Source organism: Peromyscus californicus, unplaced genomic scaffold (assembly GCF_007827085.1).
Source record: "Peromyscus californicus insignis strain IS unplaced genomic scaffold, ASM782708v3 Scaffold_10__1_contigs__length_136768540, whole genome shotgun sequence".
NCBI classification, from domain to species: domain Eukaryota; kingdom Metazoa; phylum Chordata; class Mammalia; order Rodentia; family Cricetidae; genus Peromyscus; species Peromyscus californicus.
In genome coordinates, this window is record NW_026294391.1 from 78,942,875 (window position 1) to 79,519,590 (window position 576,716).

The 576,716-nt window shown below is 37.6% G+C and overlaps 1 protein-coding gene and 1 non-coding gene across 2 annotated transcripts; both read right to left on the reverse strand.

Annotated features, from left to right (window-relative positions):
• Window positions 1–346,083: 346,083 nt before the first annotated feature.
• On the reverse strand, window positions 346,084–346,584 carry LOC128115356 (40S ribosomal protein S11-like). Its single transcript, XM_052745938.1, has one exon. The coding sequence runs from the start codon at window positions 346,582–346,584 to the stop codon at window positions 346,108–346,110; it is 477 nt and encodes a 158-aa protein (XP_052601898.1). The 3' UTR covers window positions 346,084–346,107.
• A 45,648-nt stretch (window positions 346,585–392,232) lies between these two features.
• LOC128118348 (U1 spliceosomal RNA) lies at window positions 392,233–392,394 on the reverse strand. The gene has a single exon (XR_008221166.1). It is a non-coding gene; the product is annotated as a U1 spliceosomal RNA (small nuclear RNA).
• Window positions 392,395–576,716: the final 184,322 nt, after the last annotated feature.

The window sequence follows — 576,716 nt, forward strand, 5'->3', positions numbered from 1 at the left end:
CTGTGCAGTCAATGTACAGATAAGCACACACTCATATGTTGCTTGTGTGAGAATTAGTAAATATTGTGGACAATATTCTAGCTAAAATTATTATGAAAATTTATGTGTATAACCATTTACCCAGAAATTCCACAGTGGGTTAGCCTATTTTCATTTCATTAAAAGAATATAATATACATTATCTGTGGCCAAAAGTTTTCTGATGAAGCTGCATCTAAACATCCAAAAAGCTCTTACAGACTGTGTAGCCTAACATTTCCTTGATGGATCAATAAACTCCCCAGCTTCCATCAACTCTAAAGTTGAGAACATTGTAAGATAACATCTACAATATATACATGATATTCTTCCATTTTGCAGTAGCCTACTTAACTGATACTTCCACAAATGTAATTGGTAAATGTATTGATTTATGACTTTCTGTCCTTTGGTGATTATAGAAGCTCATGTAATGTCTTCTAAGACATAAGGTGACTTAAATCTATGTTCCTAGGCCATTTACCTCACAATAAAATTATACCATATTTCCACTGAAAATATTAATTGCCACACAGTGGAAAATTATGCACGTAGGACAAAATAATTAAAAACATAGGTGATGGTCAATAAGTTTGAAAAGTAAAACTGCTAACTTATAAAGTACATTAATAGTTAAAATCATTTTAAAATAATAAAAGGTCAAAGAAAACTTCCATATAGACATATACCGTTTTGCAAAGAGGACGGTGTACGATTACATTCAGAAACAGGGTCATGCTCAACTATTGAACTCACAATCCTCCATCAGCCTTCAAAGTTTTAGTACTGCAGGTGTTCCTGGGCAAATTCTTAACATATTATCGTGGGAAGCAGGGTCAGATATGAAGAAACTATTACTGATTTTTTTCTTTATAAAGTGTACAGATAGCATGTTATATGTAAAGAAGTTAAAAATAAAATTTAAAAATCTAAAGCTCAGTTCTAATGAAATAAGCAGAAAATGGAAGTTGAGCTTATCCTTTCCCCTCACCCACCAAACACACACACAAAACACACTGAAGGGCATGTATGCCAACTGTCTTAGAAAGCATTAGGAAGAAAGATAGTAAGTTCCAGGCCAGCCTGAGCCATACAGTGACTTCCAAGGCAGCCATGCCTATATAAGATGACTTTAAAAAAAAATAAAGGGAGGGAGGAGACATTTTTTCCATTTTACTTTCCATTTATTTAATTAATAGAATTGAATAAACACGCTGTTGCAGATGATACTCCAAAGCATGGCACACTGACACTCTGAAGACAGCATGGGTCTCAGAAGTAACATTGTTCTGATCTTTCTGCTCTCCTGCTCTTCTTTCTCTTCCACAGGAAGTCATAAAATTCTTTTCTCTGGGGTGTGCCATAGAAACAAGACCCTTCCTCTTCCAAATGAAGCCTTAGAACCAGGAAAGCCCACTGTTCTCTCCCTGCTGCACTTTCCCCTCCCTTTTCTCCTCCCAGTCCCTCTGCCCACCTCCCCTCTGCCCTCCCCCAAACCTCTTCTCCTCCATTTCTAGTCAGAAAAGGGCAGGTCTCCCGTGAATATCAACAAAACACAGCATAACAACTTGTAGTAAGATTAAGCACCTCCTCTTGTATTACAGCTAGGCAAGGTGACCCAGTATGAAGTCTAGGGTCCCCAAAAGCCAGTAAAGGAGTCAGAGACAACCCCTCCTCTCCCCCCCCCCCACTGTTAGGAGTGCCATGTGGGTTAGGGACACAAGAAGACCAAGCTACACAACTGTCACATATATGCAGAGTGCCTAGGTCAGTCCCATGCAGGCTCCTTGGTTATCAGTTCAGTCTCTATGAGCTCTTATGAGCCCCACTATTACAATCAATCCATGTGAGTCTATTAAATGGGTAACAGAATTTATTAAGATATAAATTGAGGAAATACACTCATGATTACAGAATGGATTAGACAGCAGAAGATTTGACTGGGAGTGAATTCACCTCACAGACAAGAGAAGGGAGAAGGGGCATGTGACCCTTCCCCAGCTCCTTATTAGAGGTCATGTACAATGGCAGGAAGCACCGCCTCCTTTGGGCTGTAAAGCCCAAGATCATGGGCAGAGCAAATACCACTATACCCCACTCTTCTCTCTTTTATTTCTATCTCCTTTTCTTGCCTGGGGATATTACCCTCAGTTCATGCCTTTTTGCCTAATCACATTTCTGCACAGCTAGCCATTCCTCCTCGAGGCTAAGCTAAAGACAGGCAATTGCTCCAGATCCTTTGCACATGTCTCTTGCTTTAGAAATCTCCTTTCAGGCAAAACTTTGATTAATTAAATTTGTTATACTTTTCTTAAAAGAGCTTTGACCGAGACCCTTACAATGCCAAAGAAAGCCATGACCTTTCCTCCCCTATAATTTCACAAGAGTCTTCTAATTTCTTTTTCTTTTTCTGTGAGCATATTGGTTAGCAAGTTTGCAAATTTGCAATTGTATTGCCAAGCCTTTGCTTACTAGGACATCAGCTGTTTGCCAAATGTTTTGTATTTTAATTTTAATCTAATCCAACATATGGGCTTTGAATTTTATATCCTAGTTATAAAGTTATAACACATTTCAACATTCTAAATAAATTAACTGGATCTGGTTTTCGCTGTTATCTCAAAATATATTTATCATTTCTGTATTATTGAAAAAGTACTGGGTTTACTTAGCAATTTCTTTATGTTCATTTAGTCTGTTTATGCGTTCTTTATATAATCCATTCACTTCTTGCCACTTCTATAGGACCTAGCTATGTTAATCACTAAAATTTTTAAACATGCATTAGCTCATATTAGAAGTGATCACTTACCTTATATCATATCTACAAATAGCTACCACGGAAATTCAATATTTTGAAAGATTTCCTATTGTTAGCATTCAGACTCGCCCTTGGACTGCCCAGCATCCTGCCCCTTTAAGAGAAAACTCCTCCCCTACCTCTGTTCCCAGTAGATGCACACCTTTGTTCTCTCTCCCTTTCTCCTTCCCTCCCTCCCCTTTTCCCTTCCCCCTTTAATAATAAAACTTTCCACATGGATGCTGTGTCTGCATGGTGTGTAACTTTCCACTGTTCCATGCTGCTGCCTGCAATGTCTGCATGACACCTTGGCTCAAACCCACCAAGGCCTCTGGCATGCTGTTTCAAAACATTGGTGCTGCATGACTCGACTCGGGAAGCCCCCACCCCAGCCCCCCCCCCCTTTCTCCTACCCGCGAACAGTCTGAGAAATGCTGGGACCCTCCCTGTACCTTCCAACATCATCACTTTCCAACTGGAAAATCACTGAGACCCTTCACTCTATCAGTAAGCCCCTCCTTTCTGGCCATTTTCCATGAATGAGGAGTCCTCTCATCTCGACCTTGGTTTCTCGCCTTTTGGCCTCGCCCAAAAGCCCTAGTACCAAAGTGAACATATGTCTCAGGCTCAGCCCTTAGGCATCTGTTCTTACATTATGAAGTACAGAACAGCTTGCCCCCACTCATCCTACAGCCCCTGGACCTTTGGATGACCATCCACTGGCCAGTCTGAGCCCGAGCCATTATCAGGCCCCACTGAACCTCTGGGATGCAGGAGTTCAGTCAGTTGGGTCTTTCTCTACCTAACTCATGCAAAATGAGCCTACCACCAAATCTCTATGCTTAATACTCCATATCTTTACAACTTCTGCCAGCGATCCGTGTCCTGTTTGCTCTCCTATCCTAGCTCTAGCCTGCTGGATTCCTTCCTTATCACCTGCTCTCTCATGCTCCTCTACCCTCTGTCAAAGCAGTTACATCATCACCGACAGGTCCCTTTCCATGGCGTGTGCACCCTTTAAAATTGCACACCAGGCAGAGCTCGTTTTCTTTGCCTGTCTCTTGCCTTACTCCTCACCTTGTCGATAATTTCATCTCTTGTCTCTTCTTTTCCCTCTTGATCAATCCTGTTGCCAGGACCTCATTCATCTGTTCCTTCAACAGCAGAATGAGCCTGGCTCTGCTATTTTCCTGCAGCTGCCTGTCCCTCCAACTGGGCTCCAGCTAACCAGAAAAGGGTTGGGCTGAGGCTGAGGACTGGGGGCCAGGAGTGCCCCCAAGTGGGAGCCAACAGGAGGCACAGTGAGTCAGGGCTCTCCAGGCAGGTGATGGTGCACAGGCAGATGGTGGAATGCAGCCCTGAGCCCCACCCCAGGCTGCCACTGCCCATGCTTAAGCAACAGACAGGAAGTGACTTTTCACTGCCCTTAGTAAAGATGGCCGTGGAGTCCTATGGCAATGAGGCCATATGACCTGTCTGCCTTTGACCTTATTCAAGATGGCACCTGACTAAGTGATCTCCGTTTCACAACATCTATAGTTAAGAATATTTTATTTCTTTGCTCTATATTATAATAATATATAATATAATATAATATAATATAATAAAAACTTGCTGAAGGTTTTTTAATTTCAAACAAATATTTTTTTCAGTATAACATATAATTAATATCTTATCGTAATTGCTCCTTTGTATATTCAAAATATGAAAATGAACCTCTTTCAAGTTCAACTTTGATCATATTTTCTTCTGCTTTATGTGTGTAAAGCCTTTTGGTGGAGTTTTACTTTTGTTTATCTTGATCTGTAGAACCAAAGTATAAAGGCCAATGATTTTTTTTTAAATAATCTTGAACTCCAAATGTCACCTGTCCTGGAAGCAGTACTAATTAATAAACAGAACTGAGAAGTTGAATATGTTTACCTATACATAATACAAATCTATCTAATAACCTGGTTAAATGCAAAGGGTATCATCTTTTGTAACACTTTTCATTCATCCAAAAATAGATCATGCCAAATTATTCAACAAAAATGCTAACATTAATAAATTTGTTTTTAGAAAGTGTAACTAGATTTTATTTTTAGCATGCTTTATTTTATGTTTAAATTATGCTATAGCCTTTCATCATGCATATTTAGAAAAAATTATTTTCATTGCTTAGTGATTAATCTTTTTATTGCATCTTTCTAAATTAAACAATTATCCATATAGCACAATCTAAAACATTGGAAATGTTTAGAGGCAATGCTGGTTCTCACCAGCATATATAAGGGATTATTTTATGAAGCTGCTACAAGCAAAAATAAATAATGAGCCATTTAGCACTTCATACATTATCTTTGCAAGTACCTAATTTATAGCTATTCTTAATGAAATTAAGTAATTAGGCCACTTTTTTCCAAATGAAGAGGACAGCATCAAATGTTCTTTTATCTCCTTAAAACTATTTTCCAGTGTTCTAATGTATTCTATACTTAATGAGCTATATTAGCAGTTACAATGTTTCCTTTCTTCTTTCTATCCTATCAGCAAACCTACTTCCATTTCACAGGTGATTTCTGTTAACAAGGTACATTAAAATGTGCTAGCCTTTTGGGTATTCAGATGGCAGGACTCAGAACAATGCCTGTTTTATTTTTTTGTTGTTTTGTTTTGTTTTTTGTTTGTTTTGTTTTTTCAGGCCAGGGTTTCTCTGTGTAGCTTTGGAGTCTGTCCTGGATCTCGCTCTGTAGACTAGGCTGGCCTCTAACTCACAGACATCTGCCTTCCACTGCCTCCTTAGTGCTGGGATTATTGTGCCACCACTGCCTGGCCCATTGTTTTGAGTGCTGCATCCAAGAGAAACTGGAAACTAGTCTAAGCTGTAGAGATTTGTCTTATTTCTGTTATTTAGGATCACTTCCCTTGTCTTGTCTATAGTACTCTCAAAGTTAAATGACCACAGAGTGTTGTGGAATATTAGTTGAAGATACATTACATTCGTTTATGCTGTGGAATATTTGTTTAACGATGAAAAGATGTGTTGCATTCTTTTATGTTGCACTTGTTTAACTCTGTGAAACTGTGTTACTTTACCTGTCTAAGACACCTGATTGATCTAATAAAGAGCTGAATGGCCAATAGGCAGGAGAAAGTATAAGTGGGGCTGGCAGGCAGAGAGAATAAATAGGAGAAGAATGAGAAGAGAGGTAGGAGCGAAAAAAGGAGAAAGAGAGAAGGATGCCAGGGGCTAGCTACCCAGCCATGCAGCCAGCAATGGAGTAAGAAGTAAAGGAAGAAATATAGAATAGAGAAAAGTAAAAGATTAGAGGCAAAAGGTAGATGGAATAATTTAAGAAAAGCTGGCTAGAAAAAAGCCAAGGTTTGGCATTCATAAGTAAGAATGAGACTCCGTATATTAGTTAATATATAATAATTAACTAAAATCTAGTACCCAATTTTTCCAGTTACATATTTTGGCATAGTTATATATATATATAATATATATATATATATATATATATATAATATATATCACAAAATGATAAGCCTATACCCTATTTTACTTAACTTTACTACTAAGAGCTTAAGAGTCTCAGTTACAGTTGCTCCTAAAAGACAGTACAGTAGGCAGAAGAAACACAAATGCTATATGCAGTAAGTGTCATGGTACTTTTTCATTTTCTTCTTCACAGTATGCTTAGGAAGGGAGAAAAGATCAGCATTCAAATGTAAGTCTTCAAATGGTATCATAGACAACACTGACAAGACTGTCTTAAAACCCAGTTTCTCATAAAGAAGAAACAACAGAATAGCGGTCCAAATATTGAGTAAAGGACAGACATAAAGGCATCAAGTTTAATGAATGTTTCAATCCTAATGTGATTAGGTTTACTGCATTTTTAATGGGATATTTGAATAATATGGCACAAAGTAAATTCATTGAAAAGAATAGACTCACATAGTGGGCCTAAATTTTTCATAATTCCCCTTGTGCATTAATTTTCTCTTCTGATAGTAATAAAATGACATCATATAATAGGACTTTTATAAGAACTAACTGAGCTATTTAAGGTGCTTAGCATAATGCCTGATGGTGCTTGATAAATGTTGCTGAGGATCCTAGTTGTTGAGGTGCATTGAAATTCCCTGGAGAGCTTGTTAATGTGCAGAATTCCAAGCATTGTTGCTATGGGATGGTCTGTATGTCAAATTGCTCTGATTGGTCAATAAATAAAACACTGATTGGCCAGTGCCTAGTCAGGAAGTATAGGCAGGACTAACAGAGAGGAGAAAAGAAAGAACAGGAAGGCAGAAGGAGACACGGCCAGCCGCCACCATGACAAGCAGCATGTGAAGATACCAGTAGCCACGAGCCACGTGGCAAGGTATAGATTTATAAAAATGGATTAATTTAAGATGTAAGAACTAGATAGCTAGAAGCCTGAGCCATTAGGCCAAACAGTTTAAACAATATAAGTCTCTGTGTTTACTTGGTTGGGTCTGAGCAGCTGTGGGACTGGCGGGTGACAGAGATTTGTCCTGACTCTGGGCTAGGCAGGAAAACTCTAGCTACACATTGTCCTGGAATCTTGTGAATTCAAGCAAGATAAAGGCCATTTTATTAAGCATTCCGGGAGATTATAATGCAGATAACACAGGAAATTCATCCTTTGAGACACCTTCACTAATCCCTTTGAAAAATAGTTTCTGCAACAAACTTTGCCTTTATGTATATATAGTGGAGTATGTAGTGATGTGTAGATCTCAAGTTCCATACAATCAATTATTTAGCCAGGGTTCAGGAAACATAAACTTTAGGTTCAACAAATATAAAGAAGAACATTATAGACATGTTTTGCATAGAGTCATTATCTTGCTCACCACTGTGACAGTGAGTGCTTAGAATGTAAGAACTGACAATGTCTTGGAAATTATATTATCTACTTCTAAGTACATATCTGAGTTTGATAAATCCTTACAGAATTGTCTTCTCCAAGAAACCTAAGGATGTTGACAAGTATAATCCAGTTAGTACTCCCAGGAAGGTAAGAAATATTAAAACCACAAATTTCTTTAAATAATAAAGAAAAACAAAAATGAAAAAGTAACAACTACAAAGCATTTCTGTGGTATTTAAACAATGCATGGCAATTGCCCAGGGCTGATGCAATTAAAGGGTAAAGACCATGGAATGATGATTGCACCATGAAATAGATCTATATGCATCCTCTACCTCTATCAACTTACACATGTTGAAATATGTAAGTAAATGTGCAGTTGGTAAAATAATATTTGGAGATTGCCATTTGCATGTTATACCTAATGAGCCTGGTGCAGATTTACATGATAACATAAATGGTATGCTATTAAATTCTTCATAAAAATGGAGAATGAGAGCTGGGGCCAAAGCAAATGAGAATGTGCAGAATGCAATGCATTTTGGTTGTGAGCCTAGCCTTTAACAGCTGAGCCATCTCTCCAGCCTGAAATGCATTTTGGAAGTGAACTCCTGTGCAGGTGAGTGATGAGTACAGCAATTCTTGTTCAAGGAACAGAAATCATAATATCATTACTAGTTACAGCCACCACCACACAGAGAGAAAAGAACTAACTAGTGTAGAGTGTCCTTGATATTTTTCATTCAGGCTAAAATTGTTTTCATCACTGTGCTTAAGAATTCTGTTTTACACAGGTCCCAGTCACAGTATCAGAATCACATTAATTATTCAAACTATAGCTATAGAAAGAGAACTCCTTAGCTGATATAAACCTGCAAGTCAGAATGAAGAGGTGTTTAACATTCCAGAATCGCTCCAGGTTGTGTCAGTGATTTGTCTGCTGTCTCCTGACTCAGCCTCCAAGCCACAGTGAAGTATGCATGATGCTTCTCTTTCCCCTTGGTCCCTTAAATTGGCTCATCAGCCTGACTCTTATCTACTGTGTTCAAAACCATACATTCAACATTCTGACAGCTGAAAATACCCAAAGAGCAATGGTGTCAGCATTGGTCAGATTTAGGTTTGAATGTCACTGCGAGCAATTATTAGCTATGGGATTTGGGAAAATTATTTAGCCTCTCTAATTCATTTTTATCAAGGTGTAAAATTTAAAAAAAAAAAAAAACAGACACCATGAAAACAAATGGCAAGCTGTGCTCAGGGCTTGGTAAAATACTTCTGTGCGTGGTAGTTATTGTTTCCTCAATTCTCATCTCTAGCTTATTGCCTGACACCTAGAAATTCCCAGGGCTTAACAATTCACTTTGATCGTTTCCATTTTGAACTCCTCCCTGATTCTGGCCTCTTTAGCTGACAGTGACAAAAAACAGAAATAAGCTTTGGAGCACAATGGGTCATAATAAACTATTATCACCTCCAAATGTACTTCTAACTTGTAATGGCATTACCTAACTAATCCAAGATAAGCAGCTAATCTATCCGGTGAGTCCAAAATACCTTACAAAACTCTGGATAGAATTTCAGAAGCAACCACTCCTAGGGACATTGTAGCTTTGTTTAAAGTTTTGCCCCAAAGTCAACCCTACCCTATGTCATTTGATAATCTAAGCCTAGATATATTATGGATTAGTTTAATAAAAGTTCTGGAACTGCTATTCTGGCTAAAGCTCTAGCAAGGCTATGACTTAAATAGAGGGACAATTTTATATCTTCACAGTTCTGTCACCCTCCCCAAAACTGGCCACTGAAGAATCAAAGAGTTCTCACATTGTTTGGTCCTCCAAAACGGCTGCACTCTGAACAGGATGTGCACAATTCTGTTTGCATATTTTCCTGCAACTGTCTTCTTGAGATAAGACAGGCTTTGAAAGCATTTGTAAACTGTGGTCTCCACTAAACTGTGAGATCCCTGAGGGCAGGAAATAGTGTCTCCTTTGATTTTTATCCTCAGGATTTAGCATGCTCGGTAAATGTGGCATTCATTGAATTTATTTATTGGATTCCAGCTCAATGTGGAGATTGCATTTTCAGATATTCTCATCAAACACTGACAATAATTCTGAAGAGAGATCTTCCTGGCAGGCTGCTGCAGAGGCCTCTAGAAGAACAATTCCTGAGATTATATGCATCTTTGTTTTCTTTTTTCTTTTTTCTTTTTTTTTTTTTTTGGTTTTTCGAGACAGGGTTTCTCTGTGTAGCTTTACGCCTTTCCTGGAACTCACTTGGTAGCCTAGGCTGACCTCGAACTCACAGAGATCCACCTGGCTCTGCCTCCCCAGTGCTGGGATTAAAGGCATGCGCCACCACCGCCCGGCGCATCTTTGTTTTCTTGCCTCTTTCATAAAATAAAGTGAAAAATACAACTACTATGAGGGTCCTTATTTTATTTCTGTCTTTTCCTAGCATTTTTGGCAGAAGGTGATATAAATGAAGCTTTACCCAGCTATGTGTGACTTTGCAATGTTCTTGTTTCTGTGGCAGAATAGGAAAGGATCTGAGACATCAAGTCTGAATCTGAAATAAGTTGTTCTCTGAATGACTAGTTAATGAATGTGGCTGGAGGCTTCTGGGACTCGTTCCTCAGGCCCATTAGCCCACTTCCAATCTTGGATTTTCCTGTCTCCATTTCTATTTCTAATCATGTCTCCTTGGTGTAATGCTTTGCCTTGAGATGCCAGAACCTGTGCTGATGAGGTGCCCTCCAAACTCAGATTCACTGCTCAGCACCCCTGAAGATGAGTTCCTGGATATTTTGAGCTCTCTCACTGTTTCTCCAACCTCCATGGCTAACTCTAAAGACATAAGTTTTCTCATCTCTCCTACTCTTGGTGGCTGTTAGAACTTTCACCTTACTTGTACTTTTGTTTTTCTCTCAAAATGTAATAAAATTTTCCTTAAGCTTCTTTCTCAATCTGTTTTAAAATTATTTTATCAAGGAAGCTAAGTTCCCTCAAAATGGAACCTCATTTTCCCCACTAACAGTCCCCAGTGCATGACTGTATTGCTATGCTCTCTCACTATCTTCTTTCTCTTTTATTTTGAGATAACTTCTCATGTAGCCTAGGTTGGCCTGAACCTCACTGTGTAACCCAGGCTGTCTTGAGACTCATTATCTTTCTGCCTGAGTTTCTTAAATACTGGGGTTAAAGGTGTAAGCCACCATACCTGGTTTCTATAATATTCTGATTAATGGATTTATTCGTATTAGGAGAGGAAGGATTTTAACAAGTCTTTTATATTCATGCTATTGACACAAAGTTTCAGAGGTTAGTTGTCAAGTAAGTGTCTTGAATAATTAACTTTTCCAAAGTCTAACAGTTTCCTTTACATCTATGAGCATCTGAAACAGAGTGGCTGGCTATTCATGTGAAACTGGTATCATGACAGAGAACCTACGTGTTGAATTAAACCAGACAGTCTAATCCCAAGTGAAGTGTTCCTGGTCACTGCCTGAATCATATCTCATATTTTTAATCCTGTGAATATTGTAGAACCCCTTGTTTCCTTGCAACCTAATTTGATCAGCTACATCCTATGCTATCATTGATAATCTTATAAAAATGATCTTTTAATTATTCAAGAAGTGGAATAGTACTTGAAGACACTTTAGCTCATTTATCTTTGTTCATGCCACTACTATAACAAGCACAAGATGTCCAGAGTCAATTTCATTGTTTCGAACTTTGTCCCCCATGCAGTCCCTATTTCCAGTATTCATACCTACCTCTTTTACCACACAGACATAAAATATGAGTCATCTTTGACTTTCTCCCTTTTCCTGAATTTGAGACTCTTTCCTAGTCCTGTTATCATTAATGCTACTAGAATCCATGCCTTTCATATAATGAATTCTTCTTGGATATCCACTTATGGCAGATATCTTTGCAGGACTTAGGGGTACAAAAATGAACATAGCCTACTCTCTACTTAATTGTCGCCAAGGGCTTTACATACTAGCATACAAATTTGAGAAGTGGTACAAACCGGAGAGGATAGTCAGGACCTTGAGGGTTGGTGAAAAAAAAAAAAGTCATTGTATTGGAAATAACAACAGAACCAGATATGTCTATTATTATTCAATAGATACCTTAGATGTAGGTATTGGGACATCCCTGTACTCTAGAAATCAAGGCAGGAGGGTGACAAATTCAAGTCTGGCCTAGGCAACATAAGAAGAGTCAATATATCAAAAAGGGGGAAGAGTTTAAACATGTAACTGGAGATGGAGAAGGGTATGAAGATAGAGAAAAAATGTGGAGAGAATGATATGTAATAAAAAGGAAACCATAAATTCAATGTTCTCTTTAGAAGAAATAGAGTAAGAGACATTGGCAGGATACAGACTTTGAAAGGCATTGCATGTGGTACAAATAAATCCTACTCCTTTCACTGAGAAATATAGAGTTATAGAAGAATTTTAAGCAAGATAATACCTCTTTCAGAAATAATCAGATTTCTGTTTGGGAAATACAACTGTGGTGACAGATTCATAAGTAGATCAGAACATGGTATGCACCAGAGGAGGTAGATGAGAGAATTAGAGAAGCAGTGCAACATAATGGCAAGGGGCTAAATTCAGATTACAAAGAGGGAACTTCCTGGCTTGATAATACATGCAACAACTGTAATACAAACCTTAGGGAGGCAGAGGCAGAAGGATAGTGAGTTTGGGAACAGCGTAGGGTACGTAATGAGATCCTCCCTTTTAAAAACAAACAAAATATCTCAGGCACAAGAGAAAAGAACAGCAACAGCTCCACAACATGCCTTGTGGTTTGGACAGGCAGATCTCAATGAGGAGCCTCTGGCTCTAAGTGCTTGAGCACCATTATGGTGAGTGTTTATAGGGTGGGAAAATATAAGAGAGAGAGAGAGGGGTAGAATGGTCATGAGCTGGGGAGAGAGGCAGATCTGAAGAGGTGAGGGTGGTATGGAGCAGTCTGACCTGAATGGCCCACTTGGCTTGCCACCAGAGTCCAAGGAAACAAACAGATAAGTTGGTTTACATGATAGAACATGATCATAATTTCAGAGAAAACAGAAAGAAAGTAGAGAAAGCTGGTTGGTAAGTAGAAACATATGAAACTTGGACAGAAGAAACTGCTCTTCCTAAAATATGAGCGAAAATTGGGTTCAACTCTGATAACTCAAATTTGAAAGACATCAAGAGCGTTTCCAGGGGTAGAGTCCTGGCATATTTCTCAAATGAGGAAGTCATAAAATGTGATTAGGAAACATTTGAATTCCAACCTGAAGTTCCTGAGCCCATTGCCTCTTCAGAACTTACCCCTCAACTGGAGCTTCTGGTTTCATCTTCCCAGCACCTTTTAAACTGGTACATATCTCTCCTTCACATTTTTCTTCTTCAGTTTTGACAATCCATAGTTCATTACATATGGATTTTGTCTTCAACAATAATTATTGCTTTTTCTTTGGTTTTTTCTAGACAGGATTTCTTTTTATAACAGCCCTGGCTGTCCTGGAACTCACTCTGTAGACCAGGCTATCCTTGAGCTCAGAGATCTGCCTGCCTCGGCCTCCCGAGTGCTGGGATTAAAGACATCTGCCTGGCAATAATAATTGCCTTTCATATTTGGAGCTTAGTTAAAATCATTAATTTATTGACACTGCTAAAATTGTTCTGGACTCCAAATGGCACTATTGTCACCAGTTAATGAAGGAACCAAGACAATCCCTTCATATATCAATCATTTCCCATGATCTGTCTGTCTCAGTGTCTCTATCTTTGCTTTCCTGCTTCCCTCGCATCTGGCTGGTGACTCCACCCTTCTTCTTGCCAGAATCCTCTCTGCCCTGAAAATTCTGCCTCGCTATTGGCCATTCAGCTTTTTATTAAACTAATCTGAGTGACACATCTTCGCAGTGTACAAAAAGGTTACTCCATAACACTCAGGCTCCCACTCTACCAGACAATTATGAAGGTAAACAATCCTTTACCCTCTAAAGTACACTGAGTGGCCAACTTTCTTTTGATATTGTGTCTGTATTTGTGGTTTTGTATCTCACTGTGTCTGTGAAATGCCCGCCTATGTTTGTACCTGAGATTTCCAATACTTTATGATTATAAAATAGGCTTTATGGTCACTGTTTTTGCCCAGCAGAGATGCAAATGTACTAAGAGTGTTTAAGGTAGGCCAGGCTAACCTGTGGTGTTAGGTACATTTATTAGATTCATTTTGACTTACAATATTGTCTATTCCTTGTAGATGTAACCAACGGTCTTATTAAATAAGAAACACAGAGAAGATTCAGAGAAGAAAGCCAAGAGGTCAGAGCTAAGAGCCTCACCCTTCCTGATTCAGGGACCCTCTTCAGCCAAGAGAGCTCTCCGAAAAGGGGCCTACTTCCTGTGTGTATGTCTTTATATACTCTAGCTGTTCTGCCTTCTCATTGGTTGTAAACCCAAACATGTGACTGCCTCGTCACTGCCTGAATGTACCGCCCTCCAGGTCCTTAAAGGCATGCGCTGCCGCCGCCGCCGCCGTCATGCACTTGCTATGGCTCTAATAGCTCTGACCCCAGGCAACTTTATTTATTAACATACAATTAAAATCACATTTCAGTACAAGTAAAATACCACCACAATTCCTGATGAGTTTCTCAGGATGTAACCCCAAAATAAGTTATATGGGTATATTTTCTCTTCATCTACATACAAATCAGTCTGCCTGTAAGCAAAATCAAGTCAGAAGTCAAAAACATAGACAACTTAAAACAAACTGAGTCCTATCTCATTACCAAACCAATTACTGAATGTTTGGCTTCCCCTAGCAATAGCATGAACACAAGAATGCATTGATGTCCAAACTCAAGCTGTGTGATGTTACAAAAAACAGAAAGGAATCAGCAGCTGCCACTACTGAAAGTCCATGCTGCGAGGTGACATTCAGAGACATAATGGCTCAGTCTGAATTTACAAGTCCATGCATCAGTGAGGCCAAAAAGGCAAATACGAATACATGCAATGGCAACAAATAGGAACAACGAGGTACAGTCATTCAAGTATAAAGAAAGAGGCTGAGTGGGTCATAGCCGAGTCATGCTGGAGACACCCATGCTCATTAAAAAGACACACAGAAGCTACCTGTCATCCAAGAAATGAAGTGATATCTCCTCCTTAGTGCCATGAAAGGATGAGAAATTATAACCATTTCTATACTCACAGTCAGTCAGAGGATAACATTTTAGGAAATGTCAGTATTTCTTTTCTACCCTGAGGTGAGAAAAAAAGCTGCAAAAAAGTACACTGTGGTATTAAAAACTCTTCTTCTAACAGCGTGTTCATACATGTGGGTTTAGCATAATTAGATATTTAAAAAGCATACATCTAATAAATCCAACTGCCAAGCTAACATGTACTACAATCAGGACTTAGCTTTTGCCAAAGAGAAAGCTGAGAAGGCTTAATTAAATTTGTTCTCCTCATTAAAAAATAAATAAAGGTAGGAATCTAAGTTACTAATATAAATATAATGAGTAATTTTTCATCTAGAATAAAATATAATTGAAATTATAAAGTTAAACTCAGGAAATAATTTAGCAATTCCTTTTTAATATCTATAACTATAAAGACATGTGTATAGTCACAGGATTTTAGAGACTTAATGATTTGATTAATCAGTCACTTTGTTCATCTCAATCCCTTACATATACTACCACTCCATAATGCTGAATGAATGAATGAATGAATGAATGAATGAATGACTAAAGGAAATTAACTAATGCTAATATTTTCGAAGAAGAGGTACAAAATAAGTCTAAAAAGCAAGTTAAACAGAGTCCAAGGAGATTAATAGGTCAATAAATGAGCTCTCTTACTGAGCAAGCTTGAAGGCCTAATTTGGATCCCCAGCACCTATGGAATAAACCATGTACATGGACTGGAGGGATAGATGGTCAGCAGGTTAAGAGTACTTGTTGAGCTTACAGAAGGCCCGAGGCTGGTTTCAGTCCCTACCTCAGGCAGCTGACAATCTCCAGTAACTTCAATATCTGGGGATTCGACATCCTCTTCAGGACTCTGGGCACGTATATGCATACATACAAAAACAGTTAATGCTTTTTTGAAGCAAGGCATAACTATTCATGTCTATAATGTCAGAGCTGGGGTGGGGTTAAAGATGGGAGGATTTCTAGAAAAACTTGTGGCTTCTCATAAACCAATAAAGAGAAGAAGCACTCGAATTCAAAGCTGGAGAAATACTTAAATAAGAAGATGAAAAAAGAGACTTTTAAATACCAGAAATTATTTGAAAATAATCCCTTCATGATTACAATAGTTGTCCTCATTATTAATTTAAAAATATAACACCATGTTTACTTTCTGCATGGTAAAAGTATATGCACGGTTGGTGGTACTATAAATGATTGCACCTTTTATAAGAATACTTTGCATAGTAAAACAAAATTCTTAAAATTCTCCATTTCCATGTTACTGGCATAGGTGAGCAAGGTTGTTCCCAGAAACAATAGGTTATTAATGAAAATTACACTGCCAGGATTGGGCTACCTGCTTATAAGTTGTAGGACCCCAAAACACTACAGACTATTGCCACTGTACTAGATTGTCCCCTGGAAATAGATGGGAAAAGGCTATTGCTGAAGACATCATATGCTTTTGTTGCAGGACAGAGAAATCAAGCTGTAACAACTAAAATCTGTATCAGGCATTTTGTGGACTGCCAGCCCCCAATCATGACACAGAGACTTATTATTAATTATGAAATATTGGCTTTAGCTTAGGCTTGTCTCATTAGCTCTTATAACTTAAATTAACTCATATATTTTCATCTACGTTCTTTTTTACGTGGCTCAGTTACCTTAACTCTGTCCTTCCCACCCTACTTCCTCAATATCTGACTGGCAACTCTGTCTTTCTTCCTTCCAGAGGTCTCTGTTCCCAGATGTCCTGCCTAACCTCTTCCTGCCTAGCTAATGGCCATTCAGCTCTTTATTAAACCAAACATAGTGACACACAGTGTAAAGAAATATTCCACAACAAAAATCTTTCTCCCTGTTTGCTGGCTTTCACAGTGCTGGAAAGAACAATGCAAGGGGTAAAAGTTCTCAATAAATTTACCCAGCTGTGGTCTCTGTGTACTATACCACTAATCTGTCAGGCAGTATGTATCCGTTGGTGCAATCATGGAATGTCTGTTGTAGAAAAGCTACTACTGGCCGGGCGGTGGTGGCGCACGCCTTTAATCCCAGCACTCGGGAGGCAGAGCCAGGCGGATCTCTGTGAGTTCGAGGCCAGCCTGGGCTACCAAGTGAGTTCCAGGAGAGGCGCAAAGCTACACAGAGAAACCCTGTCTCGAAAAACCAAAAAAAAAAAAGAAAAGCTACTACTATTGTTTTGTAAAATGTACATGTGAACATCAAATTGCATTTTCTATGTTTATAGTCCCAGATTAGTACTATAGTCAGCTTTGATCATAGAAACTTCTTTTTGCAGTGTGCAGTAGTTAGAGCAGAGAGACATAACTGGTCTAAGTGATGAGAATAAATGACTGTTCAATGCTCAGCCTTAAATGGAACATCTGCGTCACTCCAACCAGGACTTGGATAGCATCACATAAAAGAAAGTCTAAATAATGTAAGAGCCAGAGGAAGGGGTCAAGTGTCATAGAATATTGTCTTCCAAGCATAACATGGCCTTGCACTCATGAACTCAAAGCAGGTGTTATTACTTACACAAGATTTAGTCCTTTCCGTATTTCATAATGGAAGTGGGAAGGGCTCAGAGGGATCCACTCCCTCTGAGGATTTATAGGCAGTTAGTTGTTGCTACAGAGGGAGTATGCATGCATCTCCACTGCTCCTTGAGGATGTATAAGCAGTTAATGATAGCTGGGAAGGGAGAAATACTTTCTTCAGTGGTGTAGCCACTGCTAAGTTGCCCGTGCTTTTGTAAGCAACTCTGATTAAACGTATTATTACTGACAAATGATGTGAAAGTAGAAGGGGGTCTAATTGGGAAGAGAAAGGGAATTAGTGGGTGTGGGAGCAGAACAAGAGAGTGTAATAGTGCATGTGAATACTACCAAAATTTTCCTCCTTTATGAGTTTCAAGTAAGTAATGTTTACATTTCTTTAGAAATTAGTTCCTCCCAATACTACTTGTGATCATGAAAAACTAGAAAGCATTTAGATTAGGTTAGCCAAATAAATGTTTATCTGATGAGTACTATGCAGACTATTAAAATGATAAAAGATATTTGTTATATATTCAAGCATACAAGTACATAAATATACTTGTGTTAATATATGTACATGACTAATATGTGTGCATGGCTCTGCTTCCTTTTTATTAAATGAATGATATACATGTGAATCTGAGCATTGTCATTTTTCTCAATACCTCAGTGTTTTTATATTATAAATATAATGGTCATACATTAGTTAATGTTAGCTTAATAATCAGAAGTTATATTTTTCTCATAGAAATCTGTAATAAATGATGTCTAGGTGACACTAGTAGTTATTAAAATGTTTACATTTATATGACTTCTTGTATCCCAAGTTCTGTAGGCTAGTAGGTCGAGCCCAGAAACAGGCCATATGTACACTGCCTCATTTATGATAGCTTGACTTAATGATTATTGAAATGTATGGTGGTACAAAAGTAATATGCATTCATTAGAAATTATTCTTGAAGTGTTGAATGTGGTTCTTTCCCTGGTGTAGAGGTAGATCGTAAAATCCTCCCCTTTATTGAGATGCCAGGCAATAGCAAAGAGTCACAGTCTAAGTGAATCACACACAGTCACAAAGGGAAACAGCCAATATGCTGCAGTGTACTGTGCTAAGATATGTTGTTTTGTGCACTAGGTGTATTAAATGCTTGTCACCATACTTTATTTTCACTTTGGGACAGATTTCTTGCAATGTAATCCTATAGTCAATTGGGGAACATCTGTGCTTATTCAAGAGATACAGATCCTGGAGCCCACTGTGAACTTCCAAAGTATCACCTTTGTACTAAGCTTAAAGAAAATGTCCTACAAACTCTACAAATTCAAACAGAGGAAAAAATTCTGGGCCTAAAATCAAAATTCTAGAAACTGTGGGGGTAAACATTTTAAGCAAAGGGATAGAAACTTAGGCTACAGTGATATCCTCAGCCAGTCATTCACAGCTGCAGTGGAACTTTTCTGTTAGAATGTGGATAATGAGAGAAAAACTTTACTATGCATAAATACACTCCTGTAGCTTTTAAGTTATTACATTCTTATCATTATATTTTCCCTCTCTTGTTTTCCCCTGTAACCTGTCCTTTATGATGTCACTGTGTCTTTCTTTCTGCACATCCTCTTTTCTAACTATTTGAATACAGCCTCCTATAAATTGGAATGTCATATCATCAATTGTGTTTGAATGCCAATTGTATAAACTAGGGATAGTAGAAAAAGATAGATTTTAAAAATCACCACTTTGAAACAATGACAGTAGTAATTTATTTGAAGAATCAACTTGCCTTTGTGCTAATATGAGGGTTGAGATACTGTATTTCCACAGCATTAAAGCATTCCTGTATAAACTGTGCCTTAACTCAGGGGTGAACAATAATTTTCTTTCTAATGGAGGAAGCTGGCACATTAGCATTTTAACAAATAGATCAAAGTTAATGTCACTGGAGATAGGACACTTTTAGGGTACATCTACTCTATGATAGGCCTTCCACAAATGTATAACCTAAAGTAAAATAAGAGGAAACATCAGACAAACACACATTGAGGGGCATTCTACAAAATACATGGCGTATAATTATGAATTTTATAAAAGATAAAGATTGACTGAGGTGGGCTAGAGGGATGACTCAGTGGTTAAGAGCACTTGTTGACGTGGAGAGGACCTGGGTTCAGTTCCCAGCATCCACATGACAGCTTACAACCATCGGTAACTCTAGTTCTAGGGGATCCAATATCGTTTTCTGGCTTCCGTCATCACTAGGCATGCACGCAGTGCACAAACATACATGCAGACAAAACATTCACACACATAGAATAAAAATAAATAAATTTTAAAACAGAAGACTGAATAATCATCTAAGAACAATGAAATTCCATGATAACTGAATGGAATCTGTGATCCTGAACTATTTTGAATGATATTATTGGGGCAATTGGAAAGATGCGACTATATTCTATATGCTATAAAATACACTGTGTCTTAAGACAAAGAATAAAGAATGTGTGACAAGTGTTAATTCACAAATGTGTATGAAAGATAATGGGAGTCCTTTAATTTTCTTTAAGTTTGAAATTGTTGAGAATTAAAGTAAAAAAATTGTTGAGGATCCACTGTCCCTTTTATTTTCCTCTAAGTAAATAATAGCATTAAAATTAATATACAATTTAATTAATAAATTAGCATCTATTTACTGTATCACTGATTGAACTATATAAAATTTCTTGGTATTACATTTTCATACATGTAGATATATATCCTTTTTAGTTGTAAGCCTGCATCTTTGTACCATTTATGAAAAGTACTCAATAATGAAGGGAAAAAATTACCTGAACAAAGGTGAAAGTCTACAGACTATAGAGAAATTCATTGAAATATCTTAGCCTAGGGTTTCATATATAAATAGGACTTCATCTATCTATAGTGGATTATAGGTTTCTGTCACAATCACAGTAGACACCTTTCAACATGTAGGGTCACAATGCTTGGCTTCTCTGTTCATGAACATTAAGTAAAACATAATTCTGGAACTCTAGGTAGCTCCCAGTGATAATGCCTTTAAATCAAACTTTGTTATTATTAATTTTCATATCTCTACTTTTTTATATTATTGTATCAAAAATATGACAGAGATCTGTGGATAAGATTATAAAAATATGTGGTTAAGATGAATCTGTTGTTCCTAGAAGGAAATCATCTAATCAGAACAAAGATTAAAACTGTTGAGACTGAAAGTATCTGCCTGAGATGATGTGGTAAGAAAGAGCTATTATCTCAAGGAAAAGATTTAACAGTGGTAATCCTGAGAATTCACCATTTTCTTCATAAAAATAACTATTATAGTAGTGAATATGTATACATGAATATCACATTTAATTATGCAGTAAACATCCCAATATTATTTTTGCTGATGGAATCACAATCCTAATTATACTTTCCATCAAATATAATTTCCACAGCAACTTCAGTCATCTGCATTCAGAATAATAATGATAATGATGATACAAACATAACAACTACTATTAACATTAATTGAGCAGTTACTACTACTTATAAACATGTATTTAATGCCTTTTATGTCTGTCAAATTTCAGAGTGTTTTATATATAACTCATTTATTCTTCTAATGACCCTATGAAGGAGATATGAATAGCTCCTTTTTAAAAAATATAAGGACACTAATGTCAAATTGTTTTCTCCAAACAAGTAACCTAGTAAGTGATGAGTGGGAAATTTGAGACCAAGCAGCTTTCTCTAGAGTCTATTCTTTTTAACAATGTACTAAATTTTCTCAATTAATATGTTCAGACACTGCTCTATCCACTATACAGTCTCTGCTCAACTACTTATAGGGATTAAAATGATAATGACTGTTGTTTTTAAAGTCACTTAACCAATAAGGAAATTAATGTAGCCACATGACACTTCAGAAATAAGGCAAATTTAGTATTATTAACTTAGGCATTACTGACCACAATGGAGTAAATATTCATGTCACCCCCAAATTCACATGCTGAAATTGTCACCTGCAAGATTAGGTCATAAGAACAAAGTTGTTACAAAGGGAATGGGAATACTTATAAAGAAGCTTTGGAAAAGCTTGGCCATTCCATTTTTTTTTGTTACATAACAAAATGTCTTGATACTATTCATGAAAGGGAGTGGGTCTTTATGGCCTACTTCCCCTTTAAAAGACCATACCTTGCCGGGCGGTGGTGGCGCACGCCTTTAATCCCAGCACTCGGGAGGCAGAGCCAGGCGGATCTCTGTGAGTTCGAGGCCAGCCTGGTCTCCAAAGCGAGTTCCAGGAAAGGCGCAAAGCTACACAGAGAAACCCTGTCTCGAAAAACCAAAAAAAAAAAAAAAAAGACCATACCTTATTAAAATATGTATCATGCTTTATTTTGTATTATGTGTCTGTGTATCTGTGTAATATACATGTGAGTGCCCACAGAGGCCATCAGATAATTGGAACTGAAGTTACAAGTGGTTGAGAGCCACCCAACGTGGTTACAAGAATCCAACTCAGGTCATCTGAAAAAGTAGTATAAGCTGTCAGTTTAGCCTCTCCAGCACCAAGCCTCATCTTTCAATAGAATTACATTGTGCATTAAGTTTGACACCTGAATTTTTGACAGAATACATCCAAGCTACAACATCTCTAAGAGAGAAATGTAAAAGAAAAAAGGATTTGGTAGAAAGAATATTAGATTGTAGCTCAACTCTATCCTGGTTTTGGTCCTCTTGATGGATTTCTGAAGCCAGTTTCCCAATAGAGGATGCCTACATCACACAGGAATGGACATATGTAGTACATCCACTGTGCCTTATTGAATGTGAAGATGTTGGCCAAGACACATGGCAGCTGATGCCCTTGTGTTCACCTCAGTAGGGAGCTGAGCAGCATAGCAGTAAGAGAGGTAAAAATTTCCTATGACTCTTCCCTAAAGGTGAATGATACTGTAACCAAAATGTCTTACATCCAAATGGTCATAATAAGATTCTGATCTCATTACTCAAAATTAGGATGCAGATTTTGTTTTCTTTTTAGTCTGACCTGGCCCTACATTTTTGATCCTCTTTTCTCAGCCTTCTAAGTTCTAGGATTGCAAACTCATGCCACCATACTTGAAAGGATAGCATTCATTCACAAAATCCACTGTATTTGTACCTGAAATGGACACTTAAACAAAATGGGCTTCTTTCAGAAACAAGGACCTAGGAAAGGCAAGCAACAACCAATTAGGCACTATATACCCTAATAATCATATGTAATTTGGTGCTAGGGAAACCACTGAATAGGATTTACAAACCAGATAAAGTGCATATCCTTTTATTAACATTCCAAACTTTTATCTTCCTGCTCTCTCAAAGTTGCTCCTTATCAGAAAGAGCCAAATGTATCCTATTAAAAATAATCCAACTAGCAAAATGGAGTATCTTAAAACCTCAAGCCATTTTCTTCTTGTTCTTATCAATACAAGAACTTAACTTAGGTTCATCATGGTGCTTACTAGAATACACATTTTGAACATACCCTTTCTCAAGGTATTGAAGGGGCATTTTCACATTTTTAATAGCATCCATTTTCATCTCAATCTTAAGTTCCATTATACTTACTGCCTTTCATGAAGAAACACTTCAGAAACCATTTCTAAACTGCAAAAATAATTTAGAATATTCTGTTGAAATTCACAGGAAAGTGAGGAGATACAGGGTAATGTGGCAAGATCTGGTCATTGAAAGACATATAGAGTTGAGGCTCGAAATCATAATTCAAGCCAAACTCTCAAACTTAGTCACTGTGGTCAACTCTTTTAGAATCAACCTTCATCTTAGAAATGGAAATTCTCACGTCACAGTCTGTAACATGCACTACAGATTAATTGATAAATTATGAAGTCTATATAATCTACGAAATATAAACTAGTCAGTGACATACTCCATTATAGAAGTTAAGGTACTTTACAAAACCATGAGGCACAGAGCTTGAGTGTGTGAATATAAAATTAGCTGAAAGGCTTTAAGAACAAACTGTCATATTCTTTTTGTTTATGGGAGAAAAACTTGGCTCTGGAATTTCCGGATTAATCTTCCAATATAATCAACTGGTTGTCATTTAAATTTATCACTTAAAAAATTATTTTAGGTCTTACCTGCCCTGACCCACAGGCCCCTCCCACACCACACCCAGACTCTTCATTCAGCCATATTCTGTACTCTCTTTTCAAGGTCTAGCCCTGTAAGTGGAGTCCTAACCTTTCATCGAGGAAACTTTGCTTTGCAGCAGATGGAAACCATTACAGAACATCACAACAGTCAAAATGCAGAATTTTGGAGCACAGTCCCAATGGATACATCCACAAAACAACTCCCACAGCTAAGGCTCAGGGAACATTGTAGAGGAGAAGGTAAAAAGATTGCAAGAGTCAGAGGAATAAATAGTGAGTTTCCTGTGAGACTGCTCTTCCAGTAACATCAGAAGCTACACCCATAACATCTGACCAACATGACTGCCTAAACATGAGCTGAACAAGGCCAACACCAATAGACATACTAACATGGACAGGGAAAGTTTAAGAGGCCTCAGCCCTACACAAAGAACTACAGACAATCAAGGAATGCTAAAAGCAGAAGAAACAGTCTTCACCAGGGAAGAGCACAACGATTGACTGTCCAGTGCTTAAATGGTCAGTCCTGAACACATACATGCAAGTAACATTACACAGACTGAGCAGGGTATATTTAGGAATCTGTATACATACATATATGTATGCAATAACAATTAATGAAAAAAGAGTATGCATTTGAAAAAGAGCAAAGAGAGATATATGGGAGGGAGGTTGCAGGGAGGGAAGGGGGAAATGATGTAATTATAACCTCAAAAATACTTTCTAAAAGTTACTTTATTTATTCTTATTGTACATATGTATGTAGTGTGTGTGTGTGTGTGTGTGTGTGTGTGTGTGTGTGTGTGTGTGTGTGTGTGGAGTTAGAAGACAATTTTCAGAAGTTGATTCTTTCCTTCCATCATATGGTTCCTGGGGTTGGAACTCAAGAGCACCAAGCACCATTATCTGCTGACTCATCTCACAGGCTCTAAATTTCATTTTAACAGCAACTTTGTGGCTAATACAATACAGGTATTATCATAATAACCCTTAGGAAGCCTGTCTTTCCATGGTACATATTTAACTCTGAAATTTATGCCAGCATACAAGTAAAACACAAACCTTGCAATTACATGGGGTAAAATAATACTAAAAATAGTGCCTCATGTAGAATCTATCACATTTCAAAACCAAGTTACTCTGGTAGATTAACTTTCACAAGTCAATCTGCCCTCACAAGTCAAGTTGAACATTAATTTTGTTGATTTTTTTCAGATTTGTTAGACTTCACATGATATGCTCTGGATCAGAAACAGATTTCCATTAAATTATGTGGCAGGTACATTCCCTTATAGTTACCCCAACATCACCTCTGCAGTGTGACTCTTGAGGAGCAATGCTGCATTTCCTGGCTAAATGATTGACAGAAATGGAAAGTTTGCCCTAGTGAAGGAGAGAAAAGATCCCAACCTTTTGTAAGAAAAGACATGAAAAAGAAACTTCTTTTTTAAAAAACCCACTGAGTACAATTAGAAACAAATGGGGCAGGGGGACAGGGCAGAAGAAGTTAGGGAGGGAGGGAAGTGGTGGTGTACACGATCAAGATGTATTGTAGATACACATGAAATTTTCAAAGAATAAATAAACAAAAAAAGGGAAAACTTTTTTGGCAAGAAATTGTAATGACCCTCATTTTAATCATCTAAAAATAATAGACACTTAGGGGTCTCCAGCATTTAAGACCTAAAGCTGTCTTAAATGTCTTTCAAAAACTAGGAAAATGTGTGAAGAGATAGGGCTCCTGCCTTCCTGGCACCTTGGCCTCAACCTCTGAGCTTACTTTGTTTAATTCCTAATCATTTCTTTGGAGAGAGCAATCAATTGAACATGTCGCAACAGATTTTGATAGGTGAATAGTGAAATGTTCTCAAAGGAAATAAAAGGAACTTTCTTCTGTCTTTACATTGCCTCAGTCCCAAGAAACAAATTTTTACAGGAGCACCAAGAAACTGAAGACAAACTGATCTCTCAAAAAGTTATTAATTTAAAACACAAATTTGCTCACCTACTCATCTTGTCCTAAAGGAACTGAGAGCCAAGCACAGTGGCAGCTCATATCTGTAATCCCACCACTTAGGAGGTAGAGTAGGTTCAAGGACAGCCTTGGCTGTATGAGTCTCTTTCAACAACAACAACAGTAACTCATGCTTTTCTGAAATGTATTTTTGTGTAATAAGTGTGTATGTGTGTGTTTTATTGAACAAAGGGAGTTAATTTAGGAGATTTGCACCAATATAGACCATATTCATTCCATTAATTCAACTCCTTCTGAATCACTTTGGAAGGATGGCTTAAATCCTGTGGTCCATTGGTATTATGGAATCACTGTAAAAACTACCCTGTTATTTTCATTACCTGGAAAGAAAGACTTTTCATTCTAATAACTTTTTGTCAGAGAGAGTGGAGGTTTAGCAAAATGAGACTCAATGTTGCTTGAATTAACTGCCTAAGTGGCCAGGGGTTTTGGAGTACCTTCAAGCCTTCTGTAATTATAAGACACTTTCATCCTAGTCTCTGGTGAGTGAAAACACTCAGTTATTTTATTTAACTCACTACATATCAATAAAGTACAGTAATCTAAATCAGTTACCACAGCACGACACTCTTTGTGAACAGCAGATGACATTTTAAGAAACCCAAAAGAGGAACATCCAGAGGCTTCTAAGAATGGTCCCTTACAAATACACCAGTCTTCCCTCAAGCTCCTCAAAATGTTGAAAAGATGAAATTCACCTAGCCTCTTTATATTTCTTCAAGAAAACTACACATTTCCATCTATGTATTTCCATAAAAACTGTGTATTTCCATCTCTTTGGCTATGCCTGAGACCAGGGAATCTGCATCTAATCATTCTCATTCACTTTTGTACCTTTGTTTCTTATTATCCATAGGGCCCTTTCATTTCAATTATCTTCTATGATCGAAAAATTAGGTCTCTGGTCAGACTGTTTCTCTATTTCCTATTCACTGTCAGCATTTCTACTGATACTGACTAGTTGCATGGGGATCTCTTTTGAAACCCCTATCTTACCTCTATCAGTTTCCTGGACCTACAATTTGTCTATATTTTTACAGATGAGGCTCTAACCTAAAGCCCAATGCATCTACCTCAAAACAATTTAAGCATCCTTGCTTCTTCTAGTGCTTTCTCTTTCGACTGTTCTACTAATATAAGGATAGCACAGATTTCCCAAATAGCAAGAAGCATATACTGCTATTAAATGGACATCTAGCTTTTGCCTTCCTCTCAGTGATTCTGATGCTGGACAAATATGAAAGTATTTGTATAATTCAAGATGAATTTCACAGCTGAATGTGTTCCTGTGATTGTCTTTCTGAGAATCATTTCATTATTTTCCAAAATTTGCGCATTCTCTTGTTCCATGGTCCCAGGCAACCAAAGATAACACAAGAAAATTAGCATAATAACAGATATATCCAAACATATCTATCAGTGAGGAAACGGGAAAGGTGTAAAACGAAATGCTTTTATTAATCTGCATCATGTTTCATGGTAACAAAGAAGCAATGAGATTGAATACCGAATCACTGTGCAGTAGATATGCAAATTTCATTTTAAAACCTCATACTCATTGAAGAGACCTTGTTAACAGAGTGTTGGAAATTAGCCTCCCATCAAAGTACTGCATGAGATGACTGCTAAGGATTTTACCAAAATTAAAATCAGAGCATTTCTCAGCCAAGACGGAAGCCTGCCATATGTCCTCTAATAAGCACAAGGCAAATTAAAATATTAATTCAAGTGGATGCCCATTGTGTTGAGGCCTCAAGAGACTGCTGACAGTTTTGCTTACAACTTAACAATACATTTGCTCGGGTGACTTAAAAATAATTGAGACCTTTTCTTGTTCACTGCCCAGTAGCTTTTTCAAAGTTGCTATGAATTCTCAAAGGGTTTTTGTTCCTTAGATAAAGAATCTGTTCCTCGTATTTCAGTGTGTTGAATTTTCTTGCACTGCAAGTCAGCTTTCACAAAGAACAAAAATGCTAGACACTTTAGAAAGAGACTAATGAAGAAAGGAGTTTTCTTTATTTCTAGAGGTAATTGGTGCACCATCATCTGTTGTGCTAATAACATACACCAAGCATCAATTAAAACATACATTGGGGCTTTCTTCTTTTGGACATGTGAGGGAGCTTGTTGGTCTTTGTTAATTTTAGCTTTGGGATAAAAGACTGGCAATGCCTTGGCAGGCATTAATTTCTTGCTTCACATAGCTTCCAAAGCTGATGTATTATTGTCAGGAGCTCTTTTTACGATTTGCAAAGTATTATTAAACCACTTGATCTGTTCTCATCACAAAAAAAGTGGTTCATCTAATTTACTTGTTTCTCCATGCAATATATGCAGCTCAAATTATAAATGGAAACTTATTGATTTTAGTTTTGATTTGACTTTCTGTCATGACCCGTGTTTTCCAGCTAGCATGCAAAAATATCAGTGGAATCAGTGATCTCTCCTTTATAAAATGTACTTCAAAAGAAGCAGAAGGTAGGAATTCTGTAAATTCCAGCTACTAATGGTCAACAGCAATTGCAAACCAATTCTCCCATGGAAAACTCTGCCATGATTAATTAGAAAACATATAGTTCATGTCTTCTAACAAAAAGTGTATTCATTCTTTTAAGCTTGTATCATGACACAGTCAAAGCACATATAGTACCCAGTAGACATTATTTTTTAAGCATCCTTTATGTGATGGATAATCTTCATTGCCATATTGACTGGATTATGATTCACCTAGAGCATGTCCCTGAGGATGCTGCTTAAGACAATAAACTAAGGAAGAATGACCCACCCTGAACGTTGGTGCTGGCATCCTATGAGCTGGGGTGGCAGGCTAAATAAAAGTGAAAAAGGAGAAAGCCAGATGATCACTACCATTTATACCTGCCTGGGAGACCAGTCCCCAGCAGCGCAGGACTCAAAGGGAATCCACAGAGTCAGGGCATACTATGACTTTTTTATCTGAGGGGGTTAATGGAAAAGACACACTCTCTTGATGGTTTCTTCAGTCCTTTCCTTTATTCTTCTTTCGCATTCTTTATTCCTTCTCTAATTCTTGATAGTTTCCTTCTAACTCTGTCTTTATTCTTGATGTTTTCCTTTTAATTCCTTCTAACTCTCTCATTCTTGATGTTTTCCTTCTAACTTATTTTAACTTTATCTTTATTCTTTCCCTTACAGCTTATATACTCCAACAAAATCTTTCAGGCAATATAAAAATTACAATGTTGTTACATTCTGTTTTTCAAGTGAAGGATTACAATGAATATTAGTAAAGAACAGCATGTTTTCCATATCCTTTACATGATTAAACATTTTGTGCATTACATTACAAGTGAAAATCAAATTATCCCAAGAACCCACGTACATTTTTACCCAAGCAACATGTTATAGATTAACAGAGTGTATACAACCAAGATATTCTTTTACCGGCATGCTGCATTTTGCAGCTACAAAGAAAGGACCAATCACATTATTACTTATGTGGAAAGGTAATCTTCTAAGTAATCTTAAAGAAATCACAAACCTAAACATTTATGCATTAAAAACAGTGAGCTCTACTTTAAATCTTTAGGGTGCATGCCCACTCATTAACAGTTTTTTATATCAGTAGATTGAGGGCAGAAATGAGTATAAGGAATTAATTATCACCTTTGGTCATCAACCAATCCTAGCAAGAAAGGCATGTCAGCTAATGATAATTGGGCTGCTTTGTTATTATTCCCTGACCTTAGAGAGTTCCTCGTTAAACTGTGTGCTCTTCTAAAACTTTAGATTGTCTTTGTGGGTTTTTCACCTCAAGCTAATTGCCAAAAAAATCTTAGTCTAACTTTAAGTTATTTTCAAAGTTTTGTTTCAGCTATGATGCACTCCAGAACCTATGAACACATCCCCCAACATTAAGGTTAAAAGAATTTATGCTAACTGGGCTACTGGGACTCAGTTGTTTTTCTTAATCATTAACCTAAGCCACAGTCTATATGGCTCCTCATTAGAAACTCATGTGTCTGGCTGTGTGACACTTCCTTGTTTATATTTTCAGTCATCAAAACTCTATTTAAACTAACATTATTATCAATTAGACAGTACAGCTTAGGAAGAAATCATCTTCATTAATAATCCACAGGTAAAAATGCCCAGAAGAACAGGTGTATCCATGAGATAAACACACTACATCATAAGCAGTAGGGATCTGCCCACACCCATTCACACCATGCCAGATACCAGAGAAAGATAACAGCATCAAACATGTAAAGGCACAGCAGAAGCAAAAGACATTCTGGAGTCTGTGGTCTTAGGGCCTTGCCTATCCAAGATTCACCCATCAGGGAGTTTCCTCCTGGTGGGCTGACACCTTGAAGTCAACTGCCATCTGTCGTTCCTCTGACATGGCCACCAGCAACCATTCATCTTTCTTCTTCCTGATGTGCTCAGATGTGAGCAAGCAGCCACATATCCTTACCTACCACCACAACAGAGGGCCACTACCATTGCCACAATTTCTCTGCCATGATGGACTGGATCCTCGAACTGTAAGCCAAAATTAACCCCTTCTCTTTTAAGTTGCTTCTTGTCTGCTATTTTGTCACAGTGATGAAAACATGATAGCTATCACACTTCATCATTTTTCTTTTATATAACAAATCAACTCCTATAGGAAGGATTTTCCTCTTTGAACTGTCTTTGAAAGGAAGATACACTGTAACAGGCACTGGCAATGTTGTGTCTATGTGTCACTACAGATGACTAGAGAGACTTCAACATCTTGACATATGATACCTGGGCAGTGTGATAGAGTCATGAAGTCTTGAAAATGCGTGTGTGGTTGTCAGGTATTTCCCACCAATTCCAAACTGGAAAAAAAAATGGAAGATTCCTACCTGTGCCAACTCCTTCCTTTCTCTCTTAACAGTACTATGTCTTCTAACTCTTCTCTATGGATAGCAATAGAAAACCTTAGTCTTTTTTTTTCTTTATCTTCATTTACACTTTACATATTTTCTGTCCAATCCATAACAGGCTTTAAATACTGTTAGTTCGTGAGGCTCTCAAAGATTTAATGTTCACACCACATGTTCATCTTAAGTTTGCAATCTCTAGTTGAGCTTTTTCACTCAAATTATCTCCCACTATCTTAAAAATGTCTATGTATCAAAAATAAGGTGTCTTTTCTCTTCCTAAACAAAATGCTCTTTATAATATACCTATTTGGGACTCTTTACTGACCAATTACTAAGTTACTAAACTCTATTAATTTTTTTTTTAAGTTTTGACACTAATTCCTTCCTTCCCATTTCTATTAGCGTCCTTTGTCAAACTCAATTCAGGAATGATTTATTACAACAGCTTCTTAATCTTCTCATCACTATGTAGTCTATTTTCTCTATAAGCTATGCTGTGCTCCTCTATTTTCTTTAGCCTAAGAAAAAAGAAAAAAGTATCAAAGATTTTTCCATTCAAACATTTATCATATAAAAATTAAATCTAGGTTCAGAAGGACAAACATGGTATGTACTCACTCATAAGTGGACACTAGATGTAGCGCAAGGGGTAGCCAGACTGCAGCCCACGGCTTTGGAGAGGCTAGCTGACAGGGAGGGACCCTGGGAGGGATACATGGATAGCCCAGCAAAGTAGAAGTGGATGGAATCTGCATGAGCAGGCTGGGTGGCGGAGGACAAGGAATGGGGGGGTGAGAACATAGGGAAATGGGAGGGTCGAGCTGTAGCAAGGACCGAGTGGGAGAGCAGGGAAGGAGGTACTGTGATAGATGAAGACACCATGGGAGTGGGAAGAGGTAGGGTGCCAGGGAAGCTCTCAGGAATCCACAGGGGTGACCCCACATTGGACTGCTAGCAGTGATCGAGGGGGTAACTGGACTGGTCTACTCTGGTGACCAATCTAGTGAATACCCTAACTGTCATCATAGAGTCTTTATCCAGTGACTGATGGAGGCAGATGCAAGGATCCGCTCTGGGAATCCAGTCGATGGGAGAGAAGAGGGATTCCGCCATCGAGATCATGATGGGAAGACGTGTAGAGATGACTGGCCACACTGGTGGAGACCCATGAACTGTGGACTAGTGGCTGTGGAGGCCCCATGGGACTGGACTAGGCCCTCTGGATATGGGAGACAGTTGTTTAACTTGAACTGTTTGGGGGACACCCATGGCAGGGCCGGGGGGATTGGGATCCATCCCTAGTGCATGGGGGTGGCTTGGGAGGGAGGGCTGGGGGGTGGGAGGAAAAAGGAGGTAGAATCTGTGGGTGGTATGTAGGATGAGTAGAAAATTTCTTAATTAAAAAAAAGAGAAAGAAATTAAATCTAAGAACAGGTAAGGACTAGACTTGGAAAATACTTTGAAAAGTACTTCCCTCAGTTTGGACGGCCTGGAGGAAAATAAAACTATAGGGCTCTTTATGAAATAGTCTCATGAATTTGAGTTGGGGCTATAGCTTCCTCGCTGAAGTACTTACTGTACAAACATGGGGACCTCAGTTTGATTCTCAGGGTCAGGCCTAGCTAACAACCCAGGTCTGGGATGGTAGTGGACCCACGTGGGGAGCATATTTCTTATGATTAACTAAACCGATATAGCAGCAAACTGTCTTCTAAATTCTTATGCTTAATCCCATAGCCAAATGAGGAAAACACAGCCTTAATCAGAGCAGTTTCTCTTTAAAATGAATAGTGATAACTGAAGACTCATGGCTTCCCAAGATGCAGAGAAAAAGAAATATTTATGGTCTCTGTCCCAAATTACACACTTATAACACCCCCTCTAAGGCTCAGGGGACATTGGAGAAGGGGGGCAAGTTATGAAAGAGCTCTGAAAAATAATCTGAAGGGGCACAAAGCCCTATTTTCTAAACTCAATACAGCTATTGGAATAATTAACTCACATGAACTGTGGTTTCCTACATAAGACCAGGCCTATCAATAATCAACTTCATGAATGTGTAATGTCTATAGTCAGATGGGGCCCATGTTCAGAAATGCCCTTAATTGGTTGGTTTGCTGCTTTTCTAAAATTCATAGTGTGTGTGTGTGTGTGTGTGTGTGTGTGTGTATGTATGTATGTGATATTACTAAAGAAACTCCACACTAATTTCACAGATATGAGAATATAGAATGAAGAGTGGACAGACTGACTACCTAACTCAGAAATGACAGAAAATTGTTTATTATTAGCAATCTAAAAGATGAATAATATCACTACATTTGTAACAGCCTCTTAAAAATTACATATCTGTAATTTGAATTTGAGCTACTTATAATTAACAAAAAAAAAACAACGCTAAATATTCTGTATTTTCATTCTCAAACATTTCTCTTTCAAATATTCTCCTTGTCCTCTTCTTGTCTTTTATTTCAGAGTAAGTCATGTCTGCATTCACTTTCAAGGAAATATTCTAGACATAACCTTCATGCTATCCTCTATGAATCTTTGCATCTTACTAATTAAATAACTGTGTCAAATGAGAAAAAAATCAACATTAAAGATTACTTATCAAAGTCATGCACTCTGGTGCAGAGTACAGATTCATTTCTCACTGTACTTCAACAAAGATTGTTTGATTTGATTTTATAACTATTCCCAATGAGCATACCTTGAACGTTATTATTATGACTTTATGAAGAATGGAAATTTGAGCCACAAAATTATAAATTGTGTAACTATAAACACCTATGTGGAAAATGGCAAAGCCAGCATTTAAACACTGGTCCTTGACACTAAATTCAACAATCCTTCCAATATATTTCTTTTTATTACCATCTGCTCTCCCATTCTTATATATCTAATATTTTCTGTGGCATTTGTAACTTCCTCTCAGATATAAAAACATGTTTAAATATTATTTATACAAAAGCAAAATTAACAATAACGCAATACATCCCACAGTCTGCCTTCTTTTCCCTTAAAAAAATCTCCCTTTATTTTCTTTCCTTTACTATCAAACTGTATGAAAGAAAAATCTATTGTTCTTTACCACTCAATCATTCTTAAATCTATTACAATCTAGTTTCTGTCACCACTCTCCTGAAGTTGCTCTTAATAAAGTTACCAATGATTTCTTAATCATAAAATTCTACAGATCCCACTCAGCTCTCTTAATATTCAGCCTTTCTGCAGCAGTCGACATAGGAAATCCACATTCTTTCTCTTATTGGAATTTTCTCCTCCCTTGACTACCAAGAAACTACATTCTCTTTGTTTTCCTCATGTAAGTATTTATATTCACTCTAGCTTTTTCATTTCTATATTCTTTTTTTAGCTTGCTTTTGAATGTAGACAAAAGCCAAAGTTATGACTTTCTTCATGGTCCATTTCCCTCCCATTAGGAAGTCTAAACCTCACACATGGCTCCTATCATCATCTCTCTACAAATAAATGCAAATAATATTCTGGTTTTTTTATTTCTAAATATGTATTGCACAATGCTACATCAACATGTAGCTTTTGCAGCTACACAAACTGCTTTTCTCCCACTTAAATCCCATCCCCTTTCTTGTGGTACCTAATTCTGTCTGCTCTAGTTAGCTTTTCCATTGCTGTGATAAAACTGACTAAAAGCAAGTACGGGAGGAAATGGTGTATTTGGCTTACAAGTTACAGTCCATCATGGAGGAAAGCCAATATAGGAGCCTGAAACAGTAACCACAGAGGAACGCAGCTTCCAGGCATTTGTTCACCTATCTTTCTTATACAGCCCAGCTGGTGGTAGCACTCTCAGTGGACTGGGCCCTCCCACATCAATGAGACATCAAGAAAATGCCCCACAGACATGCCCACAGGTCAGTCTGATAGAAGCAATTCCTCACTTTAAGTACTCTGTTCCCAAGTATGTCCACGTTTGTATCAAGTTGACAAAAACTGAAAAACTCCTGCAGTTTTTACATATCTATATACAAGGTTCCACTACTACTGCCTCAGTTCAGGCATTTAAACCTGATTGGTACCATCTATAAGGCAATCATACCTATACCTTGCAGGAGTACTTTTGAGTCAAATTATGTGATGTGTGTAAATGATATATGTGATGATCATTAAAACTTACAAAGCAAATGTCAACACCATTCATAGATGTCAAAGTTCGTTTTGATATTTTTATTATTTGTAATTAAAAAACCACTTAGTATAAAGCATTATAGCTGGACATTGTGGCTCATGTCCGGTCAGTACTCAAGAGGATAGAGTAGAATAGTTTCAAAGGTTTGAAGCCAGTCTGGAGTATAGAGTGAGACTGTCTCAACAAAAAGGACAAAAAATAAAAAGAAACAAATAAAAGAAGAAAACAATTGTTATTGAGGCATGAATTTAATAGGTATTTGCTTGTAACTGGGTATTGGCCTTTTGTTTTGGCTAAGATCAAATATAAAAGAAGTATCCTTGAGAATGAACTCTGTGGCTCATTTACCATTTACTTCAAGGTGTTTTTTTCTCTGTGCACTATTAACTTTTATTAAATAATTATAAATAGCATCACTTTTTAGAGGCAAAAATTCCTTCAAGAAACATCCAATCCTTGGAGTTACTGGGATTTAATATATAGCTAGTATACTGGAGAAGTTGATGAGACAAATATACAAATTTAACAAGGAATTTCAGTGTAATTCTCAGATGGAAGAAGAATCATAATGTATATTAAATATATTTAGAACTTAGTAAACAAAATCTATGTTGTGCTGAGATATAAGAGATGCAAACAAAGCCATATTTATACATAAATTTATAAGTTTCAATGATCCTGTTAGATAAGAAAAGGATACAAAAGGAAGCCCAGTGTTGGTAGTGATCAGGTGATGCTCATACTAAAAAAAGAATTCCATACGCAATATACTTAGTCTGAAAAAAGTTAAAAATTAAGTAAAACCATGTATAAAGATATAGAACTCTCATAATCTGTTGGTGGGAATGTAAATTGACACTGAGGGTGAAAAGTAGTTCACAAGAAGTAGTTCACAAACTTAGATAAGAAGTTTACTATATTCTGTTAAAGATTAGTTCATACAGACTTTATAGATTAACAATTTTCAGAAAGTCTTGTATGTTTACCATAAGAGATTTACATGAGAATAACTATAGCAGGATTATTTGAGATAGCAAAAATTAAACTTAACCAACTATTTAACAGTGCATTGAATACACAATTTGTGGCATTTTTACAAAGTAAAATATACAGGACAATTAAAAACAATTGAAAAGTGTTCTTAAAAACATCACGTGATGCCGGGCGGTGGTGGCGCACGCCTTTAATCCCAGCACTCGGGAGGCAGAGCCAGGCAGATCTCTGTGAGTTCGAGGCCAGCCTGGACTACAGAGTGAGTTCCAGGAAAGGCGCAAAGCTACACAGAGAAACCCTGTCTCGAAAAACCAAAAAAAAAAAAAAAAAAAAAAAAATCACGTGCTATTTACAACGTTGGTAAGCAGTTTAAATTATCTTTTCCTGAGAAGTATTGCATCAATGGTAAGCAACAAAAGAATAACATAAAAACATAAAAAATAAGCAAATATCCAGTGAAATCCAAGATAATCTATATTGTTGCCATGATAGTACATTAAACACTTTCTTAAAATTCTATTTTGCTAACGTGTATTGGCACACACACACACACATACACACACACACACACACACACACACACGCACATGTGTAGGTACCTACTTGTCAGAGTAAGAGGAGAATGTTGGATTTCCTGGAACTTGTGTTATAGGAGATTGCCTGGTATGGGTGCTGGGAACCTCAGTGTTGTCCTCTGCAGAAAAATAAAGCTCTCTTATCCTTTGAGCCATATCTCCAGTCCCAGGGTATAAAATATGTATACCTCTAGTATAGAAGTTAAGAGACTAAAAGCATTTTTTAAAATATCACTATACCTCTATAACAGTCAAACTTATAGTCATGTTAGGTATGTTTTCAAGTTCATACACAAATATATATATATATATATATATATATATATATATATATATATATATATGGTCTTCAAACACTTCAAAGACCTACAGAATATGATATGCCATTTAATATGTTTAATAACCTAAGGTTTTTTATGACAATGTGTCATGTCTGTTTCTGCAGCACCAATCTACTTCAGAGAGGATGATGGGCATTGAAGAAACTCCATATGGATTTCATTTTCTTTACGGCAAAAGCCATCCATTTGGGCAAAAAACTGACCTTGCCTCAATTGCTGACAGTATACTGTCCAAACTTGACTAGCAGGATGCAAAAAAAAAGCAACTGCCAAACTTTGCCAAGACAAGGTAGGACAGTCCTTCAAAATTCCCTGCTTAACAAATGTCAGATTACTAGGCCTATAGACCAAAGCTGAATCCCCCAACATTACAGAAGAACTTAGGTGACTCTCCAGGCAGCCTGCTATTTCTGTCATCTCTTGATTTTGGAAGTTACTTGCTCTATAATTCCTGCTTACTTAGGTAATATTATATCCTTCTCAGGTCTTTGATGGGGTTGAAGACTAGACAGTTACAGTTACAGTTCTACCTAACCATAGTAGAAAGTAAATTAGGTATGAAACTCTGGAATCTTCAGGACAGGATAACTATATGGTGATGTAATGTGTCCCCCAATATACTGTGTCTACCAATAAAATTTACCCAGGGATCAGAGGAAGATACCAGCCTAGTAAACATAGAAATCAGACAATAGTAGCACAGGCCTTTAATCCTATCACTTGAGAGGCAGGAATCTGTCCGGATCTATGTGAGTTCAAGGCCACACTGGGAACAGGGCCAGGTGTGGTGGTACACGCCTTAAATTCCAACACTAGCTAACCATGGAGGTCTGGAGATCTATACAGACAGACAGGAAGTGACACAGCTGTGTAGGAAGAGGAAGTGATGTAGCTGGACAGAGAGCAAATCAGATGGCAGAACAGCAAGGCATATAGGCGTGGGTAGACAGGAATTCTCGCTTTTCGAAGCTGCAGAGTTGGTGAGGTAAGGTTAGCTATGGCATTCCCTATTTCCCTGATCTCTAAAGTTTTCACCCTTATATCTGGCTCCATGGTTTTTATTTAATTACACTGTTTAGAAATTTGTCTACACAACTGATGGAGTATTTTCTCTATTTTGTCAAATACAAATGTACTGAATATTGTAACTGTAATTCTTACTTGATAACTGATAACTTTGTTGTATATAGTTTTACTATGTTAATGGTAAAACGTTCCTTTTTATTTAGAAAAAAAGGGGGAAATGCTGTGGAATAATCCTTCTGTACACTGAAAATGTGTTGCTCTCGCTGTTAATAAAAAGCTGGCAGGATTTTGGAGCAGGAAGAATGCTGGGGAGAAGGGTGAAGTCTGAGGGGTCATAAGTCAGATGTAGAAGAAGTCACATGGGAAGTTCATAGATGAGGTAAATTAGCCTCAGGGCAGCACACAAATTAATAGAAATGAGTTCAGTTAAGTTGTAAAAACTGGCTGGAGACAAGTCTAAGTTATTAACCAAGCATTTATAATTAAAAATATCACTATGAAATTTTATAATGAACACACAATATGATGAAAAATGGAAAAATATGACATCAATAGCATAAAATGGGAGGAAGAAGTCAAAGTTTAAAATGTATTTATATGATGAAAGTTGTTATCAGGTTAAAATAAACTGTTATAATTGTAAGGTCCTTTAAGTAAGCACCACAATAACCACAAAAATATCTACTAGTAAGTAATAGGCACTGAAGAGAAAGGAATAAAAGCATACTAAGAAGAAACAAAAATGAAAGATATACAAAATGACCATCAAATACCTAGCTACCACTTATTTTAAAGCAGAATAATAATTCTAATTAAAAGATTCAATATCAATAAATTGTCTAAAAGTAATTAAGTGATATGTTTGTGTTTACAAGGTAATTAGTTTAACATTAAAGACACAGGCTGAAAACTAAGAAATTTAGTAAGATTTCTAGGAATGTAGGAAACCTAGGACAGCAGTGTAACAAAACATATATCAGTCAAAATATGTCAAAAGAGACAAAGAAGATCACAATAAAATAATGATGAGATGCCAATTCATAAAGAGCATATAAATCCTGTACGTATACATACAGCCTAAAACAATTATAAACAGAATTGATGGAAAAGCTGACAATGATAAAATAGCAAGAAACTACAATGTTCTGTTTTCCATAACATCATTCATACCAAAAATAATTTTACAAAACCCCCAAAATAAAAAAAAACTTCAATCCTAGTAGGTAAAATGAGTCTAATGGACATGTAAAGAATATTTCATCCAAAATATCAGAAAAAGACATTCTTCTCAACTGCATAAGTAATATTCTACGTAATAGACTACATTTTGACTCATGCAAACAATCTCAGAAATTTCAAAAGACTGAAGTCATTTCAAGTATATTTTTTACAGCTACAATAGTGGAAAACCAAAATCAATAATAAAAAGAAAATTGGAAAATTCACAAATTCACAAATATGTGAACACTAGTAGGTCAAAAAAGAAATAAAAATATACCTTAAGATAAATGAAAAAGAAACAGTCCACCAAATAAAAATCTTTTGGAAAGGGATATTTATGGTAATAAATAGGTGTTCTTTAAGAAAAATATAAACAAATTCACTTTATACTAAGAAAAAAAAAGAACATTACCCTAGCTTAATGTAAGGGAGAAACAATAAAGAATAATAATGAATAAATGAAATAGAATCTAGAAACATAATGTAAATGGTAAACAAAACAAAGAACTTAAAAAGAAAAATCTTTTAAAGAGAGTTAGAGGGAAGAAAAAGAATATAATCTATCACCTGTAACGCTAGAACTTGGAATGATGAAACAAGAAGTTTGTCATGAGTTAAATATAGACAAAATTCTAAACAGTCTTAATAAATAAGAAACACAGAGCCAAATACAGAGGTAAATAGCCAAAGAGATCAGAGAGTCACAACTACCTTATCTTACCACCTCGCCATAGTTGCTTCCCCAGAGAGGGCTTCGTCCTGCCAGACTTGTGTTTTTATTGCCTTTCTGTTCTGCCTTCATTGGCTCTAAACCCAACCACATGACTTCCTCGAACGACCTCCAGGTCTCTATGATTGATACTGGGGTTAAAAGATCATCTCACCACACTTGGCTGTGTCCTTGACCACACAGAGACTCTGATTGCCATGTGATTGGATTAAGGACGTGGGCTACCACCCTGACTGCTGTTCCTGGCTATAACCTCTGATCTCAAGGCAAACTTTATTTATTAACATATAAATAAAATCACATTTCAGCACAAATAAAGTATCACCATAGTTCAAGGTCAATCTGAGCTGTGTAGTGAATTCCAAGGAAGTCTGGGCTGTAGAAGGAGACCCTGTCTTGAGGAGAAATACATTCTTATAAGACTAGCATAAAAATTAACATGCCAACAAACTGGGTAATCCCCCCGCCAACACACAAATGCACATATTCCTGTAATATGTAACCTAAAAGGATTTAATCTAAAAAAAAAGAAAATCTGAATGGATCAAAAATGAGTTTGGAAATTTAAGCAACAATAACTCCAACCACAAAAATGAATCTCTCAAGGGTTCCTGTTCTAGTTTGTTTCAGTTATGGTTATAAAACATCCTTACAAAAAACAACTTGGGAAGAACAGTTTATTTTAGCTTACAATTTCAGGTTATAGTCCATCATACTGGGAAGTCATGGAGACAGGAGCGTGAGGCAGTTGTTCACATCTCATCCACAGTAAAGGGCAGAGAAAAATGAAGGACTGCATGCTGGCTCACTTGATGGCTTGTTCTCAGCTAGCTTTCTCCTCTATTATACTGTTTAGGCCCTGCTGCCTAGGACAGTGTTTCTCAATATTCCTAATGCTGTGATACTTTAATACAGTTCCCATTGTGATGACCCCAACCATAAAATTATTTTGTTGTTACTTAATAATTGTAATTTTGCTACATTATGAATCATAAAACAAATATCTGATATGCAGGATACCTGATATGTGACCCCCCAAAAGGATTCATGACCCAAAGGTTAAGAACTGCTGGCCTAGTAAATGGTACCACCTATAATGGGTGGGTTTTCTATTACCAGTCAAGACAGTCTTCCACAAGCATGCCCATAACCAGTCTATTCAGACTCTCTTCACAGGTGATTCTAGATTGTGATTGTGTCAAGTTTAAAATTGAGGCCAACCATCACAAACATTGGCCCATGTACTCAAACCCATACAAGTGCCATATTTAAGGATATTCTTAAATTATTCTTCTCAGACTAGAAGGAAATGAATATTATTGTTCACAACAGTCCAAAATCAATTTACACTCCAGTTGTAGACAATGATGTCCTTATTTGTGTTTTTTTTTATTGCAAACACCATTTTTTTTGCTATTAGACACACAGGCTTGCCATAATGTGACAGTTCAAAATTAGATAAAACACTTTAAATGTTATCTGGAATATGACAAACAGTATATCCTATCTAAACATGACAAATCTTAGTTCTTTAAATAGTTCACATCAAGGATTCTCAGTACTTTCTAAGCTACCAACAGAGTCTTTAGAGACTACTAATTTTTCTGAGTTGTAGTACCAGCTATAGACACCAAGGCCAATAAAGACATTTATTATTCTAATGCTGTGTCTCTTAAATGACTTTTGGTACCACAGTCTGAAATAGAGTTCTTTAGAGGAACAAAATCAATAGAATAAACATATGCTAAAAGGGAAGCTATTATATTATCTAATACAATAGAGTCTTGATAGTCTAAAAACAGTTGTTTTTATGCTAGAGAGGCTGAGCACATGGTAGCTACTCAGTCCACCAGACTATGTATTTCCAGTCTGTGTTGAAGAGTTAAAGGATTCTTGGAGAGACACTGGTCTTCAGTCTACTTTGGAACACCAAAGAATGTGATTCTGATGTCAGCAATGAACAGCTACAGCTGTGTCAGCATCAGGGAAGATGAACTTGTCAGAATGATATGAAAGCAAGGAAGGAAACAGCAAAGGCAGTTTCCCTCAGACCTTATGTTGTGCTGGAAAGTGTTTCCCATATTCAGCTTAGGTCTTCCAAATTCAGTTAATGGAATAAAGAAAACCTTTCACAGATATGCTCAGTTGCTTGCATCTTAGGTGATTCCAAATCTAGTCAAGTTGATAATCAAGATTAACCACCACAGGTAGCCTTAACAATTAAAGCCAGAGATTCTCTGGTTTTGAAAAAGTGAGCAGCCTTGTCTTATGAACACAGACGAGTTCAAAAGCACTAGTTTAGAAGAGATTCAAGCTAGCAGCCATCCAGAAAATAGTCTTCAGTATCACATCCACAGAGAAATGGATCCAACCAATAGCCTGAGCAAACATGACAGCAATGCTTCCCCAGATAAGACATTAAAATATGTCTTTAGGAGTCTCTGCTGTAGACACCTGGTTGGCAAAAACAGAGACAATAAGCATGAGACATTACCATAGCAATGCCTGTGGCAACATGTTACTCAAGAATAAAAAAAAAATTGAATGTAGTTTGATTGTTTTGATAAGTGGATAGACAAATGTGAACAGAGACAACATGCAAATGTGAAGTTACACACATACTACAGAGTGTGTGTGTGTGTGTGTGTGTGTGTGTGTGTGTGTGTGTGTGTGTGCTCATTGCATTTTTCTTTAACTCTTGTGTGTTTGAAATTTTTGTGTTAACGTTTCTAGGTAAAAAAAATAAATAACCACCACTTATAAATAAATACATTTTAGAATGTTTTCACACAGAAATAAGGTCAGAACTGAAGAAAAAGTAGTACATGGTGTTACTCAGCTATAGGATCTGAAAATAAATATTGATCTCATAGGTGAGAGTGGTCCAGCCATTATCAGAGATCAGGAGAGAAAAGTGGTGGTGAGGCTATGGAGAAATTGAGTACTATTTACTGAGTTAATAGTTAGCAGCCTGATGTGTTGACTCATGGCTATAATGCCTCCAACACCAGAGGTTGAGACAGGAGAATCAGAAGTTCAAATACAATCTCAGCTACATTGGGAAAGTTAATCTCACTAGCAATAGTAGTAGTTGTCATCATCATCATCATCATCATCATCATCATCATCATGTGTTGTCTTTCCTTAGTCAGAAAAAGAGATAAATTTCATAAATTACCTTGATTTGTATTTATAGAACCACTAACATTTAGGTAGGAGCAAGAAGCTCTGGGGTGCTACTGCACCATGGGAGTGACTAGAGATAACAATAATATGTTGTACACTTAAAAAATCTAGAAGAGAAAAAAGAAAGCTAGAAGATTTTTTGAGGATTTTTTGTCATATGGAAATGACAATGTGCATAAAAATGTAATTGACAAAGTACAAAACATTAAACAAAGCTGTGTGGCTTCATAATGGCTAGTGTAACTGTATTCAAATTCATTGAGACATACAGTTTGGGACTGGGCAAATGTTTGTTTAAATGGACATCTTAATCTGGCTATGTGATGTTTTTACTTGTGAATTTACATTGGTTTTTAATGGAAGAAAAAAAGATAGAAATTTACAATTTAAGTTTGACCTGATTTAAGCATTACATGATGTATGCATGTGTTAACATATCACATTATTACCCATAAATATGTACATGCTTCATGATATAGATCAGTTAAAAGTAATTTTTAAAGTTTATTTAAAAACAATACCAGGTTTAGGAGATGTCATGGGCATTTCCCTGCTATTCATGAAGAAAAAAATTAATAATAAATAAATAAACAAACAAATAAGTCAGAATGGAAAACAATGGGGCCTTGTTTAGTAAATTGGCACAGGTAAAATTCTACCTCAGCAATTCTATTTCTAGACAAAAGTTCTCATGAAATTCTTCATACATGTATACCCCCTCCCACAAAGAGGAAGTTTAAGAATGCCCATTACATCTGTCCCAGACCAAATTGCTTATAGAGTCAGAAGCAAAAACTGATGTTCTCATGTTTTATTTGGGTGTAGGAGTAGGGACATGTAATCACAAGGAGAAAGAAGTGAGAAAAAAAGTGATGTGGAATATATAAAATATGCCACAAATAGTTTTCAAAAAAAGTAATGTGAAATAGAAAAGATGGGAGAAGAAATGCATTTTAAATTGAATGTATTCACAGCTTCTCAGCAACAGATTGCTCAGTAGCATGCAATGTCTTTAAAGAGGCCACATGGAATGCCTTCATCTTTAAACAAAGTGTCAGAGGAGAGAAGAGCAAAGAAATAAATATATCTGCTGACTCGTTTCTCACTTCCATCAAAACTGCTCTACAGGGAATTCCATCTTGTCCATATGTCATGCTACCTGATGCTTTCAAGTATTCAGTGTGGAAGAAAGGACTTTCATGGTCCAGTCTGATTGACACATGGCACCATAGTCTCTGCTTGCCAATTAGCATCACATGTGTGCCCCTTAGTCTGCATCAAAAAGAAGTCTTAGGCTTTATGACTACACAAACATTGTGAACGATGACCAGGGAATCATGAATGTGGGGAAGAGTTGGGTAGGAGGGACTGGCAGGCCACAAACAAAGCATGTTAACTAAGACAAACTCAGAATTACTAGCATCACAAGGAAAAGATATGTGAAATGGCTACATGTCTAGCCATATGATACTAGCTAAATAATTCAGAGAATTGTTGGATGATAAATAGCAGACAGCTAGAAAAAAGAGTGAACTGTAGCCATATATACTAAGACTGAAGAATCCTCAAATTATGATAAACTATTGAAGTAGGTACTAGTGGACTATGAGTCCATTTCTAAAAAGCACTTAAATTTTCAAAATAATATTTTTTTACAGATAAATAAGTAATAATTACAACCAAGAAAATTTTATTAATAATTGCAGTTGTTACCTCTGAGAGAAAGCTACAGCTGGAATGGAGCAGATAAGGGTTTCCAAGTTTCTGATAACAAGTCTTATGCTAGTGAGTACGTACATAATTATTAATTGTAATATTTTTAAATATTTGTAGTACACACACACATACACACACACACACACACACACACACACACACACACACACACACACACACACACAAACGCCACACCACACCACACCACATGCAAAATTAGATTTTTTTAGTCTAATGTATTAGCTCATGTCTGTAACTCCTGCAACTCCAGAGGTTGAGACAGGAAAATCACAAGTTCAAAGCCAATCTGGGCTACATAGTGAGACCTAGTTTCACATTATAATCAGCACCATCATCATCAAGTTTATGTTCCTTAGACAGAAAAGATATATTTCATAAATTACATAGACTTATAATCAGATAATCACTAACATCTGACTGAAGCTGCATTCATAGAGCCTGCATGGATCTGTACTAGGTCCCCTACATATATGTTATGGTTGTCACCTTGGTGTCCTTTGGGACTCCTTAGAGTGGGAGTAGAGGTGTTTCTGATTCCTTTGCCTACTCTTGGGACCCTTTTCCTCCTACTGGGTTGCTTCATCCAGCCTTGATATGAGGATTTTTACCTAGTCTTATTGTATCTTACTATGCTGTGTTTGGTTGATATCCCTGGGAGCCCTGATCTTTTCTGAAGAGAAACAGGAGAAGTGGATGGGGGGGGGGGAGGTGGGAGGGACTTGGAGGAGTGGAGAGAGGGGAAACTGCAGTTGGAATGTATTGTATGAGAGAAGAATAAATAAAAATGATTTAAAAAATCATTAATATCTCCAATTCATCTTTCATTTTATCAATATCTTATGATATTTTCAGAGCAAAGAAAACATCAAAATGTATTCCTAATTCTGAAGAACTATTCCCTTCTAATTTTGCTCTCTGATTTCAGTATTTTACTGTTCAGCACATCCTTTCCCATATATTTAACTTAGCTTGTAAAACATTGTCATGGCTATTGTATGCTTCTTGTTCTCAAACTTTCCATAGTGTCTTATTATTTGTGTCACTTTTTTTGCATGAGAGATCCCATCCAAATCTTTTCCTTCACTGAAAAAACAATATAGTTAATTAAGGTGCAGGTTTCTTTAGTTACAAATTCAATCTAAAGGTATATCTTGATCACAGTGATTAATCCACGAGAAACTGGAGTGCTGCTGATTAGACTAATGTATTTCCTAGGACTCTTTGGCAACACATGTTACTTATACATCAAGTCTATATCATATCAATGTGAACTGAATTGAATTATTCTGATGTTAATATGGCAAGTTTTTCCTGACTTTCTTGACCCCCTTAATGTCTGAGTCTTACTATGATTCCCTTACTGTGATGACAATTCTGCCAGAGTTTTATAAAATTCTCTGAGAATGCATTCTAGAGGCCTAAAGAAATGGCTCAGTAGTTAAAACCATGGACTTTTCTTTCAGAGGACCAGAGTTCAGTTCCCAATATCCACATCTGATAACTCCATCCAGTTCCAGTGATGATCTGATGCCCTGGCCCCACTCCACCCCCTATTAAAAATTAAATAAACCTGAAACTGTCTTTTTTAAATAAAATGTTCTGCTTCTATCAAAGTCATCATTGCCACTAAAAACTTCATTCTTATTTAGTGACACAGCTTATCTCCTCATGGTGCCGTCTTTCTCTTCACTCAACAAAATGCTTTCAAGCACTTTCTCACTTCCTGCTTGCCCTTTAACATTTCCATTTAAAGAGTGTGTAGTATATTCCAGCCACCATTCATGTTTCACATGCATATCTTGTTACATTCTCACAACAATGTGATGAAGCAAGCGTGATTATCCTCTTCATTTTCAAAATGACAAAAATGATGTTCAAGTGAGTTGTGTAACATGTCTAAGACTGCACATACAGAAATGGTTAAAGCAAAGATTAAAACAAGATATAGTTGAAAATAAAAAATAAATATTAATAAGTAAGATGATGGATTCTATTCCAAAAACCATTACTCCTGAAGTTATTCCCATTCTTCCATCTTGCTCTTGGTCTAGACCCACTTTGGCTAATAGAGAACTCAAAACATTGCTCATCCTGCTACTAAAATAATACACTCACATATGAATTGTTATTTTTATATATGTTAATATTTTATTTTATATCCTGAGTAAAATTATGAATTCTACAAAAATTGAATTTGTATATCATTTTTCTCTCTCATAGGACCTAATATACATTGTAAATATTCAAAAAAGTTCTTCTATTACTAATTTAATTTTATTGATACTTCACTGTGTTTCTCATTCATTTCTGATATCTGAAATATTTCTGTTAGTCTTACTCCTTGTTAAAAATTAGTGCTTACCACTCTGTTGTTGGGGGTCCATATGACCAAGCCCTGAGGGCATAAGAACAGAAGAGCTGATCCCACACCCTCTCATGTGCCCCCTACAGCAATACAGAGGGCCCTGCGCCTTGCCTGGGCAAAACAATAGAGCTGGCCCTGGTGATATGAGAGAAGGGGACCCGGATCAGAGGGTCCAAAAGCAGGGCAACTGGCCCTGCTCCTTGCTGCAGGCTGCATTGAGAGAGCTAGCAGAGGCAGTGCTGGATAGCTATCAAAAATAAGGGGACGTTGGCAGGCTGACCAACCCAGCTATTACCCAGGCCCAGAAAGGGCTTTGAGTTGGTCCACGCCAACATACCTCATCTATCAACTGCTGGAGTATGTGAAGGGGATGAACCTACAACTCCAAAATAGCAGGTTCTCCATGACACAGGACAACAACTGGCTATCAAAGAGGAATCCCAGTGAGAGCCCATTATCAGTAGTATAGCAGAAACCAGCAGCATCAAACTAGACCAATGACTCATGGCAATGAACACTTGTAATTAAAGATGAATGGACTAAAGGGTAAACTGTGTGACTCAAGGGGCCACAATACAGCTTCCAAGAAGAGATTTTTCTTCTCCTTCTTCCTCCTCCTCTTCTTCTTTTAAAATTTTTGTTTTTGTTTTAATTTTGTTTGGTTTCTTTGTTTTGTTGGGTTTTTGGTTTTTATTTTAAATTGGGTATTGGTTTGGAGAGGTTGCAAGGGCAGAGGACAGATGCAAGGAGATGAGGAGATAAGTGGGATTAGAATGCATGATGTGAAATCTGCAAAGAATCAATGAAAGTAAAGTAAGGTAAATAAATAAATAATTTAAAACTTTTCTTAGACTAGAAAAAAAAAGAATCTATTGTTCCTATTGTTTTACATTTTATCCCATGAATCCTTTGTTCCTACTGAATGCTCAAACATGGCTACTTTTTGGTGAATAGCTTTTGAATAATAGACTCAATGTTCTAAATTCAAACAATAACTTTAAAAGGATAAATTCCTGGATTTCTGACAAAATACTTATTTAAATCCAGAAAGAAATTTACTTGGAAAATTAAATAGAAATTTTTAAAATTTTATTTTAATTTTTTGATAATGCATTTAAAACAACCTAAGCTGTATTTCTGTTGATGGTAACCAAAAGCCCTCGATCATTCATTTTTTTCTTAGTTTCATGAAAAAGATAAATCAGGTCTCTCTAAATTTTCCAGTCAGATTTCTTGCAGGTAGCAATATTGTTCTTTCCTTTGTACTTGCTATGTTTTTCTCTCAATATAGTAATGTGTGCACACTTATTCTCCTCTATAGATTTAGCAATTTTGTTTTCCTTGTTGGTTCTTTTCTTGGCATCAAATATATTGTAGGTACTCAGGGGATTGTTGAATGAATACGTGACTGCTGATAAAAAGCAACTTAAGTTCTTTCAGTTCCTAATATAATACGCACAGCAAATGCTCATGCATGGCAAAATGTTTCTATAATTTTAGCAGGTCAGAGGGAGACAATATTTTCTTAATTTGGACAAGTCTCAGCTATTTTTCGAAAGAGGAGTGTTTGTAATCTTACCAGGTCCAGGGTCTTTTAAAAATTAAAACAAAATGTGTTTTTTTTTAATCAATAATTGGCTCATGTTCACATTGGCTTATGCATGAGATTTATGTTTTATTTGATATTTCTATAAGTGTAAGCAGTTATAAAGAAGCACATTTCTTGTTATAAATTGTAATGGATAATTTCAATTTCAGATAAACTTGTGAAATTAAAAAAAGAATAGTACATCCCAGGAATATGAAGAGTCACTGAGAACAGGCCTACTTTGCTTCCTCAATGACTTGTTGCAAGCACTTATATCTACATGAATGTTTGGCCAGTTAACTCTCCAACAACAAACCCACTCTGCTTTTGCTTCTCTTCCAATTATTCTCTGTTTTCTCTTCCAATTATTCTCAGCAGCAGGAAGTCTTGCTCTGGCCCTTTGTGTTGTAACATACTTTGTGTTTCTTATGGCTATAGTAGTTTTCTGGAGGTTGGTGATAAAGCAGAATAACTATAAAAGAAGAAAATATGAAGCAGAGTAAACTCTCCTGGTTTGCACTTGAAAATGTTATCTTTTACCTTATTTTCCCTAGCCTAGTAAACAGCCACACTCCTGAGAATAACATTTCCTTTTCATCTGTTCTTGTGTATACACACACACACACAAACACACACACAAACACACACACGCGCACACACACACACACACACACACACACACACACACACACACACACACGGAAACAGGTCTCAGTTCTGAATTTCTTACTGTAGGCTGCCAATGTTTTCCTAGGGGATTTTCTTCCTCTCAATACCAGAGTTTCTTCTCTCTTTCCTTGGGGTGATTTCAGCCTCAAATCCAATCTGAATATACCTTTAAAGAGCTGACCTTAAAGGACTGAGAGTATACAAATTCTCAATAGCTATGGTTGAGTGCATTATTTCTGCAACCTGAATCCCCTGTTATACCCTACTTTTTCTCAGAAGTTCTGTCTAGTCTGCTGGGTCTGGCTGCTTATTTCAAGAAGTAAAACTACTGCTGACTGAGGTTTCACTCTTAAAAAATGATTATTTCCCTAGTATTTGCATCATCAGCTACAGGCTTTCTTTATCTAAGATCAACTCCCAAAATGTAAGAATATATAAAGAAGATTGCTTATATTTTCTTATCCCATTAATCACTGTATTAGAAATATGGACCCTTGCCCTTCCTTTGATAACTGGTTCTGGAGTATTGTTTAAATGCTGGGGGGATTGCTAGCAGATATCCTAGTTTTGGAGGTCTTAACAGCCCTATTTGGGAAGCTGAAACTTGTCTCAATGGTCTAACAGTTCATTACTGAGGAAGAGATTCGATTCAGTTATTTCAGAACTTAAACCCAAGACTGATTTCGCCAGCAAGCTCTAACAAGTAATCATTAGGCAGCTCACTCCCCTCCTTGTGTTCATTGTCCTGCACTGAAATTCCAGTTTGAAAACATTCTTTGGTGCATATTAAAAGCCCTCCCATCCCACTAGTTCAAACTATCAGTTTGCTCTGAGGGTCTACAATGTCTCTGTCAGGCCTTTCTTGGGTACATATATGATCCTGGGTAATGAAGGACCATAATTTAGTCTAAGGCTGTTCTTGACATATTTTCCACAGCACAGCACAGCACATGTTTACTTGTGTTCTATTACCCCAGTGCTGTGATAGGATGGAGTGGGATACTGGAGTCCTGGACTATTCTGTGTAAGTTTCTTAAGAAAAAAAGCCAAAAATTATCGTGTAACATGTAAAAAATATAAGCTTGTTATTCCCCCAGTATCATAAAAATCTCATGGTTCATTTCTGAAAAAGTAGACTATGCTACACTGTCATTGACAACATATGCTTTTTAGCCGTTTGCATAGCATGAGAGTTTTGCTCTAACTGTCCCAGATTTTTTTCATTGTTCCTGCTTCCAACCAACAGTTTATATACAGTCTTCCAGGGTTAGACTTAACAAAGACTGTCCTTGAATATTATTGTATTCATCAGGCATCAATCCAGACACCATGACCTAGCTAAAAAGTGGTCCTAATGGAGCCACTAGATTTGTATATAAATACTATTCATTAATTCATTTATTTTAGAAAAGAATTACCTGAAGAATTTCCCCATAGATTGAACCCATACAAAAAAGAAAAGACTTTTAGGCTAGAGATATAGTTCAATGATCACATTTTTTTCTTGGTATAAACATAATTCTGGGTTCAAACCCTAATGCTGCTAAAGAGACAGTTAAAGATAGTCTGAGAGAAACAGAGAGAGAGACTTTGAAGTTCAGAGATAATTTTATGTGACAGCCAAGCTGAGAAAGTTACTAGAGCTTATCATTGTATCAGCTTCACGCTCCAGATTGTCAAGACAAAATTGAAAATAGGATCGATTACACAGCATTTATTGTTTGATTAAAATATCAATTCATCTGGAAAAAAATGTTTTCTTTTGCCTAAGACTAAATTATTTGAAGAATTTGTTGTGAAGTCCTTCATATAAGAAAGACTGAAAACATTCTGTGGTGCATTTTAAAAGCCCTCCATCCCACCAGTTCAAACTATCACCAAGAGACATGGTGGCCCTTCAGTTAAAGTAGGGGCTGGAACTACTTCTCAGTAGTTAAGAGCACTTGTCATTCTTGCAGAGAACCTTAGATTAGTTCCCAGCATTCACATGGTGGCTCACGACCACCTGTAACTCCAACTCCAGAAGATCTTCTGAACTCTGTAGGCATCAGGCACACATGTAGTGCACAGATATACATGAAAGCAAAACACATAAAAATAAAATAATAATTAAAAAGTTGTAGTTTGCTTCTCTCCTGTATTCTTAATTTTTTTATTATTACTTCTTTGCCTGTTTGCTCTTGTCCTCTCTGGCAAGTCCATGGTCTCCGTGGTATCAGAGCCTGCTTCTTTGGGATTCTGGTATATACTGAAGACCAACAGGGATATCAGCCTCATGGAGTGAACAATTACTGGATTCTTGGAAATTTTGTAGGTAGACAGCCATTATTAGAATAGCTAGATAATAGCCTGTAAGCCATTCTAATAAATTCCCATTCTATATATTCTGTTCCTCTAGAGAATCCTGACTAAAACAACTTCTAAGTAAAATATTCCCAAAAAAACTTCAGATACACTCTACCTACCAGGTGCTATTAATAATAAGTTATGTCTGTTTCCTGATGTTAAATGCCTAGTAAGCAGAACAAGATATTTAATTTATTTCTTTTCCTTTGTTTATTTTGTTTTTGCTGCTGATGTTTTGTTTTGAGAAAGGGTCTTTTCTGAGGACCAGGCTAAACTTGATCTCATCATCCTCCTGCCTTGGACCACCAACTACTGGAATTAAAAGGCATACACATCATGCCCGACTAATTTTCTTAAATTTTAAGAAAAAAAACAATATATTCTTTCAAGAGCCCTGTCTTAGTCACTGTTCTATTGCTGTGACAAGGAAATTAAACCATTTAATTGGAAGTTTGCTTATAGTTTCAGAAGGTTAACCCATAATCATCATGGCAGGAAGCATTGTGAGTGACTGGTAGAAGGCAGGGCACTAGAACAGGAGCTGAGAGCTCATATCTTATCTGCAAGTTGCAGGCAGAAAGAGAAGCAGAGAGACAGTGAAACAGAAGCTGATATGGGCTTCTGAAATCTCAAAGACCACTCCTCATGACACACCTCCTCCAACAAGGCCACACTTCCTTCAACAAGGTCACACCTCCTCCAATAAGGCCACACTGCCTATTCCTTTTCAAACAGTTCCACAGCTAGGAACCATCCATTTAAATATAGGAGCCCAGGAGGGCCATTCTCATTCAAACCACCACAAGCCCTAAATTGAAAATATGTTTGTAAATGATCATGATCGTTTTCAGAATGAAGAAATAGAAAGGCACTCAGAAGAAACCAGGTATCCAACAGCAGCTTACTGTGGCAAGCTTAGGTTTCTTCTACCTTTTCTCAAGTATTATATAAGGAACAGGGATTCATATTGTAGCCTAGAGCTAGGCTCAAACTCCTGTCAATACTCCTGTCTTAGCCTTTCAAGTACTAGAATTACAGGCATGAGTACTAAAAACAAAGGCATGCCTGCCTTTAACTATTTCATAAATGAAGTTTTATGCTACACCTCCATTCCCATCAAAGACATCCATTTTAAGATGTTCCTTCTTAAAACATAAAAAAAACAGAGAAAGGAAAGAAGAGGAAAGTCATTTTTCACATGTGGGATATAAGAAAGAATGAGCTAAACACCATCCAGAGCTTGGAGATGATGAGTGACAGAGATGTCGCTGTCACCCTTCCAGTCTGCAGCCACTCTCTGAAACCATGCTGCAGTCCCATCCCTCTAGGCCTGCCTGGGGAACCATTTACTGCTTTAGGCTAATGGTGCATTTTTGTAGCTCTTGTTGATCAGAAAAGAGTTTCAAAAAATGCAAGTGGGAAAATATTCTTTCTGTAGGAGCCAGTTTTCTCTGCTGCATCCTGCTTTGGCAGGTAGAGGAAATGGATGAAAGATGTAAGATTTATAAACATCTATATATAACAGTTATTATAACACTTGATTAGATGCTTTCAACTCAAGTTTCTGTACTAATCCTCAGAGCACACCTACAAAGTAAATATTATCATGTCTGTATTATAGATGAGGAAATTAAAGATTGTAAATGTTAATTAATGCCAAACTGATATGTGCCTTAGTAGATTCCAATTTATCAGACTCATCCTATTTTTTTAAGGACCACAGCCATCATTGTGTACTGAAAGATTCCTCTGTTCAGTAAGATTAATTCTTTCTGAACAGAATAAAAGAATTCATTTGGATAATCCAGATGTCATTTGACGTTTGGGCCTCCCACTTGTCCTAGATACAGGTCAAGGCAGAATGAATATCAACAGAAGCATTATAATGGTTAGAGTTACTATCCAAGAGTGAGTAGAAGAAATGGAAAACACAAATTCAGAGAATACTGTTTAAATCTTAGACGGTCTTTTAATAAAAAACAAAAAAACAAAAACCTGGAGCCAGATATCAGGGTGAAACCTGAAAAAAATCAGAGAAGTAGAACAGCCATCCACTAGTTCTTACCTCTATGAAATCCTCAGCCTAAAAAGAGAGAATCCATGTTTCCTTGCACCTTATATACCTTTCTCTGCCCTGCCATATTCCTTCCTGGGATTAAAGGCGTGTGTGCTTTCCAAGCAAAGGCATAAGATCTCAAGTGCTGGGATTAAAGGTGTATGCTACCACTGCCTAACCTCTAGGTCTAATCTAGTGGCTGGCTCTGTCCTCTGATCCTCAGGCAAGTTTATTAGGGTACACAAAATATCACAAGGGAAACATTTTAAGGAAAATAATACAAAATTATAAGAGCAATATCAAATATATTTCTTTGGAAAAATCCAGTTCAACTAAGGAACCCTTTAGATTAAACCTCTAGAACAGAAAGTTGTCCCTGTTTATCATGTACAATAAAGAGAAATTGGGAGAAAAGGGAGTTAGTTTGACAATCCTGGCAGGAAGGAAAATATTTTAAAGAGACACTTGTGTCCCTCCCTTTGGCTAGTAAACTCTGAAAAAAATCACTCCCATAAAATTAAATTTTCCCAGAAATTTTACTCTGGCAGAATAAAAAGACTGAATCCTAGTGACGGCCAGAAAAGGAACTTGTCTCCCCGAAAGAGATTTCATTCTGACCACTTCTAGGGCTATGTGGAGCAGGGACATTGATGGGTCAGTGGTGGCCAAGACCATACCTTAACCACAACTACTTAATTACACATACATTTTTGCCCTCTATCTAAACCTATAGCTTACTTTAGAAACTGGAAGATGGACTTTACTAAACCTATTCCTTTTTCTTAACAATATGCCTACAATAAATAATTCTCCATTTTCTGCTTTTTACTATTACTTAATTGATTCGTGTTTTGGGAGGATTGTTGCCCAAACCTGGCTTTTGAAGTTTGGAGATTCTGAGCTTAAATAACTACAGTAACATTATGAAGGTGTAGATAGGATTAGAGACACTGAGTTTCATGTTTCTGAAAACAGAATGGCTCTGCTTCTAACTTTTCACTTGAGTAAAGAAAGAATTAAAGTTAACAAGAAATTAAGCCTGGCAAAATAGAAGGGATGGGTACAAAGTGCTAAAAGGTCACATCTTTCCTGTTGCCAGTCACTATTCCTCAGGATTAGAAAACTTCAGTTGACTTCCATTCCATCATCACCATAGATAAAAATTATACCTCTGAACACTATGGAATTGAAATTTAATACAAGATGAAAAGAAGAGAAATTGAAGATTTACAACAATTTTAGAAATGGGGTAGAATTAGTAGACAAAAGATTAAAGCAATTATTGATACACTTGCAGGGAAATGGTAGTTACATCTGTTATGTGTCTTAGTAGATTTCCAATTTATCAAACTCATGCCATGATGAGCCTTTAAATTTGAGAAGTATAATCATAACAATTGAAATCAAATATCATCTTTAGATTTGAGAATTACGATCATAACATTTGAAATAATTGTACTAATCCATTGAGACAGCTAAAAACAACATCTCTACTGCTTTTTATTCTAGAGCTAGTAAGTGTATGAAACTCTGAGAGGACTCAGAAAAAGAAGACAAATTGCACAAGATTATAACAGTATATTTGAGGTATGACTGTGGCCTTTTGAGACACACACCCCCTTTTATTTTCATAAACAATGTAATTGAAACAGCCAAGCTAGCATTGTTCTTCAAAGTGGTCACACACTTTAACAATGATGCCATTGCATAAATATCTCTAGAATTATTCAGTGTGATTAGCTACATGACCTTGAAATTTTGTGAGTATCCTTACTGTTAGCTAGTCCTGGTCCTCTGAGAAAGATTTGATTTTAAAAAACAAGTAAAAGTCATTCAGAGGCAGATCTTATGACCAAAGTGAATGAACAAATCACTAACACATTTGGATCAAAATTGGAGTGTGACTATAAGGTAATGAAGCTGATCATCTGGTGTAGCTCAAAATGTGCTTTTACATGTGGTACCAAAAGAAAAGTATATAGGTAATGTCATATGAATTGGGTTCCCATTCTCTCTGAAGCTGTTGTTTCTTATTCTCCTAGGAAACAACTGTCTATCTGAGGCTGTTGTTTGTGTAAATGAGCAGACAATTCTTGCTATTATTTATCAAGCCCTAGATGATTCACATAAAAGGAAAAAAATCTCTTCCATATTCACAGACACTGCATTAACCAAACTTTGATTCAGGGCATAAGCTAGATCTGTGGCAACTCACTACCATGAATAAAAGGAAGGAGTGTGAAGAAGGCAAAGAACAGTGATTAAAATTACTCAGCATATTAATTTAACAGGAATTACACTAGACATTTTGCTAGGAACTGGGCTGGATGTACACTAGCTACTTTAAACATCTTTTGTCATTTAATATTATTTTGGTACTTTATTGAACATAATTCTGAAGAACTAAAATAAACCTAATCGATATGCATCACTGTTCTCATTTTTAACAGATACAGAGGTGTTATGTAGCTTGTTCAAGGTCCTATAGCAAATAAGCAACAGAACAGGAAAAGAACACAGGTCTAACTGACTACAAAGTCAGCACTCATTACAAGACAGTATGAGGCACATGTACCCTCACTATTAGGCACACGCCCCCTCAATCTCATGAGTTTGCTATCCCATCTATTTAGACCACAAATATTAATTTACCATGTATTATGTTGGTCGCACTTCTCTATACAAGAAAGAGCAATAGACATGCACTTCGTGGAATTTGCCCTCTAGTGCAGTGGTTCTCAACCTGTGGGTCACAACCCCTACTGGGGTTGCATATCAGGTATTTACATTACAATTCATTACAGAAGCAAAATTATAGTTATGAAGTGGCAACAAAATAATTTTATGGTTGGGGGTCACCACAACATGAGGAACTATATTAAAGGGCCACAACATTAGGATGGTTGAGAACCACTGCTCTAGTGTTAAGAGGGAGAAAAGAATTAGTTAAATAGGAAAGTCAAATAACATATTAAACAATATGGAAATGAGAAAAAATATATCCTGGGAAGTGTTTCAGTGTTATGTTTACTAAGAAGGTGGTATATTTAAATATAGCTCTAAAAGAAGTGAGAGTGATAGCCCTGAGGCTATATCTAAATACAAGAAATTCATCCAAAGAAAATTCTCTAGGACAGTGGCTACATTTAGAGTATTGAGAAGCAAAAGTACTCAGCACTCAGAACACATTTCAATGGTAGATACAATATATTTACTTATTCATTCAATTTAATATTAGGAAAAGGAATAATATATTCTAGGCTTTGGTTCTAGTATATGCCCAATCACAGCAATAATACCCACAGCCACAATGGTCATGGCTTCACACTCCACAGTAGCATCAGTCTTTCCACTATTTTCTGGAGTAGCTGCCCAGTGATGCTACTTCTCCTCTTTTGGATCCCATTCTACAATCCCTTTCTATTTCTAGAACTATCAGTGGCCTCAAGCTCCAGCCATAAACACTGATGAATAATGTGTGCCTTGTTACTATTGAACTTGTGGGTCATAGAATGTGCCACCCATCCTTAATAAGCCAAGCAAAGGAGTCACATTAAAAGAGGAAAAGAGCCCAGGCGGTATTGGCGCACACCTTTAATCCCAGCACTTGGGAGGCAGAGACAGGCGGAGCTCTGTGAGTTCAAGGCCAGCCTGGTCTACAGAGTGAGATCCAGGAAAGGTGCAAAGTTACACAGAAACCATGTCTTGAAAAACCTAAATAAACAAACAAACAAACAATAAATAAATAAATAGGAAAAGAGAAAGGGGAGATTCATTAAATATGGTCACATTGGGAAAAGCTAAAGGATCCAGAGTCCCATATCCACCTCCTAAATTCTGTCTTTGTATGTCTAAGTGGTGCCTATTAAAATGAGGTCTTGTCCACCATTGACTCATCATCCGGTAGGCTTCAGTTCATCCCATAAGGTGGCTGGACAAGTTGTTAGAATTGTGTGAAATCTCTTTCTAGGAGACAAGTTCACCTTCTGACTGAGACATTTTAATTCTCCCACTATGGGATTCCTGGGGAAATTTCCATTTCTTTAGTGACTATTGTTTCAATAGTCTGACAGTCAGATTGAGAAATAACAGGGGTCTCCTTAGACTATCTTCATTTGTGATAGGCCTGTTGTACTATGAAGATATGTGCTACAATCCAAAAGAACTACACAGGTTTCAAATTTGCATAAGCAAAAATCTAGAGAACATGTGGGCAATGGATATTAAAAGAAAGAGATGATGGGAGGGAAACAATAAAGTTGGACAGGGCTGAATTTCATGATATGGGCCCACTAAGCAGAGACTCTAGATGTAATGTTGCAGTTAAGGAAACTGGCAAGGATTCCATATATTTGTTAGTTGGATGAATTATGGATCTAATGAAATCCCACTGTGAGCCAAATAAAAAGGAGAAATCTCCTTTGGATTCACTGGCAAATAGGAAGGAAATCAGTGATCTAACGAGACAGGGTTATTGGGGTGGGCTTGCAATTTAAGACCTAATCACAAACTTTGGAAGGACCCATACAATATATCTTTGACAAGTGTGATAAGAAATAGACTTAAGAGGGGATCTCCAGCATCTCCGAATGTCTCAGTGATTGTTCTTCTCTCTAAGCCAAACTTTACAGAGGACCTTACAGTGACTCGATGAAAACTGAAATACATCAGAAGTAATTGGGTCCCAGCATAGCAGAGTTCAAGCGGCAGTGATCAATTGCTGAAGGCAGCATCAGAAGCATTATGTTTGCAGCAGGCAAGGCAAACAGTACACCTTTCCTATATTATCTCAGGAATGCATCAACTTTTCAGCCCTAAGTCATTATGTATTCTCTTGGAATCCATGAAGAATTGGTTAAAGGACCACTGACCTTTACCCTGTGGATATCAATATCTGTAGATAAAATTGGGTAATATCTACAAATAATCAGACATCTTCATGTACAGCTTAAATTGTAAATTTAAAAACCTAATATAGTGGAAATATAATGTAGTTGTTATACTGTGTTAAAGGATAATGTTAAGGAAATAAAAGGTATTGTATATTCAATATGAGTTTTCAAACAATGGTTGATTAAATCGATGCATGTGACATATAAGGATATGCAAGGCACACTGTCCTTATTGTCAAGAGATCTTGACAACCCATCTTATTCATAAGATATCACACTGGCTCATTATAGAGATGGTATGATACTTACTAGACCACAGAACAGTAATAACTATTCCATACTTAGTAGAAAGAGATGTGTGCATTTGATTGTGGGAAATAAATGCAATACACTAGAATGTTTCCATCATAAAAAGGTGAAAGTTTATTTTTGTTGAAATAGACATTGAACTCTGGAAAACAAAGCTGTCAATACTATAAGCAATACTTTCACCAAAACAGTAGCCATGGGCTCCAGAATGAATACGCCACCATGACCTTGTTCTAAGCAATGTTGTTTCTAACCAAGCAATTCACTTCACAGCAAAGACAACATTACAATCGGCTTATATTCATGAATTTCATCAGTCTTTTCATGTTTTCCACCACCCTGACACCATTAGTTTCACAGAACAGTAAAATGACCTTTTAAGATGTCAGTCACAGCTTCTATATGTTCAGTACCCAGTATATTATACTGTTGCTCCTATAGTCAAGATTCACATGTAAAGGAATTAAGGAATGGAAATGGGAGTGGCACCACTGACTCTTACCTCTAATATTTCTGTTTTCTTGTCTGAAGACTGCTTACCTAAAGGTCTTTGTGTCAGAGGTGAAATGCTTCACCTGGAGACATAACAATGATTCCATTGAACTGGATGGTAAAACTGTCTATCCTCCAGACATATTAGGCTCCTCAAGTCTGAGTCAGTAAACTAAGAAGGGACTTCTCTGATAGCTGGAGTTACTTTGTTTGGAAGAGGAAACAGACTATTACTCCACAATGGAGATGAGGAAGTTTACATCTGGAATATAGGTGACTCCTTAGGGCAATTCTTGGAATTACTATACCCTGTAACTAAGGTCAAATGTAAAACTAAAATAGACCAATCCAAACAGGATCATAAATGGTTCAGACCCTCAGGGAGTGGAGTTTTGGGTCACTCTACCAAGTAAAGAACCAGAGCCTAATGGGGAATTTGCTGAATACAAAGAAAATATAGAATGATAATTGAAGAAAGTAATTAGAAATATCAGACCCTATAAGTGACTAGTTATAGAAATAAGGAATATAGTCATGATAAGTGTTTCCTTCTTCTATTCTGTTTATTTATACATGCATTAAGCACATGTGATTATTTCTTCTCATGTTTCCTTATCATGTAACATAAGAATTGATTTTATTTTCATACTTAAATATGGGAATTTTACAGTGCTAGTCAAACTGTAGGGTATAAAAAGTAAATATCACTCAAGGACTTTATCTCCACATCTGGAGAACTGATTAGTCTGCTCTTTCTATTGCATACAGGATGATAGTGCCAGGTTAAATGGAACTATGACCTTATTATTGCCTTTGTTTTCGAATTAACTGTAGTTTGACAAGATTTGTATAGGAGTAAATTTGACAAGGGGTAGACTTGTTATTCATTAATTTATAAGTAAACTTGACTATAGTAAATGTGCCTAGATTAGTCAAGCATTATTTCTGTGTCTATGAAAGTGTTTATAGACATAATCAATGTCATTCAGCAGAATGAGTCAAAAAAGGTTCAGCCTCACCATTGTGGACAGGAATCATCCAATCTGCTTACTGTCCAGATAGAAAAAGATAAAAGAAGGTCAAAATTTTCTATTTGGCTTTGATCTGGGGCACCTACTCCTGCCTGCCTTCAGACTTTTGAGGACCTGGTTCTAGAGCCCTTAGACTCCCACAGTCAGACCAGCACTCTCTTGGGCTCTCAGACCGTGGTTTAGACAGTTGTCTTTCACATTTCCCCACACTTCAACCTTGAAGTGAATTACCCAGCAGTCTTCCTAGTCCTCCAGCTCACAGATGGCATATTTTGGGTCTTCTTAGTCTCCAAGACCACCATGTAAGAAAATTCCCATAGTAAGGCTCCTCTTATATTTGCATCAGTCAATTAATCAATTGACAAATAGATGACATAGATCAATAAATTACGTTGACTCCTTTTCTCAGAAGAAACATGACTAGCACTCAAAGTTTTCTTAATTATTTTAATCCCTTTTTTCTGATATAAAGGGGTAAAGAGTCACTTTAACACCTCTTAGAACTTTGCCCCCCAAAAAGCTAAAAGAAACATATAACACTATAAAAATTACTAATGATCTTCAGTTAAAAATTCTGAAGCCATCACTGTTCATGCAGCAATCCCTCACCAATAGTAAAATACATGGTCTTGGGATGTGACCATAATAGTGGCATCTGTTAATTCTGAACTGTGGCTGCTATTTGTGGAGAAAAGTTCTCAATTGGGACTAAATTGTGAGTTGTTAACAAAAGAATCATTACACCTTCTATGCAGGCAAAGGTCAGGAGTTACAAGGTGTTGACAAGCAAACCAATATGAGAAGGATACCACAGATATTCTTAAGCTACTTACAGTATATGCTGCTTGGATCAGAAACTTCCATCATAAATATTCAAAATTTGCCTTGCATAGCTGTCACCTGGAGGAGTTCCTGCATTCTTTCTTAATTCTACTTCCTCAGGAATATCTTAGCATAGTGGAAGCTGAGAGATGACATATACTGTAAAATATCTGCCCAGAAGAAGATTCTTTCTTACTATTTCTTTGAAACACTAGCATCTAACCCTTTCTTGCACAAACTAGAAACAGGCAACTATCAGCTCCATTAATCAATCCATTACACTCAGGGCCACTCTAAATGTTTATAGACTTTTTCTTCATAGGAAATGGAAATTCCCATCCTTCTCCTAAAGCTGACAACCTTTCTTAGCATTACACCCCAGAGCACAACAGAATGAATGGAATGATTTTTTTTTGGACAGGTACAAAAATTTCTATCCCAAAGAATTGTAACCAAAATTTCAATTGGAAATTTTTAGGAGAGGTCAAGGACAATGGCTCAGTGGGAAAAGTTTCCTGTTACCAAACCTGATGAAATGACTTCAATCCCCGGGATCCATAGTTTAGATGGAGAAAACTGACTCCCATACATGCGCATGGGTGTATGCACACGTGCACACACACACACACACACACACACACACACACACACACACACACACACACACACACCACACACAAATGTTTCGAATAGAAGAAATCTCAGAAGTTTGGGATTTTATTTTGCATGAATGGTAACAACCATTAATAACAATGGAACATATTTTGAAAATGAAATTGCTAAGTGTTCTCATCATAAAAAAAATGAAAGAATAAGAAGAAATGAACATATTGCTTAGCTTGTTGAGCTATTGAGCAATGTATAGGAATTTTAAGACTCATGCTTTATATGGAAAGTATACTCAATTTTAATTTTCAATGAAAATAACCATTTTATTTGAAAGAGTCTATCAACTCTTCTTGGTTCCTAATGTTAGGAAGATTCACTTGAGAAGTGTGGAGGTTTAAATAAAAATGGTCCCTGTAGACCCATAGGGAATGGACACTATCAGGACTTGTGGCCTTGTTGGAGTAGGTGTGGCATTGTTGGAGGAAGTATGTCACTGTGGAGGGCAGGCTTTGAGGTCTCAGAAGCTCAAGCCAGACCTAGTGGCTCACTGACTCTTCCTGCTGCCTGAAAATCAAGATGTAGAACTCTCAGCTCCTTCTCCAGCACCATATCTGCCTGCATGCCACTATCCTTCCTGCCATGACGATAATGGACTAAACCTCTGAACTATAAGTCAGTCCCAATTAAATGTTTCCTTTTAAGTGTTTCTGTGGTCATAGTGTCTCTTCACAGCAACAGAAACCCTAACTAAGACAAGGAACTAACACAAACTCGCCATTGTCTCCTAAATTCCCATCTAGTTGCATCCACAATGTATCAAACCTTTGGAAAGAAGAAAAAAAAAAAACTTCCTTGAGAAAAAAAAAAACTTGCAACAATCCAAAAGTAAATAAGGTAACTTTCCATTTTCGAAATAATTCTGTTAATAAATGAAGGACATATTGAATATAAATATTTTTTCAACTCCTATTATGAAATGTGAGTAGGAACTAGAGAGATGTATACACTCTTAGCTCAGTGGTTAAGAGTGTATACTACTCATCTATAATTCAACTTATAGCTTCCATGCCAAGCATTGCACACCCACCTATAACTCCAGCTTCAAGAAATCTGATGTCTTCTTTTGTGGGCACCTGGACTCACGTGAAAATTTTCACAAACAGACACATACACATATATGTAAATACAACTAAAAATCAATCTTTTAACAAACAGGAATATAAGTAATGCTAACTAATTGTTTCTAACATTAAAAATAAAAGAGAAATAAGAAAAAATGCATTTCTTTTTTGCATGAAAAAATGAATACTATTTGCTAAGCATTCTTTTGAAATACACAAACCTAAATGTGGCCAAGCCTTAAGATCCAATACTAATAATTACTAAACGAAAAGATGAAGGGAAATATTGTGCCATAAGAACTTAATCCATAAAATTCAGGCTCTAGAAAAATCCACAGAGAAAAATGATAAATAAATGATATCAATCAAAAAAAGGAAATGGAAGACAAGCCTGTATGCATAAATAGAATTAAAAGTCATATCATTCAATTATAATGTATATGTTTGTTTAGATCCTAAATAAAGTATAAAGCAACAATTATGAGGCAACTTAAAATTCCATTGTTAAGTGGATACTTAATCAGCAATATTAAAGTTATTGTGATAAATACTCTCAACGTTTCAATATGTAATGGCACTATAAGTTACATATTTTTGAACATATATGACAAGGTATCTATAAGGGAAATATTTGAAATTCTGAAATTTCCTTCAAATTTCAAGCAGGGTGACCTTAATTTGATAAATGTTGAAGCTGGGTGGTGGGTTTATGAGAGATCATTGTATTAATCTTGCTGTTCTTTGTATATATTTAAATACTATATAACAAATAGCTTAGTAAAACAAAAACATACCCCCATTTTATTGTCTGTTATCCAATCCCAGGCTCATAACTCTTTTTCATATAACAGAATCATTTTCAATTATTCAAGCCATGTCTGCATACTCATTAACATCCTAGTAATATTTAATGAGAAAACCAAGGTTCACCTTTAACCTAATCTCCAAAATACTAGAATACTATTTAAGGCCTAGGTTATATTAGTTGGTTTGTCATTCAAGTTGTAATTATAGCTGACATTGAATTTACAATCAACTAAAACCATTAAGCATTATTTGTACAAGACAGAGTGGATTCCAGTTTTCCATTCATACAACTGATTTTAATCTTAACTGATAAATTCCATCCTCACATTCAGCTTATTCTTGTGGCCTGTGTAATCAATCAAGGCTATATGAGTACCAGTAAAGAACAAAAGCTTTTACTGCTTCATGGGTCATCATTTTGTCTTTATGCATTAGAGAAAAGTGTACTTTACCCAGATCACACAACTAGAAAACCCTGTATTTGACTGAAACCTTCAATCTTTCTAACTCCAAAACCTACATTTTCATCTTTTGTCTTCTGGAGAGCCTTCTACAATAGTAACTATTCTTGTTAATGCCATCTGTACACTTTATAAGATGCCTTCTTCCGATTTTTGTTTATTTAAAAAATGTTTGGAAATGAGCAAGAACAGAGCACACGGTAATGCCAAAGAATGTCACCTAACTGATTTAATGATCACTGTGCTTCAGATATGCTTAGTGGAACAATGAGAAAACTTGTTTACCTTGACTTCCACTTGGTCCACATGTCCCTATTAGTTACATGTTAAGGATTGTAATGTTTGCCAAAAAAAAAAATACAATTTCTTATCTATCAAATTAGCAAATGAGGAAAAAACCCAATTAGACTATTTTCACAAGACTTATTACTAGAAGAAACCATCTGGTTCTTGGCAATTACCATTTCCTTTTCTTAGTGTGCATAAAACATTTATATAATAATGTACCTTAGATTCTTGCCAGAAAACATACCCAGATTGCAGGTTTATATTGTTAAGCATTTAATTTTTCTCATTTAAATCACCATATATGCTATCTCTTGCCCTATAAAATCTCAAAGGTTGTAGAAAATATCCTAAAAACCACACTTTTAGGTAGACCAAGGAAAGAGACTGGGGTTGACCTGGGGTCAGCAACAAGACCTAGAGAGTTCCATGATTAGTGTCAGACAATGTGAACCTAGGGAACAGGCCAGAGCTGAGCCAAGGTAAGGCGCCCAGGTGTGCAGGTAATATAGCATGTACTGTAAGCTATGGAAGCAGGATGGAGGTTGGAATTAACCCAGGGTAAGGTGACCAGGCATGCAGAGTCTGATAACTGTTGTGGAAGACTGCATAGCTGGGAATTGGGCTAGCTCTTATCCAGGTTAGAGTATCTGTGGTAAAGCATCCACGTGTGGGGCACCATATCAGATAGCAGTAGAGGCAGAGAACTTGCAGGGGTCTACTGATTCTTGGATAGTGACTGTTATTGTGGACAATCGCTGACTCCCATAGGAAGATGAGGGAAAGAACCTGTGGTCATGAATAGCAGTCTTATAGAGTAAAATGACATTGAAACTTTATTATAACTTATTCCTCTCCTGAATATTGCAAATGTTTCCACTGAAATAATAAAGATGATTTGAATAAAAAAAGAAAGATAAAGACCACCAATAAACTAACTCCAGATGTACAAGTCCCAGCACTGAAAAGTAAAGGAACATTAAATACAAAGACAACGTGTCTCCTCAAATATTAGTAATCCCATAGTAATGGCCCCCAATGAGGATGACTTGAAGAACTTCCAGACAAAGAATTCAAAAGAATTATTAGATATGTTCAAACAGCTCAGAGAACACATGAATGTGCTCCAAGCGAACAAAATCAAAGAGGTGAAGGAAATAAAGAAGTCAATTCAAAATGTGAAAATAGAATTTAATAGAGAGGGAGATAATTTTTGAAAAGTGAAACAAATAATTCTGGATATTAAAAACTTAATAACCCAAGTAAAATCTCTCAGCGGAAATCCTTACTGATAGAATGTAGCAGTAGAAAACCAAATGTTAGAGACTGAAGATAAGGCAGAGCAATTGAACCCTTTGGTGAAGGTCAATTATAAATTTTAAATATATATAAATGGAACATGAGAAAGCACTGGGACACCATGAAAAGATGAAATACAATTCTGGACATAGAGAAAGGATAAAAGTACAACAAAGGTATACAGAAAATATTTTCAATATCATCATAAAAGAAAACTTCCCAAACAGAGAAATAGATGCACATTCAAGTTCAAGAGAACTATGGAAAAACAAATAGACAGGACCAGAATTAAACTCTCATGGGATAATTAATACACTGAAAAACACAGAATTTTTTTTTAAAAAAGGGGGGGTATGGAAAGCTACAAGAGAGAACCATCAAGTCACTTATGAAGATAGGGCCATCAAAATAATTGCTGATTATTTAATAGAAACATTTGAAGCCAGAAGGGCATGGAAAGATGTAACTCATGTTCTGAAAGACCACAATTGCCAACACACACTATTATATCCAGAAAAACTATCCCTTAAATCTGAAGGAGAAAACAGATTAGAGGAATTTATGACCATCAAGCAAGCTCTACAGAGAATATTGTAAGGGACACTTTGGACTAAAGAGAATGATAAGTGTACACAAAAGGACACAGGGGATAAGTAAATAATACCAGGAAAGCTAATCAAAAGAGGTTTAAGAAAACACCATCACCATCAACAACAACAAAAAGTCAACAGAATGACAGCAATTAATACACAGCTCTCAACTCAACAATAGTTCTGAAAACCAGCTGTCTCGATTACTCAATAAAATACTCAGACTAGGGCCAGAGAGATGTGTCAGTGTTTAAGAGCACACACTATACTTCCAGAAGACCTAAGACTGACTCCCAATACCCATATCATATGACTTATAATTGCATGTAACTCAAGCTTCAGGTGATCTGTGTCTCTGTCCTCCACAGATCCTCCACCCATATTCATATGCACATACCCACACACATACACATAGAGAGATATATAATTAAAAATAAAATATTTTTTTAAAAAGGACACAGACTACATATTGGATTAGAAAATAAGAGCCATATCTCTATTGTCTTCAAGAAATATCTAAATCTGAACAAATACATACCACTTTAAGGTAAAGAAAGGGATGGAAAAAAGGATTCCAAACAAATGGAACTAGGAAATGAGTAGGCATAATATCTGACAAAATAGCATTTAACACGAACTCATCAGAAGAGATAAGATAGTTTACTTCATATTCAATAAATGGTCCACAAAGTACAAGTTACATTATAAATCATATACACACAAGCACAGATGCATCCAGTTTCTGAAAGCAAATACTACTAGATATAAAACTACAGATTAACTTCCACATAGTGACAGTAGATGCTTTCAGTGTACAACTCTCACTAACAGACAGATCATCCAGACCAAAAAAAGGAGATAAATAAACAATGGAGTAAAATGGCATCATAAATCAAATATATGTAACAGAAAATATATTTTTACAGAAAATTCCACCCAAACTCCAAAAAAAAAAAAAACCGAAGAACAACAAAACATATTCTTTTCAGAAGCCAATATAACTTTCTTAGAAATTGACTATACATTAGGCTACAAAGTAAGTCTCAATAAATATATGAAAATTGAAGTAACATCTGTATTCTGTCTGACCAAAATGGAATAAAGCTGGATGTCAATAACAAAGTACAGAATAGTCAATAGAAAGTACAGAAAGTATACAGACTTATTGTAACTAAACAACACACTACTGAAAGATAACTGTGTTAAGGAAGAAATCAAGGAGGAAACTTAAAAATTGCTAAGATTGAATGAAAGCGATAATATAACAAATCAAAAATTTATGCGACACAATAAAGACAATCTTTTTTGTAGAGAGACTCATTTATATATTTTATATGCATGTCTGTGAACCTGAGTGTATGTATGCACACCACATATATGCAGAAGCCCTTGAAAGACAAAAGAGAGTGTTGAATATGCTGCAACTGGATTCACAGACAGTTTTGCATGGGGTGCTGGGAACCAAACCTAGGTCTTGTGCATAAACACTAAGTAAACTACTGAGCCATCTCTCTAGCCACAATGAAGGCAGTCTTAAAAGGAAAGGTTTCATTTTCAATTTCCACCTTTTGATGTTCTTATTTTTTGAGAATTTCATATAATATATTTAGATCACATTCTTTCACACACCCCCAGATCTTCCCCTATCAACTCAATTTCATGTTTCTTCTTCTCTTAAAGGAAAAAAAAAAACCTAAAACTAAAGAAAAACAGAAAAAGCACAAAAAATTATAGAATCCAATCATAAGTCCTGCCCTGGAGAGTGGCTAATATACAAAGTGTAATTAAACTGAAGAAAAGTGATTTTCCCTCTCCCAGTAGGTACCAATTGCAAATAGCTTCTTGGTTAGGAGTATGGCTTTGTGCCCAATGTGGAAGAGGAGGCAGGAACATTGTAAGACCCAGAGGTGATAGATGACTTCATGTTTTCCAGATACAACTGGGATGATGTACCTAATACTTGCAGAAACTGTGACAGCATGTATAAAACCTACACAAGAGAAAAGTTTATAGCACTAAGTGCTTACCTTTTAAATAATTCAGAAAGAGCATAAACAATTTAATGATATAGCTGATGAATTTTGAAAAATAAGAACAAACCAAGCCCCCAAAACAGTATGAGAAGAATTAATAATCAAAATCAAGTTTGAAATTAATGAAATGGAGCAAAAATTACAAAGAATAAGTGAAATTAAGAGACAGTTCTTTTTTTTTTTTTTTTTTTTTTGGTTTTTTGAGACAGGGTTTCTCTGTGTAGCTTTGCGCCTCTCCTGGAACTCACTTGGTAGCCCAGGCTGGCCTCGAACTCACAGAGATCCGCCTGGCTCTGCCTCCCGAGTGCTGGGATTAAAGGCGTGCGCCACCACCGCCCGGCAAGAGAGAGAGACAGTTCTTAAAAATATAAACAAGATTAACAAATTCTTAGCCAAATTAACTAAAAGAAAGAGATAGAACACCCAAGTAAATAAAATTAAAGATGAACAAGACATACAAAAATACCAATAAATCCAGAATATCAAAAGGGCATACTTTAAAAAGCTATCACCCACTAAACTGGAAAAATTAAAGAGACCCAATCTGGATGGATTCATAACAGAATTCTACCAGATATTCTATGCAGGACTACAACAAATTCTACTAGGTTATTAAAAAAACAGGAATAGAAAAAAATATTTTCAAACATTGGATACTAATCTAGTATTCTTCTAAGATCAAAATGAGATAAAGACAACATAAAAGGAGATCTATAGACCAATATCCCTAATAAACATAAACACTAAAATTCTCAATGAAATGCTTGTAAACCTAAAAAAGTGCCACATCAAAAAGACCAAAAAGTTCATTCACCATGATGAAGTTGGCTTGATAATAAAGGAGCAGAAGTAGTTCTATGTATGAAAACACACAAATGAAATAAAACATATAAATGGACTTAATAACAAAAATCACATAATAATATCAACAGATGCAGAAAAATCCTTTGACAAAATTCAATATTCCTGCATCATAACAGTACTAGAGAGGATAGTATGGGAGGGAACACACCTCAGTTTGGTAAAGGCTAACTATGACTAATGCATAGCATCATCCTATGTGGAGAAAAACTAGAAGTAATCTGATTAAAGTGAAATATAATGTTTCCTTCAAGTTAATTTTGTTTATGTTGTTTTATAACAGCAATAGAAACTCCAACTAGAACAAAAATTGGTACTAGGTCATGAGGTATTGCTGTGACAAACCTGACCATGTATTTTTTGGGGGGTAGATCATGGAAGGATTTTGGCACTTTGGGCTAGAAAAGCCATTGAGGTGTTCGGAGCTTAATGAATTACTGTGGGAACTTAGAAGATACTGCTGAGAGCAGTGTGGATGATGGAGGCCTGGTTTGTGAAAATTCAGAGGGAAGTTTTGAGAGTTCCTTATTAAAGACTCTATCAAGGCCAGCTACATGATATTTTAAATTTAAAAATCCACTGAAGTGAAACCTTTTCTTTGCTGGGACAGTTCATCCGGGTTAGCTGGGACTAAAGATTTTGCAGCATGAAGAGATCACTAGATGCTACATTCACTGCTCAACTATTTGGTACTAGTTTATTAAGAAAGATGGGAAATCATTACCTTCAATTATGTAGCCTAGTAACTCCATCAGGATTCAGTGGATAATTTTAATCCAATTGTCACAGAGATTATGTGGTTAAACTAAATGTGTCACAAAACAAAACAAAAATTCATGAATCTTCGAACAAGATTTGTAGGGATAGAGGTGTTGAAAGGGGTAGAGGGGTGATAAGAGAATGGGGGTAATAAGAATATATTACATAAAGTCTCGTCAACATGAGTACCCAGATATGAGCTGAACAAGGATAACACCAATGAACATGCCAAACTGGACAGAAAAAAGTCCAAGAGGCCTCAAGATTACACAAAGAACTATAGGAAACTGAGGAAAGCTGGGAATGGGAAAAGTGGTCCTCCTCAGAGAAGAGCACACCAATTGATTGCCCAATTCTAGACACTCAGACCTGAAAACATACACACAGATAGCATTATATGGTCTAAACAGTTATATTTAGGAATATATATGTATATGCAAATACATATATACACGCAATAACAATTATTGAAAAGAGACCAAGAATTTGAAGGAGAGTGAAGATGAGTATTTTGGAGGGGTTATTATTGCTGTGATGAAGCACCATGGCTAAAGAAATTTGGGAAAGAAAGGGTTTATTTGGCGTACACTTCCATATCACTGTTCGTCATTGAAGGAAGTCAGGATAGCAATTCAAACATGGCAGGATACTAGAGACAGGAGCTGATGCAGTGGTCATGGAGGGGTGCTGCTTACTGGCTTGCTTCCAATGACTTGCTCAGCCTGCTTTCTTATAGAACCCAAGAGCACCAGCTCAGGGATGGCCCCACCCACAATGGGCTAGGCCCTCCCCCATCAATCACTAATTAGGAAAATGCCCTCTAGCCAGATTTTATGGAAGCATTTTCTCAATTGAGGTTCCCTCCATTCAGATAACTCTAGCTTGTGTCAAGTTGACAGAAAACTATCCAGCACAATTGTCCTCTGTCAACTTGACACACAAACACATCACTGTTAAGCCCTAACCTTACCTTTCTTGTTCATTCCTAAATTACACATTAACAAAGACACTATGATATAAAACATTTTACAACTAAAAAAAGCCCTACAGCCTTACCAATTTAAGCACTTCAAAAGTTGTCTCTTTAAAAATATCCAGTCTGGTTTAAAATCCAAATTCTCTGTAAAATCCCCAAATCTCCTTCTCTTTTTATTTTAACTTTAAAGTCTCTCAAATATGAGCTCTTATAAAATAAAAAAATTTAAAAAAAATTAAGTCCTTTCTTTGTAGCTGAAGTTTTCCTGTGTCCCACCTGGCCCATGGTCAGGACAAATCTCTCTCATCCCCCAATCCTGCAGCCGCTTGGACCCAAGTAAACAAACAGAGGCTTATATTAATTCAAACTGCTCAGCCATTAGCTCAGGCTAACTTTTGACTAACTCTTACACTTAAATTAACTCATAACTCTTATTTATGTTTAACCACGTGGCTTGGTACCTTTTCTCAGTTCTGCCTTCACATCTTGTTTCCTCTGTGTCTGGCTGGTGACTCCTGACACTTCCCAGAATTCTCTTCTCTGCTTATACCACCTATACTTCCTGCCTGGCTAGTGTCCAATCAGCATTTTATTTATTAACCAATCAGAGCAACATATTCACAGCATATATAGAGTGATATCCATAGTATTTCTTCCTTCAAGAGGGAAAAATCAGGGCACAGTCACAACCTAAACAAAGCAAAACCAAACTCCAAAAAGGTAAATAACTCAATGTCTAATATCTGAGATCCACTCATGATCTTCTGGGCTCCTACAAAGGGCTTGGATAACTTCTCCAACTGTGCCCTGTGTAGCACACACAGCTTGTCTTCTATGTTTCAGTCCGCTCCATTCCACCATTGATGCTGTCCCACTGACATCTCCAAAATGCTGGGGTCCTCTGCTGCAAATGGGTTGCACTTTCACTAATAGCCTCTCTTAGGCTCTCTTCATGGTTCCAAGTCTCAATTTCTATGCATGACCCTTTCTATACTGTGTCTTAAACTGCCAATGAGGCTGCACCTTCACCAAAGGCCTCTCCTGACCTCTCAGAGTGCTAAGCCTTAGCTGTTCTCCTTGACTCCTTCATGCCTTCAAAACCAGTATCACCTGGGTGACTCTTACACTACCAAGTTTAGCTGCCAGGACAAGATATAACCATGGCTACCTCTGAAACATAGTGTGTGTGCTCTCTTAGGAAAAACTTTCCAGAGGATTTTATCTCAACAATAATGGTCACTTACTCATTGATGATTTCTCAGCTCCAGGTAATGAGCATTAGTTGTCCTAGTAAAATAAAGACTTTACTTTGGTGGTTCAATTCTCTTCTTAATCACAGCCAGTTCTTCATCTCCATCTGACCAGACACCACAGATTCTTCACACAAATGGTCCAGTAGAGCCTTTGCTTCCCTATGAAGTTTCCATCATCTTTACTGCTCTCAACAGTCTTATCTTCAAAGCTTCAACATAACAGTTCACTGAACTTTCAACACCCAATGACTTCTTCAGCTCAAAGTTCCAAATTTCTTCTACAATCCTCCCCAAAACAACGTGGTTATGTCTGTCACAGCAATATTTCAATATCAGGTACCAATTTGTCTTAGTTAGGGTTATCGCTGTGATGAAATGCCAGGACCAAAAGCAATTTTGAGGAGCAGAGGTTTTATTTCACTCAGAGTTTCATATAAAAGTTCATCATCAAAAGCAATGAGGGCAAGAAATCAAGAGAATAGGAATGAGGAGGCAGGAGCTGATGCAGAGGACATATATGGGTGCTACTACTGGCTTGCTCTTCATGGCTTACTCAGCCTACTCTATTATAGAACCCAGGGATAGTACCATGCACAATGAGATAGGCCCTTCACATCAATCACTAATTAAGAAAATGTCCTACAGCCTAATTTTATGGAGGCATATTCTCAATTGAGGTTCCCTCCATTCTGATAATTCTAGCTTGTGTCAAGTTGACATAAAACTATCCAGAACAGGAAGGTTTAGAGGGAGGAAAGGGGAGGGAGAATTATTGTAATTAAATTGTTAATCTCCCAAAAAATTTAAATGTACAAAAATAATTCATTACATATGAAATAGTCAAATAATAAATTACTAATAGAACAATCAGATGGAACTCAGATAACTAACTAGTGATATGTCTAAAGTTCTAGGAAAACTTTAAAAACCAAACCTCAAAACAGTAATTCTGAGAAAAATATCAAAGTCAAGACAGAAACTGATGAAACAGAAAAGAAAAAACTCAGTTAAAAAGAATCTATGCAAAAATCTTTTCTTTAGGAAGATAAACAAGATTAACAAAACCTTACTCAAATTAACCAAAAGATAGATAAAGGACCCCAATTCAATAGAACTAGAGATGAAAGGAGAGACATTCTAACAGGTGAACTGCAAGTCAGAAAAACATAAAGACATACCTTAAAAACCTATACTTCACTAAATTGGAAGACATAAAAGAAAGGAATGAATTTCTAAGTGTATATAATAGACCAAAACTAAATTAAGATAAAATAATCTAAACAAGCCCATAGACAGCAAGGAGAATGAAACAGTTAAAAAAAATTCTTAACTATAAAATCCCAGACCAGATGAATTCACTGGAGTTCTACCAAAATTTCAAAGGCAATCCTACTCAAATTGTTCCAAAAAAGAAGAAAAGCTTCAAAACACTTTCAGCAAACTAACAGAATAAAAAATTATACACAAAAATTTCAGTAGCTTTCCTACATACCACTATATTCACCCTAAAAAGAAATCAGAGGAATAATTTCATTCAAAATAGACATTAAACATAAATACCTGGGTATAAATATAACAAAAGTTGTGACAGAGCTCTACAATGCAAAATCAAGACACTAAAGAAATTGAGGAAAACAAAACAGGATGAAAAGACATCCCTTGACCACAAGTTGGAAGATTTAATGTTGTGATCCCACCCAAAATAGCCTGTAGATCCTATTTAATTCTAATCAAAATTCCAGCAATAAAACAAATAATTACAAATTTATATAGAGGACAAGAGAAAAAGGAGAGCCAAAGCAACCATGAACAAAAAGAATACCATGTGAAGTATCAGCATAAATTATTTCAAAATTAAACTGTGGAATCATAATAAAAATAAAATTGTATCAGCATAAAATAGTTTAACAGAATAAAAACAGAGGACCAGGATACAAGTCCACACACATTCTGCTACCTGATTTTAGCCAAATATCTTAAAAATAGGCATTAGAGGAAAATATCTTCAACAAATGGTGCTAGGAAACCTGAATTTCAAGATGCAGAAGAATAAACCTAGATATTTTATTGCCAACTCTGCACAAAACTCAAATCTGAACCTATCAAGGACATCAACATAAGACCTGATACCATGACACTGCTAGAGAAAAAAATTAGAATGTCTGCTTCATAGAGGTAAGGATTTCATGAGTAGGAACGTGGAAGTACAGAACATAAGGTCAACAATACACAAATAGTATTTCATAAAATCAAAAGGTTTTGAACAAAAGAAAACTCAATAATTGAGGAAAGAAGCATCCTACATAATGGGAGAAAATCTTCACCAATTATATACCTGAGAGATTACTAGTAGCTAGAATATACAAAAAACTCAAAAGACTAAACATTAAGAAAAGAAACTAGCTAATTTAAAAATATGCTGTGAAACTGGAGGAAATTCCCCAAAGTAGAAATATGAATGACTACTAAGCACTTTAAAAAGGGTTCAACATCTTTAGCCTTTAGGGAAATGCAGCTTAAAACCACTTTTTAATATGGTCTCGCCCCAGTCAGAATGACCATCATCAGGAATTACAAATGACAACATACACTGTTATGGATACCACAAAAGGAGAACTTTTATACACTGTTGATAGGAGGGTAAACTAGTGCAACCAGTGCAGAAAACAACCTGGAGGTAACTAGAAACTACATATAAATCTACTACATGACCAAGCTCGCTCTCTCTCTCTCTCTCTCTCTCTCTCTCTCTCTCTCTCTCTCTCTCTCTCTCTCTCTCTCTCTCTCTCCCCTATGTATCCAAAGTGTCTCAGGGACACTTGCACACTCATGTTCATTGTTGCTCTAATTCTAATAGTTAGTAGATGGAATTAGCCTAGATATCTATCAGCTGGTAAATGGATAAGGACAAAATGGTACACAATAGTATCACTCATCTGTAAAGAAAAATTAAATCATGACATTTGTGGGTAAATGGATGGAACTGAAATATATATATATATATATATATATATATATATATATATATATATATCAAATGATTAACCCAGGCTCAGCAACAAAAATGCCCATGTTGTCCCTCATAATCTTTTGTTTTATATTTGGATTAGAGTTCATATGGAGGCCAGGAAACTAGAAAGCAGTCATTGTGGTGAAGTGCATGTAAAGGGAGAAAGGCAAAGTAGATTATAAGTAAAACAAAAGTAGAAAAAAAAGAATAAAGAGGTTGGAAATGTTTAATAAGGAAGGGGTAAGGGGATGGGGTAAGTTATGGGGAAGGAGAAGAATGTTAACCAAAATGTAGGAAGTATGAATAGGCCTTGTAGAAGCCTACTATCTGGTAAACAAATATATATATATATATATTAGAACACAGGTAATATGAAAGAAGGAGGGGAATGTTTATGGTTAAAGGTTTAAGTTGCATTGGGTATAGGAAAGGAAGGGATAGAGAGTAGATTAATTCAAACTAAGGATATATGAAAATGCTTCATAGAAGGCAGTTGGTTTGTAAGCTAATTATGCATTATACATTTTTAAAAAGGAATTTTAGGTTGATCATGTATGTCTTTATTCCCAACAGTCAGGAGACAGAGTCAAATGTATCTCTGTGAGGTTAAGGCCAGCCTGATAGACATAGTAAATTCCAGGCCAGCCAGGACTGTCCAGTGCAACCCTTTCTCAAGGGGAGTCTGTAGGAGGATATTGCAAGAGACATTAATGAAATCCAGAAGACTATAAGGATGTACTTCAAAAACCTATACTCCACTGAATTGGAAAATATAAAAGAAATTCTCACTGCCAGAGAGGGCCCAAAGGTCTCCATAGCAATGCAGCCTATTGGATTGATCCTTACTCTCTATCATAACTTGATGGTAAGACTATTCCTTAAAACCTCTGTCTTTGTTATGGTTTCTATTGCTGTGAAGAGACACCATGATTATGGTAACTCTTATAAAGGAAAATATTTAATTGAGGTGGCTGCCTACAGTTTCAGAGGCTTAGTCCATTATCATCATGGCAGGGAGCATGAATCTGGGAGTATGGTGGCATGCAGGCAGACATGATGCTGGAGAATTCTACAACTTGATTCAAAGGCAACAGGAAGTAAAATGTGACATTAGAAGTAGATTGAGCATAGAATCCTCAAAGCTAACCCCCACAGTGACACACTTACTCCAACAAGGCCACACATCCTAATAGTGCCACTCCCTTTGTGTGCCATTTTCTTTCAAACCACTACAACAGCACACACTTTAGTTACAGTTATAGAGAAATAAAGCCAGAACCTACAGAAAAATTTCTCACTGCTAGCTACCTTTCACAGTACCAGAAGGTCTCTTGGTGGAGAAAAGATATCAATAGTCTTACGCAGTAAGGGAACTTGCATGCTGTAAAATTAGCTAACCTGATGGATAAGGTGTAGTAACTGATGAATTAGAGGTATGTCTGTTTGGGAGCAGCCAATAGCTTTCTGATTGGGTCTGAGGAATGTCTCACAGAAGAAGATTCATGTATGCTACTAAATGCCTTGTCAAAAGCCCATCACTCAGAAGGTCATAAGTCCAGGGGTTGAGCCTCTTACTGTTATTTTGCTAAATGGTCATGTTGTCAAACTGCCTTCTCTTAATTTATGTTTATAGTCATCAATCTGTGCTACTGTCAACTTTCTTCAGAGAAACTTCTTTCTGCAATGGGTAGTGGTTAATGCAAATATTCACAACAAGTCAAAGTGCCAAGAATAAGTGACTATGAATGCTCAGCCCTAACTTCCTGCATACATCTGAAGGCTCAGGGAATATCAAGTTGTTCCTTGATTGATAGAAAGACTGTAAGAGCAGGAGGATGGGGAGTAGTTCTGTCAAATGCTATTTTCTGCATATGATATGGCTATTGCTTATGTGAATTCACATCAGCTATGTGTAAGACAAATTGCTAAATGATCATATTAATAAGAAACCCAGAGCCAAATTTGGGGATAAAAACTGAGATATCAGGGAAGCAGAAAGTCACGTTCTTACTGCTAGAAATCCTCAGCCAAAGAGAGAGCAACTCCCTGTATATTCACACCTATATCCTTTCTGTCCCTGCCATCTCACTTCCTCTCTCCACCCAGCTATATCACATCCTCTTCCTGCCCAACTCTGTCACTTCCTGTCTGTCTGTACAGACCTCTAGACCTTTATGGTTAACTAGTGTTGGAATTAAAGACATGTGCCACCACTCCTGGCTCTGTTCCCAGTGTGTCCTTGCACTCACAGAGATCTGGATGAATCTCTGCCTCCTGAATGCTAGGATTAAGGGCATGTGCTACTACTGCCTGACTTCTATGTTTAATATAGTAGCTTGGTTTTTCCTCTGATCCTCAGATAAGATTTACTGGAATACACAAATAAAATATAAGCACATTTCCCCTTTGTTGTCTAAAATAAAAAAAGAACGTTATAACTAATATAAGAAAAACTATATATAATAAGTACAGTAACGATATACAACGTATACAGGCAATAAATACATCAACAACATCTAGTCCATTTGCATTTGACACATTCACTGAAAATATTCCATTATCTATCTTATCTTTGTGAATCCAAAGAATTATAACTAATTTACCTTCTATCCTAATTTGCATTACCAAAACTATCTTTTCATGTCTTTCAAACTTATACACTTTATACCTCTTTAGTAAGTTTCTTTCCTGAAATTGTTAACAAGGAAAACTATAACTACAACAATCTAATCTTCAACTCCCTCAGAGACTCGAGAAGGAAATAATATTACCTAGTTAAACAGGAAGTGCAAACAAGTGACTTCCAAAAAAAAATGTGAGTTATGGCAGAAACAGCTAGCCACCTGGACAGTCACCCGAGGTTTCTCTGCTTGTTGGGGCATCCATTCTTTGGCCTACAAGCTTAGACTCATCTGTGAAACAGGATTTTCTAAAGAGCCTTCCTACTTTGTCTTGGCAAGGATCAGCAGTCCTTTGTTTTGTGTCCTACTTGGACAGCATACAGTCAGCAGTCGATGTGAGGGCACTTTATTGCCCAGTGGCTAACTTTTGCCACAATGAAAGTAAACTCCATATAGAGTTTCTTCAGTGCCCATCTTCTCTGAAGTAGATTGGTGCTGCCAGGAGCAGATATGTCTCATAGTCATAAAAAAGGAAAAAATCTGTTATTAAGACATTTTAAATGCCATATTCTATAGATCTCTGAAGTGTTTGAAGATGACCTGTTTATCTAAAATATATTTCTGCTTACTGTAGAAATCTGAAGTGTTTGAAGATGATCTGGATACCTAAAATATATTTCTGCTTGACCTTGAAACATAACTAATATGACTACAAGTTTGATTGTAATGACTAACTACTAACTTATATTTCTTTATACCCTAATTAGTTGGTAATAATAACTTTCGAGGATGAACAAATTGCATTACATTGTTAAATGAACTGTATGGGTACAATACCTTGAACAAGATTAGAAATACATGTACAATATATTCTAACAAAATCAATCTCAAATTTGTATCAATATACATAATTTATATACAATATACAGAAATGCAATCCAATGCAAAATATTTAAAACTAGTAGTTGCCTTCTAAAATTAGATTCAATAATCTACCTTTTTATCTATATCATATCTATATCCTCTCTTTTTTCTTTTCAGAGCAGACTCAATGATCTACCCTTTATTATATAAATTCTATATCTTTTTCCAGAGTAGATTCAATAATCTACCTCTTATCTATAGCCTCTTTTTTTTTCAAACAAGAACCTTAAATCTAATCTCCTTTGTTTAGCCTTTTTCCTAACCATTAACAATAACAACTTGTAACCAACCACCCTAAACAATGACAATTATCCAAAGCCTATAGAATGACCAAAAACCACCCACACCACCTCTTGGGAATGTGGGCATCGTGTTCTTAAAAATTACTTCCTGCTGTTTAGGGGTGAAGGCATCTTTAGGGGATCCAGAAAATAAAAATTTTGGGTTAATTGTCAAGTCCTGGGAGAGTTAGCTGTATCATTTGTTGTCCAGTCTCTGCATAATGTAAAAGTACAGGGCTTGTCTCAAACCTTATTTGAGTAGTCTGTGAGACTGGCTCATCTAAGCTAGCCATCTCAAAATTGTTCTGAGTAGTCTGTTGTCCAAAGCTGATCTGTGGATGATGTTTGCCAGCTTAATGGTATTATTAATATCCATGTGGAGTCATCATTATGGGGCCCCATCACCTTTCTGGAGACCTCAAATTTGCTGTTAGGCATGGGCATGATTCACTGCATAAGACGGATAGAGACTAAAACACGAGAACATGTACAGCCAGCTAGATGAAGCCTTTTTTCTAGAATTAATTAGTACTCTATATGACCATTAATATCATAACAAAAGTTTAAAATCTATATATTACTAATCTTATAAATTTTGATATAAAATTCATACCTTAATAAAAGTTTTAAAGAATCAAAATAGAACCAAAGAATTATGAGATTAATGGCAATACAATAGTTTCTTAATTTTGGTTTTCTTCTGTCCCATATCAGATGGCTCTTCTGACATGATGCAGAGATTTTGCACATAATTTTAACAAGCATGCTTGGGTTTAGAGAAGGAGAGAACCATTCTCAGCTCCAAAGCCAGCTTTAATTTTTTTTAATTTTATAATTAATTTAATTTTACATATCAGCCACGAATTCTCCTGTCCTCCCTCCTCCCACCCCCTCCCCCAAATTAACCCCAATTCCCATCTCCCCCAGGGAAAGGAATCCCCTGGGGATTCAGCTCAGCCTGGTAGATCCAGTCGAGGCAAGTGCAGTCCCCTCCTCCCTTCACCCAGGCTGACCAAAGTGTACCAGCATAGGCCCCAGGCTCCAAAAAGCCAGCTCATGTACTAAGGACAGGTCCTGGTCCCACTGCCTGGGGGCCTCCCAAACAGTTCAAGCTATTCGACTGTCTCACTTATCCAGAGGGACTAATCCAGTTCGATGGGGGCTCCTTAGCTATTGGTTCATAGTTCATGTGTTTCCACTAGTTTGGCTATTTGTCAATGTGTTTTTTCCAATCATGGTCTCAACATTTCTCACTCATACAATCCCTTCTCTCTCTCACAGATTGGACTCCCGAAGCTCCACCTGGGGCCTGGCCATGGATCTCTGCATCTGCTTCCATCAGTCATTGGATGAGAGTCAGAACCTGGAAACAACCTAGATGCCCTTCAACTGAAGAATGGATAAATAAAATGCAAATATACACAATGGAGTACTACTCAGCAGAGAAAAACAATGACATCATGAGGTTTGCAGGCAAATGGATAGATCTAGAAAACATCATCCTGAGTAAGGTAACCCAGACTCAGAAAGACAAACATGGTATGTACTCACTCATAGGTGGATACTAGATGTAAAACAAAAGATGACTAGACTGCTACTCACAACTCCAGGGAGGCTACCTAGTAAAGAGGACCCTAAAAGAGACACAGGGATTGTCCAACAACAGAGAAATTGATGTGATCTACATGAGCAAACTGGATGTGTGTGTGTGTGTGGGGGGGGGGGTAATGAAGAGCAAGGGTCAGGGGAAAGAGCTTAGGGGAGTGGGAGGTCCCAGCTGGATTAGGAACAGAGTGGGAGAACAAGGAAAGAGATACCATGATAAATGAAGACCCATGGGAATAGGAAGAAGCAGAGTGCTAGAGAGTTCCCCAGAAATCCACAAAGATACCTCCACAATAGACTACTGGCAATGATTGAGAGAAAGCCTGAACTGACCTACTCTGGTGATCAGATGGCCGAACACCCTAACTGATGCCAGCTTTAACTTTTAATTGAACTGGCCCTACATAAAGACCATTTGTGTTAAGTGTTTGTGAAGAAAAGCCAAAATAATTATTTAGAAAGACTTATGAAATTTTATATGTGATATACCAATAGGCCAATTTACTCTTTTTCATAGGACATTTTTTCTGGATGATTTATCTTTTTCCTTCAGATGTCTCATTGGTCCAGTGTTCTTCTGATTCCTTAGCGTTCATTCTCCTGAAAGACAAAAAAACAAAAAAAAAAAAAAAAAACAAAAAAAAAAACCTTCTCCAAGTCTAAGTTTGGGGAGGTTCCCTTTTGACAAATTGTATTTGATTAAATGAAAAGCATTTGTTAGTGGTATAAGTTAGTTTAAATTGAATGGTCATGTGTAGCTGGAGTTTTCTCCAGTCCTGACCAGCACCACAGATCCCAAAACCACTTATAAAATAATCACTCAAAAACTTATATTAATTAAACTGCTGAGCTATTAGCTCAGGCCTACCACTGACTTAGCCCTTACACTTAATTCAGTCCATTTCTGTTAATCTATGTCACCACGTGTTCTGTGGCTTTACCTGTTGCCTTTACATGTTGTTCCCTGGACAGCAGGCTGGCGTCTCTCTCAGCTTCTACCTCCCAGCCTCTCTTCTCTGTTTGTCCCACCTATCCTATACTTCCTGCCTGGCTACTGGCCAATCAGTGTTTTATTTATCAATCAATCATAGCAACACATATTCACAACATACAGGACATCCCACAGCAGTCATGCTGGTTGATGAACTATTACCTCTTCTAATTAAGAGATCTCTCTTGTTCAAATTGAACATTTATCATTTTTGATGGTATCTATAGCTTTTCTCCTCCTGTAGAAATGAAAGCTAAACCTTGTCCCCAATGTAACACATATCCTGGTATCCATTCTGAGGTCAGCACATCTTTAATGTATATAGGTTGATTTTATTCTATAGTTTTTTCTATTACCCAATGTCTCTCCAAAGCTGTTGTTCCTTCTCATTAGCATTGAGAAAATTCAAAGTTAATAGAGCATTATATAATCTATTTCAGGGGTTTTTTGCCCCCTTTCTGTTTATTTAACATATCCTTAGAGTTCAATTTGATCTTTCTATACCTGTTTGGCCTGTAGGATTATGTGGTATACCTGTAATATGCTTTATATTGTAATAAGCAAAAAACTGTTTCATTTTTAACAGAGAAATATGCTGGAGCATTGTCAGTATTAATTTGTGCATGTGTATACCCATGATGGCCATAACTTCTAGCAAATGCATGATTACAGAATCAGCCTTTTTGGAACTCAGAGCAGTTGAAATTCTAAATAGCTATCAATGGTGTAATGTACATGTCTTATTTTTCCAAATTCTGCAAAATGAAACACATCCATCTGCCAGATTTCATTCCTCTGAGTTCCCTTCGGGTTACAACCTGCTGGTAATGGAGTAACATCAGATATGAGTTATCTATAAGGGATGATACCTATTCCTGATTATATCTTGTAACTGAATAAATAATGAAGTTAATTCTGACTCATCAGGGATAAATTCTGCAGTCTCAATATGTAAGACCACTCTTTCAGCACACTGAGAGTCAGTAACTATGTTGAAAGGTTCTGAAAAATTCATGAATGCCACCAGAATGGCATATAATTCCAATTTTTGAATGTAATTATAAGGACTTTGAACCACTTTACTCAAATTGTCTGATTTGTAACATGCCTTTCCTTCTTTGTTTGTTTGCATCTGTATAAAATGTAGGGGCTCCAGATATTGGTGTTTCCCATACAATGTGAGGCAGGATCCAATCAGCTCACTTTATAAATTTAATTCTATTGCTTTTGGGATATTTGCTGATAATCTCTCCCAAAAAATTACTGCAAGCTCCTTGCCAAAGTTTATTTTCTGCCCATAAGTTATCAATTTCATCATTAGTTAGAGAGAGATACTAGAGTTTCTGCTGGGTTTATTCCTGCTAACTGATGAAGTCTCAATTTTCCTTTTAAAATCAACTCAGATTCTTCCATGTTTTCAGTTTTTCACTCTGTTTAGTTGGTAAAAATATCCATTCCAATATAATATCTTCCCTCTGCATTAAAATTCTTGTAGGAGAATGCTTAGAGAGTAAAATAAACAAAATGCAATCCAGCTTTGGATCGACACGATCCATGGGTCCTCCTTCTACTTTCTTTTCTACCAATGCCAATTCTTTCTCACCTTCACGTGATAATTCTCTTGGACTATTTAAGTCCTTGTCACATTCTAAGGTTTTGAACAAATTATTCAGTTCATCATTTTTTACCCCAATAATAGTTCATAGATGAGAAATATCTCCAAATAATCTTTGAAAGTCATTAAGAGTCTGTAATCAATTTCCCCTAATTTGCACCTTTTGGGGTTTTATATTTTGTAGACCTATTTTATATCCTAAACAATTAATAGAATCTTCACTTTGTATCTTCTCAGGTGCAATTTGTAATCCCCAACAAGACAAAATTTTCTTTACTTCTTCCAACATTCTTTCTAAAGTATCTACATTTGAATCAGCTAGTAAAATATTGTCCATGTAATGATAAATTATGGATTTAGGAAAATTTTTAGGTATCAATCCCAATGACTGTTGCAAAAAATATTGGCACAGAGTTGAGATATTTAACATTCCCTGTGGGAGAATCCTTCATTCATATCTCTTAACCAGCTGACAATTATTATAAGTAGACACCATGAAGGCAAATCTTTCTCTGTCTTTTTCTTGTAAGGGTATTAAGAAGAAACAGTTTTTTAAATTGATAACTATAAGAGGCCATCCTTTAGGTAACAGAGTAGGCAAAGTAATTGCAGATTGTAGAGAGCCCACTGGCTGAATTAACTTGTTGATTGCTCTTAGGTCTTTTACCATTCTCCATTGACCAGATTTCTTTTTAATAACAAGTACAGGAGACTTCCAAGGGCTGGTGGATTCTTCAATATGCTGAGCATTTATCTGCTCTTTTACAAGCTGTTCCAAGGTCTGCAGTTTCTCTTATGTTAAAGGCCATTGCTGAACCCACACGGGCTTGTCTGTTAACCATTTTAAAGGTAGAGCTGTTGGTGTCTTTGAAAGATCATCAGTTGTGCCCTGTTCTTCAACAATCTGGATGGCCAGTGACTATTCTTTTTAATAATACCTTCTAATATTTCTCTCAGAAACATATGTTAGTTTATGATTTGTTTCTGAGGTTGGAGAAATGTTAATCTGGATATTCCATTGTTGTTGGATCACGGCCCCATAAATTCATATTTTAGCTACATTTGGCTTTAATTTTCCTCTCTGTCTTTCTGGACCTATACATTCGACCCACCTTGTGCTCTGTTTCACTTGAGATAATGTTACAGTCCCTAATGGCTGAACATTTCCCTCCTGAAGAGGCCAATTTGGATGCCATGATTCTGGTGCAATTATTGTGACATCCATATCTGTGTCTACAAGACCCTCCAAGAGAATGCCATTTATTTGCATTTTTAATTTCGGTTATTTGGTTATTTAATTTCTCTGAGAATGGGTTTCTTCTATACTGGAAGGAAAGGACTGAACTGAATTTGCCTTGGGGGCTTGCAAGAGGCCCCTCAAGGAGTTTCCCAACAGCAAAGGCAAAGGATTACTTTGTCTGTCCTTTGTTGATCTACATTTGTTAGTCCAATGTTTGCCTTTACCATACCTTCTGAAAAATCCAGAAAGGAGTGTCATTCTCTTGACATTGTTCCTTGAAGAAACATTGTTTCTACTAATGCCCTGTTTACAGTCCCTTTTCAAATGACCTTGTTTACTGCAACTAAAACATCTGACATTATTTTTCCTCAAAGCTTTTGATATTACCTCTCTTATCCACATACCATCATGCTCATGAGACTCAATATTAATTATGTCCCTTATCCAATCCTCCAAGGGTGCTGATCTTGTCTTTAATGGCCTGATTATTTTTTGCATGTTACATTAGCATTCTCAAAACCCAAAGATTCAATTATTATCTGTCTAGCTTTTGAATTTGGTATCATTCTATTTACTGCTAAAGACAGCCTTTTTAATAAATCTGTGAAGGTTTTTTTGGGGCCCTGTATAACTGTCATAAATGGCTTAATTTCCTTCCCTGCTTCCTCAATTCTGTCCCTCACATTCATGACTGCCATGAAACATAGAATTAGGGTTTGGTTATCATATAAACATTGTCTTTGTATATCAGCATAATTTCCTTCTCCAAGAAGTTGATTCTGGGAAATTTCTACACCTCTAGTCCTACATTGTTGTTCAATAGTTTTAGCCTCCTCTTTCCACCAGGTTCTCCCCTGTAACTGTGGTTCAGACTCTAGAACTGCTGTAACCAAATTTTTCCAGTCCTGAGGGATAATTCTATTACAAGTTGACCACGAGTTTAACATCTGCTTTACAAATGGAGAATGCATACCATATGATAATCAGCTTCTTTAAATATCCTCAAATCTAACGTTTCCACTGGAGTCCAGTTAGCCTGTAAATGCACTTGAGCATTTGGCAGTTCCTGCAAGGTTACCAGGTAGACTAATGTTTGCTGTCTGGTAACCTTAGGCTGTTTCTCTGTAACCACATAATTCAATGCTGAAATAGGTTCACCCTTGAATTCTTCTGTCTGGGTCTGAATTTCTCTATGATTTGTTTTAACAGGTTTTTCTAAAGCTTTTATCTTGGCACTAAAGTTGACAAACCTTTTTAATGCTAAAATAAAACTGACCAAACAAATAATATTCATAATTGATGTTATGTACATCCCATCAACATTAATTATCTTCTCATTTAATTGTTCCATTTTCAGACTGCCTAATGTGTTATCAAACAGAGGCCAAATTCCCTCCATTGTAAAAATGTTTCTCATTTTTTAAAGTGGGAAAAAAATCTCTTTTAACTAATTCCTCTCTTTAGGATATCTTAATTGACTCACCAAATCTTTTGGCTGCATAGAACAGTAGAAGTCCAAGGGAATTTCAAAACAGCTACCTAGTGTGTTAGCAGTCCAAGATGGGAATCCAGAGAGAGTCTACCACCCACCAGGACAGAAAAAGCCAAAGAGACTCCAGCCCACATGTGGTGGAGACTCTGGCCGTGTGTAGCTCAGGCCTGAACTGGGAGCCTATAAGGCTACAAGTGGCTTTTTAGTGAATTCTTTCCATAGTCATTGGGCGCCAATTGTAAGATGAAGTGCTAAAAGGTCTTATTAATAAAAAACCCAGAGCCAGATATTGGGGTTAAAGCTGAGAGATCAGAAAAGCAGAAAGAAGCCAGCCATGTTCTCACCACTTGGAGATCCTCAGACAAAGAGATCTACTTCCTGTATACCCACATCTATATGCCTTTCTGTTCTGCCATCTCATGTCCTCTGTCCACCTAACTATATCATTTCCTCTTCCTGTCCAGCTCTGTCACTTCTTGTCTGTCTGTACAGACCTCCAGACCTTTATGGTTAGTGCTGAGATTAAAGGTATGTAACACCACACTTGGTTCTGTCCTAGTGTGGCCTTGAACTCACAGAGAACCAGATGGATCTCTGCCTCCTTACTGATAGGATTAAAGGCATGTGCTATCATTGCCTGACCTCTACGTTTACTATAGTGGCTAGCTTTTTCCTCTGATCCTCAGATAAACTTTATTGGGGAACACAGATAAAATATCATCACACTGGGTGTGTGTGTGTGTGTGTGTGTGTGTGTGTGTGTGTGTGTGGGTGTGTGTGTGTGTGTATTAGAAATATACATATATATATATGTGTGTTTAGAGTAGAAATGTACATATGACATTTTTTTCTAATTTAGTGTCTTAGATTATTTACTTATAACCATAGTTGAAATTATAATTTAGAAAATACACTATAGAGAATAAACATTATGGATCTGCTCAAATGTGTATTTTATTGTTTAAAATAGTAAAATCACACTTGTTTCTTAGTCTGCATTAATCCCTGTACTCTACAATGTTGGAGAATGTGCAATGTACCTTTAATAAGAAGCAACATGATACACACAATAAGGTACAGTCCTGGAAAACAGGAACTTTATAATCACATCAGAGATATGAATAAGCGAATATTTAAATAACAGTTGTTACAAGGCTGTATACAAGGGTGAAATGAGTGATAGGCACAATATGTTGCAAGCATTCAAGAACAGGGAGCCAATTCAGAATTGCAATAATTAGATGAAACTCACAAACCCAGGCAGACCTTGAAGATTCTGGCAGGAGAAAAATGTTAGAAAGAGCATTTCTCTAAATTCCTTAAAGGCAATATGATCACAAATATCTCCTACAACATGCCTGACTAACCAGATTGAATTCTCCACAATCTCTCCTTCATTTTGAACTCCAAAAATTGCTGCTTCCTTTATTCCCTGCAGCCAGTATCAGGAGGTGGGGAGTGAGGAACTCCAAAGATACAGAAAAGCCTCTGGGAACATTTTGTTAAGAAGGAAATACATGGCCACCCTGAGGCTTTGCATTTGTAATGACTACTAAGTACAAATTTTCTTTCCTTCCTTTGTGCATCTCTTTCAATCTACAAGGAGGCAGACTTCCAAATCTACGTTTCTAATAAAGCCCTTCTGTAGTAGGCCACACAAAACAAAAGTGCTATTCAATAGCTTAACATTTGTTTTTGTTTGCAGCTCATAGAACAGCTGCTTTCTAGCTTGATAATAAATTTCTGGGGAGGGGGGGGTCTTCTCTTTTTCACAATCCATCAGAGTTTCTGGGAAAACATTGGAGTAAATCATGCAACCAGGAGCCTGGAGTTATGTATAGTGTGACATTCATTTCCTACATTACATTTAATGAGGACAGCATGCTCAAAAGAGCCACATAATTAGTTTCCTTCATTCCTGAGACTCTTGTCAATAGAAGACAAGTCAAATTTTATGTTAGTAAAGGCCAAGGCAACTTTCAGGTTTAGTTACTGTCATATTTAAAAACAAATAAGCAATGGCTAGGAAAAGAAATAACATGATTTGTAACTTACGTTTTTTAGCTGTATGAGTCTTTTTCTGTCCCATCAGCCAGCTCATAAATAATGACACGGAGACTTAATATTAATTATGAATGCTTGGCCTTAGCTTAGGCTTGTCCCTAACTAGCTCTTATAACTTAAATGAATCCATATATTTTAATCTACACTTTACCAGGTGGCTTTTACCTCTATCCTGTTCTGTGTGTACAACTCATTCTACATTTCTCATGTACCTAGATTCAGCTCAAGTTTCCACTATCTGCCCAGATGTCCAGCCTATCTCTCCTAGCTGTTGGTCATTTAGCTTTTTATTAAACCAATCTTAACAATGCATCTTCACACATGTAGAAATATTCCACAAGAGTTTACTTTTAAATCAGTAGTTCAGATGAGTTGAGTAGTAGGACAAATCCTTAGAACAAAAGCAAATTGAGAACATGTTATAAAACTGAGAATTATGAAAATCCCCTAAAGACCCTTGTTAATCACTGAGATTATGTCTAAAACAGTCAAGATTTCTGTGAGTTTGAATAGCAATGTCTTAAAATGTGTGAATTCCCAGGTTTTGCGTATGAAATATTATCAGTATAAGTCCTTAAATCAATATGTGGTAAATAAATGCTTTTTATGTCAAATAATTTGCCTGACTGTGCAGAAATCTGACAAAAGCCAACAGCATTAAAAGATAAAATAATTATAAATCTGTCTTCTCTCTTTTTTAATTTATTAATTTGTTCATTCATTTGAAAACATATACAGTCAAATATATGATTCTCTCTGTTTAAAATAGAGGTTATGTGCCATTAAGAAACTTGAAATTTACTCAGATAGACAGAATATAAGCAACTACATTGAAGAAAAGAACAAGAAATGCTAAAAATGAAAGTGCAAGTTGAGTATGATGGCATATACTTATAATCCCAGCACTTGGAAGGCAGAAACAGAAGGTTTGGTTCAAGGTCATCCTCTAATACATAGTGAGTTTGAGGCCAGCCTAAGCTACATAAGACCCTGTCTCAAAATAAACAACCATCCAACAGTTGTTTTTTTATAACAGTTAACTGTTTAGTAATAAAAAGGAAAAGAAAATAAAAATTTAAATTCATGAGGCCCCTGTATAGTATGTCCTTATTTATTCCATGAAACAAATCATAGATATAGATTTATTTTGTTGATCATACTTGTGAGGGTCTGAAAGGACAGTTGACATGTTCAAGGTCACAGAGCTAAAAACTGATAGAGTTGCAGTATAATCAAAGTGCTTTATTCCAAAGCTTGCACTTACTGCAGTATACCACATCAGGTATGGAAATATTCTTCATGGATGCTGAAATGCTCACTAAATGAAGCAAAGTTAAGCATCCCACTGAAAGAGTGTAGGCATAGCTGCATTTTGCAGCATGGTAGTATAAAGATAGCCTATTTGTGCACAGTGCAATGGTGATACTATGTTAAGGTGCATTAGGAAAGCAACAAAAAACTCCAAGGGACTGCTCAGATACATTTTTGTCTTATATTCAACAAATGTATCAATATTGATATATGGATATATATTTGAGACCGAGGTATTTGAGAAACATCCAAATGGACTTGAATAAAAGCCAGCTGGACCTGGGTGTCTGTAGGTCACCTGAAATGCTTCGGTTGGAGGTGTTATTTTGAAAGTTTTTAGCATAATTGAAGCCTGAAGTGTGAATATGACTGTCACCAGAGAAAATACAGAATAAAGAGCAGGGGCCCAGGAACTTCTGCCTAAGGAACCCCAAGCTCTTCATTACTTTGTACAGGCCTGTAAAACTATCTGTTTTTTAAAAGCAGCAATGTTGTAGAGAAGAGATCAGAGAGGACTTTATTAAGGCTTTGATCAGACATTGGTACTGAGCTTTGAAGTATAAGTATTATTTCCCTCACTTGTGAAAGTAGGATGGACAATTCAGCCTTGCAGAAAGCAGAAGCACAGAGGCATAAAATCAAATGCTACAAAGGGTGAATACCAAGTAAATCGTTTATCACATTAATGGAACAGCTAGTGTGAGAGCTGTAATAGTGGCATGGTGGCACATCCCTGTGATATCGGTACTTACAAGGCTGGGCCAAAAGGCACCTGTTTGAGGCCAGTGAGCTTAAGGGCAGCCTGTTTAAAACAGACAAACAAACAAAAAAAGGGGGAGAGGGGCTAGGCATAAAAACATTAAGAACCAAGGGTTCAGTGGTTCAGTGGTAGAATGCTTACCTTCTATGCATGCACAGGGCCCTGTGTAGCTTTTATCTCCAGTATGTGGAATACTAGTGGGAGGACACAACAATAACTGGAGATCAGTAGTGGGAATACTAATCTGTACCCTATGGGATGTTTTTCAAGTCTGGAAACATTAAAGTCCATATTCACATTTAGAAAAAGAATTCTGATCTCCATAAGAATAGGCAATGGAAAATAATCATGCTTATGTCTCTGTGCTCACATACTTCTCAACTAATCCTTTAAGATTATCTGAAGTTATTGCTTTTGGACAAAATGAAGTATTTCAATGATGATATTTGACATTTGAAAATTTACTCAAGTCATGGAATCCTGGAATGTAGAGTTTCTAAGTTCTGACTCTGAAAAGTTGGAATTTTGACTATATTCCATAAACATCTATCTTTACTCAAAGACAATTTTTTTTCCATCCCAAAGTAAAGATTCCACAGAATAGAAGAGAAAGTCAAAAGTACAAAAAGGTGAGATGTTAATGGATCAATGAAAAATGACACCAATGATTTTTTCCATTAGAAGGTATTTAATGGTGTATTAGTTTCATTTCTGTTGCTGTGATAAAACACCATGACCAAAAGCAACTTAAAGAGGAATGTTCATTTTACTTACCATTCTAGAGAGCTGGAGTCCATAATGTCAGGGATGGCATGGCATCACAGCAGGAAGTTGGCTGGTTATTTTTCCATCTACATAGGAGACAGAGAGAGAGCATGGACAGGGACAAAACTATAAATTTTCAAACATGTCCACAATGATGAACTTCCTCCTACAAGTCTGTACCTTGTAAAGGTTCTATAACCTCCCCCAAACAGAATCAGTAACTGGGAAATAAATATTCAAATGCATGAGCTTATGGGAGACATTTGGCTTTCAAAACATCACAGCAGGTGTACAGATAATTCAACCCCAATTGATACTGAGATCAGAATAGAAATGTTCTATGTTTCCTCTTTCCAGTATTTCTTTCTAAACCTAACAAGAAATAATAGGTAGAAATAGAGATGGTTGTATTCATACTCTAGAAAAAAATCAGCTTTCAATTTTCTCAGAATTTGCTGTTATTCTAGAAAATATAAGAATGGTCACATTTTGTCATGTGGTCATGAACAGGAAAGTAACAAGACCAATCCTTATGAAAGACATAGGTAGGACCTTGTGACTGAGATAAATAGGCTGAATGATCTTTCAGAAAAAGGCCCAAGTTTAGAAATGGGTGGGTATGTATTGATGTAAGCAGATAATGAACACAGAAAAACAGATAACCTATAAAAATGTAGAGAGGAAACAGTGGCTCTAGTGTGATAGAAAAATGTGAATTGCACTACAAACCAGCTTATTGAAATCAAATATCAGATTTTAAATTCAGAGGTAATAAAGAATGACAAGAGCTACTCACTAAATTACACATAAACTGAGAATTTATACTTACTGTATTTATGTCTTTAGTTTAAAAACCGAGGTCAGAGGTAATAAATATACTCTTAATTTCTTTTTTGAGATAGGATCACACTAGGTATACTAAGCTAAATTTAACCTCATTTATGTAGCCCAGGGTGGGTTCAAACCTACAATTCTCCTGCCTGTCTCTTGAGTACTGGATGTAGCCAGAAGTTTTCCTGTGTCCCATATCTGCTCAGTCCCAAATAAACACAGAGAAGCTTACAATAATTACAAACTGTTTGGTCTATAGCTCAGGCTTATTGCTAACTAGCTCTTTGATCTTAAATTAACCCATTTCTATTAATCTGTGCATCATCACGTGTCTTGTGACTTTACCTGTGTTCCATTACATCTCGCTCCCCAGTGTCCCACAGCATCTCTCCCAACTCCATCTTTCTTCTCCCTGTATCTTTGCTTGGATTATCTGCTTGGCTATAACCTGTCTTGCCATAGGCCAAGGCATCTTCTTTATTAACCAATGGTAACGACACATATTCACAGCATATAGAAATACCATCCCACAGCAACTGGGATTACAAATATGGACTGCCACACATAACTTTTTCAACTTATTTTTCAATATATACAGGTTCTGCTTTTTAAAATACAGAAACAAAAAATTAATAAAAAGAATGGTGTTATTTCTCTCATTTAGATGCATCCTTTATTGATAGTTTGTGCATTTAATTATATATTTTTTATAAACAGAGTCATACAAGTTATTTTGTACTTAACGTTATTGTTAATGTCTTCTATAAATTATTTCATGGTCATCCTGGAGGACTGGTGAGATGATTCAATAGGAAAAAGCACTTGCCATCAAGCTTGATGACCTAAGTTCAATCCCCAGGGCATACATGATAGAAGGAGAAAACTACCATAAGTTGCCTTCTAACCTCCAGAAACATACCTTGACATGCACACACACACACACACACACACACACACACACACACACACACACACACACACACACAAATAAATAAATGTGAAAAAATTAAAATAACCTTTGAATGACCAGTAATATTTTAGCAGAGACTAACTTATTTAATAATTTCCTTACTAGTACATTTAAATTGGCTCTTTGTTCTATAAATAATTTTACTATGGATATCGTTATACACAAATCTTTTGTTTCTATTGCACTCAGTATCTTTGGAGACATTTGTAGAATTAAAGCCTTAAATCTGTTTCAAGATGACAGGTTGAATAAACAATGAAATCTCACTTTCCCAAACTGTGCAGATATCGTAAATAGTATTTCCAAGTAGGCCATTGCCTTCCCAAACAGGGCAGCTCTGAAGACCAGAGATGAAATGCCAAGACTCATGAAATGTTTGCAAATGTTGATTTCCTGTACAGTTCACAAGAAAGGATGGATTATTTTTTGAGTAAATTTAGTCAAAAAGACTAGAAACAGAGCAGCTGCTTTCCAAATAGTAGACGAAAATGAAACACAACAGTGGGGGGAGACAAAATCACCAAAAATAAAAAATCCTCAACCCCCCCACAAAGTATTATCACTGGAATATATTCAGATATTTCTCTTATCATAATTAGTGTAAAATTACTAGAGTTGTACATTAGAAAATATAGTTTGAGGTTGATTTTTTAAAGATAAAACCATATGCATTTTATAAAGATCGTATCTGAAACAACTGAGAGATAAATATGGAAAATAACTAGATTGTAAAATATTTGGGGCAAATATTAATGAAAATGAAGCTGAGAGGGTAATGCACATGGAATAGAATTTGAGATAAACCTATAAAAGACTAAGATAATGTATTTATAAACAGTGATTTCCTCAAGAAATAGAAAGCTACTTCACATTACAGTTCAGAAAAACTAGAACACTCTAAACTCATTTTATGAGCCTAGAAATTTGTTGTCCTATTAGTAAACTACCACCAGGAAAAAAAGTTCCCTTTACCTCTGAAGGCTACTACATTTGAATAAATAATACTCAAAGGATGTTGCAATTTCATTGCACTTGGAGGCAGATAGTTCTTTGTTACTGAGGACTGTCTCATATGTTATAGTATGTTTTTTTGTTGTTTATTTTTAATAGTTATCCCTGTGTAGCTGGAGTTATCTCCGGTCCAGCCTGGGCTGCCCGGGCTGGCAGCCACTCAGACTCAAATAAACATACAGATGCTTATATTATTTATAAGCTGTATGGCCGTGGCAGGCTTCTTGCTATCTGTTCTTACATCTTAAATTAACCCATTTCTATTATTCTATAAGTTGTCATGTGGCTTGTCGCTTACTGGTATCTTAAATCATGTTTCTCCTCATGGTGGTTGGCAGCATCTCTCTGCCTCAGCCTTCCACTTCTCAGCATTCTCCTCTTTCCTTGTCTCACCTACATTATCCTTCCTTCCTGGCTACTGGCCAATTATCACTTTATTTATCAATCAGTCATAGCAAAATATATTCACAGCATGCAGGACATCCCATAGCATCTCTACTCACTCCACCGAGCCTGAAGCTATGCTGCACACCATGGCCCATCTTCATACCCAGTTATAACAATCAGAAATATCTCCAAACATTGCCAGATAGTCTCCACAATGATAAATCATTCCTAATTGAAAACTATCGCCCTTAAGAAAGCTGAGAAGTGTGTTGAAAAGACTAAATTAAATCAAAGATGACCTCAACTTGTCTCTAAATTTACACTTATATGAGCTCGAGTGTCCTCATACTTTAGGCATAATTTCAGTTATTTAGAGTCAGAAAACAGAAAAAAAAATGAAACAAAGCAAACACTCTGCCTCTAGGCTCAATCTCTCTCCATTTCAGTGTAGAAATTATTTGTTCTCTGTGTTTATTTTTTCTCCATTAATCATTAGATTATTTACCATTAAAAATACAGTTTGAATTTCTTTAACTCTGATGCACTGGAGATAACTGGAATCATTAAATGTAGGCTTCCTATCAAAGATCTCAGGTTTTAATTCAATTATTATGTGACCCTTTTTGCTATTGAATACAATATTATATTCCTTTGCTTATCAGACTTGCACATTTTCTATTAAGAATATTCTTGGGCTCTTGTTCTAGTGATAAACAGAATGGTTTCTTTAAAGTGGTTTATAATTAATAATTTCTGAATTTAGGAGAATTTAATTTTCAGTTTTAGTATTCAACAAACTATGTCCCTTGAGTCAAATCTGGCCTGTTATCTGTTCTTATAAATAAATATTTATTGTGAAACATTCAAGCTCCTTCTGTGCTTGTTGTTCATGGATATTCTGGTACTATTACAACAGAAGTGAGTAGTTTCAACAGATAGATAGATATCAGATGGCCCTCAAAGTATATAGTATTCTCTGGTCTACTTTGATGAATCTAACTCATTTCACTATTTTTTAATCAAAACTTTGAGATTATCTGTATTGACAATCTTCAGATAATCCTACTTTTATATCTGTAACGACTTAGTCAACTAGCTACCACTATAACAAAACACCTGAAACTGGGTAATTTTTGAAGAACAGAATTTCATTTGGCTCCTATTTGTGGAGGCTGGAATTCTAGAAGGGTGCTGACATCTATCAGGCAGTTACTGAGAGCATAATAACATGGCAAAAGGTCTCACATGATGGTGACTTATCAACATCTGAATTTAATTACCTCTCAAAGGTCCCACATCCAAATATCATTAACAGATTAATTTGGAGATTAAGTTTCCAAAACACAGACTTTAAGGAGAGGCAGCCAAATCTTACCATCTCCTATTTTCAAAAGTCCATTCCTCTGTTTTGGGGATTTATTTAGTTGGTTGGTTCTGTGATTTGAATATTTGTGTTTTTAATAATTCATGTGTTGAAACCTAGTAACTAAAATCATATCAGAAGTGGTGACATTAGGAGGTGAGTAAATCATCAGGACAGAGTCTTCATGAGTTGAATGAAAATGTTCATAATACTGACTTTAGTTTTTAAATAGCTTTTTATCATATTAAGAACTGTTTTGTTATGTTTATTTTCCTGCAATAAGATACAGACAGTGATACAGAGGACCTCAATCCAAGTGGTGAGAAACCTTTTCTTGTTCTGGATTAGCGATTAAACACTATTTGTGTTTTGGATTTTTTTGAAGGGGGTTATTAGTGCTTATAACTTCTCAATTGATTCCCAGAAAATTTTAACTAGCATTTTACATAGAATCATTTGCATCAATATTCTGAAGAATAAATATGCTACTATTTTTGCCAATTTTTATCACAATTATGTTATCTTAATGATAAGGAATGCTTATTTCCTTCTCTCCCACATTTTGAAGTGATTTGTACCTTTCTCCCCAGGCCCCTGCAAGTGTTGAAGAAATTTTACTATAATACTGGCAGGAGCCAGGATGGTGGGAGCTGGGCCGCACTCGGGGAGGAGGGGGATCGCCTCACTCACAGCGGTTTTTCGCTGGTCTGGGGGCTAAGCTAGGGAGCTGAGACCGGACTAGCTGCTCCCTTTTTCGGGAATGGAACCGTGTAGGCGTTCCCTGGTTCTATGGAACTCTGCAGGCGGGTTTAGGTACCCGCCAGCCGGGGAGGAGGCTGAGGGCGGGAGCCACCCAGGCCTTTGGAACTTGCCCCACGTTGGGCGTCAGATATTGGTGAAATTATTAAGGCCACTCCACGTAGTTAAAAGGAGATTTATTTAATGGCGTAACTTACAAATTAAGGAATAGGTAGGTCGCGGAGTCTGGGGAAGGTGTATCACAGTCCAGCGGTGTTCTCTGGAGCTCTGTTTGGTCCACCTCTCTAGTCCAGGGTCCCGCAACAGAGAGAGCGCCTGCCAATCCAGCTCTCGGGTCCCCCAGCGCCTCCCTTGGCCCCGCCTTGTAGGCGTGACAGTTGCCGAAGTCTCAATGGGGGTTGGAACTTCCAGATCAAAGCTGGAATGGCTACCCACTACATCGTAGGGTGATAATTGTTTTATGCAAAACATTTTTGACAATTCTTTGAGTTTCCCCTGCCCTTAATTCTGACAATGTAAATGATGGTAAATTTACAGTGAACAGGCATATTTCTGGAAGTAATGTAAGTTTGTACACCATCTCAGGAAATTATTTTTCAGTATGCAATAAAAGCATTAAAGGAGTCATAATGGGCAAAGTCTGCTTTGAATTCTGACTTACAGAGAAAGTTCATCTGGGACTCATGTGTACTTAGAAAAATTTACATGTAATAATTTCATGTTTTATTTTTTACAAATTATTTTTTATGTTTTGAGATTATAGTATAATTAATTTCTCCATTTTCTTTTCTTCATTCAAACACTCATGTAACTCTCCTTATCCTCTTTCAAATTCATGACCTCTTTTTCATTAACTGTTGTTTTACATACATATTACTAATAGTATATTTAATAATATGTAATTGTTATATGTAATAACATATATGTAATATTAGGGATAGATACATATATATTCCTAAATACAAATATAGAACCTGATCAGTCTACATAATGTTACTTGTATGTATGTTTTCAGGGGTGACCATTTTGTGGTGGTATTGTGTTCCCCAAAATATTATGCACACTAATAAACTTATCTGGGGCCAGAGAACAGGACAGCCACAATATTAAATATAGAGGATAGGCAGTGGTAGCACACGCCTTTAATCCTAGCATTCCAGAGGTGGAAATCCCTCTGGATCTCTGTGAGTTTAAGGCCACATTGGAAGCAGCCAGGCATGGTGACACACACCTTTAATCCCAGGGAGTGATGGTAGAAGGCAGAAATATATATAAGGTGTGAAGACCAGAAACTAGAAGCTTTTAGCTGGTTCAGCTTCAGGCTTTCGAGCAGCAGTTCAGCTGAGAGCCATTGAGATGAGGACACAGAAGCTTCCAGTCTGAGGAAACAGGATCAACTGAGGAACTGGCAAGGTGAGGTGGCTGTGGCTTGTTCTGCTTCTCTGATCTTCCAGCATTCACCCCAATAACTGGCTTCAGGTTTGATTTTATTAATAAGACCTCTAAGATTCATGCTACACCATTTGGTATTAGACAACCAATTGTTGTGCTATACATGTGTAATATAGTCATATTTCACTTTTGGAAGAACCATCATTATATATTCCATAGTGACTACACAATTCTGCATTGTGACAAGCAATATATGAGATCTTTGATTTCTGCACAAAACATTGAACAGAATTCAATGCATTTGTGTGGTGAAAATATTTAATAGTATAGGGCTAGAGGGGAACTTCCTAACATGATGAAGAGTATTTAAGAAAGCCTCATATGTTACATGATACTTAATGCCAAATTACTGAAAACTTTCATTCTATCGTTTAACACATGGTCAGAATTTATCTATTTTTGCCATTTCTTTTCAACACTGAATGGTATTGTGTCAGAAGTAACTAGGGAAGTTCAGTGATCTGGCAGATATCTTCTTCTTCGGCAATTGGAAATCTCATTTTTGCCAAACAGCTGTGTGTGTTAACAATACCTGCAACATTCAGGAAGTCAGTTTGAAGCTCATTCTCTCAGCCTTTACTTCCTGCTCCCTCAAGTTTCAAGGTTAGAATAACATAAAATCTCAGGCCTTCTCAGAATTTCTTAGGTTATGTACAGCCTTAACCATAGGCACAGCATATTCAATTGCCAGGAATTTATTGCTGATTTTCAAAGACATTGAGAATTTCTCATCCCCAGTTTTTTATTAGTCTACTGTTTGCTTCAACCTCTATCTCTCACCAGTGGTAGAAGCACTAACACATTTGCCTGCAAGTATTCTCAGTGTCTGTCCCCTGAGAAGCAGTTTGGACACTAAGCCAATTCGGAATTAGGTGGAAATAAAGATAAGTCTTTTGAACCAGTGTTCTAGAGAACTAAAATACAGGTTAAAATAAAAATAATGACATTTCTTCTAAATGACCTCTGTTCTGCTCCCTCAAGTACAAAGAATGGAGATTGTTATTTCCAGTTACTACTGGGTTTTTTAGCTGAGGAATGGGTTAGGCTAAGTGAAATTTTCTTAAGGTTTATTGTTCTTAAGGAAACCCCACCATTTTGCTGAATACTTGTTCTCAAGGTTGTTACAAAAATTTTATTAATCTTGAAAAAAAATGAGCATTTTTTCATGGTACTTAAGGAAGATCAGAATATAATGCTACCTCACTTTTTAATGTTAATGTAGATATTACATATTTAATATTTAAACTTTTTTTTTTAAAGATTTATTTATTATGCATACAGTGTTCTGCCTGCAGGCCAGAAGAGGGCACCAGATCTCATTACAGATGGTTGTGAGCCACCATGTGGTTGCTGGGAATTGAACTCAGGACCTCTGGAAGAACAGCCAGTGCTCTTAACCGCTGAGCCATCTCTCCAGCCCCCACATATTTAATATTTAAACTATGTACATCAAACAAGTTTTTAATAATTTAATTTAGAACATATATGTTGTTCCAATCTTATGATTATCTTTTAATAAAATACCCAGAGCCAGATATCAGGGTGAAAGCTGAAAGATCAGAGAAGCAGAGCAGCCAGCCACTAGTTCTTACCTCTGCAAAATCCTCAGCCTAAAGAGAGAGTGTGTTCCTGTTTCTTCTCACCTTATATACCTTTCTCTGCCCTGCCATATAATTTCTTGGGATTAAAGACATATGTGCTTCCCAAGCAAAGGCATGAGATATCAAGTGCTGGGATTAAAGGTGTGTGCCACCACTGCCTGACCTCTATGTCCAATCTAGTGCCTGGTGTTGTTCTCTGATCCTCAAGCAAGTTTATTAGGGTACACAATATATCACCATACATATGAATGTATATAATACATGGGGAGATATCTAAGGTTTCTACTGCCATGATGAAACATCATAACCAAAGAAAGTTGGGGAAGAAAGTGTTCATTTGGCTTACACTTCCATAATGTAGTCATTGAAGGAAGTCAAGACAGGGACTCAGACAGGGCAGGAACTTGGAGGCAGGACCTGATGCAGAGGCCATGGAGGGGTACTGCTTACTGGCTTGATCCTCATGACTTTCTCATCCTGTTTTCTTATAGAATCCAGGGATAGCACCACCCACATGAGGCGAGTCCCTCTTCCATCCATCAGTAATTAAAAAAATAATTAAATAAAGTGCACTAGAGACTTGCCTACAGCCTGATCGTATGGAGACATTTTCTTAATTGAGATACTTTTTCCTCAGATGACTTTAGCTTGTGTCAAGTTGATACAGGAGAGTACATTCTTTTAAATAGGATGTAAAATATAAAGTAGATCTTATTTATACAGTGTTATTCTACTGACTGATAACTAAACATTTAGAGTAAAGATGAATGATGTATTTCCTCATAGTGCTGATCCGAAAAGTTCTTGATTGCTCTCATCATATGTGTTGGCTGGTTTTATGTCAACCAGACAGAAGCCAGAGTCATTTTGAAAGAGAGAATCACAATTGAGAAAATGCCCTCAAGAGTGTGGACTGTTAGAAAGCCTGTGGTACACTTTCTTGATTTATGATTGATTGATATAGAAAGACCCAGCCACTGTAGGTGGTACCATTCTTGGGCTGATGGTCCTAGATGCTATCAGAAAGCAGGCTGAACAAGCCATGAGGAGCAAGTAGCACTCCTGCATGATCTCTGTGCCAGTTTCTGTCTCCAGGTTCCTACCTTGAATTCCTACTCCAACTTCCCTCAGTGATGAAATGTGACCTGAGAGTTGTAAGGTGAAATATACAATTCCTTCCACAAGTTGCTTTTGTTCATGGTGTTTTATCACACAATAGAAACCCTAAGATATCATCATTCTCTAATCAATCTAGGGTGCATGTATCTAATCCCATAAACCAAAAGAAACAGATCTACCTTACCAAAACTTAACATAAGACTATCTCAGTGACAATGAAATAAAATATTATCATGAAAATTATGTTAAAAATATCAACCATACTAATAAGTGAAATAATTAGTTTCTAAGAAACTGGATTAAACAGCTATTATAAGTAAGGAAATAAAGTAGCTATTGTTTAGATGTAAATTAAAACATGCTTAGCTCCATTGAAAGATAAGCATGTGCCAAGGACATGGAAACTATTATAGTAGAAAATACACAATTATTATAGTGCTAAGATACAAAACATTGATTTTTACACAATATTTTAATATATTCCTGAATTCACTGATTTTCCTTGATGATAGATGGTAAACTTGAAGCCAACAACCTCAACTTGGTTGAGAAGAATGAAACATTCAATAGAGACAATAAGTTGGGAGAGTAGACATAATAGAAAACATACTTTTGTGTAAGCAAGGGCACAGTGAAATGATGGAACTTGTAGGGAAAAGGGGCTGGCTAGAGAAACCCACCCTGACCCTGGAGCCCAGAATTAGGGAAGGATGGCTCAGATAAAGCCAATGAGAGAAGCACAGTTTAACTCAGCTCAGAGCCATCTCTGCCCCTGTCCAACTGACTTGTGAAATCAACCAATCACAGAGCAGGACAGCAGAATCCTGGCCCTAGGGCTCAGGACCAGGGAAAGAAACACAGCCTGTGTTTGGGACCTGAGCCAGAGAAGTGAACACTTTATCCCCAAACCCAGAACCCAGGAAATATGCCCTGACTCTGAGACTAGTACCAAAATAACACTCTTGGCCCCTAGAATCAGAGTCAGTGAAAGAAATGTGCCCTGGTCTTAGAGGTAGTGTCAAAAAGCCAAGAAAGGCCAGTGAAAGAAACACAGTTTGACCCTGAAATCAGGGCCATCTCTGTCCCTTGCTCACAAAACTGGCCAATCCCTGAGCAGAAAATAAACTAACCAATCACAGTTGACTCTGTTCCCTAGACATCCTATATAAACTGCCCTGCCTGGTCAATTGTGAGCTGTTCTCTCCACCCTGGTAGAGAGGAGTCCGTTCCTGGACTCCTCCTTCCCAAATAAACCTCTTTCTCAAAAGAGTATTGGGTGAAGACCTTCATTGACAGCTGAACAGAAGAACCTTGCTGGGACGTCCCATAGTGGACTGAGCAAGGGGGAGCTGAACAGAAGAACCTTGCTGCGATGTCCCATAGTGGACTGAATGAGAAAGAGCTGGTAACGCTGAGCCAGAGATTGTGGCTCTCCAGGAGAGGAGCAGGATTGCTGTGTTTTGCGGGGAAACCATCCCCCATCATACCATCATACCAAGTATATCCTGACTTTCCTGAAGAGTCAGGATACCCTTCCTTGCTGAAGCAGTTCTAGGCCTGACTCTCCCGAGAAGTCAGAAAACCTTCCTTTCCAAGGTTGGGCTGTTTCTTTACAGTCTCAGCCATCAGAGCTATGCTAAACAGCTCCAAGTATCCGGGACACCTTCAGGGCAGAGCTCTTGTCCTAAGCAGCTCTGAGGTGTCTGGGATACCTCGCCCTCTAGGGCTGAACTGTCTCCAGTTCTGCCACCACTGCTGTGCTAAACAGCTTCAGGTGTCGGGCAGAGCTCTTGTTCTGAGTAGCTCTGAGGTGTCCGGGATACCTCCCCCTCTAGGGCTGAACTGTCTCCTCACAGTTTCAGCCATCAATTTACTTACATTTGGTGCCGAAACCCGGGACACCAAACCCACAGTTTTTGCAGTTTACTAACAGAACTAGACCACACCATGGGTAGAAAGAAAGGTTTGTTGGGATTAAACTGCCAAGATTATCTCTGAGAGTAGGCGGCAGAGAGAAGAGCAAAATGGTGGAAAGGCAAGAAGATTTTGTATTACAGCAGGCTGGGGTCTTTGAGTTGATACAGGCTGCTCAGATTGATAACTAGATTCTTTTGTCCAAGGTCATTGACCTCTAGGGTGGATCAAGGGAGGTTCTTGGTATACAGTAACCTGCCTTTAGGCTTGTTTATTGGGTGGCAATCCTGTTGGATGGGTCCTGGATTTGTGGAAATAATGGAGAACAGACCACTGAAGTCTGTAAACCAGAAGCATCTTTATTCAAAACCACTTCGGATGAAAGAGACATCTTAATAGAGGGAGACATTATGTGGTTAGGGAGAAACCTGGTGCTAGGGAAATACTTGGGAATCCACAGAGACAACCCCAGGTTAGTCTACTAACAATAGTGGAGAGGGTGCCTGAACTAGCTTACCCTGGTAATTAGGTTGGTGTATACCTTGACTGTCATCATAGAGACTTCATCCAGTAACTGATGGAAGCAGATGCAGAGATCCACAACCATGCACCAGGCTGAGAGCCAGGAGTCCAGTTGAAAAGAGGGAAAAGGGGTTATATGAGCAAGGGCGGGGTTCAAGATCATGATGGGGAAATCTACAGAGACAACTGAACAAAGCTCTTAGGAACTCAGGAACTTTAGACTGATAGCTGTGGAACCTGCATAGGACTGGAGTAGGCCCTCTACATAGGGGAGACAGTTGTGTAGCTTGGTCTGTTTGAGGGGCCCGTGGTAGTGGGATCAGGATCTATCCCTGGTGCATGAACTGGCTTTCTGGAGCCCATTGCCTATGGTGGGATGGCTTGCTCAGCCTTGATGCAGGAGGGAGGGACTTGGTCCTGCCTCAACTGAATGTACCAAGCTTTGCTGACTCTCCATGGGAGCCCTTACCCTTTTGGAGGAAGAGATGTGGGATGGATAGGGGAAGGGGGGAGGCTAGGGGGAGGCTGAGAAGGAGCAGGAGGAAGGATGAGAGGGGAATCTGTGGTTGGTATGTAAAAAAATGTCTTAAATAAAAATAAATAAATTTAAAAAAGAAACACTATGGGGCTAGGAGTGGGAGGCTTCTAACTAGTTAGGATTATAGAGAATTATTTGATTCTGTAGCCATGAGAAAAGGCTACAAACTTCTTTTTATAGCGAAAGGTTATACACAGGGCAGAGTACATATTGGGATTATGGCATTTCTGTCATCTCGGAGTCGGTGTCATGAGACTTGAGCTAGCACTCTCCAGGTACCTCTGAGATGGAGGGGAATCTAGGATTTATGGCTTCTGATTATACAGTGTTAGTTTAAAATGTTTACATCATCATAGGTTCATTTAAATTGCCTTTCCCCTGCCTGGGAGAATGCAGGGCAAAGCGTCAAAGTGGCTATCAGTCCTAATACACTTAGAAATATGCATATAGGCTACAAGCATTCATTTTTTATTATTATTCCTGGGCTCTTCAAATCCTTCTGTTTACCTGGCCAAAGTCTTTTTGTTTAGGACAATGTCACTACCATAGCCATTTTGCAGTGGCACTTTGAATTTAACATTTTGAGCAGATGGAAAATAAAGGCTGCCAGTGAATGACTTGTAGTCAGAATTTTTTCTCTGGTCCCACCCAGCCTACAGTCCCACAGCTGCTTACAAAATAATTACTCAGAGGCTTATATTAATTAGCAATTGCATGGCATGTGGCAGGCTTCTTGCTAGCTAGCTCTTATAACTTAAATTAATACATTTCTATTAATCTATGTTTTGTTATGTGTTTGTGGCTTACTGGTCTGCTGGCATGTTGTTCCTTGGGCCGCAGGCTGGCATCTCTCTGCCTCTCCTTTCTCTTCCTGTCTATCTGCTTGGATTTTCACCTGCCTCTAAGCTGCTTTACCATAGGCCAATGCAGCTTTATTTATCAACCAATCAGAGCAACACATATTCACAGCATATAGAAAGACATCCCACAGCAATGGCTGGGTAAAGAACAAATTTTTCACAAAGGTTTGTAATGGTCACAATCTTGGCAGTTTTAAAATTTAAAAAATAACATTATAAATGCAAGGTTTGTTCGCATTTACTTACAAAAATTCTATTATCTTTTATTTTGGTTTTCATTCAACTGAACAAATAATTCACCTGTGTATTAATTGTTATTTTCTTTGATTTGAAAAAAAAAAAAAAAAACCTTGACAGCTTAATAGAAGAGTAGGTTAATTTGGCTTGAGCGTACATAGGTCATTAAGTTGGGGAAGGTGTGGGAGCAGGAGTGTGAGGTAGTGCCTCAGGTTGGTTTCTCAGAAATGAAGCAAAGAATGAAAAGGAAGTGGAGCCAAGCAGTAAAACCTCAAGGCTCACCTCCAGTGACCTACTTGCTCCACTGAAGGTCTACCTCCTAAAGGTTCCCACATCCTATCAAAACAGTGCTTAACTAGCTGGGGATCAAGCGGTAAACACATGAGCCTATGAGGGACATTTCACATTCAAGCCACAGCATTCTGTCCCTGACACCCACAAGTACCTGGACATTTCATAGTGTAAACTGCATTCATTTCAACTTCAAAAGTCCCTGTAGTCTTTGCAAGTCTCAGCACTGTTCAAATGTGCAAAGTCTAAGTTATTCCCTTAAGGGAATCCCTTAAGTGTGAGCTGATGTAAAGTCAAAAGCCAAGTTGTGTACTTCCAATATAAAATGGCACAAAGTAAATATCCCTATTCCATGAGGGAGAAATGGAGGAAGAGCAAGGAATGATAAGAACAAAATAATCAAATTTCAGCAGGGCAAACACCAAATCTTGCCACTCCATGCCTAGCATCTGGGGATCATGGTTGAATTACCTGTGATCCAACAGTCTGAACAGCCCCACCCTTGCAGCTCTGTTGTCTATAACACATACAGCCTTTCTCCTATGTTAGCGCCATTTCATTCCTAAAGATTCCCTTGGCAGATATCCTACACTCATGACATCTCTAAAATCCTTGAGTCTCCACTTCACCATAGGCTTAACCCTCACAGCTACTTGCTGTGGCCTTTCAGGTCTCTTTACTAGAAATCTGACCCTGCACATATTATCTGACTTTACCAACTTTCTGAAACCTTCGCAGCTGCCTCCATGTGCCAGCAAAACCTGTGCCACATGGACAGTGTTGCCAAGTACTGCTGTCAGATCAATATTGAGTCTGGCCTCCTTTGGCCAAAACTGGAGTGGCCTCTATACTTCATGGAAAAGAGAACCCCTTCAGCAGCATTCTCAGTTCAGACCTACTCATCTCAAATAAATTTACTTATTTACGAGCTGGATACTTAAATGGATAGGATCTTGAACCTATCAGAATCCTCTAGAGAAATAGAAACAGTTAATGAATATATATATATATATATATATATATATATATATATATATATATATATATATATATATATATATATATACACACACACACACACACACATCAAGAACCCAGCAGTTTCCTAGTTTGTGAGGCTAGGTGTCTCAACAGTACCAATCTGCCAGTCTCCTGCTGAGGACCTTGGTGGTTCCTGGAAAGCTTTGGAATCCTAGAAAGGCTGGTTCTAATATCAATTAAGGACTCAGCAGTAAGAGGGAAGGCCAAGTTATCAAAAAGTGGATAATCTTCCTTTCTACACATCCTCTTTTATCTGGGCCACCATCAGAAAGTGTCTCCCACATTTGGTGCCTTCCTATTAACTAAGGCATTCAAAACAATCCTCTACAGTGCATCTACAGGACCACCTGATTTAGACAATCAATGAAAATCTCCTACTTATGTGGCTCTAAGTTGTGGAAAGTTGACATTTAAAACCAGCCATCCCACCACCTTCCTTATTGTTCTAGTACAGAGCAAAAGGTTTTTCTTTAGTGGTATTAATCTGGTTAACAATTACAGCTGTTCTTCAGCATCCACCTCATCAATGACTTTAAACTCCCTCCTTTCCCCCACCAAATCACAAATCGTTTTGTTCCCCTTTTTACTCTTTCTCTCACTGTAGGACTGAACATATGTGAGTAAAGATGAGAAGCCACAGTCTGAATGCTGTCTTGTTTTGAAATCCCCTCTACCAAACAAATGAATCCATTACTTTTGAGTTCCATTTTATTAGAGTTTTCAGGACATAAGCAAAATGCTGCCAGATTCCTTGCCAGAACGTGGCATGCATGAATGGTCTCTAGCCCAGGCCTGAGAGACCTCATTCCCCTCTGAAACTTCATGAGATTTAGGACATCTACTGTCCACATGTCTTTCTGCCTTCTGTTTTTCAGAACACTTCGCAAAATGTGCTTTTCTTGACCATAGTTCCAAACACTTTCACATCTCTCTCCCACTACTTCCAAAGACCTAAGAACCACATATTAGGTTATCATTAGAACAGATTCACTCCTCAGTACCAATTTTCTATATTAGTTACTCTTTTGTTGTTACAATATGCCTTATAAAGTCTAGTTAAGAGAGGTAGGGTTTATTTGGCATGACAGTTTAAGGTTATATCGTCTGTTGTGGCTAGTCTCATTTGTCACGTTGACTACATCTGGAATTAATTAAAAACCCAAGTCACTGGGCACACGAGAGGGATATTTAGTCAATTGGATCATTTGAGGTAAGATCCACCTTAAATCCAATTCCCTTGGACTCACAAGGCAGGGAATCTAAATAAAAGACAGGGAAAAAAGGTTTTGCTCTTTGCCTACCTGTCTCACTGTCACTGGCAAGTTCAGTCCTTCACTGGCATTAGAGCCCACTTCTTTGGGATTTTGATGTATGCTGAAGACTAGCTGAGACATCCAGCCCCATGGACTTAACAACTAGTGGGTTCTTGGACATTCTTTCGGTAAATAGCTGTTGTTGAACTAGGTGGACCACAGTCTGTAAGCCACAGTAATAAAATAAATCTCCTTCATATATACTCATACTATAAGTTCTGTTCCTCTAGAGAACCCTGAATAATGCACAGTGCATAATTACAGAGAAACATGTGACATAAGGGGAACATTTTATACCCAAACCACCACACCTTGTATGTTTTTATTCTGAGCAAAAAAAGAATTTGTACTTATTGTGAGAATATACTAGCTTGGGTAGCCATAGCATAGCACCACAGAGACTGGGTAGCTTAAACAATAAAATTTAATTTTTTGTAATATTACTAGTTGAAATTTGTGACATAGGCTTAAAACATGGTGAGATTAGGGCTTGCAGGATCCATCATCTCATTTTGTCCTCAAGTGGTAGAGATGACAGATAGATAGATAGATAGATAGATAGATAGATAGATAGATAGATAGATGATGGATGGATGGATGGATGGATGGATAGATACATAGATAGATAGATAGATAGATAGATAGATAGATAGATAGATAGACAGATAAGTAGATAGGTAAATAGATATAATAGAGAGATGGAAGGATGAAAGCACTATCTTTGTACTTTTCCTTATGAGGGAATCATTTCTATAATGGAAGTCAGACTTTCATGATGTCATCATAAACAATTCCAGACTCACTGTGTTAGGAACTTCCCTCCTAAGATTCCAGGTGGCTCCATTCCCATGGCTCTGTAAGTCAGTCTTTCTCACAAGGTTTTGGACTAAGAACATGGGTCTGGTTGAAATCCATGGCAATGGCCCTGATGATCAGTGAAGAATCACGTTTGGAGAACACTTTTCCATCTTCTTGAAGAAGAAACTATATTTGCAGCCAGTAGCTCTATTATTGTGTCCTATTGAGTCCAAGAAATATAATAGCCTTCCTTCATTCCATCCCATCTCCATTTACTTAGTCCAAACTGGCAAGATTTCTGTGTGTTAGCAAATGTTTACTTGGCCACCTGCCTAGTGCTGTCTTCTAAGCAAGTCTTCTCATTTTTTTTGAATATGGGTAGGCTGATAATTTTCCATCTCTTCAATCTCTGGTCCATTTTCTTCCAGAAATTTCTTCTTCATTTCAACTTTCACCTCTTACACTTCACTCTAGGCAAGCAGCGGGATTCAAGCTGTTACTCCAAGATTTTACTTAGAAATTTTTTCTGCTCATTTTATCATATTTTATTGCTCAAAAATTCTACTTTCTGTAAACTACTAGAGCAGAGTTCAGATGAAAAAGTGTTCTTTGCCACTTTTACAAGCATTGTCTTCCCTCTCATTTCTGAAAAGTGTTCTTGCTTTTGCCTTAGTGTTAGATTTGTGGCATGTACATGAAAAGTCTTCTAGTACATACCCAAAGGAACTTCAGTATATATACAAAGTATTTGTTGTTGCACAATTTTCAGCATACAAATTTGTACTGGTTGGGTTGAAATACCATAATAAAATAGCATAGATGTAGAGGCTTAAACAATGGAAAAATTTCTCTCACAGTTATAAAAACTGGAGGTTTAAGACTGGAGTGGCAACATGGTCTGACAGATGGTCATCTTCTGGATGTATGTGCACATGATCTTTTCTTCAGTAAGTGCTTATGGAAGGAGACAATGCAAGCATTCCAGTTTCTCTTTTAAGGAGAATAATCCCACATTAAGGGCCCACTCTCATTAGTTTAACTAAATCTAATCTAACCCAATCTAATCTAATCTAGTCTCCTCCTCAAACTTCAAACCTTGGAAGTTGGGGCTTCACAGTAGGAAGTAGGGGCTAGATATTATAATTGAGTCTGTAGCAGAAATGAAAAGTACAAAGAATGCTTCACTCTTCCTCTGGTGCTTCTGCTGGAAAAATACTGAAGACTTCTGTGTTTCTTGTGTTAGTATAATTTAATGATGCATTTAAGACAGACAATAGTTTAAGTTAAAACATTTGAATAATAAAGTCTTAAAAGATGTTACCTCCACAGAGATAGCCCTGTTATAAGCAGGTAATAGCAAATATGAGGTTTTCTACAATGGCTAAAGTAGTAGTTACTAGTGGAGGGATTCAGTGTTTCTCTGAGCAGGTTGAGTGTTTCTCTGAGCTGTATTGAGATGCATATAGTCGTGTTGTGATTTCTTCAACTTGCAATTTTAATAAGCTAGGCATTACATTTTAATCTTAATTCAGTGGCTTCAATCACTAATTGTTCCAGTAGAATGATAAGAAACTTGAAGTATTGTGTGATCTACAAATCTTTTGACATGTGTATACTTTTTCATCTTAAGAATTTCCTTTCCTTCCAAATTGTATGCTGCCAAAAGCATCTTTTAGAACAGAATAATGAATATGGAATTAATTATATCAAAACTTCATCATTACCAATAGCAAATGATGATAGCTCATTTTGTATTTAAAATTTATTTGGTTAATATTAAACATCTAGAGACTTTGTTAGCCCCGAGGTTGAAATACTTAGTTCAAAGAAACTTTGATCCCTTAATTATTCCCATCGTATTGTACATTGAAGCAAATTATATTTATCATTAGCCAAGAAAATTAATACAGTAAAAGTACTGACGTGAAACCTGATTATGATATGTTTGAAATTATTTTCCCTGGTTTATTAAATATCTATCTCTAAAACAAGTGAATTTGATTAGTGTGTATGTGGAAGACAAGGACTTCAAAAGATGGCTCAGAGGAGGGAGCTCTGACTATCCTTTTAGGATTATTTAATTTGTAAGCAGGGCACAAAGACCTAGCCAGCAATTTTATTTAAGGAAAGCAGGTATGTCCTAGGAGTCTCCTTGCATTTTAAAAGACTTTGACACTTCTAACTGATTTTTCCCTGGTCAATTCTATATTCACTTATGTAAATGTTGAAACTAACACTTCATTTGTAGAATAATAAATTCTTAGAAGGAAAAAGGAAGAAAAAGCTTAATTTTTAAAGATCAGCCTAATCCAAAGAGGCATGTTTAAGTCAAAAGTATCAAGCACACACTAAAGCACAAAGACAATTATTAGTTAAAGGGAAGCCTAGGCAGAGGAAATCTTTAATTAAAACTTCTTCCACCACTTCTGGATAGAATCTCTATAGATGACAAATAAGCCTGAAATTGAATTAGTTTACTTGGATCCCATTTCTTAGTTTTCCAACTGGGTGGTTTGGCTCTGTTATATGCAACTGATACATCTGGGAGTCAGAGTTATGCCAAGTCAGAACCAATATTTAAATCTTCCAAGTGTACCAATACTTCACTTCAGCAATCTAGATGAAATGCCAAGTGGTATTCTGCTGTGCTTTCCCACCACTATCATCCCATAATCTCATTTTACTTCAAAAGTTGTTGAAACAGTAACAAAAATGAAACAAATGTTTGCTCACTTTACAAATGCCTTACAACATTGCAAACAAAAAGCCTTTTTTGGTTTTTGTTTAAATAGAACATTTACGTAGCTATTTTTCCAAAATAGAATTTTAGTAGAACTGGACACAAGGTTGTTATACCTATTTCCTTTTTATTCAGAATCTGTAAATTATTAATCAAATATAATACAATGTAGGAAAACTGTCAAAGATTTAAAAAAACAAATAATTATTCTGTATTTCACAACTACAAATGAGTACATTTGCTTTAACTGTTTTCTCTATGTTGACTGAAATCTAACCAGTTAATAAAAATGCAATATGACCCTATATGAAAATAAACGTGGGCCAAAATGTCAGACAAAAGTTCTTAAAATTTATGTAAAAACTGTACTCTGGCTATCAATAAAATGATACGTTTTTCTAAATGTCTACTCAAATTAAAAATTACTCTAAATTTGAGAATCCAAACTGTATGTTGGTTTTAATCTTTAATGTGTAACACAGCATGTTAACAGTGAAATGTTCAACACAATTTTGTTACATAAATGCCTTAATAGATCCAAAACAACTAGTGAAGAAGATAAAATTTTACTAAAGTGGGGGCTGTATATGCCTTTATTTATCATTGATTATTTGTCACTGAATCAGATGTGTATTGATTAAGTAGCTGATTGAACCAGCCAAGAGATCACAGTTACATCAGCAATCCAAGAACAGTCATGATAGAATGGTTTCAAATACACTGTTAACTTAATCCAGACAGTATGCAGCAGGATGAATGTGAGACCTAAATGCATCACTTTCATTGTAGGTATCATCATAGTATCACACTACTATTGTGTCCTGGCACTGAACGATATGGGAAAACTATTCACTATAACTACCCTCCGGCTAAGTATCATAGATGCTTACTCACAACAGGTAAAACCACGGGCTGAAGGGAGTGATCTAAACTCTTGCTGCACACAAATGCTTCTCTTTTCTGTGTTTGGTAATTTAAAAATGACAGGACATTTTAAGAAAAGTAGGACAAGGTTTATTCATTGTGGGTATGGATGCTGCCAATAAAAAGGAACAATGATATTGTTTTATTTCTTAGAATTTATGGTTTTTGTATTCTCACCATTCAAAACATGAGTTCACTAGCAAGACATAAAATTTTGTTATATAATTCATTCTTCCAATTTTCAATTAAGTACTCATTAAAAGTATATATGCTAGACAATGAAGCTCAATAGACTTGTATCACAGGCCATCCTAAAATTTTGATGCAGTAATATTTTTGGTCTCAGGAAAAGGTCATTTAATGAGATCTCTTACCATTTTATCAATTATAGAGTCAAAGATCATAGAAGCAGAAAGGACCCTAAAAGCTCCTTGCCTTTGGACAAGTAATATATTACTATGAATATTTTACAAGGTAAGGAAAGTGGAGTACAAAAGCATTTGATACTTATTCCATATATTATCATTTTTAGTGTCCCTCTGACTAAAACCTCATTAATGAGAAAATGAGTGAGGACAAGCTGAACCAATTCATGAGAAGACACTACCACATCATGAAAAAAGCTTTTCTCTTTCCACCCCAAAAGTTAAAGTAGTCTGGTTTATACCCATATATAATAAAGTTTCAGATGGCCAGAAGGTGATTGGACAGTTTTAGTCATACATAATTACCTTAATTTGAAAGTAGCTAGAAATTCCAGATGGCTTCTGGGTTATGGATGGAGGCATGTGTCTACTTTTCCTTTCAGCTCTAGGACTCCATTTGGTACAGACCTGAGCAGGCCTTGTGCATGCTGCCTCAGTCTCTGTGAGTTCATATGTGTACCAGCTCTGTTGTTTCTAGAAGGTCTTGACTCCTTGGTGGCCTCATTCCCCTCTGGTTTGCACACTCTTTCCACCTCTGCTTCCACGAAGATTCACGATCCCTGAGGGAAGGAATTTGATGGGCACATTCTTTTTAGAGCTGAGTGTTTCAATTGTCTGTCTGAGGGTCTCTATTTTTATTCCCATCTGGTTGGGAGGAAGCTTCTCTTATGGTAGATGAGCAAGGCACAGGGATCTCTTAAGTATAGCAGAATATCATTGGGAGGCATTATATTGCTACATTCCTTTAGTAGAACAGTAGTATTTGGTTTTCCCCTAGGTCCCTTGGCCTTTACAGTCTCAGGTTATTGTCCACACATGCAGTGTTGGACATGGGTTCCATCCCATGCAGCGGGCCTTAACTCAAATCAGATATTGCTTGCTTAGTTCTACAAGCTTTGTTCCACTTTCACAGTGTATTTTGTAGGCAGGTCACTCTTGTAGATCAAAGGATTTATAGCTAGGTTGGTGTTTATCTTTCTCCTTTGGTAGCACACAAGAGCACCTTCTAATACCATGAACACTAGTCCATAGGGGTGAAGGCTTTAGGTAGGCAAGAATTAGTTTCTCCTTTTCAAAGGCTTGTGCAGGTGTTGTCTTTAGTGATAGAGGCCTTGCTGTCAGTTTGTGGAAAGTAACCAATAGTCTTGGAAATAGCCTGGGTTATTTGGGGGTTCCCATGAGACCCATTTGACCAACAACTCCAATTAACTCCAAGTAACCCCTTCCTGGTACTGGAAGCATCATTTGGTGAAGAGAAGTGTCCAGTTGAGGCTCTGTCTCCCCTGTTTATTTGCCGATTTCATTTAGATCACCTTCATATATGTGTATATATTAGCAAGCTTCTACTGTATTAAGTTTCCATATGACCCTTCAAATGACCCTTAGTTTTAGCTGTCCCTCACCATATTTCCTACTTTGTTCCCTCTTCCCTCTTCCCCCTTGCCTTATCCTCCAATTCCAATGCACCCCTCCCCCTGGTCCACACATAACAATCTATTTTATTTCCTCTTCCTAAGGAGATCCATTCATCTCCCCTCCCCCCTTATTCTCTATCTCACCTGTGTAGTTATATGGATTGTACCTTGCTTAACAATGACTTAAGAGTTAACCTCCAAATATAAGCAAATACATACCATATTTGATTTTCTGGGTCTGGGTTATCTCACTCAGGATGATTTCTCCCTAGTTCCACCCACTTACTTGTGAATTTCATGATTCCATTTTATAAGCATTCAAGTAATATTCCATTGTGTAAATGTGCCACATTTTCTTTATCTATTCATCCATTGACAGACATCTAGGTTGTTTCCAATTTCTAGAGATTATGAAAAGCGAAGCAATGGACGTGGTTAAGCAAGTGTCTCTGTAATAGGGTGAAGCATCCTTTCAGTATATATTCAAGGGTGATATAGCTGGATCTTGAGATAGATCAATTCCATCTTTCTGATGAACAGCTGCACTTATTTCCAAAGTGGCTGTAAAAGTTTGCATTTCCACCAACAATGAGTGAGTGATCCCCTTGTTCCAAGGCATTCTTGCTAGCATGAGCTGTCATTTGTTCTATTGATCTTGGCCATTAAGACATCTCAAAGCAGTTTTGATTTTTCATTTCCTTGATTGCTAAGGATGTTGAACATTTTTTGAGTGTTTCTCAGCCATTCGAGTTTGAGAATTCTCTTTTGAGAATTGTCTGTTTAGATCTGTAACTCACTTTTAATTGGGCTATTTGGTTTTTTTGGAGGTTTTTTAGTTCTTTATATGTTTTGGATATTAGACATCTATTAGATGTGTAGTTGGTAAAAGAAAATCCTTTTCCCATTCTATAGGCTACTCTTTGTCCAAATGATGGTATGCTTTGCTGTGCAGAGGCTTCTCAATTTAATGAAGTCCCATTTATTAAATTTTTATTTTAGTGCCTGTGCTATCAGTGTTCTGTTTAGAAAGTCTTCTCCTGTGCCAATGAGTTCAAGAATATCCCTCAATTTCTATCAGATTGAAGATATATGATTTTATGTTGAGTTGTTTGATCAACTTGGAGCTGAGATTGTGCAGAAAGATAAGTATGAATCAAAGATAAGTATTAAATACAATTTGACCAATGCCACTATTTTTGTCTTTTTTCCAGGGTGCTTTTCTGATTTATTTACCAAAAATCAGACATCCATAGGTGTGTGGACATATTTCTGGGTCTTTGATTCTATTCTATTGATCACCATGTCTGTTTTTGTGCCAATACCATGCAATTCTTATTACTAAGTTCTGTAGTACAATTTGACTTCAGGGATGTTGATACCTCCAGAAGTTATTTTATCATTCAGGAGTGTTTTTAGTTATCCTGTTTTTTGTTGTTGTTGTTACTGTTTTGTGTGTGTGTGTGTGTGTGTGTGTGTGTGTGTGTGTGTGTGTGTGTGTGTGTTTCCAATATGATGCTGAAAATTGGCCTTTCATGATCTATGTTGAATTACATTGAAATTTTGATGGGGATTGAATTCAATTTGTAGATTGATTCTGGCAGGATAGACATTTTTACTATATTAATCTTAATGATCCATGAACATGGGAGATCTTTCTATCTTCTGATATATTCTTTAGTTTCTTTTTGCAATGTCTTAAGCTTTTTAATCATACAAGTCTTTCACTTGCTTGGCTAGAGTTACCCCAAGATATTTTATATTTTTGAGGCTATTGTGAAAGATGTTATTTCCCTATTTTTTTCCCCTCAGTCCATTTGTCATTTGTATATAGGAAGGCTACTGATTTTTTTGTGTGTTAATTTTGTATCCTGCTACTTTGCTGCTTTGCTGAAAGTGTTTATCAGCTGAAGGAGTTTCTCCACGGAATTTTTAGGGTAATTTACATATGCTATCATATCATCTGCAAATAGACATGGCTTGACTTATTCACTTCCTATTTATATCCCCTGATTTCCTTCATTTGTCTTATTGCTCTAGCTAAGACTTCAAGAACTAAATCACATAGGTATGGAGACAGTAGACAACCTTCTCTTGCTCCCTGTCTTGCTCCTGGTTTGGGTGGTATTGTTTTGAGTTTCTCTCTATTTAAGTTGATGTTCGCTATGGGCTTGGGGTAAACTGTCTTTCTTATATGTTGAGGTATGTCCCTTATATCCTTAATCTCTCCAGGGTTTTTAATCATGAATAGGCATTGGATTTTGCCAAAGGATTTTTCTACATCTATTGAGGTGATCACATATTTTTTTGTCTTTTAGTCTATTTATATGATGGTTTACATTTATCAATTTATGTGTTTGGAACCATGCTTTGCATCTCTGTGACGAAACTTACTTGACTATAGTAAATGATCTTTTTATATGTTCTTGGGTTCAGTTAGAAAGTATTTTATTGAGAAATTTTGCATCTTTGTTCCTACGTGAAATTATTCCATAATTCTTTCTTTATTGGGTCTTTGTGGTGTTTAGGTATCCAAATAACTTTAGCCTCACAAAAGGGATTGGGCAAGGTTCCTTCTATTTCTACTTTGTAAAATTGAGGAGTATTGGGATTAACTCTTAATTGAAAGTCTGATATGATTCTGCATTAAAACTGTCTGGCCAACAGAGTCTCACTGGCAAAAGAAACCTCTCTTAAGTGTGGACCCCATGCCCAGCAGTAGATGACCAACACAACAGTACCTTTGAAGATTCTTTTTCCCAGGACATATTTTTTTAAACCTTACAGGACCTTTGCATATATATTATGGCTTCTGGTTTGTGGTTTTTATGGGATTCTTATGGTGCCAACATGTGTGTCTACGTATCTACATGTGTTTCTTGTGAATTTTATTTTTGCTCTTTTTTTTGTTTGGTTGTTTTATCATATTCTAATTTGTTTGTTTTTTATTTACTTTACTGTATTTTATTATTATTCCCTAGAAGCCTGTTTGTTTTCTAATGAGAGACAAAAACCAATATGGATCAGGGAAGGTGGGGAGGAACTGGGAGGGGATAGGGGAGGGAAAACTGTAATCAGAATATATTTTATGAAAAAAATCTATTTTCATTAAAAGAAAAAAAGTACCTTAAACAAACTATCTTTTTCTTTGTAAATATGTAGAAATCTCTCTAATGCCTGTCAATCATATGGACATAAAACACACTTTATTTCTGATGATTCTATCTCTATTATATCATACATTCCTAATACTGAACTCTTGAGTTATCTAACAGTTTTTATTTTCTCTTAACATCTTCAGAACTAGATATCATATTGAAGTCATAGAACTATTCTAAATCTTTTAATCTTTCATACTAAAAGAAGTCATTCTAGAAAAAATTAGTCTCTGCCTAATAATTTTATAAATCCAAATCTGATTAAGCTTTGAAAACAAAGTAAACATTGGTTTTAGTCAGGATTAATATACACAAGAGAATAGATTTCTACAATGGATGATGAATTCTCATTGTATATAAGAATATTAGTAACTTCTGATGCAGAATCCTGTAATGACTATTTGAAATATGTAGATATCTACATTAAATAACCAGTCACGCCAAAATCTTATTTCTTGCTTGCAACTTTTCAGCTCATTATAATCCAACATATTTTTTACTTAGTCTGTATGACATAGCCACATGCTGATACAAACCTTGTAATTCCATGAGAACTTTGATCCCCTTATACAAACTGTAAGTGGATTACTTTAACTAAAACATAAGTGTGATTAGACTTATACAAAGTTTGCATAATGACTTGTAATATAATAAAGGATCCTGTGTTGAGTCAGGGGACAGAGAGACTCTGAATTCATGATGCTGAGAAAGCATTCTCCTTCTGTGAAATATCTGTCTTTGTTATCCTAGAAAAATGAACATAGTATTATAAAATATATGTAATTATACTTATTCTTCAATATAGCACACAGTCAATGAATGAAATATGTTCATGCAATGTTAAAACTTCTTTTTATGAAGTACCCAAATATGTGTTGACTTAACAGTTGGAAAATGTTGCCAAGATTTATAATACTGTCTTGATATTGATAAAGAGATTTGAAATAAATTGTTGGATGAAAATTAAAACTAGCGCTCTTTATGACAGGATTTCCATTATCTGAAAAGAGTTTCAAAGTTGTCAGTTACAGTTTCTCTAGGTATTATGGATAGAAGATTGTCTAATGTGAAAGCTATTGGTGAAATTATTAAGGCCACTCCACGTAGTTAAAAGGAGATTTATTTAATGGCGTAACTTACAAATTAAGGGATAGGTAGGTTGCGGGGTCTGGGGAAGGTGTATCGCAGTCCAGCAGTGTTCTCTGGAGCTCTGCTTGGCCCACCTCCACCATCCAGGGTCCCTGAAAAGAGAGAGCGCTGGCCCATCCAGATCTCGGGTCTCCAGGCGCCTCCCTTGGCCCCGCCTTGTAGGCATGACAGTTGCCAAAGTCTCAATGGGGGTTGGAACTTCCAGATCAAAGCTGGAATGGCTACCCACTACAGAAAGCTAAACTTTATGTGAGTCTAAAACAATTAATAATAATAACTGAAACTTTACAATTGTTAATTGAGACTAAACCTTCCCCCATTAAATGCTTTTCCTCAATAGCCTTTAAAACAATTTTATAAAAGTTTTATAATTCAAAAATAGAATTTATTCATATTTGAGGTAAAGCCTAGAAGCTATACTTACTTTCAATATTTTGGTCATATATTGTGCCAGTATTCTGTTTTTCATCTTCCAACATTCTTTTTTAAAAGTTAAACTTTATTTTAATACTGAAATAATCTTCCACACCACTTTAGGTCAATCAGTGAAGATATAGCTTTTTTGAAACATTCACCTCTACCTATAACTAGTGATACTACTAAGTATTTAAGTATAATGGCAAGAAAAAGCACACAAAAGTAGGAAAACATATCCAAACTATATTGCTTTTTGATTTTTCTATAATAAGACAGAATAGGGGAAAGGACAGACATATATCTTTCTTGTAAAGAAAGATATGTATCTCAGTTTATTGCATATTCAGGTCAACTTGTTAGAGGTTGCATCAATAACCTCAATAGAGAATAGTCAGTTCTATTAGGTCAGTATATATTTCAAAGCAGGGATCTTAAGGTTAAGAATGGATGTCTTCACCTTTAAACCTCTTTGATCTGCTCTAGCATGTCATTTAGATCATCTTTACCTCAATTCTACTTCAGTATCCACTCCATAGCCCCACATCTTAGAATATGCTGCTGCCTCAGTTTCCCAGTATTACAATATTGATTTGAAACAGCAGACTTCTGCGTCCATGGAGTCATATTCTTCTAACTTTGTTTTTTTTTTTTTTTGTTATTTTACTCTTTGGGGCTCTTTTTTTGGGGGACGCTACCAAGCTCCCAAATAAATCACACACAGAAGCTCATTCTTAATTATGATTGCCAGGCCTTAGCTTGGCTTATTTCTAGCCAGGTTTTCTTAGCTTTAAATTATCCCATCTACCATTAGCCTCTGGACTTTTCCAATTTTTTACTTCTATAAATCTTACTCTCACTCCTTGGCTTGCTGTGTAGCTGGGTGGCTGGCCCCTGGAGTCCACCTCCTCCTCTGGCTCCTTCTTCTTCTTCTTTCTCCCAGATTTCTCTTTCTATTTATCCTCTCTGCCTGCCATCCCAGCCTATCCTTTCTCCTGCCTTGGTACTGGCTGTTCAGTTCTTTATTAGGCCATCAGGTGTTTTAGACAGGCACAGTAACACAGCTTCACAGAGTTAAACAAATGCAACATAAACAAAAGTAACACACTTAAAATAATATTCTGCTACATAACTTATTCTGTAATGCACTATAGTTATTTCTGGATATGTGTGTAGGTCCATGTCTTTCAATTTGGGAAATTTGCAAACATTATATCTTCAAATCCTCTGTGTGCCCATTCCCTAATGCATATGTGAGTTGAGGGAGTTCAATTTTTTTTCATATTTTCTGTCCATTCCTCAGATTAGATATTTCAATAGCCATTTTTTAAGGAAGTTAATTCTTACCTCTGAGTGCTCAAATCTTCTGTGGATCCCCTCCAGTGAGATTTTTATTACAGATATTTTATTTTTAGCTCCAAAATTTGTAAAGGATTCATTTTCTGTCACATTATTGGACTCTATTTCTTGTTTATGGATTGTTCTTTTTTAATTCAGGGTTCTTTTTTTTCCTCATCACTTTCTTTAGCTTCCCTAGCATACTTGCAGATATTAAAATGCTATCTATCAAATTCAATGTATGATTATTTTGATGGAAATTTTCTGTTAATTATTCTCTTCCCAGCAAACAAGCTCACTTTTCTGTTTCTTTATGATCTCTAACAATTTTTGTTGATGTTGTTAAGAAGTGTTTTGAAATTGTCATATTAATAAATCTAGAAATTGATTTTCTCCCCTTAGGATTGCTTTTTTTTCCTATTGGGTGATGCACTTGTACAACTTTAATGCAAAATGTAAAAGACTGAAAGTTTTTCTCATAATACAGGGAGAGAGACAAGGATGCCTACTTTCACCACTCTTGTTTAACATTCTATTAGTTGCAGCCAGAGTCACTAAACAAGAAACAAATGACATCAACTTTGAAAAGAAGAAATAATTTTTTTTCTACATGCAATGATATGAACCTCTCTACACACGGCATCTTAAATTATTTATTCATTTCACTCATAAAATTAATAGTAAATTCTGCAAGGGTGAGGAGTACAAGGTCAACATATAAAACTGTGTTGACACATGACAATAAAAATATGTAAATTATTTAATAAATTCTATTAAAAATAGTATCTAAAAGAATAAAAGATCTAGAAAGCAAAAGACTTATCTTGGCATATTTTATATTACTATTGTAGAAAAAATGTGTATTGTTCATATTTCTGGAGGTTCCAAAGTCAAATGTCAAGGTATCAACATACATTGTGGAGTTTCTTGCAACATTAAGGTTTTAAAGCATCACTTGGATAAAAAGAAAGTATAGAAGCAAGAGAAGGGGATGGATGGAGAGAGAGAGAAAGACAGAGAGAGAGAGAATAAAATTTACTTTTATAAGAAAATCACTTTACATCTAGTATCCACTTATGAGTGAGTACAGACCATGTTTGTCTTTCTGAGTCTGGGTTACCTCACTCAGGATGATTTTTTCTAGTTCCATCCATTTTCCTGCAAATTTCATGGTGTCAATGTTTTTCTCTGCTGAGTAGTACTCCATTGTGTATATGTAACACATTTTGTTTATCCATTCTTCAGTTGAAGGGCATCTAGGTTGTTTCCAGGTTCTGGCTATTACAAATAATGCTGTTATGAACATAGTTGAGCATGTGCCCTTGTGGTATGATTGAGCATTCCTTGGGTATATGCCCAAGAGTAGTATAGTTGGGTCTTGAGGGAGGTTGATTCCCAACTTTCTAAGAAAGCACCATATTAATTTCCAAAGTGGCTGTACAAGCTTGCATTCACACCAACAGTGGAGGAGAGTTCCCCTTGTTCTACATCCTCTCCAACATAAGCTGTCTTCAGTGTTTTTGATCTTAGCCATTCTGATGGGTATAAGATGGTATCTCAGAGTCATTTTGATTTGCATTTCCCTGATGATTAGGGATGTTGAGCAATTCCTCAAATGTCTTTCAGCCATTTGAGTTTCTTCTGTTGAGAATTCTCTGTTTAACTTTCTAGCCCATTTTTTTTTTATTGGACTGTTGGGTATTTTGATGTCTAATTTCTTGAGTTCTTTATATATTCTGGATATCAGCCCTCTGTCAGATGTGGGGTTGGTGAAGATCTCTTGTTTGGGAGGCCCCCAGGCAGTAGAGCCAGGACCTGTCCTTGATGCAGGGGCTGACTTTTTGGAGCCTGGGGCCTATGCTGAGACACTTTGCTCAGCCTTTGTGTAAGGGAGGAGGGGACTGGATCTGCCTTGGCCTGACTCCCCAGGGGAGACCTTGCCTTGGAGGAGGTGGGAGTGGGGGATGGATGGGGGTGAGGACTGGGGGTGGGGGGAGGGAGGACGGGGGGAATCTGTGGCTGATATGTGAAATTAAGTCAATTATAAAATAAAAATACTATAAAAAAGAAAGAAAATCACTTACATGGTAAGTAATTTAACTTACTAGGTTCCATTCACAACAGTGGAGCCTTTATGACCTAATCAATTCTCAAAAGCCCTTCTTCTCAATACCATAACAGTGATAATAAAAATGAGTTTTAGAAAGAATATCCAAACTATAGCATTTGTATGCTGAAAACAATGAAACACTGCTGGAAGATATTAAAGATGCAAACACTAGCTGGAAAGTCATATCATTGTTATGGAATGGAGGATTTTACTACTATCATAGAAACGCTACCCAAACTGGTCTACAAAATGAATGCAATCCATATCAAAATTTCAATAACTTTTCTAAATTACCAAAGAAGTCAATTTTCAAGTTCACATGAGCCACAAATAGCCTAATCATTACTGAAAATTGGAATAATGGGGCAATATATATATAAGCTAAAATATCTATGACTTATGAGGTTATGATCATTCAATGAGAAAAAAAACAACAGTTTTTCAATAATTGATGCTTGTATAACCACTTCCAAACCAATGAAACTGAACTCCCACCTTACCCTTTACATAAAGTTTATCTTGCCATAAATCTACATCTTAAATATAAGAGCAAAATTTGTAAAATTACCCTAAGACATAGATGTAATTTCATGACCTCACATGTATATTTCTATTACTGGACACTTAAAGCACAAGCAAAAGAAGAAAAAATGTTGATAGATTTAACTTCTTCAAAAATTCAATATCTTCTTGCTACAGAAGGCACTATCAAGAAAGTGAAAAAATATTTTATAAGAGAAAATAGTTACAAACTGTAAATTTCATAAACATCTAATATCCAAAATATATAAATAGCCTTTACATTTCAACAACAAAGAGACAAACAGTTCAATTTAAAAATGAGGCAATGGCATCAGCTGTAATACTAGGAAGAGAAGGCCTTGTACCTTGCCTGGGCAGCACAGTAGAGTCAATCCCATTGGCGGAGGTGTGGGTAAGCCAGGCCCAAAGTTATGAGCATGGGAGAGCTGTCCCCATCTTATCTGTTGTGTGGTGGCATGGATGTGGAAGAAACGCCCTGCCCCATGCCTCTCCATAACCCCCATGCCCATCAATGCCTGAGGTAGGTGGGAGAGCTGGCCCTGAGGTCGTAAGAGCAGGAGAGCTATCCCTGCCCCTCATCAGCTGCAGTATTCTGGAGAGTGGCCCCTACACCATCCCTGGACAACATTGTAGAGTTGGCCCTGAAGGTGTAGGTGTGGCAAAACCGACCCTGAGGATATGAAAGCAAGAGAACTACCTGGCCCTGGCCCTTGCTCACTGCTGCAAGGGGCAAACTAGTCAGGGCAATTCAGGAGAGCTCACCCTGGTGGTGAGAACAGGAGAGAGCTCGTGGGATGACCAACCCTGCAACTACTCAGGCCCAGAACCAGGCTTATGAGTTGGCCCACCCTAACATCCACCCCACCTGTGATTTGCTGAAGTAGGTGAAGAGACCAAAGCTACAGAATCTCCATGGCACAGGAGAAAAATAGGGTATCCAGGAGGTGTCCCAGCCAGGGCCCAACATTGATAGTGTAGCAGAAACCAAAGGCCTCAAACCAGACTCTCTGCAATGAACACTTGCAAGTAAAGATATATGGGTAAAAGGGTTTACTGCATGACTCACTATGTCACACTACAGTCTCCATGATGAGACTGATTTTTCCTTATCTTTTTTTCTGCTCTTCTTTTTTTTTCTCTTATATTTTATTTTATTTTATTTTACAGGAGAGGTTGCATGTTAAGAGGGCAGATACAAACAGAAAGGGAAATGGATGGGATGGAGATATGTGATGTGAAAGGCACAAAGAATAAATAAAAAGAAAGTTAAAAAATGACAAATTTAAAGAATGGGCAATGGACTTAAAGAGCTATTTCTCTAAAGGAGATTAATAGACACTAAATAAAAGTAGCTGAACTGAGCTTAAAAAATGGGTAGACATGACACATGGTCTTTGTCTTAGTTTGGGTTTATATTGATGTAAATAGATACCATGACCATGGAAACTCTAGAAAACCTTTAATTAGGGTTCAGGGGTTTAGTTCAATATCATCCTGGTGGGAAGCATGGAGGTGCACAGGCAGACAAGGTCCTGGAGGAGTCAAAAGTTCTAGATCTGGATCAGCAGGCAGCAGGACAAGAGGGTAAGCCACTGGGCCTGGCTTGAACTTATGAAATCTCAAAGCCCATCCCCAGGGACATTCTTCCTCCAACAAGGCCACATTTCCTAACAGTACCACTTCTGGACAAGGAAGCTGCCTTTAATTCATACATTTCCTATAAGTAACCCCTCACCCATATTTCTGCAAATAACTCCCAGTAAATTAGGTGGTTCAATAAGCTAGACTTGAGTGGCATCATTTTTATTTCTGCCATCAGTACACTACTGGGATAAATAGATGATTGTTGACACATTTCCCCAGGAAGAAAACTACACAACAGGGAGAAACAAAGAGGGATCTATTTTCTGCCCATCACAAGCTGTTATGGCCAAAACTTTATAAAAGGCAGAATAGCAGGAGAAAAGCAGAACAGATTTATCTAGTGAAATCTGATGCACATCTTGATCTTCATCCTGATGACCCAAGGTCAATGGAGAATTTATTTTTCTGATTTGAAATATCCAGTCATATGGACCTGCATGTACCCCAGAATAGCTATGAATGCATCCCTACATAAAATCATAAACAGGTTTTATTTTTGCAACTTGATTACATGGTTCTCAAGCATAAACTTTGTAGATGACAATATCAAGTAATAATGTAAAAACGTTAGGCAAGCAAGAGCAATGGCAATAGCCTGTAACATTTGGTGGGGGTTTAAGGAATTCAACTGACCAATACCTCATAAAGAGAGAACCCATACCTTGCACTGGATATTTTTGTTAGTCTATGGTGTCTGGAAGAGACATTGCCCCTCCACCTTTATAGGGTAATTCTACCTAAACCCCTTTTATGCATGTATTTGAAGAAGCTTCTATGATAGTAAACTTCCATTTTCAAAGGACTTTAGTGTTAATTATCCCTTGACATATTCCCTCCTTGACCTGCCCTCTTATCTAACACCCCATTTAATCCTTCCTATTCCATTATTCCCCTTTCCTACTTTCATACCACCTGTGTTCTATACTCCTTTCCTTTAAATGTCCCTCCATCATTTATATGAACACTTGCTGGTTTTCTGACTTCTATTAGTACTCCAATTTAAACACACACATCTAAAGACTCAAATTTAGCATGTACATATAAGAGAAACTGTGGTGGTTTGATTGAAAATGGCCCCCATCAACTCATAGGCTATTCTAAAGTTCCTTACTGCATGTTTTCTTTTGTTTCCTCCAGTTAGTATAGGGTTTTTTATATCAGTCTGTATCCTGTCATTTTCTAGCTATTATTCCATTGTTTTGTTAGGACATAATTTATCATTGATGTTTTTTTCATGGGGTGTTAGCAAAAAGTGAATTCTTGTGCTGAGGCTGGCACCTAAATCAGTCCTATTTAGGCCAAGTATCTTTCTAATCCTAGTTTGATGACATTTTCACTATTATGTTCTCATCACCGAGTCATTTTTCTCTAACTCTGATATTTATTTTAATCCTTCATTTCTACTAATACGATAAATTACATTCTTAGCTTCTCAACAGTAAAGGTAAAGTGACCTTGTACTCTTCAGATAGACATAACATTGTCGTGCTAGACTACTATTTAGACCCACAGCTTGATTTTGTTACTATTAGTTTCCTTACATTCTTTGTTTTGATTTCCTAGTTGAAAATGGACAGTAATTTCTAATTTATTCGTGGTATTCTTGTGACTGCGACCCTTTCATCCAGATCCTTGCTTCTGGGGAAGCCAATAGCTTGAATTCAGTTATCCACCCGTATCCAGAGTAAAGGGCAAATGACAATGACATCAAGAAAAATGAACTTATATGTGTTCTTCTCAAAACTGGCAAGGTACCTAGCCTGACTTCCCTGGACCAACAGAAGTTTTAGGATTAAATTGGACAAGAACAAAAGTAGAGAGTACAAAGATGCATATATATCAGGCTGTGAGATTACATATCTGGTTTTTTTGCCAATTTTGTTGGCAATTTCCTTGTACCAGAAGTCAAGGATTTGGATTGCCACACCCACTTGGAATCTAAACATACCATGAATTGATTGCCTGTAGGAACCTGAATGTTGGAAACAAGAAGCTGTAAGGGTTAAAATGGATGTCCAGTAGGAGTCAGTTTAAACATAGCTGACAGCGTACATGAGGACTTTGAGTTAGCAGAAGTGACTGACAACCAAGATCTGGGGACAGGAAAGTAAACAGTGATGTCATCTGTTATATAACCAGTTCTGCCAGAATACCACTACTATGCAGGCTCTATATAAATATGGCCTTGAGGTCAGAGGCCTTTTCCTGAGCCTCCACCTTCACCAGCCAGCCTGTGTTTGTCTTATACATGTTTGCCAATCTGTATGTTCCTGTGTCTGTGCCTGTCTATGTGCGGCCTGTGTGACCTGGAGTGTGCCTAGATACCTTTCTGCAGCTTCCTGCCTAATGACTCTCCACTTTTCTTCTTTCCTGGCATGGGGTCTCACACCAGGACAGAGAAACAACTTAAAGAGCAGATGAGTAAGATAATGGCTGAGTCTTCTTTAACTTTTCCAGTTTGAAAGAAACAGCTGTTACCTCCTTTGCCCAGTTTTTGAATTAAGGTTGTGCCAGCTTCATAAAATAAATTTGTGAGTGATTCTCTTTTGATCACCCATCCCCTATCCCCTGCCTCCAAAAAAAAGAGCTTCTTGTGACTGAGTCGTCTTGTTAGGAAAAAGATGTGTGTTAGCTCTCTCTCTCTCTCTCTCTCTCTCTCTCTCTCTCTCTCTCTCTCTCTCTCTCTCTCTCTCTGTCTCGATGTGTGTGTGTGTGTGTGTGTGTGTGTGTGTGTGTGTGTGTGTGTGTGCAAGTAATTGTAAAAAGTCACTGCTTTATGAGGTCTGTTGCATGGGGTGATTTTTGTGGCATTCCTTGGCTCTCATCGCCGAGATATTTTTTTACTGCAAAACCCTTTCAGTTGCAGCTGAAAATAGTTGCCATCTAGTTTACACAGTTCTGTAGTGAGGAGTGAGGTGGGCAGGGCAAATTTTTGCTCTTTGATCATCATAGATGGAAAGCCTTGTCAGCAAGACGACTCCCTTCAGAAGCCTCTAGGGGAGAAGCCATTTCAAGAGTCATCAAGTCATGGACAGAACTTGGTACCATGCAGCTGCAGAAAAGTGTCCTTTTTTCTTGAATAAGCTAATTAGCAACTTTAATTACAACTGTGAATTCTTTGACATTCAACATAATACATTCACAGTTATAACATCAAGGGCAAGATCCTAGGCCTAAAATCCTGCTTAACAAAAGTTGATCAGTAAAACCATCTGTGCCTACTGTTTCCTCTGTGCAAAACAATGAGCTTTTCAGCTGAATCAAAGAGAAATAGGAAATATTAAAGCTGTTATAATTATAAATTTCCTATCAAGTTATCTATTGCACTTACATTGTAAATTTTAGTATAAATTTCAGTACTACATGGTTCTGAATATTTGTAGTAACTACAATCATGATATGCTTTTTATTCCTATTGTAATTTATTTGTCCCTGCTTTTACTTTATTAAGCAATTGTGGTAGAGGAATTTTTGTTAGTTTTTCAAAGTAGCAACATCTAGCATTATCAATAAACTGCATTTTTATCAATTTTATTCATTTCTGCTCCTAATCACATTATTTGTCCCTTTGCAATAGTGAATACCATCATGATTTATTTTATAAGCTTATCATTGAGTTATGGGTTAAAAATTAATATTCTTTTGCTTATCTTAGTTTCAGAAAAGAACTGAAGTTGATCAATGGTTTTGATTTTAATAACTATCATCATAAGTATTCAATTACAGATGCATTTATGTAAAAAGATTTCTGTTACATATGGTACTAAAGATGATTGCATACAATATAGAAAACAGCCACAGTAGCAGAAAAACATAAACTTGGAAATCACCTGTGTTTGGATTGTGGCTGTGCCTAAGTCTTGCCTAAAATCTATGTGATTTTAGGCAAAATTTTTTTCTTTCTGAGCTTGAACTCCTCCAAGTGGTGGTCAGTAGTGGGATTGTCTAGGGTCATATTTTCTTTTCTTTTCTCTTTTATTCCAGATGCTTAGTATGTCTGCATTTCTTGGCCTCTTCAGTTTGAGTTATTGTAGCCAATGAACTGTGAGGGAAGTGTTTTGTTACTTTTTGACTACCATTCATAATTGCTGGCTTTCCTCTACTTGGAAAAAGAAAGGGGAAACAAAAGTGGTTCGTATTTTTCTCATAGGCAGAAACCAGTGGAATTTCAAGAAAGGAATCTAAGAGATAGTTGGTTATAAAATTAGTAGGAAAGCCATGAAAGATTGATGTTTGGCTAAACTAATTGAAGTCATTGACAATTATTCCATCCTCACCCTTACATGTACTTTGTATAACTACTGAACTTCAAAGTAAATAGACAAAAGATGTCCTGAACCCTCACATGAGGAATGTCTTGACACATCTGTTGAAATATCAAATTTTTACAGCAGTGTTAAAGTATAAATAACAAAACTTATATTTATGGTGTATAAAGTGTTTTGGTAAATATATATGTATTTATATAGTGACCTAATTTGCATTCCCACCAACATTGTGCAAGAGTTAACTTTTCTCTTCATTACTTGTCATATTTTGCCTTTTGATGAAAATTATTCTAACTTGTATGAGGTAATAATTCCTCTATAATTGAAATATCAAATTTTTTCTTTTTGTGCTTGAACCCCTACTTTCTTTGGTTTATGCCAGAGTACGTGTTTATAATGGTGATTTGGAGAAGTAACTCAAGGGAATAAAAAAGGAAGCTTCATGGGATGAAACACCATCCTAAAACTAAGATTTGCAGTTGTTTGCAAAAATCAGCATCCAGGAAGTCTTGGGGTCCTTAATCACAACATAAACAGATTAATGTGGCAATCTTCTCATGATTCCATTCACTTTAGACATTATACAATGTATGTTTATATCAGACGACTACATTTTACATCTTGACTATATAGAATTTAATTGTAATTTGCTTTTAAATTTATTTTAGTTTAGCATACAGAGTAATCGGTTTCATCATTTCATCATTCTACATTTTCTACCTTTGGTGTTTATTGGTCATGAGACTAAAAGGTGGATCATGAAAAGGAACACATGCATGCAAGTTCCCATGGAGAACAGAAGAGGGTTTCAGATCCTCTGGAGCTAGAGTTACAGAAGGTTGTGAATCACCTGACATGGGTACTGGGAACTAAACTCTGGACCTCTGGAAGAATAGCACTTGCTCTAAACTGGTGAGACATCTCTTTCTCCTGTCAAATCCCTCTACTTTCAATCAACCTTCTATAAGGCCTTCTGCCATTTAGCTTGAGACTTTGGCTTGAGACTGCTTAGTGCCCAAATTTCTGAGAAAATATTTTAGTACTTACCAGTACCCCTCTGTGGTGGTATTGTGTTCCCCAAAATATTGTGTACCCTAATAAACGTATCTGGGGTCAGAGAACAGCAAAGCTACTAGATACTTAGGATAGGCAGTGGTAGCACACACCTTTAATCCTAGCATTCCAGAGGCAGAAATCTATCCGTTCAAGGATACAGCCAAGCATGGTGACTCATGCCTTCAATCCCAGAAATCGAGCCTTTAATCCCAGGGAGTGGTGGTAGAAAGCAGAAAGGTATATAAGGCGTGAGGACCAGAAACTAGAAGCATTTAGCCTGGTTAAGCATTTGGCCTGGTTAAGCATTTGGCTGGTTAAGCTTTTAGGTTTTGAGCAGCACACTTCAGCTGAGAGCCATTCAGATATGAGGACACAGAGGCTTCCAGTCTGAGGAAACAAGATCAGCTGAGAAGTTGGCCAGGTGAGGTTAGCTGTGGCTTGTTCTGTCTCTAATCTTCCAGTGTTCACCCCAATACTTGGCCTCAGGTTTGATTTTATTAATAAGAACTTTGAAGATTCCTGCTGTACCCCTCCCACCAGAATACCACTCAGTGAATCAGAATTTAAAACTTAATGGAAAGATCAGGCTCTGAACAAGAGCCTCACTAAAGTTTCACATGGATCAGGATTCTAAAACTTTTCTTCACAGCATAGTGTATATTTGAAAGTTATTAAAAGTAGTTTTTAAATATTCTCATCACAAAATCTTGCTACTTATATAAGGTAATGTATATGTTAATTACTGAAATTTAGGCATTCCCAAGGGCTTGCATATATTGAAATTTTATGTTGTATTACATAACTATGTATGACTTGTATTTTTCAGTTAAAACCTCAACATGTCTGCAGAGGCTAAGGAAAAGGATTAAAGTTTGTTAAAGAGAATTTCTAATGAGTCTTGAACATTGTTTTGTCAATATATCTTTGATATCAGGGATTCTAAATAAAACAAGTGAATTAAGAAGTTTTTTTAATGTATTTTGCATCTCAAATCTATAGATGAATAAGAGAATTTAAAGAATCTTCAAAGCCTGGATTTGACACAATTACAGTCATGTGTCAAATCCAGGCCTCGAAGAGAGTAACCTGACCACATATGATCTGCACAGTTCAGGAGCAAACAATCTTCACCTGATGGAAAGTGTTGAATTCATTATATAAGTATAAAGTCCACATGACAGCAGGGTCTACATGATCTTTAGGATTTGGGAGTCTAAAGTCTTCATGTGACTAGAAGAAAAGAGCCTACCTCATAATAATAGCAGCCACATGATCAGAGGCCTAATGACCTTAGGGTTGAAGTATCCATGCTGCTGGACTTAGCTAGTAAAACTGGGCTCACCACATAACTGGGTGATAATAATCCATGTAATAACAAGATCTGTATGACCCAGAACCCCCAGAGCCAAAACACTCATTTGCTAGAGTTTGCAGAGTCTAATAATGAGTACAAAGTCATCTGCCACTTGAAACTATAGTCTATGTGTTCATGTTCAAATGTGTTATAGACAATCAGGTCTTTACAACTGCAAGAATCTACATGAATTACATGCCCCCATCTCTTGATTGGGTGAGTCTGATTCAAAGAAATAAGGTTAAATACAGTAGCATCTTCAGGATTTGCATGTCCAGAAGAACATCCACTTCACATAATTTAGAAATCTGATGTGGTGCACATTGTACTCCACTTCCATGCAACATTCTATAGTACATAGATGAACTTTTGTTGGCCCTACTCTCCTTAAAGAGCAAATTAATTTTTTTACTAATGAAATGAAATACATATTTTATATATGAATAAATGACAAATGCATAGCATTGAGAGTAGCAATAAAATAGGTCTTCCTTAAACATATTAATTGGTTATACAATAGCAAATGGTCAGCTCTGAAAACATACATACAGGTAACATTACACCAATTCATTAGGTTATATTTAGGAATATTCACACATGATCTATAGGTATACATATCTACATAACTGTATATTTGTACATATAGTACATATGTGTATATACTTGTATATATATGTGTATATATGTATACATATATGCACCATTTAACAATAATTAAGAAAGAGCCTATGAATTTGAAAGAGAGAATGGAGGGGTTATGGAAGTGTTTGGAGAGAGGAAAGAGAAGGAAGAAATTTTGTAACTGTATTATAATTTCAAAAAGAAAAGAAAAAAAAAGAAATAGGTTTCCCCTAAATGAACCACAACCATTGCCATATTGTAGAAAGTAGCCATTGTTCATTTCAAAGAGGCTTGCAATAATTCAGGCAATTTTGATTAGAATTGAAATTTTGAAAATTATGCATAGTTATTAGTGTGAGCCAGATATTTTAAAAGATGAAAAGTTAACGCATTTACTGTCAGAAACTCTGGGGCAGCTACCTTTGTTCTAATTTTATAGATATGGAGGTAAATCATAGAGGTATTAACTTAAGTCTCTTGACCAAGATATCCCAAAATTTTTAGGTGGCAAAGTAGGAATTCCTTCCAGGTAGTCTGGCTTTAGACTTTGCTTACCCATAGTTTTAACAAAAAGCATTCATCCTAATTCAGCCTTACTAATTCTGACAATCTGGAAAGCCAGACTCAGTCACTGAAACGTTGAGATCATCACTAAAATGTTATTTAAATCGCTTTTTAAGTGTCAGTAATTAAGGCAAATCAAAACTGAGTCTAATTAACGACCTCAGGAGATTTTATTTAATGTGAAGATATAAATTTGTCATTACTGTATTAAATATTTGTTTATAAAATGAGATTTCATATGCAAGATACTGGATGAAAGTAGCTCCTCCTTTAAGTAAATTCTGAAAAAAAAGCAACAAAAACAACTTAAGGAAGAAGAGTGTATTTTGTTTGTGTGTGCTAGGTGTTTAGCCATTTTTCTTAGTTTTTATTTTTTTTATTTTTGAGTTTATAATTTAATTACAGCATTTCTCCCTTCCATTTCATCATTCCAAACCCTCCTTTACACCCCTACTTGTTCTCTTTCAAATTCATGGACTTTTTAAAGTAATTGTTATTGCATGCATATATGTATATACATGCATATTCCTAAATCTAACCTACTCAGTCCATATAATGTTACTTGTATGTATGATTTCAGGGCTGACCATTTGGCACTGGACAACCAATTGTTGTGCTCTTCCTTGAGGAAGACCACCTCTCCTGATCCTGGCTTTACTCGATTGCCTATAGTTCCTTGTATAGGGTTGTGATCTCATGGGCTTTTCTACATCCATTTTGACATGTCCATTGTCATCCTTGTTCAGCTCACATATGGGCAGTAAGGTTGATGAGATTTTATGGGTGTAGCTTCTGACATTCCTGGGAGACACAATCTCACAGCAAACTCCCTGATCCTCTGGCTCTTTTAACATTCTCACCCCATCTTTAATGGTCTCTGTTTTCTGGAAAAAGAAATTTCCTTAATTAGGGGTGTGTTGTACAAATTCCAATTGGTCTTAATAAAAACCTGGAGCCAGATATCAGGGTGAAAGCTGAAAGATCAGAAAAGCAGAGCAAGCCACAGGCACCACCTCTTACTTCATCAACTCCTCAACTTGTAAGATCATGAATTCCTGTCTCCTCCTGCCTTATATTCCTTTCTCTGCCCAGCCATATCACTTTCTGTCTCAACATTCCTAATTCTGGGATTAAAGGTGTGTGATCCCAAGTGTTGAAATTAAAGGTGTGTCCTATCACTGCCTAGCTCTGTTTCTCTTTTAGACTGGATTAATCTCATGTAGCCCAATGTGGCCTTCAACTCACAGAAATCCAAACAGGTCTCTGTCTCTGCCTTCCAAATGCTAGGATTAAAGGTGTGTACCACCACTGCCTGACCTATGTGGTTAACTCTGTGGCTAGCTCTGACCTCTGATCTTCAGGCAAGTTTTATTTCTTAGATTACAAACCAAGTATCAAAGACTACACTTACCTGCGGGTACTAGGACAAATCCTTAGATAGCAATTAGGGATTATGCTGCTCTAGTAAAATGGTGGTTGTGGGTTCTCCTTCAAGATCCATGATTTAACTAGCACCGAGTAGCTGGCTAGGTTTCCAGTACCAGGCAAGCTTTCTTTTTTGTTCATCTCATGTTAAATCCAATTAGAAAACTGTTGGTTACTGCCAAAGTATGTGTGCCACTACTGCCCCCATAGTGTTAATCATGCGAAGCTGGCCATTGACGTCATTTTCAGGCATCAAAGCTGAGTAGGACTGATGGTTGTCTCAATCCTTTGGAAGTCTGGATAGCATCTTCTGGTATTATTAAAGCTAGTCCTCAGTGAGGGGGCATTCGGGGCAGTTCCAGCTCAGTTTCCTCTGGGTCCTATGTATGAAGTACATAGTGCCTTCAGCAATAGGACTTTCCTCCCACTTCTTGGGGGAACCAAGGACAATATAAATAGGCTGTATGTTTTGGGAGTCTCTTGAAAAGTTCTGGCCAACAACTCAAAAGAGGCTTTTTATATCTAGTATTAGGACTTTTGTTAGGTGCTCTTTGACTTTTGGAGGGAGCACTTTCAGCCCAGATGAGGAAGTTCATTAGAACTATTTATATAAATTTATATTTTTAGGTAAATAGTTAATAGTATAATTCCTTGTATCTTTTTCAGACAGTCTTAATTTTTAATTAATTTTTTCTTTGACAATTTCATACATGTAAGCAATATATTCTAGTCACACTCATCCTTCCATGCTCTTTTATCCTCCTCCTATTCCCACTAGCTCCCATCATCCTCACTTCAAATCCTCATTCCACTTTCTTATCTTTTTGTTTTTTATTGTTGCTTGTGACACACAGGATTTAAACAGGGCCACTTCAACAGGCATGGGTGAGAAGCTATCCATCTATCCATCAGAACATGAGTAACTCACCAGTGGCTACCTCATTGAAAAGCAAGTTTGACTACTTCATCATCCCTCGGACTGCCATTAAATCCCTTGGATGGAAAATCCCATGAACCACTCTGTATCTATGACTAAATATATATGGTCATATTTTTGTGCAGGCTTTATGTTGGCAGCAACAGCTGTCGTGAGTTCACAAGTACTATGGCTATATCATATCCATTAAGACATCATTTCATGACACTTTTTGCTATCATCCAGCTCCTACATTCTTTCTGCCTCCTCTTCTTCAATGTCCCTTGAGCCTTGGGTGTCTACTTTAAGGCTGAGCACTCAATAATCACTTGGTTTCAGTACCTGGACAAGTCATTAGTCTATATATTAACCACAGTTTTCTGCAAAAAGGAGCTTCTTTGACAAAGGCCAAGGACAAAACTTATCTGTGGGTATAAACATGAATGTTCAGGAGGAAGTTTGACAACATATCCATTTAGCAATAAAAATAATGGTTTTTATCTCTCAAGTCAAGGGCCTTTGGCCAGTTCCATAGTACCAGCCATGAACTTCCATTCTACTGAGCAGACCTCAGATCCAATCAGAAACTAATTGGTTAATGCCCCACCCCCAATAGTTATGTCAGTATCGTATCAGTAAACACTTCTTGTGTGGCAAGTTGTTAATACAGCATGGAAGTTCCAAAGCTGGAAAACACCATTGTTGATTTTTCTCCCCCAGCTTCTTGTGTAGATAGCAGCTTCCAGCACCATGAACACTAGCTAACACAGAGAAAGCTTTCATCTCAGCTCTAGTATAGTTTATTTGTATTCTGCAAGATGAACTAACCATCTAGTTTTAGTGGACAAACAATAGCAAAGGCCATAATTTGTAAAATTTTAAGGGCCTCTAGGACCATTCTGTCCAATAAGTCCTGGGAGGTGTCCCAAAGTGGGCACTGAAATTTTTCATTTAATAACCCATTTCTGGTATTGGTATTATCTTAGTTTGGGTTCTTATTGCTGTGAAGAGACACCATGATCATGGCAACTCTTATGAAGAAAATATTTAATTGAGGGTGGCTCACAGTTTCAGAGGTTCAGTTCATAATCTTCATTCAGGGGAGCATGGAAGCTTGCAGGCAGATGTGGTGCTGGATCTGAGAGTGCTACAGATTGCAGGCAACAGGAAGTCAGCTGACTGTTACACTGAGGGAAGCTTGAGGAAAAGAGACTTCAAAGCCCACCCCCATAGTGACAAACTTCTCCAACAAGGCCACACCTCCTAATAGTGCCACTCCTTTTGAGGGGCATTTTCTTTCAAACCACCACAGGTATTATCCACCAATGTATGGTGTCACCACAAAAAGTCTTTTAAAAACTGTATTTTTTATATTAGCTTATAGTCCATTTCCATATGACATCTTCAAAAAGTCTTAGTTTAGGTAAATAGTTACCCTATACCCCAACTTCTCCCCACCCTAACTCCATTCCTATTAAAATTTTGGTACCCCAAGTATTGCCTCTCTCTATTTTCACACTACATGCATTATACCATCAGCCTCTTTCACCACCAAAATCTTTTGGTTTTTTTGCATGTAGGGATCTTCTGCCATTCTCTATTTATGAAGATTTATGTTTTAAATGTGAAGCTATAATCTACATGTGACAGAGAAGAACATGTGGTGCTTAAATACCTGGGTCTGTATTAACTCACTTACTACTTGTCATTTGTTTTCTTAACATTAGCCATTCCGACTGGAATGAGAAGAAATCTCAAAGTACAGTTTTAATCTGCATCTCTCTGATGCAAAGGATGTTTAACACTTTTCCAGACATTTTATTGGCTATTTTTGTCTTTTCCTTTGAAAACTATCTGTTCAGTTCATTAGCCCATTTAGTAATTGGAAGATTTGGGTTGGAGTGTTTAGTTCTTTGACTTCTTTTATGTTATAGACAATACTCTACTGTCAAATGCATAGCTGGCAAAGATTTTCTGCAATTCTGTGGGATACTTTATTTTATAAGATCCTGTCTGCCATTTATTTGTCTTAATTCCTGTGTTCCTATAGTTCTGTTTAGAAATTTCTTACCCATGCCTATATGTTCAAGCATACACCCTATTTTTTCCTCTATGAGTTTCAGTTTACCAAGTCTTATGTTGAAATCCCTGGTTAGCTTGAAGATGTTTAGTACAAGGTTAGTTATAAGGATCTTGTTGTACTTCCTTCATGTTGAAATCCAGGTTTCACATCACCACCACCATCTGTTAAAAATTCTATCTTTTTCCAATGTGTACTTTTAATGTCTTTTGTAGCTGGAGTTTTCTCCAGTCCCACTTGGGCCTGTAGCTGCTCAGACCCAAGTAAATACACAGAGACTTATATTACTTATAAACTGTATGCCAGTGGCAAGCTTCTTGCTATCCAGTTCTTATATCTTAAATTAACCCATTTCTATAAATCTATACCTTTCCTACCTTGCCATGTGGCTCGTGGCTTACCAGTATCCTTACATCTTGCTTCTCATTGCGGTGGCAGTGGCTAGCAGCATCTCCTGACTCAGCCTTCCACTTCCCAGAATTCTCCTCTCTGCTTATCCTGCCTATACTATACTTCCTGCCTGGCTACTGGCCAATCAGCATTTTATTTACCAATCAATTAGAACAACACATTCACAGCATACAGAAAGATATTCCCAGCAGTCTTTGTCAAAAATAAGGTGGCTATAGGTGCATGGACTTTTATGAGGGTCCTCAATACTATTCCATTGTTCAAACTGTCTGTTTTTCTGCCAGTACCACACTGTTTTCTTTACTATCTTTCTTCATTATAACTTGAAATGAAGTATGGTGATACTTTTTAATAATCTTTTTATTCAATGTGTTTGGCTGTTTTCCATCTCTCATGTTTATGCATAAATTTTAAGGTTATTTTCTATGTCAGTGATGAATGGTCCCGGAATTTTAATTGGAATTTTGTTGAATTTATCAATTTTTGGTAGGGTGGTTATTTTCAGAGTATTAATTCCTCTAATGTATGAACCTGAGAGGTCTTTTGATCTTCGAGCTTTCTTCATTGTCTTAAAGTTTTCAACATAGAGAGATCTTTTGTAGCCTTCAATAGATTTGTCTTCAGGCCCCAGGTATTGGTATGGTGTGTGTGTGTGTGTGTGTGTGTGTGTGTGTGTGTGTGTGTGTGTGTGAGTGTGTGCACGTACGCGCACATGTATGTGTTGTTTCTGTGTTTCTTGTGAATCTGATTGCTTCCTTGATTTCTTATTCAATATGAATGTCTCTCATATATAGGAAGACTAATGATTTTTGCGTATAACTTTTCTATCATGACATTTGCTGAAAGTGTTTATCAAGTCTAAGAAATTTCTGATGCAATCGCTAGAGTGTCTTATATAGAGAATCATATCAACTGTGATTCGTAATACATTGACTTCTTTTCCTATTTGTATCCTTTTTATTTCCTTCTCTTGTCTGATTATTCTAGCTAAGACTTCTAGCACTGTATTGGGAGTGGAGAAAGTAGATATACTTGTATTATTCTTGATCTTACTGGAAATGCTTTGAGTTTTTTCACTCTATTAGCATGATAAAGGGGATATATGTCTGTTGTGTGGCTTCCATTATGTTAAAGTACACTTGTTCCATCCCTAGTTTCTCCATGACTTTGGTAATGAAAGATGTTATATTTTGTCAAAGGTTTGATTTTATTTTATTTTATGGTCTTTCTCTGGTGTCCTAAGCTCACCCATGTTCCATTCATTCACACACACACACACACACACACACACACACACACACACACACACACACACACGCACACGCACACACACACACACACACACATATGTATGTATGTATGTATGTATGTATCATTATTCTTTGCTGAATTCCTCTTTCTTATTTTTAAGTATTGATACTACTTTCCACATGATCCATTCTACTGGTGAGACTTTGCACAGAGCTTTTTATTTGGCTCATTGACTTTTTCATTTCCAGCATCATTTCAGCTTGGAGTTTCTTCTGTAATTCTATCTCTTTATTGAATTCTATTTCATATCTTAAATTGAATTTCTTATTTTATTTAGCTTTCTTTTTGTTCTCTTTGAGTATATTCATGTCTTCCTTGAGTCATTGAACACAGATATAATCATTCTTTCGAATTCTTTGTCTGTCTGGAAGTTCTTCTGAGTCAATCTCATTGGGATCATTATTACGAGATTAGTAGTTTTTGGAGAAGATATGTTGTCTTGTTTTTGTTTCTGCACTGAAACTTCTGCATCTGGAGTCAGTTGGGCTTTTTTTTTTGTTTTGTTTTGACTGTTTTTATATTAAAGTTATCTTTTTCTTACAGTGCAGACATTTACAATGTTTAGGAGAGGACTAAGTTGTGGTACAGTCTAGGTGTCCTCTTTTTCTTTTTCCTCAGGGCCACAACCTCTGTCTCTCATCTTCTGAGATCCAGCTACTGTCTAAAATAAGTTACTATCCAAGGATCAACATACTGTGGCTAGTCTCTGCATCTGCTGCTATCTCCTGTGACTCTCCATACAGGGATACTGTACCCTGAGTGAGCTCTGGCCCAGTGCCCACTTCTTCAGGCTCTTATGTTAATTGTGATTCTCTAAGCATCTGCACACCTTATCCTACATCATCTCAGGCTTCTCCCAGCATCTATAGCTTCTGCTGGGTTATGGGACCTGTGTGTGTATGGGCCTTACAGCTTTGGTCCCTTCCTTGGATCTACCTCTTCCACCATGTGTTGTGGAATTCCTCTTCCTATGTGCCTTGCCCTAGATCAGTTCAAACCTTCCCACTCTTTCTACAGCTTTTGCTCTGAATTGTGGAACTTCCAAGCCTCAGTACTTTCGTTTAGCTTTGGTACCCTATCTGTGTCTTTAAATTCTGTTGAGTTGTGGAACTATGAGTTACTATGTACCTTATCCTGGCTCAGCTCAGACCCACTCCCTGAGTGTGAAATTTATTCTGTGAGTTGCAAAACTACCAGCATTACTTTGTTAAGTTGTGAGAAAAAGTAAATCCTTCCTGGATTCGCTATTGTCACAACAATAGAAAAAGTCCTTAATGCATTTTCCAAAAGTTGATCAAGTAACAAGAAAGTATTTTAACATTTGAGCCTTTGGGGGAATATTTCTGATTTAAATTGTAACAAATGCTGGTGAAAAAAAAAATGACAAAATGCAAAAAAAAAAATATGTAATCAAAGCAGAAAGAAATTCTTAGCTTTCTAAATAAAATGATAGGAACAAAAAGTACAGTGTTTTAGAAAACAAACAAACAAAAAAGATAAATCCAAAGCAGAAAGATAGATGGAAAAGTCCAGAAAGACTTGTAGATTAAGCAACCACTTCTGAATAGCACATAAATGAAAGGGGAGATCTTAAGATAAATTTTCAAGTAGTTTTAATGGCAGGGTGAAAGGGAATGTCAATTGAAATACAATCTAAACAGAAAGGGCTAAAAATAAAAATTAGAACAGAATTCAATGAAATTGAAAAGAGAACATCAGCAGGAAAAAAATCAATGAAAGCAAAAGCTGGTTCTTAGAAAAGATAATAAATTCTTCAGCTAGACTTTTTTATTTAACCCAAGGGGAAAAAGAGAAAAAAATACAAATTACTAAGTTTAAGAAGAGCCATCACTGCTGATGCTATAAACATCAAAAGGATGATTATTTTTATCCTGAAATAAGTGATTAAATTGAAGCTTCTGACCTTAAGAAGGATAATAAAGAATATGAATAACTCTGTGCTCAGATAAATGAAACATAGATGAAATCATCCTGTTTCCTGAAAGAACCACATTACTTAAACTCACACACTGAAAAGTAGATAGCTTAAGGAAAGAGAATTACTGTGAGTTTGAGGACAGCTTGGGCTACATAATATATATGTAGCTTTGAGTGTTTAAAGGCTTATACCATTTCAACTGTGTTCTCTCTCCTTCCTGCTTGTGCTTTAAGATGTAAAGTCTCAGCTTCCAGGACTAGCTGCCATGCCTGCTGCTTCGATGCCAGGTTAGACTTTTATCTCTCTGAAACCAAAGACAAATAAACCTTTCCTTCTATAAGTTTCCATGGTCATGGTGCTTTACCACAGCAATAGAAAAGTAACTAAACAATCAGCAATGGAAATTGGAATTGGAAATGTATAATATAATACCATTTACATTAGAATCAATGATATTAAATCAATATAAAACTAACAAAACATGAGTAACATCTCTATGGGGAAAACTTCAAAACACTAATTAAAAAATAACAGAAAAACATACACCTAAATAAGTGGAGAAAAAGTCCATGTACATGCACAAAAAGATAATATTTTGACATATGAATTCCTCCTAATTTTTTCCATAGATTTCAGTAACTTGTATTTTAGATTTTGACAAACTTATTTTAAAACATATTTTAAAAGACAAAATATCCATTAAATCTAACACAGTTTTGAAGAAAAACAAAGTTGAAAGACTATTATGACTTCAGTGGTGACTACATTGAGTCTGTTTAATAGCTTTGTGTGTATAATAAACAGTGTGATATTAGCCAAATAATAGACAAATGGCTAATGGAAGTTAAAGTAAAACCCAAAATTCAAATATTGAAACAGTATAAACTGTAGCCAATTAATCATTGACAATAGAGCAAAGGCAATTATGTGAAGATACTGTTTTCAAAAAAATTGGTATTGAAACAATGGGTTACACCAATCCCCACCTTCAAATGAATCTTTCATTCTTCTCACAGAATTCAATATAGTGTTTGAAGTCATATCTGTATCAATAAGAGAAGGAAATAAAAGGTTTGCAAACAGAAAGGAAGAAGTAAAAAGTAGCCTTATTTGCAGACAATATAAATCTATACATAAAAGACTCCAAAGGTTCCACCAGGAAACAGGTACAGCTGACACACATTTTTAGCAAGTACTTAGGTAAGAAAATCAATATACCCAAATCAGTAGTCTTCCTATATTCAAAGGATAAACATACTTAGATAGAAATCAGGGAAACATTGCACTGATGATAGGAAGTCAAAGTCCTATATATACACTGAAATCTTTAAAATACCAAATAGCGAAATGAAGATGATAAAAGAAGGTAGAAAGACCTCCCATGCTCTTGGGTTAACAGAATTGATCCAGTGAAAATGACATCATAAAAGTAATAATTTGCAGATGCAATGTTATTCCAATCAAAATTCCAACACAATTCTTCATGGAAATTGAAAACCAATCTTAAAATTTATATGTAAGTCTAAAAGATCCTGATAGCCAAAACAATACTGAACAACAAAATTCTTGCTGGAGGTATCATCATACATGTTTTTATACATGCTTGGGAAATTAAAAGGCTTTTTTATATCAAGTGAAATTGTTAATGGAGAGGAGTCAGCATACAAAATGGGACAAAATCTTTGTCAGACATATGGCTGACAGAGGATTAGTAGTGTCTAAACGTAAAAAGAACTCAAAGAGCTAAACATTAAGAAAACAAACAACCCATTTTTAAAATGGGCTATGGAGCTGGGCAGTGGTTACACACACCTTTAATCCCAGGAGTCTGGAGGCAGGAGCCTTCAGAGGTCAGCCTGGTCTACAGTGTGAGTTCCAGGACAGCCAGAGAAACCCTGTCTAGAAACACAAAAAGGAGGGCACTATGAAATTAAATAGAGAGTATTAAAAAGAATAATTACAAATGGCTAAGAGATGTTTTTTAAAGTGTTCAATGTCTAAGTCCTCAAGGAAATACAAATTAAAACTACTTTGATATTTCATTTTATCCCAGTCTTTTAGAATAGCTAATGCCTAGCTGTAAACTAAAGGATAACCATGCTACAACCCACAGTCCCAGAGAGGATAAGTAACAAGGAGAGTTCATGGTTGGGTGGGGGGACACCCAGATCTCCCTGGGAATGGGAGATAGAAAAGATTTCATAAGTGGGCTGAGGGCATATGGGGATGGGAAGAAGGGCAATCAAGTGGAGAGGGCATAAGGGAAGAGTCTTGAAAGAGACTCCTGGGAAGGAGAAGGGGTGCATTTTGGGGTCAGGTAAAAACCTGGCACAGGGGGATCTCCCAGGATTCTACAAGGAAGACCCTAGCTTAGACCCCTACCAATAGCAGATACGTAGCTTGAACTGGCCATCACCTGTGACTAGATTGGTGCCTAGCCAAATTGTCATCAGAGAGGAACCATTCAGTAATTGGTGGAAACAGATGCAGACACACAGTTAAACATTAGGCGGAGTTCTGGGAATCCTGTAGAGAAGGAGGAGAAAGGATTGTAGGAGCTCACAGGCCAACCTGATTGAGACATCTTTTCAATTGAAATTTCATCTTCTAAGATGACTTTAGCTTGTGTCAAGCTAAAAAAAATAAAGAAAATAATCACAGACTGTGTGGAAACCCTGGACTTTCTGAGCAGTTTAAAAAAAATAAAATCAACTAAAACTGCTCTGCAAAACAAAATCTGTTTCAAAGAGAAATAAATATTAAGGGGAAAAGTCAAAAGGTTGAAGTGTCTTTAAAGATACATACTCGCAAGAATGCTAGAGGAGAAAAATTTGACAGAATTTAGGAACTACAATGTATATAAGAAATGGGAAATGACTCAGTATTTCCCAGGAAAAGTGAATATAAACTGGTAGCAGAAAACCCAATAACCCAGCCAACTTGACTCAGAAGATTTCCCAAAGGCTTACCTACTAATTAGTCACTGTCAGTAGAACTATGTGGGGGCCCGAGGGCTCAAAAATAAAAAAGAATATTTGAAAAAGTAGCCATATTTCAGAAGCACTCAGCCCTCTCAATTCCCAGAAACTTCTCTCATTCTGGAAGAAAGTTATCCCCCCTCTTCCCTGCTTGTGATTCATTTTCAGGGGACCTTATAGATGTAGTGATACTAGGGATGGTTGAAAGAGGCAGCAAGATTGAGAGTAACCACCTTCTAACCGCATGATGTGCCTCCATTTGGAATAAATTACATGAGTCACGTTAAATTATCAGTTTGGCAAACAAGCTAAGGAACTCACCCAACAGACTCAACAAGCAGAGAAACACAGAATGTAGCTCATAGGAGCAGACAATCAAGGAAGAAAACAGAAAACTACACAAAAAGAAATCCCAAATAGAGTAAGATGCTAACAGAAACCTCTCAGAGGTGTCAAGCGAAGGAAATAGATCAGGTTGAGCTGAAAGACAACAGGAGAAGAGGGGAGGAGGGTCTTATAAGGAGATAGTATGTGTGTATACTACATGAGATGTGTAGAAGAGCATGGAGAAAGAAGGCTAGATAAGGGAGACTGGGAAATGACATGGTTAGAATATTCCCTCCCAAAATCAGGTTGAAAGAGATTGTCACTGTTATGATATTGAGATGTTGGACTTTTAAGAGGTAGTGGGCACTGAAGGGAGAAGTGCCTTTGCTGATGAAATGGATTAAAAGGCTTTGTTATAAAGGCAAGTACTGTGTGTGTGTCTGTCTGTCTGTCTGCCTCTGTGTGTGTGTTTGTGTGTGTGTGTGTGTGTGTGTGTGTGTGTGTGTGTGTGTGTGTGTATGTGTGTGTCCCACTCTTGTTCTCTCACACTACGTCTTACCATATCATGCTCTACACCACATTATGACATAAGTAGTAAATCCCCAAAGACATTAATACCTTGATAGTGGATTTGTAGCCTCAAGAACCATGACAAATAAATTTGTTTTCTTTATAGGTTACACTATTTACTGTTGCATTACACTAATATAAAACAGACATAGAAAAGTACAGAAGACAGAATCTACTGCTGTGGGAAGGGAGTGAAAGGAATCCAAGAGACACATTGATAGTAGGAGAGAAACAGAAAACAAAATGAAAATTGAAAGTAGGAGACACTTTGTTATTATTTCTTGTACTTCAGTAAAAACATCACAGGCTGTATAACTAAGGGTTTTTTTTTTTTTCATTTTTTGAGATAGTATTTCACCACATAGCCTAGACTATCATGGTTATCACACTCTGCCTATCTCTTCCTGCCATGTAGTGTTATATTATAGATGTGCACAGATTCAGTTTGGTAAACTTCTAGTGAACAGGAACACATCAGGTTATGGTGCTAGAAGAAGGAAAGTCAAAGACACAGAGGCTAGCACCTGGCAAGGGCCTTCATGCTCTGCTGTCCTCTTATGGAAATACACAGAAAAGACGGGTGAGCAAAAGGTACCTCCCTGTCCCCACTCTATATTTTATCAAATTCATTTATGAAATAATGGCATTAAGCCATTCACTTTCACTCATGGCCTAATTACTTTCCTTTAGACCCAGCCTCTCTACAGTTTTTAGAGGGACATATTCAAATCATGAACCGTGAAAGAGACAGAAAAGGACGAGGATCATAAAGCAAAAACACATGAGCTACTGAAGTACTGCATATACACATATGTGCACACACACATATGGAGATGTAAGTGTATGTGAAGGGAGAGAAGAGAGACAGGTACAACAGCAATGAAACAGGAAATAATTTCAAATACATAAACATAATACTACTTCTCAGAAATAGATAGCAGCCATTTTAGAGTTTTTATTGTGGCGCTTTTTAAAACAAAACTTTGTTTTAAAAAAAAGAGGTGTTTCCCCACCTCTTCCCTTTTCTCCACCCCCAACAGAGCTTCCTTTCTACCTTCATGTCACCTGTAACTTATGTCCTTGCCTTCTCAGCATCTTTTGCTCACCTCTTGTGGTCTCTTATTTAGTTTCATAGTCTATACCCATTCTCTCAAACACTGATTTGTATAGACACAAACGCTGAGAGTTAGGATCCATATGAGAAAGATCATAGGATACATGTCTTTCAGAGACTGGGCCCCTTCACTGCACATGATACTTCCTAGTCCCATTTGTTTGCTGACAAATTACCTAATTTCAGTTTTCTTAACAGCTGAATAAGGTGCTATTGTGTAAATATGCCACATTTTCATGATCCATTCTTCTGTTGATGGGCTTCTAAGCTGATTCAATGTATTTGCTGTTATGAATAGTGCAACAATAAACACAGGTGTGCAAGTGTCCTTGTGGTAGGATATAAAGTTCTCTGGCTATGTGTTCAAGAGTGGTATGGTTGGGTTATATATGGCTGTTCTGTTTTTAATTTTTGAGCAACTTCCACACTAATTTCATTCTTTTTGTTTGGCTTTGCATGGTTTTTGTTGTTGCTGTTTCATGTGGTTTTGTTGAAGGTGGGAGCACAATCTCCACATGTAACAGTGGCTGCACTGGAATTTGTTGTGCAGACCAAGCTTGCCTTGCTCTAACAATAATCCTCTGGCCTTTGCCTCCTAAATATGACAGGCATATAGCATCACATCTGGCTTCATACATTCATTCCTATATACACTAAAATTCATCACTTAAAACTCACTACATACTAGGCAGGAAATTTTGAAAGTACTTATGACTTATAACTTTCTCATACATACAAAAGTTAGGAGCATATTTCTCCTCTGAAGACACCACAATTTAAAATTAGTCTCTTTCCTTCACAATTGCCTGCAAGGCAGCTGTAAAAACAGCAGGTCAAAGACACTAGATGAGTTAAGTCACTCTAAGAGATAAAAGAGCTGAGGAGCAAGATTGTAGGCTTTCAGTCCAGAACCATGGCCACTGGGCTTTTGCCATTGCTGTGTAACTTGCCCTACTGAGTTCCACAGAGAATATGAGATGTGTAGCCTCTAGAAATTGTCTTACAAGGGCATATACTAGGATGACACAGGCATTTCTTCATAATTGGAAAAGTCAGGGTTCTGACTTGGATTTTGATCTGTAGTTCTAAAAATTTTTCCTGCAGAGACATTACAAATGATCAACTTTGCCGTGGATCTCTGCATCTGGTTCCCTCAGTCATTGGATGGGGTTTCTAGCATGATAATTAGGGTGTTTGGCCATCCTATCACCAGAGTAGGTCAGTTCGGGCTGTCTCTCGACCATTGCCAGCAGTCTGTTGTGGGGGTATCTTTGTGGATTTCTGTGGGCCTCTCTAGCACTTTGCTTCTTCCTATTCTCATGTGGTCTTCATTTACCATGGTCTCCTATTCCTTGTTCTCCCTCTCTGTTGTTGATCCAGCTGGGATCTCCCGCTCCCCCAAGCTCTCTTTCCCTCGACCCTCGCCCTTCATTACCCCCACTCACGTCCATGTTGTTCATGTAGATCTCATCCATTTCTCTGTCATTGGGCGATCCCTGTGTCTTTCTTGGGGTCCTGTTTTCTAGGTAGCCTTCTGGTGTTGTGAGTAGCAGTCTAGTCATCTCGAGAGACAGTAGGGTTTGTATGAGCGAGAACTGTTGAGACCAAGGTTGGATAAAGCACAGGGACAAATAGCCAAACGAATGGAAACACATAAACTATGAACCAATAGCTGAGGAGCCCCCAACTGGATCAGGCCCTCTGGATAAGTGAGACAGTTGATTAGCTTAATCTGTTTGGGAGGCATCCAGGCAGTGGGACCGGGTCCTGTGCTCATTGCATGAGTTGGCTGTTTGAAACCTGGGGCTTATACAGGGACACTTGGCTCAGCCTGGGAGGAGGGGACTGGACCTGCCTGAACTGAATCTACCAGGTTGAACTCAATCCTCAGGGGAGTCTTTGCCCTGGAGGAGATGGGAATGGGGGGTGGGATGGGGGGAAGGCGGGGGGGGGGGGGCGGGAGGGGGGAGAACAAGGGAATCCGTGGGTGATATATTAAATTATAAAATAATAAAAAAGAAGGCAACAGAAAAAAAAAAACAAATGATCAACTTTAATTTTTCCCAAACTTGTGGCACTACTTTACTTATAGTTGGTGCCAAAACAAACATGCATGTGTTCATAGGAATATTTTAATGCATTTTAATTAAAATAGAATGACATCACTTTCCCTTTCCCTTTTCTCTTCAGCCTCTCCTATATTTCTCCACTCTCAAATTGATAGTTTTCTTCTTATATGCACAAATATATACATACATCCTGATGAGTCCATTCTTGTTTGTGTAAAATCATAGACCTTAGAAAAGAATATACTACTGCCACTTTGCTAGGTCAGTATAATTCCTTACTACATTCTAAATTTTATCCTTATAGTGTAGCTACCATGCCTCATCAAAAAACCTTCTCTCTACAGCAAACAGAGACCACTGCAGAAAACCATAACTGAACACATGCAGATATCTGTGGATCGTGGGGAAACCAGCCCCAAGTGATATATCTACATCACAGCTCCTACATCTTCTTCTCAGGATATATTGAGGAAGAGGTAGAAGAAAGGTTGTAAACATCATAATATCATAGTAACTTTTGTAAAATTGCTACCCTTATAAAGACACCAAAAGTTTATCAAAACATACATTGACTGTGTTTGGAATTTCCATAATATTGCATTTATACATTGCTATCATTTTAAGTACCCACAATTAGATTTTCAGAATGCATATAGGTTCACAGAGACTTCATAAATTAATAACTACCAGTCATCTTAAAAATGTTTTATGTGCTGGCAATTAGGCTTCTTAATGAGATCCTGCCTACTTCTCTTCCTTTCTGCTGGTTGTACACTGTGGTGCTCTGCCCACTCAACTTTGGCAAAGTGATTAGGTTTATATCCCAAAAGACCTGTCTGAACTATGTTATTTAAGTCCTTAATGGAAGACTCTTGCCAATAGTTCTTAGGGACTTACCTTCATTCTAAATATGAATATTTTAAGACTAGCTCTGTCATCATCAAGGAGTCCTCAAAGCCAAATGAGTCATCTTAAGTTCTCTCTCTCTCTCTCTCTCTCTCTCTCTCTCTCTCTCTCTCTCTCTCTCTCTCTCTCTCTGTGTGTGTGTGTGTGTGTGTGTGTGTGTGTGTGTGTGTAAGATTCAAGAACCCTTTTTGCCAGACTTTTTAGTCCAGTGCTATATGTGGTGATATTTTATTTGTGCTGAAATGTGGTGATATTTTATTTGTATGTTAATAAAGTTTGCCTGGAGATCAGAGGAAATAGCAAGTCATTAACACAAAAGTCAGGCAGTGTTAGCACACACCCTTAATCAGATCACTTGGCAGGCAGGGTCACTATGTGTTCAAGGACACACTAGGGAACAGCCAAGCATGGTGACACACAACTTTAATCCCAGTACCAAATACAGAGACCTGGAGGTCTGTACAGACAGGCAGTGACAAGGAAGTGAGGTAGCTGGGCTAAGAGCCAATGAGAGGGCAGAACAGCAAGGCAATAAAGGTACAGATAGACAAGAAGTAATGCACTTTTGGTAGCTGCAGTGCTGGAGAGGTAAGGTTGGTGGCTATCACTATTTCACTGATCTCTAAGGCTTTCACCCCTATATTTGGCTCTGTGTTTTTTATTTAATAAGACCACTTAGAAATTCGTCTACAGCTATATCTCAGCTGCTCTGGAAACTGAAGCAGGAAGCTCTTAAGTTCAAGTCCTGCTTGGGCTATAGAGAGACATTAAGGTTAGCCTGAGCAACTTGTGGCTTTACACACACACACACACACACACACACACACACACACACACACACACACACACACTCACATGCAAGTACTCATGTGTATTTTCCTATGTATAAATTTTATTTATATTTATGTCTTATATTTATAAATGTGAGAGACAAGAAGAAAAAAATCCAGGCAGTGGTGGCATATGCCTTTAATCCCAGCACTCAGGAGGCAGAGCCAGGTGGATCTCTGTGAGTTCAAGGCCAGCCTGGTCTACAGAGTGAGATTCAGGACAGGTACCGAAACTACACAGAGAAACCCTGTCTGGAAAAACCAAAGAAAAAGAAGAAGAAGGAGGAGGAGGAGGAGGAGGAGGAGGAGGAGGAGGAGGAGGAGGAGGAGGAGGGAGAAGAGGAGAAGGAGAAGGAGAAGGAGAAGAGAAGAAGAAGAAGAAGAAGAAGAAGAAGAAGAAGAAGAAGAAGAAGAAGAAGAAGAAGATTCTGTAAAATTAGATCCTTGACCAGCACCATGTGAACACGGATTCAGTTTTAGAATTTTTATTAATATAAAACCATAAGTCAAGGACTATCAAGATGGACCAGAAAGTGAATGTGCTTGCTATCAAGCCTCAGGACCTTAGTTTGATTCTCAGAACCCACAGGTTGTAGAGGAGAAAATCAACTCTTGCAAGTTGCAGTCTTACCTCTATATTCATGCCCCTACACAAATGAATAAATAAGTAGATAGGTAAATTTTTAATTTTAAAATGTTAATTATTTTTATTATTATTATTATTATTATATTCATTTTACATAACAACCACAGATCTCCCTCTCATCCCTCCTCCCGCTCCCAGACACCCCCACCCCCCCACCTTCCCCCATGTACCTGTCATCCCCTCCTCCAACAGGATAAGTTTTCCCATGGGGAGACAGCTAAGCCTGGTACATTCAGTTGAGGCAGGACCAAGCCCCTCCCCACTTTATCAGGGGTAAGTAAGGTGTCTGACCACAGATAATGGGATCCAGAAACCTGGCTCATGCTGCAGGGATAGATCCTGATCACACTGCAAGGGGCCCCTGAAACAGACTAAGGTACACAACTGTCTCCTGTATGCAGAGGGTCTTGTCTGGTCCCATGCAGATTGCACAGCTGTCAGTTGAAAGTTCATGAGTTCCTTTGAGCTTGGTTCAGTTGTCTCTATAGATTTCCCCATCATGATCTTGACCCTCCTTGCTCATATAATTCCTCTTCCCTCTCTTCCACTGGACTCCCAGAGCTCAGCCTGGTCCTTGGTTGTGGATCTCTGTATCTGCTTCCATCAGTTACTGGATGAAGGCTCTATGATGACAGGGTATTCACCAATCTGATTTTAGGGGAAGAACAGTCCAGGAACCCTCACCACTGTTGCTAGTAATCTAATCTGGGGGTCGTCCTTGTGGATTCCTGGCAATTTCCCTAGGACCCCTTACTCCATAATGTCTCCCTCTATCAAGATATCTCTTTCATTGTTCTCCCACTCCATCCCTCCCCCAGCTCAACCATCCCGATCCCTCATGCTCTCATCCTCAATACCCTACCCTCTATTGCCTCCCATCACCTGTTTACTCATAGAGATCTCCTCCTAGGGGTCTTCTTATTTATTCTGAGGCTTATTTGAATTATTTCTCATACTTTCAGTAGAGTCCACACTGGTGAACACCTCATGTTACATTGAATGCAGAACTCATATATGGCACATATTATGAACAAAAAGCTATCCAAGATACACAGAGCAGAGACTCTATTCTCAATTAGCTGGTGATTAATCTAAATCTACTAAAACAATTAATAGGATCTAATGCAAGCTAAATAAAAAAAACTGCTTCATGGCATGAGATTTCATCCAGTAATGCCAATTTGGAAGACCCCCTAAGATAAAAGGCACAATTCAAGTAATTAAGAAAAGCTTTATTACTGAAATACTGTATCTGGTATTGGAAGATAAGATTATGTCTGCATGCATCGAAAATGTTTGAAAAATGATGTATTCAATTGCTCAACCAGACATTTTGTGTTCATGATGATAGTTTGATATGTTTAAAAACTGAATTATCTGGTCTGCTTGGAATAATGATACAATCCTGACAATATTTCTTTTCAGTAACTAAAAATGACTATAAGAAATCTGAAATATCTTCCCCTCTGGAGAGTCACTGTTGTCCTACCAATATTACCACCTCTAGAATTTGAATTGTTAACTGCCAAATATATTCATGTATCACTAATATGGTCCTCCATTACTATCATTTTCATACTCTATATGAAATATTATAATATTAAAATTTAAAAAAGTTGATGTTTTTGCATGCTTATTCTTTTTATTCAGAAGATTTATACAATATTTCTGAAGCTCTGTATAGTCACTGATTCTTCCATTTCTATGATCTATGCATAGCACACATGCATAAAATTACTATAGTCATATCATGAGCCATTCATAATTGACAGTTCATGCACTTGGAGGATTCTCAAAATCGCATCAGTTTTATTTCAGGGAAATACTAAGGAAGCATATTGACAAGTAGAATAGACTGGATGACTTTTCCACTAAAAATTCTCCTTGAAAAAAAAATTAAGGTGCTTGTTGCTTCCTCTAAATTTTAAAAATGAAACTTCTATTCAAAGTGTTTCAATTTTTACCATTCCTAAAACTCTCTGGTATTTGTACTTAAGCTATATCAGAGGTTTTTAAAAAGAAGAAAAGAAACTATTCAATAACTGGATTTAGTATGAAATGCTAGTTATTTTTTCCAATAGCCTATTAGTTTTCAAAATGTTAAGTCAAAACACAAATATTTATTTATTTATTTTCTTTTTTTCTTTGGTAATTTAATTTAATTTTACATATCAGCCACGGATTCCCCTGTCCTCCCTCCTCCCGCCCCCCCCCCCCCCCCCCCGCATTCCCCCTAGCCCACCCCCCATTCCCATCTCCTTCAGGTCAAGGACTCCCCTGGGGATTCAGCTCAGCCTGGTAGATTCAGTCCAGGCAGGTCCAGTCCCCTCCTCCCTTCACCCAGGCTGATCAAAGTGTCCCTGTATAAGCCCCAGGTTCCAAACAGCCAGCTCATGCACTAAGGACAGGTCCCGGTCCCACTGCCTGGGGGCCTCCAAAACATTTCAAGCTAATCAACTGTCTCACTTATCCAGAGGGCCTGATCCAGTTGGGGGCTCCTCAGCTATTGGTTCATAGTTCATGTGTTTCCACTAGTTTGGCTATTTGTCCCTGTGCTTTTTCCATTCATGGTCTCAACAATTCTCACTCATACAATCCCTTCTCTTTCTCACCAATTGGACTCCCGGAGATCCACCTGGGGCCTGGCCGTGCATCTCTGCATCCGCTTTCATCAGTCATTGGATGAGAGTTCTACCATGACATTTAGGGTATTTGGCCATCCAATCACCAGAGTAGGTCAGTTCGGGCTATCTCTCGACCATTGCCAGTAGTCTGTTGTGGAGGTATCTTTGTGGATTTCTGGGGACCTCTCTAGTGCTTTGCTTCTTCCTATTTCTGTGGGGTCTTCATTTATCATGGTCTCTTTTTCCTTGTTCTCCCTCTCTGTTGTTGATCCAGCTGGGATCTCCTGCTCCCCTAAGCTCTCTTTCCCTCAACCCTTGCCCTTCATTACCCACCACTCATGTCCAGTTTGCTCATGTAGATCTCATCCATTTCTCTGTCATTGGGCAATCCCTGTGTCTTTCTTAGGGTCCTCTTTTCTAGGTAGCCTCCCTGAAGTTATGAGTAGCAGTCTAGTCATCCTTTGTTTTACATCTAATTTCCACCTATGAGTGAGTACATACTATGTTTGTCTTTCTGAGTCTGGATTACCTCACTCAGGATGATTTTTTTCTAGATCCATCCATTTGCCTGCAAACCTCACAATATCATTGTTTTTCTTTACTGAGTAGTACTCCATTGTGTATATGTACCACATTTTATTTATTCATTCTTCAGTTCAAGGGCATCTAGGTTGTTTCTAGGTTCTGGCTATTACAAATCATGCTGCTATGAACATAGCTGAGTATGTTCCCTTGTGGTATGATTGAGCATTCCTTGGGAATATGCCCAAAAGTGGTATAGCTGGGTCTTGGGGGAGATTGATTCCCAGTTTTCTAAGAAAGTGCCATATTGATTTCCAAAGTGGTTTTACAAGCTTGCATTCCCACCAACAGTGGAGGAGAGTTCCCCTTGCTCCACATAACCTCCAGCATAAGCTGTCTTCAGTGTTTTTGGTCTTAGCCATTCTGACAGGTGTAAGGTGGTATCTCAGAGTTGCATTTCCCTGATGATTAAGGATGTTGAGTAATTCCTCAAATGTCTTTCAGCTATTTGAGCTTCCTCTGCTGAGAATTCTGTGTTTAGCTCTATAGCCCATTTCTTAATTGGACTGTTGGGCATTTTGATGTCTAATTTCTTGAGTTCTTTATATATTCTGGATATCAGCCCTCTGTCAGATGTGGGGTTGGTGAAGATCTTTTCCCATTCTGTAGGATGTCTCTTTTTCTTGTTGACCATGTCCTTTGCTCTACACATGAGTGACCCCAAAAATTCGACCAAGGAACTCATACAGCTTATAAACACCTTCAGCAATGTAGCAGGATACAAGATTAACCCCAAAAAATCATTAGCCCTCCTATATACAATTGACAAATAGGCTGAGAAGGAAATCAGAAACATATCACCCTTTACAATAGCCACAAATGATATAAAATACCTTGGGGTAACTCTAGCTAAGCAAGTGAAGGACCTATATGACAAGAACTTTAAGTCCCTGAAAAAAGAAATTGAAGATGTCAGAAAATGGAAAGATCTCCCATGCTCATGGATAGGCAGGATTAACATAGTAAAAATGGCAATCTTACCAAAACCAATCTACAGATTCAATGCAATCCCCATCAAAATACCAACACAATTCTTCACAGACCTGGAAAGAACAATACTCAACTTCACATGGAAAAACAAAACAAAAAACCCAGGATAGACAAAAGAATCCTGTACAATAAAACAACCTCTGGTAACTTCACTATCCCTGACCTCAAGTTCTACTATAGAGCTACAGTAATAAAAACAGCTTGGTACTGGCATAAAAACCAACATGTGGACCAATGGAATCGAATTGAAGACCCTGACATTAATCCGTACACCTATGAACTTACAATTTTTGACAAAGAAGCCAAAACTGTACAATGGAAAAAGAAAGCATCTTCAACAAATGGTGCTGGCATAACTGGATGTTAACATGTAGAAGGCTGCAAATAGATCCATATTTGTCACCGTGCACAAAACTTAAGTTCAAGTGGATCAAAGACCTCAACATAAATCCAGGTACTCTGAACCTGCTAGAAGAGAAAGTAGGAAGTAGTCTTGAACGCATTGGAACAGGAGATTACTAACTAAATATAACACCAATAGCACAGACACTGAGAGAAACAATCAATCAATGGGACCTCTTAAAACTGAGAAGCTGCCGGGCGGTGGTGGCGCACGCCTTTAATCCCAGTACTCGGGAGGCAGAGCCAGGCAGATCTCTGTGAGTTTGAGGCCAGCCTGGGCTACCAAGTGAGTTCCAGGAAAAGGCACAAAGCTACACAGAGAAACCCTGTCTCAAAAAAAACAAAAAAAAAAAATTGAGAAGCTTTTGTAGAGCAAAACACAAATATTTATACATCACAAATACTTATATAAATATTTTTAGGCAATTAAGAACATGAACTTATTTTCTATCAATGCATATTTTGCTATTTTAGCAAAAAAGGACATGTGTATTAATTCTCTCATTTTATAATTTTCCATAAAATAATATAGTTTTAATATCATATGATCAAATACTATTCATCAGATAAAATGAAAATTATTCTTTCTCTTGTGTATGTTGTGTACATGTGTCTATGCATGTTTGCGTGTGTGTAGGTACATGTGTGGACATGTGTGGAAGTCAGAGATTGATGTTGAATGTCTTTCTCAATTTTTCTCCACCTTTCTCATAGAGGCATGATCCTCCAATTGAATCCAGAACTCCCCAGTCCAGTTGCCTTTTTAGCCAGCTTGTCCCAGGGCCCCATTATCTCTACATCCCAAGCACTGTGATTACAGGTGCACTTTCAGTTTTCCAACTGGCTTTGAGGTGGAGAGGTCCAAGGGAACAGCCAAGTATCTAAACTCTGCTCCACACACTTGTATGGCAAAAACTTTATCTACTGAGCCCTCTTCCAAGTGAACGTCACATTATTTTAGAGATCACTGCTAATACCTGCAAATGAACAGGCACTGTACTACCAATAACTAAATGTTTCTACATTCAGTGCAGGGAACAGACAATGGAGACACTTCAGTGCATAGAAATATACAATTTCCCGCTCATGGCCATTTTTAGTCTACCCTTAAGGTTTTCCATACAAATGAGCTTTATTTCATAAACACAGTTCCTTATGCATTATTATCTAGTATTATGTTTCCTTCCAACAATGCTTTGAATCTTAATGGGGATGTGTTGAGGAAAAAGCTATGTCACATTCCTTTTAGAAATTTCCCAAAATAATGTAGCATGTCAGTCTCACTGACTTTTTGGACTGAATTACATTCATAATACCTTTCTTCTAGTTCACTATGCTATTTCTGGTACAATGGTTCTGCCTACATGAGTAAAATTTTATTACACTCTTATCCTTCACTGTTGGCTCTACCTTGGCAGTCAAGTTTAATCGTGCCAGATGTTGTTTTTGCAAAGCTCAATCCTTCTGCACAGATAATAGCCCAGCTGACCAAGTCTTCCACTCAAAGAATCACCCTTCCTCAGAAAAAAATGCTTTCTATGTTCAGGGGATAATTTCTGACAAGCAAAGGAAGCAACATGTTTTCAGTCAGTTTGTGGATAGCTATTTTACTAAGAAGATTTGATGTTCATACTCCAAAAACAATAGTTTTATCTTTGCTAAACTAAAGTGCTCTTCATTAATAGATTTGTCTAACTTTAATTAAATAATAATAATAATCATATAAAGAATATAGTAATATGAGGGAATGAAACAGATTTTCTTTTTGACAGTTATGAAACCAATTGTTTTTCTGTATCAGCTGCATTTATGCTGATGTTTATTTTGCTCTTTTCAGGCAGAGGAAAGAAATCATTGTTTACACCCCCTATGACTCATCTGCCCTCAATGGAACATTCACTCAGGTAGAAAACCTGCTTCCACATATCCTTCTGCTCAGCCTCTGCATATAAATGCATCCCTTTCTCAAAAATGCATAGAGAAATATGTCTTTTGTTCAAAGAACAAATCTCTAGTAACTTCAACCATCAAGAAAAAAAAAGTCACAAACCTTTGTAAAAGAGAACAAGTCTCCTGAGAGGCCAGTTGTCAGAAAAAGCCCATACTATTTCATTAAAAGAAAAAAAAACCTGAAATAAGCTCATAATCTCTCCTTCCCCTGAGCTCTCCTTGCTTATTATCTATACTGCTCTCAGGGCACTTACGACTATTCCTTATTATTCCAGTTATTTATGTAAATGTGTTGCCTTCCCCACCAACCTGAAAGATCTTTGCTGACAGATCTGTGTCCAACTTATCTTAATCTTCACCAAGCCAGTTTCTTCATTTGTGTTCTATAAAGAACTTTTTCTTCCTCCTTTGAAGCCCCGTGAAGGTTGAGGAAAGGTCAAGGTAATGAGGAAAAGGCTATTTGATTTGCGCAGGTTTTCAACTAGTGCCTACCATTTACCACATACTTTCATTGTAGGTATTTTTTTCTTACATCCCCAACTGCACCAGCTAAAAGAGAAGCTTTATAAGTTCCTTGGGGGAAAGTCCTGTATATTGCACATCTTTGTACCTCTCAAAGCTTTGAAGTGGAATCCTGTACATAATAGGCACAGATATACAACTGATTGAAAATAAATCAGATTAGAAGGATAAATATAGTCCACCAAAAGATATGACAGCTGACAGCAAAAAGGCATTAGAATATAAAAAAGGCAATTTATTCATTAAGCATTTATTAAATACCTATTACATTTTAAAAAGTGTGCAATGTGCTGAAAATAATAGGATGCATAATTTCCTTCAGGAAATAAAGCCAGTAATTATAACCCAAAGCTATAAAAAGGTTGTGTCCTGTTGATATCTCCATTCCTTGATCTGGACTCAGTATATGTCATACTGGAAAACGATTTTCAAAATGAAAAGCTACTTTAAGCCAATAAACCTCTAAGAACTATAAGAGGTTAAGATTACATTAAGTGGAATACACCATTATAGACAAATGAGGCATTACTCTACAAAAGCCATTCTTAAACACTAATAATCTAAATTTAGGTGGCTTTCCTCATATTCTCTTTGATCCATACACCAAATGGTAATAGATATAGATGCCATTGTATGAAAGTTATCATGTTTTTGATGTTTTAAAATATGTCCATGTACCATCTAATCTCTTATTCAATGACAGCATACACTATTGGAGCTAAAAAAAATTCCTATTACGTAGTGTAGTGACTTGAAAGAAAATGGATGCTAAAGGGAGTGGAAATAGTAGGTGATGTAGCATTGTTAGAGGAAGTGTGTCACTGTGGGGGCAGGCTTTGGGGTCTCTTGCTCATGCTTCTCTCAGTGTGACAGTCAGTCCACTTCCATGCCTGCCTGCATGCCATTATGCTCCCTGCCATTATGATAATGGACTGAATCTCTGAACTGTAAGTGAGCCCCAATTAAATGTTTCCTTTATAAGAGTTGCCAAGGTCATGGTGTTTCTTCACAATAGAAACCCTAACTAAGACACATAGTGATGGCTTAACTATAGTAACATTATAACTCAATGCATTGCTCATATCTTTATGGTGATATTGATGAGAGGAACCTACTCCACTGACAATCACATAAAACTGTATCATATGCAAATCATATATGACACTTAATACTTTATAATGGTAGTAAACTTTTACTGACATACTTTTTCCCTTTTTTTAACTTCAGTATATGCTAGATGTAGCAAGAGTAACTTCAGTATATGCTAGATGTAGCAAGAGTAGTAGCTGATTATTCACACACAGTTCTTTACAATAATTTTAGTCAGCATTTAACATTTGGCAATTTACTTCACTATTATCTTCTTTCCTTTGGAAATGACTGGGACACTAGCTGAATACCAAATACATTTCATTTCCTTTCCTATGGATAATTTAAAGGTACAGTATCTGTGAAACGGAGAAATTTGCCACTATTTAGGGTGTTAATGAGCTGGCAGTAGTATTTAAGTACTGTCTAAAGGAAAATGCACAATAAGAAAATGGGCCTGATTTAGGTATCCTCTAGATGGTGTGAGATTATATAATAGTCCAGCTGGTCTATTTTATTATAGTTAATAGCTGACTAAAAACTAAAAGTAGATGGTATTGTGCATTGCAGGATATGCACTATACTCCACAACAGATTTACTAGAAATTGATTTATGATAGCATTCTAGAAACAACTCTCTCTGCTTAAAAGAAAACACAGGTATTATAGAAAAAGTGTAGTATCAGAGAAGAACAAATACCAATTATTAAAAGTACTTGTTATCTTCAAACTCAGAAATTACAAATGTCAATATCTTGCTATTTCTCTCTGGGTATGTCATGCACATTCATGTACTTTATATGGTACATACTTAGACTTCAAGCCCATAGTATGTACATATACACACATAAACATGTTTATGGTGTTAATTGTTAACTTGATAGAAGCTAGACTCACCTAGGAGACAAACTACAGGCACAGTTGTGAGGGCTTGTTTAGCTATTGGGCATGCCTCTGAGAAATCACATTGATCAGTTTAATTAAGGTGGAAAAACCCACATTAAAACTGAGCAGTACCATTCCCTGGGCTTGGGTCTATAAAAAAAAGGAAAAAGCTAAAACAGCATATGCACTCATGACTTCGTATTTCTTAACTGTGGATGAAATGTAAGCAGCTGTGAAGTTTTTTATTATTTTTATTTTTACTCTTTGTTCTTTGGGGACCTACCAATCAGCTCCCAAATAAATACATGATGGCTAGTTCTTATTATGAATGTCTAGCCTTAGCTTGGCTTTTTTCTAGCCAGCTTTTCTTAACTTAAATTATCCTGTCTATTGTTTGCCTCTGAGCTTTTATCTTTCTTTATTCTATATATCTTTCTTTTCTTCTTACTCTGTGACTGGTTGTGTAACTGGGTAGCGGACCCTGGTGTCCTCCTCTCCTCCTTTTCTCTCACTCCTCTCTCCTTCTTCTATTTATTCTCTCTGCCTTGAAGCCCCTATTTCTCTCTCCTGCCTAGCTATTGTCCATTCAGCTGTTTATTAGACAGGCAAAGTAATGCAGTTTCATAGTTAAACAAATGTAACATAAAATAATGCAATACATCTTTGCATCATTAAACAAATATTCCATAACATAAGCAAATGTAACTCATATTAAAATAATATTCCACAACAGAGCTGTCTTAAGCTCCTGCTGCTGTGATTGCCTTACCATCATGTGCAATAACTTTGAACTGTGAGTCAAAATAAACCCTTTCACCTTTAAATTGCGGTAACAGCAAAAGAAACTAAGACATACAGCACACATGTAAGTAAGAACACTGTGGAAATTATATATATGTACAACCAACAGATATGGTTGTCATTTTAAGTGCTTATACAGAATTGCAATGTATAAAAGACCAGAAAGTATTCAACCAATGGACCTATGGACCACTTAAGCTGTTTTCAAATTTTCATTTATATAACAATAATCAACATAAACATTCTGTCAAATGTTCTTCATTTTCATAAAGTAACTTACAAGAAGAGTAATTAAGAATATGGTATATCCATTTAGAACTCTCAATAAGTATCTTTCAAGGAAGGCTTTATACTGTCTGGAGCAGTATATGTGTCTACCTCACTAACACTGTACTAGAGTAATAAATGATTGGATGGATAGATGGGCTGGTGGATGGAGGGGCAGACTAATAGGCATATGCATGCAGGGATACACAGATACATAAACATATGTATATTTATATATATATATGCATATATATGTACATATACATACACAGCTCAATGACTCATGTTAAATGCCAATTGATCCTATTTTTACTCTAATTTCTACTTCTTGGTGCTGTGGGATGTCTTTCTGTATGCTGTGAATATGTGTTGCTCTGATTGTTTGATAAATAAAGCTGCATTGACCTATGGCAAGGCAGCTTAGAGGCAGGCAGGAAATCCAAGCAGATACATGGAGAGAAGAAAGGAGAGGAGAGAGATGCCAGCCTGCTGCCCAAGGAGCAACATACTGACAGACCAGTAAAACCATGGAACACATGGCAAAACACAGATTAATACAAATCAGTTAAGATATAAGAGCTAGATAGCAAGAGGCCTGCCATAGGCCATACAGTTTATAAATAATATTAAACCTCTGAGAGATTATTTTATAAGTGGCTGTGGGTCTGCATGGCCAGGCAGGACTGGAGAAACCTTTGGGTTACATCTTGGTACCTGTTGAATTATAATTTTATGTGATTTAGTAAATATGTATTCTGATACTTTTATTTCTTCTTAAATCTTGTCAAATTTTATTGATGAAAGCATGTTCCACATAATGAACTGCAAATAATGCTTGATTCTAAAAACACAAAATGTTTTAGGCATATGGTGATATTTGTGCTGAAATGTGATTTTATTTGTATGTTAATAAATAAAGTTGCCTGGAGATCAGAGGTCAAAGTGAGCCATAAGCAGAGTCAGGTGGTGGTAGCATACACCCTTAATCCAATAACATGGCAGGCAGAGTCTTGGTGTGGTCAAGGACACAGTCAAGCATGGTGACATGAACCTTTAATCCCAGTGCCAACCATAGAGACTTGGAAGTCTGTATAGACAGGCAGCGATGAGGAAGTCATGTGGTTGAGCTTAGAGCCAATGAGAAGGCTGAACAGGAAAGCAATAAAAGTACAGGTTAGGCAGAAAGAGGTCTCTCTCTCACTCTGGGGAAGCGATGGAGGCGATGAGGTGGTAAGATAAGGTAGTCATGGCACTCTGATCTCTTTGGCTATTTACCTCTGTATTTGGCTCTGTGTTTCTTATTTAATAAGACTGTTTAGAAATTCGTCTACATAGGCATGGTGGCACCTGCTTCTAATCCTAGTACACTGGAAGATGGGGCAGAAGTATCATGAGTTTGAGGCTAGCCTGGCTACATACTGAACATTCTTTCAAAAAGCAAAACAATAACAAATAAAATGTTTTCTGCAAATAACAGTCACAATTTTATTATGAAAATTGTAGATGTATCCAACCTTCTTATTAAATAAGAAACACAGAACCAATGCAAAGAAGAAAGCCAAGAGGTCAGAGCTAAGAGCTAAAACCTTACCCTTCCTCCTGCGGTGGTCCTACCTCTCCGAACCAGAGCTACCCCTGTGTTAAAGTCTTTATATAGAGTTCCTGTCCTGTCTTCTCATTGGTTGTAAACCCAACCACATGACCGCCTCCTCACGGCCTGTCTGTATAGGCCTCCATGTTTTCCATGATTGGTATTAAGATTAAAGGCATGTGTATCCAATAATGGCTATATCCCTGAACACACAGAGACTTACCCAGCTCTGCCTACCAAGTGCTGGAATTACAAGCGTACGCCACCACTGCCCTGCTTTCCTATGGCTTGCTAATAGTTCTGACCCCCGGGCAACTTTATTTATTAACATACAAATAACATTTTAATACAAATAAAATATCACCATAGAAAATTACTTAAATACATAGGAAATTACAATGAACATTAAAACATGAACACAATTATTGATTTTTCAAAACAGCTAAACAATACTGTCATAATTTCACGACAGTTCTTCTGCTCTTGAAAATTAAATATTACAGATCATTACCCCTCCTTTCCTACTCAAAAGTACTGATGATCATGAATTTGCTGTGTATCTTTCCCATCATGTTCTTATGTATAACAAATACTTAATCATGAAATATGTTATGATATTGTTTAGACTGATTTTTACAAAGTTAAGTTTCATCTACATCATTCTTCAACTTTGTTTTTGCACATTAAGCTTTTGAGCTCTATGCATATTGATATATAAAGCTTCAGTTCATTAATTTATATCATTCTATTCATGTTCATTACATAAAGATCTAGCTCACTCATTTAACTGTTACATAATATTCTAATTAATCAAATCTGCACTGTTCATTAATTAACTGTGGTATTTAAATTGCTTTCTATTTGGGGCTATTATAAGATATGACATAGCAACCAATCTTGTGCATGTGTGCATATCACAGTCAGGGTGTCTATTGCTATGACAAAGCATCATGACCAAAACAACTTAGGGAGGACAGGGCCAACTTCATATTTCAACTTTCACTCCACCACACTCTATAATCCAGGAAAGTCAGGACAGCAACTGAAGCAGGACAGGAACAGGGAGGCAGGAACTGAAGCAGAGGCCATGGAGGAATGCTGCTTACTGGTTTTCTGTGCCTCATGGTTTGTTCAACCTATTTTGGTTCAGAATCCAGAACAACCTGCCAAGAACTGGCACTGCCCACAGTGGACTGGGTCCCCTCACATCAACCACCAGTCAGAAAATGCCCAATAGGCTTGTCCCAGGATGCAATTTCTCAATTGAGGTTCCCTCTTCCCAGGTGACAGTAGCTGGTGTCAAATTGACAAGAACTAGCCAGCACAGTATGACTGGCAGAAATTGCATCTGCTTCAGCCTGGCACTTTTAGAATGGGGTAAGAATGAAGACAACATTTTGGGGTTATTTGTTTGTTTGTTTGTTTTTACCTCTCAATACAACTTCTTCAATTGTACTCAAGGTAGTCAGATTTTCTATTTCCATACTAAGTATATATATATATTGAGCTCTATAGGTATCTGCACTAAGGAAAATATAATTAAATGACCATAAATATAGTGTACAAATCAGTTTCTGGTGTCAAAAAAGGAAGATGGTGTACTTTCATGTTGAAACAAATATACAATTTCTTGTTAACTTTCAAATTATCTAGTCTCTTTATGGTATTTTCCATCAATACTATGTTCCCTTTTCATTTCCAACATTATGTGTTTCTTTCCTTCTTCCCTGGGATGTTTTATTAGGAATTTCAAAGAATTAGCTTTGAATTTTATGGACTGACTTTGTCTTTTTTTGTTCATCAATTCTTGCTTCTATGTTTTTATTATGTATTCCTTCAAGTTCCTTTTATGAATGTCCATAAGAATAAACTATAATTTTATCACCAGTCTCATCAGATTTCCTTCCTTTCTTCCATTAGCTGCTCTTTGTTTTCCTCAGACAACCCCATGCCATATTATTTGTATGAATCTAATCTTTCCATAGCTTACACCATGTGTTTTAAACAGGACTAGTTTTCTCAAATAGAGAGCACTCTAATTCTTTGCCTTCAAAGACAGTTCAAGAAAGGCTATATGGCTGCTGTAGAACCATTTTGTTCCCTAAGAAGTGTTAATGGGGATGTTGTGAAACGCACAGACTCTCTTAGGTAAGTAATTTTAACTGCGTTGTTGGTATGTAAATTTTAATGCGTCAGTCATATACTTACATGCTTGGAGGAGCACACAGAACTTACTAGATACCCAATAATGCCTACTTCTCTCTTTCTTTGGTTATATTCCCTAAAGGCAGCTTAATTCCTGCAGTTTTCAACCCTTATCACAAAAGCTTCTATATTCAATAGATGGCAATTAATAGAGACACTTAGAATTGGCCCAAATGCAGAGCATAAGAGACTACAAAGTTTTAAGCCCTAAATAAAACATCTACATGACACCCCTTCATCCTAAGGTTGAAAGATCATCATTGAAAAGGGGGTGGAAGACTGTAAGTACCAGAAGTTTCAGAGGACAACTGCAAATCGGTGTCTTCTGACTATGACCAAGGAGTTGCACTTAAGAACTCATAGTAAACATGGCTGCATGTACAATATCTGCACAATATCAACACAGTCAAATCCCCAGCATGAAGTGGGGAGAGGCTTCGAAGTCCGTCCCATAGCTCTGAAGCTATTGCCATTTGCAAGGGAGGAAGAGTCATTTATCTTCAGAGATGCAATCCGTAATTGATTGCCTAAGTTCCAATGAATGGCTCCATATCCATGTACATATTGGCAGCACTAAATGGACTTAATAAGTTAAAAATAAAAAAGATTCCATAGAATTAGGAGGCAGAAGTGGCAGGGGTATATGGGAAGAACTGAATGGATAGGAGTTGGTGGGGTATATTTGATCAAAAAATATTGTATATGTGTATGAATATCTCAAACAACAAATTTAAAACATATACTTAAATATCTGTGAAGTGAAAAAAATAAAAGCCTACTTCTGCAACTATAAAACTAATGTTATGGTGAAATTGTGGCATCTGTTCAGGGATACTTGTGTCTCAATTAACACTGAAAGTCTTTACGGTGGGATTTTAATAGATAATGGCTAAATTTGAGGTATTTTATATTTTCACTGGATTTGGTACAGTCTAAGATAGCTAGCTGACCAGTTGCTCATAAGGCAAATTTTAGCTGCTCTGGTGAATGAGGCATCCAATGCTTATTTAACCTGAGAGAAATTAGAATCTACAAGGTTTACAGAAAATGTGTCCAAGATGGTTGTATTTTCTAAATTGCTCATGTATTTTTAGTCCATTCAGGCAAGCACTGCCATCAAGAACTTACTGTGCAATTTAGAAACAGGAAATTGGCATGCATTTCTAAAGTAAACTGATTGGTTGTCATAAAACACATTTGTGCCAGTCTATCCAGGAATGATTTCAAGAAAAAGAAAAGGTTTTGCTTGCTCCTCTATAATCCAGAAATGCAAGACATCCAGTAGACAATATGGAAATGTTTGTGTATAAAATGCAAATATTCTGATACAATTTTGAATTAAGTATGAATATCATCTTTGAATAGGAAGAAATCAATATTATTTTAAGGTTCTACTGTATGCAAAATATAGCATACATTAAATTATTCATAAAATTATAACTATTCAAAGCTGAAATGCAAGTAGCCTACCCTCATCACAGTGAAAACTATCCAGAACCTGATATTCTTGCCAAATCACAGTAACAAAAAAAAACTTGATTAGGAATGTTTATAATAGGAAGTATGAACATTTGATGATACCCTAATCTGATTATCTACTTTAAACAAATAAAATCAATCTTCTAGGAAGTATTTAAAAGGAATTATAGCTCATTTACTTGAAGGATCACTGAGGAATCATTAGAAGCATAAGACGTCCAATATTTAACAACATATCTGGCTTTAAATTTCTAGATTTATCCCTTAATTATGAATTATTCACTTTTCTTTGAATTAGGGCTGAACATAGTAAAAAATGGTGGTACCTAATTATGAAGAATTTTTATTGTGGTAAGGACATTTAACATAAGTTCTACTATATTGTGGTAAGGACATTTAACATAAGTTTTACAATATACAGTTATAAGTGAATATTACAGTATGTACTATAGGCACAATGTTGTGTCATGGATACCAAAAATTTTCTCATTTTGCATGAATAAAATTTTGTGTTCATTTATTAGCAACCTTCCATTTTCCACTCCCAATAGCCACTGAAACAACACTATTCTACTCTCAACTTCAATCAGTTAGACTACTTTAAGCACCTCAGAGAAATGTAATCTTAAAATACTTTTCCTCTTTGGCTTAATCCATGTAGCACAGTAGTCTTCAAATTTACAGGTAAGATAACATATGGTATAGCTTCTTTGTTTGTTTTTTTTGTAAATTTGAAAACTATTACATTTCATCTATATTCCACATTTTCCTCATATATTTAGTTTTTCATGAATTTGTAGGCTTTTATTACACCTTGGAAATTGTGAATAATGCTACAAGGCACATAACTATGCAATAACTCCTCAAAAATACTCCCATGTGGCTCTGAAGCATACATTAGTGGTTTTATTTTTAATATTTCAAGGAATATTCCTATTAATTTCCATGGGTGCAGAAACTTCTCACATTACCACAAGGGCTTCAATTTCTTCACAGCCTTGTCAACAAGTAGTAACTTATGGTGGTTTGAATAAGAAATGTCCTCCAGAGTATCAAGAATTTGAACACTTAGTCTCCAGCTAGTGGTACTGTTTTGGGGTGTTTAGGCAGTGCATCATTAAGGGAAGAAGTATGTTACACACAGCAGGCTTTAAGACCTTAAGGCCTTGCCCTGCTATCTGCTCCTTGCTTGCAGTTCAAGATATGATCTCACAGCTTTCCTGCCCTAACTGCCATGTATGCAGCTGGCTGTCATGCTGTTCCCAGGACTATAGACTATTATTTCTCGGATGTAAGCCAAAATAAACTCTTCCTTTAATAAGTTTCCTAAGTCATGGTGTTTTAGCACCACAACAGAAAAGTAATTAACACACTATCTTCTTTAGTTTACTAATAACCATTCCTACAGGTATAAGTTGATAGCTCATTGTGATTTTGATTGACATTTATTTGGTTTTCATTAATGATGCCAAGCATCTATATGGTCACATCTGTGACAAAGATGCCAAAATATACAATGAATAGACTTTCTAATACATGATGTTGGACAAAATGTGGATATCTACTTAAAAAAGCAGAATTAGACTCTAAACTTATATCATATATAAAAATCAATTTCAAATGGATTAATGGCTTAAAATAAGACCCAAAATTCCAAAATTCCTAGGGAAAAAAATTAGGGTAAGCTTCATGGCATTACTGTAGGTGGAGTTGTCCTGACTGCCTCCTCCCAAATAATCACTCAGAGGCTTAATATAAATTGTAAATGCTTGGCCCATAGCTTGGGCTTATTACTAACTACCTCTTACATTTTAAGTTAACCCATATTCCTTATTTATGATCTGCCACGTGGCAGTAACTTTATTAGCATCACATGTTCATCTCCTGCTCCCTTTGCATCTGACTGGTGACTCTTCTGACTCATCTCATCTTTCCTAGTTTGGCTCTCCCACATAATTTTATCCTTTTCAGCTATCGGCCAGTCAGCTTGTTTATTAAACCAATAATAGCTACATATATTCACATAGTGTACAGAAGGATTATTCCACAGTATTTCCCTCTTTTCTTTTAAAAAAAGGAAGGCTTTAGCTTTAACATAAAGTTATATACAAAAAAAGTTATCAAGCTCAGTCAGTAGAGCATGAGACTCTTAATCTCAGGGTCATGGATTTGAGCCCCATGTTTCATATCAGATGAAGTGTTAATCTAATTAATCTTTAACAACAGAAAATAGGGAGTCACATATCAGGGTAAGAACCTGAAAGATCAGAGAGGCAAGGAGCAGCCATCAGTTGCTTCCTATCTCTATTGTTCCTCTGTCCAAAGGGGCCAAAATCCTCTCTCCACCCCACCTTACTATTTCCCGTCTCCTCTCTGTCCTCCAAACATATGTGGTTAATTTAGGTCAGCTAGTGACTAGCTTCACCCTCTGACTCCAAGCAAGCTTTATTTGTCAGAACACAATCAGAATATCACATAACACATTACTGTTAGAAATTTCATCACATTTACAGTGACAAGACATTAAATGTGAACAAAAGCAGGCAAGTAGGATAACATCAAACTATAAAGCTTCTACACAGCAAAGGAAACCAGGGGTGAATGAAAGAAAAATGTAATGAATAGGGGAACATATTACTCAATAGCAAAACAAACAACCTAACTCAAAATGAGCAAAGTACTCAAAGAGATAATTCTCCAAAAAATTGGATGCATTGATGTTTAGTTGTTGATTGATTTGTGCTTCCTTTCTTAAAGGGGAACAACAAATGTGCATGTTTTCCTCACAGGGATGTTGTAAGGATGGCTGAATCAGAGAATGATTTTAAACTTTTGGCCTCAAAGTGCCACATAAATTCAACTTAGAAGTAAACACAAATCTGCCTGTTCAGTATCGAATATCCACTAAAGGAAGACTCAAGAAGATATGTGACAAATCTCTGAGTGTCATTTGAGTCACTTGCTCCTAAGCTTACATGTTGTAATTTATTAGAGAAATGAGGTGCAATATAGCATACTGCTTTTGTAGTACCTCCCAAGCAGGGCAACCTGGGTTTGGATGTCTGCCTCAATACTTAAGGATATTATACACTTTTATGCTGTCTATCTTTTCAAGCCTCTAGGAATGATCACAAAAAATATGTTTTATTTGTAAAGTTGTTTTGAAGATTAAATTTATTAACTACATTAATATACAACACTGGGCAACAAACTAACAGGTGACCAACTGCAATATGGTCTCATTGCTGTGACAAAATATCAGACAAAAGCAATTTAAAGAAGGAAGAGTTTATTTGTACTTACAGTTTGAGGGTATAGTCCATTGTGACAGGTAAGGCATGGCAGTAAGAGCTTGAGGAAATTGGTCACATTGCATGTTTAATAAGGAAACAAAGAGAGATAGATGCTTGTGCTCAGCTCACTTTTGCTTTCCATTCAGACCCCAATTCATGGAATGGTACTATCCATATTCAGGGTGTGCCTTCCCACTTCAATTAACCTAATCTAAAAAATCCTTTTGTAGACATGCCCACAGATTCTCTTCCATCACCTTGGCAATCAAGGTTAGCTAAAAACTACAAAGGTATATTAGTCAGAAGTTTCTACATAAGCAACAACAATAACATTTACATATCTGTATATGAGGAAAATAATTCCACAGAATGGACACACACAAGTCTCAAGATCTAAATAGTGAATCAGTAACATAGCAGTCCTAGGAGAAACAAGGGCTTGGTTCCAGTCCATGCCCAAGAGTCAATGTTTTAGTCTAAGCACCAATATGCTTAAGATCCACAACAAGCAATGTATTTAAGTCTAATTTTAAAGACAGGTAAAAATCTGATTCCTCAGTATGATGGTTGTCAGGCAGGAATTCTTCCCACTCAAGAAGGCATTTTCCCTTTCTGGTTCTATTCCTACCTGCAGTTGAGCATAAAAAAGCCCCACCTATAACACAGGGAGCAATTTGCTTTGCCCACTCAACCAGATCAAATGTTAATCTCACTTAGGAACAAATACCCAGACTAATGTTTCATCATATATCTGGAGTATATCATGGCCCAGAAAAGTTAACATGTAAAGTTAACCATTACAAATAAATATTAGTAAAATGTCATGTTATCTATATCTGATGCTACCATAGTTTATTAAAACTACAGAATGCATTCAAATGTTTTATGTTTCTTTGTAATTTCAAGCAACTATTTTGAGTGTAGATTTCATCTGGGTAGTTAGTTTATATTCTTCAGTGTTTTTTTTTTAAACTAAGTGACCAGTTGTTTGACTAAATTGATTGTCCTGTCCTTTCCAAGTAGTTAGGTTTGGCAACAGTTAAATAGGGTAAAATATTTATATCCTGTAAATTTTAGATAAAGGGGCAAAGATTCCAAATACAAAAGGTCATCATGATACACCACTGTTTAAAAGCATATGAGCAATCCTCCCCACTATTAATCCCATGAGTGGATCAAAGAACATTGCAGAAAGTATCAGAAAAATAGTTTTAAAATGATGACCACTATAAAATTGTACTTTTATTTTTCAACACCTGTAGCCAAAGATTTAGAGTAAGAATAAAATGCATTGAAGAAAAAAAGGTAATTCTTGGAATGTAAAGTAGGTTAGTACTTTCAGAGATTATGACAGTGGTGAAAAATGCATGACATAAAAAACCACAATGAAATTCTCTAAGTTTTAATTGTAATTAATATTGCCCAGCATACTAAAGCTGCAGTAGAATTATTTTCTTTTAATTGAACACACTGTGATTTCTTACAAATCTTTCAAGAAGCAATCATGAGGATTTAAATTTTGTGCAGATGGTTGATTATTCTATAATGCCTAAAACATGGTATTAAAGGGACATTTTTAAGCAAAGTGTAATATTGAACAAAACCAAGAAAAATTATATACCTTTAAATCTAAAATGTTGTTCTAGACATGACAGAATATAAGCTATTGCTTTTCCCTTGCTTTCAGATCATTTGTTTGATCTATGAACATTTAGTTGAAAATAAAGGGTTAAGCAAATACCTAGAGAATGCCTGACTTCTGCTCCACAGAACTAAAAAATTGAATATGCTTGAACAGTGATTTTATTTTTAGTTGTTCTAGCCTTAAGGGAAAGAGAATTTCTGGGAAGATGCCAAAGGTGTAGATAGTATTTTTAAACAAATATAGAGGCCTAATAAAGTTTACAATCTGAACAAATAAGCAAAAATGGCTATCATTTATTGAATTTTCACTATGTGGTAGGTACTTCATCACCATTCTCCTTATTGTCATATTCACAACATTCCTTTCAACTCTCACCCCCACCTCCAACCTTTCTAACTCAGCTTCTCCCCCTTCTACCCTAACCCCTCTACAAACAAGAAATCTGAAACTGCCATATTAAGTAAGATATTAAGAGCCAAGGCCTAAGGCCATAAAGCAGACTCAATTTGAAAATAGTTTCATACAGTGACAAAGCTCATTATGTCAGGCTACTTCTAAAGATGTAAAGAACTACAATCACACACAGTCTGTATTTTCCAAAGCACTTGTAGCAATTTTTGTTTGCTCCTAATTATAAATATTATACAGGCTTTAGAAGAACATTTATAAAATATGCAGGCAAAAAATGGGAAAACAGGAATAATCATTAATTATGTCAGCCATATTATAGCTTGTGTCATGGATACTGTGCAGCACTGCCCAGTCTTCATCAGGGGTTTATCCTCTAAGACCTTGGCAAGGTTGTGGCTGTCCATTCTCAGTCCCCAGCACTATGGAAACTTTCTTAGCTAGAGACAGCAAACATGAAGTCATAGCCTCTTCCTAGAGACAATCTTCAGTGATAAATTGCTATGTAGTTGTGAAGACTTCCCTTACAGCTGGCCTTTGTGCCACACCTCTATATTTCCAGCACTTGGGAACAGAGTTGGAAGAATCTTGAATTTGAGGCCAGATTGGAACAAATTAAGAGAGAGGAAGAGTGGGAGAGGGGGAGAAGCAGAGGTTGAAAAATGGAAATGGAGGGGGTAAGGAGGGGAAAACCATTCCCCTCCCTCTATCCTCAACTCTGGAGGACTAATGAGGGTCATTCCTGTGAAAGTAAATGACTACCCATGTCAATGCTGTGGTCTAACATCTCCTTTTGCATGATCATGTATGTATTTTCCTTTGCCAAAAAGGAGTTGAACCTGATATTTGATTGCATGTTCATATAAAGTTACTACATTGTGCCCCATAAACACGTGCAATGATTATTGGAAAATTTTTTAAAAAGAAAGAATATCTCCTAATAAACATCCTTTATGTTTATATTCCCTCAATGGTGCTTTCTGTTTTTAGAGTATACACAATGTGTGGTAGCATTGGTTAATATGGGTTTGGAGTACATATCTCCAAAACACGAAATAGTTCACCACTGCATCAAAACCAGCTTGTTATGTACACTGAATGTTGCAAAAGAGTACCTTTCCACAGTCTAAACCATCTATTACAACATTACTTAGAATGGCTATATTGTATTTATTTCATTGCTTACAAGACAGTTTACCTATGTAGCTTCCAGTATTGGAGTATTCTCAAGTATTTGGTTCTAAATAGTATATACACAGTGTTCAAGTCTATGCCCCCAACCTATTTGTTAACTACTTCATAGTGTAAAATTCTTGCAGATATTATGATAGAAAAATGCAGAAACTAAACAATACTGATAATGGCACTATGTGTTCTCTCAAGACAGTTCACTAAGAATTCAGAGTTACTTCTATAGTAGTCCGTCCAAACATCCTTAATGGGAAACTCATCAGAAATAACATCAGATAAGCCCAAATTACGAGTCGATGTGCTTGAAAAGTTCCTATGTTGTTAAATCAAAACCAAAGTTTCAGGAAGTTTTCCAGACAAAAGCATACCAGAAAAATATTTCAACTGGAAAAGACCATGACTTTTTCTTTTGCCAAAAGTCAATAATATCTTCAAACTGGGTAATAATACTGTTGTGTCAATGTCAAATTAGTTATATTGGTAAGTCTGTTATAAGAAAATTCTTATTCTTAGAAAATATGCTCTCAAATATTCAAGATGACAAGTTATCAATCACACCTTCAGATCATTCTTAAAATGTTTTAGGAAACATGTATATATACAAGGAGGAGATGTTCTCAAAATGGATGAAGAATGAGCTACTACTGTGGAGGAGGGACAGGCAGAGAAGAGGAAAAGAGAATAAAATAAATACAGAAAATGTTCACATCAAGGGTTTCTGAATAAAGAATAATATAGGGATTCCCTGGATAATCTTAAAGAATATTCTATATCATGCAAGCTGAAATTTTACTAAGCTGTATAAATTTCATTTAGTCTTGTTGGCAGCTGTTAGTTGTGTATGTGTTATAATTTGCTTTGTAGTCAGATATACCAATGATTTCTGCTTCATCCTATATGGCTACAGGAATTGACCTGACAGGATTAATGAGGAAATGAAGAAAGGACAGACAGATAAAAAGAAAAACTGGGATCGGGTGGACTCAGGTCTCTGATGGAGAAGGAACAACAACCTGGAAGCTCAGAGTGTTTTATTAAATGCAGCTGGACAGGGAGGTAGGGGTACAAATGCAGCTGGACAGGGAGGTAGGGGTACACAATACAGCTGAACAAGGAGGCAGAGTTATTACATACAGATAAACAAGGAGGCAGGGGTCATTAGATACAGCTGAACAAGGAGACAGGTTTAGCTAATCTTGGTAGGAACAGTCTCTGTAGAGAAGCAGTCTTCAGTCCTTAACTATCTGCCAAAGACATTTACAGTGGACATTTTCTATACACACTATCAACATCTGCAAACAGACCAGAAGAAAGCTTTTGATCCCTGTTGGCCTCTAGGAGGGGTAGGGAGACTTTGCCAATTTACCACTGATTTGAGGCTTTGGGCCTTAATATGGCTGTGCACATGTCAACAACACACATGCAGTCAGGACTTCACTCAATCCCTACAGATTTCCTAAATGGTATCTGTCTTTGTTGTAAAGCTCAGAAGGATCTTATTTACCCTCTGATTGTATAAATATTTACTTACACAACACACTTGTGTTCTTTTTCTCAATTTTAAACATTTTAATTACATTTATTCATGTGTATTTACCCATGCACATGTGCATGGGTACGTATGTCAGATAGTGCATGTGGAGGTTAGAGGACCGCTTGTAGGAATCAGTATCTCCTTCCACCTTGTGGGTCCAGCAATTGAACTCATACTATCAGGCTTGGTGACAAGTACTTTTAACGACTGAGCCACTCCGGTTCTTCCACAATTTTTAATATATATTTGATCTTCAATTTATGTTGGTGTTATTCAGAGACTTAATTTTTATTGTAATTAGCCAGTGGTCTGAATACCACATATTGATTACTCTAAGTCATATACATTATATTTCAGTTTCTTATGTGGTCTGTTTTTAGACTCACTGCTCAATATATAACTCTGTTCTCACACCCCTTTTGTATATATTTTACCAACTACCTTTAAATATTTGCAAAGCAACACAGCATTATCTTCATTTTTCAATTATTTGGAATCTGCACAATAGTCACACACATTTATGGGGCATATGTAATATCTGAATCCAGGTACACCATGTATAGTGATGAAATCACGGTAATCAACAATACCTGTACTCCCACAGATTGGTTGCTTCTTTGAGAAGCTGCTGTTAACTTTAAAATCTTTTCAGATACCAAGGGATGTGTTTATGATTCTCAAATTCTGAGATTTCTCTTGTCAAAGTAGATTTATTTCATGAACCTATCATTCTCAATTTATTTAATTTTACCTTCTGCTTTTATTAATTCTCTTTTTTTTTTTTTTTTTTTTTTTTTTTTTGGTTTTTCGAGACAGGGTTTCTCTGTGTAGCTTTGCGCCTGTCCTGGAACTCACTTGGTAGCCCAGGCTGGCCTCAAACTCACAGAGATCCACCTGGCTCTGCCTCCCGAGTGCTGGGATTAAAGGCGTGCGCCACCACCGCCCGGCCATTAATTCTCTTATGTGCAGTTATTTAGGACTAGTTTTTTGCTCTTATATGTTGATGATATGAATAATTTATTTTTCACATTTTATTTGTGTGTGTGCATGTTTGCGTGTGTGTGTGTGTGTGTGTGTGTGTGTGTATACATTTATGCACTCACAGGTATGGTGCATGCTCATGGAGAATCCAGGAGATTCTGTCTTCCTCTGTACAGCACTGTCTTGTTGCCTTGGGATAAAGTCTCTTACTGAACTGGCAGCTCATTGCAAGGTCCAGGCTCTCTAGGCTAGATGACCAGCAAGGCTTAAGAAATCCTCCAGTCTCCACTCGCCAAATATGTGGTTACAAATACATGGAGCCATTGCTGACTTATTATGAAGATGCTGTGGATTCTAACTCAGGACCTCATATATTTACAATTACACTCTTACCCAATGAACATCTCCCCAGCTCTCTTATTTCTATGTTCTAATGAAGACATAAGTAACTACTATGAATCTTTCTAAGCATATTGTTGAAAACTTTTCACAAATTTTGAAAAGTTCAATTCCCGATCATGTACATGATGTCTCACAGCTGTCTCCAGTCCCAAGGAATCTGATACCTTCTCCTGGCATGACTGGCTTCCTTGTACACAGACTTGGTGCAGAGAAAATACATGCAAGCAAAACACCCAGATGTGTAAAATAAAATTTAAAAATTGAAAAAGACTGAGTTTCTCTAAGTATGGTTTTCATTTTGTAAAATACCTTTGCAGATTGAACATTTTTTACCTTACATAATTTAATAAAATATGTAATATATGAAAGTTCACTTTCAATGTAAATCACATCCGTGTGTGTGTGTGTGTGTGTGTGTGTGTGTGTGTGTGTGTGTATGTGAGAAATGATGATCATTATTGCTATAAACTATGACAAAGAAACTGAGGAATCTCCCTTAAGCTATTTAAGCTATTTTAATTTTTATCTTTACATATGCTCATATGATCTCATATATTCCTCTTTTCCTTTTCATTGAAAATAGATTTCTTTCTCACATAATATTCCCGGATTATGGTTTCCTCTCCCTGTACTCCTCCAACTCCCTCCCCACCTCCCCTCTCATTGCTCCCTTTCTGTCTCCCATTAGGAAACAAATAGGCTTCTAAGGGATAACAATAGTATATAATAGTATATAATATAATGTTAAAACCAAAACTAACACATTGGAACTGTACAAAGGAACAAACAGAAGGAAAAGAGCCCAAGAGAAGGCATAAGAAACAGAGACCCACTCATCCACACACTCAGGAATCCCATAAAACACTGAACTGTAAGCCATAAAATATATGCATATATGTGTGTGTGTGTGTGTGTGTGTGTGTGTGTGTGTGTGTGTGTGTGTGTGTGTGTACCTGGTACAGACCCATGCAGGCCCTGTGTACTCTGCTTCAATCTCTGTGATCTCATACGAGCTTTGATCCTGATGATTTAGAAGGACATGTTTTCCTGGTGTCCTCCATGCCCTCTGGCTCTTAAACTGTTTCCACCTCCTCCTCCACAGGGTTCCTTGAGCTATGAGGGAAGGGTTATGATGGAGACATCCCTTTCAGAACTGAGTGTTCCAAAGCCTCTCTGTGCAATGTCTCTCTGTGTGTCTCTGTATTTGTTCCCATCTGCTACAGGAGGAAGCTTCCCTGATGATGGCTGAGCAAAGCACTGATCTATGAGTATAGCAGAATGCCATTAGGAGTCATTTTATTGCTACGTTTGTTTGCATTTTAATGTTTTTGACCAGTATAATTTGGTTTTACCCTAGGTGTCTGGGCTATATAGTCTCAGCTTCTTACTCATCCAAGCAGTGTCAAGTATGAATTCCATTTTGTTGATTGGGCCTAATGTCAAATCAGATATTGGTTGAATACCCCCACAAGGTTTGTGCCACCATTGCCCTAGCATATCTCACAGGCAGTACACCATTGTAGATGAAAAGGTTTGTGGCTAGCTTGGTGTTTATATTTCTCTCTTGATAGCATGCTGTATACCTTCCTGTACCAAAAATTCTAGCACATAGGAGTGAAGGCTCGATGTAGGCACCAGCCCAACTTCTCCATGCTCAGTGAGTTATATAGGTGTTGTCTTTAGCAATGAGCCCTTGCCATCAGTTTGTCGAAGGCAAACCATAGGCTTCAAAACAGCCTGGGTTGTTTGGAAATTCCCATGGGACAGCTTTTAGCCAACAGCTCAATTAGATGTAACCCAGATCCAGTACTGGAAGTTTCATTTGGTGACAAGATATGTCTAGCTGGGGCTCTGTCATTCCCATTATTCAGTTATTTCATTTAGATTGCCTTTGTCTGTGTGTGTGTGTGTGTGTGTGTGTGTGTGTGTGTGTGTGTGTGTGTCCCAGTATTCCCTCCATGATCTCCCTCTCCACTCCCCACTTGATCTTCCTGTTTCAACCACACCTCCATCCATCTATAAGGATTTATTCTGTTGCCCCTTTCCTAAGGAGAGATGTCATCTCATAATTCAAAGACAGAGACCAAGAGATTAACAGAGGTTTTTCCTTGGGAAGAAGCATTCTCTGTCTTTAAAAGTCTTACACTGGCTGGAATTTTAAATTAAAATGCTGCAGCTTTGTTTGAAAATTTTGCAGCTTCTTTTCTGCCTTGTGTAAGCTCCAACTGGTGATATATGATTACTCTGAAGATGTTTTTTTACGGAACAGTACTTACAGAGAAAATCATAAGAAAAAGTTAGGATAGTGTCTCAGAAACGTTATTCTGCTAGCACTTTAATCATGACTAGGTAATACTAAAAAATCTTTAGTTAAAAATGATGAACAGCACTTTAGAGTATAAAGCCAACAGGAGTTCTAAGATGGAGATGGGAAAGACATGATGATGACAATAGGAGGAAGGCCAGAAAGTGAAGAGGAAAAGCTAGCTAGCATTCATTAGGTGCTGAACAGCTGCAAAGCATCCTTTCAAGTGTTTTACATATAGTGTCTACATTTTTTCCTGTGGTCTCATAAGGCTGACAGCATTATAATCTATGCTTTCTATTGATGCTGCTCAAAAGCAAAGAAGTTATATAAAAGCAAAATCCTTGGTTATGATAGAAATGCTGGCAAAAGATTCTGAGGAATCTATTCCCATTACCATCTGTAAAGACCCTACTGAAAGAGACCAGGTAGGAAAAAGATATTGACCTTTGAAACATAGCAAAGGAAATAAAAACATAGCTTCAAGAATTGTATATACATACAGAGCCTAAGAATCCATTTCATCTTCACTAGGTCTGTAATTATAGGTAATTTACTCAACTCTTCTGAGCTTGCATTTCTTAGCTATAAGGAGAAAGTAATATTTCCTCAGAATTATGAGAATTTAATACTGTAATTATACATATAATAACGTATGTTATAGTAATATATTATATAATTATAATAGTAAAAGAGTAATATGTGAATAAAAGAATATAATAGGAAGAATGTGCCATGATCTGATTATGGTGTGTTCCTCAAATTTCTTAAGAAGGTACTTCCATAAATTATTTTTAAAAAAATTGAATTTGCTTTGAAACCAAGAAAAATGTGTAAAAATATATGGTTCCACCAATATTTGGACCCAATGTCACTACCCTAAAGTGTTCTTCTAAAATAGAGTTTTGAGTTCTTTCTGTTAAAATTTTGCTATTTTTTTTTCTAAAAATGTCTGACTTCAAAACATACAGAATTATCAGTATATAAACTATATGCAGATTATCTATATTATAGATAATGTATCAGAATATACATATAGTTATACATATATTAATATATGGATACAAATTCCTTTTTTTTAGATGAGTCATTATGTAGTTATGTTGTCCATACCTGCCCCAAACTCATACTTCTCTTTCCTTAGCTTCCTGAGCCCTGGGATCACAGACATGCACCACGACATCTAATCCTAGTTCTATTTGCTAATGAAACTTTACTTATTTCTTTGTCATAGACATTTTCTTCTGAATCAGAAAATGATATTGTGTAACAATTGCTAGTCATGTGATAACATAGTTTTAATATTAGTGGTGATCAGGAGTCAAGTAAAAAGGTGATTTTTATTTCAGATAATATTCTTTTTTAAAGTTTTCAATTTTCAAATTTTGTGTGCATGAGTGTATGTGTACCATGTGTATGTAGTACCTGTAGGGGCCAGAAGAGGACATCATATCCCCTACAACTGGAGCAAAAAATAGTTGTGAGCTGCCATGTGGGAGCTAGATCTCAAACCCAAGTACTCTGAAAGTGCAGGAAGTGCTCTTTACAACTGAGCCATCACTCCAGTCTCTCAGATGCATATTCTTACTTATTTCATGTCTATTGTTTTGATTTTATATTCTACAGGTTATAATTGTCTTTACCAATTTATGTGTACATGAACAAGTTCTACTCAGAAGTTTCAAATTTAATTCTTATGCTATAATGAGGGGTATAAGAACCAGAAGGTCTTTCAAAGGATGAAATGTTAAGATCTCTCCAAACTTATGCACTTTTAAGACTCCATCTGCAATATTCTTGTTTTTCTCACCATTATAATTGGTAATCCCACTGAATGAGAGTAAAGACCATCACCCAAATCTTTGGTCAAATTAAGCAAGTTTTACTTTCTGTCAGACAGGGCTATCTCCCTAAAGCAGGGTTTGAAACCAGAGTAAACACAGGAAACAGTGGGGTTTTGCATGGCTTAAAAAATTGTGCAAGACTGGTTGGGGGGTCATGTTCCAAGGATTGGGGGATTTTTTTTTGTTACTTAGGAATTTGATGAGCATTTCAAAATTGTTTAGCAAAACATCTTATCAGCATGGAGTTCAGGATATGATCAGAGTATAGGGCATGGAACATGTCAAATTTTAGAAAATGGGTCAAGACTTAATTCAAACTATTTATTTATTTGTTTGTTTGTTTATTTATTTTATTTATTTTTATAACAAAACAGGAATCAGCTTATTTTGACCCTGTAAAAAGATTTTTTTTTTAAATCTTAAGATGGAATCAGGCTGGACCATCAATAATATGTTGATTAGAAATCATTCTTTCATATAATTTAAAAATAGTTAATTAGTAGATATTCATTGGCCTTTACACTCATGTTTTACAACCATGTTTTTAGGTAAGCTTAATTTTCTTCACTTAGTTTGTTTCTTGCTTGTTTAGTTGGTTGGATAGTGTTTGTTTTCATTTTGAGAAAGGGTCTCACTATATAGCACTGACTGACCTAGAACTCACTATATACACAAAGATGGCCTTGAATTCACAGAGACCCACCTACCTCTGCCTTCCAACCATGTGATTAAAGGCCTGTGCCACCACACCTGGACTTTCACTTTAAAATCAAGATTTTGAGAAAAGTATAGTATAGCAGGCAAAAAAGATACAATTTATAAATATCACACTCTGGTTCGATCCTACCACAAACCTCTGTTCCTTTTACCTTAGTAAGTTATGTAACTCTCCCAGCCTTCCTTTCAACATGGGTATCACATAGGGTTGATATGCAGTTTTGATACAAATATATATCAAAGTGTTTTATAAATCATAAATATTTATGATGATATTGAGTTGTATAATTGATATTTTTAGAATACTTGCTTAAATAATATATTATCTTATTTTTATTGAAGCACAACCATAAATTTATAAACAACAGTGTACAAACATAAAATCTGCTGAAACACATGAAAAGGAATAATTTTCCCCTCTTTTTATTTGTTCATTTATTTGTATGTATGTACGTGAGCCTGCATAAATATATGTGCACCATGTGTGCAGGAGCCCATGGAGGCCAGAAGTGAGGGTCAGATTCCCTAGAACTGGAGTTGTATCTGGTTGTAAGCAGCCATGTGGGTTCTGGGAACCAAATTCAGGTCCTATGCAAGAGCAGCAAGCACTTTTAACCATTGAGTCATCCCTCCAGTGCCTTAATTTTTTCTTTTAAAGGAGTTCCTGATAACTTAGCCTGAACAATTCAAAGTATAAATTAATATTTTATATAGAAAAGGGATTAGTTTATTCTTTTTTCAACTTTTATTCTACTAAAGATCTTTTTTCTTTCCCCAACACTCCACCCTTTCCTGACAATTGCTACTTTTGAGTTGTATTTAGCCAGAGAATATTTTCTTTTTCATAATACCTGTTGTATCTGAACCATTGGAAATTAATTACTTTTTATCTACATAGATATTTGAGGAAAGGCAGACAGATTTAGATGTATATGATATGGCCACACACATAGATAGACTTGCTTTGTCCATAAGTTCTGACATTTTTTTAGTTCTCAAGAACTGAGAGGGGGAAATTAGTCCTCTCAACAACCTTGACTCCATTAAGCCACATAAAGGAATCTTTTTCTTTATGTAAATACCTGTAATCCTAGCATTTGTAGACTGGGAGAGAAGAATAATGAGTTCAAGACCAGTTTAACAAACAGAGTGAAACCCTGTACAAAGAAACTAACTAGATAGTAACAGGTCTTTATTTGGATTGCCAGTTCCCAAATAATGACATGGAGACTTCTTATTAAGTAGGAAAGTTTGGCCTTCACTTAGGCTTGTTCCAACTAGCTGTTAACACTTAAATTAACCCATTTATATTAATCTACATTCTGCCACATGGTTCAATTCCTCTCCTCAGTACCATATTTCAGACATGCTCTACATCTCACTGATGAATCCCTCACATCTCAGATTCTTCACAAAGTTCCTATCTCTGCCTGGAAGTCCTTCCTATTCTCTCCTGCCTAGGTATTGGTCATTCAGCTCTTTATTAAACCAATCAGAAGGTACCTTAGGCAGGTAACATAAAACAGCAATAAATCTTCACACAGTGTGATCAAATATCCCACAACATTTCCCCCTTTTGTCTAAATAAAAAGGAAAGGTTTTAACTATAACACAGTAAAACTATACACAATAAGAACAATTATCAGGTAAAAATTACATTCATAATACCCAGTCCATTTGTAAATTGGCAACTTTGGAGAAAGTACTCTATTATCTATTCTATCCTGGTCAGTCCAAAATTCTCTACCTAAATCAATTTCTATCATAACTTGTATTAGCAACCTAATGTCTTTTTAGACCTTAAACATTTTCTTAGATAAACAACTTAAGCTTTTATGTTTTTCAACCTTATAAACTTTACAACTCTTTTGTGAGTTTCTTTTCTGAATTTGGTAACAAGGAAAACTGTAAACTGGAATTATCTAGTCTTCAACCCCATCAGAGACCTGAGAAAAATGAAATTAGCTGAGTAAACAGCAAGTGCAGAGCAAGAAACTATAGAAGTGACAGAGACAGTCGGCTGCTTGGACAGTCACCCAAAGTTCCTCGGCAACATTGGGGCATCCATCTTTAGCCTACAGGCCTAGAATATCAGACAGACTTTTCTGTGAAACAGGAATTTTGAAGTATTGGCATACCTTGTCTTGGCAAAGTTCTGCAGTTAATTTGCGTTTTGCCCTGCTTGTCCAATTTGGGCAGCATACTGTCAGCAGTCAAGCTATCCACTTTGAAGTTGTTCTAGATGCATATTTCTGAGGAAACCATAACAGAGGCATTATGAGAGGCTGGATCACCTAGGCTACTTGTCTTCATTAGTATCTAGTCCTTTTTTTCTGAAAACACACAAACTTTTTTTTTATGGTTTTTCAAGACAGGGTTTCTCTGTGTAGCTTTGCGCCTTTCCTGGAACTCACTTGGTAGCCCAGGCTGGCCTCGAACTCACAGAGATCCACCTGGCTCTGCCTCCTGAGTGCTGGGATTAAAGGCATGCACCACCACCGCAACACAAACTTTTAAAGGTAACATACATGTCTGTATTAAGTATGAAATGTGCAATGTGCACAAATCAGCTAAAGATGATTCTAATTTCTATGTTTGAGCAGGTAAAAGGTATCTGTCAACTTTATAAGTCCATTTAGACTGCATAACCAAATTGTAATATAAACCTCCATCAATGCCATATGAAAGTATGGCATGTAATAATAAGTCATGAGGACTAAGTAGCCAACAAGATTTAACATGGCTCATCTTAAAGCTGTTCCCATGTCAAGGGATCAGCTTACACATCACCTGTCCTGTAGTCTTTTTTGGCTTACTCCCCCATGTCTGCAGCCAAGATATTCAGGAGGTCTCCTCCAGTCAAATCAGTTATTTATTAATTTTGAAGGAATTCTTAGCTTTTTATTTCCTATGGAACCAAATACATAATCTCTCCCCTAATGCAACACATTTCCTGACTTCCATTCTGAAGTTAAGACATCCTTAAAATGTATAGGGTGACTTAATTTAACAGTTTTTTTTTCCATACTCCAATGTCACAGTAGTTGTTGGTTTTTGTTCATTAACATTTAAAAATTTAAAGTTAATAAAGCACTATATAGAGTCCAAATGCCCTGTGTTATATTTCCCATCTTTGAGTGGCTTATTCTTTTTATACTCCTTTATTCTCTCTTTAAAGACTTAACTTTATTATTTTCAAACCATTTATTTTTTTCTATAACTATAAATTTTCTTTTTTTTCAGCACCTAAGCACATTTTCAAGCATACTGTACCTGTTCAGAGGTTTTCTCCCATCTGTAACTGGCTTTCTGTGTGTGTGGCTCCAGAAAAAGGTTACAAAAAATGTTGCAAAGCCCTTCTGTGCTTTATAGACTCCTTCTATGGCTCTGTTTAGCATATGACACTGGTGGCTGGCTCTGACCCCCTTGGGTCCATGAGATCAAGCCTTATGGTCACAGGCACCAGATGGGAGCTGCATTTACCCAGCCCAGTTCTGAGAAGTTGCTGGGCCAAGCTGCAACAGGCATTTCTATCTAGTCTCCTATGGAGTAGCATGCCAGTTGCTCATAGGTCATAAACATTTACAAGCCTCTACATTGGATGCTAAAATGTAACAGGTCTTTCTTTGGACCACCAGTTCCAAAAAATGACACAAATACTTCTTATTAAGTATGAAAGCTTTTCCTTATCTTAGGATTGTTTCCAACTAGCTTTTAAAACATAAATTAACCAATTTATATTAACCTACATTCTGCCACGTGTCTTGGTACCTCTCCTCAGTACCATATATCTGACTTGCTCCACATCTCACTGACAAATCCCTCAGCTCTCTGATTAGTCCCAGAGTTCCTATCTCTGCCCAGAAGTCCCACCTATTCTCTCCTGCCTAGCTATTGGCCATTCAGCTCTTTGTTAAAACAATCAGAAGGTACCTCAGGCAGGTGAGATAAAACAGCGAAAATCTTCATACAGTATGATCAAATATTCCACAACACTAGATAGTTTATATTATTGGATAACTAGACATCTAGTCTATAAATCAGGCAATAAGCTAAAGAATGGAGAACAGACAAGAATGGAGAGATGGCTCAGTGGCTAAAAGCACTTGTTGCTCCTGCAGAGGATCCAGCTTCAGTTCCAAGAATCCACATGGTAGTTAAAGCCACATCTAACTCCAGGTCCAGGGGATCTGATGCCCTCTTCTGACCTCTGTAAGCACCATACGTACATATGATGCATAGCCATACATGCAGACAAAACATTCATACATATGACATAAAATAGATAAATGGAATATTTTTATATTTTAAAGTAAAAGTAGACACTATATGACATATCCATCTTAGCTCACTCATACCACTTGTCATTATAAGGTTTATTTATTTGAAGAGATTTGATCATATTATAACCTAAGGTTTAAATTCAATAAAATACTAACAGTTTTTTGCATATGGGGTCATTTTGATTCACATTAGAATTGTCAGAAAACACATGATAAAATAATATAACTCAAGTCCTTATTTGTGGTAAACATTCTTATTTCCGCACCTATACAAAAACATACATGTACAAAAGTCAGGTTTATTTGATTTGGTCAAATTAAACAATGTAATCTTATTTCATTTTGTGTAGCTTCAGGTCGTTATCACAGTCTTTCTATATCAATCTGAGTTTTTAATCATTGTATATCCTTATGGCTTAGGCAGTCCCTGTCTAATCAACTTCATGTTTAAAGGTACTATTACATTCAAGTAACAAAATCCAAGAAAGAAAACGCAGGTATCTCAGTAGCTTGTGGTGTGCCCTATAGCTTCTTCATTAATGAGGGCATCTACTTAGAGATGTACAGCAGCCTAACTCACAGGAACATTCAAAAACACAAACAATACCTTTGTTTTCTTTCCCTTATCACTTCTCATGTATGGATATCTAATAGGTTTATCCATGGAAAAAGGAAAAGCATGGGTTTAAAATCATGTGAAAATCCAAAATCCCTAAAATCCAAAATGTTTTAGGCCCTGGAAGAATACCAAAAGTTCTGTTTCATATGAGAGATCTCAGTCAAGGCACAGACACATAACACACAGTGTCCCCAAGAGGAAAAAGACCCTCTAATCATCTTTTCTCTGCAATACACCGTTTTTATACAAGCCCATATTCTCCCATACAAGCCCACCCAGAGAAGGTGACAAAATGGCACATTTGCCTGAAAAGACAGCTCATCAAATAAAGGAATTTGCTGCCAAGTCTTATGACCTATATACAATTCCTGGGACATATATTGTGGAAGGAGAGAACTCCCACAATTTGTCCTCTGACCTCATGGTACATGCACACACACACATACACAAATAATAAAACGACACATTTGCAGGTTGGACATGACAATGGCAGACTCTCATTGATCCTTTACATAAATGTGCACTCTCTGTATTTATCTTTTGCTTATTCTCTGCTCTGTAATATAAAGATATTCTTGAAAATATCAAAATGACATGCATGTATCCTATGGGTAACATTCATTTTATTAAAAGCATGTATTTATGTTTTTCTACTGCACAGAAAATCAAGTTGAAGAGAAAGTGGTTTACAGTATAAGTGAAACATCTTGCAAAAAAAATATTGAGATGGACTGATGCTTGTACATGTGACATGAAGAGAAGAAAATTATAAACCCTGAGTAATAGGTTAAAATAGTTAATGAAAAAGAGAAGAACATTGCATAATTCTAAAAGTGAAGAACTGATCATGTGTTAAATGAGCACATCTGTCAGGGTCACAGTAAATACTTAATGATATGTTAATCATGAAACAAGGAAAGATCTATCAGGATGAAATGAAAATTGAAGGGAACAAGCTGGTTGCAGAAATTTAAGAGAATACATAGCATTAAAACTTTTTAAGGGTTTGTGGTGATAAAAACATTTGATGATCATGAAGAAGCAAAGAAATCCTTGGGTTTGCCAAGTTCATTAGTAATGAAAACTCAACACCATAGCAAATCTATAATGCTGGTGAAACATCACTATTCCATCAGTATCGCCCCTAGAAAGATGCTGCTAAGCTAATGAAACAGTCCTTACAGGGATGAAGGATGCCAAAGACAGAACAGCCTTGCTGGGATGTGCCAATACAGCAGTCATTCTTAAGGGTGTTTGTAGCTAGAGTTTTCCTGCCTGGCCCACAGTCAGGGCAAATCTCTCTCACCTGCCAGTCCCACAGCCACTCAGACCCAACCAAGTAAACACAGAGACTTACATTGCTTACAAACTGTATGGCCATGGCAGGCTTCTTGCTAACTGTTCTTACAGCTTAAATTAATCCATTTCTATAAATCTATACCTTGCCATGTGGCTCATGGCTTACCGGCGTCTTCACATGCTGCTTGTCATGGTGGTGGCTGGCAATGCCTTCCTTCTGCCTTCCTGTTCTCTCAATTCTCCTCTCTGTTAGTCCCGCCTATACTTCCTGCCTGGCCACTGGCCAATCAGTGATTTATTTATTGACCAATCAGCAACACATTTGACATACAGACCATCCCACAGCAGTGAAGTGGCTGTAATTGATAAAAGCTTACATCCTTGTTTAAAAGACTGATTTTCTTACCAGCCTCTTACCACCAAAAATGGCATGGTCAACCAGAGGCATCCTTTCTAATTGAATTCACAAAGCTAGACTTGATAATGACTTTAATCTTCGGGCTGGTGAGATCTTTCAGCAAATCAGCGTTCTTGCTGCATAATACTGATGACCTGAGTTCAATCTTCAAAAACCCACAGTGAAGGAAAGAACCTACTCTTGAAAATTGTCCTCTGACCTCCAAACCCACACCATGCTATGTGCACACACACACACACACACACACACACACACACACACACACACACAGCAAAATTAAATCTAAAAGACTATTTTATTCCTAGAAAACCTTTCTCATTCTGCAGCTAAAACCTCGTGAAAAGCATTTCTGCACTAAACTTTCTCCCAAATGTGGCTGCATTTATTCATTCATTTGAGTGGGGTGTACATAGATCAATGAAGAATAAGCTTGCTACCAGCAATGAACAGTGGTATGAATATGGAACGTTTCACAAGCAGGCTAGCATGAAGAAGCCCACAGATGTAGCTGCCAGTGCTTGAAACTCAGTGACTATAACACAGCCGTTCATACCCATACTGGTGTGGCATGTGACTACATTTAGTGACAATGAATAAAGTGATGACCTTGAAGGATACTATATTTCAATTAAGAAATAATGTCTAGCCTTCTTATGTATGCAAGAAATGTATACCATCAGAGCCCATCAGTAAAGTGGAAGATGTAGATATTGAAGTTTTTGACATGAATAATGAGGCTGCAGTTGTTCTTGGATCAATGGTCGAAGTGTTGAAACAGTACTGAGGCAAGATATTCATGATGTTAGTGATGATTGAGATGACATTGTTAACACCATGAAGAAAAATGCCTAAAGATAACATAGTAAAGAATTGTCATGTGTTTATTGAAGGACAAAAATATGTATTCATAACTCCATCAGTTTGTAAAATCAAAGGGAGACATCTAACACACACATAAACAGCCGGACTTGTTAATGAGGCAGATAACCCCAGAGAAAACATTTTCAAAATTCATAGAATGAAATGCTTTCTCTGTCCTAGAAAACCTACCTTCCAGTCCCTGAATTGTTTCTGATGTTTATTCCCACCAGAAAAAAAAAGCAGTATATAGTAGCCTTTATATTTTAATATAGCATCACAGATGGAGACTAAAAAATGCTGTTGTTTGCTGTTGGTTACAGCTGATGCAGGTATTCTCTTGAATCCAATGTACTGCTTAGCAACCTTCAAGACATTAAGAAAATCAATGCTTATCAGTAGTGTATAAATTTAGAGTCAGGATGAATCTTTGTGCCAAACAACCATATATTGTGCATGTGGGTGACTGAGATAATGACACACTTTATGTTCTGATGGTTCATGGTTATAACATGCAACAAAGCATGTTATAGATTATTAAAACTATTGTATAAAATTACCTTCAAGCAATGTGTCTAAGAAACACAAGCGAATTTCATATTTAGACTCAGCTCCCATTTCCAGGATATCTCATTATGCAAATCAAATAGTCCAAATTTTTTTTTAAAAATCCAAGATATTTCTAGCCCTGACTATTTCAGATAAAAACTTAAACTACTATGTTTACTATCAATTATTATTCAGCCCTTAATATAAAGTATACCCCAATATATAGTATGCCTAGATGAAACTTGAAAAGATTATAATAAATGAAATGAAATAAGCCAAGCACAAAAAGGAAAGCACTATTGAGATATGAAATACGTAGAGCAGTAAAACTCATAAGGAAAAAATGTAGAAATAAGTAGGAAAGTTGATTTTATGGGGACTTATTGGTTAATGATATTGCTGCTTAAGAATGACAGGTCCCCAAAGTCTCACGAATTGAAGAATTTGATCCCTGATGTAAGTGTTCAGAGGTGTGACCTTAGGGGTTGATTGGATCAAGAGGTTCATTAATCTACTGATGAGCTTATAGCTAAAAGATGTCGCGTCCGCCTCGACCAGCAAGGAAGACTCAACACCAGGCTTTTCTCCAAGCAGTTTATTCAGGAACCTTGAGACAATCTTCTGACCCCGGGGAAAGCCTTCTTCTGACTTCAGGGAAAGCCAGCCCACGCCCTTTATAGTCACTGGGCAACCAACCCCATAGTGCCACATGGACAATGCCGATAGGGTCAGACATACGCAAGCAAGCCAGATTAGGTCCAGGTGCGCGGAAGCAAGCCAGATCCTAGTCTTAGCCAAATAAGGAGTTGTTTATCCCAGAGAACACCTGTCATCGGGAAGGCGGAAGCCGGATGCCGGCGCCATCTTTGAGGCGTGGCCGTGCACGGCTCTCTACAAAAAGAGATATCAAAAGATAGTACCCAGGAAAAAGGTCATTGTGGGACATGAATTTACATGCTGTTTTAGGGCCTTGGTGCCTTCCTTTGTAGTCCTCTGTTTCCTGGTTGCCATGAGGTGAGCAGCATCTTCCTCTGCATGTGCCACCATCTTCTGCCTCACCTCAGGCCTAAAGTGATGGATCCAGCCGACTGTGGTGTGTTGATATACTGTGTACCCTAATAAATTCTGCCTGAAGATCAGAGGACAGAACAGGCCACTAGATTAAACATAGAAGCCAGACAGTGGTAGCATACACCTTTAATCCTAGCACTCAGGAGGCAGAGATCTGCCTGGACCTCTGAGAGTTCAAAGCCACCCTGGACTACATGAAATGAATTCAGTCTAGGAGAAAAACAGAGGCAGAGAGTGGTGGTGCACACCTTTAGTCCCAGTACTGAGAAGCACACATGCCTTTAATCTCAGGAAGTGATGGCTGGGAGGAGAAAGGTATATAAGGTGTGAGGAGACAGGAACTAAAGGCTTTTCAGCTGAGGTACTCCTTTCGGCTACAGGCTTTTCGGCCGAAAAGCCTTTTCAGGCTGAGGAGTTGGTAAGTAAGAGGTGGTGGCTATGGCTTGTTCCTTTGTCTCTCTGATCTTTCAGCATTTACCCTAATATCTAGCTAAGGGTTTTATTTTTTTAATAAAAGACCATGTAGAATTTTGTGTTACATCTGGCATCCAACTTGAATAATAATGATAATCTTCCCTTTTATCTTATTGTTTCTATATCTCTTTTTCTTTCAGAGTAGATTCAATAATCTACCCCTTTATCCTCTATCTATGCCCTCTTTTATCTTTTAGAGTAGATTAAATAATCTACCCTTCTATGCTATCTTTTAGTTTGTTATTTTATTTTATTTATTATTTATTTTAGAGTAGATTCAATAGTCTACCTTTTTATCCTGTCATTACTATATAATACATTTCTATATCACTGTGGACTAAACTCTCTGAAACTAGGAGCTGGAAGAAATCTTTCGTTGATTTTTTCAGGTATTTGATCACAGCCAGAGAAAAGCAAAGAATAGAAATAGTCAAATGGGTCTTAGAGTCTCAGTTTAGAATGATGAAAAGCACTGGAGATGGATTGTGGTGATGGTTGCACAAGAATATCAAGGTATTTAACACCATGGACTTGTACACTTGAATTGTACAATTGTACATGTATATGGTTATTTATAGATATGTGATTGATATATATATATATATATATATATATATATATATATAATATTTTCCGAGATAACTTATAGATTGATGGTGGGGTACCTCTAAATTCCTGCAAGACGTGACATGAGCAACAGGTTAGAGAAGTGTGTATTTTGTTGGCTTCCTGTTGTAAGTCATACTTTTATAGCATCATTCCATGTGCACAAGTGCCTATAAACATATAAAGGTTCCTCCATTATAGCAGTCACAACCACCAATAAAGACAAGCAGAAACGAAAGTTGAAAACCTAGATAACCTATCAACAATTGCTCAGAATGGTTGGTTTTGTTCAAGAAAAAAATTGAAAAATGAAACCCCTACTGGTTAAGAGAAGAGACAATCTGGCTTGAGTAGAGATCTAACATTCTTTTTGGCCTGATTCAACCACATCGGCTAAGGAACCACTTTAGGAAAGCAGGCTCACCTTAAAACACCAAAGAGATAGGTAGAATACTTAGTTCTTTAATGAGAGACTACTATTCCTTCCAAGAATCCTCACTCCTAGCACAGATGCTTATAGACTGTGTGTAGTAAGTCTGCCCACTTTTCTGAAGTAAAAGCAAAAACATTTCCTTAACTACATTCTGTTTCTATTCTAAGCATGCCTTCCTTAACGCTGGGGCATTTCCCTCAATTCTTAATCTGTCTCTAAAGCTTCCTTCCCTGCTGGGTGGTTGCTTGAAGTTATGCCTGTGACCTCTACATGAGCCTCAGTGGCATGACTTTTTCTCTTTTCTCCGTCATTCTCCTCCTCTGGTTAACAGCTGCTTTTTTTACAGCCTATCTGCCTGCCTTATGATTTTTGCTTTTGAACTCTAGTAAAATTGTCCTTGTGCTTTCATTTGAATTCATTCTTAAATTTTATTATTAGTGGAATTAAGAACTATGAGGATTGCTCCTGTATCAGTCAGTCATAAAGCTAGATTCTGAGTCCTAATGCACACACACACACACACATACACACATACAATTATTTTCATAGTTTGGATTAAAACTGAGAAACTTCTGTCTCTACCCTGCCAATAATGTAGCATTCTTACAACTTATGGGAAACAAAATGTACAAAAGCCAGAAGATAGACATATTATTTTGTTATAATAGCTAGGAGACAGACTTATTCCTTGGAGGTAAAGTCTTTGTCTTGACACTAGGCTTCTTCAGATGAACCACTAACCTTCCCAGCATGGGATTTCAATGAGCAACTCTAATTTTTGGTCTAAAGAATAGGCTTTAAAACATAGATCAACTAGGTTGGCTGAGGTCATATACTTGGACAGGTATCCTGACCCCCTCTATGGTACTTTTTCCAAAAAGAGACTAATTTTGTCCCAGCTCATAGATATACACGAAAATGTAGATTTTGAAAGTAGTGTTAGCTGTTTGTTTAGTTGTACCCTGAACAAAGAAAGCCTTTGTGGCAGAACAATTTTCACACAATAAATACATTTTAGTGTTTCAGTTTCCTTGTCTGTAAATGAGTGTTGATTTACCTCTAATGGTGATAAGGACTGATAGGGGGAAAATTCTTATAAAGAATGGCCACGTTTGAAGCACATATCCTCAGAAACATAAATACAGATACAGAGCAAGATATTCTGAATTCTACAGCTTGGACTTTGTAAAGGAATTGACAAGAAAAAGTCTGATGTTGAGAATGGCTCAGTTATAATAAGTTGCTGAAGTTATCCTGACAATCAGGTACAATACAGGAGGGTAGACACATTCTAAGGAAAGGTTAAGGTTTCCTTGGCAACTATCAAATGCATTGTTAATATCCCCTAGGAAGTTTTTGGTCAATAATGACTGAAGTGCTATAAACTATTTTTAAACTATCTTTTGAGTTAATTCTATTCTCCTTTCAATATCCTTTTTCCCTTAAATTTACTTTAATTGCTTAATTAATGGTTACTTAGTGAAGGTTACTGAATATTCTGTTGAAGGAAGGTTTTGACTCTTTCTGTCAAATAGAATTAAAGATGTCAATGAACATAGAACTGTTTTGAAAAGAAGAGAAAATTCTAATGTAAAGGAGGAATCAATCCAGGAAATAATCAACCAAAGCTGCAACTACAAGTGCCTGACTAATCTGATTATTAATATCAGTTATAGAATTTTCATATTTGCAAACCTCTTAGCAATTCATTTGTGTTAGTTACCCCACAAATCAATCCAATTAAGACTTTTAATAACTCTCTTCATTCTATGGATGAAAAACTTAAGACCACCAGTTATGGTCACACATGCCTTTAATCCAAGTACTTGGGAGGTAGAGGTAAGTGGATATCTGTGATTTCAGTCAGTCTGCTGTACATAGTGAGTTTCAAGCCAGTCAGGGCTACCTAGTAGTAACCTGCCACAAAAGCAAATGGACAAAACAAAAATACTTAAGACTAGTTACAGATAACCAGAATTTTTGCCCATTTATTAGCAGGTAATCCTTAACAAGTGTGGATATAAATGAGAAGAGATGCAAGTTATTATATCATTACAATTAGTATACCATAGTCCAGATATTCCACAACTTACCATAGGGCTTGTTGCTAAAGTTCCTTCCCAAGGGGAGACATAAGCAACATGTAACCCTTCTCCAAAGATCCTAATGACAAATTGAGGCATGATACTTCCAAAGTTTGCCATGGGAGAAACAATGAAGCTTCTTTGCAGAGCATGGGTGAGGAGCTACTTACAGGGATGTGGTTGCTTCTCCACCCCCCACAAGCAGGTTCTCTGTGGAAAACCTTTATGAAACAAGTATAAGGGCTTCCCCACAGCTGTATAGATTGAGCCACCCTTTCCTTGTCTCCCTCAGACTATATATTCTCCCCCTCTCTGAGGCTGAGTGAAATTAAGTCAAAATTGTGTACAACAGGTGTATACTACAGGAAGCAACTAGATACTCAAGTGAGGGTCCTCTGACCCTTCCCACTCCTCCATGAAGGTATGTAAATACACAGGAAGTCCAGATGGGATAATCTTTCTGCAAAAAGGTGCAGCTGAATCCAAGATGGTGGTTTCTTAAGTGAGAGGACAGTCACCCATAAGGCTGTCTTGATAAATTCTCCTGAGATTGAAAATATCCCATGGGAGACTTTGCCTTGGAGGAGGTGAGAATGGGGGCTGGGTTAGGGGGAAGGCTGGGGGGTGGTAGGAGGGAGGACAGGAGAATCTGTGGTTGATATATAAAATGAATAGAAAATCTCTTAATAAAAAAGAGAAAAAAGGAAATACCGATAAACTGAAAATGTATTAAATAATCCTCAAAATAATGTATTAAATCCTATAGCTTAGTCCAGCTTATCTGAACATGCTCAGAATATCTAAATTAGCTTATATTTAGGAAAAGCTAACACAAAGCCTATCCTATAACTAAGTGGTGAATGTCTCACACACATTCACTGGTGGATGCTTCATAGATAAGATGGCATTCAAAAACAAATAGTTCCCAAATGCTGGCAGCACAGTACACTGTAGAGTTATGGGTTGTTTACCCTGTGATTGTGAAGCTAATCAGGAGCTACAGGTCACTGCTACTGCCCAGCATTACAGGAATATCATACTACATGTCACTAACCTAGGAAAAGATCAAAATTCAAAACTCAAAGTATGGTTTCTACTGAATTTGTATCATTTTCACGTAACTTTTAATTTGAAAAATCACCAGCCAAACATGTCAAACCACTTGAGATCAAACTAAGATGCCCGGCACCATCTCTATTTGGAATCTACTAAGTCCTACTTGATAGCATTCTTGGTGCCACAAGAATCTGGTAGCAGACAAGCTAAAGCAGTCAAGTCTTTACACAAGCTAAAGATGTGTGAGAGACCCTCTGATACTAAGTTAATCAATAACAACTTCATTGATACTGTTAGTTGAAGTCACTGAAAGTGTTTATGGTATTGACTCTCAACTCTACCAAAATTCAGCAGATCTTTTAAATGATAAAAATCAGTCAAGAAATATACTTCATTCAAGATGATTTACTTACCAAACATTAAAAATATGGTTACTTTTGCCAAGGACATAACAGTTAACATGAGTTGTATTATTAATTAGCTTTTACCAAATATTGCCAAGAGCACACTATTGATTGTTTAAAACTCACTCATACAGAGGTAATTATCTTAGAGAGGTAATTGAAAAAGCAACTTCAATAATGCAATTCAAGACTTACATCTGTCTCAGTGATAGCCATCAGAATACAGTTGAAAAAAAAATAGAGAGGAATGAGCTTGTAAATGGACTGTGTACTTATTCAAGAACAGGCTTGAGTTTCATACAGCTTTACTTATAAGTGGTCTTAGCTTCATCCTTTTCTTTGTCTTACAAATCAGCATGAGTACACATACATGCTTCACAAGTTTAAAGCTTTTTTTTTCTTAAACATAAAATTACTCCAACCAATTTGTATGTCTGAGAATCAGGCCTTTAGCACTGTAAACAATTTTTTTAATTACAAGATTGGATGCTTTAATTAACTCAAAATACATACTCCTCGAGAAAGTCTGTGTTCATTTTAGCACCTGGTATGTTCAGGATGCCAACAGAAACTAGACAATCAGATACTAGCAAGGAAAGAACTAAGCTAAGCTACTTACTTCCCTTGATTTCTTTTGTTGTCTTTCTTGGTTTCTAACAGAAATAGAAAATCCAGTGTTCTAAGGGGCTAAAAGCAATAAAATATTACCAATATTGATTTGAATATATTATGACTGCTCCTAAAGAAAATTAATTTTGTCTGTGATTTAACACTAAATACACAAATTTCAAGAAGAAATATCCTTCATCATCATAATCACCAAGAATAATATCTAAATGATCATACTTCTTTTTTTCAGCAAAATATAAATGATAGCTGTCTTTAATTGAGTCATTCTCCTACCACATAAAGTACCACATAAAGTAACTGCTGAGAACACAGCAGTTACTCAGTGTCAGACCTTTCATGTACTAATGCACCTACCTTTAAGTTCTTCCCATGGTTAGCCATAATTATCCCTTTGCCACTTTTTGAAGGAAGTAGAGTGGTCATGAACAAGACAGAAAAATAGAGTAAATTATAGTGTGGTAGTTCTTTGTGGTATCTGGATAGCAAAGGGGATTTGAGTAAGAAGACTGCTAGACATATGGTAGTAAATTGGCCAAACAAAAATGGAAAATAAGAAAAAGAAGTTGTAGTGGAAGAAGGTATAATGACACCATATTGAGGACAACTTTGACATTGAGAGATCAAGGCCTGGGAAAAGAGTCACATTTCTGATTTCTAAGTAAGCCATGGCACTGAAGCTTTGACTCATGTAGTCAGCTTCAGGACAAAACACCCCAAAGGGGTTTCCTGTGACCCGTTTTCATGTTTTGTCTTATGTGACACTACATTATAACATCAAAGACTGATGAAATTAATGGCCCAATTAAAAAGCAGGTAGGCTTGCATGGAAACTACAAGCAACCTTTGAGCAATGAGGCAAGAGATTCTGACCTACCAGGAGAGTATTGTTTGGGATGATAGCCCCATCTTAAATGCCTCTGTGGCCCATGGGTGAGGTGAAGCCATTACCTTGCCTGGGAACTTGAACCCCTAAGCACCATGGGTAAAGGTTTAAAGATAATAGATGAGAGACAAAAGTTAACAGACTCATGAAGAAAAGGCAGAATCCACAAGGCAATGGAAAACTGTGAAGTCAAGAGCTAAGAAGAGCACTCAGCAACAATAGGAATAGGCAGAATTGCTGTAAAAGATAAGTGGAAACAGAAGGCTCAACTTGAATCAAGAGAATTATTTACTTCTAGAGCTGCGTTTGGAGCACTCAACGCCAACAGTATCCCTAGTATGATCTTTTTGGTCATGCTTCCTTGCTTTCTGATACATCTTTACAACATTCACATTGTCTGGGGAAAAGTGAGATTGCTACTGTCCCTTGCAATATAAAGCCACCAGCAAGCATATGAGACACTGTCCATCCAGTCACTGTTCCTTATCCTTATCAATGTTGCTAGTGTTATCCTTCGGAGAAAGGGCAGGGAGTACTGAAGTTCAAGTCAAGAGCCCCAAGAACTGTGTCAGCTACACTGTTTATGGCCATAAGAAACAGAAAATCTTGCACTTTAGGATCTTAAAAAATAGGATTCTCTAAATCTCATATACCAAGATGTGCACAGAAAGGGCAGTTATTGGCATGTATATCAAAGTACTGCCTGCTTCTCTGCAGTTCCATGGTCTCTGCCTCTGCCCTTCTTGGTGAATGACCATCCTTATCAGGCCTGCAGATAGGTTGTGGCAATAGATCCCAGAGGCAAATGAAAAACATTCCCTGGAAGCCATTCCAGAATCAGATCATGCACTGGTGCTAAAGCAATCAATCTTTGCAAGAAGAGTGGGAGTGCCAGTAATATCTAAGATCAATTATGACTATTTCCCATGGAGTTTAATGCATTCAATCTTACCAGAGGGGGATGGATACAGGTATAAAATATGGGTTCCATTAATAAAGAAAAGAGAGTTAAGGAAGCACATGTTGGCTGAGCCAACACATGTATTTTAGGAGCGATGTCATGTACTTAAAGGCAAAGACAAGGGGATCTCTGGGGACCTTTCCTGACTGACATTCTGAATAAAGGACCCAGGCTTACCTCCTACTTTATTTCTACAAGTAAAGAAAATTCTCACAACCAAGTTACCTCTTTTTAGTAGTTCTCAAATTTTGGCAATGATCATTCCCCTGTCCTCACATGAGTTTATACCATTTAAACTAACAGGACACTAACTGGTGGGATTATCAAATAATGGTTGTCTACTGTATGCCAGTCATAGTGCTAGATACTGATGACAGAGTGTGAAGAGTACATACTTTTTTGTTGAAATCTAGTAGCACTTGTCTAAACCTGTCTCCAGAAGAGCCCCAATCTCCTCCATCCCTTTTAGGAAATATAAGACAGACTTAACCACCATAGTATCAGTAAAATCTAATGTCAGGTTGACGTTACTTAACTGTTAAAAGAATGAGAAATATAAAGGATATGTTACACAGAGGGGATAAAAGACCAACAGTCTTACCTTGTTACTACTACAAAGTGATGGGATTGGTTTTATTGATTTGTTTTACTGCTTAACTGTTTTTGAAAGCATTTTAATAAAGGTTTAGAAATGGTTGAGAGGTTGAGGTGATGGCTTAGTGAGTTAAGAGTGTTTATGTAGCTGGGCTGTGGCGGCACACGCCTTAATTCCAACACTCAGGAGGCAGAGCCAGGCAGATCTCTGTGAGTTCAAGGCCAGCCTGGTCTACAGAGCGAGATCCAGGACAGACACCAAAACTACACAGAGAAATTGACTCAAAAAAAAGTGCTTATGTAAAGAAAAATGAAGACCTAAGTTCAAATCCCCAGTGCACATTTCATTTAACAATCCAGGCAGAGTCATGCATGCTTTTACCCTATCATGGTAGGGTACAGACAGATAGAATCCAAGAGCTCACTGATCAGCCAGCCTTGTAAAAATGGCAAGCTTCTTGTTCTGTGAGACACCCTATCTCAAGGCAGTAAAGTTGAAAGTGATAAAGGAAGACAGCTAACATCTGCCTCTGGCCTCTGCATGTACACTCACAAGCACACATACCCACACACTTGCACCCATACAATGCGATCACAAATAATAAATTAATTAATTAATAAATGTTTAGACTAAAACAAGATGTATCATTTTAAATATTTATCTTAGTCCAGTGCAATTACTGTTCAGGAAAATTCTCACATGAATTTTAAAATCATGGCATATTTGTCATCAAAAAGGAAGCATTAGGTTTTGTATTAAAATTGTAGGATTGGAGATCTCATCTATTTCCCCTTCCCAGTGTGATCCATGCATCCCTCTTTGGGTCTTCCTTGTTAGCTAGCTTCTCTGGAGTTGTGGGTTGTTGTCTGGTTATCCTTTGCTTTACATCTAGTATCCACTTATGAGTGGGTACATACCATGTTTGTCCTTCTGAGTCTGGGTTACCTCACTCAGGATATTTTCCAGTTCCATCCATTTGCCTGCAAATTTCATGGTGTCATTGTTTTTCTCTGCTGAGTATTACTCCATTGTGTATATGTGCCACATTTTCTTAATCCATTCTTCAGTTGAGGGGCATGTAGGTTGTTTCTAGGTTCTGGCTATTATGAATAAGGCTGCTATGAACATAGTTGAGCATGTGTCCCTGTGGTAAGATTGAGCATTCCTTTGGTATATGCCCAAGAGTGGTATAGCTGGGTCTTGAGGAAAATTGATTCCCAATTGTCTGAGAAACCGCCATACTGATTTCCAAAGTGGTTGTACAAATTTGCACTCCCACCAACAGTGGAGGAGTGTTTCCCTTGCTCCATGTCCTCTCCAACTGTCTTCAGTGGTTTTGATCTTAGTCATTCTGACAGGTATAAAATGATATCTCAGAGTCGTTTTGATTTGTATCTCCCTGATGACTAAGGATGCTGAGCAATTCCTTAAATGTCTTTCAGCCATTTGAAATTCTTCCTTTGAGAATTCTCTGTTTAGCTCTATAGCCCCTTTTTAAATTAGATTGTTCATTATTTTGATGTCTAGTTTCTTGAGTTCTTTATATATTTTGGAGATCAACCCTCTGTCAGATGTGGAGTTGGTGAAAATCTTTTCCCATTCTGTAGACTGTCATTTTGTCTTATTTACTGTGTCCTTTGCTTTACAGAAGCTTCTCAGTTTCAGGATGTCCCATTTATTAATTGTTGCTCTCAGTGTCTGTGCTACTGTTATTACATTTAGGAAATGGTCTCCTGTGCCAATGCATTCAAGACTACTTCCTACTTTCTCTTCTATCATGTTCAGTGTAACTGGTTCTATAAGAGATCTCCATGAGTAAACTGGAGATAAGGGGTGGGCAATGAAGGGTAGGAAATAGGGGATGAGAATATAAGGGAATGGGATTGTTGAGCTGGAACAGGGATGGAGTGGGAAAGCAATGAAAGAGATACCATGATAGAGGGAGATATCATGGAGATAGAGAAACCTGGTGCTAGGGAAGTTGCCAGAAATCCCCAAGGATGACCCCAGCTTGGACTACTAGAAATAGTGGAGAGGGTGACTGAACTGAACTGGCTTACCCCAGTGATCAGACAGGTGAATACCCTAACTGTCATCATAGAGCTTTTCTCCAATGACTGATGGAAGCAGATGCAGAAATCTACAACCAAACACCAGGCAGAGCTCCAGTTAAAGAGAGAAGAGGGATTCTGTGAGCAAGTGCATCAGGATTATAATGGGGAAACCTGCAGAGATGACCAAACCAAACTATTGGAAACTCATGAAAGTTGGATCAATGGCTGTGGAGCCTACATGGGACTAGACTAGGCCCTCTGCATGGTGAGACAGTTGTGTAGTTTGATCTGCTTGGGGGGCCCCCTGGCGGTAGGATCAGAATCCGTCCCTGGTGCATGAGCAAGCATTTTGGAGCCCACTACCTATGATGGGACACCTTCTGCAGCCTTGAGGCAGAGGGAAGGGCTTGGACTTGACTCTGCTGGATGTGCCTCCCCATGGGAGGCCCTTGCCTTCTTCTAGGGGGGGAGTGAGAGGTAGGTTTGGAGGGGTGTGGTGGTATTTTACTTGTACTGAAATGTGATTTTAATTGTATGTTAATAAATAAAGTTGTCTGGGGGTCAGAGCTATTAGAGCCATAGCAAGTGCGTGGCGGCGGTGGCGCACGCCTTTAAGGACCTGGAGGGCGGTACATTCAGGCAGTGACGAGGCAGTCACATGTTTGGGTTTACAACCAATGAGAAGGCAGAACAGGAAGACTTTAAAGACAGACACACAGGAAGTAGGTCCTTTTCGGAGAGCTCTCTTGGCTGGAGAGGATCCCTGAATCAGGAAGTGTGAGGCTCTTAGCTCTGACCTCTTGGCTTTCTTCTCTGAATTGGCTCTGTGTTTCTTATTTAATAAGACCGTTGGTTACATCTACAGAGGGGGGTGCTGGGGGAGGGCAGGAGGAGGGAAGAGGGGGATCTTTGATTGGTGTAAAAAATGAATGAAAAAAATTCTTCATAGAAAAAAATAAATGTCATCCATCACATGAACTTATGCATGAGACAGAAAAGGTTTTTCCTTTTTCTTCTCTTCTCTTTTCTTTGAGAATAACCGTGTATATCTTTTAACTATGCCAAAGGACAGCTTTGAGGCTTTTTAACAAAAACAAGCAAAAAAATCAAAGGATGCAAATTTTAGTTCCTACAAAGGTCTGTCCATAAGGTCTTTCTAGCAGAATATTAGTACAAGAATGAAATGGCTGGTGTTGATGAGATGACAGCTCAGCTTAGCTTTCCTATTTGAGAGCATCACAATAGGCAAGAAATTATTTGCTATATGGCAATTTATATTAGAAAAAATCCAAGATATCTCTACAGTCATTTCACAAGAAACCATAAGCCCTAAAACACTCCTTTAAAATTTCAACAAAAATCTCTTTCAGGAACAAAATATGAATGAACTTATTCTAATGAAAATATTGCCCTTAATTCTAAGCAATTTTATCATAAAAATAAATTGCAAAATATGGAGATTAAGAACTGTAATTGTGTTACTAAATGTTCTACTTTGATTTTTGTTGCTGTATTAGAACATTCTCATCAGAAGCAGCCTGGAGAGCAGAGGGTTTCTTTGGCTTACATGGTACAGTCTGTGATCTGGGGAAGCCAAGGAAGGAACTCAGTCAGATGCCTGGATGCAGGAACTGAAGCAGAGACCATGGAGGAATGCTGCTCACTGGCTTCCTTCCTCTAGTCTGCTCAGCTTCTTTTCTCATGTAGCCCAGCCCCACTCACCCAGGTATGGCACTGCCCACAGTGGGCTGTGCCCTCCTGCATCAACTAGAAATCAATCAAGAATATGCCCACCAACATGTCCATAGGCCATCTAATGAAAGCAATTCCTCAATGGGAGTTCCCTCTTCCCAAGTGTGCCAAGTTGACAACTGAAGCTATAACACCAAACATAATTTTCTTTATCATCCTGAATAGTCAACTTACATACAGCTTTTTAAAAATTGCATACAGTTTTAAAAAGTTCATAGTGTACTGTACTATAATTTTAGTTTATGTAGTAGGGTATCTAGGTGATTTTTCAAAAAAATGGCAGCCAATGTTGGGCACCAGATATGTTACCAAGGATTTGGAGGCCCCTTTTGTGGGTCCTTGGTCTCACTGATAAAAGAATTTAAAAGTGGACTCTGAAGGAAGCTTGAGGGCTATTTTATTAGATTTTGAGAGAAAAATAACAACAAAGCAGGCAAGCTATCAACTGCTGGCAGGACAGAGATAGATAAGAAGAAGGGAGATGGTTAGATCTTTTGGATTAGGGCCCAAGAAGACAGCCACCATTGGAGGTCAGCAAAATAGCTGCTTGGGGAGAAACGTATCTCCACAGAAAGATTGACAAGATCCAACGTACCCAAGAAAGCATGTTTACTATTTTGGATGATATCTAAAGAAGGAATAGAAGGGGAGGAAGAAGCTTCTCCTTTTTAATTAGAACTTGGAAAAGTGAGCAGGCTAAGCAGTAACTATCTAAGTGACTACATCAGGGGTAGTTCTCCTGGGATATATAAGCACATTATCTAATTAGGAATAAGATTATTCCTCCCATTACTTTATCATGTGAATCAGTCTTTCTGAGAGGAGCTCCCCTAGCCAGATGATTGGCAGACCCCATTTGATTAACTTTTAATTTAAGGCACAATAGTGTGCAATATTTTGGGAAGTTTAGAATATTATGTTTCTACCCAATGCCAGGGATGGAACTCAAATTCTTTCTTTTGACCAGAAGGAAGTAGTTTGCCCTCAATGGAACTTGAAAGTCCTGATCCCTCTACCTTTTCATATAATACTTTAAATCTTAAGGGGAAAGGAACAGAGCTGATTCTGAGGGAGTGTTCCATCCTTGATGGCCTGTAAGCCAGCTAATGTCTGTCTAGCTACCTACTGTCAGAAAGACCTTATTTGTTTAGGAAAATTAGATTTAAGTTAAATAGTTCTCATTTAAAGCTCCAGTTAGAGAACAAAATTTATCATACACCCAAGAGTTCCTTTATTGTGTTTTGTTGTCATAGTTATCATTTTATTTTAATTGAAGCACATTAATTATACACATTTACAAGGTATCCTGTGATTTTTCAATATATGTACACCATGCATAATGATCAAATGAGGGTAATTAGCATATCCATCACCACAAGTAGTTATCATTATTTTGTGTTGGGAAGGTTCAAAACCCTCCCTTCAGACTATTTTTAAATGCACAAAAGAAAATGATTGCTAAAGATGGTCATCCCACTTCATTTGAAGAAAACTTAAGTGCTAGGGAGATTTCTCAACGATTGAGAGCTCTTGCTGCTCTTGCAGAAAGAACTGTAGTTCAAATCCTAGTATCCTTATCAGGCAACTCACAAACAACTCTTGTCTCCAGCTACAAGAGATCAGGTGTCATCCTCTGGTGCCTTCCTTGGGCACCTACATACATGTGTGCATATACTTATGCAGCTACACACACTCACACATAAATAAAAACAAAATAAATAAGTCTTTAAAAGGAAAAGATAAAATCTAACTGAACATTTGAGCATTTTGTCAAGTTGCACTTGAGAGAGAACTGGGTTATCTTACTATGAAAAAGCTTGCAAGCCCAACTTATAATTAGGAGTTGCAAGGCAATGCAAGGATTTTGGTACAAATACTTACTCCACCTTTGAACAAGCAACAAGTTAGAGTCTTTCCTTGACAGACAGTTGTCTGCTACTATAGGTAACAGATGAAACTGTAGGCTGAAATACTAGAAAACCAACAGTCAGTATGGAATGGCAGATAAGGAGCCTTCCTCCTTGTCTGGATGTCTGTTTAGCAGTCTTGAGTGACAAGGATGACTCCTTTTGATGCATTAAAAGGTTACCATCACTCTAGGGGGCATTTGGACAGACCCAGGTCACTTTCAGTTTAGCAGGATATTACACTATCTGTTAGGTGGCCATTTCTGTTTGTTTTAATCATGGACTCTTCAACTTTAGTGAAGTAAGGAAATATCGTGGGAGGTGAAAAAACATGGTGTCATCAGCTGATCTTTTTCTTTGTGGAAAGCTCTTTCTAAAACAGCTGCTTGGCTTTGTCCTTAGGTTTCTGAGGTGTTCGCTCATGTGTCACCTTCACACTGAATCTGTATGCAAATGTCATTGAAAGTTCGAATTCACCCCCTCCCCATTTTATAATTTTCTCATTTATAGCTTTACTTTCTTTGCTTAGCACTTATCACTATGTAGAAGCTAATATGCATATATGTGTCTAAGTGCATGTGTTCGGCTTTATTGTCTGTATTCTGTACTAGACTGTAAATTCCATATGAGCAGGGATTTTTGTCCTCTGCATTCATTTTTGTGGTCCTAGTTCTTTGAATACGAACTGGCACATTTTTTAAAAAATTGAAGAAAGGAAAGAAGGAATGTATAAGAGAAGGAAGTATAAAAAGAAAGGAAGCCACACCAGGGAAGGCGGGTGATTCCAGATTCTAAAATCCCTTTTCTCTTTCTAAATTTGTCTCAAAATATTTCAGTTCTTTTTCATTAAAATGGAAGTTATTTAGGGAACACTCTACATCCTTTAATTACTGAAAAGACTGCAATTAAATAGAACTGCCTGCTAGTAGATGGAGGGAACTTCAATCAGTAAGCAAGAAGGAGAAAGGTTATACTAAATCAGCAGGGATGCCAAACAGCTTGGTGGCACGGTGTTTTTAAATTATTTTATTACACACTGTTAACTGATGCAGAAGCGAGGGTGTGGAGAAGGAGTAGCATGGCCATGGTGGAAGGAAACAGAAGGGTTATTATTTATACCTTAATCATTTTGATTGTAAAAGAAAAAGTGTTTTCAAAAAAATAATTTTCTTGTTTTTAATCACTTGAACAGGTTGTACATATTACAAGTTTTATTTTAACCTCAAGACATAATACCTTTGATTAACAGATATAAAGTTACAGTTTTATCATCATTATTATGTGTGTGCAGGCATGTATGTATGTGATGAATATATGAACGTGAGCACATGCCTGTCACTACACATGTGTGCAGGTCAGAGAGCAATGTTTGGGCATCAGTTTTCTCCTTCCAAGAATCAAACTTAGATCATGGGACGTGCCCTGCAAGCACTTTTATCTACTGGGTAATGTCACCTACTTAACTTTAATACCAACTAATGATAGCGTGTGTGTGTGTGTGTGTGTGTGTGTGTGTGTGTGTGTGTGTGTGCATAAAACACACACAGTGCTGGATGAAATAATTATCAATGCACTAAAAAGTACATACACAGAAAAAAATGTTCAGTATCAACCACATGTAATAATTGAAGCAAGTGACTTGTGTCTGGAACATACATGTGGTTTGTGTATCCCTCATAGCACCGCTGTTTACAAAAAAAAAAATTTCTTATAAGTTTAGCCAAAATGGTTTTGTTGTTTGCCCTGAAAAAATACCATCTCTAGTTTATATCACTTATATGTGTATGTGCGTGTATAATAATCGATAAGAAAAAATTTTAACTGTTGTGTTCCCCACCAACCACAGAACTTTCATCTCTAATTATCTCATGGTAATCCAATGTAAATCACTAAATTAAATGTAGAAGAGAATATACTTGACTCCAAGGTAAATTTAGCAATGTAAAATCAAATCCCACATAATTAATCTGAGAGTAGAAAATGAAATCATGTATCTTGTCCAAGATCACAGAATAGATGCTGACAAGGGAAAACAGAAGGTGCCAGGAGCTAGGCCACCTCAACCTGAGTCACCTTTATCCTTACAATAGTATGTTTTGTTGTTGTTGTTTTTCCCAAACAGGAAGATGATCAGTCTTAACCTGCAAATGCTTCTCTAATGAGCAGCACTACACAAGTATAAACAGCATCGCTTCAAATGTATGTTGTCTCTCAAAAAGATGCCATACTGTCTGCTCAAAGGCACTGAAATAAAATGAAAACACAAATGTATTCCAAGTCACATAGTTGCAAAGGGATGAAATGAAAGCACTGCTGCACTAGTATATGGATTAATGTTGCCTTTTGCTGTCAATTCCAGCAAACACTACATCAAATTTGTAGCTAGGGCTGATTCATGTTAGAGCGTTCACTCTCAGATTTTTGTCTCTAAAAAGCCTATTCCACAGTTTATGAAGCTGGATACACAAGAGTTATGCATAACCTCGGAAAGCCTAAGAAGCATCACATTCACTGGTATGGATCAGGGGTTAAGCAGTTAATTATTTTACCCACAGCAAAGGAATATTTTTTTCCATTTGAAGATTTTTATTCTATATACAGTAGATTTATGGAATATGTGGTAGTCCATCAGTTGATTTTTAAAACATATATTGCAATTCACCTTTTAAAAAATGGACAGGGCATGGGTTTTTTATATTGCCTTTAATAATTCCATAATTCTGTAAGTGAACAAATACAGTTAAGAATAAATTCAAAACCCCAGGAGTACAAATCATTAAACATGCATACATAATACCCAGATATACCATCAAAACACTAGTATTAAAAAGAGGCCATGATTTCTACAGAGAAATGTAAAAATCAAAACACTGTCTTTTGTCAGAAATACAGGCTACCTGAAGCATAAGCTTAAGGGACTCTAAAGCAGCATAAATCAGTCGAGCTTACTAAAGCTGGCTGACCTACCTGTCAGGACCAAAGCAGGAGGTAAGGCTAAGGTCTACTGGGGACACATAGGATGAGGAGATCTGCAGGGCCAGCAGCATGCCACAGCGATTGAATTGTCACACTGCTGGACTGCAACTGCAAGATGGAGCTCGGAGAAATGAGGAAAGGTGTTCATTGCTAACACAGATGTGCTCTAAAAAGCAGCCAATTGTCTCTCTTCTGTCTTATCTGTCTCCATGCTCCCAAGAAATGTCCTCAGACTAAATCTCCTCTGAAAAGAATCCAAGCTTCATTCTGGAGAGAGCTTTTAGAAACATGAGATCAGCTGCAAAGCTCAAAAAGGTAAAAACTTGAGAGAGAGAGAGAGAGAGAGAGAGAGAGAGAGAGAGAGAGAGAGAGAGAGAGAGAGGCATGGTGGCACCATGTGTAATCCCAGCATTCGAGAGGTAGAAGCAAGAGGATTATGAGTTCCAGGCCAGCCTGAGCTACATGGCAAACCCTGCTTGTGAAATAAGTAAATTGAGAAGAGCTGGTGTTCAATTTGGCAGGGTTCCTGTTGTTTCTGGCAGTCAAGGAGTGCAGATAATCCTGTAGCCAAGACATTTTGCTACCTTTCCACTAGGAGGCGCTGCAGGAACACAAGGATCACGATTTAAAATGCCAGAACTAGACTTGCCAGGCAAAGGCTTGTGAGCACTTTATCTTCTGATTTCCTTCAGGGAAGCCTGCGCAGCATTGCTTCAGAGCTTCGCAAACACGTTCTGGTTAATTTCAACCAATACCTTTGGAGCACCTACTATGAGCAAGGCTCATTGCCAGATACCGTGAGAGACAAAAAGATAAGTGGCATGACCCCTGCTCTTAAGTGGCACATAAATTAGTGGTAAAGAGTAGTAGTGACAGGTGAATAAAACATCTTCTGAAGTACCTAAATGAGAGCATGAATTATAATAAAGTACACAGCAGCAAATGTGAACATAAAGTGATATTATATTGATAGGAAGGATAAATCATACCTAAATGGGAGAAGAAGCAGGAATTAGGAAAGAATTTTGCAGGAGCCACAGCACTTCGACTGACAGGAAGCAACCCAGGCTTACTGGGGGGATCTCAGAGAGCATAGGATGTACTTTGGCTGGGTAGTTTCAAATGCCCAGAACAGGAGCTGATGCTTGCAAACTATAGAAAACTTCCATATGCTGGATACCGAGAGCCAGTGGTTATGACAGGAGCCCAGTGTCCCACACAAAGCTGATCTTTCACAGTGGAAAAGAGAAAGCTAAGATGTATATGTTTAAATCTAAGTATCACTTGGAGGGTATTTATCAAAGTTTGTTTGCAGAGGCTAGCAGGGGAACACAGCTACTTCCATACACTTCACCAGACACCTCCATTGGAGAAGGTCATCCTGCTTCATCCAGAGAGGGCATGGCTTCAGGAGGCACACAAAGAACAAAGAGGGTCAAATGGAACAGCTTCCTAGGCAACTAAATCACCCTGCGTGATAAGTGGGATGATAGATATTGCAGTGAGATCACCCTCACATCTTGCAGGGCATTTCTGAATCAGATTAACGTTTGGGTATTTCAGGCTGCCATCCATAAGGTGGATGGGCCTGGTAGAAGGCTGAATAGAACAAAACATTAGCCTACCTTTCACTTAACCAGCTACCTCTGACTCTCCAAACTTTTGGCCTGTCAGGTAGAACTGAAATTTGGGGTTTCATGGGTCTCAATCAAGCCACTGTCCAAATTTTGAACTCACTATTCTACACAATCATGTAATTCAACTTTTTATAACAAATTTCTTTCTGGATATATTCACATTCTATTGTTTCTGATGATCTGAGGAGTCTGGACTACTACAATGACTTTGGCATAAGGCACACAGTTCAAATTTATGCACAGAAGTACTTATGATAATACACCCCATAAACCACTCTATACTTCTTATCATGTGCATCTCTTCCTGAGATATCAGCTAAACAAAAATATTTCTTTGATGAAGTACAATTGTGTTTTCAACTGCATTAAACATGGTTCCTAGAGGGGAATATAAGGGTCTTTTAGGTACTAGCCCTTTTCACATACAGTGAGTTTGGGGAGTCAGAGAAACTAAAATTCATGTTATTATTCAACTGTTTATTAGCTGTGTACATTTAGGCAGATTTCACCAAAATGTGATCTCTACATTTGTACAGAGACTATTAACTTCCACATTGCATAAATAATCTCTGTCAAATGTTTAACACTTTAATGACATTCTCTGTTGTCAATTGACCATGCCTCTACATTCTATAAAGATCTTTGTATGGAACCATGACTGGCCTCAAAATTGCAATCCTCCTGCCTCAGTGTTCTAAGCACTGGAGCTACAAGTGTGCATCACCACAGCCTGTCATTTATATTTTATATTGTTCCTGCCAGTTTCAAATTCTAGAAAAAGTTTCCTGATCATCCCATTGATCTTAGTTTTCTAAAAGTAGGAGAATATAACTTTAGCCATAAGTCAACCGTATTGTCCTTTTATCCATTTTTCTTCTCATTTATTTTTGCTTTATATTCAAATAACTACCCTTGTAGGCATAATGTCAGAAATTTCAGTTATCCTTCACACAGTTCCCTAAGATAAGTGGATAATAGTACACATCATCATATGGATCCTTCTTAAAATAACAAAAATGCTTCTGAAAAGATTTTGAATATATATATGTGTGTGTGTGTGTGTGTGTGTGTGTGTGTGTGTGTGTGTGTGTGTGTAAATGTGGCATGTGTATGCTGAAGCCCTCATAGGTGAGAAGAAGGTGTCAGATCCCCTGGAAAAGAAGTCACAGTTAATTATAGGTCACCTTGTGGGTGCTAGAAACTGAACCCAGATTCTCCACAAGAATAGTAAGTGCTCTTAATCACCAATCCATCTCTCCAGGCCCTGAAAATGCTTCTTTAGGAAAACCTTTGCTTTGTTCTGTGTACACAAAACAAATAGATGAAATAAGTAAATTCAGTAAGTTAGTAATTTTGCTAATCACATTCATTTTGTGGACATATGTACAGAAGACATAGAGGAGCCATAGGTAGCAATAGAGATTATGGATGTGACTCTAGAGTCACAAGCCATGAGGACCATTACCTTATTTATAGTATACAGTTTTCCATTTTTATTACATTTTATTTATTTATTGGGTGTGTATGTTTGTACACACATGCATGCCATGGCACACATATGGAAGTCCAAAGACATCTTTTCTTGCCTTCTACCATGTGGGTGCCAGGAATTGAACTCAGGTCATAAAAGTTAGCAGCAGGTGTCTTCGTGCACTGAATCATCTCATGTCTTCCATTGCCTTATTTAAAAGTTATTCTTTGGAAAGCAGTTAGTTACCTCATAGAAGTCATGCCACTGTTGCACGAACAGGTCCATCTTGCCTGACAGGTCAGTATTGTAGCAGACAGTGCTAAGTAAGAACTAGTAAGCAGAGAGGAAGATTCCTGGTCAGTTAGAGATTGATTTCTCTGTATCCTGCATCCAAAGTGGGGGATACCTTCAGCAATAGTGTCTTGCCATGTAGTCATGGTGGGTAGCCAAGAGCAATAGCAATAGACTGCATTGCTTTGGAGAACCCTGGGGCCTCCCTAACAAATAATTCATATGGAGGTATATCCCATGGCTGGCATTGCAATTTTTATTTAATATTCATGTCTTTTAGGGGGATATTATCAGCCCATGCAGGGTAATTCCATTTGAATTATTTTTTCCCAGTTGTATTTTGTAATTAGCTCACTAACTACTAGGTTTCCTATGACTTATTCATAGACCCTTAGTTTTGCATAACTTACTGGCTACCTTTTTCCTCTCCCCAACTTCTACTCATGCTTAATTCTTTAACCTTCAGTGTTCATCCCCCATTTTTTTCATTTCACATGTGTTCTAGTATCCTGCCAATTATCTTTTTAAGTTGGGTTGTGAGATAATAGGCTTCCATATGGCATTTTATATCCCCTTCCTTTGGGCTAGTCCTCCCCTTTATCCTCTTATTTCCCCCATACCTCTACTCCACTCCCTGTTTTAGCTTTTCCAACCTCAGTATTCCACCTCTCAACATCCCTTTTACCTATAATCCTGTACCTACACCCTTATCACGTCCCCTAAGGCCTCTTTTTAGTTGTCTGGCTTCCATCTGTGCTCCAAGTTAAAACACCCAAAACAAATAGTTTGAAGTTAGAGTCCATATATGAGAGAGAACACATAGTGTTTGTCTATATGCACTGGATTTACTGTGCTGGTTAGTTTTTATGTCAACCCAGCACAAGCTAGTGTAGATGTATCCAACCTTCCCATCAAACAATAAACACAGAACCAATGCAAAGAAGAAAGCCAAGAGGTCAGAGCCAAGAGCCAAAACCTTACCCTTCCTCCTGCAGTGGTCCTATCTCTCCGAACCAGAGCTACCCCTGTGTTAAAGTCTTTATATAGAGTTCCTGTCCTGCCTTCTCATTGGTTGTAAACCCAACCACATGACCGCCTCCTCACAGCCTGTCTGTATAGGCCTCCAGGTTTTCCATGATTGGTATTAAGATTAAAGGCATGTGTATCCAATAATGGCTGTATCCCTGAACACACAGAGACTTACCCAGCTCTGCCTACTAAGTGCTGGAATTACAAGCGTACGCTACCACTGCCCTGCTTTCCTATGGCTTGCTAATAGCTCTGACCCCCGGGCAACTTTATTTATTAACATACAAATAACATTTTAATACAAATAAAATATCACCATATTTCCCCTTTTCTATTTTAATAAAAAGGAAAAAAAAGAAAAAGCTTATAACTAATATAAGAAAAACTATATACAAAAGGATAATAACTATATACAATATATACAAGTAATAAATACCTAAACAATGTCTAGTCCATTTGTATTTGACAAATTCAGAGAAAATAATTTCATTATCTATCCTATTTTGGTAAGTTCAAAATGTATCCTAATTAATCTTCAACTATAACTAACTAACCTTCAACTATAACTAACTAATCTTCAACTCCCTCAGAGACCCAAGAAGGAAATAATATTAGCTAACAAAAATAAAAACAGGAAGTGCACATAAGCAACCTCCAAAAAATTTGTGAGTTGACAGAAACAGACAGCTGTCTGGACAGTCACCTGAGGTTTCTCCGAAGTGCTGGGGCATCATCTTCAGCCTATAGGCCCAGCATATCCGACAGACTCATTTGTGAAGCAGGATGTACACAAGGTCAACAGCTCAACCTCACATTGAGTGAGAGTAGTCCATGTACCAGAAACACCTGAATTCCACCAGTGTCATGTCATGATTCAGGATTTCAAATTCTGGAAATTGCTGATGGTTTTCCAACTCAGCTGTCCATTCTTCCTGGCTGTGTATATATGGCTTCATCTCAGCATCCTATTCTTCTCCATATCCCTCCATCAAATGCCAGTCTACTATTGAGAGGCGTGAGCTTAGTTACTCTTCAAGAATAACTGTTTCAGCTGCTGTTCCATTGCACATCAGAGGCCATCGGCCCACTGCCTGTTCAGCTGCCTTCGAAGAAAAGGGCACTGTACCTTTTTCGAATTGCGAAGGCCACTTCAGGGATGGTGCCATATTGTCCTGGCCTCTGAAGATGCCTTTTGATAAAGCCATAACCACACTTGTTTTGGCAAGAATCAGTAATCCTTTGTTTTATGTCCTGTTTGTCCATTTTGTCCTGTTGATTCGAGGATACTTTGTTGTCCAGTGGCTAACTTTTGCCACAATGAAAGTTAACTCCATATGCAGTTTCTTCAATGCCCATATTTTCTCTGAAGTAGATTGGTACTGCCAGGAGTCGACATGTCTCATAGTCATAACAAAAAAGAAAAATTTTCTAAGTTATTAAAACATTTTAAATGCCATATTCTGTAGATCTCTGAAGGGTTTGAAGATAACCTGTCTATCTAAAATATATCTACTCAATCTTGAAAACATACCTAATATAACTACAAGTTCTATTATAATATCTAACTACTAACTTTCATTTCTTTATATCCTAATAGTTGGTAATAACATTCAAGGATCAGAAAATTGCATTACATTGTTAGATGAACGGTACAATTAGAAAAATATATATAACATTTTCTAACAATATCAATTTCAATATATATAATTTGTATACAATATAAAACAATCCAATCCAATGTAAAGTATTTACATTTTTCTTTTCTTTCTTTCTTTTTTTTTTTTTAATAAGAACCTTAAATATAATCTCCTTTGCTTAGCCTTTTTCCTAACCCTTGACAACAACTTGTAACCAACCCCCCTAATCAATGAAAATTATCCCAGACCCAAAACCCATTAAAAGACCAAAAAAACCAACCGCCCCACACCACCTCTTTGGGAATGTGGGCGTCGTATTCTTGAAATTGCTTCCTGCTGGGTATGGGCGAAGGTATCTTTATCCTGAAAGAAAAATTTTAGGTTAATTGTCAAATTCTAGGAAAGGTAAATATATCCTTCGTTATCCAGTCTGTGTATAATGCCAAAATTCAGGGTTTATCTCAAATCCTTATTCAAGTAGTCTTTGAGACTGGATCATCTCAGCTAGCTCTTCTCAAAATTGCTCTGAGCACTTTGTAGTTCAAAGCTGATCTGTAGATGATGTTTGTCAGCTTAGTGATGTTATTATTGTCCACGTGGAATTGTTGTTGTTGTGGGGCCCCATCTTCTTCCTGGAGACTTCAGTTGATGTTAGGCCTAACCGTGATTTCCTGCAAAAAACTGATAAGAGACTCGAACACAAAGACTATATATGCGACTTTTTAGAATTAGTTAGTACTCTATATGACCATTTATATCTTAACAAAGTTTAAAATGTATATATATCTATATATATTGATCTTGTAAATTTTGATATAAAATTCATACTTTAAGAAAAGTTTAAAGAATCAGAATAGAATCAAAGAGTTGAGATTCGTAATAGAATAGTCCCTTAATTAATTTGGCTTTTCTCCTGTCCCATAGCAGAAGATGGCTCTTTTCCTCTGGCATGATACAGGGAGTTTGCATTTTCCTTTTAACAACATGCTTGAGTTTAAAGAAGGAGAGAGCCATTCTCCAACTCCAAAGTCAGCTTTAAATTTTAATTGAACTGGGACTATTAGAAGTTAAATAGTGTTAAATCTTTAAAGAAAAGCAGAAACAAACATTTAGGAAGACATAAAATTTTTTTAGATAACATACCCATACGCCATTTCACTCTGTTTCTTAGGATAGATGATTTGTTCCTTTTCTTCAGTTGTCTCATTTGTCCAGTGTTCTTCAAATTCCTTAACCTTCATTCTCCTAAAAGACAAAAACAAAAACCTTTCCCCAAGGTTTTTTGGGGATGTTCCTTTTTGACAAGTTATCTGATTAAATGAAAAGGCATGTGTTACTGGTGTAAGTTAGTTTAAATTGGATGTTTACGATAGTTGATGAACTATCACCTCCTCTAATTAAGAGGTCTCTCTTGTTCAAATCGAACCTTTATCAATTTTGATGGTACCCACAGCTTATCTTCTCCTGTAGAAATAAAAGCAAAACCTCGTCCCCAACGTAACACATACCCTGGTTTCCATTCTGAGGTCAGCACATCCTTAAAGTATATAGGTTGATTTAATTCTGTAGTTTTTTCTATTATCCAATGTCTCTCTGCAGCTGTTGTTCCTTTCTCATTGGCATTGAGAAAATTCAAAGTTAATAGAGCATTATGTAGTCTATTTCTGGGGGTTTTTGTTACTCCTTTTTGTTTATTTAGCATATCCTTTAGAGTTCTGTTTGATCTTTCTATAACTGCTTGACCTGTAGGATTATGTGGTATACCTGTAACATGATTTATATTATAATAAGCAAAAAACTGTTTCATTTTAACAGAGACATATGATGGAGCATTATCAGTTTTGATTTGTGCAGGTATACCCATAATGGCCATAACTTCTAGCAAATGAGTGATTACAGAATCAGCTTTTTCAGAACTCAAAGCAGTTGCCCATTGAAATCCTGAATAAGTATCGATAGTGTGGTGTACATATTTCAGTTTTCCAAATTCTGCAAAGTGAAACACGTCCATCTGCCAGATTTCATTCCTCTGAGTACCCTTTGGGTTACATCCTGCTGGTAATGGTGTTTGATTGTAGAAGGAACAAGTAGGACATTTCTTTACTATTTCTTTGGCTTGTTGCCAGGTTATGGAAAAATCCTTTTTTAAACCTTTACTATTTACATGATGTTTTTTATGAAATTCTGAGGCCTCCAGCACATTTCCTATCAATAATTTATCAATCTCATCATTGCCTTGTGCTAGAGGGCCTGGCAGACCAGTATGGGATCGGATGTGAGTTATATATAAAGGATGACTCCGTTTTCTGATTGTATCTTGTAATTGAATAAATAATGAAGTTAATTCTGAAGCATCGTGGATAAATTCTGCAGTCTCAATATGTAATACTACTCTTTCAGCATACTGAGAGTCAGTTACTATATTGAGAGGTTCTGAAAAATCCATTAATACCAACAGAATAGCATACAATTCTGATTTTTGAACTGAATTATAAGGACTTTGAACCACTTTACTTAAATTTTCTGATTTGTAACCTGCCTTTCCTTGTTTGTTGGCATCTGTATAAAATGTACGAACTCCAGATATGGGTTTTTTCCTCACAATTTGAGGCAAGATCCAATCAGCTCTCTTTATAAGATCAATTCTATTGCTTTTGGGATATTTGCTGTTAATTTCTCCCAAAAAATTACTACAAGCTTTTTGCCAAGCTTCATTTTCTATCCATAATTTTTCAATGTCCTCCTTAGTTAAAGGTACGACAATTTCTGCTGGGTCTATTCCTGCTAATTGACGAAGTCTCAATTTTCCTTTCCAAATCAAGTCAGAGATTTTTTCCACATAAGTTTTTAATTTTTTATTTGGTTTATTTGGTAAAAATATCCATTCCAATATAATATCTTCCCTTTGCATTAATATTCCTGTTGGGGAATGCCTAGAAGGTAAAATAACCAAAATGCAATCCAGCTTTGGATCAATACGATCTACGTGCCCTTCATGTACTTTCTTTTCTACCAAGGCCAATTCTTTCTCAGCTTCAGGTGATAATTCTCTTGGACTATTTAAGTCCTTATCACCTTCTAAGGTTTTAAACAAATTATTCAGTTCATCATTTTTTACCCCAACAATAGTTCTTAGATGAGAAATGTCTCCAAATAATCTTTGAAAGTCATTAAGAGTCTGTAGTCGATCTCTCCTAATTTGCACTTTTTGAGGTCTAATTTTTTGAAGTTCTATTTTATATCCTAAATAATTAATAGAATCTCCTCTTTGTACCTTTTCTAAAGCAATTTGTAATCCCCAGCAAGGCAAAATTTTCTTTACTTTTTCAAACATTCTTTCTAAAGTATCTGCATTTGAATCAGCTAATAAAATGTCATCCATATAATGATAAATTATAGATTTAGGAAATTTTTTACGTACCAGTTCTAATGGCTGTTTTACAAAATATTGGCACAAAGTTGGGCTATTCAACATTCCCTGTGGGAGAACCCTCCATTGAAATCTTTTAACCGGTTGAGAATTATTATAAGTAGGCACTGTGAAAGCAAATCTTTCTCTGTCTTTTTCTTGTAAGGGTATTGAAAAGAAACAGTCTTTTAAATCAATAACTATGAGAGGCCAGCCTTTTGGTAACAGAGTAGGTAAAGGAATTCCAGATTGTAAAGAGCCCATTGGCTGAATTACTTTGTTAATTGCTCTAAGGTCTGTTACCATTCTCCATTTACCAGATTTTTTTTTTATAACAAATACAGGAGAATTCCAAGGGCTGGTTGATTCTTCAATATGATGAGCATTTAACTGTTCTTCCACCAGCTCTTGTAAAGCCTGGAGTTTCTCTGTTGTTAAAGGCCATTGCTGAACCCATACAGGCTTGTCTGTTGACCATTTTAAAGGTAGAGCTGTTAATGTTTTTGGAAGATTATCAGTTGTTGTGCCCTGTTCTTGTATGACATGGATGGCTGGTGAGCACTCATTAGAATAATATCTTTTAATATTTGTCTCAGAAACATGTACTAATTTATGATTTGTTTCTGAGATTGGAGGGATATTAATCTGAGTATTCCACTGTTGTAACAAGTCTTGACCCCACAGGTTCATAGCTATGTTAGCCATATATGGTTTTAATTTTCCTTTCTGTCCTTCTGGACCTATACATTCAAGCCATCTTACACTTTGTTTCACTCTAGATAATGTCCCAATTCCTAAGAGTTGAATGTTTACCTCCTGAAGAGGCCAAGTTGGATGCCAAAATTCTGGTGCAATTATGGTAATGTCAGCACCTGTGTCTACCAGACCAGACAACAAAACACCATTTATTTTTATTGTTAGTTTTGGTCTTTGTTCATTAATAGAAGTTTGCCAAAAAATTTTCTTTATGTTTTTTCCTGTATTTCCTATTTTCTCTGTTTCATCATCTCGACTAACATGATTTATTCCAATAGACATTTGGTTATTTAGTTGCTTTGAGTAGGGGTTTCCTCTACAACTGCAGGAAAGGTTTGAACTGGATTTACTGTGGGGGCCTGCCTGAGGCCCCTCTGGGAGTTTCCCGAAGCTCGAGGCAGAGGGTTACCCTGTCTGTCCCTTGTTGATCTACATTCGTTGGTCCAGTGTTTTCCCTTACCACACCTTCTGCATACTCCAGAAGGAAGGGGCATTCTGTTGCCAGTGTTCCTTGAATAAACATTATTTCTAGGAATAACCTGTTTACAATCCCTTTTCAAATGTCCTTGCTTTCCACATCCAAAACATCTAACATTGCTCAAACCTTTTGAAATTGCTTTTCCTACCCACATATCATCATGGTCATAAGCCTCTACATTAACTGTATCTCTAATCCAATCTTCCAAAGGTGCAGATCTTGCCTTTAACGGCCTAATTATTCTTTTGCACGCTGCATTTGCATTCTCAAAGGCTAAAGATTCAATTATTATCTGACTAGCCTCTGAATTCGGGACCATTTTTTGTACTGCTGAAGTCAATCTTTGTAAGAAGTCTGTGAAAGATTCTTTGGGGCCCTGTATAACCTTTGTAAATGACTCAGTTTTTTTTCCTGGTTCTTCAACTTTGTCCCATGCATTCAAAGCTGCCGTTTTACATAGAAGTAGGGTTTGGACATCATATGAACATTGTGTTTGTACTGAAGCATATTGGCCTTCGCCAATAAGCTGATCCTGGCAGACTTGTATTCCACTATCCCTCCATTGTCTTTCTATATTTTTAGCCTCATTACTGAACCACATTTTCCACTGGAGATTTTGTCCGGGTTCAAGAACAGCCTGTGCCAATTCCCTCCAGTCCTTTGGTATAATCCTATTACAAGTTGACCAGGTGTTTAACATTTGCTTTACATATGGGGAGTGCATGCCATAAGATGCTATTGCCTCCTTAAATCTTCGTAAGTCTAACATTTCAACTGGAACCCAAGTATTTTGTTCATTCTCTTCATCAGGTAGCTGCTGTACGGCTACTGGATAAATTAAGGGTGATTGTGTGAAAACTGGCTTTCTTTCTATAACCTTACGATCCAATTTTGAAACAACTTCACTATTTATTTCTTCTGTCTGAATTTGAATTTCTCTATAATTCATTTTTACCGGTTTAACAAGTTTTTCTAAGACTGTTATCCTGGCACTTAAGTTGACGATCTTTTTAAATAGTAAAATGAGGATAAGAAAAGTAATAAACTGAATAATTCGATCAATATTAATCTTTTCATATAGTTGTTCCATTGTCAGAGTGCCTAAAATTTCAAACAAAGCCCAATTTTCTTCCAATGTACACATAAAGCCCATTTTTTTTTAATGTAGAAAAAAATTCTCTTTTAAATAGATATGTTAATTGACTTACCAAGTCTGGGTAGAACAGTAGAATCCCAGGGAATTTCACAGCCACCTGGTGTTCGAGGTGTGAATCCAGCGAGAGAGAGAGAGAGAGAGAGAGAGAGAGAGAGAGAGAGAGAGAGAGAAAGTGTAGCCGCTTGAGCCGAGTCAAGCCTTGGCTTTACAGGCAGAGGCCCTGTTCAGCGGGGCAGGTCTGAGTTGTTTGTAGCAGTTCCAGCTGCGGGTCAGTCAGGCCTGGGCCCAAGCTAGGCAGCCGGGCCGCCCAGGCTGGAAACCGGACCTGCCGCCAAGCCAAGCCAATCGGTTTTTAATGAATTCTTGTCACGTTGGGCGCCAAATGTAGATGTATCCAACCTTCCCATCAAACAATAAACACAGAACCAATGCAAAGAAGAAAGCCAAGAGGTCAGAGCCAAGAGCCAAAACCTTACCCTTCCTCCTGCAGTGGTCCTACCTCTCCGAACCAGAGCTACCCCTGTGTTAAAGTCTTTATATAGAGTTCCTGTCCTGCCTTCTCATTGGTTGTAAACCCAACCACATGACCGCCTCCTCACAGCCTGTCTGTATAGGCCTCCAGGTTTTCCATGATTGGTATTAAGATTAAAGGCATGTGTATCCAATAATGGCTGTATCCCTGAACACACAGAGACTTACCCAGCTCTGCCTACTAAGTGCTGGAATTACAAGTGTACGCTACCACTGCCCTGCTTTCCTATGGCTTGCTAATAGCTCTGACCCCCGGGCAACTTTATTTATTAACATACAAATAACATTTTAATACAAATAAAATATCACCATAAGCTAGAGTCATTTTGGAAGAGGAACCTCAATTAAGAAAATACCTTCATCGGGTTGGCCTGTAGGTTCACAAAGCAGGATAAGCAAGTCACCCAGAACAAACTGGCAAGCAGCATGCCTCTGAGCTCTCTGCTTCAGTTCCTGACTCCAGGTTCCTGCTTGATTTCCTGCCTTGGCTTCCCTCTATTATGGACTATGATCATAACATGTAAGCCAAAAAAAAAAAAAAAACTCTTTCCACCCCAAGACTCTTGATTGTTTTACCACAGCGATGGAAACCTAACTAAGACAGCTACCTCACTCAGTATAACTTTCTTTAGTTCCATTTATTAACCTGAAAATTGTTGTGGGATGTTCTGTATGTCAAATGTGTTGCTGATTAGTCAATAATTAAAACACTGATTGGCCATTGGCTAGGCAGGAAGAGTAGGCGGGACAAGGAGGAGAATAAAGCTGGGAAGTGGAAGGCTGAGTCAGAGAGACACTGCCAGCCACCACGATGAGAAACAGCATGTGAAGATGCCGGTAAGCCACGAGCCATGTGGCAAGGTATAGATTTATAAAAATGGATTAATTTAAGCTGAAAGAACAGTTAGCAAGAAGCCTGCCATGGCCATACAGTTTGAAACCAATACAAGTCTCTGTGTTTACTTGGTCGGGTCTGACGGCTGTGGGACTGGCAGGTGAGAGAGATTTGCCCTGACTGTGGGCCAGGCAGGAAAACTCTAGCTACAAATGGCGCCCAACGTGGTGGCAAGAGTTTCCACCTAAAAACTGAGAAAAACGGTTCTAATACGGAGCTAAAAACAGTTCCTAATTGTCTCTCTCAAATGAGCAGCAGCTGCCAGTTTGAGCTACTGGTGGGTTCCTAGCGTATGCCCTTGACCTGCAGTATGGCGGGAATGAGGCCTCTGCAAGTGGCACATTAAGCTGCGTGGTGAATTTAGCCTTCGCTAGTACAAAACAAAAAAAGAGGTTTCTGGGCTACATGCTGCTTGGATAAAAGCATAGACTAGACCCACGATAGCTCCCAGAGCTGGTGGTAAACCATGGCCATGTTGGGAAGCTAAGGTGGGTGGATCCAGCAGCCATAGCTGCTGCAGTTTAAGGCAATAGATTCACAATAAGACAGATTCAGATGTAATAGTTTACAATGTGTGTAAAAGATACGTAGGCTTGAAAGAGACAAAAAAGATGATATATAGAGTTATAGAAATAAATACATAGTTTTAAAAAATAAAGTCTTTAAAGAGACAGTAAAGGTAGTATAAAAAATAAGCCACGTAAAAATGGATATTACACAGAGAATCTGCATTGTCTTGTCTTTGGGACTTTTAACTGCAGAAAAACATTTCATTGTAAAAGCTGTTGAGTTACGCCAAAATGTATATTTTAAAGGTATCTTGACTTCAAAATTTGAATATAAGGATATGTTACTTTGGAAAGGAGACTCTGCTTTTGTTTCCACAGAAAGCCAGAGGCTATGGATTTGTTCCAGATTAAGACACATCAGGTTTGACCAGCCAAGACCCCCTGAAAGGTCTCCGATGACACCATGGCCCAGATGACACCATGGCCCAGATGATCCAACATCCGGAATGATTTGAAAGCAACTGGCTCAAACGATACACCCTCATGGACTTTTCCATGATCCTAAAATTTTCTTTGTATCCCCATAAGATACAGCGCCCCCCTCCAGCAGGAAGTAGTAAGAGAAGCTACGCCCAAATTCCCAAATTATATGTAATTTTACTTTGTTAAGGTAAAACCTTCCTTTTTGAAAAAAAAAAGGGGAAGTGTTGTGGGATGTTCTGTATGTCAAATGTGTTGCTGATTAGTCAATAATTAAAACACTGATTGGCCATTGGCTAGGCAGGAAGAGTAGGCGGGACAAGGAGGAGAATAAAGCTGGGAAGTGGAAGGCTGAGTCAGAGAGACACTGCCAGCCACCACGATGAGAAACAGCATGTGAAGATGCCGGTAAGCCACGAGCCATGTGGCAAGGTATAGATTTATAAAAATGGATTAATTTAAGCTGAAAGAACAGTTAGCAAGAAGCCTGCCATGGCCATACAGTTTGAAACCAATACAAGTCTCTGTGTTTACTTGGTCGGGTCTGACGGCTGTGGGACTGGCAGGTGAGAGAGATTTGCCCTGACTGTGGGCCAGGCAGGAAAACTCTAGCTACAGAAAATTTTGTTTCATTTTTCTTTACAGCTGAGGAATATTCCATTATGTATATAGGTACTACATTTTTCTTATCTATTCATAAGCTGATGGACATCTCAGTTGATTCTGTTTCCTATTATGAATGGAACAACAAAAATGGATGTACAAGTGTTCCTGTAATAGCATACAAACCCCTTGTGTACATGGAGTGCTATGACTAGGTCATGGGGCTGTTATAGTTTCTAGTTTTATGAGAATCCAGAAGAGATTGTAATATTTCATATGCTCACAAACAGTGTTTAAGAATTCCCCTTGTACCACATCTTTCTCCGTGAGAAGGAACTTCATATCTGGTACTATATAGTAGTTTAAAAGACCATGGCTGGAAGGTCATTGACCCTAGGGTGGAACCTGCTATTTTTATTTTGCTAAATTGTCATATTGTCAAACTGCCTTCTAAATAATTTTGTTTATAGCCATAGACATAGGCTTCTTTCACTCTTGGTCAGAGAAGCTTCCTTTTGCAGTTCCAGAAGTCCCACCCTTTACTGGGAAGCTATTGGCAGTAGGGAGCTGCAGGGAAGAGAAACTTAATCCTTTTTGAAAATGTGGCTACCAGTTGACTTCCCATGCTCCAGGTGATGAACCCAAACCCATGTATCAAAGCACAAAATGGCCATTGTGGGCTATTAGACCTACGAGAAGGAGGAGGAGAAGAAAAGTTGAGAAGGGACACTATAAAGAAAATATGGGGAAAATGGGAGGGGAAATGGAGATAGATATAATCATATTTCATTGTGTACATGTATGAGATTCTCAAAAAAAATAAATTAACCTTATCTTCGAGGTTGTTGTAATGAAATGTGCCTATTATATCAGGAATTGGGAAACTGAGGTTGGAGAACTGCCATGGGTTCAGGCCAGCATGGACTATATAGTGAGACGCTGCCAAAACAAAAGGAAGGAAGAAAGGAAAGAAAGGAGGAAGGGAGGGTGGGAGGGAGGGAGACAGGGAGGAAATAAGGGTTTAGTGTGTTGCCTTAGGTTTCCTACTTTTAAGTACCATTATTGAAGTATAATTGGTATATTTATTGTCCACATCTCAATGAGTTTGTGGATTAGTACATACTCATGAAGCCATCACAACCTTCAAAGATATATATGTATTCATCACTTCCCCGAATTTCTTCCCATCTTTTTTTATTAAAATTGATATTGGAGTATTACTTGTTTGTTTTTGGAGAGGGCCAGTCTTTGTGTTATAAACATTTAACATAGGCTTTAGCAAATTTTAAATATACCTTACAGTGTTATCAGCTTTAGGCATCATTGTGTACAGCAGGCTTCTAGAGCTTACTCAGGATCTATAACTGAAACTTTGTGGTCTTTGATTGTCTATTAGAGGGTAACATCTTGCTCCTTCTATCACATATACACTCTGTGCTGATACCTCAGATCCACTGGGCCTGGGGTCCCAGGGCTCCAACTCAGATCTTTTGAAATGGAATCTTATGGATTGGACCTAGAGAACTTACATTTAACAAACTAACCACATGTTTCTGGTGTATGCTCTCTAAAGTTGGATAACCACTATTGAAGATCAGAGGTGGATTGATCATGAGAATAGTGAAGCATAGAACCTTAAGTTTATCAGGTTCCTCCCAAAACCCTTTACTTAACTTTTCAGTGGTAAATATTCTTTTCCCAAAAGTTCTTCTCTAAACTATGTGTTTCGGGGCTCACAGTACAGAGACACATTCCTACTTGCAAGATGTTAAATTCAAATCAGCTAAATTATTAGATGATAATTGATCTTATTCTGATTCATGTCCTTAGGGTATTTCCATTTTAGCAACAATCATTCAAAAACTTAAGTCTTGAAATCCAAAGCAATAAATTATCCAACAGAATAAGTGCTGATACCATGCCATGAACAGAAGCAACACACTTCCAATGGAAGTGGGTTGCCAGCAGCAAATTTTTTTAGAAGGCAGACCATGGACCAGAAGATCCAGAACTTTCTCAAGGAAGTTCATTAACCTTAACTAGTTTTACTTGCTCACTCTTCTGCTAACCTGCAAAATACTAGGGAAGCAATGTAGAGACAGGCATAATGAAAGTATATTCTCAACTGATAAGTTTGCCTGCAGGCAAGTATGATCTCTTTAGGAAAGAGGAATTTAGATCTAACAGTATAAATTTACTGGATGAGAGGGTGACCCATGTTCCAAACAGATGTCTCAGCATACTATGGCACATTGACATTAATTCAAACAACTGAAACATACTACCTCACAAGTTAAACTCTTAATTAAGAGGAATTTTGTCCTTGAAAGGTGAATAGAGGGACATAAAGAAGACTGTGATACTTGTAAATTCTCACAGGAAAAGGGCTCTCCAGGCCTTGGTGTGAATGATGTAAATGTGACTTTAAATAGTGTATTTTAATGTAAACATGGGATTTTCTTTGTGTTGGAAAATGCTATCACTGAGCAAGAAAAAAATGCAGAAAGAACATTCTAGAATGAAAAAGAATGTGCTATAAAGAAAAGAAATTTATTTGAATTTGAAAGTGAATTGAATGGAAACTCACTGTTAATATTTAGATGTCATTTGAAATTAGATTTGGGCTCCTGTTCATACTGGTAGCATATCATGGTGGCCAAGGTGATCAAAGGATGCCCTGTACATTCTGACCATTCTCCCTGCACCCAATAGCTAAGTTTTGCCAAAATGGTACAAATCTAAGCATCACAGTTTTAACACATGTTATTGCTATATTTTCCCACCTCTTGGACCTGTTTATGCTCTACCAATTCTAAAGCACATTCACTTTTCTATAGTTAAAAATAACATGATTGCACAGCTAACTGAACTTAAGTTTTAAATTTTACATCTTTGAAGTCACCAATCTTTAAACTGTCCATATCCATATCATGTGTGAAGATATTTTCACTAGAAAGCCATCCTGCTACACATATCTAAAAACATTCCAAGAGGTCAAGGAACTATGGTTTGGATATGGTTTAGTCCTCCAAGTTATACCTCTGTGAGGTAGCATGCAGGTGAATACTTAGTCTAATATATATAGATTCAGGACCTTCAAATGTGATTAGGAGTAATTAATGTCTTTGGACAGCATGTAAGTGAAAAATTATGGATTCATAATTTGAGATAGAGAGTGATCAAAGGAAATGCACATATATGTTCCCTTTATCCTACTATATGATGTCATTTTACCTAAGGACTCTTGACATCAAAAAGCCTATCACCAGTTATGAGTTCTTGAACATCTAGAACTCAGAGCTAAATAAACCTTTTTTGGTTTATAAAGTTACTAGTTTCATCATTTTTTTATAATAATGAAAAACAGACTAATATAATGTTTAAGTGTTAAAATAAAATATTCTCTATCCCATTTAGGATAATCACTTTTCAAATTAAGGAGAAATACTACAATAACTTAAGAAGTAACGAAATCTACTTAACTTCACTTAACACAGGTCTGACTCTAAAGTCTCATTTCACTTCTCTGAGTTTACTCCTTGGAATTTGAGTGGTTTGGTGTTCAGCCCTTGGCACAGTGTATAACCATTATAGTAGAGATATGCTCTTAAGTCTTCCTGAAGCCCTAAGAAGCTCACCTGAGCCATTCTCTGATTATATACCCAGAGAAAAGGATCATGGGAGTGATCATTCATTTACATAGAATCTGCCTATGCCTTGCTTCACTTATCCATGTAACAGCTGGATACAGTTGCTTAAACAGTCGGTAGACAGAAAACAGATTGTTTCTCTGTGGGAAGGAAAACCCATAGGGAAGACTTTAAGAAAAGGTAAACTGTTTAATTTGTGTTAGAAAAACTACATCAAAATTTAGGTTTGATAGTTAGGGATGATCAGGAGATGAATTTTGTAGTACAGACACCCATTATTCTGCTTCATATGAGGTAACCACACCAACGCTGTAGCTCTCAGTTATAAAAAAGAAAGCAGGGGGTGAAAAATTAACTTCCCAGTTTCAAAAGAGATCTGAGAAGTACATTTTGGAAGAAGAAATGGAAAACTTTGCACGGTAAACCAATCAGTCCTCTAATGTTTAGTATAAACAAACAGTCAGTCATTTGGATCAAACCCAAAAGCATATGAAAGAAAGCAGTATCATACTTCTATTGTTACTGAGCAATTTTCCAAAGTCAACTCCTGAACATTTGGCTCAATAATCAAGACACTGACTCTCCCTTTGAATTTCATACAGGTTGTATCCCCCTTATCTGGAATGTTTGGTACCAGAATTGCTTCAGAGCTCAGTTTTTGTTTTGTTTTTAAAGTTTGGAATATTTACATACATACATACATATGTATGTATGGGCTGTTGTGAGGATAGTACACAAGTCCACACACAATTCATCTATGCTTCATGTATACAATGTAGACATACCCGGATGGTAATTTTATATAATATTCTTAACAATTTTATACATAAAATGAAATTTCATTATGTGAAATTTTCTCTTGCAATATCTTGGTGCTCAGAAAGTTATAGACATTGGAGCAGTTTAGATTTCTATTTATCAGATTAGAAGTGTTCAGCCTGTATCTGTGTGTGCTTTCCTAAATATTTTCACTCAATTTATCCTCTGTACAATTTTAATAGGTTATGCAACCATATTCTTTTCAAATGCTTTTCTCTTGGGCAGTAAATGTCCTGATTCAGTTCAAAAGACACAGTACCTAACCCTTTCCATGTCTTTCCTTATCTGTAGTATCTAGAACAGCCCTCCTATCATCATGTCCCATAACAAACTTCAAAGGAGAACCAAAGTGACAGTGGCCCATTTTGGTAAGAGACCACCTAGAACCATAGACTCAGATTTGGACAGGAGAGGATTGAGAACCACTTTCGAAATTAAATGAGCAAAAGCACTGAAGTCATCTTCTAGTGGCATCAGAGTCTATGGTAGGGATTCCTATCTTGAGTACCATGAATGCCTAAGAAATTTTCTCTTCAGAAAGGCTTGCCCATCTACCTATAACTAACTAAATAATTTCTGCTACTAAATTTCATCATGTTTATTTTCTTTATTTATATCTGTATAAATTTTACTGGTTTGATGTTCTTTCTAAAACTTCTCTTTAATTATTAATGCACACACATTTTATAAAATAATGGATCACATTGAGCCCTTTTAATTCATCCTTCATGTGTTGTTTAATTTTTTTACTCTAGATATTTTATTTTACTTTCTTGTGGTGCTGTCTTAGTTGGGGCTTCTATTGCTGTGATAAAACAGCACGACCAAAAGCAACTTGGGGAGGAAAGGGTTTATTCAGATTATAGCTTGTAGTCCATCATGAAAAAAAGTCAGGGCAGGAACTCAAGCAGACATCTGGAAGTCAGGAACTGAAGCAGAGACTGTGGAAGGGCGCTGCTTACTACCTTGCTCCCCAGGACTTCCTCAGACTTCTTTCTTATAACATCCAGGGGTGGCACTGCCCCTCAGAAAGCTGGGTCCTCCCACACCAATCATCAATTTAAAAAATGTACCACAGGCTTGCTCATGGGCCAAAGGCATTTTCTCAGTTGAAGTTCCCCTCCCCAAAGTGACTCTAGCTTCTGTCAAGTTGACATAAAACTAGCCAGCATAGGCACTAAGGATGGAACCCAGATCCACACTTACATGAAGTGGGTGCCCTACCATTGAGCCTATCTTTCATGGTTGCTAATGAAATGTATATCCACAATAAGGGATTAATTGAAGCTACATGACAGTTACTAAAGAAACACTGAAAAGAATAGCTCTGCTCTTGCTGACAGGGAGGGAAGGAGAGCAATTCCAAGAAGTACTTTGATGATCACAAGAAATCTCGACTCTTGAAAAATCAAGATCCATTACTTTAATTCACTGACACAATGGTTGGGGTCAACTATTTAACTGTTTAAAAATGCATTATCTGACATATCTGTAGATAGTCTATTACAGAATGTAAGGTAATGTAGTTCAGTCTTCATACATTGTAAAAGTTAATAAGTGAAATATAATCTTGTTTTCAAGAAACAGAGGACATAAAGGCTGTATGTTATATATGGTAAAAATTGCTGAAAGATTCTACAGTTGCATAATTCAGAATCACTTCAAGGAACAAATGTATTCAAGTTACTATGACAACCCAAATGGAAAATCAGCAATCATACTCAATACATTTTCTAATTAATACCTTCCAAATATTATATATCCCTATAAACATCATTCATATAGAATTATTCAATTTCTGTTAGATTTTGAGAAATCTGCTATCTTCTCCTTAGTTCCCCAAACATACCTCATTAATCTAATCTCTTTATGATTTTTGTTTTGTGTTGTGTTGTTTTCAAGACAGGGCTTTATTGTGTAGCCCTCAATGCCCAGGAACTTAGTCTGTAGATCAGGCTGGACTCAAACTCAGAGATCCTCCACCTCTGCCTCACATGTGTTGTGATTAAAGTCATGCACCACTACTGCCTGGATTATGAATTTTTTGTATATATTTCTTCCTTGGCATGAAGCCACAGATTCTCATAAAAAAAATCTGTGCATATCTGATGGTAGAATCTGTTTGAAACTGTTTTCTCTTGTATTTTTCTGCTTTTTTTTAAATGAAAAGTAAAAGAAAATAATCTTAAACTAAAGGTAAAAATATTACTTTTTTCAAAGAAAAATCAGGGCTAAAGAGATGCCTTATTTGGTAAGAACAGTTGCTGATCTTATAGAGGATCTGGTTCAGTTCCCAGCATCTGCATGGTGGCTTGTAACTAACCCTAACTTCAGTTCCATGGGATCCCACAACTTCTTCTGGCTTCTGTAAGCAAAAGGCAGGCAAACACTCATATACATAAAATAAAAATAAATAAATCCTAAAAATTACACTAAACATTTTTCTATTTATAGTGTGTGTGTGTGTGTGTGTGTGTGTGTGTGTGTGTGTGTGTGTGTGTGTGTGTGTGAGTGAGTGAGTGTTTAGGGCTGACCACTTGATATTAGATAGACAATCAGGGTACTCACTATTGGTGAAAATTAATTCTCCCTCTCTAAGCAGTCATTAATTGTCTATAACTCTTCATCTAGAGTTGGGACCCCATTTGGTTTCTTCCATCCACCTTGGCAGGTCAATGGTGTTGTCATTGAGCAGGTCTTGTTTAGGCAGCCAAATTGTTGTGATTTCAGGGGTATAGCTTCCCTGCAATATATAGAACCACAATCTGGCAGCAGATCTTCTGGTACTCTGGCTCTAACAATCTTTCCACCCACTTCTTTCTTGATATTCCCTGAGCCTTAGGTATAGCAGTTGTGTTGTAGATATATCAATTGTGGCTGGGCATGCCAGTCAGCTGTTCTCTGCAATCTGAGCAGTTGTGGCTTTCTGTAACACTGTCTGTCTGCTTTCCTTGTTACTTAGAATACCTGCTCTAAGCAACTTAAAGGAGGGGTGTTTTACTTCCCAGTCCATGGGATAGAATCCATCGTGACAGGTAAGGCCAGTCAAAGACTCCAGCTCCTGTCTGTGGTGTCAGGAGGCTATTGGCTCATACCTTAGCACATCAGAAAGCATAGAGAATTCCCATCTGGCTTTCTTTTTTCCCTTTTCATTCAGGCTAGTGTTATAGTCTATGGGATGGTGCCACCCATATTCAGTGCTTTGGAAGAGCCCTCATAGACACACCCAGAGATGTGCTTCATTAATGATTTGGTGTTTCCTAATCTAATTAAGATGATAAAGTAAATCATCACAGTGAATAAATAAGGATTCTTTGAAAGAAGTAGAAGCAAGAGAATACAAAAGAATAGAGAAACCCTCCAAATGATAAACTCCAGAAAATGAAAAATCTTTCAACTATACAACCACAGTTCAACATGAAAAGGCAAGGGAGATCAAAACCTGAAAGGACCTTGCATATAAGGACTTTTAATACATGAATATGAAGTATACATTCATTGTAATCCATCCTATACATTAGAGTTAAACAATAGAGGACAGTTACCTTTCACTTGAAATCAAGTCTTTTAATACACTTCATCCTTACACATTTTAGATTTATATGAAAAAGACTACTTCCATATAAAAGCTATCTATAGCAAGCACTCTTCTAGACAGTAGTCCAGTTATTTTTCTCCTAGCTGCATGTTTTCCCTTCCTGCTGAACCTTTATTGTTAAAGAGAATTCAAGCCAAAATAAGAGTTTATGAAGAAAGGAAGCCAACTGGTTTTGTAAGCTGTAAAGGTTAAAATGATTCCGTGAAACATTCCCCCTGGAAGCTTTGTAAGCAACACTTTTCTTCCAAATTTTATGACAGCTGGTACAACATGAAACCATATGCCTTTTTATATCTCCTAAATAAAAATGACTAATTTGACTTATTAGCACTGATCCTCTAGAGATGGAGCTAAGAGAGTTTCTGCAGATTTATCTGCTTCTTATTATATTTTAACAGTGTCTGCTTTTATACCAGAAACAATTATGTTAGCCATCTGTTTGCAAATATTTGTGAAGAAAATTACAAACTTTACCTTTATGTACTTTGGGTATCTTTTAAAAGTTAAATATTTGAGATGATTCACATCACAAAACTCCTCAGAAATATATGGTCATACATATGAGAAGGAGCAGATTATATCCCCGGAGTGACACTCAAGGATTAGAGCCACCATATTAGAGTTCGAAAGAACCCAAGAGTCCTCTATTACCCAATTCTCTCATTTTACAGCTAAAACTTTATGGCCTAAAGAGGTCAAACAATTTGACCATGGCTACAAACACATTTGCCCACAAGAGATTAAAATGGAAGCCAAATTTCCTGACAATGTGTTATTTGCATTAATCCCACCCTCCCTCTGAGAGTCCTTTCTGTCTAAAGAGACTCAAGTGTGGAAATCTAGCGAATGATACCCAGAAATTTAAATTAGGACTGCAAGTCCATTAAGAAGCATAAGATTCTATCTCAAACAGCACCCACTCAAGGAGAGGGAGCTCTGCACTGACTGCTTAACAGATATTCTGAGCAACAGGGAAGCTGCAAAATAGATCCTGTTATGAGAATCTGGTGTGAGTTCTATTCAACAAGAATATACCTGTGGTCAAGCAAGCTGGGCTTGTTACAGAATGTATTGAGAAGCAAAATATGTCCAGGGAATCATGACTCATCTCAGAGAGAGAATATTTGGAAGAACCTATTTAAGGATTTGGGATTGAGGGAGGATTTAAGGAAACAGAGGTTCTCTTAAGACTGGACATTATGAGAAAGTGGAGGCAACTTTATAACTGAGTTTCTTATTACAATGTGTCTATAAGGACAGTAAATGAGGCTAAAGTTATAACTGGCAAGCAGTTCAATTTAGTTGACAGAGAGGGTCATGGATGGAGGTGCTTGAGTTATAAAGTAATCTTTGTCTTTTCTCACTGCCTTATTGTCTCATTGTCTAGTGTTGTTGATGTTCTTAGATGTTCTCCAGCAGGAGAACAAGTCTTAATTATACATGACAATCCAGCATGTAGTAACATGGATAAGAACTAATGGTGTCACACCATGTCTTAGAATTTCAAGTGCTGTGATAAAACACTATGACCAAAGGCAGCATGAGGAAGAAAAGATTTATTTCACTTACACTTCCATATCACAATCTATCAGTAAGAGATGTCAGGACAGGAAATCAAGGCAGTAATCTAGAGGTAGGAACTAAAGCAGAGGCCATAGAGGACTGCTGCTTACTGACTCATTCATGGCTTACTCAGCCTGCTTGTGCCTACAACTCAGGACCACCTTCCCAAGGGTGGCACTGCCCCCAGAAGGCTGGGCTGTCTCCTACATCAACCATTAATCAAAACATGCCCTACAGACTTGTCTACAGAAAATCTAATGGAGGCATTTTCTCAGTTGAGGTTTCTTTTTCCAAAACACTCTAGATGTATCAAGTTGACAAAAAAATAACCCAGGCACACCAGTTCTTGGTCATCGAGGGTTATATTGTTAATATTTCTCAATGTGGCTTCATTGGTAGGATAGATGAACAGATCAATGATTCCTAGGTGCAAAGCTTATTTGTTTAGTTCTCAAATTGAGCAGCTAATCACTGTAGATTAAAATTAGAAATCATATATTATGGAACAAAACCACAATTCAAAGAAGGCATAACAGCATTTACTATTTGTTCAGGCCATACTAACAGTACATTGAGAAACAAGATGAACTTGACACTAAAAGAATCAGATTTGAATACTGGTACAACTTCTTGACAGCTATGTGAATTAATACTTAATACATGTGTGACACTGACATTCTCAGAGCCATCAAGGATTGAATAAAATAATGCAACTTGTCTTAAGAAATGTACAATTGGACCATTTCCAAATGTTGCCTGTCTTAGTTAGGATTTCTATTGCTGTGAAAAGACACCATGACCATGGCAATTCTTATAAAGGAAAGCATTTAATTGGGGCTGGTTTATAGTTAGAGGTTTAGTCCATTATCATCATTGTGTGAAGCATAGCAGCACACAGGCAGACACATTCTTGAAGAAGTAACTGAGAGTTCTACATCTAGATTCACAGGCAGCAGGAAGAGACAGTGAGTCACTGAGCCTGGCTTAAGCTTCTGAAGGTTTAAAGTCCACCCTTTGTGATACATTTCCTTCAACAAGGCCACACCTACTCTAATAAGCCACACCTCCTAATCATACCACTCCCTATTGGCCTGAGGGGCCATTTTCATTCAAACCACCACATTGGCAGTTTTCTCTTTTTTTAATTCTTAAGAAAATTTCCCTTTGCAAGCCTTCCTGACCACAACCCAGAAGCATTTACTATAACAAGTACTTCCCTTACCACTTATCTTCCACCTTGATAAAGTAGTTAGATTAACTTGTTAAGCCATAGTAAAACTTTACCTTTGATTCAGATGAAAGAATCTTGTATGAAATTTAAAAGACCAAGGATGGTGGACTAGGTCATGCTGAATAGTTTCTGCCTTATAAGCAAGCATGAGGACCTGAGTCCAATCTCTAGAACTCACAAAAAAAATGCCAGGTGTGGTGGCATTCATTTGAAATCCCAGCACTGGGAAAGACAGACAGGGAAATTCCTAAGGCTTGCTGGCCAGCCAGTCTAGCCAAATTGGTGAGTTCTAGGACTATGAGAGATGCTGTCTCAGAAGAGGTGGGCTGTGTTCCTGAGAAAGACTTCTGAGGTTGTCTACCAGCCTCCACATGGATTTACATACACATATATCTATGTCTATATGGGCATGTGTGCATGCATGCTGCACATACACAAACATACAAAATTACAATGACTTACAGGAGAAAGTTTACAAGGTGGAAATAATGGCAAAAACAAAGATGTGTCTGGCATTAGCAATTACATGTGGCAAAGTCAAAGGATAAAATGGTAATGCTTACTGAGCTTATTCCAAGATATTGATCTCATCTCAGGAAAGAAGTGAATTAAAAATAACACTGACAGATACAAACAGTGAAGACTCATTATTAAAATCATTATTTCTACATATCAATGACCTTCAAAGTTCTGTTTCACTAGATTCAAACTACTTCTTTAACGTAATAGAATTATGAGAGAGAGAGAGAGAGAGAGAGAGAGAGAGAGAGAGAGAGAGAGAGAGAGAGAGACTATGTGTGTGTGAGAGAGGGCGGCAGAGAGGGAGAGAGAGAGAAAGAGAGGGACAGAGAAAGGGAGGAGAGAGGGAGAGAGGGAGGAAGAGGAGGAGGAAGAAGAGAAGAATCATGAAAGTGGCTAGTAGAAACAAAGTGTGTAGTTCTAAAAGATCTGAAATTTTGAAACCATCTTTTACAGAAGTTAAGGATAAAGCTGTTTTCCAGAAATCAGGAAGGAAATGGTGTTTCCAGCAAAAATAACTTAAAACAAAGGAACAGTCACTTACCTCATGGATTGCCTTGGGTAAATTTTAAAGTATCACAAATAACAAATAACACTTCACATTTTCACCTGTACTATCTTGTTTGCCTTCCTAATAAGATTGCAGCTTCCAGCAACTAGTACACTAGGAGATTCTTCTTTGCTACGCAACTATTAGTATCCTCACATTTAAACTGTCTAGATACAGATTTGAGAGGGGCTCCCAGGCATAGGGGGAAAAGGCCATCTCTATCGGGAATTCTGTTAACACTAAAACAATTCCCTGAGATGCACACTCATACACACACATCAATATAACAAGGGAAGCAGGGGCCTGGAACACAGTTTGAGAAAAATTCTATTAAGTGAGTTACTCAATGAGGAATTTTCTGTCTCTCACACTATTTGACTTAATACCTACTTCAATGGCACATAACATAAGAGAAGAAACAAATGTCAAGAAAAATACAATGTCAAGAGCCTCATTAGCACTGTTAGCTAGAAACAAGTGCTAACAACCAAGAGCATAGGGTCAAAATATGACTGTTTCCTGAGCTACATGGATGTAATGTACCTCCTCTACCTAGCACTCTTGCCAGTCCATCCTATTGGTCATGATGGAGATAGTATAGATAAATTATTATAATAAATGTTCACTGTAAAGAAGTCTTTGGAAATCTGTAGGATCCAGCTTCTTGTGTGGCATTTTACAAGAGGCCTAACTGTCCTCTAGGTGAAATGAATGGGATACAATGCATAGTACTGGCCCAAGCGAACTGCAGTTGATGGGAGGTTAAGTCTATAACCAGAATAATTGTCATGGACAGCTGGCTAATTTGGATCCTAGTTATGATTATTCACAACCCTTTTATTAGGTACTGCATTATTAATAATTAAATGACACAAACTCAGATAAGTTATACTGAAATCAAACATATTAGGTACCAAAGATTCATCATCTCTTATTTTGTCATATTTTATAATTATTCATATTCTCCTGGTTATTTAAATATATTCGATGGCCAGAAATGAAGGCATGCACCTTTAGTCCCAGCACTCAGAACACAGAGGGAGTCAGATTTCTGTGAGTTCAAGGCCAGTGTGGTCAACATAGTGAGTCCTAGGCCAGCCATGGCTACAGAATAGGAACATGTTTAAAAATGAATAAATAAACAAATTCTACATGTACAATTGAAATATTGTATAATATAGAGTATACTATTTCTTTTCACCATTGAAGCAAAATATCCCAGAAAAGTCATCTACAGAAGGAGCATTTTATTTGGGCTCAGGGTTTCAGTCCAAGTTCAGCTGAGCCCATTGCTTTATAGTCATGCTGAGACAGGGTGCCTTAAAGATAAAGAAGGAACAAAGGAGTATGTCTTAATTAAGGCTGCCAGGAAATGGAGGAGACAGGGATAAGATACACCCTTCCAGGGCACACCCTTGGGGAACTAATCCCTTCAATTAAACCCTGTGCCCTATCAGCACACTTGGTGTGAACATCCACACAATTCAATCACCTATCAATAGTTCTTTCATTCTGAACCATGGTTTCAACTCAAGAAACTTTTAAAAGAAAGTTTATAGTATGGGGCTAGGTTTACTAGAGGAACAAAGCCATCAAAAACACTGTATACCATAAAAGGGCATGTTTTACAGCAACAACAGCAGCAGCGATGTCAAATTCTCTTCTGGAGTATGTGGGCATTCACTGTCATGGACACAACTCCAGGAACACCAACCGCCAAGGCCCATTTTTCTTGATCCCAGCACGACTTAAGCTGGCAGCTCTGCAAAAAAACAACTAAGAACCATAAAGAAAAAGCAGGCAGCTCACAAGGAGCAGAACTAATGGTCTCATAATGGCTACATTCAGGCTCACAAATTTTAAGGTATCTTCAAAGGGGGCTAAATGAATTTCAGGAGGCCAATAAATGTTGCACAGAGCCACTCCTGAAGAGTAGGTACTACACCAGCTTGAAGAGGATTGTGAAAATGAAAAGGCTTAGCTGGCATGCTACTGTTAACAAATGGAGGTCAGTGACCTTCAGGGTTATCCTTAATCTCCAAGGTGTCTAGGTGACACGTTCTCAAACATACTTGAAAAAGCAGTTACCATACATTACCTTCTGCTGCTACTGTTTCTGGGATTACCATTTCATAATTGGTTACTACAGCTAGCACAATGGAGACCCTGGCAGCAAAAGTAGCTACCACAGTTAATTAATCTTTCATTCCATTGGGCATGATAAATTTAATTCACTAGTTATATACATTTCAATTGGCTTTGAAAGTTATAAATTTATAAACTCAAGTTCCATTTGCTTTTGGGATACCATCTTACAAGGACTCCAATTTGCAGTAAGGCTCGTTGAGGAAGGGAATGGCTCAGTTACCTTTAGCCTACTGGTTATGGGTGGGTTAGGACTTCTGTTGGTCTTTTCTTTGTCAAACACACAGATTGCAAGCCCAGTGCCACTTTGAGATCTTTGGCAGCAGTTAACTGCAGCTCACACACGATTGAGCCTGTATGATAATGAATATTCAGAGACAGGTAATGCCTGGGGGGTGCTCACCAACCTAAGACAGAGCGCCTGTGTGGCCTGGGCAGGCATCTCCATGACGGGTAAGGTGACCTGCTGATGTCCCATGAAACCTAAGTCAGAAGCTCATTTTTTAGTAAAAGGGGGGACCAGTAGGGCCCTGGCCCCTGTATTGGGTAACTTGCCTTCTTGCTGACCTTGACCCTGATATCCTCCCTATTTTAATTCCCTACTGGGTTCCTCCCTCCTGAATGATTAAGGGAAGTTCCTTGTCTGTGTATCATGCATATTGGATGTTAACAACTTAGATGTAAGATTGTAAAACATTGGTAGCAACTTCTGTCCTCCAGGGTTCTCCCATTGTGCTGTAAGCCTGTATTTAAGACCTCCTCCCTCATTCAATAAAAGGCATTCAGAGGGAAAAAAGGGGGGTCATGTTTTAGACTGACTTATATGATTCCAGCAGAACAATTCAACAATGGCACATTAGAGAGGCTGAATACCTCAGTGATCACACTCTGGTCCTGAAGACCTGGAAGACTCCGGAAAAGTCACTGGTCTTCAGTACATGTTGGAAGGCCAAGAAACTAGGTTCTGATATCAGTGAAGGGTGATAGCAGCAACAACAGGATAGACACATTCATCAGCAAGAAGTGAAGGTAGCCAAGCTTTGTGTATCTGGGCCAATCCTGCCTAAAAGTTCTGCCCACCCTGGGAAAATATCTTCCTTCTTCAGTTGATCTTTCCTGATAATGCCTTCACAAATATGCCCAGAGGCCTAGCTCTTAGGTAACTCCAGATCCAGTCAAGTAGGCAATCAAGATTATCTACCAGGACTCATATCACTGAGAGGATTTATACCATGGGAATCATGGAAGGCAATTATGCATATACTATACCACCAATGCTGCATCAACCACCACCATGGGAATCATGAAACAAAATAATCAAGTGTATTTTTCCAGATAGTTGTTTTGTAAGCATGTTATTAGCACAGCACTAAACAAAAGCAAAATTGATCAAGGGAGATCGTACTAAAAGAAAGATCCTTAACCCTCAATCAGAGTGCTGGCCAATGAACACATGTATTTATGAGTTTTAAATAAAAATAAAGTGCGTGTGTGTGTGTGTGTGTGTGTGTGTGTGTGTGTGTGTGTGTGTGTGTAAAATCTTCCACTAAAATTTTTTGATTAATATACAACTATTGGTCCTGATTCAAATGAAGTCTCATATAAAAATCATAATAAGTTTTACAACCTTCTGAAAGGTAGTCTGAATACATTATTTAAAAATTAAAAAATCCATACCACTTCATCAAGAAATATCAATTTGTTTACTTTAAGAATATCAGAATTGATGTATCCATATGTACTAAAATATTCATCACATTGTTGAAATTACAGTAAGTAGCTTAAATTTATAGTAATAGAAAAAATATTAAATAAATGATAATATAATTATATAATAAAATTTGATTTAGATGCTGCAAAATCATGTTTTTAAAAGAAGTTTATACCTAGGAATAAGTCTGCCAAATATTAATAGTGACTATTATTGGACTGTAGAATTTGAACTGACTCAATATTTTTAACAAAATATGCATATATATATATAATTGAAATGTTAGAAAAACAGCACTAAAACATTGAAATAATCAATGGTGATTACATAACACAAGGTAACTATTTTAAATATTTTGTTATTTATCTTTGCAAGTTTTTGGCATGTGTACTCACACACAAATTTTGGAAGAAATTTGTACAATAAAATGTATGCTAATATTATTTTGAACTATTTTTTCATAATAAGCCATAAAATCTTAATGGATTTTTGCTTTATTTTCTTATTTAAAATACCTGTATTTTTCTCTCTTTTAAATGAATACAAAGTAGTTTATGTCCAAAAACAATCATCAGTACACAATCTATGTAAATGGTAACTGGCCCAGTGACTCATTTTAACCAAAGAAAAAAGCAGAAGTAACATTGTGAGACCCAAAGCCTAAGATGTAAAAAGGATGGAGAACCTTCCACTTTTGTGTTTTAGAAACCCTGAAACATCTGGGGAGGAAGTCCAGCTAATCTCAAGGAGAAACTAAGTGAAAAAGTCATCTGGAAAGGGAAGCCCTAGGATAACAGAGAGAAGAAATGCTTGACTTTTTCTTTTAAAGATTTTTTTTTTTGAGATTATAATATAATCATTTCCCTCTTTCCTTTCCTCCCTCTTTCAAATTCATGGCCTCTTTTTTCATTAAGTGCTGTTGCACACACACACACACACACACACCCCTAAATATGTAAATACAACCTGCTCAGTCTGTATATTGCTACTTGCATGTATGTTTTTAGGCTTGCCACTGGGTATTAGTCAATTGGTATGATGATATATATTCCCTGGGGAAGTCCTTTGTGTAGGGCTGAAGCCTCATGAGCTTTTCCCTACCCACCTTACCATATCTATTGTTGTCATCCTAGTTTAGTTCATGTTTGTAGAGTCCTGGGTTTTATATTCATAAGAAACAGAATCTCAGAGCAAACTCCCTGTTCTTCCAAGACAATTCCTGAACCTTGGGTACAGGAGTATGTTGTAGATATATCCATTGGAACTGGTTTCCACAACTCTATGTTTGACTGGATGTGATTTTCTGTAATGGTCTCTATCTGTTGCAAAGAGAAGTTTCCTTGATAAGGGTTGAAGACTGCGCCAGCACTAACTTTTCTATTACTCTGGGTAGACCCCTGTCTAGCCAGGTCCACATAGGCATGTGAATGAAGCCTATTCATGTTCCTCCACGACTGAAGTCTCAGACAATATAATTTAAGCAGAGAACCATTTAGTAGAGAGCAAGTCATCCAAAGAGAGATGACAAATAAGAAATGTTACATGTGCTTTAAAAATTATAGGGAGTAATAACTAAATAGAACATGTATTTTTCATACAATGTGGAAAACCGTATTATTTTTAAAGACTATACTATGTGTATATTTTTGCACACATACAAAAATAGGCACATATTTTCTTCTTAAAAATATAACACTTCTTGCCCAGTACATACATTATTCTATATAACGTGTACCTATTTTAACAGTTCACATTCAGTCCATGCAGAAGAAAGAAAACTTGTTGAAAATGTAAATTATTTGTTAAATATAAACCTAAAAATGACACAGGTAAATATAGATATTCCTGTTCATATAAGGAAACATAGACCTCAGAAAGTAAGTAGCTGAACCAAGGTTACTAACATCAAATTAGTAGTTGGAAGTGAAGTTAACAATTGAAACCAGGTCTCTGGCTCACAGGTCAATGCCCTTTCCTATATATTATATTGTCTGTTTAAAAATGCACCACCTTGTTTCAGACAACAGTGGAATTGAAAATACTTCTCTGCCAGAAGATAGATGTAGTCTGTACTTGACTAAAAACTACAAGAATCGTAAATCTCACAGAATAGCCTAGTCTTCAGGGATTTCTAGTCTGATAGATTTGAGCAGGCCAGAGAAGTTCAGATATGTTGCAGAAATCTATGGATAAGCATTGAAAACATTATTACTTGGAGTGGAGGCCTCATGACAGAAAATCTGCTTGCTTATCCACCTAGCACTGTTCATTTAAATTTATGAGGAAACCATTCCCATGTGAACACTGCTGGAGGTGGTATGAGGGAAACTGAACACTGAGAATGGTAGAAAAGTATGTTAAAGAAGAAAGAGGAAAATAAGAAAATTGAAATAATATATGATGATAATATATGCATATATATGCATATGTATAATGAACTAACTCCTACTTGTTCCTATCCTGTGAGCCATGAAACACCAAAGAAATGCTTCTAAGGAAGGGAAGTCCGATTCCCTGGCAGGTAACCCATGAACCGTAACATACAAAGACAGCTCTTTCATCTTATAGCCTCTTCACACTAACCTACTAAGGCACTGTAGAGCTCAAGGCACCTAGCTTTCCCTCTGCTTTTCTTCCCATAGGCAAGACTTAATGTTAATATGTTAAAAAGCAATATATTTTTACAGGACACCTCCAGAGGGGAAAAAAACATTCCAATTTTATCAGTCGTTCTATACTGAGAGAAACAGTAATTTTGTCTGTAAGTTTAGAAAGATCAAAAGAGGCCCTGGTTGGTAAGAATTCTTTCCCTTTGTTCTCAAAATGAGATTGTCACCACAAATCTCTAGACCCACAGAAAAGAGGCTAAAAGCAGCTTTGTCAACAACAGGGCATTTACAAGAGGTTTAAAAGTGGAAAGAGACCTCTGGCTTCTGAAATCTGTTAAAGGTGAATATTCCATGTTGGTATACACCTGTATACCTCACTGATGCCCAGATACTGCCCCCATCATATACACTTTCTTGCTGCAATAAACTGTCCAGTGCCAATGACACAGAAGCTATACAATTTCTGGGGGGAAAAAAGAGAAAGCCAGAATAAATGGTGTATCTTTCTCGAATAGAGAAATACAAGTGAGTTGCCCTAATTTTCTCAGTATGAGTCTATTTAAACTACTCAACACGATCAGATAAAATCACAAGACACAATCACCACGTGCTTATCTATCAGCTACAAGGGAAATTCTCAGCTCCCTCTGATGGAGTTCTGGGAATCATGGAAAGAATGAAGGACAATTTTCCCAGCTTTCTTGCTTTTCAGTACTTGCTGAATGTTAAATAGGAGCTCCAGTAGGAGGTACGCAGGTGGTACATTGTTCACTATTTATCTCTCTTATTTAAGATGGTTTCCAGAGTTCTCAACCCTTCCTAATCTTATTCATTTGTTCATAGGTCCAATTGGTGGGAAACCACACCCAGGATAAGTCCATGTTTAAGTCAGTGAGTTTGGATCACACACTTGAAGTCAGTGACATCTTCATGCTTTCCTGTGGTGACAGGGGGCAAGAGTACTTCGACAATGCTCCTGCACTTGACAAAAGCAGTCTTTGTATTTTCTTTACATGTTGTTTATTTAATTTCAAAAAAGATCCTTGAATTTCTTATTTTTCCCTTAGAAACTAGGGAAGTTTTCAAAGAGCCTTCTGAATAACATTTGAAAAATCCACAGAGAGTTTGCATGTGTCAAATCTACTCCCATACATATAAACTTGTGTGCAAAAAAAAAAGCAACTTTCCACAAACAAAAAGTAATCAAGGCTCAAAATTTGCTGCATGGAATATACTTTAGTGAGAGCACAAAATTTTAAAATTCATATTATTTTGTGAATCCTGTCAAGAGGAGCAATTATGGAAAGTTGTACTCCCATAGTCTCACCTTGTAGAGAGGCAACTGAAACTAATCAAAGACATTGTACTCTCGACACAATTTCTAGTTGACTCAGTTTCTCTTTGAGAAGAGGAAATGTTTTTTTCCCTTTAACAAAAAGCTAGGTTTTAATTAGAGAATCAGAGAATTTAGAGTTGCAAAAGCAACGGGAATCTTTGAGGATAAATAAGACTGTATAAACCCAATCTTTAAATTTGCTTTAGAACATAATTTCTGGGACTGAGAGTATCATGGTATACAGTGCTAAGTGTACTTGCCTAGCATGCAGTCATTCATGAGATTGATCATTAGCACATGCATGTGCAAGCACATGCACGCATGCGCACACATGCACATACACACACATTTTCATGCTTTGTAAAATTATATGATATGCCAAAGGATTTGAATGGCTACCCTAGAATTATAAAAAAAATTCTATTTATACATAGAACAAGTATCACAAGAAATAACATAATATGAATATCTCTTCAATATGCTTCAGTGTGACCTGGAGGGCTGCATTTATGAAACATAGCAATGATGTATGTACTAGAATTAGAAAAATGAGTCCATCAGTAAAAGCTTCCAGGTGTATGTAACTGCAAAACACTACAGCGTGAGAGAAAGGAAATGCTAAAAGGAATATGTAACAGAGAACAGTCCCTTGGTTCCTGAGAGAAGTTCTCAGTGATAAGTGAATGACACATCATTGTGTGTCACATAAGTTTGGCTGTGCACACATAACATGCTTTTTTGAAATTATAATTTAATTACATTTCTCCCCTCCCTGCAAAGCCTCTCAAATACCACTCTCTGCTCTTATTCAAATTCATGGCCTCTTTTTTTACTAATTGTTATTGCATGAATATATGTATTTGTATATACATATATATTCCTACATACAACCTGTTTGGTCCATACAATGTTACTCATATGTATGTTTTCAGGGCTGACAATTTGGCACTGGTCAACCAGTTGGTGTGCTCTTCCATGGGGAAAGTCACCTCTCCCTTTCCTAGCTTTCCTCAATTGTCTAGACTCCAATATACATGATGAAGGGTTAAAGGTACCTGAGTTTTTCTCTGTCCAATTTGGCATATTTGTTGGTATCATCCTTATTTGGACAGTCATGTTGGCGAAACTTTATGGATGCCACTTCTGATGTTATTCGGAGACACAATCTCATACCAAACTCCCTGACAGTATTGTAAAATGTAAGTTGACAAGTTATTTATTCATTTTTTTCATTTCTGGGCCAGTTCATAGAGATCCTCACCCACCCCTGGCCAATGTGCCTTTAAAAATAGAAAAGGAAAGTACAACCTGTTGCCAGACACAAACCCCTTTCACATGAAAGAACTGATTTATTTGTTGACTTAACAAATGCTTTTGCAGCTTCTAAATTGTTTAGGCACTGTTCCAGGTACTTGAAATGGAAAGATGATTAAAGCAAGGCCTCTGCCCTCTGGAGAACCTATAAGTCTAGGATAGAAAGGAGACATGTAAAACTGTAAAGTAAGATCCAAAGAGCCAAGTGTTTATCCAAAGAATTGCAGAGGAATGAGGAAAATCCCTTTTTCTGGATGACTCAAGGGAGACCCCAGACAATTAGGTTAGTTGAGTTGGGGGTTATAGGGCGTTTATCCAGAGAGAGAGAGACAGAGACAGAGACAGACAAAGAGACAGAGGGAGACAGAGAGACAGAGACACAGAGAGAGAGAAAAGAACTCTACAATGTAAGAAGGCATTTCAGTCTTCTTTTTGCTGTTTGTGATTTTAATTTTTAAAATAAAGGGGCAGTCTAGCCAGATTTGCCTTTCAAAGCTGATTTGGGGGAATAGGAGGGAAATTCACTGGTAGGAAATTTTCCTGGCATTTGTGAGGTCCTGGTTGTTTTATTTGTTTTGGTTTGCGTTTTGTTTGCTTGCTTTCTATTTTAGACAGAACCTCACTAGCCAAGGCTGATTTGGAATTCCCAATGTAGCCAAACTGATCTCAAACCAATGAGGATCCACTTGCCTCAGTTTCAACCATGCTAGAATTTGGAATTGATCAGAGAGACTGGATGCTGGAATTCCAGTGAGGAGTTTTATAATTGCAACAGTCAAAACTACTACTAATAATAACAACTGCTCCTCTGAATGGTGGCACAAGCCTGTAATTCCAGGCCTCAGGAGGAGGAAGGGCAGGAGGACTCATAGCTGCAGGCCAGGCTGGTGAGACCCTGGTCCCAAAAAAGGGAGTGAGGGGGGGTGTCAGAGCCAGACACTTGGGAGAGCTAGATCCAAACAGTGCCTACAGAACTGAAAGTCTGAAATGAATTCAAGTGCTATTTAAATGATACCATAATTCATAGGACTTGATGACTGATGGGATTCAGAAGCAGAGGAAGATAGGGAAATTAGGCAAAAATGACTCTATGTCTTCAGTTTGGGTGATTTAATGGGCAATGGTGTTAATAATAAAGAAAAGAGACTGAAAGATGAAAAGCAGGTTTCACTGGGAGAAGATAATGAACTGTGTTTTGCACCTTTCAGACTTGAGATGTCAATTGGTCATTCAATTAGAGCTGTTCAGCAGAGAGATATACGCAATCAGGTTTCGAGAAGTTCATATGAGTTATCAATTATAGATTAAAAGTCAGTGACATATAGATTGTAGCTGAAAGTACAGGATGAAATCACTCAAGAAAATTGAAACCAGAAAGATCTAGTTCCAAGCACACCAACCTCTGCGGGAGTGGAGAGAGGAGGTAGAAAGTAGAGGATAAAGAAGGCAGTAGGCAGACAGAAACAAGAAGGGAAATGTGCTTTGGAAAGAGCCTTAAGACACAAGGACATTGTTACCAATAGTACACATGCCAAAGGTAATTTGAATGAACTTGGAAAAGAGGCCACTGGGTTTGACATACAGAGTTACTAAGTGAACTGAGAGCAGTCTTGCTATAATGATAGAAGCAGAAGCCAGGAATCCATTAAGCCAGAAAACATAAAGGATAGCCTTTAAAGATCAAGAATGAGAGTATAAAAGATAAAATATTAGGGTATTGTCTCCTACAGAAATAATAGTAAGTTAGCCTCATGGAAGTTTGCAAATACCTTCATGTGAAGACGTGGCTGATTAGAAGGAACCACTGTCCTTTCACAGGACTCCTCTGTGCTAGTTTTAAGTTAGTGTTTCCTAGACTCACCTTCTATGTTCTATTTTATCACAGCTTATTGCCTTTGTGAGACTAGCTGGTGATGGGGCTCACCTTTTCTCCTGGCTCCTTTGTGGCTAGCTACCTTAAGGCTGCTGTGAGGGACCCATGTAGAGAAAACACAAAGCTGGAGAGAGGGCAACACTACCACCTGTGTAGTTCTGTGACCTTTTATACACACACACACACACACACACACACACACACACACACACACACACACAAACTCTCTCTCTCACACATGCACACTCACACATAGGAGAAGAGGGAGAAGGAGAGCTGAGACTCTGGTACCATTGTCTTGTCTTGCTTTTTGTTCCTAGATGCAACCTTATCATGTTGAAGAGACACCGGCAGCAGCCAGCCAGGACCCATCTCAACAATCTAAGTTCTAGCTCTTTAAGGTCCCTCTTAGTTTCCAATTTCCAAAAATTCCATTCTCTTATTTCCATTCCTCTAGCCTGAGTGGTAGGATTCTTTCTACATTGTTTTATGTTGTATTATATTTGATTTGTTTTTGTTGGTGGTGGTGGTGGTGGTTGTGGTGGTGGTGGTGTTTTGGTTTTGGTTTCTGTTTGTCAAGACAGGGTTTCTCTGTGTCGTCCTGACTGTCCTGGAACTCACTCTGTAGATAAAGCTGGCCTTGAACTTGGAGATCTGCCTGACTCTGCCTCCCGAGTGCTGGAATTAAAGTTGTGTACCACTACCACCCAGCTATATTTTATTTATTTTTAAAAGAACTATATTTATCTCTCCATGCTGATGTCTGAAAGTTCAAGCAGGATGTCACTGGCTCTGTAGCTCTAGCAAGGTCCTCCCTCATCATGGCAGGAGCCTCTGTGAAAAGGATGCATTATATGCACTGAAACAGGCGCCAGCACTTGAGCTCTTCGTTGTTTTGTTTCTTGGTCACTATTTCTTGAGACAGTGAACAGAGGGAAAAACTCCAGGCTTCTCTTTGGGACATGTTCAGTTATGACATCTTGGAGATTAACGGAGTACTTGCAGTGCTCCTAGCACAACTCATCCTTCATTTACTCACCATCACTGTCTCTGTGTGTGGTCATGAAGAAATCTAAGTGCTCTGACTTCTTTCCCCTGCAGTGAGACAGAACTGAACTGAACAAGCAGACTTATGCTGACATTTATACTGCTTGTAGTTGGCTATGTGACATTGGTAGGTCCCTTATTTCTCTGTTAAGTTTCAGTCTGGCAGATCTAATATCAATAGTCTCAATTTGCCTATAAAAAGGCTATATGACATTGAACAAGTCATTTCTTCCTTCTCTTAGTGTTAGTTTTCAAGCGTTTAAAACGAGCAACTCGGTTATAGTATGATAGTCACCCTAATTGTGGTAGGAGGTACAGAAACAGAGGGGGGGTACTATAAATGGCAACCAAAAGGCAAGGAACATGTGTGGCTATTACTACAGTCCAAGTTAGTGTTATATAAAACTGCAGACTTTGCTGACATTTTCTATGATTTTTTTGCGGGAGAGCCAAGACAGTGCAGTGGTTAAGGTACTTGCCACCAAGCGTGAGAACCTGAATGTGATCCCTAGGACCCACATGGTGAAGGAAAGGCTCAGCTTCCAAAAGCTATCTTTTGACCTGAACATATGTACTGGATGGACCAAAACAAGGATTCACCAAACTCACCACACACACACACACACACACACACACACACACACACACACACACACACAAAAATTTTTTTAAGCCTGCATGTACTGGTGGCTAATCAGCAATGATAAGAAAATCAATAGACTTAGCTGATTCTAGCTGTGGTAGTTTGAATGAAAATGGTCCCCATAGGCTCATAAAGAGTGGCATTATTTTAAAGGATTAGGATATGTGGTCATGTTAGAGTAGGTGTGGCCTTGTTGGAGGAAGTATGTTACTGGGGGTGGGCTTTGAGGTTCAAATGCTCAAGCCAGGCCCAGTGTCACTCTCCTTGCTACCTGCCAATCCAGGTGCAGACCTCTCAGCTACCTCTCCAGCATCATGTCTGCCTGCATTCTGCCATTCTTCCTGCCATGATGATAATGAACTAAACCTCTGAACTGTAAGCCAGCCCCAATTAAATGTTTTCCTTTATAAGAGTTGCCATGGTCATGGTGTCTCTTCACAGCAATAGAAACCCTAACTAAGATAATCACCATCATCATTAAAATCAGTGTACCTCTTTAGTAAAATATAACTCTAGGGTTGTTAGATAACAAATAGCAAGAAAAACAACCACATGCAGTACTAGCAACTTTGTTTATTGAAAGTACCTAAAAAGCTATAAACCATGTCCCCATATGGAAAGATATTTCAGCCCCTTGCCTAGGTTAAAAAGAACAGATGCCACCAACAGACACTCTCATTTTCAGGCATTTGCTATTCTTCTAGTAATAAAGAATGTGGTCAGAGCCATTCTGCTCATTAGAAGATTCATTTGGAAAGACCATGGCTTTGCTAGATTTCATCACATTGTGTATATTAAAAGCATATATTCTTATAAATACTGAGTAAATCTAATTGCTTTTCTCATAGATACAGTAAAGTGAGGGAGCATCTTAAGGACATTTTAGGAGCCTGGATTATACTGCACAGATGTCATGAAAAAATTCGGGGAAATACATTAGGATCTATACTGAATATATGAAACGGTATTCACAGACCTATGAATGATAGGTTTTTGTTACAAGATACACTTGCATATAAGACTGCAGCACACAGAACAATTTTACTCCTACAGACACTGCATTTCTTAGCATTTCTAGCCAGTGAAAATAGATGGAGAAAATTAAGAGCAGGACCATCTTTCTGGCAAAAGGAAACAATTGTTTAAACTCCCTGTGCCTGCTTTCTAAATATTACTCTGCTGTGCTAGCTTATCTCGTGGCCTTAAAATAGAATCTTGCAAGTACCATTTACATCTTAATGTCAGGTCCTTGCTATAAAACAGGTGAAAATTAAACATGCAACCCGTACATCTGAAAACTTCAAGGTAGATTTCTAAGGCCAAGAGTAAGACAATAGTTCATCTCCTCTGTTAGCATACATTTGAATATATTAACAGGTTCTCCACCCATCCCACAACTAAACAACCACACTCATGTTCACATCTCTCTATAATTGAGTCATCTGTACATAATGCAAATGATTCTAGGTTCTGAAGATGCCAATGATAGAAATTAGGCTACTTTGGCAATTGCAGTTACTTTCTCAGGTAACACAAATTATCATTTAAGTGTCTGGTTCATCAAATTTAATATGGTATATAAGGAAAGAAGTGGGAAGAGAAAGGAGGCAGAGGCAAGTATTTGAAATGATTTCAAAATTTATCTCCTTTGAATGACTAATGCAGTGTTCCAGGGTTGAAATTTGCCATTTCTTAAATGCTTTGCTCTAAAAACATATTTACAGTGTGTGCCAGATATGAAAGGTGAATACGAGGAGTGTGTGAGACAGCAACAAACCTTTATTTCACTGTGTGTGTGTGTGTGTGTGTGTGTGTGTGTGTGTGTGTGTGTGTGTATGTGTATGTGTGTGTGTGTGCGCGTGAGTGCGTGCGTGTGTGCGTGCGTGCGCGCCTGCGTGATGTGTGTGCAGATGCTTGCAGAGGCCAAAAGAGAACATCAGATCTCCTGGAACTGGAGTTCCAGGCAGTTGTGAGCTGTCTGATGTGGGTACTCAGATCCAAACTCTGATCCTCTACAAGTGCTCATAGCCACTGAGCTATCTTTCCAGCTCCCTTTTCCTTGTTTTTTTCAAATACTGTTAGTCATCCAAATGTTCCCATGGTTATTTCATACATATGAGAACCTCTCAGTGATCCTAAGTGACAGAGAGAAAAGGAGCCATAGCCCTGTACAGAACTGAGCTACAGAGAGAGCACCTGTTAGTAAATAGAGAACCTCAATAGAGTCCTGGTTCACTATAGATGTATTTCAGGTAATCAGGACCTTTAACAAAACTGGCTACTCAAAGTAGGACAAGTTATAACATGGTGGAGAGCCAACAGCAACCCACACAACAAAGGAAATTCCTTACATGAGCAGACTTCAGAATCTCTAGAGACTTTAGGAGTCTCTGAGCTTAGAGGGAAGAGGGTCACTAAGTATTAGTGGGCAGGGGCTCTATGAATTTAGAAGATTATTTTAAGTATGAGGTGGGATATAAAGCTGTAATTTAGGAAAGTAATCTTATTGTCCCACATTTCTTTGGGACTGCTACATGCTAGTAACTCAGCAGTATAGAGAGGGTAGCAGGTAGGATATAAGGCATTGCTGATCAACTCAACAGGGGCAGCCTCTGTTTTCTACAGACCTTGGCTTGCCCAAGGCCATGTAGTATATCTATTCAGTCTTATTTGATTACAAGAAAAATGAGTCCAACTCAAATTAACTTAAGAAATAATTTGTGCATTAGCCCACAAATCTATATGCATGGTTGGGTGGAGATGGAGAGAAAATAGAGATTGAGGGATGTCATCATCAGTGTCTTTTATGTCAGTCATCTTTGCTTCCCCCTGCATTGCCTGTTTTCTGAGGCAGCCTCGATTCTGGCTGTAGAAAGATTTGTGCAATATGTTTCCCTAGTCAGTTTTCTTCTATGACATAATATTGCATGCTGGGCAATTTATAAGCAACAGGAATTTATACCTTGTAGATCTAGAAACTGGGAAATCCAGAATCAAGTAGCCAGAATCTGGTGAGGACCTTCTTGATGTGTCTTAAGGTGAGGGAGATGGGGATAGGAGGGAGAGAGAGAGAGAGAGAGAGAGAGAGAGAGAGAGAGAGAGAGAGAGAGAGAGAAAATATGAGTGTGTACATGTGGTGTGTGGGTGTGTATGTAACATGAACCTTAAAAGGTCTTATTAAAAAAAACAGAGCCAGATATTGGGGTAAATGCTGAAAGATCAGAGAAACAGAACAAGCCATAGCTAACCTCACCTCACCAACTTCTCAGCCTATCCTTTTTCTTCAAACTGGAAGCCTCTGAATCCTCATCCAAATGGATCTCAGCTGAACTGCTGCTAAAAAGCCTAAAAGCTTAAAAGCCTCTGGTTTCTGGTCCTCACACCTTATATACCTTTCTGCTTCCTGCCATCACTTCCTGGGATTAAAGGTGTGTGCCACCATGCCTGGCTGTTTCCAGTGTGGCCTTGAACTCACAGAGATCTGGATGGATCTCTGCTTCCCAAGTGATAGGATTAAAGGTGTGTGTGCCACCATTTTCTGCCCTCTATGTCTATCTAGTGGCTGTTCTGTCCTCTGACCCCAGATAAGTTTACTAGGGTACACAATATATTTGGGGGGGGGACACAATATCACCGTGTGTGTGTGTGTGTGTGTGTGTGTGTGTGTGTGTGTGTGTGTGTGTGTGTGTGTGTTCAGGTCTCTCTGTTTTTAAAAGGCCATTAATCCCATCTTAGGAGCCCACTCTCACCTAACCTTAATTATCTCCCAAGGGTTCCATGTCCAAATACCATAAAATCAACATGAAAATTTGATAACTAGTTTCCACCATAGGAAGGTTAGGGATTAAACCCACAAAATTGACTGTCTTGGCCTAGGTCACTGTGCCATCCATTGCAGCTAAGGACAGATATTGTTATCCCTACCTTAAGCCCCAGAAATTAATAACAGAAAAGAACTGGGTCTATAAAGAGAAAATCACCCTGCAATTATCCAAAAAGGATTGAATAGATATGGAGTTTGTGGGGGAAAAGTACACATAGCCTCTACATGTGAGGAAAAAGATTCAAATTCATATCTGATTGACTTCAAAGTCTTTCCATTATGTAAGGCTACATCTTTCTCTGATTTTGCATATATAATACATGTTTGCTCTATATACTGATAAGTCAAAACTAATCCCAAAATCTAATTAATATATTAGAAAACCTTTACATTGTATGTAGTGATAAGGGAAATAAGTGGCATGTATACAAAACTAGAAGACTCAGTGTAAGACCCTCAAGACAAAGGTTAAACTAGTCTCTTATTAGGTGGGCTTTTTGAGGCTGGGAATGAAGGGAAGAGAGGTCTGGAAAGCCTTCTACAAAGGCTTCAAAATTAGCATACTGAAAACCAATCCCGTTAGCATAAGGAAAGGCTGGACAAACTTCCACCACTGCAGCCCCTACTTTTGTACCCCTTATTCCCCAACACCCACCTCCAAGCTTTCAACTAGTAACAGATAGAGCAGGAACCAGAAAGCCCACACTATGCAAATGACACAGAATGCCTGTGCTAGGCTAATGACCCACAAAAGTCCAATCCATTATGTACAGGTGCCATTGAGCTACTAAATATTTTCCCTGCTCCAGCCCACTTCCTTCCTTGGAAATGTATTCTTTCTTAGTAAATTATATTTCTGTACTTGATACTATCATATTTCTCTGTCCAATTCCCTCTTCCAAGACACACAAACCCAGATATGGCAGCAAGTGCATACCAAATCCTGGTAGCCAGTGATATCACTAGCATTGCTGCCTCCTCCACCACACTAATGCTTCACCTTCTAATTCTGAATCAGTCTGTCCTCAAGGCTTGCTGGTGTTAAATGTTGAATGAGATATGATGAAATAGCTGTGTTCAGAACTTATAACCAAGTAATTTGAAATTCAGTTGAGGTTAAAAGATGAGAATATGAATTATCACCTTCCAAATAACCATATTGTAAATTTGCCTAAGATGTCTCAAGTATCATGAAAAGTAATTGAAGAGAGAAAACCCAGCTATGGAGAGGAGGAACAAGAAAGTCTTTTTATGGGCTGGGAAGACAGCTCAATAGTTAAAGCACTGGCTGCTTTTCCAGAAGATCTTGGTTCAATTCCCAACTCCCACATGGCAGCTCACAACCATCTATAATTCTAATTCAAGGGTATCCAAAGCCCTCTTCTGGCCTCTGCAGACACCAAGTACACACATGGTGAACAGACATATATGCAGGCAAAGCATCCATCCACATAAAAATATAATCAATAATAATATAGTTAAAAGAAATAAAATAAAGAAGAAAGTCTTTGTAGAAAAGGTGGTGGTATTTATGATAGGTCTTGGCAATGATAATGATTAAAAATGAGATCATGAATTTGAGAGAGAGTGAGGGGAATAAAGGAGTAGTTGAGTAGGGAGGAGGGAAGGTGAAAATTATATAAATACAATACTCATGTAAGAAATTCTCAAAAGGATAAAAAACCTTTTTAAAATAGGGTGAGACTTTGATACAGCTCACAGCAGAGGTAGAGGGAATATTATGAGTCACAGAATAGAGGTTGGAAGGTTAGAAAGTATGCAAGATACTAAACAGTTTCTAATCTGAGTCATGGGAAAGCATGGATATGTACATGGATATAGTTGAAAACATGAATTTGTTTGGAGTGAACTATGAAATAGATTGCCTTCAATGTTATACTGCATAATCTACATGTTAATAATGTAGGCACAATAGAACTCTTGAGTATTTTTCAACAGTGGAGTTACATAATTCTATCTTTAAAAATACTAATCTAGAAATGCTTTCAGAAATAAATACCCTTTCTTTTACCCCAAACTTTGCTAAAATAGTTTCATGCTCAGTTTTGGAAAACACTGCCAAATCAAAGATTTCTAGAATTCCAGCTTCCAGGAGTAGGTTAGGTACCCTCTCTCATTTTCATCCATTCATCAATTCACCTTTCCTTCCTTCCTTCCTTCTTTCCTTCCTTCCTTCCTTCTTTCCTTCCTTCCTTCCTTCCTTCCTTCCTTCCTTCCTTCCTTCCTTCCTTCCTTTCTTCTGTTGTAACATAGAGCCATACTAGACTGCACAAGCTGGCCTCAAGCTCACAGGCTGGCTTAGAACCTGACATTCTCCTGCTTCAGCCTCCTGAGTAAGGATTACTGGTATAAACCAACAGTTCTGTTAATTTTCTAACAGGATTTCTACAGTGGTCAAGTATTTCCAATTCATCATAAGCCCAGTTCAGTTGAATACAATGTTTGATTTTAAATCCTATGAAAACATTAAACACGTATAAAGACCCAACTCCTCCTATATCCTTCCGATTTAGTATATCTGCTTTTAAAAGTCCACAATACTTACATTCTTTTGGAAGCCATTAGACACAGAAAATGTTATTTGAATATTCCTCATTGTAAGTTATTTGAAAATACAGATCATCTCAAACAGTCTATGGTGACCAAGACCCTACCATGTTACAAGATGCTATTAGATAGTATGAAGAATATCAAAAACAAACAAGATATCTTACAGACTCTTCCCTTATGGAGCCCATGTAGCAGAATTATGCTACTAATTTGGATTGATTGAAACTTCATGCTAATTTCCATGGATTCCATAGCTGTTCTCCTAATTCAATTCAAAGTTTCTCTCTTATCATATCCAATCTTTTACCCTTTTCTGTAGCCTTGGAAGAAGGAAGGTCTTCCTTTAACTTTTCAGTGGGCTGATTATTAGCTTGGTGGTAATGCATGGTTAAGGCCTTCTGTTCTGTTCTAAGTGTGCTATGCCAGAAACAAATAAGTGTGTGTCTTCCCAAAATATCATAATTTACTGAATGACATTAAATTCAAAAGGTTTCCAGTCTCAATGACAGGAATTTGTCATATAATCTGGCTATCTTGGTAGCCTGGCCTCCTCAAATATAGTTTTTAAAATTCCAATCTTAATTACTAATATTACTCTCATATCACACAGCACACAATAAATGTATCTATATATCTATATGCTTGTATATGAGTTACAGAATGAATACTGTTTAAAGAGGCTGCAGCAGAGTTAAAGAGGTTTTAGAAGTTGTCCCAGAGTCAGCATTAATAAGATAATGAACCAGACCAGTGCTTGAAGGGAGCTTCTACTGGAACTGCTGGAGACTTGAAAGTAAAGTTATAGAGTTCAGCTGCAAGGTAAAAAGCCAAACTAGGTTCTAAGCAGGAAACAAGTCAAGACAAGGAAAGAGCAAATCCAGTCCAAACAGAGAACAAGAGGAACAGCAGGCAGTTCAGCAGGCTTCATCAACAGCAGGTGACTAGCCAAGCTGAAACTCCAGGGGAATCCTCCATCTTTGAGGCACACAGCAGATATCAAATGATAAGTTGGTGTGTGGCCATGCCATCACGATGTTATATGTCTGTCTCAGGTATTTTTCAATTGCTGTGAGGAGACACCATGTCCAAGGCAACTTATAAGAGAAAGCATTTAATTGGAGTCTTGCTTACAGTTTCAGAGAATTACTTATGGTGGGAAGCATGGCAGCAGATAGGGTAGTGTGGTTTAGGAGAAGTAAATGAGAGCTTGATCCATATGTTGGAGGCAGAGAGGGGGCAAGGCTGAGCTCAAAATGCCTTTGAAAGGCTTTTGAGATCCCAATGCCCATCCCTACAGTAAAACACCTTCTCCACACTTCCAAATCATTCCTAAAGAGTTCCACTAACTAGGGACCAAGCATTCAAATATGTGCATCTCTGGGGACCATTCTCTTTGAAACTACCACAGTTTATGGAGTCCAGATGAGGGAGTTGTAACCTTTCCTTGGTCTAACATACCGCTTAAATTCTTGGATCTGTTTTCCCTAATATTTTAATATACCTATATGCCACTACAGTCTTAGTTTATCCTAATTAACATATAGGGTATTTTTCTCTCTATTAGTGGGAATGAGTCATTTGATCAGTCAGTGCTGCACAGGTGGTGACTGACAGATAGTGCAGTTTTTGTGCACAACAAGGTGCTGCAGTCTTTCTTGTCCTTCAAAATGGTATTAAAAGCTGCTTGTTAAATGGAGTCTCCTTCGGTAAAGCAAAGGCCAAGGAAAACCACTGTTTTATAAGTAGATGGCATAGCCTTCCCAACATGTTCCATCCCCAATACTCAAAGACAAAACAAAACTAAAGCCACTCTAGTACTTTCAATTTCAGGGTCTCTCCTTTCTCCTTCCATCCATTGCTGTTTTCTTTGACAAGTTCTACATATGCATCCCATACATTCTTCTGTGTACTGCAGGGTAACCTCAAACTCCTGGTACCCATTCCTCCTTCTCCTGAGTGCTGAGATTATAGGCACGCACCAACATGCCTGTCCATACATCTTTCAATATGTTCTAGGCTCTAGGCTTTAAATGATCTCTTAGTCTTCCAAGTGTTCTCCAAAGATTTTTTTTCAGATGTTTTCTTTCACCCAACTCACCACAGCTTCAACTTCTTTTATTCCACACACAAATCCGAACTCCCTCAGGTTTCACTTACTCTGAAAAGATCTTTTCTTCAACTTACTATTTCTTCTACACACCTTTCTATATTCTCCCACTGACTAATATATTTTCAACAGTGTGTTCTGTATCATCTCTTTGTTCTTGTACTGTTTTTTCTAATGGAAACTATATATTCAAATGGTTTGCTGCTCCTAAATATGTGGACTTCATCTCATGCCTCATTCCTTCCAAGATCTTCTCAACATGTAAGAAACAATAATGGCTGGACAATATTTTGTGAAATTTTCCTTTATATGGAGTTGCGGGACACCATTCCTACTTTTCTAGATAATTGTCTTTCCGCTCAGTTGGCCTTTTCTCACATCACATCCTGGTGATGAGTGCTGTGGGGTGTCTTTCTGTACACTGTGAATATGTATTGCTCTGATTGGTTGATAAATAAAGCCGTTTGGCTTATGGCAACGCAGCTGAGAGACAGGCAGGAATTACAAGCAGAAAGACAGGAAGAGAAAGGAGAGGGGGAGAGACGCCAGCCTGCCACCCAAGGAACAGCATGCCAGCAGACTGATAAGCCATGGAACACATGACAAAACATAGATTAATAGAAATGGCTTTATTTAAGATATAAGAGCTAGCTAGCAAGAGGCCTGTCATAGACTACACAGTTTGTAAATAATATAAGTCTCTGTATATTTACATGGGACTGAGCAGCTATAGGACCAGGCAGGACTGGAGAAACCTTCTGACTAAAGATGAGCCCTTACCTATTTCTATAAGTTATCTTGTCTCTTTTTAGAGAATCCATTTTACAAGCTATAACTATCTGAATTGTATCCTCCAAAGGTTAGTTTACTGGCCCCCACTTACAAATCTTTCATAACCAGGATCAGTGTAAACTGCCAAGGGGGAAAAATCAATCACCAGTCCTACCCAGCTGTACTACTTATGAACTACAATCACCAAGAGGGCAAGATATACTCCAACATGAAACAGTGACACTTATATCCTGAGCTTAACTAACAGTCACTTAATTGGACTTAAGACCTGCTCAAGAGAGGAAATTCATGATTGGTACTAGAAACCTAGCCAACTATCTGTGGCTAGTGAAGCCATGGAACCTACAGAGAATACTACTGCTGTTTTCCTAAACCAGTGTAATTACTAACTGCCATTCTAAATATTTTTTCTTATCTCTATAGATAAATGTAGCTATTGCCATTCATCAAAGAAGCTCCTTTTTTGCAGCAAACAGATATATCATTACAGAAAATCACAACAGGTCAAAATGCAGAGATCAATGGACTGTGGGTTACCCAGTCCCAGTTTATACATCTACAATGACATTCTTCCACTAAGGCTCATGGAACATCATAGAAGAGGGGTCAGAAAGATTGTAAAAGCCAGAGGACCAGGACATCTGCTATGAGATAATCTTTTCTAAAAAAACTCAAAATCAAAACAAAAAGGACATGAAATGGAGGAAGGGTGACTCTTGGAGGCGCTTGGGTGAATATGATCAAAATAGGTTGTATGGTGTTCTCAAAGAACTAATAATATTATTTTTTAGAAAAGGCAGTTAATGGATATTGAGGGAAAGGGGGCCCATAAGGCCTCAATCCACCCCAGTGGAGCTATTGGCAGTTAACAGTTGTCGAGTGAGAGGGAGCCATTTTCTTCAGTGATATAGCCACTGGTGATTTGCCTGTAAATAACCTTTCACTTGTGCTCATGTAAGTAACTCTAATTCAACTCAGTGGCTTACAAACAACAACAATAACAACACACATACACATAAGTTAGAAGGCTGGCTATGTGATATTTTAAATGTCATTGGCCCCCATAATCTTTTTTTAACCTTTTTTTATTTTATAATTTAATTTAATTTTACATATCAGTCACGGATTCCCTTGTTCTTCCCCCTCCTCCCCCCTCCCCTTCCCCCCAGACGACCCCTCATTCCCATCTCCTCCAGGGCAAAGACTCCCCTGGGGATTGAGTTCAACCTGGTAGATTCAGTCCAGGCAGGTCCAGTCCCCTCCTCCTAGGCTGAGCCAAGTGTCCCTGTATAAGCCAAATGTAGATGTAACCAACCGTCTTATTAAATAAGAAACACAGAACCAATGCAAAGAAGAAAGTCAAGAGGTCAGAGCTAAGAACCTTACCGATCTGCCATTGTTCCTTGAAGAAACATTGTTTCTAGGAATGACCGGTTTACAGTCCCTTTTCAAATGTCCTTGCTTTCCACATCCAAAACATCTAACATTCCTCAAACTTTTTGAAATTGCTTCTCCTACCCACGTATCATGGTCATGAGCCTCAACATTAACCGTGTCTCTAATCCAGTCTTCCAAGGGTGCAGATCTTGCCTTTAACAGCCTGATTATTCTCTTGCATGCTGCATTTGTGTTCTCAAAAGCCAAAGATTCGATTATTATCTGACTGGCTTGTGAATTTGGGACCATTCTCTTTACCGCTAAAGTCAGTCTTTGTAAGAAATCTGTGAAAGATTCTTTTGGGCCCTGTATAACCTTTGTAAATGACTCAGGTTTTTTTCCTGGTTCCTCAACTCTGTCCCATGCATTCAAGGCTGCTATTTGACATAGAATTAGGGTTTGGACATCATATAAACATTGTGTTTGTACTGAAGCATATTGGCCTTCTCCAATAAGCTGATCCTGGCAGACTTGTGTTCCTTTATCCCTCCATTGTTTTTCTATATTTTTAGCCTCTTGTTTGAACCACATTTGCCACTGGAGCTTTTGCCCGGGTTCAAGAACAGCCTGTGCCAGCTCCTGCCAGTCCTGTGGTAGAATCCTATTACAAGTTGACCAGGTGTTTAACATTTGCTTTACATATGGGGAATGCATGCCATAAGATGATATTGCCTCCTTAAATCTTCGTAAGTCTAACGTTTCAATTGGAATCCAAGTATTTTGTCCATTCTCTTCACCAGGTAGCTGCTGTACGGCTACTGGATAAATTAAGGGTGATTGTGTGAAAACAGGCTTTCTTAACCTTATGATCCAATTTTGAAACAACTTCACTGTTTATTTCTTCTGTCTGAATTTTAATTTCTCTATAATTCATTTTTACAGGTTTAACAGGTTTTTCTAAAACTGTTATCCTGGCACTTAAATTGACTATCTTTTTAAATAGTAAAATGAGGGTAAGAAAAGTAATAAACTGCATAATTTGATCAATATTAATCTTCTCATATAGTTGTTCCATTGTCAGACTGCCTAGAATTTCAAACAAAGCCCAGTTTTCTTCCAATGTACACATAAAACCCATTTTTTTAATGTGGAAAAAAATTCTCTTTTAAATAGTTTCCTTTAAAATATTTGATATCTTAATTGATTTACCAAGTCTGTGTAGAACAGTAGAAATCCGAGGGAATTTCAAAACAGCCACCTAGTGTCCGAGGTGTGAATTCAGAGAGAGAGAGAGAGAGAGAGAGAGAGAGAGAGAGAGAGAGAGAGAGAGAGCAAGAAAGCATAGCCACAAGTTCTGGCTAAAAGCTTAAATCCAGCCACGTGTTCCCTCTTGAGCCGAGTCAAGCCTTGGCTCTGGCTTCTTTAAGCTCCGACCATTAGCGTTGGCTTTACAGGCAGGGGCCCTGTTTGGCAGGGCAGGCCTGAGTTGTTTGTAGCACCAGCTTTAAGCAAGTAGCTCCAGCTGCGAGTAACTGCTTGGGGTCAGTCCAGCCTGAGACCAAGCCAACCTGGGCCCAGGCTATGGAACCAGGCTGCCCAGGCTGGAAAGGGACCTGCCGTCAAGCCAAGCCAAGCAGTTTTTAATGGATTCTTGTCACGTTGGGTGCCAAATGTGCACTGAGGACAGGTCCTGGTTCTACTGCCTGGATGCCTCCCAAACAGCCAGCACATGCACTGAGGACAGGTCCCGGTCCCACTGCCTGGATGCCTCCCAAACAGATCAAGCTAATCAACTGTCTCACTTGTCGAGAGGGTCTGATCCAGTTGGGGGCTTCTCAACCATTGGTTCATAGTTCATGTCTTTCCATTAGTTTGGCTATTTGTCCCTGTGCTTTTTCCAACCTTGGTCTCAACAATTCTCGCTCACACAAACCCTCCTCTTTCTCGCCAATTGGACTCCCGGAGCTCCACCTGGAGCCTGGCCATGGATCTCTGCATCCGGTTCCCTCAGTCATTGGATGAGGTTTCTAGCATGACAATTAGGGTGTTTGGCCATCCTATCACCAGAGTAGGTCAGTTTGGGCTGTCTCTTAACCATTGCCAGTAGGCTATTGTGGAGATATCTTTGTGGATTTCTGTGGGCCTCTCTAGCACTTTGCTTCTTCCTATTCTCATGTGGTCTTCATTTACCATGGTCTCCTATTCCTTGTTCTCCCTCTCTGTTCTTGATCCAGCTGGGATCTCCTGCTCCCCCAAGCTCTCTTTCCCTCAACCCTTGCCCTTCATTACCCCCACTCACATCTGGGTTATCCATGTAGATCTCATTCGTTTCTCTGTCATTGGGTGATCCCTGTGTCTTTCCCAGTGTCCTGCTCTTTAGGTAGCCTCCCTGGAGTTGTGAGTAGCAGTCCAGTCATCCCTGCTTTACATCTAGTATCCTCCTGTGAGTGAGTACATACCATTTGTCTTTCTGAATCTGGGTTATTGGCCTCCATGATCTTATTGGGAGTGGTACTATTAGGAGGTGTGGCTTTGTTAGAATGGGCATGGTCTCGTTGAAGGAAGTGTGTCACTGTAGGGGCGGGCTTTGAGGTTTCCTATGATCAGGACACCACCCAGTGTCTCAGTTTACTTCCTATTGCCTGCAAGGTGTAGGACTCTCAGCTATTCCTCCAGCACCATGTCTGCCTGCATGCTGCCATGCTCCCCACCATGATGATAATGGACTGAACCTCTGAAACTGTAAGTGAACCACCCCAAATAAATGCTTTCACTTATAAGAGTTGCTGTGTTCATGGTGTCTCTTCACAGCAATAAAATCCCTAACTAAGACAGGCTCAATTTGGGAAAAGGATCAGCCAGAACATGAGGCAGACAGGAGAGGGGAAGAGTATGTGGATATGATCCAAACATATCATATACATGCATGACAATGTCAGAATAAGAATAAGAAACATTTAAAAAATACCAATAGAAGAATATAATTTAAGGGTATTTAGGTGGTTTGTTGGTTTGAATGGGAAATGTCTCCAATAGTCTTGTGTACTTGAATATTTGGTCCCCAGTTCGTGGTAGTGTTTGTAGAGATTTAGGAGGTTTGACCTTGCTGGAAGAAGTAAATCACTAGGGTTGGGCTCTGAGAGTTCATAGCTTTGCACTGCTTCCAGTTTTCTGTTTACTTTCAGTTTTTCTGTTTTATTCTTGCAATTGAGGGTGTGGTCTCTCAGTTTCCTGCTCCTGTCACCATTCTAGCCATTTGCCGCCATGTCTCCCCATCATAATGGATTTCTATCTATAGAACCATATAAGCCAAAATAATCTCTCTTCCTTAAATTGCATTTGGTCATGATGTTTTATCACAATAATAAAAAAGTAACTAATACAGGTGGCTTTCAAAGCCTTTCATGATCTAGCTTCACCCTTCATCTTAAGCTTCATTCCATGCCACTGTGTCCCTTGCTGAGTAGAGTGTGACCAGACCACTCTGTAACTTTTTAAAAAATCTTTTCCACATCCAATTCTTTTTCCATTTCTTCTTAGAATGCTTTTATTTCCTTTTTGCCTGGCTGTAGCTGAAGTTTACCTGTGTCCTAGCCTGGTCCATGGTCAGAACAAATCTCTCTCACCTGCCAGTACTGCAGCCACGTGGACCCAAGTAAACACACAGAGGCTTATATTAATTAAAACTGCTCAGCCATTAGCTCAGGCCTACCACTGACTAGCTCTTACATTTAAACTGACCCATAATTCTTATTTATGTTTAGCCACGTGGCTTGGTTCCTTTTCTCAGTTCTGCCTTCATATCTTGCTTCCTCTGTGTCTGACTGGCGACTCCTGACTCAGCCTTCCTGTTCCCAGAATTCTCTTATCTCTTTGTCCCACCTATACTTCCTGCCTGGCTACTTGCCAATCAGCACTTTATTTATTAACCAATCAGAGCAATACATGCACAGCATACAGAGCGATATCCACAGCACCTGGTTAGCCTCTTCTCACCTGTCACTCTTCCTCCAGTAAACTGCACATTATGAATAGAAGTTCCCAGAAAGAACACCCTTCCTACACCATATAAAGAACTGTCTGCAAGGCTAATTAACTGATTAGAATTTCATGATTGTGGAGAGTTTGAAAAGTTGTAGTTCCAGAGACTGATTCTAATTTACCTTGGGTTATCTTTAGTCCTCCAAATAGTTCTTGTTCCCCTCTCTGTCTTACCTAGCAAGATTCTGGTTACTATCATGTGGAACCTTTTAGAATGTATTAACAGATCATGAGCTTCCACCAACCCAAGGCAGAGCTGTGGAGAAAATCTGAGGCCTACAGCACAGATTTCTCTGTTTTGTTGTGACCTATCTACCTGTTGTTTCTATACATGTATTTGAGAAGTATCCTCCTTTATTGTTTTCTTTCTTCATTTACTATAAATCTTCATTTAAACTGTTACTGGGTTGAAGTATGACATTTGGGAACACCTGAATCCATGTTCCTGAGCCATGGTTACTCTTATATTTGGCTCAAGAATACATAATAAGAGTTGTGTTTTAGCATTGACAATTCCCCCCAATACTTTCTTTGACTAACCAATCTAAATGTATTCTCCTTCATATAACCTACAGTGACTTGTGAACACTTTCCTTAATATCTGTCTTGACTAAAAGCATCTTGCAAGTAAGTGCACTGTGTGCTTATTGCCACTCTACCACAATTGTTTAGGTGTTCATTAAAGGTTTGATAAATAATTATAATGGTTCTCAATTTCTTATCCTTACCAGATTTATTCCAGCATTTCATCTTATTTCACCTCTGGCTCCCAACTATTCCTTTACATCTGGATTCCCCTTCTTGAATATGCTGCATCTCAGCATTATCTCATCTCAAACCACTGTCCTCTGTTCCTAATGACACATTAGTTTCAATATTAAAATGACTTCACTTGGGCTTACAAAAATCTAGATTTGATTTGACTTCTCTTCTCTATCCCCTGCTGAAAAAGGAAAAATAACACCTTAACATTTCTTCTGGGATACCCATTAAAGGTATCTTTTTCTTTACACCATGAAATAGTTACCACACTCTGTCTCAGGTTCTCTTTATACATAGTCTTGTGAATGAGCTCTAACATTTCTGATTCTGTCCTTCACCCAACTTTTCTGCACATGAAGAGTCAGTTCGATGTATGTTTTTATGTATTAGCTTTGTACATTACAGCAATAATATATTTTCATTCTCCATTCTAGCTTACATTTTTAACAACCCAGATATATCTTACAGTTCCTAAATATATCAAGAATATACTCTGTGTATCTTTCCAAGTGTTCTCTCTGTCCAAAAACTCTCATTTTACCTATTCATTATCTGGTAGTCCCCTTAACCTGATCTAATATCCCCCCACATATGTATCTAGCACCAACAGCAACAGTACCACCAACCACCTTGTCATGTGTGAATCTATTATAAGGCAGAACACTGAATTATAGATAGCTGTTTTAGTTTATTTCTTCCTCTGGAATTGAAGGTTTTGTGCACATACAAGTACTACTAAAAATTACTACACTCCCAACACATATAAATCATATTTACTATGTGTATTATAATGCTATACATATTATTATGTACTATATAGTATGTATTACAACAATAATATAGAGGTAATAAAATATAAAAAGTGAAGCCACATGGGTGTCAGACGTGTGTAATCCCAGCACTCAGGAAATTGAAAGAGGAGAATCTCATTCAATGTCAGCCTAGGCTGCACAGTGAGACCTTATCTCAAATAAAATCCAATAGATAAGTAAGTAAACAAACTGAAATTTTAAAAGGATGAGTAAAACATAAATAAGACCAGAAGTTATAATGTGTGTTCCCTCCTCTCCCATTATATTGATTTTACACACAACTCTGCAGTGTATGCTTGTGCTCTTTTGGTAATCTATGGTTTGTTTCACGCTATTGTATTGTCACTAACCTACAATCTTCTTTCCCTATGATCCACTTCTAGAGCACTTCAGTGATATTTCGGTACCTCACAGAAAAACTGTCTATTTTTCTCTTTTTTGTTTTCATAGCTATCACATTTGAAATTAACAAAAATTATTACTTCCAGTCAATGGCATTTATCAACTTCCTATAATACACCAGAAACTTTTCTGGGCCTTGGAGTTACAGTGCAGAATACAGATGAGATTCTATTCTTCTGAACCTTTACATACAGGTGTAGAGAAGGAGAAATAAGATGTTTTTATCATGTGACTGTAAGCAGTTGCTTGAAGATCTATAGTCAAAGTGAGAAAACAATAGGCATTCAAATTAGGGAGTCCTAAACGCTAACCCTCAGTTGACTACATATGAGTTTGTGACATAAACAAAGAGATTAATAACTCTGACTTTGTTCCTTATCTATAAAATGAACTGAGCATTTTTTTCATAGGGCTACTGAAAAGAATTAATATGGCATTGTATAAAGTTTCTAGTTTGAATTTTGAACCAGTGATATTTAAAAAAAACATACTTTGCAAACTCTTCATAGCTAAACCAGCATATAGATGTTATAGGACAGCTCTATTTAAAGACATTTACAATAATTCTAGAAATAGGATATGGGAATTCTATTTTCAGTTCACCTTAATTGGGTAGATTTGAGGGCAGATTTGAGTAATATACTTGCAAAATATTAATAAAATGATGTTTGGAGCTAATTATCCATTTAAGATGAGAAAGATAATTGTTGGCAGTTTAGTTATGTCCTGACTATCACAGAAGGTGAAGAATTGGTGATTCATCTTTACTGACTATTTAGTGCCTTTGAGGCAGCCTTGAGTACCATGGATTTAACCAATGTAGATAGAAGCAAACATAAGAGAACAAAAGGAAGCCAATATTGGCTTTTGTGTTCAATATCTCTCCCTCCTATGTAAAATGGCCTCAACACACACATTGAAGGTGTTGACCATGTGTTTCCTGTGAGTCTTTCCTGAGAAAGGTAAGAATAGATAGAAAAAGAGCAACAAAGCCCTCTGTTGTCAGATTCCCCACAGAGCTAGATAAAACTGAAATACAAATAGCCAGGAAAGCAAAAGACTCAATTAAGTAGCTAGTGGTGACTCAGGTGCATGAACTGTGAGTCAGTATGGCTTTTGAGAATATGCTGGTGTTTAGTAAAGACTAATAAGAATTATGAATATGCACATTTAGGTGACAAATCATATTAAAGAGGCATATGTTGCTATTTGTTTAAAGTCCTGCTCATGTCCAATATTTCAGTTGATTAGTTACATAATTTCTTGAAAATGTTTTTCTAATAATTGTAATTGAATCAGGACTGAAATACCCATCTAACACCATTCATAATGAATGTGTTTTGGATGTTTTACAAAATGACTAGTTTACAAAGCCATTAGTTTTTCCCTTTCATTCAGTTTTCTAATTCTATTTCCAAAATTCTGAGACAAAAAAATAGTGATTATAACATTGAGCTAACTTTTCTAGCTAGCTAAGGTTTTCTGTCTTTTTCTGATAATTTGCATACTTTAAATTTGGTCTTCTCATCACTCATCTGTAAGGTAAAATGATTTTGAAAATCTATATGTGCCAGTGAACTTGTACGATTTTTAATATTCATAGGTCTCAACCTTCAGGGCTAATAGCATGTCACCCGGGTAACTGTATATTAAGCTTCATAAACATTAGAACAGTCTTTTTAAGCTCAGTCTCCCTAAGTCTATCATGAATGATCAAAAGCAGAAAATAGAAATGAGTAACTGAGAACTGCCCTTTGATACTCCAAAGATGATGATTTAGCTGGCAAGTCACAGAGTGTTGAAAGAAAATTACCAATATTGTCCCCAGTTCATTCCCACTGCTAGGGTAACAAGGTTAACCCAATGCACGCAGCAACAAATAGCAGGTCTACTTTTATTTTTATTCATGAATGCAAAAGAATAACCTCAAGTTCAAATATAGCAAAGGAAGACTTTATTTATGGTGCAGAGTTGAAAGGGAGTAGACCACATATGCAATCATTTCATTTAAAGCACGGGTTGATATATTTTGACCACGTCTCAATAGCATACTTAAAATGAATCATGGCTTTATGTGATAGGAAATGATAACACAGAAAAGTAATTAGTTAGCCAGAAATTACAGGAATGAAAATAGAACATTAGCAATTTTATTTGGAGTCTAGCTATGGAAGTGGATCTTGACTCGCTACACTTACTAATGTGAAACTTTATTAGTCATTTGAATACAAGTCATTAAGCATGCCTGCTTAAATATTTGGTATTCATTAAGTTTATTAACATAATGCTTTTTCTCTCTAGTGCTCTATTCCAGGCTCTAATATTTTTATTAATTAAACTTCTTTGACAATTTCATACATGTATATAATGCATTCTGCATTTAGATTACTCTCACACTCACAGACTCACTTCTCTGCCCTCTCTCAGACATTCTATCAACCCCTCCTCTCTACAAGACACTTTCCCATTCATTCATGCCTTTTTGTTGTCATTTGTGACCCACCAAGTTTAACCAGACCATCTGACCATGAATTTGAAACTATTTGAAACTGGAGTCTACTGGGCTCATTGTCTATGTACACAGCTGAACGTAATGACTCCTCTTTCCGCAGCAGCATGAAACATAGCCAATTGTTCAATGGGGCCCACGAGCCCTTGCTCTAGCCATACATGACTGTTGACAGGCCTTTTCTTGCACAGTCTCAGAGCCAGCAACTGCAGCTGTGGTGAGTTCCTGGTTGTAGTGTTGTCTCTTGCTCAGAAAATGGCATTCCCCAGCTCTTATTCTTATTTTCTAGCTCTTATATTCTTTCTGCTCCCTCTTCTGTCATGGTCCCTGAGCTGTAGATGGGGTGAAATAAATGTCTTGTTTAGGGCTGAGCTCTCAACAGTCACTTATTCTCAGCACCTTGGGCATCCATGAGACTTTGGGTTCACCATTGTTGTCTACTAAGAGAAGCTTCTCTGTGTAAGGCTATAATTTTAACTGCTTCAGATAGTCACAATGCTCTCTCCATTCCTAAAATTTCTTACATGCCCAATCTAGAGCTATTACTGCCTTTGCAATATTAATAATAACAATTTGATTGCCATATGGGTATATATGGTATGCTTGTACACAGTATGAAATTTCAGTTTAATCATTCCAACAATACTACATGATCAGTACTTATCTTACATTTCTATAACAAAATACTACAGGTGAGGTAATTTATAAAGAAAGAAAAGTTTTTATGGCTCTGGAGATTAGAAAATCCAAAGCTGAAATCCTGGCATTTGGAAATCGTCTTTCTGCTTCATCATCCAATGCAGCAAGAGCATGCACCACATGAGAGCAAGGGATGGAGGCTATACTCACCATTTTATCAGGAGTCCACTCCCACAATACCTGACACAAAAAGTGACCCACTCCACCATTAATCCATTAATGAAGCTGACACAACCACTTCTTAAAGACCTCACCTCTCAACATTATTGCCTTGGGGAAAAAGTTTCCAACATATGCTTGGTGGGGTTAAATATTCAATATTATAATAACCCCTTTTTATAGATGAGGACAATGAAGTTGAAGCAAGGCTAGGTAATTTCTTCAAGGTCATGTAGCTAGAATACAATAGACCCTGAATTAATATACCTGCTCTATGTTTAAAGCATATCTAAATTCTTCTACTTCTACTTATTCTAGGTAATGGTATTACACGAACTAATATGTCAGCCAATTCTTAACTTCTCTCATTTGACTTGGGCATGTAATTTTTACTCAGCTCAACATTAAGATTGTTATCAGTACTGCCCACATTACTACTCCTTCACACTTAGCATGTTGTTCAATTAGTATATTCTATGTAAACAATAAGTGAAGAATAAATGACTAAACAATTGCATTCAGGAGAGACTTTCATTAGCTGTGATTATGGTAGCATCTCTGGGATGCTGACCATACTCAGGAAAAGGAGATCAGAGAGCTTTTTGTCAAGACATGTTTTATTTATTTCTCTACCTCCCTCCTCCCCTCTTCTCTTCTCCTTCCCTCCATCCCTTCCTTCATCCCTCCTTCCATCATTTCTTTCTTTCATTCTTTCTTTCTTTCTTTGAGACATTTCTTAGGGTCTTACATTGTAGCCTTATGGTCCAGGATGGCCTGGAACTCACTGTGTAGCCATGACTGGCCTAGAACTTATGGAAATCCTCTTGCCTTGGCTTCCAATTTTCAGATGTGAATCACTATGCCTAGCTCTCAGGTTGTGATTTCAGACAGAAGATTTACAGCAAGATGTAAATACAAAGAGAGAACCAAGCAGATCAAACAGAATCAAGGTGCAGTTTGACTCTTGTTCCCTTCATACCCCCATGCTCTTCAGCACAGACATGTACAGCTTTAGGAACTGAGATGTAAATATTTACTTTGCCTTAGCCTTATTCTTTGCAGTTGCTATAAAAGGCTTGAAAATGGTTCCTTCAAGAATAAGCATTTATACAGAAAAACAGAAAAAAAAATGATTGTATTTACTGATGCTATGCTGTTCTTGGAAAAAAAGATGATTATCAAAATATCAGCAGTCAAGTAAATATTTAGTGAGTAATTAAGAGGTTGCAATGGCCATTTGTATTTGTTTTCTAAACATAAAATTCTGGCTAGACGGGCTTCAAGATTTAAGACTTTTTTCCCACCCAAGGTTGAAGAGGGGCAAAGAAATCCATGACACCAATTCTTAATGAACATATTAGACATTGAGCCCCTCAGGGAAAACCACAATTTGGATAGCTTTTGTATTTGCTGTAGACCTTCTCAGCCATGGAGGAGGGAAAATCTGTGAAACCCCAAACCCTAAAACATAGGAACTAGAGAAGAGCCTCATCTTCATTAGATTACCTAGAGCAGTCATACTCTGATGAAGTTGAAGATAGGTGAGTCTTGGGCAAGTAGGAAGACTATAAAAACCAAAGAATCATCAAGATGCCTGAGCACATGTAGAGGAAACAAAAGAATGATGGACAATGAACTACAAAGCATGCTGTCAATTTAGTGGTAGCTCAAGAAAAGAATATTACACTGAAAATCACAACCAGTCTATTGCCAAGTTAATCTAATCATATGATCAATTGGAAACCATAGAGTATTTTTTGACTGGAACAGGCCTTTAATAAATAGCATAGTAAAACCATGAAAGAAGGAACAGTCAATTGTACAGTGAAGAGAAACAACATTCAAAATGGTCTTTTTGGTTTTAAAAATAAAATTATTCTTACTAATGAAATCACTTCAGGCAGGTAGGCTGTGGTCTATTCTATTTTTCATACAATAGATGAATCACGATATTTTTTAAAGAAAATTCTGACTTTTTAAACTGCAGGTACAGAAGAATTTAACATAAGAGATTCTTGTGATCTATAACCGGCAGCTAAACATACAGTCTAAGACCCTCCTCTTTCAGACAGCTTTGATTATTGCATTACAAATTCTATTTTATTTATAATTCTCTGTGTGGTATAAAAGCTACCCTTTGGGCTGACAAGATCTCTTAGCAGGTAAAGGCACCTGTCACCATGCTTGACCACAAGAGTTCAATCTTTGAGATCTATATTGTTGAAAGATAGAACCGACTCCTAAAAAAATATATTTTGACATCCACACAGATGCACCACTGCACATGTGTGTGTCTCTCTCTCCCTCTCTCTCTCTCTCTCTCTCTCTCTCTCTCTCTCTCTCTCTCTCTCTCTCTCTCCATACACAAATAAATACACATAGAAATTAATTTACTTTTTATATGTAACCAAAAAAACCATCTTTAAAGCAAATATAGTAAAATTGTGGCTACTAATAAAAAGCAAAAAAGTCAAGCCCATTGAACTATACTGAGTCAAGAATGGTCCAAGTCACTTGAACAAACTGATGTAAAGACTATTTGGGTAGAGAAAAGATACATACAAACATCTTTTCATACAGAAATGTAAATGAATGGATTTGAGTTCTACATTATAACATAAATAATTTTATTAACCAAATTAGAATCCATCAAACTACACAGTTGCCTTGGAATGAAGGGTGATAATCAATTTGAAGAACTGAATGCTGTACATCTGACACATCTGGCTCTTGAAATTTCCAAATTCTAATCAGGGAAAGCACTTGCTATCAGACCAAGAAAATGAAAGTTAAGAACTTAGGGTTCACAGTGGGACTGCTGAAGGCTCTGTGAGTGGAGTATACACATCAGAATCAGTATTTAGTTGCAAAATCGACTTTAGGTTTCACAATGCCAAATATCCCAAAGTACATTTAGAGCTTCTCCTTATAATAATATCCCATGGGCCAATGAGATGGTTCAGTGAGTAAAGGTCCCTAAGGAGCTATGTTAGATCTCTGGCACCCACAGAGTCCACAGAGAAAGACACACACACGCACAAATAAATATAAATATAATATATATATACATATATATATGTATATATATATAATCCCTTAGGTATCCTTTAGCCATTACCATTTAAGAAACATTTGATTTAGGTATTGTGATCTTTTCCTTGAGGTATTCCCTTGATTCTCAAAGAAATCTTTCCATTATCTCTGTGTAGAACATTAGTACTATGTCCAATTTGTTCATTGAACTATTGTTAATAATAGTGATATACAAGATTTAATGGGAGTGTGCAAATAGCCTAGTATGTATCTGGAAATGGGATTTGAGTTCTCTGCAAATCCAAGTCTCTATTATTACCCACATGTATTTATATACAAGCTGGGTCAAGGTCTTTCAGATGTGTAGGTCCAAAAGATTTTCTGAGACATAAACTGATAAGATGGTGATACTTATTTGGGGTTTTAATTGACATATAATAATAATCTACATTTATCAAGTAAGTACAGTGTGATACTTCAATACATATAGACTTCCTGCAAGGCAGACCATATTTACTTGAATAATGGACATGAGGCAACTTTTTAAAACATTTTGATGACTATTAGCAACAGTGGGAAAGTAAAATTTGATGTTTAGAATATGAGAAACTCTTAATGAATGTTTGTTTATACTGCTCAAACAAAAAATCCCTTAATAGTTTAATAGTTTTTGCTGAGCACGCAATAAAATGAAATAAATAAATGAAAGTCCTGCTATGTCCATGATTTAGACACAGTAATCAACCGAAGAAGGTCCACAGAGCAGTGGTTAATAGAAACTTTCCATGTCTCTCTCGTGAACTTAATTGTCATAGTGTCCTTTAAACCCCATATGGGAAATTTCTATTACTTATAATGTTACCTACTGCTGAGACAAAACTCATCCATTGTACATTCCAGAGTGGCTAATCCTTGCCAGCAGGTCAACATGCCTCCCAAAGATTCCTTTAAACACAATTAATGATGACAATAATGATAGCGATAATAATAATATTTAATGTTTAATCAACATATTCTATAGTTGGAAAATTAAATAGGACTCAAAGAATGTCATTTCTTGGACAGTAAAAACATAAGGTAGCATATTTCAAAGGCTCAATTACATTTTGATTGTAATTTGAATTTTTCCAGAAAATAAGTCCTAAAAATCCTCTTAAAATATTTAAAGGTTTTATCAATTAATTATTTATTTTGTGTGTGTGTGTGTGTGTATGTGTGTGTGTGTGTGTGTGTGTGTGTGTGTGTGTGCCTGAGTATATGTATGTGCACCATGTACATGCAGGTGGCCTTGGAGGCCAAAACAAGGAATTGTATGCCCTAGAACTGGAGTTACACATGGTTTTCAGCAACCCACGTGGGTACCGAGAACTGAACAATAATCTTCTGCAAAGGCAGCAAGTAGTCTTAACTACTGAGCGATTTCACCATCCTCAAACTCAAAACTCCTTTAATGAATAGCTGTATAACAACTATGGACTTACTACAAAGTTATATCTTTTACCAGTTAAGATGTTACTATTTCACATAACTCACATTAAAACGTTTCCAAAGGATATGCATGCAACAGGAACCTAATCACATAGTTTTCTGCCGAGTTTTGCAAAGTACACTTCCTTTCTATATTAAATAAATAAATAAATATTTTCTCCAAAGCAGATATACCAGTTACCAAAGTTGTCAATACATTATTTGTACCTGTATTGACTTCAAGAGTGAATAATCATTTCATGAATACTGAATACAGTGAAACCAAACACATTTTTTTTCTGGAATTCCAAGTACATGGCTCACAGACTGAAACAAATTTTTATTTAAGAAGATAAATGTAAGATGGAAAAAGAGATTGCTAAACAGAGTGGTTTACGCAGCAGAGATAAGCAAAATTGTAAATGCAGAGGAACCGCCAGGTATGGGACGGCAGCTGCTATGAACAAAGGAGCATATCATCGCCGAGTGGAGCCAGTTCTTAGGCTACTACTAGCCTGCTAGCTCCATCGTCACTGCCCCACTAGAATAGTGCCACTGGGCCCTCAATCTTAGTGCATTGCTGCTGCCACTCTAGCTGCTCTCCCTACTGGGGCTTCAAATACAGTGGTCATGCCTGGGGTACTGGCATGGCAGCCAGTTCTAAAGGCAAAGTGAACTACAGCAGCATGGAGCTCGTGTGAGTTCTGCCCCCTATACTGCCCAACCACATGATCACCCTGATTCTGAGCAAAAACAAGATATGTGAGATGAAGAATTGTTCATTTTAGGGGTTAAGTCTCCCACATTGATGTCTGGGATCCATGGTGCTGCTGGAGACCATGTTGATGTGCACGATCCTGCCTCCAGCTGCTATGGGCAGGGAGGCATCTTTTGTGATGATATTGATGACTGCAAACTCATAACATTGAAGGATTCTGTGACAACCCTTCCCCTCCCCACCACGGAAGAAAAAAAAAACGTCCAGACAGAAAACTGTCATTGAGATGCAACTGTGATTAAGGTGCATTGTAGAAAATTCTCAAATAATTAATAAAAACATGTTGGTGGGGAGAAGATAAATGTAAAACAAAAGAATATCTAATATTCTCCATATAGTCATTGTTCTGTATTCTTCCTTTAATATGTTAAGTGTCCACTTGCTTTACCACTTAAAAATGTCATTTGATAATAAAGCTTTAGATGCATCTTCCTGGGAAAAATAAAATGAAGGGACATGATGCTCTTATTTTGTGATCCTTTTTATGAGTCTATAGTGACAGCAAGCCTTAGTTTCATTCTTGTTGCTATGATAAAACATCCTGACAAAAACACCTTAAGGGGGAAAGGATTTATTTGGCTTACAACTTCAATGGGCAGTCCACCATTTCAGGTAAGTCAAGTTGGCAGGAAATTTAAGCAGCTAGTCATATTACATCCACAGTCAAGTGCAGAGCACAATGAACTAATGAATGTGTGTATTCAGCTCACCTTCTCCTCTCTTATACAGTTAAAAATCCCCTGCCTATGGAATAGTGCCACCCACAATGGGTCAGTCTTCCCACCTCAATTGACATAATCAAGATTATCTCCACACACTTCCTCACCAGCCAACACCATCTAGATAATCCCTTATCAAGATACCCTTTTCAAATGATTCTAGATTGTGTCAAGTTAACAGTTAAAACAACTGTCACATGGCACAACCATTAATGAACTACTTTAACAGATAATACAGGTTGGAAAGAAAATTGGGATAATAGAAGGATTGCCATTTCCATGTAAGTGTTTCTCATGCACTGGCACCAAATTATAAAGTCATTTCTTATTATATAATATATATTATGAACCATTTTTAATTGTGTAGGCTCTAAAGAAAGGTATTTTGTGAAGGCTCTGAGGGTAAGTTCATTGCAGAAGTCCTTGCCAAAAGCAGTGAAATATTTTATACCATCTTTATCACTATCATTCTTTGTAGAACAGGCTGTCCTCAAACTCATTGAGATCCTGCCTCTGCCTTCCAAGTGCTGGGATTATATGTGTGGGGCCATGACACCTAGTTATGTATCTCTAACATTCTAAAATGTATGATAATCAGTTAGAGCTACCATAACAGAATGCCACAAGCTTAAACAATGGAAATTTATTTCTTCGCACAAAAAAAGAAGAAAAGAAGAAGGAGGAGGAGGAAAAGGCAGAGGAAGAGAAGGAGAAGGTGGAGAAGGAAAGAGAAAAGGAAAATAAAGAAATCCTAGTTCTTGAGTCTAGAAAATGCAAGATCCAACTCTGACAGGTTTGAAATCTGCTGAAAGTTTGGCAGATTCTATGTAGCCTCACAGAAGAATGACAAGTGGTTCATTTAGTCTACAACAATCATATTGCTTGCCACCACTGATTTTGTCATCTTTGCTGAAGGACAGAGATAAAGGGCACAGATAGTGACACATTAAATGAAATGCAAATTAAAAGTCGAACACTGCAAGCACGCAATCTCAATATTCTTCCTCTTAGGAAAAAAATACCACAGCAATTAGACTGTCTCCGGTGGCCCTGGTATTTGCAGAGACGATGCAAATACTCTAATTCTTTTACTTTCTATGTTTATACACTTGCATTATAATTATTTCTATAGTAAAATATATTATATTTGATTGAGAAAATACTTTTTCTTTTTTTACCAAATTGATTTCAGAGTAAAAGACCTCCCTTTGTAGCTGAACATGCTGGCACAAACCTGAAATGTCAACTCTGGGGAGTGAGAGACAGAAAGAAGAGGATTTGCTTAAAGTTCAGTGCCAACCTCTTCTACATGGTGAGGTCCAGGCCTGCCAGGGCTACATAGTGAGACCCTGTCTCAAAATCAGAACAAAACTAAGCAAAAATCAACCCACACTTTCTTTCAGAAAAAGAAAATGCAGTGTTCAGGCCTTATATGACTGAATAATAATTACCTACATGAAGAAAAGTGTGGCTTCCTTAGATTAACCAAAGGTCCAGCTTCAGTCATACACTGTGAGAACTGCAAGCTAAGTTACAGTTTCTGTCCTTGTCTACCATCATGGTGTAACATTTTTCTCACTTTCAGGAACTCTCTGACAGACTGGAATCATAATTCATTATTTTAAAACAGTATCATTGCACAGCTGGTTTTCTTATATCTCCAACTGTAATTCAACACATGATTTGGGATTCTAACTATCTAAATATATATTTCTTGGTTTTGTTTAACATACCATGGAACCACTGCTATCTGGACTGTTTTTGCATGGTTTTTGCTTCAGAAATCTATTTTCACACTCTTCAGTGATCAGTTCAATATTCTCTGCTTCCAATGAGATCTAACAATTTGTATACATGAAAATAAAATGGATTTATGTTTCAGTTTAGTCTTTTAAGTTATTTCCATCTCTGAAGTGTTTGCTAGTAGCTTCTTTCACTATTCATATAGGATTATAAATTTACATATATCAGATGATTCAAGTATTTCTTTTATGGAACACTGGGTCTACATTTAGTTAAGCAGACTTCAAATTAATTCTTGCCTACTAACTCTGAGACTGGAGTTGAAGTTTCTTCCTTCTGTATTACTTCATGGATATGACAATCATAATCAGTTTCTGCACACAAAGTGTAGGCAATTTAAAGATCTAAAATTAGTATGAGCAAATTATTTAAATGAGTACTGAATAAGAAAGAGATTAATCAGGTCACACAAATGGCTGAAGTGTCCCAAATCGGAGGTCTTACTCATTTTCTACTTTGCTAGCAGGCTAACCAAAGGTAGGGCAGATTTCACTATGTGAACTTATGAATATATATACATATAATGTAAATGTGCAATGTTCTACAATCTATTGTTAAATTTAAATATTTTTGTCTATTTTTTAATTGAAAAACTTGCAGGGATCTGGCATCCTCTGTGAAATTTAAGTAATTTTGTTCATTGTTTTAATGGGAACAATTTTAAAAAGAAATGTCTACTCCATACTGCTAAAGATAAATATTATCAATCAATAAGAATATGTCATTTTAACCCATCAAAACAGGAGCAATTTTGAAACTTACTTAGTTTTAGCTATTTTGATACACCAAAAATTTATGAAAATATTTATTGTTCCAAAAATACAAGGAAGGAAATCTAAGAACAACCCCATTAGTACACAGGTCACTTAGGTAGAATTCCTCTGTCTGTTGTGGTTTGAATGAGAAATGTGCTTCATAAGAATCAGGCTTGGCAGTTCATCTAGCAGGCATTAGAAAGTGAAAGGTACACTCACTCTCAATGCTAGCTATGGTCAGAGAATCCATTCCAGGGTAGCAAAAATATTACATTATTAATGTGTTTATAATTATTATGCAAATAAGAGACAGAACAAAAACCATAATTTAATATAGAATATTAGCAATGCTATACATGAGCAGACATGTTGCAACAATATCCTAGATTGAATGTTCTGTTAGATAAGGCAGGCTCAAGACCTCTAATGGGCTTTTTCTCAGGAAAACCATTTTCAAGGCCTTTCAACTTCATCAAACGGCATTATTCCCACCTCTGTAACAAGGCTCTGACAGACACTAGATGATATGTGTCACTCAAATAGGCTTTACGTATTTGGAATGTAGGCAAAATGAACTTTGGTCATTCTACATAGAGGTTTACTTTTAAGTACAAAAAAATTCTTTTCTGGAATGCTTTTCTTGGTTCTATTTCTCCTCTCCTTCATTTCCTTTTGTTTTGTGGAGGCAAGGTCTGGCTGTGCATCTATGTCTGGCCTAGAACTCACTTGGTAGCCAAGCCTGACCTCAAATTACAGCAAGCCTCCTGTCTCAACCTCCTTGGTGCTGAGGTTACAGGTTTAAGACACCACACTTGGCTTCCAACCTTTTAATTTGCTGATACTATGGAAAATACAAACAAAATACAGTCTTTTCTATCAATGTTTTAAACAACACTAAGGAAACTCCATTTTAAAGAAAATTGTAAAGCTGCCATTTAACAAAAATCCTTCCCAAGTCAGCATTTTTCTGAAACCAAAGTATATATTCAGGTTTCACTCTGCCTAGAAACTGTACTGCTCTGTATTAGCCACTCAGTGAAAATGTGAAGCCAAGCTGTGACCACTCAGAAGCATAGGACAGACTGCACTAGAGTTAGACTTGCTTGTCCAATTCTACATGGTTGTTCAGCCTTCTGCAAAAGTAAAACTTTTTGCTTCACTGAAAGAATTTGGATTATATGACCATTTTCCTGATCCCCACATTTATTCCAAACAATATCCACTATGCTGACTAATTATTTGTTTTTTTTGGTTTGGGTTTTTGTTTGTTTGGTTGGTTTGGTTTGGTTTTTCGAGGCAAGGTTTCTTTGTGTAATAACCCTGGCTATTCTAGAACTTGCTTTGTAGAACAGGCTGGCCTCAAACTCACAGATATCTGCTTTCCTCTGCCTCCCAAGCACTGGGAGTAAAGGCATACATCACCACATCCAGGTTAGTTTTTTGTTTTGTTTTGTTTTTGCTTTTCAACTTGACACAAGATAGAGTCACCTTGGCAGAGGGAACTTCACTTGAGAAACTGCCTTCATCAGATTAGTCTGTAGGCGAGTATGTGAGGCATTTTCTTGATTAATGTTTGATATAAGATGGCCCAGCCCACTATTGGCAGTGCCACCTCTTGGCAGGTGGTCCTAGGTTGTGTAAGCAGGATGGGCAAGCCAAGGAGAGTGAGGCAGTAAGCAGCATTCTTCCATGGTCTCTTCTGCAGTTCTTGTCTCCAGATTCCTTCCTTGAGTTCTCCTGGTGATGGACTGCAACCAGTAATCTGTAAACTAACTCCCATGCTGCTTTTGGTCTTGACATTTTATCATAACAATAGAAAATCAAACTAGAACACCTACTTTGGCACTTTAAGTGAGACTGACCTCCATAGGATAATATATTTGAATGCTTAGTCATCAGGAAGTGGCACTACTTGAGAAAGATTAGGCATGTAGCCTTGTTGGATGAGGTAACTTCCTGGGAGTGGGTTTTTGAGGTTTCAAAAAAAGTTGCAGGTTTCAAGTTATCTCTTTCTGCCTGGTACTCCTGGATCAGATAAGAGCTCTCAGATACTGTTCCAATACCACGCCTGCCTGCCTGCTGCCCTATTCCCTACAACTATGGTAATGGACTCAACTTCTGAAACTGTAAGCCCTCAATACACTCTTTCTTCTACAAGTTGCCTTGGTCATGGTATCTTATCATAGCAATAGAAAAGTAACCTATCTTTGTTTTCATTGCATGGGAAAAAGTTAAACTGAAAAAAGAATAATGAGACCAATTATACTCCAATTTCAATCTCTAGGTCCAATCAAGATATAGTTCTTTGACTGACCAGGTTAGCATGAATTTAGTTATTTGTGAATAAATCATTTGTATCTCAACAAACTATTAATTCCTCAGAGACAAACTGTTCTATGATGTTCTCAGCCAAGAGCCCTCTAGAGAGGCAGAAACTCTGTTCCACCCACCAATAGGCTCTTGAATACTCAAAAATGATTAGCATCCAAATATCTTGTTTAGTTGTTAATATTTAAAGAATACACTGACATATTCTTTCTCACGGAAGCATCTTATTTACATTCTCCCCCTTCATAATGATTGCATGTCACATTTGTATGTCATAATTCCCTTTTTGATGGTTAATTTTATATGACACTCTGACTACAACAAGTGATTCTCAAATTTAATATTGTTTCTAGATATGTCTGTAAGGATTTTGCAGATATTAACATTTGGATCATTATCTTAGTAAAAGACAATATTCTTCCCTCTCCATATGGATAGGTATCACCCAATTCACTTTTGAGGACCTGATACAACTAAAAATTAGAGAATGTAAGAATTCACCTGCTTTTGTTTCTTGCTTACCTGCTTGAGTTCAGACATTAGTGTTTGCCTATCCCTGGAAGGGGAGTTACATCTTTGGCTTCTCTTGTTCTCAGGTTTTCAGGCATAAAGTTATGATATAACATCATTTTTATTGCATATCCACTTTGTGGATGGCAGATTACAAGGCATTTTTTTCTTCAAAATTGCAGGAGTTATTTGTCCTAAGTTTCTTACCTGCGTATATCCTTTAGAAAATTCTAATACTCTTATGAATCACGGAAATGTCCAGTATAGAGCATAAGGTGCATTATGTCTACTTGTCCAGCAAAATCTTTTAATATAAAATCATTAAAATCATGTGTGCTTAGCAAATACTCTGTATTCCAAAGAATAAAATTGTAATTTTAAAAACAAAGGCTGACATCCTTGGGACATTCTGATTCCTCAATGCATCTCTGAACAAACTCATAGCCAAAGTCATGAAGACAAAATAAAAAGAACAGTCAGACAATTTTTCTAGGTCTGAGGGGTTTTCCAACATGCAAGAATTTTATTGTTAAAATTGGGATGGTCCCCAGTAAACAAATTTGGTTGGTCCCCTGCACACCAGATGAAAAGAGTGGTCAGTGCTACTGTTGAGAAAAATCAAAACTTCTATGTTGCTTTCTGCAGAATGTATCTTGATTAGTAAAAGTGAAATTGGTGGTGCTTTATTGATTATAATATTTATTTATTATAATATTGTTTCTTACTTGATGCTACCATGTAGCAAGCTTTTTCTTTGGGCTGCCAGCTCACAAATAATGACACAGAGACTTATTAATTATAAAAGCTTGTTCTATAGCTTAGGCTTGTCCCACTAGCTCTTATAACTTAAATTAACCCATTTCTATTTATCTTTGTTGTCATGTGACTTGTGGCTTCACCTCTCCTCCTACATGTCTTGTTCCCTTGTTGTCTGGCTGGTGAATCCTCCTTTCTCCTTCCCAGAGCTCTCTGTCCCCAGAAGTCCCACCTAACCTCTTCTTGCCTAGCTACTGGCTATTCAGATCATTATTAAACCAATGCAGTGACACATCTTCACACAGTGTAAAGGAATATTTCACAACACAACCATTCTCTTGAAAAAGCCAACATGTTGTATCCTCTAGTTTTCTTACTATTATGGTTACTATATTGACTGAGAAGGTACCAGCTTCTTTTGAAATAGCCACTTAAAAGAATCTTCTTGATTCAGTTTATTCTAATTATTAAGAATAAATCATAATAATAGCTATGTGCTCATATCATTTCTAGGATCATGATATCACTAACTATTCCATTTACCTTTCATTGTTCACTTCAACACTGATAAGTGAAGTCTGTTTCCTAATACTTGTGCCTGTGTTATATTACATCATTTCAACAGATATTGTTAACTTTTCACTAATAAGAAAATAAAGGTTGAATGGATCCAAGTGACTTACATATAGTACAGAATTAGTCACAGGATAAGCTTTTCTACCTACTATGGCATTGATTTTCCATATTAAAAACTGCTGGCAGGGGGAGAGAGAGAGACAGAGACAGAGACTGAGACAGAGAGACAGAGACAGAGACAGAGAGAGACAGAGACAGAGAGAGACAGAGACAGAGAGACAGAGACAAAGACAGAGACAGACAGAGAGAGGTGTTATCTTACTAGCATTCATTCCAAGTCTTTAGTGTATGTCATGGTTGTTTGACCAAGAATGCACTCTATCTTTGCTTTCCAATACCACTCAGGAAATGGTCAACAAAATGCTGTTTGAACAATATCATAGGTTTCTATAAAGAGGCTTTCAGGGCTCCAAGAACCTGGTGTCCCATTTTCTTATTATTGCTTATTTTCACATTTGTGATACATAGGTTGATGTCTAGGGAGTTATTTAAAAAAAATAAAATAAAATCCTTTCCAGAAGTATTTGTCACTTAAAAAAAAAGTTGCTTTCAGGGATGGAGAGATGGCTTGGTTCTTAAGAGCATTTGATGCTCTTGTATAGGACCCAGGTTTGACTTCCCATTTCCCACATCAGGCACATCACAACCATGTGTAACTGCAGTTACAGAGGATAGACATTTTCTTTGGCCTCCAAGGTCACCAGGCACGCACTTGAACACACATATATGTAAGCAAAATACTCATAAACAAAATAAAGTTTAATTAATTAATTACAATGACTCTCTACTTTCCAGTCTGCTTTTTAAATATATCAAATATCTATGAACACAAAAGACATATGACTTAAAGCTTATAGATCAAATGATACACCAGAAAGCATTTTCTCAACACTGTCTGCTATGTAGCTTACATAGTTTCATGGTTGACTTTTATAATTATTCTCATGAGACCATAAAATCCAACTCTCTGACAAACTGAGATTGAGTAGTTTTCCTTTGCTTTAATCTTGGATATAGAGTTTGTGATTTAAACTTTCATTGGAAACATTATTCAAAAAGAAAGATTCTTTATAACATTTCAAGAGAGAACTATAGTCAAGTGCCTGAAAAATGTAGGGTAAAAATCCAACAGCCCTAGGGATTTTGTTGTTGTTTTTAACCTGAAAAGTCAGTCCCCTGCATTAAAGATTAGATATTAGGGTACAAGACCAAATCATTTTCCTTCTAAATTAAAGTACTCTTTTTTTTCTATTTCCCATGCAAGGAAAAATATGCTAGCAACCCATAATCGATTTTAGTAGAAGACATTTCCTGAGAACAATATGCTGCAAATGGCTCTAGTCTGGAAATTCTCTGGTATTACAATTAAAAAATGTTATTTCAAAGGAGTTTTTCAAATAAAACCTTTGTACGTGGACTCATAAATCTGCTTTAGTCAAGTTCACATAATAAAGAGAAAATAAAAGCCTAAAGTTAATTATGTAAAAGTATATGTAGATTTCGGTACAATTAATGATATAAAATCAAGTTAAAAGCTCACATAATTTACTGAACAAAATACCAGAAAAGTCAAAATATACAGAGGCAGCTGTTATGAATGTGAAGAAAAATATAAGAACAAATATCATTGAGAAACAGACTTACAGTTCAGCTTTAACTGCCCACAGGGAAGTTTTTATTTGAATTTGGTTCATCCTAGAAGATTCTGAAATGGGAGTTCACTGATCCTTAACTTGCTGAGAGGCAGCCACATACATTTTACTCCGGTTGATTCAAACTGATGTTACCTTCATGGATTTATGTCACTACTGAGGATATTACTATCTATCTACTTATGCATGTTTCACCAACACTACAGAAAAAAATATAAAAGAATACAGACTTCAACTACACAGGCAAGATGCACAAATTACAAACCAACTTAAATTCTAAATTTCGTTTTTTATACAGGTATGATTCAGGTTTATATAACACTTTCATTAATGCATGCTTAATGTCAGAATTTTTCATAATATAACACTGTTGATTTTGGATTTACAAACATGCATAGTTCAAACTAATGTCCCCTTAAACAGTAACTTGAAAAATCACAAAATCAAAACGTAACTTACTGTCAATTATAAGCCAGTGATTGTCATTTACATGGACAATATTTGTTAAATTGAAAAAAGTAAGTAATTATTTAAACATTGACCTTAACAACACTGGTATTTTAAAATCAGTTTGGAATACTATTGCACTCATGTGAGAAATAATGCTATCACATAATTAAGGCCATTAAACTTGAAAATTCTTAGAAAAAATGTCTTATTAAAATGGATTGATGAGCTGTACTATGTTATGAGCCAGAATATGTCCATTCCACATTTAATTTAAGATACCCAAAAAATCACAGCTGAAGAAAATATACTCAGAATGTGAATATATAATTTCTATTTGATTATTATAGTAATCTATCATATTAAAATCATAACCCAATGGTTGTTTTTTTAACCAAAGCACGATTTCTGGTATAAATCAAAGTCCATCTCAGAGACAATAAAATATCCTTTGTGTTTTGGGTAGAAAGGAACAAAACAGTGTTTCTGAAGTTGTAAAACTGTAGGAAAAGACTCAACTTGAATACTATATTGAGAACTAGCTCTTATATTAAAAATATTTTATATTGGTTTAACTGTCAGTGATGCATACTAAACTGTTTATAGGTGAAATGTACTGAATCTGTTTGAAAATATTCAGGTCATCAAACAAAGTGAGATGATGAATCAAAACTGGAAATTTATTGACAGTTGTGGGCGTAGGGTGTAAGTAACATAGACTGAATTATACTATGCACTTTGCTTCTCGGTGTAGTTCACTCCTATTGCTATATATCAAAATACCACATGTTGAGCAATTTATAGTCAATACAAATGTATTCCTCACAGTTTTAGAAACTAGAAAGTCCAAGATCAAGCTACCACCAATTTTAGTGTCTGCTGCAGGCTGTCCCTCTGTTTTCAAGGAATCCCTTAACATGGGAGAAGGTAGATGCTCAAGACAGAGGAAGCCTGTTTATACATGGTCATATATCCCATTCTTGAAGACAAAGCACCTGTGATGCAATCACCAACTAAATGCTCTATCTCTTAACACTATCACATTGATGAATAAGGTACAGGAAGAATTTTTTGAGGGACTCATGCAGTCAAGCCATAACATTCAGCAATTTAAAAAAAATAGCACAATTCATCTAAATTTCATAGGACTGACTCTAGTAAATGTGGTTCTATAATGAATATGGAAATCATGCAAAACACCATGTATTCTTTTCTAAATCTAAATTCGAAAAAATTGACTTACAAATGATATACCACAAACACATGGCTGCTGAAAAATAGTGTAGTATCAGCAAACTTTGTGTGAGACTTATCCTTGAAGTGATGCAACTAATGGATTTATGTCTCAAAAGGGGTAGGATAATCTAAGGACAAAAATTAGGCATTTGTTTCTTGATACATATCCATCAACTGTTTACTTCAGAAATATGCAAGAGGCTGTGATACACAATAAATTGCTAAAGACATAGACCCAGTATCAAAATGTTTTCAGATCAACAGAGAAAAGAACATTAGCACATACCAGCCAACAGTGAAGAGAAAAGCTAAACTACATGGTCCTAGTCAAGATTATAATGGAATTTAACAATGTGAAGTTCTTTAAAGGTCACATATAGAAGAATAGAATGAAAATTACTTTTAAAAGACTGATGATACAGCTCTGTGGGTAAAGATAATTGCCACCAAACCTGATATCTTCCATTTTAGCCCTGAAACCTAAATGATAGAAGGAGGGAACTGATTCCTACAAGTTATCCTTTAACCTAAACACACACACACACACACACACACACACACACACACACACACACACACACACACACACACTATGGCACACATGTATGTGCACACACATGCACACACAAAAATGAATATAAATAAATGAAAAAAATAGTCTACTACAAGAGGATAAAATTCATGGGGCATGGTGCAGGCAGGTGTTGTAAGTTCAAGGCCAGCTTAGTCTAAATAATGAGTTCCAGGACAATCAGGGCTATGTAGAGAGACCTTGTCTCAAGAATTTGGGTGAAATTCATGCAAGCCAAAAAGATAATAATAATAACTGTCACATTGCATACAAAAAGTTCAACACGGGAAAAATAATTTTTATGGCAAGCAAACACTAAAGAGAGAATCAAGTCCAGAAAGTAAGGTACATGGAGGAGAATGCTGGGAAGGAAGGTTTATGTATATGTGTGTGCGTGTGTGTGTGTGTGTGTGTGTGTGTGTGTATTTATGTGAAATATAATATGTTCACATATATGTAAAACTATTTTATATGATATGTGTACATATAATTTTCATATGAATATATATATATATTCATATATATATATATATATATATATATATATATATATATATATCTGTAGCTGGAGAGCTTCTCTCCAGGTCCTGCCAAGTCCAAGCAGTCCCGTAGCCCACTTATGAAATAAACACACAGAGACTTATATTATTTATAAACTGTATGGCCATGGCAGGCTTCTTGTTATCTACTTCTGTCTTAAATTAACCCATTTCTATTAGTCTATAAGTTGCCACATGGCTTGTGGCTTACTGGTACCTTACATCTTGCTTGTCATGGCAGCAACTGGCAGTGTCTCTCTGCCTCAGCCTTCCACTTCCCCCAATTATCTTCTCTGCTTGTCCCACCTATACTTCCTGCCTGGCTACTGGCCAATCAGTGTTTTATTTATTAACCAATCAGAGCAACACATTTGACATACAGAACATCCCACAGCATGTAGCTGTTATGGGAGTAGCCAACCACTTTCTGACAAGGCTCACTCCCTAGGAGGAAAAACATCTTTAGTACTACAAATCTGACCAAGAACACACAGCTAGTGAGCTCATAGGTGCCAGGGTTGAACCTACCATTTTTATTTTGATAAATGTACATAATATAAAAGTGCCATGTAAATTCATATCTCTGTACCTTTAGAGTAGTGTAGCTCACAGACCTCATCAGAGAAATTTCTTTGTAATATGAATGGTGGTTAATGCAGAAACTCATAACTAGTCAAAGTGTAAAGAATTTGTAACTATGCAGTATCCGTCCACAAATGAGATATCTATATCACACCCTCTCCACAAGCTGAGGTCGGGAAAGATCAGAGCAAAACAGTGTCTTGTAGATGTGACAGGACTGCTGCACTCATAAACCCACAGGAGTTATGCTTGTCCAAACAAGACTTGTACATGACCTAGCCATGTACACTCTAGCATGGAGGAGAAAGTGTTCACAAGTTCCCACTCATAACTGATGTGCTATGAACAGTGAATAGTTGGTGGCTTCTGGGGAAGGAAAAGTAAGATTTCTTCAAGGGTACCACTCTGGGTAAGACACCATGCTCCAGTGTGTAGTAGAATATTATTTTAAGGTGTGTTACTTTTGTTTGTGTTGCATTTGTTTAACTCTGTAAAGCTGTATTATTGTGCCTGTCTAAAATACCTGAGGGGTTAATAAAGAACTGAACAGCCTATAGCAAGGCAGGAGAAAGGATAGGCAGGGCTGGCAGGCAGAGAGAATATACAGAAGAAGAAATCTGAGAGGAGAAAAAGAAGTAACCAGAGAAGGAGGAGAATTCCAGGGGCCATCACCCAGCTACATAGCAAGCCATGAAGTAAGAGTAAGATTTACAGAAGTAAGAGAATGGGAAAAGCCCAGAGGCAAAAGGAAGATGGGATAATTTAAAGTTAAGTAAAGCTGTCTAGCAACAAGCCAAGCTAAGGCTGGGCATTCATAGTTAAGAATAAGCCTCCATATGTGATTTATGTGGGAACTGAGTGGCAGGCCCCCCAAAGAGAAAAGAGTAAAATCATCAACAATACCAATGAATGGCCCCATACCAGGAGTATTTAGACAGCATAAACTGGAATCAATGGACTATTAAATTTTGAGAAAGGGTCATGAAATTAAAAGATAAGGAGATGGGGATAAATCCAGGAGACAGAGGTTGGGGTGAATATGATCAAAATACATTGTATGAATTTCTCCAAGAATTAATAAAAATGTTCATCAAAAAAAGAAAAGATACCCACAATAGTGAAAATGAAAGCAAGCATTCTTTTTTAGGCACTATTGTTAATATTTTGTCTATATTTATCTCTATGAGTTACATATATTTAGTAACTGTCCAATGTTCCAATAAAGGATGAAATTATTTTATCATGGCAACAGAGTTAGTAATATCAGAGCAAACCTGATAGTCTGATAAGCATATGCTGACTCCCAATCATACTGTTCACTGGGAAATAAGACATGCTATGTTGCTTAGAAGTACATAATGAAAATCACATCAATTAATTTCCTTTAATGCTAATCATACTAGCTTTTGACAGACAAGTAACATGGGAAAAAAATTGTGAAAGTAGCACACATTCATAGAACACATCTCTGATACTTCCCTATTCTTTCATATCACTCATGTTCTACTAGCCACTTTTATTATAGTTTTACTTGGGTTACAAGAGCATAGGTTTCCATGAAAGTTCTTCACGCACACTTCATTTGTTTAAATCTTCCTTCATCCCCTCATTTTCTCTTCTCTATCACATCCTGCTTGAACATTTTGATTCTCAATATTCCCCCTCTCTACTTTCTTCTCACCTATAATCTACTATCTTATACTCCCTAAATGTAGCTACCCACTCATGATTTGTCTGCTGACTTTCACATGTACTTCAGGCTAAACACACAATATACAAGATTTGAATCTGACACCCACATAAAAGAGAGAACATGTACCATTTGTCTTTGTAGGACTGGGTGACCTCACTAAGTATTATTTTTCCTGTTCATTCACTTACCTACAAATTTTATTATTTCTTTTCAGCTGAGTAATATCCCACTGTGTATATAGAGCACATTTTTATTACCCATTCATCAATCTATGACATTTAGGTGGATTCCATTTCCTAACCATTGAGAGTAGTGTGGAAATAGACATGGATGTGCTTATAGTAAGACGTAAAGTCATTTGGCTATATGCCCAGTTGTATTGTATGCAGCGTGAGAGATTTGTATGTTTTGTTTTTTCTCCATGTTGAAATAAATGTTTCCCAGCACCATTTGTTGAAGATGCTCTCTTTTCTTTGTCTTAGTTAAGGTCTCTAAAGCTGTGAAGAGAAACCATGATCACTGCAACTTTTATAAAGGAAAACCTTTAATTGGTGTGTCTCACAGTTTCAGAGATTTAGTCCATTATCACCACAACAGGACATAGCAGCATGCAGACAAGCATGATGCTTGATAAAGAGCTGATTGTTCTATACCTTGATCCACAGGCAACAGGAAATGAACTATATCTACATTGAGTTCAGCTTGAACATAGGAGACCTCAAAGTCCACACCCAAAACGACACACTTCCTCCAACAAGATCATACCTTCTCCAACAAAGCCATACTTCCTAATAGCGCCAGTCCCTATGAGCTTACGAGGACCAATTATATTCAAACTACCACATCAGGTAACCATCTTTTTTTTTTTGCCTAAGACATTCCTGTTTTGTGTAAAGAAAGTCTTGCATTCTGGACAAACCCTCAATTCTGGATAAACTCTTCTAGGTGGATACTCTATTGTCTGATACAGCTTCAAAAAGGTTAGAGCAAAATAGTAGGAGTGGTACTACAAAGTGGTGCTATAAAATTGTGTATCTACACATTTGCTGAAACAAAACTACTTATGTGCAGGTAAAAAAGGAAAGGCAAAATAAAACTAAAAATGCTTCCCTACCTCCCTGAGATGTTCCATCTTGTCATGAGAACTTCTACTCAGAACAGAAGTAAATTGCTCTAAGTCTTGTTAATCAGTGACCAGAAATATTATTAAAACCCTTTACAGAAACTCCTCAAGCCACAGCAATACAGCTACTGTGTTAGCGAAGTAACATACCAATTTACCTGAAAATTGAACTAGCTCTTAATTAAAACTAATTGTACACTCAGAATTTTGATGTTGTAGCACCTTGGTCTGTGACACAATTTTTAGGAGCTCTATCAGTTTAGGGATGTTGTCTTTTGTTGCAGCACAAAACCTAAATCAACATTAAAGCAAAAGGACTCATATTTAATATTAAGGCACTCTTTGCTAAAGCCATACTTTTACTAAAAAGCCAAGAGAGGGCAAAGGAGAAGGTTGATATTTGAGTGAAATATTTTTCCACAATCCTAAGAAGGGGGCATTGTATCAAACCACATGCTCTAGTCTATACTCTCAAATATATTTGTGGAAATGATCTACTAGTAAAAGTTCCCCTTCAGGAAATGTTAGTGGAACATTCTCCTGCTCTATAAGCACTGTACTTTAGGGATAGCCAAGAATATAATGAATTTGATGTCAAAAAGCATCCAAATATATTTTGTGGGATATTTTCCTTTTCTTTAAGTAAAAGTTGTTTGGAGGCCCAATATGTAAAAGGTATATTTTATAATTGCATCTGTTCTATAAAATACAAAATTTTTTTCATTACACTATCTTATTTTTAGAGGCCTCCAAAAAGTGCCTTGGATAACTGTAATAAAAAAAATCATACTAGTCAGAGCTAGATTTTAAACCAGAATTATTTTATTTGTATATTGTAATACAGGGAAGTGACACGAATAGTTAATACATTGATAACGAAAATCAAGCTGAGATAGTGCGTTTTATTAGTCCAGAATTTTATTATAGAGCAAACACATTTGATATTAAGAACTTGAATTATACATCACACTTTCATAAATGTAGACTAGAAGGTTCAGACAGAAAAGCTGGTTACATTCACATTTATATGTCTAAATGGAGAATTTTATCTTTCATTGCTGAGGATTTGTGATAAGGCCTTAATCTTAAACGGATGGGCTTTTAAAGACTGGACAGAGCATCAACTTCTGTACATTTCCTGGGAGAATTTTATTACAGATGATAGGAGAGGCACAGTTAGAAACAAAGCTAAGCAAACAAAGAGAAAAGTTAGGAGTCTTGAATAGAACTGGTTGAAAAGTTACTTAGCTTTTTGCTGTGTTCTTGGGATTATGTAGCTGACAACTGAAGACACTTTTAGCAGAACCTAATCTTCAACTCCTGCACCTTAGAATGACAAATTCTGTATGTAGGGAGACTACTGTTTGCAGTTATTGCCCTGTCCTATTGCCCTTCATGGGCATATCAGCAGGAAAAGAACTGCCTGTGCTACTAATGGCAAGAAAAATGAACACTGGTAAACACACAAGCTGCTGGATATATCCTCTCGGGATTTTTTTGGTTTTAATATATCAAATTTTGTTTTTGTTTTCCAATGGGAATGTGTTAATACTGAGTTGAAACTTTAAGGACCTGATATTTAAATATTGGTCCTAACACTTGATTGGCTATGTAATCTTAGGCAAGCAGTTTCACCTATCAGAGCATTAGACTAGAAGAATCACTCCATGATCTCTGCAATCATTATTCCATCAATTTAAACCAGAGTTAAAAAGGGAAGTATGCTGGTTAGTTTCTTGTCAACTTGACACAAGCTAGGGTTATCTGATGAGAGGAACCTAAAATGAGAAAATGCCTCCCTCAGATTGGCCTGGAGGCATGTCTGTGGAGCTGCCATTGCTGCTCCTGCTTTTTGATTAATGATTGATGTAGGAGGACCCAGCCCACTGTTGGTGGTGCCTCCTCTGGGCTGTTAATCCAGGGCTGACTTTAAAAGCAAGCTGAGTAAGCCATGGGGGGTGTAAACCATTAAGCAGCACTGCTCCATGGCCTCTGCTTCAATTCTTGCCTCCAGGTTTCTGCCTTGCGTTTCTCCCTTGGCTTTCCTTCATGGTGAACAGCTGTAAGGTGAAATAGCCTCTTTCTTCTTCAAGTTGTTTTGACCATGACATTTATCATAGCAATAGAAAACAAACTAGGACAGAAGGGAATTTCTTAAACAATATTACCTAAGACCAAATCATTCCCAGTATTCTTAGGTATACTGAGAGACAGCATAGAGGAATGTGGCTACAAAATAATACTGCCTGGATTTATATCTTTCCTCAAACAATATGTTACATGTGTCTCTTTTCCCTCAATTATCTAATGCGAATGATGAAAGTCCCTAATCCAAAGGATTACTTTTAGGATGAACTAAACTAGTTTATATACAACTAAAAAAGGTACTGCCATGTATTCCTAATATGAACAGGAAGAATTAATTCATTGTGTCTTTTTTAGTAGGAGACCAGTGAAAGGGCACAGTTGGGCAGTGAAACTTTAAGTGAAAAGAAACTTCTTCCTAGCAGAACTGAAACTATCCACCTCCCCAGTTCTGTTCTGGATTAGGAATTCCATACTCTTGAAACAGAATGGCCTGGGTTACTTATTATGACACAGCTCACTTTCTCCAGCCCTGGAGTTTCTGTTTCAGTAGGAGAGGGGTAAGGTTGAGAATTTGCACTGCCAAGCACTTTCTAGATTGATATTGGTGTTATTGGCCTAAGGATCATTGGATAAATTCTCTCATTTTTCATGATCAAAGAACTATCAGGACCTACTTAAATTGGGTGTCTGAGAGCACAATCTCTTATCCCTTAAACTCAACAGAACAGCTTGCTAGCTATCATGTCTATGACTACCAAGGTACCTGACCACACTTTGAGAAACACTTATCTAGTAAATGGTGATATTCGTCCACTTGCTTGCAGTGTTCCAGCCACAATGGCATTTTCCCTCTGTACTTAAAAAAAGCTCAAGAGTCTGACTGAAGATCCTTGTAAGTTCAATGATTTCTACTTGGGAATTTGTCCTCCCAGATATTCATATGGCTGACTTCTCTTTTAAATTCTCACCTCCTCTTTATAAATGTGAGTATGTATGTATGTGTGTGTGTAAAAACAAGAATAGATATTATATCTTATCACTGTATAATTTCATTATAGATTGAGTATATTTGAGATAAGAGACTTAAGTTATAAATCATACTGTTTGTATTAAGAACCCACCCTTCCCTTAGCCACTTTCCAACTTGCCCCCTTGTTTTAGTTTCTTCATGTCAGTTATCCAGTCTGTAAATATGTCATTTAACCCATTATTATATTATCTTATTTCTCTTCTTTTCTGTGTGTTCAAGTGTGCTTTCAATTGCTATGATAAACATCACGGCCAAAAGTAATCTGGGAAGGAAACGGTTTATTTCATTTTATTGCTTACATTCCAGTACGCAGGGAAGTCGAGGAAGGAAGTCAAAGCAAGAATTGGAAGCTATGGAGGAATACTACTTACTGGCTTTCCCCCCAAGACTTCTTCAGCTTGTTTTTTAATACAACCTAGGACCACCTGTTCAGGGTGAGCACCCCCACACTACACACACACACACACACACACACACACACACACACACACACACACACGAGAGGGGGGCATTGAGTCAGGCCCAGATTCCCCTTACTTTCAGCAGGTCCTTGCTCAATGGTCCATGCAGTTACAAACTTATTTCGATTGGTACCATTGGCTTAAAGCTGTGTTGGAGCCTGCAGTCTTTCTTAGCTGGAAATCAGCCTATGAGGATCAGGCCGAATCCTAGGCCTGGACGAACATCTTACTTAATGTCCAGGTGACCTATGATATACTCACAGGGCGTGGGGAATATGTCCATCCTGTGCACCAGGCACAGATTGGCTTGAATGTCTATTTTCAACAGGTCTTGCACCTGGCTCTCAAGGCCCTCAGAGCCTGTACTCCCCGGGATCCCTCAGCATACTTTTGCAATCTTATCCAACAGCCCTGGAAGCTCTTCACTGACTTCCTGGCCCACGTCAATGACGCAGTAGAGTGCAGAGTGCATTCGGCCCCATTAGAGATACGCTGATTAAACAACTGACTTGGGAGGGGCTCAGTGCCCAAACCCATAATGCAGTTGCAGCTGTACAGAATGAGGACATACACCAGAGATCTTGACCCCAGCACCAGTCGCATTGCCACTCTTACTGCCTCCCTGGATGCTCTCCTCACTGACAGGCAGCATGCTAATGACACCCCCAAGGGTCCCCAGGTAGATAGAACTTGCTGGGGATGTGGCAAACCAAGCCATTTGTGGTATGACTGCCTCCGGATAAAACCAAGGACCCTTTCTAGGGAGAAGGCCATCAATGTTATCAAGGCCCTTAAGTCAGCCATGGTAGTTATGGGGGGGGGGGGGTACCTTGGGCACTTAAGACTGACAATGGCCCTGCTTATGCCTCTCAAAAATTTAATGACTTTCTGGGGTTCTAGAAGATTTCCCATAGCACTGGCATCCCCTACAACCCACAGGGACAAGCCATTGTTAAGAGGACCAAAAGAGTTCTTAAGGAGCTGTTGATGAGGACTATCTTGCCAGACGCTAGGAGAGAGCCTCATCTGGTCTTAACAGAGGTTCTTTTCCATATGTTTTTTCTCAGTTTTGATGACAAGAGGCTCAGTCTGGCCTACAAGCACTGGGCATCTCTGCAGAGGAACATGCCTCTGCCCCTGGTGAGATGAAGAGATTCTATCTCCCTCCACTGGCAGCCACCAGCCCCCCTCCCCGCCAAGCTAACCCATGGGAGAGGGTATGCTTGTGTTTTTCCTCAGAGTGCCACTATGTCAATATGGGTCCCAGCAAAAGATGTGCACTTGGCTACAGATCAGCTTGCTTCCACCCAGGAGGAAATAACCCAGGATGGGTAATGTATATACTCCCCTTTCTTGTTCTCATTGCCCCTCTAAAGGTTGAAGACTTGTGGAGCCTTGCTTTTCCTCATTTTGTATGATGCCTTTTGAGATGAGGAACATTAATTTAGCAGGCTGGGAGCTAGCTAAATATATTAAGGGCCCATGGTCAGCTAAGTTTCTAGATTATCCATTACAGCTAACACATTAAATTTTCCAATTAAATCAGACAAGAGCACAGGTTATGGCCTTTGACTATTTTTTTGAAAAAGTTTGGCATGATATAAAGTGGCTGTTTGATCCCTCTTAGATTTCACTTATGTTTTGATTGGCAGGGAGGTGCTTTTGATCTTTCTTCTTTTTAAGTGTCTCCTACAGCACATCCAACAACAACAGGCAGCCACTAAGGCAACTCTATAGGTGTTAATGGCTCTTAGAGATCCAACCCATAGCCCTCCACAGGAGGTTATGCATGTTTGGCTTTCTGAAATTCAAAAGGCTACTGCCTTACACTCCCCACCCAGAGTGACTCCCCAGGGATGGATGCCCTTAGAGGGCTGGTAGTCAAAGCCAGTAAGAGCTTGTTTAGCAGGCCAACCTAAGACACATACAGTCCAGTTGCTGAGCCCCCCTGAAGTGGGGGCAACAAGGCCGGGGCAAAGAACTCTAACTCCTGCTGAGTGCCCATGTAATAAAATAAAAGGGTGGTTATGTCGTAGGACAGGCCCATGGGGTCAAGAAAATTGGCTCAGACCAGTAGCCAAGGCATGCACATAATGTACTCCTTAAAAGCCAATTTGGAGTCTCTCTGAGGACCTAGCAACAGTCGCTGTCAGAGCTCCTGATCATGCCCAGCCAATGAGGGATGACCACACAGACTAGGTGCTGGGAGGATGGTATATAAGGCCTTCCCTATTATTGAATAAAGGAGTTTGTTATTTGCCTTCAATGGACTCCCGGTGTCTGTGTCATTGACGCCATGCCTTCTCACCCCCTCTTCCAGGGAGCTGTTAGAATCCAAGCAACAAGAGATCAATAATTAACCAAGAAAATGCACCACCAGCTTGTCTACAGGCCAATCTGATGAAGGTATTTTATCAGTTTAGGTTCCTTCCTCCCATGACCCTATCTTGTATCAAGTTGAAAAAAAAAAACCCTAACGAGTGAACCTTGAACCTTGTGAGCTGGGAATTTTTGTTAACAATTGTATCCCAAATGCCCAAAAAAGTACAAGGAATATAGGAAGCACCCAATAAGTATTTATTAAATGAATGAATAAACTAGAAAGTCAGAGCCAATGCAGTACACTATTCCATTCATAATAAAAGTCTAAATCACTATGCCTACCAAATTAGTAGGGATCCAGATTTCCCTCCAGATACAATATTTAATTAACTTCTTTAATCCTAGTTATGCAAAGTCTCTGAAAGGAGACTCAAGAAATGAATGTTCCACAAGGGCAGTGTTATTTTGTACTATTTATATAAACATGAGTAAACTGAGTTCTCCAAATGACCTAAAAAAAGTATGAAGGATTTTGCTGGTTGCACCATGGCTTGTTAAACTGAGAACAGGATGTTAACAATGAATAGAGGAAGTTCTAGCCACTAGAAAAAAAATAACAAAACAAATTCACTCTGTGGAATGTTCCTCAACAGTAATGCTGCTGACATGTTTTGTTAACCGCTATTCAGATTATAGCACATCCATGGAAGGGAAGAGTTTGTCCTTCTATCTGAGCAATGGGCTTCAGGGGCAAACAATCAACAAACAAACCCACCACATACTCAACTACCTCAAAGATACACAATGTACATGGGAACAAAATAAAGTTGGGCAGAGCTCCCACATCAAAAAGCCTTTGCATTTGTTTAACTTCTGTTTCACACAACATTGATGCCTCCCTGTAAGCAAAGCACTGTGAGAAAATCACGATGGTAGTACACAGCATTGAGTTGTTTCTTTTGTTTATAAGGCACAAATCCTTCTGTGCCAGTTTCAATAGTTCACAAGGTCTTTCAGAATATATGCAGATATGAACCTTCATTGAAGATATAATGGATGGTTATAAGGTACTTTTCACTTTCCATGTTTCTAGAATAAAGTTCTAGCTCTTCACTCAAAAAATTACTTATTGACCTAATGTGGTTGAATTCCCACATACTTCATTTGCACCTCTTCAATTAAAACATGGGAGAGGAGATAAGGAGCTGTTTTAAAAATCTCCAATAATTTGGAACAGCTTTAAGAGGGACATGAACGGAGCAATGAGGAAGGAAGGCAGCCAAATAAGCTGTGTGACATTTGAGGCCAATGGGTGACAGACATTGATGTCAAACCACCCACACAATCAAATCATTTGGCTCTTCGCTTTTTCTTTCCACAGAGAGGAGCTTCTAATGAACCCACAAATGACAAATTTCAAAGTTTTCTCTTTACAGAGGAATATTTTTTCTATAAATAATGCCCCCAAAATTAATCTTTTGTCATTTGGTTTATTTCTCAAGTGGCTTTTAGACCTTGCTGGCTTACTGCTGGCTTACAGCTTTGTATGACAATAGTGCAGGAAACCAGGCTTCACGACAGTGACATCCTGGATGCTTTCCAGAAAAAGAGCTTGCAAAAATCACACCTGTGACACTAACAGACATCAATTTCCCTCTGGTGGTTGCCTGCCAACTTAACTCACCAAACAAACAGGAAGGGGAACTCTCAAGCCTTTCTTTGTGCTCACAGGACATTTGCTTTTAAATGGTGAGTCAAGAAATGCTAAATAATACCTTTTATCAGTAGGAGATAGCTAAACCCTCAGACAACTGTAAAGATTATTCTGAGCATTGTTGGCACCTGGGGCTTGAGTTCTGGGAGTTATGCAAATGCTGCTGGAAGCTAAACAGATTCTTATCTCAGGTCTGCCAGCATGGTTGTATTGATGTATCTAAGGCTTTGTCTCACGCAGAGTCACACATTCCACAGGCTAAATTGATGGCGAGGTCATTCCTTCAAATATCTGAGGGGACAATTGTCCTGCTGTGCTATGCCAACTTGAAATACTAATTCAGAGACCAAACTCTCTGTCCCAAACTATTGGTTTCTATTAATGAACTTAATGCTATTTCATGCATAATAAGGGGCCAGGTTCCCTTAGTGTATGGAAAGGTTGCTAGGATGTGCATTTCCTAACAGTGGGGACATTTGCAAATGATTAAGAGAGAAAAGCTTTGTGATCCAGGGGTAGACATGAAGGCTCATTGTCATTGTACAACAAGGGATTACTGGCAACTGGTGTGTATAAGAACAGCTTCTCTACAGCTATGGGATTATAAACGAAGCCCATGAACTTCATGAGTTACAAAGGAAAATAACATGAGTAAAAAGGTTAAAAATTGTATCAAAGGTAACACTGTGGGACAGGTCCTTACAACATGGGTAGGATTTCTGCTTCCAGAAACAGGTGAACACAAAGAGGTAGCTGGTCCAGATAAAGTACAGCAACAGTGGTAGAAAGAACAAGGCAGAATCAGAATGTGTGTGTGTGTGTGTGTGTGTGTGTGTGTGTGTGTGTGTGTGTGTGTGTGTGTGTGTGTGTGCTGGCTGTGTTTATAAGCATATAACATTTGTATGCATGGCTGTAACATAAGTACAAGCCAGGGAGTCCTTAGTGGTAGGCAAAACAAGAATGATGCATAGGAGTCAAATCACAGAGGTTCTTGAATGCCAGACTGAAGGTATCCAATACTGGGGAAATACTGAAGGGTTTTTACAGAGTGTTATTTTTCCCTTTCATGAATTTGAAGTGGTATAAGACCTGGAGAGATGGCTCAGAGGTTAAGAGCACTGGCTGTTCTTCCAAAGGTCCTGAGTTCAATTCCCAGCAACCACATGGTGGCTCACAACCATCTGTAATGAGATCTGGTGCCCTCTTCTGGCCTGCAAGTATGCAGGCAGAACACTGTATGCATAATAAATAAATAAATAAATAAATAAATAAATAAATAAATAAATAAATAAATAAATGAATAAATAAATGAATGAATGAATAAATAAATAAATAAATAAAAATACTTGAAGTGGTATAATAGTTATGTGGAAAGTGATCAGGGTTTAATGACGCACTAAGACAAGGACACTAATCAGTTTTGTTGATATTTTGTTTTTGTTGTTTGCTTTTATTTCAGACAGTATCTTGCTATTTAGTCCAGAATAGCTTCACATTTGAGATGCTCCTGCCTCAGCATCCTACTTGCTGGAATGACAGAACTGCTTCAACATACATGGCTTCGTAGTTGATTGTTAAAGGGTATTGGACATGAGAACAAAGTTAAGATGTAGTTCCATGGAAAGTAGGACAGGATCTGAATACCTTCGTGTAGCATGTCACTATCACTTCCTACTATTCAGCAACTTCTATGGGGATGACATGTGAAGACCTAAATAAAACACATTCTTCCAAGTTATTCTGTAGAATAGAAATATATTCTTTAGAATACAAAAGCAATCAATCTCATGGCAAAGGGGGCAGTTTTATTTCAAACTTCCTTCTTCTTGGATCATGAATAATAGAGGTCATCCAAACTAAAATCAAGCGTTCTTCTAAACTATATGAAAGACCCATTTGGTATCTTCCAAACAAAGACACACAAAAGCCTTTTTTTTTTTTTTAAGATTTCAAAGTTACCATTCTTCTGTGACCCAGGTCTTGAATAAACACAGAAAAATAGTCCTCAGTACTGCTGTTCCACTTTATTTGAGGGAGAAATTTCAGTTAAACTCGTAAGCTTGCTCTTGAATTGAAAAACAAATGAGATTTTAAAAAAGAGGCAGGAAATGTATTTCCTTTGTTGTGAAGCAAAGCAGCTACACAATGCCCAAGAAGTGGTGGGGGGGGGAGTGACTTTAATATGAAAGTCTTGGATTCTGGCAAGCTTTGGATTATTCATACTGTTTGGTTCTGAGGGTCATAGAGTGAACCATATGTCAGCAGCAGCATGCCGAATGCCACTTTTTCTAACCTAAATGAGAATCTCCAAAATTATTACCCGGAAAGTGTCTTTGTCTCTTTTCCTTTCTGTTTCTCTGCTTTCTTTCTTGCATTTTCTTTGCACTGTTTCTTTCCACATTTTATAAAATTTGTCAATATAAAGAGCATGATGAGTGAAGTCAAAAGAATATATTTCCAGCAGGTAGTTCTTAGAAGTGGTCATTTACAAAAGGCAACATGCTGTATAAACATAAAGAGTAAAGTGAGAAGAATAAGCATTGCTTTAAACTTCTGCCCCCTTATTAAGTTTATTTAACAGCATCCACTTTAAGAATGAAGCATTATCATTGTTTTTGGTTTTCCTGTTAGGGTTTTCAGCTCAATAAACTCCAGCTTCCTGATTTGGTAATACTATGAATTCTGCTCACTCATTCATAGGATCTATTTTTGGTAACTATGTCCTGTTCTTCATCTCTAAGGGTATATTATCAAATTCTTCAAAATAACTCAGGGTATGTGATGACTTTTCAAACAGTTTGGGCAACTTAATAAGAGAAAGCCATCTCAATAAACTTGGCAAAAAAATGTTCTGTCCTGATTTTCTACTGTATTACTGTGTCCATACCCTCTTCTGTGAATATGAATCTTCATTTACTACACTCTTTAGAACTTGGCCCATCAATTGTCCAATATCCACTGGCTAGTGGCTTCTTTAAAAACAAACAAAGTCAAGGATCAAGGAAACAAACAAACAAACAAAAGAGCAAGGGCTACTGACCATTTGAGAGCAAGGCTTCCCTTTCTTGTGGAGTTTTCCTGAACTGGCCATCTACTGTAATTAGATTGGTGACTACCCCAATTGCCATCAGAGAGCCTTCATCTAGTAACTAACGGAAAAAGATGCAGAGACTCATAGTCAAACATTAGGCGGAGCTCAGCGAATCCTGCTGAAGAGAGGGAAGAAGGATTGTAGGAGCCAGAGGAGTCAAGAATATCACAAGAAAACTCACAGAGACAACTAATCTGGCTCACAGGAGCTCACAGAGTCTGAGCCAACAACCAGAGAGCCTGCATGACACCTACCTAGGCCCTCTGCATACATGTGACAGTTGTATAGCTTAGTCTACTTGTGAGATTCCTAACAGTGGGAGTAGGGGCTGTCCCTAAGGCTTTGGCTGGCTCTTGGGAACCTATCACTCATACTGGATTGCTTTGCCCAGCCTTAATACAAGGGGAGGTGTTTTGTCTTACTGCAACTTATATGCCATGTTTGGTGATACTCATGAAAGGCCTGCCCTTTTCTGAACAGAAACAGAGGAGGAGTGGATTGAAAGGACTGTGGGGTGGAGGGTAATGGGAGGAAAGGAGGGAGGGGAAACTGTGGTCAGGACATAAAATAAATAAATAAATAAATATTTTTTTAAAAAGAAAGAAAATGAGCCAATAGAAGTAATAGCTTACACAAAAACATGGAGATAAGAAAATACACAGTATATTGGAAGAAGGAAAATTGAGCTGTCTGATGGGTTATATAGTGTATGTCCTTTGGTAATGAAAAATAAAACTGTAAAAGTAGATTTGGAACACATCACAGAGTATACTGACCAAACGAGAAGTTCATGATTTCTATTCAGTGACAATGAAAATGTCATGACTACTTCTGAGAAGGAGAATGGCTGACTTTATTTATTTATACAACTTTTGGTTTTACCTTTCCACATTTCAAAAGGAATTTCAGATGACCAGCAAAAATAAAAACAATGTAATAAGGTTAATGCATGGAAGAGATGAAGATGAAGGGTAGAAGTTGTTTAAAACATAGCTAAAGACTCCAGGAGTGAGAAGCATATAAAAATGTACAAAGAATATCATATACAGTTTTTAATGGTCAGGTACACAGTTAGTCTGTGGTTCTAATTTGCCCAAAGATGTAATATATGAACAGTTTCATCGGCATTCCTCTGGTAATTAGTATTCATGCTCAACTTGACAGGGCCTAGACTCACCTAGGAGACAAGACCTCTGGCTTACCTGTGAGGTATTATCTATCTGAGATTACCTTCTGAGCATGCCTGGTGGGTGATCTTCACTGTGTTAATTGACGTGGGAAGATCTGCCCATTGTTGGTGGCACTATCCCTTTGATGGGTCCTGAATTCTTGAAGAGGAAAAAGAACTGAGCAGCAGCATGTGGATGTGTTCTGACCAGCTGCTTCAGGTTCCAGCTATTTGAGTTTCCCATCATGAAGGACTATACCCTTGATCCATGAGCCAACATGAATTTTTTTTCCATTAAGTTGCTTTAGTCAGGGTATTTTATTACAACAGCAACCTGAGACAAATGAACTTAGAAACAATTTGAGCTCTTGAGGGTTGTATTTCACGATTAATTAGCTTCAATTACTTTGGTTCTGTGGTTGTACAACATGGCAAAAGCACATGCAACAGAAATTAAGGAATATGATACAACTTAATAAAGCATATCTTTGTGATTCTGTTAGGGTATTTCCAGAGGAAGTTAGCACATGAGACATGAGTCTGTGTTGACTAGGTGAAGAATCTATCTGCAGTGCTGATGGTGACCAACTAATCCCACCCACCAGCTGCTGAATACTCATCTACATTCATAGTCATAAGTACCAGAAGTCCAGACTCCCTAGCCCTCAGACTCTAGGACTTATGCCAGTAGAACTATGTCATGGGTTCTCAAGTGTTTGGCCTTGAACTAAGAATTACACAATCAGCTTGCCTGGATCAGTCCATCAGACTTGAACTAGCATCTCAGTGTCTCTAGCCTGTAGACAGTCTTTCATGGGACTTCACAGCCACCATAATCTATGAGGAAGTTCCTTAAGTCCCTTCTTGTTTGTCTATATACATAGCCTATTGTTTCTTGCCACAACCCAAACAGCTTGGGAACCCTCACTAGGAGTTGGCAAGGGAATGAAGAAAGGACAGACACATGTACAGTGAAGATGGAACCTGGTGGTATTCTCTAATGCTACCACTACCACTGCAACCTGGGACCTCAGTGTGTTTATTAGGTGCAGCACAGACAGAAGGATTAGCTAGTCTAGGTAGGAGATCTCTATAGGCTAGCAGTCTCAAGCTATAAACATCTGGGAGGAGGAAGCTGCAGTTGCTAGTCTTTGCACAGTGATCAAGCACTCCATACTTGGACTCCTGAGAGAAGCTTTGCCATTTCTCTTGAGCCTAATCCATATGGTCAATGGCTTTGCCAATTTCTCATGAGTTGATTGGTCTTGGAGTCCCTAACAGGGCATGCCCATGTCAAAAATACACATCCACTCGGGATTTCACTCACTCAGGACTTCCTCTACTCATTACAGTTTCTGTCACTCTGGAGAACCTTAACTAACATGTGACCTTGTTCTTTTTTTTATTTTTATTTTTTTTATTTTTATTTTGCAATACAATTCAGTTCTACATATCAGCCACAGATTCCTTTGTTCTCCCTCCTCCTGCCCCCCTCACCTTCCCCCCAGCCCACCCCCCATTCCCACCTCCTCCAGGGCAAAGCCTCCCCCGCGGACTGACCTTGTTCTTGATATGAATTCACAACACGCTCCCATGGTTGGGCAAGGTCGTGCATGCTCGGTGGGACCTAGTCACTTCCACCTAGTCATTTCCGGGTCCAACGTCTCGCGTGACCCAGGACCATGGCTTTATGTGGTTGAGTAAAGCATGCGCAACCATGTGATCTATGCACATATGTAGAACACCCACATGGGCCTGTGTGCACAGGCACAGCCCAGCCTTTATAAGCCAGTGCCATGATTCCCAGGCCCCCTTCTTCATACACGTGTCTTTCCACAGGCCTATACACATCTGTCCCTCTCCCTTATCTTTTTTTTTTTTTTTCGGTTTTTCGAGACAGGGTTTCTCTGTGCAGCTTTGTACCTTTCCTGGAACTCACTCTGTAGTCCAGGCTGGCCTCGAACTCACAGAGATCCGCCTGCCTCTGCCTCCTGAGTGCTGGGATTAAAGGCATGTGCCACCACCACCCGGCTTCCTCTCCCTTATATTAATAAAACTCTTGTTAGTGGATTCTGTTGTGTTTCGTGACTTTTCCTCACAGGGTAAGAGTGCCGAAAAAACCAATAGTTCTAAGAAGGACCCATCAAAATTACGCATTTCTAAGGCAGTGACACAAAGGAGGGATTAGAGACCAGAAAATGCAGAAGGAAGGTGAGATCCCCAGAAATCCACAAAGATACCTCCACTGTAGACTACTGGCAATGGTCAAGAGAGTGCCTGAGCTGACCTACTCTGGTGATCAGATGGCAGAACACCCTGTCATGATAGAACTCTCATCCAGTGACTGATGGAAGCAGATGCAGAGATCCACGGCCAGGCCCCAGATGGAGCTCCTTGAGTCCAATTGGCAAGAGAGAGAGAGAGAGAGAGAGAGAGAGAGAGAGAGAGAGAGAGAGAGAGAGAGAGAGAGAGAGGAGGGATTATATGAACAAGAGATATCGAGACCATGACTGGAAAAAGCACAAGGACAAATAGCCAAACTAAAGGAAACATATGAACTGTGATCCAATAGCTGAGGAGCCCCCATGAAACTGGACCAGGCCCTCTGGATAAGTGGGACAGTTGATGAGATTGAACTGTTTAGGAGGCCCCCAGGCAGTGGGACCGGGACCTGTCCTTGGTGCATGAGCTGCTTTTTGGAACCTAGGGCCTATGCTGAGACACTTTGCTCAGCCTTGGTGCAGGGAGGAGGGGACTGGACCTGCTTGAACTGAATCTACCAGGCTGGGCTGACTCCCCAGGGGAGAACTTGCCTTGGAGGAGGTAGGAGTGGGTGGTGGGATGGGGGGGAGGCTGGGGGGAAGGAGGACAGGGGAATCCATGGCTGATATGCAAAATTAAATAAATTATAAAATAAAAATATTTACTAAAAAAGAACTATCATAGCAAAGACTTCAACATGATGACAAAAGACTTTCTTATGGAATGTGGTATCTTCTATAGATGTCCAGCAAGGAGGATAACTACTGATTTGATATCTCTAGGGTCCCAAACAGATTGTAAATGACAAATCCCAAAGGTATATAAAACTCATTTGGTACTATTTTCTTTCGGCTAGGGGTGTTTTCCTTAGAGTGTATGTTGCACAATTAATTTCTTTCAAGAAATTCTTCCCTGAATGTCCCCAGGCAGTTGGCAGGTTAAAGTCCTCTGTGTGCAACAATGACATCTTTAACTACTACACCATGTGGTATCTTTCAAAGGGGACTACCTTTCGAAGTCTGAACATTTAAGAATAAAGGGTCAGCTAATAACTGGTTTCTCTCAAAATAAATAAAGAATAAGCTCCCACCTTTGTGTGCTCACTTTCAATATGATGTTAGATGATGCTAGCAGCAGGGAAAAGACATAGCTTCCAAAAGCAACTGCAGTTCCAAAATAAAAAAAAGGGAGTCAAAGCAGCAGTTGGAGAGATTTAGTCCATTTTCGAATGCCTGGCTAAGGCAGCAAGATCTGTTTGAATAACAGCAGTTGCACCATGGTGAGAGTAAGTTACTTCTTACTGAGGCTAAATTATTCTGAAGCAGGAGTAAGTAAAGAGGAGGAGTAATTATCTCTACCAATGGGGCATGTTATCCATTGCAAGCAAGGTATTATTCTAGGTGCACATGCACAAAAGCACACACATACACACATGGGGGAGAGAACACTCTGTTTTTTCAGGAACACTTTTAGCATAATATACTATGAAAAGATCCTGTCTCACCTCACCCTCAGAATCTTCCTGGATTACTCGATTCTTCCATTTCTTCCATTCTTCTTTCCAATCCTTTGCCCTTCTGGGTAGCAGTGGGAAAAAGGAATACGTATATAACAGCACTGATGTCTCTTCTGTTCTTTTCTACTTGTTAGTCATACCTAACATGCTTTTTAAAAACTATGTAATCTAAGATAGAAATTTATCATCAGACACAGAACAAGAGAAATAAGCTTAGGTAAGGGTCTTCAAACGTAATGCTAGATGTGTTTCTGAAGCTTCAAGCATGAGCAACCTCAAAATGCACAAGGAGAGCTTGTTATAGCACTGAGTACTGGGTCCATCCCTAAAGTTGCTGAATTAGATTTGAGAGAGACCTCAAAATTTCTAACTAGTTTCATGATGATATTGATGCTGATGCCTTCAGGATCATACTTTAAAGACCAGTGTACTTGTTTAGTTTTAGACTTCTTTGTACATTTGAGATTTTCATACTATGCCAGATGTAACAGCTAGGTTCTCTTAGTTAGGCTTCTATTGCTGTGATAAAACACCATGACCAAAACAGCTTGGGGAGGGGAAGTGTTTCTTTCAGTTTACACATTCTAGTTATAGTCCTTCATGCAAGGCAGGAATTCAGACAGGAACCTGGAAGCAGGAGCTAATGCAAAGGCCAAGGAGAAATGCTGCTTACTGGCTTGTTCTGTTGTACCCATTTCGAGAAACCCCCAGAGAGCACCAAGGAGCTGGTTTCCAATGCAAGCACGTAAGGGTCCTTTTATTGTCAAGTTCAACCTGGGCCACCACAAGGCAGATGGAGGGAAATGTGGTAGCAGGCGGGAGAACAGGTGTAAAGAGTTTTTATAGGGAAAAACCACAAGTTGGGAATTACATACTTTGACAAGTTGGGATTGGTTAGAACGGATATGGGGTAAGGTGATTTTTTGAAACTATTGGTCTAGACTTTGGGCGTGAAACCATTGGGTTAAACTTTTTGGTGGGTAACCACAACTTGCTCAGCAGGATTATCTGGACTTCTCAGCAAGATTATCTGGATATCTTCAAGGACCATACACCACAGACAAAATGTCTACAAGAACATACTGTCCTGTATCTGTTTGAGTTGTCATGGCGCATTCCTGAGGTCTTTCCCAGAACTGAGTAGAGCAGGGAGTCTAAGATGGTGGCCATACCCTAAGATGGGGTCTATATTGCCTTCATAGCTCCCCAAGACTTATTCCATCTGCCTTGTCATAGTACCCAAGATGGCCAGCCCACAGGTGGCACTGCATTCAGTGAGCTAGGACCACCCATATATCATTCAAGAAAATCACCATAGGCTTGTCCATAGGCCAATCTGGTGGGGGACATTTACTCATCTGAGTTTCCTTCTTCCCAAAAGATTCCAGCTGGTGTCAAGTTGACATAAAAGTAGTCAGCACACCATTTTACTTCAGTCATTCATTAAAAAAAAGCAAATGCTGACCTGAAAGGGGACAAAGGAAGGCCCTTATACATTGCTAGTGAAAATGTAAATTTGTCCAGCTACTATGAAAATGAACATGAAGTTTTCTTTAAAAACTAGCAATATATCTTCCACATGACATAGATACAATGAGATATATATATATATCAGATATAACACCCCCATGTATTTATTTATTCAAAGGATCCTAAGTAGACATATCATAAAGGTACTCAAATACCATTGTTTATTCCACCACTATTCACAATAGCTAAGTTATAGAATTAACCTAGGTGTCCAACAACAGAGAAATTAATAAGGAAAATGTAGCATATATACATAAGAATCAAGAATGAAATTACGGCATTTCTGCAATGTGGGTGCAACTGAAGATAATCATATTGAATTATCACAGAAAGTCAAATATCATGTTTTCTGTCATTTGTGTTTTCTAGACTTAATATAGATATGCAAAATTATATATATATATGTGTAAAATTATATATATGAGTTAGAAGTGACTCTGGTAGACAGTGGAAAATGAGGAGAGCAATAAAAAGGAGGATATAGGGATATGGGGAGAATATGTTCAACATAAAGTACATATGTATATGAAAACTAACCAAAAATCAGAAATGGCCTGGTAGGGATTGGGTGGGGGAATGTAAAAGGAATGAGAAGAAGATAGAATAAGGAGAGAGAATAATCAGAATACACTATGTACAAGTATGAAATTTTCAAAGACAAAAACTAATCAATAAAAAATAAATTAAACAAAATCAATTTAAAATAGTATAAAATAACCCAGTGCCTAAAATATTTCCAATAATGTTAAAGCTACTTGAAGTATCTTACCATTCCATTGTTATGGCTTGGATATAAAGTATCTCCTGAAAGGCTCATTCCTGAAGACTTGATCTCCAGTTGGTAAATCAAATGATTGTGGTGTAATTAAGGTATAAGGGCTCCGACCTAACCAATGCATTAATACCTTGATTTAGAAGTGATACAAAGTAGGAGTGGGTCCAGATTGGAGGAAGTTAAGTCTCTGGGTATGTTGACTAGTTTTAATTGTTGACTTGTCTCAATCAAGAATCAGCTGGGAATTTTAACGCAAGATTGTCTGGATTGGGTTGACATGTGGGCATTCCTGTGAGAAATTTTCTTGACTGACTTAATTGATGTGGGAAGACTCTCTCTGAATGTAGAGGGCAACGTGCAGGGGGTTCTTAACTGTGTAAGAGTGGAGGAAGTGAGCTGTGAAAAGGTTCAAAATAAGAGATTCAGCTCTAATGGTTCTCTTCTAAACTTTTACTATCTTTCTCAAAGCACCTTAGTACCCTAACTTTACTACCACCAAACTCTTTTTTGGTATCAACCTTGCCTTTAATCTATAAAATTAGATGAAATATAAACTACCTCAACTTCTTATATCAGTGTCTCAAAATTTACTATACCTACTTCTACTTTCTTTAATGCTGTCCATGAAAAAAATTTTTTTGAAGGACTAGCTTCCCAGGTACACCTTCCACACAAATATTCAACCAGGTTCTTGACCCCATTCCATACATTGTTCAAGATGGTCCTATGTTGGTGTTTCTCTCCCTTTCTCCTCAACTTCTATTTTTCTCATTTTCAAAGGCTACATTCATGCTTCAGATTTCTTCCTCTTAATAATAAGCAGGGCAAAAGGTGTTTAGCAAACCTCTATCCTTTTCCATTTTCTAATTTTTCTCTACTTCCCTTCACACATAAGATTCTTAAAAGGCTAGCATGGAATTATTCCTCTTCTTTGTTCTACGTCATCACTTCCCAATTTAACTTCGGCAAAATCTTCCGGTACTTCTCACTGGACTTCCTCTACTGCATCTCTTCATCATTTTAGCTCAGTTCCATGCCCTTTGAAGATTCCCCTACCCTCCACCTTAGGTATAAATGTCCTATGAAAGGCACTGGTGGCAATGCCTCAATACTCAAGAAACTTTCCAACATTTTATCACCTATATCATCAAACTCTCCCCTGCTGTTCATAGTATGTCATAATTATTGCCTTACATCTAAATTCTTTCTGCCTAGTCCCCTCAGATAACCTTTCCAAGTTCAGATTGTCTGAGTCACTTACTATTTCAGTTTTACCTTTTGACACTGCTTCTCAATTCACTTTAAGTTCTGTACTCCAGAGCCTGTGGAAAACACCATCACAATCCCACACATTTAATAAATATATTCAAGTACACAGAATGTTGGTTTCTGATTTGCCCAGAGGTAGCATGAAAAGAAGGTCATGCTGCAAATTATTCTTATTTTATCTTTTCATTAATTCAATTACCACATGATTTTCAATCTTTTCCTCATAATTAAACCTAAATATCCCATTTTCCAGAGATGCATTGTCCTTTGGGTACTCGATATTTACCTCAGACTCAATATGCCCAAACTAAAATCATCATATTCTCTCTAGTATTTTATTCTTCTGGTTTTCTTTTATCAGTAAATAAAACTCTCCCCTACTCCATCCTCCACAATGGTGCCAGGACAGTTTGTATAATAAAGCAGAATTAAGTAATTAAAGGCACAAAGGAGACTTAGAATTGAAATCTTAGATATATCTATGTCCCCTATCTATGGTATTCATCCTCATAAATCCTCATAATCAAGGTCAGAATTAAAACTAATTAATCAGTAATGCAATAAAATCCTTTGCATTTACTTTGTGTAAAAATAAAGCAATCAAGTGGGTGTCATTTTATACATTTTACCCTTAGAAATACAACTATGTATCTACAAAATCTTATTTGGAAACCTCCCAGGATTTTTGCATATAGAGATATAACCAATAAATTATAAATCAGTAATTACTGGATTGAAACAATAATCAAAAGACACAAACTTCCCTTCTTTCCAAATAGCTATCTATTAATTCATCCAAGTATAAGTTTGGACAGCCATCATACCTCCAAAATAAGACTAGCACAAAATAAGATAGCACTTTGGAGCAGTGCAACGTCACAGTTCCTTTGCTCCAAACCCTCAACTCCATTTATTATTCTTTTCAAATATTTATTGGTCTGTGTATTAGTTACATTTCTGTTGCTGTGATAAGAAACTGTGAAAAAGACAGCTTATAACTAGGTTATGGTTATTTGAGCTTATGATTCCTGAGAGATAAGAGGTCATCACCATCAAAGCATAGCAGCAAAGTAGCAAGCATGGCGGCTGGAGCAGGAAACGGAAAGCTCACATCTTGAACATGCACAAAGCAGAGAGTAAAACTGGGAGAAAAGCGAGTCCTTAGGCTCCCAAAGCCCATCCCCCAGTAAGATACTTCCTCCCACAAAGCAGCATCTTCTAAGCCCCACAAAACAGAGCCACCGACCGGGATTTGTTCCCCCCAAAAAAATGGCTCACCTTGGCTCCTTGCCAGAGAGCTTCTCTGTTTGGTAGAACATCCCCTAACAATAGGATGCATTTTCTGAAGATAGATGTTAGGACTGAGTGTAAGGATCCTGCTCTCACTCTTCCAGGGTTAATGCTTTATGTCATCAGCGGGCGACTGTGTCCCGCCTTAAAAGGCCACACACGGACCCCCACGCTCTCTCTCTGCATCTCTCTGTGCATCTCTCTGTGATACTCTCTATGTTTCCTCTCTGCCAGGCCTGGCTCTCTCGGTCCTATCCCCTCTTTTTTCTAATAAAGCCCATTCTAACTCTGGTAACCATGGCTTGTGACTCTTCCTCCGAACAACAAGCACCATTTATCCTTTCACCGAGGGCCCCCAGGTCAGTAGGAAAGCAGTGTGGAGAACATGGGGTCATTCCCACCTCACTGCTACCCTTTTCTAATTCCTCACCTTTTTATAATAAACAAAAGGGAGGAATGTTAGTATTCAGGCATCTGTACTGGCCTACCCTTGGGGATCTATTAGGATATATCATCAGCTACAGCCACTCCCTGTGCTCATGTGCTTGTTAGCATTCAGGCATTGTGCTGGCTTGCCCTCAGGGTCCTGAGCTGCAGCCACCAAGAGTACTCGCTGTTAGCATGTACTACACCCCATTATAATAGGCAAGCACCTCCTGTCTTCTGTCTCTTCTCTCCTCACCTCTGGACCCCAGAGGATGCCTCTATGTCCTCTTTTTTCTCCCCCAAAACTTTCCACATGAGTTCTATTGTATGGTATGACTCTCTCTCCTTTCTGCCACCTTTAAAACTACAACAGTAGATTAAAAAAAAAGAGGGAAGAAGTGGTAATTTCTGTTACTGTTGACCCTAACGTCCAATGCCTTGTGTCTATATGAAAGCAGTTGCGTTTCTCTAAGACTTTATCTTTTTACAGGCCAGCCCTCCTTCCTCGCTCTAGCAGTCATTGAGCTGTAGCACGTTTCCTTCTTTCTCATGCACTTTCAGGTCCACTTTCAATATACTTTCTTTCTTCTCTTAATCCTGCCTAAACTTACATAAATAGTCATTCTTTAAAGTATTTTTTTAATTTTATAGATATAACTCATGTTTCCTGGTTCTGACCTTAAATTGATATAAACTTATGGACCTCATATTCTATTGTGGCAGCATCATAAAGGGAGGGAAGCAAGGCATCATCAAAGGCATACTGTAGAATAGTGCAGAGAAATGTGTGTCATGAAGAAAATATAAAGCAGCCAGGCGGTGGTGGCGCATGCCTTTAATCCCAGCACTTAGGAGGCAGAGGCAGGCAGATCTCCATGAGTTCAAGGCCAGCCTGGTCTACAGAGTGAGTTCCAGGAAAGGCACAAAACTACACAGAGAAACCCTGTCTCGAAAAACAAGAAAAAGAAAACAAAAAGCGCCGGGCGGTGGTGGCGCACGCCTTTAATCCCAGCACTCGGGAGGCAGAGCCAGGCGGATCTCTGTGAGTTCGAGGCCAGCCTGGGCTACCAAGTGAGTTCCAGGAAAGGCGCAAAGCTACACAGAGAAACCCTGTCTCGAAAAACCAAAAAAAAAAAAAAGGAGAAAATAAAAAGCAAGGTAAGAGCAGTTGAGGTAGGAGAGTTGATAGTAGATGGCTTTAACAGACTATACAAGTAAATTGTACTTAAAGAGGTAACATTTCAACACAGGTCTGAATAAAATGATAAGATCAATGACATGGATAGCTAAAGCATTGAGAGCAAAGGGTAATCAGTGCAAATAACAAATACTTTGAGGTAGAAAATGACTTGATAGGTGATAGGTTGAAGGAACCACTAGTAAGTCATTGCTGCATTTTGAATATGAACTTTAGCCCTTAGGCTCATGTGCTGAACACCTGGCACCCAGCTAGTAGCACTTTTGGGGAGGCAGTGGAAACTTCAGGAGTTTAGGGCTAGGTTCATGATGTAGCTCTCTGGGTGTGTGCCTTTGAAGGTTATACCTAGACTCTTGTCCCTTCTCTCTCTGCTTTCTGCTAAGGTGAGTAGCTTGTACCATGTTCTTTCAACACCATGACATTTTTCCTCACTATGAGAATAGAATCAATGGAGCTAAGTAACAACTATAGACATAAATCTCTGGAACTATGAGCTCAAAGAAATCCTCCTTCCCCTAAGTTGTTTTCTTAGATATCCTGTCACTGTTATGAAGTCTGACGAGCTCAGTCAGTGAGGCTGATTGAACATATTTCTTTAATTTATATTTGTTCCTTCTAAAATATTTATTGATCATCTGTTATGTTTCAAGAACTGTTCTATGGAGTGGAAATGCCTGCAATAATCTGTCTTCGTGGTGCTTAAAGAAACAATAAAAAAATACTTTCTATCATAAGTCATATTCAATTTCTGCTCATTCATCAGTTTCCTTATGCAACACAGTTATAGACTATAGCAATGCTTAAAATAAATTACCAGAAATATGTGTGTGTGTGTGTGTGTGTGTGTGTGTGTGTATATATATATATATATATATATATATATATATATATATAAATTGCTATTTAAATGACCACATTGGACAAGGATAGAAGACATTGAAGGATGTCTCAGTAATGTAAGATTGTCTGTTTTATGATAAAATACAAGCACAATAAAAGACATGGAACAAGACGCCAAGAAGAGAAATGTTAAAATTTTATACATCTCAGGGCTAGAGAAATGACTCAACAGTTAAGGGTGCTTACTACTCTTATAGAGGACCTGTGTTCAGTTATTCCATGAGGTGGCTCACAACCAGCTACAATTCCAACACCAGGAAATCTGGCCTCAGCAGGCACTTGTACTTCTGTGTATATATCCCCCTTGCCACACACACAAATAAAATAAAAACTATTAATAAAAATACATCTTTAAAATCATATATATATATATCTTATTTTGATATATAATTATATCAAGAAACTATAGAAACCGAGAACAAGATAGTGTTATGGATGTCAGATGTTAGAACTCTTTCATAGTGAAAGTAACAAAAATTGAAAGCCCTTGTACCTTGATTTAAGGAAAGACAAAGGAAGGGAGGGAGTGAGGAAATGATGGAGGGAGAGAAAGAAAGAAGGAAGGGATGGAAGACCCATAAAGAAAATAGGTCACCAGGTTATTCCATCAAACAATATTTACCCAGTAGCTAATATGGGCAGATCACCATACATAGACTTGGGGGAATTCAAAAGATAAATGAGTGAACTACAGACTCAATCTTTTATGTGTCTACACTTGAGTTGTAGGGATCAGTCAAAGCCTTAGAAAGAGTTGACAAATGTAAGGGAAAAACTCAGTCCTTAAAAGGCATAGTCTACACTGCTGAGCTACAAATAAACTTTTAGTTTAATTACCTCTATATTTAAAAGACATCCCATTAATAATATACTTCAGAGAAGATTTATACTTGTATTGAGGATGAAGCTACAGTCAATATCATTCTCCTTAGGAATCTCATGCTATATTCCCACGAGATTATTTTCTATTTCCAATGAATTGTAAAAAGTGTCCAGAAGAGCAAAGTCACCAATGAACACTTTCAGAAATATTTAATCTATCATTTTCACTGAACTGATTCTCAAGAACTTTTTTCTACATTGTTCAGCAACTGATTACATAGATTGAAACTATGTATTGTTCCATAGAGTCTGAATTCCATCTGACCAATATCTATAGGTACAGTGAAGAGCAGTCAACATTTATGAAGAATTTCCAATTAGTCAATTCAATTAAGGATTGCAGACAGATGCAAATACATTGTTAAACAAACTCTGTGGAGAGAGCCACTTTCAACATATGCAAATAGCTCTACTTGAGTACATGATCCTGTTAGTTCACGGCCTGCCAGCTACCATACCATAGTTATGGGTTTTGTTTCTCACCCTATCTAGTTATTTCCTCCAAAAGCTCCTTTCTGGTTGTATTGTATTTAATCTATATATTCAATGAGGTGGAAGTTTTCAAAGAGTACAGAATAGGCAGAGGAAAGAGGTAAGAAAGAGTCTAGTAATGGAAAAGCTGGTCTGTGATGGAGTGTGAATCATTCATACAGAGGTCACTGGAACCTGATTGTGGCTTCCAAAATTCTTTTCATTCTCCAGCTTACGTAGAAGAGATATATTTATCCTCTGTACTCTATTGCCCTTCACAGTGAACCACAGTTGTTGTAGCTTTCTATGTACATCAGCAAACACCATCACAAATCCCTTGACAAGTCTAGATCTAGTTTTATCAGACTTCTTTGGTAAGAAATTGATTGTTTACCACATCTGGGCCTTGTTCTTTTTTAAGATATAATATGTCTAAAGTTTAAAACCTTTGTTAATGCATTTTAAATGTTCTTTTTAAATGAAATCATGTATTTACAAGTAATATCATACAGAATGGGTTGTATTTACATATTTGTGAATATATATGTAACAACAGTTAAACAAATGGAGAACACGAATTTGAGAGAGAGCAAGGAAGAGTTCATGAGATGGGTTGGAAGGAAGAAAGGTTAAGGGAAAATGATGTAACTATTTTAATTTCCAAAAGTATTTTATGAAAATAAATTTAAAAATAAAACAAAATGAATTATCTCCATGTGTTGATTCACCAGTCCTCATCTATGACATGCATAATTTAAAAAGTTGAAGTATGTAAAGCACAGATAGAGCTCCTGTTTCTGCCTCCACCAAAGCTAGAGAACAATAACATTTCCATTCTTTTTACGAAGTGCCAAATAAATAGTTATCTAAATGTTCTTTGACAGTATACAGTCAACCCAAGAACATCGATGAGTATAGTTTTCTAATCATTTCCCTTATGCAGCACCTGTGTATATGGCACTTTTCCACTTTCTGTAGAAGGTGCTGTTGTGTGACACTATATATACTTGGGGAAATATGGGGGAAAAAATTGCCTGCTTATCCCAAATAGAAAATCAGTGACATACCAAAGCAGTAACGACACCAAAGTTCAACTCTGAATGAATGATTATTATGGTGACTTACAGGAGCTTGAGCACAGGTTACTTACAGGAACATGGATGACTCTAAGTCAGTTGTGTCACCAAAAGCTAACCCCATCAGTGATAACTGAGGATATATATAACCCTAGAGCTTGCTGCATATGTCATGCTTGCAGGTCAACAGGTTGTACTGGACAGCTCGACTGGAGAGTCTACTCTGCTTGGCAGTCCATATTATTTACCTAATTATCTACTTTTAGGATAAGAAATGTTGTAGGAATTGGATTAGTGCCAGGCATTTCCCTAGACTTCTAAATTGTCTACTTTCAGAATCTTGAGACTCCTTTTAAATCTTCTTGAGCCTAATCAAGCTTCCCTTCAGGGTGAAGTAAGTCCATTAGAGGGAAATTACTACACAACAGGCACAAATTGTAAGAACCCCCATTCTGCACAAACTAATTATTCAGAATGAGATTTAAAAGATCATGATGGGGAAATCTACACAGACAACTGAACCAAGCTCATAGCAACACACAAACTTTAGACCCACAGCTATGGAACCTACATGGGACCGGACTAGGCCCTCTGCATACAGGAGACATTTGTGTAGCTGGATCTGTTTGAGGGACCCCTGGCAATGTGATCAGAATCTATCCATCCCTGGTGCATGAGCTGGCTTTTTGGAGCCCATTTCCTATGGGTGGGATGCCTTGCTCAGCCTAGATGCAGCGGGGAGGGGCTTAGTCCTGCCTCAACTGAAGTACCAGGCTTTGCTGACTCCCCATGGAAGCCCTTATCCTTTTGGAGGAGGGATGAGTGGGGGATCTGAGATTGATATGTAAAATGAATTTTAAAAAATTCTAAAATTAAAAAAATAAAAGAGATTAATTTAAAGGAAAAGAATAAAAAATTTCTGACAATACATTCTAAATTGTTTATAATGTGCCATGGAACACAAATAATGGGAAGAGGCAACTCAGATAAAGACAATTAAGGGACACTTGAAGTGGATGATTATAAAGTTGGCCTTTTTCTACTTAGATAAAAAACTCACAAAATGGTTCTTGAAAAAGATAACTTTCAGCTGGATGTGATTTGATTTGGGAACTGGATAAAAACAATTGAGTCTGTTCTTTTCTAAAAAGAAAGATGAGCAGAAGAGATCCATCCCCTTTATAAGAGAAAGAAAAAATATAATTCATCTTGAGGCCACTCCCTCTTCTCCAGAATATAGACTCATGTCATCTACCACCAAATTGTCTATTCTGCCTTGACCTGTGCTACCCAAAGATGCAATAAGATGATAAAACATCCCATCTCAGAATGCAAACACAATGACCTGTGGATTATACACTGAAGTTAGTGGGATATAAATGTGGTTGCTCAGGGTACCCTTTACAGGAAAAGAAAAGTGATGACCCTTTCTTGTAGGAAGTACTTCTGGGATCTATTAACCAAGAGGATTCATTTTGGACCTCAGTACACTGCTATACTTTGAAGGCCTTTAAAAAATTATTCCATGTGAAGTCTAAAGTTTTTAATGGAGAAAGAAAAAGTGACGAGTGATCCAACCAATCATCTGCTAATTGGAGCTGACCTGTTTGTCACTATAAGATATGGCGATATCCAAACAAATAGTTACCTGACAAATAATGGCCATCTGCATTTATTTGAAATCAGGCACATACATCTGCTGTCCTTTGGTGTCATGGTGTGATTTTTCTTTGCTCCATCTTTATTCACAGTTAGATTTTCCAAACTTAGAGAGAAGCCCAGATTCTGAGCCAAAATATTGCTTTCGAATTGCCAGAAGCTGCCTGTTAATTTCCCCATGTTCTTATAAATTCAATTAAAAGCCGAAGTTTAGATCAAATTAAAATGACTTGCTTCGTTATCAAACATCCAGCCATCCAGCTGTTCACAATATTAACGCTAATGCATTTCATGTACAATAGTATTTTCTAATGTTCTCTGTAGGTTTCCTCATGTCTGTAGCCAATTAATTGCTTGTTATATATGTTCTTATGGCAGCCTGACCTCCTGTTTCCACTACTTCTTCTGCACACACAAAGCTTTACAACACTTAGATCCCGAAGTTCATAAATCATAGCCATGCAATATTCTCACTTTCTGTCCCCGCCCCCTGGAGAGTCTCACAATAAAAGGGAAAGAAGATGAACATCCCCGAAAACTTCAATAGAATTCATCTCTATTATCAAACACTATGATCATGATCCTTCTACCAATATTGTTCTACCAGAGCAGATATTTGGCATTATGACGAAAAAGCACACCTGCTTGCTTTAGGTTTAGATTTAAAAGCAGCCAATAGAATTGTGCTAGTATTTATTTTTTGCTTTTAGAATGACTAAAAAATTTGGGCTAAGATCAAAAAATGTATGCCTACCTTGTAGAAAGGACAATCCCATTTAATCAGTAAGTAGTAATCTCACTATTACTGAAGGCTAATTTGCTACTGGTGAGACCTATCCATGCAAATAAGAAAGTCAAATGAAAGGAAACTATTACCAACCAGCCACATTTCAATGAGGATAAAAAGAAAAGTGTCTCTTGGAAAATGTATCCAATTTTAATGTCTTCCCTCCTTCATAATAATCCTTTCCTATGTTGCTGCATTTCTGCTGTTCCTGGATCACCAAAGTCCTTGTGAGCGTGCCTTGGAATTTTGTGCTATCTTTAGTAAATGTTTCAGACTAGCAAATAAATTTCTGCCCCAAACAACTCTGCATATTTTACCACCTTCAATCACCACTGTTTAGCTGTCTAAATGGTATGCCCTTTCCAACCCACCCATTTATGTTCACAATCAGTAAAGAACAATGAGCCAGGGGAAGAGACAAAGAAAAGAACATTTTAGGCAAGGGCAAAAGGATACGGCAAAAAAAAAAAAAAATAGCATGCTATGTGCAGAGAATTATGATCACTGCCAAAAGCAGTGCAAAGGAAGGCTTGTCAGGGGAAGAGAAGTTTTTCTTTGCTTTCAGTTATGTACCACTTGATCAAAAGTGCAAGTTACATAAATATTTTATGATGACAGTAAGTCAGCAAGTGTAGGGTTCACACATGTGAATTAAAAGTAACTAATATACAGGCTAGGAATATAGCTCATCAGGAGAGCATATATAGGCCCTGGGTTCCATCTCTCAGCACCAGGGGAGGGTGTGGGGGGAAGAAAGCATGGCAAAAAAGTGAAAATGACTGATATATGACTTCAATGAATGAAGTTTTAGCCATATCTAATTGCCCTTTGATAGATAACTTTTCACAATGACATAGTTTCAATATATAAGGTGTTATTAAACTTAGGAGTTCAAAAGTAGATTAGTTACATTCATATTTTATCACTTAATGATTCATGCTTTCTTACATGGTGTCTCAATTATAAACTAGATTCTGACAAAAGAAGGTTCACATGATGCTTATGAAATGATGATTCTGGAACTCAAGTCCTATCTACTGAATCAGAGCAGAGTACATGAATGTGTATTTGAGAAATATCCACATCTAAATCTCCTGTACAACAAAGTCTATTCATTTCACAAGAATGACACTAGTCTATGACAAATAGCACAAGAATACCTGATGATCAAAATTCTATATGAAATGACTCATACCTGACTAAATGCTCTTCTGTCAGTATTAACAGAACATATATATCATAGAGCCCTACTCATTGAGGATGTCCTAGAAAAAGATTCCTGTGGCCACATGTATTTGTGAAAGCCATAAATTACATATACCTCTTAAGAACAACAGTGAAAATTTACATATGGAAAATATTGAAAAGTCTTGCATTAAAAGAAAAATTTGTATAAGTCACTATTTCCCAAACATATTTGACTATAAAACTATTTTCACAAACCCATTAGCATACTAAGGAATGTGTATATTAACATGAGTTGAAAACAGTCCACTAATGTTTCTCTGTTACATATGGTATTGGGAATTATTTACCAGAAATGATTTTTCTAACTCACCTAATTTTGAAGACATTAGTTATGTATACAAGAGAACAGCTGTGGTGAGTCCTGTACACATTGATAAAAAGAAAATATAATGAGATTACATGTCTTATTTTCATAAATTATTTACTTAGTAATATCATTATTTATGTTCTAAGTGTATTTAGAATAAGAAATCCACCAACACTAACAAATTATGAGTCATAAGGCAGTAAAATACAGATCAGTTCACTTGTTAGATTGTGTTCATAACTAATTGTAAAATAATTGGGGGGTGCTAGAGGATCAAATGTGGCTACAGAAATTTAAGTTCAGACTCCATTCCCAATAGTTCCATCACTCATATGGCATCTCTCTTCGTGTTCTCGATGGTCTGGTAGTCGATTGACTCCAGTGAGGATTGATCGGTGAAATTCTGAGCACATCTTCACTTAAAGCCAAAATACTTGGAAACACACTAAGAACATCTGAGTTTGTCCACTCCAATCTTATCCTGGTGACTTTCCTCCCTCCTATTTACAAATTACAGCCCTGAGACCAAACTCACATCTTTATAGAGCTAACGTTTAGAGAGGGTACAAGTTACTACATTTATGCTTCAACTTACCTGACCCTGTTGAGATCACTCTTGCCTATTTCTCCATCATAATGTCTCCTACTATGTTGAGAACCTCTAACTTCTCTACAGAGTTTTAAATAAAATCAAGATCATTTAGTAAAGTACAGACTTGGAATCTTTTTAAGGTTAGGAATGAGTGTGTGATATAGGCAGTAACAATATAAGGTAGAAATCATTCGCTTTAAAGACCATATCAAATATTACAGAATACCCCATTGTGAGAGGCAGTTAGCACAGAATTAGCAATCAAGGCTTTTTGCCAGCCTCCTTAGCAGCTGTTAAAACTTGTTTGGAACCTTAGCATGAGAAAAGCTGCGGCAACTGTAAACTGCAAGTGGTTCATCTGAAATACATTTAGGGTTATGAAAAGCACAGCAAAACATGCAGAGCAAAACATCTGCAAAAGAAAAAAAGTGCTAGGAGGTAGAGAGGCAGCCTAGAAAAGTTTCTCAGAATTATCTCAAAGCTTGTCAGGGAATTAAAAAAGAAAAAAAAGATTTCCCCAACAGCTGTCAGAGACCAAAACATAGCTGCCAAGAGTTAAATGAATGAAACAAAAGGTGGAAGGACGCAAGGTATTTCTGTCTCAGTCTCAGAGTGAGGAAGTATATTGAGACGTAGACAGACACTAACTTCTAAGTGGAAGATTATGAAGAAATGGGGTAGGGTGGATCATATGACCAGCACAGGCTAGACACAAGGACAAGGTATTATATTCCATATTGTGCAAAGTGTTCATCACAGTGATTTTCAAAGAACAGCTTCTAAGTAGAAACTGAAGTCAGTACATATCAATAAGCCAGGAGCTGGATCAGAAAGATTTATAGGAAAAATTTTGAGAAATCAGGATGAATACAAAATCAAGAAAAATTCTATAAAGAATTCCAAGTAATAAATACCATTAAAGACTGATGTACATTTGAGTCAAGTTCACAATAAATTCAAAAAGTGTGTTTAGGAATTGTCGAAGACATTGACCATTATCAATGGGCTATTGTTGCTTCTGTTTATATTGGCCCAGTGATTTGTCTTCTCTCACTCCTCTTTCCTGTGATTTTCTAAGTCATTCATGAGACAAATATATGAGAAATGGAAATTTCCCAAGATTTATGTAGGAAAAATTCACAATAAAATGTAAATCTATGTTGATTATCTATCCATCATTAAGTATTTAGTAGTAACATGAGACATCGTGTTGAACAATGTATAGAATGCTCAATGACTTACTCTGTGAAGGGTTATAAATCAAAGATTATACTGGCTAGCTGCCACTGCCCTACCTGTCTTCTAATGCATTGCAAGACAATATTTGTAACTTATATACATTTTTGAGATTATATTATTGCTCAAAAAGTCCCAAAAACTAGACATGCGAATTCGCTAAGGACACACTCCCTGAAGTCAACAAAAAAATATTACTTTCACATTCTATATAGTCCATAGTATTTTCTACATCTTGCTCAATAAATAAATAAAACACACTACTACTGAGTGCGTTAACTCATCATCTTAATAGAGTTGTAATAATATGTCAACAGTAGAGTATTTAGCCAAAGGAAGGGAGAACAAGATAAAAGTGTTACACATTTCTGTTGAATATTTATAGGCAACCTTTCTTGAAGGTATTACTTCTATATTCATATTCACAAAGCAACTGTGATTGCCAGCACAAAGCCTGCACAAGATCAAGCCAACCAAAATTCTAGCATAGATGGAGGTGTTCTCAGGACCCCAGCCCTTACCATGGACCTATTGGAAGTTAATTGCCTCTTGGACAGGGAGAATCATTTCTTTTTGAGTGTGTTCCTACTAGCAGGGCTTCAGTGCCCCATATCCATGCACTTATAGGCAGCACTAATTGGATTTAGTCAGGAAGAAAAAGAAGAGCAGGAAGAAGACAGATAAACTTGAGATGACAATGTGTTAGATGGGATACCAGAGCTCTTGAAGAAGGAAAATTTTGTGTATGTGTACAAGACAGAAGACTGTGAATATATGCTTCTTTTTTATGTGCACTAGTGTTTTGCCTGCATGCATGTCTGTGTGAGGGTGTCAGATCTTGGAGTTACAGACAGGTGTGAGCTGCCATGTGGGTGCTGGGAATTGAACCCGGGTCTTCTGGAAGAACAGTCAGTGCTCTTAACCGCTGAGCCATCTCTCCAGCCCTGAATATGTGCTTCTTATACAAATACATACACAAAGAAATAGGTTTTGTTTAGGCACATTGAAAAACTTTTGTGGATTTTACTATATTTCCTAGGGGTTTTAGAATTTCTATAGAAGCATTTCCCTACAAGTATTCTCTTTGTAATAGGTCCCTTTTTCCTCTACAAGTATTAATTTTTAAAACAGTTGGCATACAAAATAATGGGTTTCTAATACATTTTCTAGTAAAAATGAAAGCCATTCTTACCATTAAATTAGCAATATTTAAGCTCAACAATTATTAGAAGTTCTAGAAAACATCTCAGCCAAATAACAGACTCTAATCTTCAAAACAATAAAAGCACGGTGGGTACTGGACTGAAAGTCACAGGTTTGGCCTTCATTAACAAGGGACTTGACTGTTTTAAATTTCCTTATCACATGTTCACCATCACATACTTACTTCTTAAAGCATGGCCCAGGGACTAGCAATATGCATATCACCTAGGAATTTGTTGGAAAGGCAGACTCACAAGTCCAATTACAGACCCCACTAAGTCAAAGTTTACTTTTCACAAGATCCTCTAGTTGATCTCTATACACATAAAAGTTTGAGAAGTACTACCCTACACTATGAGATTTTTTTAATGGTCAAAACTATCATCATTATTATTTATATTTATAGTGTCTTTGTTGCAGTCACAAAGAACCCAGCACAAGCAATTGAAGTGAAAGGTTTATTTTGGCTCACACTTTCAGGGAATAATAGCCCATCATGGCAAGAACATAAAGCAGAGTGGTTTGGTCAGTGGCCTTGGTAGCAGAAGGCAGCTACTTGTTCACATATTGACAGACATGAAGCAAAGAAACCAGTCCAGCACCAGAAATGCATATAACCTTCAAGGTCCTGCCCCTAGTGATTTATTTCTGTCAGGTGGGCCCAATGTCCTAATAGCTCCACAGCTTTCAAATAGTTTCACAAGCTAGCAACTGAGTGTTCAAATTATGACTATGTAGAAGTCATTTGAAATTCAAATTAAAACACTAACATCAATTATTGAGTCTAACATATAGTATGCATTCGAAAATTTTTGAAATAATGCAAATAGAGAATGGAAGGGCTGAGACTGATTATTTCTCTTTTCCTTTCTAAGTTTAAAGGTCTACAGTCATAGACCAAGCTTGAACTGACAGGTTTGAACATAGGAAAAATGGAACTTAACACAAAATCTTGATACTTAATGTCTTTGTCCTGTTTTTTCATTCCTCAAAGATTAAAACAAATATGATGAGTAAAAAGTTCATCATTATTAATGAATTAGTTTGAAAACAAAAGTGTCAACATGTGTGAGAGGGTGTGCATGTGTGAATTTCTTCTATAATCAATAATTGTATAGACTCACTGAGATCCAGGGTCTTAGCATTCAAAATATACAATAAGTTTTTAGAAGTGAAAAAAAGAGCTTCTCTGGCTAGCTGATTTTATAGTTCCTGTCTACACTAGGCTTTAAATTATAACAAAAGAAAGAGCATGTATGCCGTTATTTCCAGAGACTGTCAAAGTTTGTGCACTGCATTTTTTGCTCTATTTCCACTACTTGTCTCTAGCTTTCAGAGTTTAAATAGCCTCATATCCACTCTTGTGCTTCCGACTGTCCCAACTCACTAGCCTTTCACTTTTCTCTAAATAGAAACTGCATACTCTCACATCTTCTCTAACAAGACTCAATTATTTCAGTAACATCCTAAGAACAAAATATGCAGAAATATTCATATTGTTTATAACATCTGTAAATATGATCCTGCCATTGCAGCTTACAAATATAGGGTTTGTTATCCAATTAGCACAAATGCTGAACAAGAAACATCTGAATTTGGCAGCATCAGATGTCAGGGTTGCAGACATCCAAAACACACAAGAGTTTTAACTTATTTCTGAAAACTCTTCATAAATGACTACTTTAATGTCTAGTTGTATTTATTGGAAAAACTGAAGCCCTGCACAAGTGAATGCATGATTTCCATGGCTCATAACAGTGCATTTCTGAAAATCTCCAACAAATTCTATCTTTTGGTTTTAGGAAGTTGTGGCCCCTTACAGTTTCTGCATGATGAGTGAGTCACTCATCTTTGAGGAATCTTCAGGAAGACCTGATACAGGCTATATATGCAAAGCAGTAAAAAAAAAGAGCAACACCTTTTTTAAGCCTTGTTCTCCTCCAAAACACTGCTGCTGCTTTAAAAAGCTGAAAGTCGGGATATAGCAAGGGCAACATTTCTAGGATACGGTTTTATGTCACTGTCTCTTGCATACCTGGCTACATCTCTTCTTATCTATTGCTCTCCTAAGTAGCCAAGAGTTTCTTGGAAGGAAGATGCCACAGAGCTGGAGTCTAGCACATAATACTAGTTCCTTTTCAGATAAACAGTATGTAAACAACTCAGGACAGTTAATAATGTTTCTTGGATAAATGAGTGAGTTTTCAGAGAGTGAAATACACACACACACACACACACACACACACACACACACACACACACACACACACACGTATGAGAGAGAGAGGCTGGGTCTCACTATCCACTATCACTCTGCTTCAGTCTCGTGAGTTCTGGATTTACAGCTGGGTGTCACCAGGCACCAAATGGCCTTAACATTTATAATATAAACTCCCAAACTACTTATCTCTAATGCTATTATAAATATTCCTATAACTGACCTTTCTAAAAGAATGGTGAGGAATTGAAAGTTGATATCAGCATGCTAGTAAATCCATCACAGATGAAAATAATGACATTTGTTTATTACATCTAAGATCCAGGCAGAATCTGTGCCAGAATATATAATAGCTTATAGTTAAAACCTTGCTAGGGGGAAGATATGACCCAGATTGCCACAAATGAATTTGAAACCTGGCTAGAAAGCAAAGCATGTAACTAATTCCACACACAGCATTATTCACACATTTTGAAGCTGGTAATGTCTTAGTCAGTTCAGGCTGCTTGAACAGAATACTATCAGCGATGAAGCTCATGAAAAACACATTTATTTGTCACAGCTCTGGTTGGTGGGGCATCCAAGATTAGGGCGCCAGCCTAGCCAGCTCTGGTGAGCACAGAGATCGTAGTTTGCAGAGAGCTGAGGGAGAACATGCTTCTCTTTCTCATTTAATAATGGCATTAATCCTATTCACGAAGGCTCCAGTCTCAGAACCCAGTTACCTCCAAATATCTCTCTTCAAAATACCACCACATTGAAGACAGATATTCAACTAATAAATTTGCATGGGGAAAACACTGTATTGAAGCTGGTAATAAATACAACGGGAATGGTTTCACAGTCTGACTTCCCTCTTACACACACACACACACACACACACACACACACACACACACACACACACACACACTGAAAACCCATTCATTGAAGAAACATTATTAGCTGTCCTGAGTTATTCTCATACTGTTTTTCCAGATAGAAACTAACGTTATGTGCTAAACTGTTATCTCTGTGGCATCTTGCTTCTCAAAAATCAAACTCGAGGACTAACCAGTACTCAATGAGCTTTAAAATTGCCATACAGTCTATAAAATCTAATTGACTCTATTTAAGCATAAATTTTACAACAGGTACTAGACCGAGTGCAGTAGTTTCTTGGGGGTAATGTGGCTTTTTTGTTTGTTTGGTTGGGGTTTTTTTTTGGTTTTGGTTTTGGTTTTGTTTTCAAGACAGGCTTTCTCTGTGTAGCCCTGGCTGTCTTGGAATTCACTCTGTAGACCAGGATGGCCTGTAATTCAGAGATCTGCCTGCCTCTGCCTCCCAAGTGCTGCAATAAAAGGTGTGCACCACCATCACCCAGTGGGGCTAATGTTTTTTAAAGGACCACACATCCGGAGGTTTAAGACCACAGAAATGTAGATGTTTATAATTCGAAAGTCTAGAAGTCCCAGAGTCACTCTTTCTTCAAAGCTTCTAGTCCAAAAGACTCTTCCTGCTTTCTTGCAGCTTCAGGTAGCTGGAGCTTCCCCTAACCTGTGGTATTATGGTTGCACTCTGTGCCTCTATCTTCTCATCATCATCCACCCTGAATCTAAATGGTCCTCTTCTTGGGAAAATAGCAGTCACAATGGATTAGGAACTACCTTCATTCCATTTAAGCTCCTCTGAACATGCTTGCAGGTACAAAGTCTCTATTTGCCAATACTAAAGCCAATTCACAGTTACCAGGGACTAAGACTTGAACTTATCTTTGAGGGGGACATCACTGGACCCCTAGCACTGGGGAAAATGATTTCTGAATGATCCTCTACACTCTTTATTTCCTTACCTCTTCCATTCAACTGCTTACTAAGCCATCTCATTACATAGCACACCATTAATTTTGCCATATTATTGGAAAGGTACTGCCTAAATTGGAAACAATAAGTAGCAACACAGAGATTTTATTTACTTTACTAGTTTTCATGTTTTTAAGTATCTTCCAAATCCTATGCTAGATAAATATAGCCCAGAACTAGAATCAAGTATACAGTCATTAAAGACTAAAACCACAGATGTCACTGGCTCCATGTGGTCATTGCCTTTAAGCCCACAGTCTGCTACAATCTGTACCAACCAACACTTCCAGGTGGTGTACAAGAGAAGCCTCAGGGAAGCTGCATTCCTTCAATCTAGCTGCAGGCTAACATATATCACAGTAACCAACTTTTACAAATGCCTTCCCCTAGATGATCTTGGTACTTCTTAATTATATTCCTTCTCCCCTTTACATAGGTCATAGGAAAAGTGAGCACCTAGTTTCTATGATTTGATGAAACTGTAATTTGTACATGGATGCTGATATTGTGTAAAACACTATCCCTAGTGTGGAATCAAAACTGGTCATACTGGCAAGATTGTGCAGGGTGCCATCTTGTAAAAAGAAAATGATGATACCACAATAATAATGTTTTTCTGGAACAATTTTTGGAATATTCTGCTCCTAGATCTGACTAACTCAAACACAAAACAAAATGAACAGATGGCTAAGGCATTTGCTATCACATACGGATGAATGGTGTACTGGGTCCTCTGCAACTAAGACTTTCTGGGCCTTTTAACTCTCAGATGTCAGGGCAGTGGGCAGTATGGCTCCAAAATCCTAAAATCAACTGTGCTTTTGGGAAGAGGAAGTTAGGAAGCCCTAGGGGCAGCCAGTACATGGCCTGGTCAAAATCAAAGTGCCTAGCTGATGTCCCTATGCTGAGCTGTACAAGTTTTTGTTTAACAGATTCGAATGTAAAGCTTAATAATCTCCACACTTATCCTTCTGCTTCAGTCCATGTGTCTCCCTCCACCTTGGTTCCTACACCATTCCTTTATTACTCACCACTGAGTCTTAACAAAACATCAGGTCCACCAAAATTCCCACTTCCTGGGGTTTCCCCATATTCACTGAAGTTTCTCTGATGCCATTCGTGTCTCCATTGTCTTTCCAGACTTACAGATCGACCTCTTTCCTCTCATTTCTAGGCAATATCCCACACTGTCTATCCCTTCCAGTAGTCAGTCAGATACTGAGCCCAATAAGTCTGCTTGTAGCTGTCATAAACTGCAACGCTGATTTTAGAAATCTTCGTGGCACTGGAGTTTGAACCAAGGGCCTTCAACATGATAAGCCAACAGTCTACCATCAAAATACATCCAGAGCCCATAGTTTACATTTTTAATTATTTATTTTTTAAAAACAATGCATTTATTAATTATTTGAGAATTGCATATAATGTATATTGATCATATTCACTCCCCTCTCCCAACTCCTTCCAGATCTACCCCGACCCTCCTACCTAACCAACTTCACATACTGTAAAAAAAAAAATTTAAGACAACTTCAATTTGTGTTACCCAAATACTTTTGAGTCTCGGGCATGCCCTGGAAACTGTTCAACCTACCAAGGTTTACACCCTTAAAAATAACTACAAAAAACCTACTTTCCCTCTCACACCAGCTATCAAATACCAATAGCTCCTCAATTAGGAGTGGGACTTCATGCCTACCTCTTCCTTTCCATGTTGGGATTTTGTCAAGTTCGAGCTTGTGCATAATTATTTAACTCTTTTGAGACAGCAGTTCACTATTATGACCCAACTAACTTTAAATTTTTCATCCTTTTGCTTCAGTCTCCTGAGTACTGTGGTTATAAAACTGTGTGAGCCACTGGACCCAGCTTTAGAGTAAGAAATGTTTTTAAAGGGGTAACTCCTGTGATAGTTTGAATAAGAATGTCCCCCATAGGCTCACACATTAGAATGGTTCCCAACTAGTGGTGTGTTTAGGAAGGACTATGAGGTCTGGCCTTGTTGGAAGAGCTGTGTCACTGGGAGTGGACTTTGAGATTTCAAAAGCCTACGCCAGGTCTAGTCTCATTCTTTCTGCCATCATCTTGTGGACTAGATGTGAGCTCCCAGCTTCTGCTCTAGTGCCATGACTGCCTAACCCCTGCCCTGATCCCCACCATGTGAACATGGACTAATCCATGTAAGAAAGCCCCTAATTAAATGCTTTCTTTTATAAGCTGCCTTGGTCATGGTATCTCTCCACACCAACAAAACAGTAACTGAGACAACCCCAAATCCCAAATAAGCAATGCGCTAAATATAAGCACCTTATAATAATATTAGCTGTAGTGTATTAATTTGTTTCAGCAATTAACTACTTGTGATACTGTCTACTATTGCTTATACTATGTATTTTAGATGTTTAGGAACTCTTTTTCACTTCTCAAAATGTTTTATGTGCTTCTTAATTTCTGTTTGCCTTCTTCTTCCTTCTATTAATAACAATGGATATAGGTTCAAGTTTCAATTGGTCTATTTATTAAAATTCTTCATTCTCAAAATGTAGATGAATTTCTAAATGGTCTTATTAAATAAGAAACACAGAGCCAAATACAGAGGTGAAAGCCATAGAGATCAGAGTGATAGCCATCAACTAACCTTAGCTCACCATGTTGCTGTAGTTTCCCAAGAGAACCAGCTTCTTCCTGTCTAACCTGTGCCTTTATTGCCTTGCTGTTCTGCCTTCTCATTGGCTCTTAGCCTAGCCACCTCACTTCCTTGTCACTGCCTGTCTATACAGACCTCCAGGTCTCTATGGTTGGTACTGGGATTAAAGGCATGTGTCACCATGCTTGGCTGTGTCCTTGAACACACAGAGACTCTGCCTGCCATGTGATTAAGGGCGTGTGCTACCACCGCCTGACTTTTGTTTATGAATGACTATCTATGTCCTCTGATCTCCAGGCAAACTTTATTTATTAACATGCAAATAAAATATCACCACATTTCAGCACAAATAAACTATCACCACACCAAAATTATTTGTGTGATGGCTCTCCTTTATATAGGATTTCACGGTGATATTAGGAAATTATTTTGATTGCAGCACTCAAATTCATCAGATGAAGAAGCATTTACTTGGTAGGAAATCTCTTGTTATGAATTAAATAAAATTTCATACACTGACATCCTCAGTATTTCCAAATGTCACTAACTTTGGAAACAAGGCCTTTTAGAAAGTAATTGAGCTGGGTGTACTAATGCACACCTGTTATCCCAGGGAGGCCACAATGGGAAGATCACAATGTTGAGGCCAGCTTAGTGAGATCCTGTCTCAAAATAAAAAGCATACTTCAAAAAAAAAAGCAATTAAAGTTAAGTAAGGTCATATGGCTGAGCCACAACTCAATATGTCTGCTTATTCGAAAAAGAAAGAAGAGAGAGCATGGCATGTGAATTCATGAAAACAGCCATCCACAAGCCAAGGAGAAAATCCTGGGGGAAAGAAATGCCACCATCACTTTGAACTTGAGGACTTCTAACCTCCAGTTTATGAGAGAATATGGTTTTGTGGCTTTAAGACACTCACTTTTTAGTATTTTTTTAGGGAAGTCCCAGAAAACTAATATACTTTCTTTAATGTCACAAACCTTCTTGTGAAGAGCAAACCAAAGCCGAGGCATTTTGATACATTGTTCATATGTTATTCTTGACATTTGATGCCTTCTTAGAAAATAAAGACAAGGTCATCCTTGATTTGTACTAAGAATCACACAAGAAATATAATGTTCAAACCCTAGATATAGCTAGAAATCTTTAGAAATTGATTAATTCACAGGGATTTATGGGACACTCCTGCTATCTGGCAATCAGAAGGCTGAGGCTGAGGCAGGAAGACCACAAATTTGAGCCCTGCCTAGGCTACATAGTGAGACTCCCATTTTGACAAAAAAAAAAAAAAAAGTGGATGAATAGATAGGGCACCTGATTATGACCCAATTAGTCAGTTTTGGAGTCACAAAACATTATTCAGGTCACAGGACCTCGTCACATGTCTGTTTACTTTTCCAGAGCAATAAAGGAACAAGCCCTGTCTTGATCATTGTAGATGAAGACAAAGAGGTAGGGTGCGACAGCGCTTTGAGGAACTTTGTAGAAATACAAAGCCTGTGATTTAATCTAGGGTCCTTTGTCTCCCCATATCCATCATTTTTTGAAGACTAATTATAAACTGATGAAATGCGCACAACAAAAACTGCAAGAGAGACTAGCATTTAAAATACTAGCCTTTTTAGAAATACAAATATTGCAGGTTTTCTTTCATATGTAGAAACTAGATTTACATGTACATATACATCTCTCTCTCTCTCTCTCTCTCTCTCTCTCTCTCTCTCTCTCTCTCTCTCCCCCGTGTGTGTGTGTGTGTGTGTGTGTGTGTGTGTGTGTGTGTGTGTGTGATATGAAAATAAAAAAGGGCAGTGAGAGACAGAGGTCTAAAGAGGAACAAAAGAAGATAATGGAATATGTGATGCTTGAAAACAAAAGAAACCACTATTTGGGAAGGAAGAAGGGAACTAGCAAGAGATGTTGAGGGGGACAAAGAACAGAATAAGAAGAGTATAATAACATGTATTACCTGTGTGAAAATGCCACAGTGAAAGTCATTACTTTGTACGGTGTCATGGAACCCAGCCATCTGGGAATGATATGGCTGTTGCCATCTTAAAACAAGATCAGCAATAGTTAATCTCACAAGACCTGCACTAGATTGGCCCTATTGACACTCTCTCTTCAAGAGAAAGGAAAGCCCATGAGGCAGAAGAGACAATGCAAGAAGAGTTCATAAGGTACACTCGGTCCTTCCTCACTCCCGATACATATATACAAGCAGTTAACAGTTAGTGGGGGGAAAAGACTCTTCTTTGGTGGTGTAGCTGCCAATAAGTCACTCAAGCTCTTGAAAGCAACCTCTCACCCCTCTTCCTGTACATAACCATGATTAAACTAGCTGATACTCTCAACTATATTTGAGTGGAGCAGTTTCTCTGGTCTTCCATTAACTCCCAATCTGGAGAATTAGAGATTTGTTCACATCTCCTCAGGAAACATAACAGAGCACAATAATACGAATAACAATAAGTATTTTGACCCAGAGAAAACAGGTCTAAGTCCTGCCACTCATCCTTTGACTAATCTAATTCCTTAACTCTTTAATTTCCTGTATTAGTCTGTGTTTCATTACTATAACAAAATGCTGATGGAAAAATTTTATAAAGAAAGGAGTTTTATTTAACTCACAATTTTAGAAGCTGAAAGTCCAAACTATGTGATAGATGTCTGGTGAGGATCCCTTTGGCTGTTTCACATCATTGAGGAATATGTGAGTATCTGCCCTGTGCTCTCTCATTTGTAAAGATACCAAGATTCACTTATGACATCTCTAATCTATGCCCCAACCTAATCGAATAGTTTTCCAAAAGCACTACAACCCAACTGACTTTCCACTATTAGCATATCTCTTTGTGTATTAAATATCTATAGGACTTTGGGAGACAAATGGTATTCAAACCATAGTACTTCCACATCAATAAAATAGAGAAAGTGGCAAAAATATTATAGGTTGCTACCCATATTAGTTGAGGTACTGATGACTGTAAAGGGGTTAACACAAATTAGGCACAATATGAATATGTGGCAAGTACCTAATAAATGCAGATATAGCAACAGTATTTTTTAGACAAGTTCTTATTGTGTAGCTGAGGCTATTCGTAAACTTGTGATCTTTCTGTCCCAGACTCTCAAGTGCTTGCGTTACAGTACATTATTCATATTAAAAACCTAGACATCATAGGCTTTATAAATCCTCTCACACATCCCCAAACCACAAGTGTACCTCTTAACAACCCCAATCTCAGCTGTAAGTCCTCCAGAATGATCACAGAAATGCAAATCTTGGCAAGTGATTATGGCAAGGAAGCTGGTTAAGACATTAAAGAGCACATGTGGTTTTCATTTTCCTGAAAGAGAAGCCAAAGTCTGAGTTTACACTGTCAGGCCAAATTAAAAGATATAACCAAACTTTGGATTCTCCCCTAGTGGAGCCAGGTGGTCAAGCATAAACCACAGCAAATCTGATCAGGCTGTCACGGGCCAGCATTTGACCTTTGAGGTTCAAGCTGAGTTCAAAAAGGAAACAGCAGAATGTTAAGTCTGGAGATGAAGAAAAGGAGTCACACATTGAAGTGGAGCAGGAGTCCGACACAATTGCGCTTGTCTAACAAGTAGCTCTCTTGGTTCTGGCTTCTGCATTCTGGAATGTGGTGCTTATGGGGTGACAGGAATATGCTGTAGTGGTGAAGGGTGTGATGTTCTTCTGGTACTGGTGATGACAGAAGAGCTCCTCCATCCCCAGGGAGTCAGACTTCTACCTGTTTTAACATGTATAAAAGAGTCTGAAAATGAAGCTCGGAAGTATCTAGTTCATGCTCAGATATGGCACAGACTTAGGGACAGGCCTGAGTTTGGTCTTTGCTTTCATCTTGCTAATCACTGTACATTTGATTTTAACTGTATTATTCAAGATATACAATACTTTTGTATGCTTATCTTGACATACATATGTATAAGTGGTTATTTTAGCCAATCAAATGAACATATACATTGCATCATACTTTCCTTTTACTGATGTTATTTTTGCTTCTGTTAGTGTTGGCTACTAGGAAGGATATATTAGAAAGAAAATAAGAGGCCTTGATGAGAAATACACATGACACATAGTGTTTACCGTTTGCCACTCTACATGCTTTGCTGTCAATGATCTCATTTAATTGTCCCAGTATCCCTATGAGGTACATGCTTTCCTTACCCTTCCTTCATAGATCTAGATGCTAATCTGAGGCACAGTAGGATGAAGTAACTAGAAGCAGTGAATCCAGAATTCCAATTAAGTAATCAATCTCCAATCAATCTTCCATAGCACCAATACAAAGCATCTAGTAATACTTTGATACTTTCCAAATGAATGAATAAATGTTAAATATTAAAAAGGCCAGTACATGTATAGATCCTGAGTCTTTTGGATTGTGATTTTAGTGGCTACAAACTAAGTTTTCTACATTTTCTTTAAACTCTGTTTCCTTCCAGCAGTTAATGCTAACCCATAATTGGGACTGACAATAGAAAAAAGAATTAGATTTAATGCCTAACAGACAATTCACACTTACCATATCTTCATTTTATTCCCTAGACTTGCCACACCTTCAGCTTCTCTGCCCTGAATTAATCCTGTTGACTTTAATCTTCAAAATATTTGCAGAATCTGACCACTTCTTGCTACTACTATTGCCATCATTTTCTCTAAGGTCACTGCCAGTGACTTTGTAGATTCCTGCCAGAACTGTCTACCTACTTCAGGTTTGGTCTTTTTGTTTGAGCACCCTGTAGTATCTCCTTCATAATCTGAGTCAGATCATATCACTTCCTGTTCACCTCACTGGCTCCCAGGTCAGAGTAAAGGGCTTTACATTGGGCCATGGGTCTCTAACAGATTTACCCTCCATCCCAATATCTTATCTCTTTGGCCACATCTTGGAATGTCTGCCCTGCCCATGCTCACTACATCCAGCCACACTGATCTCTGTGCTGTGGCTCTAATTTATGTGCAATGTTCTTCACGTAAGGTTTCTGCCTGAAACTTTTGTTTCAATTCCTGAATGGGTCAACTGTCATCTCCTCCCAAGTTTTTGTTCGTCATCTCATTGAGGTACAACATCATGATGACACTGTTTAAAAATTTGTACCCGCTCTTGTTTTACATAATTTTTCTGAAGCCTTGGCTCTAGAGAACAAACACAATTTATTGCTGTGATGTTTACTGCCTGTTTTTCTTGGCTAGAATATTAGCTCTATAAGGGCAGGTCTTTGTGTCTGTCTGATACTCTGATATATCCCAAGAACCTGGAAAAGTACTTGAAAATGACTTAGCACTTAATATTTCTTCATTGCCAGCCATGTTGGTTCACACCTGTTATCCCAGCACTCAGGAGGTGGCGGCAAGTAAATCATAGGATCAAAGCCAACCTGGACTAAATAGCAAGATCCTATCACAAAATACCTAATATGCACATACACATATGTATATTCATATATTTACATATATACCCTTGTAATCTCACATGAAATGTTGTTGAACAGAACTCAGGTTAAAGACAATTTACGGAGTTGTATTTAAAGCACTATTTCGAGCAAATTCAGGATAATAATATGTTAAGGAAGGTATCCTCACCTCCACTTCTGGAATTTGCTAAAAAGCTAGTGTAGGTATATTCATTTCATATCTTACAGTATATTGTCTATTTACTTGCAACAAGTCCTACATTATACACAAATCAAACTCACAATCCAGAAAAAAATATAAAGCAGCAATTAAAAGTGTCAAAATAAAATAGTACTTCTAGAATTCTATCCTACATGTGAGCATATAAAAATGGACATTTCCAACTGTTAACAGTAAAGCAGTTAAACTTGAGAAAACCAATACATTCTAGTCTAAATTCACTCTGTTTTCTCATTTTTATTAGGTCTTTGAGCATTCCATACAATTTTGTTCATATTCATCTCCTCCCCCAACTTCCTCTAGATCTGCCCACTCCCTACCAACCTAACTTTGTGTCCTTTTTTGTTCATTATTCATTCATTCATTCATTTATTTCTTTGTTTATTTATTTATTTAGTGGAAAGTCACACACCTCAGAGCATAAAGTGGATTTGATGGGTCTTAAAAAACAAATTTAAGAACTCATATTTTTAACTTGACATTTTTGCACTTGTTTTTCTTTCTTGACAAAAGAAACAAAATCAGCCAGGTGTCAAAAAAATTATACTCATAATCAGTTACAAATACATTCATCATTCCAAAATAGAGAAAATTTCATTACAGAAAATTATGAAGTACAAGGAAGCATTCAGAATACCACCCTCAAAGATTCCCTGATTCCCTGTACTGAGCTGTAAGGAACATGCTCCTTAACTTCCTTGAGGAATGAAAACATACAACACAGGAATTTACATGCATGTTTGTACTGTTATGGAGAGACACCATGGTAATAGCAACTCCTATAAAGGAAAACATTTCATTGGGATGGCTCACTTACATTTTCAGAGGTTCAGTCCATTATCAACATGATGGGACAGATATGGTGCTGGAGATGTAGTTGAGAGTCCTGCATCTTGTTCAGGCAACAGGAAGAGGTCTCTCTCACTGGGTGTAGCTTGAGCAAAGGAGACCATAAAACCTGCCTCCTCAGTGACACACTTCCCCAACAAGATCACACCTTCTCATAGTGCTGCTCTCTAGTGGGATAATCTTCTTTCAAACCACCATAATATGTGTGCTTTTTTAAAAAATGGTATTGTGCTGAAATTCAGGGCCTCACTCATGCTAAGCAAGTATTCTATTGCTAAGTCATACCTTTACTGTTTAATTCCTGTTTTTCTTAAGTCCATGGTCTGTTCCTTTGAATTTCAGTAAGATTTCATCTTATCTAATATGATGGAAATTTCCCCCAATTGAATAAAAAATGCCATTTATACTTTGCTAAAACGGTATCTGTCTTAGGACAGTGCAATGAAAAACAAATCATTTTAATCTAATTGCAGCCTATAATTCTTTAATAGTATTTTCTTTTCTAATATTTTTGGTGGGTGCTGGAGATTAAGTCCATAAACCTGGCCAAGCTGACAAGTGTTATGCCACTAAACTACATACTCAGCCACAGTACTATTTTGTATTTAAATTTTTCTGAACTAAACACTTGCTTATCTGAAATTAATTTTATTGTTTTATCTATGTGAGTGCCATTTAAGCTATTCAATATGTATTCATAAGTGACCCATTGAATAAAATTGTTGAGTAGCTATTAAAAAGTGTAAGATCTCCAACTATAAAGATTTGCTTAATTATCAGTAAGTTCTTTAGATACTTATTTAAAAATAACAGAGCTAAGGCTGGGATATGGTTTGGTGGTAGAGTATGTGACTCACATACAAAAAAAAAACCTGGATTCCATCCCCAGTATCATATATAAAATGAAATATTAAATTAAAATAAATCACAGTACCATAGAACAGCTAGCTTTTGCTAAGTGTTTGTTTTGTTTTGTTTCAGGCCTAGTCTTGCTACATAGCCCAGTCTGCTCTCTAAGTCAAGACTATTTCATCAGTCTCTGGACAGGAAGTAAAGGTCAGGCAGCAGGGTGAGAATGTGATTGGATGAAGTACTAACTATGTCCCCTGACATTCCTGAGAGACTGCTGGGGCAGCTGGAGTCAGGACAGAACTCTGGAAAAAGTGAAGGTCAAGGTTTCAGATCATGATAGGCTCAGAAGGAACTTAATAAGGGTATGAATGAGGGTAGAAAGATAACACCAGAAATATTTTTCCAGATATTCTGGGCAAAGTAAAGGTCTGAATAATAATGCAAATATGATAACCTCAGTGATCTGACCAGACACTTCTCAAAAGGAGAAATACAAATCACTAACATATGTATTCAAATCTCATAAGATTATAGGTTACCAGGGTTATGAACAACAAAACTATTACCAGATACCATCTCACCTCAGTTATAATACCTACTAACATAAGACAGTAAACAACACAAAACAAAAATAAAGATGTGGAGAAAAAGAAACACTCATATACTGTTGGTGGAAATGTAAATTATTATGACCATTTGGAAAAAAAATGGATGTACATAAAAAATAGAACAACTATATTCAAGCTATCCCATGTATGAACATAGGACCAAAGAAGTTAAATCAGAACCAAAATGACACCTGCATGCCCATGTTTGTTGTAGCACTAATAATAGCTAAACTAAAGATAGCCAAGGTACATATCAGTGGAGAACAGACAGGTACACAGTATGCTCAATTGAAAAACTGCAGCAAGTTTCAGGACAACCTAGAATGCATAGAGTGTCAAGCAAGTCAGCAGTACGCAACAAGACTTTGTCTCAAAAATCCAAAGGAAGGTGAGTGGAGAGATGACTTAGCAGTTAAGAGCATTTGCTGCTCTTCCAGAGGACTAGATTTCAGTTTTTAGCATCCACATTGGATGGCTCACAAACATTTATTGCTGGGAGCCATTCCCCAGTGGTGGATGGGTCCTGCAGAGGGTGTAAGGAGTTGGCGGCAGAAGGAAGTGAGCCAGGCCATGGTGGTTGGGAGAATCTTGTAGCCTGACTGACTAGCAGTCAGAGTGTTTCTTTATTTATACAGAATTTAGTTAGCAGGGATGCATTCATGATGTTCCAAAACATAGATCATATCATTTTTGGTTTTGGACATGTGTTTCACTTCCTTTTGCTCATCTTTTAGTCATCATTAATAAACTATGACAGAACAGAGTTATCATTTCCAATCATTTTCCCCCAAGTTTTGACATCATTAATAAACAGAGTTATCATTCTTACTCAGAAACCCCATAACCCAGTTTTTGAGAATCTAGAGGCATATGACAGCCTGCGCCCAGGCTGGTTGTTTTGGTTGCTTCAAGGACACTAGGCCAAAACAAAACCTTCAACCACCCTGGGAATTTTGTCATGTCTCAAGCGATGTATTACTAACTCTTAGTGGTCAGAGTGCCCAGGAAAAATTCTCAGGCTAAAGTTGTTGCAGTTATTATTCAAATTCTGGGACAAAATACAATCAATGTTTGCATTTATATCTTTATAGAACTTGTCTATATGTCTAATCCTGGCGTTCTGTTGTTCCTTGGTTATATGACATTATAGTGGTTCTACATGAGCTAACTTCTAAGAAAGGGAGGTCCTAACATCTCATACTTTTATCATCTTTCCACTCCATACTTTACTTACCAATATGTCTCTATGTAGGGCAGAGTTGTATGCCATGTAATTGTCTGAGTGTACAGTGGGAAGAGGCTTGTAATCTGAACTGTGGATAATTCCTCTAGCCTACCAAATCTTGTTGACCTTTTTGAATTTTACTTTGTTTTCAATATCTTGTTCCAGTGTAAGCAGAGGGACAGATGTTTCAAGAATGTCTCATAGCCTCATAAAGAGACCTGTGGCTACTTTATGTGTCACAACCTCCAAGGCATAAGGAAGACCTTCAAGTAGATAAGGATATCTCCCTCAAAGTGTGTGTGTGGGGGTAGTATGTTCAGGACTTTCCTGGATAAGCTTAGAAGCAGCATTCCCGGGAGAAGGCATAAATAATTTATAAGGAATTTTCCATCAATCCAATATCCTCAAATTGTACAAATATTAAAAATGCCCCAAGTATGTAACAGGTGGAGATGAAAACCAAAGGTGGTGTGGCAGCCATCATATGGCTCAGCTTTGCTGGATCTTTGTCAAGCAGCTGTGCTGGCTTTATGACTTCTGCCATTCCATTCAGATATGGCTGTGCCAATTTATAACTCCAGCTCAAGAGGATCCAATGCCCTCTTCTAGCCCCTGAAGACACTTGTACATGTGGGACACGTACTTGCATAGACACATGCCCAAGAATGTTTTTAAAGACTTTTTAGAAAATATAAAAATTCAGGAACAGATAAAGAATATATACTACAAAGATGAACATATGTATAGAATGAAATTTTATTTGGTTATAAATTGAAGGAAATCCTGATATGTGTATGAAAATAGACAGAAGTTGAGGGCATTATATTAAGTGAAATAAGGTGGGCACTGAAAGACATACTTCATATCCTATCTCAAATGTGGAAATTTGAAAGTGAAAATGGACTTGAATCAAGTACAATAATCATTGTAGAGGTTAGGAAGAGTGGAAGAGCAGATAGAAGAGACCACCTTTGATTGGTGTACATTGCAATGCATATACTGAAATACCATTCTAAATTCCATTAATAGAGAAGTAAACACAAGTTCATCATAAATAAAATTAAAAATAAAACAAATATAAGTATTTGAAGTAGAATGGAACTAATTTCTCATTGGTTTCCCTGTTAGGATGAAGTTATTAGGTATTAGGTTATAGGAATAGAACTAAAAGTAAGAAAGTGGATGTTTCTGAGGGGTGTGTGTGTGTGTGTGTGTGTGTGTGTGTGTGTGTGTGTGTGTGTGTATGTGTGTATGTGTAGGTAGGTAGACAGATTTAAGTTAGGTTCTACATAAGAAAGAAATACGAAGGAATTTGTCTTTCTGACTCTGGCTGATTTTTCTTGACTTAATGATTTCAAATTATATCCAGAGGCTAGAAAGATGACTCATTGGCTAAATGTACTGACTGCTTTTCTAGAGGACATGCATTCAATTCCCAGCACTGGCGAGGTGGCTAACAACCATCTAACTCTAGTCCCAGGGGATCCAACACACTCTTCAGGACTTCTGTGGCACTGCATACACATGGTACATAGACATATATGAGGGTAAACACTCATACAAATAAAACAAAAACAAAATCTCCAATTGCATCCATATTCCTACAAATGTCTTAATTTCACTTTTCTTTGCATACGTCTGCATAAAATCATATTGTGCATAAGCACCATATTTTATTTATTCATCTATCTATTGATGAACATATAAACTGGTTCCATGTCCTGGCTATAATGCAGCTATAAACATGAATGTGAAAGTATCTCTGTGATTAACTTAGAATCCTTCAGGTACAGAATCATGAATGAGGGCACTCATGAGATGTTGCCAGGTCTGATGCACTAAGTTCAATCCCCAGATCCCATGTTGTGGAAAGAGAAACCAATGCCTGGCATTGTCCTCTGGCCTCCACACATGTGCTCCACACATGAACACTACCAGGGTGCATGCATCCTCTCCCCTCACCCCTCACATACACATATGCATTCATATGCATATACTTGTACACATACAGAATAAATAAACTAAAAATAGTGATATGGAAGGGTCCTATGGGGTTTCTACTTTCATGTGTTCCCAGTCACAAACAGTGGAGCTGTCTCTCCTATATCGTTTCCAGCCTGAGTCATCTTCCTGCCACCTGTATCCTTTGTCTTATCAGGTTCTTACCAACCTGTTCTCCACAGCTGACTCCTTGGGCCATCCCTCTCCCAGGGCTTATGAGAGACCATGTTGAGGCTCCCTGATCTCAGGATACCAAGCAGCATAGCTGGTTATTGACAATAGATTCTCCCTCAAAATTGCACTTGGCTGCTTCTTTCCAAGTCCCCTAATGTGGCAAAATGGTATTCCTTTCCACCACTAACATTTCTGCTGAAGGGATCACTGTCTCACCAACACCCCAACTGGATTTGAGGATTGTGAGAGCTGTGAGCTAGTCTCGAGTGCAAGACCTCCTGGCATTCATCTGGTTACCTTGGGAAGCAGTTTCTAATGCCTCTCCCCTGAGGAAACTATAGAGTTGTTGCTGTATTTATCTTGCTTCTCTGTGCTGAGAGTCTTTGTTTCTTCTCTTTTCAATACCCACTTACCTTTTTTTTTTTTTTTTGCATTCATCTAAAGATATTCCTCTATTTCTTTCTTTGGTGCAGGCTTATTTTCTGTTATTCTGAATTCTTCTTCACTAGCACTCATAGGAACAGCGTCTAGTCTCCCATCTTCCCGGAAACCCCAAGGAGAGAGTTTTCTAGAGTAAATTACAAAGGGAGAGGGAAAGTTCAGAAAATGACTGGATGAAAGAGGGCTGGATACGTTCCCTTTCCTTTGTAGTTCTTTGAGAGTAGGGGATGAGGACAGAGTGTATTGCAAAGGCTGAAGATCTATGAGCAAGTTCAAGTACAGTTGGTTGAAGGATGAGTGAACTAAGATCCTTCTGCTGGGAGTTTCTGATTTTGTAAGGGTAAAAAAATACAGGCCTCTGGAGGAAATCATGCTAAAGAAATCTGATCAAATGTGGGTTTTTTTGTTTGCTTGTTCATAAAGTTTGCTGACAACTATTTGATCCCAACACACAAAGAGCACTTGAAATACACACACACACACACACACACACACACACACACACACACACACACACACACATTCATGCATACAAAGTGTTCAAACAAAGTAGACACACACAGGTTCACTTTTTAAAGGAAACTTGAACTCTATTTTCTCCCCTGAATGAGTTTCTAAAAGGATGAGTTTGTGTGGGGAGGAGGCAGATCATAACACAATTTTAAAATTGAACCTTCTAAAACCAGGTCTGAAGATGATTGACTGAAGGAGAGTTGCACTATTCTCACTTTTAAGATTTTCAGTATGCAAGGGAGAGAGAGAACATTCTGGAAGAAGTAAAGTTTCTATGACTGCTTAAAACCTGGTCAGATGAAGGATGAATAACTAAGTCTCCATCCCTGGGGTTACTCATAGAATAGATAGATGAGAGCAGAAGATTATAGTACATGTGAACAGCTGAAGAGGTCAAAACATGGTCAACTGAAGGAGAAACAGAACGAGACTTCCTGTCAGAAGTGTCTGAAATAGTGTGTATGAATAAAACGTCATGGAAGAAGTAATGAAGTGCCAGAGAATGACTGATGGAAGAAAGACTATAATCTTCACCCTCTTACAGTTTCTTTGAGGGTTTGCATTGCTGTGGGAGGGAGGTAAACAGCAGAACTTTCCTGAAGAAATGATGTGGGTTCAAAATATTAATAAATGTAGAAGAGCTAAACAAATTGCTTAAGTCTTGTGATTTCTGTTATGATTGGGGTGTGTGAGTGGAATATTCTGGAAAATACAACAAACACAGACAATGATACAATATGGTTTGAAGAAGTCTGAATCAAGTTCTGACACCCTGTTTTGTTGTTACTATTGTTTTGATGTTTTTTTGTTTTGTTTTGTTTTGTTTTGTGTGTGTGTGTGTGTGTGTGTGTGTGTGTGTGTGTGTGTGTGTGTGTGTGTATGTAAACTACGACAGAATTTTCAGGAAGAAGCCTGGTTCAGAATGCAGTTTGATGAAGGAGAACTGAATAAGAATACATCTTTGGGAATTTCTGTGAGGGTGGTTAAAAATATTCTAAGGAAAGTAAAGATCATGATGTGATGATGTGGTTCTGAGCATGTTGGATCAAAGGGAACGTGAGTTCAGCTCTCTTTCCTGAATATTTCTGTCACTGTGCTGGGATGAGCACAGAACATAGGAGACACTTGAGAACTGATCAGAATATGATGGGTTGAAGGAAAAGTACATTCTCTATGTGAAATGCTGGTTTCCAAGTTTTAGAACAATTGTAGTTAGGTATATAAAGACAGAACTTTCTTGAAGAAGTACAGTCATAGGTGTGCTAAATATATGATTGAATAAAGAATAACTAAATCCATTTCTCTAGGGTTTCTATGCAGGTTAAGAGGTGAAAAGAAACCTTTCTTTAAAAGAGCTATGTAATGAAAGACAATCAGGGGTTGTATTTTCATGGATACCAAGTCATATGATCATGAATTTACATATACTAAGTTTCTGGTGTTGGACAACCAACTTTTTATTAGGTAGATTGTTTTCCAAAGTTGTTGTTATTCACCTACTTCTGATTTTAAGTCACACTATGGGACTGATGTCAAAATGCTACCTTGACATTCTTTGCTTCTCCTTCTGGTCTTTCTGATTATACATATGTAATTTTATATGTCAAAGTTCTGAGAGGAATTATGCAGGGTTTAGATGCTTAGAAAATGAAGAGGTAAAGGTACTTATGGAGGTCATGTCCAAAAAGGCAGAATTGAAGTAAGTAATGATGAAGGATAAAGTTGGAATAGAACCAGAATAAGGAGGAGGCTTAAGTTTGGATTTATATTAAGAAGCTCAGGGGCTGGCGGTGGTGGCACATGCCTTTAATCTCAGTACTCGGGAGGCAGAAGAAGGTGGATCTCTGTAAGTTTAAGGCCAGCCTGGGATACAGAGTGAGTTCCAGGAAAGGGTCCAAAGCTACACAGAGAAACCCTGTCTCCAAAAAAAAAAGTGACTGAAAAAAAAATCTTAGTGGAAAGTGTATCCTCCAGAATAACACCAAAATTAATTACTTACGAGTTTAATCCCAAGTATGATAATCATGGGGTCTGACTCATACAAGTAAATATGTATTTGTAGGTTGATAACAAAATATGTCGCCATTAAAATTAATTCATAGAATATTAGATCCTGGAAGAATTAGATAGTGGCTCAAATCATCTAAAGATAGACTTAAGGAGCAGGAAAACCAAAATAATTAAAATCAATTCCAGTGATATTAGATTCTCTGAGTTAATCTTGGAGTATTATCCATGTAAGTGAATATCACACTAACAAAAACAGGAAAAATTAAATCACCCCTAAAATGATAATCAATGTTTGTTTCACAGCTGTGTATTTCTATTGTCTGTTTTAAAGGCTTACCTGGAGCAAGAGGAGGGCAAATGACACACCAAAATTAATTCTAGTCTCATTGGTCTGAACAGCATGAGTGAATGGTTATCTGAGCGAACAGGGAAGATTTCTATCATCAAATTAATTCCAGAGGTATGTGATTCCAGATAAGTTAGTCAAGGGATATGGTCCATGTATGTAAACACATATGTGAAGGAAAGGGGAGACATCATCCCTAACATTGATTCCAAATATGCCTGTTTCTGGGCTAGATATTTGTTCTGTCAATTTCTTGTAAGAAGAACTCTTCACAGGAGTCCAAGGAGAAACTACAAATTTATTGAAATGTCTATGTGGACACAATAGGCACCATTTTGTTTGTTTGTTTGTTTGTTTGTTTGTTTGTTTGTTTGTTTGTTTTTCCAAAATGCAATTTTGGTAAGGAACAATGAGAGAGTCTCCCACTGTGAGGAAAATACTAGGGTATAAAAGAAGTGAGTAATCATAGATACAGGTGGTATAAGTCTTGTCTCTGAGTAGGCAGGAAACCTGTATATAGTAGCTAACATCCCAGTTATTCTGGTTGTAGGAAAAAGAAGTAGGTACTATAGGGGTCAGGACACTCCACAGATTGTGGTTAGTTAATATGAAATACATCTGCAGATAGTAAGGTTTAACTTCAATAGACAGCAACCACTATCTTAATGGAAAATAAAATGGGCAGCTCTAGAGTCAGGGATCCCAGATCATGGACAAACAACCAAAGAATGAGACCAGAGGATGAATTCCCTGCAACCTGAAACCATTGAACAGATCTTGAAGTCTATACAAATGCATACAGAAACTGGCCATAGAAACATGGGCTATAAAACCACAAAACAGAGGCAGAGCCTTAAAGATGAATGCTTTGTTTATTTAGTGTGTGTGTGTGTGTGTGTGTGTGTGTGTGTGTGTGTGTGTGTGTGTATAAATGATGGGGAGTATATTAGCACACACATGTTTGGAGGGTCAGTGGATAACTTTGTGGAGTTGGTTCTCTCCAGTTTTATGTGAAATCTGGGATCAAACTCAGGTCATCAAGCTCACACGGCAAGTACTTTTACTGACTGAACCATCCTGCCAGTTCATGTTGTACTTTTGATAGAAGTTCCAGAACCTTTGAACATCAGGTGAAAGTAGCAACAGAAGGCTCAGAAGCTGAACTGGAAGCTGAAGAGGCTATAGATGGACAAGTCATCAAAACGTTAAGTTGTTTCAGGGGCCTTAGTGAACAGTCGTGGGAACTAGGAACTTCACTTCATTTTTTAAGCCACAAGCTCTACGAGACAGCATTTGAAATGCATTAAAGGAGAGGAATCAGAAGGTTTGTGCTGAGCAGGGAAACTGGGGTTCAGAACATCATTAATGCAAACTAAAAGCATTTTCGATTCAGAGAATTCTTTTCCTACTGGGATATATTTTTATATTCCATTATTTTGTATAAATGTCATTGCTAATCACATTTTGTAAGTAAACATTATTACTTTCTAAAAAGCCCTGAGACCAGGGTAGAAACTTGGCTCTGAAATCTATCTGAATATAAATTCTAATTTAACACACTTCTTAGGTGAGGATTTCTCTGCTTGTGTCTACATACACCAGAAAATTCCTTGCGAGCAACAGCTTCTTGGAACAATAGTGTGTTTTAGCTAAAATTTGTATTTCCAAAATATTTTTTTTGTTTTTTTTTTTGAGACAGAGTTTCTCTGTTTAGCCCTGGTTGTCCTCAAATTCACTCTGTACACCAGGTTGGCCTCAAACTCAAAGATTTGCCTGCCTCTGCCTCTCAAGGGCCAGGATTAAAGGCATGTGCCATCACAGCCCTGCTGCACAATATTTCCTAAGCTACCTCTTTATCTTAATCTCATTTTTAGAGAATTTTTCAACAATGATTAACTTTATTTTTTTTCAGAAGAGCGTTAAGGCTTTATCTCCTAACCCCAAAGGAGACAGTACTTCTAGAAGTCAATTTTGAAACACAGAGCTTGAAGAAAATAAAGACATCACTTTCATTCTCTGAAGGAACAGACCCAAAATTTGAAGTGATTTTTTTTAGCCAAGTAGTACAATAAATGAGCACAGCTGGGGTGAACCAATATCTTGATTTCAGTCACTTCTCTTTCTATTAGCTGCATGGATGGAATATTTTTTTAACTTTATTTATTCTTTGTGTCTTCCACATCATTCATCTGTATCCCATTCATTTTTGTGTCCCTTCACATCTGCATGCTGTGGGATGTCTTTTTGTATGGTGTGAATGTATGTTGCTCTCATTGGCTAATAAATATGCTACTTTGGCCTATAGCAAGGCAGCTTAGAGGCAGGTGGGAAATTCAAGCAGAGATACAAAGAGGAGGAAGGGCAGAGTTGGAGGAGATGCTGAGAGCCGCCAAGGGAAGCAAGATGTAATGCAACACAGGTAAAGCCACAGAGCACATGGTGATACATAGATTAATAGGAATGGGTTGAGTTTAATTGTAAGAACTAGCTAGCAAGAAGCCTGAGCCATAAGCCAAATAGTTTGTAATTGATATAAGCCTCTGTGTGTTTATTTAGGAATGAGCAGCTGCAGGACACAGGAAAACTTCTTACTACATCTGCCCTTTGCCCTTGCAATCTCCTTCCCACCTCTCCTCACCCCCACCAAAATGAAATAAAATAAAATTTAAGAGAAAAGAGAAAAAAAGGAAAAATCAGTCTTGTCATGGAAGCTGTAGTATGACACAGTGAGTCATTCAGTAAACCTTTTTATCCATATATCTTTACTTGCAAGTGTTCAGTGCTAAGAGTCATTGGTTTGGCTCGAGACCTCTAGTTGTTGCTACACTATCAATGCTAGGCCCTCCCTGGGACTCCTCTTGGTTATCTTATTGTTGCCTGTGTCATGGAGATCCTGCAGGTTTAGATCTGCAGAACGTGCCCCTTCACATGCTCCAGTAGATCATAGATGGGATGGATGTTGGGGTAGGCCAACTCATAACCCTGGTTCTGGGCCTAGGTAGTTGATCAGCCCAACCAGCTTTCCCTTGTCCTTACCACCAGGGTGAGCTCTCCAACATTACCCTGGCTAGTTCACCCCTTTTAGCAATGAGCAAGGTGGAGGGGGGGCGCAGTTCTTCTTTCACATCCTTAGGGTCTGTTCTCCCACACCTACACCTTCAGGGCCAGTTCCACTGTGTGGCCCAGGTGTGGTGTAGGGGCCTCTACACCACAGCTGTTGAGGAGCAGGGACAGCTCTCCTGCTCTTATGACCTCAGGACCAGCTCTCTCACCATTGATGGGCCAGAGTTGGGGTGGGAGAGGGCAGCTCTCCCACCCATGCCGCCACATGACAGATGAGTAGCGGGTACAGCTCTTCCATGCTCATAACTTCAGGGCTGGCTTACCCACACCTCTGCCAACAGGATTGGCTCTATTGTGCTCTCCAGGCAAGGTACAGGGCCTGCTCTCCCAAGTGTTGCAGCTGGTGAAGAACAGGGGCAGCTCTCCTGCTCTTAAGGCTTATGGATGGGATCTTATGTGTTGAAAACTTACGTTGTTGGGTGTTTTCTGGATGGCATTGCTATTTTTGTGGACTTTGGATTCCTATGGGTGTGGATAGAAACTGACACAACCATAAAGTTGAAGACTTAGCTTTAACAAGACATGAGAAATTTCTTGGTTGGAACTCTGAGCTTTTGTTGATGTTTAACTCATGTAGGCACTGGTTTCTGCTGGCAGGATTTGGCAAGGTCTGTAGGCATGCTGTTTCTTAAATGATTTTTCTTGCTTGTTTTCTCAAAAGCATGCTTTGGAATGAAAATAACATAATGTATTGGATCTGATTCAAAATAATCAAGTTACAAGGGAGATTTGATATGAACACAGATTTAAAAAAAAAAAAGATTGGTCATGGGTTGATAATTACTGAGACTGCAGGATGAGTAAGTATGTGGAGGTCCATTATACTACTGTAGCTGTTTCTACATATACCTAGAATTTGCCATTACAAAAGGTTTACCTGCACAATTACTTTCTTTTAGAGACATGGCAGATAGGTAATAGGAGCTGGGTAGTACATAAAACCTCAAAGCCTAGGGCTTATCTACACATCTGGTAGATTTCACTTTCTTCTAAATTGATAAATGTGGATGTAACTTAACTTGTTTTAGGTGACTTAAATTTACCTGAGATTGAAGAAACAGAGATTTAACTCGGGCATGGTGGTACACACCTTCAATTCCAGTACTCAAGAGGCAAAGGCAAGTGGATTCCAAGTTGAAGGCCACTCTGGGTTATACCAAAAGACCCCGCCCCCTTCCCCTGGAGTAAGTAAGAAATAAGTAGAAGTAGTGGTAAATATACATGTACTTTTCTGTTCTGAGTTGAAGAAAGAGGAAATTGCAGATTTTATGTAAAAGTGCCAATTTTCATCAGGTGTTGTTCAGTCTGTGAGTATAAAATTCACCGTAATTTTTATTCAGAACTTTGATTACTAGGGAGGAAACCACATTTGTAAAATAAATAATGGAAGTGATGAGACTTGTAGTGGACGGAAGCAGCAAAATAGATTTTATGATTTGTATTTTTGCCTGCACAACACTGAAAAACCCAGGAGTTGCTGCACATTTCCTAAGCAATTAGGTGCTTCTGGCTGTGCCCTCTCTGGCTCTGCTGTAAAATTACTCACATTCAGGCTGGACATTAATACCTCACTGCTGTAAAATGAAAAGGTAACCAGCATCAAGTAACAGACAGTGATGGGTAATTTTTTCAAGGTTTTATGGTAAAATAAAACAGATTTCGAAAGCTTAATGAAGCAAACATATATCTTAAGCGATTATGATGAGATAAACAACCCATGGACTAAGACACCAAGGCTATACAATTAGAACTCTGCCACGCACCTCATGCACTATCCTCATCTCAACTGTGTTAGCAAAAGTCACCGTCAGGTTGGCAGGGTGGCTCAGAGAGTAAGGGTGCTTGCTACACAAGCCTAGTGACCCACATCCTGGAACTCGGGTAAAGGTGGAAGAAGAGAAATTATCCTCTGATCTACACTTTGTGGCACACCCACACAAACACACATCATGTGTACACTCATGCAATAAAAATAAATAATTGTTAAATGGCTAGGCCCTCTCCCATAAAAAAAAAAGAAAAAAAATAAAGAAAATAAATAAATAATTGAAAGCGGTCTCTGTCATAACCTTTACATCACTCAGTTTTTCACTTAACAAGTTCCTCACACAAATGCACGTTTATAAAGACAACCTTAGTGAGATGCCCCTTTGTTGTTGAGACAAGGTCTCACTATATAAAGCAGCCTGGGCTGTAACTTGTGGGTCTGATGCCTCAGCCTCCCAAGTGCTTGAATTATAGGCATCTGCCACCATGCCTAGCTTCCTCCTTAATAATGCTTAAATCTTTTAAAATTCTGGTTTTCCTACTCCATCCTTTTTCTCCTTACAATTTATTTGTTGTTGCAGAGACTGTCTTTTGTCTTTTAGAGTATTCTGTGTTGTTGATTTTGCTCTGCCCCAAATTTCCTATAAATTAATATTTGCTCGCACAGGCTTGATCAGATTTGAATTGATTTTGTTTTTTATTTGTCTGCCTACATGAAGGCATACACTTTTGTCTGGAGGCCTATAAAAGCTTGGTTGTCTTTCTTTATAAGGTAACTTCTTTAACCATCAATGCCATCAAACTTGAGGTTGAAGCCATCTGCGGATATTTTTGTTGTCAGAAGTGTGTTCTCTCAAATGGAAGGGGACTCATGGGAGCAATATTCTCTGAATTCTTGGACATCGATAAATTGTTCTGTGGCCTTTATTTGGACGTCAAGCTGGATATAAAATCTTTGTCCAATATTTTCTTTATTTAGCTCTATAAAATATGTAACTTCTTTTCTGCTAAGAGAGTTTTGCTGTCAAAGTCTGATGATAATCTGATTTTCTCTTGTTTATAAGTAATTTTGATCCTCTTAACAGGAAGGCCTTCTCTCTTTAAAGTTCAGTGATTTTCCTAGAATGTATTTCTCCATTGATTGCCCCGGGTCAGTTTCCTCGGGTACATAATTATATTCTTCTAATATGTGCTGTTTAAATATATTCCAGGGAAGTTTCATTCCATTGTACTTTTTATAATTTGTTTTGTGTTGTTCACATGATTTTCTTCTTTGGGGATTGAGAGTAAGTAGAAAGGAAAAAAAGGTTTTGAACAGCTGCTGGGAGCATCATCATAGGGATGAATAAAGAATTGCCAAGCAGTATTGAAAGCCCAGCTGAGATTAAATGGCATAAATTTGTAGTACTGCCAATTGGCACAGTTATCCAACTTTCTGTAGCAGAACTCAACGCAAACAAACAAAACAGATGTTTGGGCTTATCTAGTGCTGTCTATTGGCAAGGTACACAGAGAGTACAGTCAAGGAGTGACAGAGCTAGGGACTAGTTGAAATGTAGCTGAAATTCTTTAACAAAATGTTAATTGTACAAATAAGACAAAATATTTTCTAGATCTCTAATAATATAATATTTTATTTATAATAAAAGTAATTGAAGAGTAGGACCGAAAATAGGACTATTTTTAGTAAGACTGAAAATTATTTTTTTTACAAGAATGTTTACAGAGTGTAAAGAAATCTGGAAAAAATAATTGATAAATAAATCATTTGCCTCAATTTGTTATTTGGACAAAACTACTGTGGTATGGTCTTGGCCAAACCATAAAACAATATATATGTGTTTTGTTGTGAGATAATAATGTCAAGGAAAACAGTGACTTAAGAAAAAAGAACTCCTTGAGATTTTTTGTGAGTCATCTAAAGTAATATTTGTAAATGTCTGATTCGTATTAATCTTATTTCTCCTGAATTTTAAAAGTATGATGCAAAAAGCACCAAAATCCCAGAAAATAAGTACAGCTGGTAATTGTTTATGGAGTTTTAACACACACACACACACACACACACACACACACACACACACACACAGATTGACTCACTATGTAGCCCAGATTAGCCTAGAATTCAGTATCCTCCTGCCTCATCCCCTGCAGTACTGCGATTACAAGTTTCCAGATGGATCTACTTTTTAAAGTGGGAATGGACCGATATTTCTAAGTATTTGAGTATTTTCTGCTATATACCCAGTTTAATGCAATACTAGACATCATTATGCTAATACTAAGATAGACGACCTAATCTGGTTTTTCTTTTTCTTTTCTCTTTGTGTGTGTGTGTGTGTGTGTGTGTGTGTGTGTGTGTGTGTGTGTGTGTGTGTGTGTGCTAGAAAACCACTTTATTTGTTCTGGGGAGCTGTCCAGAATCCCCCTAGAACTTCTGGAACTGCTTCTTGGTGCCAGCAGCCTTGGTGACCTTGAGCACATTGAAGCATACTGTCTTGCTCAGGGGCCTGCACTCTCCCACAGTGACGATGTCGCCAATTTGTACATCCCTGAAACAGGGGGACGGGTGCACAGACATGTTCTTGTGGCACTTCTCAAAGTGATTGTACTTCCGGATGTAATGGAGGTAGTCCCTGCAGATGACAGTGGTCCTCTGCATCTTCATCTTGGTCATGACACCAGACAGGATCGGACCTCGGATGGAGACATTACCAGTGAAGGGGCATTTCTTGTCTATGTAAGTGCCCTCAATGGCCTCCTTGGTCGTCTTGAAGCCTAGACAGATGTTTTTGTAGTACCGAGGGAGTTTTTCCTTTCCGGTTTCTCCAAGCAGAACACGATTCTTGTTTTGAAAGATTGTGGGCTCCTTTTGGTAAGCACGTTCTGTCTGAATGTCCGCCATATTCCCGGCAGCCTGAGAAAAAAAGCCTAATCTGGTTTTTCATTCTCCAGATTCTCTTACTTCCATGCATCAGTCAGAGTCCATGTTATAATCTTAGTCCTATTTTATTTGCTCTAATGATGAGGTTTAGCAATTGCAAAAAAAAAAAAAACACTAAAATCAGCTAAGCAAAATTATCTCCTTTTCTTCTTTGTCTTCTTCCTCTTCCCCTGCCTCATACAGTACTCCAGGCTGGCCTCAGATTTGTAATCTGCCCCACTCTGCTTCCCAAGTTCTGGCATTACAGGCATATACCACTACACCTGGCTAAACAAGATTTTAATGAGCTTGTGTGGACCAATCCACCCAGGTGTAGCCTTTATGACAATCTCAGCCTCTCAGTCATTTCTTATATTGAGTTATCTTCAAGCTATTTCCCAGTGCTGCTCTTCACAAAAGGATTGCGAATGCTTCTGTGGCTACCCATAATACCAGTTTTTGATGTTTTTACTGGACCAAGGCAGTAGAAGAGCTACTGAATGCTTCTTTGCAATAGCTTGCCACATTTCTATGCTGATATTGTAAGGATTTGAGTAATATCCTTCCAAATTCAACCTCACCTGGAATCTCAGAATATGACCATCTTTCAAAAGCTGTCTTTAAAGTGTCTTTATGAAAGGCAGAAGGGATATAGAGAGCAGAAGGCCCTATGAAAACAGAAGCAGAAATCAGAGTTACAATAGCTACCATAAATCAAAGGCTGTCTGCAGACACTAGAAGTGGGACAGACACCATGTTTGTGCCAATTGAGTATGGTAGTATACAGGAAATAATTCATGAATATTGCACCAAAGATTCTGTATCCAATCAATACCAAAACTGTTGGCACAAGTACTACTGATGCTTTGGATCTAGAAGTTTCTAGGTTTATCCTTGTTAACTGAAGCCCCTTTGATACAGGATTCAGGCTTACAATTATTGGCCCTGGTCTTGTATACAATCTGAAACATGCCATCGTATTCTTAGGATCTATTTCTTCTCTACATTTCAAGCACTGTTTTTAAGAATTGAATTTGTTCATCTTGATCTGAAACCTACAATTCTTTACCAAAAGAGCATTTAGATCCTATTACATTTGTGAATATAATACTCCGTGGTCCGTTTCTTACTGCCATAAATTCTCCTAAACAATTCTTTAAATATACCTGATGCTCTTCTAACTCACATCTCAGTATATATGTGTGTGTGTGTGTGTGTGTGTGTGTGTGTGTGTGTGTGTGTGTGTATACACATATATACATACACTATATGACCAGGGGCTCACGTAGCACAGGTTGTCCTTGAACATGCTGTGCAGCCAAAGATAAGGATGAGATGACCTAGTCTTCTGCCTCTGACACTCAAGTACTAGGATTAGAGTAGAGTCAGTTTCTATTATCTCTTTACCAAATAAAATGCTCTTTCAGAAAGATGAAAGAATTGACACTCCTTCAAATTAATCATTTTTCTAAAAAGTTGTGTGTATATGTGTCTATGTTTGGATATGTGCACTTAAGTGCAGCTGCCTGTGGAAGCCCAAGGTATCAGATGCCCCCTGTATCTGGAGTTATAGGCAAGTTTAAGTCTCCCAATATGGGTGCTGGGTACTGAACTCAGGTCCTCTGCAAGAGCAGTACATGCTCTTAACTCTTGAGCCATCTCCTCAACCCTTCATGCAAGTCTTCTACATCCCAAGGCAGGGGGAAAGAAAAGTTTGGACTATCTGATTCCTACTTATCAGCTCACAGGGCCTGCCTGTCTGCTTCCTCATAGAATCCAACAGAGAGCTACTGTTCGCTACCAACATGGACCACTATAACTTTTTTCACCTCTTTTGGAGCATAGGTATGTTGTATGACGTTTCTTGTCCCACTTTAGACAAGACATTCCACAGCCATTTCCTTTTCTTCGCCCGGCAAACTCTGAGGATGAAAAGACGCCTCTGGGCTGCTTTGTTCTGGGGATCGTTATACTTCTTTCTTTTCATACTTCCCTCTCCAAGCTGAAGGGAGCCACAGGACTGTGGCAATGCTCCATTCTCTCCACCTCTCATTTATGCATCCCAAGGAACTTGTCTGATTCAGCACAAACACCATCTCTACTCTTCTACACATACCTTGGCCGAAGAGCATATGTGAGTGTGGGGGAAAAAAACACAGTAACTATGAGTCAGCACACCTTGGAAAGAGTGGGTTTTTTTGTTTTTTTTGGTTTTTTTGTTTTTGTTGCAGTACTTTTGCCTTCAGAACAGAGAGTGAATACTCCATACTTCTCTTCAACCTGATAATTTTACCAGAAAAGTTGATTGGAAAAAATTTCAAGTCTTATAAAACTCTACCATTAAGTAAGAGTGGAGATATTTCCCTAATTCTTACCTGTTACCTTTGAAATATTCTGCTTCCAAGACTAGGGAGCAAACTCTAACACCCTGAAATACAGGTGCACTGTGGTCTTGAATGAACAGCACTGTAGGATGTGCTGGGTAGAATATTGAGTAATGAGGAAAATTTTTAGAAGAAAGCAGTGTTTCAATTATAGTATAATATGACAAACTAAGTCTTTGTGCTTAAGTGTCTCTCACCAGTGTCAATAAATCAGTTTGTTAGCACAGAACTCTGTAACAAAAATCACTTGCTCCTGTGGGCAGGGACATAATTACCTTGAGAGCTTACCAGGGCTGCAGAAAGGACAGGAGATTGGCACCATACGTGGTAATAGGCCATTTTAAAGCAGTCACAGTTAATGCCCATGAGTAGGAACAGAGTAAGCTATATATAGAAGTAATTCCCTTGTAAGATTCAAGAAAACAAATGCATTCAGATTTCAATTCAAGATAAGCTTGTGGCCAACTATTAAATAACCAGTTTCCTCCTGGTTTCTTAGTAAATCTGTGCTTTCTGCTGCTGGAGGAAAGAAAGTGCTGCTCTAAGTAGTTGATGTTGTAGAATAACCAAGTCCACAGAGCTGTCCTTTGTTACAAGATGCTCTAGTCACAAAATCTACATCTGGATTTAACACTTTAGCATATACTAGGCTTAAAGAGAAGCCTTATTCTACTTTAGTTTGCAGGAAGATTCCAGGCAATAGAAGACGTGGATCAAGGAGCTACAAGCAAAAGAAGTCCAGGTTTACACGTGTCCCGTGTCTACAGTAGATGACATACACTAAGGTTCAGTTTTGAAGAAAACTGCATTTCCCTTGCTTTGCTTCCTGTTTCATATGACAGTTTGCTGATCTCAGGAGTCAGAAACTTAATAATTTTTTTTATATGTAAGGCCATGAGACACCAGCTTCCTACTAACCAGTCTAAAGCACTTTCTGTTTGGGATTCTGTATATTCTCTGTGCAGATTAAAAGCATACTAATCCACAGGTACTGGAACCTTTTCACATTTCTTACTCCTGTGATGACAGGCACAATCACAGTTGGGTGTAGTAATGGCCTTCTCCAAAGCCTACATGATCATGACTTACTTCACAGCATTCTGCTTCTGTTGCCCTCAGAATAGCTTTTAGCCAGTTTATGACATGCTGCTCCTTCTCTGCTCTCCCCACATCTTATGCCAAGAAAGAAACACCTAGGTCCTCTCCCTACAGGTCCTCTCCCTACAGGTCCTCTTCCTACAGGTCCTCTCTCTACAGGTCCTCTTCCACTTAACTGTGCTAGACAATCCTGGCAAGTCTCCAAATGAAAGTCATTTTGATTCATGTTTTGGGATTTCCTGGAATGATTGTCAAGTGAAACAAATTACACGTGGGAGTTGCTCTTTTGTCCGCTCCTATCATCTTAGAATTTAGTATCAGTTGTGTGGAGTGGGTGCTGGTAAATAGCAATTCACAGCTCCGTGATGAGATGCATGTGCCAGGTGTTTAAAGTGGCTAAAGACAGCTGCAAATAATGACCCCACTCCCTCCACACTCAGGACATCTTCGGTAGTCAGGTCTCTCTTTAATTCCTGTTGTTTCCTTTACAGATTTAAAGCATCAGTTATTTACATATGAGCCATTATCTTTGCTCTTGCTGAATAACAGAACCTGGATTTTGTTTCAGGAGTCAGGCAGAGATCTTTTAATTTCAGAGTTGATAAACCCTTGTGGTAGCTAGTATAGTCAACTTAACAGAATCAGAATTACCCAGGAGAGGCAAGCCTCCAGGCACGGCTGTGAGAGAAGAGATTGGTTTAGCCTCTAGGCATGCCTGTGAGGGATTATCTTGATTAGATTAACTAAAGTGGGAAAATGCATCCTAAAAGACAGTAGCACTGTTCCCCAGGGCTGGGGTCCTGGACAGCACAAAAAGGAGAAAGTTAGTTCAGTCCAAGCATTCATCTTCCTCTGCTTTCTGACTATAGATACAATGTGACTAGATGCCTCAAACTCTCACCACCAAAATGTTCTCGCTTTGAAAAACGGTGAGGCAAAAGAAACCTTTTCTCCACCTGAGTTGCTTTTGTCAGGATATTTTAACACAGCAAAGGGAAAAGGTAACTAATAAACCCCAGAAGACAAACTAATTGCTATAGTCATTTTGATTCTGTTTTCCTCAATAAGTGCATTTAGCTAGAGTTTGGCCTATACCCAAAGTTCTAATCAATAAGCTAACAAATAGAATATGGGTACTATTCCTAGGAACAAGTTTGCTTCCCGATAAAAGGGTCAGGGCATAAACTCGGTACTTGCTGACAGTTCCCCCTCCCTTCTTCCTGCTTTGAACTAAGAAGAGAACCCTAGCATTCTTAGCAATCTAACAACCATGATATGTCAGTTGTGAAGACAATAACAAAAGCCAAAGTCAATGGATTTGCTATTGGTGTTGAACACTCTCACCAACAGTAGTTACTGTTTCCCCTGAACCCACAGCCCAGGCTTCTTAGTCTCCGAACCTTTACACATATATGAATTAATGAGAAATATTAATTTCGTAGCTTTGAGAAGTGTCTTCTGGTCAGATAAGATGTTGGCATTAACAGAAATTGGACAAAAGTTATATGGGGAACTTTTTGTATCTTTTCTTTATTTCTGTAACTCTGTGTAAATGAAAATGTATTCCAAAATATAGAGTTTAAAACATTATTGAGCACTTCCCCTAAAAGTTCACTTGTATGAAATCTATCGATAGTCTTTTTTTTTTTTTTTTTTTTTTTGGTTTTTCGAGACAGGGTTTCTCTGTGTAGCTTTGCGCCTTTCCAGGAACTCACTTGGTAGTCCAGGCTGGCCTCGAACTCACAGAGATCTGCCTGGCTCTGCCTCCCGAGTGCTGGGATTAAAGGCGTGCGCCACCACCGCCCGGCCGATATTCTTATATTACAGATTAAAATGGAAAGATTTTAGAAATTTGTATTTATTAATTAAAGTGTGAAAATATCTGTTAGCATTCAGGCATCTGTACTGGCCTGCCTTTAGGGTCCTGACAAGATGTTCATCTTTGCTGCAGCCACAAAGGGTACCCTCTGTGTGCATTTGCATTATTAAAGGCAAGCCTGGCTTGGCTCCAGTCTTTCTCTTTCTCTTCCTTTGCTCTTCTCCCCAGGGACCAGTTTCTGGCCCTGTCTCTGCCCTCTTTTCTGCCCTTTCTCTCCCCTCCCCTCAATAAAGTTCCCACATGGGCCCTGCTGTGTGGTGTAAATCCTTCCCGCTGTTTTTAAAATACAACAATATCTACTGTGCTTGTGTATAAGGCCCTGAGTTCCATCTCCAGTGCCACTAAAATACTAATATAATAATGCCGATTACCTGCCAACACAAGTAGCATATTTTCATTAGAGTTATATTTTCCAAAACACCAACCTTTTAGTGAGGAGAGTATCAATGGCTCACGTTTATTCAAGACTGTTTGGTGTCATCATTTGCATTCAATCTACTGGGATCAGTTATATGAGGAACATCTAGTTTTATAACAGTATTTAGTTTGAAAAGAGTATGTTAATGCTTTCTCAGATAATTCTAGATAAGCCTACTTAATAGTTCATTGAAATTGAGCAGGTGGTAGTTTTTAAAAAGGTCAGTTGCCATATAGAATCAGATATCATATTGATTAGTTTTTAATACTCTAGTATATTAAAATCCATTTATATTTCTTGTAGTTTGATTGGATCTTGGGCCCAGTAATGATTCTGTACTATGAGGCACTCACTAACTGTTTACAAATACTGGTTCACTGAGCTATGCAGGGCTTCTAATCTGTGCATTTCATGAAAAAATATAAAAAAAAATCACAATTTGTTAACTACCATTGATCCTTTCATGAAAGTCTTTATGACTGCTGCTAGCAGATTTGGGGCCACTCCCTTGATTTGTGCTTTGATTGCCAGTACTCTCAGACTCCATTGCTTTGTATCCAGTGGTATAAATTTCAGCAGAGTAAAAGGGGAAAACAATATCTTCTAATTATAATAATCATTATTGTGAAAGATTGTTAGGGACTCCCACTCCGAGAACCATACTGAGACTTACATGAGATAAACAAATCCTTATTTCTTTAATCCAGCTTTAAAGAGGTTTTCAGTTATCTGTGACTAAAAGCATGCTTGATACATACACAGAAAATGTATTCTAGAGTATCCCTTGATACATCCATGGTCTTCCACTTCTGCTTACCGAAAAAAAAATCTTCTGGTTATCTTTTTAATTCAGTCTATTTGCCTTACAGTGCCATGGACTTCACTCCTCTACACCCAGTGGCGATTTTCTGACTGGCATGTGCAGTCTATATGCGATAAATTCCTCAAAGAGTGTTACGAAATTCTCAGACTGCAAGCAACCTACCTAGCTTTGAAATATGTCTCAAGATTTAATTTATGGAATATGAATCTTCAATTATTAAAGTTACTGAGTGTGCCATTTTGAACACATTAATAATAAACTCATAGTCACCAATAATGCATCACTGTTGAATTAAAGACAGAAATCAATAAAGCACTTCCCTTTGGTGTCATTTGACCAAGAGTGAGCCCAGATTTGAACTCTCTACTTTGCTCTCCCTGTGTCTTTGGCTGTCCCTCTCTGCTGTATGAATCTGAATCTGTGCCTGACTGAAGACTATCTTGTGAATCTGTTTCCTGTCTTTGTGTATCTTCCTATGTCTATCTGTATGTGTTGGTGACAAAGAGTTTTTGCTTTGTGTTTATTGAACAGAACAAAGAGCATCATATTGGGAAGGATTGACAATACTGCACAGAAATATGTAAAAGAGTTTTAGAAGGGATTATGTCATTGATTTCAACTGACCAAGATAACAAATAGTATTACAAACATTTTTTTTGAACAAACAATATCTGTATGCTGCATTCAACATTTATGGTGGGTATTCATTTTGTAAGATGACTTTCAACCTATATTTTCTGTTTTCAGCAAATGATTATCATAACACACAAACAGACACACAGCCATTATTACTCTTATCTAAGGCATGAAAGAGGACATAATTTAGGGATTACACCTAAGCATTAGTTTAGGTTGTAAAACTTGATTACACAGAAAATCCAAGGCAGGTAAATTGTTGCATTGTTCCCTTAAAGGAAGGTTAAACAAATAGGCTGAGTACACAGTAGGATAGCAGTCTTAAGTACTAAGTGACCTCTAGGTGCATTATTAATTCTGGCTGTGAGGTTCCACAAAATGTCTAGCCTCTTAGAGTAAGAAATTGAGCAACAAATCAACTTATTTTTATAAATGTATTTAGAAAACCTTCCTTTGATTATTGCTACATTGGGTTAGCTAGAAAAGCAGCATATCTCAAAATAGCAGAGTGAAAAACAGACAAGACACTGTCAAAGGTGTGGTGCTGGAGACGTTGGCCACTAGGTACATAACATAGTTCAAATGAAAAAAAAAGGAGAAAAGACCTAGTAATAAATATTAGTTTCTGCATTATTTGATTTGGGGACATACTGCAGGAAGAATGTTGGTTCTGTGCTGTTTTACAGTCCAGAGGTAATACAGTCATTTAGAATTTTAACACTCTGCTCACCAAATTATCTAATGATAATGCTTCACATTTGAGCGTGTCTGTATGTAATGAAACTGGCAGGAAATATAGGCAGGAGTATGAGCAATTTGGGAACAGGAAAATCTTTTTGACCAGAGTTTAGCAGCAGGCTAAATGTTGGAAGATTGGGGATTAGGTGGAGAGAAAAAAAAAAAAAAAAAGACTAGAGGGATTCGTATGCTGGAAAATCTTTTTCTTTTTCTTTTTCTTTTTTTTGTAAAGTAAGAATTTTTTAAAGAGACAAATGCATTACCATACATCCAAATGACCCAGCAAGAATTCACTGGGTTTTATAAAAGAGAAAACTGCATTCAGGTATCAACTAAAACCCACAACCATTTTAGAATGATCACTGCTTATGGTGACAAAGGTACAGGGACATTATTTAAGAAGTCATTGTATGTTTGCAGCTGTGTGGAAATGCATGAGTAGTGTGAAGTAATGGAAGGTGGAGCGGGTACAGTGAGTCATATTTTCAGACCCTTTCCCCCACTCTAAAATGCTCTTATTCTGCCCTACTGAATTAATCCTGCTACGAAATCTTAACCAGAAATAAAAGATAAGAAAGGAAAAAGAAGACTCTTTAGTAATGGACAAATAGTATATTTCAAAAACCTAAATTTAATTGCAGGTGTTTTATTTTAAATAATACAATTCCTTACTAACTGTAGAGATGAAATACCTCAATAAATATTTCCTTTCTGTTCATGGCTATGAAAAATTCACAAGTAATACTGTACTTAGTAGTGAAACACTAGAAGCTTTTTCCTCAAGGCCAGGAGCATGGCATGTATTCCAAAGGCATGTAATTTGGTCATAGCCTAATACCAGAGGTCTAGATAGAGTAATTAAAAAATAGAAAAAGAAATAAAATGGAATGTATCCTTGTTAGAAAAGAAGGAAAACTACCTCCGTCTGTGCATGATATCTCAAGTGTAGAAAACCCTCTGAAATGGATTTTCACTGGAACTAATAAACAAGATTGACAAGGGCTCACAATATGGGATCAATATATAATAATTAATAGTGTTTCTATTCATCTGAAATAAATACTTCAAAACCAAATAAATGAAACCATTTAATTTACAATACAATAAGAAAGAAAATATCTCAAAGACATAGCGACAGAAAACATCCCAAACCAGGTGAATATCTAAGAAGTAGAGAGGACATCAAATAAAGTGAATCCACACCAAGAAATATTATGACCAAATTGTCCAAGTCTGAAGACAAGTTGCTGAAAGCAGTCAGGGAAAGCAAATTGTCACTACCGTGAGACTTGCTGAATCTTTCATTAGAAATACTGTGGGAAAGAATGGAGTAAAACAAAATAGAAATCATGACAGCCAAGAATCATATACTCAGCAATCTTGTCTTTTGTGAATGAGTGAAAAAAATAAAACAACAACAAAAAAAAAACTTGGGGGTTCAACACCAGTACATTAAATACTTTTCCAAGCTTAAAGAAGAGAATGTTAATAGCAATATTTAAAAACATATGAAAGTAGCTGGGAGGTGGTGGCACATGCCTTTAGTCCCAGCACTTGGAAGGCAGAGACAGGCAGATCGCTGTGAGTTTGAGGCCAGCCTGGTCTACAGAGTGAGTTCCAGGACAGCCAGGGCTGTTACACAGAGAAATCCTATTTCAAAGAAAAAAACAAACAAAGAAACAAAAAACATATGAAAGTTTAAAACTCATTGGTAAAAGTAAGCATGTGGTCAAATCCTAAACACTCCAATATTTTAATGAAAATGAGTGAATCAAATTTCTCTCTTTTAAAACAGAAGAACACAGTACTATTTAAATCAAGTAAAACTGCAATAATGTGCAAAGGGATACATATTATAAAAATATGTAAATGACATAAAACTTGGGAGAAGAGGTAGCAACTGTATAGAATTTTTTATGCAATCAAAACTACTGTCAACTTAAACCTATTATAAATATACAGTATTCTATGTAAGTCCCAGCACCACTACAAACCAAAATCAAATACTAGACACACAAAAAGTAAAAGAAAAAGAAAAGGTACAAAGCAATCCACTACAGGAAACCATGCAGGAAGAAAGCATGGGAGGTGGGGAAAATGGTTTTTAAAACACAGAAAGTAATTATCAAAATGGCACTAGAGACTCCCCATCTATCAATAATGACTTGAAGTATAGAATATACTCTACAATCAAAAGGCAGAAAGTGACAATGGATGGAACAAAATAAAGCCTGTATGCACACTGTTTCAAAGAGTTTCATTTCACCTTACACTTACAGACTGAAAGTGAAGGGATGAAAAATATACAAATAGAAACCAAAAAAAGAGCAGGAATAGCTATACTTATTTCAAACAAATTACATATTAGGTCAATAAATGAAAAAAGAGATAAATAAGATGACTGTGTAGTGATAAAGGGGTCAATTCATTATAAGAATATAAAAATTGTAAATATACAGGCATCCAACATCAGAGTTCCTAAATACATAAAGCAAACATTAAGAGATATGAAAGCACAGACATAGACTGAGGTACATTAGTAGCAGGGTACTTCAATACTCCAATTTCAAAACCAGCCAGGTCATCTATAGAGAAAATCAGGGAAACTTTTATTCAATTCTACCAAGTGGACATTACTGACTTATACCGAACATTATAGTTACTGGCAACAGAATATATACACACTTCTTAAGTACATACAGAACAGTCTTTAGAACAATCATACATTACAACATGTTTCATTTCTGTTACTGCGATAAAATACCCTGACAAAAGCAACATAGAGAAAGAGAGGGTTTATTTGGCTGACAATTCCAGGTCACATTCCATTACTGAGTGGAAGTCAAGGTGACAGGAATATGAAGCACCTAGTCGAATTTCATCTAAAAGCAGAGAAAAAAAATGTAATCATACTGCCTATTGCTTTGGGCTACCCTTTCTTCACTCTTACACAGTTCAGAGCCCAGCCTAGTGAATGGTGCTCTGCTCACAATTGTAGGAAGAGTTTTTTAGCTCCGAAATAACCACACTTTTTTTTTTTTCAGCACAGCATGTTCATCTCCTGCTTCTTCTGTGCCTGGCTGGTGATCCCTCATGACTCTGCCTTCCTTCTTCACAGCATCCTCTCAGTCTGGCTCTCCCACCTAACCTCTTCCTGCCTAGCTATTGGCCAGCTAGCCCTTTATTAAACCAAACAGAAGATGCCTTGACAAAGACATATCTTCACCTTGTACAAAAAGATTATTCTGTAATACATGATGGACCCCATCGACCTACCCTATCTACATAATTTCTCATTACCACTCTCTTTTCTGGGTAATTCTAGGTTTCACCCGGTTGACAGTTAAAATTAATCAGCTCAGGACACAAAACAAGGTTTAAAAATTTTAAGCTAAAAATTATCTAAATTTGCTCCCCAACACAATAATATACTCTAGAACCTGAATTTGATCCCCAGCACAGAGGAAGAAAAGCAGAAGAGAAACAAGGAAAGGGGAAAACATAAAAATACTTTGAGACAAAAATAGAATACAAGGAGCTGGAGAGGTGGATCAGTGGTTAAAAACACTGGCTGTTCTTGCACAGGACCTGAATTCAATTCCCAGCCTCCACATGATGGCGCACAACCATCTGTAATTCCAGTCCCATGGTATTTGATACCCTATTGTGTCCTCCAGGGGCACTAGGCAGGCACATAGCACACAAATATAAATGGAGGCAAATCATTCACTAATACACATGAAATAACAAGATAAATCAAAAAGAATTTTAAAAAACAACACAATATGTCAAAATTTAGGGGATACAGCAAAATAAATCTATGAGGGAGGTTTATAGTAATAAATTCCTACATTAAAAAGAAAGGTCTTAGAACCTGGAAACAACCTAGATGTCCCTCAACTGAAGAATGGATAAAGAAAATATGGCACATATACACAATGGAGTACTACTCAGCAGTAAAAAAACAATGATATCATGAAATTTGCAGGCAAATGGATGGATCTAGAAAATATCATCTTGAGTGAGGTAACCCAGACTCAGAAGGACAAACATAGTATGTACTCACTCATAAGTGGATACTAAATGGGAAGGAAGGGATGGCCAGACTGCAACTCACAACTCCAGAGAGGCTAGCTAACAGGAAAAGACCCTAGGAGGGACACATGGATGACCCTGTGAAGGAGAAGTGGATGAGATCTACATGAGTGGACTGGGGGGGGGGATGGCAGAGAGTGAGGAGTGGGGGATGAGAACATAGGGAAATGGGAGGGTCAAGCTGGAACAGGGACAGAGTGGGAGGGCAGGGAGGAAGATAACACGATAGATGAGGACATCATGGGAATAGGAAGAGGCAGGGTGCTGGGGAGGCTCTCAGGAATCCACAAAGTTGACCCCATCTTGGTCTGCTGGCAGTGGTCAGGCAGGTGCCTGGACCGGTCTACTCTGGTGACCAGCCTAGCAAATAACCTGTCATCATAGAGCCTTTGTCCAGTGACAGATGGAGGTAGATGCAGAGATCCACGTCCAGGCAACAGGCTGAGCTCCGGGAATCCAATTGACGAGAGAGAGGAGAGATACTTCAGGCGAGGGACATTGAGATCATGATGGGAGGACGTGCAGAGATGACTGGCCACACTAGTGAAAGCCCATGAACTGTGGACTGGTGGCTGTGGAGCCCCCATGGGACTGGACTAGGCCCTTTGGATATGGAAGATGGTTGTTTGGCTCGAACTGTTTGGGGGGCACCTAGGCAGAGGGATTGGGATCTGTCCCTGGTCTATGGGTAGGCTTCTGGAATCTGGTGCCTGTGGTGTGACACCTTGCACAGTCTTGGTGCAGTGGGAAGGGGCTTGGACCTGACTGGGCTCAGTGTGCTGGGCTTTGCTGACTCCCCATGGGAGACCTCGATTTGGGGGATATGGGGATGCAGGGTGGCTTGGGAAAGAGGGCTGAGGGGTGGGAGGAGGGAGGAGGGGGTCTGTGGATAGCATGTGGAGTGAGTATAGAATATATATATATATATATATATATATATATATATATATATATCAGAACAAAAAATGCCAACAACACAGATAACAGGCCAGATTTGACTCACGGACTTTCATGTCAACTCCCACACTATCTAGTTGTTTTTAGGTCTCAGAGAATTTGTTCCAGACACACCTTCCATCCTAGGTAGACTCCAAACCCCTTGTATTTCAGAAGTCTTTTACATAAAATGGCATCATATTTGCAAACAAATAAAAAGAAAAAGAAAGGTCTTAAACAGTGTGAAGTTGGCAAGGAACAAGATAAACCATAAAGTAAGTACAAACTTAGCATGAAGAAAGAAACAAGGATCAGAGGAGGTAACAGAGACTAGAAAAACAAAAGAATATACCAGAAAAACTAAGAATTATCTTTTTTCAAAAACTAAACAAAAATCCATAGATTTAGAAACAAAAAGAAGTCTCAAGTAAATAAAATATAAAGTGAAAGAAGAGATATTACAACTGACAGCACAGAAATACAAACGATCATGAAAATATAATGAACCACTATACATCAGAAAATTAGAGAACTCAGAAGAAATGGTTGTTTCTAGAAATTTATGAGTTACTAAGACTGATTCATTAAGACACTGAAATCAGAACAGACCAATTAGGAAACTGAATCACCATTTAACATATTCCATCAGTTGAGCAATCCTTATATTTAAAAAGTTGAAAACATGAGAATTATGAGTTTAACTCAAGCCTTGAAACCTTATATCAAACATTTTTTCCATTAAAGAAATGCTCATAATCACATAGCTTCAAATATGAAGGCTTCCAAATGTTTAAAGAAGGGCTAATACCAACTGTTCTGAACCCCTTGCCACAAAATAAGGAGAGAACTCTTTCAAATCCATCTTATAAAGCCAAAACTATCCTGATAGCACAGTCAGAATAAGACACTGTGGGGGGGGGGGGGGGGGAGCAAACTAGCAGATTGTGGTGCCCTGTGCCTATATCCCCAACCCTTGGGGGTGGGGCTATAGAAGGATGATCGTGAGTTGGAGGCCAGCCAAGACTAAATATACAGATACAGAGAGAGGAGGGGGAGGAATGGAGGAAAGGAGGGAGGAAGGGATGGAGGGAGGGAGAGAATGATGATGAAGAAGAAGAGAGGGAGGAATGTACAGAGAAGGGGAGGAGAAAAGAGAAAAATTAAAGGAAAGGTATATGCTAGTTTCCTGATAAGCGTAGATATAAAAGTAATTGATAAAAAATACAAGTAAGCCATATTCAAAAATGTATTAAAAGAATCATTCTTCATGATACAGTTGGCTTAAATGTATGATATGAGGTTGATTTGACAAATCATTAAATAATTCATCACATTAATAGAACAAAGGAAACACTGTTTGATCTTATCAAATGCATTGAGAAAAAGTATTTGACAAAATTTAACACTATTTTATGATTTTTTGGAAATGAGGCAATAGGAAAAATGAGTATAAATGCAAAAGGATGATATGAAATTATCTCTTTTTTCTGATGACATGATCTCATGACAAGAAAATCCTAAAGACCCCACCACTTCCAAAAAAAATATTAGAGTTGAAAATGAATTAAATAAAATTATAGGCTATAAAACAAGCTTACAAAAACTAGTAGAATTTTTATACATTAATGACGAGCTGTCTGGAAAAGAAGTTGTGGTAACAATCCCATTTATGATAGCATCTAAAACACTGAGAAGAAAATTTAGCCAAGGATTGGAAGATATGCATTATGAGAAGTATAAAACATTAATATAATTACTATTGCTCAAATGCCTATACTACCCAATATGGTCTACAGATATAATACAATGTCTATCAAAATGTAATTGCCATTTACAGAAATAGAAAAAAATTCTAATATTTATATGGGACTATGATTATCTTGAATACCCAAAACAATATGGAAAGGAAAAAACAAGCTGGAAGCAAAACATTGCTATATTTTAAAATATATTACAAATATATAGTAATCAAAACCATATGACAAAAACCTGGGCATGGTGGTACACACCTATAATTTTAACACTCAAGTGACTGAGACAAGAAGATTACAAATTCTGGGCCAACCCGTGCTACCAAAATCCTCCATGTACTGAAAACAAAACAAAAGACATTGTGGTGCTGGCACAAAAACAGACACATGACCCATAGACCAAGAGAACATGATATAGAACCCAGGAATAAGTCCATACATCTATAGACAATTGATTTTCAATCAAGTTTCCAAAAATACACATGTATTTACATGTGATATAAAATCTTATGATTCATATTTAAAATCTTATGATTCATATTGGCCAATGCAGACCTTTCTTGAATATCATCCTAAAATACTAGCAACAAAAAGCCAAAGTAAACAAATAGAATTGTGTTGAACTAAATGCCATCTTCTTAGCATAGGGAACAATTAACAGAGTAGAGATAACCTACAGAATAGAAGAAAGTATTTGTAAATATCTATCTGATAAGGGACTGTAATCTAAAAATCAACAAACAGGACAAAGTACTTAATAACAAAAAGCATTGAACGTTATTTAAAAATAGGCAAAGGATTTGAATAGGCATTTTTCTAAAGAAGATATACAAATTATCAATGACTATGAAAAGCATCCAACACCTGTAATATTCACAGAGAAATGCAAATCAAAACCACAAGAAAATATCACTTCATACCTGCTATATTAGCTACTATTAAAAAGATAAAGGATAACAATTGCTGGCAAGGGGTGTAGAAAAAATGGAATACTTGCTCACTGTTGGTGCTGTCATAAACTAATAAAGATATTTTGTGATACAATGAAGAAGTTTCTCAAAAAACCTAAAATGGATCCAGTGATTCCACTCCTGAAGGTATATATAAATGAAAGGAAATAAATATGTTGAAATAGCACTCCATATTCATTACTGAACCATTCACACAAGCAACACAAAAGAAGTAACCTAAGTGTCGATCAGTGAATGAAGGGATAGAGAAAATGTATATATAAACAATGTAACACCTTTCTTCCTTTAAAAATAATATAGGAAAGTTAATTATTGTGAAAAGATGGAAGAATCTAGAAGATATGCTGCTAAGTGAAATAAGCGAGGCACAGAAACACAAGTTCTTTATGATAACACTTATGTGTGGAATCAAAAAAAAAAGAAGAAGAAGAACCATCAAATTAAGAGACTATGGTGATGGTTCCCTTAGACCAGGAAAGAATGTTCATGGAGTAAGAGGAAACCTTGATCATTAGTTAAAAATTTAGAATTAGGTAGAAGGAACAGCTACTGGTAGGGCAAGGTAACTGTAATTAATGCATTGTTTGTTTCAAAATAGATAAAAGAAAGGCTTCAAAATACTCTTCCTACAAAAAAAGAATAAATTTTTGATATGAAAAATATACTAATTACTTTGACTTCATATTTCTATAATATGTACATAGATCAAAGCATCACACTTTGTCCCATAAGTATATATAATTATCATTTATCAGTTTAAATTTGAAAAGAATAAAATACACAGCAGTAAATCTAACAAAAATTAATGCAGAACTTATACTTTAAAAATCTATAAAATATTGTAAAGGAAATAAAAAAGTAGATAGGTGAAGAAATATTTCTTATTTATAAATAAGATGGCTTAATATTAATACTCGATACTCAAATTGATCTACACTATTATTTAATTTTTCATTGCTATGATCAAATAACTGACAAGAAGCAATATAAGGGAGAAAGGGTTTGTTCTGGCTTATATTCAAAGGGATATGTTCCATCATGGTTGAGAAGTCATCATAATAGAAGTGGGAGGCCAGCTGGTCACATTGCACTGGCAGTTTGGGTTGTTGAAGAGTGACTTTCAGCACTTATATTGCTTACTTTTGGAGGGAGGGGCCTAGTGATTCTGTTCAGTTTTACGGACTTCCTGAAGCTAGTTTGAGTTGTTTGACCTTCTGCTTGAAGAGATTCCCTGTAGGATAGGATGCTTCAATCTCAGTGGAAACTGTAGCATAATAATGTCCTTATCATAGTATCATTCACAATAGTCGTTATGTCCTAACAGAAAAAATACCCAGTGATGAATGGATGGATAAAGATCTGGCATAACATAGAATAAAATATCACCTAATCATAGAAAACAATGGAGTAATATATGTTGCCACATAAATGAACCTTGGAAACTTTATGCTAGATTAAAAAAAGCCAGGGACAAAAGACCAAACATTGTATAGTTTTATTTACATGAAATGTCCAGAAGAGGTAAAATTACAGAGATAGCAAATCAGTGATTGCTTAGGGCTGGTGAATAAAAATAGTAGCTAAAGGGTATGAAATGGGCTTTTTGTTTAGTTAGTTTTAGGGATCATAAAAATTTCCAAAATTGATTATGGAGATTAAATAGTCATAACTGTTAATATGATAAAAAGCTAACATATATGCTTTAAAATGGAGAAATAAATGTATGATATGTGAACTATACTTTAATAAAGCTGTAAAGCAGAAAGAGTAAATATCTCAGAAAATATAAAAATGAAGACCATATATACTTTATAATTCTTTTGTAACACAAATCTGAAAGGTTCTTATCAATAAAAACAAACCCAGAGCCAGGTATTGGGGTGAACACTGAAAGATCAGAGAAACAGAACAAGCCACAGCAGACCTCACCTTGCCAATTCCTCAGCTGATCTTGTTTCATCAAACTGGAAGCCTCTGTGTTCTCATCCAAACGGATCTCAGCTGAACTGCTACTAAAAGCCTAAAAGCTTAAAAGCCTCTAGTTCCTGGTCCTCACGCCTTATATACCTTTCTGCTTCCTGCCATCACTTCCTGGGATTAAAGGTGTGTGTCTTTCCCAAGCAAGACATGAGATCTCAAGCCCTGGAATTAAAGGTGTGTGTCATCGTGCCTGGCTTCTATGTCTATCTAGTGGCTGTTTTGGTCTCTGACCCCAGATTAGTTTATTGGAGTGCACAATATATCAACCACATTCTTTAATAGCCAAAAAGAGATTTTTTTAACATTTTATTTATTTATTTGTGTGTGTGTGTGTGTGTGTGTGTGTGTGTGTGTGTGTGTGTGTGTGTGTGTGTGATAGAGAGAGGCATGCTTAAGCTATTGCAAGGAACATATGTGGAGGTCCAGGACAGGTTGCAGGAGTGAATTCTCAGCTTCTATTTTTGCATGAGTTCTGAGAATTTAAATAAAGACCATGAAGTTAGCACTGCATGCACTTTTGTCCACTGTGCCTTCTTGCCATTCCAAGAAAAACACAGTATTTAATGGTAATTTATCTGACAATTGTCAGTTTGCTTGTGACAATCATCTTAACACAGACAATAAAGAAGCTTAGTACAGGCCTGGGAAAATTGGTCATGAAAATAATACCTGACAATCATCATTACCAACATTATTTGAACTTGAGGCAGAACTGACAGTATTGAATAATTATAATAGAGTGGAAAAAGTTATATACTGATTGTGAAAATTTGAATGAGTAGTGTCCCCTATAGGCTCAGGTATTTGAGCAGTTGATTTCTGGCTAGTGGCACAGTTTGGGAAGGTTATGAGACTTTTAAGAGGTGGAGCCTTGCTAGAGGAAGTAGGACGCTGGAGGTGGGCTTTGAGAGTCTATAGCCTTGACCCACTTCCAGATCACTCTCTGCTTTGTGTTTGTTATTGAAGATCTGATCTCTCAGCTCTCTTCTCTGCTACCATGACTTCTCCATTGCTATGAACTTCCCCTTTGCAACCATAAGTCAAAATAAACTGATTCTTTCATAAGTCACTTTCGGTTATTGTGTTTTATCACAGTAGCAAAAAGTAATTGTACATAGTAAAATAGAAATGGGATGGACAGCTTAGAAAAGGACATTTGTAATCACTCTCTCTTCCATGAGTCAAGGTCAAAGGGCAATAATCCAGATTTTTAAGGAATAATGTCTAGGATCTGCCACAGAATGAACAGTTAATTCAAAACGCAGGGTGTGGTGAGGATGGGAAAGTCAGGGCATATGAACTAAGAGAGCCAAGAAGAGGAAAGAGAGGAAACCTAATGCAAAAACGCTATCCTCTCCTTCAGTGGCTCTTGCACCTGACAGGTCTTACACCAAAGCATCGTAAAGAAGCTTCCTACCACTTGAAAATAATATTATAGAAGTGTCAATATGAGTTTGTGTGTGATTCAGACAAGAAGTGACACATCCAGCACTGTAACAAAGAAGCCTAATTACAGGCCATGCATGAGAGCTGAAGAAATTATTGTAGTCACTCTTTCGGAGAGAAGAATCCAGGAGTCACTTCAGAGGTACAGTGATATTGGATACAGTACTGTGGCCTCAATTTGACTCGCATTTAAAACCAAGTCTTAAAGCATAATTGGATGGCCTCCTGCTCTATAACATAGAATGATACTAGAGACAGATACAAACAAAGAAAAGCAACAAGTAGGCTAGTGAGGGCTGCTACTTGTTCAGGGATACAATCCACATGAGCAAACACTTGACACCTGGGGGAGAATCTTTACAGAAACCTTCAGTCATGTGCCATTCAGATAGGGACATGAACAAGTGATTTGTGGTATTGCTATTTACAAGATACTCACAGGATATTGAGGCTTGGAGAATTGGGAAACATGGATAAAGTACCTAATCCTTCTGTAGTTGCTCACATGACCTTAAAGAAGAAGATATCTTTTTCTTGTGCCTTGAAGGAATGCAAGGTATTTGCTAAACTGAGCAAAGATCTGAAGGGCATATCAGATTAGAGCAGATGGGATGTACAAAGATGTAGACTCTCCCCGAGGCTATCGTGAGAATCCAGTTTGTGTGCACCATGTGTTTTCATTTTGTATAGCTGCATATGTACACAGTTAGAGAGAATCCTGCTATGTGACCACAACACTGAGAGTAGATCAACTAGTTCTCAGAAGTGTTGAAATAATTAAAACACTATAATTGTAAGGAATCAAAGATGCCATCTACTCCTTCCTCCCATTTAAGAGATAATTACACAGCTATTAGGAACCTCTGAGGCTCAATAAACATCATGCTTATTTATAACATCTGCTTTGTCATGTAAATTTAGAGCAGTTAAAAATCTCTTAAGATTTTGAGGACTGAAGGGATTCTGAAAATTGGTCAGCAGCTTAGAGGTGCTTCTTTCATTAATGCAATTGTCTAGCAATTTGACATACAATGAAGACAGAAAGTGAGCTCTGCAAATCCTTGCGCTTCAGATATCTTTTATACTTATAGCACCCAATTCACCTGAAGAGAGACCAAAAGTCCTGTTCAGGGTGTCAGTGTTTGTTACTGCATTTATTACACAGTTCTGCATCTAAATGTCCTGATAGAATCCATGCACTAGATAGTACAGTCCTATTTTAAAGTTTTTGTTTTGTTTTGTTTTTTTGGGAGGGTTACTTTTCATGATTCTTTTACAGCGTCCTAAATAACTCATCAGGATTTCTCCAAAGTCAAATTCACCTTATATAGAAAATGAAGACTGCATTGGTATGGTTAAATAACCTACAGCAAGCACTGAGTACATTACCAAATGTGATTTCTTTGAAAATCCCGGGGGTGGTGGGGAGAAAGCAACAGCAACTTCACAATTCAATAAACAGATTAAAAGGAAACATTTCCATGGCTTTTCTCTTCCAATTCAATTTGACTGTGGCAGTACTTCAAAGATTATAAATGAAAACTGTGGTAACAGGAAAAAAAAACTTTAAGAATTCTTACATATGAAGGCATATGCATTATGTGTAGCTTCTTTGCTGTGAGATTATCAAAACCATGTTATTATTAGAATTAAACACTACAAAAGTTCTGCACCAAATGAAAGTAATCACTGATGTTTCATTTTCAGTTTCTTTAATTTTAAACTATTCTTGGGTCCTTAGAATAATATGACCCAGGCACTCTTCCTATTGCCAGCCCTTAAAAGTAATTCATTATTTAAAATAAAATCTGAAAGTTATACATCTCAAGTGAAACTCCAGATAAGCACTATCATGAAGAATTGCCAGAGATAGGAAGTCTCAAACCCTTTTTTTAAAGGACCACTGTTTAGGTTGAAGACATGAAACGCACACAAACAAAATGATCAAGATAGGACAGGGCTACTGTGTCACATGAGTGTTCACATAATAATAGATACAAAAATTCATATAAGGATCTGAGATGCCTCTGCTTACCTATGGCTATGTGGTGGTTTGAATAATAATAGCCCCCATAGGCTCATGTATATGAATACTTAGTCAGTAGGGAGTAGTACTATTTGAAAGGATTATAAAGACTGAGAGGCGTCCCCTTGTTGGAGGAAATGTGTCACTGAGGGTGAGCTTTGAGGTTTCAAAAGCCCATGCCAGGCCCAAACTATTTCCCTTCCTGCTGCCTGTGGATCCTGATGTACCTCTCAGCTACTGCTCTATTGTTTGCTGAATGCCAAAATGCTCCCCACCATGATAATGGACTAAACCTCTGAAACTGTTAACAGCCCCCCCCCCAATTAAACACCTCCTTTTTTTATAAGAGTTGCTTGATCATGGTGTCTCTTCACAGCACTAGAACATTAACTAAGACATACTTTGCAAGAGTAGATTTTCCAAAGGTGCTTTTCAAGCTGTGCAGTTTTGCTGCAATTAGAGTCACAGTACTATGTATGTAGGCAATAGCTTATTGGATATTCTTTCAAAACCCTGGGGGTGGTTAATTAATTTAGTTGTAGTGTTTTCATACATTATCAAAATCTATAACTATATATGACTATATTAGGAAACACAATGGGAGCAATGTTTAAAGAAATTAAAGTAGCTAAACACCACATGGACTTAATTTCTAATTACCATATGAAAATACAATTGGAACAAAGTATAAAGAAGTCAGAATATCTAAATATCATATGATTGACCTTAATTACTTACGAGCAGGAATAATTAAATTTTACTTGTTTCTGTTTCAAAAGTTCAGAGATCCCCTGACTTTCAGAGTTTTTTCCCCCGTGGTATAAATTTTAACAGTACAAACAAAAGTGTGTTTGCCTTGAAAATTGGTTCCCTCTTAGTACTGTTCAGCAATTCAGTTTCACTAACAAGCCCCATTCTAGGATCTTTGCTTATAGAAAAATCTGCTTGTAATTTTAAATGAATGTTGTTTGTTTATGCTATGACATTATAAGAAAAGTAATAGCTATATATAAGCTGACCTGTTCTCTGTGCTGTTGTGACCTTCTAATTTTAAGGGAATATTTTTTCTTTACACCTTTAATTCAACAAGCATTTACTGGGCACTAAGTATGTATTAAACACTATAGCAGACATTCATAAAATAAGAACAAAACGGGAAAAAAAGTTTTCTAAGATCATGTACATGAATAATTATAGTAGGGTAGCATTAACACCATAAAAATGTTCAAATGAATTACTTGACCTAAGACTCTTACATACTTTCCTGGTCATATTGATCAGTGTCATTTTGCTCTTTGGCCTTCTCTTTTTATTAATTAAATTTTTACATATTTTTGAGGATTTCATATATGAGCACTATCATTTCCACCATGCCCTCTTCTGCTTCCAACTCCTCCTGTGTATTCTCCCTCTAATTTATGACCTCTACTTTATTATTCTCACACACACACAGACACATATCCTGCTGAATTCATTTTGTGATGTTCATATGTGCATGTTTGCGGCCTGACTACTTGTGATTGGATAACCTAACAGGAAGATTATCCCTGGAAAAAACTGACTTCCCCTCTCCTGGTAGTCACTAATTGCCTATAGCTAGTAATCTAAAGATGGGGCCCCATGAAATTTCCTCCATATGTTTGGGGATGTCAACTGATGTCATTATGCAGGTCCTGTTATGCAACCATTTTGCTGAGATTTCATGCCTAGAAGAAATATATTCTAGCTGATGGATCTTCTGGCTTTTACAGTCTCTCTTTATCCATTTTCTTCACTGACACCATTGGGGATATCTTTCCTGGCAGGATATTTATGTGGTTCACAGGATTTGTAGCTGGGTATGGCTACTGATTGCTTTTCTATCTTGGCATATCCCCTTCTGAAACTACTAGAGATTGTCCTTAAGGAAGCCTTCCAGCTCAATTTAAGCTCAATTCTTCCAAATCCTACATCTGAAGTATGTGGTATCTTCAGCATTACGGTATTATCTCCAAGTTCTAGGGGGTAACAAAAGGACAAAAGAAATGGAGTATATTGATTTAGGAGTTCTTTGGACATTCCAGACCAACAACCAAAAGGGAGATTTCCCTTTCCTGGCACTGGAGATTTTGTTAGTCTATGGCTCTTGGGGAAGCATTATCACACTATTGTGGGGTAACTCCATTAAGTATGTGTATGTGGGGGTGAGGTGTGATAGTATTTTTTAAGTACTGTAAAGTAATGTTTAATTGTGGCTTTTTCCAAACCTATTTAGAGTTATTTATTTATCCTTCTTCTATGTATTACCCTTCTTCCCCTCTTCCAGATAAAGTCCCCATGCATGTTTTCCCCATTTTTCCCCTCACATCTCCCCTCTACAGCTCTTTCTCCCCACCCCATCCCCACACCTATTGTAGCCCCCTTTTACCTTCCTGGATTCTAAGGCCACTCCAGGTTATATACTCATATCTAAAGACTTGGAGCTAGAATCCACAAAAAAAGAGTGACCATGTTGCATTTGTCTTTCTGCTCCTGAAATATTTCATTTCATATAATAATTTTGAGTTTCATTCATTTACCTGAAAATTCTTTGATTTCATTTTTCTTTACAACTGAATGGAATTCCATTGTGTATACATACCCCCATTTCATTATTCATTCATCAGAGAAAGGGCAGCCAAGCTGATTCCATTCCCTAGTTATTGTGGATAGAACAGCCATTACCATGGCAAGTGTCTTTGTAGTAGGATATTGAATCCATTTAGTATGTAGTGATATATCTAACATATATGGTAAATCTATTTTAGCTTTTGGAGAATTCTTCACACTGATTTCCATAGTAGCTGTAACAGTTTACAATCCCCCAGCAGTGAAAGAGGGTTCTTTTTTCTCAACAACCTCAACAGTGTTTGTTGTCAGTTGCTGTCTGCGGTAAGATGAATTCTCAGAGCTGTTTTAATTTGCATTTTCCTAATTCTTAATGATTATGAACACTTTCGAAGAAATTTCTTAGCCATTTTTATTTCTTCCACTGAGAACTCTCTATTCAGATCCATAGCTCATGTTTTCATTGGGCCATATGTTTCCCTGGGTCTTTGTTTTTTGAGTTCTTTGTATATTCTGGATATTAATCTTCTTTCAAAGATTTTCTCCAATTCTGTGGACTTCCTCTTTACTTGATTGTTTTCTTAGGTGTACATACAAAAGCATTTTAGTTTTATGAGGTAACATTTGTCAAATGTTGGCTTTAATTCCTAGGTAAATGATGTCCTGTTCAGAAAGTCATTTCTTACACTTATATCTTGTAGAGCACTGCCCATTTTTTTCTGTAAGTTTCAGCATTTCAGGCTTCACATTCAGGTCATTGATCCATTTGGAGTTGAGTTTTGTACAGAACAATAGATACTTGTCTAATTTCATGTAGACATCTAGTTTTCCAGGCTCAGTTTGTTGAAGATGCTCTCTTTCCTCCAATAAGTGTAAGTTTGGCATCTTCATGAATTATCCTATAGCTGTAATTATGTGAGTGTATGTTTCAGTCTTCTATCCTGTTCCATTGATCTACATGACTCTTTTTTGAGCATTGGCCTTCTCTTTACCTACATGATTTAAATTTTCATTTTAGAGTCTTTGGTAATATTATTTCTCATTTGTGATGTCTCCTTCTTTGCATTCATCAGCTAGATAAGCCCAATTTATCTATTATAATCAGAATGAATAATGCTTCATCAGAAAAACTGTTCTTGGCACGCTCAGATTCAGTTTTCTTCCTTTGATACTCTCAGTGTACTCTATATGTTTCCATTTTAGCTCTCATTTCAATTGTGATTGATTATCCATGGAACTCCATGAAGGTGAAATCACTACTGTTCACGAGTATGTCCCCTGGCAAGCACAGTGTCTGAGACATTGAAGTTGCTGAGCATACATTTATGGAGAAAGGAGAGGAAGGTAGGAAATGAGGGACAAGGCTGAAGAGGGGAGGGAGACAGGGAGGAAGAGGGACAAGCATGGAGGTAGGAACATGGAGAGGAATTAAGGGAAAGAAAAAAGGAAGGGAGGGGGGAAATGTTTGTATGTGTGTAAGGAGTTTAGGAGAGTCAAAAGACTTTGGAGGAATACTGACTTTTAAGGTTTCTTTGGAGATCCACAGAGGTTTCCTAGTGGCGACTTACTCAGGGTCTGAGAATCTAAGGTTGCTTACCCAGCAGGGCTGCATAAGGGGAAGATTTGACCACAGGCGTGGTTGCCAGGTGTTTGGAAGGGTCTACACTTGGCTGTGCAGTGTGCTTTGATCTTGCAAGGGGGAGGGTTCTGTCTTTCTTCTCGTTGGCTAGGTCTCTTTCTACCTAATATATTTTTATCCTTTCTCCTCCTCCTAAGAACTCTAGAAATGGTGGGAAAGGTAGGAGCTGATCTCCCACAGCCACCCACAGGTTTCTCCCTTCATCAGTGTTCCTAGCTTCTGTTACTCCCCTCCTGACTAAGAACAGGTGTCTACAATTTCCAGACCAAAGAAAATGTGCTAAATCCAACCACTTTCTGAGGATAGTACCTCGAGCATGAAATTGATAATGATCTCAACAGATTACACCATGTGTGCTTTCAATAGAGGACTTCTTAAAGAAGTAGTTCTATATGCATCCCAAACTCCCGGATATCCCCTCCTTTCATATTGACTAAAAGCTCTTGTAAGTGCAGAATTCTTCACCGTTAATTTTGGTGATGGAGAAAGTAGAAAAATCAACATGTAAATAGGACGTGTTAAGTCATTTATAAATGCACTGCTTCATCAGTCTGCCCTCTGTTCCCACAGGTAATTATGAATTGCTTGAATAAAGTGATAGTCATCAGTCTTATGGAGATTAATATAAGTGAAAGTAACAGTTCCCTTCTGGTGTAGTTAATGCCTGCAGTCAGATGCTTCCACATTTCTTTTTTATTATGAAGAGAAGAGACAACACAAAATCAGTCATCTTAGAAGGTTTTTGATATCCAACAGCAACTCCTCTTTCCATATTCAAAAGACTAATATAGCATTTGAAGTTGTCTTTTCATTCTACTTTTATTGTAATGCTGTAATGTTAAGTTACTATAGTAACCAATTTGATTTGAGTGAAAGCTTCATTATTGTAATTTTAATTGTTTGGTTTTGTTTTCTAGTCTAGTTCCATTTGAGTTTAAATATGAAAAAATAGGTTATCTTTTAGTATTCTCTAAATATCACAGAACACAAAGACAATTCAGGCAATGATTGTGTCTGACTATTTCTGAAAATATATGTTTACAAATCAATCCTCAATGTGTATTTTAGAAACATTAGGCATTGTACTAAAGCAGTTCATTGTTTGATATAATTAAGGATAAGAGAGTGCCGGTAACAAATCTCGAACATGCCATAGAATAATATACAATGTACAACTATTTATGCAATACATTACTGTAAAAATATTTATTTTCAACTTCCTATATTACAGTGAAAACATAACCATCATATTTACATCATTACAAAATTTAAGGATTAAGAAAAAGAATCTTACAGTGAATTCATCTGATTTTATTGTAGTATTAAATTAATGTAATTTAAATTACCCATGTCTGATTAACTTTTCTAGTAACAGCTGTGTGTGTTAGGGCTTTTATTGCTGTGATAAAATACCATGACTATGGTGGTATTGTGTTCCCCAAAATATTGTGCACCCTAATAAACTTATCTGGGGTCAGAGACAGAATAGCCACTAGACACAAAGGCTAGAAAATGGTGGCACTCACACCTTTAATCCTAGCACTCCAGAGGTAGAAATCCCTCTGGATCTCTGTGAGTTCAAGGCCACATTGGAAACGACCAGGCATGGTGACACACGCCTTTAATCCCAGAAAGCGAGCCTTTAATCCCAGGGAGTGATGGCAGAAAGCAGAAAGGTATATAAGGCGTGAGGACAAGAAACTAGAAGCATTTGGCTGGTTAAGCTTTCAGGCTTCTAGCAGCACAGTTCAGCTGAGAGCCATTCAGATATGAGGACACGGAGGCTTCCAGTCTGAGGAAACAAGACCAGCTGAGAAGTTGGCCAGGTGAGGTTAGCTGTGACTTGTTCTGTCTTTCTGACCATCTAGCATTTCACCCCAATAACTGGCCCCGGGTTTGATTTTATTAATAAGACTCTCTAAGATTCATGCTACACATGACCAAAATCAATTTGGGGAGGAAAGGGTTTATTTAAGCTTACAGTTCCACATCACAGGCCACCACTTAAACACAGCAGGAACCTAGAAGCAGGAGCTGATGCAGAGGCCATAGAGGTGTGTTGCTCACTGGCTTGCTCCTCATAGCTTGTTCACTTTGCTTTTATATACACCCCAGGATGACCTGTCCAGGAGTGGCACCTCCTGCTATGGGTTGGTCCCTCTAACATCAATCATTAATCAAGAATTGCCTATAGGCCAATCTTATGGAGGTATTTTCTTAGTAATGGCTCTTATATAACACTAGTTTGTGTCACATTGGCATGAAACTAGCCAGCAAAATAGCTCTACTCATGACTAGGGCTTAACTAGTCAAAATAATCAATTTGATTCCTGAAAGGACAAGTCACCCCATCCATCATGCCATCTTGGACAGCTTGGAATCTGAACCCAGAGTCCATAGAACTTCAGATAGAACTCCCAGAGCCAATTCACCCTCTTGCTCAATGTTAGCCACTCACTGATGGCTAGACTCTGGGATGTCAGCCACCCCACCCAGCACTGCACCCCAAGCCTGCATGGAGATGGAAAAGGAACTCTAGTTAATGACATCTAGAGCACATCCCCTCCCCGCATCTCCTCACATATCAGTCATCTCAACTACCATGCCCACTTGCGACCACATGAATACTGAACCTAGAATTCCAGAATGGTCCCAATATGAAAACCTGAGCATCATTCATCTGGTGCATAGCCTAAAAGTTGATGTAACAGCAAACAAAGATTCAAACACTAACTCAAGACCAGATATTTCTACAAAGAAATACAACAAACAAGTTATCTCCAGATACCTAGAACCCTTCACAAAACACAAACAAGCTATCTCCAGATACCTAGAACCCTTCACGAAACACAAACAGGCTATCTGCAGATACCTAGAACCCATCTAAAAACACATACATCATGAACAACCAAAATTACATGTCTCCTCCATTAATCAGCACCTTCATCATAATATTCCCCAAGAAAAGCAATTTAACTGACACAGGACTTCAAAATAGCAATGATAAAAATGTTCAAAGAGCTCAAAGAGGACATGAATAAATGTCTGTATTAAGACCACAAAAACACAAAATGACAGTTGAATGAAATAATAAAAGCAATTCAGTATATGGAAATAGAATTAATGAAGGGATAGAATCACTAAAGAAAAGCCAAACTAAAATAAAACTCAAAAATATAAAAGTCAGGAAGTCAAACAAAAAAGCTCAGAGGAAAGTTTCCCAAACAGATTGGATCAAGTGGAAGTGAGAATTTCAGGTATCAAACACAAGATAGAAAAAAATGAATTGTTCAAAGAATATGTCAAATCAAATAATAATAAGGAATAAAGCATGAAGGCTAGGAAAAGACAAAAATATATGAATAGTTTTAGAATAAAGAGAATAATGTAGGCCAAAGGCACAGAAAATGTTTTCAATAAAATCAGAAAAATGTCCAAATCTAAAGAAAGAGATCCCTACAAAGGTACAAAAGGCATACAGAACACATAAACAGGACTCAGAAGGAAAAGTCAATAATGCTGAATATCATAGGTTTGAGGGTAAAATTATTGTGAAAGGGAATTTGCATGGTTTGATCTTACAAGGGGAAACAAGCATACAGTTATTATAGGTACAAAATGAGAATTAAAATTTCTCCTAATATAAACTTAAAGCATATGTAAATTATTAAGTTTTACCAAATTAAAGTACAGAGTGTATTTTTAAAAATTGACAAGTGGAGCTGGGGGAATGTTTCAAATCCATTAATTGCCTGCCTCTTAAGCCTGAGGACCCCATTGTTGTTTTTGTTGTTGTTGTTGTTGTTTTGTTGTTTGTTTGTTTTGGTTTTTCGAGACAGCCCAGGCTGGCCTCGAACTCACAGAGATCCACCTGGCTCTGCCTCCCTAGTGCTGGGATTAAAGGCATGCACCACCACTGGCCAGCAAGGACCCCATTGTTATCCCTGGGTCCTGTGTCAAAAGCAGGAAATGATCACCATGCCTGTAACCCTAATGGAAGAAGGTAGATAGGCAGATCCCCTGCTGGGTTCAGTGAGTGACTCTCTCAAAAGATAACACAGATAGAGTAATCAAAGACGACATCTAATGTTGACCTCTAGACAAACATCTGCACACATTTATGCATCTGTGTGTACACATGCACACACAGACACAGGCAAACAAGACATATACATGAACACACACACAGAAAATTGAAATCAGAAAACACTAAACTCTCAATTATAAGTTCATGCTTCTTTAACATTAAAATAGATATGATTTGAAATTCATTGGAAATCATTGTTTTTGTATGTACATATAATTTCCCTTAGAAGTGGGAGTGTTTTTAAAAATAATTCATCTGCTAAAATTATTTTAGTATCTTCAGAAGTGAAAATACTGAAATACCAAGCAAAATCTATTTATCTATGAACAAACTGGAATAACACTTCCAGTGAAATAAAGTTGCAGTACTCTATAAACTATTTGTATAATGTTCTACAATCTATAGATCAATTATATGACCAACACTTCTTTAATCTTTTCAACAATCCTGAGAAGTAAGCATTATCATCATTTTATGTATTAAAAAATAAACCCAAGTTTCTTTTTTCTAAATTTATTTTATTTTTATGTGTGTGTGTGTGTGTGTGTGTGTGTGTGTGTGTGTGTGTGTGTGTGTGTGTGTGTTGTTGCTTATGGAGGCCAAAAGAGGGTATTTGATGCTACTGAAGCTAGAGTTACATATGGTGATATTTTATTTGTATTAAAATGTTATTTGTATGTTAATAAATAAAGTTGCCCGGGGGTCAGAGCTATTAGCAAGCCATAGGAAACCAGGGCAGTGGTAGCGTACGCTTGTAATTCCAGCACTTGGTAGGCAGAGCTGGGTAAGTCTCTGTGTGTTCAGGGATACAGCCATTATTGGATACACATGCCTTTAATCTTAATACCAATCATGGAAAACCTGGAGGCCTATACAGACAGGCCGTGAGGAGGAGGTCGTTGGGTTTACAACCAATGAGAAGGCAGGACAGGAACTCTATATAAAGACTTTAACACAGGGGTAGCTCTGGTTCGGAGAGGTAGGACCACCGCAGGAGGAAGGGTAAGGTTTTAGCTCTTAGCTCTGACCTCTTGGCTTTCTTCTTTGCATTGGTTCTGTGTTTATTATTTAATAAGAAGGTTGGATACATCTACATTTGGCGCCCAACGTGACAAGAATTCATTAAAAACCGCTTGGCTTGGCTTGGCGGCAGGTCCGGTTTCCAGCCTGGGCGGCCCGGCTGCCTAGCTTGGACCCAGGCCTGACTGACCCGCAGCTGGAGCTACTTGCAACTGCTATAAACAACTCAGACCTGCCCTGCTGAACAGGGCCCCTGCCTGTAAAGTCAAGGCTTGACTCGGCTCAAGCAGCTACACTTTCTCTCTCTCTCTCTCTCTCTCTCTCTCTCTCTCTCTCTCTCTCTCTCGCTGGATTCACACCTCGAACACCAGGTGGCTGTGAAATTCCCTGGGATTCTACTGTTCTACCCAGACTTGGTAAGTCAATTAACATATCTATTTAAAAGAGAATTTTTTTCTACATTAAAAAAAAAAATGGGCTTTATGTGTACATTGGAAGAAAATTGGGCTTTGTTTGAAATTTTAGGCACTCTGACAATGGAACAACTATATGAAAAGATTAATATTGATCGAATTATTCAGTTTATTACTTTTCTTATCCTCATTTTACTATTTAAAAAGATCGTCAACTTAAGTGCCAGGATAACAGTCTTAGAAAAACTTGTTAAACCGGTAAAAATGAATTATAGAGAAATTCAAATTCAGACAGAAGAAATAAATAGTGAAGTTGTTTCAAAATTGGATCGTAAGGTTACAGAAAGAAAGCCAGTTTTCACACAATCACCCTTAATTTATCCAGTAGCCGTACAGCAGCTACCTGATGAAGAGAATGAACAAAATACTTGGGTTCCAGTTGAAATGTTAGACTTACGAAGATTTAAGGAGGCAATAGCATCTTATGGCATGCACTCCCCATATGTAAAGCAAATGTTAAACACCTGGTCAACTTGTAATAGGATTATACCAAAGGACTGGCGGGAATTGGCACAGGCTGTTCTTGAACCCGGACAAAATCTCCAGTGGAAAATGTGGTTCAGTAATGAGGCTAAACATATAGAAAGACAATGGAGGGATAGCGGAATACAAGTCTGCCAGGATCAGCTTATTGGCGAAGGCCAATATGCTTCAGTACAAACACAATGTTCATATGATGTCCAAACCCTACTTCTATGTAAAACGGCAGCTTTGAATGCATGGGACAGAGTTGAAGAACCAGGAAAAAAAACTGAATCATTTACAAAGGTTATACAGGGCCCCAAAGAATCTTTCACAGATTTCTTACAAAGATTGACTTCAGCAGTACAAAAAATGGTCCCGAATTCAGAGGCTAGTCAGATAATAATTGAATCTTTAGCCTTTGAGAATGCAAATGCAGCGTGCAAAAGAATAATTAGGCCGTTAAAGGCAAGATCTGCACCTTTGGAAGATTGGATTAGAGATACAGTTAATGTAGAGGCTTATGACCATGATGATACGTGGGTAGGAAAAGCAATTTCAAAAGGTTTGAGCAATGTTAGATGTTTTGGATGTGGAAAGCAAGGACATTTGAAAAGGGATTGTAAACAGGTCATTCCTAGAAATAATGTTTATTCAAGGAACACTGGCAACAGAATGCCCCTTCCTTCTGGAGTATGCAGAAGGTGTGGTAAGGGAAAACACTGGACCAACGAATGTAGATCAACAAGGGACAGACAGGGTAACCCTCTGCCTCGAGCTTCGGGAAACTCCCAGAGGGGCCTCAGGCAGGCCCCCACAGTAAATCCAGTTCAAACCTTTCCTGCAGTTGTAGAGGAAACCCCTACTCAAAGCAACTAAATAACCAAATGTCTATTGGAATAAATCATGTTAGTCGAGATGATGAAACAGAGAAAATAGGAAATACAGGAAAAAACATAAAGAAAATTTTTTGGCAAACTTCTATTAATGAACAAAGACCAAAACTAACAATAAAAATAAATGGTGTTTTGTTGTCTGGTCTGGTAGACACAGGTGCTGACATTACCATAATTGCACCAGAATTTTGGCATCCAACTTGGCCTCTTCAGGAGGTAAACATTCAACTCTTAGGAATTGGGACATTATCTAGAGTGAAACAAAGTGTAAGATGGCTTGAATGTATAGGTCCAGAAGGACAGAAAGGAAAATTAAAACCATATGTGGCTAACATAGCTATGAACCTGTGGGGTCGAGACTTGTTACAACAATGGAATACTCAGATTAATATCCCTCCAATCTCAGAAACAAATCATAAATTAGTACATGTTTCTGAGAGAAATATTAAAAGATATTATTCTAATGAGTGCTCACCAGCCATCCATGTCATACAAGAACAGGGCACAACAACTGATAATCTTCCAAAAACATTAACAGCTCTACCTTTAAAATGGTCAACAGACAAGCCTGTATGGGTTCAGCAATGGCCTTTAACAACAGAGAAACTCCAGGCTTTACAAGAGCTGGTGGAAGAACAGTTAAATGCTCATCATATTGAAGAATCAACCAGCCCTTGGAATTCTCCTGTATTTGTTATAAAAAAAAAAATCTGGTAAATGGAGAATGGTAACAGACCTTAGAGCAATTAACAAAGTAATTCAGCCAATGGGCTCTTTACAATCTGGAATTCCTTTACCTACTCTGTTACCAAAAGGCTGGCCTCTCATAGTTATTGATTTAAAAGACTGTTTCTTTTCAATACCCTTACAAGAAAAAGACAGAGAAAGATTTGCTTTCACAGTGCCTACTTATAATAATTCTCAACCGGTTAAAAGATTTCAATGGAGGGTTCTCCCACAGGGAATGTTGAATAGCCCAACTTTGTGCCAATATTTTGTAAAACAGCCATTAGAAGTGGTACGTAAAAAATTTCCTAAATCTATAATTTATCATTATATGGATGACATTTTATTAGCTGATTCAAATGCAGATACTTTAGAAAGAATGTTTGAAAAAGTAAAGAAAATTTTGCCTTGCTGGGGATTACAAATTGCTTTAGAAAAGGTACAAAGAGGAGATTCTATTAATTATTTAGGATATAAAATAGAACTTCAAAAAATTAGACCTCAAAAAGTGCAAATTAGGAGAGATCGACTACAGACTCTTAATGACTTTCAAAGATTATTTGGAGACATTTCTCATTTAAGAACTATTGTTGGGGTAAAAAATGATGAACTGAATAATTTGTTTAAAACCTTAGAAGGTGATAAGGACTTAAATAGTCCAAGAGAATTATCACCTGAAGCTGAGAAAGAATTGGCCTTGGTAGAAAAGAAAGTACATGAAGGGCACGTAGATCGTATTGATCCAAAGCTGGATTGCATTTTGGTTATTTTACCTTCTAGGCATTCCCCAACAGGAATATTAATGCAAAGGGAAGATATTATATTGGAATGGATATTTTTACCAAATAAACCAAATAAAAAATTAAAAACTTATGTGGAAAAAATCTCTGACTTGATTTGGAAAGGAAAATTGAGACTTCGTCAATTAGCAGGAATAGACCCAGCAGAAATTGTCGTACCTTTAACTAAGGAGGACATTGAAAAATTATGGATAGAAAATGAAGCTTGGCAAAAAGCTTGTAGTAATTTTTTGGGAGAAATTAACAGCAAATATCCCAAAAGCAATAGAATTGATCTTATAAAGAGAGCTGATTGGATCTTGCCTCGAATTGTGAGGAAAAAACCCATATCTGGAGTTCGCACATTTTATACAGATGCCAACAAACAAGGAAAGGCAGGTTACAAATCAGAAAATTTAAGTAAAGTGGTTCAAAGTCCTTATAATTCAGTTCAAAAATCAGAATTGTATGCTATTCTGTTGGTATTAATGGATTTTTCAGAACCTCTCAATATAGTAACTGACTCTCAGTATGCTGAAAGAGTAGTATTAGATATTGAGACTGCAGAATTTATCCACGATGCTTCAGAATTAACTTCATTATTTATTCAATTACAAGATACAATCAGAAAAAGGAGTCATCCTTTATATATAACTCACATCCGATCCCATACTGGTCTGCCAGGCCCTCTAGCACAAGGCAATGATGAGATTGATAAATTATTGATAGGAAATGTGCTGGAGGCCTCAGAATTTCATAAAAAACATCATGTAAATAGTAAAGGTTTAAAAAAGGATTTTTCCATAACCTGGCAACAAGCCAAAGAAATAGTAAAGAAATGTCCTACTTGTTCCTTCTACAATCAAACACCATTACCAGCAGGATGTAACCCAAAGGGTACTCAGAGGAATGAAATCTGGCAGATGGACGTGTTTCACTTTGCAGAATTTGGAAAACTGAAATATGTACACCACACTATCGATACTTATTCAGGATTTCAATGGGCAACTGCTTTGAGTTCTGAAAAAGCTGATTCTGTAATCACTCATTTGCTAGAAGTTATGGCCATTATGGGTATACCTGCACAAATCAAAACTGATAATGCTCCATCATATGTCTCTGTTAAAATGAAACAGTTTTTTGCTTATTATAATATAAACCATGTTACAGGTATACCACATAATCCTACAGGTCAAGCAGTTATAGAAAGATCAAACAGAACTCTAAAGGATATGCTAAATAAACAAAAAGGAGTAACAAAAACCCCCAGAAATAGACTACATAATGCTCTATTAACTTTGAATTTTCTCAATGCCAATGAGAAAGGAACAACAGCTGCAGAGAGACATTGGATAATAGAAAAAACTACAGAATTAAATCAACCTATATACTTTAAGGATGTGCTGACCTCAGAATGGAAACCAGGGTATGTGTTACGTTGGGGACGAGGTTTTGCTTTTATTTCTACAGGAGAAGATAAGCTGTGGGTACCATCAAAATTGATAAAGGTTCGATTTGAACAAGAGAGACCTCTTAATTAGAGGAGGTGATAGTTCATCAACTATCGTAAACATCCAATTTAAACTAACTTACACCAATAACACATGCCTTTTCATTTAATCAGATAACTTGTCAAAAAGGAACATCCCCAAAAAACCTTGGGGAAAGGTTTTTGTTTTTGTCTTTTAGGAGAATGAAGGTTAAGGAATTTGAAGAACACTGGACAAATGAGACAAATGAAGAAAAGGGACAAATCATCTATCCTAAGAAACAGAGTGAAATGGCGTATGGGTATGTTATCTAAAAAAATTTTATGTCTTCCTAAATGTTTGTTTCTGCTTTTCTTTAAAGATTTAACACTATTTAACTTCTAATAGTCCCAGTTCAATTAAAATTTAAAGCTGACTTTGGAGTTGGAGAATGGCTCTCTCCTTCTTTAAACTCAAGCATGTTGTTAAAAGGAAAATGCAAACTCCCTGTATCATGCCAGAATAAAAGAGCCATCTTCTGCTATGGGACAGGAGAAAAGCCAAATTAATTAAGGGACTATTCTATTACTAATCTCAACTCTTTGATTCTATTCTGATTCTTTAAACTTTTCTTAAAGTATGAATTTTATATCAAAATTTACAAGATCAATATATATAGATATATATACATTTTAAACTTTAAGATATAAATGGTCATATAGAGTACTAACTAATTCTAAAAAGTCGCATATATAGTCTTTGTGTTCGAGTCTCTTATCAGTTTTTTGCAGGAAATCACGGTTAGGCCTAACATCAACTGAAGTCTCCAGGAAGAAGATGGGGCCCCACAACAACAACAATTCCACGTGGACAATAATAACATCACTAAGCTGACAAACATCATCTACAGATCAGCTTTGAACTACAAAGTGCTCAGAGCAATTTTGAGAAGAGCTAGCTGAGATGATCCAGTCTCAAAGACTACTTGAATAAGGATTTGAGATAAAACCTGAATTTTGGCATTATACACAGACTGGATAACGAAGGATATATTTACCTTTCCTAGAATTTGACAATTAACCTAAAATTTTTCTTTCAGGATAAAGATACCTTCGCCCATACCCAGCAGGAAGCAATTTCAAGAATACGACGCCCACATTCCCAAAGAGGTGGTGTGGGGCGGTTGGTTTTTTTGGTCTTTTAATGGGTTTTGGGTCTGGGATAATTTTCATTGATTAGGGGGGTTGGTTACAAGTTGTTGTCAAGGGTTAGGAAAAAGGCTAAGCAAAGGAGATTAGATTTAAGGTTCTTATAAAAAAAAAAAAAAGAAAGAAAGAAAAGAAAAATGTAAATACTTTACATTGGATTGGATTGTTTTATATTGTATACAAATTATATATACTGAAATTGATATTGTTAGAAAATGTTATATATATTTTTCTAATTGTACCGTTCATCTAACAATGTAATGCAATTTTCTGATCCTTGAATGATATTACCAACTATTAGGATATAAAGAAATGAAAGTTAGTAGTTAGATATTATAATAGAACTTGTAGTTATATTAGGTATGTTTTCAAGATTGAGTAGATATATTTTAGATAGACAGGTTATCTTCAAACCCTTCAGAGATCTACAGAATATGGCATTTAAAATGTTTTAATAACTTAGAAAATTTTTCTTTTTTGTTATGACTATGAGACATGTCGGCTCCTGGCAGTACCAATCTACTTCAGAGAAAATATGGGCATTGAAGAAACTGCATATGGAGTTAACTTTCATTGTGGCAAAAGTTAGCCACTGGACAACAAAGTATCCTCGAATCAACAGGACAAAATGGACAGACAGGACATAAAACAAAGGATTACTGATTCTTGCCAAAACAAGTGTGGTTATGGCTTTATCAAAAGGCATCTTCAGAGGCCAGGACAATATGGCACCAACCCTGAAGTGGCCTTCGCAATTCGAAAAAGGTACAGTGCCCTTTTCTTCGAAGGCAGCTGAACAGGCAGTGGGCCGATGGCCTCTGATGTGCAATGGAACAGCAGCTGAAACAGTTATTCTTGAAGAGTAACTAAGCTCACGCCTCTCAATAGTAGACTGGCATTTGATAGAGGGATATGGAGAAGAATGGGATGCTGAGATGAAGCCATATATACACAGCCAAGAAGAATGGACAGCTGAATTAAAAAACCATCAGCAATTTCCAGAATTTAAAATCCTGAATCATGACATGACACTAGTGGAATTCAGGTTTTTCTGGTACATGGACTACTCTCACTCAATGTGAGGTTGAACTGTTGACCTTGTGTACATCCTACTTCACAAATGAGTCTGTCAGATATGCTAAGCCTATAGGCTGAAGATGATGCCCCAGCACTTCGGAGAAACCTCAGGTGACTGTCCAGACAGCTGTCTGTTTCTGTCAACTCACAAATTTTTTGGAAGTTGCTTATGTGCACTTCCTGTTTTTATTTTTGTTAGCTAATATTATTTCCTTCTTGGGTCTCTGAGGGAGTTGAAGGTTAGTTAGTTATAATTGAAGATTAATTAGGATACATTTTGGACTTACCAAAATAGGATAGATAATGAAATTATTTTCTCTGAATTTGTCAAATACAAATGGACTAGACATTGTTTAGGTATTTATTACTTGTATATATTGTATATAGTTATTGTACTTTTGTATATAGTTTTTCTTATATTAGTTATAAGCTTTTTCTTTTTTTTTCCTTTTTATTAAAATAGAAAAGGGGAAATATGGTGATATTTTATTTGTATTAAAATGTTATTTGTATGTTAATAAATAAAGTTGCCCGGGGGTCAGAGCTATTAGCAAGCCATAGGAAACCAGGGCAGTGGTAGCGTACGCTTGTAATTCCAGCACTTGGTAGGCAGAGCTGGGTAAGTCTCTGTGTGTTCAGGGATACAGCCATTATTGGATACACATGCCTTTAATCTTAATACCAATCATGGAAAACCTGGAGGCCTATACAGACAGGCCGTGAGGAGGAGGTCGTTGGGTTTACAACCAATGAGAAGGCAGGACAGGAACTCTATATAAAGACTTTAACACAGGGGTAGCTCTGGTTCGGAGAGGTAGGACCACCGCAGGAGGAAGGGTAAGGTTTTAGCTCTTAGCTCTGACCTCTTGGCTTTCTTCTTTGCATTGGTTCTGTGTTTATTATTTAATAAGAAGGTTGGATACATCTACAGTTACAGGTAGCTGGGAACTGCCAAACTTAAGTGTTGGGAATTGAACTCAAGTGCTCTTAACCACTGAGCCATCTCTCTAGCCCAAATCCAAAGTTCTTAAATGAATAAAGAATTTAAAAACAAAAACAAAAAAATGCACAATTAATGAATATCACTTACCTGACACTCAGTTCAATGAATTCTTACTAAATTCATAATATACATTGTTTTTAGTCTTTGAAGAATCATTTCTAGTATCTCTGAGTAAAGGGTCAATCATTTTGAGTCTAGATCAAAAAGAGAAATGAACAATGGTAAAAGACAAGTTTCCTGAACTTTCAATTCAGGCTTATTAACCAAAAATTCTACAATTATAAACATGAACAGTTGAACAGTCTTTTAAAGTCTAGAAAATACTGTAAGTAAAGAATCATTCAACACTTTGTAAAGGAAGTTTATATGACAAGTTTAACATGTCAAGATTATTTTCTCCTGGATTACAATCTAGGCAAGGACCAAACAAGTCCCAACCTGTGTAAATAATATTTTATTTCCATTCTTCAATCTAGAAGTTTCTATATAAGTTTGCAGAATCAGTCAACATGTTTTAGGAAATATTTATTTAATATCAGACCAACTATTCTTATCCATGGCTATGTCATTTTTTTTTTTTTTGGTTTTTCGAGACAGGGTTTCTCTGTGTAGCTTTGCGCCTTTCCTGAAACTCGCTTTGGAGACCAGGCTGGCCTCAAACTCACAGAGATCCGCCTGGCTCTGCCTCCCGAGTGCTGGGATTAAAGGCGTGCGCCACCACCACCCGGCTGGCTATGTCATTTTGTCAGTCACTCCAGTTTTGTTGACGTGTGATAATTCTAGTAACAACTGTAGTTTCTAGAACTAAAGTAATGTCTTTATCTAGATTCTTTCCTTCTGTGCCTCACTGACCCCCCAGTAATGGCAAGCTAGGAAAAATGTTTATTGATCACCTAACCTTCTTTAACTGAGCATTCACTGAGTACTCCCAGCAACAGCCAACTGAACACCAAAAAATGAAACTTTGCAATCTCTTTCCTATTCCTGTTACTTTGAAAACTGTAAGAAGGGACTCCCACTGTGCCACTGTCCTAAATTCTCCTCAGAACCCCCATTATACTGTTGTCTATTGTAGTTGTTTGAATGAGAATGACCCCAATAGGCTAATAGATTTTAATGCTTAGCCACCAGATAGTGGCACTATTTGAAAGGATTAGAAGGCATGGCCTTGGAGGAAGTGTGATACTGGGAGTGGGCTTTGAGGCTTTTGAAAGCCCAAGCCACCAATGGCTCTCTCTTCCTGCTGCCTACAGATCCAGGTGTAGAACTCCAAGCTACTTTTCCAGCACCATATCTTGTCTCCCTGTGTGCCATCATGCTCCATGCCATGACAATTGACTAAATCTCTGAAACTGTAAGCAAGCCCCAATTAAATGCTGTCTTTTATGAGTTGCCATGGTGATGATATCTCTTCACAGCATTAGAACACTGCCTAAATGTATCTCTTTGTCTACGATCTTAATAATTCTTAGTAAATCTCTTACTGAATAGGACAGTCCTACTTGGTATCTCCCTTAAATATCACTTCTGAAACCTTTCTACTACCACCTTTATATTATGTCTGAAACTTTGAGGAAATACTGATGAATCATAGCTAAAATAAAACTGAGCAGGGGGTAAAAAGATGGCTCTTTGGGTAAGGGTTCTTGTCCCCAAGCCTGGTGACCTGAGTTTGATCATTAGAACCCATGTGATAGAAGGAAAGCATTGACTTTTTCACATAGTTAAAGAAAAGAACTGATTTGCAAGTTGTCCTCTCTCCTCAACATACACGCCATGGAACATCAACACACAACCCACATATACACCCACACACAATTCAAAATTTAAAAAATAATAATAACTCACCAGGATCAATATAAATAGAATAATGAGGAATAGTATGCATTTGAGAGACCTGTATACTTTGCATGAATGCTACCTGTCTTTTCAATTCCATTTGTACTAAATAAATAACCATTCAATCTAAAATTATTTAAGACTTGCATTTGACATAATCCCTAAGTCATTAGTGTTTATGATATGAGACCATTTGTGGAAATATGTAAATATTGTGTAAATACAGAGCTACAAGTCAAACATATTTATTTGCAAGAAGAGACCCAATATAGTTAATAATTCTGTGAAATCAAAGTGCCTTCATTTTTTTCTGCAAGCTTTAACTTTCACCAGTGACATTGATATGTATCTCAATATATTCATTCAATAATTAGAGACATTTCATATTTGTAAATTCAAAGTTAACTGTATAATATGTATTCCAAGATAGCAGGCCAAAGAGACTATTTTTCCTAATTGACATTGAAAGAAATGATTAGCATGCTGCAGTACTTGTCTAACTCCTTTAGATTCATTAATTATTCAGGATTAATTCTGTGAAAATCCAGAGAATGCTTATGATGATGAGTTCTTAAGATATACAACTGTTCGAGGAGATAAGAACTGTTCATGAATTTATCATGTATTCAAATACACTATAAAGATCTCGGCTGCTGTAAATGTCTTCTGCTTTTTATATAATTACTAAATATTGGTGGCAAATGCACATTACCATTTGCCCATTAAAATCAGATTACAATTTTCTAAACTATTAAGATTTATTAACCTTGGACAAGGTTATATACAAGCTACTCAAAACCTTGTATTTGTGAAAGTATTTTATACATTTGTCTTTTCATATGAAATACCTTATCTGAATATGCCAACAAGACTATGATATACAAAGAGCAGTTTTAATGCCAACTGTATACCAGCTAGAATACTAATGGTTGAAGATATAACTATCAAACTAAATAACCAGGAAGTACAGGAAGTATACAGTCTAGCAAGAGAGACCATTAAACTAACACCAATAATGAATTGTGGTAATTACTACACCAAAAAAAGTAGGGGGTTACTGGACCACTTACAAAGAGGTAACCCAGCATCAGAAAAACAAATCCTGTATGTTCTCCCTCATACATGTAGTCCACTTTCTAATTTTCCTGTATTTGTATTTATGTGGGAACAAGTGTATATAGAGCTTAGGAAACTAGAAGAGATCAATGGGAAGAGAAAACGAAATGCCTTAAGGGAGTATGGAAGTGGGGAAGAAGTCAACCCAAACTAAGGATGCATGAAAATTCCAAAGAAATATGCTACTTTGTATATAAATTTTAAAAGATATTACTGTTCAAAAAGAGGAAAACTGTCTTGGTCTTAGGCAAAAGAAGCCTTGATAGATATTTAGGAGGAACAGCATCAGGAATTTCTTTGCAACATATTCTCAGTGCTTTATAGTTAATGGTGAAGGCTGTAGTAACACTGGAGGGAAGTGAGAGAAAATCTTAGAAATGTAGATCTGGACAAGCCTGGATAAGAGAAAAGCACTAGAACCAGTAGTGAAATGGGCGATTCCTCACGTGCATTACAAAGGATGAAGGAGCAACAAACACAGTGACATCTTCTTATACAGAAAATGATAGTTAAAAAGACACTAATGGGGGGAAGACATACATCCAAGTGTTAGCAGCTCTCAATGTTTCTGGTTATGGCAGATTGTAAGTACTCTCTGATATCATATTTTGTGTACCCATGTAAATGCATGAGACTGATGAACATATATTGGTTTTGAAATAAGGAAGTGAAATTATTTTTGTTGATTTAGTCAGTCTTAATTTTTCCTTTCACTAAAAACACAATTGAATGAGCACTAATGAAGGGAATATATAGAAGATAGAGAAATGGTTTCAGCAGTTAAGAGTACTTTCTGATTGTAATATGAATCTTAAAAGGTCTTATTAATAAAACAAATTGGAGCCAGATATTGAGGTGAACACTGAAAGATCAGAGAAGCAGAACAAACCACAGCCAACCTCACCTCACCAACACCTCAGCTGGTTCAGTTTCCACGAATCTTCAGACTGAAAGCCTCTGAGTTCTCACCCCTGTGCGTCTCAGTTGAACTGCTGCTTAGTTCCTGTCTCCTCACACCTTATATACCCTCACACTTTATATACCATTCTGCATCCAGCCATGTCACTTCCTGAGATTAAAGGCATATGTGCTTTCCAAGCAGACATGAGATCTCAAGTGCTGGGATTAAAGTTGTGTCCCACCACTGCCTGACTCTATTGCCAATGTGACCTTGAACTCACAGAGATCCAGACGGATCTCTGCCTCCCAAGTGATAGGATTAAGAGTGTGTGCCATCACTGTCTGGCCTCTATGTCTAATCTAGTGGCTGGCTCTGTCCTCTGATCCCCAGATAAGTTTATTAATATACACAATATATTTGGGTACACAATATATCACCACAGCTGCTCTTACAGAGAACTAAGTTTGGTTCCCTGCACCCACATAGGAATCTGACATTCACTTCTGGCATCTTAGGGAGCATACACACACACACACACACACACACACACACACACACAGAGAGAGAGAGAGAGAGAGAGAGAGAGAGAGAGAGAGAGAGAGAGAGAGAGAGAGAGAGAAAGAGAGACAGAGAGAGACAGAAAGAACACATACACATAAATAAAAATATTTTTTGAAAATGGTACAAATAAAAATATTCTGCAATTAACTGAAACATAATGCTTAAAGATGCATGAAGAGTTATAAAATAATTTGAAAACTGCATCTAACTTGCTAATTTTTGAAAAATGCAATGATGATGTGCGTCATAGAACATACCACCCACCCTCCCCAAAATATCATAAATTAAAATTGTAATCCTTAATGAGAACATATTTGGAGATAGTGCTTTTATGGAGATAATTAATGTTAAATGAGATCATAAAGAGAGATCTCTAAGGTGACAGGATTGGTGTCCTTATAAGAAAGGGAAGATATACAGGATTTCACAGATAGGAAAGGCCACATGAACATACAACATGAACATGATCATATGCATGTCTAAGAAAGATCTAAGAAGCCAGTTGGTGGTGGCACATGCCTTTAATCCCAGCATTCAGGAAGCAGAGGCAGGCAGATCTCTGTGAGTTCAAGACCAGCATGGTCCACAGAGTGAGTTCCAAGACAGCCAGGACTACACAGAGAAACCCTTTCACACACACAAAATAAACCTAAAATTAACTAAATCTACTGACCTTAATTTTGGAAAACCCATTTCTGTTTTGTTATGCCAGCCCAAACAGAATTAAATGATTAGGCTATGTCCAACCAAATCTTCAAGTTGACTGACATGCTATCATGTCACTTTTAAAGACTGTGTTGATAGATGAAATGGTGTATGATGCTTTTCCCCCTTAAGACTTGTATTTGATTAGGGAGAGGGAGGTAAACACTCTGCCTTAAGCTGTGACAGACTATGCAACAAAGGCAACTGCAGTGGTTAATTTGACTGGACTATGGCATGTTCATCAATTTGATAAAACATTATGGTGTTATTAGATGAGATCAGCATTACATTAACACTGACATCTTTTCCTGTCTTCCAGGACACATTCATCTTCTTCCGCCTTTGACCTCAGATAGACTAGAATTTAATATCCCTTAGATGTAGCACTCTGGCCAATCTTCCAAGTAACCCCAAAAGCTGCTAGTCTTGAGTAAGGTTCAGGGCATATAAGAATGAAATCCATGTCCAAGGGAAGAAACCATAGTGGAACAAGGAACCAGCAGAAATCTTACATAGAACTGAGGTTTGATCCTGGCCAAAGTGTCCCTCTCCACCTGCCCACACTCACTTCAGCTGCACACAGATTTTGATGGCTCCTTGTTCTATTATGCTGCCTTGTCTTGGCCATAGATTCCATTTCTTTTGCATGAAGAAGCTACATTCATCCTGGACCTTTTATGAAGAATCATATGCTGAACCTGAGGAATGTAAAGACTTTTTAAAAGCAAAAGCAGTCTGGGAGAGAGAGAGAGAGAGAGAGAGAGAGAGAGAGAGAGAGAGAGAGAGAGAGAGAGAGAGAGAGAGAGAGAGAGAGTTGATTCCATTAGAAAGGAAGAGATACAAAAGAGAAGAAATGGGAAACAAGGCAGACAGGAGAGAGAACAGGAAAGAACAGAGAGGGAGTGTCATTGAGCTAACCCCATAACCAAATTGTTTATTTTCGTGTAGCAGTTTCCTCCAAAATTAAAAACCTTCCATCTTGGAGGGAACTCATTAAGACACAGGATGTTCAGAGGGGTTAGTTAGCTAATAAGGGCTGGGTACGGGGAGCAGATATTCCAAAGAAATAGAAACATAATGTACTGTTCTAAAGGCATAAATGAAAAACTGGACTAGGAGGATTAAGTGAAGAGAGGCATAGGAAGGCGGGGTAAAGAAGGGAATATGGAGAGAGATGGGTAACACTGAAGGCCTTTTGAAAAGCAATACCAAAACCTAATACTGTATAAGCATCCTAAAATATATACATATATAAAAAGAAATTTAAAAAGAGTTACCATGTCATAGAGAAGACAATGCCCAAACTTTGTGGATTGTAGGGATCAAACTCAGGTGTGTTGATATTTTGTTTGTACTCTAACAAATAAAATTTGCCTGAAGATCAGAGGACAGAGCTAGTCACTAGATTAAACATAGAGGCCAGGCAGTGGTGGCACACACCTTTAATCCTAGCACTCGGGAGTCACATGCCTTTAATCCCAGCACTAGAAAGGTTGAGACAAGAAGTGATATGGCTGGGCAGAGAAAGGAATATAAGGCAAGAGGAGACAGGAGTTTGCCGCCCTTTCAGCTAAGGACTCAGGAGCATTCAGTCTGAGGACTCATGGAGACAGGATCTTGCCTCCTTTTTGACCTGAAGATTCGGTAGTGGTAAGAAGTTTCTCTAGTGGCTTGTTCCTTTGTCTCTCTGATCTTTCAGCATTTACCCCAGGATATCGCTCCAGGTTTTTATTATAAGACCAATTACGATTCATGCAACACTCAGGTCATTAGGCTTATACAACAAGCACTTAGCTACTGAGCCTTCTCACTGACCTGCCTTTCTTTTTTATTGACACCAAGATCTTATGTAAAACAAAAGTGAAAATTTTTTAATTTTTAACTTTAATTTTACTTTTCTCATTGGAGAATGTGAATGCAGGCCCCCAGTACTGCAAACTACGCAGTCCAGATTCCCGTATTTTGGGAAATCGCAGGGGTCAGCCCATCCAGAGTGCAATAGATAAGCCTCGCCCTGGGAAAACCACCTTTGTGATAATGATATCTCCCCGGGCAGGTAAGTATACAACTGTGCAATCTTGAAGCTTGAATCTTTTTGTTATTTATATTTATTCTTACATGTCACATAATTTTTCATGCTTGAGGAGTACTGTGTGATGTTTTGATACATGCACACATTATATAGTGATCAAATCGTGTTAATTAGTATACACATCACTTCAAATAAGTATTATTTTTTGCAGCGATTACATTCAATGTTTTCTTGAAATGTACATTATTGGTAGCTATAGTCACCCAACAGACTGCTTAATAGTACCACAGAACTTACTCTTCCTTTGATCTATCCCTTCTCATCTACCTTTTCTCTAGACTTTCATAATCTCTATTCTACTCTCTACGAAATCAGTGTATTTAGGTTTTGTGTATGTGGGAGATTGTGTGCTGTTTATCGTCCTCTGCCTGGCTTATTACTGTTAACAAAATGTTTTCCAGTTTCATCTATGTTGCATAGACAGGAAGTCATCCCTTTTCCCAACGAAACAAGTGTCGAATGAATATTTTCACCCCTCATGTTTACCGTATCATAAGTATCCAGATAGGGAATCAACAGACATTTCCTGAAATTGATCCTTCCAGAGTTTTTGGCATCATGGCACACACCACAGAATGTCATGAACTCATCCAGGCTATCCTAAACTACACAGTGAAATCTTGTTTTTGTTAAAACAATTGTTTTGTATGTACACACAGAACAGCTGTGAAATAGGACTAAATCTTGTTTTTGGGGTACTGCCTTGATCATGTGTGATAGTGTCAAAGTAAAAATTCAGAAAATAATTGATACTCATGTCCTTTACTCCTGAGAATTAAATGAATGAGAGATAGATTGCAGTTTCCCAATATGGTTACAGAAGCAACAACCATGTTCTCACATGTACAATGTGAAATGATGACATGGATGCTGACTGGCACATGGTGATTGTAAAACAATAATAGGAAGGAAACAAAACACCTGCAGAGGGAAATGTCTGTTTGGAAATTAACAGAACATAGCAATTCATTCCTTGGGCTTAAAAAAGGTCTTCTCAGTTAGCTTGAATCTTCACGTGGCTTTTTTTTTTTTTTTTAAGGATGTGCTTCCAGCAATTTTTCTCTTGTAACTTTATTTTTCTTGTCCTTTTGTGATAGGTCATATACATACAATAGAAATCAAATCTTTAGCATTTTTAGCACTAGAACTTATCCAAGTTTGTAATTTATCATTGATTTATTGTATCTTTTGCCATAGCAAATATTTTCATTTTATATCAATAAATATGTTTGATTTTTTAAAAATAACTTCTGGTCCTCCTGCCTTGCCAATCTCTTTTCTTACCCTTTGTTTTTCCCCTAAAATTTTAATTTTTTTTGTTTACACTTGGTATTTAACCCATCTGTTTTTTTCCTTTCTTTTTCATTTTCTTTTTTGGTTCTTATAACATGAGTTAGGATCCTAATTTTATTATCTTCCATATGGATATCCAGTTGTCCCCAAACCATATATTAAATATTCCATCCTTTGCCAATGAAATACCATGTTTATTATATATTAGCACATTGTATGCATTGAGTTTATTACATTTGATACATTTTATCCTTCAATTTATCTATAATTAATTCTTTTGCAATTGGTTCTCTAGTTGTCCAGAGTTGTTTGTTGAGTATCAGTGCTTTCTCCACTGATTTAAAATGCCCTACATATCCGTTCCATTCATCTTTCAATTTGGGCCCCAGCATCTTCCACTTCCCTGTTCTGTAGCTCTAAAATGTGTTGCTTTATCTGGGAGACAAGTCATCTCCCTTCTTTTATTCTTTATTCAAAAGTAATCGGATATTCTCACATTTATTCTCTTTGATGAAGTGTAAAGTGTCCTAGCCACATCATATCTCTCTCCATACATACATACAGATACTAAGTATGTACAGAGACATACACATGGTGATGTGACATGCTTGAAAGTGCATTGCATGTATAGATACAGTTCCTATAGCACTTTCTCTCATATATATATATATTAATGTCCATGATTGTGTTCATTTTAGTACTTGGTGTTCTTATGTTATCATTATGAGTGTGATTTTTGAATCTGAACTGTCCCCAATAGACTTGGGTTTTGAGTATTTATTCCCCGGCTGCTGCACCATTCTGAGAGGCTGTGGAGCCTTCTGAAGGGGAGGCCTAGAAGCACACACCCAAGTTCTAGTAGTTCTCTGCTGCTTGGTCCTCCAGGATGTAAACATCTACTGCTTCATGCCCCATGAACTGAGGGTCTACCCTACCTTCTCATCATACCAGAGACCCCTCTGAAACCATGATGTGTGAAAGCTTTCCCCATTCAGTTGTTTCTGTCAGATATAACTAACACATTGAAAGATTTCTTTTTCATTTTATTATCAAATAGATGATGGGTGAAATAAAAAAACTGATTTTACATATTAATATTGTACTTCTTTCTCTTGAAATTTTTTAAATGTTTCTTGTGGATGTTTAGTCTGAATGTGTGTCTGTGCTCCTTGCATGTGCCTCATGCCCGAGGAGGCCAGATCCCTTGGAACTACATACTTCAGTTGGGAGCCACCATGCAGGTGCTGGGAACTGAGCTCCAGTCTTCTGGAAGATGAGCAAGTGCTCTTCTCCACTAAGTTATTTTTGCACCTCTCTCTGACACACATAAGCACACACACACACACACACACACACACAGACTTCTTTTTTTAAACACATGGCTCTCTATGTAACTCTGATTGACCTGGAACTTGCTGCGTAGATCAGGCTGGGCTCAAACTTGCTGTGATTTCTGGTTCTGCTTCTCAAGTGCTGAGATTACAGATTGTACCAGCACACCCTACTTTATCATTGATTTATATATTTATATCTTCTGAGTGCTTTGATATATAATAATGACATACCATTATCTTTATTATCTTAATAATATTGCTTCATGTAATAGAAACAAGTAAACAGGGGCTGGAAAGATGGCTCAGCTGTCAAAAGCTAGGTTCACAACCAAAATGCAAGTAGACAACTCTATTTTTCTTTATTTTAATGAGAATTCTTCTAGTGTTTCCTCATAAAGTAAGATGCTATAGTTTACTTAAACTTATTTTTTTTAATAAAAAGAAATTATCTAGGGTCATATTAGGTCCCACTAGAAATTATCTTTATAATTCTGTTTTAAAGATTCCTTATAGTGACATTTGCTGAATGTTTTCCCCTCAAAAATGTACAAAGGTAAGCTGTCATTACCATGTAGACAAAGCCAACAAAGATATCACACATAGTCAGGCACAAAAATTGCATGGAAATGCCATTGAGAAACCTCGGGTCACAAAGATACGCGTCTCTTAAGGGGCTCAACTCCAAATTCCTGAGGAGCATGAGTTTTACCAAGAAGAACAACAAAAAGGGCCTAAAGAAGATGCAGGCAAACAATGTAAAAAATGTACATGCAGAAGCCATCCAGGAGGTCACTCGTTCTGCCAACCAAAGGGCAAAGCTCAAATAGAGGTTGATGGTGCCCGCTCAGCCTCAGGCTTCAGCTCTTGTTTCAGCTCCAACTCCAGCTGGTACCCAAAGGTCCCAAGACCTTTGTGAAGGCCAAATAGTAAAAACCCTCTCTGCTAATAAGAAGACAGATGGACTGGCGTGACCTCCCTCTACCCCTTATACTGTGTGCAGATGGTTTGTGTCCTGTGCTGTTTCTACAAATAAACTTGAAGCAGGACCTGTTCAAAGAAAACACTAACGCATCTAGTGAAGCATATCTTTCCCTTGACCTGTTATTAAGAATTACTATGTTAAGCTATTAATGAATTTACAGCATAAAATTCTTTAAATGTTACTGAATTCAATTTTGTAATTTAACATTTAGAAATTCCACGTTATTTTTTTTAAAAATTCCATATTTTATAATAAATACTTTTTTAAACTAGTAAGTTTTCGTTGGGTGCAGTTCAGGTTCCATAATTTAAAAAAAATTTTTTGAGAAAGGCTCTCACTGTGTAGCCCTGGCTCACCTGGAACTTGTTATGCCGTCCCAGGGTGGCCTGGAATACACAAAGATCTACCTGCCTCTCCCTCAGGAGAGGATTAATACCTGGTGGTCCCCATAATTTTGATAATACTTTTTCTGCTTGCATTATTTTCTAAATACTGATTTAAGCTAAGCTTTATTTTCTCTTAGATCCCACAGTTATTTCAAGAGTATCTTAGATGCTTAATGGTTTGCTTTCCTAGTTACAACCTTTTGATAATGGATGGTCTTATACATTCTTGCTAAAAAGCAAGGTTGATGCCTCTTGTGATTTGATGAATGCAGTAAGACCCCTTTGTGAATTAAAATATTTTGCTAAGTTTTGGTAATTATCTACCAATATTTGAAAAGACAGAACTGTTTTTCCTGTAGTATTAATGAATATGTCAAATTGATAACACTAATATTAGTCTCTTTCCTTGTTCTCCTCCCTAATTTACCTACAATTAGGAGAGTTGTATTAAATTCTTCCCTAATGGTTATGAGTTTTCCAACTTTCTCTTATGTTCCAACAACTTTTGTGTTGTCTATTTCCTAAATGTTCCTTTATCAATAAAAGGCAGATTTCTCAATGTACTTGTACGCTTTTTAAATTTAATTCTACTTTTCCTAGTGTTGAAATGGTGACCTTTTCTTTCTTCCCATTTGCATTTGCCTGGGATAGCTTTGTTCTTTACTTTAGTTTTAACCTTTCTTTAACCTAGTCTTAGAATATTAGTCTTGTGTCTTGAGAATTTAATCCATTCACATTTATCATAATGAGTAATATATTTGGCCTTAACTTTGGCATGCCATTTGGTGTATTTAAATATTCCAAGGCTTACTCTGTCATTGCCTTTGAAATTTACTTTCCCATTACTCTAGTTTTCCTTGAGCTCAATATCTTTCTCATTACACTATATTGATATGAAACTTGCATATGATAGTTTTAATGTGTGATATTCTAGTCTCTCAAAAGAACTATAATTTTTAGTGGTTTTGTAGTGTGTACCCATTGCTGATATAGATAGCGAAAAGTCTTAACAATGATAACTTGAAGAGGTAGAAAGATTTGCAAAGTAACAACCAACAGATGGCTCTAATACACTGGAATTGTTTTACTAACATTTGTGTTTAAAATTTTGATCTCTGGCACAGGAAGGTGGCTTGACAGGTAAAGGGGCTTGCCACACAAACTTGGCAACCTAAGTTTGATCTCTGGAACCTACATAAAAGTGGAAGGAGATAACTGACTCCACCGAGTTGTCTTCTGATCTCCACCTACATGCCTACACATATACATCATGCCCTGCTGACTAAAAATAAATTGAATCTCTATATATACACAAGGAATTAATACGCATCTCTACCACATCTCATGTTTTGCTGAAATAACAAGATTTCAGATCTCTAAATCTTTTCATTATATAATTAATCCTTTAGTAATTATTTTGGAATTACTCTTAAATTATTTCAGAAACAAATCATTAATGATTATTCATAAGTTAATTGTATGGTTTTTCTGATCAAAACATTCAGAACCATATTTTATGGTGATATTAGTAAATTATTCAAATGACATTCAAGTCTATAACTTTTCTTCACATTGCAAATTTTGTTCTTGGATTCAACTATAGTATTGAGATGGTATGTTCATAACTACTTTAGAACTCCAGAAATGGTCTTCACCTATTTTTATATTAGTTAATATCAAGATAATTTGCAAATGAAAATGCAAGAAACAATGATAATTTTTCTATAGATTGTGCTGTAAATAGAAGTGGCTGTGCACTCTCTATAAGAATTCCTACCTGTGGAATTTCTTCTCGAATCTAACAGAAAATTAGAGAACTTTTATTATATTCTTTTAAACCCTTATTTCATTTTATGTGTATACTCATGTACATTCAGGCAATGCATACACCATTTTCATGCAGTGCCCATAGAGGCAAATAAAGGGTGTCAGATTCCCTGGAACTCCGGCTAGAGTTGATTGTGAGCTGCTATGTGAATGCTGGGAATTGAACCCTGTGACCTGGAATAGCACTAAGAGTATTTAGTCACCAAGCCATCACTTTCACTTGCTTGAAAGATCCTAAAAGTTACTGTTTCTTTTTTTTGTTTTAATTTCTAAGACGTTCAAGACTAAATTTAAAACTCTCAGGTTCTCATGTCCCAGTTTTTTTTTTAAATCTCATCTTAGTGTTCATAATGTTACTTTAGCTCACCCTGATAAATGCTGTTAGTATTTCCTCATTTTATAGTAGCTCCTCAGGCAGGGACTGTCTGTTCTAATAGACAAAGATAATTTAAAATGTTATTTATTTATTTATTTATTTATTTATTTATTTATTTATTTATTTATTGTTGTTGTTGTTCTGAGACAGGGTTTCTGTGTGTAGCTTTGGAGTTTGTCCTGGAACTCACTCTGTAGACCAGGCTGGCCTCGAACTCACAGAGATCCACCTGCCTCTGCCTCCCAAGTTCTGGGACTAAAGGCGTGTGCCACCACCACCTGGTGATAATTTAAAATTTTACAAATGAACTATATAAATTCTGTCAGTTTTTCCTTATGGTTCCCAACTGTTAATATGAAACTATGCTGTTTGTATTTCTTCAAAGTCTTACATAATCTAACGCTGAAATTTAATGATGGCATTAATGGGCATTTGTATTTGTCCATAACTGATTTCTTCTATAGATATGGTCAGTAAGATAGACAGGCTCTCCATTCCTTATGAAATATGCTTCATTATTTCTTTGGCACCTCCAACCTCAAATAGCCAGAAATTTTTGACAAAGCAAAGAAAAAGGATAAAAACACCTGAAGGCACAATATTTTCTGGTTTTATACTGTATTATACAGCTAAAATATCCTAAACACTTTAGTACTGTTTAATAAATACCAACACATGTACCAATGGAATAGAATAAGAAGCCCAGAAATAAACCTATCCACATATAGATGGTCAATTAATATTTTATAGGGGTGATAAGAACACACAGTGTAAAAAAATATGGGGAAGGCTTTGCCCTGGAGGAGATGGGAATGGGGGGGGTTGGGGGGAAGGTGAGGGGGACGGGAGGGGGGAGAACAAGTGAATCCGTGGCTGATATGTAGAACTGAATTGTATTGCAAAATAAATTAAAATAAATTAAAAAAATATTTTTAGTAAACAATATTGGGAATGTTGGATATCCACATGTAGATAAATACATGAATGCTTTTGCAGGTTTGTTTTCCTTATACCATACATTAAAAATGGCTTAGAATGCATTAAAGCTCTAAATGTCATAGGAAAAGCTCCTTGACATTCATCTTGATTATCATTTCCTAGATATGACACCAAAATTACAGGAAACAAGGCAAAAAAGTAAGCGGGCAAAGCTACAACGAATGAAAAGCTGCATACCAAAGGTATCAACAAAAAGAAAACAGTGATATGTGAAATAGAAGAAAATATTTGCAAACCACATATCTGTGCAGGACCATCTCATTTGAAGCAGGCCTACTCACTCACTTTCTTAGGCTCCTGGATGCTTTCCTGACTCTTTTGGAGCTGAATACATATTTGTAATGGTGGTTTGGGGTGGGACCAGGCAACCTGATAGACTGGAGGAATAGCCAATTGGCTCTCTTCTTGGCTGTATTCTCCAGAATTTAAGTGTTTCTTGACTCTGCTGAGGGCTAGCAAGCAATAACAGCAGCTATAATTAGTCCAGCGGGGTTGGTTGGAGTTCAGAGAGTATTAACAGGCAGGGTAAAGCACATGTAGCTAGTGGGTCCTACAGCCAGATTGAAGAAAAGGTGACTAGACTTTTTGCCATGACAGGACTTCCAGAAGATGAGATTCCTTTTCATGTGCTGGGGACTGGAGCCATACCATCAGATACTTTAGTGCAATAAAGACCTATAGGCACCTGGTGGCAATGGTTTATCTCAACAAAAATCATCATCCCCAGGCTGAGGAGCCTTCATGGTTTTGTCAGCTATCTGAGACATTGTCAGAAACTCGAAAGGTGAAGGAAGTAAAAGAAACAATTGTCAGAGAATGAACTGAGTCACCGAGAGAATGAGTTTTTGTCCAAGCTGAAAGATAGTCTCAAGAAAGCAAAGAATAATATAATGATGCTTAGCCAATGCCAAGGAAAACACAGGAGAGTTGATACAAACCAGAAATCTAAGTGACAGATACTACGTGGAATATGATGACTGCAAGCCACTGAGAAAGGAGACTTTTGGGCAGAGGCACGCATGTTGGGCCTAAAGACCACCTACTATGCATTGATGGATGGAAAGGTCTATGGCATCACTGCGAGGGCTGGACTCCAATGAATGCAAATCTCCCTAGACACCCTCAGAGTTCCTTATCACATTTCATTTGGTTATTGGGAACTATACAGCATAGTTTGCAGAGGGCAACTGCAGAGGAGAAATTAAACCCAAGAGACAATGAGGAGGTCTTTCCAGCATTGACAGCAGTTGTCTTCGTAAAAACAATGACAGGGAGTCAAAAGAGACATGTACATTACAAGATAAAGTTTGATTTTGTTATTTTTAAATATTTTGAAAAGCTCTTAACCATTCTCCCTCCCCTGCCCAATCTAGTAAGTAGATTTTATCTTCTGCCAATGCTGAAGAAAGAAAAGATAACTAGAGCATAAAACCTAGGTCCTAGATCTAGGCTGGGTTACATATTCCTTTGAGGCATGGAAACTGGATATTTCCTTGGGGTCTTTATGTCTTTGCCTTGTCATTTGGTCTTAAAGTCAATGACACATACACTCTTTTAAACTGAGTAATTATTTATTAATCCATTTCAGGGAGTACCCCTAATCCTTACCAATATACTAGTCAAAAGAGATAAGAAAGCATGAAGTTCTTATTTTGGAGAGAGAGAATTCAAGATGGAAACTGAATTTCCTCTGATTTTCACCTCATGGGTCAATCACCCAACTTCAGGCTTGTTGGTATATGATGTCTCAAATTAAAAATTTTAAAAAGCAGATTCATGCCTTTGCTTCCAAGTAAGGAAGAATGGGATAGGAGCTTCTCTGAACCCCCTTGTGATCCAAGGGTTTGTGTGTTTAATTTGCTCATATCTATATGTATATAACTAATGAGAACCAGGGGATTATCTTTCTACTATAAATGTATACTTGCAACTTCAAGAACGTTAAAATTTGGGTTTGTGTTTCTGCTATAGTGTTTAGCCTCATAAAAGCCACCACATTTAATGAAAATAATATAATAATAATAATAATAATAATAATAGTAATAATAATAATAATAAGCTTGTATATGATGCTGAAGTTGTCTTACTTGTAGCTATTTGAGAGTGGTGAACTGTAGTGAAAAGAGTGCAGAATAAGAGTCAAGAGTTTGCCCCCATTTCTAGTTAGAGGAATTCAACTACTTGCCTTTTGATTTAGCCTTAAAATGAATGAATAAAATTATATACATCTTCAAGGTTCATCTACTTATAATATCTTATTGCTTGAATTATTTAAAATAGCTAGTTATTGCTTACAGATGAAATATGTTCATGATTCCTTTATCATATCTACAATATTCCACCTTCGGCCATGCCTTAGATTTCTGTGACTAAGTGTGCATGTTAATAGAGTTAAAATAAGAAGCAATGCAGTAATGAACACTTCATTCATGCATGCATAATTCTTGTTCTGATAACATTTTTGAAATCCATGGTATTACTACAAGTATTCCTTTTTTCTGTTTCCATAATGACAAAATAATATTAATAATACATGCCTAGAATATTAACTATGTTGGGCTAATGAGAGGTTTAATCGTCTAAAAATCCATTGGAAATAATTCATGATTGTGTTTTCTGAGGAGATCATTCACTTTTGTTACTAAGCTCATTCCTGAAATGTCATGGGACCTTAATGATGTGACTTTTGTGTCTGAGATTATCATGCCTGGGATCACTGCATGGAAGAATGGACTTCTAGAAGTGAAAGACTAATAGTTAATTATCTTCTATATTGAAGACAGACACATCTGTTTAGTAGGTATGGTTTTGGAATAATCACATCCATAGTGAAAGATAATTAGTGTGTAATAGTCTAGCTTAATATTAAATACATAATACTTTAAAATATCTTTCAGCATGCTTCTTGCAATGTCTTTCTTAATGTGTCAACACCTAGAATGGTGGTAAGCCTCTTCTAAAGACATATAATTATTTTTTTAAATTTTAAAAATAAAATTACTATGGCCTACATTTCATCCAGATTATTCAACAAATAAAGGGCAAAGGGGATAAAAAGAGTAAACGAAAATTATTATTATGACAAGCTCAAAAGATGACAGTTTTAATATATGACCTCGATTGCATTCTGTTTACAAAGTAACTATAAAAAGTTGCACTGTAGGGGCTGGAAAATAGTTCAGTGGTTAAGAGCCCCTGCTACTCTTCAAGAAGGCTATGATTTGAGTCCCAGCACCCACATGCAACTCACAACCATATGTAACTCCAGTTCCAGAATGGTGTTCTTAGGCATCAAGCACACACATGGTAAACATATATATGTATACTGGTATATATACCAGTACACTTAAAAAAATTAAGGCACACTTTAGATAATTGGAGAAAATCAAACAGGAACATATGTGAGGACATTAAATATTTGTTACTTTTGTTAGATTGATAATACTGTGGTAACTTTAAAGCTTTTTCTGGATAAGATTAGCTAATAACACATACTTTTGAAGTGATATTATTATTGGGGTTTGTTTTGACATGTTGAAACACAGAAGGAATGAAATGATGGAGACAAATTGATAGCCCAAGCATAGTAGCAACTATGATAATAGTTGAAGCTAGGTGATGGATACATGAAGATTCAATATGCTCATAGCTCTAAGCCCTGGCCATCTCAAAATTTCATAGTGAAAAGTTCATGAAACATTGATTATATTATATTTTATTCATAAGATCAAAATAATTACAGAATACAGAGTTTAATGTTTACTCTTGGAACCATGACACATAGCAAAATCTCTCTCCTATTCAAAACTTTGTTTTAAGATATCTCAAGAAAAAAAATTGCAGAGGTCATATAAAGTCCAAGACTCATTCTTTTGCACTCTAAATAATTATAGTCACTTATTTGATTTTTTTAAATGTATAATTACAAATTCCTATTTAAAAAGAGACTGGGTAGGGGTTTCCGGGGACTGGCTGTGTCCCAGAGCCTGAGTCCTAGAGGCAGGACTCTGGGGACGAGGGATGGGCAATGGAGGGTCAGGGATGGGGGATGAGAACATAAGGGAAAGGGATGGTTGAGCTGGAACAGAATGGGAGGGGGAATGCAATGAAAGAGATACCATGATAGAGAGAGACATCATGGGGATAGAGAGAAACCTGGTGCTAGGGAAGTTGCCAGGAATCCCCAAGGATGACCCCAGCTTGGACTACTAGAAATAGTGGAGAGGGTGCCTGAACTGAACTGGTTTACCGCAGTGATCAGACCGGTGAATACCCTAACTGTCATCACAGAGCTTTTCTCCAAAGACTGATGGAAGCAGATGTAGAGATCCACAATGAAACACCAGGCTGAGCTCCAAGAGTCTAGTCGAAGAGAGAGAAGGATTCTATGAGCAAGTGCATGATGGGGAAACCTGAAGAGATGACCAAACCAAACTAGTGGGAACTCATGAAAGTTGGATCAATGGCTGTGCAGCCTGCATGGAACTAGACTAGGCCCTCTGCAAAGCAAGATGGTTGTGTAGCTTGATCTGCTTGCCCCCCCCCAATAGTAGGATCAGCATCCATTACTGGTGCATGGTCCCACTACCTATGATGAGCCCACTACCTTTTGGAGCCCACTACCTATGATGAGACACCTCGTGCAGCCTTGAGGCAGGGGAAGGGGCTTGGATTTGCCTCTACTTGATGTGCCTCCCCATGGGAGGCCCTTGCCTTCTTTTGGAGGGGAGTGGGGAGGTAGGTTAGGAGGGGGAAGCTGGGAGGGTGGGAGGAGGGAAGAGAGGGATCTTTGATTGGTGTGTAAAATGAATGAAAAATTTTCTTAATAAAAATTTTAAAAAAAGAGTATAAAAGAAATCAGGAACACCCCCCCCCAAAAAAAGACTGGTGAAGTGGCATAGGAAAGTCCTAATTCAGTATATATCCACCATTAAAGGCATAGGTTAAGTATATAAAGATCAACGTAAGACAAAAGTTGGCTTGAAAGCATGAAAAACAGTTCTATGACTTGGAAATTTAGAAGAATTTGATATGCAAAGTAAGACACAGTCCCAAAATCACAGGCTTGATGGTTTCTGTTCTTAGGAGCAAAGAGAGGATGGCAAGGAGTTTATCCTGGTTGGGGAACAGTACCAACATGACTAATGAATGAAGAAGGGAAATGTACAAAGCCAGCATTTGGAATGGCTTTGTTCTGGTCTAAAGAGGAATATGGACAGGCAAAAACAAAAACCAACTGTCCACATAGGCATAGCTCAAGGAACATGGCAGTCTAGTGTGGTGATAGGCTAATGTGACATTTTTTGTCCAAAATAGTTGTTTAATTTTGCCCACATCATCTTAGAGAGCAGTGTAAGCAAAGCCAGGCACCTTTAGAAAGTTGAAGTGTGTTGCCTTCTACAGAAACTAATAAATGGTGGGATAGAAACAGAAAGAACTAAAACATGTACAGATTTACATGAAAATCACAAATTCTAGAAACCACAAAGTCTATAAATGGATTTTATTTTCTATAAGAGAAACAAGATACAGTTTGAAAAAAATCAGTGATTTGGAAATTAATACCAAAAAGTAATCAACTGGAATGAGACTCAACTATGCAAAGTGATTTGGGGAGGTAACTCAGAGCTAGACTGCAGACCTAGTATGTAAAGGGCCCTGGGTTTGAGAGTCAATCCCCAATATTAAAAACGATATACAAACACAAGATGAAAAAATCAGAAGACTGATATAACATCCTTTCAACAGGAATTTCAGAATTAAAAAATTAAAATAAAAGTCTGAGGAAGTAGCTTCAGGCAATAAAGTGCTTGCTTTGCAAGCTGAAGGACCCAAGATCAACCCCCAGAACCCATGTAAAAAGGAAGTATGGTGGTATATGCTTGTAATCCAGCACTGAGAAGGAATAGACTGTGGACCTCTGAGGCTCTTTAGCCAACCAGTCTACTCTTTTCAGTGAGTTCCAGGTCCCAGCGAGAGACCTTATTTCAAAAAACAAAGCTTCTGGGCAACAGCAGAGGTAGACTTCTGGACTTCACACACATGCATTTATCCACACATGCACCTTCAGACATGTGTACCTGCACACACACATGAACACACACACATACACACACAAAACAAATGAAAGGAATGATGCAAAAGTGACAGTTCTTGAGTTTATAGCTAACATTTTCAAATAAAATCTAAGCACACTACAATAAATAAACACATACCTATAGACACAGTAATTTAAAAAAGATAAAATCATTAATGTTATAAGAAAAGATTTAGTCTATCTTAAGAGGGACAAAAATTCGACTGAGTAGGTTTTACCTAGCAATAATAAAAACCAAGGAACATTAAAATAATGTGTTTTATTGTGATAAGAGTAAAACAGTGTTAATCAAACTTTAACCACTGAAGAGAAGAAAGGATGAAAAGGAGAGAGGGATGGAAAAAAAGAAAGTGAGAGAAGAATGAAAAAAATAGAACACAGAAAGAAGGCATCAGGGAGAAAGCCAAATTGTGAATAAATTGTCACTAAAACAGATTTAATTTATATAAAATAAAACATTAACTACTTATGAGTTTAAATAATCTTGATATAACAATACAAAACAGGCTTAGTAAACTATTAAGGAGGAAAATATCTGAATAGCTTATTATAAAAAAATAAAGCTGAACTTCCATGTTTACAAACATGTCAAGCTAAATAATCTAATGATCTGCAACCAATAAATAGAAGTTCTGGATAACATAAACACTATATCCTTTCAAGTGCTGAGCTGTATTTCAATGCAAGTAAAGAAAATCAGTAGTGGCAACGAATTAAGAAAATGTTGAAAGTCAGCAAAATGGCTCAGTGCATAAAAGTGCTTGTCACCAAGCCTCATGACCTGAGTTTGGTCCCCAAGATCCAAAATTTGGAAGGAGAAACTGACTCCTGGGAGTTCTCTAACTTCTGTACATCTACTGTGGCATGTGCATGCCCATACACACACACACACACACACACACACACACACACACACACACACACACACACAGTAATAACTAAATGCAAAAAAAAAAAAGAATTGATACTGCAGGAAAGTTGGAGACTTTGCAAGTCACAACAGTTTAAAAATTTAGATATTTACAGTTCAAATAGAGTACATGATAAGTGTGATATTGAAACTGAGGGGTCTCTCACATAGAGGAAATAATGATAATTATCTTCATTGTTGTGGTGATATTTTATTTGTATGTTAATAAATAAAGTTTTCCTGGAGATCAGAGGTCATAGCGAGTCATAAACAGAAGTCAGACGGTGGTAGCACACGCCCTTAATCCAATCACATGGCAGGCAGAGTCTCTGTGTGGTCAAGGACACAGCCAAGCATGGTGACAAATGCCTTTAATTCTAGTACCAACCATAGAGACCTGGAGGTCTGTATAGACAGGCAGTGATGAGGAAGTGATGTGGCTGGGCTTAGAACCAATGAGAAGGCACAACAGGAAGGCAATAAAAGCGCAGGTTAGACAGGAAGGGGCTCTCTGGGGAAGCTACTGTGTGGTGGTAAGCTAAGGCTAGTCGTGGCTATTCACTATTTCTCTGATCTCTTCAGCTATTACCCCTGTATTTGGCTCTGTGTTTCTTATTTAATAAGACTGTTTAGAAATTCATCTATACATTGCCATATTTTATGTGGATAGGAAGCAGCAAGGATTCTCCTCTAAGAATTTATAAGCTTTTAAATGATGAATTTATGACTTGGGTTTCAATTAGGCATATGAGCCATAAACCATTCCCCAAAGCTCACCACAGACAGGGTGATCACAGACTGGTGATGACTCTGAGGCTCCCGACAAGATCGAATGGAAAACCATTCTGGAGAAGAAAGACTTCAAGCCAGAAGAGAGAACAGAATTCAAGAAACGAAAAATAAACCTAAGGGGAAAATAAAGCCCTAGCAAGCATAAAATGCAAACCAAAGCATTAGCAATAAATACTGATTCACATGAAACCACAGAATTTTCAGTGAACCAGATCTGCCAAATATAAAACAGAAGTGCTCAGATATACATGAGGGACAGGAACAAATTCAGCAAAATGCTGTTTTTGAGTGACCCTAAAACTTAGGAAGTAGGTTGAAAGTGAAAGGAAAAAAAAAAACCGCTCTCATTTGCAAGAGTGCTAACAAAAAACACACAAAAGGTCAGGCTTGCCCAGAGGAGCACACCTAAGACACTCTAACAGGCGTATAGAAGCATTGCATGAGAAGACTTCTAATTAACTGCTCTGCACTTGCATGAACTTGTTAGCCAAGTTTCAAACTATATAAATAGAAGGTGACAGAGTTTAAAAGGGAGATAGAGCGTCTTCACAATGGGAAGTTTTTAACAAGTTTCTCAGTGACTGATGACTTGACTAAACAAAGAATTAATAAGGGAATATACCACTTGAATAGCAAGTTGTTTGAACAAACGGATGCATATAAAACTTTACATTTAGCACCCCAAATGACATATTTGTTAAGAAGACAGAAAAGTGTATACATAGTATCATTTGGCCTACTAGAATCCCTCATAGAAGCAGTATAAAAAATGAGCACAGCAGCAGTAAACATAAAAATCAGCAGGGAGATAGCTTTAGGAAAGGCTTGTGATGAGCTTTGCGAATATAGGACATTCAAGTTTATTAGTATTCTTTTATTGCTAAAAATTATATGTGCTGCTGTTCACACCCCCAAAAAATAAACAAAGAAACAAAACCCCACCTCTCATCTGAAAGGGAATACGAGATAGTTTATTCTGGAGCCATTTTGAGTGATCCCTGTCCCGGAACACAGAATTAGATTACCCCAAATTCTATGTTCTAACCTGGAAGCAATTTCGTGAACATTTATAATTTTACAGAACAAAGAAAGTCATAAACCAAGTTTAAAATATATTTGAAGGGTACATCAGAGAAGCAGCTTGGCAAGATAGGGAGAGCTTTTTTCTAGGCCTCAGATACTATCTTAGCTTTGGGGTTGGTGGAAGTTAGTGGTCTGCTAAGTTAATATATTCTAAAAGGTTTTTTTTTTTTATCTATTAATGGCAGGACATTAGTTCCCACACGGAGGTAGGCAAGGCAGGAGGCTCAAGCTAGATCAAGATAACGTATTTTGGCTCTGGACTTGCAAGATTCCAACCTCTCCACATCTCTGCAGTTCTAATCAACCAGTCTCTGAAGACACAGCCTCTTTCCAGGAATTCTGTTGACACAGATGAGATGGCTCAGCTGGCAAAGGTACTTTAAGCACCAAGCCTGGTGACCTGAATTCCAGCCACAGACAACACATAAAGGTGGAAGGAGAGATCCAACTCCACAGAACTGTCCTCTGATCTCCATATACATACGGAGGCATGTATGGACACCCCCCCTCCTCCACACATACTTCATGCACCACACACACAATAATAACATTTTTTAAAATTTAAAAACAGATTTGATGGGTTTATAAGCCTGTTTGATAATGCCACAACAAAACTTGTCATTTTGTACAATTAATAAAAACAGTTTGCTTCCCGCTTTTTACTCCCACATCACCATCTATTTTTCATGAAAATACATTCCCTTTGGATTCAAAGCCTGTGAAACAATATGGCAAACTGTTATCATTTGTTCTGGTTGGGTAAATAGTAAGCAAATATTTGTTACAGTTTTCATTCAACTGGTTGATAATTTTGAAAGAGAAAAAGGACATGAAATCAGAAGACAGTGAATAATTGGTAAAGATATATTGAAAAAAACTGCCAAAAAGCTAATGTCCTATAAATCGTTGAGAAACATTTTCAATAAACAGGGGCCAGAAGTGTTATAGTGAATACTATTCATTGCAATATTAGTAAGAACAGAAAAGGAGGTAAGAATATAAAGAATGAAATGAAATTTAAGGAACTGAATCATACACAAGGTGGGGCATCCAGTCCGAAGTCTGCAGGCTGGGCCAATGGGCTAGAAATCAGAAGAGCTGACACCACTGTAGGCCCTTGGACCAGAAGGTTGCAGTGAATGATGCTGAAGGATAAAGTAGTGTAGGGAGTGAAGGAAGCCAGCGTGAGTGAAGTCCTGAGTGAGTGCTCAATGTTGACATGAGCAATAAGGATCTAACTATATGGCCCAAGCTAGCCTTGAACTCAGCAGGCTCCTCCTGCCTTTCTGAGTGCTGGTGTTAGAGGGGTACATTGCCATGCAGGTGCACTACCATGCCTGGTTTAAAAGTTTGCATATGGTTACTCTGGCTATTGTGTCCATCCAGGAGTATATGCATTATCTTCTGATGTGATCATTTTCCTATTTGTCAATATGCAGCTTCAAGCACAGCATCCTGATCCTTCACAACTGTTCCAAGTTCAGTAGGTACCTAGTTTAGGTGGGTTACCTGCAGACTGGTGCACTGTTGTGCCTGAGGAGTGAGTAAAGCACTCTGGCTAACACAGGTTTGCTTGCTTGCTTGCTTTTAGAGACAGAGTCTTATGGATCCTGGCTGGCTCAGACATACTGTGTAGCTGAGGATAAAAAAACCTCAGGCTTCTGATGCTCTACCTGCCACCTCCGAAATTCTGGGATTACAGGCACACTCCTATGGTGATAATTTATTTGTATTAAAATGTTATTTGTATGTTAATAAATAAAGTTGCCCGGGGGTCAGAGCTATTAGCAAGCCATAGGAAAGCAGGGCAGTGGTAGCGTACGCTTGTAATTCCAGCACTTAGTAGGCAGAGCTGGGTAAGTTTCTGTGTGTTCAGGGATACAGCCATTATTGGATACACATGCCTTTAATCTTAATACCAATCATGGAAAACCTGGAGGCCTATACAGACAGGCTGTGAGGAGGCGGTCATGTGGTTGGGTTTACAACCAATGAGAAGGCAGGACAGGAACTCTATATAAAGACTTTAACACAGGGGTAGCTCTGGTTCGGAGAGGTAGGACCACTGCAGGAGGAAGGGTAAGGTTTTGGCTCTTGGCTCTGACCTCTTGGCTTTCTTCTTTGCATTGGTTCTGTGTTTATTGTTTGATGGGAAGGTTGGATACATCTACATTTGGCGCCCAACGTGACAAGAATTCATTAAAAACCGATTGGCTTGGCTTGGCGGCAGGTCCGGTTTCCAGCCTGGGCGGCCCGGCTGCCTAGCTTGGGCCCAGGCCTGACTGACCCGCAGCTGGAACTGCTACAAACAACTCAGACCTGCCCCGCTGAACAGGGCCCCTGCCTGTAAAGCCAAGGCTTGACTCGGCTCAAGCGGCTACACTTTCTCTCTCTCTCTCTCTCTCTCTCTCTCTCTCTCTCTCTCTCTCTCGCTGGATTCACACCTCGAACACCAGGTGGCTGTGAAATTCCCTGGGATTCTACTGTTCTACCCAGACTTGGTAAGTCAATTAACATATCTATTTAAAAGAGAATTTTTTTCTACATTAAAAAAAAAAATGGGCTTTATGTGTACATTGGAAGAAAATTGGGCTTTGTTTGAAATTTTAGGCACTCTGACAATGGAACAACTATATGAAAAGATTAATATTGATCGAATTATTCAGTTTATTACTTTTCTTATCCTCATTTTACTATTTAAAAAGATCGTCAACTTAAGTGCCAGGATAACAGTCTTAGAAAAACTTGTTAAACCGGTAAAAATGAATTATAGAGAAATTCAAATTCAGACAGAAGAAATAAATAGTGAAGTTGTTTCAAAATTGGATCGTAAGGTTACAGAAAGAAAGCCAGTTTTCACACAATCACCCTTAATTTATCCAGTAGCCGTACAGCAGCTACCTGATGAAGAGAATGAACAAAATACTTGGGTTCCAGTTGAAATGTTAGACTTACGAAGATTTAAGGAGGCAATAGCATCTTATGGCATGCACTCCCCATATGTAAAGCAAATGTTAAACACCTGGTCAACTTGTAATAGGATTATACCAAAGGACTGGCGGGAATTGGCACAGGCTGTTCTTGAACCCGGACAAAATCTCCAGTGGAAAATGTGGTTCAGTAATGAGGCTAAAAATATAGAAAGACAATGGAGGGATAGCGGAATACAAGTCTGCCAGGATCAGCTTATTGGCGAAGGCCAATATGCTTCAGTACAAACACAATGTTCATATGATGTCCAAACCCTACTTCTATGTAAAACAGCAGCTTTGAATGCATGGGACAGAGTTGAAGAACCAGGAAAAAAAACTGAGTCATTTACAAAGGTTATACAGGGCCCCAAAGAATCTTTCACAGACTTCTTACAAAGATTGACTTCAGCAGTACAAAAAATGGTCCCGAATTCAGAGGCTAGTCAGATAATAATTGAATCTTTAGCCTTTGAGAATGCAAATGCAGCGTGCAAAAGAATAATTAGGCCGTTAAAGGCAAGATCTGCACCTTTGGAAGATTGGATTAGAGATACAGTTAATGTAGAGGCTTATGACCATGATGATATGTGGGTAGGAAAAGCAATTTCAAAAGGTTTGAGCAATGTTAGATGTTTTGGATGTGGAAAGCAAGGACATTTGAAAAGGGATTGTAAACAGGTCATTCCTAGAAATAATGTTTATTCAAGGAACACTGGCAACAGAATGCCCCTTCCTTCTGGAGTATGCAGAAGGTGTGGTAAGGGAAAACACTGGACCAACGAATGTAGATCAACAAGGGACAGACAGGGTAACCCTCTGCCTCGAGCTTCGGGAAACTCCCAGAGGGGCCTCAGGCAGGCCCCCACAGTAAATCCAGTTCAAACCTTTCCTGCAGTTGTAGAGGAAACCCCTACTCAAAGCAACTAAATAACCAAATGTCTATTGGAATAAATCATGTTAGTCGAGATGATGAAACAGAGAAAATAGGAAATACAGGAAAAAACATAAAGAAAATTTTTTGGCAAACTTCTATTAATGAACAAAGACCAAAACTAACAATAAAAATAAATGGTGTTTTGTTGTCTGGTCTGGTAGACACAGGTGCTGACATTACCATAATTGCACCAGAATTTTGGCATCCAACTTGGCCTCTTCAGGAGGTAAACATTCAACTCTTAGGAATTGGGACATTATCTAGAGTGAAACAAAGTGTAAGATGGCTTGAATGTATAGGTCCAGAAGGACAGAAAGGAAAATTAAAACCATATATGGCTAACATAGCTATGAACCTGTGGGGTCGAGACTTGTTACAACAGTGGAATACTCAGATTAATATCCCTCCAATCTCAGAAACAAATCATAAATTAGTACATGTTTCTGAGACAAATATTAAAAGATATTATTCTAATGAGTGCTCACCAGCCATCCATGTCATACAAGAACAGGGCACAACAACTGATAATCTTCCAAAAACATTAACAGCTCTACCTTTAAAATGGTCAACAGACAAGCCTGTAAGGGTTCAGCAATGGCCTTTAACAACAGAGAAACTCCAGGCTTTACAAGAGCTGGTGGAAGAACAGTTAAATGCTCATCATATTGAAGAATCAACCAGCCCTTGGAATTCTCCTGTATTTGTTATAAAAAAAAAATCTGGTAAATGGAGAATGGTAACAGACCTTAGAGCAATTAACAAAGTAATTCAGCCAATGGGCTCTTTACAATCTGGAATTCCTTTACCTACTCTGTTACCAAAAGGCTGGCCTCTCATAGTTATTGATTTAAAAGACTGTTTCTTTTCAATACCCTTACAAGAAAAAGACAGAGAAAGATTTGCTTTCACAGTGCCTACTTATAATAATTCTCAACCGGTTAAAAGATTTCAATGGAGGGTTCTCCCACAGGGAATGTTGAATAGCCCAACTTTGTGCCAATATTTTGTAAAACAGCCATTAGAACTGGTACGTAAAAAATTTCCTAAATCTATAATTTATCATTATATGGATGACATTTTATTAGCTGATTCAAATGCAGATACTTTAGAAAGAATGTTTGAAAAAGTAAAGAAAATTTTGCCTTGCTGGGGATTACAAATTGCTTTAGAAAAGGTACAAAGAGGAGATTCTATTAATTATTTAGGATATAAAATAGAACTTCAAAAAATTAGACCTCAAAAAGTGCAAATTAGGAGAGATCGACTACAGACTCTTAATGACTTTCAAAGATTATTTGGAGACATTTCTCATCTAAGAACTATTGTTGGGGTAAAAAATGATGAACTGAATAATTTGTTTAAAACCTTAGAAGGTGATAAGGACTTAAATAGTCCAAGAGAATTATCACCTGAAGCTGAGAAAGAATTGGCCTTGGTAGAAAAGAAAGTACATGAAGGGCACGTAGATCGTATTGATCCAAAGCTGGATTGCATTTTGGTTATTTTACCTTCTAGGCATTCCCCAACAGGAATATTAATGCAAAGGGAAGATATTATATTGGAATGGATATTTTTACCAAATAAACCAAATAAAAAATTAAAAACTTATGTGGAAAAAATCTCTGACTTGATTTGGAAAGGAAAATTGAGACTTCGTCAATTAGCAGGAATAGACCCAGCAGAAATTGTCGTACCTTTAACTAAGGAGGACATTGAAAAATTATGGATAGAAAATGAAGCTTGGCAAAAAGCTTGTAGTAATTTTTTGGGAGAAATTAACAGCAAATATCCCAAAAGCAATAGAATTGATCTTATAAAGAGAGCTGATTGGATCTTGCCTCAAATTGTGAGGAAAAAACCCATATCTGGAGTTCGTACATTTTATACAGATGCCAACAAACAAGGAAAGGCAGGTTACAAATCAGAAAATTTAAGTAAAGTGGTTCAAAGTCCTTATAATTCAGTTCAAAAATCAGAATTGTATGCTATTCTGTTGGTATTAATGGATTTTTCAGAACCTCTCAATATAGTAACTGACTCTCAGTATGCTGAAAGAGTAGTATTACATATTGAGACTGCAGAATTTATCCACGATGCTTCAGAATTAACTTCATTATTTATTCAATTACAAGATACAATCAGAAAACGGAGTCATCCTTTATATATAACTCACATCCGATCCCATACTGGTCTGCCAGGCCCTCTAGCACAAGGCAATGATGAGATTGATAAATTATTGATAGGAAATGTGCTGGAGGCCTCAGAATTTCATAAAAAACATCATGTAAATAGTAAAGGTTTAAAAAAGGATTTTTCCATAACCTGGCAACAAGCCAAAGAAATAGTAAAGAAATGTCCTACTTGTTCCTTCTACAATCAAACACCATTACCAGCAGGATGTAACCCAAAGGGTACTCAGAAGAATGAAATCTGGCAGATGGACGTGTTTCACTTTGCAGAATTTGGAAAACTGAAATATGTACACCACACTATCGATACTTATTCAGGATTTCAATGGGCAACTGCTTTGAGTTCTGAAAAAGCTGATTCTGTAATCACTCATTTGCTAGAAGTTATGGCCATTATGGGTATACCTGCACAAATCAAAACTGATAATGCTCCATCATATGTCTCTGTTAAAATGAAACAGTTTTTTGCTTATTATAATATAAACCATGTTACAGGTATACCACATAATCCTACAGGTCAAGCAGTTATAGAAAGATCAAACAGAACTCTAAAGGATATGCTAAATAAACAAAAAGGAGTAACAAAAACCCCCAGAAATAGACTACATAATGCTCTATTAACTTTGAATTTTCTCAATGCCAATGAGAAAGGAACAACAGCTGCAGAGAGACATTGGATAATAGAAAAAACTACAGAATTAAATCAACCTATATACTTTAAGGATGTGCTGACCTCAGAATGGAAACCAGGGTATGTGTTACGTTGGGGACGAGGTTTTGCTTTTATTTCTACAGGAGAAGATAAGCTGTGGGTACCATCAAAATTGATAAAGGTTCAATTTGAACAAGAGAGACCTCTTAATTAGAGGAGGTGATAGTTCATCAACTATCGTAAACATCCAATTTAAACTAACTTACACCAGTAACACATGCCTTTTCATTTAATCAGATAACTTGTCAAAAAGGAACATCCCCAAAAAACCTTGGGGAAAGGTTTTTGTTTTTGTCTTTTAGGAGAATGAAGGTTAAGGAATTTGAAGAACACTGGACAAATGAGACAACTGAAGAAAAGGAACAAATCATCTATCCTAAGAAACAGAGTGAAATGGCGTATGGGTATGTTATCTAAAAAAATTTTATGTCTTCCTAAATGTTTGTTTCTGCTTTTCTTTAAAGATTTAACACTATTTAACTTCTAATAGTCCCAGTTCAATTAAAATTTAAAGCTGACTTTGGAGTTGGAGAATGGCTCTCTCCTTCTTTAAACTCAAGCATGTTGTTAAAAGGAAAATGCAAACTCCCTGTATCATGCCAGAGGAAAAGAGCCATCTTCTGCTATGGGACAGGAGAAAAGCCAAATTAATTAAGGGACTATTCTATTACGAATCTCAACTCTTTGATTCTATTCTGATTCTTTAAACTTTTCTTAAAGTATGAATTTTATATCAAAATTTACAAGATCAATATATATAGATATATATATACATTTTAAACTTTGTTAAGATATAAATGGTCATATAGAGTACTAACTAATTCTAAAAAGTCGCATATATAGTCTTTGTGTTCGAGTCTCTTATCAGTTTTTTGCAGGAAATCACGGTTAGGCCTAACATCAACTGAAGTCTCCAGGAAGAAGATGGGGCCCCACAACAACAACAATTCCACGTGGACAATAATAACATCACTAAGCTGACAAACATCATCTACAGATCAGCTTTGAACTACAAAGTGCTCAGAGCAATTTTGAGAAGAGCTAGCTGAGATGATCCAGTCTCAAAGACTACTTGAATAAGGATTTGAGATAAACCCTGAATTTTGGCATTATACACAGACTGGATAACGAAGGATATATTTACCTTTCCTAGAATTTGACAATTAACCTAAAATTTTTCTTTCAGGATAAAGATACCTTCGCCCATACCCAGCAGGAAGCAATTTCAAGAATACGACGCCCACATTCCCAAAGAGGTGGTGTGGGGCGGTTGGTTTTTTTGGTCTTTTAATGGGTTTTGGGTCTGGGATAATTTTCATTGATTAGGGGGGTTGGTTACAAGTTGTTGTCAAGGGTTAGGAAAAAGGCTAAGCAAAGGAGATTAGATTTAAGGTTCTTATTAAAAAAAAAAAAGAAAGAAAAGAAAAATGTAAATACTTTACATTGGATTGGATTGTTTTATATTGTATACAAATTATATATATTGAAATTGATATTGTTAGAAAATGTTATATATATTTTTCTAATTGTACCGTTCATCTAACAATGTAATGCAATTTTCTGATCCTTGAATGTTATTACCAACTATTAGGATATAAAGAAATGAAAGTTAGTAGTTAGATATTATAATAGAACTTGTAGTTATATTAGGTATGTTTTCAAGATTGAGTAGATATATTTTAGATAGACAGGTTATCTTCAAACCCTTCAGAGATCTACAGAATATGGCATTTAAAATGTTTTAATAACTTAGAAAATTTTTCTTTTTTGTTATGACTATGAGACATGTCGGCTCCTGGCAGTACCAATCTACTTCAGAGAAAATATGGGCATTGAAGAAACTGCATATGGAGTTAACTTTCATTGTGGCAAAAGTTAGCTACTGGACAACAAAGTATCCTCGAATCAACAGGACAAAATGGACAAACAGGGCATAAAACAAAGGATTACTGATTCTTGCCAAAACAAGTGTGGTTATGGCTTTATCAAAAGGCATCTTCAGAGGCCAGGACAATATGGCACCATCCCTGAAGTGGCCTTCGCAATTCGAAAAAGGTACAGTGCCCTTTTCTTCGAAGGCAGCTGAACAGGCAGTGGGCCGATGGCCTCTGATGTGCAATGGAACAGCAGCTGAAACAGTTATTCTTGAAGAGTAACTAAGCTCACGACTCTCAATAGTAGACTGGCATTTGATGGAGGGATATGGAGAAGAATGGGATGCTGAGATGAAGCCATATATACACAGCCAGGAAGAATGGACAGCTGAGTTGGAAAACCATCATCAATTTCCAGAATTTGAAATCCTGAATCATGACATGACACTGGTGGAATTCAGGTGTTTCTGGTACATGGACTACTCTCACTCAATGTGAGGTTGAACTGTTGACCTTGTGTACATCCTGCTTCACAAATGAGTCTGTCGGATATGCTGGGCCTATAGGCTGAAGATGATGCCCCAGCACTTCGGAGAAACCTCAGGTGACTGTCCAGACAGCTGTCTGTTTCTGTCAACTCACAAATTTTTTGGAGGTTGCTTATGTGCACTTCCTGTTTTTATTTTTGTTAGCTAATATTATTTCCTTCTTGGGTCTCTGAGGGAGTTGAAGATTAGTTAGTTATAGTTGAAGGTTAGTTAGTTATAGTTGAAGATTAATTAGGATACATTTTGGACTTACCAAAATAGGATAGATAATGAAATTATTTTCTCTGAATTTGTCAAATACAAATGGACTAGACATTGTTTAGGTATTTATTACTTGTATATATTGTATATAGTTATTGTCCTTTTGTATATAGTTTTTCTTATATTAGTTATAAGCTTTTTCTTTTTTTTCCTTTTTATTAAAATAGAAAAGGGGAAATATGGTGATATTTTATTTGTATTAAAATGTTATTTGTATGTTAATAAATAAAGTTGCCCGGGGGTCAGAGCTATTAGCAAGCCATAGGAAAGCAGGGCAGTGGTAGCGTACGCTTGTAATTCCAGCACTTAGTAGGCAGAGCTGGGTAAGTCTCTGTGTGTTCAGGGATACAGCCATTATTGGATACACATGCCTTTAATCTTAATACCAATCATGGAAAACCTGGAGGCCTATACAGACAGGCTGTGAGGAGGCGGTCATGTGGTTGGGTTTACAACCAATGAGAAGGCAGGACAGGAACTCTATATAAAGACTTTAACACAGGGGTAGCTCTGGTTCGGAGAGGTAGGACCACTGCAGGAGGAAGGGTAAGGTTTTGGCTCTTGGCTCTGACCTCTTGGCTTTCTTCTTTGCATTGGTTCTGTGTTTATTGTTTGATGGGAAGGTTGGATACATCTACACACTCCACCAGGCCTCCATAGGTACGGATCATATCCAGGGCCTCAGCATACTAGGCCAACACTCTACCAACTGAGCCACATCCCTAACACCAGGGACTATAGAGATCCCACCTCAGGTGATGGCAGCTGCAGGGAAAGCCCAAAGAGCTAGAGATTCCTGAATTCTCTGGAGTGCTTTTACTACTGGTGCTTAATTTATTCTGTCATTGTTTTTCTTCAGACAGGATGTTATCATGTTGTTCTGTCTAGATAGGAGAATGACCTAGAGAAGTCATATTTTTTCTTTGGAATGAGTTTATTAACAATGAACCAAAGTAAAAGAAGAGATAGCAAGTAGATAGACACCAACTGAGGAAGCCCCTTTTAGGATGAACCTTGAAAATATGGACATTAAAAGAAGCTAGATATAAGTGCCACATTTTCCGATTCTACTTATATGAAATGTCCAAAATAGGCAACAGAAAATATATTGGTGGTTGTGTGGAGCTAGATGGAAATAGAGTGAATGGGCTGGATTTCTACCTGAGGTTATGAAAATATTTTAAAATTGATTGTGGTAATGGTGGCAGAACTCTGTAAATATATGATATAAATATGCTATAAGCCAGTAAAGTTGTTCGTTTCAAATACATGACTCATAAATCTGTGTTACATCACAATAAATTTGTTCACAAAAATGTTTAAAGGTGGGAAAATATTTGTTTGTTTCTATACCTTTCACCTTCTCGTTATGATAAAGGTGTAGAAATTCTTGTTCCTTAAAATAACAAAAAAAGAACCAAGAGAAGGAGGAAGGGAAAGGAGGGGGCGATGGGAGGGGAGGGAAGGCTATCAGGTTAGAATGGCATATATTGTTTTCCATTCACTGCTTATCTATAACTGCAATAACACTTGGCACCCCTGCCAATGTCCTTGGGATGTTGCTCTTCTTTAGGATAGAGAAAAATTTGCTTCATTGAAAAAATTATCAGCCAGTCAAAGGAAAGAAAGTCACCTGGCTTTCTTTTTGACAAACACATATTAGCAAGATGAGATTCCTTTAATCCTAGCACAGGCTTCAAAAATAGCTAACTTTTATTTGCAGCACAAAAACAATGTAGTGTTAATAGAAAAAAAACTAAAAGAAAGACAATTAGCATACCTAGGACTTCCCCCTACCTACTCCCAAACACACCATTTAACAGTGTATATTTATCAGGAAAACCTCGGGGCTCATAAGAATAATAAAAGAATTCATAGAGGGAGAATCAAATACCACTAACTATGCATGAAAGCACCATAAGGAAACCTGTTGCTTTGAATGCTAATTAAAAAATAAAATAAGGGCCAGCAAGATGGTTCAGGGGGATAAATGTACTTGCCTCCAAACCTGATGGCCTAAGTTTGATTTCCAGAACCCATATGTAAAAGGAGCAAACTAATTCCTTCAAATTATCTTCTGACCTATACACATGTGTAGGCATGCACGCACACACACAGAGGAAAAAAATAAATGAATAAATAAATGCAATAAAATTTTAATTAAATTATCAAAAAGAAAACAATTGAAAACTAACTTAGAGAAATTAAGAGCACACTGTTCCTGACAGTTTATACATCCCTTGATAGACATCTGCCTTAGGCCTTCTTGTTCATTGATGGTAAATTAAATTTTACCCTTCTTTTTAGAAAGCATTTGTTTATTCTTATTTTATGGGCATGAGTGTTTTGCCTGCATGTACGTATGTATAACTGCATATATGTATGCTTACAGCCTGCAGAGGTCAGAGAATGGGTGGTATCTCCTGGAGTTACAAATGATTGAGTGTGGTCATATGGGTCATGGGTCCTCTGCCAGCAAAAGTGCTCTTAAATGCTGAACCATCCCTCCAAGCCTAAATTTACCCTTCTTTGAAATTTCCCCTTCCCAACAAAATAGAGGAGAGGTCGAACATAATCTGTTGCAAAGTCAGTTGCTGATTAATGAATAGCTGATAAATCTTTGCCCTGATAAGTAAAATCAACTGTGTTTGAAAGACGAGCAGAGACTAAGAATTCAATGGCAGAGTACTGTTTAAAACACTCCCATTCGTCAAAAAGAAAAGATTCCCTTTTATAAAATACAAAATGTCAAGATTAAACAAAAGAGCACAGTAAAGAGTAGAATTTCAATCAGGGCAAATGAATTAGAGAAGATGGAAATGCAGCCTGGGTTGAAGAGTGCCTGGTGTGTGTCTGAAGCTCCTAAGCAATCTGGCCCCTCTCAAGTTTGCAACCCTAACACTGAGCAGACAGTTGCCAGGCCTGTCTTCCTGGACCATCAATTAGACTTGAAGATCTGGGAGGAAGATATGAGTTTTATGCAAATGTACCTGTACTTGGAGCACAATGCATATGTTCATATGGAAATTGAACTATAAAACAATAGGCCTCTGAAACATTCTGGGCGAGGCACTTTTGGATTTTTCTTGAGAGTCATTAAAGCTGCACACCTATGATCTGCTTGAAAGTTGAAGCAACAGGATAGTAAGCTTGAGGCCTGCTTTGGCTACATAGTGTGACCTTGTCTCCAAAGAAATACAAGCAAGGTATGATGGGTAAGCCACATCACAAGGGACCCAGATACTTTCTGCTTCTTAGTGTATAAATCCTAGTGTCATTCCCTCCCCTTGAGGGTGGGCTGGACTTACTGTCTGTCTTTTAACAAGTAAACTATGCAGGAGGTGATGGGATGTCATTCTGGAATCGAGTTACAAATCAACACAACTTCCACCTGCAGCTGCCTGTTTGAGCCTTTCAAACTTCCAGGTTGTGAGCTGCTCCTAGCTGAGCGTTGAGGTGATGGCTGCTCCAAAGACTCTTTGACTATGGCTTTGTGGAAAAATCTAGGCCAGTGACACTGTAGGAATAAATTAGATTGTTATGAGCCTACAAGGTTTTGGTAATTTATTAAGCAGCAGTAGATAACTGACATAGCATGAAAACAATAGTACTGCCCACTGGTTATCTGCAAAACAAATTCTTTACATCCATTGCTCTTTAAGATATGAGTCAATGCAAAGGAAGAAAGGAAGTAGAGGCGGAGAGAAAGGAAAGAGAGAGGGAGAGAAGAAGGGAGACAGGAGGTGAAGGAGAGAGAGAGAGGGGGACAGGAGAAGAGCAGGAGGGGAGGGAGAGGGGGAATGCAATACTGCTTTCTGAACAGCTGCAATTCCTCAGAAATAGAAAAGGAGAGAGGAGTTTGGCTCAGTTCCTAATTCCTCCTGTCTCATTCTGGGGATAATTAACAGTTAATCATGAGCTTGCATTTGCTCGTTGACTGAAGTTTGAAATATCCAGTACTATCCTTACTCAATAGTAAACTTCACATCTCCTACTTCTCAGGAATAACCCATCTTAAACATATCATGCTATATAAAACTATTTACATGATGTCACATAGTGTGCTTAGAACTTGGCACTTTTAAAGAGTCTTTTTCAGTATCCCCCGCTTCTATAAAAGGGTATAAGAACTGGTATGTACAATAGATGGGAAAATCTCACCACTCTGTAATGATCAAGGAGAAAAGTCAACCTGGTGTGTTGAAAAAGATGACGAGATTTTAAAGTAATTTTCAAAATTTACATTTTCAAACATCAGGCACATCATTAAGAGATTAAGACAAAAGTAATATCATAAAGTTACATATAATATTAATGAATGTTGTCCATAATCATAAAACAATCCTTTTCTTAATGTTGGCATTCATATTTTAACAGGAAATATAATGATTTCTTCCACGTGTCTTAAGTTTTGATACCATGGTTGGTTAAATATCTTAATCTTAATTCCTTTTCATCTATTGTTAGACTTTAAAGTTGTAAATGGGAGAAACTTTTAACTTTTTCCTCGATAAGAATTATAAATAGATAAGGAATATATGTGGTATACACTCATGATGGAATATTACTCAGGCTTAAAAAGGAAGGAAACTCTTGTTTGCTGAATGACTAATTTGGAGGACATTATATGAAGTGCAACAAGCTAAGCACTACTAAAAGTAGTTATATTATAGGAATAGAGAGGAGAGCACAGATTACTAGGGCCTGAGCCCTGGGAATAGGTTGTTGTGAGAGAGAGAATGGTCAAAGGGAACAAGAGCTTCAACTAGATAGGAAGAATATAGTTAATAATGATTAATTACATGTATTACCACAAAATAAGTATTTTGAGGAAATAGAGATGTTATCTAGCTTAATTTAATTGTTCTGCAATGTATGCAAAATCAAAACCTATACTGTTCCCTAAAATTACATTCAATAAAAAGGACTTTTTTTAGACAGGCCTTACTATGTAGCCTTGACTGGCCTTGAACTCATAGAGATCTCCCTGCCACTACCTCCTGAGTGCGGAGATTAAAGGCACCATGTCCTGCCTAAAAGAAGACTATGTTTTAAAAGAAGTGTGTGGCACACAAATTATTGCAAGTTCTGAGTTGCAAATGACACTGCATTAACAGACATGCTCTGAATGTTCCACAGACTATTTTATTCTCCCTAGTAACATATACAAATGAGGAACAAAAGCAGGGAGTGGAGATGACCCAATGGTTAGCAGCCACTGCTGTTCTTCCTAGTACCCACATCAGGTGGCTCATGACCATGTGTAACTCTAACTCCAGAGGACTGGACACTTCTGTCCTCTGTGGGCACCTGCACTCACGTGCACATACCCACATGCAGACACACACAGGTACACATAATTAAAATAATTTTAAAAAGTTTAAAAGCTGAGAAAGATGAGTAATAGCACAAAAATTCATACAGAGAACTTGGATACAAGTGGCAGCAAGTGAGGAGACAGAAGGCTGTGCAGGCTTGTTTGGCTTGGGGCAGTTCACTCTGAACAGGAGTAATGAATGTATATGTCCTTCCAGCTCTTCTGCTCTAACTGGAACACAGGGTCGATGTAAGCCACTGACATATCCCAACACAATGCTGTGTGATTCTGTGCCTCTGCACAAACCTTTACAGATGCATCCTCCTGGGAGCTGAATGGTGACCTATCTTCCCATTTTACACAAGATCAGTGCTCTTAATCAGCATTGCTGTTTCACCCACTCCATCATTTTGATGAGCATTCAACTTAAGGGAGTGATTTTTCCATTACTAAGAATTATATATAAGCTGATTTTTTTTTGTAGTGGAGACATTTTTAGAAAATTATGCATGGGTCTGCCAAGGATGTTGTAATTCTGTCATTCTGAACACATTGTTCAACCAGAAGACCTAGACTGATGCTGTGATTGTAAACCACTTTGGGATCCTTTGAGATGAAGTATAATACATAGAACATTATATCATATAAGAACAGGAAGGAACAAGAATGACAGAACTTATGAGGTATTAATCACTGAATATTATTTCTAAATTATTCAAAGTGATTCCCAGGACAAATGTTATCTCCATTTTGACACCAAATCCATGTAGACTTGACAGGTAGGAAGCCCACTGTTGCTTTATATGTTCCCTGCCTCTTTTCTTTAGATTCATAAGTCAATAGTGCGTTGGCTTGCTTCCTTATAAAAGACACGGCTACATCAATAGATATCATCCATCAAATATCACCTAGATTGTACCTCAGGGAAGCTGATTGCCCACAGATTCCCTTAAACATCCCCACAGTGGTCAGCACACAGTTCTACCCTCCCCATCCTTTTCGTGCACGGAAATTGCTTTCTTTCTGGAATTCAACAGAGATTTGGCTTTTTCTAAGGCAGCCCTCTGGGACATTTTGAAAGCTTTCTCAAGATTGTATCATTTATTTGTCTGCTACAGAGCAATGCAAGCAACAACAACAAAAAAAAGGCTCTAAGTAACAGCTCGACATTACACAGTAAGTCCCCTGCGCCCATGTTGAGGTCAGGGCCTGGCTGTTTGCTTCTTGACCATGGAATAAATCACTCTTCCCCTTTGGTAGAGCTAGTGAACTGAGGAGAAACAAAGCTGGCCTTTTAGGAGAGAGGAAAGAGAGAGGGGTGGAACTCCATAGACTGCCTCACCCAGTTGGAAAGCAGACTGTATCTCCTCTTTCAAGAAGATGTAAGGAAATGTTCATTTTACTCTATGTATAGTTTATGAAAAACAATCTTCTCATGTTGCTAGTGAGAATTCAAAGAACACTTCCAAATGAATGTTGACAACTGTATGATTAAAGGAATTATATATAAAGGGATGTTAGGGAAGCCGCAGCCAAAAAAATCATCAAAATAAAATTTAGCATATCAGCTTAGGAGACATCTCATATGAAAGGTGGATTAAAGTTTGAATTTCATAGTCCTGTCTAGTATAAAATCTAACAATCAACCTTCTGTGATAATGTTAGCTTGAAGATTTGGGGAAGCAAACTTGTAAAATGCCAGGCATGGCAGAGAATGCCTATAAGACCTGAGCTGGGGAGGTAGAGAGAGGAGGCCCATTAGGGACTGCTGGTTAGTGAATCTTGCTGAATTGGTGAGCTCCAGGTTCAGGGAGAGACCCTGCCTCAAAAAAAAATATGGTGGAGTCATTGTAGAAATAACATGATCTTGACAGGAAAACACAGGGCCATGTGCTCTTGTACACAATTATGCACACACACATGAACACATACATCAACCATATAGAAACACACACACAAAGAATTGATTATATATTATGCCACAAACAAGTGTTAACATGAACATGTATCTCTGAAAACCATTATATATTAGTAGCATGTCCATATAACTGAGTTTTATATGGGCCATATATCATTCTACCTTCTTTCTTCAACTGCTGTTTTCCCAAGAAAGCTCCATTTCCATCCTCATTTATCTCCTTTCCCGAAAGAATCCTCTAATGCTCTTCTTCCTTTAGGTTTACACATACTGTATAAACTTATCTCTCTATTATGGGAAGGAAAATTTTGATTTCTTATCATTTCTTATTATATCTGCTCTAATATAGTATCTTGACCCCATCATTTTATATTTTAATTGTTTACTTATTTCACAAAGAGCAATGCTGTTATGAGAATATTTGAACACTTTGGTTCAACCATTTCAGTGCATTTGCACTGTATATGTCAATAAATGTAAACTTGGAATCGGTTTTCTATTCCCTGACATGTAAAGTGTGCCCATAAAACTGATCATGACATATAGAAAACTGTTATTGGAAATTAACAGTAGAACTGGTTGATTAGGATTGGAATGTGGGGTACTAAAGATTCTCAAGATTCTCTTGGCGTCAGCTGAGTGATTGGCAACCTGTATTGTTCAGTAGAGCATTAAATTGTCTCTTGCATCTTAAGACTTAACCTTGAGTCCACCAAAGTTTAGGGAGACAAAATAAATACTTGAAGATATCGGCTGTCTTTTGACCTTAAATTTGAGTATTGCTTTTGATATTTAATAAATAACCCTAACCAACTGGAGTACCTGAAAGCAGCAAGGGAAGAAATTTCCATTTATGGACAACAATAGAAAATGACCAATAATCATGACTCTTCCCAGGTTGGAAAGGTTAGAAGTGCTGTATTTGGCACTTCAATATAAACTTAAGTGTGAGCAAATTTTAGAAAATAAAATGTAGACGAATTTCTAAATGATCTTAATAAATAAAAAACACAGAGCCAAATATAGGGGTGAAAGCCTTAGAGAGATCAGGGAAGTAGGAAAAGCCCCCAACTCTGCAGCTTCCTAATACGAGTTACTTCCTGTTTACCCACACACATATGCCTTGCTGTTCTGCCATCTGATTTGCTCTCTGTCCAGCTACATCATTTCCTCTTCCTACACAGCTCTGTTACTTTCTGTCTGTTTGTGCAGACCTCCAGACCACTATGGTTGGTACTGGGTTTAAAGGCATGTGTCACCATGCTTGGTTCTGTTCCCTAGTGTGGCCTTGAACACACGGAGAGACTGCCTGCTAAGTGATAGGATTAAGAGAGTGTGCTACCACTGCCTGACTTCTTTGTTTACTTATAATGGCTTTCTTTTTCTTCTGATTCTCCAGGCCAGCTTTATTTATCAAAGCACAAATAAAATATCACCACATTTTTCCTTTTTTTGTCTAAAATAAAAAAGTTATAACTAATATAAGAAAAACTATATACAAAAGTACAATAACTATATACAATATATACAAGCAATAAATTCATCAACAATGTCTAGTCCATTTGCATTTGACAAATTCAGAGAAAATATTCCATTATCTAGCCTATTTTGGTGGGTCCAAAATGTACTTAATTCATTTTCTATCCTAACTTATATTACCAACGGAAAATTATCTTAAGATATCTTTCAAACTTACACACTTAACACCTCTTAGTGAGTTTCTTTTCTGAATTTCTTAACAAGGAAAACTGTAATTATAACTATCTAATATTCAACTCCCTCAGAGACCCAAGAAGGAAATAATACAACCTAGTAAAACAGGAAGTTCAAACAAGTGTTTCCAAAAAAATGTGAATTATGACAGAAACAGCCAGCTTCCTGGACAGTCACCTGAGGTTTCTCTGCAGTGTTGGGGCATCATCTTCAGACTACAGGCTTAGCATATCTGAGAGACTCATTTGTGAAGCAGGATATACGCAAGGCCTACAGCTCAACCCCACATTCGGTGCGAGTATCCCATGTACCAGATAAACTTGAATTCCATCAGTGTCCTGTCATGATTTAGGATTTTAAATTCTGGAAATTGCTGGTGTTTTGGAATTTGGTTTCCATTCTTGTGGGTGGCTTCATCTCCTTTATTAAATGCTGGTCTACCATTGAAAACCCAGACTCAGTCAGCCTAGTTACTCTTCTAAGAATAACTGTTTCAGCTACTGTTCCACTGAACACCAGAAGCCATCAGTCCACTGCCTGTTCAGCTACCTTTAAAGAAAGGGGCACTGTATCTTTTCCAGATTGCAAAGCCACTTCAGTGATGATGCCATATTGTCCTGGCCTCAGAGGATGCCTGTTGCCAAAGCTGCAACCACCCTTGTCTTGGCAAGGATTGGTAGTCCTTTGTATTGTGTCCTGTTTGTCCATTTTGGACAGCATACTGTTACTCAGAAGCTTAATTAATTAAACTACTTGGCCATTAGCTCAGGCCTACCACTGACCACCTCTTACACTTAAACTCAGCCCATTTCTGTTCATCTATATGTCGCCACATGTTGTGTGGCTTTACATGTTGTCTTTACATGCTGCTCCCTGGACGGCAGGCTGGCGTCTCCTGACTCAGCCTTCCTATTCCCAGAATTCTCTTCTTTGCTTGTCCCACCTATACTTCCTGCCTGGCTACTGGCCAATCATTATTTTATTTATAGAGAGCAATATCCACAGTACTTCCCCTTTTCTTTTTTTTCAAAAAGGAAGGTTTTAACTTTAACATAGTAAAATTACATATAACAAAACAATTATCAAGAAGAATTACAGTTACAATATCTAGTCTATTTGTATTTGGCAAAATTAAAGAAGATATCCTATCTATCCTATATTTACAAATCTAAGGTTTCATATCTAACTTATCTTTTATCATAACTAAGGAAATTATAACTATCTAGTCTTCAACTACATCAAAGACCCCAGAAGGATATTATATTACCTGAGAAATGGGAGAAGGATGCAAGCAACTTTCAGGAGTCTTGTGAGAGTAGACAGAGACAGCTGGCAGCCTAGACAGTCATCCAAAGTTCCTTTGTTAAGTTGGAACATCTGTCTTTAGCCCACCAGCCTAGAGTCTCTCAGTCACTTTTCTCTGTATCCTGTAGAATGTCTGGCAGTTTCCTCTGTGAAGCAGGAACCTGAAGGACCATTTTGCCAAGCAAAGTTCAGTGGTCACCTTCCTATGGGTCCTGCATATAAAGCAGTCCAGGCAAGAAGAGTTTCTAGCCCAAATGGCTATTTTTGCCAAGGTGAAGATAAACTCCATATAGAGTGTCTTTGATGCCCATCCTCCTCTCTGAAGTAAATCAGTGCTGCCAGGAGCAGACATGCCTCACTGTCCAGAAAGTCTAAATTTTTTAAAACATTTTAAATGTCATATTCTGTAGGTCTTTGAAGTGTTTAAAGATTACCTATCTATCTGAAATATATCTATGCATACCTAGAAAACTTAACTAACATGGCTACAAGTTTGACTATCATAGAAGACTTAATTATTAATCTGTATTTTTTAATTATCCATTACAATCTAAATGAGTTACATAAACATAATGCCTCAAACAAGATTAGAAATACATATACAGTATAACAAAATTAAGTTTAAACTTGTATCAATAAACTCAAATCCATAGCAATGTAAAACATTTCTAAACAAGTCGTTACTCTTTAAAAGTAGGTTCAATAATCTACCCTTTCATCCTATCATATCTACACTATCCCCCTTTCTTCTTTAGAAAGAGATCACATTTATAATCAACCTGCTTTAAATAAAAATATTGGTTTTACTCTGTCCCGCACCAGAGGGCTCTTCTGATATGGGACAGAAAAATCTCTCAACATTTTCTTTTAGCAATACACTTGGGTTTAGAGAAGGAGTGAGCCAATTCCTTCTCCAAAGTCAGCTTGGTATATTTGGGAATTTGGGCATAGATTCTCATACTAGTTCCTGCTGAATGAGGGTGCTGTATTCTTATGGGGACATAAAGAAAATTTTAGGATTATGGAGTAGTCCGTGAAGCTGTATTGTCCGAGCCAGTTACCTTGAAATCATTCTGGATGTTGGATCATCTGGGCCATGGTGTCATCGGAGACCTTTCAGGGGGTCTTGGCTGGTCAAACCTGATGTATCTTAATCTGGAACAAATCCATAGCCTCTGGCTTTCTGTGGAAACAAAAGTAGAGCCTCCTTTCCAAAGCAACATATCCTTAGATCCAAATTTTGAAGTCAAGATACCTTTAAAATATACATATTGGTTTCACTCAACTGCCTTTACAATCAAGTGTCTCTCAGGAGTTAAAAATATCAAAGACAACACAGGCCAGATTCTCTGTGTAATATCCATCTTTACATGACTTATTTTTATATTACCTTTACTGACTATTTAAAGACTTTATTTTTAAAAACTATCTACTTCTTTATATAACTGCATATAACTGTATATATTTGTTTTTTTTTTCTTTCAAGCCTACATACATTTTTTACTCTGGTTATTTGGTAGAAATAGCCATTCCAGTATAATATCTTCCCTCTTCATTAAAATTCCTGTAGGAGAATGTTTAGAAGGTAAAATAACCAAAATGATCCTGATACCACTACTAGGGGCCCCTCAAACAGACCAAACTACACAACTGTCTCCCATATGCAGAAGGCCTAGTCTGATCCCATGCAGGTTCCACAACTGTCAGTCTAAAGTTCGTGAGTTCCTAAGATCTTGGTTCCATTGTCTCTGTAGATTTCCCCATCACGATCTGGACCCCCCTTGCTCATATAACCCCTCTTCCCTCTCTTCTACTGGACTCCTGGAGCTCGGCTTGGTGCTTGGGTGTGTATCTCTGCATCTGCTTTCATCAGTTACTGGATGAAGGTTCTATGATGACAGTTAGGGTTGTAGCTTGAGTTTTCCTGCCTGGCCTACAGTGAGGACAAATCTCTCTCACCTGCCAGTCCCACAGCCACTCAGACCCGACCAAGTAAACACAGAGACTTATATTGCTTACAAACTGTATGGCCGTGGCAGGCTTCTTGCGAACTGTTCTTACAGCTTAAATTAATCTATTTTCATTAATCTATACCTTGCCACATGGCTCATGGCTTACCGGCATCTTCGCATACTGTTTCTCATCGTGGCGGCTGGCAGTGTCTCTCCCACTCAGCCTTCCACTTCCCAGCTTTATTCTCCTCCTTGTCCCGCCTATACTTCCTGCCTGGCCACGGGCCAATCAGTGATTTATTTATTGACCAATCAGCAACACATTTGACATACAGACCATCCCACAGCAAGGGTTTCACCAATCTGATTACCAGGCTAGGCCAGTTCACACACCCTCTCCACTACTGCTGCTAATCTAATCTGGGGTAGTCCTTGTGGATACCTGGGAACTTTCCTAGTACCTGGTTTCTTCCTAACCCCATTATATCTCCCTCTATCATGGTATCTCTTTCATTGCTCTCCCACTCCATCCCTGTTCCAGCTCAGTCATCCCATTCCCTTATGTTCTCATCCCCTATCCCCTCCTCTCTATTGCTGCCCCCTCACCCCCAGTTTACTCAGGAGATCTCATCTATTTTCCCTTCCGAGGACAATCCATGCATCCATTGTAGGGTCCAAAAGTAGGTTTCTTATGCCCTGTCTGTGGGATCAAAATCTATCCCTGGTGCATGAGCTGGGTTTCTGGGACCCATTACCCATGTTTGGATGCCTTGCTCACCCTTGATGCAGGGGAGAGGGGCTTGGTCCTGCCTCAACTGAATGTACCATGTTTTGCATGGGAGGCTTTAACCTATTGGAGTAGGGGATGAGGGGGTGTGAGGGGAAGCTGAAGGGGAGTAGGAGGAGGGATGAGAGGGGGATCTGTGGTTGGTATGTAAAATGAATTAAAAAAATTAAATAAAAAATAAGAATGATAATAGTGCTTAACACATAGAATTTTTATAAATGATCAAAATATCATCTGGTATATGATGAGAGATCAATCCCTAAATGACATGGTTAAAGCTAAAATAAATAAATCAGCCAACAGTGGATGGAAAGGGGTTCACCTTGATAAGAAAATTCCATATAAGCTGTGAATGATATGCTGTTTGAGCCCAGCAAATCTTGTGCCTAATGCTCTCTGTTATGTAAAATTTGTAATTAGATGATGGTTACTATCACTTAGCAGCTTAAAGGAGATTAATTGTGATTGCTATACACTATTAAAATATAAAGCTCCCTATAGTCTAAGTAGATTCCGTAGCTCTGGTTTCACAAAGACTAGAAAACTACAATGTGTGTTTAGAAAAGCATTATTTGGGCATTATTCTGGGGTCTCAAACTAAGAACTTTCAGCAGGAATATTATAAGCTATGAATCACTAAATGCACAACTTGTGTAATGAAATTTCTTGCTTAATACATAGAACTCTGCACATGAATTCAGCTTACTCAGATCACAAGAATCTGCTTGAAAACAACCTCATCTTGGCTTTACACAGTTTCATGCTACAAAATAAATTATTCATAATTAGTTAATTGTCATATCAATGTACCATCATTTCTACTTTTAAAATGATATTCAGATGACTACCCAGAAATTTAATAATAACTTTCATATACTTGTTTTGACAATAACTAACAGCCTTTGATCAATGAAATTTCACAAAATCTTCCAGATGAATTGTAACTGGCACTGGAATACAGATCATCTTCCAATGAAAAAAAACTAATGATCACCCTCAATTGTTTGAGGGCTTTTTAGCATTGATTTCAATGAATTCCTTCTTCCTATGCTTTGCTAAAAGAGGGGAAAAATTTTTATCTGTATCATAGGTGTGGGCCTTTGATTTTCAGCATATGCAATTTTGGAATCATGCCTCAGTTCTTTTTTCCCCCTGAATATACAGCTACTCACTTATCACAGGATCTCTGAGGCAGACAATGGTGTTTGATTTGTAGTATTCCCTTCAAAGCATTTATGCTTATACAGAGAAGTACTAAGTCATTGCAGCAATTATTATTTTTCCCCAAACCACTGTGAAACAGACTGTCTGAACAACATATACTCAAGCATCTCTGTGTCTTCCAGCCCCCCAAGCAAGACTTCATGACAACCATCATCTTAAGAAAAGAAGCCAGGAACTAATTATTATGTTAGGGAATAAAGCATCCTTTCCACTTTGAAACAAAAGCACATGGAAGTGTAACAACTTTGTGACTAATAAATAAATTTGTTACATCAGCAGAATAATAATGAAAATATATGTATGCATTTCACCGAATTATTCTTTCTTCTTTTCTTTCTTCCATGGTGAGGATTGAACTCAGGGCCTTGCCCATACTAAGCACATGCTCTACCACTAAGCTACATCCTCAAGCCCAATACAGAATCAAATCATTTAATTTACAAGCTCATTTTATATCTTCATTGAGCATGACACAGATCAGTTAAGCTTGTCTTATAATTTATCACTTAACCCAAGAAACATGTTAACCAAAACTTATTACAAATTCAAATTATTAGTGTTTGAAGACGATTAGTGTTTCCACATCAACATTGTATACTTTTTCACAGTGTTAACATAACATTCCCTACCACTGTTTCAAAAACAAAACATATTGTTTTGATTCTAACCAAATAATGTCTAGACATCAAACGAAAAGGTTTTTTTCTAATCTTCCCATCTATTTTTTTAAGTACTCAGAGAATTTACTGAAGGAAAGGAAGAAAACCAGATCAAAGTTTGAACATTTTTAAAGGCAACATGTTCCCACTTTTGACAGATAAAGAGATAATAAAAAAAGATCTGCATGCTGTGATCAATAGAAATGGAGAGGTTTGGGGTTTACTCTTTTCTTTTGCTTGCCTTTTAAAACTAAACAGATTTTGCCAATGACTTCATTAAACTTGGCACTTCAAGGAAAGCACAAGAGCATCCTACTTTCCTAGTACAAGGTGATAGTAAGTTAAAGAAGACATTGAATTAAAGAATGTATTCCTTTATAGGAATTCAAGTACAGTCTTCTCTGCTATTTTCCTGAATGAAATCCAATGCTACATCTTGAGTTAAATTATCACGTATTCCCTATTCCCCTCACAAAGAGGTAAAGGAGGTTTTGTCTGCCCTCCCCTTCAACTGTGTTAAAACCTAGATCAGGATTTTTAATTGATGACTATGCATAAAGAAAGGTTGCTGGAATGTTGTCACACTCTCCAGTCTATAGGCAACTCAAAAATAAAGTAAACCTCCATTACTCACATGAGAAGTTCCACACTCCCTCTAAGACTCTAAGGATTCCTTGAGTTAGGAGGAGTTGAGGTGAGATCTCATCTCCCTAATATGTGACTCCCTAATTTTCAATAATCTTATTAACCCACTTTGAAGTCTTCCATCCTTTCACTCCTATATACCACCACCCCCCTTACTGATGACCCTAAAGTACTGATAGAATTCTGCAGTATGGAGATCAAAGAATGAATGAAAAACCACACCAAGCCAGAACTAAATGTGACATTTCAGATATCAGAAAAGAAAAGTGTGAATCCAAAAGTCCAAAAATGACAATGAAGATGGAAATGCAGTTCAAAAAATATGAGCTGAGATATGGTGCCTACATGTAGTAGGCACACACTCTATTGAGGCATATTTAAATATACTTGAACAGAGGTAAAGCTCAAGTCTTTGTTCTATACTTGATGCTTTCCTTCTTTTTCTTTTTTTTCTTCTTCTTCTTCTCCTCCTCCTCCTCCTCCTCCTCCTCCTTCAAATAAACCCTATGATTGGGTACATGTCAAAGTAAATTGGAAGCTAGAGAGTTACCAGATGGCTAGTGCAGAATTTTACTATTGACCAAGTGAAAATCCAGAGAGATAATGTTCTTAGATGATGTTCCGACTGAGGGTTGAGGTAAGGGTGTTTCTACTGTCTGTCAGGATGTTCCCTATATGCCCTTCTTTGTACACAAATCAGGAAAAGGGGAATTGTTCAGTCAGATCAGTCCGCATGAATAACTGTACTTTAATCCTATCCAGAGTCCACTCACTGTATTGGATGCTATTTCCAAATGAAGTCTTACTCTTTTCTCTTCTTGATTTTATTCCTTGTACATCAGAATCCAATAAGTTCTTGCTAAAAGGGAAAAAAGTTTTGAAATATCTTATGATGATGTTCAAATAAGTGCCAAATCTTTACTGTATACAGAAAAAAGTTGTAGAGAGGGGTCATCTTATCATTACACAGTAGAAATATGTAATCAGAGTTGAGAATACAAGATATAGAAGTGGACAAGACATTCAAAAGAGAATCTTTCAGACACCCCTGTAATCTACTTTGACATTTCAGTGTTTGACCTTGAAGCAACTTCTGGCAAGTTGGATGGCATAATTTCCTAGAATATCAAACTGGATAAATCCATTAGCCTGGTGACCCTCACTTGGCATTTTCAAAGAAATTTATGACTAGTAGTGATAAGGTTGTGAACACTAAAAGCTGCCTGGCTGATGAAAATCCTGTCTGGAAAAAAATGTGGGCAGATTTCTTCAAATGTAGTCACACACACACACACACACACACACACACACACACACACACACACTCCCTCCTTTAAAAGACACGTTAAAGTCTGACAATTCCAGGAGCATTGTAGACTCCATTTTATCTTTGAAATTACGTTTTCCAATGGAAATGTTTTGAACCCTACTATGTGTACAGAGTTTTGCTAGGTATGTGGGGAACAAAAAAAAATAAATGAGACTTCCTTTTTCTCTCTTGTAATAGTAAGAAGATTATTGGGTGAATAAGTAAATCAGAGTAAGTTCTAAGTTCATGCCAAATAGAAATAAAGACACCGTACTGGGAGAGTTGAAGGAAAGAAGTGATTAATTCTGATCAACGAGGATTAATTGAGGAGATGATTGACTCATGGTAACTAAATTAAGTTGGACCCTTTGTGAAACTGAAGAGGAATCGACTTTCTTACACTGGTTTAAACTGACAATGGGAAATCCACCCAGAGATTATCCATTTTACAATGGAAGAAATGTTATTAATGAGACAAAAGAGCTTTCATCCATGTCACCATGAATCATATAACGTAAATGCTATCAGCAAATAGTATCTGTTCTCACGGGAATTGCTCATGTTACAAAGGTCTAAAATATTTAATTCAAGAAGAGCAGTGTCAGGACTCTTAGTGGTAGAAAAAATAACATTTTGAACACTGCCTAAAGGAACAAGAAGACATAAATATTCTCTCATTAGAAAGGTGTACTGGAGAGTGAAATAAGAGTCCTTTGCTGGGCTCAATATAACTGAGATTCACGTTCCTCCCACAACTATCAACAGTTCCATAATCACATAGTAGCCTTTTTATTTCTAATGTTATCATGCATCTTAACCCCAGAATGAAAAATATTTTAAGAATAGCACCAATATATGTATAAGATCCTGGAGGGAAGGAACTAAATGATAATGTAGATCAAGACACCTATCTCTTTGGTAATTTGAAGAAAAAAGTCAAATTCATAAAGATATCAAATCATGCCCTAAGTACCAGCAAAGTGGAATTCACTCTTAATGGTTATTTCATTCTTATACATTATACTAGACTTGTAAATTTCCATACTACATCCTTATTAATATAAATAAAAGAAAACCAGTAAAAGGTATAGATGAAGCTACATAAAATAGTCAGATATCAGCCCATGTTCTCAATTTGACAAGTACTTGGTGTTAGAATGAAATAGAGGATGGTCAATATGAACAAAAGCTTGCTTCATACAATAATTAAATTGCATCCATAATATTTTAATAATAAATGTGTTTCTGTTTATGATGTCTCATTCCTCTAATCCTAGCACTTAAGAAGCTGAGGCAGAAGGATGAATATGAGTTTGAGATTAGCCTGGCCTACAGAGTGAGTTCTGGGACACCCTGACCTACAGATTGGGACCTTGTCTCAAGAAGTAGTAATAATTAATATATTGAACAGATAGAGAATATATTTTATTCTTTTAATTACCTTGTTAGTATACAAAATAATAGATTTCATTTTACACTTAATATGCATCATAGTTTACTTATATTTTCACTCACAACTCCATTGCCCTCCCTTGCTCATCCTCCCACTTCTGAGGGTCCTATATCCCCTACATAGTTGCCCTTCTGCTTTCATGTCAAATATATATATATTTGTCTTTCCTCCACATTACTCTATTCTTGCACTATGATCCTCATTAGGACTATTCTCCTACATTGTCATCCTTCAATTTCCATATCAGTTAAATCTTAAAAAAAAAGACTAGACTCCACATATGAGAGGAAACATATAATATTTGTCCCTGTGTCTGGCTTATTTCACAATCATCTCCTGTTCCATCCACTTTTCTGCAAAAGAAGTAATGTCATTCTTCTTTATATATTAACAAAACCTCCATTATATATGTACCAAATTTTCTTTATCAATTCATCTATTGATATGGAATATCATCTATGGAAATCTAGACTGGTTCTGTATCTTGGCTATTGTGAATGGTGTTGTAATAAATATTGGTGCTCAGGTATCTCTATGATATGCTGACTTAGAGTCCTTTGTGTAAATACCCAGGAGTGGTAGAACTGGTCATATAACAGATCTGGATCATTTGTTCTTTTAGCTTTTTGAGGAATTTATTAGGTTATTGCTTGTGACTACAATTACTTTGTTCTCTAGGTCCTTTATAGATATGAATAAAACTCAATGCAAGTTCAAAATATTAGAAAACTTGAAATATTTTTAAAACTTTTTGTATCTAGAGCTTTATGTTTATGGATCAGTCACATGCATGTAATGTTTATGGATTCCAGAAGAGGGCTTTGGATCCCCTGGGACTAGAGTTACAGATATTTGTGAGCTGCAGTGTGGATGCTGGGAGTCAAATCCTGGTCCTCTGGCCAAGCAGTCATGTTAACTGCTGAGTCATCTCTCCAGCCCAACTTGCAAGATTTTATGGGACAACGACCACAAAACTATTTTGAAGTCTTCATGTAGACCTAGTATTTAAGAATACTTATTTTTAATTCCTATTTGAGAATTATTTATTAACTACCTATTTCACAACTGGCATTGAGTATACTGTTATGAACAAGACAGACATATTCCTTTTCTTTGTAAAACAAAATGTGATACATCCTTAAGTCACAGTAACTCCAGAGCCTAATCCCAGAGAGATTTTTGGGGTCCATAATATTTAATATTTTAATTTCTTTTGAATTATATGAAGTAAATATGATTCAGGATCAATTGTGTTATTTATGCCAACACAGTCACAATATAAATTGTTAATATTTTTCAGTCAAGAAAGAGCCCATGAAGAAAAAAGTGGCTAGTGCTCATCAAAGCCATATTGTAGTTACCATGTGCTTACATTCTACGAGAAAGAGAATGCCTGCTGTAGTTTAAACACATCTCCTAAAATCCAGAGTTTAAAACTTAATCATGAATATGATAACATTAGGAAGTGAATCCTTTAAAAAGTGAGTTCATTAGGCAATGAGCAAATTGTAAAGAAGAGACCATATAATGGAATTAACAACCCTATAAAATGGCTGAATTGAAAAGAGCCTCTCAAACACAATGGGTTTTGTAGCTAAATAAACTCAAGATGAAAGATAAATTAGTGTGCAACTAAAATGGGCAGAAGGAGCAGAACTGATTACTGTTTACTATCCTACATAAGGTTAGTGCCTAGAAAAGTGTCTGGGACATATTAAGTTCCCAGTAAATATTCATAAAATGTTGAATGACCAGGCTGTTCATGTAGATCTCATTCCATTTCTCTGTCATTGGGTGATCCCCGTGTTTTTCTTGGGGTCCTGTTTTCCAGGTAGCCTCCCTGGTGATGTGAGTAGCAGTCCAGTCATCCTTGTTCCACATTTAGTATCCTCCTATGAGTGAGTACATACCATGTTTGTCTTTCTGAGTCTGGGTTACCTCACTCAGGATGATTTTTTCTAGATCCATCCATTTGTCTGCAAACCTCATGATGTCATTGTTTTTGTCTGCTGAGTAGTATTCCATTGTGTATATGTACCACATTTTGTTTATCCATTCTTCAGTTGAAGGGCATCTAGGTTGTTTCCATGTTCTGGCTATTACAAACAATGCTGATATGAACATAGCTGAACAAGTGCTCTTGTGGTGTGGTTGAGCATTCCTTGGGTATATGCCCAAGAGTGGTATAGCTGGGTCTTGGGGGAGATGGATTCCCAATTTTCTGAGAAAGCGCCATATTGATTTCCAAAGTGGTTGTACAAGCTTGCATTCCCACCAGCAGTGGAGGAGAGTTCTCCTAGCTCCACATCCTCTCCCACATAAGCTGTCTTCAATGTTTTTGATCTTAGCCATTCTGACAGGCGTCAGGTGGTATCTCAGAGTTGTTTTGATTTGCATTTCCCTGATGATTATGGATGTTGAGCAATTCCTTAAATGTCTTTCAGCCATTTGAGTTTCCTCTGTTGAGAATTCTCTGTCTAGCTCTATAGCCCATTTCTTAATTGGACTGTTGGGCATTTTGATGTCTAATTTCTTGAGTTCCTTATATATTCTGGATATCAGTCCTCTGTCAGATGTGGGGTTGGTGAAGATCTTTTCCCATTCTGTAGGCTGTCGCTTTGCCTTGTTGACCGTATCCTTTGCTCTACAAAAGCTTCTCAGTTTCAAGAGGTCCCATTGATTGATTGTTTCTCTCAGTGTCTGTGCTACTGGTGTTCTATTTAGGAAGTGGTCTCCTATGCCAATGCGTTCAAGACTACTTCCTACTTTCTCTTCTAGCAGGTTCAGAGTAGCTGGATTTATGTTGAGGTCCTTGATCCACTTGGACTTAAGTTTTGTGCATGGTGATAGATATGGATCTATTTGCAGCCTTCTACATGTTGATATCCAGTTACGCCAGCACCATTTGTTGAAGATGCTTTCTTTTTTCCATTGTGCACTTTTGGCTTCTTTGTCAAAATTATATGTTCATAGGTGTGAGGATTCATGTCAGGGTCTTCAATTCGATTCCATTGGTCCACATGTCGGTTTTTATGCCAGTACCAAGCTGTTTTTATTACTGTAGCTCTATAGTAGAGCTTGAAGTCAGGGATCGTGATGCCTCCAGAGGTTGTGTTATTGTACAGGATTCTTTTGGCTATGCTGGGTTTTTTGTTTTTCCATATGAAGTTGAGTATTATTCTTTCCAGGTCTGTGAAGAATTGTGTTGGTATTTTGATGGGGATTGCATTGAATCTGTAGATTGCTTTTTGGTAAGATTGCCATTTTTACTATGTTAGTCCTGCCTATCCATGAGCATGGGAGATCTTTCCATTTTCTGACATCTATCACCGTGCACAAAACTTAAGTCCAAGTGGATCAAGGACCTCAACATAAATCCAGCTACTCTGAACCTGCTAGAAGAGAAAGTAGGAAGTAGTCTTGAACGCATTGGCATAGGAGACCACTTCCTAAATAGCACACCAGTAGCACAGACACTGAGAGAAACAATCAATCAATGGGACCTCTTGAAACTGAGAAGCTTTTGTAGAGCAAAGGATACGGTCAACAAGGCAAAGCGACAGCCTACAGAATGGGAAAAGATCTTCACCAACCCCACATCTGACAGAGGACTGATATCCAGAATATATAAGGAACTCAAGAAATTAGACATCAAAATGCCCAACAGTCCAATTAAGAAATGGGCTATAGAGCTAGACAGAGAATTCTCAACAGAGGAAACTCAAATGGCTGAAAGACATTTAAGGAATTGCTCAACATCCATAATCATCAGGGAAATGCAAATCAAAACAACTCTGAGATACCACCTGACGCCTGTCAGAATGGCTAAGATCAAAAACACTGAAGACACCTTATGTGGGAGAGGATGTGGAGCTAGGAGAACTCTCCTCCACTGCTGGTGGGAATGCAAGCTTGTACAACCACTTTGGAAATCAATATGGTGCTTTCTTAGAAAATTGGGAATCCATCTCCCCCAAGATCCAGCTATACCACTCTTGGGCATATACCCAAGAAATGCTCAACCACACCACAAGAGCACTTGTTCAGCTATGTTCATATCAGCATTGTTTGTAATAGCCAGAACATGGAAACAACCTAGATGCCCTTCAACTGAAGAATGGATAAACAAAATGTGGTACATATACACAATGGAATACTACTCAGCAGACAAAAACAATGACATCATGAGGTTTGCAGACAAATGGATGGATCTAGAAAAAATCATCCTGAGTGAGGTAACCCAGACTCAGAAAGACAAACATGGTATGTACTCACTCATAGGAGGATACTAGATGTGGAACAAGGATGACTGGACTGCTACTCACATCACCAGGGAGGCTACCTGGAAAACAGGACCCCAAGAAAAACACGGGGATCACCCAATGACAGAGAAATGGAATGAGATCTACATGAACAGCCTGTACATGAGTGGGGGTAGTGAAGGGGGAGGGTCAAGAGAAAGAGAGCTTGGGGGAGCGGGAGATCTCAGCTGGATCAACAACAGAGAGGGAGAACAAGGAATAGGAGACCATGGTAAATCAAGACCACATGAGAATAGGAAGAAACAAAGTGCTAGAGAGGCCCACAGAAATCCACAAAGATACCCCCACAACAGACTGCTGGCAATGGTCGCGATACAGCCCGAACTGACGTACTCTGATGATGGGATGGCCAAACACCCCATCCAACTACTGAGGGATCTGGATGCAGAGATCCATGGCTAGGCCCCGGGTGGATCTCTGGGAGTCCAATTAGTGAGAATGAGGAGGGTTTATATGAGCGAGAATTGTTGAGACCAAGGTTGGATAAAGCAGAGGGACAAATAGCCAAACGAATGGAAACACATGAACTATGAACCAATGGCTGAGGGGTCCCCAACTGGATCAGGCCCTCTGAATGGGTGAGACAGTTGATTGGCTTGATCTGTTTGGGAGGCATCCAGGCAGTGGGACCGGGTCCTGTGCTCATGGCATGAGTCAGCTGTTTGAAACCTGGGGCCTATGCAGGATCGCTTGGCTCGGCCTGGGAGGAGGGGACTGGACCTACCTGGACTGAGTCTACCAGGTTGATCTCAGTCCACGGGGAAGGCTTTGCCTTGAAGGAGGTGGGAATGGGGGGTGGGCTGGGGGAAGGTGAGGGGGGCGGGAGGGGGGGAGAACAAGGGAATCCGTGGCTGATATGTAGAACTGAATTGTATTGCAAAATAAAAATAAAAAAAATTTAAAAAAATGTTGAATGAACAAATAAGTAGTGTTTAATTGGTCATATAATTGCATCTTATATAATAGCATAAAATAATTATGCTACATATAACATTCCTTCAAAACTATGCTTACAGGACTTAAAATTATTTTAGGGCTATAGATCAGCGTTAGGGTTGGTACACATGATCTTGGAGACATGAAGGCATCTCTAGTTCCTCAGGTCAACCCAAGTTGACTTTCACTTACTTTTAAAAGGAAATAGTTATTCACTCTTCCCTCAGCCATCCCACACATTTTAAGTAAATTGTGAAAGTATTTTGGCCTCTATTCTACTTTCCAGAATTGAATATATTTGTCCATATTTTAAATGTATTTCTTACACTTTAAATGAATTGGTTATAATTTACCTGGATGCATAAAATATCACATTTTCCCTTTTGATTTAAGACAAATCACACTGGTCTTAATTTGGAACCCTCTTAATTCCTACCTGATAGGGCATTCACTATTAGCCATTACTATAGCTTTCTTCCTAAACAGGAAAGGATTGCTGGGTTTACTGAGTCACAGGAAAAATGAGAGAAGAGGCTAAACCTTAGGCTCTTACAGCCACTCTCATTACTGGTGTGTCTGCTACTCAGTGACGCTGACAAATTCTGCCTCTCTGCAAGGCACTACACTCAGTAGTACATATGGCAGGAAAAGTGTGACAGACTTGCCTTTCAGTTATGTTTTCTCTAATACCTCCAGGATTTACCTCAAGGAATGCTTATGATGAGTCTCCAGTATACACTCTCTTCAAAACAGTGGGACCATGGCTTCCCTGCTCATGATCCTAACTAACTCTTTCTCTCCAGCAATAATCATGTGCCAGTTGACAGCTGATGGTAAATGAAATCTCAAAAACAGTCTCTTACCCTTTAGGCAAATACAAACTTTCCCAGTAAAGACCTGGAAAGGTTTGTTTGAAAAGTAACTTTGCCGTCTGTGCATGGTAGCTCACACGTGGTTCCCAGTACTAGGGAGGTATAGGCAGGAGGGTCATGAATTTGAGAATAGACTGAGTTGTATGGTAAGACTATGCCTTGAAATGAAAGATTGACTTTGGCTTGTACTTTCTTCCTCTAAATAATAAAAAGTTAAACAAAGGGGGAGGATTGATGAAAGCAGGAAAAGACAGAAAAGAGAAGGAAAAGGATAACTTTACCTGTATTCAATATTTAGGACCCAGAAGGTAGTCCTCTAAGAGAAAATTAGTATTCTCTATACCAGGAACTAAACAAAGAACCATGGGAAGGCTGAGCAAGTACTCTACAGCTGAACTGCAGTCTCAGACCAAAGCTGACTGATTTTGAAGAGACATCACACTAATTTTTTTCTCCCTCATGTTGGCAATGACACAAAAGCACTTTGATTATTGTAAAACATAAAACACTGTGACCTGCTAAGAGATTTTTCAATCAATGAAAAGGGAACAGCAAGTACCAACGTCTGGGGTTTTTCAAACACAGGAGAAGCTACTTAAGATTTAGTTAGAGAGCATTTCCACTTAAGATGACAACATCAAACTACTATATTATTGGAAAACAATTACGAGGGCACATGGAGCAAAGCCTGGACTACTTCAAGAAAGCTATACTTTACAGTCCTTCAAAAATAAATGAAAAAGTTATCTTATGATAGCTTCACAAACTTAGCTTTTCTAAAACTACTCAGAGTTCCACTCAATGTTATCGTGAACTGAGGCATTAATTTGTCAACAACTCATGGGCATAGTTTTTCAGCTCCAGGATATTCATGTTAGGATCACCCTGCTATTTCAACTTGTTTGGGAAATTATGAGACGTATTCTTCCACCTTCAAATGAAAAAAAATGTCATGGTTTCAGGTTTTAAAATCAAATATTAGATTGTGTTTATGTCAGCTGGTCTATCACAAAGATTTGTAAAAGAAATTACCAAGCATCAGGTACTGCATAAATAATATGTACATCTTCCATCTATAAAGTAATAAAAAGGATATGAACACACACACACACACACACACACACACACACACACACACACACATACACACACACAAATACATACATCCCACTCAAGTATCCAGTAGAAAAGTACAATTATGACAATTGTATGTTCTATTTCAAGTGGGACCACAAATGAGAAGTGAGTTAACTCTCGAAACATTGAGCTTCTCAGGGTCTTTCACTGGAGTCCAGGCTGACTGCAAACTCCTGAGTGCTGGAGTCACAGGTATGGGCAACACCACTGCACTCAACTCTCAAGGCCTGTTCTCAACGTGTGAACGTAGTGACAGGTGAGCAGTCCTGCCTGGTCTAGAAGAAAACAGGTCTAAGCTTTAATAAGAAAAATTAAGTTCAGTAAATTAATCACCCTAAATCTTTTTCTTAAAAACTATTTATTTATTTATTTGTTTGTTTGTTTTGCTTTCCTGCCGCAGTTCCCCTCCCTCCTCTCCTCACAGTCCCTCCCCCATCCCTCCTCTGCTTCTATCTCCCCAATTCACTACTCCTCCTTTTCTATTCAGAAAAGGCAGGTCTCCCATGAGTATCAACAAAGCATGGCATATCAAGTTGCAGTAAGACTAAGCACCTCCCCATGTATTAAGGCTGGGCAAGGTGACCCAGTATGAGGAGTAGGGTCCCAAAAGCCAGTAAAAGAGTCAGAGACAGCTCCTGTTCCCACTGTTAGGAGTTCCATAAGAAGATCAAGCTACACAACTCTCATATACACGCACAGGGCCTAGGTCAGTCCTATGCAGGCTCCCTGGTTGTCGGTTCAGTCTCTGTGAGCCCAGATTAGCTGATTCTATGAGTTTTCTTGTGGTATCCTTGATCCCTCTGGTTCCTGCAATTCTTTCTCCTCCTCTTCTGTGAGTGAAGAAGAGGTATGCCTGTTGTGCTGGCTAGTTTTACGTCACCGTGACACATCCTAATGTCACTGGAGAGATTGGGCTGTAGGCAAGCCTGTGCTGCATTTTCTTAATTAGTGATTGATAGGGGAGTGCCCAGACCATTGTGGGTGGTGCCATCCCTGGGCTGATGGACCTGGATTCTATAAGAAAGCGGGCTGTGATAGCCAGACATGCTGGTGCATGCCTTTAATCCCAGCACTGGAAAGGCAGAGACAGGTAGATCTCTATGAGTTCTAAGCCAGCCTGGTCTACAGAGAGCATTCCAGGACAGCCAGGGCTACACAGAGAAACCCTGTCTAGAAAAACCAAACAGAAAGAAAGAGAGAGAGAGAGAGAGAGAGAGAGAGAGAGAGAGAGAGAGAGAGAGAGAGAGAGAGAGAGAGAACAGGAAGCAAGCAGGCTAAGCAAGCCATGGTATGCAAGCTAAAGCAGTGCCTCCGCAGTCTCCGCAGCAGCTCCTGTGTCCAGGTTCCTGCCCTGTTTGAGTTCCAGTCCTGACTTTCTTTGATGATGAACAGTGCTGTGGAAGTGTAAGCCAAATAAATCCTTTCCTCCCCCAAGATGCTTTGGTTATGGTGTTTCATTGCAGCAATAGAAACCCTAAGACACCAGTAAACCCCAAACTGCAAAGTAGTTCAGTCAATGCCACAATAGGGAAGTGTACAAAACAGAAATGGCCAAATACATGTTTGATCATGTCTAATGTCCTCTGTCTACAATCAAGAGACACTGCCACTGTGTTATCAAATGCTGATGTGAGTATAAGCTTTTTTTAAAAAAATTCAGTCAAGGTCTCTCTACATAGCCCTGGCTGTTCTGGAACTCACTATGCAGTTCACACTGGCCTCTAATTCACAGAGATCTGCCTGCCTGTGCCTCAAAGGCCTGTGCTATTGTGCCCAGCAGATATGTGCTTTTGATTTAGAGAAACATGCTCTCCCATATGTGTTGTTAGTTGAAAAAGAAAGTAGCATTATTTTGCATGCAGTTGTCCATTTCATGCTTTAAAACCAAAGCTTTATTAAAAATAGAATCTGGGGAGCTGGAGAGATGGTTCAGAGGTTAAGAGCACCGACTGCTCTTCCAGAGGTCCTGAATTCAATTCCCAGCACCCACATGGTGGCTCACAACCATCTGTAATGAGATCTGGCGCCCTCTTCTGTATACATAATAAAAAAATCTTTTTTAAAAAAATAGAATCTGTGCATAGCCAGAGTGAAACAGATGATAATTGGTAACATTGTTATTTAGTGGTAAAGTTCTTTAATGTATAATCCTTTTGTATGTGTGTATGGTAGGGGTGTGTGGCAGTACACGTATGAAAGTCAGAGGACAGCTTTCAGGAGCTGATTCTCTCCTTGCACCTTTGTTTGGGTTCTGGGCATAAAATTTAGGTCATCATCCTTAACCCTCTGAGTCATCTTAAAAGCTGTAGTCACAAGTTTCTAAAAAGACTGACAATGGTTTTAGATCTTAAGTACAATTTATTTTTCTCACTAATGATTAACAAGCAGTGCTTGGATCAAATAAATATTTTTTTTTACATTTAGAATTCAGTATGAAATCTTTTTTATTGTTGGAGAAATATGCCAGAGTAGAATTACTCATATTATTTAGCCAGGCATGATGGTGTATGCCTGTAAAGCCAGCAGTCAGGAGGTTGAGCTGAAGAATTGTGAAGTCAGGGCCAGGGAGTATAGTGATATCCTGTCTCAAACAAAAAAAAATTCCCCATTTGATCTCACTTGAAATATATGAGCAAAGTAAATTTAGAATTTTAACAAAAAACACAGAGTGGCCTAAGGAAACTCTTTCCTACTCTAAACTTTTAACTGATATGAGCTATTGCTGAGCCTGAGTTCTTTCTGTTTTGTTTTTAATAAAGTATCAGGTTTTCCCAGGACAATATCCCACAGGAGAGAAGGATTTATTTCTAAAGGATATGATTTTTTTAAATATGCTGCTGTAATTCTAGGACAGCTGTCTCTCTGAAAAAAAAAAGGCAAGCAAGTGGATGCCATCTGTATAGGCCCATTCCAAACGATAGGAACAAGTTGGATCTGAGGCTGAATGACAAATATTATGAATTTTGAACAAATCTAAGCCTGTCATTCTTTTCAGCTCTGATGCTCAAGAAATCATTGAAAACATTTGATAACCATGTCATTGTGCACCTTGAGAGGTGGTTTGATTTCAGGGATTACAATTACCTGGGAAACACAGAGCCATTTGCCTTGCAGAAGCTATTTAAATTCTGAGACCTCTTCATCACTGTCCTGAAACTTCAACTTACATCATCTCCTTACATGAGCTGCCTGTATTAGGCTTGAAGCTGTGCTGAAAGCTGAAGCACTACCATCACTGCAGGCTGATTTTACTGACAAGTCATGCAGACAGCATTAGTCTGATGGGCTGTGGCATATACACGAACTTTGGAGAAAAGAGGTTAAATCCTAGGGGGAATAGGGTTTGGGGAAGAAATGATTTAGCAACAGGAAGGAATCAGTTAGGCAGCCAAGCAGAAGGTCTGAACAGGTATTTAGTTCTTTAGGGACACAGTCAGCTATGTATCAAGGTCAAGGAAATGCATGAGATCAATTAGAGTAGGTATTTACAGGCACTTAATATTTGATGATGCTGATATTTAAAGAGAAAGGACAAGGAATTCATCTTCCTGTGTGCCATTAATTTATAAATATTCTGCATTTTAAAATAAAGCTTTCCACTGAAATGATGTCCTTTTATCATCTTTCATTTTTGAAATGTATTTCTTGTTTGATTTGTTTTCAATAATTGAACTATATTAAAGCATATCATTTAAAATGCTTCTTCATTTAACCCCAAAGTAATTAAATCAGCAATAGGCATGCATTATGAATAACTTTATCAATCAATGTCAGATTTCAAATGTTTGAAATTGTGCAGTAATATCCGAGATAATGATTTTAGAAATAAAGAGAAGGCATCATGATTCTTAATGTGTATTATGACATTTATGAAATGCTAAGGAGAAAAAAATCTGAAATGAAGAAAAGGAAAATGAGCTATTAAAGGCATGCATGTCAATTTCATGGAGTGGTTTAAGATTAGCACTTTACTCAGAACGAGCTAATTTTATGATTATTTTATAATCCCCAGACCAATAGACCAGTCTCCACTTCAAAAATGTTCAGGTGACATTTTTTTTTCTAATTTAACGTTTCTCTTTATGCAATGTTTACCTATCTGGAAAATAATATTTGTAATAATTATGTTTCATCTCTTCTTTGCCTCACTTGCTGGTAATGGACTCAAAAGATTTCTTGCCTTCGATGGCTTTCTTGTTTCTTCCAAGCTTTTTGTTATCAAGACATTAAATTGTTCCCTGGGATATGTAGGGATAATTATACCAGTACCCTCGATATCTGCATTCAATGGTAGTAATTTCGTTTCAAGTTTTGAAAGAAGCAAAACATCAGTTAACTTATTAAAAGTTCACTGGTTATGACTCTATGAGAAAAGAACTTACTTCTGGGGTCATTTTATTCTTTAATAGGAGTCCAGTGAGGCCATTCTAAATTTTAAAATGCATGAATTACTTTCTAATTTTTCAAATATGCCTGCAACAGAAAAGGTTTTCTATGTCAACTTGTTTCATCTTCCAAAGCTTGCTCTAGAAAGTTCTCTGTCTTGTCTTATATATACTGCTGCATGCTGTAATGATGCTACCCTCAGTTATATATTGTCTTGTCATAAATTTGGGCTGTATAAGATATAGTCAGTCTCCTAGTTCCTTTATAGATCTCTTTCCCAGTACACAGAGACTGTGGCTGGTATTATTATTATAATTTCATCAAGATGTCTTTCCTTCTATTTCCGTACTCAACTCAAATCATCCATCCAAAAACCACTTTTGTTAAGCATTATGGGAGACGTAAAAGAAGTAGAATGCATAGTCTTTGCACTAAGAAAGGAGAAAAAGCCAGGTGGTGGTGGCATATGTCTTTAATCCCAGCACTGTGGAGGCAGAGACAGGCCAGCCTGGTCTATAGAGTGAGTGAGTTCCAGGACAGCCAGGACCATGCAGAGAAACACTGTCTCAGAAAAAATAAATAAATGAAATGAAAGAAAAGAAAGAAAGGGAAGGAGGGAGGGAGAGAGAGATGGGGGGTATTCAAGTACAAACATGTATGACATAGTAGGAGTTATAAGAGAAATTTTAAACTTTTTATTTTTGACATGTATACAATGAAATATGATCATGTCTATGCCCCAATTCACCACTTCAAATCTCCCTATGACTCTCCAACATATCTTCTCCAAATTCTGTATAGTTCTGTTGTTAATGATGATGATGATCTACTAAGTCTAGCTAGAGTTGTCCATATGTACATACATCCACTGGAACATATAAAACCTACCAGTATTCACATACTCAGAATGACTCTCCCTCTCCCAGCAACTATCCACTGCCAATAGCAACTCAAGTTAAAATAGAGTCTAGAGAGCACCTCCCCAACAATGGCAGCATTTTGGCAAGACTGAACTTGTGCAAGTCTTGTGCAGGTAAGCACAGTTGCTATGAGTTCATGATTGCAATAGCAATGTCATGTAGCCCGGAAGGCAGCACTACTCCGAATCCCCCTGCTCTTACAGTCTTTGTCCCTTTTTCCACAGTGTCTCCTAGCCTTTGTGGTAGTGGTGTTAATATAGGACTGATCACTCAATCTCTTATTCTCAGCACTTTGAGTAAATTTGCATCTGTCCATTGATGCTACCCAGTGCAAAAAGAAGCTTCTCTGATCAAAGTTGCAAGCATCCCTGGCATATGGGTATAAGCATAAATATTTAGAAGGCAATGTGAAAGCATGACTATTTAGCAAACCAACACCAGCAGGTTCTACCCTAGGGCCTGTCACCTCCTGTCCTGGTTAGATTTTTGTTAATTTGACACAGGCTAGAGTTATTTGGTAAAAGGAAAAAGAACCTCATTGAGAAAATGCTTTCATCAGATTGACCTGTAGGCAAACCTGTGGGGCATTATCTTGTTTCATGATTAGTGTGGGAGGACCCAGCTTACTGTGAGTATTGCTAACTCTGAGCACGTGGTCTTGGGTTGTAAAACAAAACAAAACTGGCTGAGCAAGCAATGGGGAGAAATCTAGTAAGCAGCAATCCTCCATGGTCTCTGGTTCAGTTCCTGACTCCAGGTTTCTGCCCTAACTTCACTTCATGATAGACTGTAACATGTAAGCCAAATAAATCCTTTCTTTCTCGAGCTGCTTTCGAGTCAGTGTTTTATCACAGCAATACAAAACAAAGATCCCTCCAGATCCCTTTACTTCCTGATTTCTCCCATACTCCTATGCTCCTCTCTGTTTAAGCCTTTCCACCTCCAGTTTTCCATATCACTACTTTCATTTTACCTATATTCTACTATGCCCCATCCCTTAACATAACCCTCCCAACAGCTGCTTTCTAGTTTCCTAGTTTTCACTTTACTCCAGATTAAACATATCAAACAAGATTTGAAGCTAGAATCCACATATAAGAGAGAACAGAGTTGGTGTTTCTGGGCTTGAGTTTCCTCACTCAGTACATTTTTTCCCAGTTTCATGCATTTAGATGCAAACTTCATGATTTCATTTTTTGTTAGAGATAAATAATATCCCCTTGTGTATATGTACCACATATTTCTTAGCTATTCATCTGATTATGGACATCTAGGTTGATTTCCCTTCCTAGGACTTTCTAGTAGCACAGCAAGATCAACAATCGGCAAGCAGAATATCATGTACAGCAAAGGAAACTATAAAGCAATTTAGTATACAGCCCAAAGAATGAGAGAAAATCTTCCTAAACCAATATGACTTATAATTATATCCTAAATACTTATCCTTATAGATAAGTGAAGCAGAATCTTCTTTTTTCCAGCAGATGGAGACTATTACAGAGATCCAGAGGCTGTATGTTGTTCAGTCCCATAGACTGCAACCTCCACACTTAAGGCTCAAGGAACACTACAGAAGAGAGGGCAGAAAGACTAGGAGCTAGGCGATGAAGGCACCTGCTGAGAGACAGTGTCTTCTAGATATGACAGGGATGCTGAAACCAATAGCCAATAGACATCATGGAAACTGGTATAGGTAGGTAGAAAGACTGATAGGAAATAGGAAAGATAAAGTTTGGAAATATACTGGGGTGTGGTTTTCCTGGATCTCAAATTCTACAGTGGAAATTTGATTATGGCATTTCTTGGCTTGGGCTAGACTGGCATTGAAAATGGGATAGAAAGTTTGAGTATAAGAGATCTAGGGAAGAGATCATCCATCAATAGGGCTTTTATCCATTCAATACAGAATGTGTTTTTGTGTATTGTATAATTTGAAGAATATTATGAGGAGTGGAAATTCTAATAATGGCTTCCATATTTTAATATTTCAAAACATAAAAAAGTGATTGAGAAATTTTATTACACCTTCTGTTCCTATCAAAAGCTTAGATGTTACCCACTGATGCAACAGTGGTATAACTGTTTAGGGTAACCAACTCCTTTCTTATTGCATGTGAGGCCTTGTCCACAACAGGGAATTCATCTCTGATACTATAAAAATAAACAAAAGAGCCCATGGCTCTTAGGGACACGGTCCTTAGTAGTAATTGTTATTTTGCTAAACAAACATATTAAATACCTTTTAAATATCTATGTTAATATCAGTAGATTAGTGTTTAAACCAACAAACTGACTTCATTGGCTGTCCACCATGGACAGAGAAAGCATTCATAAGGTTCCACCCTCCCCTGAGGACCTATATGCAGGTAATGATTGTTGGGGAAGTGAGAGTCATGTTCCTCAGTGGTGTAGCCACCAGAAAGTTGCCCTTACTCTAGTAAATACCTCCACCCATGCTCATGCAAGCAACCCTAAAGGACATGAAAGCAGAAACAGACTTGGTAACAAGAGGTTCAGTGGGAGAAAAGAAATAAGAGAGGAGGCTGCAGGCTCAAAGTGCATTGTTTATACACATATGAAATTGAGAATAAAATAAAAAATAAGATGCTAGCACACAAAAGTTAGATCTGCATAATAAGGATGTGAAATGGATGAACAAAAAATTTTCCTGAACCAATCAATCATCAGTTCAACTGTACTTTTTCTCGCTTTTGAATCATTGTGTTGTTTCCAAATCTCATGTCCCCTCTTCTTTTTCTTTCTTATGTCTTCAACTTTCCAAACTTCAGTTAGTTACTCTATTTCTAAATGTTGCTACTTCTTGCAGGTTCAGATTCTCTCAAACAAAATATAAGACTTTTATTCTCTGTTTCTGGTTTGCACTATGAGGAGAGGACCTGAACTGGAAAATAACTGGTAATCTTAGAAGGGAAAATAACAGGTGTGGAGGAGGGTTAACAATTTGACTATGATTCAATGATTTTGTTTGTTTTTGTAATTTGATGTTGGCGGTGGGCTTCTTATAAATCACCATTATTATGTCCCTTGTATCCCTAATCTCTCAAGGAATTTTATCATGAAGGGTTGTTGGATTTTGTCAAAGGCATTTTCTACATCTAGTGAGGTAAGAATGTGGTTTTCATCTTTTAATTGTTTATATGGTGGAATACATTTACCCATTTGTGTATGTTGAAAAAATTTCTGTATCTCTGAAATGAAGCCAAATTCATAATGGTGCATGATCCTTTTGATGTGTTCTTTGATTTAGTTTGCAAGTATTTTATTAATAATTTTTACATCTATCTTCATGAGAAAACTGTTCTGTAATTCTCTTTGTTGGATGTGATAATGTGAATGAAACTGACCCCCATAAGCTCATATATTGGCATGCTTAGTGCCCAGTTGATGAGCTGTTAGGAAAAGATTAGAAGGTGTGACCATGTTGAAGGAAATGTGGCTTTGTTGAAAAAGGTGTGTCACTAGGGGTTTCAAAAACCCACACCAAGTCCACTATCTCTGTCTCTGGGTATGCTTGCCTACAGAGCAGGAAGTAGGTCTCAGCTACTGCTCCAATACCATGCCTGCCTGCCACCATACTCCCAGCCATGATGATAGTGAACTAAGTCTAACCCTCTGAAACTGTAGTCAAGCCCCTAATTGAATCCTTTCCTTTGTAAGAGTTGCCTTGGTAATGCTGTCTTCTCAAAGCAATGTATCAATGACTAAGATAGTTGGGTCTTTATGTCGTTTAGTTGTCAGGATAACTGTGACCTCATAAAAAGAATCAGGCAATGTTCATTCTTTTTCTATTTTGTGGAATAATTTGAGGAGCATTGGCATTAACTCTTCTTTGAAAGTCTGGTAGAATTCTGTGCTAAAACCATCTGTCCCTGAGCTTTTATGGTTGGGATGCTTTTATTTACTGCTTCTATTCCACTAAGGGGTTCTAAGTCTGTTTAAATTGTTTATGTGATCTTGATTTAACTTTGGTAGGTGATATATATCAAGTAAACTATCCATTTCTTTTTCATTTTCCAATTTGGTGGAGGACAGGTTTTTAAAGTTTGTCCTTATGGTTCTCTGGATTTCTTCAGTGTCTATTGTTATATTCCCCTTTTCATCTCTAATTTTGTAAGCTTTCTATTGTTTCTGTTCTAGCTGTTGTTCATATCCAGCTTTAATCTGTGGTGGTCAGATAGGATCTAGGGTGTTATTTTAATTTTCTCCTATCTGTTGAGATTTGCTTTGTGTCTGAGCATGTGGTCAAAATAGGAGAAAGTTCCATAAGGTGCAAAGAAGAAGGTATATCCTTTTGTGTTTGGGTGAAAAGTTCTGTAAATATGTTTTTTGGTTTATAATGTCTGTTACCTCCAGCATTTCTCTCTTTAGTTTTTCTCTGGGTGACCTGTTTGTTGGTGAGTGTGGGATACTGAAGTCACCCATTATCACTGTGTGGAAGTCTGTGATTTAAGCTATGGTAGAGTTTACTTTATGAACTTGGATGCCCTTGTGTTGGTGCATAGACATTTAAAATTGCAACATCCTCTTGGTGGATTTTTCCTTTGATGAGTGTAAAGTATCTGTCCCTATCTCTTCTGATTAGTTTTGGTTTGAGGTTTATTTTGCAATATGTTAAAATGGCTACACTGGCTTGTTTCTTGGGTCCATTTGCTTGAAATATTTTTTTCCATGCCTTTTATCCTGAGATGATATCTGTCCTTGCTATGAAAGTTGTTTCTTGGATGTAGAAGAAGGAAGGATCTTGTTTTCTAATCCATTCTCTTAGTTTATGTCTTTTTATTGGGGGAATTGAGATCAGTGTTGTTGAGAGTTATCAATAAGCAGTATTTACTGATTCCTGTAATTTTGGGGTGTGTGTGTGTGTGTGTGTGTGTGTGTGTGTGTGTGTGTGTGTGTGTGTGTGTTTTCTCTCCTTTCTTGACTTACTTATCTGAGATATGTCTTCTTGGGTACAATTTGTGTTTTCCAGTTAAAGTTTTCCTTCAAGCACCTTCTGTAGAGCTGGGTTTGTAGACAGATAATGCTCGAATTTGGGTTTATAATGGAATGTCTTTCTTTCTCCATCTTAGGTGATTGAAAGTTTTACTGGGTAGAGTACTCGGGGGCTGGAAACTGTGGTCTCTTAGAGTTTGTGGAACATCTTCCCAGGCCCTTCTAGCTTTTAGAGTCTTGGTTGAAAAGTGAGGTATAACTCTAATAGGTCTGTGTTTATATGTTATTTGGTCTTTTTTTTCTTGAAGCTTTTAATATTCTTTTTCTGTATATTTAGTGTTTTGATTATATTTCATGGGAAATTTCTTTTTTGTTCCAGTCTATTTGATGTGCTGTATGCTACGTGTATCTTCATAGGCATCTCCTACTTTAGGCTAGGAAAATTTTCTTGTATGATTTTGTTGAAAATATTTTCTGTGCCTTGACATGGGTTTTTTCTCCTTCCTTTATTCCTGTTATTCTTAGATTTGGTCTTTTCATGGTGTCCCAGGTTTCCTGGGTTATAGCTGGAAGTTTTCCTGTGTCCTGGCCTGCCAGTGGTTGGGACAAATCTCTCCCACTCGCACCCCCTAATTAAACACACAGAGGCTTATACTAATTATAACTGCTTGGCCATTAGCTCAGACTTATTACTGACTAGCTCTTACATCTAAATTAACCCATAATTTTTATTTATGTTTAGCCATGTGGCTTGGTACGTTTTCTCAGTTCTGCCTTGTCATCTTGCTTCTTCTGTGTCTGGCTGGCAACTCCTGACTCAGCCTTCCTCTTCCCAGAATTCTCCTTGTCTGCTTATCCTGCCTATGCTTCCTGCCTGGCTACTGGCCAATCAGCACTTTATTTATCAATCAATCAAAGCAACACAAATTCACAGCATACAGAATCACATTCCACAGCACTGGGTATTTTCTGCCTGGATTTTACTTATTTAAATTTTCTTTAATGGAGGTATCTATTTCTTCTATCTTGTCTTTGATACCTGAGATTTTCTCTTCTGTCTCTTGTATTCTTTTGGTGATGCTTGCCTCTGAGGTTCCTGTTCAAGTTCCCAAATTTTTCATTTCTAGTTTACCACAGTTTGGGTTTTCCTTAGTTGTTCTATTTCCACTTTCATGTCTTGTACTATTTCCTTCCTTTCATTTTATTGTTTGTTTATATTTTCATTAACAGATTTATTCATATCCTTGAGCATATACATAACAGCTATTTTGAAAACTTTGTCTCATGCTTCAGGGCTTACTATAGTATGTTTGCTGTATTCTAGTGAAGATATATTGTCTTGATTGTTATGGATTGTGTTTTTACACCGGTATCTGGGTTTAGGATGATTATTATTCTAGATGTTGATAGCTACTCTTGTCTTTGTTGGGTAGGTACTTCATTCCTTGGTTTTTGCTGTCCTCTTGTTCTTAGGACATGTGGTAGCTGTGGGTTGTCTGGTAGGGAATGCTCCAGAGCTCCTGCCATATTGTCTACTCTGGGTCCTAGGTATAATGTGTTTCTAGGAATTGGGGCCTGACATTAGGAATGGATTGGGCTGGGCTGGGGTGGGGGCTGAGAGAGTCCCACAGGAGGGAGGAAAGCTGGGTGTGCCACCAGGATCTTCATAGACCTCTGAGAATGTGGGTAAAGGGGAAGGAGAGACATAGCAGATGGTCTGCTACAAAGGTGGGGATAAAATTAGGGGATTGGAATTGGAGGACAGGAGGAAGAGTGAAGATCACCTACCTAATTCTCTGGCAAGTGACATTGCAGGCAGGTTCCAGGGAGTGCCTGCAGGAACAGATGGCCAAGAAGACTCACTATGTGATTCTTGATAGACAATTGGAAAAAGCAAACTGAAAGTTAGAGAAGGAAACAAAGTCAGAAGGAAGATTTGAAGTCTTCACCAAAAGTAATTTAAAGTCTCCCAAAGATACTGAGGAGTGTCTTTTGTCCTTACTCTAGTGGTAATGAAAGATGTATGAGATATAATATACATATACATATTATATATATATATATATATACATATATTTTTTTAATCCTATCCTGCTAAATCCTTGAATCAACTCTATGAAGAAAAACACTTAGTATCTCATTCCTTTAATTTTATCAAGAATATGATTCAATTTATGTATGAATATTCATATATACATACTTATTCAAGACTGGATTCTTCCAAGGATCTATACACATAGACGAATACCTATGTTAATCACTTCCCTAATTATTCCTATCATTTACTGATACTGCTCTTTCTCCTAGAGTTATGTGCACTCTTGCTCTAAAAAATAACTGTGATTTAAAAAATTAAATACATTAAAAAGAAGGCCATCTGGAGAAAATTTGGTCCATAGCATTTAGATTCTCTCCACAGCTTAAAACAAAGCCAGCATATAAGGAACAGAATTAAATATAAAGTGGTTTGTTGTTTCTTGAGGGGTATGTTATTATACCTGGAAAAGGAATAGATCCTGAAAAATGTCTTTTTGTTCTTTATCTCTTAATTATCTACTAAATGTGGCACATTGTATTTAAGTTCTTTAAAAAGTACTTTTCCTTATATCGCATCAAATGTGGTTGTAAACATAAATCACAGATGAGGGCAAAACACTCAATAACCACTTGAAGCATGGGTAGGAATGGAGAAACGTGGCTGAGTCCTATTCACCCCTTTGGATCATGAGATCATAGGGTTGAAAAAGTATTGAGCAGGGATATTTTATTTAGGTCCTGATATTTTAAAGAAGAAACAGAATCTTAGAGTGTGGAAGTTTTAAGGTTATATAGCTAAGAAATGATGACACTTGTACTGATTATTTTTTGTCACCCTGACACAAGCCAGGGTTATTTGATAAAAATGTCCCCATAAGACTGGTCTGTGAGCAAGCTTGTGGGACATTTTCTTGATTAATAATTGATGTGGGAGAGCCCAGCCCACTGCCTGCCTTGCACAGGTAGCTTGGGTTGTATAAGAAAGCAGGCTGAGCAAGCCATGTAAAACATATTCCTCCATGGTGTGTGGTTCAGTTCTTGACTCTAGGTTCCTTACTTGAATTCCTGTCCTGACTTCCCTTCATGATGGACTGTAACCTGGTGTACTGGCTGATTTTGTGTATCAACTGGACACAAGCTACAGTCATCAGAGAGGAAGAAGCCTCAGTTTAGGAAATTCCTCCATAAGATCCAGCTGTAAAGCATTTTCTCAACTAGTGATCAATGTGGGACGGCCCAATCCATGGTAGGTGATGCTATCCCTAGGCTAGTGGTCCTGGATTCTATAAGAAGGTGGGCTGAGCAAGCTAGGGGAAGCAAGCCAATAAACAGTACCTTTCATGGCTTCTTCATCAGTTCCTGCCTCCAGTTCAGGTTCTTACCTTTTTAAGTTCCTGTCCTGACTTTCTTCAGTGATGAACAGCAATATGGAAGTGTAAGCCAAATAAACCCTTTCCTCTGCAACTTGCATTTAGTCATGGTGTTTCATCACAGCAATAGTAACCATAAGACACCTGGAAATCAAACCCTACCCTACTCAAATTGCTTTTGGTCATAGTGGTTATCACAGCAGTGGAAAGCAAACTAAGACAAACGTCAACTTTGAAGCCCTCCTGACTTTCACTTTGATGTGCCATGTTGCTTATACATATCAGTACGTCTTGATAAACAATACAAAGTATGGGGTTCCATCTATGTACTTACAAAGGTGGTCTGTCTTGGAGAGGAAAATAAAGCTTCAAAAGGAGTTTTTCAATGTTAAGAAACTTGACTATTGCTGTGAGATTTCAAAGGTTAACATAGAGGAGAAGGGGGTTGTCATCAGAAATAACATGCAATCAAGTGTCTGATGATAGCAGAATGTTAACTAATGAAATAGTATGGCACATGAGCTAAATATGACAGAAATAGAGATGAAATGTCTAGTGTTCAAAAGCTACTAGATGCAGCTCTGAAGAGCCATTCTTTGACAAAGCTACATGTTACCATCTTCAAACCAGGAACAAAAAGGTATCCTATATTCACCTTTCTTGCAGTATGTGTCTAGAAAGGTTGACAGGAGTTAAAGTTTGTTAAAGAATCTTCCAAAATCCCCAAAGCTTACTTATATTAGCCATGTTAGCCAAGCTGTGTGGTGCTGTGAGAAAACAGCTCACAGAAACAAAGGACAAAGGATGGATTTTGCTATGGTTACAGAGGGTTCAGCCTATGGTTCTATGATGCCACATGCTTGGGAGAACATCAAGGTAATAGAGTTATATTGCAGAATTGGTTCCTTTGTAATACAATATTTACATTATTTTTGAATAATATAATATTTTATTATTTTTCGAAAATTTTGTACAAAGTATTTTAGTCATATTTACCCACCATCCCTCCCTGGAACCCCTTCTAGATCCACTAACCACCCTGCCCCCAACCTATAGAGAGGTTCTTCATCTATAGTCTCCAGGAAGCAGCGGAAGGGAAGAAATTGAAGACTAGGTATAACTTTCAAAGACATGATCCAATAGCCTACTTCTTCTAATTAAGCATATGTTCCAAATCTTCCACCACCTTCCAAAATAGTGCCACCAGCTCAAGACTGATTGTTCAACACAATAGCACATTAATTATGTATATTTGTTAAAATTTCTTCCAAGGGGTAGTGAGTTGGTTAATCAGAAAAAGGCACCAAACTTAATAACCTGAGTATGATCCCTGAGCCCCACGTGGTAGAAAGAGATGTGACTCTCACAAGTTGTCATTTCAGCTCTACAGGTTCTCCCTGGTGCATGCATGTGCAAATGCACACATACATGAACACTCAATTAAAGAAATAAAAAGTAATTTAAAACCTATAAAGTGCCTACTGAAATACTAAAATGTATCTTCCTTAACTCTAAGCTACTACATGTCACTAACACATGGTTAATATTACAGTGTTCATTTTTTTTGTCAGAGTATGTAACTCCAGGAAGAAAATATAAAATTTGAACAGAAATCTTTATTGAAGTGGAAACACTTGGTGCTCCAATAACTTCAAATTAATAGTTAACCTTAGAACATGTGTACCTAGTAAGTGATTGCAAGCAACCAAAAGTGAAAAAGTATAACAGTTTGCTTTTACTCATTTAAAATAAAATTAAATGTTTGGGCTGGCATTCCAAAACAGCATTTGCCTAACATGCACAAGGCCCTGAATTTAGTCCTAAGCACTGCAAAAGAATTGTTTTAATAAAGTAAAATAAAATCATCATACTGTAAAATGTAAGCCCAGAATTGCAAGCAGTCTGTTTCCAAAAGAAATTATATCATCTACTGAGAAATTTTCAAGCAAGTTTTTCATTACCATCAACTCTGCTTTTAGTATTAGTATTCATTTTCTCTTTGTTTTCTATCTGCATGTTTTACTTGTTGCTGTGCCAACAAAAGGCCTGTTACTATGTTGACACATAGTAGGAGTTCATTCAATATTTGCTTAATTTTGCTATACCAGGGCTTTTTCCGTTTATACATGCTTTAAATATTTGATTGTTGCTTAGACCAAAAGAACTACATAAGGAGAATAGCAGCAATGTGAAAACATACTTTCAAAGTCATTGCATAAACAATGCTAAAATTAGATATAGCACCGTGGAAAAATGCCATTTCTCTTCCTCCTGTGGAAAAATCAGGGCTCTGAACTTATAAGATTTTGACAGGCTCAACATGGATCAGAATAATTGGGAGAAGGAGGAAGGAGGAAAAGAAAGAAGGGAAGGAAGAAAAAGGGGATGAGGAAGAGAAACGGGCACCAAGACAACATGACATAGACTAAGAGGATCAAATATCACTCTATCATTAATTCTCAAGATAATAGGAAATAAGCACAGCAAAAAGATTTTAAATATTGTTCCAAACAATAGAAAGATAAATTTATGTAAGTTTGTTACTAATAGATACTCTTTGCATACTTGGCTTGAAATATAGAGGCAGTGGAAATTGGGTATGAGTCTTAGCTTTGGAGTCTGGGAGATCAGAGTGAATATTCCAATCTATATCTTAGCAAATGTGAGACTTGCAGGGTTAGTATGTCATTAGAGGCAATATCAATAAATAGCAGCTACTAATAAGTACAGCCTTCTCTGTTTTTAAATTTATGATATTTATGATCAACTTAGCCCTTAAAAGCAATATGCCTAAAAACTAATATTCACACCATAAACACTGTGTGACCCTACCAGTAAAACCATATTAGCATATTTTCAAACTAAATGTAACTTGGTGAAAACTGTAATCTTTATAAAATTGAGTCTTTCCATCTACGGATACAGCATATCTTTCCATTTATATAGTTTGTCTTCTGTGTTTAAAAACTACTAAGGTCACTGTTATGCCTTGGGGAAAACAATTTGTCCTATATCTACTACCATAAAAATAACTTAATTTCTTATCAACCCTGAAATAGTCTACACTCAAACATAATAACCTACAGTGTTCTCTACAGTGGCCCCCAAAGAAATAACTTAAATAACCATCAATAGAGAAACAGATAAAAAGGAAGCTGCCATCTATACTTCTGAATATACAGAATAATTCAATATAATAAGGCAGACCTATCTATATGTTTTGACATGAAGCAACAACCAGGACATATCATAAGTAAGCAAATCACATGATGGAATATACGTGATTATGTTAAATATACAAAATGACAGCACATAGTTCCATACATGCATGTGTATACAAATGCAGAAAAAAAATATGTGCAAAGAAACATGCTAAATTAGTTCATTTTTCATCACTCTAATGAAATACTTGAGACTGGATACTTTATAAAGACATTTAACTATCTTATAATTTGGCAGTGCTGCAACGAAGTGAGAAGTAGCAACAGGAAATGATAGTTGAATTCCAGAATCAAACCATAATTAAATAGCTTTGTTGTTTACAGGCAGTTTTAATAAAAGACAAAATATTTCTTTCATGTGTAGTACAGTAATTGTTCATGGAATCAAGAGTTTCTATCTTGCCTCTGCCACTCACCAGCTTTATAATTTTGAACACTGGAGATAGAGAGATAGCTCATTAGTTAAAAGCACTTGCTGCTGTTGCCGAAGATATGAGTTCAGTTCCCAGGACCCCCGTGGTGGTTCACAACTGTCTGTAACTCCAGTTCCAGGAAACACATGCACAATTTAAAAATAAGAATAAAAAAAAAAAAAGATCTTTGGTTCTGAACATACCTGATACTTTGTCGTTCTTTGTTTCCTGATATGTATATTGTGAATACCTTGTAGGATTTTAATGAATTGATACCTATTAAAAGCTCAAAGTTGTGCATGGTAGAAAGTAACTGCACTTGATGTTTATTATCATCGATATTATTTTGTGTGTTCAATTAAACAAATATAAACCAGTCACAGTTTTTCAGGTATTTCAGCAGCCATTAGTGACACAGAATTGACTCTGAGTCAGTCCCTGCCCTTGATAAAGTCCACTCACTGGATAAGAAGTGGCACATGTGTCCATGAGGTAAGCACAGTGGGGTAAATACTGTGAAAGAAAAATCAGCAGACGTTGTGAGCACTCAGAGGAGGAAAACTCAACCCAGCCTTGGGGAGAGAAGTAAGGAGAGAGAGTGGAAATATTTGATATGGAAAATTCTAATAACAACTTGGGCTCCATTCCCTTTTCTCAAAAAGGGAAAGTCCTACTCCTTGCCAAACCTAAAAGTGACAGATCAAAGTTGATGTTTCCACAACTCATTCTGATTACAACTCAAACTTGGCAACCAAGAGTTACCATTATAAGACATGACAAAGTTGTTCCACGAGACAACTTGGGAAACAACTACAAACCTCAAAATGACTTGAGTTTAGTCCACAGGGTGCCAACCTTTCCTAACATAGTTTCCACATTTAGTGAATATTTTATGGTAAGCTTCCAACAATTTCACAACAAATATCTAAACCCCTGGCCAAACACTTGAGAGAGTATGAAGTCAAGATAAACTTGAGTTAGCACTGCATCTCTGCTTTTTAAATAAGGATGTGATAATTGCTTGTGTAACTGGGAGCATGTTAAAAAACTAGAACAGAACACTCCAATCATGGGTCAACATTTTGTAAGATTCAAATGAATAGTTAAAGAGAGAGGCATAGAAAATATGATTTGTTGTTTAAAAGACTAGCATGTAAGACTAAAACAGATTAAAAGAATGAGAGATGCTATGCTGTCTAGTTTTAGGTCACTTTGAAGCAAGCTAGAGTCATTTTGGAAGAGGGAATCTCAGGTGAGAAAATTTCCCCCACCAGATTGGCCTTTAGGCAAGCCTGTGGTGCATATTTTGGTTGATGATTGATGTGGGAGGGCCTAGATCACTGAGGATGGTACCACACCTGGGCAGGTGGTCCTGGATTGTATAAGAAATCAGGCTGAGCAAACTATGGGAAGCAAGCCAGTAAGCAGCACTCCTCCATGGCCTCTGCATCAGTTCCTGCCTCCCTTTCCCCCAGTTGCTTTTGGTCATGGTGTATTGCAGGATATTTGATCACACTGTGTGAAGCGGTCTCTGTTTTACCTCACCTGCCTAAGGCACCTTCTTATTGGCTTAATAAAGAGCTGAATAGCCAATAGCTAGGCAGGAGAGCATAGGTGGAACTTCGAGGCAGATAGGAACACTGGGATGAATCAGAAGAGGCAGAGATTCACCAGACAGATGTGGAGGAAGTCAAACATAAGATACTGACAAGCAGTAATGAGCCATGTGGCAGAACACAGATTAAAATAAACTGGTTAATTTAAATTTTAAGAGCTAGTTGGGAACAAGCCTAAGCTAAGGTCAAGCTCTTGTTATTAATAAGAAGTCACGGTGTCATTATTTGGGAGCTGGTGGTACAAAGAAAGTCTGGCTACAATAGTGTTTTATCACCGCAATAGAAACCCTAACTAAGACAGACACTTTCTAAATAAATTCAGTTAGTAGTACACACCCCAAGACAAGCAAAAATAAAAAATTTCCTGCTAATAAGAGTTCATGGTCTACAGAGAAAACCAAAATCCACACAAAGAAAAATGGAATGTTGTCCAAGTATTTGCTTATATAAAATGAACTTAAAATATCAGCCTGAACAAGTGGTGATTTAGATTCTTAGCAAGGACTGCATATCCTTTATGGAAAAACTTGGAATAAATTTTCGTGGCCTACAAGATAAATCTGTTTTTCTTACTATTCCAATGGAAATCCTCTGGTCTAGCTGGAATGACTCAAGTAATATGCCTTCAGTTTCCCAGTTTTGATATTTTTCTAGACAAATTCTAACCACAAGTACCCACATTAATCACATCTCTATCGTGAAACCTGTAGCTATAGTCAGCCACTGCCCTTTCCCTCTGCCAAATACTCTCACAACTTATCAAGAGTCTACAGTCTGATAACCTTTGGCAATCTCTACATCCACTGCAAGAAGCTTGTCATAAATGAAGAACATTACAAATAGCAGGACAGATAGATACACATAATCTCCTTGTATATTTAGAATTGCTCTCAAATGGCCAGGAATTGACTACATCTTAATTGAACTAGTATACCTATCTAAGAGAAGCAAGTGTTGATCATAAAAAGGAATAACAAATTTTAAAAACAGCACCTCCTGGAGAGAGGGAATGTTTGTGCTCTTATTTAAGTACTTGTATTCCTTAAGGAAAAGCATTCTCCACATGAAAAGCATGCAGGGGCTTCTAGCCAATAGAATTTGTGTACTTCTGATTCCTCTGGTGCCAGCCCTTCCTAGTCACTGAATAAGACACTCCAGAGGAAGAAGCTATACAAAGTACATTTTAATCCAGATGTACTGCAGCATAATTTCCATACTATAAAAATCATTCCTTTCAGCATATAGTTTAATGAGTTTTAACAAATATAACTGAATTCGTAACTACAATCACAATATATGGAATAGGCATGACAACTTCTTATACACATTTGTCAAACAAGAAAACATAAAGACATACTGGTAATAATTAGTTTTTATGAAAAATAATATCATGTTAGCTTAGCTGGAATGAGTTCACACTTCCTGATAAACTCCTCAAAAGAATAGAGTTTTATTCTCTCAGGTCTATATCATATCAAGATAATGCATTTGATCAATTTATTTTAAAAAAGTTATAAAAATGAGATAGAATGCTTGAAGCATAGTTTATGGGTCTCCTCGACTAGCTACTCAAAAGCATGATTCATGAATTGATGCCCATATGGTGACTGTTTGATGTAGGACTCTAATGAAAACAAGTGCTGAGAGAAAACAATTAGAATTTTTATTACCATTTTCTCTCAATTATATCTAATACTAGAAATTGGGTTTTTTTATTTTGTACATCTTTGTTTCATTTCTCTAGTAGCTTATTTTTATTGTTTTTAGGAAGAATTTTGTTCTCTGATAGACTGGGTTAGGGAAGATGTGCTCTTCCACACAGATTAAGAAACACTGTTTTAATGTATTCCTATACTATCTACTGCTTATACTTACTTATATTGGCCACTCAGTGACCCCTTAATTACTTACACCATTAAATCAAGGGCCTATGAGCTTTTACTGTAGAACATCAGATACTAAGTATCTGTAGGCTATATATATATATATATATATATATATATATGTTGTATTTGCTTCATGGACCATAGTTCACTCTGCCTTATTATTTAGTTTTGTCAGTTACATTGGAGACTTTTTAAGAATAGACCAAAGGGCTTATCTTTTTTATTATTATTGTCATTCTAAGCAATGACTACAAATTTCAACAGACATTTTTGAAATAAATGAAAAATGTATAACCATTAAACTGAAACAATAGATAAATATATTCCAGATAGTGGAGACAATGAAGCAAAGGTACTGAAACATGAATGTAAGTATTGTAGTCCATTTGTACTACTACAACAAAATATCATAACCTGAATGACTTGTTATTTTTTACATCCCAACCACATTTTCCCCTTCCTCCTCTCCTCCAAGGCACTCTCCCCCTTTCCCTTTCTGTCCCCTCATCTATTCCTTCTCCATTTAAGATTAAACAAAGCAATCCAGTATGAGGAAAAGGGTCCCAAAAGCAGGTAACAGTGTCAGAGACAGTCCCTGCTTCCACTGTTAGGAGTCCCACAAGAAGACCAGGCTACACAACTGTCACATATATACAGAGGGCCTAGGTCAGTCCCATGCAGGCTCCCTGGTTGTCGGTTCAGTCTTTGAGCCCCTATGATCACAGGTAAGTTGATTGTATGGGTTTTCTTGTGGTATCTTTGACAGCTCTGGCTCCTTCAATCCTTCCTGCCTCTCTTCAGCAGGATTCCCTGAGGTCCACCTAATATTTAGCTGTGGCTCTCTGCATGTTTCCATCTATTGCTGGATGAATTCTCTCTGATGATAGTTGGGGTAGGCACTAATCTATAAGTATAGCAGAATATCATTAGGAATCATTTCATTGACTTTTTTTCCAGTCACATTTAGTTCTATCCTAGGTCTCTGAGCTATTCACCCTCTGGGTCCTGGCCCACCAGGCAGTGTTAGGAGTGGGCTCCTTCTCAGGACATGAGTCTCAAGTTCAATCAGTCATTGGTTGGCCACTCCCACAATTTCTGTGCCACCTTTATCCCAGCACATCTTGTAGGCAAGACATATTGTAGGTCAAAGGTTATATGACTAGGTTGGTGTCCCAATCCCTCCACTGGAAGTCTTACCTTGTTAATATAGATGGCCACTTCAGGCTTTGTATCCTCCTTTGCAAGGAATCAGCTACGGTCACCTTGGTAGATTCCTGGGTGTTTCCATTGCACTAGGTTTCCAGCTTCTCCCCAAGATGCCCAACCCCAATTCAATTTGTCTCTGCCAGTACTTGCTTCCTCCATCCCCCCTCACTGTAGCTAGAGTTTTCCTGGTCCTGCCTGGCCCACAGTCAGAACAAATCTCTCTTACCCGCCAGCCCCACAGCCACTCAGACCTAACCAAGTAAACACACAGAGACTTATATTACTTATAAACTGTATGGCCATGACAGGCTTCTTGCTAACTGTTCTTATATCTTAAATTAACTCATTTCTATTAATCTACAAGTTGCCACATGGCTCGTGGCTTACCAGTATCTTAACATGTTGCTTCTCATCACAGTGGCTGGCAGCGTCTCTCTACCTCAGCCTTCCACTTCCCAGAATTCTCCCTTCTCTTTGTCCCGCCTATACTCTCTACCTGGCTACTGGCAAATCAGCACTTTATGTATTAACCAATCAGAGCAACACATTCACAGCATAGAGAACATCCCACAGCACCTACCTATTTTTTCCTGTTTTTGTCCCCTTCCACCCCAATCCCTCCACTCATTACATCTATTCTATTTCCCCTTCATGCGTCCCCCCTTACCTGAATGACTTATAGACAATAAAAGTTTATTTTTCATGGTTATGAGTACTGCAAAGTATAAGATCAAGACATTGGTCAAAGACTCAGAAAGCCAAATATCATATTATTTTCTTTAAATAGAATTTAAATTTTAAATTTTATGTGTGTTTATACATATATGGGAGGAAGTCACAAAACTAAAAGGGAGATCTTGAAAGGGAGGAAGAGGTCTTATGAGAGGTAGAATATAGGATAAAGGATCTCTATCAGGTCCCTACCCCTGGAGCTCAGGGAACCCCAAAGAAGATGGGGAGGAAGAATTGTAGGACAGGAGGGGTGGAGGACACCAGGAGAACACAGCCCACAGAATCAACTAAGCAAGGCTCATAGGAACTCACAGAGACTGAAGCAGCAATCATGGAGCCTGTATAGGTCTATGCTAGTTCCTCTGCATACATTACAGTTGTTAGCTTGGTGTTTTTGTAGGACTCCTAACATTGGAAGTAAGGGTGACTTTGACTCCTTTGCCTGCTCTTGAGACCCTTTTTCTCCTACTGGGTTGTCTCATCCAGACTTGATGTGAAGGTTTGTGCTCGGTCTTGTTGCATCTTGTTATGCTGTGTTCTGTTGATATCCCTGGAAGGCCTGTTCTTTTCTGAAGGGAAATGGAGGAGGAGTGGATCTGGAAAGGGGAGGTGGGAAAGGATACTAGGAGGAGTGGAGGGAGGGGAAACTGTGGTCAGGATGTATGGTATAAGAGAGAGAAGAAGAAAATAATAATAATTTAGAAATTAAAAAATATAAAATAAAATAGTTAGCAAAAAAAGGGTATTTTAAAGAGAGAAATGAAATGAGCTGGTAAGAAGGAATGAGAACAAATGGTAATGACAAATATGTATGCATATGTCATGATGAAACTTGTTACTTTGCATCCTAACTTTTAAAAATTATTAAAAAGAAAATGACAAAGCACACTGGTACAGATTTGGTCAGCATCTAATAATGGTCTAACTTTTGGTTCATAAGTTATGCCTTCATGTTATGTCTTCACATGGTAGAAGGAGGGAACTTTTCTGTCTCTCTTTAGACTATTTTTATTTGTTTATAAGATATGATCTTATGTATTCTAAGCCAATCTTTAGCTCACTGTGTAGCCAAGGATAACCTTGAACTTCTGATCCTATGCCATTATGTCCAGTTTATGTAATGAAAGGAATTGTACCCATGGCTTCACACAGGCTAGGCAAGCACTCTGCCAACTGAGCCCAAGTCCTCTCTTGCTCTTTTATAAGGACACTAATCCTATTCAGGAGAGTTCTGTTCTTATAACTCACCTCCTCCAAGCCCAATACTGTCCCACTGGTGATTTTGTTTCAATATATGAGTTTGTGGGTGGAAGGGGAACACGTGAAGCTAAATCGACTAAAGCTAGGAAGACTGAGGATAATTTTCAAAACAACCACTGATTAGATATCATTCTGTCACTATGAATACATTGCTGGTCAATTCTTTTTCTACTGTCACTGAATATTGAAAAGTAGAAATATGTTGACATTTTCCAAGAAAGGAGTTAGATACTACATAAAGACAAACTTCTGGTTTAGACTAGATTACCAAAGGAATTTATTCAACACAGGTTCTCCCAAAATAATGTTAATACAAATTGGCTTGCACTCTTTAGGTAAGTTTTTTTAATTTTTTTACTTATGTGTAAGTATGTAAATATGCACATGTGCACGCAGGTATCCTCAGAGGCCAGAAAAGGGTATCAAGTCTCCTGGAACTGAAATTATAGGCAGTGTAAGCTACTCAACATGGGTGCTGGAAATCAAACCTGGGTCCTCTGCAAGAGCAGTAATATACTCTTAACCACTGAGTTATTTCCCAGGCCATCTCCTGAACTCTTAAAAGACACAAATTGAGGTGGCTGTCCAAGAAATGTCTTAGATAATTTCTCAAGGTTCCTTTTATTTTCAAGCCTATGAATTCACTAAGTGACTAGTTTTTCACTCAGATATAGGCTACACCGCTCTATTAAAAATTCTTTTAAAATAAACATAATATTTTGTTTAAAATAATTGATGCTTTATATTTTATGACCAGGAAAATCACATTGTCTAAAATAAAGATTTTAAGAAAAGTGTTCAACTGTAATAGGTGGCTAAAATTTAATCCAAATTTGATGACTTTAGCCTTAGGTCATATACATATCCATTAATACTTAAACAGTTGGAGGAAGGAGAATAGGTTATAAATATTGTAGAAGTGGCATATGAAGAATGTTAAATAAGTGAATTGCCAGTCTTCATTACAGCAACAAAATTGTCATGTAAAGCCACATTCATATATTCATTTAGTCAAGAATACCAACTATATGCCAAGAATTGTCAGTGATATGATGAAACAAATAGAACTTCTGCCTTCCAATTGCTTATGCTAAAATGTAAGACACAGTAAATGAAATAACACAACATATTAGCCAACAGGTTATATTCACACTTTATGAAACGTATCAAATGTACCATGCCAAAGCTACTTAAGTGACATTATTTACACATTTTTATTGGTGCTATATTTCTCCAGAGATGAAGAATCGTTGCCTTTGCCAAAGGGGAAAGATAATAATTTCTTTAGGATAATGGAAAGTTAATTAGGTTAATATGATGGTCTTAAAATCAAGTAACCCAATACAAAATGGGGCCTGGAAAGATTGTCCAGCAGTTATGAGCACAAACTCTTCCAAAAGACCAAGGTTCACTTCCCAGCACCCACATAGTGGCTCACAAACATCTGTAGTTTCAGTTCCAGGGTATCCAACATCCTCTACTGGCCTCCTTGGGTAATAGGCACTGACATGGTTACACAAATATATATCTAGACAAAACACCCATACACACAAAATAATACAAAAATGTTTTCAGAAAGATGAAAGTTTCAGGCCTAAGAAATTCATTCCAACTTATTAGAATATATACACAAGGTAGAATTAGTCCTCAAGCATTTAAAAATCCATTTTAGATTCACGAAAGTTACACAAGTCTTAGCAAAATCATTGGCAGTTGAATATTTACAGATGTAAAGTGAGTCATGTTATAAAAGAACTCTCCACAGCTTCCTTAATTAAATCAATTGCATATTGATTCATACATTGACGCCAAAATGTTAAGTGTATGATAAGGTCATCCTTTCCGATGCTTAATGGCTTTATTAGCCATAAAAATCACCATTATGCAGAATCTTTGAAGGCCAACTTAATATGACAGTTTTGATGTTTCTGAAACCATGTGTTGCATTGTTCTCAGCTTACATGGGTAGTATTTTGTTCTGCTACATATAACATGGTGAACCTAGTACACATGGATCTCTATGTCTAAGTGTCAATGAAGGCTTTCTATCTAAATGTAATCTAAATGTAAGTGTAAATGAGGCATTAGAAGCCAGATGCAATAATGCATCTTTGGGTTGTTCTCACAAAAGTCCTAGCCTGTTATTCAAGGCTTCTCACCAAAATACCAAAATACCTAGACTGATTCAACAACAGATTCCCTGCACTGTATGTGTTTTAGCACTCACCACGCTCATCTTACATAGACAAACACTTCCACCCAGGTTTATAAATTTTCTCTTTGTTTCTAATGTCCCTGGTATATTACCTTATCTCCTGGGCCATAATCATGATTAGGCTGAATGGGTATACCAAGTAGAGGAAGTACCACATGTAAACAAAGGTTGGCATGGTAGGTTAGAGGAACCACTAGCAGTTCGGAAGGACTGAGACTTATTTGCACCAGAAAAGAAAAACTTGGAGCTGATTAGAGCCACATGATAACGGCCTCCCGGCACTCACTGAAGTAGATTAACCAGAGGGGTGCTATAACCAAACATGCATGTTTGGTTACTCCCCAGGATTATAGAAGACCAATTAGGAACAAGGTAAAAAAGAGTGAGCACAGAGGAGACATATTATAAACCACACAATATGTAATGATCAACTAAATAAGATGGTAGCTATGGGAATGGAAGCAAAAAAATAGAAGATATTGATGTATTCAACCTTATAAAATCAGACATATAAGTGGGCACAAGGCAAAAAAAAATTAAGAAAGCAAACAAACAAGAAAGAATGGAGGAGGGAAGGATGGAAGGAAGGGGGTGGAGGGGCAGGGACTGAAATCAAAAAGAGAGAGAAAGCAAACAAGCAAGAAGAAAGGAAAACATTAAAGAATGTAAAATAACTCTGGTGTAACACACATGAGACTGAAAGAAGAAAATATTTGTAGTTTAGAGTTTGATGCCAGTGATGACTTCTTGAACGATGCGGAGTGTATGGTGATAGAGATACGAGCAATCACCTGGGGATGGCATTCTGCAACTCAAGATAAAAGTTATGGTCAAGATAGATTTGAGGGTTATCTGCATAGAAGTAATAGCTTTCAGGAATGAGTAAAGAGACTAAAAACCTGAACAAGTTTTCAAAGGAAAATTGAAATTCCAGATAAGGATAGAGTTTCTAGAGGGTTTAGCACTTTTGGCACATGTTACAATGTCAAGAGGAAAGTCAATACCTTAGGTGTTCCTTTCTGAAAGGTTTCAATTAATTATTTTTCAGAGAATATTCTCTTACCCAGATTCCTATGATCCTTCTCACATGTGCTATATAAGTTCAATAGGTCAAATATCATCCCCATTATACTAAATCCCTGGTATTCCTAGCACCTGGGTCATATAGTCAGGTGCTGGATCCCAGCCAAATGTAAAGACTTTGCCCTGCTCTAACTCATGCCCCAGCATGACATGTATTTTCAAGGTATAAGGGTCAGGGCACTAATTGTTCAAGTGTTTGCCAGAGGCCACACTACCAGCTAGAAGAGAAAAACTGTTAACGATTCAGGATTGCTGACTCCATATCTTTGCACAATATTTTATTATGAACTTTCCAGGATTCCATTTGTTTTGCAAAGCAAAGCAAGGGATGCCTGCAATATTGTATTTCAGTATACAAATGTAGTTATGTAGTTACTGAAATATATTATTCATATATATGACAAAAAGAGTGATTTTAAACATCTTATAACTAGTTATTTTCATTTCTTATCAAGATATCTTAATCTAAACTTAAAACCAGCTTCCATAGTTTGAAAAGCCTCTGTTTTTGTCTCTCTTACATAAATAAAAAATGCTCATTAGAAAAATATGGCAGAGCTCCGAGCATTAAAGCCTTCAATTTTCTATTAAAGTGACATAGTATACTTTAAAATAGCCTCAAAGTTTTCATGAGAACACAGAAGGGAAACAAACTATAGAAGATATATATCTGAAAATTAGAAGTAAGATCTTTTCATACTGTAGAAGATACACTTATAAGAATTCAAGAGTAAAATCAAGTCTTATTGGGCCAGGTCATGGCAGGCGATGTCACATTAAAGAAACAGAATGACTCTCAGGCAAGAACAAAAGTAACAGTTTATATTTGGTGGTTTTAAATGAGGCACTTTTACTCTGTGAGGAAAGGTCACGAGGCATGACAAAACCCAGTGTCAGAGCTTTATTAGGAGGTGGGGGGGGGGGTACTGAAGAGAGCATGGCCAGGCTTGTTGGAAAGACACCTGAGGAGAAGGGAGAGAGAGGGGAGGAGGAGAGAGCAGAAGAAGAGGGGAGGAGTCTGTGACTGGCTTTTTAAGGATACCCCTGCCCATGTGGGCTTACAGAGCTATGCCATGCATGCACAGATTGTGTGACTGTGCTGTACGCATTGTGCTATCACGCAGTGCATAAATGACATAGGACATAAGACCACTTGCTTGGCTACTGAACTGTTCTTATGCAGTCATACAGCTGGAGGAGTGTCTGGAATCCTAACAATATTACCATATCCCACAATGAATTAAGACTTTTAGAGAGTGGGCTTAATCAGGCAGGATTATTTAGGAAAGAGAGAATAGCAAAGGCCTCAGTGAGACACCCTAGCACTGTCCAGAGGACAGAGTGTCAATACCACTGGGAGCGCTATTCACTTCTAAAGTAAATACTTAGTCCAGAAACACACACATTGATACTTAGGGCCAGTAGTCATTACACATTAATTTGATCCCATTTGCACACCGCTTAATACTTAAGCCTCCTTTCTATTTGGTAGGGATTCCAATGAAGAGGGAACACAATACTTTGATCATATCCACATGTACATTCATACATGGCAAGATTTGTATTTTTAATTATAAATCAAAAAATTGAAATCATTTTTACAGGGTAACGCTCTAGAATACACAGATCATATTTCTAAAGCAACCCTGTTAAATACCCAGTTCCAACCTTGGAAAATACCTTTTATTTATACATGAAGAAGAGATGTGCATGATCAATGTGTAATCAATATATGCTCTACACAAAAATCTTGAGTAGTTGTTATCACAGTGTGTCTCATTGATTAAAAGATATAAGTCTGTGATACAAGGATTATTGTAGTCAGTAATAACCTAGACCCAGAGAAACAAACACCACATGTTCTTTTGTTTTTGTAGATCCCAGTTTCAAATCTTCAGATTTGTGTGTATAACATGAAACAACCATACACACCTGTTTTAGTTAGCGTTTTATTGCTGTGAAGAGACATCATGACCACAGAAACTCTTAAAAAGGAAAACAATTAGGGCTAGCTTACAGTTTCAGAGGTTTAGTCCATTATCATCACGCCAGGGAGCATGGCATTATGCAGGCACCCATGCTACTGGAAAAGGAGCTGAGAGTACTACATTTCTGGATCAGCAGGAAGTAAACACACACACTTCATCCAACAATGCCACACCTACTCCAATAAGACCATAACTCCTAATAGTGCCACTCCCTTAGAAGGCTATGGGGGCCAATTTCATTCAAACTACCACATTAGGTAGTTTGTACAAGATAGGCTTGTAACTATATCATAATGCAAAATGCATTTAGTTCAACTTCAAAAGTCCCCATAGTCTACAAAAGTCCAAAGTCTCTTCTGAGATTCATGGCAATCTCTAAACTGTAAGCCCCTATAAAGTCAATCAAAAAGCAGATCACATATTTCCAATATACAATGGTACAGGATATACATTACAAAATGGGAGGAAAGGGGGCATAGTGAGGAAATACTGGACATGAAAGCAAGACCAAAAAACAGCTGGACAAACTCCAAACTCCAACTCTACATCTCCCTGTCTGATGTCAAAATGCTCTTCAGATCCCCAATTCCTTTCATTATTGTTCACTGCAACACACTTCTTTCTCTTGGGCTGGTTCCACTCCCTGTTAGCAGCTCTCCTCAGCAGGTATCCCACAGCTTTCATATCTCCAACATCTTGGGATCCCCAAGGCAACCCAGGCTTCACCTTCACAGCTTCACGAAATGGCCTCTCTAAGCTTCCATACAGGGATACTTGACACATGCCTGGCCTCGGTGGCTTTCTTAGTTGTAGAAAGAGATTCCAAACCCCCTTTCTTCTATCCTTAAAGCCAGAACCATGTGGCCAAAGCTGCCAAGTTCTGCTGCTAACTGGGGATGAAGCATGGCCCCTTAGTTCAATTATGTCTTCACCAGCTTTCTGTTTGTGATAGTTTTCTTCACTGCCTAAATATGGCTGTTTTCAAACTTGCTCTGTAGACCAGACTGGCCTCAAACTCAGAGATCCGCCTGCTTCTGCCTCCTGAGTGCTGCAGCTAAAGGCATACACCACTACACTCAGTTTCTAAGCTTTTCCTTATTTACTTTTCACAATTTGGAATCTTAACTGGGTACTTTATTCCATTTATCAGCCTTTTCTTTAATCTGTTTATCTCCTTGAACACAGGATTTAGCTACATTTCACTTCCTGGTGACCCTTTTCTCCTTGAACTGTACATTTCTATTTTTCCTTGCTCAGCCTGCTTCCTTTCATTATAGATCTTCATAAGAGTGAACACTAATAACCACATGACAGATTCAATACTAGGCTGTTTTGAGATTTCCTCTGCCAACAGAATTAATCCAAAACTCTTCACTTTAGCTTTAGACATTCTTTTTGTACAAGGGCAATAAACAGCCACATTCCTTGCCAAAACATCACAAGAACAGTCTCTAGTACACATGCTAAAATTCATTTCCTATGAAACCTCTTGAGTTGTGCCCCCACAGTTTAAATGTTTGCTTCCACTAGGATGGCCTATTAAGTCCCACTTAAAATGTTCAACTGCTTTTCTAATCCAAAATCCCAAAATCCACATTCCTCCAAACAAAAGCATGGTCAGGCCTGTCACAATACCCCAGTCCCTGGTATCAAACTCTGTCTTAGTTAGGGTTTTTATTGCTATGAAGAGACACCATGACCATGGCAACTCTTATAAAGAAGAACATTTAATTGGGGCTAGCTTACAGTTTCAGAGGGTTAGTCCATTATCATCATGCCGGGAAGCATGGCAGTGTACAGGCACCCATGGTGCTGGAGAAGGAGCTGTGAGTTCTACATCCACATCGGCAGGAAGTGAACACTTCCTCCCACAATGCCACACCTACTAAAACAAGACCAAACCTCCTAATAGTGCCACTCCCTATGAGCCTATGTGGCCAATTGCATTTAAACTACCACAATGCCATAAATGTAGACTAAAAAGGGACCATGGGGGAGGGCATAGAAGGAACTCCAAAGAGAATAGGACATAGCTACTTTGGAAGGGGAACCATGGAGTATGGACTTAAACTTAAGAGGGAGAAGAGAGAGTAATACTGTAGCACGAATCTTAAAAGATCTTATTAATAAAAACAAACGTGGAGCCAGGTATTGGGGTGAAAGCTGAAAAATCAGAGAAACAGAACATGCCACAGCCGACCTCACCTTGCCAATTCCTCAGCTGATCCTGTTTCCTCAAACTGGAAGCCTCTGTGTCCTCATCCAAATGGATCTCAGCTGAACCGCTGCTAGAAGCCTGAAAGTTTAACCAGGCTAGTTTCTGGTCCTCATGCCTTATATACCTTTCTGCTTCCTACCATCACTTCCTGGGATTAAAGGCATGTGTCACCATGCCTGGCTGTTTCCAGTGTGGCTTTGAACTCACAGAGATCCGGATGGATCTCTGCCTCCAGAAGGCTAGGATTAAAGGTGTGTGTGCCACCATTTTCTGTCCTCTATGTCTACCTAGCAGCTGTTCTGTTCTCTGACCCCAGATAAGTTTATTAAGGTGCACAATATATTGGGGGACACAGTATCGCCACATAATACAGTTGAAGAGGGAGAAAGGAGTGACAAATAACACTATGAATGTTTGAAAAAGTCATAAAGAAATGTATTACTTTATAAAGTTACATATTTTTAATGATATTTCACATGAGGTGACAATGCCACCCCGAAGAACCATAGATGACTTAATTGGAAAAAGAAAAGGAAGAACCTGTTTTCTAGTTGTTGATCAGGAGCAATTGTTCTCAACCTGTGGGCTGTGGGGGGTTGAACAAATGACACTTTCACTGTTTATAGGTTATGGTCTATCATTGGAGGAAGTCAAGGCAGGAACTCCAGACAAGAGCCTGAAGGCAGGAACTGAAAGAGAGGATAGAAGAACACTACTTAGTGGTTTGCTCTCCTTGGCTTGCCCAGCTACCTTTCTTACACAGCCCAGGCCCATCTGCCTAGAACTGGCATTGCTCACAGTAGGCTGGGCACTTCTACATAAGTTAGGAATCAACAAGGAATCTCCCAGGTGTATCAAGTTGGCAATTCTAATTAGCTATCATGGTTACAAAGCCTTAACTAATACATCTACAATGCAATCACTACAACTAAGGTTCAGGGAACATTGCAGAAGAGTGGGCAGAAAGTAAGAGCCAGAGGATGCCTGGCATGACACGTGTGTGTGTGTGTGTGTGTGTGTGTGTGTGTGTGTGTGTGTGTGTGTGTGTATGTGTGTGTGGTGTGTGTGTGTGTGTGTGTGTGTGTGTGTGTATATGTGTGTGTGTGAGAGAGAGAGACACAGAGAGAGAGAGAGACAGAGACAGAGAGAGAGAGAGAGAGAGAGAGAGAGAGAGAGAGAGAGAGAGAGAGAGAGAGAGATGAAATTTCAACAATATGGTTGCCTAAACAAGAAATGCATAATGGCAATACCAGCCAACATGCCAACGTGGATGAAGGAAATTTCACAAGGCCCCACCCTTGATGAAGAGCTACTACAGTCAATCAATAGCTGTTGCAAGAAGGAAAACCAGTCTCCTCCAGGGATAATTCCCTGATACATTGCTCATTCTCAAATAGTCAAACACATGTTCATATGAGCAACACCAAATGATCTCAGTAGTCTGTGGAAGGGAATGTAACAACAATAAATAAGGAAGAAGTCATGAATTTGAGAAAGACTGAGGAATGCAGGAGGCATTAAAGATGGAGAGGGAGTGGAGGAAATGATGTAAACACAGTACTCAGGTATGAATTCTCAAAAATATTTAAAATATTTTCATATATTAGTTCTTTTGAATAAATTTAATTTCTAAATGTAAAACTTTGCTTGTCATACATCTCAGACATACATGTAGTAATAATGCAATCCCATACACATATATGTGTGTGTGTGTGTGTGTGTGTGTGTGTGTGTAGTACTGTATAAATTATGCAAGTATATGTGTATTCTCCTTTGGCCTTTCTCTCTTAAAAGGAAGATTAGCAGAGCAAACAGATTTTCAATATGAGTTTGAAGCAGAATCCCATTACTCCACAGTTTGTTTTTCTGTGTCACAGTTTCTTGATTTCTGAAATGAAAATAAATATCTCAGAGAGCTATTATGAAACTTAAATAACACATGTAGAAGTACTTAAATGTTATTTTCTTTCTTGTTCCTTATCTAGCTTAGCTGACTCACTTTTAAAACACACACATAGACATATACATACAGAGACAGACACACATATGTAGACACTCATACACAATTTACATACACAGTTAAACCACATGACACAAGCATACAGATGCACACACAAAGACAAACATACAGAGACACATGGACAAACATATAGTCATTCACTTATATAGACACACATAGAACATTCACATAAGGAGACATAAGGCATACAGCACAGACATACAGACATGCACACTTTATTCCATATAACTGTAAACTTCAGGAAAGTATATACCATAATTTTTGTTTACTACTCAGTCTTTAATGCATAACTTTTAGGAAACCATCATATATATGATGAACTATAAAAATCAAATTAATTTATAAATTAAATCTCTATTAAACTGAATTTTCCAGTCACCTTGGAGATTTCAGATAATTTAAAAAACTCATCACATATAGTAAAGATCTTCATATACACTAAAGAGTTTATCAGGTATTACTTCTATAGATCTTATTTTATGACTTGATTGATCAATACAAAGTGATGTCTTAAAATATTACTTTACCTAAAACTTCAGATAGGCAATTTGTTATTAGTTCTTCAGGGTTGTAATGATCCAACAAACTGAGTGTTTATGTAACAGTTTGGTGATGGAGAGATAACTCAGTCACTAAGAGCACTGGCTGCTATTGCAGCAGACCTGAGCTTAGTTTCCAGTACCCACATGGTGGCTCACAACCTTCTGTAACTCCAGTTCCAGGACATCTGACACCCCTTTCTGACTTCCAAGGACACTGCATGCACATAGTGCACAAATACACATGCAGGCAAAAACATGTACTCATACATATAAAATAAAAATAAGCTAATTTTTAAAAATAAGCAGAAGCTTAATGTTTCAGGATTCTATAAGCCCAAAACTCAAAACCAGTGTGTCAGTGGGGTAGTTTCCTCCTGAGAGCTGTGTGGAAAAAAGGTCTATTGCAGCTTTTTCTTGTCTTGTAAATGATTATCAGCTCCTTCTGCCTTTTCCTGTTCTTTCTTCTGTGTATGTCTGTCTCTGTGTCCAAATGCTCATTTCTATGTTTCATAAGTACACCAGTAATACTGCATTGGCACCCATTCCAATGATCTCATCTTAACAAATTCCAGTTTTAGTGACCTTACTTCCAAATAGGGTGACATTCTGAAGTGCTTTAAGTCTCAATGCAAGAATTATTGGGGGGCATAACTCAATCCACAACAACATCTGTGTAATTATCTTTCAGGCCTCTAGGCATAGCCTATCCCCTTGATTATTTTCTCATGGGTGCAAACAGAAAAGCATTTGACATTTACTAAATTAACATTATTTTGACTATCCTAAAATAGTCTTCATATTCAGCCCTGTAATGTGGCAGGGTGGGTGAGTCATTTAATTTACCAGAGTGTTCTGCTGTCTAAAAAGTGCCTGCATGTAGCTAGAGTTTTCCTGCCTGGCCCACAGTCAGGACAAACTCTCTCACCTGCCAGTCCCACAGCCCCTCAGACCCAACCAAGTAAACACAGAGACTTATATTGCTTACAAACTGTATGGCCATGGCAGGCTTCTTGCTAACTGTTCTTATATCTTAAATTAATCCATCTCCATTAATCTATACCTTGCCACATGGCTCATGGCTTACCGGCATCTTCACATGCTGTTTCTCATCATGGCGGCTGGCAGTGTCTCTCTGACTCAGCCTCCCACTTCCCAGCTTTATTCTCCTCCTTGTCCCGCCTACACTTCCTGCCTAGCCAATGGCCAATCAGTGTTTTATTTATTGACTAATCAACACATTTGCCATACAGAACATCCCACAGCACCTGCATCTTAACCAAGTTAGCTGACTTTGTTTTGTGCTCCTGATCAACTTTTGTGTGTTAAGAAGGCAAGAAGGATAACCATCAATCTAGTACAGCATTTTAGTGAATTTACGAAGAGCAGTATTGGAAGATATGAAAGTGAAATGTTTCCAGTCTAAGAAATGGAAATGTGATTTCCAGGAAATACAGGGAACTCTTTGTTTTGAAGCATGAAAGCAAGTATGCATTTGGAATATATACACATTTCATGGGAAAGCCAAGGGCTCCTAGGCATGGGATTGGATTAAAGGATTAGTGGGGAATCTGTATGTTCAACCAAAACGTGTCATAGAGCAGTTGTTCTGATTGTTTCAAGCTTCTTCACAATGGATTTGGAAAGAGATAAATTGATTCAAATATTGATCTTCAAAATGGTTGAAGTAATTGGATTTTTAGAGCTGGCAAAGAATTTCATTGACTGGCATTGAAAGAGTTTCATTGAACCTATGTTCTTCTTCCCATGAGGTCATCTTGCCCAATATAAGTTCACTTTGCTCGGTTTGGGGAAATAAAGGTAAATTGACTCAATGACTTTATGAAGGATTGATGCTTTTGAAACCATGTTTTATCAATATTATGAACATCATCCTTATTCTTTCTTTGATGTATAAATATCTTGAGTGTTGTGTAAAGTCACATCTTTGTCTGAAACATAAAGTTAGTATGTTACTGAAAAATGGGTTTTGGACCAAGAACAAGAAAAATGTCCATCCCAATCCCAGCTCTGCCTTGTAGCCTTGGAGAAGACATAGAAGAGCTCTGGCTCCATCTCAGTAAACTAAGGGTAGCATAAGGAATTATATTCAAGTTCTCATCCAATTAGGAGACTATAATTCTCATACACGTAATCATTATATCCTTCTTACAATATTTTCACTCACATGGAAAGTATAAGAATATACAAGAAAATACGTGCTGTGTGTAGGATGTGGGAATAGGGGTTACTATCTAAATCTAAAGGATCACTCATAATCCACATTTAACCTGATTAGTGGCACCCATATAAAATGTTATGTGCTTTTAAATATTTTTGTCCTTTACTCCAAAATACTAAAGTCTTTGTGTTATATGAACATTACCACAGCACCACTAAAAGGTATGCAATTTTATTTTACATAAATCTTGGCAGAACTACCTTGGTACTTTTTTCTTGGCTAAGTACCAGGTTCATTTGTACTGGCTATATACCAACTGCTCTTTGTATTTTAAAACTTTACATGGGTCTTATATAATTGATTTTCCTACCTATGTAATTACCCTTGATGATAATATAATTCTTTTAAATAATTAAATGGGCTATGACTAATTTTAATACTGGTAACAAAATTTTAACTTGATCCTGCAATTTTAGTACTGGCAATGTCGCACTTGGAATGTAAATGAATTTAGTTCACATTCCAAGTGTTTCATTTTGTGACATTTATATTGAATAATAAACTGTTCAATATTATGGAGCATTTATAAATATAGCTCATTAATGAAGATTAGTCATATATTGATTACTTTATGGACAGAGTTTAATTTTTGAGATACAATATTTAAAGCTGAAGATTAGATTTTTATTCTTTAATTCATGAAGAAATCCATTCTACTACTTTATATCTCACTTTATCTTAATCTGACAACCCAAATTAAATGCTTTCACTCTGTTTTCTTTGCTATCTAATGTGATAGCTGACAATCCCCTAAAAACAGAATTTCACTTTCATTTATAATGTGTTTATTCCTTCTATTGGCACTCAGATATATTTGTCACATTTAAAAATAATTCTTCAATAGGGTGGGTTAGTTTTATTACATATCTCCCGATTCAAATTACAAACTACATGAATCCAATCTCCTTTTTTTTGTTTTCTTGGGACAGGGCCTGGTTATGTAATTCTGACTAGTCTGAGACTGGCCTCAAACTTGTAGCAATCCTCCTACATTTACCTCTCAAATGTGTGTCACCACACTAAGTTAATGCATTCTTATTTATAATGCTTTAAACAAAATGGAATTCATTCAGCTTGCCTTATCAGATGTAAGATAAGCAAAAAAGTTAAAAATAATTCCTTTCTGTGTTTTGTCCTAAGTTCCTTGTGTGCCTCCACCCCCTTTATAGATCCTTGACACCATAGATGTAGCTGGGTTCCTTTAGAGAAGAGTTATCACTGGACAATTGCCTTTCCTACTTCTTATGTCTTAGGACTTAATAGTATAAAGCCAAAGATTAAGCTGTTTTGTGAAATTTGATAAGCTACAATTCATATTATTAGCTATTTTTCTCATGTGTAAAGTGGTAATTAATATCACCTTGCCAGTAGGTATTTTACAAGAGAAACAAGAGTTTGGAAATATGTGGCATTATATACAAATATATAGATGATAATTTTGTTTTTATTGTTACTGTTTATACTTAGGTATTGAGGTTTCTGATAGGAGAAGTGAGCATGTTTTTACTAGAAAATAATTCAATCTTAGTTTTCTCTTTGTGCCACACTGAAATGTTTCAGCATATAATAATATATAATGACTATGAACTCCTTGTATAACATAATACTAGCTGTGAGTTTTAGAGCATATTGTTAATGGTTGGTTTTACTCTTTACTCTTTTGAGGAGCCTGCCTCCCAGCTTCCAATGAAATCACACAGAGGCTCCTTCTTTCTTATGAATACCCAGCCCTAGCTTGGCTTATTTCTAGCCAGCTTTTCTTAACTTAAATTATCCCATCTACCTTTTGCCTCTGGGCTTTTATCTTTCTCTATTTCTGTATACCTTTCTTTACTTCTTACTCTATGGCTTGCTGTGTAACTGGGTGGATGTCCTCTGATGTCCTCCTTTTCTTGCTCCTCGATCTCTTTTCTCTCGTTTTCTTCTTCTATTATTCTCTCTGCATACCAGCTCTGCCTATCCTTTCTCCTGCCATTCAGCTCTTTATTAGACCACTCAGATATTTTAGACAGGCAAAGCAACACAGCTTCACAGAGTTAAACAAATGAAACATAAAAGAATGCAACTCATCATTGCATCATTGACCAAATGAGTCACAGCATAAGCAAATGTAACACATCTTCAAATAATATTCCATTAACAGCATATGGTGAATTGAAAGAGGGAAATATAATTTGGCCAAGCTTAGAAGAGAAGCAAGTTAGGTCTTCACCATGTAGATCTCATGAAAGTAGAGTAGTAATGAGTTAAGGATAAAGTGGGAATAGAAGCCATATATAGGGTTGTTTCTCCCAGTAAAAGACAGGCAACTCAGTGCAGAATATATAGAAAGGGAGCTCTTAAAAAGACCAACTAACGCATCAGGCATGGCGGTGCACACCTTTAATTCCAGCACTCAGGAGGCAGAGGCAGGGGGATTTCTGTAAGTTTGAGGCTAGCTTGGCCTACAAGGCAAGGAAGTAAGGTCCAGGATAGCCAGAGCTGTTTTACAGAGAAAAACTGTCTCAAAAATTAAAATCAAAAACCAACCAACCAAAACAAAACAAAAACAAAAAAGCCAACTATTGTAGCAGGAACCTTAAAAGTTCTTATTAATAAAATCAAACCTGAGCCAGGTATTGGGTTGAACACTGGAAGATCAGAGAGACAGAACAAGCCACAGCTAACCTCACCTGGCCAACTTCTCAGCTGGTCTTGTTTCCTCAGACTGGAAGCTTCTGTGTCCTCATCCCAATGGCTCTCAGCTGAACTGCTGCTCGAAATCCTGAACGCTTAACTAGTCAAATGCTTCTTGTTCCTGGTCTTCACGCCTTATATATCTTGCCTTTCTGCCATCACTCCCTGGGATTAAAGGCTCCCTCCCTGGGATTAAAGGCATGTGTCACCATGCCTGGCTGTTTCCAATGTGGCCTTGAACTCACAGAGACCCCAGATGGATTTCTGCCTCTGGAATGTTAGGATTAAAGGTGTGAGTGCCAACATTTTCTAGCCTAAGTATCTAGTGGCTTTTCTCTTCTCTGACCCCAGATAAATTTATTAGGATACACAATATTTTGGGGAACACAATAACACCACAAACTATTATGTTCAATAAGCTGTCTTAGAGACCACTGTTCTATATGAAATAAGACACTTCCAAAAGTATTTTGCTTAACTATTCTTTACTATAGCTACAAAGATCAGCTTCTCCAGAAAGCCTTCCTTAATCATCATTCAAATGGTTTTCAGCTTTGTGTTTCCATGCTTTGTTCTGGTCTACAATATGTACTGCAATCACTGAGCCATTCACTAAACAAATATTTATTAAGCATCCACTCCATATTAAAATTGACTGAGAATGGGATATATATGTGAGCAAAACAATTTCCCTCCCTTGGTGGTACATGCGTTTGAGTGAGGATAAAAAGATAAGGAAAATAAAAAAAATCAGTATAAAGTATGTCATGATAATGTGTACGCATATCTGGAATAATGTAGGATAATAGGAATAGAGAGTTGGGAAAATCACTATTCTCTCTATGCTGTAAGTTTTTACCATTTTTCCATAAATATTCTTCTAAAATGTTTTCTACTTGCATGTATATTTCCCTATAAAGAGGTAGATATCACATCTGTATAAATATTTCTTTATACTTTTTTTATATTTAGTCTTTTCATCTATGAGTGAAAGAATGTGCTTATAGCTATCTTTGGTCACTAGCACTAGAATCAAAAGCCACTTTCTGGAGGAGTTAACATCAAAGCTTGGTTGCTTCCATTGGTCATGAACTTTTCTCTGTGTCTTTCCAATGACTCTTCAAATAGGTGAGCAGGTAAGCCCAATCCCAGCCCCTGAGAGGTAGAGGCAGGAGGGTTATGAGTTGGAGACTAGTAGGGGCTACATAGTAAATTGAGATTAGCCTGTGGTGCACAATGACATCCTATCTTAAAGACAAAAAAATAAAATCATCCTCAAGTTTAGCGGTAGAAGGCATGCAGCTTTCACACTACCAAAAAAAAATGCCCTCCACCACTTAAGATGTCTCTATCTAAATTTAAAGGCATTAGCCTATTAGATCCTAAAAATGTCTACTGTAGTTATGGACTCTTTCAGCTTTAAAGCTGACTCTGAAATTCTACAACTGAATAGAACCACCATATGACCCAGCCATTTCATTCCTTGACATATACCCAGAGAAATCCATACCCTACCATAGGGATATTTTCACCCTAACTTTTATTGCTGCTTTATTCACTATATCAAAGAATTGGAATCTACCTAGTTTATAACCAATAGATGGGTGGACAATTATATATATATATATACACACACACATATGAACACTACTCACCTCTAAAGAAATATGAAGTTTAGAATTTTGCAGGAAAAATGAATAGACAGAATATATATTAAGTGAGGTTAACCACACAAAAGAAAAAAATATTTTCTCTCATTTGTGGGATCTAGGAATAATACATATAAATAAATGTGTGTATAGGTGCAGTATGACATAATAAAAGAAAAAAATGGCTAAATATAAGGGGATGAGGGAGGAATGAATTCAGGTACTAGACACAAGTTATGGAAGATAATATGAAGCTAATTGTTTTTATAGTTCTAATTCTATCATGGATTTGGAGTGGTTGATGGTGGATAAATGCATAAAATATATTCAATGCTGAAAGGGTAAAATTCAATGTAAAGCTCCACATCTTCCATTCTCAATGCCTGTCCTAACTGTATAGAGACCATTGAGTTGTACAGATTTTGGGTCCCATTAATTTTGGTGTGTAATTGATTGATTGATTGATTTGTCATCTTTTTACAATAAAGTTTATAAGATTTAAAAGACAATTTTAAGTTAAAAAAAGAAAATCTACAGTTGTACTTCTTCTTGTTGGTTGTTTTCACTCTTTTTGGGGGTGCCTACAACCCAGCTCCCAAATAAATCACATGGAGGCTTATTCTCAATTATTAATGCCCAGCCTCAGCTTGGCTTGTTTCTAGCCAACTTTCCTTATCTTAAATTGTCCTGTCTACCTTTTGCCTCTGGGCTTGTCCAGTTTTCCTACTTCTGTAAATATTAATCTTACTTCACGACTTGCTGTGAAGCTGGGTGGTTGGCCTCTGGAGTCCACCTCCTTCCCTGGCTCCTAGATTTTCTCCCAGATTTCTCCCTCTGCCTACCAGCCCCACCTATCCTTTCACCTGCCTAGCTATTGGCCAGTTCTTTATGAGACCATCAGGTGTTTTACACAGGCACAGTAACACAGCTTCACAGAGTTAAACAAATGCAACATAAACAAAAGTAGCACACCTTAAAATAATATTCCACAATAACTTCTCACCTTTATCTCTGTGTAGAACAAATTGTAATTTGTAAATCCATTCCTTAACTTTCACCTGCCAGAATTCATGATCCCCTTTCACTTCATTTCCTTATCTTCAAATCACTCTTGGCTAACTTCCTACTTCTCGTCCCTAAGCAGTACCTGAACTTTGCCTTTGTTTTTATCTACCATTCACAAGTTAGTGACCTAGTTTCCTGCTGTTTACAGTTCTTCTTTCATCTCTACTTTCCTCAAGGAACATCCCGGTAATGATCAATATGAGCCCATCTCTGATGTTAGAAACCAGAATGGGATGTCAAATCAAATGACTATCATTCCTTTTTCTCTGACTGCTCACTACATCTTCCTCCTTATTGGTCAACATGGGCAGAACAGATACAGGGGATTCAGAGCATCTCAACATACTAAGAACGTATTTGCCACCAAATCTCAAAGTAATGGTTCGGGAAAGTGCACAGACTATATAATAGATTAATTAATCAGTTTGACTTTGTGCTGGCAGGTTTCTTTTTTAGAAAGAATAAAGCAACTTCATTAAAAAGAATGAAGTTAATGATTAAAATAGCTCAGAGAAAGACAAAAGGTTCCTGCTTGTCATTTGTCCAGGACAATGCATTCTCCTTAGAAGTACAAATGATTACTAGTGGTCTTCAAATAAACTAGTTTTTCTATCAGATTTTGAAAACCCTGACTTAAGGCTTTGGGTTGGGAGAATTAACAGTTACATAAGCACAAAAGATTGATAAGAAAATAAAAAGAGTAGTCAAGTGAAAATATTTGATAATGAATTGGATTTTGAACATACTCTCTCATGTAGACTACTTCATTTAAACCAACTCATATAAGAACTAGTACTTACAAAGCTATACCAAACATATAAGGTCTTCTATGAACAGGAAATATACTAAACTGAAGAAATGTAGCTAGCTTTAAAAAAGCATATTCAATATTCTTGATCTGACTTTTCAGTAGGTGTTCAGTAGGACATTTTTTTTTTTCTTATTTGATTTGATGCATACACAAAGTTACCTATCTTCAGGTGGTTTTCTCACAGTAATAACAAACAACTCAGAAACCATACAGCCATGAGCAGATGTGACTTTCCTGCTGTTTGCAGTTCTTCTTTCATCTCTACTTTTCTCAAGGAACATTTTTCAAACATCCAGACCATGCTGTGCACCACAAGTCCACATTTTCACTCTCAATCTCCCAGATTGAGAACAAAAGTTAGTAGCCCAGGAGTTACCTTGTGAGCATTTTTTATTGCTTTCCTGCTTTCATGGAGGTACAAAGGAAATAAACAACTCTAACAAGATATGAGATTTACCCTACCTGGAAAACAATATACTACACAGCATGAGCACAGCCAATAGTATAACAGATCTTCCTAGAGATGATAAGTGGTGTCTTCCCACCTATAAATCATAGGTCACACTATCCAATATACTGTATTCCATGAATGATGGATTTCATGGGGTATTGTCCATCATATAATCTGTCCACTAGTAGTTCCTTTACTTTCACCTAAAAATGGGGCTGGAAAGGACAACCTGAAGTTGATGTTTAAAAAAAGCAGACACAGAAAATATACTGAGAGAATCAAGTTGTGAATCATTTTAGAGTCTTCAATAGGTTAATTGTCACATAATTACTCTGAGACAGGTTTCTTTTGACAATAGCATAGACTAACCTGCAGATAACCCAGGATAAGGAGACAAGACTGACTCATGAGGAAATAACAGACATCCAAACAGCAACCCAGAAAAATCAGTGTGGAAAGATGGACAAGTAGTATCAGAAAGAGCCAGAGGCTAATATGTAAAAACCTTACAATAAGGTAGGTGTTCCATTAGGAAAATATAATCTAAAAATTATAATCTGAATTTAGTGTTGGAAACATGATAAATGGCTTATGAGATTTGTGGGGTTTGTTTTCTTTCCTTTCTTTCTTTCATGTAATCAAAATCTATTTGTTCCATGGGGACTGGGATGGAAGAGTCCATGTTATCAGAGAACCAGTCTCTCTTATTGTCTTCATTTTTCATCTCTAGGGTATGTGACCTTCATCCTGACACTTAAATCATGTCATCGAACCCCAACTATTGTATCTTACCTCATAAAGTAAGAAACAGTGATATGTGAAAGAACAAAGAAAACCCTTTAAAAGAGTATTCCAATAAATTCAGCCTACATATCTGCTTCTAGTACTGCTATCTGTGGATGAGACCATGACATACAATGTTTTTTTTTTATCTTGGTTCATTGTTATCCACAAATATATCTAAGTTCTGTTCGTAAGAATGAAGAGAAAATGCACTGGTTAGGTAAATTGCAAGATGTACAGTAGTCAAAGGCAGTATTTATAATCAGTGAGAAACTCTCCATTTTGTGATTTAGTAACCCTGATCCTTCCCTCCTCTCTCTCTCTCTCTCTTTTTTGTCCTTCTTTTTCTCTGTATCCCAGTCTGGCCTTGAACTCATGATCCTCCTATCTCTGCCTTCTGATTGCTGGGATCACAGGAATGTGTTTTCTCCCCCAGACCACTAGATTGTTATACCCTTGCTGGTCATGTATTCCTGTAGCAAGAAAACTTGATATTTAGTGGATAGTCATAGTAAAAGAGCACAAATGAATTTTGGATGTGACACTAAATATCCCATATCTTTTTTTTTTGTTTGTTTTTTTTTGTTTTTTTTGTTTTTGTTTTGTTTTTCGAGACAGGGTTTCTCTGTGTAGCTTTGCGCCTTTTCCTGGAACTCACTTGGTAGCCCAGGCTGGCCTCGAACTCACAGAGATCCGCCTGCCTCTGCCTCCCGAGTGCTGGGATTAAAGGCGTGCGCCACCACCGCCCGGCTTTAAATATCCCATATCTTAACTGTAGTGGCACATGCATATGTCACAACTCATCAGACTATACACTCAAAATGAGTACATTTTGATGTATGCAATTTATACCCTACTAGTTTTCTAAATGTTTTAGTCAGTTTTTCATCATGGTGACAAAAATGCCCAGAGTAACCAACTTCAAAGAAGATAGGTTTATTTGCACTCATTATTTTAAAGGTTTTAGTCCATGGTTCAGATGCCCTACACTTTTGGGTCTGTGGCAACACAGTACATCATACCAGAAGCACGTGGCTGAGCAGGTCTGTTTGCCTCATGGTGGAAAAACAATGAGAAACAAGAAAGGTCCAAGCTCCCAATATTCCCTTCAATTACACATACCTACATGGCTTAACTTTCTTCTAGTAGGCCTTATCTCTTAAATATCCCATCAATTCCCAAAAATATAAGCTAAAAACAAAATAGTCAACACAAACTAAAGCACTTACACATAATCACACATTTATGATTAAAATAACACCCATCAGCTCCCAGTTCTGTATGTCATAAATTTGGTTACAACACTGGCTGTTATTGCTGCATAGGATCTTCCCAGGTTAAAATAAATGTGTCTGGCCAGCTGAGCTGTTAGCTGGTGCTCAAAATCTACTTCCAAGCTCATAGAGTTGTGAGATGATTCAGCTCCTTGTGACTAGGAAACCGATGTCCCAATTTCCTTGTCCATGGTGAATGCATTTTTCTTGCTATGTGGACACCACCCTCATTAAATCCAACAATGGAGAATTTTTCCTTCTTTGAATCTCTTTCATGCATCAAATTTCTCTTTTGGGGAAGAGCCTAACCTTCCCTTAGTGATTCATTTATTCAATTAGTCACTTACTACAAAATTCTGTTTGCCATAAAATGTTATATAATCATTGCCAGGTTGCCCCATATTCATAGATTTTACTCACACTCAAAGTAAAGGAATTCTGAAAGGATAAAGTTTGTTGGGATTATGCTAGAATTCTGTTTACGTCATCCCTCAGTAATGTTTACTACAAATAGAAATTAGCACATTATGGTGATATTTTATTTGTGCTGAAATGTGATTTTATTTGTATGTTAATAAATAAAGTTGCCTGGGGATCAGAGCTAAAAAGCGAGCCATTTAGCAGAAGTCCGGCAGTGGTGGCACACACCCTTAATCCGATCACATGGCAGGCAGAATCTCTGGGTGGTCAAGGACACAGCCAGCATGGTGACACATGATCCTTCCCTCCTCTCTCTCTCTCTCTCTCTCTCTCTCTCTCTCTCTCTCTCTCTCTCTCTCTCTCTCTTTTGTCCTTCTTTTTCTCTGTATCCCAGTCTGGCCTTGAACTCATGATCCTCCTATCTCTGCCTTTAATCCCAGTACCACCCATAGAGACCTGGAGGTCTGTATAGAAAGGCAGTGACAAGGAAGTCATGTGGTTGGGTTTAGAGCCAATGAGAAGGCAGAAGAGAAAGGTAGTAAAAAGTCACACAGGAAGAAGGTCTCTCTCTCTGGGGAAGCATGGCAGTGAGTGGTAAGCTAAAGGCTATTCACTAGTGCTCTGATCTCTTGGGCTTTTAACTCTGTATTAGGCTCTGTGTTTCTTATTTAATAAGACAGTTTAGAATTTCATCTACAAGCACGTAGAAAGTGGAGGAGAATTCAAGGTTGACATTTAGCAGTTTACATGCATGGCCCCATCTTAATTTTTACCAGGAACCCTCCAGAATTGCTCCCCTTTTGAAATTTTCAAGTGAGATGCTCGACTCCCTGGCTACAGTCTCTTATCTTCGCAGTTCCCTTGTCCTGTTACGTCCACTTTATATAATCTGTGATCTTCCAGCTCCTTTGGTCTCTTTACCTATTTGTGCTTTCATGTCAGTCATCATTCTTTTATCTTCTCTTCACTCCTCACTATCAGTCATCATTTTCCCACCAAAGCAACACCTACCACATTGTTTCATCATTTATTTACTTAATTACTCAGTTTCTAAGGCACAAATTTACACCGCTCATAAGATAGTATCAGTAATATAGCAAAATATAAATACTTGCTGAAAAGAAAAAATGAATGATTGAGACACACACTATATGTCAGCACTTCTCAACTTGTGGGTTGCAACCCATTTGGGATTGAACGATCCTTTCAGAGGGGTCGCCTAAGATCACAAGAAAACACAGACATTTACATTATGATTCATAACAGGAGAAAAATTACAATTTTGAAGCAGCAATAAAAATAATTTTATGGTTGGGAGAGTCACCACAACATGGGGAAATCTATTAAAGGGTCACAGCATTAGGAAAGTTGAGAGCCACTGCTACATGTGTAAAGGAATTTGGGCTGGGAGAAAAGAGGAGCACAGTGGGCAACAACAGATACAGAAGATTTAATTCTAGTAGCAGAAATAGAACTAAGCCCCTAGGGGTATATAGGAATTGAGTAAATTGGATTTGCAAGTGTCTTTCCAGGATGAAGATTAATATAAGCAAAATCATGCACTAATTTTAAGAAAGAGTATGCATCATGTATGAAATGCAGGTCATCAGGAAACCAACATATAGTTTTTAAATTTTTTTATTCATTTTACATAACAACTACAGACCCCCCTCTTATCCCTCCTCCTGCTCCCCCTCCCCTCTCCCCCCATCCCTCATCCCCTCCTCCAACAGGGTAAATTCTCCCATGGCGGGACAGCTAAACCTGGTACATTCAGTTGAGGAAGGACCAAGCCTTTCCCCACTGCATCAAGAATGAGCATGGTGTCCAACCACAGGTAATGGGACCCAGAAAGCCAGCTCATGCACCAGGGATAGACTCTGATCACACTGCCATGAGCCCTTCAAACAGAACCAGCTACACAACTGTCTCCCTTATGCAGAGGGTCCAGTCTGGTCCCATGCAGATTCCACAGCTGTCGGTATGAAGTTTGTAAGTTCCTTTGAGCTTGGTTCAATTGTCTCAATTGTAGATTTCCCCATCATGATCTTGATCCCCCTTGCTCATATAATCTCTCTTCTCTCTCTTTGACTGGTCTCCTGGAGCTCGGCCTGGTCCTTGGCTCTGGATCCCTGTATCTGCTTCTATCAGTTACCAGATGAAGGCTCTATGATGACAGGGTAGTCACCAATCTGATTACCAGGGTAGGCCAGTTCAGGCACCCTCACCACTGTTGCTAGTAGTCTAATCTGGGGTCATCCTTGTGGATTCCTGGGAATTTCTCTAGAACCTGGAAACCCACATATTTTGTGGTGTTGGAACAGTGGGAGATTGTTGGGAACCAGAACAATCAAAATTAACTGACATTCTGGAATGGAGACAAAAGATGTGATGATTTATATTGCCTACTTAATAGGATCTAGAAATTCCAAGGAGACAAGAGTCTGGGTGTGTGTGTGAGAGAGAGAGAGGGCTTTTCTAGGTTGGATTCACTGAGTTTGGTAGACCCATCCTAAATGTAGGAAGTACCATTCCATGAGCTTTGCTTCTTAAACTGTATAAAAAGAAGAAAGAGGGCTGAACACTAGCATTCTTCTCTGGATGCCTCCTAACTGCCATTGCAATGTGATGATCTGGTTCATAATCTACATCATGAACCTATCTTCATATCTTTCCTGCCATGATAGACTGTACTCTCTCAAATTGTGAGCCCAAATAAAGTCTTTTCTCTCTTCAATTTCTGCTGTCATAAAATTGAGATAAGTAGTGAACACAGTCCTAATGAGACACAATGTCATGTATGTCAGCAAAAAGTGGGAAGAAATGAAGAAAATCCATAAGCCTAATGTTTACATGAAATTGGATTTTTAAAATAAGCAATGTAGAATGGAAAAGACTGTAGTTGGAAGTTTTCCTGTGTTCCCGCCAGCTAGCCGGGACAAATTTCTCTCACTAGTGTCCCCCAAGTAAACACACAGAGGCTTATATTAATTATAACTGCTCTGCCATTAGCTCAGACTTATTACTAACTAGCTCTTACACTTAAATTAACCCATACTTCTTATTTATGTTTAGCTACGTGGCTTGGTACCTTTTCTCAGTTCTGTTTCATCATCTTGCTTCCTCTGTGTCTGGCTGGCGACTCCTGACTCAGCCCTTCCTCTTCCCAGAATTCTCCTTGTCTGCTTACCCTGCCTATACTTCCTGCCTGGCTACTGGACAATCAGCATTTTATTAAACCAGTGTACAAAAGCATTATCCCACAGCACAAGACAGCTTAACAGTTAAAGGCCCTTACCATCAAGTCTGACAACCTAAGTTTGGTCCTCAAGATCTACATGGTAAAAAGACAGAACCAACTCCCAGACGTTCTCCTCTAACCTCCACACATGAACCCTGTCTCATATAGGTACACACACACACACACACACACACACACACACACACACACACACACACACACACACACTTAAAACATTAAAGCCAACAATGTGTTAAAATGTGAAGGGTGTACAAGGTATTCATATTTCTTTGTTAATTCAAAAATGGAAAACCAAAAGGCTCTATTGTGTCCAAGAGTGGAAACTACTCATTTAATTTTTCATATTCTTCTTCCAAGACACGTTTTTCCAGACTTTGAAGCTTTTGCCTTATTTTACCTTCAAAACTTTGCTTGGCATCTGACACAGAAAGTACATTTAAAAGGAGGTTGCACACAATGCTAGACAGAGAAAAGGAAGTCTGGTTTCTGACCACAGAAACATGGAAGGGGAGTTTAGATTTAATATAGCAGAAAACCAAGTAGATGTCTGTTTTCTGAAGGGATGACAAACAAACAAACACAAGAAAAGAAAAGAAAAATGAAAACATGATTTAGGGAAATTTATCAAGCCAAGAGATGTAGGGTGGACTCATCATAATAGACTTTTTCACCCTAACTTTAAATTAGTTTTGGGGTCATATTAGCATTTATATAACAAACAAAATGATGCGAATTTATAAATAACATAACCATTCTTTTAAATATCATAGAAAGTTAGCATTTCCCCTGGAATTGTATCAAATCCAATATGTGTTTTGTTGTTGTTGTTGTAAATGAAAGTTGGATTTTAAAAGTCAGTGATGTGCTAAAATGAGAGCATACAAAACATATTACCTTGTTTTACTTTACTCATAAACATAATTCAACAAATTGACTTGACTTATGGAAATGTAGAAATTATTAGAATTTTTCCAAGACTTATACATCTCTTTTGAGGGAATAATTAAAATCACTAGAGACAGAAACTTTACCAAATGACTTAATCATTGCATAATATGGAAACAGGGACTTAGCAAAGACTTTAAAATGCACCTAACAGGTGGATGCAAAGTTAAGCCTATGATTATGTAGTGAAAATGTGTTGACTTTGGTGGGTTCTATAATAACTTAATTGTATTTTTCTCTCATTTTCTAACAAAAAAGCTACTTTCATTTGTTTTTGAATGCAGAATATTAAATCTAGAGCCTTGTTCACATTAATCAAGTACTCTGCCACTTAACTATACCCCAAGCACAAATTAGTTGCTTTTATTTTTGTTTTTTAAGGGACTAGAGTCACCTGGGTTCTTAATTTGTATATTTAAGAACTGCATTCCAGATGAATTTGTTTTATAAGTGACAAGTAAGTTGTCTTTTCAAGGCAAAATAATATTTTTAAATTTTAGTATTCTAATCTTACATATGTTTAAATAATCTTACTAGAACTTGTTCCAAAAGAGAAGTGAATTATGTTCCTCAGCAGGATCACACTGTTTCCTAGAGTGTTCATCTCAATAGAAACAGAGCAACAGGGGCTGGAGAAATGGCCCAGCTGTTAAAAGCACTGGCTTCTCTTTTATTAAAGAGGACCAAATTTTAATTCCCAACATCCACATGGCAGTTCACAACTCTCTTTAGCTCCAGCTCCAGGAGAACCCAGAGCCGCCTTATAGCCTCCACATACACTGCACGCCCTGGGTGTGCATACATACTCACAGGCAAAACACCCATACACATAAAATAAAAATACATATTTTTAAAAAAAAATATTAAATGAAGCAACAACATAATCAGAAAGGTAAGCTGATAGAAAGGTGGTGTCAGTCTTATTATTGATTTTACTATTGCTGTAGTTTGAAATAGTTGCTTCTGCTTCATTCTACTGGTTTGACAGTCCAGTTGCCAGAAGTAAGTTCATGGGAGGTAAAAAAAAACAGCAATCACTTTACAATTTCTTACTTCAGACAGCAATGGCTGATAATAGATCAGTTCTTTAGGCAATCAGGAAGCTTTTCTGTCTTTGCATGTGCATGAGAACACACAAGTACCAAATGGAAAAAAAAAAACACTTCTGTATTTATGACTTAGCATTGATGTAAGACCCATGTATATTGACAGTGAAAAATAAGCACCCTATGATATTAATTATATAAATTCATAGATATTCAAAATCAACATTTAGAAAAATTTCCTGACTCTGTTGCTTGAATACTGATAATTTATCCTTAGTAAATGCTATACAAATAATGGCACTATGTTATTTCATGAACCTTACAAAGGAGCATGTGCTTTGAGTATCTCTTCACATCATAGTGGTTTTTTGAAATCAGAAAGTTTTTCTTTCTATATTTATACCCAGAAGAGATTAATTAAAATACTTTTCAGTATTTTTATTAGAAAGAATTATAAAACATAAGCACACTTGAATTTTAATGATTATAAAACTCCAAATTCATCACTAAACATTTCTAAACCTTTACAAATATATTTCTCTCAAAGACACATGATGATGAGCTCATTTCAAATGCTTTAAGTTAAATTACAGTAGCATTTTTATTTAGTAAATTGCACAGAAGCCTGTAGATACTATCTTAGTTTAAGGAATGAATCTCCATACATGATTTGTGCTTTTTATATATCCCTACATTTTATTAAATATAATTAGACTGTGTTCAAATATGAATATGATATTAAGACTTAGTATAAGTGACATGCCTCCCCCACTTGCTCCATATTATTCAAATGACATACAGAGCCTACTGCTTTTCTGGTCAGAATGATAGATAATGACTTTGTACAAGTTAATTTGAAATTGGATCCTTAATTTTCTCCCATTTAATTACAAGGCAGCATTATAAAACCTCTACCAAAATAGTTCACATAGTAGTCTGCTATGAGGAAGCTTTTATGTGAAAGCACATTGTGTAAGCTTGGTCAGTTGCCAGAAGTGGCAGCATTTTGCTGAGCAAGTCATGGCATTATTAGAGGATGCTGGCATAAACAGAAATGCAGATCAGTAAATGAAATGGAGTATAGAAAGAAACCAATAAAGATGGTGTGTTTAAAATGTTGAATGTAGCTTATTAGAATACACGTTTAATAGTTCGGTATGAGTAAAGACCTGAAGAAATGACCTTTCATTTCAGCATAAAAGAAATGCAATTATAATTTACTCCAACTGTGCTCTTTTACAATAATACAGGATCATTTAGATTTGCTCATGAAAGTGGTTTTATTGGTAACCTGGCAATAATAATAAATTGACTCTTTATAATACCAAAATGTCTGATTGTCTGATGGATGGAGAACTTAAAACAAAGTAAAGGAGACTTTTTCTTTTGTTGAAAATAGATTTTTCATATAATATATCCTGATTGCAGTTTTCTTTCCCTCTACTGTGTCCTTTCTACTTTCCCTCCCATCCAGATTCACCTCATTTCTTTCTCCATCCAAGCATTAACCAGGCCTAACCCTCCTTAGCTTCCAAGATCAGATGAGATCTGGCGCCTTCAGGGTCTTATGCTCTAGACACATTTTTGTTTCTCATTCGAAAACAAATAGGCTGCTAAGGGATAGTAATAAAATAAGATAAAACAAAAACTAGCACATTGGAATATGACAAAGCAAACAAACAAACAGAAGGAAAAGATCCCAAGAAAAAGCACAAGAAACAGATATAGATTCAGAGATCCACTCATTCGCACACTCAAGAGTCCCATGAAACTCAAAACTGGAAGCCATAATATATACACGCAAAGGACCTGCAGGGTAAAAAAAAAAATAAATAAATAAAATAAAATAAAATAAAATAAAATAAAAATTTAAAAGGACAAAGTGAAAGAAAGAAAGAGAGAGAGGGAGGGAGGGAGGAAGGAAGGAAGGAAGAAAGAAAGAAGAGAGAGAGAGGGAGGGAGGGAAGGAAGGGCGAGCCCTGACATGAAATTATGAGACAAAGAACCTCCAAAGATGCTATTGAGTCCATTTTCTGTTGGCCAGCTATTTCTGGGCATGGGACCTACCCTTAAGTAAGAGTAGATTTGTTTCCCTGGTGAGGCTTCCTTAGAGAAAACTAAATTTTTATTTGCAAATGGTTATTGATTGGAGATTGCTTCTGGGCTAGGATTGGGGTATGTGTCCACTTCTTTGAGATCTAGGGCTCCATTTGGTACAGACTCATGCAGGCCCTGTGCATGCGGCCTCAGTCTCTGTGAGTTCATATGTGTGTTGGTCCTGCTGTGTGTTGAAGGCCTTGTTTCCTTGGTATCCTCCATTCCCCTCTGGCTCTTACACTCCTTCTGCCTCCACTTCCATGGGTTCCCTGAGCCCTGAGGGGAGGGATTTGATGGAGACATCCCATTTAGAGATGAGTATTCCAAGGATAGAGGACATTGTTGTTTGTTGTTGTTGTTTTTGTTTTTTAAAAAAGAACTATGTAGAAAATAACTCTTAAAAAATAAGAAGAGATTTCTCCTCCAAAGAACAACAGGAAACCTATACTAGAAAAAAATAATCTAGGCACATCATCATCATATTTATTACATCTATTGCAAAACTCACATTTTGTAACAGAAATAGCATAGTTGTCAAACAATCGTTCAATTAAAAGAATGATTTGATTTCACTTATACAACAAATTTACCTATTGAGATATCTATAACCAAGCAGGTTTAGTATGAGATGAACTTCATTCCCACTTAACTAAATAAATAGTTAAGTGAGAATAGGACATATGAGATTCCCACATTGTTTAATTTTCAGATTCCCTAATGCTGTCTTCTTCTTTAAGGGGTTGTCAATGAGTGTGTATAGTCCAAAACAGACTCCTGGCACATTCACACTGTGTTCTAAGCTGTAACTATGCCCTCATGTGTCACATGTCTATATATCTTGGGTTGAATAGGGCTGAGCTAAACAGGACATAAGTGGTGCAAGCTTGTAATCTTAATGCTTAGGAGGTGGAGGCAGGGAGATCAGGAGTTTAAGGTCATCTTCAGCTACAAAGCAGTTTATAAGTCAGCCATAGACATGTGAGGCCCTGTCTCAATAAACAACAAACAATTGGCTGAACTGACTGCGAACAAAGATAACTCTATTTACTCAACTTCCATCCTAGGCTTGAGCCTGGATTAGAAGTAAAAATTGACTCCCCCACCTCCCAGGGAACTATTACTTCCTTTTCTTGACATACCCCTCTCCCTTCTTTCACTCTTATGTCTTACATTTTGATAGTGACAGGGCAATGAACAAAAAGAAAACATGCCCTGAAAAAAAAAAGTAGAACATGCTTAAATCGCTTTCTGTGGCCTGGATATGAACCTCAGCTGAGCAGAAAGCAAAGGGTTTGAACTTCAAATAGGCTTATCTTACTACAGTTTTCATGTAAAAGCGCAGCACAACCTCAAATTTGTACTTCTTTGCTTCTTACACCAAAAACTCTCCCTCCTGAGAACTGTTTGTACTTTATCATTGCTAGAGAGTTGTTCCTTTAGAAGATAGAATTGATGAGGAAAAATGACCTCTTGCAAAAGTTAGAATGTTCCAGTGACAATTAGGAGTAAAAGGGAAAAATAGTTACATACCTGTTGTTTAAGTTATTCTTATAAATTCAAGAATCTAAACTCTAGCACTTCTTTGATCTGGTACAGGATCTGAAACATTTTTAACTCCATGTCTACATCTATCACCTGGTTGTTATTTTAATAAGCAATTTATTTTCCCTATTTAGGGATACACATATTGTGGTTTAAGTTCTGAAAAATATTAACTTGTTAATCTGTCTAGGTTTTGAAAAAACTAGTTCTGCCATGTAGGGATTCACTATTTCCATCATCACACATTTGTAAGGCATGTCTTCAAAATTGGCTTCCACCTTGCAAAACAATCCAGTAATCAATATTAGCACAGTGTATAAACAACCTATAAATAATAAATGGTATGAGTTATTTACTCTACTCCCATCCAAATCTAGGACCTAAATAAAGTAGGACTACATGCTTCCAAGCAAATTACTATGTCCTTTTCTTGATCCCCATTAAGATATGCAGAAAGAATATGAAATGCACGTTAGGAAGAAGAGCTACTAACTTTCTGGGGGAAGTAAGTTTTATATGAAACAGGTAAGACCTTGTTCAATATGGAAGTCATCAGGCTTCACCTCAGGTTTAATTAATCGTAAACTCTGGGGATAGGGATCAGCAATCTGTAATTTATCAACTTTCCCAATGATTCACGTACATGCTAGAAATTGAAGATCATTGTTTGTTTAATCTATTAATAGACCTACAGTTAGTGACTATATTGTGTACAAGATACTAAACATAGCACTTGGGGAATAAGTGTAATTGCCATGATGCAGAAAATCTCAATAGGATTAAAGTAGTAGTATTACCAGGCAGCATATAAAGTAAACCAAAAAACACAAAGTCATCCCTATCTTCCAACAGTCCAATGTCAGGTACAAAGTTCCCAGATCATATATTGACATAGACATATTATAGACACCTCTTACCTGAGAATAGTTTCAAGATCTGCAAATTGAGATTTTACTGATTTCCATCTCTTCCTTTCCAACAGGGACATTAACAGTCCTTTTGTCTAGACAATATAGACAATAATCAGTTTTAAGAAATGAGAAAGGTAAATTAAGGCAGCAGAAACAGAAAAATTAATCTAAGGAATCATAATAGAAGCCAGTTGGTAATGTTGGAGAGATGTCTCAGTGGTTAAGTCATTGGTTGCTCTTATATAGAGGACTTGGGTTCAGTTCCCAGCACCTACATGGAAGCTCACAATCACCTGAAATTCCATTCCCAGAGGAGTCTACTATCCTACACCCTCATCTGGCATCTATGTGTACTGAATGCACATGGTGCAAAGACATATATGTCTGCAAAACATCCACATACATAACGTAAAAATAAATATAATAAAAAATATTTTAAAAAAGCTCATTGGCATGCCAGCATTTGGGGAACAGTAAAAGAAACAAATGAAAACAAATGGGAAACTCATTTATCCTGCTTTCAGTTGTTCCTTGGATATTTGCTTTTATAGTTTTCATCAAAGTTAGAAAACATTTGGCCATTATTTCTTCAAATATTTTCCCTCTACTTTCAGTCTTCTAAGACTCCTATTGAAAATACGTTAGGATGCTTGGTATGGTCACTTGAGGCTTCTCTGAGTATTTTTTTCACTCTGATGTTGTCTTCAATGGTGATTGCTGTGTGTTCAAGTTCACTGTTGCTCTCTTTTGCCATGTCTAATACTGTCAAGCCCATAAAAAGAAATTTTAATCACAGATAAATTTTCTTCATGATCATTTCCATTTGGAATGTTTTTACATCTGTCATTTCTTTTTTTACTGTATTCATGGTTGGTATGTTTACATCCATAAGCGTATGTAATGTCCTTGTTTAAAAATTCTATCATCTTTCATTTCACCATCTGTTTTCTCTATGCTTAAGGGCACATTTTTTATGATTTTAACACGTATAATAATTATTTTTTCAAGACAGAAGATTTTGCAAATTTTATGTGTGGAGTGATAGAATATATAGTATTTAAAAAGCATAGGACTTGGGCCAGTAAAATAGCTCAGTAGGTAAGGAATCTGTTGCCAAGGCTGACAACTTGAGCTCTATGCCCAGAACTTACATGATAGAAGAAGATAACTGACCTCCACATACTTGCCTGTGGGAAACCCAGATCCCATATTTATGACAGGGTATACTTGAGGAGGGAGGGGTGAGAAATATTTAGATAGAAGGACAGAGGGGAAAGAAATAGAAACACAGGATAGCCTCAGGAGGGCCTGGATCCTTATCCACCAGCCCCTTCTGTCTCTTCTAAAGGGATTTTTACAGGAATGCCAAGGGGGGGCTGGAGAGATGGCTCAGCCGTTAAAGGCTAGGCTCACAACCAAAAATATAGGAATGCCAAGGGGTGGAGCAAAAGACTTCCCCCTAGCACAGTCAAGTGCAGACCCTTCCAATCACCTGATAACCACACATGTGGTCAAAAAATCCTCTAATGCAGCCCTGCTGGGTAAAGCAAGCTCAGATCTCACTAGAAAACCTTTGTGGACCTCCACACTTTCCCTTCAATTTCTGCCATAACTATGGCAGCTTACCTCCAAAACATTCCCATTACTCTGAGTGATGTGATCAGAAAAAAATCACGAAGATGAAGTTCAAGGTCATATTCTTACAACCCACTACACGAATAAATGGTTCATGGCATCACCACATCATTACATTGTGTACATTACCACAGTATAGTTTACCAGTCTCTATTAGTGCACAAAATGTAATAAAAAATACTTGAGTCTGCTCATTCTGAGTCAAAGGGTACATAATAATTAAATTTAATGGGTAATATTAAATTACATTCCAGAAATGTTTACTAGTCTACACACATTGACAATTAGAACATGAGGACATCAGTTCTGGGTATTAAAATTTTAATCAATATTTGTGAAACTAGTAGGTTAAAGTATCTGTTTTACACTCTACATTTGTAACTAACATGTTGGAGAAATTACCATATCAATAGGAACAATTTTTATTCCTCCCATGGCTTATCTGCTTGTATCCTTTCCACACATTTGTTTTAGTTGTTATTCTTTTGGTTATGATATATAGTAATCCAAAGGACCAAAGGGTTTTACATGCCCATGGACAAAATTAAGAGCCTGTTAGCTTAGTGGAGAATAAACAAAATTATATGGCTAAAGATGAAGAAGAAGTTAGATGCCTAGTTTTCCAAGATCTTATTTTAATTCTAAGAATAACAAAGAGCCAATGAAGGTTTTTAAGTATGGAGCAGCATGATTTGATTTATGTTCTAAGATTTTACTTTTTAGACAATTTTGAAAATGAATTAGAAAAGGGACAAAATGACAAACAGAAAGAAGAGTGAGGCAACTACTACTTCAGAAATCTCTGTCTGAGATGATAGTGGCTTGGACGATGATGATAGGTATGTAAAGGGAATCGCGTTAAAAAGGCAATTTTTAGACACTTCAATCGACTATTCTGTCATTCCACTTCCCATATAATGCACTTTCATCTTCATCTATTTCCCTCTCTTCCTATTTAGGGCCAAGGAATGAGATATCTTTGCTCTTTTCTGAGACAAACCTAGTAAAAATCACCTACTCAAGAAGTCTTTCTTAAATGATGTGACCCGAGATAGGTCAGCCAGATTCAAGGTAGACCCCATTTCCAACTGTACCTGATGGTAAATGGATAAAAGCATAGATAATGGAGGAACTAGTGAGAGTGAGTACAATGTATGAAATTCTCAAAGAATAAAAATATCATTTTAAAATATAATTATGCTACACAATGCATCAGAAAAACTTTTTTTTAAAGAAGTCTTTTCTGAAGAATACTCTGACCATATTGTAACTTTATGATGTAAACTTCTACCAAAAATTATAAACCATATTTTATATGTCACTTATCTTTGTTATTATTGTTTCCTATGAAGTAAGTTAGTGTTTTTGTTTTCATAGGCTCTATGAGGTAAGTGATTGTGTCTTATCTGTGTAAACTAGAGTCTAGTGCAGGATATGGCATGTAAGTAGGTATTTAATTATTAACAATTTTAGAATTGGAAAAAATGGGTATGAAACTTTACCTAAGACATCTATGGAGATACTAATTTATTTCATCTATTGATGTTACATACACATTTTTGCCTTAGGGAAAATATCTATATTCTTGAAATAAGCCTATGTAACTATGATAGACAATTTCCATGTGATGCCAAATTTAATCTACTAGTAGTTTATATAGTTATTCTTTATCTATATTTATGGGTTAATTTGGTATTACTTGCTCACATTTTTGGACCAAGATTATGGTAACTATAAGATAGATTAAGTAGGTACATAGTAAAAATTTATCATTTCAAGCAGCAGAAACTGATTATAGTTAATATGAACAAATAGTGAGTTTCTGGGGAAAACACTAGGTATTTCACAGACCTCACAGATCTTAAACCTAAGAACAGTGTAAATGCAAGGAGCTGCCAGAGGATAGCTGCCAGCATGGGAGCTCTAGATGTACATTATGTTATGGGACAGTCTATTTAGCAATTAGCACTGCTAACAACTGAGTATTCGAGTTCAATCCACTGTCCAAAGAAAAAAGTATACCTGGCCCTGCTATTTTTAGAGTCCAACTTCTTAATAGGAGACTTCAATGAGCTTTGGTCAAAAACATATATTCTAGAACTAGAGGTGATCTTCCCCTTTACTCAAACCATGAGTGAATTTCTTAACCATATAAAGGAAATCCAGATGTTGGATAGAGCCATAATACATACACATGAACACTGTCCTAAAAACAACCACCAACCTAAATCCATTCAAGATTATTATAAGCATTTTAATGACCCTAAGTAGACTACATTATATGTGAATTTGTCTGTAAATATTTAAAGGCCAATAGAATTTCTTGAGATAAATTCTTAGATATTCATCTTAATTTTATCTATGGTTAGTGCTTGTGATGATTAATCTTCATTGTCAGTGTCATCAGATTGAGAATCACCATGGAAACACACTTCTGACACCTTTAGATGTGCCTAGGATGTTATTTCCAGAAAGTTTTAACTGAAGAGGAGAAAGACCCACTCTTAATGCGGGCAGCACCATTTCATGTGCTGGAGTCCTAGACTGAACAAAAAGGAGAAAACAAAGAGCACCAACTTCTCTCTCTCTCCCTCCCTCCCTATCTATCTCTGCCTCTCTGTCTCTATTTCTCTCTCTGTCTCTCTGTCACTCTGTCACTGTCTCTGTCTCTCTCTCTGTCTCTCTGTTTCTCTCCTGACTGCAATGCAATATGAGCAGCTGCCTCAGGCTCCTTCCAGCATGTCTTCCAACCTCGATGGACTGTATCCCTTTGAAGTGTAAGCCAAAGGAACTAACTCCTTCTTTTGTTAAGTCGCTTCTTGCCAAGTAGTGGGCCATAACAGTGAGAAATGTAACTTGTACAACTGCTCTTCTCAAGTTGCTGATAATTTTTTTAACACTTGTATACTAGATGTAAAAAAATAAAATGGAAGCAGAGAAAATGATGGCCAAACAACCTAATTGTTGTGCTAGAAATCTCATCCAATGACTGAGGGAACTGGATGCAGAAATCCATGGCCAGGCCCCAGGTGGAGCTCCAGGACTCCAATTGGCGAGAAAGAGGAGGGTTTGTATGAGCAAGAATTGTTGAGACCAAGATTGGAAAAAGCACAGGGACAATTAGCCAAACAAATGGAAACACATGAACTATGAACCAATGGCTGAGGAGCCCCCAACTGGATCAGGCCCTCTGGTAAGTGAGACAGTTGATTAGCTTGAAATGTTTGGGAGGCATCCAGGCAGTGGGACCGGGACCTGCCCTCAGTGCATGAGCTGGCTGTTTGGAACCTGAGGCTTATGCAGGGACACTTAGCTCAGCCTGGGAGGAGGGGACTGGACTTGCCTGAACTGAATCTACCAGGTTGAACTCAATCCCCAGGGGAGTCTTTGCCCTGGAGGAGATGGGAATGGGGGGTGGGCTGGGGAGAAAGTGGGGGGGTAAGGGGGGTGGAAGGGGGGAGGACAAGGGAATCTGTGGCTGATATGTAAAGTTAAATTAAATTATAAAATAAAATTTAAAAAATCAGTACGTTAAAAAAGAGAGAGAGAGAAAATGAAAATAGAGAGAAAGAAAAAAAAAGCCAAGCACACATGCCTGGAATTACAGTACTTGTGAGGTAGAAGCAAGAACATAATCATCCATATCTACATAAGAAGTTCAAGGCCAGCCTGGGCTAAATGAGACCCTAACCTGTAGCATGAATCTTAAAGAGTCTTATTAACAAAACAATACCAGAGCCAGGTATTGGGGTGAATGCTGAATGATCAGAGAGACAGAACCAGCCACAGATACCTCACCTTGCCAGTTCCTCAGCTGATCCTGTTTCCTCAGACTGGAAGCCTCTGAGTCCTCATCTGAATGGATCTTAGCTGAACTGCTGCTCAAAAGCCTAAAAGCTTAACCAGCTCTAGTTCCTGGTTCTCAAGCCTTATATACCTTTCTGCTTTCTGCCATCACTTCCTGGGATTAAAGGCTCACCTCCTGGGATTAAAAGCGTGAGTCCCCATGCCTGGCTGTTTCCAGTGTGGCTTTAAACTCACAGAGATTCAGATGGATCTCTGCCTCTGGAATGCTATGATTAAAGGCGTGTGCTACCACTGCCTAACCTCTATGTTTAATATTGTGGCTGTTCTGTTCTATGACCCCAGATAAGTTTATTAGAGTGAGCAATATTTGGGGAACACAATATCACCATACTAACCCAAAAAAACATTTTAAAAAACGAACATTGTTTATTATTTCCCTATGTAATAACTTTTAGCAACCATTTCTCTTTGCATTTACACGAATAATGTGTACATACATACACTATAGGCAACTTTGCTTTTGCAAAACTAAAAATATCCTAAACATATTGCCAAGATTTCTTTTCATCTGATAGCAGAGAAAAGTCATCCTTGTATAACCATTAGGTAGAGAGATTCCACATAATTTAAAGGACTTTGTGTTGCTCTATTGTATGAATTACCACAATATATATGATCACAATTTGGGGTGAATATTTTGGTTTCTAACCTCTTGCTATTACATATAAAATATGTATATACTTTTATTTGTATTTTCATATTGCAGTCTTCTTAGATGATAGTGAGGATACATTAAGCTTTCATTACTCTGTTTCTGTCCATTTTTCAGTCCCTTTTGAGTCTTTTATTTTATTTTTGAGATAATATAATTGTATTTCTCCCTTGTTTTCCTTCCCTCCCTTTCCTCCCTCCAAACCCTCCCATATACCCCTTCCACTTTTCTTTAAACTCATGGCCTTTTTTTCCACTAACTGTTATTGCATGCATTAATTTTTAATATCATCATCATCATATGTTTAATGAACTCTGTTACTTTTTAGTTCATATGTCATGACTAAAACATCATTTTATTATGTTTCTAAATTAAAATATGCTTATTTTGTTCCATTAGCTTTTTTATTAAATTATATTTTATTATATACTAATTTTCATTTTGTATGTGACTGTTATACATATATTCATTCATCCATTTATTTTGGACTGTGCTTTTAGTCTTTCCAAGAAGCAACACATGTTTGGGTGGACCACCTTTTGACTCAGTGTCAGAATTTTCTTCTTCCATGAGCCTATGTCTCTGTAGTTGGAGGGAAGTTTGGCTCAGCATAACAATACCAGTCTCCAAAAGTATCTTATAGGCTTAGATATAACATTTCTTGATGCTATATCTGTTAGAATAAAAGATGTCTAAAATTACTTGACCAAGCAATTAGGGGCTATAACAGGAATGATTAAAACTATCATCAGGCCTGGAGCTTTCTTTACTCCTTTCCATTTGTAGAGTCTGGTGGCATACAATTGCAGTCTCATCACTAGGCAGGCAAAAGCAGTCAGATGGTAAGTTAGAGGCCAGCCTAGGCTTCATAACAAGTCTGGTGCCAGCCTCAGGTACTCAATGTGTCTGTGTTTCAATTTTTTTAAATAAAATTAAAGATACATAACTCTTTTCTTACCCAGAGATGGAAGCACAGATATCCAAGAAAACGTTGCTACTTCTGCATTTTAGCACATAAAGGTATTTCCTAGATCTCCTGTCTTATCCCATCTTTTGACAGATTTCTTCCATCTTAGATAGAAGAACCTAACTGCCATCAGTTAAAACTTCTAAGAGAGATCACATTGCTTAACTCCTGCATTTTACTTCTCCATTCAAAGGCTCTTTATATAAACCAATGGGTACACAGTATTGTAAGCTCTACTTCTATGGATGCATACTCTGCAGGGCAAAGTCCAGATTTACTTTCCCCTGTATCAACCCACAGCTTAGTGGAATCTCTTGGATCTAGAATAGTCATCATATAGATTGCCTAAGATAATAAAAATTAACATTTATACAAACATTGGGAAAGAAAATATCCATTTATCTTTCTTGCTTTCTGATCCAAGTGAGACCAGTACTATGCCAATAGATTAGAATACACAAATGGCCCCTCTACCATCTTGGGAGCTAGAGCATGAGAGATTTTATATTTAGTCATTAATTGTAGTTGTAAGTTTTCTCAGGTCCTGCCCAGCCTTGTGGTCAGGATGAATCTCTCCCTCCTGTGACCTGCACCTGCTTGATCACAAATAAATATGCAGAGGCTTATATTATTTGCAAACTGTATGGCCTATGGGTCAGGTTTCTTGCCAACTAGATCTTATGTCTTAAATTAACCCATTTCTATTAATCTATGTTTTGCCACATATTCCATGGCTTTACCACTCTGCTGGCATCTAGCTTCTCCTTTGGCAGCAACTGGCATCTGTTCCACCTCAGCCTTTCTTCTTCCTGTCTCTCTCTCTTGGATTTCCTGCCTGGCTATAACCTGACTCACCATAGGCCAGAGCAGTTTCTTTATTAACCAATCATAGCAACACATATTCACAGCACACAGAAAAACATCCCACAGCAACGACTCAACTGTATTTTTAAATTTCTCCATCTTTGGGGAGCTATTTTACAATTTTTATGCATTTCTAGTAAATTCTCTGGGCTGAAAATGCTCTTGTCATATCCCCCTACAACTTCCTACATGGACTGGTAGAAGGTTTTAAATGTATAAGAATCCAATAATTGTATGAAATTTAAAGAGGAATAGTACAGCAACTATGGGTAAAATGGAAGAGAACCAATGATTGGGAGAAATGATGACTATTCAAGAAGTGTATTACAAGAAACAGGGATATAATACATGAATTAGGGCTTATATAGATTAATTTGATTTGGTAGTAACAGAAAAAAATATTATAAATGTCTATAATATGCATGTGATCTTTAGTTTCTTTGAAATCCACAAAGGAGGAGGTGAGTATAAGAGACAGAATATTTTTCTTTAAAGAGAATCTAGTACTATAACTGTAGCTCAGTGGGAGAGCAATTACTTAATAAGCATGAGGCCCTGGTTTCAATCCCCACTACTAAACTCACAAAAAAAATCATTTAAGAAAATTTCAATAATAGAAAAATATAATCACTACTACCTTGTAACAGTCAGGTCTTTCTTTCTGTTCTGGTTCTATAGAGAAGAATAGATTTAAGGAGCGTTCAGATTGTTTATGAATGACTAATGATCATTTTCCTTGTCCTTGTGGCATTTGACATTTCTGCCTCTGCCACTCCAGATATGCTCTATGCCCCACTGGCATCAACTGCTTCTATCATACCTCTGAAGTCAGCCATCATGCCATAAGCTTGTTTTTCTATCACATTCTAACAGCCATTTCTACTGTTACATGTATAGCAGTGTGTTACTAAGCAATAAATAGCAATGATTCTATGCTTTCAACTTCATAGTTTGATTCTAATGATAATTTTATCTACTGCCTATGAGAACCTGGCACTGCCACCCTGACTCTGACCATTTAGCACAAAATACTTCTATGTGTGCTCTACTCAACCACCTTTTCCTCATTAATGCAAACTATTGTGTTACTAATTAAAAAGATTACCTCAACAATATCTCACCATAATGTTAGTTTCTTCTCACCCATTTACCAGGATTCTTGTTCTGGGTAAGTTTTTTATTCTCCCATAGCTCCATGAAAAGACTTAGTACTGTACCCACATATCAATGTTGATTTACTCAGTTATTATAGCTCAGATTAGAATCTGCAAGCCATCCCATAAATAACCCCCCCGGCAATGGGTACGCTCTGTTGGGCATCTGGATATACCTGGGCATGTTTGAATTTAGAGTAAGTATTATCACAACTTAGCCTGTCATTCTAGGACTCCCACTACACTTCAATAGCTTTTATAACTAAAAAACATAACAAGCAAGCATAAAATGAGAGGAATTATATAAAAGAGATTTGTAAATTTCAATGTTTTGCAAATGCAATGTATTATAATTTGTTGCTTAGTATTTGTTTGTGTTATGTGTTTAAGAGAGGTCCTTGACAATGGGGCATCAAATAGGGAAGGTTAAAAAAAATAAGCCAGTAATGATAATTGAGGGAGAAATCAAGCTGATGAATATATGTGAAGTAAATCAAAGTCAATGCACTAAATAGAATTGCTGGGCCCATTTGAATGTAAGGCACCCTTGACAAAAGAACACAAATGAAATCTGGAAGTTGATCATGGAGTACTGTAGCTAGATTTTTCCTGCCTGGCCCACAGTCAGTACAAATCTCTCTCACCTGCCAGTCCCACAGCCGCTCAAACCCAACCAAGTAAACAAAGACACTTATATTGCTTACAAACTGTATGGCTGTGGCAGGCTTCTTGATAACTGTTCTTATAGCTTAAATTAATCCATTTCTATAAATCTATACCTTGCCATGTGGCTCGTGGCTTACCGGCATCTTCACATGCTGTTTCTCATCATGGCAGCAGCTGGCGGTATCTCTGACTCAGCCTTCCACTTCCCAGCTTTATTCTCCACCTTGTCCTGCCTGGCCACTGGCCAATCAGTGATTTATTTATTGACCAATCAGCAACACACTTGACATACAGACCATCCCATAGCACTTCCCCTTTTCTTTTTTTTTTCCAAAAGGAAGGTTTTAACCTTGACAAAGTAAAATTACATATAATTTGGGAATTTGGGCGTAGCTTCTCTTACTACTTCCTGCTGAAGGGGGGCGCTGTATCTTATGAGAACACAAATAAAATTTTAGGATTATGGAATAGTCCATGAGGCTGTATTGTCTGAGCCAGTTGCCTTCAAACCATTCTGGATGTTGGATCATCTGGGCCATGGTGTCATCAGACACCTTTCAGGGGGTCTTGGCTGGTCAAACCTGATGTATCTTAATCTGGAACAAATCCATAGCCTCTGGCTTTCTGTGGAAACAAAAGCAGAGTCTCCTTTCCAAAGCAACACATCCTTATATCCAAATTTTGAAGTCAAGGTATCTTTAAAATATACATATTGGTTTAACTCAACATCTTTTATGATCAAATGTTTTTCTGCAGTTAAAAATCCCAAAGACAACACAATCCAGATTCTCTGTGTAATATTCATCTTTACATGGTTTGTTTTTTATATTAATTTTATTGTCTCTTTAAAGACTTTATTTTTTAAAACTATGTATTTGTTTATATAATTATATATATCACCTTTTTTGTCTCTTTCAAGTCTACGTATATTTTACACACATTGTAAACTATTACATCTGAATCTGTCTTATTGTGAACCTATTGCTTTAAACTGCAGCATTTGTAAGACTGAAACAGCGGTGCTACGGCTGCTGGTTCCACCCATCTCAGCTTCCCAACATGGCGGTGGTACATTTACCACCAGCTCTGGTAGCTATCATGGGTCTATGCTTTTATCCAAGCAGCGTGTAGCCCAGAAACCTCTTTTTTTGTTTTGTACTAGCAAAGGCTAAATCCACCACACAGCTTAATGTGCCACTTGCAGAGGCCTCATTCCTGCCATACGGCAGGTTGAGCGCACACGCTAGGAACCCACAAGTAGCTCAAACCGGCAGCTGCCTCTCATTTGAGAGAGATAATTAGGAAGCTGTTTTTAGCTCTGTTTAAAATCTTTTCTCATGTTTTAGGTGGAAACTCTTGCCAACACGTTGGGCACCATTTGTAGCTAGATTTTTCCTGCCTGGCCCACAGTCAGGACAAATCTCTCTCACCTGCCAGTCCCACAGTTGCTCAGACCCAACCAAGTAAACACAGAGATTTATATTGCTTACAAACTGTATGGCTGTGGCAGGCTTCTTGCTAACTGTTCTTATAGCTTAAATTAATCCATTTCTATAAATTTATACCTTGCCACATGGCTCGTGGTTTACCAGCATCTTCACATGCTGTTTGTCATCATGGCGGCTGGCAGTGTCTCTCTGACTCAGCCTTCCACTTCCCAGCTCTATTCTCCTCCTTGTCCCGCCTATACTTCCTGCCTGGCCACTGGCCAATCAGTGATTTATTTATTGACCAATCAGCAACACACTTGACATACAGACCATCCCACAGCAGAGTACCTCAAAAGAATAATACTTGCCCTATGTAATTTAGGCAGCAGAAACCCTAGTGATGCTATACAGCACAGGAAACTACAAAGATTGACTCCAGAAGTCAACTACTTGATTCTAAATCTGAGCTCAATCATTTATGAGTGGTAGGAAAACTTTGACCAACTCATCTGTTTCTTGTTGAATAAATTAGAGAGATTGTGGTGGACCAGCCGCCACTTTTATGACCCAGGGTACTCTTTTGTAGGGAGAAGTGAGAAATATTAGCTAGAAAGAGATACCTAGACGACAAGAGGAAAGACAGAAAATACAGGATAGCCTTGGGAGGGCCTGGCTCTCAACCCACCAGCCCTGAACTTTATTCCAAAGGTCTTCTTATCACAATGCCCAGGGGAGGAGCAAAGACCTCCCCATTGTGGGATACAGCCAAGTATGGACCCTTCCAAATATCTGCACTCAGACCCGTGATCCAATCATCCTCTTTATGCAGACCTGCTGGGCAAAGCCACCAGGAAACCCAGATGGGCTCCAACAAGAGATAATAGCAATATGTCCCTTAGGGATTTTTACAAATACGAGTCAATAAATATAAAATACTATCAGGTCATAAACACATTATGTGCTCACTATGAATACATTTTACAATTCATCAGACCGTGCCATTGTACTCACAAAACTAGATTAAAAGGGTCTATACTTTTATTCAGGTTCTCAATAAAACAGAAACTTGGGGGCTTTTATTTTTCAATTAAGCAGAATTTGGTGACTATTATACTTTATATCTTGAGTTTTAAGCAAAAGTTAGGGAATAGCCTAGATTATTTAAGTAGTATCAACAATTTATATACACACAACTAGTTCATTTGCCTTTTTGTTGACAATATGTACACGGGAGCATACTCCCATAGAACAAGTAGCAGTTGATATTAAAATGATGAAGAGTGTCATATACTCAAAATGACTGCTACAAATGAAAATTACTCTCACAATTTATGTAGAAAACATAATTAATATTCATGTGAAGATACAGTTTTATTTACAAATATCCGATAGTTTCCAGTGTACTTTGTTTTAAACTGCTGCCATAAATGGAAATAACATTCACTACCAGTATAGAAAGCTACACTAATAATCATATGTAGATATAGTTGAAGTTTTCAATATTAGTAAGTGTATCAAGCAATTTGTCCTAAAGTACTTCCTTATAAAAGAAAATTACTTTCATAACCATTTGAGAGCTTAATTACTAATCAAACATAGATACTGTTTTAGTTTCAAATATTAGAGTTTATTGTGTAATACTTGAAAATAATTGCACTCTAAAAACATTTATTTTCAACAATTCTTGAAAACCAAATGCTTAACATAAACCACAAAATGTTCACCATAACAATGCTTTCAAAATCTGTTTACTAGAACATGAATTTGGAACAATAATAAAAAAATTATTTTGATGCCAGCAATGCTTATATGCTCTCCCAGAAAGACGCAGGAATGAGTCAATAACATTCCCATTGGTCTGAAAGCAGGGATGTCTGCCAGAGTCCTGACTCATAAGCAGCCTGTTGGCCATATTTAGCTGAAGAGCCTGCAGTTGATTGTCTGTGCTCCAACAATAAACAGCCTATCATTGCTGCCAATGAAAAGCACTATGGTATAGAGAATTGCTAAGACTATGGCACAATTCAGATTAAGCAAGCTAGAATATGTATACATGAAAACTCTTTTTGTTTGTTCATTTCAGTTTTTTGTTCTTTTGAGACAGGGTCTCATGCACCAAGGCTGGCCTCAAACTTACCATGCAGCCTAGGGTGGCCTTGATTCTCCTGCTTCTGCTTTTCAAGTGCTGAGGTTCCAGGCTGCACCTCCACCATGCTCAACTAAACTCTTTTTTTTTTTATCTCTACAGCTGTCTCTTTTTTTTTTTAATTTATTTTGCAATGCAATTCAGTTCTACATATCAGCCACGGATTCCCTTGTTCTCCCCCCTCCCGTCCCCCTCACCTTCCCCCCAACCCTCCCCCATTCCCATCTCCTCCAGGGCAAAGCCTTCCCCACAGACTGAGGTCAACCTGGTAGACTCAGTCCAGGTAGGTCTAGTCCCCTCCTCCCAGGCCGAGCCAAGCAATCCTGCATAGGCCCCAGCTTTCAAACAGCCAACTCATGCAATGAGCACAAGATCTGGTCCCACTGCCTGGATGCCTCCCAAACAGATCAAGCCAATCAACTGTCTCACCCATTCAGAGGGCCTGATCCAGTGGGGACCCCTCAGCCATTGGTTCATAGTTCATGTGTTTCCATTCATTTGGCTATTTGTCCCTGTGCTTTATCCAACCTTGGTCTCAACAATTCTCGCTCATATAAACCCTCCTCATTCTCGCTAATTGGACTCCCAGAGATCCACCCAGGGCCTAGTCATGGATCTCTGCATCCAGATCCCTCAGTAGTTGGATGAGGTTTCTAGCACAACAATTAGGGTGTTTGGCCATCCCATCACCAAAGTAGGTCAGTAGCACAGACTCTGAGAGAAACAATCAATCAATGGGACCTCTTGAAACTGAGAAGCTTTTGTAGAGCAAAGGATACGGTCAACAAGGCAAAGCGACAGCCTACAGAATGGGAAAAGATCTTCACCAACCCCACATCTGACAGAGGACTGATATCCAGAATATATAAGGAACTCAAGAAATTAGACATCAAAATGCCCAACAGTCCAATTAAGAAATGGGCTATAGAACTAAACAGAGAATTCTCAACAGAGGAAACTCAAATGGCTGAAAGACATTTAAGGAATTGCTCAACATCCCTAATCATCAGGGAAATGCAAATCAAAACAACTCTGAGATACCACCTGACACCTGTCAGAATGGCTAAGATCAAAAACACTGAAGACACCTTATGCTGGAGAGGATGTGGAGCTAGGAGAACTCTCCTCCACTGCTGGTGGGAATGCAAGCTTGTACAACCACTTTGGAAATCAATATGGCGCTTTCTTCGAAAATTGGGAATCCATCTCCCCCAAGATCCAGCTATACCACTCTTGGGCATATACCCAAGGAATGCTCAACCACACCACAAGAGCACTTGTTCAGCTATGTTCATATCAGCATTGTTTGTAATAGCCAGAACATGGAAACAACCTAGATGCCCTTCAACTGAAGAATGGATAAACCAAATGTGGTACATATACACAATGGAATACTACTCAGCAGAAAAAAACAATGGCATCATGAGGTTTGCAGACAAATGGATGGATCTAGAAAAAATCATCCTGAGTGAGGTAACCCAGACTCAGAAAGACAAACATGGTATGTACTCACTCATAGCAGGATACTAGACATGAAACAAGGATGACTTGTCTGCTACTCACATCACCAGGGAGGCTACCTGGAAAACAGGACCCCAAGAAAGACACAGGGATCGCCCAATGACGGAGAAATGGAATGAGATCTACATGAACAGCCTGGACATGAGTGGGGGTAGTGAAAGGCGAGGGTCGAGGGAAAGAGAGCTTGGGGGAGAGGGAGATCCCAGCTGGATCAACAACAGAGAGGGAGAACAAGAAATAGGAGACCATGGTAAATGAAGACCACATGAGAATAGGAAGAAGCAAAGTGCTAGAGAGGCCCACAGAAATCCACAAAGATACCTACACAACAGACTGCTGGCAATGGTCGAGAGACAGCCCTAACTGATCAACTAAACTCTTAATGTGATAGAACGGTTTCACAATACATCCTCATGGAATTAAGTTGAACAGATATTCAATGGATGATTGTCAGTGTAGTCCTATGATTTTGAGGTTGATTAGCTAATTTCTGGGTTATCTGTGTTCTGTTTTTCTCCAACTGCTTCCTTTGGCTGACAGCCTTTTGACTATTGCACTGCTCATTAGCACCTATGAAGGATACCTAAAATCAGATGAGGTCACACCATTCAATTATGTTTCTCATACCAGCTTCACCAAAGGACTCTGTCCAAGAGGTGGTTACAACTATCACATAAAATCAGGTTTCTCAATTATCAGCAGATTTAACTTATCCTTGTTTCTTCTGTCCCTTGTGACCTTATATAATCTGTACTTGGCTAAATATACAGATTTTTGCTTTGCCATATGGAGAAAAAAAAAGTGAGTCTTTAATAGAAAAATTAAGGATGCTAGCTTTCTCGTGTTTCTTCTATTGAGAGTTTTCTCCCTGGTTTCTTTTTCGTACAGCATTTGAGTCTCTGGGAATATTCAATAATTATCTGTTTAATTACTACTGTAATTGGTTAAAAAAAACTTGAAAGTAATCTTATGAACATGTGGGTGTTTAGCTACATTTCTCAGATTTGAAGGATTGCTTGTGAGTGCTTTAAACACTTAATTTGGCCACTCATTGCTCATACTAACCTCAATCAAAGGTATAGTCAGGGGGGTGCCAGTAATAACATACTATTAGAAGATTTTCCCTATGAGGCATGAATAAGGGTGTGCCTCCAGGAAAAGTATGACTTGTGTAAATTTAAAGATCTTGAAATGCTTTCATCTATTGTCATCTTTGTTGCTGAAGATTTGCACATTTGTATTGTAAAGCAATACATATTTCTTTTAGAAATTCAGAGTAATCAAAATGTCCATAATTCTACTAGTGATAGAGTGACAATTTTGTAGTACACACTTAAACTTTCTGTTCATAGACAAGCCCCCCATCCTTCAAGTAGAGTCACTTTTATAAAACTGTCTTATCACCTTATATTTTATTATATTTATTTATTTAATGTGTATGTGTGTTTGTCTTTGTTTCTGTGTATGTGTGTTGGAATATGCATGCCACAATGTGTATGTGGAGGTCAAATGATAACTTAAGGGGTCAGGTTTCTCCTTCCATCTTTTGAATCACTGGGCTTTGCAGCAAGTATCTTTATCTTCTGAGCCATCCTGTTGGCCCATAACTTGACTTTTTTTTTTTTTAGTCAAAATGTCAGGTACATTTTTCTGTGCTAATGAATTTACTTCAACAATATCCTATGAGTTGGTCACACAGTATGTAACTTGTTATATCCTCTAGATTTAGATATTTACATTTTCCTTGGTTTATTTTTGTCATTATAACAAAGCCAAGAGATTTATTCTAGTGTGTAAACTTTGTGCACTAATATAACCAGAAAGAAAGTGGTAGAAGTAGAATTTTGTCTATAAAGATACAGACATCTTTAAATATTTTCTTTGACTTGATTATAACAATAGTGAGATTATGCAAATTTTACAGTAACTTTTTTGTTTGATTGCTTTTATTTTTGGTTTTCAAGATGGGGTTTCTGTGTGTGTGTCCTGGTTATCCTGGAACTTGCTTTGTAGACCAGACTGGCATCTAATTCATGTAGCTCTACTGCCTCTGTCTCCACAGTGCTGGGACTCACAGTGCACACCCTCACACCTGGTGAGATTATATGAATTTTAAGTGGTTTAAAACAGCAATATTCTCTTTAGGATCTAAAACTCAGGAAGCAATGTACCTTCCTCCAGGATCTCCCTTCCTCATGTCCTCATCCCAACTACCATGTGCTATTTATTAATTCTTTATTTCTTTACTTATTTTATGATCTACTAAGTCCAACTAGTGCTGTCTATATAAGCACCACCAAGTGGAATATAGTCAAACTGCTAGAGACCAAAAACCTAAAGAAAGCTGATTCTTCTTCACTCAACAGCCATCAACTGTCAATGAATTCTCAGCTAGGGTTAGGGACTCAAGCATTTCTTCCCCAACCTATGCTGGAATGTTGACTTAACTTGATCTTGTGCAGGTCTTGTGCAGGCAACCACAGCTGCCCAAAATTCATGAGCATAACAGTCCTGTCGTGTCCAGAAGACATTGTTTAGTCCCCGACTTCTGGCTCTTACATCTTGCCTCCTACATCCACAATGTCCCATGAACCTTCGGGGAGGAGGTACGGAAAGTTTTCTACACACATTTTGTTCTCTGCACTTTAACCAGCTGTGAATCTCTGTGTTATGCACCACCCACTGAACAAAAATGTTTCCCTGATGAGGACTTAGGCTACACTAACCTATGGGTAAAGCGGCAAATTTTTAGAAGGCAGTTTGATGCTAAGACATTTAATCTTTACAGTTTAGTGATATCTATCAGTTTAAGAAGACAAGTTTCAGCCGGGCGGTGGTGGCGAACGCCTTTAATCCCAGCACTCGGGAGGCAGAGGCAGGCGGATCTCTGAGAGTTCGAGGCCAGCCTGGGCTACCAAGTGAGTTCCAGGAGAGGCGCAAAGCTACACAGAGAAACCCTGTCTCAAAAAAACCAAAAAAAAGAAAAGAAGACAAGTTTCAAAACATCCAATTCATTTTTATTATAAAATCAAATCACTTACTTAATTTATTTAATGTACTTAGATAATCTACAGTAAAAATCTCGTATTTCTTTGGTCTATATTCTGAATATTCCATGTATTGTATTATGCTCGATTATCAGATGTTAAGTAAAAGAAAGTTATCAAAAATTCATATCTAAAACTTTGCAGGGAATGCCAGCAAGATGGTTCAACAGGTATGATATTTACCATACAAGCCTGATGAATAGAGTTCAATTCCTAGAAACCACATAAAGATAGCGAGAATTTAACTTCTTAGAAGAGCATTACCCAGTCACGCACAGTGCCTCCAAACATTTTTAAATTATGATTTCACTAGGTTTATGAAATAGTAAGTTTGTATCAGACTTTTTCATGGGTGCTTGGTTTTAGTTTTGGTTAACACTTTCCCTCTCCTGCTCCTTTGCCCTATGCCCTGTCCTCATTCCTGCTTATACCATCTAGGGATTTCCCATCTCTACTTCCATATCACTTGTGTTCCATTATCCATCCTCCACTAGTGGCCCCTTTCTGGGTTCCTGACCTCCCTAGGCACTCCAAGTTAAACACAATAATCTAAGAATTCAAAGATAGAATACATATATGAGAGAGACATACAGCATTAAGAAAAACAAAATAATATTCCATGGTATAACAGTACCACATTTTCATTATCTATTCATTACTTTATGAACATGTAGCCTGGTTCTATTTCCTGACAGTTGTAAATAAGTCAGCAGTGAATATGAGTGTAAAAGTATCTCTGTAAAAGGAGGTAGAGTCATTTGGGTATATGCCCTGGAGTGGAATAGCTGGGTAATATAAGAAATGTACTTTTAACTTTTTGAAAAACAGACACAATGATTTCCATAGTACCTGTACCCCGTTCACAGCCCCATCAACAGTGAAAAGTCTTTCTTGCCAGTATTTTTTGTAATTGTTTCCTTAATAATAGCTATTCTGACTGCGATCAGATAAAATCTCAAAGTAATTTCAATTTGCAGTTTCCTGATAGTTAAGGATGTAGCATTCTTCTTAATATCTTCAGTCTATCAAATTTGTCAAGATTCATTCATTTTATTATATGACATTTTTATCCTTCTATTTGCTTATACCTAAAGCATCAGAATTGTCTTTAATATATGTTTCTTCTCTTGCGCCCATATTAACTTCAAGGGGGTAACTATATTCAATAATACTGCATTATATAATTGGATTTTTAATACAAAAAAGTTGATTTTCTTTTACATGTTCTTTTTTCTTTTTTGAAATAGGACTTTTACGTTTTAGTCCAGGCTGGCCTTGAACTCATGATCCTCCTATCTCAGCCTCTCAAAAATAATACCTATGGAGCAAGAGAAGAAATTTTGTTGGTAAATGTGTATGTTTGGAGAAAGGATTGTAATGATGGTTTCCTGGGTTTCTTTAACCTCAGTGTGGTAGTTTGAATGAGAAATGTCCCCTATAGGCTCTGGTATTTGAACACTTGGTGCTCAGTTGGGTGGCCCTGTTTGGAAAGGTTATGGGAAGCAGTTTTGTTGGAGGAAGTAAGTCATTGGAGGCAGACTTTGAGAATTCATAGTCTCACCCTACTTACAGTTTGCTCTCTTGGCTTAGTTCTTGTGGTTAAAAATGGTGATCACTCAGCTTCCAACTCCAATCACTTGCTGCCATGTCTCCCTGCCAATAGACTCTCTTTCTTCCATAAATTGTCTTAGTTATGTTATTTTATCATAGCAACCAAAAACTAACACACTCAGCAACACACACACACACACACACACACACACACACACACACACACACACACACACACACAGACATGCTGTGGGGTGTTCTGTATGGCAAATGTGTTGCTCTGATTGATCAATAAATAAAACACTGATTGGCCATTGGCTAGGCAGGAAGTGTAGGCGGGACAAGGAGGAGAATAAAGCTGGGAAGTGGGAGGCTGAGTCAGAGAGACACTGCCAGCCGCCATGATGAGAAACAGCATGTGAAGATGCCGGTAAGCCATGAGCCATGTGGCAAGGTATAGATTAATGGAGATGGATTAATTTAAGATATAAGAACAGTTAGCAAGAAGCCTACCACGGCCATACAGTTTGTAAGCAATATAAGTCTCTGTGTTTACTTGGTTGGGTCTGATGGCTGTGGGACTGGCAGGTGAGAGAGATTTATCCTGACTATGGGCCAGGCAGGAAAACTCTAGCTACAGAGACAGAGAGAGACAGAGACAGAGACAGAGAGAGAGAGCGAGAGAGAGAGAGAGAGAGAGAGAGAGAGAGAGAGAGATTTGCATATAGTAATCACACCCTAGTAAAGCATTATTGTTTTAAACAAATTCCACTGAATATACCTTACAGTATTTCCTCAATGTAGCCAGTTCTCACAATTTCAAATACTACCACCCAGGTCCAAAGAATCACCAGGCATTTATTGAGGTAGTGTAGTTATCTCTTGATTACTTCTCTTATTGAACATGTATACATCTGTATTTTATTCTTTAATGATATACAAATAAATATTTGTTAATATATGTTACATGTAGTCATATATTGCCTTAAAATTTTACAATATAATCTTACCTCACTTTCAGTCAAAACCAAAATCTTAGTGAACACACAGACCCTAGAGAATATATTATTACTTCACCATTTAGCATTCCCTTAGAATCCTTTTTCTTCCTTCTCTTATCACTTCACCTCAGCCTATTCTAATTTTCTTTCCTTCCCCCCCTTTTTCTATTATTTCCTTTTTCTTTTTTTTGTGGGTACATGAATATGGTGGGTGTGCATGTGTATATGAATGATTTCGTGTGTGTGAATGAGTCTATATATGGGTGAAAGTAAACATATCTGAACATGGGGAGGGTAGGGGTTGATATCAGATATCTTCTTCAATCACTATTTATTGAGGCAGAGGTTCTCACTAAACATGGAGCTACCTGATTGGGCTAGTATGGCTAGCCACCTTGTTCCATTGATCTCCTGCCTCCATCTCCCGAGGACTAGGATTATAGGCAGCTCTCAATGCTTACTCAACTTTTATGTTAGTGCTGGGGATCTGAACTCTGGCCCTCACATTCAGTATGTAGCTGAGGATAACCTTGAATTTATCCTCTTGCCTTTACCTACCAAGTGCTGTAACCATACTTGGTTGGATATGACATATCATTTGAGCTACATTTTGTATAGGTCAGAGATTCTGTCTACATGTGATTTCTTTGCTCCTGGCATAGCTCCCCAACAATAAATTATCTGCTATATGTGGTGATCATCTTGCAGTTTCCAACATAACCTTGTATGTATTCTTGCAATTTAGTCTCCCAGATCATGGCTTTTATAGCTAATGCATTTATCTCTCTACCTTCTTGGCCAGTGGCAGAAACAATGGCTGCATCTTAAAATTTTTGTTGGCTATCTTCTACCACAAAATTTCTCCTATTCTATTTTGTCTTCTCTTTTGTTTATGCCTTAGGCCTGGCAGTGACTGTCAGTGACACCCATATGCATTCCTTAGGCCCAATTTTTTTATTGAAACTCCCACAGTCAGAAATGAATTATTTGTCAATAAGGAATTAGATCTGGTGATTCAACTGGTTATTTTCTTATAAACACATCCAATTCTAGTTTGACCCACTGTTAATTAGCTTTACATTAGTCTATCACTAATCTTGAAAATGTCCAAATGCTTGAGATATTCTGAGCTCCCTTGATTTTTCAATTCTGAGATTCTGGTTTACAGTGGAACAGTGTTTTGGGTTATCCCTAAGGGCTTCAAGCAAAATAGACTTTCTTAATCTACTGAACAGCCTGTCTGTTTAGATAAGAGGAATTTAATTGACTTACCTATTTAGGGGATTCTACTTAGAGACGAGCTATGGAAAAATATAGCTCTGCTAGGAAATCTCACTTTTCTCGCCCTAAACTCTGATTTTCTTATAGTGTAGCCAGGCTTGCAGGGACTTTACATGGATTAATTATTGCTTCAAAAGCACCTTTGTAAATGAAAAGTAGCTATAAGATAACCATTTAAACTCTGAATGTTTGCCTTTTTTATTCATGTTACCATTATAATTTCATACTCTTTTCCATCATGTCACTAGATTGTAGGTGAGCTCCCAAAATAGACAGTCTCTAAGACTAAAACTGTTGTATGACCCAATATGCAAAACACCTCTGGGAAAGGAATGCCGAAATTGATTTGATTGTAGCAATGGCCTAGTCTTTTTTTATTGGATGGCATCATAAGGAGTTTTGGGAAGATTTGGAAATGAGAGTATTTTGTTTCTGGTGTGGCGCAAAAATGCTATTCATGTAACAGTCTTTGAAGATTAGTTGTAATGCCCTATGAAAGTTTGTTTCAAAAATGGGATGTAGGATTTGACTTTCGTAACAGGTCACATTAATTTTCATGAAAGTCTTGATATTGTAAGTCTTCTCCTTCCTTCCTTTAACTGATTGTTATCTTCTCACAAATAGGCATAACAGATTGTTTTGACGTATCTCTCTTCAAAGACAAATTAAAAACAAAAACAAAAACTTCAAGCTGGTAAGATGACTCAGTTGACAAAGACACCAGTCATCAAGTCTGATGACCTGAGATCGATCACCAGAATAGACATGGTAGAAGAAAAGAAGCAACTTCTGAAAGTTGTCCTCTAATCTCCACATGAACACCCACCCTCACACATACACACGTGTATACACACAACATAAATAAAATCTAAGAAATAAATATCTTCATTGGGCATGGCAGTGCATACTTTTAATCCTAACACTAGGAAGGCAAAGGTAATCAGATCTCTTTGAGTTCAAGGCCAGCCTAGTCTACATAGAGCTGAATAGAACTTGTCAGCTGAAACTTGCAGGTTATGGAGCATATGAATGATGTCATTGTTTCTAATTGTGAGCAAGTTTAAACTTGTTAACTAATTTATAATTAATATATAGATTCAATACCAAAGGAAAGCTTGTTAGTTTATTGTATCTTCCTGAACTGAATGAGGATCTACTACTCTTAACAATATAAGTAATGATTATTTAATGGTCTTCTCACCTGACTATATATGTATTATATAGTTATAATTATATATGTATTATAGTACTACTGCCAAAATTATGTATCTTTTTCTTCTTTAGTAATTCTGCAGCATAGACTCAGAGAACAGAAATGAAGAAACTAGCATATTCTATCATATATGAAGGTAGACTAAATTCTCAGGTGGTTTCTAAACTATTGCTACATTTAAAAAAAAATGATCTGAGAGGCTGAAGATATGGCTCAATGGTTAAGAGCATGTACTGCTCTTGCAGAGAACCTGTCTTAGGATTTTCATTGCTGTGAAGAGACACCATGACAATGGCAAGCCTTATAAAGAAAACATTTAATTGAAGTGGCTTGCTAACAGTTTCAGAGCTTCAGTCCATTATCATCATGTTGAGGAGCATGGCAGCAAGCAGGCAGCCATGGTACTGGAGAAGTAGCTAAGATTCCTACATCTTGTAGGCAACAGGAAATTGCCTGAGACACTGGGTGGTATCCTGAGCATAGGAAGCCCCAAAGCCTGCCCAACAGTGACACACTTCCTCCAACAAGGCCATATCCATTCCACCAAAGCCACACCTCCTAATAGTGCCACTCCCTATGAGATTATGCAGGCCAATTACATTCAAAGTGCCACAGGACCTAAATTCAGTTTCTAGCTCACATGTTGGGATATTCACACCTACCTATAACTCTAGCTCAAGGGATCTGATGCCTTCTTCTTGACTCCATGAGCACCTGCACTTATGTGCACAAAAACTTACACATGAATATAATTTAAAAATTACTTGAACATTAATGCTATAAAATGATACATCTGTAAAATCCATTGGGTAAAGCAATGAAAGCATGTAGACAAACTGCTAAACAGTCTTATAAATGAAATACACAGAGCCAGGTATTGGGTAAATTCTGAGTGATCAGAGAGACAGAATAAACCACAGCCAACCTCACCTCGCCAATTCCTCAGCTGATCTTGTTTCCTCAGACTGAAAGTTTCTGTGTGCTCACCGGAATGGATCTTAGCTGAACTGGTGCTAAAAGCCTCAAAGCTTAAAAGCCTCTAGTTCCTGGTCCTCACATCTTATATACCTTTCTGCTTCCTGCCATCACTTCCTGGGATTAAAGGCATGTGTCTTTCCCAAGCAAGACATGAGATCTCAGGTGCTGGGGTTAAAGGTGTGTGCCACCATGCCTGACTCTATTTCCAGTGTGGCCTTGAACTCACAGAGATCTGGATGGATCTCTGCCTCCAGAATGCTAGGATTAAAGGTGTATGTGCCACCATTTTCTGGCCTCTATGTCTATCTAGTGGCTGTTTTGTTCTCTGACCCCAAATAAGTTTATTAGGGTGCACAATATATTGGGGGACTCAGTATTACCCCAAAAGCACATATACAGACAGAACTGGGATGTTAAATAATTTTTTTAAAAAATCACAGAATAATTATTTGTGATCTTCAATGAATAAATAGAATGGCTAAACTATAGAGGCTAGAAACTTTGTCTTTATGAAAATAATACCATCCTCACATCCTTTTGTGCCTTCCTATTAATATCATTAGCCTGTCAGAACATGTGTGTCTTAGTTAGGGTTTCTACTGCTGTGAAGAGACACCATGACCATAGCAACTCTTATAAAGGAAAGCATTTAAATGAGGCTGGCTTACAGTTTCAGAGCTTTAGTCCGTTATCATCATGGCAGGAAACAAGGCAGCTCGCAGGCAGACATGGTACTGGAGAGGTAGCTGAGAGTTCTGTATCTTGATCTGCAGACAGCAGAAGGACATTGTGTACCACACTGGTCATAGCTTGAGCATTTGAGACTTCAAATGCTGCCTCCATGGTGATACATGTCCTCCAATAAGGCCACACCTACTCCAACAAGTCCACACCTCCTAACAGTTCCACTCTCTATAGGCCAAGCATTCAAACATATGAGTCTGTGGGGGCCATACCTATTCAAACCACCACAATATGTCACTTTACCTACAGTTTACAAAGTATTTAAGTGGTAGAAATCTAATAATAAGAATAAATGACCAATTTTCAGTGTTGTATTAAAGGTTAATAGGGAGGTTCGAGAGTCCCATGTATGAGTCCTAGTGTCCTCATCTTGTCAATTTATTAGGAACCTGAAGAGAAATGGATATTAGAGTTAGTGAGAATGTAAAGAGAATTATAAAACACTCCTGGGAAACTGAGCAAATGTTATCACTGAACAACAGATGAAAAATGACAGGTACAATTTAATATTTCTGTATATCTGTATATAAGTCAATACACATAGGAAAATATTGAACTGTTGTGTACCCTGTACAATTCTGAATTAGTACCTCTTAAGCAGGGAAAGGCCTTTAAGTGCCCACCACAGGCAATGAGATTGTCTACTCGATGTTCTGCTTTGCTCAAATACTTAGAAAACTATTAAAAGTATTATGAAACAAATGAAAAGTATTCATGCTACAGCAACATACATACACAAGCATTGTGACAAGAATAACAATAACAACACACACACCAGAAAAAAATAAATGAGTGAATGAATAGTCATTTGCCCTTGCCTAAGAAAACTAAAAGTCTTTCAACTTTATTCTGGCATTATGAATATATTTAGCATTCCATTATCTCTATGTGGCAAAAATAGAAAATAAGAAAAAAAACAGAATTGTGGCTGTTTAGCATAAGTAGATAAAGGAAAGAACTTCTAGTCATAATGAAAGATAATCATAGTAGGAAAGGGCAAGGGCTTCAGTATCAGACACACCTAAATCCCAGTCCCACCTCATTACTAAAACAATCCCTACCTCAAGAGATTAACCAACTGTCCAATTGTGATTCTCAATACTCAAAAAGTGAAAGCTTTTAAAATGTAAATTTCTCATCATAGATGCTCTCATAGGTCTTGTAGAACTTATTGGGTCAAATCAGATTGTGTAAAAACTTCACTGATACATATTAACATTGAAACATTACAACTACATTCCCCAAAAAGCATATAAATTACAACCACATTTCAGTTACCTTGCACCAAATTAATCTGTCCACCCCATCATCCACCTTTAGAAACAGAACTTAAAGTAAAAAAGTCTTCCTTATTTATTTCTTTTCCCACTCATTTCCATCCTCCTATACATGGGCAATCACTATTGTCAGAAATGAGTTTTGTATCTTTGAAATGTGTGTAAAAGTAATCAAGTAGAATCTGTCTTATATGTGTGTGAGCCCTCACTCAATATTATCTTGGTGAGATTCATCCATGTTGTTACCTTTTGTACTAGTTTGTTCATTTCCCTGGCAACGAAGCATCCATTCTTCTTATGATTAACATTTTGTTTTTTTCTGTTGCTTCAAAAATCCTGATAAAAATTTCCTGGTGAATATATGTATATATTTGTCAGGTTTGGAATCTCTTGGTCATAATTAAGTATATAATTACATTTAATCAAAATGGACAAGCAGTTTTCCAAAGTGATTCTAGCAATTTTCAATTCCACCAGTAATGTATGAGAATTCCAGTTGTTTCACAACCTATCCAACAATTTTGAAAGGCTTTATAATGTTTTTTTTTATTTTAGTCTCTCACGTGAATATAATCATTTGCTGTAAAACATGTTTGCAGATGTTCTTGTTTATATAGAAAATGGAAAACAATGGTGAGGTTCTTTGATTATCCAGATTAAACAAAATTATACTAATTAAGCAGAAATGCTTTGTCATACTTATTGGAGTTGGATCAGAATGTCCCACAAAGGTTGATGTATTTGAATATTTGGCCTCTAGCTGGCAGTACTGTTGGGAGATAGTTAGAAAATGTAGAGGGATGCACTTGGGAGGCAGAGGTAGGTGGATCTCTGTGAGTTTGAGGCCAGCCTGGGCTACACAGTGAGTTCCAGGAAAGGCTTCAAAGCTACACAGAGAAACCCCGTCTCAACGCCCCCACACACACAAAAAAAAAAAAGGTAGAGGGAAGTGGAAAACTTAAGCGGTAAAGCCTGGTTAGAGAAAAAGCTGGCTGGAGGCATTTATTTCACTCTATACTCATAATAATCTTCTATCATCTATCTATCTGTCTTTCTATCTATCTATCTATCTATCTATCTATCTACCTCCATCTCCATCTCCCTTTCTCTCTCTCCCCTTCCTTCCATCCCATCCCACATCCCTCTTCCCCTCCCTCTCTCCTTCTCGCCTCTTCTTTTCTCTCTTTTCTTCCTCTCTTTCACTTTTCCTCTTTCCTAGCTACAGTGATGTAAGCAGCTTCCTAGCCATGCCCTTCTACCTCGGTTGTTATTCTTTGATACAGACCAAACAGAAATCAAGCCAGCCAGCTGATCATACACTGAAATCTCCGCAACAACCCTCTTTTCCTTTAAATTCTTTTTCTCAAGAATTTTGCCATTGTGACAGAAGCTGACTAACACAGTACCACTATTATCCATTGTATTTCTCAGGTTCAGTGTCATAACTGAAAAGTTTTAAATCAAAGCAAGCTTCAACACATTATATTTTAGATCAATATCACACCAATTCTAATGATTATAAGGACAAGCAGAAGACTCAGAACATCCAACACCAGGTTGGTGGAAAAGAACAAAATCTGAAGGCTAATATTTAATTCTAATGATGCAGTAACTGAGACAATAATAAAGTATTTGTGAAAAAGTAAACAGACAAGAGCAGACTACAGAGCATAAAAACAAACCTATACAAACAGCTATAATCAAACTTTGACAAACAGAAAAGGCAATAAATACAATGCAGTCTTCTTGATGGTTGTGTTTTCAGTAAATGGCAGCCTTTCAACAGCTGGGCATCCATGTGCAAATGGACAAATCTCTAGACAGATCTAATAACCTTCACAAGAACTATTTCCAAATGGACCATAGGCCGTATTTTGAAATATAAAACTATAAAACTCGTAGAAGGTTACACAGGAGAAAAATCTAGGTGCTATTGAATTGATGACTCTGGATATGATACCAAAGGTGTGATGTATCAAATAATTGATTAGATGTGCCATCTTCAAAATAAGAACTCCTGCCAGGTGTGGTGTTGCATGCTTGTAATCTGAGTAGTCAAAAGGCTGAGAAATGAGGATGGTGAGTTTGTGGTCTGCCTGGGCTGGCTACATAGCAACACATCATCATTAATTATTCAATTAATTTGTTAATTAATTAAGTTTTGATCTGTGGAGGAAATTGTCAAGTGCATAAGACAGGGTACAGACTAGATGAAAATATTTACACAACACATTTCTGTTAAAAAAAAAGTGTTATCTAACACATCATAAGAGCACTTGAAACTCAACAATAAGACGAACAACCCAATTAAAAACAGGCTAAAAGTCTGAATAGACATCTTACCAAAAAAGATATTCAGAGGTCAAATAAGCCTATGAAAATATGATCAATTCTAAAGAATTAAAAAAAAAAAAACAAAGTAATGAGGCTTGTGTTTTTCACTTATAGAGTGCTTGCATGCAGGATAGGACACACTAACTTTAATCCATACCAGAAAGAAAAAAGACATGGAGAAAAGAGAAGAGAGAGACTTATATGTATATTGCAAAGTGAAAAAAGTATGGGTCTAACTTTAAGACATTCTGAAAAGTGAAAACCTATGACGACAGTATAAGGATCAGTGGAAGCCTAGAGGCTATTTAGAGCAGGGAGAGTTCTGTATGGCACTCTAATTGTGGGTCTATGTCATCATACATTTGTCCAAATCCACAGAATACACCAACAGAGTAAACTCTAGTGTAAAATACAGACTTTGGGTTATAATGATGCCTCAGTGTTGGTTCCTTGATTATAATAAATACACAAGTTTAGAATATCACACTAATGATTGAATTACTAATGGTATTCCTGTAGGGGATTGGGGGATGGTAAATGAGAACTGTGTTTCTCTCAATTTTTCTGTGAGCCTGAAGCAGTTCTAAGAAGTAAAATTCAATTTTTGAAATGTAAAGCAAAAGCTAATGTCTTATTGGGGATTCACTGGGGACAGAGCCATTGTGAGTACTATCGTAAGAGTATTTAAAAAGTAGCTGGAAGGGCAAGGCCCACTTCCAGGGCTTGGACAATGCAGACTAGATTTAATGAGGAAAAGGAGAAATAATAAAAATATTATTTTGTAAAGAATTAAAGATAGACACCTCTCTTACTGCCCCGAGAGCCAATCCTTCCAGTCTCACCCCAGAACTGTAGCAGGAAACCTGCTGTGGTCTCTCCCTTTCCTATCTGACCCAATCCCCAAGAGATCACAAAGAACTTCTCCCTCAACCTTCCTTTTCCCAACTCATCCCAGTATCACAGCCTCCAACTCCAGCAGACACTTACTGGGAACACACCAGCTGAACAGGACAGGGAAAGAGGGAAGCTAACTGAAGACCTTCACCACTCACTGATTCCCTCCAAATCCAATTCCCTAGTCTCATGCCAATGCTGCAACAGAACATCAGCTTCAGTCTACCTTCGCCCTGCCCACATCTCCTGTGCATCCTACAGTCCATCCCCTCCTAACCTCCCTGCTCCCAATAGGTCACTTTGTCCCAGCTCCCAACTCCAGCAGGCATCCCTGCTAACCCACAGGCCACCCCTGCCAGAAAACTAGGTAGACTGCCCTAAGACCTTCTCTTCTCTCTGTGTTTCCCCAGATACAATCCCCCAAGCCTCATCCCCAGCTCTGTAGCACAACATCCTTGGCAGCCTTCCCTCTGCTCCTATATCCTGTGGATCCCACAGATCTTTCCCTGCTAACTTCCTCCCCTGATAATGTAACACACCATATAGACAGTGTGAAAGATAAAAACCACATGATCATCTTGTTAGATGTAGAAAAAGCATTTGACAAAACCCAACACCCCATCATGATAAATCTCCTATAGAGATTAGGATACAAGAGACATATCCAAACATAATAAAGGCAATTTACAGCAAGAATATAGCCAATATCAACTTAAATGGAGAGAAATCAAAGAAATTCTACTAAAATAGGGAATAAGACAAAGTTGTCCACTCTCTCGATATCTATTCTATATAGTACTTGAAGTCTTACCTAAAGCAATAAGACAACTGAAGGAGATCAAGGAGATGCAAATGAGAAAGGAAGATGTCAAAGTATCTTTATTTGAAGATGATACAATCGTATACATAAGTGACCCTAAAAAATTCCACTAGGGAACTCCTACATCTGATAAACACTTTAGGCAAAGTATCTGGATACAAGATTAACTCAAAAAATCAGAAGTCTTCCTATATACAAATGACAAACTGACTAAGAAAGAAATCAGGGAAACAACAACTTTCACAATAGCCTCAAATAATATATAAAATACCTTTGGATAACTAACCAAGCAAGTGAAAGACCTGTATAATGAAAACTTCAAGTCTTTGAAGAAAGAAATTGAAGAAGATATCAGAAGACGGAAATATTTCTCATGCTCATGGATCAGTAGAATTAATATAGTAAAAATGGCCTTCTTACCAAAAGCAATCCCCATCAAAATTCCAACACAATTCTTCCCAGATCTTTACAGGACAATTATCAACTTCATATGTAAAAACAAAACACTCAGAGTAGTTAAAACAATTCAGAGCAAGAAAAGAACATTTTAAGGTCTCATCATTCTCCATTTCAAGTTATACTACTGATCTACAGTAATAAAAACTGCATGGAATTGGCATAAAAACCCACATGTTAATCTATGGTATTTAATTGAAGACCTAGACATAAATCCACATACCTATGAACACCTGATTTTTGATAAAGAAGCCAGAAATATACACTGGAAAAAAGACATTGTCTCCAACAAATGATGCTGATAAAACTGGATGTCTACAAGTAGAAGAATGCAAAACGATCCATATTTTTCAGCCTGCACAAAACTGAAGTTTTGATCAAGTCCAGTAGATCAAAGACCTCAACATAAAACCAGGTACACTGAACCTGATAGAAGAGAAAAAGGGGAATAACCTTGAACATACTGGAACAGGAGACAACTTTCTGAACAGATCACTGATATCACAGGCACTAAGATCAATAATTAATAAATGGGACCTCATGAAACTGAAAAGCATCAGTAAGGCAAAGGACACTTTCAGTCAGACAAAACAGCAGCCTACATAATAGGAAAAGATTTCTACCAACTCCACATCCAATAAAGGACTAATATTCAAAATATATAAAGAACTCAAGAAACTAGATATCAAACAATCAAATAATCTAATTTAAAAAGTAGCATAGATATAAACAGATTCTCAATAGATGACTCTCAAATGGCTAAAAAAAACCACTTAAATGTTCAACATCCTTAGCCATCAAGTAAATGCAAATCAAAACTTCTTTAAGATTCCATCTTACACCTGTCAGAATGGCTAACATCAAAAACACAAGTGACAGCTCATGCTGGCAAGGATGTGGAGCTGGTAGAAGTGCAAACTTGGACAGCCATTATGAAAATCAATATGACGGTTCCTCAGAAAATTAGGAATCATCTACCTCAAGACCCAGCTATACCACTCTTGGACATATACCCAAAGGATGTTCCATTCTATCATAAGGACACTTGCTCAATCATGTTCATTGTCACTCTTTTCATAATAGCCAGAAACTGTAAACAACCTAGATGTCCCTCAACCAAAGAATGGATAAAGAAAATGTGGTACATTTATACAATGAACTATTATAAATCTGTTAAAAAAATGAGATTATGAAATTTGCAGGCAAATGCATGGAACCAGAAAAAAATCATCCTGAGTGAGGTAACCCAGACCCAGAAAGACAAGTATGGTATGTATTCACTTATAAGTGGATATTAGCTGTTAAGTAAAGGATAACAAAGCTACAATCTGTAGACACAGAGAGGTTAGATAAAGAGGAGGGTCCTAGGGATCTCCCTGGGAAGGGGAAATAGAACAAATTTTATGGGTGAACTGGGGACAGGTGAGGATGGGAGCAGGAGAAATCAGATGTAGGGACAGGATGGAGGGATAGAGTTTGGGGAGAGACTGCTGGAACTGGGAGGCATTTAGGAGATAGTGTAGAGACCTAGTGTAGTGAAAAATTCCTGTAATTTATGAGTGTGATCCTAATGAGGACTCGTAGTAATGGAGGATACGAAGCCTCAACTGGCCATCTTGTGTAGTCAGGCAAGGCTTCCAGTGGATGCACTGGGTTACATTCAACTGAATTGTTGGCCAAGGGAGTCCCATAGAAATCCCCAAATAACACAACCTGATGCTATGACAAAGGATTGCTTTCCACAAACTGACAGTGGGGACCCTGAGAACGATGTCCTCATCCCTACTTTCTAGTCTCTTTTGGTGTGGGAAGGTACTCTCCAGGCTATCAAAAGAGAAAAGTGGACACCAACCCATTTACAAAACCTTTGACTTACAATCTGTCCTACCTGCAAATTATGCTAGGGCAATGGTTGCACAGAACTTGTAGGAGTAGCTAACCAATGTCTGATTTGACTTAAGGCCTACTCCCTGAGAAGGAACCTATACCTGACACTGCTTGGGTAATCAATAACCAAAGGCTAGATAGCCCAGAGACCTAGGGTAAAACCAAACACTACTGATAAAAAAAATCAACAAAATAATTCCTAATGATATCCTGATTTGCTCATAGATCAGTGCCTTCTCCAGGCATCATCAGAGAGGCTTCTGATCCAGCAGCAGATGGGAATGGATGTAGAAACCCACAGTCAGACATCATGTGGATAGAGAGTCTAAATTGGAGATCTTGGAATCCTGTGGAAGAAAGGGAGGAAAGACTGTAGAAGTCAGAGGAGATGGAGGACACCAGGAGAAAATAGCCCACTGAATCAACTAAGGAGGGCTCATATGGGCTCACAGAGACTGAAGCAGCAAGCACAAGGCCTACATGGGTCTACACTATGTTCTCTGCATAAGTATTATGGTTTCTAGTTTGATGTTTTTATGGGATTCCTGAGTGTGCCAATGAGTGAGTCTCTGTTTCCTATTCCCTCTTTGGGGCTCTTTTCCTTCTATAATTTGTTTTTCTTTTTTTCCAATTCTGATGTGTTAATTTTTGTTTTATCTTATTATATTTTACTTTGTTATATGTTGTTGTTATCTCTTAGAAGCCTGTTCTTTTCTAATGACAGAAATGGAGTGGATATGGTGGGAAGAAGAGGTAGAGAGGAACTCAGAGGAGAAGAGGGAAGGGAAAACTGTAATCAGGATATATTGTTTGTGGAAATGATGTATTTTTGAGAAAAGGGGGAAATGAATTAAAGATAAATAAATAAAAATGGGGTTGGAGAGGTGGTTCAGAGGTTAAATGCATGTACTGCCCATACAAAGGACAGGTCCTCAGCACCTGTGCAAGGTAACTCATAACCACCTGTAACTCCAACCCCAGCAGATCCAATGCCTCTGGCCTACAGGATACTGCACTCATATGCACATACACACAAAAAAATAAAATAATGATTTAAATAGGAGTATGAGAAAACTGGAAATTAAATGCCAGGCTTGGTGGCACACACCTGTAATCCCAACATTTGAGAAGTAGAGACAACAGGATCATGAGCTCAAGGTCAGAATGAACTATTCAGATGAGACTCAGTATTTTTTTTAAAAGACAGATAGGAATTGGCAATATTTTTAAAGCATATGTGTTTTTGTTAAGACTCATCATTTCAGGCTGACAAGATTGCTCAGTGTATAAAGGTGTTTCCCAGCAAACCTGATAATTTGAGCTGAACACCTGGAATGCACATGGTGATTGGAAACACTAACTCATAAAAGTTGTCCTCTGACTTCTACAAGACTCCCATAGCCTACATTTGTAGTCAGAAGATTTCCTGTGTCCCAGCTTGCTGGTAGTCAGCACAAATCTCTCACACTCTCGTCCTCCAAGTACACACAGAGAGGCTTATATTAATTATAACTGCATAGCCATGGCTCAAGCTTTTTGCTAGCTAATTCATATCTTAAATTAGTTCATAACTATTAATCTATGTATCACCACATGTTCCATGGCTTTACCTGCGTTCCATTACATGTTGCTCCTTGGGTGGCTCACTGGCGGCTCTCCCTGCCTCCTTCCTGACGCTCTCTTTGAATTTCCTGCCTGCCTCTAATCTGCCTTGCCATAGGCCAAATGGCTTTATTTATCAACCAATCAAAGCAACATATATTCACAATTTATAGAAAGACATTCCTGGGATTGGAGATATGGCTCAGAGGTTAAGAGCACTGACTGCTCTTCCAGAGGTCATGAGTTCAGTTCCCAGCAACCACATGGTGGCTCACAACCATCTATAATGAGATCTGATTCCTTCTTCTGGTGTACAGGCAAACTTGCAGAAAGAACACTGTTTATATAATAAACAAAACAAATCTTAAAAAAAAAGAAAAAAGAAAGACATTCCCACCATGCGTTCACCTATACTTATATACTAATAATCATAATTGTTATTATTAGTAAATGGAAGATCCACCAACTTTCAAGTAAAATGATACATATATTGTTTTCATTATCTAATGATGACAGTAAAAACAATACATTTCTGAATCTGTATTTATCTCTTAATACATGGAATAGGCCTGTTCTTTAGGAAGTTAGCTCAACTACATGGTGAGATACACATTGTTTTAGTTGCTGTTTTATTGCTGTAAAGAGATAACATGACCAAGGCAACTTATAAAAGAAAATGTTCCATGGGCAGGCATCAGGCAGAGAGAGAGAGAGAGAGAGAAAAAGAGAGAGAGAGAGAGAGAGAGAGAGAGAGAGAGAGAGAGAGAGAGAGAGAGAGAACCAGCATGGGCTTTTGAACCTTCCTGATGACACACCTTCTCCAACAAGACACACCTCCTAATCCTTCCCAAACAGTTCATCAACTGGGGACTAAGCATTTGAATATATGACCTTATGGTAGTCATTCTCATTCAAACAACTACACACATACTACTTATAAGTCTGCTTTCATCCTACTGCTCTGTGCTCTGTCATGGTATACCTTTACTTTTCTCCTGACTTGTGTGTGTGTGTGTGTGTGTGTATTTGGCTAGTTTGTTGATTGGATTCGCTGTTTTTATTTTCTGTTTCTTGTTTCTTTGTTTTGAAACAACAACTCACTATGTAGCCATGGCTGGCCTGTAACTGCTACATAGACAAGGCTAGCCATCAACTCACAGAGATTTACCTGCCTCTGTCTTTGCCTCCTGAGTGCTGGAATTACATACATGGACTAATGGTCTCGGCTGAATGGTTTTTAGGATAGGACTCATCTTGTGTCACAGGCTGGCCTCAAATTCATGGTAAAACTCTTACCTCATTATTACAAGTATCATGATCCCAGATGTAAGCTAATGTGTTCAGTTATCCTTCTTGTTTTTAATACAATAAATATATATACCACTTACTGACTGACACATCGAAAGTCTTCAAAACTGTGGAATAAATTAGTTAATTGTCATTGAAAAAGGAAGAACAATTCAGAGTAAACACTTCTTATCATTAAAAAAAATCTGGTGTGATAATTCATATCTTTAATCTCAACTTTTGAGAGATTGAGGTAGGAGGTTCAGGAATTCAAAGTTAGCCTCAGCCACACAAGTAAGCCTGGGATACACAAGGTCCTATAGAAAAAATTGAATACATTTTACTTCTTGAACTTGTCAAAACCAAATTCTTTGTCTCCTAAGTTTCATTTAAATGGCTTTGTTTCTTACAAGGGCAAATTGAATGTAAAAAAAGAAATAAAAAAGGAAGGATATGACTGCTCCTAGGTATGGTGGTTTATTGTAGATAAAAGGGAGAGCATAGCCAGAAGCAGGGACATCTGAGATAGTTCAGACTGAACATGACCCTAAGCTGGGACGCTGGGCCATGTGAACAGAGGGGAAGGGGAGAGAAGAAAGGACACTCCTACCAAGATGGGAGGCCTGGGCCAAGAGACTGACATAGCCCAAATGACTGAGTTCTATAGGGGCCAGAGTACCTGAGAGGAAAAGAAAGTCATCCCAATACCTGGGCTGGAGAGTTCAGGGTAAGGGGCAGGGTATGCCAACCAGGAGGGCTCTGTAACAGGTAGAGACTGAGGGATGTTAGGAGAACCTGGCAGCCAGTGTCTGCTTTGATATGTTAATAAGCACCTTAGCCCTTTGTCCTGGGTTTGAGAGATAACACAAATAACATGATTTGAATCAAATAGGGTCTCTCAAAGCAGAAAGTCCAGTTGATTTTGATTTGACTGATGATGTAATTGTCCATACTCAAGTTCAAATGGGGCTGATTTCTCTACTTGAGTTTTTATAGTGTGTGTGTGTGTGTGTGTGTGTGTGTGTGTGTGTGTGTGTGTGTGTGAAATTTATAAAGGCCTTTTATTAAATGTTTATCATAGTAGAAAGGTCAGATAGAACTCTAGGTCCTTTAAAGATGAGAAGTATTTAGAGACCATTCCTGTGACTTTAGCTTTCTTTCTTATTCTTTTCTTTTCTGTTGTGTATCTCTTAAGGCATGACTGCTTATTCCTATAGCTTTTTACTTCCGTGCAAAGTTGCAATGATGTAAATCTTCTGTTATTACAGCTAGTACCTTACTTACCACCTGGTCTGGACCCAAATCACTATAATGTCTTCATAGGCATACAACTATCTTATTCCCAGCTTTCTGATAGGTGAACCTTTGATTTTGTACTGATATATATCTAGCCTGCTTTGGAATAGAAATAGTTTAGGATTTTACAAAATACCATAGAAAGTGAAAGAAAGAAGCAATAATTAAGGTAAATCAAGAAAAGATCATATATTTGTATGAAAACCATCTGTGATGAGATATAGGCACAAAAAATAGTTAAAAGAAAAATGAATTTTTGTCCTTCTGGTTGTAAGACAAATGTAATTGGAGATCACAAAATATACTTTTGAACTGTTTTATAGTTCAATCCATATGCCCCACCCTCCACTGTTGAGCACTGCATCAGAAAAATGTGAATTAAACAGATGGCTAAAAGCACATTTGATACCTAGGTCTCTGGGCCTTGAAATAGTAATTTAGCAAATCCTACTTTCATGCCTGAAATTATTCCAAAGAGTGTTTGACAAACTCAGTTAAGGGAACAGCCTCCAAAGAACCCTAAATTTTAGAAGTAATCCCTTATTTTCTAGATTTTCTTTTCAAGTGTCAATCAATAAAAGCTGAAGTAATCCAACAAACAGCTTCATAAATCCATACTTCTAGCTCATAAGCACCTAGTTATTCCACAAGTGTTTGTCATTCTTCTATCACACAAGTACCATTAGAAGCAGTTTTCCAGTGTTTGAGAGTAGAAGCAGCATCTATACAGCACAACTTTTTTTCTTTTTTTATTAAAGTTTTTTATTTATTTTACATACCAACCAAAGTTTCCCCTCCCTCCTCTCCTCCCGTTCCTTGCCCTCACCTCATTCCTACTCTCCCATCCAGTACTCACAAAGGGTAAGGCCTCCCATGAGGAGTCAACAAAGCATGGCTTACCAAGTTGAGGCAGGACCAAGCTCCTCCCCTCTGCATCAAGGCTGAGGGAGACATCCCACCATAGGGAAGAGGTTCCAAAAAGCCAGCTCATTTGCCAGGGACAGATCTTGGTCCCACTGCTAGGGGCCACAAACAGACACATACTGGTAGGATTTCTTGAAGGAGGCAGAGGCAGGAGGATCACAAGTTTGAGGCCAGCCTGGGCTAATAACTTTTATAGGTCTTTTTAAGTAATCCCTTCTGACCCACTTGATTCAGAGAGCAGTAGAAATAAACCAAATCCTGCCTAGATGAAAGCATGATTACCATTCTATAGTTACTTAATCCAAATACAGGCACCAAGTTTATGTGATCAAGTACAAAAGTCCAAACTCAATTGGTAGTTATCACTGTTACTAGACTGTGGACCTCAGTATTTGCACATCAGGTACATGGCTAATGAAAAGTGCCAGCCTGCTGAGTACTTAATCCAGTCTTGGTCCAACTAGAGAGAGAACATCTATATGGGGAGAATGGAGGTAATTGTGATTCTCTTTGCCATTGTCTTCAACTCTCTGGATTGGATTGAAAAAACACAGACCCTGGAGGGGAGTCTTAATGGAAGTATCAAGTAAAACCTGAAATCATGTCACTACTTAGCACAGACTATAGCTTGTACCTCCCTGCCACTCTTAACAGTGTGAAGTATGCAAAGCTATGTCAGACCATTAAAATAGCATCTGTTAACAATTCTACTACATTTCTATCCTTTTAATGTTTTCCATTCATCATTTGCTGTTTACCTAACTTGGAACTGGGCTAAAATAAATTAACACATAATAAATGTTACTATGGTCTCTGTGGCATAGCTGTTTTAGTATTATTTTACGTATTTTTTACCTATCAATGTTCTCAGAGATATTAAAGGACAGCCTAGACATAGTTTTGTGCAAAGATAAAATATGATTATCTTGATCTCCATGGATGAGTTTTTTTATATTATCAACTTTTAGAATTGAGGTGATGTTTTTTGTTTTTTGGTTTTTGTTTTTTTTTTGTTTTTCGAGACAGGGTTTCTCTGTGTAGCTTTGTGCCTTTCCTGGAACTCACTCGGTAGTCCAGGCTGGCCTCGAACTCACAGAGACCTGCCTGGCTCTGCCTCCCGAGTGCTGGGATTAAAGGCATGCACCACCACCGCCCGGCCAAACTGAGGTGATTTTATTGTTACTTTAGAAAGACATTTTTAGAATGGAAAAAATGAATAAATTGTCTTTGATTGTCAGAAATATCTTATTATGGTTTGGCTATTATATTAGTTACTTTTTGTGACTGTGATAAATACCATGATCAAAAGCAACTTGTGGAAGAAAGATCTTTATCTTGGCTTTTGTTTCCAAAGTGAGAGTCTATAATGTCAGTGAGTTGTAGCAACAGTCAGCCATACTAGGAAACTAAGAGATGACATCTTCAACTTTAAACTCAAAACAGAGAGAGCAACTGGTAGTAGAGAGATGCTATAAACTCTCAATGCTTCCCCCAATGGTGCATTTCCTCCAACAAGATTCGACCTCCTAAGGGTTCCATTAACTCCCCAAATAATACCACCAACTGGGGACCAAGCATGCAAATACCTGAGCCTAAGGAACAATTCTCATTCAAATGACCACAGATGTGTTATTCTTGATTGTTTACTATGTCAAGAGCACTAGACAGTTTGTATGTTTGATGTCCTCTGTAAAGGCTCATGTTCTAGGAATTTTAGGAAGTATGTCCAAGTTGTAAAAGGTAAATCTTATTTCCAGTCTGTTCTTTGCTCTCTGTATCCTATCTGCAATGATGTATACAGTGTTGGGGAATATTATTTTAAGGTATGTTACTTTTGTTTATGTTGCATTTGTTTAACTCTGTGAAGCTGTGTTACTTTGTTTATCTAAAATACCTGATGGTCTAATAAAGAGCTGAATGGCCAATAACAAGGCAGAAGAAAGGATAAGCAGGGCTGGCAGGCAGAAAGGATTAATAGAAGGAGAAATCTGGGAGAAGGAAAGAAGGAATGAGAGAGGAAAGAAGAGGACGTAAGGGGCCAGCCAACCAGAACACAGCCAGCCATGAAAGTAAGATTACAGAAATAAGAGAAAGGTATAAGCTCAGAGGCAAAAGGTACATGGGGATAATTTAAAGTTAAGAAAAGCTGGCTAGAAACAAGCCAAGCTAAGGCCAGGCATTTATAATTAAGAATAAGCCTCCTTGTGTGATTTATTTGGGAGCTGGGTGGTGTTCCCCCCAAAAGAGCAAAAACAAAGAACAACATTTTGGTGCTCAATGTGGGGCTCCAATTTCCATAGTGGCTGAGAAAGCTTAAAAAAAAAGGATATGGAACCAGTCTAGGCCTTCTGCATACTGGAGAATGTAGCTAGAGTTTTCCTGCCTGGCCCACGGTCAGGACAAATCTCTGTCACCTGCCAGTTCCACAGCCACTCAGACCTAACCAAGTAAACACAGAGACTTATATTGGTTACAAACTGTATGGCCGTGGCAGGCTTCTTGCTAACTGTTCTTATAGCTTAAATTAATCCATTTCTGTAAGTCTGTACCTTGCCACGTGGCTCATGGCTTACCGGCATCTTCACATGCTGTTTGTCATTGTGGCGGCTGGCAATGTCTCTCTGACTCAGCCTTCCACTTCCCAGCTTTATTTTCCTTCTTGTCCCGCCTATACTTCCTGCCTGGCCACTGGCCAATCAGTGATTTATTTATTGACCAATCAGCAACACACTTGACATACAGACCATCCCACAGCAGGAGACAGTTGTGTAGATTTGTCTGTTTGAGGGTGTCCTGGCAGTGGGATTAGGATCTATCCCTAGTGTATGAGCTGACTTTCTGGAGCCCATTACCTATGGTCAAACCCCTTGATCACACTTGATGCAGGGGGAGGGGTTTGGTCCTGCCTCAATCGAATGTACCAGGCTTTGCTGACTCCCCAAGGGAGGCCTTACCCTTTTGGAGGAGGGGATGGGGGATGAGTAGATGGGGGTATGCTGGGGGGGGAGCAGGAGGATTAGAGGGGGATCTGTAGTTAGTATGTAAAATTAATAAAAAAAATGTTAAATTAAAAAAAGAGTTTCGGCCAGACAGTGAGCACTTGAGCAGCTAGTACATTAAGTAGGAACAAAAAACTAAGTAAAAATGCCTGCCACAGCACAAGTATCAGCATTCTAGAAATCTATGAAGGTTGAATGCAGTTCTCAGTCATGAACCTCTGATCTGACTGGGCCATGAGCTTTAGACTTGGCTTTCACAACCCTAACTAATGGGCAGAACCAGCCAAGAGAGCCACACAGAAGATCCATGTGTAGGTTAGCAGTTTAAAGGTTTGCTCACATGGTCAAAAAAGGCTAAAAAATAAGCAATAAAAGAGGTCCACATGGACAAAACCTCTAAACAGGTTCCAGTGTGTCTTACAATGTGCATAAACTTTGGAAAGAAAGAATATGGGAATAGGTAGTAATAGAAAGAAAGAAATATTTTGAAAATAAAGTCTTTAAAAAGAGAGTAAAAGTAATGAAAAAGAAAAAAGCCACATAAACTGGGAAACACACAGGGAGTCTGGATCCTGTAGAGTATTGAGTTGATTTTGAATTTTCATTGTTAATAAGCAAACAACAGCTGCTAAGAGACATGGGATTAAAAGAGGGACTGATGAAATAAACCAGTCTATATACTTTAGGAATGCCTTAACTTTAAAAAAGTCAAAAAATATATTTGTCAAATGGAAGTAAAAAATGCTTTGGAGTTTTGTTCCCACAAGAGATAAGAAGTTGTAGATTCCTTCAGGTTTGATCAGGGGAGACCTCCTAAATATTGACAGGTGTTATCTATCAACAAAGGTTACCACTGGTCTTCCCAGGACTTTGTTACACGAATTGCTAATTGGTCTTTTAATAAAAACCCAGAACCAGATATTGGGGAGAAAGCTGAAAGATCAAAGTAGCAGAGCAAGCCATAGCCACTATATCTTACCTCATCAACTCCTCAGCCTGCTACAGCTCTAGCTGAAAGGGCGAGACAAAAAACCCTTTAGTTCCTGTGTCCTCATGCCTTATATACCTTTCTCTGCCCTGTCATATTACCTCCTGGGATTAAAGGCATGTGTGCTTCCCAAGCAAAGGCATGAGGTCTCAAGTACTGGGATTAAAGGTGTCTGTCACCACTGCCTGGCTCTGTTTTCTCTCCTAGACTTGTGTAGTCTAGGGTAGCCTTGAACTCACAGAGATCCAGATGGATCTCTGCCTCCTCAGTGTTGGATTAAAGGTATGTCACACCACTGCCTGGCCTCTATGTTTAAACTAGTGGCTTGTTCTGTCCTGTGATTCTCAGGCAAGCTTTATTAGGGTACACAATATATCACCACAGGACTTGGTCATTGTCTCAAAATTTTCTTAGGGACTCCTGAAGATGTCTTCACCCATAGCCATCAGGAAGTAGTTTAGAAAAAAACTATGCCCACATTCCCAAGAATTTGGGGGTGTGGGTGTTTCTGGTTATTTGATGGGTTATGGATGTTTGTTTTCATTTAGGGGAATATACTGATACAAATTTAAAGTTAATTTTGTTACACTGTATATATGTTTCTACTCTTGTTTAAAGGATTTTGTATGTTGTTAAAAATTCAAGGTTATTTTTGTTATAACATATTGCATATATATTTCTATTTTGTTTGAGACATTGTGCCTATGCAGTTCATTTGGAAATGTAGCGTGAAGTTCTAGTTTTTGAAAGCTATTATTATAATGATATAATATAATATAATAATTAGGATAGTCAGGAAACATAGGTTAGTAGTTAGTCATTTATAACAATAAAAATTGTAGATATGTTAGGTATGCTTTCCTGATCATATAGAGATATATTTTTAGATAGATATATGGTCTTCAAACATTTCAAAGACCTACAGAATATGGCATTTAAAATGTTTTGTTAACTTAGGGCTTTTCATGACAATGAGACACATCTGCTCCTGGCAGCACCAATTTACTTCAGATATGATAGGTATTGAAGAAACTCCTTGTGGAGTTTGCTTTCAATGCAGCAAGGCTAGCCATTTGGGCAAGAAGCTGCTCTTGCCTAGACTGCTTGACAGTATGTTGTATAAATTGGAAATGCAGGAAAGTGACTGCTGAACTTTGCCAAAACAAGGTGGATGGTTGTTCAGGGTTCCTGCTTCACAGAAGAAACTGCCAGACATTTTGCAGGACACAGAGGAAAGTGACTGACAAATTTTGCCAATATAGGCAGCACAATCTTTCAAATTTCCTGCTTCATTGAAAAGTCTACCAGATACTATGGGCCTGTAGGCTGAAGATGGATGCATCAATGTTGCAGAAGAACTTTGGGTGACTATCTAGGCAGTCAGATGTCTCTGTCATTTCTAGAGTTTTTGGAAGTTGTTTGCATTGCACTTTTTGTTTTCTTTAATAATATTATATCCTTCTGGGGCCTTTGAAGACTAGATAGTTATAGTTGTAACTTTCCTTAGATATGATAGAAAGTAAATTAGTATAAAATTTCAGATTTAATAAGATAGGATAGATTATGGAGTGTTTTCTTTAAATTTACCAGACACAAATGAATTGGAATTCAGTACATTGTGAATGTAATCTTTACTTGATAATTGTTCGTACTGTATATAGTCTTACTGTGTTAAAGTTAAAACCTTTCATTTTTGTTTAGAAAAAAGGGGAAATGTTAGGGGATATTATTTTAAGGTTTGTTACTTTTGTTTATGTTGCATTTGTTTAACTCTTTGAAGCTGTGTTACTTTGCCTGTCTAAAACATCTGATGGTCTAATAAAGAACTGAATGGCCAATAGAAAGACAGCAGAAAGGATAGGCAGGGCTGGCAGGCAGAAAGAATTAGTAGATGGAGAAATCTGGGAGAGGGAGATCTAGGAGCCAGAGAAGGAAGAGGACATCAAGGATCAGCCACCCAGTTACACAACCAGTAATGGCGTAAGAAAGAAAAGCATAGAAAAATGACAAAGGTAAAAGCCCAGAGGCAAAAAAAGACAGAATAATTTAAAGTTAAGAAAATCTGGCAAGGATCAAGCCAAGCTAAGGCTAGGCATTTGTAATTAAAAATAAGCCTTCATGTGTGATTTATTTGGGAGCTGGGTAGTAGATGCCCAAAGAGACAAAGAGTAAGAAAATAACCAAAAGCAAAATAGCCTCTTCAGCTCATGTTCTATGGATTTTAGGAAGTATGCCCAAGTTGTAAAAGTTAAATCTTATCACCAGTCTGTTATTTGCTCTATTTCCTGTCTTCAATGATGTGAATAGCCTCTTAAGCTGCTGGACACAATGTATTTCTTAAGTACATGGAGCCAAGTAACCACAGACAGAATCCCTGAAACTTTAAGCAAAAAAAAAAGTATGTTTTGATAAGTTCTCTTTGGTATTTTGATCATAGCTACCCAAAAGTAATTAATTCACCTATCTTAATGAACCATATGGTCACCCAAGACAAAAATCTGTGTCATCCTTGAGATTTCCTTATATTTAAACTGCAGCATCTAATCTGTGATGATTCCAACTCTTTGATATGTCTGATTCTCTCCTAAGACTTGTAATTAATAACTCCATTCTTTTCTATCAATTTCAATTTCTACTGCATTTAATTTGATCTTAATTACCCAAATTATTCTAGGTGTCCTATGTAGTCTCTGTACAATTAACCTCTTCACTTCCAAACCATTCTAAATATTCTTATAAAATATTCTAAGATGAGACTATTAGGTTATTTTAAAAGATTCATAATGTAAAGCCCAATGTTCTTAGCTTGGGCTATAAGGAACTCACCCTTCCAAGTTCATCTCTTCCCAATTCCTTCATGTACCCATCTAGTTTGATCTACTTAAAATGTTTTGACTCTACCCCTGTGTATGTGCTACTGTTTCCTGCGCTGAGGTGTATCTCTTGAACTCTGCATTACCAAAGTCCAATATTCGATTTATTGTATTTCATGATGTTTATAATAGACACAAATTGTGTGTGTGTGTGTGTGTGTGTGTGTTACGATCAATCCACATGAGTCTATTAAATGAGTAACAGAATTTATTAAGATATAAATTGAGCCGGGCGGTGGTGGCGCACGCCTTTAATCCCAGCACTCGGGAGGCAGAGCCAGGCGGATCTCTGTGAGTTCGAGGCCAGCCTGGTCTACAGAGCGAGTTCCAGGAGAGGCGCAAAGCTACACAGAGAAACCCTGTCTCGAAAAAAAAAAAAAAACAAAACAAAAAAAAAAAAAGATATAAATTGAGGAAATACACTCACAATTACAGAATGGAGTAGACAGCAGAAGTTGTCCTCTGATCTGACTGGGAGTGAATCCACCTTGCAAGCAGGAGCATGGAGCAAAGTGGCATGTGACCCTTCTCCAACTCCTTCTAAGAGGTCATATATAATGGCAGGAAGCACTGCCTCTTTTGGGCCATATAGCCCAAGGTCATGGGTGGAGCAAATACCAATATGTGTGAGTGTGTGTGAGTGTGTGAGTGTGTGTGTGTGTGTGTGTGTGAGAGAGAGAGAGAGAGAGAGTGTGTGTGTGTGTGTGTGTGTGTGTGTGTGTGTGTGTGTGTGTGTGTGAAGATTTATTATAGTAGTTTACAGGCTGTGGTCCAGCTAGTCCAACAATGGGTGTCTCCCAATAGAAGGTCCAAGAATCCAGTAGTTGTTCAATCCACAAGGCTGGATGTCTCAGCTACTCTTCAGTATACATAGGAATCCCAAAGAAGTAAGCTCGAATGCCAGTGAAGGAATGAACTTTCCAGCAAGAGCAAGGACAAGCAGGCAAAGAACAAAAGCTTCCTTCTTCCCCGTCCTTTATACAGGCTACCACCAGAAGGTACAGCCCAGATTAAAGATGGATCTTCCTATCTCAAAAGGTCTGGATTAAAGGTGAGTCTTCCTATTTCAAATGATTTAACTAAGAAAAAATTTTCACAGGTGTAACGAGCTACTTGGGTCTTATTAATTCTAGATGTAGACAAGTTGACCACCAAGAATAGTCATCACATCTGTTTTGTTTTTATTTTGTTTGGTGATGATTTTTTAAGAGAGCTTTGGCTAACCTTGAACTCATAAAGAATCACCTGCCTCTGCTGAGATAAAAGGCATGTACCACCATACTCAGCAAGAAGACAAGTTTAAATGTTTTTTTAACTATATTTTGTTTATTTTATGCATGCACATACACACTGAGGTCAGAACAGCTTTCTGGAGGAGTGTTGTGGAATATTACTTTAACTATGTAAAGATGTGTTAACATTTGTTTATGTTGTTGACTATTACTTTAACTATGTAAAGGTATTTTGCATATTTGTTTATGCTATATTTGTTTAATTACTTAAAGATGTGCTGCTGTTTTACCTTGCCTGCTTAAGGCACCTGACTGGTCTAATAAAAAGCTGAATGGCCAATAGCTAGGCAATAGAAAGATAGGTGGAGCTGGTGGGGTGAGGGAATAAGGAAGAGGAGAAATCTGGGCTGGAAAGAGGGAGAACAAGGAAAAGAGAGGGAGATGCCTGGGGCTAGCCAGCTAGGCAGCAACCAGACACAGTAGGACATACAGAACGAAAGAAAGGTAAAAAGGGACAAGCATAAACCAAGGCTGAGCACTCATAACTAATGATAAGTCTCTGGGTCTTGATTTGGGAGCTGGTTGGTGGCCCAAAAGAAAGCCATCTACAGAGGAGTTGTTCTCTCCTTTCATCTTGTGGGTCCCAGGATTTTAACAAAGGCTGAGCCAGCTCTCTAGCCATAAAAACACTGTTTTATCAGACCATATGATCTGCAAATATTTTTTAAATGCTCGGCCCAGAAGGGGAGGGAAGGGACAGACAACATGGATTAGTCAATGATGGAAGAAGTTGTAAGGTCACAGTGCCCAGACTTGAAAAAAGTGACAATGAAAATAAAATTAAGCTAAGGCCATGGGGTAGTGATGGTCAGGAATGTCTTCTACACATGGGTAGGTCAGATAGAAGACAACTCTCCCCAAGATATTTTCCAAGGCCCTTTGCTTTATTTACTAACAGCCATCAACATCTTAACTCCTAACTTTCATTACTATCAAGTCAAGTTCACATCCAGGATGGCCCATTATGACAGCTACTGTCCCAGAAGCAAAGTCCAAAACTCAAGTCCTATGTCTGCAAACCATGACCCCTCCCTAGTAGTCCTGGGTTGCTCCCAAAATCCAGATACCCACCTACTTCCAGTTTCCATTCTGCCCAAGGGACAGACACTAAACTTAACCCTTGGAAATTAAAGACAGGATGGGGACTAGGGCATCCCAGGCAAGACAATAGCACAGGTAGCAGCAGGGCAGAGAGTAAAGGGGGGCCCTCAGTCAGAGAATGGGCAGTTTATACCCCATAAGAGCATCCGAGATTGTAGATTAGAGTGAGACTAGAGGAGAAGCCCAAATGGAGACCCCAGAAATACCTACAGATATAGTAGAGCAATAGGTGTGTCAGGCCAATACGTTTTCACAGTTTACCAAAAAAAAAAATGTGTTTATTTGTTGAGACAGGATCTTGCTGTATAACTCAGTCTAGCCTTGAACTCATGATCTTCCAGCTTTAACATCCTAAAATACAGCTGTGCTCCCCCCTACCATATTGACTTTCTTGGAAATATTTTTTATGGACCACAAGTCTAGGTTTAACATCATCATCTGGTTTCCAGACTACTGCTTGAAAATAGAAGGCACTTGAAACATTGGAATAACAGAGTGAATGAATACTCCTTAGTTCCTTTAGGCATTTTATATACTATACCTGAATCATCAGTTTAGTTGCTTACCATATTCATAAACCTGTAAGCTTTCTAAGGCCAAATGACATCTGTGTTTTATTCTTGGTATGGCACAGTATCTGAAAAATAACATTTAATAAACATTTGTTGAAAGACTGTGTTACAGAGCACATTTTAAGGTGAGAAGTAATCAGTGAGTAGAAATAATGACTGGCAGGAAAATTAATTTTCCTATGTTTGGGAATGGTAGTAAGCACTTGGTTAAATAGAGATAGCATATTAATCTTAATATTTAGTTTAGAACCCCCAACAGTTAATTGATCCCAATACCTGGTGTCATTGAACTATCTAGAGGTCCAACTGCATTCTCAGTTCTGGAGCCATAATCTCAGATATTAGTGCTTCTATCTCTATTGTAGATTGTAAATATCATTCTGACTTTCTGCCTGACTGTAGTCAACTTGAGGTTCAGACTTTACCTGGAACCCATGTCCAAAATGTCCCTTTACCCATGACTGGGATAAGCCTGCTTTTAAATATCTTCATGCTGTATTCTTTGTCATCTCTTCAAAGCCCTTCTCTATACCAACCAATGGTCTGACTCTACTTGCCAGCATCCCTGGGATCTATTTAATTACCTGTTATTGGGGTCATCACAGCTTCCAGCCTCCTTGCCTGCCACCCACCCCATCCTTTTGTCACCTGTCTGTTCCATCAGTGAGGCCAAAGCCTAGTTTCGACATGTGTATGTGGGGCTGAGTTCACTTCAGGAGTATTTTGTCAGCTAATAATTGGAGTCCAAGATGGAAATAGACTTTTGGTAATAATTCTGAGAAATATTCCAATGAATGAAATTTTTTTCTTTATTTTTTAATTTCATATCAGCCACGGATTCCCCTGTCCTCCCTCCTCCCACCTCCCCCACCCTCCCCCCAGCCCACCCCCCATTCCCATCTCCTCCAGGGCAAGGACTCCCCTGGGGATTCAGCTCAGTCTGGTAGATTCAGTCCAGCAGGTCCAGTCCCCTCCTCCCTTCACCCAGGCTGAGCAAAGTGTCCCTGCATAGACCCTAGGCTCCAAACAGCCAGCTCATGCACTAAGGACAGGTCCCGGTCCCACTGCCTGGGGCCTCCCAAACATTTCAAGCTAATCAACTGTCTCACTTATCCAGAGGGCCTGATCCAGTTGGGGGCTCCTCAGCTATTAGTTCATAGTTCATCTGTTTCAGCTAGTTTGGCTATTTGTCCCTGTGCCTTTTCCAATCATGGTTTCAACAATTCTCATTCATATAATCCCTCCTCTTTCTCGCTAAGCTAACTGGACTCCTGGAGCTCCACCTGGGGCCTAGTGGTGGATTTCTGCATCTGCTTCCATTAGTCATTGGATGAGATTTCTAGCACAGCAGTTAGGGTGTTTGGCCATCCTATCACCAGAGTAGGTCAGTTCGGGCTTTCTCTCTACCATTGCCAGTAGTCTATTGTGGAGGTATCTTTGTGGATTTCTGGGGACCTCTCTAGTGCTTTGCTTCTTCCTATTCCCATGGGGTCTTCATTTATCATGGTCTCTTTTTCCTTGTTCTCCCTCTCTGTTCTTGATCCAGCTGGGATCTCCCGCTCCCCTAAGCTCACTTTCCCTCGACCCTTGCCCTTCATTACCCCCCCATGTCCAGTTTGCTCATGTAGATCTCATCCATTTCTCTGTCGTTGGGCAGTCCCTGTGTCTTTCTTAGGGTCCTCTTTTCTAGGTAGCCTCCCTGGAGTTGTGAGTAGCAGTCTAGTCATCCTTTGTTTTACATCTAGTATCCACCTATGAGTGAGTACATACCATGTTTGTCTTTCTGAGTCTGGGTTACCTCACTCAGGATGATTTTTTCTAGATCCATCGATTTGCCTGCAAACCTCATGATGTCATTGTTTTTCTCTGCTGAGTAGTACTCCATTGTGTATATGTACCACATTTTATTTATACATTCTTCAGTTGAAGGGCATCTAGGTTTTTTCCAGGTTCTGGCTATTACAAATAATGCTGATATGAACATAGCTGAGCATGTGCCCTTGTGGTATGATTGATCATTCCTTGGGAATATACCCAAGAGTGGTATAGCTGGGTCTTGGGGGGGATTGATTCCCAATTTTCTAAGAAAGCGCCATATTGATTTCCAAAGTGGCTGTACAATCTTGCATTCCCACCAGCAGTGGAGGAGAGTTCCCCTAGCTCCACATCCTCTCCAGCATAAGCTGTCTTCAGTGTTTTTGATCTTAGCCATTCTGACGGGTATAAGGTGGTATCTCAGAGTCATTTTGATTTGCATTTCCCTGATGATTAGGGATGTTGAGCAATTGTTTAAATGTCTTTCAGCCATTTGAGCTTCCTCTGTTGAGAATTCTCTGTTTAGCTCTATAGCCCATTTCTTAATTGGACTGTTGGGCATTTTGATGTCTAATTTCTTAAGTTCTTTATATATTCTGGATATCAGCCTTCTGTCAGATGTGGGGTTGGTGAAGATCTTTTCCCATTCTGTAGGCTGTTGCTTTGTCTTGTTGACCGTGTCCTTTGCTCTACAAAAGCTTCTCAGTTTCAAGAGGTCCCATTCATTAATTGTTTCTCTTAGTGTCTGTGCTACTGGTGTTATATTTAGGAAGTGATCTCTGGTGCCAATGCATTCAAGACTACTTCCTACTTTCTCTTCTATCAGGTTCAGAGTAACTGGATTTATATTGAGGTCTTTGATCCACTTAGACTTAAGTTTTGTGCACGGTGACAGATATGAATCTATTTGCAGCCTTCTACATGTTGACATCCAGTTATGCCAGCACCATTTGTTGAAGATGCTTTCTTTTTTCCATTGTACAGTTTTGGCTTCTTTGGCTTCATGAATTATATGTTCATAGGTGTTTAAATTATGAAACACATAATTAGGACTAATTTTCATAATGCTTCTTGGGCCTTTTTTTATCTATATGTGTATGTATGTGTGTATGAATGCACATCCCACCCATGTGTGTGCCTGTGAAGGCCCGAGGTCTACATCAGATACATTTTTCTATCACTCTCTACTTTGTTTTTGAGATAGGGCTTCTCAGTGAACTGATTGGTTAGGCTGGCTTGTCATCAAGTCACTGGAATCTTCCTTCCTTTGCCTCTAGCACCAGGATTCCAGGCACATACTGCAATCCCTAGTATTTTAATGTGGGTGCTGAGAATCTGAACTCAGGTCATCCTTGCACAGCAAGCATATTACCCACTTAACTATCTTCCCAGTGCTTTCTGATTCTTAATAACCTTAGGAAGCTAGGAAGTGTCATTTTCTTTCTCATCCAAATGGTGGCTCCTATCAGCTTTTTTTTATTTCTGGCTTAAAATTGCAGCAACAGGAAATTGAAAGTTGCATTTTTTTTAAAGAATAGTCAGAATTGCCTTTTTTCACTAGTGGCTGTTGTTAGTAAGGTTGAAATGTCAATAAAAAGAAAAAATCTGAACAATCCACTTTTTATAAAATGTTACTATTTGTAATAACAAATCCTCTTCACATATGACAACTTCAACTTTAGCCCCAATAGTCTACACAGAGGACAGCTTCTCTTTGTTCCTAATGTTACCACACAATTCACTTGAAGTAATGAGCATTAAAGTAGCTGTCCATTCATTCATTTTCATGCAAATGTAGTAGTGAACAGATTCATTCAAATGTCTATTATTGGGGCCTATGGACAATAAGGAAGGGATGAGTCTTTTCCTCAACTATTTTAAATGGGCTATACCAAATTTTCTTGGTTTTCCATACATTTTGCTAACAGTGACTCAATTACAATCAATTCTAAATATAGTGGCCTTCAGGGTATATAATATAAATAGGAAGTACTGGAATAGATGAGCCAAATTTTCACCATCTCTCACTCCATGCTGCCCTTTGTTGTCAATGATGCATTACTGGGATGATGTGTTGCATTTCTTACATTTTTATCCTATTGCTATTTATATTAAATCTTTGGGAGAACCTACCATATGTGCAATCTTGTACTAGACAGAGGAATATGGGGAAGGCTGTGACTAGGTGCCTGCCCTCATGAAGCTGATTTGGATCTTCAATATCCTCTATAAGCTCATGTGTTCAACAACAACAACAACAACAAAAACAAAAACAACCTTGGTTTCAGCTGATGATTCTGTTGAAAAGAGTTGGAAACTTCTGAAGGTTGGGCCTAATTGGAGAAAAACAGCCATTTGGTGGCTCTGCCTACCTGGCCACCTGCTGGCTCTGCCTTCCTCTCCACCTTGATGTATACAGTTTTGGTCCACCATATGCTTCCTGCCATGATATTCTGCATTGCAGCAGTCCCAAAGCAGCAGGGCCAGGAGCAGGAGACCATGGGCAGAAACTCCTGAACCTGTGAGCCAAAGTTAATATTTCTTCCTTTGAAGTTGTTTATTTCTATATGAGCTATGTTGCCACAGTGACAGAAAGCAGACTAACGCATTTACCATCTGGCTAATTGGAAAAGGAGACTATACTTTTAGTAATAATTAACAATCAAAGGCTTAAGTAGCAACAGAAAATCACTGTTCATGTGAAATCTCAAACTCTGTTTTACCCTCAGCAAGAATTGTGACCTCTGGTTCCTCGGTTAATGAAAAAGCAAAACAGGACTCCCTTGTGCAGATTTTCATAGCTGAAGGACACTTACCATAAAACAGTGAGATGGTTTCACAACCTACATACCATGACAATACAAACATATTCCTCATTTTTCAAAGAGCTCTGAAAAAATATTTCTGCTTCACTTTTAAAAACTCTAAATGCCTTTTCAAATAGTTCCTGCATTGTACACCTTGTTTTTGACTTTCAAATACATTCCTAACATAATTTACCAATGAATAATAATTCAAGAGTTCTTATACTGCTATAGAGGAAACTACTTAAGCCTTGACAGGAATTAAAAAAAGTTTGAGAAGTCAAAAGACATAGTCTCATATGGCAGATCCTTCCTATTCTTTTCACCACCACCACCCCCCCATTTAACTAAAAAAAGAATGTGTTTTCAACCATATTCTCCAAATAAAAAGTACGGATATCTGCCTGTCGGTGGCATGACCTAAAACCACCGCCCGGCTAAAACCAAGTTTAATTAATTAGCAGTCATCTCCAGCTGTCATCTGGCCTTATTTGCATAGGCTGTAAGCACGGCTCAGTACAGTACAGCAGCTGAGACTCAAACCACGACCTTTTTGGTTCACTGAACCTGAGCCAAAGTGACTCAACAGTTAATCGGATCTGCATCCTTAGTCCTTAGTCCATTGCATTCCAAACCTCTCCAGCTATGACAACAAAGGCCACCTTTGACTTCCTACTACACCATATACACTTGTGATTTGTGGAGAAAACTACAGATTCTAGGGAACTGTTCTCAGACACTCTGATACCATGAACATTTACAAATAATGCCCTTTGCAACACTCATGCTCACTAGCCTACACTTTAACCAGAAGCTATTGCTCCTTTCCTGAACATGTGCCCTTTTTTCTTATTCAAAGTTCTTAACTAGCCATTGCCATCTTTGGAAAATCCCTCCCCTTTCCAATTATAAATCTTTATTTATCTTTCAGGCTCCCACATCATCCTCCAACTGAATATATTTTTTCCTTCAAGGGACTAAAACTCATGACTTTTAATGGTGCTTATCACACTCTGCCTTATCATATTCTTACTCCCCATCTATTTCCTGGTGCCTTTGCCATAGCAATTACTTTAAAATTGTGTGAAATTGATTGATTTCTCTTCCTTCAACTATTTGGGAAATTCCCTGTGCAAAACCTGTTTGTGTATATAACAAGAGAAGCTTTCATCCCAGTACATGTTGGTCTCTTTCTCTTTCTGACTGTACTGTGTACATTCCTGTAGAGCTCTCCCTGGGTTTCTGTCTGTTCTCTCTTTGTTTTCCTTTCTGCAACAACACAACTCCTTGCTACTTCTATGTGGCACTGTCCATCTGTCTGTATCTTTCTCATGGCCTTTTCTTTGTTATTGTTAGTATAAGACTTCAACTTATTCTTTGTCTTCCTCTGTCTGTCCATTTCTCTATCACCTTTAACCAGAAGGTAATCACTAAAGATCTTCCAAAGATTTTCTTAAACTGTAACTCAAAATGCATTGTTACTGGGACTTTTTTCTGTGTGTGGTTTTTCGAGACAGGGTTTCTCTGTGTAGCTTTGTGCCTTTCCTGGATCTCGCTTTATAGATCAGGCTGGCCTCGAACTCACAAAGATCCGCCTGTCTCTGCCTCCCGAGTGCTGGGATTAAATGCGTGTGCCACCACCACCCGGCTACTGGGACATTTTAATTTGGAACTCATAAGCTAATGTCTGAAGATCTTGCCTGTGAGAAAAACTCTCTTTCTAGGCACAAGTTACATCCAGCATCTACAGTGGAGAATGTGAATTGGAACCCTCAGACACTTTGGTTGCCTAATTTGCATAATAAAGCACAACGATTTAAAAAAAGGGTGACCCACAACAGCTGATCACAATAACAAAGCTAATTCCTTTCAAAGAAAAAGGCATGCCAGAGAGCAAGCAAAAAGTTCTAGAGCATTAGCCTGGCTTGTTGGTGCACACATTTAATGCCAGCACTAGACAGGCAGAGATAGACCAATCTCTGTGGGTTTGAGTTCAGCCTGGTCTACATATCAAGTTCCAGAGTTGCTACATGGTGGAGTGGGGGAGGGGGGGTATTATAGTGGCTTACAGGCTGTGGTCCAGCTAGGACTATAAAATGAGACTTTGCCACATGCTCACCCCCCAAAATTTCTAGAACATTATTGAACAATATAGCACTTTGCCCAGGAGTCTGAAGATTCATGTGTAAGTTTAAAGTAATGGTACATTATAATAATACCAACTAAAATTCTCAATGTCCATTGTGAGACATGTGTCTTAAATAAATTAATTTATTTAATTGTCATTTTCTAGGGATGAAAACAGAGGTTGAGGGTCGTTAATTAACTCTATGATCAGCTATCCCCAAAGGGTGAAGCTTGAATTTGAACTCATATATAGTATCATTCTAAACTCTGGGCTTCTAACCTCACCAGCAATTTTCAAACTTGTGAGCTCTTAGGAATCTCTTGGGTGCTCATTAAACCTTCACATTCTTGAACTTCATCCTAAATGCACCAAGTTCCAGAGTCCACTTGTTTAACAATGATGCAGGTGATTTTTGACTGTTGGAAATATTTGAGAATCTGCACTAAACAGTTTTCTAACCGTAGCATAAAGCTTGAGGGAGTTACATACATTACCTTTTGTTCAGTGGCTTTGCTATACAGAGAATCCAAATTAGCTTTAGATTCTTCATTAAATCTGTTGTTTAAGTGTACAAAAGCACTCAACCTGAGGAAATCAGAATCTTACCCAAAGTCAGTGAAGAGGTGGCATTTTACTGGTAGTATTATTGTAGAGAATGGCATCTAGGGGCTAGAGGACTGGCTCAGTGGCTAAAAGCACTTATTGCTCTTCCGAAGGACCTGAGTTCAGTTCGTCACAGCCACATGGAACAGATTAGAACAATCTCTAGTTTTAGCTCCAGTTCCAGGGGATCTGGCATCCTTAGGCACCTGCATTCATGTGCACACACCTACACATAATTTAAAATAATAAAGAGAAAGCTTAAAATAAAAATAATAGACTCTACTTTAAGGTGGAAAATGGAATCATCTCCTCCGTTAAGAGTTAATTGTGTAGGCCAAGGACCTGGCCAAGGGACTACCCCCTAGGAATGTGGGTGAGGCTGTCCCAGGAAGACAAGCCCATCTTCAATCATGCTAAAGTGGAATAGTTATTCCTTCAATGAGATACTGTACTATTGCTCCTCTTAATTCCTGTGTGTCCAAGCTCCACCCTCCCTCTAACCTTTCCTCTACTCTCAGCCTAGATCCTCAAAACCACTATGAGAGCCAGTTAGATTTGCTCTCTCCAGTACTTTGGGCTCATTTACTCTGCATCTAAAGCTATGTGGCTGCCTGCTACCTCCAGGTAGCCCTCCATGTAGCTTAACTCAAACACCATGTTCTTCCATCTCTTCTCCATTCTCCTCCTCCAAGCAGCTACCAGATTTACAACTTACCCACCTGGTGTGTTTGTCTTTTAAACTCTGTTGTTTGTTTTTGTTCTTTTAAGGGCCCACCACCCAGCTCTCAAATCACACACGGAGGCCTATACTTAATTATAAATGACTGGCCTTAGTTTGGCTTGTTTCTTACCAGCTTTCATTAACTTATCCCATCTAACTTTTGCCTCTGGACTTTTCCCATTCTCTTACTTCTGTAAATCTTACTCTTACTCCATGCCTTGCTGTGTAGCTGGGTGGCTGGATGATTGGCCCCTGAGGTCCTCCTCCTTCTCTGGCTACTACTTCTCCAAGATTTCTCCTTCTAGATATCCTCTCTGCCTGCCAGCCCTGCCTATTTATCTCTCCTGCCTCACTCCTGGCCATTCAGCTCTTTATCAGACCATCAGGTGTTTTAGACAGGCAAAGTAACACAGCTTCACAGAGTTAAACAAATGCAACATAGACAAAAGTAACACACCTTAAAATCATACTCTACAACAAAACTCTAATAAAATTATCCTTCAGCTTCTGAGTTTGTTAAATACTTTATTAATGAGACTAAGAAAACCAAGAGGGGACCCCAGCTTCTCCAGTATCATCTAGTAACCCAGACAGGACTGCCAAAATGTCCACTAACAGAGGAATGAAAATCAGCAGAAGACTCTCTTCTTCTATAAGGGTATACTTACATAGCAAGGGGAAACAGTATTCGTTACTTTTCTCATCTTTGTGACAGAATGTCTACTGAAGCAAATTAACAGAGGAAGTATTTCTTTTGGCTCATGGTTGAAGGTATAGTTGGCCATGGTGAGGAAGATATGGTGGAGGGAGCAGCTCTCACCTGTGCCAGTGAGTATGAGACTGAGGGACTGGGGTGAGAAATGGACTGGGTTATAACTCTCAAGGCATCCTCCCCAGTAACCCACTTTCTCCAACTAGGCCTCACTTCCAAAAGGTTCCACAACTTCCCCAAACAGCACTACCAGATGGAGAGCAATTGTTCAAACACAGGAGTCCATGGGGTACATAATAGATCCAAATCATAATAGGGCTAACAACCTTCTGAATAAAGTCACACCATGTAGGTGGTATTTTACCCTTTTAGATTCACCAAGGTGTTAATTAATGGAATGGGTCTGACATTATTAATTATAAACACCTAGAAAATGAATAGGCTGAAAACACAAAATGCAAAGACACACATGTAATGAATTGAATGACAGACTCTATGCTACATAATTTACTCAAATCTTCCCATTGAATATGCATAATAAACTTGTGAAGTAGCTACTTTTACAATCTGCATTTTATAGATGAGATAAATTCCCAAAGAAATTAATTGTTTAAGATTTACAGTTCCAAATCGTTTGTTTACAATGTGTGCCTTTAGTACTCTGCTGCACAGTGTCTGCTAAACGGAGTCAAAGAAAACTTCAGGTAAGATCTCTGGTGATATATATTAAGGATATTTTTAGGATATTGAGGCTGTTTTGGAAAAAACAAAGCAAAACTATTTACACGTTGTTCCATTGAAGATAAAGCACAAGATTCTTCCACAAAACTATTCCGTGGTGTCACTTGTAAAGATACATGAATGTGATCCACTTAAGGATTCCCTATGTTCTTTGTCCTCGAGTTTATTAGCAACTGCTTTTCACTCAGGGTAGAGTAGGGTAACATTTTCGTCTACTGAAACTTCCTAAATTTATAGACTTTAAAATAAAATAAAATAAATCCTCATGATGAAGAAAAAGATTCCCCCAAAATAAAAAGATAAGAAGGAAAAGGAAGACATTTTTTTCTGTCTTGAATTCTCTCCTATTATAGATATTTTTCTTTTAATTATGCAAAGAGGGATAATGGCTATGTCGCATATAATAAAAATGCCTCTAAAATAGCACTACAAGATATTTGATGCATAATATGTACAAGTAGCTTGTCAACAATTCTTTTCAACTCATAACGCTATACCAAAATTACATATTCTGAAATAAAAACTTAATAGCTTTCAAATATCTGAGTACTTATAATTTCCAAATTTAGAAATTCTTTATTTTACAAACTGAACAAGTTATAATAAGTCTGAACATTTTTATACTTCAGTTTTGAAAAAATGAGCGATTATGAAAATGGCTAAATGTACTGCATTAATCATTAACTGATTTATACAACTTAAGAAGAATGTACTTATATGTGTCTGGTGTTCACTTATGAACCGTTTTGTATTTTTAGATAAGCAATAATACAAACAGGGTACAAATTTAAGAAGGAAATAATGGCTGTTCCTCTTTCTTCCATTTGCCTCATTTTCATTCACAGTACACAAATCCTTTCAAATAATTTGAGTTTTAGTTCTGTATAAGCTAATGTCTCGTGTGTTACAAGACTTTTTCTGAAATAAAAATCTATGTACCTATCATCCAGCTACAAAAATAATGAGTGCCTTGTCAACAGTGTTTCATCTAGCAACACTTTCCATTTTTTCCTGTAGTTTCTTTTCTTTATTGTTTTTTATCTCTCTACTACCCAGCTCTTGGTGCAGGAACTAAGTCTAACTTCTAGCCCTGCCATCCAGGCATTCTACACTTTGTTCACTTCCTGGAAACTCCATTTTTTGTTCTGTTGCTTACAGAAAAACAAATTTGATTGCTAGGAACACAAGGGAGAATTTGGAATCTGTAACATTGAGTCATTTTTTCATAAATAGTATTGCTGTTTTATATTTTGACATAATTGAAAATGCAATGAACTGCATGTACCTTAAAATGTCTTAAAGTACATATACACCCCTGAAATCATCACCAAGATCGAAGTAATGAATAAATCCATTGTCACAACATGTTTGTGTGCTGTCATTTTTGCTGCTTTTGTTCATTTTGTTAGATGCTCAGATTGAAGCCAGGGCCTTACACATTCAAGGCACACATGCTGCCATGAAGTTCTACCTCCAGATCCTGGAAAACACCTTAGGTCATCTTGCCTCACCCTGAACCTATTCAGGAACCTACATATTCTTTCTGATTTATTTTCATTTCCTATAGTTTTAAATTGATGAATGCTTATATACAATTAGCTTTGTTCTGACTTCTTTCATTTAGCATACTTGTTTTCAGATTCATTCATGTTATTCTGTGGGTCCACATTTCTTTCATTTGATGTGCTAGGTCATTGTACAATGAATGGCTATAAAATACATTTAGATTATTCTCCATTTTGTGCTATTATAAATAAGTCCATTATAGACAGCCCTTTTTAGCATGTATTTTATTTATTTCTTATTGGTAAGTCCATATGGTGGTGATAAATTGTGCACCCCAATAAAACTTATCTGGGGATCAGAGGATAGAGCCAGCTACTAGATTAGACATAGAGGCCAGGCAGTGGTGGCACACACCCTTAATCCTATCACTCGGGAGGCAGAGATCCATCTGGATCTCTGTGAGGTCAAGGCCACACTGGGAACAGAGTCAGGCAGTGGTGGCATACACCTTTAATCCCAGCACTTGAGATCTCATGCTTTTGCTTGGGAAGCACACACATCTTTAATCCCAGGAAGTGATGTCTGGGCAGAGAAAGGTATATAAGGCATGAGGAAACAGGAACTCTCTCTCTTGAGGCTGAGGATTTCATAGAGGTAAGACTGTAGCTGGCTTGTTCTATTTCTCTGATCTTTCAGTATTCATCCCAGTATCTGGCTCCAGGTTTTGTTTTTCCTTTATTAAAAAGATTATTTAGCAATTTGTATTACACCATACTGGCAGAGTTACTTGATTGTATGGCAGTCATATGTCTACACTGTTAAGAAACTTGCCAAACTATTTTTCATATCAATAGTATGTGAAAGCTTCAGTCCCCCACATCCTTACATACTTGCTATGATCAAGCTTTTTAATGTTAGTCACTATCTCGTAGGCATGTACATTTGTAGTTGGTTGTTTTTTGCTCTTTGTTTTTTTGAAAGGTCTGCCACCCAGCTCCCAAATAAATACATGGAGGCTTATTCTTACTTATGAATGCCCAGCCTTACCTTGCTTACTTCTAGCCAGCTTTTCTTAAATTATCCCATCTACCTTTTGCCTCTGGGCTTTTACCTTTCTCTATTTCTGCATATCTTTCTTTACTTGTTACTCTGTGGCATTCTGTGTAGCTGGGTGGCTGTCCCCTGGAGTCCTCTTCCTTTTCTTGTTCCTCCTCCTTCTCTTTCCAAATTTCTCCTTCTATTTATTCTCTCTGCCTGCCAGCCTGCGTATCTTTTCTGCTGCCTTGCTATTGGCCAGTCAGCTCTTTATTAGACCATCAGGTGTTCTAGACAGGCACAGTAACACAGCTTCACAGAGTTAAACAAATGCAACATAAAAGAAGGCAACAAATCATTGCATCATTAAACAAATATTCCACAGCATAAACAAATATAATACATCTTAAAATATTTCTCAATATATACTACATCGTTGTAGTTTGTCCTGCACTTTTTAACTGACTAGTATTATTAAACAGTTTTTCATGTAGTTAGACATTCTTTTGTTGAAATGTCTTCAGATTCTTTCCTTATTTATATCAGGGGTCTTAGCATAACCTCAAGTTCACTAATTCACTAGAAATCACAAAACTCATGACTAATGTCTACTCATAACTAACATTTGCCTCAGAAAAAAAAAAACTATATAGTTCATAGGGAACAAGTGTCTTGAGTAAATTTGTATTTTTTGACATGGAAATGGCCATGTCAAGGACCTCAATGTCTCAGCCACATGGGAAAGGCAAAGCCTTCCTTGGGTGAGGTTCAGAGGGATGACAAAGCCTTCCTCTGGTCTGAGTTGACAATGTGTGCCGAAATGGCTACCATAGTTTTCTGCCTGTGTATGAATATAGCCTCAAGACTCCTCCCTTGCAGAGACTGCTCCGACCGAAATTAGCCTACCCTGTTCAGCTGTATATAACAACTCTTTCTCCTTGTGTATATATGTATAATGAGCATGCCTCCTTGCTCAGCTGTATGCAATAACCCTGTCTCCCTGTTCAACTGTATATAATAAACATGCTAAGCCTCCAGGGTATGTGGGGCTCCTCCAAAAGATCAAGCACATCCTGCCTGATAACAGCTTTTCTGTGTATGTGTCCTTGTAACTGGACTCTCTCTCTTCCATTCCCCTTCCCAATTAGGTCAATCACTGTGGCCATTTAAGGTTGCAGTAACAGTACAAATGAAAATAAGAAAGAAGTTTCTGTTGCATACAGCCCAGAGTATTTCAGGCAGAGGCGGTGGAGTCCTTTCCAATATGGGATCTTACCAGACATACTCTCTTTTTTTATATAGTAATATATAAAAAATTAACTAATTGCGATCTGTGGGGATATATTTTATAAAAATTATCTGTACACAGGAACCCATTTGTGATGGTTTGAATAAAATGGTCTCCATAGGCCCAACGGGAGTACCACTTTTAAGAGGCATGGCCTTGTTGGATAGGTGTGACCTTGTTGTAGGAAGTATGTCACTGGGTGGTGGGATTTGAGGTCAGAAGCTCAAGCCAGGCCCAGTGGTTCACTATCTCTTTCTGCTTCCTGCAGATCCAGATGTAGAACTCTCAGCTACCTCTCCAGCACCATATCTGCCTGCATGCCACCATGCTTCCCACCATGGCAATAATGCACTAAACCTCTGAACTATAAGCCACCCTTCTTTTATAAGAGTTGCCATGGTCATGTTGTCTCTTCAGAGAGATAAAACTCTATCTAAGACACCATTCAAGGTTGAGGTTTTCATAGGAGACTGGTTACACAACAATCTGCTCCACATCTAGCCATGGCAACCAAAGCAGAGGACTCCAACAATGAAATCAAATAGTACATTGTTAATATTTGTGAAAGCAATCTGGACAACACAGTATAATATAGTTCAAAGCTCCTGTTATAACCTATCTCAGTCACACAACTTAGTGAAGAGACACTATGACTAGGCAATTTATAAAAGAAGGCATTTAATTGGGGGCTTGCTTGCACTTTCAGAGAGTGAGTCCATGACCTTCATGGTGAGGAACATGGCAGCAGACAGGCAGGCATGGCACTGGAGCAATAAGTAGCTGAGAGGTTATATCCTGATCCACAAGTTGGAGGCAGAGAGAGAGAGAGAAAGAGAGCAGAGGGAGAGGAAAGGAGGGGGAAGGAGGGAGGCAGAGGGAGAGAGAGAGGGAGCACAAGGACTGAGTCATGTGGGATTTTGAAACATCAAAGCCCATTCTTAATGACACACCTCTTCCAAGAAGGCCACACCTCCTAATCCTTCCCTCTATGCATAGACTCCCCAACCACGCAATGCCTTTATTCCTGTACATTTCTTGATAAATTCAGAGCTACCAGTTATGCTGCCTGCTGAGGCTGGAACCTGACCTCCTACTTGAATTGTATTTGCATAAGATTTGGCTTGTTGATGCTTTCGTTTGTGGCAAAAACTTTCTTTTTCTTAAGAATCTCTAGAAGATGATCATTATAAAACCAATGCTAAACCAGACATGATGGTATGGGCCTCTAATCCTAGCAATCAAGATATAGAAGAAAGAAGATGAGCTGTTCAAATCCAGCCTCAGGTACATGGTGAGTTTGGGGCCAGTTGGACTACATGAGACCCTGTTTCAGACAATAAACAAAACCAACCAACCAAATATTTTTATCATAATAATTTATCATAATAATTTACTAACACAGTAACCAACCTTTTTTAAAAATTTCTCAAATCTCAAGAATAGTCTTGTTTATTTGATTAGGATCAACTAATATTAGCATGTAGTATTTTACCTCTAGTAAATGTTCACTTAACCACATTTCCCCTTGTCACATTCTGAATTTTTCTGATTATATCTTCAGGATGTTTTAAATGTGTTTCTCTGACCCTGTACTTCCAGTAATAATGCTATTTATTGATTTATTGACTTTTTCATATTATATATTTACTCTGATATGAGATTAGCAATACTACTATCTACTTCCATGTCAATAATCATTATCTTGAGAAATGGGATAAACATGGATAAATTTTGGAAGAATCAATACATATAATTATTTGCCTCTTGCCTTTATTTAATGTTGATTCTTCCATGAACTGCCATATTTTTCAATGAACTCGATTTGATATAAAGCAATATTAGGGAGAGTATAGAGAACAGGAATCTGGGATATGTGTCAGAACTGACAACTTTCAATACTGGAGAGATGATAGAAGGAATGTGGAATGACTGCTGTGTCTGTGTTCAACTGCATGAATAAAAGGGCTGTTTTCTAAAACAGAAGAGGTGGAGTAGGCTTGGGATAGAGGTTGGGAATACAAAAGGAAAGTAAGATCAGCTTAAACATTGAGGCAGGAGATATATTTATCAATCAAGTGAAGGTATTTAGTATACAACTGGAGGTACAGATCTGAGATTCAGAAGAGACATGTAGGCTGTAGACAGGATTGTGATCAGCATACAAGTAAGAGTTGAAACCATTAATATGGATGATATTACCCAGGGAATGCATAGAAATAAAAAAAATACAAAAGCAAAACCCTGAGGAGCTTCATGATTTAAGGAGTTAGAAGCAGTCCATTGTCACATTGTCAAAAATAAGATTCTCTAATAACTCAAAATGAGATTGGTTAGCTTGTGGCAAGATACTGCATGAAGGGCCTTACTTCAATTTGGATATTAAGTGATGTATAAGAGTGTCTGAATGGAATTGTGGCAAGAAAACACAGGAAGACAAAGAACTTCAAATGAGAAAATTCTCAAGCATCCTTTAGCTGTATATCCTAGTGTTTGAGCAGTGTTCCTCAAAGTGTGGTCAACAGTTCACTGGCATGAGAGAATCACATAGGGAATTTATCAAAATGAATATTATGTATTAAATTATGTACAAAGTAATTGAAGGTGTGACTTTGGAACAGCAGCTAGAGTGAAGTGGGCCTAATGGCTTTGGAGTTCATGCATTCAAAGAATTGGGATGTTAAATTTGCCAGCATTAGCAGGAAGACAGTGGAAAAATCAAGGATTTGGAGAATGAGAGGTTTTATAAGAATACAATTGACTTGATATGTTTTGCTTCACTGAAGCTGAAAAATGAGCCAAATATGACTAAGTAGAGTAGCTATCCTCTAAGCTGGTCCCAGGATACCCAGGAAATGCTCAAGGTCAACTCCATGAAAGAGAAATGAACACTTGATTTGGTTGACTAGATATGGTCATTAAAACAGTAATGACAAAAACACAGCCATGAAATACCCTGGGTTTGCTTTCATTTCTTAGCTTGTTATCTGACACTTTCTCAGCCTTTCCTAATGAACTGATCATACCTAAAATCACCAAGTGCTTGCTTTACAATTTATTAATAGTACTGAAGATAAAAATTTCTGTTTCCTTAATTTTTATCCTAAAAGAGATTTGCTTTTAATTTGCCTGTTTGTTTTCTAAAGATAGAGAGAAAGATGGCATTAAGTTAGATGAATGGCGAAGTAGAGAGGATCTGAGAGGAGATGGGGGAAGGGAAACAGATCAGAATATATTATATGAAAAAATTATTTTCAATAAAAAGATAAACATTTAAAAATGTTAAGTAAGAAAAAATGTTTAAAGAAAGATACATTACTATAAGTTTAGAAACACATTTTTGAAGGTACAGCATGAACTAGGTAAGTCATGAATTAATCTTGTGTCTTTATGGAATCATAGGGTTTTGCTCTCACATTAAATTGATGATATATATTATATATCACAGCACTTAGGAGGCAGAGGCATGGAGATATCTGTGAATACGTGGCCAGCAGGGGTTCATAGTGAGACTCTACCTCACAATAAATAAATAAACAAATAAATAAATATAAAAAAACAAAAAACCTCCCTTTAAAATAAAGATTTCATCCATGGGAGGAATCCATGACCATGTGCTACTGCCTACTTTTTCCCATGTACTTGTGTAGGTGCTATGGTTAGATTGACAAAGTAAATAATTGGTTTCCCTTGAAAAATTTTGAGAAGAGGAAGAATAGAAATAGTATAAATAAGCAAGCACAATAAAATGTATTAAATACCACTAAAGGAAAAAATACAATTTTGAAGAGCAAATTCAGCTAGACCCATGGCAAGCCAACAAAGGTGAAGGAATATATTAATTACAAAATACTTCTGTGCTGGCTCATTTTGTTGTATCAACTTTAAGTAGAGTCAACTGGGAAGATGGAATCTCAATTGAAGTGCTGTGGGATGTTCTGTATGCTGTGAAAATCTATGTTGCTCTGATTGGTTGATAAATAAAATGCTGATTGGCCAGTAGCCAGTCAGGAAGTATAGGCATGATAAGCAGACAAGGAGAATTCTGGGAAGAGGAAGACTGAGTCAGGGAGACACCAGCCCACCGTCCAAGGAGCAGCATGTATAATGGCACACAGGTAAAGCCAAGGAACATATGGCAACATACAGATTAACAGAAATGGACTGAGTTTAAGTGTAAGAGCTAGTCAGTCATAAGTCTGAGCTAACGGCTGAGCAGTTTTCATTAATATAAGCCTCTGCGTGTATTTATTCGGGTCTGAGCAGCTGCAGACCAGGTGGGACACAGGAAAACTTTCAGCTACATTGAAGAATGGCTTCCATCAGATTGTCCTATGGGCAAGTCTGTGGGGGCACTTTCTTCATTAATGATTGATGATTGATTGGGACTTTCCCACTCCTAGCAAGTGGTGCTGGGTTCTTTAAGAAAGCAGTCTGAGCAAAGCCATGGAGAGCAAGCCAGTAAGCAGCACCCCTCCATGGCTTCTGCACCAGCTCCTGCCTCCAGGTTATTTGTCTTGAGTTCCTGCTCTGAATTCCTTTATTGATGGACTGTAAAGTGTAAGCCCAAATAAACCCTTTCCTCCCCAAGTTGCTTTTTGTAAGATAGAGAAAGAGGACTCAGAATTCCAAGGTCTGCTTAAAAAACTATGCATGAGTTGTTTGCCAAGAACTAGAGCAAATCCCAAACAACCATAGGAGAAATGTGGTGAGTTAACACAATTCATTATCAAGTCCTATATCATTTAGATAGCATTATCTATCTTAAAAGTTTATCTTGAGATTATGATGTACTTCAACAAGATTTAGTTCAGTTTAGTTATTTTTTATAAAGCCACTCTTTTTTCCTGATCTCTGAGGATAAACCTGCCAGAGGCATTTCTTTGTCCCTCCCACCCTCCCACCCCACCCCCACCCCACCCCACCCCCACCCCACCCCACCCCACCCCACCCCCGGTCCCGCAGCCATTTATAAAATAATCACTCGGAGGCTTAACATTAATTACAATCGCTGAGCTGGTAGCTCAGGCTTATTACTACCTAGCTCTTACATTTAAATTAACCCATAATTCTTATCTTTGCTTAGCCACATGGGTTGGTACCTTTTCTCAGTGTGGCATTCTCATCTTGCTTCCTCTGTGTCTGGCTGGTGATTCCTGACTCAGCCCTTCCTCTTCCCAGAATTCTCCCAGTCTGGTCAGCCTGCCTATACTTCCTGCCTAGATACTGGCCAATCAGTGTTTTATTAAACCAATTTGAGTAACAAATCTTTACAGTGTACAAGAGCATTGTCCTACAGCAAATACTTAACTTACATACACCAGTGATTCTTAACTTTAGGTTTAATTTCTCATTGATCATTCAAACACATTCATAGAAGAGTTTTGATTACTGTAAATGGCATCAGGAAAAGATGAAAGACTCCTGTTTGGTGTTGTAGATCCAAAATAGTACTCTGTGTATAACAAATAAAGAGAAATATGACATAACAAGTGCTAACAACTTAAGAACAAAATTCATAAACTATAGACAGACAGACAGATAGATATAATGGGGATTTATTAGAATGGCTTATAGGCTGTGGTCCAGCTAGTCCAACAATGGCTGTCTCTCACTGGAATTCCAAGAATCCAGTAGTTGTTCAATACATGAGGCTGGATATCTCATCTGACCTTCAGGATACATCTGAATCTCAAAGAAATAGGTTTTATTTATTTATTTATTTATTTATTTATTTATTTATTTATTTATTTATTTATTTATTTATTTAAAGAATGAATCTAGCCTTTCATGGCTGCAGGGGGGTCCAGCCTCAAAGGACTGAAGAACTGTTCCTTCACCTTGGGCCAATTTTATTTCTCTCCAATACAGTTTAGCCAGTTAATTCCCATATGATCAAAACAACCTGAAAGGGGCTCCCAACAATACAATGCCAAGTGCAAATTCCTTGATTTTTCAGGTACCACGGTTTTGTGGTTTCCTGAATCAAGTTTTGCATAGGCCTTCATATCCTTGGGAAACGCTGAGACAAGATTCACATAGAGGGCAATAAGGGAAACAAAAGGTGTCTGCTAAACAAAAGGTGGATTAGGGCTAGGTGCTACTCTCTGGAGCCAGGCCAGGTGCCGCTCAGCAGGAATGCCACCACAGATGCCCCTTTTATTTAAAAAAATAAAAATCAACTATCTTATAGGTTATACAGTCTTACAGCAAATATAGCTGTCTTTCTATTTGTCTTACAATCTTATGCAAGTATACCAAAACACATTTTAAAGCCAATAAAGTTACTATTGCTAAAACAAGGGCAATAACTGCTAGGATAAGAAATCTATTAAAGTGATTCATAGGATTGAATGAGGCTATAGTATCTGCTAGATTCTCCATAATATCCATTTGTCATATAAGGTAACTTTTTTGCAAAAGTTTCTTTGATTTCTTTCTGTAAATCAAAAACCATGAGAAGAATTAGGGTAACCCAACAAATGCATCCTAACCTTTTCCTAATCATATTTGCTTTCATTAAATTTTAAGGGTGTGATACAATAACAAGAAACATTCCAATCACATTTTAATTTTATCTACTCCTTCAAAACCCCTAACTGATCCCATAATAATACAACAGCTTGCCTTAATTCAGCTAATTCATCTCATTATCAATTTTATTTTGTTCAGTCCAAAGTTTTTTGGACTGTCTATGCCAGTCTCTAATGAATTTAGTGGTTTGGATTTCTTTATAAAGTGTCACTCCAGCTGTCGCTGCCATAGCTGTCAACGCAATGATTCCCATAATAACTGCAACCACCAATCCAGCCATACGACGTGTTCTTTTTAATATTCTTTCAACGAGCTTCTGTACCAGGATCATCACAGGAGAGTCTTGCCATGGCCTCGACAACTTCACTGGTATCCAGACTGTTGCCCTTGCTCTAAGAATATATAAACTTTCAAAGGTCAAATTTAAAAACATACTAGAATTAACACAGGTATGAAGGATACACCATTCAGAAGTGATGCTGTAATTATTTGGGTGCCATTGTACTAGCCCCTTTAATAGCAAGTAAGGTAATGGTACACATGCCATTTCCTTCTTACGCCTTAAGATGGTGGAAGGCACTTGCTAATTTCCACAAGTTAGTCTGAACTGAATTGCCAAATTGTAGGAGAGGACTTGCCATTCCAACTCCATGCCACTGAATAGGTTCATTAATAGAAGCACTGATTTCCAAAGTTCCATTTATATTATACCGTTTCCATCTTAACTCTGAGTGAGAATATTTCCATTGAGGGGAGCTGTAAGGGCTCTAATCAATGACGTCTCCTTGGGAGATATTAATTAGCACTCAAGGTTTCTCACTTTTACACTGTTGCCAATGTACCCAGTCAGATTCCTTGTTGGTAACCCTCATCTCACAGAATGGTAGATTTATGGAACTAGTAGCATTAATCTCTTGTCCTTTAAAACCGGACATATGAAGCATATAAAACCTACTACGATAATCTTGGGTAGTATTGAGTATGGATAGCCATACGTGAGAGGCAATTTTTAGGCATTGAATTCCATTTCCCATGTAAACAGGAATTCCTTGTGCTCCAACAGTGTAATTGTCAATCACTTTACCCTCCCCTCTATTGGCTAAGTGGGACCTAGGCTGTCATAAGGACCAGGTAGCTAAGAAGATTCATTAACCACTACAGGGATATTCCTATCTCCCCAAATTACTCCTATGTTAATTTGAGGATTAGGTATATAAGTCCAATAATTATGATCCATCCCTTTTACCTGTACCGTTACCAAAGAAAGCATGGCAAGAAATAAGTTTGTAGCATTTAGAGGCTTGTGAGTCATGCGAAGTATCATCTCTCTTTTATCACACGAACTCTTAAGCTGTCCCCAGGTTGGAAGGATTAGTTGTTGCAAGGGTCTCCTGTGGAAACATAAGCATAATCTCAGCCCTAACTTAACACTTTCCCTGGACTATTTTGATGTTAAAATATTTATAATATATGGGCTGACTCAATTCAGCAATTCTTTTCTTAACTCAATTTTGTTCCTGTTTCATTAGCGTTTAAAAAATTTTAAAATTAGTAGGGCATTATTCAGTCTATCTCTGGGGGGTCCTAATATCCCCTTTCTGTTTAACAAGCATCTCTTTATAAGGTCTAATCTATCCAATAAGTATTTTATAATTTTCATTCTACCATGACTAATTCTTTTCCAGCCTCAGCTGTTAACTGTCTTGAACTGTTTAAATCTGAGTCACCTTGTAGAATTTGAAACAAATTAGTTAATTCTTGAGAAGACAATCCAAATTTTTGAAAATCATTAAGGAGCAGGCAGTCTATCTCTCTCAATCTGTTCTTTCCATGGCTGAATTGTCAGTTTACTTAATTTATAGCCTAAATAGCTAAGAGAATCTCCTCTTTGTATTTTTTCAGGAGAAATTTGTAATCCGCAACAGGGTAAATTTTTTCTGTACTACGTCAAACATTTTTTCTAAGGTATCTGTATCAGAAGCAGCCAATAAAATATCATTCATATAATGAAAAATAATAGATTGAGGAGATTGTTTATGTATCATTTTTAGTGGCTGATTTAAAAAATATTGACACAATGTTGGGCTACAGTCAGTGGTCCCTACTCTAAATTAGGATAGTCAATTCCTTTCCTATCTTGCCTTTGTACAACCTGCATAGCCTGTGACTTATCCTTATAATTCTTTCTGATGTTCTTTCCAGGAATATATCCCAATTTAAATATCAATTACAAGCCGTTTCTGAAATTGTAGGAATATTAATTTGAGCTTATCATTGTTGTAACAAATCTCTTCCCCATCAATTCATGGCTATATCAGCCATATACATTTAATCCATTCTACACTCTGTTTTACTTGAGATAAGGTTCAAATGCCTATAAATTGAGTGGATACTTCTTGTCGAGGCCAGTTGAGCTCCCAGGATTCTTGTGAAATTATAGATATATCCAGCATCAGAATCCAATAATCCTTCAATCTCAATCCCATATAATTTTATTTTTAATTTAGGCTGTTTATCATTGATAACTGTTTGTCAAAATATCTTTTCCATCTGTATTTCCCAAACCTCCAGTTCTACATATAGGCACCATTTTGCATTTACGATATCACCAGTTTCTATTTCCATGGTCCTTTTTACATACGCCATCTATAAAGGCATTAAATACAATATCTATAGGATTTTAAGAGGTAACTTTAGGCAATACTCTGGAGTATTTTTATAAAATCTTAAAAAGAGGGTCCTTTTTTTATAGATTCCCAAGTAACACATTAATGTAAATCGCCAATTATTAACAATGTGGATCAAACAATTTATCTATATTTTATTTACTGGAAAAATAATTTGTAACCTCTTTATCAGTAAGAGATTATTTTTATGGGTTTTTATCCTAGCAACAACATTATTTAATAAGCTAACAACCCAATCCATTTCAGGTGCTATATTTCTACAGAATTAAACCAAGAATTTCTAGAAAGCAACTTAAAGAGCAGAGCCAAATTTTCAGTAATGATCAACAGACAAGAGCATACCTAATATATAGTTGAAAATTATGAATCCTATTCCTTTAGTTTACCTATCATGAAAATCAAGCATTCATCCAAACATTTATTAGACAATCAAATGAAAAGAACATCCTCTATACACTGAATGATTAATATCTCTGGAAATTCAAACAGCATCGACTTAACATTCCATGTCCTGACCGCAACCATTCTTCACCAGAAGTTGGGCCCATTTAGACTTTATCTTTCTCCCATGAAGGGACTATTGATAATGAGTTATTCCCCCCATAAGGGAAAAACAGAAAACATTTCTCATGAAGGGATCTTGGATAATGAGTTATTCCTGGTCTGAGGGGAAAAAAAAATTTAAACCAAGGTTAAGCAAACAGACAACAAAATTCTAAGCTCTAGGCTTGCTTGTTGAGCCAGCAGCAGTGAGACCCACCTGTTGATTCTTTTGTAGTTCAGATACTGCTGCTCTGTGCTCGCAGGAAGAATGAACTGAGTTTTAGCTATCCTGAAATTTTTATATCAGAAAGAACTTTTTCTTCCTCTATTACTACTGGGAAGAGGCTTTTTTCTTTCCTTTATTTTTCTTTTATGGGGCTTTATAATTAGACCTAGTTTCAATATTTTTCCACTTTTCACTGGGAAAATCTTTTTTTCTTGATTAAAAAATTTCTCCCTTTTCTATCGGGAAATTTCCTTTCCTTCCCTCTTCTCCATTGAGAAGATTTCCTTTTATATTTTCTTTCTTTCTCTTTTCTCTATTGAGAAAGGTCTTTTTTCTTTATTTATTTCCTGTCTCAGGAGCCATTGTATTTCTATCTTTAAAAATTGTGCACTTACAGCTTTTTATTTTGACAAGCATTTTAGCAACTGTACATTTTGTTGCTCCTGAGATGGGGAGTTTAAATTCCCCATGACCCTGCAGATCCTGGGGTCCTCTTACCCTGAGAGTGCTCCCTCCATTTCTTAAGATAACTGGCTCCTCTGTCCTTCAGTGGATCCTTTTCCTTCTTCAAGCCACGCGTTGGGCACCAAATGTAACTGAGTGTTTGCGAAATGGGTGTATGTGTTCACATGGATTCATGGAATGAAGACTCAGAGGCATCTTAAGAATGAATCTAGCCTTTCATGGCTGCAGGGGGGTTCAGCCTCCAAAGACTGAAGAAGTAAGTAGGTTTTAATACTAGTGAAGTGAGAGCGAAGGTCAGCAGGCAAAGAGAAAAATTTCTTTCCTCCTTATCCTTTATATAAGCTGCCAAAAGGTGTGGCCCACATTAAAGGTGTGCCTCCCCACCTCAAGTGATATGAATTTAAGGTGGGTCTTCCTTCTTCAAATGATCCAATTAAATAAAAATCTCTCACACATGTGCCTAGCAGCCTGAGTTTTTAGTTAATTTCAGATGTAGTCAAGTTGACAGCCAAGAATAGCCATCATACCTATGTAATATAGATATTACACAAGACTTCTGAATTCATCATTTATAATATGCAGGAAGATCTATAGGAAAAATGATTTGTTTTTATAGCTATTTAATATGTTCTTTTTAAATTGTGGTATAATTAATATACCATAACCCTTTCAAAAATGTGTAGATTTTTGAAATGTGAAGCCAGTAAGAGGGCTCAGCAAGTATAGGTGCTTGCTGCTAAGCCTGAAAACCCGAGTTTGGTCCCCAGAGCTCATGTGGTTATTTTGGTTATTCCTGGAAGTTATCTTAAGATCTCCACACATGTCTGCTGCCCCACCAACAGAAATAAACAAATAACTAGGTAAATATGTATATCCATAAATGTATATTTTGAGTATATTCACAATGTTATAAAACTATCACCACTCTAAACTGCCAGTATGTATTACATTAACCAAAAAAAAAAAAAAATAAAACTAATGTTCATTTCTTTCCCCTTCTCAGAATACCTGAAAGATTGATCAGTCTTTGCTTTTACTAATTTGCTACTTCTAGACATTTCTTATAAGTGGAATCATATTATGTCACTTTCTTATTAGTTCCCTGTACTTAGTGCAATGTGTTCAAATATGTAACATGAATCAGTTCAGATTTATGGCTGAATAATATTCCACTAAATTGACATAGTGCATTTTGTTTATCCATATATAAATTGGTGAACATCTGGATTGTTTTATCTGTTGGCTATTATGGACAATGGTTATATGAACACACATATAGATGTTTTTATGATTTATATTTTTTATTCTCTTAAAGCATTAAACAAAACAGGCTATATGATAACTCTGTTTTTAACTGTTTGAGAAACTGCCAGGAAGTTACAACGGCCCCAGGTGGCAGCCCAGACAGACTACATGCCCATGCACAGCCCTCAGTGGCAACATCAGGCTCTGGCTCCCTTGCCTGCTTCAGAGCCTTGGACCAAGACTTGGCGCTTGGCAGTAGCCCAAGCCCAGACATCACCTTGGACTCCAGTGGCTAGCAGGCCATTCATATCAGCCTGTTCCTCACCACTGTCACCGCTTTCCCAGGCCCATTTCCCCACCCTGTACTCAAAATAATGGTGTATTCACTCACCATAACGGTGCCCGAACACCCTAAGCCAGGACTCTTGGTTGGGACACAGATGGTGCTTGGTTGAGCCCTGCCTCCCCCAACAGCAAGGCATAGTATGGAGCTGTTACTTTTCTTCTCTCACATGCCATGCCCAGGCCTAGCAACCTCAGGAGGCACTTGGTATGATGGTGCCCAACTCTGGTGCCATGCTGGCTCCTGGTTGATTGCACGCCCCCCCCACAAACACACACAGAACAAGAAGTGAGGGGGCACATCTATGTCTACTGGCTCAGGCCTGGAAAGGGCAGAGTTGAATACTAATTTTTTATAATAATAAAAACTATAAAATTGGGAAAGAATGATAAAAGAAAAGAAATCTGGGCCCCAGGCCAGAAGGAGAAAACAGGAGCCTGCCCAGTTATCTCAAGACTGAGTAGGAGACAAAGACGGACAGGCCCACGTAGGGCTCTCTGTCCAGGACTGGGAGGAGAAAACATGGGCCTTCTCAGCACTACAAGGTGTCAGGCAGTTGGACTCTATTTTGGTGAGCAAATATATGGTGGGGTATAGAAGAGCAAGACAGAATAGTTCATGTCCTGTGGAGAGAGGCAGCTCCAAAGAGATGAAGGTGGTGAGGAGTGATCTGAGGTGGGTGGCCTGCTTGCCACCGGGGGCCATGGTGAGGTTCAGGCCTGGGCTGCTGCCAAGGATCATGTCTGGGCTCTGCTGCAGCCATGGTCTGAGTTCATGTCCCTGGTTTCTGTTACCACTAAAGGCAGAGAGGATAGGGCTGCACAGCATGGGCCCCATATCTCATTGGCTGCAACACTAGGGAGAACTGGCCCTGCCCCTCACTGCCTGTAGCACTTGAAAGAACAGGTCCTGGACCTTGCCTGGGCAGCGCAATAGAGCTAACCCTGTTGGCAGTGGCACAGGTGAGCCAGCCTTGAGGGCATAAGAGTGGGAGAACTGGTCCCGCTCCACTCCTCTGCCATGTGGTGGCATGGGCGAAGGAAAGAAGCCCTCTCCCCTTGTCCCTTGCCACCTGTGGCAGGCAGGAGAGCTGACCCAGCCCCTCACCAACTGAAGCACTAGGGAGAGCAGGCCCAGCACCTGCCTGGGAAACACAGTGGAGCTGTCCCTGTAGACAGGGGTGAGGATGAGCTGGCCCTGAGAATGTGAACTTGGGAGAGGTCATAGGCAGATGTAACAGTTACCTGCTATCTCACTAGGGACAGTGCTTCAAGGTCTTAGCTAGAACAGCTACCCACTGCATTTCCCCTTTTTGTCTAAATAAGAACTTTCTAACCTAACACAAGACTATATACAATAGGAATGATTATTAAGTATTGTCCAAGAGAGATAAAGGGTGATGACCTAAACAAAATGGAACTATAATAAACAAGAAAAACATCAAACAAGAAACACATAACTAAAATCCAGAGATGTCCAGAACATAGGTAAATGGCATGTTACAGAGATTATTCCAAAAGCTGTCCTATCCTGGAGAATCTGAATCTAGTACTTAATATGTTCTAGCTAAGATACAAGAAGACTGCAACTGTAACTATTAGTCTCCCACTCCATCAAAGACCTGAGAAGGAATATAATAATACCTGAGAAAACGGAAAATTCATGCAAGCAATTTTTGAAAAATTTTCGAGGATAGAGACAGCTGGTAGCCTGGACAGTCACCTAAAGTTTCTCAGTACTATTAGGGCATCCAATTTGGCTACAGGCCTAGAGTATCTGACAGACCATTTTCAAAAGCAGGAAATTTGAAAGACCATCTTACCCTGTCTTGTCAGAGTTCAGTAGTCACTTTTCCTTGTGTCCGCTCATCCAGAAAGGACAGCATTCATACTGACAGCAGTAGAGACAAGGGCAGTTCTTTGCCCAGCAGGCCATTATGTGCCAAGAAGAAGACAAACTTCCCAACGGAGTGTCTTAGAAGCCCAACATTCTCTCTGGATCAGATCAGTGCTGCCAGGAGCAATCATGTCTCATGTCAACAGAATTATAAGTAATTTAAATGCCACATTCTCTAGGTCTATGAAGTGTTTGAAGATTACCTATCCATCTGACATATGTATCTGTAAATCTGGACAACCTAACTAACATAACTATAGAAATAACAAGCATTGGTGACTATAAATCTATAAGTTTTATCTACCTAAATAACCTAAGGACTAAAGCTTCATAAAAACAAGGTAAACAGTCTGTAAACAAATGGACAGTAAAAGGACAATGACCTCAAAATTGTGACAATACACAAAATGTCTTAAACAGAGGTAGAAATGTATAGTGCAATGTGACAATGATATCCTTAATATGTATCAATATACAAAATATCCTAAACAGAGGTAGAACATACATACAGTGTGACAACTATAATTTTACATTTGTATCAATATACAAATTATCTTAAATAGGAATGTAAAGTTTAAATTTGTATCAATATACAAGAATCCATAACAGTACAAATTATCTAAAGCTGATATTTTACTAAATTAGTTTATTAGTATATACAATAATCTACCTTAATATCTTATACCTATCCATTCCCCTTTTTCTTTTCTTAAGGAGAATACTGAGTCTAATTTTTATTGTTCCACCCCCAACCCTATAACCATTATCCATAACCCAGAGAATAATGAAACCTTTGGGAGAGGAGCGTTGTTATCTTAGAATTGCTTCCTGCTGTTTAGGGAGTGATGGTATCTCTGTGGGGTCCTATAAGAAAAGCTCAGATAGTTGGGTCTCAGTTGAATTAACTGTAGATTCTGCATCCTGTAGGTAGAGTTTTTCTGCCTGGCCCACGGTCAGGACAAATCTCTCTCACCTGCCAGTCCCACAGCCGCTCAAACCCGACCAAGTAAACACAGAGACTTATATTGGTTACAAACTGTATGGCCGTGGCAGGCTTCTTGCTAACTGTTCTTACAGCTTAAATTAATCCATTTCTATTAATCTATACCTTGCCACGTGGCTTGTGGCTTACCGGTACTTTACATCTTCCTTGTCCTGATGGCGGCTGGCAGTGTCTCCCTCACCCAGCTTCCTGTTCTCTCAATTCTCCTCTCTGTTAGTCCCGCCTTACTTCCTGCCTGGCCACTGACCAATCAGTGATTTATTCATTGACCAATCAGCAACACATTTGACATACAGACCATCCCACAGCAGCATCCAGTCTTATAGTAATGGGTAAGGCTGTCTGAGATTCTGGGTAGAAATGTAGTATGATGGACCATCTCATCTTGGAACTGTTCTGGAGAGTTTCCAGTCCAAAGTTGATCACTGAGTAATGTTCATGGGTACCATAGCATCATTCTGGACTTGGTAGAGTCGTTGTTGTGGGGCTCCATCTTCCTTTTGAAAGCTTCAGAGATTGCTATTGGAAAGATTTATTTATTTATTTTTCTTTTTTTTATTTTGCAATACAATTCAGTTCTACATATCAGCCACAGATTCCCTTGTTCTCCCCCCTCCCGCCCCCCTCACCTTTCCCCCAACCCACCCCCCACTCCCACCTCCTCCAGGGCAAGATTTATTTTTTATTGTGGAAAACTTGGACATTACTAATATCAAAATGGAAAGCCAGATAATTCGAGAAATCCACACAGTTCATTTAATGAGCAAGGCAATTTATTTTGGGGTAACTCACTATAGCACAGGTATTTATTGTAGGGTCAGGGAAAGCCGAGCTATGCCCTACGCTGATCTTCTTCCAAGATCTGCCTGGTCAGTCCCAGTGTCCAAAACCACAAGGGAGTGAAGAGAGCTCCGAGTACTTGCATCCCAGGTCTTAAGGGTTCTGAGTGGCCATGCCCCAGGCATGTGTTTCAAGGTAATAACTAGAACAGCTACCCACTACAGTGTAGCAGAAGCCAGAGGCCTCGAACCAGACCAATGACTCATTGCAATGAATATTTGCAAGTAAAGATAAATGGACTAAAGGGTATTCTGAGTGACTAAGTTACACCACAGCCTTGACAAAGATATTTTTCTTTTCTTTCTTTTAAATTTTATATTATTTTACCCTGGGGAGGGTTACAAGGGCATAGGGCAGATGCAAAGGGACAGAGAGATGAGTGGGGGTTGAGATGCATGATGTGAAATCCACAAAGAATCAATAAAAAGTTAAATTAGAAAAAAAAAAAACAGAACAAAACAATGACATAATGAAATTTGCAGGCAAATGAATGGAACCACCAAAAATCATCCTGAGTGATGTAGCCCAGACCCAGAAAGACAAACATGGTATGTACTTACTTATAAGTGGATATTAGCTGTAAAATAAAGGATAACTATGCTACAGTCCACAGTCCCAGAGAAGCTAAGTAACAAGAAGGGCTCAAGTAGGGGGCGGGGAAGAGGGGAAACTTGGATCTCCCTGGGAAAGGGAAACAGAATGGATTTTGCAGGTGGCCTGGGAGCAGGTGGGGACAGGAATGGGAGGGATCAGGTCAGGAGATGGACAGAGAGATTACTGAAAGAGATGACTGAAAGTCAGGGGAGGTAGAAACCTAGTGCAATGAAAACTCCCAGAAATCTACAAGGGTGACCCCAGCTAAGATTCCTAATGATAAGGTATTTGAACTGGCCACCTCCTGTGATCAGGCAAGACTTCCAGTGGAAGGATTGGGAAACCAACTCAGTCACAAAACCTTTGACCTACAGTCTGGAGTAAGGGTGGCACAGAGATTGTGGGAGTGGCCAACTGGTCGAGCTTGAGACTCACGGCCGGAAAGGAAGCCCACCTCTGACACTGCCTAAAGTGCCAGGACCCAAAGACTGGATAGACCAGAGACCTAGGATAGAACTAAACATGATTGGCAAAAAAAGTCTATGTAATGATGCCTAAAGATATTCTGCTATCCTCATAGATTGGTGCCTAGCCCAATTGTCATCAGAGAGGCTTCATCTAGCAACTGATAGACATAAATGCAGAGACCCACGGTCAAACATTAGGTGGGGCATGGGGAATCCTGCTGAAGAGAGAGAGGAAAGATTATAGGAGCCAGAGGGTCAAGGACATCACAAGAAAACCCACAGAATCAACTAACCTGGCTTGTAGGAGCTCACAGAGGCTGAGTCAAAAACCAGGGAACCTGCATGGTACTGACCTAGGCCCTCTACATATATGTGACAGTTGTATAGTTTAGTCTTTTTGTGAGACTCTAACAATGGGAGAAGGGAC

Coding starts and splice junctions, on each gene's coding strand:
- LOC128115356 (XM_052745938.1), bottom strand. CDS start 346,584: ATGGCGGACATTCAGACAGAACGTGCTTACCAAAAGGAGCCCACAATC.